Source organism: Danio rerio, chromosome 4, assembly GCF_049306965.1.
Source record: "Danio rerio strain Tuebingen ecotype United States chromosome 4, GRCz12tu, whole genome shotgun sequence".
In the NCBI taxonomy this organism is placed as follows: domain Eukaryota; kingdom Metazoa; phylum Chordata; class Actinopteri; order Cypriniformes; family Danionidae; genus Danio; species Danio rerio.
In genome coordinates, this window is record NC_133179.1 from 63,487,381 (window position 1) to 64,060,742 (window position 573,362).

General features: G+C 37.9%; 13 protein-coding genes, 4 long non-coding RNA genes, 132 other non-coding genes and 2 pseudogenes across 168 annotated transcripts; 73 read left to right on the top strand and 78 right to left on the bottom strand.

The window, feature by feature from the left end:
• Positions 1–8,914: 8,914 nt before the first annotated feature.
• On the bottom strand, positions 8,915–8,988 carry trnat-ugu (transfer RNA threonine (anticodon UGU)). Its single transcript has one exon. It is a non-coding gene; the product is annotated as a tRNA-Thr (tRNA).
• A 7,455-nt stretch (positions 8,989–16,443) lies between these two features.
• LOC137491042 (uncharacterized) lies at positions 16,444–48,137 on the bottom strand. 4 transcript variants are annotated; one of them, XM_068220106.2, is made up of 5 exons: positions 48,087–48,137; positions 47,083–47,232; positions 20,100–20,209; positions 19,274–19,539; positions 16,444–18,001 (listed from the first exon to the last, which is right to left on the bottom strand). In XM_068220106.2, the coding sequence occupies exons 2-5, from the start codon at positions 47,165–47,167 to the stop codon at positions 17,953–17,955; spliced, it is 510 nt and encodes a 169-aa protein (XP_068076207.1). In that variant the 5' UTR covers positions 47,168–47,232; positions 48,087–48,137; the 3' UTR covers positions 16,444–17,952. The 4 variants fall into 4 exon arrangements, with proteins under 4 accessions (XP_068076207.1, XP_068076208.1, XP_068076206.1 ...); XM_068220107.2 differs by lacking the exon at positions 20,100–20,209; XM_073948984.1 differs by lacking the exons at positions 16,444–18,001; positions 19,274–19,539; positions 20,100–20,209 and adding exons at positions 40,125–41,245; positions 42,531–43,331.
• On the top strand, positions 17,957–19,373 carry LOC141381895 (uncharacterized). The gene is made up of 3 exons (XR_012402789.1): positions 17,957–18,013; positions 19,064–19,143; positions 19,284–19,373. It is a non-coding gene; the product is annotated as an uncharacterized lncRNA (long non-coding RNA).
• On the top strand, positions 22,749–22,821 carry trnar-ccg (transfer RNA arginine (anticodon CCG)). Its single transcript has one exon. It is a non-coding gene; the product is annotated as a tRNA-Arg (tRNA).
• Positions 25,613–28,151, bottom strand: LOC141381885 (uncharacterized). Its single transcript, XR_012402775.1, has 3 exons — positions 28,102–28,151; positions 27,869–27,969; positions 25,613–27,487 (listed from the first exon to the last, which is right to left on the bottom strand). It is a non-coding gene; the product is annotated as an uncharacterized lncRNA (long non-coding RNA).
• LOC141381959 (uncharacterized) lies at positions 30,124–270,025 on the top strand. Its single transcript, XR_012402870.1, has 4 exons — positions 30,124–30,367; positions 30,920–30,993; positions 208,909–210,337; positions 269,991–270,025. It is a non-coding gene; the product is annotated as an uncharacterized lncRNA (long non-coding RNA).
• LOC137491039 (uncharacterized) lies at positions 50,898–57,788 on the top strand. Its single transcript, XM_068220101.2, has 3 exons — positions 50,898–50,953; positions 51,299–51,450; positions 56,112–57,788. Exons 2-3 carry the CDS (start codon positions 51,366–51,368, stop codon positions 56,999–57,001), a joined length of 975 nt encoding a protein of 324 aa, XP_068076202.1. The 5' UTR covers positions 50,898–50,953; positions 51,299–51,365; the 3' UTR covers positions 57,002–57,788.
• On the top strand, positions 63,880–80,786 carry LOC137491036 (uncharacterized). Of its 2 annotated transcripts, XM_073948750.1 has the most exons (4): positions 63,880–63,930; positions 64,390–64,539; positions 69,445–69,502; positions 72,401–80,786. In XM_073948750.1, the coding sequence occupies exon 4, from the start codon at positions 72,568–72,570 to the stop codon at positions 73,393–73,395; it is 828 nt and encodes a 275-aa protein (XP_073804851.1). In that variant the 5' UTR covers positions 63,880–63,930; positions 64,390–64,539; positions 69,445–69,502; positions 72,401–72,567; the 3' UTR covers positions 73,396–80,786. The 2 variants fall into 2 exon arrangements, with proteins under 2 accessions (XP_073804851.1, XP_068076196.1); XM_068220095.2 differs by lacking the exon at positions 69,445–69,502.
• Positions 91,944–138,760, bottom strand: si:dkeyp-77c4.1. 6 transcript variants are annotated; one of them, XM_073948115.1, is made up of 15 exons: positions 138,684–138,760; positions 134,469–134,580; positions 133,609–133,716; positions 131,782–131,886; positions 121,924–122,429; positions 121,248–121,335; positions 120,783–120,896; positions 117,630–119,525; positions 116,326–116,499; positions 114,307–114,480; positions 114,019–114,192; positions 113,748–113,918; positions 101,243–101,416; positions 100,008–100,054; positions 91,944–93,834 (listed from the first exon to the last, which is right to left on the bottom strand). In XM_073948115.1, exons 7-15 carry the CDS (start codon positions 120,848–120,850, stop codon positions 93,308–93,310), a joined length of 3,405 nt encoding a protein of 1,134 aa, XP_073804216.1. In that variant the 5' UTR covers positions 120,851–120,896; positions 121,248–121,335; positions 121,924–122,429; positions 131,782–131,886; positions 133,609–133,716; positions 134,469–134,580; positions 138,684–138,760; the 3' UTR covers positions 91,944–93,307. The 6 variants fall into 6 exon arrangements, with proteins under 6 accessions (XP_073804216.1, XP_073804215.1, XP_073804217.1 ...); XM_073948114.1 differs by having other exon boundaries at positions 121,248–121,444; XM_073948116.1 differs by lacking the exons at positions 114,019–114,192; positions 121,248–121,335 and having other exon boundaries at positions 121,924–121,960; positions 122,354–122,429.
• trnan-guu (transfer RNA asparagine (anticodon GUU)) lies at positions 140,774–140,847 on the bottom strand. The gene has a single exon. It is a non-coding gene; the product is annotated as a tRNA-Asn (tRNA).
• Positions 141,625–141,698, bottom strand: trnan-guu (transfer RNA asparagine (anticodon GUU)). The gene has a single exon. It is a non-coding gene; the product is annotated as a tRNA-Asn (tRNA).
• On the bottom strand, positions 141,807–141,879 carry trnak-cuu (transfer RNA lysine (anticodon CUU)). Its single transcript has one exon. It is a non-coding gene; the product is annotated as a tRNA-Lys (tRNA).
• trnan-guu (transfer RNA asparagine (anticodon GUU)) lies at positions 142,474–142,547 on the bottom strand. Its single transcript has one exon. It is a non-coding gene; the product is annotated as a tRNA-Asn (tRNA).
• trnak-cuu (transfer RNA lysine (anticodon CUU)) lies at positions 142,656–142,728 on the bottom strand. Its single transcript has one exon. It is a non-coding gene; the product is annotated as a tRNA-Lys (tRNA).
• On the bottom strand, positions 154,370–154,443 carry trnan-guu (transfer RNA asparagine (anticodon GUU)). The gene has a single exon. It is a non-coding gene; the product is annotated as a tRNA-Asn (tRNA).
• On the bottom strand, positions 154,793–154,866 carry trnan-guu (transfer RNA asparagine (anticodon GUU)). The gene has a single exon. It is a non-coding gene; the product is annotated as a tRNA-Asn (tRNA).
• Positions 155,828–155,900, bottom strand: trnak-cuu (transfer RNA lysine (anticodon CUU)). The gene has a single exon. It is a non-coding gene; the product is annotated as a tRNA-Lys (tRNA).
• Positions 156,070–156,143, bottom strand: trnan-guu (transfer RNA asparagine (anticodon GUU)). The gene has a single exon. It is a non-coding gene; the product is annotated as a tRNA-Asn (tRNA).
• Positions 157,762–157,835, bottom strand: trnan-guu (transfer RNA asparagine (anticodon GUU)). Its single transcript has one exon. It is a non-coding gene; the product is annotated as a tRNA-Asn (tRNA).
• On the bottom strand, positions 157,944–158,016 carry trnak-cuu (transfer RNA lysine (anticodon CUU)). Its single transcript has one exon. It is a non-coding gene; the product is annotated as a tRNA-Lys (tRNA).
• LOC100537584 (uncharacterized) lies at positions 163,801–177,038 on the bottom strand. Of its 3 annotated transcripts, none has more exons than XM_068220086.2 (3): positions 176,986–177,038; positions 175,724–175,871; positions 163,801–166,372 (listed from the first exon to the last, which is right to left on the bottom strand). In XM_068220086.2, the coding sequence occupies exons 2-3, from the start codon at positions 175,806–175,808 to the stop codon at positions 165,201–165,203; spliced, it is 1,257 nt and encodes a 418-aa protein (XP_068076187.1). In that variant the 5' UTR covers positions 175,809–175,871; positions 176,986–177,038; the 3' UTR covers positions 163,801–165,200. The 3 variants fall into 3 exon arrangements, with proteins under 3 accessions (XP_068076187.1, XP_073804608.1, XP_073804607.1); XM_073948507.1 differs by having other exon boundaries at positions 176,651–177,038; XM_073948506.1 differs by having other exon boundaries at positions 176,311–177,038.
• Positions 179,307–186,653, top strand: LOC137491048 (uncharacterized). Of its 2 annotated transcripts, none has more exons than XM_068220115.2 (3): positions 179,307–179,357; positions 179,933–180,076; positions 184,809–186,653. In XM_068220115.2, the coding sequence occupies exons 2-3, from the start codon at positions 179,992–179,994 to the stop codon at positions 185,522–185,524; spliced, it is 801 nt and encodes a 266-aa protein (XP_068076216.1). In that variant the 5' UTR covers positions 179,307–179,357; positions 179,933–179,991; the 3' UTR covers positions 185,525–186,653. The 2 variants fall into 2 exon arrangements, with proteins under 2 accessions (XP_068076216.1, XP_068076217.1); XM_068220116.2 differs by having other exon boundaries at positions 179,936–180,076.
• LOC795194 (uncharacterized) lies at positions 223,120–236,885 on the bottom strand. 3 transcript variants are annotated; one of them, XM_073948386.1, is made up of 16 exons: positions 236,818–236,885; positions 236,367–236,462; positions 229,749–229,774; positions 229,438–229,607; positions 229,148–229,239; positions 228,320–228,481; positions 226,342–226,525; positions 225,978–226,218; positions 225,597–225,870; positions 225,281–225,458; positions 225,123–225,199; positions 224,852–225,032; positions 224,271–224,519; positions 224,012–224,183; positions 223,777–223,921; positions 223,120–223,610 (listed from the first exon to the last, which is right to left on the bottom strand). In XM_073948386.1, the coding sequence occupies exons 8-15, from the start codon at positions 226,157–226,159 to the stop codon at positions 223,795–223,797; spliced, it is 1,440 nt and encodes a 479-aa protein (XP_073804487.1). In that variant the 5' UTR covers positions 226,160–226,218; positions 226,342–226,525; positions 228,320–228,481; positions 229,148–229,239; positions 229,438–229,607; positions 229,749–229,774; positions 236,367–236,462; positions 236,818–236,885; the 3' UTR covers positions 223,120–223,610; positions 223,777–223,794. The 3 variants fall into 3 exon arrangements, with proteins under 3 accessions (XP_073804487.1, XP_073804488.1, XP_073804486.1); XM_073948387.1 differs by lacking the exon at positions 229,749–229,774; XM_073948385.1 differs by lacking the exons at positions 229,148–229,239; positions 229,438–229,607; positions 229,749–229,774; positions 236,367–236,462; positions 236,818–236,885 and adding an exon at positions 228,713–228,986 and having other exon boundaries at positions 227,420–228,481.
• On the top strand, positions 238,692–240,520 carry LOC101884799 (uncharacterized). Its single transcript, XR_222220.5, has 3 exons — positions 238,692–238,721; positions 239,071–239,160; positions 240,299–240,520. It is a non-coding gene; the product is annotated as an uncharacterized lncRNA (long non-coding RNA).
• On the top strand, positions 241,335–254,243 carry LOC137491030 (uncharacterized). The gene is made up of 3 exons (XM_068220078.2): positions 241,335–241,373; positions 241,804–241,953; positions 251,755–254,243. The coding sequence occupies exons 2-3, from the start codon at positions 241,869–241,871 to the stop codon at positions 252,987–252,989; spliced, it is 1,320 nt and encodes a 439-aa protein (XP_068076179.1). The 5' UTR covers positions 241,335–241,373; positions 241,804–241,868; the 3' UTR covers positions 252,990–254,243.
• On the bottom strand, positions 255,944–256,016 carry trnar-acg (transfer RNA arginine (anticodon ACG)). The gene has a single exon. It is a non-coding gene; the product is annotated as a tRNA-Arg (tRNA).
• Positions 256,314–256,385, top strand: trnae-cuc (transfer RNA glutamic acid (anticodon CUC)). The gene has a single exon. It is a non-coding gene; the product is annotated as a tRNA-Glu (tRNA).
• Positions 256,471–256,557, bottom strand: trnay-gua (transfer RNA tyrosine (anticodon GUA)). The gene is given in 2 exon segments: positions 256,471–256,506; positions 256,521–256,557. It is a non-coding gene; the product is annotated as a tRNA-Tyr (tRNA).
• Positions 258,196–258,268, bottom strand: trnas-acu (transfer RNA serine (anticodon ACU)). Its single transcript has one exon. It is a non-coding gene; the product is annotated as a tRNA-Ser (tRNA).
• Positions 258,566–258,637, top strand: trnae-cuc (transfer RNA glutamic acid (anticodon CUC)). Its single transcript has one exon. It is a non-coding gene; the product is annotated as a tRNA-Glu (tRNA).
• Positions 258,879–258,950, bottom strand: trnae-uuc (transfer RNA glutamic acid (anticodon UUC)). The gene has a single exon. It is a non-coding gene; the product is annotated as a tRNA-Glu (tRNA).
• trnal-uag (transfer RNA leucine (anticodon UAG)) lies at positions 260,705–260,787 on the top strand. Its single transcript has one exon. It is a non-coding gene; the product is annotated as a tRNA-Leu (tRNA).
• Positions 265,160–275,052, bottom strand: LOC137491050 (uncharacterized). 3 transcript variants are annotated; one of them, XM_068220118.2, is made up of 3 exons: positions 275,000–275,052; positions 274,534–274,683; positions 265,160–267,379 (listed from the first exon to the last, which is right to left on the bottom strand). In XM_068220118.2, the coding sequence occupies exons 2-3, from the start codon at positions 274,616–274,618 to the stop codon at positions 266,811–266,813; spliced, it is 654 nt and encodes a 217-aa protein (XP_068076219.1). In that variant the 5' UTR covers positions 274,619–274,683; positions 275,000–275,052; the 3' UTR covers positions 265,160–266,810. The 3 variants fall into 3 exon arrangements, with proteins under 3 accessions (XP_068076219.1, XP_073805093.1, XP_073805094.1); XM_073948992.1 differs by having other exon boundaries at positions 274,534–274,715; XM_073948993.1 differs by having other exon boundaries at positions 274,826–275,023.
• Positions 275,053–278,862: 3,810 nt separating this feature from the next.
• On the top strand, positions 278,863–286,641 carry LOC137491044 (uncharacterized). Its single transcript, XM_068220109.2, has 3 exons — positions 278,863–278,918; positions 279,577–279,721; positions 283,391–286,641. Exons 2-3 carry the CDS (start codon positions 279,637–279,639, stop codon positions 284,191–284,193), a joined length of 888 nt encoding a protein of 295 aa, XP_068076210.1. The 5' UTR covers positions 278,863–278,918; positions 279,577–279,636; the 3' UTR covers positions 284,194–286,641.
• A 5,196-nt stretch (positions 286,642–291,837) lies between these two features.
• On the top strand, positions 291,838–291,910 carry trnav-aac (transfer RNA valine (anticodon AAC)). Its single transcript has one exon. It is a non-coding gene; the product is annotated as a tRNA-Val (tRNA).
• A 104-nt stretch (positions 291,911–292,014) lies between these two features.
• Positions 292,015–292,087, top strand: trnav-cac (transfer RNA valine (anticodon CAC)). Its single transcript has one exon. It is a non-coding gene; the product is annotated as a tRNA-Val (tRNA).
• A 1,076-nt stretch (positions 292,088–293,163) lies between these two features.
• trnal-cag (transfer RNA leucine (anticodon CAG)) lies at positions 293,164–293,246 on the bottom strand. Its single transcript has one exon. It is a non-coding gene; the product is annotated as a tRNA-Leu (tRNA).
• A 1,331-nt stretch (positions 293,247–294,577) lies between these two features.
• On the top strand, positions 294,578–294,650 carry trnag-ucc (transfer RNA glycine (anticodon UCC)). Its single transcript has one exon. It is a non-coding gene; the product is annotated as a tRNA-Gly (tRNA).
• Positions 294,651–296,346: 1,696 nt separating this feature from the next.
• trnav-uac (transfer RNA valine (anticodon UAC)) lies at positions 296,347–296,419 on the top strand. The gene has a single exon. It is a non-coding gene; the product is annotated as a tRNA-Val (tRNA).
• A 104-nt stretch (positions 296,420–296,523) lies between these two features.
• Positions 296,524–296,596, top strand: trnav-cac (transfer RNA valine (anticodon CAC)). The gene has a single exon. It is a non-coding gene; the product is annotated as a tRNA-Val (tRNA).
• A 2,449-nt stretch (positions 296,597–299,045) lies between these two features.
• trnav-uac (transfer RNA valine (anticodon UAC)) lies at positions 299,046–299,118 on the top strand. Its single transcript has one exon. It is a non-coding gene; the product is annotated as a tRNA-Val (tRNA).
• A 104-nt stretch (positions 299,119–299,222) lies between these two features.
• trnav-cac (transfer RNA valine (anticodon CAC)) lies at positions 299,223–299,295 on the top strand. Its single transcript has one exon. It is a non-coding gene; the product is annotated as a tRNA-Val (tRNA).
• A 1,070-nt stretch (positions 299,296–300,365) lies between these two features.
• Positions 300,366–300,448, bottom strand: trnal-cag (transfer RNA leucine (anticodon CAG)). The gene has a single exon. It is a non-coding gene; the product is annotated as a tRNA-Leu (tRNA).
• Positions 300,449–306,448: 6,000 nt separating this feature from the next.
• Positions 306,449–306,567, top strand: LOC137493935 (5S ribosomal RNA). The gene has a single exon (XR_011013910.1). It is a non-coding gene; the product is annotated as a 5S ribosomal RNA (ribosomal RNA).
• A 58-nt stretch (positions 306,568–306,625) lies between these two features.
• On the top strand, positions 306,626–306,744 carry LOC137494906 (5S ribosomal RNA). Its single transcript, XR_011014850.1, has one exon. It is a non-coding gene; the product is annotated as a 5S ribosomal RNA (ribosomal RNA).
• Positions 306,745–306,802: 58 nt separating this feature from the next.
• On the top strand, positions 306,803–306,921 carry LOC141382863 (5S ribosomal RNA). The gene has a single exon (XR_012403806.1). It is a non-coding gene; the product is annotated as a 5S ribosomal RNA (ribosomal RNA).
• A 58-nt stretch (positions 306,922–306,979) lies between these two features.
• LOC141383758 (5S ribosomal RNA) lies at positions 306,980–307,098 on the top strand. The gene has a single exon (XR_012404794.1). It is a non-coding gene; the product is annotated as a 5S ribosomal RNA (ribosomal RNA).
• A 58-nt stretch (positions 307,099–307,156) lies between these two features.
• Positions 307,157–307,275, top strand: LOC137494873 (5S ribosomal RNA). Its single transcript, XR_011014817.2, has one exon. It is a non-coding gene; the product is annotated as a 5S ribosomal RNA (ribosomal RNA).
• A 58-nt stretch (positions 307,276–307,333) lies between these two features.
• LOC137494862 (5S ribosomal RNA) lies at positions 307,334–307,452 on the top strand. The gene has a single exon (XR_011014806.1). It is a non-coding gene; the product is annotated as a 5S ribosomal RNA (ribosomal RNA).
• A 58-nt stretch (positions 307,453–307,510) lies between these two features.
• On the top strand, positions 307,511–307,629 carry LOC141382864 (5S ribosomal RNA). The gene has a single exon (XR_012403807.1). It is a non-coding gene; the product is annotated as a 5S ribosomal RNA (ribosomal RNA).
• A 58-nt stretch (positions 307,630–307,687) lies between these two features.
• Positions 307,688–307,806, top strand: LOC141383560 (5S ribosomal RNA). Its single transcript, XR_012404582.1, has one exon. It is a non-coding gene; the product is annotated as a 5S ribosomal RNA (ribosomal RNA).
• Positions 307,807–307,864: 58 nt separating this feature from the next.
• On the top strand, positions 307,865–307,983 carry LOC137494839 (5S ribosomal RNA). Its single transcript, XR_011014782.1, has one exon. It is a non-coding gene; the product is annotated as a 5S ribosomal RNA (ribosomal RNA).
• Positions 307,984–308,041: 58 nt separating this feature from the next.
• On the top strand, positions 308,042–308,160 carry LOC137493933 (5S ribosomal RNA). Its single transcript, XR_011013908.2, has one exon. It is a non-coding gene; the product is annotated as a 5S ribosomal RNA (ribosomal RNA).
• A 58-nt stretch (positions 308,161–308,218) lies between these two features.
• On the top strand, positions 308,219–308,337 carry LOC137493774 (5S ribosomal RNA). Its single transcript, XR_011013749.2, has one exon. It is a non-coding gene; the product is annotated as a 5S ribosomal RNA (ribosomal RNA).
• A 58-nt stretch (positions 308,338–308,395) lies between these two features.
• LOC137494827 (5S ribosomal RNA) lies at positions 308,396–308,514 on the top strand. Its single transcript, XR_011014771.1, has one exon. It is a non-coding gene; the product is annotated as a 5S ribosomal RNA (ribosomal RNA).
• A 58-nt stretch (positions 308,515–308,572) lies between these two features.
• LOC137494815 (5S ribosomal RNA) lies at positions 308,573–308,691 on the top strand. The gene has a single exon (XR_011014760.1). It is a non-coding gene; the product is annotated as a 5S ribosomal RNA (ribosomal RNA).
• Positions 308,692–308,749: 58 nt separating this feature from the next.
• Positions 308,750–308,868, top strand: LOC137494803 (5S ribosomal RNA). The gene has a single exon (XR_011014749.1). It is a non-coding gene; the product is annotated as a 5S ribosomal RNA (ribosomal RNA).
• A 58-nt stretch (positions 308,869–308,926) lies between these two features.
• LOC137494792 (5S ribosomal RNA) lies at positions 308,927–309,045 on the top strand. The gene has a single exon (XR_011014738.2). It is a non-coding gene; the product is annotated as a 5S ribosomal RNA (ribosomal RNA).
• A 58-nt stretch (positions 309,046–309,103) lies between these two features.
• Positions 309,104–309,222, top strand: LOC137494781 (5S ribosomal RNA). Its single transcript, XR_011014727.2, has one exon. It is a non-coding gene; the product is annotated as a 5S ribosomal RNA (ribosomal RNA).
• A 58-nt stretch (positions 309,223–309,280) lies between these two features.
• On the top strand, positions 309,281–309,399 carry LOC137493773 (5S ribosomal RNA). The gene has a single exon (XR_011013748.2). It is a non-coding gene; the product is annotated as a 5S ribosomal RNA (ribosomal RNA).
• Positions 309,400–309,457: 58 nt separating this feature from the next.
• Positions 309,458–309,576, top strand: LOC137493609 (5S ribosomal RNA). The gene has a single exon (XR_011013584.2). It is a non-coding gene; the product is annotated as a 5S ribosomal RNA (ribosomal RNA).
• Positions 309,577–309,634: 58 nt separating this feature from the next.
• Positions 309,635–309,753, top strand: LOC137494770 (5S ribosomal RNA). The gene has a single exon (XR_011014716.2). It is a non-coding gene; the product is annotated as a 5S ribosomal RNA (ribosomal RNA).
• Positions 309,754–309,811: 58 nt separating this feature from the next.
• Positions 309,812–309,930, top strand: LOC137494759 (5S ribosomal RNA). The gene has a single exon (XR_011014705.2). It is a non-coding gene; the product is annotated as a 5S ribosomal RNA (ribosomal RNA).
• Positions 309,931–309,988: 58 nt separating this feature from the next.
• Positions 309,989–310,107, top strand: LOC137494748 (5S ribosomal RNA). Its single transcript, XR_011014694.1, has one exon. It is a non-coding gene; the product is annotated as a 5S ribosomal RNA (ribosomal RNA).
• Positions 310,108–310,165: 58 nt separating this feature from the next.
• Positions 310,166–310,284, top strand: LOC137494737 (5S ribosomal RNA). Its single transcript, XR_011014683.2, has one exon. It is a non-coding gene; the product is annotated as a 5S ribosomal RNA (ribosomal RNA).
• A 58-nt stretch (positions 310,285–310,342) lies between these two features.
• Positions 310,343–310,461, top strand: LOC141382865 (5S ribosomal RNA). Its single transcript, XR_012403808.1, has one exon. It is a non-coding gene; the product is annotated as a 5S ribosomal RNA (ribosomal RNA).
• A 58-nt stretch (positions 310,462–310,519) lies between these two features.
• Positions 310,520–310,638, top strand: LOC137494725 (5S ribosomal RNA). The gene has a single exon (XR_011014671.2). It is a non-coding gene; the product is annotated as a 5S ribosomal RNA (ribosomal RNA).
• A 58-nt stretch (positions 310,639–310,696) lies between these two features.
• On the top strand, positions 310,697–310,815 carry LOC137494714 (5S ribosomal RNA). The gene has a single exon (XR_011014660.1). It is a non-coding gene; the product is annotated as a 5S ribosomal RNA (ribosomal RNA).
• A 58-nt stretch (positions 310,816–310,873) lies between these two features.
• On the top strand, positions 310,874–310,992 carry LOC137494703 (5S ribosomal RNA). The gene has a single exon (XR_011014649.2). It is a non-coding gene; the product is annotated as a 5S ribosomal RNA (ribosomal RNA).
• A 58-nt stretch (positions 310,993–311,050) lies between these two features.
• Positions 311,051–311,169, top strand: LOC137494692 (5S ribosomal RNA). The gene has a single exon (XR_011014638.1). It is a non-coding gene; the product is annotated as a 5S ribosomal RNA (ribosomal RNA).
• Positions 311,170–311,227: 58 nt separating this feature from the next.
• LOC137494681 (5S ribosomal RNA) lies at positions 311,228–311,346 on the top strand. The gene has a single exon (XR_011014627.1). It is a non-coding gene; the product is annotated as a 5S ribosomal RNA (ribosomal RNA).
• A 58-nt stretch (positions 311,347–311,404) lies between these two features.
• On the top strand, positions 311,405–311,523 carry LOC137494669 (5S ribosomal RNA). The gene has a single exon (XR_011014615.1). It is a non-coding gene; the product is annotated as a 5S ribosomal RNA (ribosomal RNA).
• Positions 311,524–311,581: 58 nt separating this feature from the next.
• Positions 311,582–311,700, top strand: LOC137494658 (5S ribosomal RNA). Its single transcript, XR_011014604.1, has one exon. It is a non-coding gene; the product is annotated as a 5S ribosomal RNA (ribosomal RNA).
• Positions 311,701–317,591: 5,891 nt separating this feature from the next.
• Positions 317,592–317,663, top strand: trnah-gug (transfer RNA histidin (anticodon GUG)). Its single transcript has one exon. It is a non-coding gene; the product is annotated as a tRNA-His (tRNA).
• A 509-nt stretch (positions 317,664–318,172) lies between these two features.
• Positions 318,173–318,245, top strand: trnak-uuu (transfer RNA lysine (anticodon UUU)). Its single transcript has one exon. It is a non-coding gene; the product is annotated as a tRNA-Lys (tRNA).
• A 12,392-nt stretch (positions 318,246–330,637) lies between these two features.
• si:dkeyp-100h4.1 lies at positions 330,638–397,195 on the top strand. 4 transcript variants are annotated; one of them, XM_068220054.2, is made up of 16 exons: positions 331,309–331,385; positions 331,510–331,549; positions 334,113–334,224; positions 334,539–334,643; positions 338,127–338,211; positions 343,259–343,309; positions 344,081–344,185; positions 344,766–344,850; positions 345,408–345,600; positions 346,139–347,906; positions 352,535–352,708; positions 352,832–353,005; positions 378,931–379,104; positions 381,140–381,186; positions 381,495–382,765; positions 385,023–385,493. In XM_068220054.2, the coding sequence occupies exons 5-15, from the start codon at positions 338,135–338,137 to the stop codon at positions 382,022–382,024; spliced, it is 3,378 nt and encodes a 1,125-aa protein (XP_068076155.1). In that variant the 5' UTR covers positions 331,309–331,385; positions 331,510–331,549; positions 334,113–334,224; positions 334,539–334,643; positions 338,127–338,134; the 3' UTR covers positions 382,025–382,765; positions 385,023–385,493. The 4 variants fall into 4 exon arrangements, with proteins under 4 accessions (XP_073804316.1, XP_068076155.1, XP_073804317.1 ...); XM_073948216.1 differs by lacking the exons at positions 378,931–379,104; positions 381,140–381,186; positions 381,495–382,765; positions 385,023–385,493 and adding an exon at positions 396,165–397,195; XM_073948215.1 differs by lacking the exons at positions 331,309–331,385; positions 331,510–331,549; positions 378,931–379,104; ... (1 more) ...; positions 381,495–382,765; positions 385,023–385,493 and adding exons at positions 330,638–330,763; positions 396,165–397,195.
• A 7,415-nt stretch (positions 397,196–404,610) lies between these two features.
• On the bottom strand, positions 404,611–404,692 carry trnas-aga (transfer RNA serine (anticodon AGA)). The gene has a single exon. It is a non-coding gene; the product is annotated as a tRNA-Ser (tRNA).
• Positions 404,693–404,810: 118 nt separating this feature from the next.
• Positions 404,811–404,883, bottom strand: trnak-uuu (transfer RNA lysine (anticodon UUU)). The gene has a single exon. It is a non-coding gene; the product is annotated as a tRNA-Lys (tRNA).
• Positions 404,884–405,392: 509 nt separating this feature from the next.
• Positions 405,393–405,464, bottom strand: trnah-gug (transfer RNA histidin (anticodon GUG)). The gene has a single exon. It is a non-coding gene; the product is annotated as a tRNA-His (tRNA).
• Positions 405,465–405,641: 177 nt separating this feature from the next.
• On the bottom strand, positions 405,642–405,723 carry trnas-aga (transfer RNA serine (anticodon AGA)). Its single transcript has one exon. It is a non-coding gene; the product is annotated as a tRNA-Ser (tRNA).
• A 118-nt stretch (positions 405,724–405,841) lies between these two features.
• Positions 405,842–405,914, bottom strand: trnak-uuu (transfer RNA lysine (anticodon UUU)). Its single transcript has one exon. It is a non-coding gene; the product is annotated as a tRNA-Lys (tRNA).
• A 509-nt stretch (positions 405,915–406,423) lies between these two features.
• trnah-gug (transfer RNA histidin (anticodon GUG)) lies at positions 406,424–406,495 on the bottom strand. Its single transcript has one exon. It is a non-coding gene; the product is annotated as a tRNA-His (tRNA).
• Positions 406,496–417,674: 11,179 nt separating this feature from the next.
• Positions 417,675–417,748, top strand: trnai-aau (transfer RNA isoleucine (anticodon AAU)). The gene has a single exon. It is a non-coding gene; the product is annotated as a tRNA-Ile (tRNA).
• A 1,067-nt stretch (positions 417,749–418,815) lies between these two features.
• On the top strand, positions 418,816–418,889 carry trnai-aau (transfer RNA isoleucine (anticodon AAU)). Its single transcript has one exon. It is a non-coding gene; the product is annotated as a tRNA-Ile (tRNA).
• An 88-nt stretch (positions 418,890–418,977) lies between these two features.
• trnaf-gaa (transfer RNA phenylalanine (anticodon GAA)) lies at positions 418,978–419,050 on the top strand. Its single transcript has one exon. It is a non-coding gene; the product is annotated as a tRNA-Phe (tRNA).
• A 789-nt stretch (positions 419,051–419,839) lies between these two features.
• On the top strand, positions 419,840–419,911 carry trnaq-cug (transfer RNA glutamine (anticodon CUG)). Its single transcript has one exon. It is a non-coding gene; the product is annotated as a tRNA-Gln (tRNA).
• A 478-nt stretch (positions 419,912–420,389) lies between these two features.
• trnai-aau (transfer RNA isoleucine (anticodon AAU)) lies at positions 420,390–420,463 on the top strand. Its single transcript has one exon. It is a non-coding gene; the product is annotated as a tRNA-Ile (tRNA).
• Positions 420,464–420,551: 88 nt separating this feature from the next.
• On the top strand, positions 420,552–420,624 carry trnai-gau (transfer RNA isoleucine (anticodon GAU)). The gene has a single exon. It is a non-coding gene; the product is annotated as a tRNA-Ile (tRNA).
• Positions 420,625–421,418: 794 nt separating this feature from the next.
• Positions 421,419–421,490, top strand: trnaq-cug (transfer RNA glutamine (anticodon CUG)). The gene has a single exon. It is a non-coding gene; the product is annotated as a tRNA-Gln (tRNA).
• Positions 421,491–421,592: 102 nt separating this feature from the next.
• Positions 421,593–421,666, top strand: trnai-aau (transfer RNA isoleucine (anticodon AAU)). The gene has a single exon. It is a non-coding gene; the product is annotated as a tRNA-Ile (tRNA).
• A 1,124-nt stretch (positions 421,667–422,790) lies between these two features.
• Positions 422,791–422,864, top strand: trnai-aau (transfer RNA isoleucine (anticodon AAU)). The gene has a single exon. It is a non-coding gene; the product is annotated as a tRNA-Ile (tRNA).
• An 88-nt stretch (positions 422,865–422,952) lies between these two features.
• Positions 422,953–423,025, top strand: trnaf-gaa (transfer RNA phenylalanine (anticodon GAA)). Its single transcript has one exon. It is a non-coding gene; the product is annotated as a tRNA-Phe (tRNA).
• Positions 423,026–423,818: 793 nt separating this feature from the next.
• trnaq-cug (transfer RNA glutamine (anticodon CUG)) lies at positions 423,819–423,890 on the top strand. Its single transcript has one exon. It is a non-coding gene; the product is annotated as a tRNA-Gln (tRNA).
• A 102-nt stretch (positions 423,891–423,992) lies between these two features.
• On the top strand, positions 423,993–424,066 carry trnai-aau (transfer RNA isoleucine (anticodon AAU)). The gene has a single exon. It is a non-coding gene; the product is annotated as a tRNA-Ile (tRNA).
• Positions 424,067–424,154: 88 nt separating this feature from the next.
• Positions 424,155–424,227, top strand: trnaf-gaa (transfer RNA phenylalanine (anticodon GAA)). Its single transcript has one exon. It is a non-coding gene; the product is annotated as a tRNA-Phe (tRNA).
• A 791-nt stretch (positions 424,228–425,018) lies between these two features.
• On the top strand, positions 425,019–425,090 carry trnaq-cug (transfer RNA glutamine (anticodon CUG)). Its single transcript has one exon. It is a non-coding gene; the product is annotated as a tRNA-Gln (tRNA).
• Positions 425,091–425,193: 103 nt separating this feature from the next.
• On the top strand, positions 425,194–425,267 carry trnai-aau (transfer RNA isoleucine (anticodon AAU)). Its single transcript has one exon. It is a non-coding gene; the product is annotated as a tRNA-Ile (tRNA).
• Positions 425,268–434,800: 9,533 nt separating this feature from the next.
• Positions 434,801–434,883, top strand: trnal-cag (transfer RNA leucine (anticodon CAG)). The gene has a single exon. It is a non-coding gene; the product is annotated as a tRNA-Leu (tRNA).
• Positions 434,884–435,488: 605 nt separating this feature from the next.
• trnam-cau (transfer RNA methionine (anticodon CAU)) lies at positions 435,489–435,561 on the bottom strand. Its single transcript has one exon. It is a non-coding gene; the product is annotated as a tRNA-Met (tRNA).
• Positions 435,562–455,305: 19,744 nt separating this feature from the next.
• On the bottom strand, positions 455,306–456,342 carry LOC141381849 (uncharacterized). Its single transcript, XM_073948991.1, has 2 exons — positions 455,759–456,342; positions 455,306–455,699 (listed from the first exon to the last, which is right to left on the bottom strand). The coding sequence occupies exons 1-2, from the start codon at positions 456,228–456,230 to the stop codon at positions 455,506–455,508; spliced, it is 666 nt and encodes a 221-aa protein (XP_073805092.1). The 5' UTR covers positions 456,231–456,342; the 3' UTR covers positions 455,306–455,505.
• Positions 456,343–473,288: 16,946 nt separating this feature from the next.
• LOC137494647 (5S ribosomal RNA) lies at positions 473,289–473,407 on the bottom strand. Its single transcript, XR_011014593.1, has one exon. It is a non-coding gene; the product is annotated as a 5S ribosomal RNA (ribosomal RNA).
• A 58-nt stretch (positions 473,408–473,465) lies between these two features.
• LOC137494636 (5S ribosomal RNA) lies at positions 473,466–473,584 on the bottom strand. The gene has a single exon (XR_011014582.1). It is a non-coding gene; the product is annotated as a 5S ribosomal RNA (ribosomal RNA).
• A 58-nt stretch (positions 473,585–473,642) lies between these two features.
• On the bottom strand, positions 473,643–473,761 carry LOC137494625 (5S ribosomal RNA). Its single transcript, XR_011014571.1, has one exon. It is a non-coding gene; the product is annotated as a 5S ribosomal RNA (ribosomal RNA).
• A 58-nt stretch (positions 473,762–473,819) lies between these two features.
• LOC137494613 (5S ribosomal RNA) lies at positions 473,820–473,938 on the bottom strand. Its single transcript, XR_011014559.1, has one exon. It is a non-coding gene; the product is annotated as a 5S ribosomal RNA (ribosomal RNA).
• A 58-nt stretch (positions 473,939–473,996) lies between these two features.
• LOC137494602 (5S ribosomal RNA) lies at positions 473,997–474,115 on the bottom strand. The gene has a single exon (XR_011014548.1). It is a non-coding gene; the product is annotated as a 5S ribosomal RNA (ribosomal RNA).
• Positions 474,116–474,173: 58 nt separating this feature from the next.
• Positions 474,174–474,292, bottom strand: LOC137494591 (5S ribosomal RNA). Its single transcript, XR_011014537.1, has one exon. It is a non-coding gene; the product is annotated as a 5S ribosomal RNA (ribosomal RNA).
• A 58-nt stretch (positions 474,293–474,350) lies between these two features.
• Positions 474,351–474,469, bottom strand: LOC137493478 (5S ribosomal RNA). Its single transcript, XR_011013450.2, has one exon. It is a non-coding gene; the product is annotated as a 5S ribosomal RNA (ribosomal RNA).
• Positions 474,470–474,527: 58 nt separating this feature from the next.
• LOC137494580 (5S ribosomal RNA) lies at positions 474,528–474,646 on the bottom strand. Its single transcript, XR_011014526.2, has one exon. It is a non-coding gene; the product is annotated as a 5S ribosomal RNA (ribosomal RNA).
• Positions 474,647–474,704: 58 nt separating this feature from the next.
• Positions 474,705–474,823, bottom strand: LOC137493477 (5S ribosomal RNA). Its single transcript, XR_011013449.2, has one exon. It is a non-coding gene; the product is annotated as a 5S ribosomal RNA (ribosomal RNA).
• Positions 474,824–474,881: 58 nt separating this feature from the next.
• Positions 474,882–475,000, bottom strand: LOC137494569 (5S ribosomal RNA). Its single transcript, XR_011014515.1, has one exon. It is a non-coding gene; the product is annotated as a 5S ribosomal RNA (ribosomal RNA).
• Positions 475,001–475,058: 58 nt separating this feature from the next.
• On the bottom strand, positions 475,059–475,177 carry LOC137494558 (5S ribosomal RNA). Its single transcript, XR_011014504.1, has one exon. It is a non-coding gene; the product is annotated as a 5S ribosomal RNA (ribosomal RNA).
• Positions 475,178–475,235: 58 nt separating this feature from the next.
• On the bottom strand, positions 475,236–475,354 carry LOC137494547 (5S ribosomal RNA). The gene has a single exon (XR_011014493.1). It is a non-coding gene; the product is annotated as a 5S ribosomal RNA (ribosomal RNA).
• Positions 475,355–475,412: 58 nt separating this feature from the next.
• On the bottom strand, positions 475,413–475,531 carry LOC137494536 (5S ribosomal RNA). Its single transcript, XR_011014482.1, has one exon. It is a non-coding gene; the product is annotated as a 5S ribosomal RNA (ribosomal RNA).
• Positions 475,532–475,589: 58 nt separating this feature from the next.
• LOC137494525 (5S ribosomal RNA) lies at positions 475,590–475,708 on the bottom strand. The gene has a single exon (XR_011014471.1). It is a non-coding gene; the product is annotated as a 5S ribosomal RNA (ribosomal RNA).
• A 58-nt stretch (positions 475,709–475,766) lies between these two features.
• LOC137494514 (5S ribosomal RNA) lies at positions 475,767–475,885 on the bottom strand. Its single transcript, XR_011014460.2, has one exon. It is a non-coding gene; the product is annotated as a 5S ribosomal RNA (ribosomal RNA).
• Positions 475,886–475,943: 58 nt separating this feature from the next.
• On the bottom strand, positions 475,944–476,062 carry LOC137494502 (5S ribosomal RNA). Its single transcript, XR_011014452.1, has one exon. It is a non-coding gene; the product is annotated as a 5S ribosomal RNA (ribosomal RNA).
• A 58-nt stretch (positions 476,063–476,120) lies between these two features.
• LOC137494491 (5S ribosomal RNA) lies at positions 476,121–476,239 on the bottom strand. The gene has a single exon (XR_011014446.1). It is a non-coding gene; the product is annotated as a 5S ribosomal RNA (ribosomal RNA).
• A 58-nt stretch (positions 476,240–476,297) lies between these two features.
• On the bottom strand, positions 476,298–476,416 carry LOC137494480 (5S ribosomal RNA). Its single transcript, XR_011014438.1, has one exon. It is a non-coding gene; the product is annotated as a 5S ribosomal RNA (ribosomal RNA).
• Positions 476,417–476,474: 58 nt separating this feature from the next.
• LOC137493476 (5S ribosomal RNA) lies at positions 476,475–476,593 on the bottom strand. The gene has a single exon (XR_011013448.2). It is a non-coding gene; the product is annotated as a 5S ribosomal RNA (ribosomal RNA).
• Positions 476,594–476,651: 58 nt separating this feature from the next.
• Positions 476,652–476,770, bottom strand: LOC137494469 (5S ribosomal RNA). Its single transcript, XR_011014427.1, has one exon. It is a non-coding gene; the product is annotated as a 5S ribosomal RNA (ribosomal RNA).
• A 58-nt stretch (positions 476,771–476,828) lies between these two features.
• Positions 476,829–476,947, bottom strand: LOC137494458 (5S ribosomal RNA). The gene has a single exon (XR_011014416.1). It is a non-coding gene; the product is annotated as a 5S ribosomal RNA (ribosomal RNA).
• Positions 476,948–477,005: 58 nt separating this feature from the next.
• Positions 477,006–477,124, bottom strand: LOC137494447 (5S ribosomal RNA). Its single transcript, XR_011014405.1, has one exon. It is a non-coding gene; the product is annotated as a 5S ribosomal RNA (ribosomal RNA).
• A 58-nt stretch (positions 477,125–477,182) lies between these two features.
• LOC137494436 (5S ribosomal RNA) lies at positions 477,183–477,301 on the bottom strand. The gene has a single exon (XR_011014394.1). It is a non-coding gene; the product is annotated as a 5S ribosomal RNA (ribosomal RNA).
• A 58-nt stretch (positions 477,302–477,359) lies between these two features.
• On the bottom strand, positions 477,360–477,478 carry LOC137494424 (5S ribosomal RNA). Its single transcript, XR_011014383.1, has one exon. It is a non-coding gene; the product is annotated as a 5S ribosomal RNA (ribosomal RNA).
• Positions 477,479–477,536: 58 nt separating this feature from the next.
• LOC137494413 (5S ribosomal RNA) lies at positions 477,537–477,655 on the bottom strand. The gene has a single exon (XR_011014372.1). It is a non-coding gene; the product is annotated as a 5S ribosomal RNA (ribosomal RNA).
• Positions 477,656–477,713: 58 nt separating this feature from the next.
• LOC137494402 (5S ribosomal RNA) lies at positions 477,714–477,832 on the bottom strand. Its single transcript, XR_011014361.2, has one exon. It is a non-coding gene; the product is annotated as a 5S ribosomal RNA (ribosomal RNA).
• Positions 477,833–477,890: 58 nt separating this feature from the next.
• LOC137494389 (5S ribosomal RNA) lies at positions 477,891–478,009 on the bottom strand. The gene has a single exon (XR_011014349.2). It is a non-coding gene; the product is annotated as a 5S ribosomal RNA (ribosomal RNA).
• Positions 478,010–478,067: 58 nt separating this feature from the next.
• LOC137494378 (5S ribosomal RNA) lies at positions 478,068–478,186 on the bottom strand. The gene has a single exon (XR_011014338.1). It is a non-coding gene; the product is annotated as a 5S ribosomal RNA (ribosomal RNA).
• A 5,803-nt stretch (positions 478,187–483,989) lies between these two features.
• Positions 483,990–484,108, bottom strand: LOC141383596 (5S ribosomal RNA). The gene has a single exon (XR_012404621.1). It is a non-coding gene; the product is annotated as a 5S ribosomal RNA (ribosomal RNA).
• Positions 484,109–484,166: 58 nt separating this feature from the next.
• LOC141383886 (5S ribosomal RNA) lies at positions 484,167–484,285 on the bottom strand. Its single transcript, XR_012404945.1, has one exon. It is a non-coding gene; the product is annotated as a 5S ribosomal RNA (ribosomal RNA).
• Positions 484,286–491,198: 6,913 nt separating this feature from the next.
• On the bottom strand, positions 491,199–491,272 carry trnan-guu (transfer RNA asparagine (anticodon GUU)). The gene has a single exon. It is a non-coding gene; the product is annotated as a tRNA-Asn (tRNA).
• Positions 491,273–491,382: 110 nt separating this feature from the next.
• trnak-cuu (transfer RNA lysine (anticodon CUU)) lies at positions 491,383–491,455 on the bottom strand. Its single transcript has one exon. It is a non-coding gene; the product is annotated as a tRNA-Lys (tRNA).
• A 1,618-nt stretch (positions 491,456–493,073) lies between these two features.
• trnak-cuu (transfer RNA lysine (anticodon CUU)) lies at positions 493,074–493,146 on the bottom strand. Its single transcript has one exon. It is a non-coding gene; the product is annotated as a tRNA-Lys (tRNA).
• Positions 493,147–493,315: 169 nt separating this feature from the next.
• trnan-guu (transfer RNA asparagine (anticodon GUU)) lies at positions 493,316–493,389 on the bottom strand. The gene has a single exon. It is a non-coding gene; the product is annotated as a tRNA-Asn (tRNA).
• A 2,980-nt stretch (positions 493,390–496,369) lies between these two features.
• Positions 496,370–496,442, bottom strand: trnam-cau (transfer RNA methionine (anticodon CAU)). Its single transcript has one exon. It is a non-coding gene; the product is annotated as a tRNA-Met (tRNA).
• Positions 496,443–501,003: 4,561 nt separating this feature from the next.
• trnat-agu (transfer RNA threonine (anticodon AGU)) lies at positions 501,004–501,077 on the bottom strand. The gene has a single exon. It is a non-coding gene; the product is annotated as a tRNA-Thr (tRNA).
• Positions 501,078–501,599: 522 nt separating this feature from the next.
• On the bottom strand, positions 501,600–501,673 carry trnat-ugu (transfer RNA threonine (anticodon UGU)). The gene has a single exon. It is a non-coding gene; the product is annotated as a tRNA-Thr (tRNA).
• An 11,574-nt stretch (positions 501,674–513,247) lies between these two features.
• Positions 513,248–513,394, bottom strand: LOC137489778 (U1 spliceosomal RNA; annotated as a pseudogene).
• A 5,570-nt stretch (positions 513,395–518,964) lies between these two features.
• LOC141381804 (uncharacterized) lies at positions 518,965–524,853 on the bottom strand. The gene is made up of 11 exons (XM_073948421.1): positions 524,715–524,853; positions 524,500–524,635; positions 524,068–524,431; positions 523,846–523,972; positions 523,630–523,686; positions 522,516–522,595; positions 522,035–522,373; positions 521,371–521,927; positions 521,099–521,268; positions 520,591–520,741; positions 518,965–520,093 (listed from the first exon to the last, which is right to left on the bottom strand). Exons 3-10 carry the CDS (start codon positions 524,245–524,247, stop codon positions 520,611–520,613), a joined length of 1,641 nt encoding a protein of 546 aa, XP_073804522.1. The 5' UTR covers positions 524,248–524,431; positions 524,500–524,635; positions 524,715–524,853; the 3' UTR covers positions 518,965–520,093; positions 520,591–520,610.
• Positions 524,854–526,464: 1,611 nt separating this feature from the next.
• On the top strand, positions 526,465–526,613 carry LOC137489777 (U1 spliceosomal RNA; annotated as a pseudogene).
• Positions 526,614–528,008: 1,395 nt separating this feature from the next.
• On the top strand, positions 528,009–528,172 carry LOC141384016 (U1 spliceosomal RNA). Its single transcript, XR_012405062.1, has one exon. It is a non-coding gene; the product is annotated as a U1 spliceosomal RNA (small nuclear RNA).
• A 1,390-nt stretch (positions 528,173–529,562) lies between these two features.
• Positions 529,563–529,726, top strand: LOC141384093 (U1 spliceosomal RNA). The gene has a single exon (XR_012405149.1). It is a non-coding gene; the product is annotated as a U1 spliceosomal RNA (small nuclear RNA).
• A 1,390-nt stretch (positions 529,727–531,116) lies between these two features.
• On the top strand, positions 531,117–531,280 carry LOC141384015 (U1 spliceosomal RNA). Its single transcript, XR_012405061.1, has one exon. It is a non-coding gene; the product is annotated as a U1 spliceosomal RNA (small nuclear RNA).
• Positions 531,281–532,670: 1,390 nt separating this feature from the next.
• On the top strand, positions 532,671–532,834 carry LOC141384058 (U1 spliceosomal RNA). The gene has a single exon (XR_012405107.1). It is a non-coding gene; the product is annotated as a U1 spliceosomal RNA (small nuclear RNA).
• A 23,800-nt stretch (positions 532,835–556,634) lies between these two features.
• On the bottom strand, positions 556,635–556,708 carry trnat-cgu (transfer RNA threonine (anticodon CGU)). The gene has a single exon. It is a non-coding gene; the product is annotated as a tRNA-Thr (tRNA).
• A 5,757-nt stretch (positions 556,709–562,465) lies between these two features.
• On the bottom strand, positions 562,466–562,537 carry trnap-agg (transfer RNA proline (anticodon AGG)). Its single transcript has one exon. It is a non-coding gene; the product is annotated as a tRNA-Pro (tRNA).
• Positions 562,538–563,572: 1,035 nt separating this feature from the next.
• On the bottom strand, positions 563,573–563,644 carry trnap-cgg (transfer RNA proline (anticodon CGG)). Its single transcript has one exon. It is a non-coding gene; the product is annotated as a tRNA-Pro (tRNA).
• Positions 563,645–566,506: 2,862 nt separating this feature from the next.
• Positions 566,507–566,578, bottom strand: trnap-agg (transfer RNA proline (anticodon AGG)). Its single transcript has one exon. It is a non-coding gene; the product is annotated as a tRNA-Pro (tRNA).
• An 879-nt stretch (positions 566,579–567,457) lies between these two features.
• On the bottom strand, positions 567,458–567,529 carry trnap-agg (transfer RNA proline (anticodon AGG)). The gene has a single exon. It is a non-coding gene; the product is annotated as a tRNA-Pro (tRNA).
• Positions 567,530–568,517: 988 nt separating this feature from the next.
• Positions 568,518–568,589, bottom strand: trnap-ugg (transfer RNA proline (anticodon UGG)). Its single transcript has one exon. It is a non-coding gene; the product is annotated as a tRNA-Pro (tRNA).
• An 877-nt stretch (positions 568,590–569,466) lies between these two features.
• trnap-ugg (transfer RNA proline (anticodon UGG)) lies at positions 569,467–569,538 on the bottom strand. The gene has a single exon. It is a non-coding gene; the product is annotated as a tRNA-Pro (tRNA).
• Positions 569,539–573,362: the final 3,824 nt, after the last annotated feature.

Below are 573,362 nucleotides of genomic sequence, written 5' to 3' on the forward strand. Positions count from 1 at the left end.
TACACATTGTCTATCTTTGTTGACTCTTTCTTCCATAGACGCTAAGTATTATATTGACAGCTAAAGAATATAAACGTAAGAGAAACAGGAGAGGAAATATTATAATAATAATAATACAAAATAGATAAACATTGACAGGGCTAAGAACAATTACGAACAAAGATTTTCAAAACCAGAGAGATTTTATCAGGATGTCACAAAACAGTTTACTTGGAACTGTTAAGTGTTCAGGTATGATTTAAGGTTGGTTATGGATGGGGCGTCTGATTTAAAATAATTTAATATAATGTGCGAATGCATTAAAGGAGCGTCTTCAGTTATTATTTAAACGCAGCTATGTCAGGATTGGGATAGGTTATAATTTCATTATTTAAATTATGATTGTTATTATTATTATTTTATGACATGTATTTGGGCTATTGTGCTTAAATAAGTCATCCGTGATTCTAAATTAATATTTCTATTTATCCTTTTGAGCTATCACTTTGCTATCGTCTTTCTCTTCTTTTTTTTTTCGAATTTTTGGGGTTCTGCCACGGTTAAACGTTTGCAAAATGTCTTTAGTTTGTCCAGATTATCTTTTCCTCTAAAATAGAGACGAAGCAGAAGGAAAATGAATGAATTGATGAATGAATGAAATGATTGACGTTTTTATGCATGTGCGGTGCGACTTGCTCACGACAAAGTCGAACGAGTGGCCGCGAGCTCCGGTGGCCGGTCAGAGCCAGCGGCGCATATCAAACTGGTTAAGAGATGCTGGATGGTTGCCAATATATGATAGGAATTCTTCCAAAGTTTCAGATGATATCTGGGCTTGTGCATAATAATGTAAAATGAAAGTGAAAGTCATGACATTTGGCCAAGCACAAGAATAGCCTACAAGAGTGTTTCGATTATTATATTTATCATGACATGTCATGCTTGGGCTTATATGAATAACACCTCGCTGTTTACCATTTCCGAAAGTGGAGCTGACGTCAGCGAGAAATTGCTTGTATAATTGTAAAAAGAGTGATGAATATTAATGGATTTCTTATATCTGTCATTTCTGATAATATAATTGATTAGTGTGAGCTTATGAGTTTCCAACACAGCAAAAATGCATCCAGAATCCTAAACCAATAACTTTGTCAAGCAAAAATTATGATTTTATAGGCTACTGATTTTTTTTTTAAATAAGAAAAAAGAAACTATTAGCTACCCTAGCAATTGTTTATTTAAATATGATCATCTCAAAATATAAAATAAAAACATAATGGTTTGACTTTGTGAAATCATAAAACACACTTGCAGAAAAGAGTTAATAGAATAAATGAGCAAATACATTCTTTCCAGTAGATGGCGATTAATGCTCAGTAATACCCCATGAGGATGAACATTGAGCTGCTTTGCAGGAACCCCTCAACCACGCATGTCAAACCACGCATTATAAACATAATCTTATGAAACTAGCTGAAGTGACAACTATATTAAATTTAAACCAGTTTAAATAAGTTTATATGTTTAATAACTGCAAAAAAGATCAACATTGCTAATCATAAAATACAAACGGTCGCTGCAAAGTTATTAATAACGGTTTTCTCATTTAATAAAAACAAATTAAAGTCAGTTATAACTGCCTATTATCAAACCACAGGCGACTCATTTTATTACTTATCATTGGCTGCGACATTGCCACTTTTGCGTTAATACCTTTTTCTCGCCTATAGGCTACATAACAATAAAACAATAATCTGGACAAACTAAGACATTTTGCAAACGTTTAACCATGGCAGAACCCCAAAAATTAGAAAAAAGAAGAGAAAGACAGGCAGAGTGATAAAAAGGATAAATAGAAATATTAATTTAGAATTACAGATGACTTATTTAAGCGCAATAGCCCAAATAAATGTCATACAATAATAATATTAACAATCATAATAATAATTTAAATGATGAAAATGTATAACCTATCCCAATCCTGACATAGCTGCGTTTAAACAGCGCAAACATTACTCCTTATAGTTATGCCATATTAGACGGTTCTGTGTGAATAACTGAAGACGCTCCTTTAATGCATTCGCATGTTAAATTATTTTAAATCAGACGCCCCATCCATAACCAACCTTAAATCATACCTGAACACTGTTTAACAGTTCCAAGTAAACTGTTTTGTGACATCCTGATAAAATCTCTCTGGTTTTGAAAATCTTTGTTCGTAATTGTTCTTAGCCCTGTCAATGTTTATCTATTTTGTATTATTATTATTATAATATTTCCTCTCCTGTTTCTCTTACGTTTATATTCTTTAGCTGTCAATATAATACTTAGCGTCTATGGAAGAAAGAGTCAACAAAGATAGACAATGTTTAACATCATATTCATCAAAAGACGGTTTATGTGCAAGTAACCGCACCGGTCCGAGCAGGTAACGAGCCAGCATGGGAGACAAGCTCCGATAAGATTGCAGAACAACGTCTGTCCCTGGATCCGAGGAGTGAGCTTTACGCGATCACCAGCTGGCTTCCGTTACATAAGGGCAAATATAGATGACTAAAACCTCATTTACTCATTTTACTCATACTTTTTATTATTTATAATGTCCAAGGCATTGATATTAAAATTATATGCTACTTTTTTTGCCTTTATTAGCCTTTTCTCGCCTGTTTACTGGGTTAAAAAATCTTACATTATTCCAACTCCACCTGCTGGTGAAAGCTAGAGCAGCTGGCGATCTTCACTCTGCAATCTATTGCTTCTCCTGCAGTTCCCGGATGTAATGTTGAATTTTATCAGTCGAATTTGATCCAATGAATTTATGGAAGCGAATATTAGAACTGAAATAAAATGAACTGAAAATGACCTTTTGAATATTATACATCGTATTTTTAAAGGGTATTGAATATTTTTTAAGTGAAATCTGAAAATTGAATATGAATTATTGAATTTTTAAGTATGAAAACGTGTTTGAAATATTTTTTGTTGAAATATTCACAGCTTAAATAAACAGATATGTTAAATTTCAGGACCTAAAAATACAAACCCTGGAATTCAAGTCATTAAAATGCAAGAACTTGTTAATACGGTGTATTATTTTTTTCAGTTTGTGATATTCAACAAGCTTTTTAATTCAAGACTTTAGGCATTGATTTTGTTCCATACACCGGTTCGTTTCTCCCAGAAAGGCACAGAGGCATTAGTTAATGCAAAGGTACAAAAATATTTATTTTGAATGAAACTGTCAAATTTTACGATTCTTAAAAACACATAAAAAATTCCCACTTCATTATTAAATACAAAAGAAACAATAAATAAACAAACAAAACCAGGATTGGAGGTTCCCACTGACTGGGTACGAGTGGACCGACTTTACCCCAGCACACGCACACACCACAGTGCACTCAAATCACGCTATCACGCACTCAGTGTCCCACAGCACACAGTAGAGAAACACCACCACCAGTGGAAAGAGACCCGTCATCCACCGGGGGAAACCTCAGTTCCTGAAATAAATAAAAATAAATAACCAACAAAATACATCAATAAGTGGGTCAATCAGGTTAAAACACCTACTTTACATGATATCCCCGTTAACAGCTGCATTGGTGGTGTCCAATCGGTAGCTAATACGCCGCCGTTAGCATTAGCAGCAGTTGAAGACGATCTCCGGTAACCACAGCAATAGCGATGAATACGGGAGCTAATAAACAAATGATACCAGAGGAAGATCCGACATAAAAGGGAAAGGGAGGATCCTAAGGAGGAAAAGCACAAGCAAGCCCATTAACATGGTCCTTTAAATGATCACACCAAATCATACGTGCTTCACTTACCAATGGGCGCACACTCAGACAGGTTACAATCACTCGTTGGTCGATACAATACAGCGAGGTGCCGGAATAAATAGCTGTACGGCATGAAACACGGAGGTTAAATGCGGCTAAACCCCATTACTCAGCCAGTTAAAAGCCATCACATACCTGCAACTGAACAGTCATCCAGCCACCACAGCCAAGGGAAAAGCCACCGCCACACGATGCACTAGAACAATGCCAAAAGAGAGCTTAACGTGGGTCCATTCAAACAACTTACAAAAAATTATCAGAACGAGCGCAGAGCCTCTACCTGTAGCCGTGACTACAGACACCCAAACCAGTGCGTCGGACGTGACGTATCCCAAGCACCAACCAATCAGGTTTAAAGGGTCACGAAACATCAAAACACATTTTTTGAGCTGTTGACAGTTGTATATGTGTCCCACACTGCTAAAAACACTATTAGGACACCTATATTTCACAAAAAAGTGTAAATTGGTTGTTTTTGCGTTATTTCAAGCAAATTCGTACTTCCGGTTTGAAACGAATTTTTGAAGCTGCGTCACGGTCATGACATAATAGCATGTATTCCAGCGTGCAGACTGGGCGTCTGTGCCAGAGTGTGTCTTATTACATCTTAAAGTGTGATGCATTAATGCATGAGTAAGGCTTGGTTCAAACCAATCAGCGCGCTCTATTGTGCAACTTCATTAATATTCATTACTGTCCACAGTGTTTAGACGGCAGAGACGCCACATTGTATTGGCAAAACAAGTGTGAAGTGTTGCTTTTATAGTTTGCTGCAGTTAAGTTTCGTTTTCATTTTCTCTCTGTGAGTGCGTAGACTCACGTGTGGATTAACAGTGTATGCGACGCTCGACAACAATAACTTACGTGTCTAAGGAGGAACATTGTTTACCTGAGAGCTGTTCTCATTTGCAAACTCTGAGATCTGGATTCGCTTGTAGTCTTCCCTTAATAAAGACGCGGCTCTAGTTGCTGGTGATTGTCCTGACTCTACAGATTTGGTAATTGAGCGACCAGAGCTCTTTGTTTATTCAGTTTGTTCGTATCTAACAAACTATTGCACCGAGTGTAAACATGTTAGCACCACAACCAAACTTTAACCTCATGTAGGATTTTCACAGCATTTAGTGACCGGAATAACACACGCGGCTTTCTGACGCTAACTGCCGAGTGCATCTAAGTTTCCGGGAAATGCTGCGTTTTTTTTTCTCTCATTCGCCGTGCGCTATCAAACATTGCATGAAAAATACACGCTTAGAGCAGTTCCTCGAATCAAATATCTCGTTTGTCGCGAGGGGCATGAATGAATTCCCTGAATAAAGGGACAAACTGCAGTTAAAGTCCACCATTTAATAATTTGGCAAATAATTCGACTACAGATGTCCATGTAGGTTAAACACCATCACTTTCTTCTGTGTGTCTGTGTGAGTATTTTGACTCTGAAACTCGCGCGTGCCCAAATAGACACTCCCACACCATCCCACTTTTCTTCCTCCGACACTCCCCCCTAAACAGAGCTGGACACGCCCACTTTTCTGACTTTTTCCAAAGTAGAGGTGTGAAAACACCCTGCTGAAACGAGGGGGTTTCATGGCCCTTTAAAAAGGCGGTGCTACGTGCCGATTGGCCGATGTCAATGACAATCAGCTGCACAGCACCATCACATTTCGGTTACTCATATCAATCAGCTGCACTACACCATCACATTCGGTCTAGGGGTTTAATTCTTACTTAGTGTGCGAGAGGTCCCGGGTTCAAATCCCAGATAAGCCCTTGCAGAAGTACAGAGTCCAAATAAAACAAAAGCCCTGCTTCAATGCTTTAGCTTTTGAAGGTATGTTCTGACTCAATGTTAAATAAGGATTTCTGACTTGTTACCTTGCATGGCGAATCCAGTCACGAAAAGCATCAACTGCTATAGCTTGGAGAAGGGGTATACGTGTGTGTGGATTTCGGTCATACACTTTACATCTCCAGGCAGAAAAAAAATCCTTAATATATTTGAGGAATGGATAATATGGAGGGGGAGATGAACAACTAAAAAACATGGGTGGGCAGAGAACCAGTTATGAACCAGATGAGCTCTGATTTCTAAAATGCAATTCAGTGTGACAGGTGTTTACTCATGTCATGAGTTAGTATGCAAAGTAGCACAACTGACTTTAGAATTGTGAATGACATTGTGTTCCTTGTGAAAACAAAAGATTTTCTCCATGAAAATTGTGCAAAATGCAGAGAATTGTGTATAGTGTTTTGAAAAAACTGTGTTTTAAACCTGCAATTTGAGTGTAAAGCAGAGTTGGTTCAGGGGGTTGGTGCATCAGTTACATAGTGTAGTCATTGTGTCTGAAGTACAAGTAATTGTGTGTAAACAATTGGAAAAAACTGTAAGGTTTTGAGTTTTTTAAGAAACTGCTAAACAGCTCGCTGCGTAAACTCTTGTAACTCTTAAGAAGAAGCAATTCTGGCACCTGTACATTTGGCACTACTTGGATTTGAACCCAGAATGTCTTGTTTACTAAACTGGCACTTTGACCAACTAAGCGACAGCGCCAACGCTTAAAAGAGGGGAAGACGTTTTTGCACAGAGACTAAAAAAAGACAGCAAGTCTTAAGATGGCAACCAAAGAGGTTGTTTAACTGTAAGAGACATTTGCCCGATAACAAAAATCGATGAAGCAAAAACCAATAAACAACAAAAACCAGCATGTCAGGATGCAGAAAATGTGACAAGATGGACGTGGTCTTTTAGAGTGTGGATGATCATGTCTCAAACTTGACGGGTAACCTGCCCTCTGTTCAAGATCAAAGCAAAAATGCATTATTTTGTATTTATTTAAACTATCCTTAATCATGTGTTTTGGAACCTCCAGTTCCATTACATCCAAACCCAGTTTCAGCTCGGAAAATGGAAATCTGGACAAACATATGCTATTGACCAAGAGTTTCAGGTCAGAAAGCCACTCTCCTATAATCTGAAGCAAATGTGCATTTTGGATTTAAACCTAGGACCTGCTGTTCCAAAGACAGGTGCTCTGGCCAACTTAGCCTTAACACTAAAAGTAAAAACCTCTGGATACGATACTTCCAAACGCAGTTTCATCTAAGACAATGAAACTGGGCAAAATTTACTATGCTTTCTACTCAGTTACTTTGCACATGCATAAAGAGGCTCTTGTACGACAAATCCAAAAGGCGTGATCTCAACAATAGGTGGTCGTCACTTTTGCCCAAAACCACAGGTTGCCTATTCCTCAAGCCCACTCGGCCCTGCACCGTTTTCTAATCTCCCTTATTCAAAACAGCTCAATTAAGTCATCTGCTTTATTGTAGAGTACCCCTAGTATCTGAGCCTGCACTGTGCAATGAAAGAAAAAAGCAAAACAGGATGGACAGATGCCTAAAATGATGGAAACACACCACACCTAAGTCAGTGAAGAAAAAGGGCAAAGCTTGCGACTCTGGTGGGACTTGAACCCACAACCTTTGAATGAATCAGCTCACAGCCTAGAAGTTCAATTGCACTACAGAGCCTGTGGGCCCTGCTGCCTCTAGCACTGTTGCACAAAAAGCACTTTTTGGTACTCACTTGCCCATAAAACCACAGCTCACTGCGGACAAAGTACTGCTGGGATTCAAACCCAGGATCTCCTGTTTACTAGACAGGCACTTTGACCAACTAAGCCACAGCGCCAGACAAGGAATAAGGCCCTACTCACAGTAGGTACAGTTGCCTCGAACCGGGCCAAAGCACGCTTGTCCCCCCTCCCGTCTCCCCCGACGGCCCGCGCTCACACCATATCGGGCCTCGGCACGCTTACGTCATCGCTGCTGCGCTGTTCAGAAGCGCTCTCTATGGCAAGCCTTTTTAGCATTTAAATCTTTGTTCTGACTCCATAAATATATTTAGAGATATCTTAAGAGATATCTAAGATAGAGATATCTTAGAGATTAATTAATATATATTATGAATTATAATTATGACTAGTCAAAATATAATTATATCTCTAAATATATTTATGGATAGTCAGAACAAGGTTTAAATGCTAAAACGGCTTGCCATACGCTCTCACCCAGTAGCACAGTAGAGATTTCTCTAGTTACATCCTTTCAGTCGTTTGTTATGCAGTGACATTCAGTCAAATATTTCGCCAAACAGTCCTTAGGGATGCGGTGACGCAGTCAGATATTTCGCCGAACAGATCCGCCACTTTTGGCGCTCATTAACAATCATAAAGCTCTCGTGCTGCAGGAATGAGGAGGTCATGCTGTGAGGAGTTCTCGTCTTTAATAAACTACGGCAGTTTGCGATCACTGAACAGTAAGAATGATTAATAAATCCATATGAAACAGTCCCTTAAAAGTCACGTCTCGCTTTCGGTTTCTGGCGCGTTTTGCGCTCACACACAAGCGTACCGCGCCAAAGCCCAAGTGATCCGCGCTCAGGCACACCTCTTCCAACCGGGCCAGGGCCGGCCAAGTGAACCGTGCTTGAGCCCGATTCAGCGCACTCACACTTTTCAAACGATCCGGGAAACGGGCCTGGGCACGGTACGGATGGCATAGTGTGAGTAGGCCCTAATTGTTTAATCGAAAAAAGAAAATAAAAACTTAAAGCGATAGCGCTAATTGTGTGGATGTCTTGACTTAAAATATTAAAGTCCAATTGGTTTCGCATTACTACACCATGCTACATAAAGCCATTGTCCAAACCCCTCTTGAACGAGCAGCGTTCTTAGGGATTTGAGTTTTGTTAAGAAACACACTGCTAAACAGCCTGCTGCATAAACACTCGTAAATCTTAAGAAGAAGCAATCCTGGCACCTGTACATTAGGCACTGCTGGGATTTAAACCCAGGAACTCCTGTTTACTAGACAGGCGCTTTGACCAGCTAAGCCACAGCGGCAACGCTAAAAAGAGGGCAAGACGTTTTTGCACAAAGAGACTAAAAAAAGACAGCAAGTCTAAAAATGGCAACCAAAGAGTTTGTTTAACTCAATTTGACACAATATCCATTACGCCTCAAAGCTAAACAATTTTATAATTCATTCCGGTGAGCTCTATAAAACAAGCACTCGTGCCACCTGGACTAAGGCGCTGCTGGGATTTGAGCCCAGGATCTCCTGTTTACAAGGCAGGCGCTTTGACCAGCTAAGCCACAGCACCACAAAAATTATTCGTAAGAGACATTTGCCTGATAACAAAAATCGACTAAGAAAAAAACAATACACAACAAAAACCAGCATGTCAGGATGCAGAAAATGTTGACAAGATGAACGTGATCTTTTAGAGTCTGGATGATCATGTCTCAGACTTGACCGGTAACCTGGCCTCTGTTCAAGATCAAAGCAAAAAAAATGCATTAATTTATTTAAATTTATTTAAATTTGTTTAAATTGTTTATTGTGAGAAAAAAACACTACATCAGTAAAGATAGTTACATATCATTCTTTTTCTTTTTTTTTACATAAGAGACAAAAAAATTATAATAACAAAAAAATATATATATAATAAAAAAGAGAAATATTAATAATAATAATAAAAATAATAAAAGAGGAAAAACAATAGAAACATGAGTATTAAGTGAAAATTACTACCAAATAACACAATCAAATGTTCAGATACATTGTCAATGTTGAAAGTAAATATTTACAATTAAACGGTATAAAATGGTATTAGATAAAACAAAACAAAAGTTTAATTAATACAAAATAAATTAAAAAGAGAGGGAACTCAGGAGAGTGCATCTATTAAATGGAAGGCAATACCTTAAGAGAGTTAAAGTAAGTTATAAAACATTGCCACTTTTTAAAGAAATTAGTTTTCCCAGAGCATCTAACCTTTTCCAACTTAAGAAAATGCATGGTATCTACAAGCCATTGGGATGTAGTTGGAGGCTTATTTGATTACCGGTGAAGTAGTATACGACGCCTGGCTATTAGTGAGGTAAAGGCCAAAACATCAAGTTGTTTATAATTGAATTGGAACCAAATCTTTGGAACCCCAAAAATGGCAACATCAGGGGATGGGTCTATATTTACCTGCAACACCTTGGACATAATTGTAAAATAATTAATCCAATAATTTTGTAATAGAGGGCACATAAAGAACATATGATACAACTTGGTGCATGACATCTGTCACATCTGTCATTGATATTGGGAAAAATTTCAGATAGTCTGGTTTTTGAGAAATGGACTCTATGAATGACTTTGAATTTTATCAGACTAAGCCGAGCGCAAATTGTACTAGAACGTATTCTCTGCAGTGCACCAAGCCACCATTCTTCCTCAAAACATTTTCCCAATTCATTTTCCCAAGATTTTTTTAAGTTTAGTAAGAGAACCATCATCCAAGCTTAAAATGCACCCATAGATTTTAGAAATTTGTGATTTGTGTTGCGGGTTTAGTTGCAGTAACTCTTCCCATACCTGTTGTTTAGGTAGAAATGGGTAGCCTGAGAATAAGTTAGCAGAGCAATGTCTAGCCTGTAAGAATCTAAAAAAATGGGATTCTGAAAGCTCCATTTCAGAAGAAAGTTGTGCATAGTTGCAAAAAATGCCATCCCTATACAGGTCTTGGAAATTTCTTAAACCTTTCACATACTATTACCAAAATACAGGATCTGCAAGGGATGGTGGAAACATGTGATTTCCCAGTAGTGGCATTAATATTGAAGCAGAGGTAAAATTAAAGTGTCTTCTGAATTGGCACCAGATCCGAACCGAAGCAACAACTACTGGATTTTGTGTTAGGGAAGAAGAGGAGATATTGAAAGATAAGGGACAAGAAAGGAGAGCCAACAGTGAAGTAGATGCACATGAGTTGGCTTCCAATCTGCACCAAGGCGCAGTAGATGAACTAGACCAGAATGTTAATTTATGAATATTTACAGACCAATAATAAAACATAAAATTTGGTAAAGATAGCCCACCACTTAGTTGACATTGCTGCAGCAATGATTTCCGAATTCTAGGAGAATTCTATATTGATTTAATATAGACAAAATAGTTGGAAAGCTAGGAATTGGATTAGAAATATATAATAATATGTCATCTGCATATAAAGATAATTTAACTTCAACACCTGAATGCACTAGACCATGCAGCAAAGGGGAAGACCTAAGAGCTATTGATAGGGACTCGATGACCAAGGCAAACAGTAAAGGGGAAAGTGGGCACCCTTGACGTGTGCCCCGTCCCAATTGAAAATAGCTGGATCTAATATTATTGGTATGCACACTTGCCTGAGGGGAATTATATACAAGTTGTATCCACTTAAAAAAATTGTCCCCAATCCTAAATTTTTTAGGGACTGCAAACATAAACCCCCACTCAACGTGATCAAACGCCTTTTCAGCGTCACATGAAATCACCACTTCAGGTGTATTTAAAAAATGTTTGGAATAAATTACATTTAAGAGTGTACGAACGTTAAAGAATAACTGTCTCCCTGTTTGTTCCTTAGATATAATTTTAGGAAGTACGTTTTCAAGACGAGAGGCTAATACTTTGGCCAATATTTTGGCATCTAAATTTTGCCAGGAGAGAGGCCGATATGAACTACATAATTTAGGATTTTTATCTTTTTTTAAAAAGAGAATTATAGATGCTTGTGTGAGTGTTTCTGGTAAGTAACCATTCTCTAGAGATTCTATGTACACTGATAAAAGTAGGGGGGTTAATTTATTCTGGAATTTCTTAAAAAATTCTACCGGAAAGCCATCTGGCCCGGGGGCTTTATTGCAGCGCATAGTTTTAATTGCCAGATTTATTTCATTAATGTCTAAGGGGGCATCAAGAATTGTGGCATCTGCTGAATCAATTGTGGTGACATTTAAACTTTGAAGAGTCAGATGGAGCTTCAGATGTATAAAGAGTTGAATAAAAAGATTTGAAAACTGCATTAATTTCTTCAGGCTCAGATACCAGATTACCAACTGGATCCTGAATTTGTGGGATTGAACGACTAGCTACCTGACATCTTAATTGGTGCGCTAAGAGATGACTAGCTTTATCACCATGTTTGTAATAATTACTACGAAAATGCAATAAAAGCCGCTCTGCATTATCTGTCAAAATAAGATCTAATTCAGTCTGCCGGTCAAGACGTTGTTTAATCTGAACTTGTGAGGGAAAGCTGGCCAACTGTTGATCAATATTAAATATGTCAGAAGTAAGCTGTAAGAAATGATCTGGCCACGTAGGTAAGATTTAAGTGTTTCCCACAATAGTGAGTAAGAGACCACACCATCTTGATTAATATCCATAAAATCATCTATAGAGGTTGAAATAAAATCAATAAAATTTTCATCCGACAAAAGGAGAGAATTTAATCTCCATGGGGATGAGTATCGTGGAGTTGCAGACAACTGCAAATCAACAGTAAGTGGGGCATGATCAGAAATAACAATGGGGTGGTACTGAACAGATTTTACTTTAGGAATTAAGGAGCTGTCTATAAAAAAATAATCGATACGGGAATATGTTTAATGGACTTGTGAAAAAAAAGAAAATACCTTATTTTGAGGGTTGTAAAACCTCCAAGGGTCAACATAACCGTTTCTATTCATAAACTCTATTATTGATTTGGAAATAGATGAAGGGGTAACTGTTCGGGAGCTGGATCGGTCCAAAACTGGGTCAATCACACAATTGATTAATTGTTCAATTATCTGCAGGCACTTTATATTAAGTAAAAATGTGCATTAATTCAGAAAAACTGCAAATTCTGCAGGACCTCCTAGCGAACACGTCCTACTCCATAGCTCACCTAACCGGAAGTCAAATTTTTTTTATTTTTCGAGATTTTTCAAAATTTTTTCATTTTTCAAGATTTTTCCAGATTTTTCCAGATTTTTTTTCATTTTTCAAGATTTTTTCATTTTTCAAGATTTTTTTTTCATTTTTCAATTTTTTTTTTATTTTTTAAGATTTTTTTTTTCATTTTTCAAGATTTTTTTCATTTTACAAGATTTTTTTTTCATTTTTCAAGATTTTTTGAGATTTTTCAAGATTTTTTCATTTTTCAAGATTTTTCAAGATTTTTTCATTTTTCAAAATTTTTTCATTTTTCAAGATTTTTCAAGATTTTTTTTCATTTTTCAAGATTTTTTTTCATTTTTCAAGATTTTTTCATTTTTCAAGATTTTTTTTTATTTTTCAAGATTTTTTTTTATTTTTCAAGAATTTTCAAGAATTTTTCATTTTTCAAGATTTTTTCATTTTTCAAGATTTTTTTTTTCATTTTTCAAGATTTTTCAAGATTTTTTCATTTTTCAAGATTTTTTTCATTTTTCAATATTTTTCAAGATTTTTTCATTTTTCAAGATTTTTTTTCATTTTTCAAGATTTTTCAAGAATTTTTCATTTTTCAAGATTTTTCAATATTTTTCGAGATTGTTTCATTTTTCGAGATTTTTCAATATTTTTCTATATTTTTTCTTTTTTCAAGGTTTTTCAAGATTTTTTCATTTTTCGAGATTTTTTCATTTTTCAAGATTTTTTCAAGATTTTTCGAGATTTTTTCATTTTTCAAGATTTTTCAAGATTTTTTCATTTTTCAAGAATTTTCGAGATTTTTTCATTTTTCGAGATATTTCAAGATTTTATTTTTCAAGATTTTTCATTTTTCTTGATTTTTTTCATTTTTCAAGATTTTTTCATTTTTCAAGATTTTTTTTCATTTTTCAAAATTTTTTCATTTTTCAAGATTTTTCTTGATTTTTCTTGGTTTTTCAAGATTTTTTCATTTTTCAAGATTATTTCATTTTTCAAGATTATTTTTTTCATTTTTCAAGATTTTTTTTCATTTTTCAAGATTTTTTCATTTTTTAAGATTTTTCTTGATTTTTCTTGGTTTTTCATTTTTCTTGATTTTTCAAGATTTTTCAAGATTTTTCATTTTTCAAGATTATTTCATTTTTCAAGATTATTTTTTCATTTTTCAAGATTTTTCAAGATTTTTCGAGTTTTTTTCATTTTTCAAGATTTTTTCATTTTTCAAGATTTTTTTTCATTTTTCATTTTTCAAGATTTTTTCATTTTTCAAGATTTTTTTTTCATCTTTCAAGATTTTTTCATTTTTCAAGATTTTTTTTCATTTTTCAAGATTTTTCAAGAATTTTTCATTTTTCAAGATTTTTTCATTTTTCAAGATTTTTTTTTTTTCATTTTTCAAGATTTTTTTTTTCATTTTTCAAGATTTTTCAAGATTTTTCGATATTTTTTCATTTTTCAAGATTTTTTCATTTTTCAATATTTTTCAAGATTTTTTCATTTTTCAAGATTTTTTTTCATTTTTCAAGAATTTTCAAGAATTTTTCATTTTTCAAGATTTTTTCATTTTGCAAGATTTTTTTTTTCATTTTTCAAGATTTTTCAAGATTTTTCGAGATTTTTCATTTTTCAAGATTTTTTCATTTTTCAATATTTTTCAAGATTTTTTCATTTTTCAAGATTTTTTTTTCATTTTTCAAGATTTTTCAAGAATTTTTCATTTTTCAAGATTTTTCAATATTTTTCGAGATTGTTTCATTTTTCGAGATTTTTCAATATTTTTCAAGATTTTTTCATTTTTCGAGATTTTTTCATTTTTCAAGTTTTTTTTAAGATTTTTTCAAGATTTTTCGAGATTTTATTTTTCAAGATTTTTTCATTTTTCTTGATTTTTTTTCATTTTTCAAGATTTTTTTTCATTTTTCAAGATTTTTTTTCATTTTTCAAAATTTTTCAAGATTTTTTTCATTTTTCGAGAATTTTTTTCATTTTTCAAGATTTTTTCATTTTTCGAGATTTTTCAAGATTTTTTCATTTTTCGAGATTTTTCAAGATTTTTTCATTTTTCAAGATTTTTCAAGTTTTTTTCATTTATCAAGATTTTTTCATTTTTCAAGATTTTTTTTCATTTTTCAAGATTTTTCAAGTTTTTCAAGATTTTTCAAGATTTTTTTCATTTTTCAAGATTTTTCAAGATTTTTTTTAATTTTTCAAGATTTTTCAAGATTTTTCATTTTTCAAGATTTTTCAAGTTTTTTTCATTTATCAAGATTTTTTCATTTTTCAAGATTTTTTTTCATTTTTCAAGATTTTTCAAGTTTTTCAAGATTTTTCAAGATTTTTTTCATTTTTCAAGATTTTTCAAGATTTTTTTTAATTTTTCAAGATTTTTCAAGATTTTTTCATTTTTCAAGATTTTTTCATTTTTCAAGATTTTTTCATTTTTCAAGATTTTTTTTCATTTTTCAAAATTTTTTTTCATTTTTCAAAATTTTTTCATTTTTCAAGATTTTCCTTGATTTTTCTTGACTTTTCAAGATTTTTTCATTTTTCTTGATTTTTTTTCATTTTTCAAAATTTTTTCATTTTTCAAGATTTTTCAAGATTTTTTTTCATTTTTCAAGATTTTTTTTCATTTTTCTTGATTTTTCAAGATTTTTTTTCATTTTTCTTGATTTTTCAAGATTTTTTCATTTTTCAAGATTTTTCAAGATTTTTTCATTTTTCAAGATTTTTCATTTTTCAAGATTTTTCAAGATTTTTTTTCATTTTTCAAGATTTTTTTATTTTTCGAGATTTTTCAAGATTTTTTCATTTTTCAAGATTTTTCAAGTTTTTTTTCATTTTTCAAGATTTTTTTTCATTTTTCAAGATTTTTTTATTTTTCGAGATTTTTCAAGATTTTTTCGCTTTTCAAGATTTTTCAAGTTTTTTTCATTTTTCAAGATTTTTTCATTTTTCAAGATTTTTTTTCATTTTTCAAAATTTTTCAAGATTTTTTCATTTTTCAAGAATTTTTTTCATTTTTCAAGAATTTTTTTCATTTTTCAAGATTTTTTCATTTTTCGAGATTTTTCAAGATTTTTTCATTTTTCGAGATTTTTCAAGTTTTTTTTTTCATTTTTCAAGATTTTTTCATTTTTCAAGATTTTTTTCATTTTTCAAGATTTTTCAAGATTTTTTTCATTTTTCAAGATTTTTTTTCATTTTTCAAGATTTTTTTCATTTTTCGAGATTTTTCAAGATCTTTTCATTTTTCAAGATTTTTCAAGATTTTTTCATTTTTCAAGATTTTTCAAGTTTTTTTTCATTTTTCAAGATTTTTTTTTTCATTTTTCAAGATTTTTTCATTTTTCAAGATTTTTTTCAAGATTTTTCAAGATTTTTTTCATTTTTCAAGATTTTTTTTCATTTTTCAAGATTTTTTTCATTTTTCGAGATTTTTCAAGATTTTTTCATTTTTCAAGATTTTTCAAGATTTTTTCATTTTTCAAGATTTTTCCATTTTACAAGATTTTTTCATTTTTCAAGATTTTTCAAGATTTTTTGCAATTTTTTAAAAAAAATTCATTTTTTGCGATTTTTCAAAAAAGTTTAATTTTTTGTGATTTTTCGAAAAATTTTCATTTTTTGTGAATTTTCAAAAATTTTAATTTTTTTGAATTTTTTTATTATTTTTTATTTTTCGTGATTTGTTTTTGTGCTTTTTCAAGATTTTATCATTTTTCGTGATTTTTCTTGATCTTTCAAGATTTTTTCATTTCTCGTTATTTTTCGATTTCTCGAGATTTTTAAGAGAGATAGGCTTTAAAAGAAAAAAAGAGATAGGCTTTATTTTATTTTTAAAATACTTTATTAAAAATATATATCATGCTGGCAACATTTCATGCAAACTACAACTTGTAACTCACAGAAACCCCCAAAGGACAGGCCTCTTCCTGCAGTAGCGGCCAGCTCCAGCTCATCTGGTTCTAGAGGTGACGGTGGATGAGCAGATGATGCGCTACTTGTGAAAAACCCTCAATGCTTTTGAAGCACAAGGTGCACAGCAAATTCATTGGTGTTAAATTTTTAAGTGTTGTGGTAATTCAGAGTGAAGTGTTAAAATTCTAGAGTTATATAAAGTGTCATACACTAAAGCTCCAGCAGATCTTTATGACACACAGACATCAAGAATCAGGATATGAACCTTAACCATGGTTGCTAAAAAGAAAAAAGCAGCATATTTTATGCTGGGTGCCAGCATAGTACAAAGCTCCCAGCATGCATTGCATCATAAATTAATTATGCAGCTTTATGTTGTTACAATCTCTTTCTTTTTATTTATTTTGTGTTGTGTTTGGGAGGTAATATTTCAGTAGTTTTTTAAATTGATTTTTATTTTTTTGTTTGTCACCATTATTGAGATTCAAAGACTAATTGTTGATGTCTGTGTGTTTTTAAGTGCTGCCATAGATCAAACATTCACATTGTAAATCATGCTTTTAAAGTCATTAATTGTTAAAGCTTCAGTGGTTTCATTTATGTATTTTATTTATTTCACACACATAACTAATATGACACTGAATTAGAAAACAAGCAGGAGAAGATGGCTTTGATATCATAGTTAATCTCTTCAGACTGACTCTTACATTTTCTTTTGAATTTTCATGCTACATGTAAGAATAGTGTGATTAGCACTAATAATTATAGCATCCAAATAAAAAAAAACCATTTTATAGCAAGAAGTTGAAGAGCCCTACTAAAGCAGACTCTGTCCTCCATCATGGTGACTTCAAATGAACAACAGAAATTTCATAAAGAGCTTTTGTTCACATGACAGAATTAAAGCCAAAGCTCAGTAATAAGTGAAGCTCCATGATGAGTTGTTTAATGTCATGAGTTGTTTTAAAGATGTTGAAAATAAAAATAAATTTTATTGTGTAATTTGTTTATTTTTTTTTATTCATTATTATTTTATTTAAAGTTTTATTCTCAGTTGATTTCATCTTTGGTTTTGGCTACTGCTGCCAGTATTTTGATATACATTTTACATATATTTTACACAATAAGAGTTTGCTAATTAACACTCTCTGAGTGGTAAAATTTTTTTAACACTTTCAAAAGTGTTATTTTAACACTTTTATAGTGGTTCCCATATAAACACTGAGGGAGTGTTAATTTGAACTCTAAGGTAGTTAAATCTACAATCTAAAATTTGCAGTGTGTATAACCCTTTATTATTGTCTTTAATTGTTTATGTACCATAGCATAATCAATGAAACACAACATCAAAACACTGTGCTGATGAGATTGTCTTCTTGCTGCTTTGACACTGACTTTTGCCTATCTTGTGTTTTTTTTCTGTCCTTCTTTAGCAGTTGAGGACAAAGGCGGTCTGCCGAAGAAACCACTCAGCTCCTCTGAAAGACAAGGTATATCACATAATAAATGTCACTTATTAACATTTATTCATACTGTTGCAGCATGAACTACAGTTGAGGGCCCTCCTGTGAAATATTTATTCAAGCTAATGGAGCAAGGACATGTTCACAGTACTTACGATAGTATATTATCTTCTGAAGAAAGTTTTATTTGTTTTATTATTTATGTTTTTTTATTGGCTACAGAACAAACAGTGTTAAGCTAGTTAAGCCTTTACTTTCTCAATCTAAATATGGTAGCACATCAGAATAATAGTCCTTTAGTTAATCAATTTACTAACACTAAGTGTCACCAATCTTGTGCCGCATTTTTTAATTACAGTTCAACATTAATGCATTATTAAAATCCAAAGTTGTGCTTGTTGACATTATTTCATGCACAGTGCATTAATGAACTAACGTTATTTAACTTAAACATTAAATCGTTAACAAAGATGAATGAATACTGTAATTAATGTATTAAACTTCTAAGTCATGTCAGTAAATGCATTAACTAATTTTAACTAATGGACTATTACTCTAAAGTGTTACCTTAAAGGGTGACACTTTACAATAAGTTTGTATCAGTTAATGTCAAAGCATTTACTACCATAAACAAGCAATGAACAATACACTTAATGCAGTATTTGTTCATGTTACAGTCATCCATGCCAACTCACAGTCCATCAACTAAGCATTAAATATTATTTTAATAAAGCATTAGTACATGTTGAACTATGATTAAAAATGTTGTACAAGCATTGTTCATAATTAGTACATGTTAGTAAATACATTATCTAATGAAACCTTATTGTAAAGTGTGACCCAATATTATGTTCTGTCATCATGGCAAAGATAAATTATAAGAAATTAGTTATTAGAACTATTATGTTTAGAAATGTGCCTGAACAAGTCCTTTCTCCATTACACACATAAATTGTGAAAAATAAACTCAAATTTAACAGGGGGGCTTATAATTCCGGCTTCAACTGTGTGCATTAATAAATAAAAGTCGTCACACTAAGACACTGTGTTCTGATAATCACAACTGTGCTCATTTAGGAGCCGGGGAAACAAAGAGAAGAAAACGTTCCTGTGAAGATCTTTCACAGAAGCCACACTCAGACTCTCCACTGTCTGCTGTAAGTTCATCGTTTGTACATCACAATTAGGTGGTGTATATACTCCTGAATACAGTTTTGTAGGCATAGATGGGGAGACTGTGCAAAAAGTATGATTATGTCAATGAAAGGTTTTAACTATTATACTTACTTTGTTGAAGGCTCCTGCATCGACTTCTTTATTGGAGGCTCCTGCATCAGCCTCATCAGTTCCTGGCCAGTCTTCTTCATCGGCTCCTGCATCAGCCTCATCAGTTCCTTGCCAGTCTTCTTCATCGGCTCCTGCATCAGCCTCGTCAGTTTTTGCCTCGGCTTCTTCATCGGCTCCTGCATCAGCCTCATCAGTTCCTGGCCAGTCTTCTTCATCGGCTCCTGCATCAGCCTCATCAGTTCCTGCCTTGTCTTCTTCATCAGCTCCTGAAAAATCGCAAAAAATTAAAAATTTTTGAAAAATTGCAAAAAATGAAAAATTTTTGAAAAATCACAAAAAATGATTTTTTTTTGAAAAATCACAAAAAATGAAAATTTTTTGAAGTCACAAAAAATGAAAAAATGAAAATTTTTTGAAAAATCGCAAAAAATCACAAAAAATGAAAATTTTTTGAAAAATCAAAAAAAATGAAATTTTGTTGAAAAATCGCAAAAAAATCACAAAAAATGAATTTTTTTTTGAAAAATCACAAAAAATGAACATTTCTTGAAAAATCGCAAAAAATGAAATTTTTTTGAAAAATCACAAAAATGAAATTTTTTTGAAAAATCGCAAAAAATCACAAAAAATGAAAATTTTTGGAAAAATTGCCAAAAATCACAAAAAATGAAATTTTTTTGAAAAATCGCAAAAAACATTTTTTTTTTTGAAAAATCACAAAATATATTTTTTTTAAAAATCGCAAAAAATCACAAAAAATTAAAATTTTTGAAAAATCACAAAATTTTTTTTTTTTTTGGAAAAATCGCAAAAAATCAGCTCCTGCCTTGGCTTCTTCATCAGCTCCTGTATCAGCCTCATCAGTTACTGCCTTGGCTTCTTCATCGGCTCCTGTATCAGCCTCATCAGTTCCTGCCTTGTCTTCTTCATCAGCTCCTGAAAAATCGCAAAAAATTAAAAAATTTTGAAAAATCGCAAAAAATGAATTTTTTTTGAAAAATCGCAAAAAATGAATTTTTTTTGAAAAATCGCAAAAAATGAATTTTTTTTGAAAAATCACAAAAAAATGAATTTTTTTTGAAATCACAAAAAATGAAAAAATGAAAATTTTTTGAAAAATCGCGAAAAATCACAAAAAAATGAAAATTTTTTGAAAAATCACAAAAAATGAAATTTTTTTAAAAAATCACAAAAAATGAAATTTTGTTGAAAAATCGCAAAAAAATCACAAAAAATGATTTTTTTTGAAAAATCACAAAAAATGAACATTTTTTGAAAAATTGCAAAAAATGAATTTTTTTTGAAAAATCGCAAAAAATCACAAAAAATGAAAATTTTTGGAAAAATTGCAAAAAATCACAAAAAATGAAATTTTTTTGAAAAATCGCAAAAAAAAAATTTTATTTGAAAAATCACAAAATAATTTTTTTTTGAAAAATCGCAAAAAATCACAAAAAATTAAAATTTTTGAAAAATCACAAAAAATTTTTTTTTTGAAAAATCACAAAAAATCACAAAAAATGAAAATTTTTTGAAAAATCACAAAAAATTTAATTTTTGGAAAAATCACAATAAATCACAAAAAATGAAAAATTTTTGAAAAATCGCAAAAAATGAAATTTTTTTGAAAAATAACAAAAATTCCAATTTTTGAAAAATCACAAAAAATGAAAATTTTTTTGAAAAATCGAAAAACATGAAATTTTTTTGAAAAATAACAAAAAATTCAATTTTTGAAAAATCACAAAAAATGAAAAATTTTTGGAAAATCACAAAAAATCACGAAAAATGAATTTTTAAAAAAAAATAACGTAAAATCACGAAAAATGAAAAATTTTCGAAAAATCATGAAAAATGAAAAAATCATGAAAATCACGAAAAATGGAAAATGAAAAAAATCACAAAAAATCACGAAAAATCATAAAAAATGAAAAAATCTTGAAAAATCATGAAAAATCTTGAAAAATCACCAAAAAATCATGAGAAATGAAAAATTCACCAAAAATCATAAAAAATTATCTGTACAAACAGTAAAAAATACAGATAGTGCAAAAAAATGACAGTGCAAATACAATGACAGTACAAATAACAAATAAAATGACAATGAGAAATTGACAGCGATATGTACAATGAATAGGAGTCCACATAGTTGCAGGCAGTGTTGTTTCAAGTATGGATTGGCTAAAGGTCAGTGCATGCTACATATCGATGGTGTGCAGTGAGGGTATGGAAGAGTCTGTGTGTTGTGTATTAAGTGTTCATCAGCCTGATAGTCTGAGGGAAGAAACTTTCCTTTAGCCGGCTGGTGCGTGACCAGATGCTGCGGAACCATCTGCCTGAGGGTAGCAGACGATTTTGTCTGTATAATTGTACATGTTAAACTAATTTAAATTAGAAGTCCACTAAATGTTCATTAACTAAAGTCACAGCAAAAGGTGCTACAATTAATGTAGAAATGCCAAAGTTCCACTGCTTTTTCTGTGACAGCTGTAGGGCTCGTCGGGGGATTGAACCCAGGACCTCTCGCATCCTAAGCGAGAATCATACCCCTTGACCAACGAGCCCTGAAGAAAGACCCTGCAGTGCCAAAAAAAATTCTTACTTTTTTATAAATACTTTTTGTTCTTGTTGTTTTTAGTATGGGCCACCTGGGTTGCCTTTGATGCAGTTCCTTTTAAGTTGGCTGTGCAGCACAATCCAGTGTGACCTTCAAAAGCTAGGTTCATACCCTTAGGTCAAAAAGATATGACAATGGAAAACTCTTCAGAGAAGCTGTTTTGTCATTAGGTGTACAAACCAGATCGTCTGAATGCAATATGGTATAGGGATCCTTAAGTGCTGTTTTCTAGGTTAAAAGAACTTCCGGAGTCATACAACAGATATGGCAAATGCTAGTATTGGCCCAGTGGCTTAATGGATAAGGCATCACTCGTTGAAGTTGGGGATTTTGGATTCAAGTCCTGTTTGGGTTGTGTTTGTTAGGTTACATTTAAGTTGTGTGAAAAAATCCTGACTTGTCTACTCAAAGCTTAGGTGTGATGATCTGAGGGCAATAGTTAGCTTCGAATTCTCAGACTTGCTGCACACTTCAATTAGGATTCATTCAATCTTGCTTGAATCTCACTGTCACGTTACACACCTAAAAGGTTCTGCTAAGCTCTGGGAATGGAGATCTTGACTTCAAGTACCCCATGGCTCTCAATTGACGGTCTCATGTTAGGTGGATGATGATGAAATGCAAGCAAGAAAATAGCTGCTGAAAGGTTGTGATTTCAAGTTAATGAGAGTGGCCTTGACTGGAATTCGAAACTCTCAAGACCAGTCACACTATACACTAGAAAGAAAGAAAATGTTTGGCCATTAGTTCTTATTTGATAGAATGCAAGCTGTCATCGAGATCCTAAAGTGCAGTTTTCCATGCGGTAGCATCTTGTTGAAGGCATACAAGAGATCCTTGATAGAAGATTGGTGACATGGCCCAGTGGCCTAATGGATAAGGCATCAGCCTCCGGAGCTGGGGATTGTGGGTTTAAGTCCCACCTGGGTCCTTCTTGAAAATCTCCCTTTAACTTGAGATCAGTGTTTGGTGGATGAAACACAGTAGCTGTGAAAACCTTCTTGAGATGTGTTTGCGTGTCATTAACTTCCTTCATTGGCATTCCATACTACCTGTTATGACTAAAAGGGTAACGAGATACCTAACGCAAATGGCCATTTTGAAGCCTGCATGGTGCCTACAGAGAAGAGACTGTGTACAAACACAAAGATGATGCTTACATATTAAGCTGGTACGTTGTTCAAGATCCATAAACAATTCTAACCACCGAATCATTCCGGCTCCTTTTTTGTCTGTATTATTGTACAGGTTAGACTAATTTAGATCTGAAATCCACTAAATCTTTATTAACTAAAGTTTCTACAACTAACACCAAAGCATCACTGCTTTTCTGTGAAAGATGTAGGGCTCGTTCAGGATTTGAACCCAAGACCTCTCACACCCAAAGCAAGAATCATACCCCTAGACCAATGAGCCCAGTAGAAACACTCTGCAGTGTCAAACAAAAAAAATTTCTGTAAAACCGGTCCAATCTACTTTTTGTTCATGTAGTTTTTGTTATGTGTGTCAGCAACTCCCTGGATTCATGTTACAGTTCACAGGCATTATAGAAACAGCATAGTGGCCTAATGGATAAGGCACCAGCCTTTGAAGCTGGGGATTGTGGGTTCGAGTTCCACCTGGGTTGTCTTTGATGCAGTTCCTTTTAAGTTGGCTGTGCAGCACAATCCATTGTGACTTTCAAAAAGCTAGGTTCATACCCTTAGGTCAAAAAGACATGACAATGGAAAACTCTTCAGAGAAGCTGTTTTGTCACCAGATCGTCTGAATGCAATATGGTGTAGGGATCCTAAAGTGCTGTTTTCTGAGTTACAAGAACTTCCTAAACCGTACAACAGATATGGCAAATGCTTGTATTGGCCCAGTGGCCTAATGGATAATGCATCAGCGTTTGAAGCTGGGAATTGTGGGTTTAAGTCATATTTGGGTTGTGTTTGTTGGGTTAAATATAAATTGTGTGGAAAAAATCCTCACTTGTTCCCTCAAACCTTGCGTGATGATCTAAGGTCAATAGTTAGCTTCAAATTCTCAGACTTGCTGCACACTTCAATTAAGATTTATCCAATCTTGCTTAAAATTATCCAATCACTTTACAAACATCAAAGGTTCTGAAAAGCTCTGGTAATGGAGATCTTGACTTCAAGTACCCCGTGGCTTTCAACTAATGGTCTCATGTTAGGTGGACGATGATGAAATGCAAACAAGAAAATAGCTGCAGAAAGGTTGTGATTTCATGTTAATGAGAGTGGCCTTGTCTGGAATTTGAAACCCAAGATCAGTCACACCATACCCCAGGACCAATAAGACACGAATGTGAATGCTTGCACAAAGAAAATGTTTGTCCATTAGTTGCACACATCTTATTTGACGAAATGCAAACTGGCATCGAGATCCTAAAGTGCAGTTTTCCATGCGTTGGCATCTTGTTGAAGGCATACAAGAGCTCCATGACAAAAGCTTGGCAACATGGCCCAGTGACCTAATGGATAAGGCATCAGCCTCTGGAGTTGGGTATTGTAGGTTCAAGTCCCATCTGGGTTGTCTTTGAAGGTCCACTATAGATTTAATTACAGATCATTTCAACCAATTATTGCAATGAAAAAAACTGATGCATCAACACATCAAAGCACTCTCTTGCTGACATCAGGGCTTTCCTGTTGCAGTCGGGTGTGCACGTCTCCAACACCACTGTAAGACGACACTATAGACATCAAAGCCCTGTAGGCCTTTCTAGAAAAACAACTGCAAGGCAAGGAAAATGAACAGGTATTGTGTATTATCATTTTGTCAAATCAAGTATTTCAGCAACACTTATGTAAAATGTTAATAAAATTAATTAATAAAATTATTGTATGTGTTTGTTGTATAGTGCTGCACTTAAAACGATTGACGAAAAACTGCACAAGGACAATGAGCAATCTGCTAAAAAGATTCAGAGTGAGCTTCTGTTTAGAATAGAGTTAAAAGCATCAGTCTGCAATATTAGAAAACCAGTAAAACAACTCAGGTGGACCTATGGAAAAGCCAGGTAAGCCATTTTGAACAATGCCATAATGAAAAGATTTATTTATTTACATTAATCCATGCATCTCTTTATTTAAGCTATTTGCTTTATACGAGCTTACATGTCCTACAAATTTATTAATAGGACATACCCTATTAATAAACCGCCATGTTGTGAACCCGAAAGCAAAGCATCCAGTAAAAATTCATGTCTGGGGAGCCATATTCCATCCGCTAGTTGTGTTAGAAGGTTAGTTCAAATCTCTTTAATATGATTGAATCGTTTCTTCGCAGTTTCTTTATTTATATATATTTTTTTCTATTTTCAGGAATTATGGACAGATGTTTTTACGAAGACACTATAATAAAATTCAATCAGGCTCCATATGTAAAACAACACTTTAAGAACCATATCACTTCTTCCAAGGTAGATACAGTATGTAGGCCTACTGTACCAACTGTGTGTGTGTGTGTGTGTGTGTGTGTGTGTACATGTTCACTGATGTGTGTGTATGTGTGTGTGTGTGTGTGTGCACACGTTCACTGCTGTGTGTGTGTTGAACTTTTTTATCAATCTTGATGATTATTGAATAATTAATAAAGTTAACACATTGCTTAAAGGGCACATAGTTTACCCCTTTTTTATGATTTAACATTATTATGGTTCTTCTGAGTGTGCCAGTTTAGGTTCAGTTCAAAACACAATCCAGATTTTTTTTTATTATAATGTGTTTTAATGTGTCATTTTAAGGGCGTGTACACAGCTTGCTGTTTTACATTTACATTTAGTCATTTAGCAGACGCTTTTATCCAAAGCGACTAACAAATGAGGACAAGGAAGCAATTTTCACAACTATAAGAGCAACAATAAATAAGTGCTGTAGGCAAGTTTCAGGTCTGTAAAGTCTAAGAAGGAAAGCATTAGTAATGTAACAAATTTTTTTTTTGAGTACAGTTAGTGGTATAGGTAGAGGCAATTGCACATTAGGAAGTAAAAGGAGACTAAATAGTTAAGTTTTTAGTCGTTTCTTGAAGACAGCAAGTGACTGCCGTTCTGTTGCAGTTAGGGAGTTCATTCCACCAACTGGGCGGATTGAATGCGAGAGTTCGGGAAAGTGATTACTTGCCTCTTTGGGATGGAACCACGAGGCGACGTTTATTCACAGAACGCAAGTTTCTTGAGGGCATATAAATCTGCAGAAGTGAGAGCAGATAAGAGGGAGCAAAGCCAGAGGTTGCTTTGTACTCAAACATCAGAGCTTTGAATTTGATGCGAGCAGCAACTAGCAGCCAGTGCAAACGGGTGAGTAGCGGAGTGACATGTGCTCTTTTCAATTCATTAAAGACCACTCATGCTGCTGCGTTCTGGAGTAGCTGAAGGGGCGTGTTGCTTCGCATAAAAATTAGTTTCAAATTCAGTCGGTCGGTGAGTAAATGAATATGATGAATGAGAACACACAGGCATGTGCGTATAGACATAAAATGTAATGTTGTACAGTAACGTGTCAATTGTTTGTTTCAGTTGTCTTTATTTGAATGGTTTCGTGAGGATGTGATGGTGTGCTTTATCTGGCTGATTCCTGCTGAAGTGGGCGGGTTGTGTGACGTTTGATTCGGGGGATGTTATGGGGCGGGGTTTGCGTGACGTGCTGCGAGCTACTAGCCCGACAGAGGAAACGCAACATGATTTCGGCCTCACTGCTTAACCTCCTGGGCAATTGTCCTGGCTCGCACTGGCCTCAGCTCACAGCCTAGAAGTCCAATGCACTATCCATTGCACCATAGAGCTCCTGCCTCTAGCACTGTTGCACAGAAAGCAATTTTTGGTACTCTCTGGCCCATAAAAGCACAGCTCACTGCAGATAAGGTACTGCTGGGATTCATACATAGGATCTTCTGTTTACTAGACAGGTGTTTTGACCAACTAAGCCACAAAACCAGACAGGGGGTAATTGTTGAATCGAAAAAAGAAACGGTAAAAACGGTAGCACTGCATGTTTGAATGTCTAGACTTAAAAATTTTAAAGTCCAATTGGTTACGCATCACCATACCATGCTATATAATGCCATCGTCCAAAACCCTCTTAATAATACAATATTAAAATTGTTTTATTATTCAATATATAATCAAGGTTTCCCTTCTTAAACCAATTAACTTCTCTCTATAAAGCTTCAAAAATTGCAACAAATGAACACTCCAATGAAACAATGTACAAATAAAATAAAAATGAAAATAAAACATTCACTTAAAACATTTCAAAATGTCCCAAAAGTCCAGTACAGGTGATGAACACTCAAAAAGATTCTTTTGCAAAACAACTAGGTTGCACATTCAGTTCCAGAGATCCAGGATGTTGCACTTGTGAGTGTGTTGTAAATTTACACTCCTACCATGACGCTGAGTAGGTTTCACTTTGTATCTTTCCAACAGGTGTATCCAAAGAATCCACTTAATGGGAGGCTCGCCAGTCCGACTCCACAATTAGACACGCACTGATGGAAGTTGAGACAATCCAAATCCAGAAAAGAGTTCACACTTCAATTAATTTGAATGCAGAGCAGATCACATTCAGCAACTGACTTCAATAGAACATCTCACCGATGAAAAACCAGAAGAAGATGCACAAGCAAACAAACAAAGGGGAGAAAAAACCATTAACATTTTACAGTGTTTGCATTATCTCAGCTTAACATATTTGTAAATAAACAGCAACAGTAAATGACCATGTATATGCTTCTCTCTGCTGAATTTCTGTGTTTTTCCTATTTCTTTCTCCTATTTGGCATTTTCTTTTTACAAATGACAGCATTTTACTTAAACTCTCTCACTTAAACTTTACACAATCACTTGTATATTACTGTGTATAATACTGTGTTTTCACTAGACCAAACAAATGGTTAATTAATGAAACACATTTTTGACACGAGTTTAAATCATGTTATGATGAAAACAATTAAAAAAAACAAGAGCTCACCAAGGAAATCATTCAAAAAAGCGAAAAACCAGGAAAACTCCAGGTGGCACTCATGTGCAGATTTCACTCACAGATACAAATCTTGTTTTTTTCTCTCAATCCTTCATTAAAAATATATGATAGAAATCATTTCAGCATCTTATTAATGGTCAATTTTCACAGTTAATACGCATTTAAAAAATTAAAAGATATACATCTAATAGTTTTCTACTGTTATTAACATAACAACTTACATCTCTGCATTCCCTTGCGAACACTGCATCACCATAGCAACGGTAAACACAAGCTAACAGACAGAGATTTGTTATTGTTTGTAAATCTGATCTGCTGCTATAGTGTAAGGCACGATGATGTTCTTCTAAAGCACTATTCCCTTGAATGCTGAATAATACTCTATTATGAATTATTTAAATAAATAAATAATTTTAATATATAATATTTAATCGAGTATTCTGCCAATGTTTTTTTTTTTTTTTTTCATATTTATAAGGGTGTTTCTATTTGCTCTATTGCTGTGTACTACCCACTAGTAACCTGGGTTACAATTTACTATATATAAATCAGTTGACATTATTAAGGCATTTATTGGGTACAATTGCTACTTTTTACTGTCATTCATTGTGTTTTGGTCATTATCAATGCACTTTCACTTTAATTGAGCATAAGCAGCGCGTCAAAAATAGACCCGGCGTCGAAACTATCGCTGCACTGCTGCTTCAGCGACGCTCACGCCTCGATCTGACGCGCTGCTACTGCGTGCATTATGAAAGCTCTAATCTGTTAACATGGACGCCGAAAAAACACGCGCTGCTGGCGCTTGCGGTGTGAAACAGCCGTTAGTCTTAACACTAAAAGAAAAAACCTCTGGATACGATACTTCCAAATGCAGTTTCATCTAAGACAGTGCGGGGGAAGCAAAATTTACTGTGCTTTCTACTCAGTTACTTTGCACATGCATAAAGAGGCTCTTGTATGACAAATCCAAAAGGCGTGATCTCAACAATAGATGGCAGTCACTTTTGCCCTAAACCACAGGTTGCCTTCGAGTCATTCCTCAAGTCCACTCGGCCCTGCACTGTTTTATAATCTTCCTTATTTAAAACAGCTCAATTAAGTCATAGGCTTCTTTGTAGAGTACCCCTAGTATCTGAGCCTGCATTGCGCAATGAAAGAAAAAAGCAAAACGGGATGGACAGATGCCTGAAATGTTGGAAACGCACCACACCTTAAGTCAGTGAAGAAAAAGGGCAAAGCTTGCAACTCTTGTGGGACTCGAACCCAAAACCTTTAAATGACTCGGCTCACAGCCAAGAAGTCCAATGCGCTATCCATTATCTTAGATTAAATGATTTCCATTTTCCGAGCTAAAAGTGGGTTTGGATGTAATGTAACTGGAGGTTCCAAAAAACACTTAACACATGATTAAGGATAGATTAAATAAAAATAAATTCATGCATTTTTTGCTTTGATCTTGAACATATTGGTATATTGAACATAAGGGGTATCCCCCTTCTCCAAGCTATAGCAGTTGATGCTTTTCATGGCTGGATTTGCCATGCAAGGTGACATTTCCCCCACTGCTTGGCCACCCTAAAACAGAAAAGAGAATGCAGTATAGCTGTTTGTTTTATTTATTTATTTATTTATTTTCTGTAACTGTGTTTAGTAAACACTTCTGTCGATGGTATATGTAGACCACATTTTCTGCAACTTTGTGTTGGTTGGGATCAACATTTTGTATGCTGTTTTTGTGGGGAAAATACAGTAAAATATATTCGTTATTTGTTTGTTTTGTGTAAAAACAATTTTCAGAAAAATTTTACAATGCACTTCTGTAGGTCTATGTACTGTCTGTAGTAAGTGTAACACTGAACTGAAAAGGCTTACAGAAAGTCATTATGATGAATAGAGAAGAAGTCGTCATAGTGTTTTACATTAAGCACATTAGTGTTTAACTTATCTTATGAATGTCTGTTAATGTGATGGCTTGTGTGTGTCATTTGAAAACAAAATACCATTTTGAGAAGAAATCACATTGTTTTGAACTTATAGTTTCATTTTGCAGAAGAATTGAAGAGTTTTGCCCAATGTGTGTGTGTTTTGTGATTTGTGTGCAGAGTTCTGACAATATGAAATATGCTTTCAGAAATTGTGTGTAAACAACTGGAAAAAACTGGAAATAACCTCTTTGGTTGTCATTTTAAGACCTCCAGGAACATGTTTGGTGACCCCTGGCTTAAAAGCATAGTTCACTCAGACAGCAACTTTACAGGGCAACACTATCTGCTGACGAACTGGCATTCTCAGAAAATAGGCCTCTGTGTAAGCCACAACGCCCTTACAAGACAGCAGACAACTGTAAGGGCTCAACCGAAATTTGAATCTGGGATTTATCATGGCATGAACGAGAATCATACTCCTAGACAACCAAGCCACTATGCAAAGGAATGTTTTATGTGCCGACACTATCTGCTGACAAACTGGAATTCTTCGAAAAACGTTTTTTATGAAAGCCATAATGCCCTGTTAAACAACAGAGAAACTGCAAGGGCTCGTCCGGGATCTGAACCCGGGACCTCTCGTACCCAAAGCGAGAATCATACCCCTAGACCAACCAGCCACAAAAGCTTGCATATTTCACAAGACATCAGAAGCAACAGATGGTCAGAAATCCTTATCTAACAAACATTGAAGCAAGGCTTTTGCTTCATTTGGACCCGGGACTTCTGCAATGGTTCGTCCAGGATTTGAAAACGGGACCTCTCGCACCTTATGCGAGAATCAAGCCCGTAGACCAACGAGCAACTGCAAAACAGCCACTTTACATAGCAACACTATCTGTTGACAAACTGGCATTCTCAGAAAAAAGGCCTCTGTGTGAGCCACAATGCCCTTACAAAACAAAAGACAACTGTAAGGGTTCAACCGAAATTTGAACCTAGGATTACTCATAGCATGAACGAGAATCATACTCCTAGACCAGCAAGCCACTATGCAAGAAATATTTTATGTGGCGACACTATCTGCTGACAAATTGGAATTCTTTGAAAGACGTTTTTAAGAAAGACATAATGCCCTGTAAAACACAGTACACCTGCAAGGGCTCATCCGGGAATTGAACCCGGGTCCTCTCGCAACCAAAGCAAGAATCATACCCATAGACCAATAAGCCACTAAATTGAGAGAATTTCACAAGGCGTCAGATAGTCAGAAATCTTTCTCTAACGAATCAAGGGCACCCTAAGTGATACCCCTAGACCACCGAGCCACTGCAAAACAGCAACTTTATATGGCAACACTATCTGCTGACAAACTGGCATTCTCAGAAAAAAAGGCCTCTGTGTAAGCCACAACGACCTTACAAAAAACAGCAGACAAGTGTAAGGGTTCACCTGAAATTTGAACCTAGGATTTCTCATGGCATGAACGAGAATCATACTCCTAGACCAGCAAGCCACTATGCAAGAAATATTTTATGTGGCGACACTATCTGCTGACAAATTGGCACATGCTCGAGTGACGTCACTGACGTCACTGTCTCTGTTCGGTCGCCTACTGCGTTTTTCTTGAAATTTGGACTCGCTATTTATTCGCAATTTAAATCTTAATCATAAAATTCTTCCTCATTCGCTAACTATTTGTCTCTCCTACTTAGGGTAAACAAACCCTTAATACATTTATACAAACAAAACTGCTTTACAACGGTCTGTCCCTCGAGCATCCGCCTGTTGTTTGTAGATTTAGCCTGCTAGCGCCGCTGGTCAGCTAAAGCTACCAACCTCTTTTACCATACACTTTTGACTTACTGGCTTTGTTCTTTACCCAGTAAAATGTCGCTTGCATCTCTGTCCTTGTGTGCAGGAGAAGCATCGATGGAGGCGTTGGAGCTGGAGCTGGAAGAAGTGGAGTCCCAGATCCGGGCACTTCTGATGAGGTGGACGCGGCTGCAGGAACAACTGCTTGTTGTGCCTAACGCTAAGGCCGCCTCATCATCTAAGGTACGTGGAAATTACAACCACATCATTCCCTCTACCTCAACCCCGCGTCCTTCTCTGTGCAGGCCCAGCGCACCCGGGGCGCGGCTCGGCCAGGCGTCGTTCACGCCGACACCCGGCTACCACGGCGCCTGGGTGCAGCCGCGTAAGGTGCTTGCCAGATCCTGGGGCAGAACGTCTTCTCCTCCCGTGTTCGAGATCTCCACGGAGAACCGCTTCTCCCCTCTCCGCGAGTCGGGTCCCGATGTGGCCATCATCGGTGACTCGATCGTTCGTCACGTCCGTGCCGCCTCCTCAAAAGGTAATAAAGTACGTACTTTCTGCTTTCCTGGTGCCCGTGTGAGAAATATTTCTACACAGATTCCAACCATCCTGGGCGCTGCCGAGAGCCCTGGTGCTGTTGTCCTCCACGTGGGGACAAACGACACCGGGCTCAGGCAGTCGGAGATCCTGAAGAAGGACTTCAGGAGCCTGATCGAGACGGTTCGACGCACCTCGCCCCCACGCAGATCATCGTTTCTGGGCCACTTCCTACCTACCGCCGAGGAAATGAAAGGTTCAGTAGACTTTTAGCTCTGAATGAATGGCTAATAACATGGTGTAAAGAACAGAAATTGCTCTTTGCTAATAACTGGAATCTTTTCTGGGAGCGTCCTAGGCTCTTCCGTGCTGACGGCCTGCACCCCAGTCGAGCCGGAGCTGAACTCCTGTCAGATAACATCTCCAGATTACTTTGCACCATCTGACTAGCAGGTAAAAATTCACAAAATTCATATTATAGCCACCTAGACTCTTGTTCGTCCCACTTAAACATCAGTAACGCATATCTGGCAAATCCTATAGAGACTGTGTCTGTTCCTCGTATTATTAGATTAAGAAATAAACGTGTGCTCCAGAAAAAATCTATTAAGAATCAAACCAGAAAAACCAGTAGAAAGTGAAAATACAAATTTCGTAAAACTTGGTCTCCTAAACATCAGGTCACTTGCACCTAAAGCACTTATCATTAATGAAATAATAACAGAAAACAATCTTAATGCACTCTGTCTCACTGAAACCTGGCTGAAACAAAATGACTATATTAGCTTAAATGAAGCAACTCCTCCAGGATTCTTATATAAACATGAGGCTCGTCAAACTGGTCGTGGTGGTGGAGTTGCATCAATCTTTAGTGATTTCCGTAATATTAATTAGAGAAAAGGACTTATGTTTAGCTCCTTTGAAGTATTATCGCTTAATGTTCAGCTTCCAGATACTATGCAAAAACCTATGTTATCTTTCGCTTTAATCACCATATATAGACCCCCAGGACCCTATGTCAATTTTCTAAAATATTTTTCTGATTTTATTTCTGACTTACTAGTCAAAACTGATAAAATGCTAATTGTAGGTGACTTTAACATCCACATAGATGACACTAATGATACATTAGGGCTCGCGTTTATGGATTTAATACACTCACTTGGGATAAAGCAAAACGTTGTGGGTCCAACCCATCGCTTAAAGCATACATTAGATCTAATTCTGTCTTATGGAATCAAGGTTATTGACGTAGACATTATACCATAAAGTGATGATATTACAGATCACTACCTCTTACTATATAAGCTATGTTTACCTGAAATCGGCAAACCCGCTCCAATACTCCGCCCTAGTAGAACTATTGTTCCGTCAACTAAAGATGAATTTATAAATAACTTACCTGATCTCTCTCTATTTCGTAATGCACCTGCAAACTCAAATGATCTTGATGTAGTAACCAGCAGTATGGATGCCATCTTTACTAGCACACTAAATACTGTGGCACCCATCAAATTAAAAAGGCTAGAGAGATTAAAACTATACCATGGTATAATAGTCATACTCGTGCGCTCAAAACAGCAACCCGCGCCCTGGAACGTAAATGGAAAAAAAACTAATTTAGAGATCTTTAGAATTGCGTACAAAAACAGTATGTCCAGCTATAGGAGGGCTCTAAAATCTGCCAGGACCGAGCACCTGCGCGAACTGATAGAAAATAATCATAACAATCCTAGATTTTTATTTAACACCATCTCTAAATTAGCAAATAATCGGTCATCCTTGGAACAAACTACTCCACCGCAAATTAGTAGTGATGACTTCATGAATTTTTTCAGTGATAAAATAGAAGGCTTTAGACAGAAAATAGGAGATGCCAAACTTTCTGCACCGGCTTATACTCCAAATCCTGTAAATATTTCATTGAATCATAATAATAACCTACACTGCTTCAAAATCATAGAACATGAAGAGTTAGTAAAAATTATAAATAGCTCTAAACCAGCTACGTGTATGCTTGACTCAATTCCAACAAAATTACTGAAAGAGCTGCTACCTGCTATAGGAGAACCTCTTCTTAACATTATCAACTCTTCTTTATCTATAGGCCATGTTCCAAACTCTTACAAGCTAGCTGTTATTAAGCCTATTATTAAGAAACCGCAACTAGACACCAACAACTTAGCTAACTATAGGCCTATTTCAAATCTTCCATTTATGTCTAAAATACTAGGAAAAGTTGTTTCCACTCAATTATGCTCTTTTCTGCAGACGAACAATATTTTTGAAGTGTTTTAGTCAGGTTTCAGGGCTCACCACAGTACAGAAACCGCCTTAGTGAAAATAACCAATGATTTACTCTTAGCTGCTGACCGAGGGTGCGTCTCGCTATTAGTTTTACTCGATCTTAGTGCGGCATTTGACAACATTGACCACAATATCCTCATAAATCGCTTAAAGTCTACAGGTGTCCAGGGACAGGTTCTACAATGGTTTAAGTCATACTTAACTGACCGTTACCAGTTTGTGAAAATGAATGGACAGCCTTCACAAGTCAGCCCAGTAAAGTATGGGGTGCCTCAAGGATCAGTTTTAGGCCCTTTACTGTTTACAATTTACATGCTACCTCTGGGAGACAGTATTAGAAGACATGGGATCAGCTTTCACTGCTATGCAGGTGGTACTCAATTATATATTTCAACTAAACCTGACAAGACATCTGAACTTTCTAAACTAACTGAGTGTATCAAAGACATTAAAGACTGGATGACCAACAATTTTCTTACAAAGTTAGCTTTAGCTCTACTATAAAAGATCTGGGTGTCATATTAGACAGCAATCTAACTTTTGAAAATCATATATCCCATGTCACAAAAACGGCCTTCTTTCATCTGAGAAATATCGCTAAATTACGAAATATGCTATCCATCTCAGATGCAGAAAAGCTAGTCCATGCTTTTATGACTTCGAGGCTGGATTACTGTAATGTTTTTTTGCTGGCTGCCCAGCAACCTCTATTAACAAACTTCAATTAGTACAAAATGCAGCAGCCAGAGTTCTGACCAGGTCTAGAAAATATGATCATATCACCCCAATTTTATCCTCCTTACACTGGCTGCCTGTTAAGTTTCGTATTGAATTTAAAATATTACTTCTCACCTATAAAGCTCTAAATAATCTAGCTCCTGTTTATCTAACCAACCTTCTGTCTCGCTACAATCCAACTCGCTTTTTAAGATCTCAAAACTCAGGGCTTCTGGTAGTACCTAGAATAGCAAAATCAAGTAAAGGAGGTCGAGCCTTCTCTTTCATGGCTCCTAAACTCTGGAATAGCCTTCCTGATAACGTCCGAGGCTCAGACACACTCTCCCAGTTCAAAACTAGATTAAAGACCTATCTGTTTAGTAAAGCATACACTCAATGCATCACCTAGCGGGTTCCACACTGGCTCCTACATCTTGCTTATATACACTATGAACAGCAGCTACGCTAATTATTCTCTTTATTCTCTATTTTCACCTGGGGATACTCATCCCGAGGTCCTCAGATAATGCGGAGTCACTGATTGGATCCAAGACCAGCGACGAGATGATCCCAAGGATTCCATATCCGGGACCAGGCCATATCCTGAGCTGCTGCTGCGCTGATAGTCGTGGGGAGTGGAGAACATGAGTCTGATTCCAGCGACGCTCCAGGGACAGACGAGTCTTCGCTGAGGCCATCTTCCAGCCTCCACCACCGCGACTGAAGCTCTGCACAAGACTTTTGGCCAGCGGAGAAATTAAAATGGTCCTGCCCAACTGAGTCTGGTTCTCTTAAAGTTTTTTTTCCCTCTCCACTTCTGCCTCACATGGTTCAGGATTGGTAGAGCTACGCATCGATGAATTTGCTCTTCAGTGTTTGAACTCTCAGTAATGATTAAATCACACTGAACTGAGCTAAACTGAACTGAACTTAAACACTAAAACCTGAACCACAATGTTCCAGTTACTATGACCATTTATGTGAAGCTGCTTTGACACAATCTACATTGTAAAAGCGCTATACAAATAAAGCTGAATTGAATTGAATAAACTGTAAATTTTATAAAGCTATTTTTTTTCTTCGTTTTGTATAGATTTTTTGCAGTAAAAGAAAGAAAATGCATGCATTTACTTAACCCAACGAAACAAAACTGTAACAAGACTTCAAATATAAGGGTAGAGCTGACACATAAACTAATGGAGTTTCTGTAATGTCAGCTGATGATAGTGTTTTTATTGTCAGTGTGTTCTGATTGACTGAATGTTTATGTTGAAAGAGAACATGTGTTTGTGTTTTAAACAATAATTTCATTTTGAAACATGTTTGCAGTGTTTTGTTAGACATGGTGTAGAGTGTTCGTTTATTATTGTATTTTGAAAAGTAGTTTAGAGGTTTAGTTTACAATGTGTGATTTTGAGCATGAAATTAACTGTTTTGCCAATTGTGTGTTTTAAGTGTGTTGCTGTGTTAAGAGTTTAGCAAACTTATTAAATGTATTGAAAAAAGTGTCATAGCCATTGTAAAAAACTGTAAAAAAAAAAAAAAAAAAAAACTAAGTATTTTCTATTCTGCCTGTTCTTCTGCATTTGCCCGACTACTTCTTTTCTGTCCCGGCCTGGTAACGGTGGTCCTTTGGCCTATTATGTTTCTCCTACGGCGACGCATTTTCACTAAGTTGAAGCCAGCCTCGTCAACATAGATAATTTCATGTGGGACTTGATTGGCCTCCAACTCCATGACAGCCTAAAAGTAATTAGACACAGTGTAAATGGCTCACTGTACGGTTTGAATTTAAACTGTTTCTAATTGAATTTAATTAGATTTCTGTTGAATTTAAATTTCTGTTTGTTTAAATTGGGGTTAACTGGATGCATGAAATGTGTTAATTGTATAGCCCACAAAAATGGATGTTGTGCTAGCCGTGTTAAGAGTTTAGGAAACTTGTTAAATGTATTGAAAAATGTATCATAGCCATTGTAAAAAACTGTAAACCCATAAAAACAAAGAAGAAATCAATTCACAAGAAAACAAGAAACAAAAGAAATCAATTCACAATCCCTCTTGCATTATAATGAGTTGGATTAATAGCTTTGTAAAAACCATTACATCTTTCTTGGTCTCTAGGTAACAGGTTATATCTATATCTAGTCTCTTTAAAGTGACTGAGGGTCTGGCGCAATGTCAGGAGTGCAATAGTAGTGTTAATTCATTTAGCCCAGCTTCCAGAGAGAGGATTTGATTTTAGTTTGTTAACTGTGAAGGTGAATTTGGCTCATTATAGCCCAGACAAGAGTGCTTGCACTCTTCCTATTGATAATACACAGAAATGTGTTGCATCACTACAATCACCTCATTATTTAAATGAAAAGATATTTTGTTAAGTGAACTTGACTGACATGGAGTTCAGCAAGGTGATAATTAAACATGGTAATGGTGCTGAATTGGACTATTGTGCTGTTGTCATGTTTAATGCGTGTAATGTAAAAAAAAATTCATTATTCTAAGTTGAAGTTACAGAACACGCGGATGAATGTTTTAAGACTGGTGAAGATAAAGATGTTTTTGCAGGTCATGAATTTGAATCCTGTGTGGCTTAGGTCAAGTGGATGACCTTTTGTGTCTGATCAGAGGAACTCTGAGTCTTAGAATTAGCCTGGATGTTTGGATTTAGATTTGGAGCAAGTTGTAAATGCATCAGAGGATGTATCGATGAAAGTATGTGTTGTTTACTTCTGGATGACTATTAGGGCTTGCGCATTTGTGTTCATATTCTGGTCTTTGGTCCGCTGTTTTGTTTTTCGTATATTTTCACTGACGAACTGACGAACCGTCTTCAAAACCGAATAGCTTGATGAATACAAGGACGAAGCCCATTGTGAGTAGAAGGTGGAAGAGCCCTTAGCTTGGGGACTGGAATTTTAAGGTTCCAGCATGTCCAAGAAAGGGCGAAGAAACTCTGTAACCTAAGTAGGGAGCACAAGTCATTGCTTCCACTTTCTTTAGTGACCTCACTGGTTGACCTGGAGCAGATTAATTTGCTTCGGTCAAAAACAGGGGACTGAAGGAGTTAGAGTTCTACCTTCAAATTCATCTCAACAAATCAACGTTAATCCTTTTTCTCAACATCCTGTTTCTCATCACGTTTTATTAAATATAATTATTTAATTTCTTTTATTAAATTTAATTATTAATTATAGAACTTTGAATTGATTTAACTAATGTATAAATTCACGCTTCTTAATGTTAGAATGTTCAGTGTCCTTGTTTCTCTTTTTGCCTGTCTTTTTAAAATTTGTTTTCAGGATTCACACAAAAACCAGGTCATAGGTCATGGAGATCTCTCTCTCCCTCTGTCCCAGAGGAGAAGAAAATCACCTGTTCTAGTCGTCCAAATGTGGCAGGGGGGACAAGAAATTGAATTAAACACCTTAAACGACAACGTCACCCGATTAAGCCGGGAATAATAATAATTATTATTATATTTTACAGGCATCTATAGGTTCGTAGCCAAAGTAGGGTGAGCATGGAGACGTAAAATCAGAAAAAAAGCACTTTATTGAAATACAAAAGTTAAAATAATTAAAAAATCTTTTTAACATGAGCCTATTACAAAACAACAACAAAAAAGACAACAATAATCCAAAACAATAGAGCGGGGTACCAGCGGAAGTTTGCAAGTGTCCACAACACCAAGGAATACAAACACACACGCACACACACAGCCCCTATGAAAACACAGCAAACTTATTTTACACAGCAAGATCTGTTTAGCACAGCACTCGGTGTATATATACACATACACACACTAATACAATGCACCCAAGCTGGGTCTTCCCCACCCCCCTATAACCAAATAGGTTTCAAAGAAAATACACTGAAGACAGTTACAAAACAAAGAGAAACTATTAAAGAAAAATATGAAAATCACAACCAAAAAGTAACAATTTAGAATAGACCTGAACAGAAAAGGAAAATTAGCAAAAATCACTCGAATGCATAACAAAAACACAAAGCCACGATTTACAATAAAAAAACTCAATCAAAACAAACATATGCTCTGCCATACATACCATACAGATGTTAGAACATGGCCTCACTCTGCAAACATCGGAAGTTATTGGTAACCACTAAATCGGACACCACCAACGCACAAAGCACAAATCAAAGCGCCGGGAACCAGAGCAGGCAGAAAGCACGCCGAACGAACAGCGTCTGGTGCAGAGCAGCTGAGGACCAAACCAGTCAATCCTGCCAACACTTATAGTACAGTTACTACCCAAATATACTGAAGTGTACACAAATTCATCTTCCGCACTTACCATTTCTTTCAACCGGAAGGGTTTACCCTTCAGAAAAAAAAGACGGCAACACCGATGACACATTCCGAGTTACCAAATGCGCTTAACTTTTATACTTCCTAAACGGGATCTGATAGGTTTGATGACTTAGCGTGACCCAGCCAATAGAAACTACAGTAATAGTCAACCCGGATCTCATAGACTCAACAAGTTAGTGTTACACCAGCCAATAGCCGTAAAGGGATATTCCACCCTGCTACACTGATATTGTCTACAATAATTTACCTATTTTGATTGTATTTCCTATTAAAATTCCTTTTGTGTGGAGATAGACACTGTGTGTAGTCAGGATATTGTAGCAGACTGTTGATGGAAACAGTCTTGAACCAGTTTGATAACACAGCTGAGCGTACAAGAAACATCCTTGAGTTTTTAACACAGATGGTCTCTTGTGTCTATTGTCACCCTGGTTTATCTTTTCACAGGTTGTAGATCAGCTCCTAATAACTTAGGGTCGACCTAACCCCCAGGAACCATGTCGCCATCCATATCTGGAGTTATATACAATTCTTTCTTAACGCACGCATTGAGGTCATCCTTATCTGGAGCTACAATAATTTTTTTTTTTTTTTTAATGCAACCAATGAGAAATGTTTACCTGGATCCCACCTTTTCTGGACTTGTGTAGAGTATAATTACTGCATTGTTGTAATGTAAGTCAGAGCGGCCTAGGAACTCATTGCGAGTGTTGAAGCTGGCTTCTGCTGTTAAAACTGCAAACTATCATTAGTAAACTTATTTATTTGAATCTCTGACTCCGGCTCTTCTTTATCTGACAGACTGGTCATTCTTTGGGTTAAACTGTATACCATCCCTACCGTAGTAAACTAGAACCTAAAAGTAAATAATCTTTACTAATAAAAAATACAACACAGGACAATTGAATGGGCTTTCTAAACTTGAGGCCCTGGTATACTGCAAACTAACTGTCCTGGAGCTCCACCTTATTTGATGTGCGTGGTGTCTTCCCAGTGATTTGTTTCTCATTCAGGGAGTCAAGACAGAGAACATCATCCAAAACAACACTAGCTACATGAATACACTGGAGAGTGTGGAGAGTGAGAGAAACACGACACATTTACAACCCCACCAACAACCCTAGTGTAGGCGTGTTGGAAAACAGTATATCGTCCCTCAGCCTTTTTAAACATTATTCAGACATAAAAAATCCTGTGCACATGAGAAAATGTAGTGTTGCATTCATATCATGTATGCAACTTTTTGTCTATGTGTTTCTTAAGCTGCGCCGATTGAGCGAAACTCTGTTGACATGGATCAGATCTGTACGGTTTCTCCAGTGTGAGTCCTCTTCTGTTTTCAGATGTGTTAACCGATTAAACCTCTTGTAGTAAAAATTCTTGCCACACTGATTGCTTGTGAATGGTTTCTTTCCAGAGTGGATCCTCATGTGTTTATTAAGGTTTGCTGATCGGTTAAAACTCTTTTCACACTGAGTGCATGTGAATGGTTTCTATCCAGAGTGGGTCTTCGTGTGTTTATTAAGGTCTGAGGAGTTGCTGAAACTCATCCCACACCGAAGCTGCAGTCACACTAGAGTTTAAGCATGCAAAATTCTGTTGTTTGGTTTCTCTCCAGTGTGGATCCTCAAGTGTAAATTACGGGATGATGATTGGCTGAAACTCTTCCCACACTGAGTGCATGTGAATGGTTTCTCTCCAGTGTGAATCCGTATGTGTTTACTATAGGGATGGGAAGATTAACCGATATGTATCGATACGCGGTCATGCGCGTGCACGATGCTAGTGCATCGGTAGAGCAGCAGAGGATGAATGAAATTTTGGAAGCAAATCGAGATGCATCGGTTTTTGCGAGATGCATTGGTTTTTCCAAGATACAACTTATATTTTTAATATAGAATGTATTTTTTATTTATTACCAGTGTTGTCAACCTGTTTTTGGCGCATAATTTAATCGACCTACATAAAGTATTAGCAACGGACTTGCGGATCTTATTCCTCACTGAGATTTAAATCTAAAGTATGGCAACATTATGGATTCTGCAAAAAGGATGGATGACTTGACAGGACAGATGCAATTTGCAAAATGTGCCGCGCATCTGTAAAATACATGGGCAGTATGACTAATCTGATATCTCACTTGAAGCGGCGCCACGGTGTTGTTGTGGAAGCATCTTCCAGTGTCCCTGCATCCCTGGCTTCCTGCTCTGCTTCAACTGTAGCTACCAGCTCAAAAAGTGGTGAGAAAAGCATTGAAAGTTTTCTCCATGCACAACAGTTCTGCTTGCTCTACGCCAATAACGAATGCTATTGCATTGTTCATCTGCAAAGATATTCAGCCTAGTGTCACGGAGAACGAAGGTTTTAAACACCTCCTGTTAATTTTTATTTATTTATATTTTTATTAGACCTGTTGTTTACAGTGATAGTGATGTTTCAAAGCAACATAACACTGCTAGTTCACCACCTTAAGTTTTGAATATTCAGTGGCACAATATATCTTTGTAAAACTTGTTTTCATAGTTGAAAAGTTAAATCACAATTCTTGTTGTGCAATGCTAAACCTTTATGTTGAAAGAGTGCAAATATATACATTTATAATATATATTGCACTTATACATTCTGTTTATCTTGAAAATACTTAAATAATATGTGCTATAGGTTCTAAAATGGCCCTCTACTGTGAACTGACACTGGCTCTGAGAGAAGCCAGTTTGTAAAAAAAAGTCATGGTTTTGCTTGGTTAATAAATAATCAAACTCATTCAATGGCACAGCATCCTCTTTCACATAATCTCATAAGCTTGATTTAATTAGTTAGTGCTGAATTATCGCATTGTATCGTGATATGGGTGTGAATCGTATCGTGTTGCATCGCAATATGTCACAAATGTATCGCTAATATATCGGATCGTATTCTTTGTATCGAGATGCGTATCGGATCGGCATTATAGCTTAGATGCCCAACCCTAGTTTACTAAGGTGTAATGAGCAGTAAAAATTCTTGCCACACTGATTGCTTGTGAATGGTTTCTCTCCAGTGTGGATCCTCATGTGTTTATTAAGGTATGATGATTGGCTGAAACTCTTCCCACACTGAGGGCATGTGTATGGTTTCTCTCCAGTGTGGATCCTCATGTGTTTATTAAGGTGTGATGATTGGCTGAAACTCTTCCCACACTGAGGGCATGTGAATGGTTTCTCTCCAGTGTGGATCCTCATGTGTTTATTAAGGTGTGATGATTGGCTGAAACTCTTTCCACACTGAGGGCATGTGAATGGTTTCTCTCCAGTGTGGATCTTCATGTGTTTATTGAGGTTTGATGATAGGCTGAAACTCTTACCACACTGTGTGCATGTGAATGGTTTCTCTCCAGTATGGATCCTCATGTGTAGATTTAGGGATGATAATAGGCTGAAACTCTTCCCACACTGAGTGCATGTGAATGGTTTCTCTCCAGTATGGATCCTCATGTGTAGATTAAGGGATGATAATTGGCTGTAACTCTTCCCACACTGAGTGCATGTGTATGGTTTCTCTCCAGTATGGATCCTCATGTGTAGATTAAGGGATGATAATTGGCTAAAACTCTTCCCACACTGAGTGCATGTGAATGGTTTCTCTCCAGTGTGGATCATCATGTGAATCTTAAGTTTGTTTTTGCATGACAAACTTTTTCCACACTGAGTGCAGATGAAACAATTCTTGTCTTTCCTTTTTAAAATACTATCAGTCTGTAAATTATTTTTTTCCTCAATTTTGACATGATGTTGCTCCTCTTTACTCCACTTATTCTCTTCAATTAGTTCTGAAATATACACACATATATATATATATATATATATATATATATATATATATATATATATATATATATATATATATATATTAAAAAAAACATTCATTTTCATTAAGTCTTTAAAAATCTTCATCAAAAGCTGAAAAGTGAAAAGACACTGGAAACATTGGCTACACACACTGTAATTTTGATGCACATTAAATGCAAAATAAATCAGATCATATTTTGTTCGGTCCAATAATGGTGTACACATTTAAACAGATTTAATTCAATTCATCTTTATTCATCTAGTGCTTTTACAATGTAAAATGTGCCAAAGCCGCTTAACATAGAATTTATTGTAAATTGAAACGGTCAGTCCAGTTTTCAGAGTTTCTTACATAATTGATCATAAGTCATATTGGTCATATTGATAGGACAGATTTGAAAGCTGTAAATGGCCTGTTTTTATTTGTAATCATTCATAATTACAACAAAATATTTTTCCTAAAATGTGTAAAGCAGACCAGGGCTCAAAATTAACCTTTTTGCTTGGTAGCACCAGTGCTCCTAATTTAAAAAATGTAGGCGCATCAACCAAAATTTAGTTGCACACACCAATTAGAGGCATCATTACTACAAGTTTAATACAAACAGATTTATATCATTTGAAATAAACACTAATCAAACTAACAAGCAACAAAATGTATGCATGGGTGAGGAAAATATGTCTCAACGAAATCCCGTTATCACAAAAAAATTAATTTTTATAACATAAATGAAGGACCAAAAGATACACGGACCCCTCACCAGCCCTTCACGCACTGCTTGACACAAATGAATCTGTTAACGATTGCTGTGCTGCTCTCACGGGTGCTGTCTGATACTGCACTGACGCTTTTGACATATACTGTACCTTATTATATGCATATGTCATGTGTATTTAGCACATGTTCGTTGTTATTTCTAGCTCTCAAGTATATTTTGTCAATAATGGTGTAGCTTCATAGTAAAACATCAAGAGCTGTTTAAATGGTTTTGTTTTATATGCCAGATCCCACATGGTCAGCTAGTTAAGAGTGGGAGTATCTGGAAGTGTGTGCAAGTTTACATGCAAGGTTTTAATATTGTGTTGTTTCGTGTTTTTAAGTGTTTGTGTGATCACCTCCCTTTTTCTTTCTTTTTCCCCTTTTTTTTTTTGCCTCTCTCCCCCACACATCCCCCTACATACAAAACCCACAGATTCCTTTTTGATGCTACTGATAAATGTTTTCGACAGCCCTCCATAAAATGGGTGGAGTAAAGACAAACTTTACCAGTTGGAATGTACGGGGGTTAAATCACCCAGTGTAACGAAACAAGGTGTTCGCACATCTTAATAAGTAAAAATCTGATATTGTATATTCACAGGAGACGCATCTGTTGAAAAAAGACTATTCTAAACTCAATAGGAGCACAAATATATCATTCTAACTTTAATAGCAAAAGTAGGGGAGTTGCTGTACTCATACATAAAAATGTACATTTAGTTTGGGAGTCAAATGTGTTAGATAAAAATGGCAGATACATAAAAATCCAAGGTAAACGTTTTTTTACTAGGAATGCACGATATATCGGCGGCCATATCGTAATCGGCCGATAAATGCTATTTTTAAGATTATCGTTATGCTATTATTAAAATTATGTCGATATTTTTACGCCGATAAAATGCGTATTCTTTACATAGGCTAAACAAACTTACTGCCGCCACTGGGTTTTGAGCGTCGCATCTGTGACGTAGCACAAATCAAGCGCGCGCTTCACACTCACAGTACACAAGAAGGAAGACAACATGTCAGCAGTGTGGGAGTTTTTCACCGTTAAAAAAGAGGACCCCAGAATTGCAATCTGCAACTGCTTCAAATGTGAGGCACTGCGAGGGGGGAGTAGGAAAAAAAGTTCAATACTACAAATGTGATAATCCATCTAAAGTGTCGTCATCCCGAAATCTATAAAGACTATCAGACTAAACTCGCTGCCAAAAAAGCACCAAGTTTAACCACAACAGAGAATCCAACGCAACAAACACTTGACAATATAAAGAAATTTGGCAAGGACAGTGCAAAAGCAAACGCTATCACAGGCAGAGTCATGGAAATGATTGCAATCGACGACCAACCTTTCAGCGTTGTGGAAGATTTTGGATTTCGTCGTCTTATTGAATTTATTGAGCCGCGCTACTCCCTCCCTAGCCGGCGGCACTTCGCTGCTGTTTCTCTCCTGGCTTTGTACAATGAAGTGTCAGCTCACATTCACACGCTTTTGGCAAAAAATGTGACTGATATAAGTTTTACAACCGACATATGGAGCTCAGATGTAAGTCCAGTGAGTATGTTAAGTCTTACAGCTCAGTGGATTGATGAAAACTTTGAGATGAAGAGGGCTATACTGCACGCGTGAGAATGCCCTGTGTCTTACACAGGCGCTGCTATAATGTGGCAACTCGAAAGCATGCTCGCTCGCTGGAACATAACTAAAGATATGGTACATGTTGTGCTGCGAGATAACGGCCGCAGTATGGTTAAAGCCATCAAAGACTGTGGTTTAAAAAGTCTTGGATGCATGGCTCACACTCTCCAGTTAGCCGTGCACGAAGGAGTTCTGAGCCAGCGAAGCATTTCCGACTGTATGGCTATAGGGAGAAAAATAGTAGGGCACTTTAAATATTCTCATCTTGCAATGTCCCGAATTGGAGAGATACAGACAGAGCTGGAACTGTTGAAAAATATGCTGCAACAAGACACTCCGACACATTGGAACAGTATGTTTTATATGATGTCAAGCTTGTTAGCACAGAAGCGAGCACTTCGTGCATATGGAGCAGAATTTGAGCTTCCCGCATCCTTCAGCGTGCATCAATGGGGGCTAATTGAAAACACAACAACATTGCTTGCTCCGTTCGAAGAGCTTGCGAGAGAAATAAGTGCACACACGGCAACTGCTTCAGACGTGATTCCCTCTATTGAGGCTCTAAAGCGATTTCTATCAAATAATAATAAATATCTCCCATAGGACAGCAGGTAAATTACTTTATCCCCTTATTTAAAAATAAATGAACAGCAAAATAAGAAATTCTATTTTATTTAACTCCTAATATATAGAGGTCAAAACATACTTTAGTTTTTGTCAACAATGATCAATATGACAAGATTAAAATTATTTAAGCTGATATTAATGCTGGCTGTGAGTGTAAGGTGTTTTAAAGTGTTTAATTAAATCTAAATGCTTATGTTAAAGGAAATATTATTTTGCATTAATCTTTATAGGTAAATGCATATCTAAGTGAGCCACCCATTGCCAGGAGTGAGAGCCCACTGCAGTTTTGGAACCGCAATATGTCCCATTTTCTAGCTTTGGCCACCGCTGGACGCAAGTACCTGTCAGCTCCTTGTACCATAATATAAGCATTTGTTTAATAATAATTTTAAAACGGCATTAGTGCCCAGTGACGTTTTTAATGCTCAAGGACACCTTACAAACAGTAGGAGAACAATAAAAGCAACAACCTTAAGAAAGTAAAGAAAATTGGAGACTAATAGTACATAAAATAATGACAAAAGACACGAGAACAAGCAACAAAAAAGAAACTCATTTCTGTCTTTCAATGAGTGCTTATGTGCGTTTAGGAGAACTAGGCAGCACACTCAGGGCTGCAAGATGGATTTAATTTATTATTCTTATTATTAAAATATCTGAATGAGGATCAAATGACTGAGTTGATCTTTGAGAATAAAAAATTAACCTGTTTGTTCTTGCAGATCTTCCTGTTTGACTGTGAATGTTTCTTCAATCTTCACATCTTCACTCTCCTCTTTAATAAACACCATCTTTATAACAGTGTGGAGATCAGTCGCTTCAGCAGGAGTTTTTATCTGTGTTTGGACACTTTATCCTGTTTAAAATGAACAAAACAATAAAAATGTCCTGTTTAAAATAAATAAAACAATGAACAGAAACAAAATAACTTCTCTTCAACACTTGCTTCAACAGTTTCTTTATATGAGAGTCATTAACAAATAGAGGTAAAGTTGGTTTTATGTTCACACATTCAGACTTTCCCCTTAATAATATAATTTCATGAAAGTATTATTTGCAAACTCTAAATAGCGAAATCATATTAGCAACAAATGACTACCAAAGTACAACATTGTTCACAGTTAAATAAACAGTGTTAATGTTGTTTTCAAGTCACACTTGCATACTAATTCCGATCAAATATTCAAAGTAACATGGTAAACAATGTAGAGACTTGTAAATGAACGAATGTGCGAATATAAAAACAAACTTTACCTCTATCATTAACAAACAGAAATCAGAAAAGTCTGATCAAGAAGAAACAATAGCCACTGATCAGCTGATTAAAACTAGTACTCAATTTCTTATATATAGTGATGTATGTTTATAATGGAATGACATTGTGCTATTCAATCAATTAAACTTTCATTAAAACACTTATTACAAACTTTTACTTTATTCAAGTATCTTCTTAATTGTTTTGTTTGTTTTATTTATCTTATTGTCTGTTTATAGCTTTTTTTTGCACAAGACAAATTTCCTCTCTGGAACAAAAAGTTTATCCTATCTTTATTTAAAAAATGGACCTCATTACTGTAAGTTTTAGTAAATAGTACTACTTTGTATAAGGGTTAAAATAATATTGTCAACAGGTACATAATTTAGCACTGAATGAAAACACTGAAACTTTAATCAATCGCTTTATATAAGGGTAAACGCTTCAAAACAAACCTTTCTCCAGTTGAATCACAGCGTGAGAGCGGCGCAGGCTTATGACGTCACAAGTCACGCCAAAATAAAAGTCTTTTTTTTTTTTTTCTTTTTTGCCACTTACTCTTAGTCATGAGTCATGACTTATTATATATAGTTTTTCTCTGCGTTTGGACACTTTTAACAAATTAACAAAGCAATTACCATAGCAATAAAAATGTCCTGTTTAAAATAAATAAAACTATGAACAGAAACAAAATAACTTCTCTTCAACAGTTTCTTTATATGAAAGTAATTAACAAAAAGAAATCCGGTAAGTCCGAGCAAGAAACAACAGCCACAAATGAGCTGATTAAAACTAGTACTCAATTTCTTATATATAGTGATGTATACTTATGAGTTGTAGACATGCAAGCCATCATGAACTGGATTTAAAAAAGTTTCTCAAAATTGTCTTAAAATGTTTAGATTAAAAAATTTGATCAACTTTAAATACTAAAGTGTGTGTTTGTGAGAGAGATCTAATCTATTTTAATTTTTATTAATATTTTTTATGTTATCAATCTTTTTATTTTTATTAATCTATTTTTATTTTATTTATTTCTGTGTTTTTTCTGTATTATATTTTATATCCATATTTGTTTGCACTAGGCTTGATCCGTAAATTGTGTATTTTATAAACTGATCGTTTATAAGGACTAAGCTATTAATAACTGTAATTCCTCGAATGGAAAAGTCTTGATTAAAGAAAAAGAGAACTTAATTCGACATGCGCATATAGTGCGCTTATTTCTGCGCGCATCGCGCACTTTACCGAATTACCTTTTTTATTTTTTATGCACTATAAATGCATCTGGCAGCACCGAAAAGAGCAAATGCCAAGTTATTAGCGCAGCGCACAGACAGCTAGCTCGTCTAGTCTGAACCAGGGGTTTTCAAACTATTCATTGCACACCGATCCCATTGCATTTTATTTAGGATAAACCACTTATTTAAAATTAATTAATTAAAAGGTGCATACTCTCCAATACACCACTGAATTATAGTGTCATAATATTTAATAATTATAATTAAGATAGACACCTGACCTCCATTTAATAAACAATTTATTTGCCATACTCTGTTAATTTGAAGTTTAAAGTTTAAATCATTTATGTTAAACTTAAATTATTTAAAAACTTAAAAAGACTTAAATTTAGTCATTTAAGACATTTTAGGTCATAAGTTTACATACATTGACCGTTGCATTTAGTAGGCCTATTCTGGTCTAAATAAGCTTTTTGCATCTAGGGTGTTTACACACACAAATTATGCAGTTTATACGTACATTTAATGTTACTTTGAAGTTACTTTTGATGCAATAAATAATCCTAAATAGTTGAAAGTGTTAACATATTCTTGAAATGTAGTTATTTTATAACTATGAAATTTATTACTAAACAAAGTGAATCATTATGAATTTGCCAAGAAATAATCCACTTTACCACTGTAAAGCAATGCCCCACACTCACTAGAACGGTAGAACCTGGACTGTATGATATGTTCTGTATGTAAAATAGAGAAAATAAGCAAGATGCGCAGTCTCATGCAGCCTTAGTGAAATATAGCGCTTCACAGCAATGAACTAAAAATAAAACCACCCTTGAAATGCTGGCGATCTTAATTTTTTTAGCCTACACTGACTTAGAATAATGTTGCACTATTTTATTAACAAATAATTAGAATGTTTTTTTTTCCTTCAACACATTCATCATTACTTTTGCCTGTGCAAGTTTTTTGCGCGTGCTTGAGCGCGAAGGCATCTATTTTCAGGTGCAAGATGCCACTTTATGTGGTACCAGCACACTCTGCCACACCTGTGGCTATGTCCCTGCTACAATAATAATAACAACAACAACGACAAAATAATAACAAAAAATAATAATAATAAGACAGGCCTACTTTGACGTTGCAATAAAAAGTATTAATTATCAAATAAATATTTACAATAGGCTAAAGACATATATTAAATTAAAATAGGAGAAAATCCAATAGAAACAAATGGTACCATTTATTATAGCCCCATGCAGGGTCCAATGTGTTCTTACAACCATTGAATAACTAAGTAAATAATAATAATAACAATACTAATAATAATAGGCCTAATAATAATATTAATAATAATAATAATAATAATAATAATAAATTATTATTTTATACAGAGTAGGCTATTATTTAGGCCTACAATAGCTCTGAAACAATCATGTAAACCAGGTGCTGCACGGAAATGGCTATCTTTGCTCTGCATCAGGTGCACAGCAGCAAGAAGCTTGGCAGTGAACTATATTATAAGTCATGACTATAGGCCCACATGGAATCTGTGCGCGCAGAATTCTGCAGATTTTCCACAGAATTCCGCAGATTTTTAATTCTGTTTATTTACTTAATGTGTAAATCTAAATTTATTCAGTTTTAAAATTAATTACAGTAATATTATTGACTAATATGAAAATGTTAAATGTTAAATTTAAGTACAATGCGGTTTGTAAAGTAATATTTTCTGTCTTTTAGTAGATATATTATTTAAGAGACTTGCTTTGTTTATCAAATAAAGTTAATCTATTTGGATTTGCATTGTAAACATTAAATAAAAGTAAAAAAGGTATTATTTTTATTTCCCATATTAAGGTTCTAGTTGGATACTCCCAAAATCATTCTGCAGAAATCCGCAGATTTCTACCCACATTTTCAGCAGAAATAACAAAAAACATCTGCAGATTACGTCTGGCCCTAGTCTTGACTGCAACAGTAAGTGGAAAAAAAGTTAAACAAAAAAGACTTTTATTTTGGCATGGCGTGTGACGTCATCAGGCGGCGCCGCTTCAGTGCTGTAATTCAACTGGAGGAAGGTTTGTTTTGAAACGTTTACAGATGTAAACCGATTTAAAGTTAAAGTTTTAGTTTTTATATGATGTTAAATTATGTTACTGCTGTTGGAAATAAGATTTTAACCCTTTATACAACGTAGTACTAATTTATTCTCAGTAACCGAGGGCTATTATTTGAATAAAGTAACAGTAAAGTGTTTAGAAAGTGTTTTAAAGAAACGTTTTACCTGATTTATTTTTGTTAATTACTCTTATATAAAGAAACTGTTTAAGTAGTTAAGTGTTAAAGAGAAGTTATTTTGTTTCTTTTCATAATTTTATTTATTTTAAACAGGACATTTTTATTGTTTTGTTCATTTTAAACAGGATAAAGTGTCCAAACACAGAGAAAAAAACTCCTCCAGAATCGACTGATCTCCACACTGTTATAAAGATGGCATTTATTAAAGAGGAGAGTGAAGATGTGAAGATTGAAGAAACATGCAGAGTCAAACAGGAAGATCCACAGGAACAAACAGGTTGATTTTTATTCTCAGGCCCCTTTTACACTAGTGCACTTTAGTTTTAAAACGATGTCCACACTAGCAGTCCACAGAGCGTTTCTGAACAGCTCTCTGTCCACACCAAAACACTAAAAACGCACATCACCTGACCACACACACACTCTCAGGCAATCGATGCAGCATTTCTACCCAGATGAGAGCTCTGCTCGTCGGACTTGCTCATCAAGCATCTCCCGCAGGATCTAATCTCCCTATATTTATTAAACGTGCGATTTCATTCATCTTGTTGTCTTTATCTAACGACATATTCCCAGACTTTGGTCATTGGAATCTATTACTTGTTCTCAGGTAACGTGTTTTGGCTAAGCGCAAAGATAAGTTAATGATTAATGTAAGCACGTAGCCTATTCTGTATATTGACAGATCGATTGCCTTTATTTCCTATAATGTATAAACTTATTGTCTGTTATACTTTTATAATGGCTATTATAGATTATTAAAACTGATATTCAGCATAAGAGAGGGCATGTTTTGTATTTTCACTGAAATTGAAAAGAGGCAGTTGTTATAGGCTCCGTTTTGTTATTAATATCCACACAGTGAAGATGATGCTCATAAATGCAGCACAACCTCTCAGCATTTCTGCTGTCTGTTAAGTTGCTAATATTAAAATGAAAATAGGCAGTTCCTTAAATCATGTTTATATTTTATTGTTGAGAAAGTGAAACAACGTAGCCAGGATGATGTGAATGAAGTTATAAAGTACACTGTTCCCTTTGAAGATTTACCCGTGTCCTCTGTATAGTCTGTTTTCCATATCAAACTGAGGAGGGGGAGACTGCAGCCTTGATCAAACTTGTGAAGTCTGAACTTACAAGAAGAGGATGCGGTACTAAACTGTGTGTAAAGTTAGGCTACTTAATATTGAGGAAAAGCCCCAATCAGAGAGACGAATGTCGGCAGCCCCGCCTCCGTTTTCAGATGTGTCTGTTTTCCCCATCCACACTGAGACGGAGCAGCAGCGTTTCAGAATGAAAACGACCTCTTCAGCGTTTCCAAAACGCTCGTTTTCGGCACTCGAAAACTCCGGCGTAGTGTGGCAGATGGCATAACCGTAGCAAAACTTATGCATTTTAAAACGAAAATGCATTAGTGTAAATGGGGCCTGAAAGACCAACTCAGTCATCTGATCCTCATTCAGATATATTTTAATAATAAGAATACTAAATTTAATCCATCTTGCAGCCCTGAGTGTGCTGCCTAGTTCTCCTAAACGCACAAAAGCACTCATTGAAAGACAGGAATATGTTTGCATATGTCACGTTGATCACAATTCCCCTTTTTTCATCAACTTCTTCATGGGTTTAAACTTGTTTCTAGTAGTTGTTACTAATTCTCACAGATAGTATCTGAATTAGAATTACATCATTATTATAATAACTATTGACCAGGGCTATTGTGTTTAAACAGGGTTTCCTTGGAGTCTTAAAAAGTCTTAAATTTACTGAAATGTTGTGCTGTAGGTCTTAAATCTTTTATAAACAAGTCTTCATTTTTCCTTTGATCTTTAATTAAGGTTCATGTTTTTCTACCCAATCTGGCCAAAACCCATACAATCACCATCAATCCAACTCAATAAAAATTTTATCTTATTATTCAAAAAGGTCATTTTAACTTGTTTTAAATTATTTATTATAATGCTTTAATTATTTTCCTTACAATAACGTTTGTTTAAACGTGCTTCATGTATTTACTGCTAAGGACATTGACCTGGACAGACCTGTGTTTTGCACAGGTTTAGTTTATTATAGTTTTTAAAACTTTTAAAACATTTGTCCATTTGTTTTTTTATTTTAAATAAAGTTTATTTTGGAAAAAAAAGTTTGTTGATAAAAGTATTGCTTGCTTGTTATTACACAAAATTTTAAATCTTGCTAGAAATATCTAAAATATATACATAAAAAAATTAATATTCATTTACTATTGTATTATTAAAATTATTATATTTTTGATAGGGCAAATAAAAATCTTTTCCATCTGGGCCATTTTACACGATATTTAAAATCATTTGAAAGAAATATCTAAAACATTTAAATTTTATTATTCATTTATTATTGTATTATTAAATGTATTAAATTATATAATTTTTTTGATAGAGCAAATAAAATCTTTTTCGTCTGGGCCAAATAATTGTTATAAAACATTGTACAGTATTTTAAACTATATGATGTTGCAGTGGGATGACGCGTGACAAACCGAACAAATTATAGTGGAACAAAAATGTTTAGCATTGCACTGACTACAACTGGCCAACAAGCTAGTCTAAAATTGACTTTTTCTGCTTAAGAAATGGATTACAGCATGCTGATGATATGCAAACATTTGAGTGAAAAATTCGTCAGTATTGACCATATTCTTCACGAACCAGCAGGCTGCGCCATTGGAGTCTTTTTACTTGAGTTTTTTTTTTAAAGAATTAATTTATCCATCATAAAAACAGTGTTATGCTGCTTAGGCATGAGACAATAACTGCTTTCAAGGTATGCCGTTTGGAAAAATCAAAGTTTTAAAACGGCCAATATTTTCTTCTGTACCATTCCTACAGTATATCTAAGTTTTTTTTTTTTTTCACGACAACAGTATCTCCAGCAGATAAAAGATGTCATTTTTAATCGTAAAGAAATGTGTTTTTGAAACTAATGAAGACAGCAGAAGTCAATGATTCATTTAAATTTTTTAGCCTGACAAAAAAAGAAAAAAGACTCAAAAGAAAATATATTGTAATATAAAGTTTTTGTTTTTTACCCAGACATTCATTCATTTTCTTGTCGGCTTAGTCCCTTTATTAATCCAGGGTCGCCACAGCGGAATGAACCACCAACTTATCCAGCAAGTTTTTATGCAGCGGATGCCATTCCAGCCGCAACCCATCTCTGGAAAACATCCACACACATTCACTCATACACTATGGACAATTTAGTCTACCCAATTCACCTGTACCACATGTCTTGGGACTGTGGGGGAAACCGGAGCACCCAGAGGAAACCCTAGCAAACGCAGGGAGAACATGCAAACTCCACACAGAAACACTAACTGAGCCGAGGCTCGACCCAGCGACCTTCTTGCTGTGAGGCGACAGCACTACCTACTGCGCCACTGCCTCGCCACCCAGACATTTAAAAATAATATATTTTAAAGCAGTAATCTCAGTACCTCAAAACCGTGATATTTTTATTCAAGCTTATCATACCGTCAGAATCTTATACTGGCCCATGCCTAATGCTGCTTGATGTTGCAAAGTTATATTTTCTTATTTTCTTATTTTTCTTTGTATGTATAGTCATGAACATGTATAGCCGTTTATTATTCCATGTCATTTCTCCAATAGGCAACTGAATTGTAAGTTTTAAATCAATAGCAAATTACATCAGGTCACTATGACATGATTGAGAATGTTTATATGCTGCTGTTTGTCGTTGTACTACGTCTATTCTGAGAGCTGATGCTGAGTATTCTTAGGAATTTTCACTCTTGAAATTGTTAACCCTGGGTCATTCTAACCCTGGATAAACAGAATCCTGGGTTACCTGTAAATACGTTTCACACTGCTCATGCTATACCTGGGGTTATAAAATAATCCTGGGTGTTCATTAACAGACAGTTCACATTCGCAAACACCGGGTTAACAATATTATTTGTATATTTACATTGTCACTGTCCCTGATTGGACAAACAGCAGATAACCTTTTTTTTAAATGGCATTTCTGCATTTTGTATATATAAAATGTCATCATGTAGGTCTTCAGCTAAGCCTCAGGACATGCACAAAGGCAAGAAAACAAAAACAAAAGTACAAATGAATGAATACCAGTAGCAAAGTATCTCATCTTGCCATATTCTCATCACTTCAATTTACAGCAAACATGGCATTAAGCATTTGCACAAGTTCATTCATTCATTTACCTTCGGCTTACTCCCTTTATTCATCAGGGGTCGCCACAGTGGAATGAACCACCAACTTATCAAGCATATGCTTTAAACAGCGGATGCCTGTCCAGCTGCAAACCAGTACCGGAAAACATTTGCATATACAATAATGCAAACTCACAAATATAAGCTGAATTATGCGCACTTGCTATGAACATGCAGGATTTGTGTCAATCAGGTTTTCCAAGAAAGAGATGCACATGAGGGAACACAACATGAGTAATCTAGAGCATTTGATTATTTGCATTTACAGCCACAGGCACAAAAAGAGCTTGGTTTTTCTCTGACCTCCAAAATGAAATATTCTGCAAGGTATATGATCTGATTTTGAGCTGAAACGTCAGACACATTCTAGGAACACTAAAGACTTACTTTACATCTTGTAAAAAAGGTTCATAATAGGAACTCTTTAAAGGTATTTCTGACCCAGAAATGTAAATAGCCTCACTATTGACTTTCCATTGTGTGGTATTAAACCTTGATGAGTTTCCTGATTCTGTTGAACACAAAATAAGATATTGTGATAAAAACGCTGGCTTACTTTGTGTTCCAGAAGAAAGGAAATGTTTAAAAGCACATGATGGAGAGTAAATAGTAGAGTCCCTTTAATATTTGGGGTAAATATCCATGTCATGCTTACCACTTTGTGCTTTCATACTAAAGTTAACTTTTTTGTTCTTTTTTTAAAGACCTGATGGTGCTGAAAGAAGAGACTCATCAATGGAATGAAATGGAAGAGAAACAACAAGAAATAACGACTGACGAAAAACCCACACTGACTAAAAAGACTTCATCACGTGGAAGACCTCGGAAATCAAAATCTGGGTGTAATTTCAGCTGTAAACGGTGTAGAAAGAGTTTCAGTCAAAGGTCAAACCTTGATGTTCACATGAGAGTTCACACAGGGGAGAAACCTTACACCTGCAAACAGTGTGGAAAAAGCTTCTATACTATAGGAAACTTAACAGTGCACATGAGAATTCACACTGGAGAGAGGCCGTACGCATGCCAAAAGTGTGGGAAAAGCTTCTATACTACAGGAAACTTGGCAGCGCACATGAGAATTCACACTGGGGAGGAGCCTTACTCTTGCCTCCAGTGTGGAAAGAGTTATAAGCAAAATGGGAACCTTGAAGTCCACATGAGAACTCACACTGGAGAGAGAAGCTTTATTTGCACACAGTGTGGGAAAGGTTTTTCTCAAAAACAAAACCTTAAAATCCACATGAGGATTCACACTGGAGAGAAACCTTACACATGCACAGAGTGTGGTAAAAGTTTCAGATGTAAAAACACACTCGATCACCACATGATAAGTCACACTGGAGAGAAGCCGTTTGCATGTGCTCATTGTGGAAAGAGCTTCACAACCAAAGCTAGGCTCATGAATCACACGAATGGTCACACTGGAACCACATGTGATCAGTGTGGAAAGAGTCTCACATGCAAAGACTCCATTAAGCAACACATGAAGACTCACTCAGGCGAGCGTTTTCGATGCAGTGAGTGTGGAAAGGTCTTTAAACATAAAAGAAGCCTCATCAATCACATGAAGCTTCACAATGGAGAGAAAAAATGAGGCCTTGTCCAGCAGAGCTTAAGGCTTTCCCGGGATAGCATCTCGGGACAAGTGTAAACTCTTGAATACATTTCAAGTTACTGGAATGAAACCCTTTGAACCTGAAGATTTAAACTCAATAACTGAAGAGGGGTGAAGATGTACCAGATTGTGAGAGTTTCTACAGGGCTGCAATGAAGCAAAATAACTCTATATGTGTTTCAAGTTATTATGAACTGAGAACCAAATTTGTGCACATTGCACACTGCAATCAAATGATCGGCTCTGAAAAGAGAATTAGAAAGATTAGGGAGGAGAAAATGTTTGGGGAGATGCAGAGAAAACTGTCCTACACCCTTAGATTGTGTTTTTGATCGTTCACACTGTTTGATTTTTACTCCCTTGAACACACAGATTTGCCTCCAATTTTGGGCTTTTGTCTGCAGTTTTACAAAACTTGTTGGTGAATAAAAGTCGGCCGGTGTGAACTTGCAGTGACAGTGAGAGACTGATGCAGACTCCATAAAGCCCTGTTCAGACTACACAATGCCATTTGCCAGTTACCACAGATCAGATTTGTGTCAGATTATGAGATTTTGACTTGATCAAATCTTGATGTGTTGTGGGTAACAAATGAAGACTTTGGTTTCAAAACACATTTATTTTGATGGACTGATTTTAGAAAATAAAAAAGTTTTCCTCATGAAGACAATTAAACTTTCTGTAAACAACTGGTTACCTTTGAAGAGATGTTCATGTGAAAAGTCCCACATTACTACAAATAAATCTGTGTATGGGAAGCCCAGTATCTCTATTGTGAATGAGAATATGAGTGATTTGTTAGCTTACATGCTAATTCCAGTACTCAACAGACTATTGAAGCACTTCAGCTATCTGTTTATTCAAATTCTATATATATATATATATATATATATATATATATATATATATATATATATATATATATATATATATAGAATATATATATATATATATATATATATATATATATATATATATATATATATATATATATATATATATATAATTTGAATGAACAGATAGCTGAAGTGCTTCAGTAATCTGATACTGGGTTTCCCACCTAACATTGCTGTTAGTAATAGTAGTCACACACACACATGTATATATGTATATATATATATATATATATATATATATATATATATATATATATATATACACACACATATGTGTGTGTGTGACTACTATTACTAACAGCAATGTTAGGTGGGCAAAATAAAACTGAAAAAGGATAGTTTTTTTTAAACTAGTATGGGTCTATAGATCTCATTGTCACCCTTTAAAAGGTTTTAAAACCAACATTTATAAATTTATATATTTATGAATGAAGAATTTTTTGCAAAGCATAAACGGTTATTAACTACTTAATGCTGTGTACAATTTTCTTTAGTCACATTAAATTTAACTTGTTTACTGCAAAAAGGGTTTACATGGATATTGACATGAGACATGAGTATATGCAATTATAGAAAACATGCTCAGTGTTTTCAATATGACTTTCACAAAATTGACAAGTTCTCCTTATTATCAACTTTTAGTCTCAGGAATTCTTTTGATGGATACACATCATTAATCATTTAAACTGAAGTTCTTTAATTTTGGGGAGAATTGAATTTAATTCCTGTGAATTAAAATCTTTAAAAATAAATGAGGTCTGAGCTGATTAGGATGAAGCCTTTGAATAAGAATATTCCTTTAAAACTTATTATTACATTTTGGATCTCTAAAAATAAAGATGGAAGAGAGAACATTACAGAATAGTGTGAAAGAAAACCTCTGATCAATACTGTGATGTTTTTAGGGATAATATTAATTATTGTTTTAAACTCTTTAGGGTGACAAGCAAAACCCTGTTTAAAGAATGGGTTGAATAATTTTAATATAGCAAAAAGATTGTCATTTCAAGTGAAAAAATCAAATGTGATTATAATCTATTTGAACAAGTTACACAGCGTAAACCTCTGCTTGAGGACTCTTAACAGTAAACTGAAGGAAGCCTGTGTTATGGTTTAACTGGTGTCCGTGTTAACTGAGGCTCCCTTTCACTTGTGTAAACTATCCATGTTTGCAGATTGGCAGATTCGTCACTTTTTCACAGTAACATGCCCATACCAAATAAAGATTCTTATTACTTGGTGTCATTGTATCATTGTTGATTTAATATTTGTGTGGCAGAACAGCATTAACCAAAATTGATTTAAAGAAATAATTATAATTGACATCAACTGGATTCGAACCCAAGTCAAAAGGTTCTGAAATCGGTTTTGGTATCTTATCAGTCAACATGTGCCGTGCTTGAATTGTTTCCATGTACTTGCATTTACATGTTTCTATGCACTCTCACGCTGATATTTTCTCAGAATAGCTCTAATATGTTTTATCACAGTTAGTCAAACCGTGATTTTTATAGTTGTAGACTTGTGGAAACCTGTCTACGAAGTCACACACAAGCTGGATATTGTTGATATTTTCCAGTGTGTGTGTTACATTCCGGTTCACTACCGGTGTGTGGTACATTCTACGTCACTTCCGGGGTGTGGTACATTCCCTTTCCAAAGGGAATCTGTAATTGTAAATTTGTTCAGTGTTTTGCGTCATGTTAATTTGTTTTCTAAAATGTAAATTTGTTTCGTCCTTGGTAAAATTGTTTTTCCTATGTAATTGTGTCTGATGATAAGTAAAGATGTTTTTTAAAATGTAAATTTGTCTCGAGCTTTGTAAAAGTGTTTCAAACTTTGTAATGTTGTTTTGCACTTCCCGGCCACCGTACAAGAGTGGTAGTTAGAAAAACAAAGACTCAAATGATCAATTTAATTATTGAAGCATAAAAATGTCTTCATTTTCTTGTCGGCTTAGTCCCTTTATTAATCTGGGTTCGCCACAGCGGAATGAACCACCAACTTATCCAGCAAGTTTTTACGCAGCGGATGCCCTTCCAGCTGCAACCCATCTCTGGGAAACATCCACACACACACATTTACACACACACTTATACACTATGGACAATTTAGCCTATCCAATTCACCTGTACCACATGTCTTTGGACTGTGGGGGAAACCGGAGCACTCAGATTAAACCCACGCAAATGCAGGGAGAGCATGCAAACTCCACACAGAAACGCCAACTGAACCGAGGCTCGAACCAGCAACCTTCTTGCTGTGAGGGGACAGCACTACCTACTGCGCCACTGCTTCGACCAGCATAAAAATGTACATAAATAAATCACAATTTTAATGGACAAATAAATAGATATGCTTAAATTGTGTTTTTAAAAGTAATTTAATTAAGCAATAAAACAAAAACATTTAAAATGTATAAATAAATAGACACTTTTATTACTGTATTATTATTTAATCCATGTTTTAAAGGCTGATTAATCAAACAGTAAAAATTGTATTAATAAATCACAAAACACATTTTAAACAGCTTTTTAAATAAGCATTCGGCAAATGCTTTTCTCCCTATTTGCTGTTTGGTTTTCTTTTTCTTTTGCCACATGCTTTACTCAAATTGAAAATAAATCGAGTTAAAAAAAATGGCTTGATCTGCTGTAAGGAGCTATTGTTTTACTCTGTTAGAAAAAAAAGACAGTTAACAGTTTTATCTAGATTAAATGACCTTGGTGATAAAGATTTTCTTGGAGATATAAAACAAAATGAACTTCGTATTTTGCCATCAGAGTTGGATGACTACTATACAGAGAAAGCTAAAGGAGCTTTACGATCTAGAGTGAAATGGATAGAGGAGGGGGAGAAAAATTCTTCATACTTTTTTAATTTAGTAAAGCATAGGCAAGCTTCAAAAACTATTAATAAACGTAGCATAAATAACAATGTAAGTGAAGAGAAAACTTTGATTGATGATCACATCTATTCATGTTATTATGTAAATCAAAATTTAATGAGAGTGATTGTGACTTTTTCTTTTCCTTTTTAAAAGATAAAGTTCTTATTATGACAGCTTCCGTGAAATGATGGAATCTGACATTGTTATTTCTGAACTTGATGTTGCTATTTCTAAAATCTCCAATGGAAAATCCCAGGCATACACGGAATTACAGTTGAGTTTTATTAACATTTTTGGCCAGAGATAAGATTTTTAGTTTTTGAAGCACTTAAGGAAATTAAAGACAAAGCAGAACTATCAACTTCTATGAAGCAGAATTTTATCATTTTAGTTCCAAAGCCAAGCAAAGACAAATTATTTTTAGACAATTGGAGACCCATAACTCTTTTGTTCAATGATTTTAAATTGCTCTCTCATCTATTTGCTAATAGACTCAAAAAAGGTGTAGGCTAGATACTTAGTAAAACACAATCAGCTTTAATTAAAGGGAGAAGTATTCAGAATGATAGTTGATATGCTCGATTATAGGTATTTAATTCCTCAGACAAGTTTATTTCTATTTTTAGACTTTTTCAAGGCATTTGATACCCTTCAGCATCCTTTTTTTGTCTTTAGAAAGTCTTTAGAAACTTTTGGGTTTAGTCCGAGCTTTTGTAGGGTAATTTCCATGTTCTATACTGATATATTCAGTAGTAAATCTCTGAATTCAGGATCATCTCCTAGAGTTTACATCATAAGAGGAATCCGTCAAGGATGTCCCATCTCACCTTTACTTTTTAATCTTCTAGAGTACACTTAAAAAGATTAATCCATCAAGGATGTTCCATCTCACCTTTTCTTTTTAATATAGCTGTTGAACTAATGTCATTATATTTTAAAAATTCAGAGTACACTTTAGGTATTGATATACTTGGTAGGACTATTAGTTTAAGTCAGTTTGCTGATGACACTCTATTATTCTTAAAAATATGGAGTTGCTCTCTTTACTCTTGACAAAATTTCTGTTTCCTAAAGCTTCTGAATTCCCCTTAAATCTAAGAAAATGTGGAATATTAACTATTCAGAATTGTACTTTAAGAGAATTAGTGGGTATTCTAGTAAAAGAGGAAGTTAAATACTTGGGAGTTACCATCTTCAAAATTCTGTTAATAGAGAATGTGCAAATGTTAATATTAAAATGGAAAGGATTGGAAAAATCCCTAAATCATTGGCTAGTATAGGAGAATTTCTGATGCATATAGAGGAACTTTTATTATGTAATCACTATATAATCTGCCACTATTAAAATATAGATTACTATTAAAATGCAGAGGAAAACACACAGGCATGCAGGGCCTTATAATTGAGGGCCTTACGGCCTTGAGACATGGCAGGTTATGCGGTGAAGTGAGAACATTCAGACCGCATATGCAATACATTTAGACAAAAGTATGTATTGACCAAGACAAAAACAACCCTCGACAAAATAGCATACATAAGGAGAATCATTTAGAAAGTATGGATCAACATGATCATGTGCAAACACATGATTGTAAGCACATGCCATATGACCTTAAGATATGTAAAAACAGAAAAACATACAGCCAATAATTAAAAAGCTAGGATACTATTGGAGCCGGGAAATTGCGTGATGCTATACGACATGTCATGATGACTATGGGAAAAAACTATATAAACTGTGAGTTTTTGAACATTGGGAGGAGAGAGATCGATCGACCAACTCTGCTGTAACAATAAACTGCTTCAACTTGAGAACTTCGAAGACCTCAGCCTCTTTTTTGAAACTTAGAAGATGTTTGTCGAGATCCAGCGCAACTTTCCACAACACTAGCTAGAGACCTTTCCATATTGGGTAAAATTCTTTTGACTGGGATTATTTAAAATTATATATTTAACCTATCCTTTATATACTCCTCCAAAAAATAGTTAAATCTATAAATTCAATATTATTTAAATTTATTTGGAAAAAAAAATCACATTTACGTAAGAATCATATGGTCAAAGAGTATGAATATGGAGGTTTAAAAGCAATCGATTTTGAATGTCTTCATGGCACTTTTAGAGTTAAATGATTGAAGGAGTGTTTAGCTAAACCTTATTTAATATGGCATCATATCCCAAATAATTTGTTTAAAAAAATGGTGGCCTTGAATTTGTATTAAGATATGATTATGATTGTTCAAAACTTCCTTTGAAGCTGTCTAATTTTATAAGCAAGCACTACTTTTTTGGAAAATTATATTTACCTATAATTTTCCCCTCATAAATCCACTCTTTGGAATAATAGGGCTGTTAATATTAACAGAAAATCATTGTTTAAAAGTGACTGGTACAATAAAGGCATTTTATTTATTAATGATTTGTTAGACAAAAATGGACTGCTAATATCTCATAACAGATTATTAAATAAATATAGAGTTAAAATCACAGATAAAGGTTATATTGAAATTTGTGAGGCTAAACACCTATTGCTTTGTTTAGGTTAATTCAAAGTAATTATTTTGATCCCCTTGTACACTTGTAACTTTTCTTCCGTCTTTAAAAATATCAGTGTTGATATTTTTGATAGTAAGTATAACAACAAGCTTATTTACAACATGCCTTATAATGGGTGATTTTAAGTGTTATCATCTAGGAGTTGTTAAACCCTTAGTAGAGGACAAAGCTTTTACCTTTTCTCTTAAATATCCTGTAGCACCTGAGGTTAAGGAAACTCATTACATAATTTTAATCAGGGTATACCATTAACTTTGATGTTGACAAGTGTAGCTTCTGCTCCAGAAACACTCGACTTATACTTAGTAGATTAAACAAGTTTTTCAAAATTGTGTAAAAATGTTTGGATTAAAAGTTTTGATCAACTTCAAATACTGAATGTCTGTGTATTTGAAAGAGAGAGAGCAGATATGTTATGTGAGATGTGAAAAGGAGTGTGAAATTTATCATGTCCTGACTGCAACAGTAAGTGGCAAAAAAGCTGAACAAAAAAGACTTTTATTTTGGCGTATTGTGTGACGTCATAAGGCTGCGCCGCTTCCGCGCTGCGGTTCAACCGGAGGAAGGTTTGTTTCACAACTTTACACAAATATAAACCGATTGATTAAAGTTTCAGGTTTTCCTTTCGATATTATATACCTGCGGTTGACTATTATTTTAATCCTTTATACAACAAAGTACTATTTTAATAACAGTAATCGAGGGCTATTGTTTGAACAACAGAAATGTTTTTTAATGAAGGTTTTATTTATTTACTAGCATAATGTCATTTTAATATAAGTATACAATATTCTATATATATATATATATATATATATATATATATATATATATATATATATATATATATATATATAATAAATGGAGAACTAGTTTTTATTAGGTCATTTGTTTGTGGATATTGTTTCTTGCTCAGACTTACCTGATTTATTTTTGTCAATCACTCTCATATAAAGAAACTGTTGAAGCAAGTGTTAAAGAGAAGTTATTTTGTTTCTGTTCATTGTTTTGTTCATTTTAAACAGGATAAAGTGTCCAAACACAGAGAAAAACTCCTGCTGAAGCGACTGATCTCCACAATGTTATAAAGATGGCGTTTATTAAAGAGGAGAGTGAAGATGTGAAGATTGAAGAAACAATCACAGTCAAACAGGAAGATCTGCAGGAACAAACAGGTTAGTTTTTATTCAGATATATTTTAATAATAAGAATACTAAATTAAATCCATGTTGCAGCCCTGAGTGTGCTGCCTAGTTCTCCTAAATGCACATAAGCACTTATTGAAAGACAGGAATGAGTTTCTTTTGTTACTTGTTCTCGTGTCTTTTGTCATTATGTATTATTAGTCTGCCATTTTCTCTACCTTCTTAAGGTTATTGCTTTTCTTGTTCTCCTACTGTGTGTAAAGCGCCCTTGAGCACTGTCGCTATATAAAATAAATAAAAACAATAAATTAAAAAAAAAGTTAAACTGATATGACGATATTTGATCTACAGTATTCTCATAAAAGATATCTGCCATTACAGTGATAGTGTTGGCTTGATATTTTCCATTTGCTTATGTCAGGTTGATCACAATTCCCTTTTTTTCATCAACTTCTTTATGGGTTTAAACTTGTTTCTAGTAGTTGTTACTAGTTCTCACAGATAATATCAGAGTTAGAATTAAATCTTTATTATAATAACTAATTATCAGGGCTATTGTGTTTAAACAGGGCTTCCGCTGAGTCTTTAAATGTCTTAAATTCCAAAATCTAAAATTTGGCACTAAAAAGTCTTAAATTTGCTGAAATGTTGTGTTGTAGGTCTTAAATCTTTTTTAAACAAGTCTTCATTTTCCTATGTTCATGTTTTGTTACCCAATTTGGTCAAAACCCACAAAATAACCATCAATCCATCTCAATAAAACTTTCAACTTTTATTTAAAAGGTCATTTTAACTCTGTTTATCATAATGGTAAAGACTGCTGAGGATATCCACCTGGACAGATTGTTTTGAATGGATTTAGTTTATTATAGTTTTTAAAACTTTTAAAACATTTGTTAATTAGTTTTTTTTATTTTAAAGAAAGTTTATTTTGGAAAAAAGTGTGTGGATCCAAGTCGAGCTCTCTTGTTTTCACACAATATTTAAGATCTTTTGCTAAGAAATATCTAAAATATTTTAATATTGGTATCATTGATCTATTATTGTGTTATTAATTATTTTATATAAAAAATATTTTTTGATAGGACAAATAAAACCTTTTCTTCTGGGCCATTTGAAAAATTCCTTGGTCTAAAATTTCATTCATATTGGTCTTAAAAATGTCTTTAAAAGTCTTAAATTTAACTTGGTGACACCTGTAGAAACCCTGATTTAAAGTTTGTCAGAAATGTGGATGACTCTAATTTTAAATATGCTGAATGAAAATGGACACTAAAATAATTAATTATTATTAAACATTGTACAGTTTTCTAAACTATATGATGTTGTTAAGTTCATCAGTATTGACCATATTCTTCACGTACCAGCAGGCGCCGCTATTGGAATCTTTTTGCTTTTTAAAGAATAAATTTTTTTGATCTTTAAAACAGTGTAATGCTGCTTGTCTTTGATCTTGTGGGGGAAACCGGAGCACCCAGAGAAAACCCACCCCAGCTCGGGGAGAACATGCAAACTCCACACAGAAATGCCAACTGACCCAGCCGAGGCTCGAACCAGCAACCTTCTTGCTGTGAGGCGACAGCACCACCTACTGTGCCTCCTCGTCGCCCGACAACACTGATTTATTTGCATATTTTTTATGCGATATTCCAGTTTTGCAAATAAATTTAATTGGCATTTTTGGATGGAAACATAGCTGTAAGGTTTGGAGCTTACGCTGCTATTCTAAACCAATAATCGGAAACAGAAAGCAGTTGAAGGATGGCATGTTTAAATCCATTATTTATCTGACTCCATTGTAATTAATCTGACTCCATCAAAGTTGTTATTATCATTGATAAAGAGAAAGAATCTCAAAGCTTAAAGCAGGTAAAGTTGTTTATTAAGTTACATGTTTAAATATACAGACAGTAGAATGAAACAAACTAACATACTGTATAAAGAAATTAGCTGTAGCGTGCACTGCTGAGCAACAAAGACAGTGAAACTGCCTTTGTTAGCAAATGAGGCTATGCAGCCTTGTGCGGGAAATGCAGAGTAAAAGCCATTCTCCCAGATCAACACTTACCGTTCCTTATTATATCCTGAGCAAAGCATTGTCAAACATGAGTGAAAAGCAACCCCAAAACAAACTGAACATGAGAGCACAGCAGAGGAGATAAAGTGGCTTAGAAGAACATTATCAAACTCTCCTCAGGCCATGACTCAACAGTAGTAAATATATTGTATATTGAAATACAAGCAATCAATGTCTCTGTTGATTTTAGCACTACAAAGCTGAAGTCATAAACTGTCAAATGACTCCATACATGACAAAGCTATTTAAAGGAAGATCTCGGGCAGATTAATTTTGCATGGTGAAAAGCACATGGTTACTGCAAGCAAATGGCAGAGATGTGTATTGGGCCTGTGATCAACTCTGCCAAGCCAGGAGGACCCATCCCATGCTTGGAATGTCTCAGTAGTTCTTGATTAGCATAGAAGGAATATATAATTGAAGAATATAGAATATTTTCTCATCCTACATAGCTATTGCCTACATTTCAGTCACACAAAGAACAGTCACGTACGAGAATGGCTTGTTCTTCTTTAATTAATTACTAGCTAAAATTCACAGACCTTCGACAGGGACATGTACTGTAACTAGATTAATGGGATTATTACTCTTCTAAAAACTATGTTTTAGTTCTGCTTACATTCTTATTATTCAACTATTTTTATTAATTTTTCCAAAGTCTTTAATTTTTCCACAACACACATATTGAACAACAAATTAACATGGCACATCTGGGGCAAGATTAATCTGACCCTGGATACATTTTTGCCAGCTTGCTCCTAGATAGGTGAAGCCTATAAAGCACCTTAAACTGTAGAAGACCATGTCTAATACATACAGGGGATGAGTGTACCAGTACTGTGGCATATTGCCAGGCTGTATCTGATATTTCTAGTACCAGTCCGTCTTCCCATTTTAGCTTTATACAATTTAGGCAAGGGGAGGCAGTTCTTTAGACCACTTCATATAACATGGACATCATACCCCTTTGATATGAGTCCATATTTACCAATTGATCTATCCAACATGCTTATAGTTGGTTTTGTGAAGAAGACAAGTGTTTTTTAATGAAACTATGGACTTAAAAGTACCTTAAAGAGCCCATATTATACACGAAACAGGGTCATATCTTGGTTGTAAGCCAACAACAGTCTAATATGCATGCAAGGTCAAAAAACACTTTCATGGTCTTATAATCTGCATTTATTTTCACCTAATTATCCCAGCGACTCCTGTATGAATCGTCCAGTGATTCATTTGTTCTCAAACCCCTCTTTAGCGTGAAGCTAATCTGCGCTGATTGGACCAATGACAGCCTGTTGCGATTGGTCGACTGCCTTCAGTGAGAGAGTGAAATGCCCAACAGCTAATCAGCAATATAAAAGTAATCACAGTTCATACACGTTCGATAGTGTAGGCGTGGATTTTAGCTGCCAGTGGGTCAATGTAAATACAGACGGTGGACTTGAAAATACTGACGACTAACTATTTTATTGTGCAAAAACAGTTGAGGAGATCTTCTAGCTTGTCTCACTGCTCTTTTCACAGACACACACACAAACACATATTGCCCTCGTCCTAACACACACACACACAAACACTTAACCCTGCTCCGGACGACAACGGGCGCGCACACAAACAGACACACACACACACAAACACTTAACCCTGGTCCGGACGACAACGCACACACACACCTCCGGATGACAGCGCGCGTACACGCACACACACACACACACACAAACACTACCCTCCTCCACGGACCTCATTAAACAAAGCAGCATGCGTCACGTTTTTAACGTTACTTTGCACCCAATATGAGAATAAAGCGAGTTAACCTCATACAGTACACGCGGTTACAAGTGACAAATCACAACTAAATACATTTGCAAGCTAGAGTAAACGAGGCAACTTTAATCGCCTGTACTTACACTTGAGAAATGGAGGAAGAAACCCATCTTTCATCTTTGGGTGGAGACTCAATAATATCCATCTGCAGTGTGACTCCAATCGACCGGCATGTTTGCGTGTGTGTTTGTGTGTGTGTGTGTGTCTGGGTTTCTGTGTTAGAGGGCGGGGCCGCAGGTTTCAAATCTCCCAGGTTTGCGCGTGCACGTAAATAACAGAGACAAAAGTCTATGGCTTGGGTGGCTGGAGTCACTGATAATTCACTTGGCTTTTCTCATGCACCGCCTGGTGTAGATGTCGTGGTGGGAGGGAAGCTCACCTCCTACTACGCGTCCAGCAGTTCACACAATCCTATTTAGGCCTTTGCGATTGCAACTGGTGCTATTTACATACCAGGTGGTGATACAGCCACACAGGATGCTCCCCACAGTGCAGGTGTAGAATGAGCGGAGGATGTGAGTGCTGACTCTCTTCACTGGTGTCCCGTTGATGGTGATGGGGGTGTGTTCTCTATTCTCTTTCCTGAAATCCACCACCAGCTCCTTGGATTTGCTGATGTTGAGTGAGAGGTGGTTTTCCTCACACCACTGCGTCAGAGTGTGCACCTCCTCTCTGTTGGCCGTCTCATTATTATCTGTGATTAGGCCCACCTCTGTTGTGTCATCAGCAAATTTAACAATGACGTTGGAGATGTGTTTGGCTGTACAGTCATGTGTGTACAGGGAGTAGAGGAGTGGACTGAGAACACAGCCCTGTGGATCACCAGTGTTGAGGATCAGTGTGGATAAGGATATGTTGTTCATTCTGACCACCTGGCGTCTGTTTGACAGGAAGTCCAGAATTCAGTTGCACAGAGAGCTGTGTAGACCCAGAGCTTGGTGCTTCACCACTAGTTTGGCAGGCACTGTAGTGTTGAATACTGAGCTGTAGTCCACAAACAGCATTCTCACATATGTGTTTTTGTTTTCCAGGTGAGACAGCAGTGTGCAAGGTGAAAGCAATTGCAACATCAGTGGAGCGATTATTCCTGTAAGCAAATTGCAGAGGGTCAGTGTGAGCGGGCGGTACAGAGCAGATGAGCTTTTTAATCAGCTTGTCAAAGCACTTGCTGAAGATGGGTGTCAGAGCAACTGGACGCCAGTCATTTAAGCATGTGGTTTTAGATTATGTCGGTATGGGCACAATAGTAGCTGTCTTAAAGCATGTGCGAACCACAGGCCGAGAGAGCGAGAGGTTAACGATGTCCGTGAAAACCCCCGCTAGCTGGTGTGCGCATGCTTTAAGTACACGTCCAGGGATGCCATCTGGGCCGTAGCTTTCCGAATGCTCTTGTGACGCAAATATCTCGTAACGTCCGCTACAGAAACAGAGTGTGCTGGCGGTTTCGATATCGGCCGCGGGAGCGCACAGTGTGTGGGTGCTGTCCTGGGCTTTAAAGCAGGTGTACAACGAGTTGAGCTCGTCCAGGAGAGACGCAGAAATGTTGACAGTGGCGAGTTTGTTACTTTTAAAGTCTGTGATGTAATTAAGTCCCTGCCACATACTCCTCCCCTCTACCTTGTACCTCTGTATTGATGTTTTGCTGTTTTGATAGTTTACCTGATGTTGTAGTTTGCTTGTTTTTGTTCCTCAGCATTTCTGGATTTATAGGCGGAGGTTCACACTGATAGGGCTGTTCGAACTTCGCCATTAATCCATGGTTTTGGGTTGGGGTAGTTACGGACAGTTTTTGTTGGGACCATGTCTTCTATACACTTTCTAATAAAGCATGTAACGGTGTCTTGAGTAAACTTTAGGTCGTACTCACACTAGGTACAGTTGCCTCAAACTGGGCCAAACCACGCTTGTCCCCCCTCCCGTCTCCCCCGACGGCTCGCACTCACACCACAAATGGGCCTCGGCACGCTTACGTCATCGCTGCTGCGCTGTTCAGTGAAAAGCAGTTTCACTCACTCAGCAGCACAGTGGAGATTTCTCTAGTTATATCGTTTCAGTCGTTTGATATGCAGTGACATTCATTATATATTTCACTAAACAGTCCTTAGGGATGCATTTACACGCAGTCAGATATTTCGCCAAACAGATCCGCCACTTTTGGCGCTTATAAACAATCATAAAGCCCTCGTGCTGCAGGAATGAGGAGGTTTGCTGAAGGCACGCAACTGTTGTGCAGTGAGATGTCTGCGTCTTTAATAAATTACGGCAGTTTGCGTTCACTGAACAGTAAGAATGATTAATAAATCCATATGAAACAATCCCTTAAAGTCACGTCTCTCTTTCAGTTTCGGGCTTTGGCACGTTTTGCACTCACACAACAAATGTACCGGCCAAGTGAACCGCGCTCAGGCCCTTCTCTTCCAACCGGGCTAGGGCCAGCCAAGTGAACTGTGCTTGAGCCCGATTCAGCTAAGGGTCTTCTCAACGATCCGGGAAACTCACACTTCTCAAACGATCCGGGAAACGGGCCTGGGCACGGTACGGATGGCATAGTGTGAGTAGGCCCTTAATGTCGTCATCAGAAGCTGCCCGGAACATCTCCCAGTCCACATGATCAAAACATTCTTGAAGTATAGAATCCGATTGGTCCGTCCAGCATTGAAACGTCTTGAGGGTGGGTGGTTCCCGTTTCAGTTTCTGCCTGTAAGCAGGCAAGAGCAGAACAGAAGAGTCATCTGATTTGCCAAACGGTGGGCGGGGGAGGGATTTGTTGGCGTCCCGGAACAGAGAATAGCAGTGGTCCAAAATACGGTCACCACGCATGTTTGTGGTGATATGGTGATAGTATTTTGGAGCGATTGTCCAGAGATTGGCATTGTTAAAGTCCCCTGTAACAATAAATGCTGCCTCTGGGTGTGTGGTTTCCTGCTCGCTTATGCTCCTATTCAGTTTCCCAAGCGCCTGCTCTGTGTTGGCTTGAGGGTGGATGTAGACAGCTGTATTTATAACAGCTGTGAACTCTCTTGGTGGCCAGTGTGGTCGGCACCAAAGCATAAGGTATTCCAGATCAGGAGAACAAAATAATCTAACTGGATGTATGTTTCTCAACCATAAGTTGTTAATAAATAAAAAAACACCTCCTTCTTTGCTTTCCCCTGTCAGTTCTTTCATTCTATCCACAGTGTCTTATCCATAGTATTCTATCCATAGTATTTCCTGTCTGCTAAACAAATTTTAGAGAAACATTTTGTTGTAATTATGAATATATACAAATAAAAATAGGCCATTGTTACGACCCCCTCGTTCAAGTTGCAACATAAAAGAGCTCAGACAACAAAAAAATTATATATGCAACTTATTTATTATATACAACTAATAAAGCAACAAATCAAGAAACAAACAAATGTCTAGGGGAAAATGAAGAAAATAACTAACTTTAACTACACATAAATAATGCCAAACAAAACCATAAGGTTGCCAAAATAAAGAGATGGTCTTGATGCGAGGACGGCCAGTAGCCACACTATCCTACAGAAGCTAGCTCACTCTCGCATTTATATGCTTTGAACCAATTGGGGAGCAACCATGGCACCTAATCCGGATCTGCCACATCCAAACTAGAATACTGAGGTCGTCACACCATTTACACCTTTCGAATCTGTGTCTTATCAATGTGACCAAAATTTATTTTATGATGTATTATGTAAGAAACTCTAAAAACTGGACTGACACCGTTTCAATTTATTATAAGTTCTATGTTAAGCGGCTTTGACAGTTTACATTGTACAAGCACTAGATAAATAAAGATGAATTGAATAGAATCTGCTTAAATGTGCATACGTTAATGGACCAAACACAATATGATCTGATTTATTTCACATTTAATGTGCATCAGAAATACAATGTGTGTAGCCAATGTTTCCAGTGTCTTTTCACTTTTCAGCTTTTGATGAGAGTTTTTTAGACTTAATGAAAACTTTTTTTTTTCAGACCTAATTGAAGAGAGTGAGGGGAGTAAAGAGGAGGAACACCATGTTAAAATTGAGGACAAAACTCATTTACAGACTGATGGTATTTTGAAAAGGAGAGGCAAGAATCGTTTCACCTGTACTCAGTGTGGGAAGAGTTTTGGAGGAAATGGCAATCTTAAGATTCACATGATAATCCACACCGGAAAGAAACCATTCACATGCACTCAGTGTGGGAAGAGTTTCAGCCAATCATCACACCTTAATGACCACATGATGATCCACACTGGAGAGAAACCATTTACATGCACTCAGTGTGGGAAGAGTTTCATCCGGTTATCATTGCTTAATCAACACATGATGATTCACACTGGAGAGAAACCATTCACATGCAATCAGTGTGGGAAGAGTTTCAGGCAATCATCATACCTTAATGAACACATGAAGATCCACACCGGAGAGAAACCATTCACATGCACTCAGTGTTGGAAGAGTTTCAGCCGCTCATCAGAACTTAATCAACACATGAGGATCCACACTGAAGAGAAACCATTCACATGCACTCAGTGTGGGAAGAGTTTCAGCTGCTCATCATCCCTTAATAAACACATAAGGATCCACACTGGAGAGAAACCATTCACATGCACTCAGTGTGGAAAGAGTTTCGGCCGCTCGTCATACCTTAATCAACACATGAGGATCCACACTGGAGAAAAACCATTCACATGCACTCAGTGTGGGAAGATTTTCGGCCGCTCATCATACCTTAATCAACACATGAGGATCCACACTGGAGAGAAACTATTCACATGCACTCAGTGTGGGAAGAGTTTCGGCCGCTCATCACACCTTAATCAACACATGAGGATCCACACTGGAGAGAAACCATTCACATGCACTCAGTGTGGGAAGAGTTTCAGACAACCATCACTCCTTTATCTACACACGATAAGCCACAACGGAGAGAAACCCACAGCTTCGGTGTGGGATGAGTTTCAGCAACTCCTCAGACCTTAATAAACACATGATGACCCACACTGTAGATAAACCATTCACATGCACTCTGTTTGGGAAGAGTATTGTTGTAAACTTCTAAGAGCCCACAAAAAACCAGGGAGAATCTTTCGGTTGTCTTCAAAGCAGAATCCTTTTTAATAAGAGGAAACTCAGCGTGGCTGTGGCGTCATCGAAAGCAAACTCTCAACTCCACAGCAAAGCAATACATTTTATACATCTTACAGCATGTAGGTGGGGTCAGTCATGGGGGGCAGTAAAACAAAGCATGCAAATGAAGTCTGGGTGCCATGGTTGCAAATGAAGTCTGGGTGCTATGCTGATCTCATCAATAGATAAGTACATCATTACAACAATGTGCAAATGATGTTCTGGAGACAGGGAATACAATAGATACAGCCATGCTGTGAAACCATTAATTACATCACTTTAACATACAAATGAAGTCTGTAGTCAGCAAGGCAAGGTTAAATGTCCCTCCTATATGGCACGTCAATGCAATGATTTAATTAAAGAAAACCAAAGAAAATAACTTTTCAGTTATACGTAGAGTATTGTTCATTTGGAATTAGATGCTAGAAATTTATATTTCCACAGTTCCCCCTTTGAGAGTTATAAAAAAAAAAAACTCTCACAATAAATAAATTTATACACTAAAAAAAAGTTCATTCTTGTAACGTATTATGGTTACAGGCGCATACTACTTGCTCAGTTTTTACTGTCTATATTTACAAATGACATGTTGACACAGGAACAAACATGCCGCTAAAATCCATGGATTTCTTATAGATAATATTCTGTTCTGGTTGGAACTGTCATTTCTTCGTCATGGGCGTGGGTCAAATGTTGAGTAAAACATTTGATACTGTGGATGCATAGATAGTACAACAGTAGGAAAAGCAATAGAAGAATAGCTATTTCCTTGATCCACAGCCAGGGTTTTCCTAACAGGTTTCCAAACCATGAAGAATTGTCTTCAGTCATCAGGTGCAATTTTACTGAAAGATCAAGTATGTCTTGTTGAATTTTGTTCAAGTTCTTGGTTGGATCCATTAATCCGGTGCAACACTCTGGGCCTATGATGGTGCAAGCTCCCCCTTGCTTTGCTAGAATGTAATCCAACGCCACTCTGTTCTGTAAGATCATTATCTTGTGTGAAGCAAGAGTGTTTGTGATATTACCCAGGGCAAAAGCTGTATCATTGGCCAGTTTCTGAACAGAATTTGATAAGCTTCTGACTTGATCAAGGGCTTGCATCACACCATAAGAAGGAATTATTGCTCCAAGAGTTCTTGACCACCATGTTTGTGCACAAGTGAGTCCTGGAATGCAGCCATCTTCTTCCTTTGTGGTGGGAGCGGAGTTATGCAGATGTAGAGAGCTTGGTGTGGCGTGTGTATTTTCTCTGATAGCTGGTAGAACGTACACGTGTCACAGTTGGACACGGGTTGTGCCACCCAGGGGATTCCTGCTCCTACTGAAGGTGGGTGTGGCATGCAGATGTTCTTTCCAGCAAACAAGGCATTTCTTGACATATTCATCAGCTCTAAGAATATGTTGCTTCGTGAGTCGATGGCTTGTGCGATGTTCATGATGATCCCTAGTACGGCAATCTTGATCATATTGATGGATGACTGAAGTTCCTGTGTGTGGTTCTCTGCGTTGTGTTTTCTTCTGTGATGGTTGGTTTAGCAGTGGCCTCTTGAAGGTTGTGACTGGACTTGTAGGTGAGAAGGTTGGTGTCTATGGGTCTCAGGACAACAAGTTGTATCTGCACAGAATAAGAAGGAAACAAAAGCAACGAAACAGTATTTGTTGCAAAAAAAGGAAAAAATAAAAATAAATAAATAAAAGAAAAAAAGGTAAAAAAAGTAAAAATAAAAAAAGTAAAAAATAAAACACTAGTTTTGTATCCTCTGTTCATTCTAATTCTGCTATAGTTGTTCCTTCTTTCCCTATTTCTTAATTCCCATGACACCTAAAGAACAGTAAGGTTAGGATGGACTAATAAATGGGGGGATATTCTATTGGGATGTCTTCGCCCAGGGGTGGCCCCCAATCCCTAAAGGATCAGTTCTTCCCTGGGTACCCCACTGTTCTGTGTGTCCTATCCTATCCCTGTAGGTGGTGGAACAACTTTGCAATGTGAGACATGTGTCCAAGTTTTTCTTCCCTGACACAACACTGCAGCTGCTGTAATCAACATCACTTGATGTGGTCCAAGCCACTTAGGCTCTAATGGCTTGTTTCTGAATGATTTTATCATGACCCACTGACCTGGGATGATTGTGTGTCCACCTTCCGGTGGATTCTGCCAACACGACTCAACTCTCTCTCTGGCATTCTGTACAGACTTGGTAAGGTTTTCACAGTAAGCTATCAGGGCATCTGAGACGATGTGCACATCAGCATTTCTAAGATCAATTACACCTGGCATCTGCATTGGGCGTCCAGTAATAATCTCATGAGGGCTCAGTCCTACTGATCTGTTAGGTGATGCTCTCATACTACATAGTACCGCTGGAAGTGCTTCAACCCATGAAACTCCTTCCTGATGCATTTTGCTTAGCCTGGTTTTAATTGTCCTATTAGCTCGTTCAACCTGTCCTGATGCTTGTGGCCTGTAGGGGCAGTGAAGATTCCACTTAATCTTCAGCATTTTAGAAACTTCCTTGACTACCTGTCCTGTGAAGTGTGTACCCTGATCTGAGTCAATGGAATCTGGTAACCCCCATCTGGGAATGAAATCAGTGATTAGACATTTAGCAGTATGTGTAGCTGTAGCACGTCCTGTTGGATAAGCTTCAACCCATCTCGAGAACTTATCAATTACTATCAAAACATCAGTTTTTCCTTTACAGGGAGGTAATGATATGTAATCGACCTGCAGATGACGAAATGGCCCCGGTGGAGCTGGGGTATGTGTTGCTGCTGTAGTTGCTGCTGGTATGTCATTGTTTTTCTGACATGTAACACATCTTTTCACTGTCTCAGTGGCTATGTTTCTGAATTTTGGATTCCACCATTGATTTGAGAACCTGTGATTCATGGTTGCTGGACCACTGTGACCCAAATTGTGTATTTGTTGAGCCAAGTATGGCAACAGTGATTCGGGAGCGACATATTTTCCCTCTTTAGTCCAGCAGCCAGATGAATCCACTGTGGCTCCTTTGTCTAACCAAGTCCATGCTTCATATAAAGGAACATCTTTGTACAGATCAATGATTGATTCAGGAGGTAGAATTGCTTTCTGTGCTGTACTACCTGAACATACTTGTACATTAGCATAATGACAAGCCTGTTTAGCAGCTACATCAGCAAGAGCATTACCTTTAGCTTCCATTGTATTGGCTGTGAGATGTGCTTTCACTTTAATCACCGCCAATTTCTTTGGAAGTTTCATAGCAAACATCAGGTCTTTTACTAATCCAGCATGCTTAATGGGGGATCCGGCAGAAGTTAAAAACTGTCTGCTTTGCCAAATGACACCAAAATCATGAATTACCCCAAAAGCATATCTGGAATCAGTGTAGATATTTGTAACTGATCCTGATGCTAGCGTGCATGCTCTAGTTAAAGCTACTAGTTCTGCAGCTTGAGCTGAAAAGTGATCTGGAAGACGGCCTGTAGCTATTACTTCAGTGGTGGAAGTTACCGCATAACCTGCTCTTCAGTTACCTTCAATGATTTGTGCTGAACCATCAACGAACAATTCCCATTCTGCATTTTCTATGGGCGTTTCTGCTACTTCACTTGTAGGTGTATAAGTAAGCGTTACACAATCATGAGTCATTTCTCCCTCATCCTCTAACACAACTTCAGTCAATGCAGACATCATACATGAGGATGGGTTTGTGATTGGTGCACGCTGCAAAACAACATTCGGGGCTGTGAGGGTCGTTAACCAATTTCCCCAACGAGAGGAGGTGACAGAAGTGACTTTTGCTTGATTCATTAGTGCAGACACTGCGTGAGGGCATCTTACATTTACAGTCTGACCTAGCACCATTACTGCTGAAGCCTGAAGAGCTAGATGAACTGCCTGTACTGCTCTAAGACATGGACCCATACCTTGAGCGACTATGTCAAGTTTACCAGAATAGTAATGGATTGGGCGTAAACTGCCCCCATGATCTTGCATTAAACATGCTGTCATAAAGCCTGAGTGTTCATGAACATAAAGCACAAAAGGCCTATCTGATTGCGCAATTCCTAATGCTGGTGCTTGACATAGTGCGGTCTTCAAATTATTGAAAGCGTTAAGCTGAGTTTCTTCCATACAAACAGTATCAGAATCCTTAACCTGACCTTTCAAGATGTCATAAAGTGGCTGGGCCATTGAGGCATAATTTTCAATCCAAGGTCGACAGTAACCTGCTGTTCCTAAGAATGATCTGAGTGCTTTAATGGTGGTAGGTGGAGGTATTATTTTGACTGAAGCTGCTTGATCCTGTGTAATGGATCTATTTCCTGTACCAATTGTTTGACCCAGAAAGGTAACTTGGTTTTTAGCAATTTGAGCTTTGTGAAAGCTGCATTTATGTCCTTTTTTGTGCAAATAGTCTAACAATGATGCCAATTCAGTTTTATGTACCTCGTGATCTGTCGAGGCAATCAAAATATCATCGACATACTGAATCATGGTAGACTTTTTGACTGGACATTCTGGGTCACACAAATCACGTCTGACAGCTTGATGATAAATGGTTGGGGAATTTTGAAATCCCTGTGGTAACCGTGTCCACTGGTATTGTTCATAGTCAACTGTGAAAGCTAACCATGCTTGGCTGTCAGAGTGCAAGGGTACAGAAAAGAATCCATTAGACATATCAATTATTGTAAAAATTTTACAATCTAATGGTAGACCATTACAAATTGTAGACGGATCTGCTACTAATGGGGTGATTTTATCAATATGTTTATTGGCTACTCTGTAGTCTATGGTGAGTCTCCATGTTCCATTAGCTTTCTTTATAGGCCAAACGGGTGAGTTACAGGCACTGTTGGTTTTAACTATCAATCCTTGCTTCAGTAATTTTTCTATAATAGGTTTCACTCCCTGTATTGCTTCCTTACTTATAGGATATTGTTTGGTAACTGGAGGTGGAGTTCCTGTCAATTTGACTGGTTCTACACCTGTCAAAAGTCCACACTCATCCTTTTCTTTTGCCCAGATTGGATGATTCTGTAGGAAAGCATACTCGGGAGCGATTGCATTATCAGTAGAAACTTGTACTGAAGCAATTTTTATGCTAGCTGATTCTGAAGACATGTCTAAAGTTAGATGTAATTGTCTTAGTATATCCATGCCTAGAATTGCACCTGTATTTAATGGAGCACATAGCAATTTTGTTGTCAGAGTTTTTGGGCCAAATTGAACCTCTATGGGCGGGGTTTCAAACAAAATTGAATCTTCACCTATTACACCTGTTAAGGAAAGTTTAGTTTTGTTGTACGGAATGTTAAAATCTTTAGCCAATTGCATAGGAATTACTGTAATTTCTGCACCTGTATCAAGCAAAAAATCAATCTCTTTATCTTGTATGCTACCTTTCACAAACAGTCTTTTGTCATTGTGATGGATTACAGGGGAAAGGTAGCTACTCACAGCCCCAACAATTAGTTTTTTTCCTGTTCTTGTTGTGCTTTTAGAAGAGCCTGAGCAAGCTGTCCTAAAGCTGCTGTAGACAATGGCTGAACTACTTCAGGGTTGTAGGCAGGCTGAGAGGGAGCAGAATTATGCATAGCATGTCTTTTACTATCCTGCATCTTTTTCCTACACTCTTTCTCCCAGTGTCTTAATTTCCCACAGTAGTTGCATTTGCCTTCTCTTTTAGGCCACCTATTGTCTAGGTTTTTTGAACTAAATGTAGTTGCTGCTATTCTCACTGTTGCTTTGACATCAGCATCTTTTTCCCATGCAGCTAACTTGCCTAGATTACTTCTGATGGTATTGTCAAACCATGTAAGATCTAGAAAAGGTAATGCTTTCCTGTACTCTGTTACAAGGCCATCAGACCAAATACGAACTAGTGGTCCTTTTTCATGTAAAACACTTTCAGAGTTGTCAACAATTCCACTGTAAGCTATGGCTGTTTGACAAAACCTCTCAGTGAATTCATTCACAGACTCATCTTTCTTTTGAGCACAGCTAGTCACTCTAGACCAATCTATTTTGGGCCCCATAATATTTTTAAGAGTTTTCAGAACACCCTCTCTCAAATCATCTTTACTGGCATGTTGCAGATCAGAAACAGCAGATTCAAAACTGTTGAATTCAGATTCTGTTAGAATTTGAGACAATAGCTGTGTAACTTCTGTCAACGACATGTCATAAAGACGCATTTTGCTGATTAGTGCTCTCCTAAACTCAGAAAAATTTATGCGGGCTGAAGGTAAACCCTGAGACAGTCTTTCAATGTCTTTAGGCCCTAAGGCTTTGGTAACTGATTGAACTTGGACAACAGAAGCATTGGGAGAAACACTTTCAATTTCCTCAATTCTCTGCGATTTCCTTTTCGCCCCACAAACATTCACTGACTCTACAGGTACATCTGTTTCAAAGAGAGTTTGTAAGTCTGGATAAACATTATCAGACTCACTGATTTCTTCTACATCAGCTTTCTCTGAAGCTTTGTTGCGGTTCAGTTTCTTTGTCAGAGATGCTACTCTAGCACGGAGCTGTTTGTTCTGTTCCTCTAGGTCTGAGTTGCGCTTAGCTTGTTGTGTGGCTAAGGATAAAGCAAATTCTCTGTGACAGCAGATAATGCCTTTTACATTGTTTTTACGGATACTGGCACCTAGTACTTTTTTACATTCATCTACAGACCAAGTCTTGTCTGGATGGATCTCATATTTCTGAGTTAGCTCTCTTCTAACTTTCTCAGTGACTATTAGGTCCATCTGTACTCCTAACAATGATTTAAATTCCTTATCTGACCACAACGGAGTTGCAAGACCACCTTTTTCATTTGTGGGGATCAATCTAGCGTTCTTCTTAAACATTTTTGTGAGTTTCTCAATTACTACAAAAACAAAACACTAAACTTTTCTGATACAAAAAACTGTATGTTAACAAAGTCAACCTTCCCTGGCAATGCAGAGGAAAAAAAAAACTGATAGTACTTCACACTAAAACAAAAACAAAACAAATATTAACACGTAAAGTTAATCTTCTCTGCTTTACAGAGGATAGCAGACTTACAACAAAACAAAAATATTAACCCGTAAGGTTAATCTTCTCTGCTTTACAGAGGATAGCAGACTTACAACCAAACAAAAATATTAACCCGTAAGGTTAATCTTCCCTGCTTTACAGAGGATAACAGATTTTAGCACGAAAGGCTAAACACAGACAAAACAAAATATTAACACGTATGGTTAATCTTCCCTGCGTCAAAGTGAAGTTTTTAAACTAATTTCGAGAGGAGCACGTGATATAATTGACAGCAGCTGGCCACCTATCTACACTCATTAGTTAGCCAATCAGATCTATCCTAACCCACTATAAGTAGCCTAGCTAGACATTACTCCCTTATCTTCGTTTTCCGAAGAAACAAACGACAGGTCCGCTCTAGCTCCTCCAAAAGTTACTCACGGACAAAACGGATCCTCCACATCTCCTACTATTCTTCAACTACAATACCACACCACCTTTAATACCATCGTCAGCAACTACAAAAAATGACAAAAACAACAACAACAGCGACGGCGGCTGAGATCACAACAGCATCAGCGCAGCTACATACAAGAAAGAAAGCTCCGGGCTCCCTGAAACACCAGCCCCGTCTTAACAACAACCAGCCCAGCATGAAAGTCAGCTCGAGACCGAGGCTCCAACGAGAGGCCGTAGGCCTATCCACTCCAGCCAGATCACAATGCAATCCCCAGCTCCGCTACGTACCTTCTCCAGCATCATCATGCGTCTCTCATATCCAACAACGACTGTCACTGAACTCCTCCAAACTCCTAGACGCCGGGACCATAATTCAAAGCCGCTGCATTAAACCCAAAACACTTGCGAATCCACGTCTTCACCGCCACCCCCAGGACATAACACGCTCCTGCCACACCCCCTATCCTAAACAGACATTAAACCCGCAACCTCTCCGCCTCCCCGGAGAATCAAGGAAAGGATTAAAAAGCAATATTGGATTTGGACATATTGCAGCAATCATAATTCTAAACACGGATAAAACCTATCTCCCGGACAATAAAGCAACTCTTGGGAATCCCACCTCACCTCTTCCATCCTGCAGCTCCCGATTCCAGTGCACACTCCAGTCCTCCTCTTTCAGCGATCCTTACCACCTACGCACCCCGCCCCTCTACCTTGTGTATCATTGCTTTTTCCCCCTCTCATTTTTACAAGCTCGCAGCTACTGCTGATTATTTTCTATTATAAAATAGAAATTACTTGTCGACTTTTGTCAATATGTTTATGCTTTTACTGAATTACGTTTGTAACTGACCTAATTTCTGAATTTCTCATTCCAGGTTTCGTCTACTGAAGCACAGCCGATCTCGGTGCTCCCTTCCCACAACCTCACTAGCCGTCCACCAACACTACACCAGAAATCACAGAGCAATTCCCTGTTAAGCACATCCATACCAGCCCTACTGAAATGGACATTAGGATGGACTCATAATTCTGCCTTTTTCAGCTTTAACAGCATGATTCTACCTGATGAATATGCTTAAATTATCACGTTATAAACCAAGCAATCTCTCTAATCTAGACGGCTGCAGCGCTCGGTTGCAATCAACATTACACCTGCCACCCGATTTCTGGCAATCGGAGGTCACAATTACATTTCGTAGTCCGTTTAACATTCGGATGCAAAAGTAGCCCACACATTTATGCTTAAAAACGATCCGCTGGATTTCGCCAATAACTACGGTGTTTGCACGTAATTCACCTACAAGTTCCCGTTTCTCTCTCCCTAATATCCCCCAGCTAAACTAGTGACCGGTTTTCTAATATTTGCATTCTCTTTGCGGAAGAACCTCCGGCTTAAGCACTTCTATAGAATTCTTAAGCATCAATTTGGAGTGATAGAATTTCAAGCATTAATAAGCTATTTGAATAAATCGACAATCAGTCCCCTTTTATATTCTGGAATAAAAATATCACGCTAAGCATAAACTGCTCTCCATCTAGAACATCAAACACACATGCGCATTATCCCGCAGGGATGCCTTTTCGTCACTCACCTATTTCATCTCGCAGCAGCAATCTCCGGAATAGAAGAGAAATGATCTAAATCCGATCTTGGCCGTAACAAACTCTGCCTGAAGGGCGTCGCGCACCAGAGGCGCCGACGGCGCGGTGACGCGACGCACTTACGACAGAGAATAGTAGATTAATGCACACCAGACTCACGCATTCATACTTTATCAAATAAACTAATCAATTATACAAATAGCGCTCCGCGGCGCAGCAGAATACGAAGTGTCATGAATTGTGGCTGGGCACTACGGACAGCCGCATTGACTTCCTTATTATTTATTTCCTTCCTGTGAAAGTCAATGGTTACAGGTTTTCAGCTTTCTTCAAAATGTTGTCTTTAGCGTTTAACACGGGAGTCACTAACCTCTGAAACTAAGAGCTACTTCGGGCACCGATTAACGTGGAGGGCTACCAGTTGGATAAACACTTCTCAAATAACAAATTGCTCAATTTACTTATAATTATAATTTAAGTTTTTGGTTATTTTTTAATAATGAATAATATTCATCCAGGTGTAGTCAATGATCATGTTATGATTCTCTCAAAGTTACCAACAATGATTTAACAGGGTAGGAAATACCCCGTAATTAATATATCAACGTGCAACACTATTTTATTTATCTTTGCAAATATTTACATTTTTAAATGATTACTTCTATTTTAGAGAAAGCTTACTTGTAAGTGGTGTTATGGTGAGCTATTTTAGAACAGGCCTGTGAGCAACACACGAGAGCCTCGTGAGCTATCTGGTGCCCATCGGTACCATATTTGGTGACTCCTGGTTTAACAGAAATGAAATTCATAAAGGTTCGTAACCATCAGGTAGCGCTTAAAGCATGCGACCTGCTTATGCTTCCTTCCTTAAGCGCTGGAATAGAAGCCATTCATTTATTAGCTATCCAATTTCATCCTCAGTATATCCTTTTTACACAGATGCTGCCCCCTTCGTGGGTATATTATCGGGGCCGCCAATGCGCTTCTAACGGGCAATATAGTCAATACATTCTGAAAAAAAAAAAAAAAAAAAAAATACTGCTGTACATGTTCCTAGTTGCATAGGAAATCGCTGACTCTCTTTTGCTTTATTTTCAGAAACTGGTATCAGAAGCAGAGCCGCAGCTGACTCCATCTCTCCTTTTAAGATGATAATCCCATAACCACAGCATACACAATTTGCGTCAGCATTCATTTAAACATTTTAAGTTACCCCAGAACACCTCATCAGTTTCTCACTGCTCAACATATCCACACATTCCGTTCAATAACATTTTTGGTTTCATAACACCTTAAAGTCATAGGACCATTCAGGCTTCCCACCAGATTCATAATCCAGTCACTCATTCAGAATTGGAGCCACCACCACAGCAGCACACAAGGGCTATCGTAACAACACATACAAACACTAGGAAAGTAGTCTCCCGACGCCTTCAAATCTTATATCTGACTCAGCCACAGCCATCTCAGGGAAGCTCAGAGGACCCTCACCAGCAGACGCAGTAATCCCAGCGGCCAAGGGCATGGGCCTAGTCCAGGGAGAGAATACAACCCAACCATACCAGCTTCCCGAGGGCAGAGGAACTACCCAGTCTCCCAAGGGCGCGGGCATGACCCAGCCATCTAGCTTCCTTTCTTCCTTCCAGCTGATTTGCACTCAGCCTTCTCCCCCTTTTCACTCACCTAACTCCAGTAGGAGTTCTCTCCCTGCCCAGGCCCCCTTGTCACCCCCGCCCCCCCCGGCCGCTGCCACAGAAGTTTTCACTGCCCCCCAACTTTTCTAACTTCTGTAGGACCCCGCCCCCCCCATGGCTCTGGCCCCCGCAGGGGCGTTACCCCGAGCTTCGATTCTCGCAGGAATCATCTCACTGCCCTGGCCTTAGCTTTTTATATTATGTCATTCCATAATGACATATAGTATAGCACTATTTATTTTTCTCTCTGTTTGATTTTATTTATATAAATTTATATCTATATGCACCCACGCATATAAATATGAATTTATATATAGTGCTGTCACCCTCACGCTCTGTTCCCGCAGGAACACCCCCAGAGCACCTATACCGCCCGTCACCCTCCAGTAAGAAGTCTTCACCTCCCCCTCATCTTTCCCGACTCCTACTGGAGCAGCTAAATAGCTCACCCAACCCCGAGCTGTGACACGAGTCATGTCACCGACCCTCCCCGGCCCTAGCTTTTATTTATGTTTATTTTTGTTTATTTCTCACACTTATCTTTTATTTTTTAAATTTATTTATATATATGTATATATATATGCACCCACGCATATAAATATATATTTATATATAGTGCTGTCACCCTCACGCTCTAACTCCCGCGGAGTTAATCCCGAGCACCGGACCCCCGCAGGGGTCATCGCCCAACTGCCATTTCCCCCTTCAGCTGGGGCTTCACCGACCATTCCTTTTCCCGACTCCAGCTGGAGATGGCACATACAGCTCTCTCTCCCGCAGGAGAGCCAAGAGCTTCGACTCTCGCAAGAGTCAGTAAAAACGCCCCCCCAAGGCCATAGATTACCCCATTATATATTTATATATCTATATGTTTCATATAAATATATAATTATATATAGTGCTGCCACCTCCCAGCTCAATCTCCGCAAGGAGTGTTCCTCGAGCAAATTACTCCTTTGGAGTCCCCGCCCCCCCTGCCCCCCTGCCCCCCTTCACCCCCCTCTCCAGCCGGAGTCCTTCACTCCCCTTCCCTTGTAATGACTCCAGCAGGATTCCCGCCCACCCCATGGCTCTGACCCCCGCAGGGGTCTCCCCGAGTCTCTACTCCAGCAGAAGTATTCACAGCCCAAGCCAACTCTGCTCGGGTTCCCGCAGGAACCTGTTTCACCCTTTGCTCCAAAGGAGCCCTCTTTACCTTTTCTTTTTCAAATAACTATATCCAGCAGCCGGATATAGCATTTCAAGCCTTTTGGGGAGTTTCTTCGAATACACGGCTGCTGTCCCGAGCTTCATGCATTTGGGGAGCTCTCGAGAACCACCTGATCTCGTACTCCCCTCACATGCTCTATGGACCTGGCGGGAGCCCTGGGCTCAACTATCTCCGAGCTCAGGGTTCTCTCCCGGGACAGCATGCCAAACCTGCTTACAGCTGTCAAGCAATATCTAAGTGTGAACTCTTGAAGTGAAGTTTTTAAACTAATTTCGAGAGGAGCACGTGATATAATTGACAGCAGCTGGCCACCTATCTACACTCATTAGTTAGCCAATCAGATCTATCCTAACCCACTATAAGTAGCCTAGCTAGACATTACTCCCTTATCTTCGTTTTCCGAAGAAACCCCCCATCCACCCCTTTCTCCTCCTTTTCTCCTTTACAAAAAGGGGAGCTCTCGAGAACCACCTGATCTCGTACTCCCCTCACATGCTCTATGGACCTGGCGGGAGCCCTGGGCTCAACTATCTCCGAGCTCAGGGTTCTCTCCCGGGACAGCATGCCAAACCTGCTTACAGCTGTCAAGCAATATCTAAGTGTGAACTCTTGAAACAGAGGTTACAGATTTTAGCACGAAAGGCTAAACTTCCCTGCCTAAAACAGAGGATACAGATTTTAGCACGAAAGGCTAAACTTCCCTGCCTAAAACAGAGGATACAGATTTTAGCAGAAAAATGCTAAACTTCTCTGGCAATGCAGAGGATTACTTATTCCTCTCTAAAATAAAATTTAGAGGATAACTTAGCTAACTAAACCCACAGCTGTTTGTTAACTCTTCTCTGACGGCGCAGAGGGTAACTAGATGTGCTGGTTTTGCGGTTCTTTTTATAGAGTGAAACTCACCAAATCGTGGTTGAACTGAAAAGGTTCAGTCTGAAGTGGTCTGATCTTTGTATTGCTGAGTGACTTCAAATTGCAGTTGAGCTGAAGATTCCGTCTGAAGTGAAGTTTCCTTGATCTTGAAGGTTCAAGTTGAAGTTCAGGTGGATTTCAGTCTTCTGTGGCAAATTGTTGAGAATTTGAGGATTTCAGTCTCTATCCGGGTCACGGCACCAAAACTGTTGTAAACTTCTAAGAGCCCACAAAAAACCAGGGAGAATCTTTCGGTTGTCTTCAAAGCAGAATCCTTTTTAATAAGAGGAAACTCAGCGTGGCTGTGGCGTCATCGAAAGCAAACTCTCAACTCCACAGCAAAGCAATACATTTTATACATCTTACAGCATGTAGGTGGGGTCAGTCATGGGGGGCAGTAAAACAAAGCATGCAAATGAAGTCTGGGTGCCATGGTTGCAAATGAAGTCTGGGTGCTATGCTGATCTCATCAATAGATAAGTACATCATTACAACAATGTGCAAATGATGTTCTGGAGACAGGGAATACAATAGATACAGCCATGCTGTGAAACCATTAATTACATCACTTTAACATACAAATGAAGTCTGTAGTCAGCAAGGCAAGGTTAAATGTCCCTCCTATATGGCACGTCAATGCAATGATTTAATTAAAGAAAACCAAAGAAAATAACTTTTCAGTTATACGTAGAGTATTGTTCATTTGGAATTAGATGCTAGAAATTTATATTTCCACAGTATCAACCAATCAGTAAACCCTAATGAACACATTAAGATCCACACTGGTGTGAAAGAGTATTTGTGCTTTGAGTGTGAGAAGACTTTTATTACAGCTCTAAAATTAAAACTGCACCAGACGTTTCACACTGGACAGTAGTGATGGAAAGTTCGTATCATTTTACTTACTTGGATCTTTGAGTCTCGTTCATCAAGATGACAGAATCTTTTTTCTGAGTCACGTGACGGTAATGGCGGAGTAGCAGCTCAACATTTGGTCTCCGCAGCTCAGTGGTATATTTTTAGTATATAAAATAAGACATATAACGGCATATACTTTAAGACCTTGTGAATGGACATACGATCATGCCCACTACCCAGAAGAAGTTGAATCTGTCGGCAAAAACCTCTAAATCGACGGAGATTAAATCGCCTCAGGAGGACAGTCAATCAACGATCATGGCGGACCAGGTGTAGTCGTTGCTGAGCCGAGCTGAGACAAACAGCTTGGTAGAAAGAATATCAACAGAGGTGCTTAAAGGTGTCAAAAGCTCGTTTGAAAAGAAAATCGACCCTGTTCTTAAGAAACTTGAGGAATGTTCCTCAAAAATTGGGACTTTGGACAAGCAAATTACTGAGGTAGAATGCCGCGTATCAGACTCCGAGGATGCGATGACCACCTATGGTGCGAAACTTACTGATCTCGCGGAAAAACTGGCGTCCGTGCTGTATAAAAATAGACCATCTGGAGAACAAAAACAGAAGATGCAATGTGCGGGTCGTCGGTCTTCCAGAGGGATGCGAGGGCAGTAATCCGATCGCTTTTTTCAAATCCTGGTTACCAGAGCTGCTACAGGTCAGTTTCAAAGGTGAGCATGTTAAACTGGATCGATGCCACCGCGCCCTCACTCGCCGCCCACCGCCTGGCCAGCGACCCCGAGCAGTTATCCTAAAGTTTTACAACTTTCAGTATAAATTTCGGATCATGCAAGCAGCGAGACAAACGTGCATGCTGTCCTACAACGGTGCTTCAATTATGATATTTGAGGACTTTTCTGTGTTGGTAATGAGGAAAAGGCAGGAATTCTACCATGTTAAACAGCAGCTTAAAGAGAAGGGTATTGCCTTTGCCATGTTGTATCCAGCAGTTCTCAGGGTCAAGGTGAACGGTCAGGAGAGGTCTTTCAAGGACCCAAAGGATGTCACAGCATTTCTGGCGTCTGCCCCACTACAGAGCGGCTCACCTGACCGCACTGCTACTGACTGAGCATCCTTTCCCCATCCCAGTATGGTTTTAGAGGGTTTAGCTGTTAAGATCGGACATTTCGTTTGAGGTCTACATTTTATTATAACAATTTATTATCGAAAATTTAGTATGGTTTCTTTAATACTGACAGATCCATATGTGATTACTTTTTCATTGCCATTTATGTCGCAATATTTGACTGAGCTGCAGTCCGGAAGTTTTTCTGTTACCTAAAGGTAGCTTATCGAAGCCTTAGAAAGGTTTTTTATTTATTATTTTTTTTGCTTGTTTTTCGTGTGCTGGTCCTGCACCTTCTCTATAATTAGAGGGAAGCTAGCTGACGGCCAAAATGGGCGTAACAGACCAAAGTCCTTTTCGTTTCGTTAATAGCTCTTTTTTGTTCCAATTTTTTTGATGTACATAGTTTTTACTTGATTCTTCTAAAATTGTGCAAAGAACGATTTTACCCCTGCGTTTTTTTTTCTTGTTTTTTTCTTCTTTTTTTCCCTGCGTTTTCTCTCATTTTGTGGCTCCTTTTGTATTTTATTTTTTGACACATAATGTCTAGTAACTCCAACGTTAAAAATTTGTAGTTGGAATGTGAGAGGGATACACAATCCTATTAAGAGAAAGAAAATTCTTAGCTTTCTAAAGAAAGAACAGGTCCATATAGCCCTATTACAAGAAACCTATTTATCGTCTGCTGAGCACGCTAAGTTAAAACATGACTGGGTCGGACAGGTGTTTAGCTCTTCTTTTACTACCAAAAGCAGAGGTGTTGCCATCCTAATTAATAAATGTTTACCCTTACTTGAAGTTAAAACGGTCTCAGACAAATCAGGAAGATATATTATGTTAAGAGGCTCTCTTTATGGGCAAGACATTTCAGTTTTAAATATATATTTTCCACCTATTCAGACCACAGATTTTATTTCTAAGGTTTTTTCAAAATTTGCGGATTGGCTTTGTGACAACACAGTTATAGCAGGTGATTTTAATTGTTTTTTCTCCTCAGTAGTAGATAAATGTCCTTCAACACAAAATCATGGTCAGATGTCGAATAGAGCCAAAGCTGTTTTGGATACCTGCAAAGAACTTGGTCTGGTTGATACTTGGAGGGTGTTACACCCTAATGATAAGGAGTTTACATATTATTCAGCCGTTCATAAAACCAGTAGTAGAATTGACTTGATCTTCACCCCCAAAATTTCTTTTAGTAAAGTTGAGTATTGTAATATTGGGGATATTTTGATATCCGATCAAGCACCTGTCTGTATAGGCATAAATTTCAGTAACTTGACACTCCCTAAACAATGGAGGTATAATTCATACCTAAATTTTGACCCTAATTTTGAAGGTTTTTTAACAGAACAGATTAATCACTTTTTTGTAGAAAACAAAACTCCGGGTGTTTCCCCAGGGTTACTTTGGGATACAGCAAACACTGTTAAAAATTGTTCCGTTAAAAAACAGTAAAATACTGGCAGCTGCAGTTGCCAGCAATGTACTGTTATTTTACAGTATGTTGCTGTAAAAATACATGGATTACATTGATTTACACAATACTCAAGTGAACTCATTTTGCTCACTGAAAGCAACTGCCTCAACTTGGTCAACTGCTGAATGAGTTTATGAAGTAATGTGCTATATATGCTTAGAAGCATACTTATAATGATAACTTATTTTAGTTAATTAGAAAAGTTCGGTTTAACTCTAATGTCTTATTTTTCACAACAGCACACATACATGTAAATCTGGAATCACCAGAGAGATTCTGACTGCATCAGCAACCAAACAGCCGCTGTCTTTAAATAGAGAAACATGCAGAATAACATCAGCAGTTCATTGTTCATCTTTAACTCATACACTGGCTCTACTCTCCTCCACAACGGTGACACACAGAAGAAATTAGCTTCAGGTTTTACAGTAAAATACTGTTTTTTCCTTGATTTAACAGTAATCTACTGGCAGCTGTGGTTGCCAGCAATATACTGTTTTTTTACAGTCTACTTCCGTTGTGTAAATTAACAGTATATTACTGTTAAAATACATTTTTACACTGTGTTTTTACCTCTCACACCTTTAACCCTTTAAACCCCTGAGCAAATACTTCAGTTTTAATTGAAGTGTCCACACTACTGAGTGTTCAAGAAACATGGAGCAAAGCTGAAGTAAATTCATTAATTAACTGACTAATTAAATGATAATTGAGGATTAACAATGAACAAATGAAGAAATACTGAAGGGAAAAAACAAGAACAGAACATACAAAACTTTAGTCACAGCTTTATAATGAAATAACCTGAAGAACAACAAATGATTAAATCATTTAAATGATCAGCGGATGAATAAACAACTCTACAAACATCATCACCAGCTACACTTATTGCTTAATACATGTATTTTTGTATAACATTTACTAAAGTTCTTCTTGAGAAAAAGTTAAAGTTTTACGTCACCATCATGGAGAACAGAGTTTGCTTTAGTTGGGCTCTTAGCCCTGTCATTTTTAACATTTATATATCTTGGCTGCTGCAATTGTTAAAAACTTTGTTTAAAAAGCTCATTTGTTGTGGCAAGTCAGCCAAAAACCTAAATAAGATCTGGTGATGTTCATGTTGCTATTAAATGGCAGAGTCTGTTCTCATTTAGTATAATAAAATGTACAGCTCCTATTCAATGTTAATCTATTGGTTCACATTATATGTATGTATGTATGTATATATATATATATATATATATATATATATATATATATATGGCAATGATTTCTGGAAGTTTTTAAGAATATCTTGGACAATAACACTGCTCTATGGTGTAAATCGCACTCAAAGAGACATCAATAATCAGCATATGAACCTCAATAATGGTGACAACTAACAAAATTAACAGTTTAACTCACAAACAGGCAACTGAATCAAACACAAATAAAGAAAACTGTTAGACCATTATACAACATTTATTTATACCGCAATGCATGCTGGGATATTTGTACCGTGCCCCTACCAGCATGCATTGCAGCATGAAACATTTGAGATGTTACCATTGTTGAGATACAAGGTCAGATTCATGAGGTCTGAGTGTGTAATTGTCATAACTGAACTGTTTTTGTATGTTATTTCTTAACTGTTAAGTAATTACAGAGGTATCTTTTCTGTTTTCACTTCTCATTAATTAAAGTAATACCTGCAACTAAGCATAAAATCTATTGCATGATGCCCTTCATCCAGATTTACAACAAAACATTTATCAGAACTAATTTCAGACAAATAGATTTCTCTATTTATTGACTTCCTAACTTTATTGCTATAGTACAAATGTTTTGTAAACTCTGCATTACAGCAGTGGGAAAGTCTTATTAAATGAGTTCAAGGGTGAAGAGCCCAACTAAACCAGCCCCTCACTCCATTACGGTGACACAAAAAACACCTTAATTTCTGTTGGATCTCAATGAGAATAGTATGGAAGTCAAATCAGTCAGTAATAAGTGTGTGTCTGCTGTTGTTTGTGGAGTCGTTTAATGATCCTCTGCTGAGACTGAAGCTGTTTTATTTTATTTGATTTTATTTAATGTTGTAACTCAAGTCACTGTTTGTGTTTCTTGTTTATTTTCTTCAGTAATTGTAATTATTAACAGCAGGTGTTCATCAGTGTCTGAATTCACTCAGTGTTCATTAAAACTGTCAGGTGAACTATATTAGTTAACTAGTGTATGAAATAGTGAACAAGGACACAAAGTGTGATTTCAAACACAGACTTCAAAACATCGAATCTGAACTCTGTTAGCTCACAGTTTTCTGCAGTTGGTTACTTTCTCGAAAACAAAAATGTTACCCAGAAAGCACTGTTTTTAACACAATATTACTGTTTTAGTGAAAAAACATTATTTTACCATAGAATCTGACCGTTTTTTAACAGCAATTTTTTACAGTGAGAGAAACAATGAAGAAGATCAATCTGTAGACAAGAATGAGCTGATCTGAACACAGCAGCATCCTGGAGGACACTTCATCAACATCAATGATGACACTGATGAAGACTGAGACACACACACACAGACACACACTTACTCTCTCACACACACACACACGCACAAAAGCACGCACACACACATGCACACACACACGCGCGCACATGCACACAGACACAAACTTACTTTCTCACACACACACGCACGCGCACACACACACACGCACACACACACAAACACACACTCTCTCACACACACACACACTCTCTCTCACACACGCAAACACATACACACGCACGCACGCACAAACACACAGAAACACACACACACGCGCTCACATGCACGCACGCACAACAGTGAACACATACACACACACACACGTTTCTCTCTCACATACACACACACACACACGCACATACATACACGCACGCACACACACACACACGCGCGCGCGCGCACACACACACACAAGCACATAACAGTGAACACACACACACACATTCTCTCTCTCTCTCACACACACACACACACACAAAAGACACGCACACACACACAAACAGACTCTCACACACACATGCACACACAAACACACTGTCTGTCATGCACGCGCACACACACACACACACACACACACACACAAACACACACAAATACAAACTCCCTCTCTCACACACAAACATAGAAACTCTCACACACACATAAAGCAGTGAACGCATGCACGCTCACACACACACACACAAACGCGCACACTTTCTCTCTCTCACACACACACACACGCACGCGCTCTCTCTCACACACACACACACACAGACAGACACAAACACTTTCTCTCACACACACACACACACACACACACACACACACACCGTCTGTCGCATGCACACACACACTGCTGCTGACTGCTCCTGCAGAGGATTCTGGGTAAATATCTCGTCAGTCTTCAGCTCAGTTTCACTGATGATCCAGAATAAACAGTAAACCCAGGGCAGAGCGGCTCAGTGAATGTGGTCTGGACTGAGTGGATGAGGCTCATTGTGTCTCTATAGATGTTGTAGAAGATCAGAGTTCCTGCACTGTGATCCACAAACACTCCTATTCTCCTACTGAGTGGCTCTACTGGGAGATCAGTGTCTGTGTGATTGTGTCTGAATGAGAATCTGGAGGAAGAGCAGATCAAACTCCAGGACTGAGCATTATATCCAAACCAACACTCAACACCTCTTCCCTTCCTCCTGATGCTCTTATATGACACTGATATACAAACACCAACATCTCCACTCCAGTCAATCTCCCAGTAACAGCGTCCACACACACTCTCTCTGCACAACACCTGACGATGAACATCAAATCTGTCTGGATGATAAGGATACGGCTGATTCTCTCTCACACGCTTCACCTCTCTGTTCTCCTCAGACAGAATGAGTTGGGTGTGTGCTGTGTTTGGATCCAGAGTGAGGAAACAGACCCCTGAACACAAGAACACACACATTTATAACCACAGCTGTGTGTGTGCAATGTGTGTGTGTGTGTTTGTGTAAGAGAGAGAGAAAGGGTGTGTGTGTGTGTGTGTGAGTGTGAGAGAGAGAGAGAGAGGTTTAACAAAACCTTTAATTCAATAAAAAAGACAATTCCTTACATTTACAAACTCACATAATAATCATATAACTTACAACTTCAAAAACAAAAAACCCCTCATAAACAGTACACAAAACATCTTTAACACACCACAATTCACTAAAAAGCATTTCGTTATTTACAAGTTTGTAGTATGCAAATTCAATTTTAAGTCTATTTGCTACCAATTTCATGAACATTACTTCAGCATCAAGGTTGCAACAACGTCCAGAGAGACCATGACCATGATTTTTTCTTGTCATCCACATTGCCATTTTTGCTGTCCCAGTCAAATAATTCAACAGACATTTTGTTCTTCTTTCTGAATAACTATATTTTACACCACCTATAAAAACTTCATTTGAGAAAACCTCACCAAAATCATGAAACAATTTTTTAAGAACCTCAAAGAGACTTTTCAACCTTTTACATTTTAAAAACAAATGTTCTAAGTTTTCTTCTTCCCCACAAAACCTACATTCTCCTCCTACATCTGGGTTCAGGTGTGCAACGTGTTTATCTGTCGCTATTGCCCCGTGTACTATTCTCCATTGAAGATCTGCAGTTCATTTCTCCAAAGGTGGTTTATAAAAAGTTCTCCATCTATCTCTCACCAGAAAGTCTTGTTTTAACAAATCCGGCCACTTCGATATCTTCTGTTCTCTAAGAGACTTCTGATGTAACACTTTAATTGTTACATTGTATATGACTTTTTTTGATATACCTTCAAACCAATCCAGATGTGGAGTTTCAAATGATAGGATTGAACCAGCGAATTCATCATCTTGTCTTTCATTACATGCTGCAGCAACTTGTATTTTTGGAAAATCCACTTCATTCCTCTCTTCTGATAAAGTCTCGTGCCCAATGCTTCTTCTATAGCTGCTTGGTAATATATTAACAATTTCTTCTATTATCTTTTTAGTCAAGCGTGAGGATTTGAAACCTGTCACTTCTTTCATAGTTTCTGCTGATTCCCAGTGGTTCTTTTTCAACAATTGCCCAAGCTTCACAATACCATGTTTTTGTAAACATTCACGCACACTCATAGATGATAAAAGTCTTGTCTGAATCACAGGATTAAAAAACAATGGCTCTTCTTCAATCCATCTTCCAGGTTCATCCATATCTCTTTCCACTCTTAAAACAGTTCTCCAGTAATGCAACATTGAGCGGTAAAAAGATGTAATCCCAGAAAGGTTTATGTTCTTTAGTTCCATTAAAAACAAATGTCTATCCAGTTGAAGACCGCCTGCCTTTTGTAAAATCACTTTAGCAGTTTTATTCCAAGCTATTGATACAGCTTTTGATACAGAAATCTCTGTGCTGCTTGGATGCTGAAAGCACAGATCTTACTTTGAACGTCCACCAATCCTTGGCCTCCCTCACACACAGGAAGATAGAGGGCTGCTGCACAAATCCAGTGTTCTCCGCACCAAAAAAACTCCACAAATGTTCTCTGTATTTTGCAAATCAAATCTTCGGGTGGTTCCATTACAATGAGTCTATGCCATAAAAGTGAGGCGGCTAAATTATTTATGACCAGGACTCGACCTCTATATGACATTAGAGGTAGTAACGATTTCCACTTGGACAAACGGGCAGTCACTTTTTCCAACATTCCTTCCCAGTTTTTTTTTTTTAATTGTTCATTTCCCAAAAAAACACCTAGTATTTTCAACCCTTACCTTTGCCACAACAAACCACCAGGTAAATTTGGAAGCCCATTTTTCCATTGACCAAAAATAAAAGCTTCACTTTTGCCCCAATTCACTCTTGCTGATGATGCCTTCTCATATTTACCAATAGCTTCAGTTAAAATTTGTATATCATCCTGATTTGAAATAAAAACAGTGACATCATCAGCATAAGCTGATATTGAAATGCCATTCATAGCATCGTTACAATGAATTCCACTTAAATTCTTTCTTAACCTACACAATAATGGCTCAATAATAAGACTGTATAATTGTCCAGAAAGTGGACAACCTTGCCTAATACCTTTTAATACAGGTATAGGTGCACTCAATCCTCCCCCTGCTTTCACAATTACAAAAACCTCAGAATATAATAACTTAATATATGATATAAAATCACATCCAAACCCGAAGCTTTTCAAAACTTCAAAAAGATACGTATGGTTAACCCTATCGAAGGCTTTTTCTTGATCTAATGAGAGCACTCCCAGATCGACATTATTAAATTGATTAAAATCAACTATATCTCTTAAAAGAAAAACATTATCTATTATAGACCTGTTTGGAATGCAATATGTCTGATCATTTTTTATCAAGGAATCTAAAACATATTTCAGCCTATTTGCTAAACATTTCGAGAGTATTTTATAGTCCATACACAATAATGAAACGGGTCTCCAGTTGTTTAAAAGACATAAGTCTCCCTTCTTAGGTAGTAATGTCAGGACTGCTCATCTGCAACTAATGGGAAGTAGCTTGTTTTTTATGCTTTCTAGTAAAACCTCATACAAGTCATTTCCTAATAGGTTCCAAAAAGTCTTATAAAACTCTGCGGGCAATCCATCAATTCCTGGAGAACGACCATTTGATAACTTACTCATTGCTTCTGTAATCTCTTGAAAAGATATTGGATTATCCAAGGATTTTCTCTGTTCATTTAACAATTTCGGTAGATCACTCAACAAGTCCAAGGCACATTCATGATCACAAATCTCAGATCCATACAAATCAGTATAAAATTTGTGTGTCTGCTTCTTAATTTCTACTGGATCCGAAGTTATAACTCCATCAGAACGGCGAAGATGAATCATTTGTTTTTGTTGAACACTTTTCTTTTCAAGATTAAAAAAGTATGAAGTAGGTGCATCCATGTCCTTAATTGAACAAATCCTCGCTCTTATTAAAGCTCCTTTCACTTGCTCCTGAAGTAATAACCCAAGTTCTTTCTTTTTATTCAAAATGTTCATTGTGTGCACTTCCATCATTACTGTTGAGAAGAGTATTCTCCAGGGCTTGTAAATCTCTTTGAAGTTTTTGTATTGCTACCTTTGTTTTAGAAGTAGAAAGTGAACTGTAATTTTGACAAAAAATTCTAATATTTGCCTTACCAACCTCCCACCACATATATAAGTTTCCAAAAGAACCCTTTTTTAGCTTCCAATCATTCCAAAAATCCTTAAACTTTTCACAAAATAAAGAATCATTTAGCAATTTAGTATTAAAATGCCAAAAATAATTTGGTTTTGAACTTTTTTTCATGGTTAAACCAAATAATATCAAATGATGGTCTGAAAATCCAACAGGTAAAATAGAGACATCAGTAATTTTATAATTCCATTCTTTACCTATATAAAACCGATCTAACCTAGCTCCACTGACCCTATTATTAGACACTTTTAGCCAAGTATACTGTTTAATTCCTGTATTTCTCCTTCTCCAAATATCTATTAATTCAAAACTTTTTAAAATATTTAATAAAACATCAGCTGATTCTTGGTGAGGTTATTCTCTATTTCTATCAATAGTAAAGTCAATAGTGCAATTCCAGTCTCCTCCAATAATAGTACAAACCTTATAATCAATTTTCTGAATGGCATTCTTTAACTTTAAAAATTGTTTGACGCTCTGGCCCATTATTAGGTGCATAAACATTTTTTAAATTAAACACAAACCCTTCATATTCAATCTTTAAGTGCAATATTCTTCCCTTCACAATCTCGTCTACTACCAGAATTTTAATATTCATATCTTTGGAAAAAATAATTGCTATGTCAGCGCTTATATTTGTTCCATGACTTAAAACACTTTTCCCCTTCCACCAACCAGTCCACTCTAATTCATTATCTATAGTAGTATGAGTTTCTTGTAAGAAGGCTACATTTATTTTATTAACTTTAAATAACTCTGATACCATTGCCAATTTATTTCTATCTCTGCCCCCATTTATATTTAAAGAGCCCACCCTCAACAGCTCCATAGAAAAGAGTGAAAAGATGGAGAACAGAAAAAGAAAGAAAAAGCAAAAAGTCCCATTTACCTTGCATGCATTAAACATTTGATCTCTTTTTCTTTTTGGAGACATTTGCCTTTTCCTTTCTCAACCTTGTTAACAATTTTCTCAACCTAAATCTTTTCTGTTTGCTTAAAGCATCATAACTAACATTTTTTTTTGCCACAATTTTACTGAGCGGATGAATTTGTCAACATCAGAAAAGAAATCATTGATTTCAAAAACTTTACCAAAAGTTTCATCCAGAAAATCATTTATGTCCTGCAGTGTGTATACATCATCCACATTTCCACACTGTGACCCAATTTCGGATATATCAGAAAATAAATCATCATCTCTCATCTCCATACCAGCATCGTACATATTTCAACCATACTGGCCATTTCACCAACCTCATCAGAAGTTTTTTCAACACTAACCAAAGTTCCATCAACTCTTACAGCATTTTTTTCTAATTCAGAAACGTTTGGAATTTCACCAGATTCAAGTACTTTATCAATCTGTCTTTCAGTAATCTCAACATTACCGGTACTCATCATCTGAGGTGCAACTTCAGTTTGCACAACCTCTACAACAGGTGCAATGTTAGAACTGCCATTTTCTCCAGCAGTAGAAATACTAGGCCTCACTTCCAAAACATTAATCTGGGCTTTATGAGGACATAAATATTTTTTGTGCCCTATGTCCCCGCACTCAAAGCACCTCATGCTTCCAGTATTCGCATAAATAACAAATGCTTTCCCTTCATGCATGACTCTGAAAGATATGTCTAACTCCGGTTCATTCAAGAACATAAACACCTGGCGTCTAAAAGACATCACATGTTTCAGAGCAGCGTTTTTACATCCCAACGGGATCATCTTTATCTCACTAGCCAGTTTTCCATATCTTAACAGAGCTTTCTCAATTTCCTCATTTTGAATAAACGGAGGCACATTAGACACCGTAACTTTAGTCGTTGGAGTAACAAGCGGTGAAATAAAAAGTAAATCGCCACTTACCACAATTCCGTCGCTTATCAAACAATTCACTAGCTCTTCTTTCTCAACGAACACCACAACAGCTTTGTTCATCCGCGATGCCGAAGTAATGTTTTCATATCCAACTTTTTCCCTGATCGCTACCAACACATCCTCAACAGTAACTCCCTGCGCTGGCACACACCTTACTCCTTGACGAAGCGACACATTTGGCGCTACCCCCTCGGGGATAGACGCCATCCTATCGCCGCCTCAAAACTCGCAAAAACCAAATCAAATGTTTTCATACATGTGAATTGAAAACAAGAGAAAAAATGAAAAGTTTAGGTGTAAAGAAAAAACACCAATTCAGTCAAACTCTCCCCGTTATCACCCTCACACGCACCCCAAACACTCCCAGCATGCACCGGGAGAGAGAGAGAGAGAGTGTGTGTGTGTGCGCATTTGTGTGTGTGTGTGTGTGCATGCGTGTGTGTGTGACAGAGGGAGTGTGTGTTGTGTGTGTGTGTGTGTGAGACAGAGAGAGAGACAGAGAGGGGGAGTGTGTGTGTGTCCATGTGTTCACTAATGTGTGTGTGTGTGTGTGTGTGTGTGTGTGTGTGTGTGTGTGAGAAAGAGAGAGGGGGGGAGTGTGTGAGTGTGTGTTTGTGTGTGTGTGTGTGAGAGAGAGAGAGGGTGTGTGTGTGTGTGTGCATGTGTTCACTGCTGTGTGTGTGAGCGTGAGAGAGAGGAAGTGTGTGTGTGTGTGTGTGAGAGTGAGTGTGTGTGTCTGTGTGTAAGAGAGGGTGCATGCATGTGTGCGAGTGTGTGTGTATGTCTGATTGTGTGTGAGCATGTGCGTGTGAGTGAGAGGGTGTGTGTGTGTGTGTGTGTGTGTGTGTGAGAGAGAGTGAGTGTGTGTGTCTGTGCGTGTAAGAGAGGGTGTGTGTGTGTGTGTGTGCACGTGAGCATTTGTGTGAGAGTGCATGTGTGTGTGTGTGTGTGAGTGTGTGTCTGATTGTGTGAGTGTGTGCATGTGTGTGTGTGTTTGAGAGAGAGTGTGTGTGTGTGTATTCCTACATTTGCGTGGTCCTGCTGTAATCCTCGTCTCTCCTCCATGATCCAGACTGTAAACACACACAGATTGACATTCAGTCAGTACACAAACATCAGCTTATAACACACACACACACACACACACAGACACACAAACACACACACACACATGCGCACACACACACACGCACACGCACGCACGCACACACACACACACACAATAGTACATGTGGATTGTGTGCTGAATGCTGGATTGTGATTGGCTGATCTCAGTGCATTAATTACTGCAGTAAAACAACATGAGTGTGTGTGGAGCTGTCAAATCAGCTTCTGAATGACACACAGAGCTTTTAGATCAGATGTGGAAACAGAAAACAGAATGGAAACACAGAAACAGACAGATATAAAGACTGAAGGATTCATTCAATGATCCATTGACAAAAGCGCAGCACAATAATAAAGCAGAATTCAGTGTTAAATGACTTGAAATATGATGGAGATCTTCATCTTCTGTCAAATGCCTCTTCATCATTTCTAAACATTGCTAAGTTGGAGAGTAGTGAATCCAGACCAATCTGCAGTCCTCCTCGCCCTTTGGAAGCTTCGTGGGTTTGTGTTATGTTTATTGTTCATAATACTTCAGTTATAAAGGATTAGTTTAGGAGTTTTTTGTCATTTGCTTTATTTGAGTTTGTTCAACATGTGATTGTCACTGGACTATATCAGAACCAGCATCACTGTCTGCTGATCACTTTTATTGCCTGATATTTTGTGTTCATGTTAGTTTAGAAGCAGAAAAGAGCCAGATTACAAGATATGTGAGATATTTGCCAGAAACATCTTTGTTATGTCCACATTGTGAATGTAAATTGATATTGTTTATTTTCTTCCTGTTTATAGTTTTACTCCGCCCTTATTAAAGTGTGATAAAGGACATTCTGTGTCTTTGAAGTTAATGAGGGAGAGTTTAACTTGCTGTTAAAGTATACACAGGACGTATTTGGAGAACAGTACACACACATCTCTGACCTGATACTGTACAGTTCTTCAGCAGAAATGTAGAGAACAAGTTTCACTGCTCAACTACAATGCTGAAACTGTACAGTGTTAATATGAGATATAATATAACGCTTAATGTGAGAACTGCCCCAGTGCACTGACATATTTAACAGCTTTGATTAATATCTGGACACTAGAAGAGCAGTGAAGTATCAAAGTATCTGTATTCACAATAAAAAAGGCAGTGCTGCTCCACATACTTGAGTTTGTCCAGTGTGTAGTTTGGATCCTCCAGTTGTTCAGAGAGCAGCTTGACTCCTGAATCTCCTGGATGATTGTAGCTCAGATCCAGCTCTCTCAGGTGTGAGGGGTTTGAAGTCAGAGCAGAAGACAGAAAACCACAGCCTTCCTCTGTCACCATACAGCCAGACAATCTACAAACACAGCAATAGTCCAAATCACACAGTTGGACAATCACACATCTCTTTGTGTTGTGAAGATGCTGACTGCTGTTTCTGCTCATGTCAACAGCAGTGATGAACACACACATCCTGATCAGCTCTCCTTATTGATCGAGCCCTCGCATCAGCAAACACACACACTCACACACTTAACAAGGTCTCGACATCATCTGTAGAAGTGTACAGAGCAAAGACATTGTTCATAATACACCACATCAAGCTGTAAAGTCTGCTGTGAGGAGGAAGAAGACACATTTGAGCTCAGAAGATCATCTTAAAGTCATGTATAAAACACAACAGGAAATGAGCTGATTTCATCATTTATATTGTGATTCTGTTGTGGACTAAAACAAAATGAGCTCAGACAAACACAAACCCGCTCTCTTCATGTGTTCATCACCTGACCCACAGTCACATTCCCCTGTCAGACAGACACGAGCCCTGATCAATAAGAGACTGAGCTGAAGGAAAATGATTGAGTGATCTTCAATCTGCTTCAACACACACATTTGTATAGATATGAATAAATCACAGCCCTGCAGATGTTTGGTTTCTCCTTCTGCCAATCCACTAAAGGGGCTCCACATCTGGTAACACCTGTTTACACTGCTGTTAAAGCAGGTAAAGACACATTTACACCTGTAATCTGAAAGCACTGTTAGCGCTGCACTTTACCCAGGGTTATGAAGCGCTGCTATGGAGTGGTGTTAGCATCTTGTTTGTAATCTTAACACTGCATTGTGGTTAGGGTTGCAATGATTAACCGGTTTCACTATTAAACATGCTTTAATTCATCACGGTTTATTAATCCTAAAGATTTCTCAACATCGTTTTTCTGCATGGATTAAAACTGCTGCAACTAAACAAAGTTATGGCCACTGTGCCACACTTAACACATATAACCACACACACTGTATTAACTTTGACTGTGGGTAAATAAGGCAAGTTCAGGCAAGTCTATTATTACCAATGGAGAGAGCTTTTGTGACTGCAGAAAAAGCAAACGGCTGAAGTTTGAGGAAGACACAATGAAAAGTCTACAGGTTTGCAAACCCACCTACAGTTACAAACAATGGCGCTGATGAGAGCGTTGATGAGGTGAATGTTGATCCGCCAGCCGAGAGAGTTTTTTCAGAGAGAGTGCTGAAAGACTCAGAGTGTCTCAGCTGATTAATGGCCCGAATCTTGATTTTTACCACAAATGTCCGCTAAATGTAAAATCTAACACTTAACACTTCATCGCTAAAGAAGCTTCCCTTTACTAAGTTTAAACTGAAACTGCAGCTCATGATGAAGAACTGTACGGTTTTGAGCCGGTGGTCATCATGAGAATCCTGCTCTGTCTGCTCATATATTGGGTCGTCTGGCTTGTCTGCTTTATTCTACAAACACAGGAAAATGTAAATCAGTGCATAACAAGACTGAGCATTTACAATGACACGAAACATTTAAAGAGCGACAGAAGTGAGACGTTTCTTCCTTTCTTTTATTTTCCTATTAAGTTACTGATGACTGCTGTGCAGCTTTCTGCATTGAACTGAAAGATTAATTATAATATTTTGTTTGTTTTCTAGCAGAAATATTATTTATTAAATTAACATGCAGATAAAAACAATTAATATATAATAAACAAATAATAAATAAATATTTATTTCTGCAATGCTTCATTTGTGTTTGATGCCAGTTTATTTTCATAATGTAACAGTAGTAAAGAGCAGTAAACAGACTTTTTGTAGCAGGTAACTCACATTCAAGCACGTTCAAGGCAGCCTGATGATTAGAAATGTTATTCATTGTTAGTGTTATTGACATCAATAATGTTTTATAATTATTAGACGTTCAATTTGGATTTACTGTGCAAATATCAATAAGTCATTGTGATTACAGGATAAGTTAGTTAGATAAATATTTTTGGTTTTTGTTAGTCTTGACTGATCATGTTTTCAAATACAAAAATCTGTTAATAATCTATGTTCAGTGGAGCTCCTACATTTATTCTGTTGCTCCTGCATTTCTTCCGGCGCTCCTGCATTTATTCCGGCACTCCTGCATTTATTCTGGAGCTCCTATATTTATTCTGACGACCCTACATTGTAGGTTCTCCTACATTTATTATGGTGCTCCTACATTTTTGAAGTTGGGAGCACCGGTGCTTCCAATTGACTTCCATTCAACAGTGAGTTTAACATCGCTCAGCTATTGGTCAAATTACATCACTGGTAAGTTCACAGATGAGTTTGACTGTTCTCCTTAAGGCATGCAACAAGTGGTGAGTTAATGCTGCATAATGTATTTTATTATTGGACAGTTGCTGTAGGTGTTGATTAACATTTGATTAAATGGTGTTGATAAATATGTTATCATTTATTTTATATTTAATGAGTGAAATTATTTTTAGGTACCCAGTTTAGAGTAATTATGCCTAATAAAACTTTAATTAATTCATTTAATTAATTTATTTACTTAAAAAAATATTACATTTAAAGTACTACGTTCAAAAATATTTTTAGCTAATCTTTAAATTTTTTTATTTACTCGTTTAAGTTGTTGCAATCTATTTTTTTACACTCTATAGTCACAATCCCAAGGTTCATTGAGATCCCATGTTTCACTGCAGTTTTCCACTCATTAAGTAAAAAGTAAACAAATAAAGACGATTTGTTGATTCAGATAAGGAGTTTGTTTAGAACCTTTATAAAAAGCTTGACAGTCACATTCACACTGATAGAGCATTAGGGGACCTTTATTCTGTCAGGAGAGAAACACCTGATCAATAATCATGAGCACTGACTCTCCTTCACACACAGCCTTTCTGACAGAAGAACTTCAGTCAATAAATTGCTTCATGTGAATGAGTAATCAGGGTTCCCCTTCGGTTGGGGAACTTCAGTGCCATAGAGTGGATTGATTGAAATCCACGAAATGGGAGGATTCGGTTCAGAAGCCGCTTGTCTGAAAGAGTATTGAACGGGCCAATGAATGCAATGAATTGGCAGCGTAAGCTTGCACAGGTGTACTTCATTGCCAATTATCCCAGCATATAAGCACACCTAGAGCGAGCAAACGCCATCCTTTTCGCTTCAGAGACTTTCTGATTGAGTCGATGAGGGTTCCTCCTGCTGTGACCAGCGATTCTGAGCGAACGAGAGCATTCTCCCGGTCCAGAGTGTATACACGCAGCGGCAGACGGTCGAGCTGGGTTTCTCCCTTGCCTGGCGTTCTTTGGGTCCGGTCCTCCAGAGCGGTGCGTATAAAGTTGCAAACTTCACAGAAAGAGCAACACAGTCGTGCAGCACGTCCTTTTCAGGACGGCGCTCCGACTGTGCGTTTCTGGATGCGGTGGTTTCCTGTCCTCGGATGATGGGCACGGGCACTGCGTTACATGTCTGGGGGGTCCAGCATGTTAATGCGCTGCTCGCGGGCAGTTCATGTCGTCATTACGATGCCATGACTGTTGCGCAGTAAAGATCGCGGCTAGCCTTTGCAAAAGGGCGAACCACCCCAGCTGTCCCCTGCTCTGCAGCGGGCACTCGGGCAGATCTGAGGGTTTCAGCGAGAGATAATCCGTCGCCCACGGGCACGCGGAATTCCCACTCCTCTAAGCGCTCCATCCAAGCTTCGGACGGGGGAAGCGATCCATCTAACAGATAGTAGCCCTTACGCCCGATGACACCGGAGACCAGACGTCCACTGCGGCATCGGAGGGTGGGCTTTCATTGTGCGACGATGATCCAGACCCGCTCGCCCCCTTCGGGCTGGTGAGCGCTGTCACTACGGATCCTGAAACGGACATGTTAGCCGTGCTTTCCCGGGCTGCTTCGGTTTATCCCCCAGCTCCGCGGCCGGACTGACTAGAGGGGCGTTCCCTTCTTCCCGGAGGTGCACAGTAGGCTCACGCGGTCTTGAAAAGCACTTTTTTCTGCTCGTGCTGCGTGTCCCTCCACCCTCACCACTCTTGGCGGTGGAACAGCCAGGGGGTATGTGGCGATTCCTCAGGTTGAGTGTGCAATGGCGGTCAATCTGCGCGGCGCCTCTTCTTGGCGGGGTCCGCCTCGTCTCCCATCCAAAGCCTGTAAGTTATCTGCCTCCCTCGGAGCTAGAGCTTACAGAGCTGCGGGCCAGGCTGCTTCCGCCTTGCATGCGATAGCCACCTACCAGCGCTACCAAGCGCAGGCGCTGGCCGAGCTGCACGAGGGTGGGTCCAACCCAGGCTTACGAGCTTAGCACCGCCGCCGACTTAGCTCTTCGGACTACTGAGTCCGCTGCGTGTGCGTTGAGGAGGACGATGTCCACATTAGTGATCCAGGAGCGCCACCCCTGGCTCATATGTGCGAAGTCGACAAAGTCCGCTTTCTTGACTTTCCCCATATCCCAAGCCATGTTCGGCGACACTGTCTGTGAATTCACCCAGGAATTCAAGGCGGTGAGAGAGCAGTTGATGGGTGATGTCTTATCGGCGGTCTGTAGCCCGCTCCGCCCGCCGTGCCATTCATACCTGCTCCTCGCCGAAGGCGCCCGCCTACGAGAGCTGCTCCGCCCCCGCACACGCCTCTGGCGAAGCGAGCACGTCGGGCACCTCGGAAGCAGGTAGCCCCCCTGCCCAGAACGCCGCTAAGTCCGGCAACGGACCGCGAAGCGTCCCTGGAACAGGCCATCTGGAGAAAAGGGAACTTGCTCTTTCCCCGCTGGAGGGCGGGGCCCCATTTTAAACGGCACTTTTTTATTGCCATGAAAACATTATGAAAGGGCATTTTTCCACTTCCCCGGATGTGACAGCCCGAAATCTGCCAGTCTGGGACGCTATGCTTTCTAGCTTGCAGATTCGATGCGTTTCGCCAGTGGCTCACGAGCGCTGGGAGGACGGTCTCCTTTCTCCCAACCCTCGAGCCTCCCCTCCGGAGCTCGGGTGCGGAGTGAGAGCAAATATCTCGCCTCCAGCTTTTCCGTGGGACCCGCGCACTTCCCGGATCAGCACACCCACTCCGCGCTGCCCCACTGCTGGTACGTCAGCGATTGTAGCGATGAGTCCATTAGCGAGAGCTCTGCCTGCCTGGTTAGGCGGGCCAGCCCTTCGCGGTGGCTCATACGCACAATCAGACTCGGCTATGCGATTCAGTTTGCGAAACGGCCCCCCAAGTCACGGGTGTGTATTCACCAGGGTCAACCCCCTGTCCGCCCCTGTCTTGCGAGAGGAGATTGCTGTCCTCCTGGCAAAGGATGCAATAAAGCCGCTCCCTCCAGCCGAGATGGAGAGTGGGTTTTACAGCCCACACTTCATCGTGCCCAAAAAGAGCGGTGGGTCACGGCCAATCCTAGATCTGCGCTTTTTGAACCGCTGTCTGCACAAGCTGCCGTTCAGAATGCTCACGCAGAAGCGCATCCTCCGGTGCGTTCGTCCTCTGGGTTGGTCTGCAGCATTAGACCTGATGGACGCGTATTTCCATGTCTCCACTCTTCCTCGCCACCGTCAGTTTCTGTGGTTGCGTTTGAAGGTCGAGCTTGGCAATACAAAGCCCTCCCCTTCGGGCTCTCTCTGTCTCTGCGGGTCCTCACCAAGCCCGCGGAGGGTGCCTTAGCGCCCCTTCGGCTCGCGGGCATCTGCATACTCAATTTTTTTGACGACTGGCTGATTTTTGCCCTCTCTCGGAGCAGTTGATTATGCACAGAGACAAAGTGCTCCGGCACTTCCACCTGTTGGGGTTTCATATCAACCGAGAAAAGAGCAAACTCGCCCCCATGCAGAGGATCTCTTCTCTCGGGCTGGAGCTGGACTCGGTCACCATGGCAGCGCGCCTCTCCGGAGAGCGCGCTCAGCTGATGCTGTACTGTCTGAGAGAGCTCGACAGTAAAATAGTGGCATCCGCAGCCGCTTCATGCCGCTCGGATTACTCTATATGAGATCACTTCAGCACTGGCTTCACGATCGAGTCCCCAGACGCGCATGGCACGCGCGCGCACACCGAGTCTCTGTTACTGCGCCCTCAGCCCTTGGAGCGACCCCTCGTTCCTACAGGCCTGGGTGTCTCTAGAACAGGCGTCCAGTCTTGTTGTCGTTTCAGCAGACGCTTCCAACACGGGCTGGGGGGCTGTGCGTTGCGGGCATGCGGCTGCGGACCTGTGGGAAAGTACCCAGTTGCATTGGCATATCGCCTGGAGCTGTTGGCAGAGTTCCTCGCTCTCCACCGTTTTTTTCCGGTGCTGGAGCGGCAACACGTGCTGGTCAGGACGGACAGTACGGCGGCGGTGGCGTATATCAGCCGTATGGGGGGTATGCGCTCTCGCCGCATTTTTCAGCTCGCCCGCCGTCTGCTCCTCTGGAGTCATCCGCGGCTGAAATCGCTGCACGCCATTCATATTCAGGCAAGCTCAACCGTGCAGCCCATGCGCTCTCACGGCAGCCTTACGTCCTGGAGAATGGAGACTCCACCCCGAGTCTGTTCAGCTGATATGGGCGCGATTCGGGGAAGCCCGGATCGATCTTTTGCTTCCCCCGAGATCGCTCATTGCCAGTTGTTCTTTCCCTGACTGAGTGCTCTCGTCACGGATGCACTGGCTTACAGCTGGCCTCGGGGCATGCGCAAATACGCGTTTCCCCCAGTGAGCCTGCTCGCGCAGTTACTGTGCAAGGTCAGGGAGGACGAGGAACAGGTTGCTGGTTGCGCCCCTCTGGCTCAACCGGACCTGGATGTCAGAGCTCTCCCTCGCGATAGCCCTCCCCTGGCAGTCCCTTCGAGAGAGAACCTACTCTCTCAGGGACAGGGCACCATCTGTCACCCTCGCCGATCTTTGGAGGTCCTTAGACGCGAGGAAGACTTAGGTAACCTCCGATTGCGGTGGCTAATACCGTCACTCGGGCTAGAGCCCCCTCCCCGAGCGCGCCTATGCCCTGAAGTGGAGTCTATTCACTGAATGGTGTGTCTCTCGCAGAGAAGACCCCCGTAATTTGCCAGATCAGCGTTGTGCTTTCTTTACGCCGAGAGAAGCTGGAGAGCAGGCTGTCGCCCTCCACACTCAAGGTTACGTGGCTGCCATCTCCGCTCTCATGACGCGGTGGCTGGCAGCACCGTGGGAACGCATAACCTCATCATCCGGTTCCTCAGGGGCGCTAAGCGAATTAATCCACCCCGCCCCCTCTCGTGCCTGTAATTGGGCTGGCTTTCTCTCACGTCCTTAGATCCCGCCCGCGATATGTGCCCAAGGTTCCTACCACTCCATTTTAATACGAGGTAGTGAGCCTGCAAGTGCTGTCCTCGGAGGAGGCAGACCCAGCCCTTCTTTATTGTCCAGTTCGCGTTTTGCGTATTATCCGGACCGCACTCAGAGTTTAGATCATCTGAGCAGCTCTTCGTCTGTTATGGCGGTCGGCAGCAGGGAAGTGCCGTACCGAAATAAGTTCCCACTAGATTGTGGATGCCTTTCTTTCACTATCAGAGCCGAGGTGAGCCGCGTCCCCCGAGAGTGCGTGCGCACTCCACTCGGAGCTTCGCATCCTCTCGAGCGCGCGCACGCGGCGCTTCTCTAACAGACATCTGTAGAGCTGCGGGCTGGGTGACACCCAACACATTTGCAAGGTTTTACAATCTGCGAGTGGAGCCGGTTTCCTCAAGGGTATAAGGTAACCCTTGGTGATTGAGGAAACATTTCGGTAGGGTGTTGAAACACGCTTGCTGCGCCATTCTCCCTAACACGGAGGTACGTGCGCCTTTTTATCTGTCAGTAAAGTTCCCCATCAGGTGAGCCCTGCAGATTCCTCCGTGGCCCCCAGCACTGACTCAGCGGAGGAGTCACTTGCTGGCCCACTACGTTGTAGGTCTGCCCGCTGGTCAGCCCGCGTTTTGGGTAAAGGTGCCTGCTATGCGTGATCCCCACTAGGCGATCCCATATGCTTATTCCGCCACGGTTAAGTCCCCCAACCCCCCACCCCCCCTTTCCCCACCCCGCCAACCCCCCGGGCGGACCCGTGTCTTCCCTCTCCGCTAACCACTCTTTTGCTATGTGTACTCCCTCTTTTTAGGGCTAGTCGATATGTAAATTCTGCCATCTATCCCCCCTTGGGTAACGGATGGCCTCCGCAGCGTCCTCCCTATCGGGATTGCACGCTTCCCAACGTACTGTCGTATTTTCCTAGAATTATCTAGATGCTCACGACTTCCCAAAAAATATATCTAAATCTGTAAGACTTCTGTTGAAGTACGATAAATTAGGGCCAGGGACACGTTGGAGGACACGTTGGATAGTCACGCTTGCTTGACTATCCCCTCATTGGGGGCGTTGGTAAGGTGCAGTCATTATGGCGCTTTCCATACCTCTCCCATTTCATGGATTTCAATCGATCCACTCTATGGCACTGAAGTTCCCCAACCGAAGGGGAACGTTCGAGGTTACAGAAGTAACCCTTCGTTCCCCGAGGAGGGGAACGGAAGTGCCATACTCGGTCGACATAATGAATGTCCCTTAGCTGTTTGAAAGTCTCTTCAGCTTAAAAGGATGGCATTTGCTCGCTCCAGGTGTGCTTATATGCTGGGATAATTGGCAATGAAGTACACCTGTGCAAGCTTACGCTGCCAATTCATTGCATTCATTGGCCCGTTCAATACTCTTTCAGACAAGCGGCTTCTGAACTGAATCCTCCCATTTCGTGGATTTCAATCAACCCACTCTATGGCACTTTACTTTTGTAACCTCAAACGTTATTTTCAGATGCATGTGTAGTAAATACATTAGTTTACCAGGGGCCTGTTTCAGAAATGGAGGTTAAGTGAAAACTCAGAGTATTTTAACCCTGAAATGAGAGAAACTCTGGGTTTTCTGTTTCAAAATGGCAGGTTTGTTAAACTCAAGAAATCAGGGTAAGTCAAGCCTGTTTCTGAAAGAAAGGTAACTTTAACTCAGAGTCAGTTACTGTGGTAACTTACTTTGTGAATCTAACCTGGTCCGGAGCAGGTTTTATTCTCTAAACTCTGAGTTTCTGTCGGTCTCCTCCCCCTTTTTAAAGATGAAGCTTATTTCTCGCATTAGCTTTACGTTTCCACACACCTATTTTAGAGCTCATTTTGGAGATGCCCATGAAAACGATTGATGGAAACGTCATGATTCACATATCTTTTGAAAATACACATAATAAAATATGCGCATAACTGAGTATGTTAAACTTTTATTTGATAAGATGCACATAAACTACGAAGTGCACTTAACAAATTACAGTATGTAGGCCTACATTTAAAAAAGGTTTGTTAGAGATGATGATGAAAATGTGTGTGAATGGACAAACCAGCAGACTGAGCACACTGCAGAACATCTTAAATGTTGTTTTAGTTATTCTAAAATGCCTTAACTGTTTCAGTATTAGTGTATATTATTAACTACCTCCAAGCGTTAGGAGCGTGTTAAGAGTCTCCGCGTCTGGCTTCAAACGCCCCCACGTGTTCGTTGTGTGTCAATTGTCTTCTGAGGCGCAAGTAGGCTAAATTAATTAAATAAAAAAATCATTGACGCAGCCTTTTCTACCACAGTTAATCAGGAAGTGACGATTGTGTTCTCTTCGACTCTTTGGATAAAAACGCTGCTTTATTTTTAAGCGTTATTCCAGTTTTGCACAAATTTATGTAATAGCCTGTATTTTGATGGAAACACAGCTATTGCCTACATTTTTGTCACACACAGAACAAAGTCACGTATGAGGCTTGTCCTTTTTTCATAAATAATTACCTTAACCTTCGACATGCACTGTTACTAAATTAATGGGATTATTATTCTGTCTAAAAATTATTTTATTACTGCTTACCTTCTTAATGTTATATCAACCTCTATCACTTGATCAATAAAAAGGCAGACACACAAGTGCACTGTTAAATCTATCAAAACTGATCAACGTGTATAAAAGTTTAGAAAAAAAGTATAAACGTCACACATTACATTACTTATTTTATTATACTTAAATGTTTAAATACTTAAAATTAAAAATTACGCATTAACTTGAGCAGCTGTTTTCTCACGCTAACTGTCTTTGTTTCACTGATGGTTGCTTCTTTTTAAATATATACACTCATATTTGCTATAACTTTGCATGAGCAAATCAAGTTCAGCTGGAGAAAGAAATGCTGATCTCTTTTTTTAAGATGTTGCCATAGTCACTCGTAATATCTGCGCTCCATTGATAATGCCTTTTTATAGTCACGGTGTGCGCGCTTAACTCACGAGTTGGTCTACTCAAAGTTGATTGACCCAGCTCAGATCAGCTGTTCTGAAAACGAAAACTCTGAGTTTTTAATCTCTCGGTAAATCAACTCAGAGTTCAAGTTTAAACTCCGAGTTGTTTAAACCTCCTTACTGAAACAGGTCCCTTACAGTAAACTCCTGAAAACATGCTTATAGTGTGTCTACATTAAGGGTGTCACGATCCTCCAAATCCTCGATTCGATTACATTTTCGATTCTAAAGGCACGATTCGATTCGATTTTCGATTATGAATAATTAATTTAATAATGACCAATTAATTATTTGTAGCCTACCGTTTAAACTACCTGACCTGCATGGTCTTTGTTTTACCCATAAACAAATCATACAGTAAATGAATAAAGGCAAGATACACACATAATTACCACCTGTCAATCACTTTTTTTCTGCGGGACTCATGAATAGGCGGTGATCTGTCTCGTTATAATGGCGTCTGCTTTCTCGAGCGCATGGCTGTGTATGCGTCTGTGTGGTCACGTGATGTGCATTTTCAGAGGTAGAGCGGAAGGAGGGCTGCTCAGAAATGCTACACGCCACTGTGGATGTCAAATCGTTGTCGTTCTAAAATGCCATTTAAAAACAAAGACAGTGTAAACAGGGCCTGAGTGTGTACTTTTCGCGAGCAGATTTGCAACGGGGGCGGGCGGAGGATCGCGATGCCGGTGTTGTCTATCGGACGAACCGTACGTAAAACGTACATAGCAGAGATTGCAAAACTGTGTTTTTTTTGTCGACAACACAAACGTTGTCAACATAACTCACTGGAAATCCAAAATGGTTACACACCGGCGACTTCATTGAAAGAGGAGAGGATTTAAGCTCTGTCGACGGGTCTCCTGCTTCTGCAGTTTAACAAGCACTTCAACAAGCCGGTTTTTTTCCCGCTTGGCAAGCCAAGCTGACGTGACATGGGGGGCGTGGCAGCATCGACGATTCTAGTTTTTGATTCGATAATCGAAATTGAGAATAAATTTCGATTGATTTCGATTAAAAATCGAAATCGTGACACCCCTAGTCTTCATATTATTGTAGTGGTTTAGATAATAATAAGAGTGTCATGAGACTTCCAGGCTGCATTTCCACTGCAGATCTTGATGGTCAATTCTGATTTTGTGACTGTATCTGATTTTTTTGCTGACCTGCTTACATCATCTTTTAAAAGTGACTCACATCCGATCGTCTGCATTTACACAGCACACGGCAAAGGCGCAATGACCAGGAAAAAAAAAGAGTGCTCTTTTCTCTATTCCTGTATGTAATCTGTTCACAGCTTTTTACAATAATTTATGACAAAAAGCTTGTCATTTGTCCATCTTCTTTTGATATATCGGCTTTTTTAACCCTTTAGGCATCTTAATGTAATGTCCATGGCGTAATTTATGTATGTACAAGTTTTATATTAGTTTATATTGATTGCATGGCAGACATTGTGCTTTCTCACTCTCGTTAACATGCTTAAATACCTGTGCTATATGACAATATAAAAGCTGTTTTAGTCCTCGTGTATGAGATGTAAGGTTTGGGACTCTGCTGAAGTCTGTTCTGAAATGAAAGCGTCAGACTTGTCATCATTCGCTATGGTTTTTCATGACGCGCGACTCGCATTGACAGGTGAGAATTTAATCTACCTGCTTACACTGCAGACACAAGAACACAGATCCGATTCATATCGGATAAATTTCCACATATGAACAAGACCTGAATCTGATTTGAGAAAATCGGAATCCATGTGATTTGTTCCTGCTTACACATACATGGGCCATATCCCATTTGTGCCACATGACCGGAGAAAAAAAATCGGAATTGAGTCACTTTAACCATGCAGTGTAAATGCGACCTAATATGTTTAGAAGAATCTGCAAACTGAACAAACAGCAGAGCATGCCTAAACTTCACCAGGACACAACATATATAAATATAAAAATATAAAATATGAATAAATAATTTAGAGGTAATTATTTAAAAATATCCTTAAAATAAACTGATTTCTTTAACTTCAAGTCATATTTGAGTATATTGGAAAAAGAGAAGCTCTGAAAATACAACATTTTAGTGGAGAATCATTTACCTCAGTGTGTCCAGTTTACAGTTTCTCTTCAGTCCATCAGAGAGAAGCTTCACTCCTGAATCCTGCAGGTCATTGTTACTCAGGTCCAGCTCTCTCAGCACACAGTTTGAGGATTGTAGAGCTGAAGACAAACTCTCACAGCACTGAACAGTGAGATTACACATGACCAATCTGAGAAAGAAGAACACAGATTACATTAACAGCGGGATTTCAGTCATTCATCTGATGTAAAATCAAAATCAATCAATCAATCAGTTGTTTGAACTCAGACCTCAGTGTCTCCAGTTTACAGTTTGGGCTCTTCAGTCCATCAGAGAGCTTCTTCACTCCTGAATCCTGCAGGTCATTGTTACTCAGGTCCAGCTCTCTCAGGACATAGTTTGAGGATTGTAGAGCTGAAGACAAACTCTCACAGCACTGAACAGTGAGATTACACATGACCAATCTGAGAAAAAAAAATAATAATAAAAATTACAGTGTAATTTTTAGTAATTTATTTAATGCAATACATAATTATAATTAATCCATCCATCAATCAATCAGGTGTTTAAACTCAGACCTCAGTGTCTCCAGTTTACAGTGTTGACTCTTCAGTCCATCAGAGAGCTTCTTCACTCCTGAATCCTGCAGGTCATTGTTACTCAGGTCCAGCTCTCTCAGCACACAGTTTGAGGATTGTAGAGCTGAAGACAAACTCTCACAGGACTGAACAGTGGGTTTACACCACTGTAGTCTGTGTAGAGGACAGTAAAAGACACTGTATTATTGTGTGTGAGTGTGATGTAATTATTGAAGTTCCCGTGAGGAGTGATTTAATTGATTTAATTTGTATTTCATTATTACATAAACTTTTTAAAGAGAAGATCTCTAGACCAAAATGAGTCGCCCAGACAGATTTATTAGCTATTTCTGAGCAGAATTTTGTTAAAAAAAAAAAAAAAAAAACTGTGCAAATTTATGCAGAATGACTAAAAAGAGTAACAATTATAACAAAAAACTTATTATATAAAATAAAATAAAAAAACCTTTTAACTGTTATTTAATGTTTACAATGCAAATCCATTCAGATCCTCATATTTGTTAAACAAAGCAAGTCTCTCATATAATATTGACTAGGGTTGTAACGGTATGAATTTTTCACGGTATGATAATCGTCTAAAACAATACCACGGTTTGACGGTTTCGCTGTATACGGTATGTTACAAATGTTACAAAATAATAGAACAGTGAAGCAAATTTGACTTTTCCCAAATAATATATTTTCAGTTACTATAAACAACACCACTTACAATGAACAAATAAAAATAAGAAAATAATAAATAATGTGTCAAAGTCCAAATAAAGTCCAAATAAACATGGTGCAAATCCTCAGTAAAAAATAGATATAAATATTTACTATACTATAAATAGTTACATAACGAAACTAGATTCAATATGGAACATCCTTAGGTTTTATGTGCCAGCATGGATATGGTTGTCTATGGATATGGATATGGTTGTCTGCAATGCAGATAAACAGCTGCATCTTCATTTGCGTCTTTTGAAAACAGCAAGAGCAGCAGTTCGTCTTTGCTGTGTCACTGTTTTGTCATCTTTCTGTGCTGCTGTGCATGCAAAAGTACTTAGTATGAGAATTATTTCATGCAAAACTTTTTTTTTTGCGTTTTATTTAGCCGCGCATAAATGTATGCCTATCTCTCATTCCGTGTTGTTCAAAAAGCTTGGTCCACAAACAAAAGCGAAACCTATGCTTATTGGTTGTGATATAGCGAGTTTGAACCAATCTGGGCATGGAGGAGGGACAATGCATCAATGTATCATGTCTGATTTGTCCGGAGACACAGTGACGAGCGTTTCTTTGTCAAATCAGCGTTGTCAAATGTTGATGACGTAACCGCACTGATTCCGGAGCCTCTGAAAGTCCGCGAATGTTATGTGATACAGCACTGGAAAGCTGAGATCTTCTCTTCTTTATGCCAATCTTTGAATTGTATGAATCGGATCAGCGGATCAAAAGTTATTAAACATTTAAGAGCAATACTTATTTTTAGCCGCGGGCGGCTGTCTCTGTCTTTAAGGGTTAAAACCGTTGATATGCAATTGTTCATGGTATGATAATCGTGCACGTTCAAATCGTGGTAAACCGTCATACCGGTATATTGTTACAACCCTAATATTGACAGACAGAAAATACGACTTTACAAACTGTATTGTAAATAAATCACATCAACATCTTCATATTAGTCAATAATATTCCTGAAATGAATATAAAACTGACTGAATATAACTTTACACACATTAACATCAGTAAATAAAGAGACTCAGTGATTGGCTGAACATCTGCAGATACAGCTCATTTAGAGACGCCCCAAAAACACCAAAGAACACCAATCAATGATCATTTCAGCAGAAATTACACTAAAGAGCAATATTATACCTGATATAAACAGGGATTCCTCATCAACAAGAATAAAATACATTACAGCATATGCTCATTACCTCATCAGACTTTACAGCATTTCACAATGTAAAAGTCATTTGTGGCGGCATTTATTTGATGGAAATGTTTTTATTTTACCTCAGTGTCTCCAGTTTACAGTGTTGACTCTTCAGTCCATCAGAGAGAAGCTTCACTCCTGAATCCTGCAGGTCATTGTTACTCAGGTCCAGCTCTCTCAGCACACAGTTTGAGGATTGTAGAGCTGAAGACAAACTCTCACAGCACTGAACAGTGAGATTACAGCCCTGTAGCCTGTGTAGAGGACAAAGAGCAACAAAATCAGCAGTAAGAAATGAGCAGTGTTGAGTGTTCATGAGTCCAGTCTACAGAGATAAAAGTAACACTGAAAATAAACTATATATATATATATATATATATATATATATATATATATATATATATATATATATATATATATATATATATATATATATATATATATATATATACTGCTCAAACAATAAAGGGAACACTAAAATAACACATCCTAGATCTGAATGAATGAAATATTCTTATTAAATACTTTGTTCTTTACACAGTTGAATGTGCTGAAAACAAAGTCACACAGACATGATCACTGGAAATCAAATGTATTAACCCATGGAGGACTGGATTTGGAGTCACACTCAAAACTGTAGAGAATTGCAAGAATTACTGACACACTCCAGACACATGAGCATTTTCAGAACAAGATTATTGTTTCATCTAAAATATACTATTTATTTATTGATTGATTGATTGATTGATTGATTGAATATACATTAAACTAAACTAAAGCTGTATTTCCCCATTCATATGACTGTAATGAACTATTGAACAGATTATTAATAACTAATCAGAGAGCATTTTACTGAGCTCAGTGTAAAGTTTAGTGTTTAGGCCTTCAGTAAATGTAATATTAGAGGCATGTCTGCGGCGAGACGGCAATACTGTGTCTAAAATTACACTATTTCTCTGATCAGAAAATAAACACAATTATCCAAGAGCAACACTGTGTTAGATTTGAGCAAACACACATCAACCAATGTCCTATTCAGCTGGAGGAGCACAGGGATTTACAGGGATTTGAGTTATTTTCCAGGATAAACTGTAAAGCAAATGAAGTAGATTATTAAATAAGTACAAATATTGTTTGTGTGAGTAAAAAGTCAAGAAAAGTTTGTTAAATACGTTTAGAAATGATGAAATAAATGAGCAAATAAGGAAACAGAACACTGCCGCCGCGTCCCCATGCAGTAATATGGTGTATCAGCGATCTCACAGGGGGACGAGATGGCCAGCTAAAGATTTTCTGTTAAAGCAGGGCAGTGATTCACTAAACTGATCTGAGTCTTCAGTGCAGACTGATGTGTGTCTTCTGTGATCAATCAATGAATACTCACAGAGCTCTTCTGCAGTTTCTCACAGCTGCTGTCAGTCTCCGTCTTCCCTCAGCTGATGTGTTCAATTTATTAAAGTCTAACTCATCCAGCGGCTCCTCTGACATCTCAATCATGTAGGAGATTGTTGAGCAGTGAGCAGGAGAGAGTTCCTCCTCTGAGTGTTTGTCTGATTTCACAAACTCCTGAATCTCTCTGGCCAGAGTCTGATCTTTCACCTCCAGCAGACAGAGGAACAGATTGATGGATCTTTCAGCTGAGAGACGTTTATCTCTCTTGATCTTGTCTTTAATGTGCTGTGTGATTCTCCTGATGCTCTCTGTGCTCTCCTCTGTGTGTGTCAGCAGATCCTGGAAGAGTCTCTGATTGGACTCCAGTGAGACGCCCAGCAGGAACCGCAGGAACAGATCCAGATGACCATTACTACTCCAGACAGCTTTAACTACTGCTGAACTGAGCAGATCATACAGAGACTTCTCAGAGCTGGACTGTAGATATTGATTATATGAATATTCACTGTCATAAATCACCCTCAGCGGTTCTCTGTTCTCTGTTAAATGGCAGTAAAGCACAAAGAAAGCAGCCAGAAACTCCTGAAAGCTGAGATGGATGAAGCTGTAGACTTTCCTCTGATGAATCACAGATTCCTCCTTAAAGATCTCAGTGCAGATCCCAGAATACACTGAGGCATCAGTGACGTCTATGCCGCTCTCAGTCAGGTCTTCCTCATGGAACATCACATTGCCCTTCATCAGCTGACTGAAAGCCACTTCAGCAAGTTTGAGGATCACTCCTCTGTTGGACTGCAGGAGTTTCTCTGGATCTCTCTCTTCATACTTCTGCTTCCTCATGTGGATCTGAATCAGCAGGAAGTGGATGTACATCTCAGTCAGAGTTTGAGGGATTTCTGCACTCACGTCTTCTTCCAGGAGCTTCTGAAGCACAGTGGAGGAGATCCAGCAGAAGACGGGTATGTGGCACATGATCTGGAGGCTTCTTGCTCTTCTGATGTGGGAGATGATTCTGCTGGCTTGATGCTCGTCGCTGATTCTCTTCCTGAAATATTCCTCCTTCTGAGGCTCAGTGAATCCCTGAATTTCTGTCAGACGCTTGATGTATCTGGAGGGGATCTGATGGGCTGCTGCTGGTCTGGAGGTGATCCAGATGAGAGCAGAGGGAAGCAGATCTCCTTTCAGGAGGCTCCACATCAACACAGCCACTGATGAAGATTCAGTCAAAGCACAAACTTTCTCCTCATCTGAAAAGTTGAGTGTGATTCTGCTTTCATCCAGACCATCAAAGATGAACACAACTCTACACTGCTCATAAATCTTGGGCTCCAGATCTTCAAGTTCAGGATGAAAGTCCAGCAGAAGTCTGTGAAGACTGTACTGATGATCTCTGATCAAGTTCAGCTCTCGAAATGGAAGCACAAACATGAAATCTACATCCTGATGGTCTTTTTCCTCGGCCCAGTCCAGAATGAACTTCTGCGCAGAGACGGTTTTCCCGATTCCAGCAATGCCTTTAGTGAGAACAGTCTTGATCTGGGCTTTCTCCTTCTTGATCTTCTCCTCATGTCCTGCTCCAGCTGAGGCTTTAAAGATGTCATTGCAGTAGACTGGAGTGTGTTGTGAGGGTTTTGTTCTGGCTCTTTTCTCCATCTGTAAAACCTCATGTTCTTCATTCACTCCTTCACTCTCTCCTTCTATGATGTAGAGCTGTGTGTAGATCCTGTTCAGGAGGGTTTGAGTCTCTCCATGGTTGATTCCCTCAAATAATCTCTCATACTTGTTCTTCATGCTGGTTTTGTGCTGCTCTTTGACTCTCTGGAGTTCATCATGTTCTGGTTGGAGTGAATCCTGCTGCAGGTGTCCAGTCTGATCATCTCTATCCACACTGCAGGATCAACAACAACACAAAAAAATCAATGAAAGCGAGTGTAAAGATCCTCTAGTAAAGCCATGTGTATTTTCTCTGAACCAGCTGAGACACAATACACAGATTTAATCCTGAACCAAACTACAGTAATACAGAAACGGTCCCAGATCAGCAAGAACCAGCTTCATTTTAGAACTAGGTTTCCAAATAAATGAAAAATACTAAATATTGACTGTACTATAGACTGATGTAATGAGCCCATTTCTAAACTTAGGCATTTTCAACTAAACCACACATTAAACAATTCACTTTAATTAATCTAATCAGTGTTGCATTTAAATTAAATATATTTATTTATTTATTTAATTAAACATATCGTATGTGAGGGTTACATTCATGGAGCTCACCTCAGTCACTGTCATTAGTTGTCATAACTTTATTATTATTATTTTAAAATCAATTTAAGGTAATATATGCACATTTCAGAGGCTGTGCACTCTAAGGCAGGAGTGCAATTCCTGGCATAACACCGCTTCATCTATTATTTCTCTCTATATTGTAAGCCTGTAATGCATAATTCTAGCCCACATTTTGTAATAGATTGATTAATTCAATAGACAGATTTTTACAAAATTTGACAACTGAAATGAGGCCATGTATGAGAAAGTCTGACCGCTCTGATTTATATTTGGTGACAATGTCTGTGGGTGTCAAAATTAAAGTGCACATTTTTGCTTACAATATACATGTCGATTTTTTTCCAAGTTTAGTTTCATCAATTGTAAACAAATCATTTTTAAATTGTCAGTTGTATTTAAAGAAAAGTTGTGCTGAACAAAGTGTGTGTATACAATTATGTTTGGCTTTTGACACTAAGAAATAGCTATTAAGTTTTTTTTTTTTTGGGTGGGGCCAGTGAACATTTTGTCAGGGCAAGTAAAAATCTGAACCACTGGCCCAATCGGGCCACTAGAAAAAAATCCTTAGTCTTGAACCCTGTGTGGTGTGTTTGTCTCACAGAACTTGTTCATTTATCTTGTCTAAAATCTTTCTTTTTATCACAAACCCTTTGCTGACTATTGTAAAAGCCTGTAAACTCACTCTACTAACTAACAGTTTGAGTATTAATACTTTCGTCTTTTATTACTACTTCAGTACTTCACTAAAATGTCTTGACTGGACTGTGAGAATAAAGTGTAATAATGTCTGATCTTCTAGAAACACAGGATCATATAAATGCTGCAGTGTAATCATGTGTGTGTAGAGATGATCTACCTGATAGCAGGTTGAGTGATTTTACTCCTAAATGTTATTGGTCGATTCATAGACCAGTCACTCTTCATAGACACACAGCTGGGCTCTGCTTCTGCTCTCTTCTGATGAACTGAGCTAAAACAGAGAACATTAAAGTTGAGCGCTGCACACACTGCACAAACCTGATATTAATCATTCTTCATTTACAAAAACACTTAAATTAATTTCCTTTATATTTGAACAGAAACTGTCTAAATGTGGAAATATCAGCAAACACAGATCAAGGCTCATTTCTAGTAGAGAAAGCACAACAGAAATGCAGCACTATTAGAGCAGATTAAAGCTGAAACTAATCATCAAATCACTAAATGAAGTCCACAGTGTAAGTGTGGGAGGAGCTTAATCATGCAGGCGTGTCAATCATCATCGCATGACTATATAAGCAGCAGTATAAACTGCACTGTGTCAGCTGACTGTTATTCCCACCTCCAGCAGCTCCCCTTTTCCTCCTCCTCATCACTCAGTCTTCAGAAGGTCACTCATCGGGGGTTTGTCTGCAGAGCTCCAGTCCAGACTTTGAGGACAGCAAGACAAGTTCATTTACCATCATCTATCATGACTGAATGAGCAGGAGAACTCGAGAAATATCAATTCGAGAAACCAAATGTGTTGATCAGCAGCATCTATGAGGCCAACACAACATGATGATGACTGCGCTTCAGTGAAAACAGACTCAGATCAGAGGAATGGCTGATCAGTACAGCACAGAAACAGCAGGGGAAAGTGTGCAGGAAAAGCCCTTAATGGCAGGAGATCGGGAACACTTTAGTTTAGCTCACAATTCATACTATTAACTACCGGCTTATTATCTGTGTAATGTGAACATATGAACTGCTCATTAGTAGTCATACAGTATGATCTTATTGTGGATCCCTAAACCTAAACCCACCTTCTACCTCACTAACTATTAATAAAGCGCTGATTGGTTTGTTAACACCATCAATTGTGGCCTGAAGTGTAAAGCGGAGATCTTCAAGCACTATCCTGCAGAGCTCAGATACAACATCTAACATCTGAAACCCAACAGATCCACAACACTAATTACCTGATTCATTTATTATGAAAATACTCATCAGTTGCAGATATTAAAGAGATGATCTACCTGACAGCAGGTCGTGTGTTTTCACTCTTAAAATTTACTGGTGGATCCATAGACCCATCCATGGATCCATCCGTCTTTCGGATGAGACGTTAAACCGAGGTCCTGAGTCTCTGTGGTCATTAAAAATCCCATGGCACTTCTCGTGAAAGAGCAGGGGTGTAACCCCGGTGTCCTGGCCAAAGTCCCTCTATCAGCCCTTACGATCATGGCCTCCCAATCATCCCCTTCCACCGAATTGGCTCTATCACTGTCTCTCCTCTCCACTAATAGCTGGTGTGTGGTGAGCGCACTGGCGCTGTTGTCCTGTGGCAGCCGTCACATCATCCAAGTGAATGCTGCACACTGGTGGTGGTGTGGAGAGACCCCCCTCATGATTGTGAAGCGCTTTGGGTGTATGGCCATACACAATAAATGCGCTATATAAATACACAAATTACATTATAGACGCGTCACTCTTCATAGACACACAGCTGGGCTCTACTTCGGCTCTCTTCTGATGAACTGAACTAAAACAGAGAAGATTAAAATTCAGCGCTGCACACACTGGTGTCAACACAGCAGATTTAATCAACATTTCATCATTAAAACACTGTTTAAACAGCACTTCATGATACTTTTCATGATGATTGTACACAATCTTGCTGGCTGTGTGTGTTAAATATTCTGACAGATTAAAAACACAACTAACAGACAGTAAATATAATATCCCCAGACAGCACACACATGCTGGGCCGATGTCGGCCGAAGATCAACACGTCGGCCCCTTTAATTCTAACATCTATATATGGTCAGCCAAACATACGCATGTTCACTCGTTCGTGTGTTCTATTGTTCCAGTTCATCAAACGTCCGCTCTGCATCAGTTAACGACCAGAGGCCGACGAAGCACTTCATAAGCACTTTATCTCTCATGCCCTTGAAAGAATCCGGCAACATAATTGGTTTACACGTAAGTTTTCGCGTGCATAATAAATGAAACAAACGCGACATACATCATGTCTATTGCGTCAGTCGGTCCAGCTTTAAATTGCCTGCATTAATGCATTAAAACTGACCAAAATATCTACAACATATAATTTCAATTCATTATAATATAAAAAAAGTTTTGTTTTCATTGTTATGTTTTTTAATAATGAAAACATTTTTTCCTGCTGTAAACTGGTTTGCTTTTTTATTGTGGCTTTTTCTAAAGCATTTTTCCCAGTGTAAGTTAAAATCAAAGTCTGTTCTGCATTTCGGCTGTTAAATTAAAATAAATACCTTTTTACAGAGTGACATCTTTATTTTATATACAAGCATTTATATTTAGTGCTTATTTGTTTTTGACAGTGAATCTGAGGCACAAATAAAGTGTGACTTTGCTTTGTAACAGTTTAAAACAATTTATAAGCTCATCGTAAAAATAATAGCGTATATAAAACCGCTAAATGCATTTTAAATTCAAGATTTAATTTAAAAGGTTATTATTTAAATTGTTTATGGAGTGATCATGTTTATTTATGTAAATACTGCATGACTTCGCTGTGCGTGCGAGCGCGTCTCATTCCAACACTGTTGCTATGGGAAACGACATGACACGACGACACCACCTGAAAGAAACAACAACTTCTCTCACGCTGCTGTTTTGACTGTTTTTAGGCAAGTTTAGTCCCTAAAACAAGGCAAATACTACATAAAACTGTTCCTCTCACTTTTATTATTGGTAATTGATGCATATTCTGTTAAATATTTATGTTATATAAAATTGGTTAGTAGAGATGCTCCTATCAGCATTTTTGCGGCCGATCACCGATCGCCAAAATCAGGATCTGCAGATTGCCGATCACAGAATGGCAGGGGAATGGCCATTCAATTAGGGCAGTTACGGTCACCATGACAACCGCGTCACCGTAATAGATGGCGGCGAGGGAAAAAAGCCGCCTATAATCAACTCTTATAAACGCAAACGCCCAGCTAGTCAGTCAGATGTCGCAGAGGCATTTCCAGTAATGGCCTGGTGCAAAAAAGAAAGTGATGAATAGAAGACATTGATGAGAAATGGAGAAACATATTTAGTAGGTTAAGAACGTGCCGCTCCGCAGTGTAGAGAAACCTGCTTTCCGAGAAATGTGGGATTTCGGAACAGAAGCAAGAAACAGTATCTGTGCATTTGCGCTACAAGCACACCATCTGAACGTGTATTGCTGGAAACATTAGCTGCTTTTCCACTATCGTGCCAAACCGTTCTAAAAACACTTCGGTATGGTTACGGTTGTTTCTCTACTTGAGCCTGGAACGGCGCGGCACGATTACAAACCGTTCTCGGCACGGAATTCTCGGCACGGTTAGACAACCGTGCTGAACTGTGCTGACAGATTCTGTGTGTTGACGTCGCGACTCGGTTGCTAAGCTACCACAGCTGGCTCAGCAGAATGTCATCAGACATCCTCAATAAACTACAGTGCATTTAATATAAAATAATGATCCAGGTCTAAACGATACAGTTTGAAAAGGGTTTTAAAACCATAGAGCATCCCTGGCAGAGAAGTGAATAACTCATCACATTCTAACGAAGATATTTTATTCATTAAAGTTATTATTTTATTGACTTGGGCCCTTACGATCATGGCCTCCCAATCATCCCCTCTCCACCGAATTGGCTCTATAACTGTCTCTCCACTCCACCAATAGCTGGTGTGTGGTGAGCGCACTGGCGCCGTTGTCCTGTGGCAGCCGTCGCATCATCCAAGTGGATGCTGCACACTGGTGGGGGTGTGAAGAGACCCCCTCATGATTGTGAAGCGCTTTGGGTGTATTGCCATACACAATAAATGCGCTATATAAATACACATTACATTACATTACATTACATTACATTGAATACAGACCTACTTTGCCTGCTGAATGTGAGTTTATTGCACGCAGCGCTGTATTTCACAGCACAAAACTCGCTCTGATTCGGGAGAGACATGCCAACGACTTGTGCTGCTGACTTTTTTTTCCTGCTGCGCATCGAATAAAGCGAATAAAATCACGCTTTGCATCGTCGATGTCCAAATTCCACAACAACATCATTATATCCATGGAACACGAACTTGCAGACTCTTTTAACAACGAGGAAATAATTGCACTTTTTAATTCAAAGCCAGGACAGCTTGTTAATACCGGTGAGACCACCTGAAGGACGGCGTGTTCGTGTTGTAATGTCGGCCGTTCAAAAGACATTGCTTGAAAGCTTTACGGAGCGGCACTGTAACTGTCCAAGGTACTGTTGTATGATTTATATTATAGCATATGCACTAATAAACAAGTCAAAAGAATGAATGAATTAAATGAATATGGATTCTTAAATGTCAGTATTGCTTTTACTCAAAAAATATCAATACGTTTTGACAAATGTTTTATAAAAACAAAATGAGCAATTTTCATCATTTCAGCTATAGGCAATTATATGATTCAGTTATACATAAGTTATATGACATTTATGAGGCATGTAACATGTTTCTGTGTTTTTTTTTGTGGTGATCTTTAATATAGCTACGCAAATATTTTCTAAAACGTCTAGCAATAATTCGCCTACAGCTTGTTAGTTAATAATGAAGACAAAAATAATTATAAAAATAAAAATAAAATGATCAAAATAAAAAGATAATAAAGCAGCATTTTAGTGCTTTATATGCTTTAAATCCTGCAATATATGTGTTGTTTCATATTCGTTTTTTTCACTTGCTGCATTCGTTATTTAATGTTTGAATAGTAAAACAAATAACAGCCATCGCTTAAATGGTTTCATTTTACTATCAAAATGTAGTATATTTTATATCATTATCAACTTTTGATATAAATACGCAGTGTAATTTAATTAATTGTTAAAAATGAAATAATTTATGTGCTGTTTTTATTAGTGAAAGTGCCCGCTCACCTTTGACAAGGCCTGTCCAAAACGATATTTTTGCCACTATAATGCAAATGCACTATTATTGTTGTCTTATCATTGTTTTTTTTCTGTTATGTTCAGAGATTTTAAATATTATTTATTTCCCCTCCAATTATTTTTAATCATCACGTTACATTTTGGTAATTTTCCCTCCAAATAAAATTTAGCCAGAGCTGCGCAACATATAAATAAATAAGGGTGCACATTTAGCACCCCTATTTGATAGAGCAGCATAACAGTGTTTAGTCACATGCTTTTGCTTTTATGAAAAATAAATAATTAAATAGTTTCGGCTCTTATTTAACTTTAATTGAACAAAGGGAGCCGTTTACATTGCGTTACCAAGGCAACTACTGATGCGTTTTGTGTAATGTTTTAAAGAGCTTTGTCGCAGCACGACAGTGGAAAATGAAACCGTATCCGTGCTGTCTGGCCCGGTTTGGCACGGAATGGAACAGTTCTGTTTAAAGAACGATTCAGCACGATAGTGGAAAAGCGGCTATTATAATCCCACTTAGGTCTTCACTTAAACTGGACAAAGTCAACATGTTAGTTTTTCTGCCAAAGAATTTAAAATATGAATAGAAAACAAAAGATGGACAGAACCTACGCTGGTTTTTTAAACATCTGACTTATATTGTCACTAGCAGGCTCTTTTTGCACTTCTTATAATTATTGCTATTTATACTATTACGGATTAGTAAAGTGCCATTCAGGCTATTTGTTAAGTACTTAAATATGTAACAATTAATTATTATTATACGGTTTCAAGCAGTTAAAGTTATTTGATATTTAACTACAATATTTTTAAGCAGTTTTGTGTTGTTTTATTAATGAAAGTTCAAAAAAAAAACATGTACGTTTATACGAATGTTTTATTAATTAATATTTAATTAAGTTATAAGTTATTCCTTAATTTTTATGTAAAAGGTCAATTAACTTAGGTAGGCTACTTTATTTCTAGGTGGTACGGGAGGAAACTTTTTTTGCCCGTGAATATGTTCTCTCTACTTAAAAAAAAAAAAATAGATAAATATTATTATATATATATATATATATAAATATAACAAAATCATTCTTCATAATCGGATTTACACATACAATAAAACTATTGTGCCGACAAGAACAAGTCTAGAGAGAGAAGAGTTAATAATATGCAATAAATATTAGTTAATATTAATGATCATAAATTCGAACTGCGTTATGATAAACGCCTTCACAATGTCATGTCTACGATCTTTTTTGAAGAACAGATAATCCATGTCGTCTCCCCAGGCAGGTTTTCATCTGCTTTTTTTTTTCTCTTCTCGCTACAAACAATAAAGTATCAGCGCCAGACCAGTGGTTTAAATTATATTTTCTTTCCTGATTTCTTTCCGTTTTATTTCAAAAAACATAAATGTATAAAGTTTTGTATTGAATATATATTTTTAAAGATTAGCATTCAGCCTATACGCAGTGCATATGAGAGGTTGATGCGGCAAATTTCCTTCACTCATACACTATACACATTTCATTTATGACACTGTAAACTTGACTTCGCAGGCTGGTCATCTTTAGACTCAAAAGGCATTTTTAAGTGTCCTAACTTGAGACTGCTGCTGGGATGTTTCTTATTGTTAGCAATGTCAAAATGAAAGCAAACATTAAAAAGGGTTTTGGTTGTTATTATAGGAGAATTTCTGATGCATATAGAGGAACTTTTATTATGCTATCACTATATAATCTGCCACTATTAAAATATAGAAATACACTGTTAAAACATATAGAAATACATTCAAGTGATGCAGAGAATAACACACAGACATGCAGGGCCTTATAATTGACGAAAACACACACAGGCATACAGGGCCTTATAATTGAGGGCCTCACAATTGAAGCACAGCACGTCATGTGCCTAAATGAGAACATTCAGATAGAGCGTATGCAATACATTTAGACAAAAGTATGTACTGACCAAGACAAAAACAACCCTTGACAAAATAGCATACATAAGGAGAATCATTTAGAAAGTATGGAAACAACATGATCATGTGCAAACACATGATTTTAAGCACATGCTATATGACCTTAAGATATGTAAAAACAGAAAAACATACAGCCATTAATTAAAAAGCTAGGATACTATTGGAGCCGGGAAATCGCGTGATGCTATACGACATGTCAGGATGACTATGGGAAAAAACTGTATATAAACTGTGGGTTTTTGAACATTGGTAGGAGAGAGATCGATCGACCAACTCTGCTGTAACAATAAACTGCTTCAACTTGAGAACTTCGAAGACCTCAGCCTCTTTTTTGAAACTTAGAAGATGTTTGTCGAGATCCAGCGCAACTTTCCACAACATTATCAATTGTATTGTTTCGTTTTAATAATAATGAATATAATAAATTATAATATTGATTATAGTGTAGACTAGTGTGCAGTGTCCAACAAAACATTTTTATTAGGTTACTCTAGACCTAATCCCTAACTGAAAAACAAATGTGAAAATGTAGTTGCGTCTCTGCTAAAACTAATTTAAAGACAAATTTCTTTTGCAATTTTTTCCCTTTAGAAATCAAGAGAGCTGTATTGAAAGAATTAGTTAAATAAAACGAATGAAATGAATGTCCTTTCCTGTGTGAGTTTAGTGTGGCTCCACGTGTGCGTTTTAAAGGCTACTAGTGCACCCTGACCTGACGCGGGGACCAGATCTCTGCACTATTGCTTTAATTTCACAGTTTTCATAATTTCATTGCATTTTCATATGGTAAAATATCTACATTTTTGTTCTGAAAGTAGTATCAATGATGGGAGTGTTAGTAATTAAAGGCAGAAAGAACTGTTACTTTTGAGTGAACTTCTGTCACAGATTATTTTAGTTTTTAGTATGATTGACATATAAGTACTAGTGCATAAAATAGATACTAATATCTAATGATTAAGTACTAGTGCCTAATGAATAAGTACTAGTATCTAATACTTGAGCACCAGTATCTATTAATTAGGTACTAGTATCTAATTATTAATTACCAGTAGTTAATGAATAACTAGCAGTACATAAAATATGTACTAGTCCCAGTTGGAATACATACTAGTCAAAACTGAACAGTTGATATCTCAATGACAGATCCCATAGAAATCAATGGAAAAAAATTGTAACTATTAACAACAGAATAGTTACTTGTCACTACTAAAATTAGTACTAGTATCTAATAAATAAAAACTATATATTAATAAGTACTACTTAATGAATAAGTACTAGTATCTAATAGATAAAAACTATATATTTAATAAGTACTATACTTAATGAATAAGTACTAGTATCTAATAAATAAAACTATATATTTAATAAGTACTATACTTAATGATTAAGTACTAGTATCTAATAAATAAATAAAAACTATATAAGTACTATTTAATGAATAAGTACTAGCAGTGTCTGAGCGCTAAATAGAAAGATAGTAATGTATTTAATTTATTTTATTTTGTATTATTTTTGGCCTGCTTTTTGCCAGCTGTTGTGCTGCCACCTATGGGGCATACTAGTCACTGCACTGTAGGAAAGTCAATATCATGTGAACCTAATCAGCAAGAAGCATGGCAGTGCTTTATGCCTTTATTGGACACTTTAAAAAAGACGGGGGAACTCATGTTGCAACTGGTAAGCTCCGCTCTGCTGTTGTTTATCTGAAAAAGTCGTGTGAGTAATTTACGACAAGTGATTGGCTTTTTTGATCAGCACTTTTGGGGTTAGCTGATCAAGCTATTTTTAGCCAATATTGTGATCAGCGGCCAATCAATCGCAGCATCACTAATATATATATATATATATATATATATATATATATATATATATATATATATATATATATATATATATACAGTTGAAGTCAGAATTATTAGCCCCCTTTGATTTTTTTTTCTATTTTAAATATTTCCCAAATGATTTTTAACAGAGCAAGGAAATTTTCACTGTATGTCTGATAATATTTTTTTTTTTAGAGAAAGTCTTATTTCTTTTAATGAAATGCAATGAAGTCAGTTATTAATTTTTTAAAAAACATTTTCGGGACAAAATTATTAGCCCCTTTAAGCATTTTTTTTTTCAATAGTTAACAGAACAAACCATCATTATACAATAACTTGCCTAATTACCAGGGCCAGACGGAATCTGCGGACGTTTTCTGCTATTTCTGCTGAGAATTTTGGTAAAAATCTGCAGATTTCTGCGAAATTATTTTGGGAGTATCCATCAGAGTATCATAACTAAAACCTTAATATATGAAATAAAAAGTAATAAATTACAGTATAAAAACTGAATAAATTTAGATATACACATTAACTCAAGTAAATAAACAGAAATAATGATGGGCTAAAAATATGCAGAAATCTGCGTGGCGCAGATTCCGTGTGGGCCTACTAACTCCTAACCTGCCTAGTTAACCTAATAAACCCAGTTCAGCCTTTAAATGTCATTTTAAGCTGTACAGAAGTGTCTTGAAAAATATCTAGTCTAATATTATTTAATGTCATCATTCTTTCATTCATTCATTCATTTTCTTGTCGGCTTAGTCCCTTTATTACTCTGGGGTTGCCACAGCGGAATGAACCGCCAACTTATCCAGCAAGTTTTTTACGCAGCGGATGCCCTTTCAGCCGCAACCTATTTTCGGAAAACATCCACACACACATTCACACACATTAAACACTACGGACAATTTAGCCTACCCAATTCACCTGCACCGCATGTCTTTGGACTGTGGGGGAAACCGGAGCACCCGAAGGAAAGCCACGAGAACGCAAGGAGAACCTGCAAACTCCACACAGAAACGCCAACTGAGCCGAGGCTTAAACCAGCGACCCAGCGACCTTCTTGCTGTGAGGTGACAGCACTACCTACTGCGCCACTGCTTCGCCCTACTGTCATCATGGCAAAGATAAAATAGATCAGTGATTAGAAATGAGTAATTAAACTATTATGATTAGAAATGTGCTGAAGCAATCTTCCCTCTGTTAAACAGACATTGGGGGAAAAAATTAGCAGGGGTCCTAATAATTTAGGGGGGCTAATAAGTCTGACTTCATCTGTGTATATATATATATATATATATATATATATATATATATATATATATATATATATATATATATATATATATATATATAAGCGATATCACACTCATAGCAGTGTGATATGGCTGTATATCAGCACTAGTGGAAGGCGTGCGTTAGTGTCCACCAGTGCTGATTTACAGCCATATCACACTGTTGTGAGTGTGATATTGCGTTTATACAACAGGGTTGAGTTGAGGTCTCTGAATAACACTGTTGAGAACTGGGATAGGAAAGTAACCATACTGTGGTGTTAGTAACTGTATCGTGCACCGGGTTTTGTGTGGCCGCTGCGATCGGATACTGTACCAAAGTTAAAGACCTGGGGGTGTTACAGACTGTACCAGAGTGGGGTGAAATTACAGGAGTTTTCTGGTAGAAAAACAAACGGGAGGGTTGCGGGAGATTGGTCTGAAAGACAGGAGACTCCTGGGAAAATTGGGAGTGTTGGCAGGTATGCTTACCAGTTTAATACTGATTTGATCAGCTTTATCAGCACTGTAGATGGTCCTCTGCTTGTTACTGTATGTGGGTGGAGTAATACAGAAGGGTGAAGCTGGACCAGTGCTGTTATTGCAGAATTTCACACGGCTATCAGCCAATCAGATTTAAGAACCAGGCAGAACTTTTGTATATATATATATTATAATTTACTGAAAGATTCTCTGCATAAGAAACTAAATCTGCCCACAGGAGTCTGTAAATGAGTCGCCAAAGTCATTGATTCATTTGATTTACTCAAACAACTAATTCATTCAGGAATGACTCTCTTTACTGAATTGTTGGTTCATATAAAATATTCAAAATGGTCCATGTGTGAGCAATAATGTAAAACACAAAATACCTTTTGGCAGATGATGGTGTTTTCTCTCTGAAATTTGGTGGATCCCTTTTAGACCAGTCACTCTTCAGAGACACAGAGCTGGACACACATGATCCTGATCTCACACTGAACACACCAGAGGAAAAGGAGTATCATAATCTGCTGCAATCATTCATAATTTCCTGTGAGCTCAATAAGCTAAGGTTAAACCTTTATTCTTCACTTGTGTTGCCTCTTCCTATAGCAGCTGAATGTGTGTTAGATTAGTTTAAGTGTTCACTGTAGTTAAAGAAGCATTACTTGTACAACTCTTAATGTTCATTATTTGCTCATAAATGTCCCTAATCATGCCGAATTTTACTTTTTGGATGTCAAAAAAATTATAACTAAAAAAGCCTGTGTGTTTTTATTTGTTCTATAGTTTAACAAACAAAAAAGTACGTCTTTTGTCATTGCAGTAATACATTGCTCACTAAAATAACATCCTAGGTCTGAAGGAATGAATTATTCTTATTAAATACTTTGTTATTTACATAGCTGAATGCGCTGAAAACAAAATCGCATAAAAATTATCAATGTAAATCCTATTTCTTAACCCATTGAGGTCTGGATTTGGATTCACACTCAAAATTGAAGAGGAAAAACACACTACAGGCTGATCTAACTTTGATGCAGTGTCCTTGGGGCTCAGTAGAGTGCGTGGCCTCCACATGCCTACAATTTCTGGGCATCCTCCTGATTAGGTGGTGGATGATCTCCTGAGGGATCTCCTCCCAGACCTGGACTAAAGCATCTGCCAAATCCTGCACAGTCTGTGGTTCAAAGTGGCTTTGGTGGATGGAACGAGATTTGATGTCCCAGATGTGCTCAATTGAATTCAGAGTCTCGGGTACAAGCAGGCCAGTCCATTGAATCAATGCTTTAGTCTTGCAAGAACCGATAGCACTCCAGCCACATGAAGTCTAGTGTTGTCTTGCTTTAGGAGGAGCCCGACAGCACAGGTATATGGTCTTACAAAGGGTATGTGGATCTCATCTCGGTACCTAATGGTAGTCAGGCTACCTCTGGCAAACGCTGCATCTGCATCAGAAATGCCACCTCACATCACACCAGTCATGCTGGAAGATGTTGCAGGCAGCAGAATGTTATTGATGGTAGGATCGATATAATTCACAGTTCACATCAAGTGCCATCCAGGATGAGCTGCACTACCAGAGCCACTTGTGTATTTCAAGAAGGTTATTTCTTATGAACTAGAAATTAATGTTCACGGTTTAGATGTCTAAAAATAACAATAAAGTTTGCTTGTATTTTGTTTTATTTTTCTTTATAGTTTAATAAAGCACAATTGAAGTTTTGGTGCCATTTGTCATTATATTAATATTAGTCTATATTAAAAAGGTCTTAAATAGGTCTATAAATAGTTCGAAACCTGGTTAACGGGGGTTTTAGTGTAAGATCAGTTTCATTAGGCTAATGCATTAGCATAAAAAAATCTATATTATTTACTTTACAAACTGTCTAAGGCAGGTTAGGGCAAACTTGATCCAGAAGGGCCAGTGTCCTGCATAGTTTAGCTCCAACCCTATTCAAACAGACCTCCCTATAGAGTTCAAGTGATCTTGAAGACACTGATTAGTTTGTTCAGGTGTGTTTGACTAGTTTTGAAACAAAACTCTGCAGGGACACCAGCCCTCGAGGATCAAGTTTGCCCATCCCTGGTCTAAGGGGTGATAATAATAGTTTTATGAATTTGTGGTACTTTATTTACTTTATTTATTGTTAAAAAAATGTGATTTTAGAAGAGTGACTGACACGTTATTAAAAAATAAAATAAATCATTCATACCTTTGTGCAGATGGTGGTGTTTTCTCTCTGAAGTTTGGTAGATGTTCTTCTTTAGACCGGTCACTCTTCAGAGACACAGAGCTGGACACACATGATCCTGATCTCACACTGAACACACAAACACACCAGAGGAATAAACTGCAGGACAAACTTTAAGAGTTTAATGAGTTTGTGTAGTTTAATTCAGCACAAACTAATTGTTGGCTGAAAGTCTGTCTGATCAGGTCTGCTACACAGATATCATGGGTAAACAGACACATGACTAGGCCCACACGGAATCTGTGCACGCAGAATTATTAATTCTGTATATTTACTTGAGTAAATGTGTGTAAATCTGTAATTATTCAGTTTTTTATTAATTAAAGTAATATTATTGACTAATATGAAAATGTTCATCTGATTTATGCACAATGCAGTTTGTACAGTCATATTTTCAGTCTTTTAGTAGAGATATTATACGAGACACTTGCTTTGTTTACCAAATAAAGTGAATCTTATTGGATTTGCATTTTGAACATTAAATAAAAGTTTAAAAGATATTTTTTTATTTCACATATTAAAGTTTTAGTCATTATACTCCCAAAATCATTCTGCAGAAATCCACAGATTTTTTACCAAAATTCTCAGCAGAAATAGCAAAAAACGCTTGCAGATTCCGTCTGGCCCTACACATTAACACACATTGAGCTCTGGTAAAGCTGTCTGTACTCTAGAATGATCTAAACACATTTGCTGAAGCTGTAAACTGAAGCTTTGTCCATCATGTGATCAGGCAATAGCAACACAAATAAGTGCATTGTTGTTGGTCTTTGTTCTTCAGAGAAAGTGTTGAAATAATGGTGTAAAAACAGAGTCAATACCTGTGTTTCTCTGAGAGAGAGTCCTTTACTCGCTCCTCTGCCATACTGCAGCTAAAACACCAATGCAGACATTAGCAGAGCTTTGAGGAAACAGTCAGCCGCTGACCATCACCTGAAGATGACAATATACTGAGATGAAGAACAGCACACTTTATAGCAATCAATGCTCACTTCACTAACAACACTGCACTCAAACACACTACATGATGAGGGAGAACACTAACAACACCTTACTGAAACAGACCACATGATGAGGGATAGCACAAACTGACTTTCAGCCATTTCACATCAGATATATATATATATATATATATATATATATATATATATATATATATATATATATATATATATATATATATATATATATATATATATATATATATATATATATATATATAATGATTAAGATTAACATTAATGCAGTTGGTTTCACCCCTGATCTGTATTGAGGTAAAGCTGGTTTTATATTTACACATTCAGACTTTCTCCTTGACTAAGAAGTATTCTTTGCTAAATTGTGAAATCGTATAAGCTATAAGTTTAGTCAAATAAATGGTGCTAAGGTTGTTTTAGAATCATATTCACATCTGATTTCATACCAAATATTCAAAGTATCATGGTAAACACTATAGGGAGCGTGTCACAAGTTGTCATTGAACGAATGTGCGAATTTAAAACCAACTTTACCTCAGTCTCATCTGACACCTCAGATATTTCAGATTTGATCATTTAATATGTATTTTTCTGTCACGATAACTTCTGCTTTAGACAGCTATTAACTTATTATTTTATTTATTTATTTGCTTAGTTAATAGTTAGTTAGTATTGAAACGTTACCAGCAGGCCCGGCTCCAACCAATATAGAGGTAAAGTTGGTTTTATATTCTGATATTCAGACATTCCCCTTAATAATATCATTTCAGAAAAGTATTCATTGCAAATTCTAAATAGGGAAATCATAATAGCAGCCAATGACTATCAAAGTACAACATGTTCACAGTCAAATAAACAGTGTTAATGCTGTTTTCAAGTCATACTTGCATGCTAATTCCAATCGAATATTTAAAGTAACATGGTAAACAATATATAGACTGCTAAATGAACGAATGTGTAAATATAAAACCAACTTTACCTCCATCCAACCAATTTGGCGCCCTAGGCAAGATTTCAGGTGGCATCCCTTCACATAGCAGTAAATTCCACTGCTAGTGTACACCCAACAAACACATTTACGTTGTAGCGATGTCTGCACAACGTTGTATTTTTTCAAAGGCAACGTTGCCGCTTACGTGCTCGCTACATTGTCACAACGTAGAAATGTAAGACGTGAGAAGGCTGTAGCAACGTTGTCGTGCGACATTCAGCAACCACGAGGCGGCGTTCTTACTACTTGTATTGATATTTTTTTGTGGCAGTTTATCATTACTGCCTAGAATACAGGATAAGCAGCAATTCTTTTCCAGTATTGCTTAATATGAAATATTGTTCATTTATTTTTCCTATTTAATTTAAAAACTGCATGTGTAAACTTTAAAGTGTAAAAATGCCACACAAATGAATATAATCAAACTTTTTATTATATATTTCACAACATTTAATACATACAGTACACATACAGTATCTAATTATAAGCAAACAGTATAAAATAAAGTTCAGATTATATATATATATATATATATATATATATATATATATATATATATATATATATATATATATATATATATATATATATATATATATAATTAAACTAAAGGGTAAACAAACAAGAAAAGTAAACAAGAAATCATTAAAATGTAAATAAATATATAAATAAATATATAAATTAAAATTCAAACACTGGGCAGTGAAGCTCTGGACTGGAGAATACAGCAGACCGGGGAGCGCAGCTGAAGACCAGTCGTAGTTGTTGGTATGGAGAAAGCAGTCAGAGGAAAAAACAAATTCAACGGATAATCCAGCTTCAGAGATCCACAGCAGACAAAAGTCAAAATAGGCAGTGAACAAGAGAGGACAGATCAGAGCTTGACACAACAGCACTACACAGGAAATGACTATGACTAGCAAGTTATTGAAGTTTCAGACATTTATTGTAATTTCATTACATATAAAATCTCCAGAGTAATTATGTAGCCTACTTTATTTTAATGTTTTAATAATATATTATATACCAAAATTACAAACAATTAAATAAATTTAGAGATACAGGGAAAACAGGTTTGAGTTAACAGAAGTCAGAGTTAGTCTCCGAATACTTATTTACTGTAAATTATGAGAAGAGAAAGAAGAGGTCCTGTAGTTGTGGCGTTGCTCGCTGTTAATGAAATGTTAAACTTAGTGTCATTTCAATAACAGCTGTACAAAATAATAAAGTAATTTTTCATAAGCATGATCTATTTTCCACATTATGGACATGCGGTTTTAGGTAACATAACTACATTTAATAGTAAATAGAATAGTATACTTCTTACCTCATTCAATTCTTCTTTCCATCAGGAATTACAGCAACACTGATCTGAGGTGAATGCAACAGCTGAAAAAATTCTGAAAGACAAGTTACATAAGTAATTTGAAAACAACAGTGAGTGATTAAACAATAGTTTCATGCAACTTACGCATAATTAAAATCCAGAAATTATCAATAGAAGATTACCTCCATGTAAAAATAGCCTGTTGAGCAAAGAGAAGAGTGGGTTTTAAATAAAACATCAAAAGACCAATCAAAATAGAAATTTAGACTAGCAGACCTTTTAATTACTATCTATATTAATTAGGCATATGAACCTCAATTTATATACTTTAACTTATAGGGATAGCTCACCCAAAACTGACAATTCTGCCATTTTAGCCTCATTCTTTATTTGTTCTAAACTTATTTAGCTTTTTTTTCTGCTAAACAATAAAGAAGATATATTAAATAAAGCTGGAAAACTGTAACTATTTAATTCCATAGTGTTTTCCTACCATGAAAGCAAATGCTTACAGTCTTTAGTGTTCAACAGAATAAAGAAACAAAGGTTTGGAATCACTTATTATTTACAGGGCAAATAATTCGTGAGTACATTTCATTTTTGAGTGAACTGTTCCTTTAACGGGACGCAATCTGCACATAGATGTTTTGTTTTTAAAAGTTATTTTGTGTGTTTTGTAAAAAGTGGGTCGGCTCGTGTGATGAAGTATCATACTAACTGATCACGATGGATATGGAAAAAACTGAACTTCAAAAACATTATTGTCCATTTGACTAAAGACAAGGCGTAGGTAAATAATCAGGAAATGTTTTATCGAGAGATTTAACATAATGATTTTAATGTTGTTGCCGTCCGTTAACGGAATGCCGAAATGTTACTCGCTAGTAATATCTTCATTACGGCTTTTGTGTGTGTGTAATGTTGGAACAGATTGTTGTCGAAATCATAGGTTTGTTTGAATATTCACGATTTATGTATCTTATTTAGCATGAAGAAATAAAGCAATACTCACGTCTCCTCGGTCGTTGATGAATGAGACGACGGCTTGTTGAAATTTAAACTGATTCAGCTGTGACCAGTAAATGTTGTACAGTGGTCGTCCACGCCACCTAAGCACAACCTAAAGCATGCGACCCTCATGATGTTTAAATGGCAACCTTATGACATCGTTGTGACAACCTTTAGAAACAACGTAGAATCCTCAACCTTTTTGCAATGTTGGTACAACGTTGTAGGAAGGTCGCTACGTTGAGGCAACGTTGTGTGTTTGTTGGGCATACAGTCATAAGAAACTAAATAGCTTTTTGATCGACTACTGCAAGCTGGGAAAACATCAGATAAATATGCCAATGCAATTAACAAAATTGCTGAACATATCTAATATTTACACATTTGCTTGAGGAAGAAATGATGGGGACTGTTATTGCAGTTTAAGGATCATCCGCACTCTTCCGGTTAACGAAAGCTCTGCTTTCACTTTCGATTTCCTGACTGTTTTAAGTTTATTTTGTGCTAAATGATGTGAAATTTTCGAGTCAACCTGATACAGAAGAGCACAAACACTTTTAAGAGATAGAAAATAACCCATTATATTGTTCAAATGACCATGTTTGGACTGTGTTTAATCGGTGTTTTAGGCTTTGAGCTTCAAGAGCAGACAGTGCTAAAAATCACGCTTATACACATATAAACCCATTTATCATCTTCACAAATCAGCGTAATGTAGAAGTGTTAAACTCACATGCAGAAGTACAGATGCTCTTTTGCAGCAGGAACACGATGTGAGCTCTTTGACGCTTTCGGTTTGTCAACTTCTTCAGTATTTTGGCGGTTGTCAAACTATAATGTGCTTTACCGCCTCCTGCTGGACTGGCTGATTCTAACATGCAGAGAGACGGGGAAAATCTCACCATAAATTCAAGGGAAATAAATCGCTGATTAAACAAAGAAATCCGGTTAAAATTGTAAATTCTTTCTAACAGACCAGATTCTTTCAGACATATATTATTGTACCTTCCATATGTTGACTCTATTATATTTTCAGAGTAAATGTAAGATTATATCTAATAAATACTTCTCTTAATATTTGTCTTTTGTATTGATAATCTTGACATTCTGTTATCACATGCTGCACATGTTTCATGCTGGTTACAATGTGAGTATAAATCATGTGTGTGCTTCACTATAAACACAGTGTCTTGTTTAGTCCTGTATGTGCTATTCTGAAGCGGTTACGATCATTTCCTCACTCCGATTATTCCCCATTTCTCTTCCTTCACAGATTTACCATTGGATTGTATACAGATGTCTTCCTGAGTCATTTATATCCCAGTGTTCCTGTCTCATACTCCCTGTCTGTATCTTTATTATAGTTTTGACTTATTCAGATTTAATTAATTTACCCTGAAGGTCTGTGTGTGAATGTGTTTGTGTATGGGTGTTTCCTAGTACTGGGTTGCGCCTGGACGGGGATCCGCTGTGTAAAACATACTCATTCTGCTGTGGTGGAATACCTTCCCTGCTGAAAAAACCAGCAAAGACCAGCATGATTTTCATGCTGGTCTATGCTGGTCAATGCTGGTTTAGCTGGTTTACCAGCTTGGTCTTGCTGGTGATGCTGGTAGACCAGCTTGGTTTTGCTGGTTGACCAGCTTGGTCTTGCTGGTAGACCAGCTTGGTCTTGCTGGTGATGCTGGTGGACCAGATTGGTCTTGCTGGTGATGCTGGTAGACCAGCTTGGTCTTGCTGGTGAAGCTGGTAGATAAGCTTGGTCTTGCTGGTAGACCAGCTTCGGCTTGCTGGTCAGGCTAGTCTACCAGCTTGGTCTTGCTGGTCATGCTGGTCTACCAGCTTGGTCTTGCTGGTTATGCTGGTAGACCAGCTTCGGCTTGCTGGTCATGCTTGTCTACCAGCTTAGTATTGCTGGTGATGCTGGTCTATGTTTGGTGGACAAGCAAGACAAAACTAATTTCTGACAACAGCATTTATTTTTTTTTAGTGAAGTTGAGAAATTTAACAGAAGAATTGCTCGAGAAATGAAAAATCTCCCCAACAAGAATTTAAAGCATTTTATTTTATATGTAATAAATACATTATTAATCCAAGTATTGTTTTTCACAATTTTTCTCTGCATTTTTTACAGCTCGATGACTTGTAGGACCTCATGAAAATTTATAAAAAAATAAAGTTTGGTGTGAGAAAATTACTCAGAGTACTATCATTTATTCTGTGAATAATAAGATAATGTTCATTCCCTCAACTCAATACTAAAGAGTTTGATAAATCCTTAATGATCTAAAAACAAAAAACAACAACAAAAACAATAAATGACTGAAAATATTTAAGTAACTGAACAATATCTATTTACAAATACAGTTAATTAAAATACAACAGACTTAATGCATTAAATCATAATCTAGTATGTTTAATATTTTATATAATAATGTATTCAATCATAGTGCAATAATTTAGAGTAGAAAAATAGTGTAATTTATAAATCAATAAATTCAGGTTAGGCAATTTTTCCAACAGCAGGTGGCACTGTCTGAGAAAACGATAGGTCTGGAAGTGCTGGTCTGAGCGAGCAGGTCTGAGCGTGCGGTTGGGTCTCGGGGCCTACAGCTTCATAATGTTGCCACAGAGACTTAGGGAATGGTCACCTACAGTGGTAGAAACGCGGAACTTTGTCTAGACACTGTTAACTGTGATACCTTCCCTACCCATGACAATGTTCTGCTAAATCCTGATTTCATCTTGTAACGCTGGACAGAATGTGGCCCAGGATCTTTGTCCAGTGCACGTGTTAGCAGTTGCAAGGCAGCAAAATTGATCCGTCCCTGGGTGGGCTTGAACCACCAACCTTTCAGTTAACAGCCGAAAGCGCTAACCGATTGCGCCACAGAGACTTAGTGAAAAGTCACCTACAGTGGTAGAAACGCGGAACTTTGTCTCAAAAGATCTGCTATATGAACCCTAATGTAATCTTGCTGAGAGAGAGAGAGAAAAGTAACAGAAATGCCCAACGTGGGGCTCGAACCCGCGACCCGGACATTAAGAGTCTCATGCTCTACCGACTGAGCTAGCCAGGCGGATGAGGAGTTCCCATTAAAACTAGACACTGTTAACAGTAATACCTTTCCTACCTGTGACAATCTTCTGCTAAATCCTGATTTCATCTTGTAACGCTGGACAGAATGTGGCCCAGGATCTATGTCCAGTGCACATGTTAGCAGTTGCAAGTCAGCAAAATGCCTAATTCGTCCCTGGGTGGGCTTCAACCACCAACCTTTAAGTTAACAGCCTAACGCGCTAACTGATTGCGCCACAGAGACTTGGTGAAAGGTCACCTACAGTGGTAGAAACGCGGAACTTTGTCTCAAAAGGTCTGCTATATGAACCCTAATGTAAGTTTGCTGAGAGAGAGAGAGAAAAGTAACAGAAATGCCCAACGTGGGGCTCAAACCCACGACCCTGACATTAAGTGTCTCATGCTCTACCGACTGAGCTAGCCAGGCGGATAAGGAGCCCCCACTAGAACTAGACACTGTTAACAGTAATACCTTCCCTAACGTGACAATATTCTGCTAAATCCTGATTTCATCTTGTAACGCTGGACAGAATGTGGCCCAGGATCTATGTCCAGTGCACGTGTTAGCAGTTGCAAGGCAGCAAAATGCCTAATTCGTCCCTGGGTGGGCTTGAACCACCAACCTTTCAGTTAACGGCCGAACGCGCTAACCGATTGCGCCACAGAGACTTAGTGACAAGTCACCTACAGTGATAGAAACGCGGAACTTTGTCTCAAAGTCTGCTACATTAAAGCTTATGTAAGTTTGCTGGGAGAGAGAGAGAAAAGTAACAAGAACGCCCAACGTGGGGCTCGAACCCACGACCCTGAGATTAAGAGTCTCATGCTCTACCGACTGAGCTAGCCGGGCTGATGAGAAGCTCTTTTAGGAACCAGAAACCGTTTACAGTAATACCTTCCCTACCCGTGACAATGTTCTGCTAAATCCTGATTTCATCTTGTAACGCTGGACAGAATGTGGCCCAGGATCTATGTCCAGTGCACATGTTAGCAGTTGCAAGGCAGCAAAATGCCTAATTCGTCCCTGGGTGGGCTTCAACCACCAACCTTTCAGTTAACAGCCTAACGCGCTAACTGATTGCGCCACAGAGACTTAGTGAAAGGTCACCTACAGTGGTAGAAACGCGGAACTTTGTCTCAAAAGGTCTGCTATATGAACCCTAATGTAAGTTTGCTGAGAGAGAGAGAGAAAAGTAACAGAAACGCCCAACGTGGGGCTCAAACCCACGACCCTGACATTAAGTGTCTCATGCTCTACCGACTGAGCTAGCCAGGCGGATAAGGAGTCCCCACTAGAACTAGACACTGTTAAAAGTAATACCTTCCCTAACGTGACAATATTCTGCTAAATCCTGATTTCATCTTGTAACGCTGGACAGAATGTGGCCCAGGATCTATGTCCAGTGCACGTGTTAGCAGTTGCAAGGCAGCAAAATGCCTAATTCGTCCCTGGGTGGGCTTGAACCACCAACCTTTCAGTTAACAGCCGAACGCGCTAACCGATTGCGCCACAGAGACTTAGTGAAAGGTCACCTACAGTGATAGAAACGCGTAACTTTGTCTCAAAGTCTGCTACGTGAACCATAATGTAAGTTTGCTGGGAGAGAGAGAGAAAAGTAACAGGAACGCCCAACGTGGGGCTCGAACCCACGACCCTGAGATTAAGAGTCTCATGCTCTACCGACTGAGCTAGCCGGGCTGATGAGAAGCTCTTTTAGGAACCAGAAACCGTTTACAGTAATACCTTCCCTACCCGTGACAATGTTCTGCTAAATCCTGATTTCATCTTGTAACGCTGGACAGAATGTGGCTCGTCCTGATTTTGCCAAGTGCTAGTTGTCCTGAGACCAACATATTTTATGATGACCCAGGGACAACATCTCTATCAGCCAATCAAACGTTAATACGTCATCATTATGAGCCTCCTGCAGAGTCCGCCAAAAACGCAAATTCAAAAAAGAAAACACACCCACCCACACACAGGCAACTGCCATTTTCACCAGTGAAGAGGACAGGTGAAGAGGTGAGATCACCGGTTTTCTTCTATAAGTTTACAGAAGGAGTAATGATTGTAAAATTCATATGTGTTTATGGATTTGTCCCTTTTTTCCAGCGAAGTGAACGAGCAACGTTTAACTTTTGTTTGCATTAAGTTAGCCTAATTAGCCGTCCCTACCTAACGTTAGATTAGCGTGCTGCTCTACCGTTACTGTTACTTACTTTCTGGTATTAATTAAAACAAGCTAACAGTATTTTTTTGAATATTTAAATCTAGCAAACGTTATTAAACGCGACTAAACTTGCCCTCTTGCTAATTTAGCGACCTTTTTTCTAATAATTCGGTTTTTAGCATGTATTATGTCAATTTCATTTAAAGACACGCCAGAAATGTGGACCAAAACAGCACTAGTTTAAACACAAGACAGTAGGTTATTTGAGGTGTTAACTTAACTACTGTGAATCGCTGCAATGATTTCATTATTTATTCTGTTAAATATGTTGGCATCATCACAGGTTTATTAATATCATTTATATTTTTTACCTCAGGTCATCATCACTGATTTATTAATATGTTAACCTCAGGTCATCATCACTAATTTATTAATATATTTAATATGTTAAACTCAGGTCATCATCACTGATTTATTAATATATTTAATATGTTAACCTCAGGTCATCATCACTGATTTATTAATATATTTAATATGTTAACCTCAGGTCATCATCACTGATTTATTAATATTATTAATATGTTAACCTCAGGTCATAATCACTGATTTATTAATATTATTATTATGTTAAACTCAGGTCATCATCACTGATTTATTAATATGTTAACCTCAGGTCATCATCACTAATTTATTAATATATTTAATATGTTAAACTCAGGTCATCATCACTGATTTATTAATATTATTAATATGTTAACCTCAGGTCATCATCACTGATTTATTAATATTATTAATATGTTAACCTCAGGTCATCATCGCTGATTTATTAATATTATTAATATGTTAACCTCAGGTCATCATCACTGATTTATTAATAATATGTTAACCTCAGGTCATCATCACTGATTTATTAATATTATTAATATGTTAACCTCAGGTCATCATCGCTGATTTATTAATATTATTAATATGTTAACCTCAGGTCATCATGACTGATTTATTAAAATTATGAATATGTTAACCTCAGGTCATCATCACTGATTTATTAATATTATTAATATGTTAACCTCAGGTCATCATCACTGATTTATTAATAATATGTTAACCTCAGGTCATCATCACTGATTTATTAATATTATTAATACGTCATCATCACTGATTTATTAATATGTTAACCTCAGGTCATCATCACTGATTTATTAATATTATTAATATGTTATCCTCAGGTCATCATCGCTGATTTATTAATATTATTAATGTGTTAACCTCAAGTCATCATCACTGATTTATTAATATGTTAACCTCAAGTTATTATCACTGATTTATTATTAATAATAATAATAATATGTTAACCTCAGGTCATCATCACTGATTTATTAATATTATTAATACGTTAACCACAGGTCATAATCACTGATTTATTAATGATAACATGTTAACCACAGGTCATCATCACTGATTTATTAATATTATTAATATGTTAACCTCAGGTCATCATCGCTGATTTATTAATATTGTTAATATCTTAACCTCAGGTCATCATCACTGATTTATTAATATTATTTATATCTTAACCTCAGGTCATCATCGCTGATTTATTAATATTGTTAATATCTTAACCTCAGGTCATCATCATGGATTTATTAATATTATTAATATCTTAACATCAGGTCATTATCACTGATTTATTAATATGTTAACCTCAGGTCATCATCACTGATTTATTAATATTATAAATACGTTAACCACAGGTCATGATAATTGATTTATTAATATTATTAATATGTTAACCTCAGGTCATCATAGCTAATTTATTAATATTATTAATACTTTAACCTCAGATCATCATCACTGATTTATTAATAATTTGTTAACCTCAGGCCATCATCACTGATTTATTAATATTATTAATACGTCATCATCACTGATTTATTAATATGTTAACCTCAGGTCATCATCACTGATTTATTAATATTAATAATATCTTAACCTCAGGTCATCATCACTGATTTATTAATAGGTTAACCTCAGGTCATCATCACTGATTTATTAATATTATTAATATGTTAACCTCAGGTCATCCTCACTGATTTATTAATAATATTAATATGTTAACCTCAGGTCATCATCACTGATTTATTAATATTATTAATATGTTAACCTCAGGCCATCATCTCTGATTTATTAATATTATAAACATGTTAACCTCAGGTCATCATCACTGATTTATAATTATTATTAACACGTCATCATCACTGATTTATTAATATGTTAACCTCAGGTCATCATCACTGATTTATTAATATTATTAATATCTTAACCTCAGGTCATCATCACTGATTTATTAATATTATTAATATGTTAACCTCAGGTCATCATCACTGATTTAATAATATTAATAATATCTTAACCTCAGGTCATCATCACAGATTTATTAATATATTTAATATGTTAACCTCAGGTCATCATCACTGATTTATTAATATTAATAATATCTTAACCTCAGGTCATCATCACTGATTTGTTAATATTATTAACAAGTTAACCTCAGGTCATCATCACTGATTTATTAATATGTTAACCTCAGGTCATCATCACTGATTTATTAATATTATTAATATGTTAACCTCAGGTCATCATCACTGATTTATTAATATTATTAACATGTTAACCTCAGGTCATCATCACTGATTTATTAATATTATTAATACGTCATCATCACTGATTTATTAATATGTTAACCTCAGGTCATCATCACTGATTTGTTAATATTATTAACATGTTAACCTCAGGTCATCATCACTGATTTATTAATATTATTAATACATCATTATTACAGATTTATTAATATCTTAACCTCATGTCATCATCACTGATTTATTAATATGTTAACCTCAGGTCATCATCACTGATTTGTAATATTATTAGTACGTTAACTTCAGGTCATCTCGGATTTATTAAAATCATCTTTTAAAAATCATATATATATATGTGTGTGTGTGTGTGTGTGTGTGTGTGTGTTTACATAAAAACAATCAATAAATATTTTGTTCAGACTTCCTTAACTCTTTAAAACCTAATAAACTCTTTAAGTCTGTTTAAAGCTGAAATTTTAAACACATTTTAAGGATTGAGCTTCTAGATTTTAGTTTTGTGTAAAACCATTTCAGATTTACTAGGCCCAGCAGCACAAACTCTCTTATGGCATGGAAAAGTAAAAAAAAAAAAGTAACTTGTGATTGCAAGTAACATTATTGTTTGTTTGTTTTTCAGGAGGAGCATTGAACAAGATAAATGTGCAAAACCTGGGCCCTGAATCATGCTTTGATTTGGCAACTCATTTCTTGGAACCTCTTGCAGTTGATGTTTTCTTCTTCCTTTCTAGAGGACTGCCTGAAATAAGCTTAGTACACAACTAAGGTGGTAAACAAAAACAAAACTCAGATTACGTTTTTACAATTAGAATTTTATTTCATTTTAGACAGTTGTTCTATTGTAAATGTTATGTTCTAAACTGATATCAGATATACTGTACAAAATAAAATTAAAAAAAACTTTTGTTTTCTTTGCGTTTTCTTCTTGATTTAATAGCAAAACTGACATCTAGGGTCAGTTCTTCGTACGCGGATTACTCAGTTAGCTGCTGCAGAGATCAACATATCGCTGTCTATTCTATCTAGTTACTTATGTCTCTCTATATACAAATACACTTTTCAAACTTTTTATCTGCAACAAGACCAACGGCAACCTCCTCCTTTGCTGTTTCTTTAACCCGCAAATCTTTATTTTACAAATTTTATAGATCAAACAGTACTGTATGCTTCTCAAACTCTGAGGAGTACGTCAGAAGACAATCGCCAGTGATATTTGGTTTTTGATTGACAGGATGTTGTAAGCCTATAGTTATAATATCTATACAGTAGTTATAATGATATTTATACATAATCCACTTCAGTAATGTCCAGCGGCAGAGTAACTGCATGTTAATTTATGCTCGTGCAAAGGATGAGACGGATAAAAGTGATCAATGCATGCCCTTCTTTTACTTATTTTCGTGTTGTCAGGTTCACAGTGCAAACAGCTCCCAGGTGAAATAACTTGAGCGAACAAAGCAAAGCCGAATAAAGCTTTCTTCCTCTGCTTAAGTAGCACAGCACACAGCGAGTTCACATCATCCAGCATGCGTGTCCAACTACACTACCCACAATACACTTTGCTATGGACTACAATTCCCGTAAATCACTTCCCCTCTCCAACAAAACTGATACTAAAACTGTTTTACTATTGGTTTTGTAGTTCGAGCCGAAATAAAGTTTTGTTGCAGTTTTTATTAGTTTAAGTTCATTTGATTGACTATATGTAAATCAGTTTATATTATTGACATTTATTGGGTAAAATTGTTACTTTTTTCTGTTATTCAATGTATTTAGGTCATTATCAATGCACTGTCACTTTAATTGAGCTTGAGCAGCGCTATCGCTGCACTGCTGCTTCAGCGATGCTCACGGCTCGCTGACGCGCTGCTGCTGCGTGCGGTATGAAAGTTCTAATCTGTTAACATGGATGCCAAAAAAACACGCGCCGCTGATGCTTGCGGTGTGAAACAGGCGTTACGTTTAAAAGATATAATAGTCTGATTTCTAACTATAGCAGATCAAATATTAAACTGGTGAGCACACCTGCCAACACTTCACCCTGTTTGTGTCAGAGTCTCTGTTTATAGCATCTTCCAAAGTTAGACCACAGATGACCAATTGTCTCCCAGTTGTTCCTGAAGTACTTGCAGACATATTTGAAGTTCCTATACTGGCAGTGAAACATCTCAGCCTTTTCCTTAAATTCTTGTGCCTGTAAAAATTGACAAGGAAAATCATGTTTCATGATGTTAGCATAAAAACTGCTGTAGATTTTTAGGTCATTAAATAATACTTCACACAGACATATACCCCAGTGTGTATGGTAAATCTTCTGAGAATCTTTATTGTTCTTATACTGTCTAAATCACTGTAGGTCTATGACTGGATAAAACAACATAACATAATACTATTTGCAGTAACTAAAACAGACCCACCAAACAATCCATGTTTATAACAAAAAAGAAACGTTGCAAAGTTATCATAAATTATAAAATCATTGTTTCACATTTAATCAAATTATTATAAATTTAATCAATTCCTTTTGGACTATGTAAGATCCATGATCTGAAATGTTATTCAGAACAGAATTAAAATATATCTTTATTTAAAACAAAAACATTTAGCTCATGCTGTAAAATGTACTTTAAACTGACCTAAAAAGGTATTAATTAAGGTTGTTAATATAAATGGAATGCTTACAAATGTGTGTAAAATATGTAAAGTTAATCTATGAAACTCTGCACACCTAGCCTAGTTTACTTCTGAACACAGTTGATAAGCAGCATAAATTCATTTTTGAAGGAGAGTAATTGTGTAAGTGAGAAGAGGCCAGAATTTTTTTCTACAGCTCCTGTGTGTAGGTTCTGTAATTGAACTTTTATAGTAAGGTGTTTTTTTTTTTTTCATTGCCTTTAAAGTTAAATAACAGCATAAACAATAAAGGCTGGAAAATATGCACATTTTCAGCGTACGACAGTAGAATGTAGTTTGGGTAACTTTATTGACGTTGCTGGCAATCGTTCTTCTCAATATCATTCTTTTTGGTAAAAATAAAATAAAGAGGGGATAAGGATGTACATATTCATATTTACTTTAACATGTTCAATACAGCCAACAGTAAAATTTTACTAATGCACATTTATCCAAATCTTAATATGTATATGAGGAAAATCTATTCATGATACCTTTTGAATCGAATATAAGCAAAACTATCATATTTACACAAACATGTGTAAGCCATAAAAAGGTGTTTGTACAACAAAGTACAGGGGGTATAAAACGGATTATAATCAAATGACCCTTGAATATTTACAAAAATAGAGCGCTTGCGGACATATTTTTCAATGTTTAAATCAGCCCCGGAAATAATCTGCATGTGTTACTCTTGACCGCACACTGAGAGAAATCGAAAGTAACCCTGTCACTTAAAATGTAACTTTAAATGTTCAGTAGGTGGGGAGTCAAAACCAGAAGTATGTGATAGCACAACAATGATAGCGATTCAAAAATATATGTTTTGATGGGCTGAATATCATTATATTTTTGATGTCAGTTGTGGGCCGGATGGAGGAGGCAGGGGCGCAAATGGTTTGAGGGTCGGCAGTTTGAGACCTGACTTAGAGGCTTTTGCATCTGAACTCTTCATACTGTATGTGGGTTACCATTTTATATTAGCTGTCATTAACATAATTTTTTCACATATTAGTAATGCATGTTACAAGCTTGTTACCAAAGTAGAATGACACATTAGAACATACAGTTGTACTATAAGGGTGCTTTCACACCTGTGAATGGATTTAGTTGTTCCGAAAAAGAGATTAAAAATGTTAACATTGTTGCTCTTTGCTCTAGGAGCGGTTCACTTTCACACTGCAAAATTTCTAATCGGACCAAAAGAGCTAAAACAAGTCACGTGCGAGTAAACTCTCCTCGCATTGGTCAGAGTGCTGGGGTTTATTTTGCAGCGTTCCGCTCAGCTGTCAGGGGGAGGTGGTGGTTTGGTGGTGATTGACAAGGCGCGCACGCGCGACGTGTCTGAGGAGAGATGCGGTGGGGAGGGGTGAGAAGGGTGCGCGACGATGCCTATTTGAGGACCGGGAGGGTGATGCGAGATTACGGGGAGGTCATCACTCGTTTTCGGGCATCCGGAGACTCGCGAAACTTCCCACCCTACTCATAATTCCCTCTTCATATAGCCGTAAGCCTATTACATATCCATAAAACACTGTAATAACCGCGCTCGGATCGGATCGCTTTCTCACTGCAATCGAACCGCTCCAGGGTTCGTTTCAATCGAGCCTCACTAAGGCGGTCTCGGAGCGATTACTTTGGCGTGGAATAGAGCGCAATTGCCTTGTTCACATATGCCAAACGAACCGCGCTAACTGGGCAAACAAGACAGGTTCTGAAACAAAAGTGTAGGTGTGAAAGCACCCTAAAACAAATAGCAACACACCTTTGAACAGCATTTCATCTCTGACATAAACTGTATGATGTGCGCTCTTCAATCTGCCTTTTCAGGTCCACTCACACCAGATTCAGATATTGACAGCCAACGAGTTACTGCCTGTGTGTAATAAATGGTGGAAAAACGTAACACAACATATTTAATATGGTCAGAACTTCCATGACACATTCGACATTATTAGGATCAAGTATTATAAGCTTCAAGTTAAGGGGTACTCAAATCAAAGTAAAAACAATATATGTTATTGCTATAGCTCAGTAAAAGTTTGAACTTTTTTTTTTTGCTTAAGTGCATCGATGACTGACATAAACACACAATAATACCCAGATAATGTCAAGTAATATTACAGTATGTTGTGTGACATGTTGCAATGTGAAATAAGCTTAAGCTCAATCCACTGATTCATTAGCAACTGAAGATAAAAAAAAATGTGAATGGTAATACTGTTAGAGATTTACATAAAAAAATATTAATATGACAGTTGATAAAAATAGAATATGAATCTATAAAATGAGGAAAAACAAAAGCAGTATCTTAACTTAGTACTTACTTGCGTTACATGGTACCAACAAAGGAGAATGTCTGACTCGTTGAACACCTTACGGATGGCATTGACTTCAGCCTGGTCTTTATCAACCATAAAACACCTAAAAAAAACTTTAAGATAGAGAAAACAAATACAAAATATTACAAATGTTTGCTCTCCAAAGAATGCATTTTGTTGTTTACTGTTATTTACCTTCTCTAGAAAAAAACTATTTATGCAATGCATGAAATCAACATCTAGCAAATACCAATTTTGACCCGAATTTGCTAATATAAAGTAAAAATCCACAATATTAACATTGATGACCTGAGGTTAACGTATTATTAATAAATCAGTGATGATGACCTGAGGTTAGCATATTAATAATATTAATAAATCAGTGATGATGACCAGTATATTAATAAATCAATGATGATGACCTGAGTTTATTGTATTAATGATATTAATAAATCAGCGATGATAACCTGTGGTTAACGTATTAATAATATTAATAAATCAGTGATGATGACCTGAGGTTAACATATTAATAATATTAATAAATCGACGAGCTGAGGTTAACGTATTAATAATATTAATAAATCAGAGATTAAGACCTGTGGTTAACGTAATAATAATATTAATAAATCAGTGATGATGACCTGAGGTTAACATATGAATAATATTACTAAATCCGTGATGACCTGAGGTTAACAAATTAAAATTAATAAATCAGTGATGATGACCTGAGGTTAACACATTAATAATATTAATAAATCAGTGATGACCTGAGGTTAACATGTTAATTATATTAATAAATCAGTGATGACCTGAGGTTAACATGTTAATAATATGAATAAATCAGTGATGACCTGAGGTCAACATGTTAATAATATTAATAAATCAGTGATGATGACCTGTGGTTAACATATTAATAATATTAATAAATCAGTGATGATGACCTGAGGTTAACATATTAATAATATTAATAAATCAGTGATGATGACCTGAGGTTAACACATTAATAATATTAATAAATCAATGATGACCTGAGGTTAACATATTAATATTAATTAATCAATCAGTGATGATGACCTGAGGTTAATGTATTATTAATATTAATAAGTCAGTGAAGATGACCTTGGGTTAACATATTAATAAATCGACGACCTGAGGTTAACGTATTAATAATATTAATAAATCCTTGATGATGACCTGAGGTTAACAAATTATAATTAATAAATCAGTGATGATGACCTGAGGTTAACACATTAATAATATTAATAAATCAGTGATGATGACCTGAGGTTAACATATTAATAATATTAATAAATCAGTGATGACCTCAGGTTAACATGTTAACTATATTAATAAATCAGTAATGACCTGAGGTCAACATATTAATAATATAAATAAATCAATGCTGATGACCTGTGGTTAACATAATAATAATATTAATAAATCAATGATGACCTGAGGTTAACATATTAATATTAATTATTCAATCAGTGATGATGACCTGTAACGTATTAGTAATATTAATAAATCAGTGATGATGATAAATCAGTGATGATGACCTGTGGTTAAAGTATGAATAATAATAATAATAAATCAGTGATGATGACCTGAGGTTAACATATTATTAATATTAATAAATCAGTGATGATGACCTGAGGTTAACATATTAATAATATTAATAAATCCTTGATGATGACCTGAGGTTAACAAATTATAATTAATAAATCAGTGATGATGACCTGAGGTTAACACATTAATAATATTAATAAATCAGTGATGATGACCTGAGGTTAACATATTATTAATATTAATAAATCAGTGATGATGACCTGAGGTTAACATATTAATAATATTAATAAATCCTTGATGATGACCTGAGGTTAACAAATTATAATTAATAAATCAGTGATGATGACCTGAGGTTAACACATTAATAATATTAATAAATCAGTGATGATGACCTGAGGTTAACATATTAATAATATTAATAAATCAGTGATGACCTCAGGTTAACATGTTAACTATATTAATAAATCAGTGATGACCTGAGGTCAACATATTAATAATATAAATAAATCAATGCTGATGACCTGTGGTTAACATAATAATAATATTAATAAATCAATGATGACCTGAGGTTAACATATTAATATTAATTATTCAATCAGTGATGATGACCTGTAACGTATTAGTAATATTAATAAATCAGTGATGATGATGTATTAATAATATTAATAAATCAGTGATGATGACCTGTGGTTAAAGTATGAATAATAATAATAATAAATCAGTGATGATGACCTGAGGTTAACATATTATTAATATTAATAAATCAGTGATGATGACATGAGAATAACACATTAATAATATTAATAAATCAGTGATGATGACCTGTGGTTAACGTATTAATAATATTAATAAATCAGTGATGATGACCTGAGGTTAACATATTAATAATATTAATAAATCAGTGATTATGACCTGAGGTTAACATATTAATAATATTAATAAATCAGTGATGATGACCTGAAGTTGACATATTATTATTAATAAATCAGTGATGATGACCTGTAACGAATTAATAAATCAGTGATGATGACCTGAGATTAACGTATTAATAATATTAATAAATCAGTGATGATGGCCTGAGATTAATATATATATATATATATATATATATATATATATATATATATATATATATATATATATATATATATATATAAGCGATCATGACCTGAGGTCAACATAATTAACAGAATAATTAAATTATATCACTAACGTTAGTTCAATTTTGCAGCGATTCACAGTAGTTAAGTTAACACCTCAAATAACCTACTGTCTTGTGTTTAAACTAGTGCTGTTTTGGTCCACATTTCTGGCGTGTCTTTAAATGAAATTGACATAATACATGCTAAAAACCAAATGATTAGAAAAAAAGGTCGCTAAACTAGCAAGAGGGCAAGTTTAGTCCCGTTTAATAATGTTTCCTAGATTTAAATATTCAAAAAAATATTGTTAGCTTGTTTTAATTAATACCAGAAAGTAAATCACAGTAACGGTAGAGCAGCACGCTAATCTAACGTTAGGTAGGGACGGCTAATTAGGCTAGCTTAATGCAAACAAAAGTTAAACGTTGCTCGTTTACTTCGCTGGAAAAAAGGGACAAATCCATAAACACATATGAATTTTACAATCATTACTCCTTCTGTAAACTTATAGAAGAAAACCGGTGATCTCACCTCTTCACCTGTCCTCTTCACTGGTGAAAATGGCAGTTGCCTGTGTGTGGGTGGGTGTGTTTTCTTTTTTGAATTTGCGTTTTTGGCGGACTCTGCAGGAGGCTCATAATGATGACGTATTAACGTTTGATTGGCTGATAGAGATGTTGTCCCTGGGTCATCATAAAATATGTTGGTCTCAGGACAACTAGCACTTGGCAAAATCAGGACGAGCCAGAATGTGGCCCAGGATCTATGTCCAGTGCACGTGTTAGCAGTTGCAAGGCAGCAAAATGCCTAATTCGTCCCTGGGTGGGCTTGAACCACCAACCTTTCAGTTAACAGCCGAACGCGCTAACCGATTGCGCCACAGAGACTTAGTGAAAAGTCACCTACAGTGATAGAAACGCGGAACTTTGTCTCAAAGTCTGCTACATTAAAGCTTATGTAAGTTTGCTGAGAGAGAGAGAGAAAAGTAACAGAAACGCCCAACGTGGGGCTCGAACCCACGACCCTGACATTAAGTGTCTCATGCTCTACCGACTGAGCTAGCCAGGCGGATAAGGAGTCCCCACTAGAACTAGACACTGTTAACAGTAATACCTTCCCTAACGTGACAATATTCTGCTAAATCCTGATTTCATCTTGTAACGCTGGACAGAATGTGGCCCAGGATCTATGTCCAGTGCACTTGTTAGCAGTTGCAAGGCAGCAAAATGCCTAATTCGTCCCTGGGTGGGCTTGAACCACCAATCTTTCAGTTAACAGCCGAACGCGCTAACCGATTGCGCCACAGAGACTTAGTGAAAGGTCACCTACAGTGGTAGAAACGCGGAACTTTGTCTCAAAGTCTGCTACATGAACCCTAATGTAAGTTTGCTGGGAGAGAGAGACAAAAGTAACAGGAACGGCCAACGTGGGGCTCGAACCCACGACTCTGAGATTAAGAGTCTCATGCTCTACCGACTGAGCTAGCCGGGCTGATGACAAACTCTTTTAGGAACCAGAAACCGTTTACAGTAATACCTTCCCTACCCGTGACAATGTTCTGCTAAATCCTGATTTCATCTTGTAACGCTGCACAGAATGTGGCCCAGGATCTATGTCCAGTGCACATGTTAGCAGTTGCAAGTCAGCAAAATGCCTAATTCGTCCCTGGGTGGGCTTCAACCACCAACCTTTAAGTTAACAGCCTAACGCGCAAACTAATTGCGCCACAGAGACTTGGTGAAAGGTCACCTACAGTGGTAGAAACGCGGAACTTTGTCTCAAAAGGTCTGCTATATGAACCCTAATGTAAGTTTGCTGAGAGAGAGAGAGAGAAAAGTAACAGAAATGCCCAACGTGGGGCTCAAACCCACGACCCTGACATTAAGTGTCTCATGCTCTACCGACTGAGCTAGCCAGGCGGATAAGGAGCCCCCACTAGAACTAGACACTGTTAACAGTAATACCTTCCCTAACGTGACAATATTCTGCTAAATCCTGATTTCATCTTGTAACGCTGGACAGAATGTGGCCCAGGATCTATGTCCAGTGCACGTGTTAGCAGTTGCAAGGCAGCAAAATGCCTAATTCATCCCTGGGTGGGCTTGAACCACCAACCTTTCAGTTAACGGCCGAACGCGCTAACCGATTGCGCCACAGAGACTTAGTGAAAAGTCACCTACAGTGATAGAAACGCGGAACTTTGTCTCAAAGTCTGCTACATTAAAGCTTATGTAAGTTTGCTGGGAGAGAGAGAGAGAAAAGTAACGACAACGCCCAACGTGGGGCTCAAACCCACGACCCTGAGATTAAGAGTCTCATGCTCTACCGACTGAGCTAGCCAGGCTGATGAGAAGCTCTTTTAGGAACCAGAAACCGTTTACAGTAATACCTTCCCTACCCGTGACAATGTTCTGCTAAATCCTGATTTCATCTTGTAACGCTGGACAGAATGTGGCCCAGGATCTATGTCCAGTGCACGTGTTAGCAGTTGCAAGGCAGCAAAATGCCTAATTCGTCCCTGGGTGGGCTTGAACCACCAATCTTTCAGTTAACAGCCGAATGCGCTAACCGATTGCGCCACAGAGACTTAGTGAAAGGTCACCTACAGTGGTAGAAACGCGGAACTTTGTCTCAAAGTCTGCTACATGAACCCTAATGTAAGTTTGCTGGGAGAGAGAGAGAAAAGTAACAGGAACGCCCAACATGGGGCTCAAACCCACGACTCTGAGATTAAGAGTCTCATGCTCTACCGACTGAGCTAGCCGGGCTGATGAGAAGCTCTTTTATTAACCAGAAACCGTTTACAGCACTACCTTCCCTACCCGTGACAATCTTCTGCTAAATCCTGATTTCATCTTGTAACGCTGGACAGAATGTGGCCCAGGATCTATTTCCGGTGCACATGTTAGCAGTTGCAAGTCACCAAAATGCCTAATTCGTCCCTGGGTGGGCTTGAACCACCAACCTTTCAGTTAACAGCCTAACGCGCTAACCAAATGCGCCACAGAGACTTAGTGAAAGGTCAACTACAGTGGTAGAAACGCGGAACTTTGTCTCAAAGTCTGCTACGTGAACCATAATGTAAGTTTGCTGGGAGAGAGAGAGAAAAGTAACAGGAATGCCCAACGTGGGGCTCAAACCCACTACCCTGACATTAAGTGTCTCATGCTCTACCGACTGAGCTAGCCAGGCGGATAAGGAGCCCCCACTAGAACTAGACACTGTTAACAGTAATACCTTCCCTAACGTGACAATATTCTGCTAAATCCTGATTTCATCTTGTAACGCTGGACAGAATGTGGCCCAGGATCTATGTCCAGTGCACATGTTAGCAGTTGCAAGTCAGCAAAATGCCTAATTCGTCCCTGGGTGGGCTTCAACCACCAACCTTTCAGTTAACAGCCTAACGCGCTAACTGATTGCGCCACAGAGACTTAGTGAAAGGTCACCTACAGTGGTAGAAACGCGGAACTTTGTCTCAAAAGGTCTGCTATATGAACCCTAATGTAAGTTTGCTGAGAGAGAGAAAAGTAACAGAAACGCCCAACGTGGGGCTCAAACCCACAACCCTGACATTAAGTGTCTCATGCTCTACCGACTGAGCTAGCCAGGCGGATAAGGAATCCCCACTAGAACTAGACACTGTTAACAGTAATACCTTCCCTAACGTGACAATATTCTGCTAAATCCTGATTTCATCTTGTAACGCTGGACAGAATATGGCCCAGGATCTATGTCCAGTGCACGTGTTAGTAGTTGCAAGGCAGCAAAATGCCTAATTCGTCCCTGGGTGGGCTTCAACCACCAACCTTTCAGTTAACAGCCGAACGCGCTAACCGATTGCGCCACAGAGACTTAGTGAAAGGTCACCTACAGTGATAGAAACGCGTAACTTTGTCTCAAAGTCTGCTACGTGAACCATAATGTAAGTTTGCTGGGAGAGAGAGAGAAAAGTAACAGGAACGCCCAACGAAGGGCTCGAACCCACGACCCTGAGATTAAGAGTCTCATGCTCTACCGACTGAGCTAGCCGGGCTGATGAGAAGCTCTTTTAGGAACCAGAAACCGTTTACAGTAATACCTTCCCTACCCGTGACAATGTTCTGCTAAATCCTGATTTCATCTTGTAACGCTGGACAGAATGTGGCCCAGGATCTATGTCCAGTGCACATGTTAGCAGTTGCAAGTCAGCAAAATGCCTAATTCGTCCCTGGGTGGGCTTGAACCACCAACCTTTCAGTTAACAGCCAAATGCGCTAACCGATTGCGCCACAGAGACTTAGTGAAAGGTCACCTACAGTGGTAGAAACGCAGAACTTTGTCTCAAAGTCTGGTACATGAACCCTAATGTAAGTTTGCTGGGAGAGAGAGAGAAAAGTAACAGGAGCGCCCAACGTGGGGCTCGAACCCACGACCCTGAGATTAAGAGTCTCATGCTCTACCGACTGAGCTAGCCGGGCTGCTGAGAAACACCTTTAGGAACCAGAAACCGTTTACAGTAATACCTTCCCTACCCGTGACAATCTTCTGCTAAATCCTGATTTCATCTTGTAACGCTGGACAGAATGTGGCCCAGGATCTATGTCCTGTGCACATGTTAGCAGTTGCAAGTCAGCAAAATGCCTAATTCGTCCCTGGGTGGGCTTGAACCACCAACCTTTCAGTTAACAGCCAAACGCACTAACGGATTGAGCCACAGCGACTTAGTGAAAGGTCACCTACAGTGGTAAAAACGAGGAACTTTGTCTCAAAAGGTCTGCTATATGAACCCTAATGTAAGTTTGCTGGGAGAGAGAGAGAAAAGTAACAGAAACGCCCAACTTGGGGCTCTAACCCACAACCCTGAGATTGAGAGTCTCATACTTTACCGACTGTGCTAGCCTAGCTGTTTCAAGAGCTAGACACCGTTTACAGTAATACCTTCCCGACCCGTGACAATGTTCTACTAAATCCTGATTTCATCTTGTAACGCTGGACAGAATGTGGCCCAGGATATATGCCCAGTGCACATGTTAGCAGTTGTACGGCAGCAAAGTGCGTGTGTACCTGGGTGGGCTTCAACCACCAACCTTTGGGTCATTATATCTTGTTTAATACCCATTTTATTCATTTATACTATTCATTTTATTTATTTACTCATTTATATTAATATGCGAATATGTCTCAATAAATAATTAAAATTTTGTTAATTAGTTGAGTGCTATAGGTCTTACAAAAGCCTTTTATCTAAAAATAGCGTAAAAACTCTTAACTGTACATAAGCTCATTGATCTCTCCATTTTTCTTCTTAAAATAGGTCTCTGTTAATTCATCTTCATCGCCCAACTTTTTTTTTTTTTCAATTATTTCAATGCAGTCTTTTGGTATTGCTTTTTTCAACTCATGACATTGTCTTTGTAATTTTGCTTTAACAACTCTTTTATACCCATCCTCCACAATTACTTTTAATGGTACAAATCCTTTTATTACTTCATATAATACATCTTTAACTTGTCTTAATCCTCCGTCCCACCATTCCTTAAAATATAAAACATTTCCTTCACTTAAAATTGTTTAATTCAGTAAAAGTGGTTGTTCTAGAATCTGTGCCCTTGCTTTTGGTATAATCAACACATTTTCTAAAAATCCCCCTCATGATTCTAAGACCTCAACATAAAATTTTGGCAGACCTGCTATCATCCGTTTCTTCATCTTCATCAATAAAACATTACATCCCATATTAAAATGTCCACATTTCTTCAAATATTATTATCACACCCATTTTCCCTTCCAAAAACCTTTGAATAATCTTAATTGTTAATGTTTTCATTTTTAAAAAAACTATCCAAAAGTCCCAGACCTCCTTCTTTTACCTCCCCAATCAAAGTATAATAAGCAATCTTGGCTCTTCCATTTCCCCACAAAAACTTTAAAACTACATCATTTATTTTTTCATAGTATACTTCAGGCAACGCAGTTACACTTAACACATACCAGACCTTTGACAACATTAAAGCATTTAAGATGAATACTTTCCTTTTAACATCAAATTTCTAGCTTTCCAAAATCTCAGTCTTTTCTCAATTCCATTTAAAACTCTCTCCCAATTTAAAATATCTGCTTTATTAGAATCCATCCCCACCCAAATTTCCAACATTTTTGTATGTTCCTTTTCTTCTTTAAAGGGTATATGTTGTGTTATTTCTTTTACTCTTCCCACCCTCATGCATAAACTTTTTCCAACATTAACCTTAGCTCCTGATGCTTTACAATATCGCTCTAAAATCCCCAACGATGTAGTATCATCAGCGTATTGATACACAGCTTCTCTGTTGTCATTGTTTACTATTTATATCCCTTTAATGCTTCTATCTGATTTTATTGCCAATCCCAGTGGCTCAGCTTCCAGTGTGTATAATAAAGCAGTCAATGGACATCCTTGCCTTATTGATCTAGTTGGTTGAAGACATTCTGTTAAAAAAAAAAATACATTTAATACAAGTTCAAATATCTGTATAAAAAAATTTGAATCCATTTTCTAAAATTTTCCCAAAACCAAACTCCTTAAGAACTGCAAATAAAAAATCATGCTCTACCCTGTCAAAAGCCTTCTCCAAATCTAAACCTATTAAACCCCCCCCCTTTCTCTTTTTCTTGCATATAGTAGACAATTTAGCTTACCCAATTCACCTGTACACTGTTAAAAATTGTCCCGTTAAAAAACAGTAAAATACTGGCAGCAGCAGTTGCCAGCAATGTACTGTTATTTTACAGTATGTTGCTGTAAAAATACATGGACTACATTGATTTACACAATACTCAAGTGAACTCAATTTGCTCACTGAAAGCAACTGCCTCAAATTGGTCAACTGCTGAATGAGTTTATGAAGTAATGTGCTATATATGCTTAGAAGCATACTTATAATGATAACTTATTTTAGTTAATTAGAAAAGTTCGGTTTAACTCTAATGTCTTATTTTTCACAACAGCACACATACATGTAAATCTGGAATCACCAGAGAGATTCTGACTGCATCAGCAACTAAACAGCCGCTATCTTTAAATAGAGAAACATGCAGAATAACATCAGCAGTTCATTGTTCATCTTTAACTCATACACTGGCTCTACTCTCCTCCACAACGGTGACACACAGAAGAAATTAGCATCTGGTTTTACAGTAAAATACTGTTTTTTCCTTGATTTAACGGTAATCTACTGGCAGCTGTGGTTGCCAGCAATCTACTGTTTTTTTACAGTCTATTTCCGTTGTGTAAATTAACAGTATATTACTGTTAAAATACATTTTTACACTGTGTTTTTACCTCTCACACCTTTAACCCTTTAAACCCCAGAGCATATACTTCCGTTTTTATTGAAGGTGCCACACTACTGAGTGTTCAAGAAACATGGAGCAAAGCTGAAGTAAATTCATTAATTAACTGACTAATTAAATGATAATTGAGGATTAACAATGAACAAATGAAGAAATACTGAAGGGAGAAAACAAGAACAGAACATACAAAACTTTAGTCACAGCTTTATAATGAAATAACCTGAAGAACAACAAATGATTAAATCATTTAAATGATCAGTGGATGATTAAACAACTCTACATACATCATCACCAGCTTCACTTATTACTTAATACATGTATTTTTGTATAACATCTACTAAAGTTCTTCTTGAGAAAAAGTTAAAGTTTTACGTCACCATCATGGAGAACAGAGTTTGCTTTAGTTGGGCTCTTAGCCCTGTCATATTTAACATTTATATATCTTGGCTGCTGCAATTGTTAAGAACTTTGTTTGAAAAGCTCCTTTGTTGTGGCAAGCCAGCCAAAAACCTAAATAAGATCTGGTGATGTTCATGTTGCTATTAAATGGCAGAGTCTGTTCTCATTTAGTATACTAAAATTTACTGCTCCTATTCAATGTTAAATCTATTGTTTACATTATGTGTATATATATATATATGGCAATGATTTCTGGAAGTTTTTAAGAATATCTTGGACAAAACACTGCTCTATGGTGTAAATCTCACTCAAACAGACATCAATTATCAGCATATGAACCTCAATAATGGTGACAACTAACAAAATTAACAGTTTAACTCACAAACAGGCAACTGAAAGTCTAAACATAAACAACAGTAGAATCAAACACAAATAAAGAAAACTGTGAGACCATTATACAACATTTATTTATACCGCAATGCATGCTGGGATATTTGTACAGTGCCACTCCCAGCATGCATTGCAGCATGAAACATTTGAGATGTTACCATTGTTGAGATACAAGGTCAGATTCATGAGGTCTGAGTGTGTATTAGTCATAACTGAACTGTTTTTGTATGTTATTTCTTAACTGGTAAGTAATTACGGAGGTATCTTTTCTGTTTCCACTTCTCATTAATTAAATTAATACCTGCAACTGAGCATAAAATCTATTGCATGAGGCCCTTCTTCCAGATTTATACCAAAACATTTATCAGAACTAATTTCAGATAAATAGATTTCTTTATTTCTTGACTTCCCAACTTTATTGCTATAGTACAAACGTTTTGTAAACTCTGTATTCAAGCAAATGGAAAGTCTTGTTAAATGAGTTCAAGGGTGAAGAGCCCAACTAAACCAGCCCCTCACTCCATTACGGTGACACAAAAAACACCTTAATTTCTGTTGGATCTCAATGAGAATAGTATGGAAGTCAAATCATTTAGTAATAAGTGAGTGTCTGCTGTTGTTTGTGGAGTTGTTTAATGATCCTCTGCTGAGACTGAAGCTGTTTTATTTTATTTGATTTTATTTAATGTTGTAACTCAAGTCACTGTTTGTGTTTCTTGTTTATTTTCTTAAGTAATTGAGATTATTAACAGCAGGTGTTCATCAGTGTCTGAATTCACTCATTAGTGTTCATTAAAACTGTCAGGTGAACTATATTAGTTAACTAGTGTATGAAATAGTGTACAAGGACACAAAGCGTGATTTCAAACACAGACTTCAAAACATCGAATCTGAACTCTGTTAGCTCACAGTTTTCAGCAGTTGGTTACTTTCTCGAAAACAAAAATGTTACCCAGAAAGCACTGTTTTTAACAGAATATTACTGTTTTAGTGAAAAAACATTATTTTACCGTAGAATCTGACCGTTTTTTAACAGCAATTTTTTACAGTGTACCGCATGTTTTTTCGATTGTGGGGAAAACCAGAGCACCCAAAGGAAACCCACGTGAACACTGGGAGAACATGCAAACTCCACACAGAAATGCCAACTGACCAGCGCACAGTACTGTGTGTGTGTGTGTGTATGTATACATATATTGCATAAACTTTTCTAATATATTTGTTTTTGTTTTATTATTAATTTAATTTGTATTTATTTACTTTTTTACGGTAAATACAACTGTCATTACTATACGCAATTTTTTTCCTATATTTGTGTCTGCCTATTATTGTAATTGTATAACTTCTTCCTTGTTTATGCATGTAATGCCTACTTGGTTTGCATATTTTTTGAACATTTAATAAAAATAAATAAATTAATAAAAACATAAAAATTAGATGTAGTATATAATCCCAAATCTTATTTTAAAAAAGTTGGTGGTATGGAGTTTCTTTTAAAGTGTGACTTTAAGATTCATAAACTCATATTAGGCTAAAAAAAAGTCTCCTCTTTCTCTTTTCTTCTGGAGAAAGTACTATTTGTTTTATTTCAGCTCGAATAAAAGCTGTTTTTTATTCTAAACTTTATACTTAAACCATTTTAAAGACAAAACCATTAGCCCCTTTAAGCTATTTTTTCCCCAATAGTCTACAGAACAAACCATCCTTATACAATAACTTGTCTAATTTAATGTCATCATGGCAAACATAAAATAAATCAGTTATTAGAGATTAGTTATTAAAACTATTATGTTTAAAAATGTGCCGAAAAAATCTCATCTCCATTATACAGAAAATTATTATTTTTTTTACTTGTTCAAACTACTTAATTAAAATGTGCTGAAATAACACAATTATTGAGATTTCATTGGGACAACTTAATGTTCAGTCGACATACATTTTTTAAAAGTGTTAAGTTAACTTAATTTGTGTTGTGACAACATGAAAGAATTGTGTGGAACCCTGCACAAATATGGTGATCGGTTCATAATAAGTTGAAGCACATTTTCAGATTTTACCGTATTTGGCTTAACCGTTCTTGGGTGGCTCGCCAATGTATAGATGACTAATGCATAAAATAAGTAAGCTGACCAAAGTTCTTAAAGGGAGAAGACTTTATTGAAGACAATGTTAACAATGTTAGTTGATGTTAACTTGTCCATCTTCAAGTAACTTAAACCAAAGTACAGTCTGTGAGACACTGATGAAACCCCCCTGGAGATTACCCAACTGCTTTGGATGGGTCACATCTCTTGAGTTCCTGTAGGTTATTTGGTTCACACCTTATCAGAAGCAGATACTTGTTGCATATGAAACAAGCCAATACAATATATCAACATATAGAGTTATTTTGCCTTCTTGCAGTCCGATAGCAACTCTCACAACCTGGTACTGGGCTGTGACCCCTGATCTACACTACAAAACAGCTGGCAAAATCTTCATCCCTCTTCAGTTGAGTTTAAATTTTCAGGTGTTCAAAGGGTTTCATTATCAGTAACTTGATATGCATTCAAGAGTTCACACTTGTTTGGCATGCTATACCGGGAGAGACCTAAGCTCATAAGATCCTAGCCGTAGGCTACCTCCCGTAAGCAGGACGAGAGGGGAGTGTGAGCTCAGGTAGATCTCGATGAACTCCCCAGACTTCTTTCTATTCTAATGACAGATATAGGGTCGGCTAAAGGGAGATATAAGGCTTACTAAGAGCTCGACTATGGTGCCAATTTAATGTTCAGTTTACTTAGGTTGTGTGTTTTTGGACTGTGGGAGAAAACCAGGGGAAATCCACGTGAGCACAGGGAGAATGAGCAAACTGCACAAAAATGTCAACTGGTTAGCAGGGACTTTAACCTGCGACATTCTTACTGTGAGGCAACAGTGCTAACCACTGGCTAATCATTGGCTGCCGTGTTGCCCAATCTATAAAGGAGGGGGAGTAAGGGTGGGAGACAAGACAAAGATAACTGAGTTAAGCTACGGTCACACTGGGCTTTTCCTCCCATAGACTTGCATTCATACGCATGTGAATGCGTCAGACCAAAAACACAGGGTCATGCGTCAAGTTTCGCAGGTTGCTGAAGTGCAAAGTTCATGCTTGGTGAACTCTGACCTGCGAAATCGCATCACTTGACTGTGTGAGACCAATCGAGAATCAAAACATGACCTCTCTGGACAGAAATTTAAACCATGGAGCAATTGCTCATTTTTTTATTTCTAAAAAATCTTGTTTGATCCCGCCCCTTTTAACAGCACCGTACGACAGAATTTCACAATCTCAAACTCAAGTGTGACCGCAGCTTTAAGAAACTCTTGTTATTCATAGTGAGTTAGGAATTATCTCATTGGTGAATCATGTTTTAGCTAAAGCTGGACCAGCCGTGGACAATCATAAGCATGTGATCCTCTCGAAAGTAGTTTATAAATAAACTACACTTGAATGAACAGCCAAACTACATGAAAAAGCTGCCGTTTTGAATATACCCGTGTTTGTGTGGACAAGGCCTCAATGTTGAGGACTCAGCTCTCCATTGTGAAGCTTCATGTGAGTGTTGAGGCTTCTTTTACTTTTAAAGCCCTTTCCACATTCACTGCATCTAAAACGATCCTCTCTTGAGTGAGTCTTCATGTGTTGCTTAATGGTGTCTTTGCGTGTGAGACTCTTTCCACACTGATCACATGTAAACACTATGGTTCCAGTGTGACCATTCATGTGGTTCTTGAGGCTAAATTTGGTTGTGAAGCTCTTTCCACACTGAGCACATGCAAACGGCTTCTCTCCAGTGTGAGTTCTCATGTGGTGATTGAGTGTGTTTTTATGTGGAAAACTTTTACCACACTCTGTGCATGTGTAAGGTTTCTCTCCAGTGTGAATCCTCATGTGGATGTAAAGGTCTTGTTTTTGACCAAAACTCTTTCCACACTGTTCGCAGGTGTAAGGTTTCTCTCTAGTGTGAACTCTCATGTGAGCAATCAGGTTCGGCTTTTTACTGAAACTCTTTCCACACTGCTTACAGCTGAAAGGCTTCTCTCCTGTGTGAGTTCTCATGTGCACTGCCAAGTTTCTTGCATGACGGAAGCTTTTTCCACACTGTTGGCATGTGCAAGACCTCTCTCCAGTGTGAATTCTCATGTGGATTTTAAAGTTTTGTTTTTGACTAAAACTCTTTCCACACTGTTCGCAGGTGTAAGGTTTCTCCCCTGTGTGAACCCTCATGTGAACATTAAGGTTTGACTTTTGACTGAAACTCTTTCCACACTGTTTACAGCTGAAAGGCTTCTCTCCAGTGTGAATTCTCATGTGTGCTGCAAAGTGTCCAGCATGATAAAAGCTTTTTCCACACTGTTGGCATGTGTACGACCTCTCTCTAGTGTGAATTCTCATGTGGGCTTTAAAGCCTTGTATTTGACCAAAACTCTTTCCACACTGTTCGCAGGTGTAAGGTTGCTCCCTAGTGTGAACTCTCATGTGAACATCAAGCTTTGGCTTTTGACTAAAACTCTTTCTACACTGTTTACAGCTGAAATTACACCCCAATTTGGATTTCCGAGGTCTTCCATTTAAGGAAGTCTTTTTAGTCAGTGTGGGTTTTTCATCAGTCATTATTTCTTGGGGTTTCTCAAACTGCTGTTTCTCATCTAATTCATTCTGTTGATGAGTCTGTTCTTTCATCAGATCTATAAAAAAAAAAAAAAAAAAAAGTTAGCTTTAATATGAAGGCTCAAAGCGACAAGCAAGAAATGGATGTTTTCACCCAAATATTAAAATGACCTAACCATTTACTCTCCGTCATGTGGTTTTAAACTTTCCTTTATTGTTGAACACAGTAAGCCAGTAGCATTTTTTTTTTAAATATCTTCTTTTGTGTTTAACATGATCAAGAAACTCATAAAGGTTTAAAACCACACGAGGGAGAGTAAATGGTGAGGCTATTTTCATTTCTGCATCAACTATCCCTTTAAAAGTTTCCTACAATTACCCATTTTTTACAAGATGTAAAATAAGTCTTTGGTGTTCCCAGAATGTGTCTGAGGTTTCAGCTCAAAATCAGATCATATACACTGTAGAATATTTAATTTTGGGGGTCAGAGGAAAACCAAGCTCTTTTTGTGCCTGTGGCTTTAAATGCAAATAACCAAACGCACTCGCTTTAGATTACTCGTGTTGTTTCCTCGATTGAGACAAATCCTGCATGTCCATAGCAAGTTTGCATAATTCACGCTTATATTTGCAAGTTTGCATTATTGTATAAAACTTATGCAAATTCTTAATGCCACATTTACTTTAAGCTGGAGTGATGAGGAGATGGCAAGATGACATGCTTTGCTACTTGTTTTTTATTTATTTGTACTTTTGTCTTTGTGTATGTCCTGAGGCTTAGCTGAAGACCTACTTGGTGACATTGTATATACCCGACAAGATGCAGAAATGCTATCTAAAAAGGTTACTTGCGGTTTGTCTAATCAGGGACAGTGACAACGTAAATATACAAAATAATATTGATAACCGAGGGTTTACGAATTTGAACTGTCTGTTAATGAACACCCAGGATTATTTTTTAAACCCATGTATAGCATGAGCAGTGTGAAAGGTGACTACAGATAACCCAGAATTTATCCAGGGTTAGAATGACCCAGGGTTAACAATTTGAAGTGTGAAAAGCCCTAAGAATACTCAGCATCAGCTCTCAGGATAAACAGAGTACAATGACAAACAGTGACAATTGTCAATCATGTCATGATGACCTGGGGCCTGTTTCAGTAAGGAGGTTCAAGTTGATTTACCGAGAGATTAAATACTCAAGAGTTTTCAATTTCAGAAAAACATTTGAGCTACAAAAGTCTTTCAGTCAAGAGCAGTGAGGGATTTTCTCCTTTTGTTGTTTGATTAATGCTAAAAACAGTCGGCAGCAGGAATATTGCCCGCTGTCACTTTAAGAATAGTGCGGCTTTGATATGGTTTTTCTTTCACTTGTCTTTAGATTCTCAACTTGTTGTTTATTACACAAATAAGGGTTAATATGAATATTCACTAAACACAGCACTCTGACCCAAATTGGCATGTATTTGACCATTAAAGCGCTCAGATTAAGATGGCGTTAAATGTGTGTTCTATATGATGGAATAATCGTTTATCTCGATTAATGGTTTTTCATAATAGTTAGAAGCCAAAATCGAAATTGAAACCAAATTTTCGATTAATTGCACAGCCCTATCAAGTGGTAGAGGCTGATATGACATTTAGAATGTAAGCAGGACTAAAAAATCTTTTTAGAACTAGTAATAATCCCATTAATCTAGTTACAATACATGTCCGTCAAAGGTTAGTGAATTTAAGGTAATTATTCATCAAGAAAGGACAAGCCATTCTGCAACGTGACTTTGTTCTTTGTGTAACTGAAATGTAGGCAATAGCTATGCTTCCATCCAAAACAGCGAATTAAATTTATGTGCAAAACTGGGATGTCACAAAAAAGATGTGCGAATAAAGCTGCGTTTCCATTCAGTGAATCAAAGAGAACAAAATAGTCTCTTCCTGATTAACAGGCCCCAAATATGAACAGTAAAAACAGAATTTCCTGCAGTAGAAGAAGCTACATGAATCTTTTCTTTATTTAATAAATGACTTTCACCTCAGAAAATAATGCTGGCACAAAATGAACACGTGTTGGCGTTTGAAGCAATGAGATGCAGAGAACAGACACTCTCGACACGCTCTGAAGGTCATTAATAATATAATAACATGAATACTGAAACGATTCAGGTGTTTTAGAGTGACCAAAACAACATTTCAGATGTTTATACAGCCTGCTGGTTTGTCTATTCACACACATTTTCATCATTATATGATCTCTTGTAACAAACCCTTTTAAACAAACCAATTTTTTATGCTCATAGCCTATCCAAAAAGCACATAAAAATAGGTGGCTGAAAATGTAAGGCTAAGTGAGAAATATCGCTTTATCTTTTAAAAAGGGGAGGAGACCGACAGAAAACTCAGAGACAGGCTCTCTTGCTCTGCAAACAAGTGTGTTCATGACTATACATACAAAGAAAAACAATAAAATAAGAAAATATGACTTTGCTACAACAAGCAGCATTAGGCATGGGCCAGTATAAGATTCTGACAGTATGATAACCTTGAATAAAAAATATCACAGTTTTATGGTACTGTGATTACTCCTCTAAAATATATTCTTTTAAATGTCTCGGTAAAAAAAAAAAGAAAAAACACTTTTTCCTCTTTGAACACAAAACATTTTCTTTTGAGAAACTTTTAAAGTATTTTGGAGCAGTAAACATGTCAGGCTAAATCATTCAATTGAATACTTGACTTCTGCTGTCTTCATTTGTTTTATAAACACAGATTTCTTTACAATTTAAAATGGCATCTTTGGAGATCTTTTCTGCTGGAGATACTGTTGTCCTGAAAATCTTAAAACAAAATGTAAAAAAAAAAAAAAAACTTACATATAGCAATGAACGGTACAGCAGAAAATATTGGCAGTTTTAAACCTCGACTTTTTTCAAACTGCGTTATACCTTGAAAACGGTTATCGTCCCATGCCTCAGCAGCATAACATTGTTTTTAGGATCTAAAAAAAATTCTTTAATAAAAGTCAAGAGCAAAAAGATTCAAATGGCGGCGCCTGCTGGTACGTGAAGAATATGGTCAATACTAGGGTTGGGCATCTAAGCTATAATGCCGATCCGATACGCATCTCGATACAAAGAATATGATCCGATATATTAGCGATACATTTGTGACATATTGCGATGCAACACGATACGATTTACACCCATATCACGATACAATGTGATAATTCAGCACTAACTTATTAGATCAAGTTTAAGAGATTATGTAAGAAAGGATGCTGTGCCATTGAATGAGTTTGATTATTTATTAACAAAGCAAAACCAAGACTTTTTTTACAAACTGGCTTTTCTCTCAGAGCCAGAGTGTCAGTTTACAGTAGAGGGCCATTTTAGAACCTATAGCACATATTATTTAAAGATTTTCAAGATAAACAGAATGTATAAGTGCGATATATATTATAAATGTATATATTTGCACTCTTTCAACATAAATGTTTACCATTGCACAACAAGAATTGTGATTTAACCTTTCAACTATGAAAACAAGTTTTACAAAGATATATTTTGCCACTGAATATTCAAAACTTAAGGTCGTGAACTAGCAGTGTTATGTCGCTTTGAAACATCACTATCACTGTAAACAACAGGGCTAATAAAAATATAAATAAATACAAATTAACAGGAGGTGTTTAAAACCTTCGTTCTCCGTGACACTAGGCTGAATATCTTTGCAGATGAACAATGCAATAGCATTCGTTATTGGTGTAGAGCGAGCAGAACTGTTGCGCATGGAGAAAACTTTCAATGCTTTTCTCACCACTTTTGGAGCTGGTAGCTACAGTTGAAGCAGAGCAGGAAGCCGGGGATGCAGGAACACTGGAAGATGCTTCCACAACAACAACGAGGCGCCGCTTCAAGTGAGATATCAGATTAGTTGTACTGCCCGTGTATTTTACAGATGCGCGGCACATTTTGCAAATTGCATCTGTCCTAAAAAGTCGTCCATCTTTTTTGCAAAATCCATAATGTTGCCATACTTTAGATTTAAAACTCAGTGGGGAATAAAATGTTTGTTTTGCTTCTCGCGCTTTCTGAGGGCGCTCCACTCGCTTCATCCGCACACCTGATACACTGAGTTGTAGTGTAAGTGTACACATCCGCAAATCCGTTGCTAAGGCATACTTTATGTAGGTCGATTAAATTATGCGCCAAAAACAGGTTGACAACACTTGCTAATAATAAAAAAAAATCATTCTATATTAAAAATATAAGCTGTATCTTGGAAAAACCGATGCATCTCGATTTGCTTCCAAAATTTCATTCATCCTCTGCTGCTCTACCGATGCACTCGCATGACCGAGTATCGATACATATCGGTTAATCTTCCCATCCCTAGTCAATACTGACGAACTTTACACTCAAATCTCTGCATATCATCAGCATGCTGTAATCCATTTCTTAATCAGCAAAAGTCTTTTTTAGACTAGTTTGTTGGCCAGTTGTAGTCAGCGAAATGTTTAACGGTATTGTTTCACAATAGTTTGTTCATTTAGTCTCACGTCGCCCTGCAGCAACATCATATAGTTTAGAATTCTGTACAATGTTTTATAATAATTATTTTATTGTCCATTTCATTCAGCATATTTAATATCGGGGGCATCCATGTTTTTTTTTATACTTTAAACCAGAGTTTCTGCAGGTTTCACCAAGTTAAATGTAAGACTTTTAAAGACATTTTTAATACCATTATGACAATTTTAGACTCATAAAGGGCAAAAGGCTAAGGGATTTTTCAAATAGCCCAGATGGAAAAGATTTTAATTTGCCCTATTTAAAAAATATATGATAATTTAATACATTTAATCATACAATAATATATTAATTAAAAATATATATTTTAGATATTTCTTAGCAAAAGATTTTAAATTGTGTGTAATAACAAGCAAGCTTTACTTGTATCCACACACTTTTTTCCTAAATAAACTTTCTTTAATAAAAATAATTAAAAATGAACAAATGTTTTAAAAGTTTTAAAAACTATAAAAAACTAAATCTACACAACAATCTGTCCTCGATGTCTTCAGCAGTAAATACATGGAGCACGTTTAAATAAATGTTATCGTAAGGAAAATTATTAAACCATTATGACAAATAGAGTTAAAATTACTTTTTTTAATGAAAAGTTGAAAGTTTTATTGAGATGGATTGTTGGTGATTGTGTGGGTTTTGGCCAGATTGGGTAGCAAAACATGAACAAAGGACAATGAAGACTTGTTTAAAAAGATTAAAGACCTAAAACACAATATTTCATTAAATGTAAGACTTTTTAAGGCCGAAAATTTTGATTTTGGAGTTTACGACATTTTAAGACCCCGCAGAAACCCTGTTTAAACACAATAGCCCTGGTAATTAGTTATTATAATAATGATGTAATTCTAACTCAGATACTATCTGTGAGAACTAGTAACATCTACTAGAAACAAGTTTAAACCCATAAAGATGTTGATGAAAAAAGTTAATTTGGATCAATGTGACATATGCAAATGGAAAGTACTAAGCCAACACTATCACCGTAATAGCAGATATCTTCTATGAGAATACTATAGGTCAAATATCTTTAGCTCAGTTTAAGTTTTTTTTTTTAATTAGTTGTTTTTATTTATTTTATAAAGGGCCAGTGCTCAAGGACGCTTTACAAACAGTAGGAGAACAAGAAAAGCAATAACCTTAAGAAGGTAGAGAAAATGGGAGACTAATAATATATAAAATAATGACAAAAGACACGAGAACAAGTAACAAGAGAGAAACTCATTCCTGTCTTTCAATAGTCATGTTTCCATCCACCTATTTTTATGCACTTAAAAAAACTGTTTATGGAAACACCATCACGCAAAAAAAAAAAACAACGTATGCGCATAACTGAGTAGGATAAACGTTTTATTCTATAAGAAAAGATGAAAAATCACGATGGAAAACACGATACAAACTCCAGTATGTGCATTAAAAAGGTCATGTGATTTTGTTATAAGAGATCATGTGATGATAAAAATGTGTATGAATGGACAAAACAGCCGGCTCAGTACATTATAAAACATCTGGGGCCTCATGTACAAAGACTTGCGTGGTAATCATACTAAAACATTGCGTACGCACAAAGCTGTAAATGTGTAAATGAAACACTGCATACGCTGAATCCCACGCATATTCTTTTGTACATCAGAATGAACGTGAAACTGAGCGCAACATGCACGAGCACAAAACCCCTCCCCTGCCTCCTCCCCCGTATGAATATGCTAATGACTCTACTTTGACAAAACCCAACGAAAAAGCAAAGGCAAAAGCAAGCAAAAAGAGAAACTTTGAACAGAATGTGAATTGGAGGTGCTGCTTTGGTGTTATTTGCAAGTTCATTCTCCGGAATTAACAACAAAAGAAAAAAATAGAGTGGGGAGAGTTTAGCTGATGCGGTTAACATAGTTGGGTCTGAACATCGCACTGTGGAGTTAAAAGATAAATAGTGTGATTTATAGGTGTAAAATGCTGCAGCACCCTTAACAGTTTTATTGGCGCAGCTCGTAAGGTGTAGTCAACATGTTTAGACACGTTCGAGCATGAACTCAGTTCGAATCCAGCGTCTAATGAACTCAGACACTTTGTAGAGAGGAATTTAACACAACTGCCTCTAGAAGTCGCCAATGGAAATAAAACAGACAAGAACAAAAAATGTGCGTACGCCAGCCAGAAAGCTGCCGTGGAGCTGCTCACATTCCCACGTTCAGTTCATCGTTAGTAAATCCAAACGTGAGCGATTGTGAGCGTGAAACCTGGCGTACGCAAAGTTAATACATGAGGCCCCTGAACTCTTGTTTTGGTCATTCTTATACGCCTTACAGTTTAAGTATTAGTGTTATTATATTATTCAAGACCTCCAGAATTAAGAGCATCTTAGCCTCGCGTCTGACACCTTTAAACGCCACTACGCGTTCACTGCGTTTCAGGATTACCCTCTGAGGCGCAAGTTATTTATTAGATAAAGAAAAGATTAGCCGGATTTCTACTGTCGGGCATGTGCAAGCCAGGGCTTTTATCGGGCAGGGCCGGGCCAATCGCAATGTCTTTAATATGGTGTAAAGATTATTATGCGTTATTGAAACATCAAGGAGGATGCAGCAAAGTCACTTATGAATGAAAACTTTATCATTTTATGCAACAGCGTTACATTTAAAAAAGAAAACATAAGGGCGATCATACGCAAAAAATACTCCAGCCTAAAGCCTAGTTCACACTACAGGATTTTAAACATCAGCAGATCGCTGTGCCGTTCACACTACATGACTAGACTTTGTGTCTTTTAATCTCTGTGGTGTTCACACTACATGACACTACGTGAATGATCCACAAGAGGGGGGTCACACACTACATGATCTGACAACATCTCATTCCCCATCAGCTCATTCAAACTACCAAACCACAGCCAATGAAATTTCGAGGGAGGAGTCGTCAGAAAAAGCTGAACACTATTGGCTGCTTGTGTGCTGATGACATCACTGACAGCGATTCAAGCTTTGGAGAAATCATTTAAAAACATCGTCAAATCAGCTGATTTATCAGTGGATTAATCACTCATCTGCAGGTTCCAGTGGATAGATAAACACAGAGTTTTTAATTTTTGTAATTTTATAACTATTTAAAATAAAACTAACAAATTTATAACATCCTGCCGTTTTTTAACTATCAGTGTATTTCTTTCTGACATTGTTTTTTTTTTTTTTTTAATTACAAAACAGTAAAGAACTGAGCATTTCTGCCTTAAAATACCATATTGGTCAAAATGACTGCATGCATGTCTGATACTTTTTACTGTGACTTTAAATATGTGTGCATTTTCTTGCCAAGCAACTTCCTGCTAACATAAACAAAACTTTCTGATGGCAAAAACATCAATTTACTTTAGATATCTTTAAAAACAGCATATTCTGTGCAGTGAAATAGCTCCTGTTTGAAAGTGAAAATGAAAGCCAAGACCTTTAAGTGTTTTAGTATCTTAACTACATATTTATAGGCTGTATTACCAAAAAACGGTTATATTTTTAGGGTAATGGTGTCAGTAAATATGATGCCAGACATTCAAAGCTTAATTTTAATATCTCAATAATAGCTTTGAATGTAAATATGTTGTGACAATATGGCGTTTTATATGAGAACCGTCAGAATGAGCAGTGTAGTAATTCTAATAGTTACAGAATTCTAGTTCCACTGTTAATATAGCTTACTCTCATGTCTGTGCTAACGCAGAATGAAGCGAGTGCATCGATGCCCATTCTGACCAATCACAGATGTTTCTGGTGAGCTCCTGAACAGACAGGCACGCGGCTCATGCTGATATGCTCTCTCATTGGCTGCAGCTCGTCACTACATCTGACCACGCATGGGGTTGAGTCGGCCGACTGCTCTGGAATATTTAGCATGCTGAATGTTGGATTTCCATCTGCGAGGTGTCGGCGACGCGTCAGCGAGCCTCGTTGATGCGTTGTTCAGTAGTTCACACATAAAGAGTGCCGAGCACCCGCAGATTTCTTCCCGATCACAGCCCGATCTGTCGGCGAGCTCGGTAATTTCCAAATCGGGCTCAAATCAGGCTTAAAATCCTCTAGTGTGAACTAGGCTTACAAGGTTCGATGCTTTCTATCCCTTATTTTTTTATTTGGTTATTTGTTTGGTGCATGTACTCGTGTGCGATCGGAAAACTAGTGTCTGCCTCTCCTTTCACTCCGCCCCGAAGCCCCAGCTGGCCCACTTTGGCCCAAGGTATTCGGCGGGCCGAAAAAGGCCGGCCGCTGGCCCCGAGAAAACCCCGCTTTGGCTCGATTAGGCCCTGGAAGTGACAGTGGAAACGTGACTGGCCTTGGCTCGCCCTGTCTCGCTCGCTTTAGACGCGATAGTGGAAACGCGGCTATTGATCCTGCTTCTCTTTTTGCAGCAAATTCCATTTTTACTGTTGATTTTTGGCACCAGTTAATCAGGAAGTGATGATTTTGTTCGCTTGACTCTTTGTCGTTGTATTTTGCACGGTCTGTATTTTGCACTGTTGTTGTATTTAAACTGTCTGTATTTTGTACTGTCTGGAGCCAGCACCTAAGCTTTTCACTCATCATAGCACACGTGCTGCTGCTGATGTGACAATAAAAGTGATTTGATTTGAATGCAAACGCAGCTTTTTTCGCATATCTTTTATGCTAAAATCCAGTTTTGTGCATAAAGTTCATTCCCATTTTTGGATAGAAACATAGTTCATGAGTGCTTATGTGCATTTAGGTGAACTAGGTAGCACATTCAAAGCTGCAAGAAGGATTTAATTTAATATTCTTATTATTAAAATATATCTGAATGAGGATTAAATGACTGAGTTGGTCTTTGAGAATGAAAACCAACCTGTTTGTTCCTGTGGATCTTCCTGTTTGACTGTGAATGTTTCTTCAATCTTCACATCTTCACTCTCCTCTTTAATAAACGCCATCTTTATAACAGTGTGGAGATCAGTCACTTGAGCAGGAGTTTTTCTCTGTGTTTGGACACTATCCTGTTTAAAATAAATAAAACTATGAACAGAAACAAAATTCAACACTTACTTCTTAACACTTACTTCAACAGTTTCTTTATATGAGAGTGATTAACAATAAGAAATCAGGTAAGTTTGAGCAAGAAACAATAGCAACAAACAAATGACCTGATTAAAACTAGTAACGTTACTCCATTTCTTATATAGCCATAAACTTAGAATGGACTGACAATATACTATTTAATAAATTACATTTTCAATAAAGAACTTATTACACACATCTCTGTAACTTTTTTTTTTTACTTTATTCTTTATGCATGTTCTTAATTGTTTTTGTTTGTTTTATTTAGCTTATTATCTGCTTACAATGCATAGCACTTTTTTTGCATATGACAAATTTCCTCTTGAGGACAAAAAGTTTATCCTATCTTTATTCAAACAATTGTACTAATTCACTCACAGTAATGAGGGCTATGTTGTATAAAGGGTAAAATAATATTGTCAACAGCAGGTACATAATTTAACACTGAATGAAAAAAACTGAAACTTTAATTAATCGCTTTATATAAGTGTAAACACTTTAAAACACAAGCTGCGTCCCAAATGGCACACTATACACTATGCACTCATGCACTATGTACTTATGCACTTACACACTCAACAGGATAGTACATGTATGTAGTGTCGTCCCAAATGGCACACTAATGTTTTTTTACTAAACGGAAATTCAAACCGTTTCCCTGATGACGTTTCACAGTTGCCAAATCAGTGAAATAAATGACCGAATTATCAAATAATACCTATCGTGAGTATTGCCGCATTCACCATCGGGAGGCAATATAATCACTCTAGTAGGAGAATTTTGCTCTCTCCATCCAAAATAAATAAAGTTATCCAACATGTGCGTCCGATAGCTCCGCCCCTTCCGCTACGTAAGCAAACCTGCGGTCGTTGAGTGTGTGAAGTGTCCATCATTACACACTTCATTTTAGCGACTGAATGAGTGCATCATCCGGGTAATTAAAGTGCACTTATTATTTTAAGAGTTTTCAGTGTGAACACACTACTTACACTATTTATACTACAAAATGGCGTAGAATAGTGCATAAGTATGCGATTTGGGACGCAGCTAAACCTTTCTCCTGTTGAATCAGAGCGCTGGAACGGCGCAGGCTTATGACGTCACACGTCACGCCAAAATAAAAGTATTTTTAAACCTTTTTTTGCCACTTACTGTTGCAGTCTTGACTTATTGATACATTTCTCCTTCGTTTCCACTTTCTCACAGACGCACATATATTCAGTATTTGGAGTTGATCAAAACCTTTACTCTAAACATTTTAAGACAGTTAAAAAAACTTTTTTTAATCCACTAAGACTAATTGTTTAAAGCAAAAATCTCAACATTCTAAAAGGTATGACAAATAATCTAATGAGTGTTTAGAGCTGAAACTTTACAGAAAAGGAGGTAAAATAGGTGTCCTTCATGTAAAAAGTATTCATTACTACTACACGTTTTAGTTCTTCTGACTAGTCATGACTTATATATAGTTTTTCTCTGCGTTTGGACACTTTATCCTGTTAAAAATTAACAAAGCAATAAAAATGTAAAATGAATAAAACAATAAACAGAAAGAAAATAACTTCTCTTCTTCTTATATGAGAGTAATTAACAAAAAGAAATCAGATAAGTCTGAGCAAGAAACTATAGCCACAAATTAGCTGATTAAAACTAGCACTCCATTTCTTATATAAATTGATGTAAACTTAGAATGGAATGACATTATACTGTTTAATAAATTAAAGCTTCAGTAAGACACTTATTACACACACGTTGGTAAATAGTCATCATTACTGTGAGTAAAATAGTACTTCGTTGAATGTGTCTGTAAAGTTTCAGCTCAAAACACCCATCAGATTATTTGTTATACATTTTAGAATGCTGGGATTTTTTGCTTAGTCTAGTTGGATTATATATTATATATATATTATAGAAGTTAAACAAAATTGTGTTAATGTAGATTTAACTCGAGGAGCACAGTGAATATTCATTCTCCGTTGCTTTTAAAAGGTGTTAGTCTGTTAGATAAGAAATGAAACAATAGCTTTGTGTGTCAAATTTTTCATTTAAAAGGAAAATTTATTTTAGAGAAAAGTATTACTGGAGGTCTTTGGTTGAGGATATAGACTAGAACCTGGCTTTTACCTGGGAAATATTGCATTTCCAACGAGGCAAAAGAAATACACTTTAAAATTGTACAGAAAATCTACCCTGTAAAATTCTAGTATTTCCAAATTTTTTGACATCGACAGCTCCTGTTCATTCTGCAAACAAGCAGAGGAGACACTTGTACATATGTTTTTTGATTGTCCAATATGTAAGCAATTTTGGTCACTCCTAAATTTTCATATATCTACTTTTGCCAATGCTGTGAATTGCTTTAATCTAAAAGACATTATTTTTATTATAATAACCCAAAAGCTAAATCCCTGGAACACATCATACATTTTTTTTTTTAAATCTTATATGGCAAATTTTTCATTCACAAACAGAAATTCACAAATAATTACTCATCGTTTGCTCATTTTAGAATAGAATTTAACACTCTCCTAACATCACTTCATCTTATTAACAATAAAAAAATTTTCCTGAATGATTCCTGAAATATTATGCAGATGTATTTAAAAAAGATTCTCGATTTTAGTTCCTTTCCTTATGGTGATTTGTTTAAGTGTCATTGTAATTTCATTAATTTGTTTATTTTTTTTGTTTCATTTAGTAATTTTATTATTATTATTAATACTTTAATTATATTAATATTTTTTCCCTTTCTGTCTAATAGTATTATTTGTATTTGTATGTGATTTTAGAAATTTTTTCTTATGACAAAATTAAAGGGAATCAACTGGAGAAAGGTTTGTTTAAAAGCTTTTACACAGATATAAAGCGTTTGATTAAAGTTTCAGGTTTTTCATCCAATACTAAATGATGTTCCTGCTGTTGACAATATTATTTTAACCCTTTATACAACGTAATACTATTTTACTCAAAGTAAAGAGGACTATGGAACAACGTTAGTGTATTAAGAGTCTTAATGAAGGTTTTTTTTTTAAATAAAATAATTTCACTTCAATCTAAGTATACATCACTATATATAAAAAATGCAGTACTAATTTTAATCAGCTCAGTTGTGGCTATTGTTTCTTGCTCGGACTTACTGGATTTATTTTTGTTAATTACTCTTATATAAATAAACTGTTGGAAGAGGAAGTTATTTTGTTTCTGTTTAAAGTTTTATTTATTTTAAACAGGACATTTTTATTGTTTTGTTAATTTTTAACAGGATAAAAAGTCAAAACGCAGAGAAAAACTATAAATATCAAGTCATGACTAAAAGTAACTTAAGTGCCAAAAAAAAAAAAAAGGTTAAAAAGGCTTTTATTTTGGCGTGGATTGTGACGTCATAAGCCTGCGCCGCTCCCGCGCTGCGATTCAACTGGAGAAAGGTTTGTTTTAAAGCGTTTACACTTATATAAAGCGATTGATTAAAGTTAGTTTTTTTATTCAGTGCTAAATTATGTACCTGCTGTTGACAATATTATTTTAACCCTTTATACAACGTAGTACTATTTCACTCACAGTAATGAGGTCTATTGTTTGAATAAAGATAGGATAAACTTTTTGTCCCCGAGAGGAAATTTGTCTTGGGCAAAAAAAAAAATGCTACACGTTGCTGTAAGCAGACAATAAAGTAAATAAAACAAACAACAATTAAGAACATACTTAAATAAAGTTACAGAGATGTAACAGTGTGTAATAAGTGTTTTAATGAAGGTTTACTTTATTAAATAGTATAATGTCATTCCATTCTAAGTATACATCACTATAAGAAATGGAGTACTAGTTTTAATCAGGTTATTTGTGGCTTTTGTTTCTTGCTCTGACTTACCCGATTTCTTTTTGTTAATTTCTTTCATACAAAGAGACTGTTGAAGCAAGTGTTGAATAGAAGTTACTTTATTTCTGTTCATTGTTTTATTTATTTTAAACGGAACATTTTTATTGTTTTGTTCATTTTAAGCAGGATAAAGTGTCCAAACACAGAGAAAAATTCTGCTGAAGCGACTGATCTCCACACTGATGGCGTTTATTAAAGAGGAGAGTGTAGATGTGAAGATTGAAGAAACATTCACAGTCAAACTGGAAGATCTGCAGGAACAAACAGGTTGGTTTTCATTCTCAAAGACCAACTCAGTCATTTAATCCTCATTCAGATATATTTTAATAATAAGAATACTAAATTAATCCATCTTGCAGCCCTGAGTGTGCTGCCTAGTTCTCCTAAATGCACATAAGCACTCATTGAAAGACAGGAATGAGTTTCATTTGTTACTTGTTCTCATTTATTTTGTCATTCTTTTATGAATTATTAGTCTCCCATTTTCATGATCGTGGGCCAAAAATATCGTTATCGTGATGATAATACGATTAATCTCGCAATCTATATACCCTTTCATTATGTTCTTGGCTGTTTTTGACCCATTGACTTCTATTATAACCACATTTAACCGTTGAGCCATGACACCAAATAATCATGCATTCTAGATTGTTGCTGTTTTCTCTGTTGGGAAGAGGTCAAATGTGTCATTTTTACTGTTGATCATCAGTTGGCTGCATTCACCCTTTAGATAGGCCTGTTCAAAAAAAAGTTTCTGTCTTATATATGGAGTTCAGTGGAGTAAAACAGCAGATTTTAGTGTGAGTGCATAAATACACTTTGTAGGGGGACCAACAGTTTTAACCCAAAAATTACCCGTCTATCAGATGAAGAAGAGCAGGAGTCAGAGATTCAATTAAAAGAAAGTTTACTGTAGACAGTTTGCAGTTTCTTCAGCAGAGGCCAGTTTCAACACTCAACAAGTTTGTAGACCGATTTACATACAATCTCAGAACAACAACAATTAGATGTCTAGAATTCCCTCTGTTCTCTCTGTGCAAACTGTTTTAAGAAATGCGTCAGTAAAGTGCACTGAAACTTCACAAAAACTAAACACACAGGGAATATTTGAACCTATCAGTTTACAATATACTGATGCCTGTTCTTCTATGCTTTATTGGTGAAAATGGTCAGAAACGTTGGACCATTATTGCCTTTTTAGCATAAGCAGAGGGGAGAAACTAGCCATACAGTAATGTTTGAATTGTGGAGCGGGCTAAATCTTAAGGAACATGTATTTTTTAGTAAGTGTACTTTTTCTTTTTTTGCTTTCATTCTTGCCATAATAAAAATATGTATTTGTAGGGCAGCCCATGTTCTGCTGTCATTAATATTTTAAGAAATTATAATGGCTAGAACTGTCCGAGATATGAACAGAAGCAAGTGATGCACCAAAGTTTGATTAAAAAAAAATCTTGAATGGTCATAAAAATCCTTATATCATTAAAATAATTTATATAAACAAAAAATCTATTTAGTTTAAAAACATTAAATGATATTTATGAAATTACGTAGTTTCGGAAACTTTCTACTTCTCTGTGTATCCGTCTGACTTTACAGTGGGTTTCTTTTGACCGCCCCCTGTCATTTTAAAGAATATCACAATGGCGAACGTGGCGAGTAAGGCCTCGTCCATTTCGTGGGGAGGAGCGTGCAGTCAGCGGTGGTGCTTGATGCGGTACCAGGCTAGAGTATTCACCTTATTCTTTGCCAACAAGCGAGCGCAGCCATTTGAATCTTTTTGGCACGAGACTTCCGGTCTTTCACTTACATTCATTTTTAGACATTAAAAACTGCTATTTTCGCTGTTTGATGTTGCAAACTGATATTTCCTTATTATATTATTCTACTTGGTCTGTATAGTCATGCAAACATTTGCTTGTTGAGCAAGTAGTTTGACTATTTTCTGCCGTTTATTATTCCTAGTCATTTCTACCTTAGGCGACTGAATGGGAAGTTCTAAAACAATCGCGAAAACAGGCGCACTTACGCATTTTAGAATAAGGTCAATAAATCCAGCTTCTCTCTCTTTCTCTCTCTCTCACACACACACACACACACACACACACACACACACACACACTATACTCCATAAGGCAGAAACTTTTTTGCACTGAAACTGATAATCAATTTTAAAAATCACAAATCTCTTCCCAACAGGGAAATGTAATGGTGATGTGGGAATGGTGATCCCCCCCCCCCCCCCCCCCAAAAAAAAATACAATAAACAAATATTAAACAAATATGTTTGTCACTTGTTTTTAAGCAGTTAATCTTGGGCGCCAGACAGAATATCTGTCAAAATACATTTCAAACAAAATATACCACGGCTAGCTCTCACCACCAGTTACAAATAATAAAAAATAAATAAATAAATAAAATAACAAACAATGAGAACCAGAAAAAACTCAGATAATTGCTGTAATTGTCTAAATAAAGTTTGTATTAGTCAATAATAATAATAAAAAATACTTTTCACACACAAACAGTATCTACAACAAAACAAACAATATAACAATGAAACGCAGAACCCTCAGCACTTATAACTCAAATGAAAGAAAAAAATGCAAATAATTTCAGGCCAGCAGATTCGTCACATCTGAAAACGGGGAAAATAATAATGATAACAATAGTACGGGGAGAAAACAAAACAAGAGAAACAAAATGAGCATTTGGGCAAAGAAAACAAAAACTTTTGCTTCTTACCCACGGAGCGGAGGGGTCAAGGGACATGAGTGGGGAATGGCGAATGTGGATGTGAAGGTTGAGGGTGTTGTTGAACCCAGCCGGTGAGTTGGCAGCTGACTCCATGCCAGCGAGAAAGATAAATCGGTGAGTTGATTTTGTTCAGGACACACTGCACTGAAGTCTTTTGTGCAGTGGCGTAGCGCAAAATGCGGAGGCCCCCCTGCAGGGATCGCTGACGGGGCCCCCTGATGAAGTTTGGGGGGGGGGATGGATGCGTCATACGTCAATTTGCATATCACTGACGTAATAACGTTCTACTGTTTCTGTTTGTTTAACAGCCTATGGTTAATAAAGGGGTATTTATAATTGCACTACACTTTATAAAAGCATGTTTATTTAACTAAATGTATTGCTGTTTGAATACAGTATGTCATTATATATGTGTAGTGTATGTGCAGTAATCTCTCATATGTAATAAACAAGTTTAGAAACTGTCACTAAAATATCTGTGATTGTGAACAAGAAAAGAATAAACGGTCCAATTAAATTGTTAAAATAAAGGAGAAGTAGATCGGATTGACTGTACAAGGGAAATACCTTCACACTGCCTGTGCTAAACCATTTGTCGTCGGTACGCAGAGGGGTGATCTGCTCTCGGGCTGCAGGTGGGAGAGGCTGCTGTACGAGGACTGACTAGGCTGCCTGTCAGTGCTGTGAGGCGGGGGAGGGGTCGGCGGCATCACACGCAGCTCGTTGAGAAGAGTAGGGACGCTACAGTATGGACAAATGACAATCTACAAAAAAAACTCCAATAACACACAAAAAAGTCGATAGATTTGTCGCTAGGGGGGTCTGAAAAATCGCTAAATCTAATGACAAAGTCGCTAAGTTGGCAACATTGGCGGCAAGCAATCAGAATGAAGTAGTCCACCACTTGAGAGGTGTTCAGAGAACACAGACCTGTGAACTTTGGTTCCGACCAAGAGTTTGATTATTGCGGTTGCCGAATTATCAATTATTAAAAATCGCGACGATGCGGGGCCCCCTAATCACGCGGGGCCCCCCCGCGGTGCGTGCCCTGCGGGCCCGTCCGCTACGCCACTGCTTTAGTGACGCACACATTCAACGACGTCACGTGCACTTCAGTAACAAGACAGCGGTCTTTGATCTGTTGCTTCAATACATACTTCCGCTTTTTGTTTCTCACAGCCAGTCGTTAAGTTTACACTGCTCATCTCGACCCGACTTCTCTACTCGTTTCCCCACACTGCAACAGTTCAGTCAACTTCTCTTTCTTCTACACACCACATAATGCTGTCCTCTTCAACTCTCCTCCTCCTCCTTTATTCTCTCACCCATTTCCTTTTTGCCGTCACAAAGAACACCAACAATCATAAATTCATGAATATGTGCTGTCATGGCTTTGCAATAAAAATGTTCTTATAATAGAGGTCAATGGAGAAAAAACAGCCATGAATATAATGAAAAGGGAGTAAATTTGCCCAGAGTGTATTGAGGTTTTTAAAAAAAAATTTTAAAGCATTTTCCCATTGATGGGGACTTCATTGTGTCTTGATGAATTTATTACTCTCATTTATATGCTTATTTGAGTGATTTCCATGTTGTTGTTGTTGTTATTATTATTTATTGTATTTTATTTGCACTATAAAAATTTTTATAATAGAGGCCAATGGAGCATTTTTCCAGAATATGTCAAAATAAGATGTCCCCAAATATCAGTCCATTTGCTGAAACACTGAGAACGTTTGGGCCAAATTAAGCCTCAAAATCACCCCAAAATGGATGAAAATGACCCAACAGCACACAAGTTGAAAGGTGCACATTCCAGCCTTTATGCAGATGCTGTACAGGTATGTCTCATATCTGTGAGGCAAATATTCAGCTGTTACCCCAGCACTTTTTTTGATACATTTCGTAGAAATCTTTGTTTTATCAATATGACCAAAATTACTTTTATGAAAAACTCTGAAAACTGGACTGACACTGTTTAAATTTACTATAACTTCTATGTTAAGCAGCTTTGACACAATTTACATTGTAAAAGCACTAGATAAATAAAGATGAATTGAATTGAATCTGCTTAAATGTGTACACGTTAATGGACCAAACAAAATATGATCTGATTTATTTTACATTTAATGTGGATCAAAATTACAGTGTGTATAGCCAATGTTTCCAGTGTCTTTTCACTTTTCAGCTTTTGATGAGAGTTTTTAAGACTTAATGAAAACTAATGTTTTATTTATTTCAGACCTAATTGAAGAGAATGAGGAGAATAAAGAGGAGGAACATCATGTCAAAATTGAGGAAAAAACTCATTTACAGACTGATGGTGTTTTAAAAAGGAGAGACAAGAATCGTTTCACCTGCACTCAGTGTGGAAAGAGTTTGGCAAGCAAAAGCAAACGTAAGATTCACATGATGATCCACACTGGAGAGAAACCATTCACATGCACTCAGTGTGCGAAGAGTTTCAACCAATCATCTCACCTTATTCAACACATGAGGATCCACACTGGAGAGAAACCATATGCATGCACTCAGTGTGGGAAGAGTTTTAATTGCTCAACAAACCTTAATCAACACATAAGGATCCACACTGGAGAGAAACCATTCACATGCACTCAGTGCGGGAAGAGTTTCATCCAATCATCAAACCTTAATCTACACATGAGGATCCACACTGGAGAGAAACCATTCACATGCACTCAGTGTGGTAAGAGTTTCAGCCAATCATCACACCTTAATCTACACATGAGGATCCACACTGGAGAGAAACCATTCACATGCACCATTTGTGGGAAAAGTATTAACTGCTCATCACACCGTAATCACCACATGAGGATCCACACTGGAGCTAAACCATTCACATGCACTCAGTGTGGAAAGAGTTTCAGCAAATCATCATCCCTTAATAAACACGTTGAAGGAACTCATAGGCATATTGCAGTGGTCAACACGAGTTGAATCTGAAATCCTGGGCATCTGCAAATTGTCTCTGTCATTAAACTGGCTTAAGGGCTTAAACCATCAGGATAACAAAGCACCAATACTTTGGCCGCAGATGTTACAGGTACCCTTCAGCAAAATTAGCAAATGATTTAAACTAAACAAAGGGGCTTTACAGGATTTTCAGCAGGAACCACCTCACAAGAGTTTTAAATGACTCCTCTACATGGTCATGTGCTTTGGGCACATCCTGTCAGATGCACAATTTCATAGAGACAAAGAGATCTCTAGAAACATTAATGCATACAAATGAAAGACAATCTCTTAAAATGTTAGAATGTTTTAACCCTTAAAGCAGATTAAATTGATCTGCGTGTGTCTGAAATGTATGATATCTGGTCTTGAATGAAAGCTAGTGACATTTGCAATCTGTTGGTGTAAATTAAAAACTAGTAGTACAAACAGTATTCATCTTGTAACATTTGATGTAAGATAATTTTAATCTTGCAAGAGTTTTACCATGTAAAATTTACATGCAGTGTGTTAATGATTGACACTTTCTACGTCGGCACAGGGTGTGGCCCCGCCCTTCATGGCAACTGCTCATTGGCAGACAGTGCCATAGGGATGGATCAGACCAGGTCACTTAAAAACACCCTTCAACAAAGAAACTTTGCTTTGAAACCGCACGAACTTCCGCAAACCGACTTTCATCAGTCCGTCACCTCAGTAACCCAGAACTACCCACCCATGAGCGAGAGAATTCCAAGGACGTCACAGAAGCCACCAGCCAATCAGGAGCATTGTGTTTACCCAAGGCCAACTGGTGAGGGAGATTCATCTTCAGCAAAGGTGCAAGTAACAAACAAACGTTGTCTTGTAAACAGTTAAAGATAAGCCATATCTCTGCTTTTGTGGTTTCTCAGGTGTGATTCTAAGATCTTGTTAGAAGTTTGTAACGAACAAACGTTACATGCTTTGTGTTACAAGGTGGTGTTACAAGTTTTAGAATGAATTTGGGATGGTAGTCAACTCTTTACATCCTCTGAACTGCCTCTGTGTGCGAGTTTGTTTGTTGTTTGCTTATTACGTAGTTAGTTTCATGTATCGTAGTGTAGCTCAATAAATCTTTGTTCTCATTTTGTAAGAATTGTGTTCTTGTTTATGTGTTTCTAAGTCATTGCCTTGAGCTGTAGATCTTGTTACCTTGCTAAAAGTTAACCCAATAGTGTGTTATGTTATTACCGTTGGCCACATAAATAATCTTAACAAGATTGGTAAGATACAATGACTTCAATTTGCAAGACAAATGGTAGATAAAGTGTGAATCTTTTAATCTGATTCAGTCTGACTCAATTGAGTCAAATCAATGATACAAATCTTTAAGATCCGGTACATTAAAATGAGCTAATAAACCCTGATCGATCTTAAAATGTAGGTTGATCCCCTACAACATGATGAGCCGTACTGTAGAGAAACCATTCACTTGCACTTAAGCCACGGTCACACTGGACTTTTCTCCCCATAGATTTCCATTCATGCGCACGTGAATGCGCCAGACCGGAAATGCAAGTTCGTGCATCAAGTTTTGCAGTTCACTGCATTGTAAAGTTCAAGCTTGGTGAACTCTGACCTGCGAAATCACATCACTTGACAGTGTGAGACCAATCGAATATCAAAACATGACTTCTCTGGACAGAAATGTAAAATATGGACCAACCGCTCTCCTTTTTAATGTCTAAAAATCTTATTTAATCCCGCCCCTTTTTTGCAGTGCCGTACAACAGAATTTTTCATGCTCAATGCTCTAATGTGACCGCAGCTTCGGTGTGGAAAGTTTCAGCAACTCCTCAGACCTTAATAAATGTATGAAGACCCACACTGGAGAGAAACAATTGACATGCACTCAGTGTGGGAAGAGTTTCAACGAATCAGCAGAAGAGTTTCAACGAATCAGCAAAACTTAATGACCACATGAAGATCCACACTGGTGTGTAAGAGTATGTGTGCTTGAGTGTGTGAAGACTTTTATTACAGCTCCAAAATTTAAACTGCACCAGACGATTCACACTGGAGAGACCGTATAAGTGTTCACAATGTGACAAGAGGTTTAATCACTTAACAAATCTGAAAACACACACTGGAGAGAAACCGTACAGATCTGATCAATGTCTACAGAGTTTCGCTCATTCGATGCAGCTTAACAAAAAACAACAAACAAAAACTCCTCCAGCCAGAACCCCGCTCTACTCAAAACTTCACCCGATGCCTTGCCTGCATTCCAGCCTGAATCCCCGCAAGACGCCGGCACATCAGTTTTTCCTACTTCTACTTCAACTGCCCCACACAACACAAGCCACAACTCCGACTAAACTCAAGACGCCAGCGATCCAAGCCACCACAATGAAGCCAAACTCTCACTGATCTCCGAGCGGTCCACATTCAGTAACGTGCATGCTTTAAAGGGAAGTCTGGAGAGACCAGCGTGAATAGAATACTATACTATATAGTACAACAAAATCAGTATGCTAGCCGAGTAGTATGTCCGAATTCGAAAATCAGTATGCGAGAAGTACCCGGATGACTTACTACTTCTGGCTAGATTCCGGAGTGCGCATCCCATGCATGTGTTACGGGTCCCGGCCGCGGAACTCGTAGGCAGATTAAAGTGCCTGAATTATCAGGAGAAACAAAATCACAAGAAAACTTCAGTGTCTTTCCTCGGGAGCAGCTTAGTAGCATCTGTTTATTAACAGTCATAGTATAGCAAACATATCCTCACAAATCATGTTTCATTTTATCAAACACACAGTTTTGTTCTCTTTTTTTACAACAATGAAGTCTTCAAATACTTATACACTCTGTACTCTCATCAACACATATAAATATTATACCATTTGTATATTTATCAGTAGCACACAGATTACACTTTAAATCCTTTGTCAATCATCTATTTCATTTTTCTTTCTTTGTAAATACCTCTGTATATAACCATTTACCATAAGACTACTAAACTCACTGAACAATCATGCGTCTGTTATTTGTATCATTTAAATTGTAACAGTTACACTTGACACCAATTACCAATGTTACTCTCTACTCTCATAAACTTTATACATTAACAAATATACCACTAATATATACAAATAATAAGTCACTTTCTGTTTAATTATCACATACTGAGTATAATACATATCATTTACTGGGAAGTCAGTTATAAACTCAGCCCAACTGTCATTTTACTGGTACTTTCATCTGAATCACTCCTTTCAATTAACAACTGTAAATATGCTATTCACTTTAAAAAAAACACATAGGAAATGTGTACTCACATGTTTTTACATGAATTATAATAAACATATTGACTTTTTTTATGAAACATACCTGAATTATCAGGAGAAACAAAATCACAAGAAAACTTCAGTGTCTTTCCTCAGGAGCAGCTTAGTAGCATCTGAAGTAAACACAACAAGTATCGCCATGGTAACCCACAGCGCATGCTTTCTCAACTGTTGCTGTTATTTTGTTTCAAACCCAGTCATTAGTAGTGATAATAAATTACTTTTACAGTATATATATAAATAAATAGATACATTAATGACAAAACAAACATTACTACTGTAGATACACAATGGTGTATCACACACTCCCCAACAAAGAAAAGATGGCTCCTGCCAGTATAATCTCTCATCATAACACCTTTTATCCTTAATCTTTTAGTACCCTATTGTCATAGGAGCTATCCAAAATGGAAATGTGACTTGTGGCGTAAGAAAGGAAAATGCTGTACTAATGCAAGGTGTAAGGTAAGGTGTAGTTTGGTAGGATGGTAACCCCCAATGTGGTGTCTGATTCATCTCATAAGTCTCTAAAGTGTTTACTGTTGGGTATGACTGAATTTCTGGCTGACCTAGCATTTCATAAGTTAGTCTAGATGTGGGTCTTCTGTCACGTGTGGATCTTCGGACTTGGCTTGTTTGGTCAGTTTCCTCTGAACTCAAGGTAGGTATTTTAAAAGCGTCTTGCTTAGGTGTATCATCTTTGTATATCTGACTACATTCTTCTTCAACTTGTTCCTCTTCTTTTTCAGATTGTCCTGTCAATGTCTCTGTCCATGTCATTTGTCTTTCACAGGTAAGTTCATTTTCATTAGGAAGATTACAGGTAAGCCTTTCATTTTTTATAGGTTGTTCTCGAATCTCTGTCCGTTTTCTTAATCTTTCTTTTTCAGGTCGTTCACAAGATTGTTGTCGCAAAGGATGACAGATAGGTTTCTTGTTTTCTATAGGTTGTGTTCTCCAATGTGTTTTTCTTTCTCTTTCAGATTGTCGTTGTGGAGGATCACAGGTAGGGTTATCAGCTGGTTGGTTAATGATGAGTCTTTGGTTGTTCTCTTGTGTTTGTCGTGCCCTCAACCAATAATAGTTCTCATCCGGATTCTCATCACTATCAGACTCAAAGGGTGATCTTGTCTCATCATTTTGTTTTGTTCGATTTCTTTTGGTTCTTTGTTTAGATACTTCCTCTGGAATTTCTACTGGTAAGTCATTAACTTGATGAAGTAGATTCCTGTGCAAAACTCTTGATTTTGAGCCGTCTATCTCTGCAACCACTCGGTAGACTGGTCCATCATTTATTTGCTCTTTGACAATGTATATAGTTTGCTCCCAATATGATCTCAATTTTCCTGGTCCACCTCTCTCATTTAGGTTTCTCACTAGTACTCTGTCACCAGGCTGTAGGATAACTCCTCTAGACTTTTTATCATAGTACAATTTTCCTCTCGCACTTGAGTTCTTACTGTTCTCTAAAGCGATTCTGTAAGCTTCTGTCATTCGCTTTGCCCACTGTTTAGCATATCCTCTTGGATCATCACTTTTCTCTTCGTTAGTCACTTTGAACACAAGATCAATGGGTAGTCGTGGGTGTCGTCCATAGAGTAAATAAAACGGTGAGTATCCTGTCGCTTCATGTCGTGTGCAATTGTACGCATGCACAATCTGTGGTAAATGTTCTTTCCATTTTTCCTTTTCCTTCTCTGCCAGTGTTCTCATCATCTGGAGTAGTGTTCTGTTAAACCTCTCAGCAGGATTGCCCTGAGGGTGATATGGAGAAGTTCTTGAATGGCTCATTCCTGACAGTTGTCGCAAGGTTTTGAAGACGTCATTTTCAAACTCTCTACCCTGATCGTGATGTAGTTTAGTTGGAAATCCAAACCGGGGAATGAAGTCGTTGAAAATTCTTTCTGCTGCTGTTCTTCCAGACTTATTTTTAGTTGCATATGCCTGAGCAAATCTTGTGAAATGATCCACCAGGACTAGTATATATTCATAACCCCCTCTGCTACGTTCCAAATGGAGATAGTCTATTGATACTAATTCAAATGGGGAGCTAGTACTTATACTACCCATTGGAGCTCTCTCGGGTATAGCTGGCCTTTTTTGTTTGATGCAAGGACACTTTCGTGTAACATATATCTCAATGTCTTTCTTCATGAATGGCCAAAAGAATCGGTCTCTTGCTAGGTTTAGGACTCTCTCTACCCCCACGTGACCCATGTCATTATGTAAGTGCTGGAATACTAACTGCTTGTATTGAGCTGGTAGAACAAATTGACGTCGTTGCTCAGTTCTCCTGTACAATAATCCATCATCCAGGTGTAGTCTTGACCATTCGTGCATAAGTTTTTTTACAGGTCCACTGGCTCTTTGCCTCATGTCATTAGTGAGACTTGCATTGGACTCTTTCATTCTAATAATCTCACCAATAGCTGAGTCCAGTCTCTGTGCCTTCCGTAGTTCATTATAACTTAGCTTTCCTAAGACTTCACCAGCATCATTCTCAAGTTGTTCTTCTTGAGCCTGGTTAAGAGCAGCGACCCAAGCAACATCCTTTTGTTCAGCAGCCTTAGTGCCCTCCCATGTGGTTTTGACTATCTCACTAGATAACTCTTCTGTGCACTCTGTGATGTACTGGTCAATGCTTAGTGGGCATCGGGAAAGAATGTCTGCATCCACATTCACCTTCCCAGGTCTGTACTTAATATCAAACCGGAAATCTGACAGTTCTCCAACCCATCTATACCCCACAGCGTTAAGTTTGGCAGTACTCATTATGTAGGTCAGAGGGTTGTTGTCTGTATAAACTGTGAAGTGTGGGGCATAAAATAAGTAGTCCCGAAACTTTTCACAGATTGCCCACTTAAGTGCAAGCAATTCAAGCTTCCCTGAATGGAGTCTGTAATTTCGTTCTGCCTGTGTCAATGTCCTTGATCCATATCCGATGACTCTCATTTTTCCAACTTGACGTTGATAAAGTACCGCTCCAAGTCCCTTTTCTGAAGCATCTGTATGAAGTGTGAAAGGTAGGTCAAAATCAGGATATGCAAGGATAGGTGGAGTAGTCAAAGCTTCAACTAGTTTGCACAGGATCTTTTGATGTTCTTCCTTCCACTCAATAGGTGTTCGTGATGGTAGTTGAACATTCTTTTTTCCATCTGCCTTAGATTTTGTTTTAATAGGCTCTGTCCCGCGTTTTACTTGCAATAGATCATATATTGGCTTGGCAATGCGAGAGAAATCCTGAACATAAGCTCTGTAGTAGCTGAGAAATCCTAAAATCCTTCTGACTTCTCCTACTGTGGTAGGTTTCTTTGCTTTTAGGGCTTGTACAGCGTCCAAATCTTTAGGGTCTATTTTGACTCCTTCAGTACTGACCAGTCGTCCAACATATCTTACTTCTTTTCTGAACATTTCGCACTTGGTTGGTCTTAGCTTAACTCCATGTCTCTGTAAAGCTTGCAACACCTTCCGTAGTCCTTCCACATGTTCTTCAAAAGTTTTTGCGTAGCATAAGATATCATCGAGGTATGGGATACAACATTCATCACGCAGTGAGTCCAGCATCTCTTCCATACTTCGTTGAAAGGCAGCAGGTGCATTAGTTAAGCCAAACGGAATGCGTACCCACTCATAAAGGCCCCAAGGAGTAATGAAAGCAGTCAAATGTCGTGATCCCTCTGCAATAAAGCCTTGGTGATAAGCTTTTCCTTGATCTAAAATCGAGAACCAGCTGTACCCTCCCAACGTGTCTGTAAGGTCTTGAATGCGAGGCAAGGGATGCCTGTCAGGAACAGTTTTCTTGTTAAGTAGTCTATAATCAACACAAAGTCTAAGTGTTCCATCTTTCTTTCTTACGCAAACTACCGGTGCAGAGTAAGGGGACTTTGACTTTACAATCCAACCTCTGGCCAACAGATCTTGGATATACTCTTTAACTTCTTTATGTAGTGGCTTAGGAACTGAGGAGTATGCTCTCTGGACAGGAATGTTGTCAATCAGATTGATAGGCATCTGCAAACTTGGGACACAACCCACATCTTCGTCATTGCGCGCAAAAGCCCCAGACTCTTCGTATAACATTCTCTTTGCTATCCTTTGTTGTTTTTCAGTTAAGTGACTTAAATCTACAGATGGGTCCCAATGATCTGGTACTGTAATATTTTTGCTGTCAGTTCCTCCTTGTATCTCTGCACTGTCAACTTTTACATGTACTGGTTCTGTTATTTGGTCGGTTTCCACAATTTTTTTAATGGGCTGTATACTACCGATTGTCATTCGTCGTGGTAATGTAATGTCATAACTGGTATGGTTTCCTATTGGAATGTTAATGAATGGCCTTTGTCTCCCACAGACTTCCAGTAATCCATCTCCAATGTCAAGTCGTTCAAGCTGTTGGTTGTCTACATTAGACTCAAACAAGATGGTAGGCTCTAACAAGTCAAAATCCACAGGTATTTGACATTTTACATGTGCCAATTGACCCGAAGGAATAACAACATCCTGACATCCAACTTTGACTATGGTCTCAGTGTCACAAGATGGCTTTTGTGTTTGTATAAAATTTACGATTACTTCAGCCTGTTCATCTCCAATCTCCATGGCTCCCATTAGCAGAGTAGCAATTGTTGTAAGAACATTTGGACCATTTGTCTGTCCTTTGACCAACTGTTCAATGACATTAAATCCCAGGAGAGGTCGCTCAAGGGCCATTTTACCCACCAGGAAAGGAACTTGAACTGCTAACTGTGGGTCACTGTTACCAGGAAGGTTTACTGTAGCCTCAACCCACCCATCAAATGGCAATACATCTCCATTAACAGCCAAGACGTGGAGAGGTTTGGACCCCAATATGTCGCTCAGAGGGCGCAAGTGCTGATCGGGTAAGTAAGTTCTTTTCCAGGCTTGATCAATAATACTGACTTGAGCGCCTGTGTCAAGAAGGGCAGTTACAGCATAACCATTGATGTTGCACTTTAACAAACATTTGCTTCCAATTAATTCTGCTACTCTGTTCTGTGTTGAGTTTGTCTTTCTAGACATGTTAGAGCAGGCGGCACTGTTTGCATTGGCTTCACAAGCTCCATTCTCTGGTGGCCTTTCTCCAGTTGATGATCTAAGCTCAGCAGACTGGTACATATTCCTGGTACCCCTTGTCCCTTTACCACAACCAATAGCCCTGTGCCCCTTTTCTCCACAGATAAAGCAATGATTGCATGAGCTGTTATTCTCCTCTATACACGTTGGGCACCCATATGGCCCTCCTCTTCTCACTGACATTGGTCTGTGTATAACATGTGAGCCAACTCCCATTTGTACAGAGCAGTGACATGGTTCTTTAGCTTGTTTCAATTTGTCAATTGTACTTTTTAAAGCTTCTACTTGAGCGCTCAGTTCTTGTATGGTCTTTGTCTTGTTTTTTTTCAGCATTTTTGAATTTAATTCACTCTCGTTGGACTCTGAGTCAATTTGTGCACTATGAGCTTGAGTATGTCTTCGTTGTATGACTTGACCTAATCGTCGTTGGCGTTCATTTTCCTCGCTTGAGATTTTTGTCACTTGTTTCAGCAGTGCTTCATCAGTTACTGTGTGATCTGTGAGCAAAGGTTTCAATTCACTTCTGATGTCATTGTACTTGGGAAGAAAGCCCTGATGAATGGTACGCAGGAACACATTCTGAACTGTTCGTGGTTCATATTCAATGTGTGTTTTGCTCTGTTTGGATGTAAAAATTACTTTTTGTTTTAGGCCAATTACACGATATAAAAACTGTTGTGGAGTTTCATGTTCTCGTTGTCTTGTACTCATTAATTCCTGAAAGAGCTCACTACTGCCTTTTTCACTTAAATGTGATTGTATGAAACTTTTTAGCTCTGGTATAGTTAGATCATCTTTATTGATGAGCATTTCCTTGAATTGTCCCGATTTAACTATCCGCAGAACAGCCTGAACAATTTCACTCTCTGAGTAATTCATCTTGATGCCTTCATCAATTTGTTTGCATAGGTTATTATAGCCGATGTCTGAAGTACTATCACCTATCTGACCACCATGTATCTTGAACTCTTTATGTGGTAGATATGGAAAGTCTCTTGGACACATTATGCTTTCTCTCTGCTGTTGTGGTAAGTATTCAGGATAAGCAAACTGTCTTGTAGTTGGTGTCGTTTTCGGTTCTGTCTGTGTAATCTTGTACTCTGACAGCTTTTTCCCTAAATCCTCATAACTACTGAGCAGTTTCTGATATTCATTTAACTGTGAGTGTGTTATTGTGACAGTAGAATCTGTGTGTCTGTGTACAGGAGATGCCTGTGTATGTGCATCAAATTCATGTTCATTAAAAACAGATGGATCACTCGCAGTATTGTTCACACACTTCTCACTCAACTCATTAATCATGTCTCTTAATGTTAGTAATTGTGCAAATCCTTCATCTTCCAGTTTCAGTAAACTGTCACTCTGCATATAAGAAATGATGAAATTCAAACAGCTTTCCTCATCATCCTTGGCTATGGTAGGTGGAATCAAACCTGCAACCGAAGTAATGCTGTCAGCAATATACCCCAGTTCATGCACATTCAACTTGTGTAGGCTCTTCTTTATTTTCCAGACGAGTCTTTTCCTCTCGTCCACCATCTTGTCCAGCTTCAGACTTTCTCACGACCCTCTAGTGATGCGCCGCCTTCCTCTCAGCTTTGGTCCCTTTTGCCTCTCTTTGGACGTCAGCAGCTGCCTCAAGTCGCCCGCAATCCTGTCGTCGTCTCGTCACCATGAAGTCTGGATGCCAGCACTAGCCTTACACTCTGGATATAAATCTCGGTGGAACCTCCATGAATCTGTTACGGGTCCCGGCCGCGGAACTCGTAGGCAGATTAAAGTGCCTGAATTATCAGGAGAAACAAAATCACAAGAAAACTTCAGTGTCTTTCCTCAGGAGCAGCTTAGTAGCATCTGTTTATTAACAGTCATAGTATAGCAAACATATCCTCACAAATCATGTTTCATTTTATCAAACACACAGTTTTGTTCTCTTTTTTTACAACAATGAAGTCTTCAAATACTTATACACTCTGTACTCTCATCAACACATATAAATATTATACCATCTGTATATTTATCAGTAGCACACAGATTACACTTTAAATCCTTTGTCAATCATCTATTTCATTTTTCTTTCTTTGTAAATACCTCTGTATATAACCATTTACCATAAGACTACTAAACTCACTGAACAATCATGCGTCTGTTATTTGTATCATTTAAATTGTAACAGTTACACTTGACACCAATTACCAATGTTACTCTCTACTCTCATAAACTTTATACATTAACAAATATACCACTAATATATACAAATAATAAGTCACTTTCTGTTTAATTATCACATACTGAGTATAATACATATCATTTACTGGGAAGTCAGTTATAAACTCAGCCCAACTGTCATTTTACTGGTACTTTCATCTGAATCACTCCTTTCAATTAACAACTGTAAATATGCTATTCACTTTAAAAAAAACACATAGGAAATGTGTACTCACATGTTTTTACATGAATTATAATAAACATATTGACTTTTTTTATGAAACATACCTGAATTATCAGGAGAAACAAAATCACAAGAAAACTTCAGTGTCTTTCCTCAGGAGCAGCTTAGTAGCATCTGAAGTAAACACAACAAGTATCGCCATGGTAACCCACAGCGCATGCTTTCTCAACTGTTGCTGTTATTTTGTTTCAAACCCAGTCATTAGTAGTGATAATAAATTACTTTTACAGTATATATATAAATAAATAGATACATTAATGACAAAACAAACATTACTACTGTAGATACACAATGGTGTATCACACATGCTGCGCTATCCCATGATGCCCCGCAAGCGAATTCATGAATGGAAGTAAAGCGACGCAACTGACGCAGGTAGGTCACGTGACCATGACAAAATGGCGGATGTAGTACGTCCGAATTCCATTCATACTTTTCACATTCATACTGTATAGAACATACTTTTCTAACGGCCGAGTAGTACGTTTAAATTCAAATGCAGTTCCTACTGAGTAGTAGGCGGTTTCGGACGCAGCCATTGGCTGTTTCTCAATATGCGTTCTTCAGCGGTCTTGCCTCCTCGTGTTCTCTTGCAACGTCATCATCAGCTGCCAAAGTTCAGTTCCAATACTCAAGACCGCAAGTACGGAGGACGCGTGAAACTTCCCGGATGTGATCTTGATATCGAGGACGCAACGATGCAGACTTGAGCACCGAACTCGCTCTGGAAGTCCCAGAAGTCATTGCGACTGGAGGTGGGAAGTGCTGCATTTTATCAAGATTTATTATTAAAGTTCAGAGAAATGACTTGTTTACCTCAGGAACTTCCCTAAATAAAACGGTGAAAGTAAACATTAACTTGGACATCTTAATAAAGGGTATTTGTTTGCTGAAATTCGTATTAAAATCTGTTTTATTTATACTGTTCAGCATATATTTATAATGTTTCAATGTGTTTTTATAATGTGTTTGATATGGGTAGCAACTGAAATCTGCAGGAAGGTAGATCTCCAGGAACAGTATTGAGCACCCCTGCTCTACATCCATTCACACTCTTTGCAAAGATACATTTTCACCCATACAGCCCACACCCTTGATGCTATATTCACTCTAGACTTTGGTTTTGAGATGTTCTGAGCTAACATCAAAATTTTATCCCACATTCCACCACAGCATAGCTGATCTAACTTTGCAGGATAAAGAACTCTCTTTATTAAGCAAACAGATCATTTACACAAGGGCATTATATATATATGTATATATATATATATATATATATATATATATATATATATATATATATATATATATATTCAAACACACACACACCCATTTCAAACCCTCTTAGCTTCTTATACCTCAAGAGAGCAATACCTCATCAGGGAAGCCCAGCTGATCCTCTCCAGCAGACCTCCACCTATATGCATTTCTAGGCCTCTTCCCCTCTTTTATTCCTTTAATTTTCCCTCCAAAATACAATTATTCCTTACTTCCATTCACTCTTATTCACCAGCTCTGACCCATTTAGGGGTCGCCTAAATTTCAATTGCCGTAGCAGCAACGCTCTAATCAAGCTCATATACACTTACACTTCCTATACCAGTATCTTCACACTCCCCTGCATAAATACAGCAGCATATGCTTATGCAGGAGCACACATTGCCTCCACACTGACCCAATGCACCTCTGCAGCAGCAGAGACGCTCAGCTGAGCTACACTATCTTATGGCGCAACTGCAGCGATGCTCAAGCTGACCTCTTATTCACTCTCACCTCTACATATCACTAACGACAGGGTTTTACATTCTTATGGGAACATGCATGACTATACTATACTGACTACCAATGCACCTCTGCAACAGTAGAGGAGACGCCCTGCCAAGTTACATTTACCCATAGCACCAATGCAGCGGCGCTATAGCTGAGCCCCTCTTTTATTTACTCTTCATATTACTATTGACTATATTTAGCACTCATAATACTCCAATGCTGACTACCATTGCACCTCTGCAACAGCAGAGTCGCTCCGCCAAGCCTTATTCTCCCTCTGCACCCCGCCTTCTCCATTTATAGATGACACAAACCGCCCAGTAACACGATTCTGATTTAGAGATGCTTTATAGCAGTTCTTTGCCTCACAGGCTTCTCCCAGTCACTCATACACAGGGCATCTGCGGGGTCTTAGAGGGTGTTGGGAGTTGATAAGTCAATATAGAGAAGTATGGGGGCCTTTAAAGTGTTAGAAAATCTTAGATTCCTTCGGAAGGTAATACAAATTATTTTTGTTCAAGGTATCATTGTATGCAAAAGTTTGACTGTGTTTAACCTGTGAAAATCAGAATACTAGGTAGTTATGTAATCAGTAGTGTAAGAGGCTAAATTATCAGATGCATTTGTTTATAATACAAAACATGCTTTTTCACTCAAGAAGGTCCATACTGACTACAAAGGCAGATACTGATAAGATCAGGGCCTGTTGTGTGGACTTTGGGGGTTTTATGGTGTGGTCACATGTTGATTGGTCAGTTTGAATGTCTCAGCATTGGTGGTCACATGGTCAAGAAAGATACAAGATAGGTGGTAAACTCGAGCTCTGTCTCTTTTTCCTGCCTCTCTTTTCCTGGCCTGGTTCTCTCCTGCTCTGCTCCTCTCCTCCTCTGGAGTCTATCTTCTCTGACTCTACTGCTATCAGGCTTTTGGGCCTGCTCTCTTTGTCTCTCTCTCCCTCCCTCTGTGTCTCTCCTTCTACCTCTGGTAACTTTAATTTTACATTTAAGCTGGGTACAATTTATACCATATGTTTTATCATTTCATATTTTATCATTTTATACAGTATTTTGTTATTAATTCAGTTGTAACCATAGAGAATTATTGTCATTAAATCATTTCATTTTCAAGTATTTGTGAATTACTTTTGATTTAACATCAACACTTAATTGTTCCATATAGCAATACAATACAATCACATAATATCAACGCTCTCCCACATTTATAGCTATTAATACTGCCCTTATTTCCGTTTTTGGTATAAGATTGCAGAAGAATGGTTTGACTAGAAATGTACAGTTTTTTACCATCATGCTGATTTCTTTTTAGTCACTCGGCAGAACTACAGTTCGAACCGCTGTGGTTTAAAGACCGTTCTTACAGATGGTGCCGAAACCCGGGATCCTTTGCAGTGAGTTTTTCTGAAATTTACTTTAGCCGGTCTTAGCTGGATTTTAACAGCTGACCTGGTGAATGGATTAAAATTGGCCTTCTAACCACAAGAGTGGGTAAGTCTACTTTTATTGTTTCTCCATTTGCTTAAATTGCATGAAACAGAATTTACAAGACTGTAATTTGTTTCAATAGTTCAATTTGGTAAATTTCAGATTACCTCCTCAAGGATGGAAGGGTTCATTTCTAAAGAAAGTGATGTATTCTTTGCTTTATGGACCAAAAAAGTTGAACCTACATTGTGCAAACTTAACAAAGAGGGACTTGAATTAACAGACTCAGTCTCTACATTATTTGCATGGTGGGATATAATTGGCAAAAATGGAAAGAAATCAAAACGTGGTGATATAATTGAAGCACTAAATTACATGTGTTACTCAAAACTGCGCAATGTAATGTCAGAAATACCTTCAATTATAAAGGCTAGATGTGAAGAATTTGATGATGTTCAAAAATCAGAGGCAGAAAAGTCAGAGGCAAAAATTCTAGATCTCAAGTTACAGCTTGATAATTTACTAGCTGAACAGTTAGCCCTGGCTGAAAAATGCAAAAGTCAAAAAGACACCATTGCAGATTTAAAAGCTATGCTAAAAACACAGAAGTTTGTGTCTCCCGAAATGCTTAACAGCGATGGGATTAAAAAGCATGTTCACTTCTCAGATGAAGTTACTTGTAATGAATCTGAAATGATTTGTTCAGAGGCCGTAGCTAAAAAGAGTTTGCCCGTTTCAGTAATTAAGGTGATGCCACACCATAGCGCAGCAAAGACGCATGGTGTAGAAGCATTAGAGAGTCTTAAAAACCCTCAAACCTCAGATGATCACAGCAATCAACCCTCAGGCAAACAAAACAGGCTTTGTATGACCTGTAAAAAGTTTGGTCACAGAGAGGAACAATGTTGGACATCAGGACAGGGAAGACCTCCACCTTATTTTCTGAGAAAACGGAAATCACTAAAGAGCAAAAATCAGTGGTCTTCACGTAACAAAAACTCATCTGCTAATAACACACTTAGTGAACTAACTGCATTGTTAATACAAGGCCTGCAACTGTTAACTTCCTTTGCTAGCGGCTTAGCAGCCTAATAGCAATAAAAGTTAATAATTGCTGATCCTGTTTGCATTTCCAAATTTGTTATATTTGTGTTATTCACATTTTCATTTCCATAGAACACAATGGTATTGTGTGATACTACACGTACACATAGACTGAGTAATTCCTTAAAACATGATTTTCTCACTGTAGGTGTAAAAACACTCAGGTCTGAGGTTTTAGAAGCCACAGATGCATTCTAGACCGCATGTCACGTATAAAGAAGGAATTAACTGTATGCTAAAATTAATTAATTTTAAGGTACTTGTGTTTATTTGTTGGATGAGTTTCATCTCCTAAAAGTGGTTAACTGTGCTATCTTCAATATAGCTGCGGTTTAAACTACAAACAGGAGTATAGAGTTGCCTTGTGGCTCCAGTGTAATAACTGCAGTAACAATGAAAATGTTTTCTTACAGGATTCAACCTTGAACATTGCACTTTATCATGCTTCTTTAAAATAAAACATTGATTTGGAAGTTTTTTTGAGCCAGATCACATTCACATCTCATGCTCAAATTCCATGCTGGCTCCCTGTCACAACAGGACTAAATTTTACACACTACCGTAAAACTTCCACCTTTTGTTAGGAGCATGTTTACACAAACACATAGCCTCACAGCTGGAACACTGCCACACAGAGAACAATGTTTCAAATCTTCACACACACATAGTCAAATTCACTATTTTGTCTAACAAGCTTAATATAGATTTTACATGTTATTTAAGTCTTTTCAGTCAGACTTTATTTTAACTATAGATTTTTCATCTTGTGTTGTTATTTTGGTTTCTTTTGATTTTTAACCAGTTACTTATTTTTTGTTTAAACAAAGTTATATCAAAATGTAAATTGTGATTCTAAATCCAAAATGCTGAATTGTTGTTGCTTTTGTAACACTTTTGACATGTCTACAACAAATATTATTTGTGTTTACTTGTATTTAATCCATTTAAATGCAGTTGTGATTGTCTTTGAATATTGATTCGTTTATTTCACTGTATTTGGTTACACTGAATATTTTGCTGAAACTCTTAACTAGCTATTGTTGATTTTGTTGTAAAGCAATTATTTTGATGTTTCCAGATATTGTGTAAAGAGCTTGTTTGCTTTTATTTTGTCTTAATCTTGACCATATTTTAATTACATTAATTTAAGGACATTTTTGCTTGAGGAGAACTCAAACTGACCACATCAATCCTTTGATCAATGACAAATGCTGTGTGTTTGCTTCTGCTGTTTGTTGTGCCATTTGCTGTTTTCCAATACAGGATCCATGGAGAAAAGGTTCACGTCTTGTGATCAACTTCAAAAGAAGAGCAGGGGTTCCCTGCATTCCTCAGCACCTATTCTTGTGGGGGTATGAAGGACAATTTGCATATAAGCAGTGCAACACCATTCGATTAAAGCCTCTCACACAGGGCTGGAGGACAACAAAGACTGACCATTCTAATTCCTACAACCAGCCTGGACAGGAAGTCCGAAGATGACAGCAGCACACATCACAATGCATATTTTCATCATTAATGTCACCTTTTTGCCTCTTTATGTGTCACAACGGTGCCAGGGGAGGATTGTAAGAGGCTAAATTATCAGATGCATTTGTTTATAATACAAAACATGCTTTTTCACTCAAGAAGGTCCATACTGACTACAAAGGCAGATACTGATAAGATCAGGGCCTGTTGTGTGGACTTTGGGGGTTTTATGGTGTGGTCACATGTTGATTGGTCAGTTTGAATGTCTCAGCATTGGTGGTCACATGGTCAAGAAAGATACAAAATAGGTGGTAAACTCTGGCTCTGTCTCTTTTTCCTGCCTCTCTTTTCCTGGCCTGGTTCTCTCCTGCTCTGCTCCTCTCCTCCTCTGGAGTCTATCTTCTCTGACTCTACTGCTATCAGGCTTTTGGGCCTGCTCTCTTTGTCTCTCTCTCCCTCCCTCTGTGTCTCTCCTTCTACCTCTGGTAACTTTAATTTTACATTTAAGCTGGGTACAATTTATACCATATGTTTTATCATTTCATATTTTATCATTTTATACAGTATTTTGTTATTAATTCAGTTGTAACCATAGAGAATTATTGTCATTAAATCATTTCATTTTCAAGTATTTGTGAATTACTTTTGATTTAACATCAACACTTAATTGTTCCATATAGCAATACAATACAATCACATAATATCAACGCTCTCCCACATTTATAGCTATTAATACTGCCCTTATTTCCGTTTTTGGTATAAGATTGCAGAAGAATGGTTTGACTAGAAATGTACAGTTTTTTACCATCATGCTGATTTCTTTTTAGTCACTCGGCAGAACTACAGTTCGAACCGCTGTGGTTTAAAGACCGTTCTTACAGTAGAATTCTAGTAAAATTTGTCAGCTTACCGCTTGTTTACTGCAACACCATTATTCTGCAGCTCTATAGGCGACAACCTGTTGAATCGGCTATATTTTAATATACATGTTTTCTGTATACAAATGTTTTAGTTTGGATTAATTTCTTACATTTAACATTTAGTAAATATTCTGTAAGATAAATCTCGCAAGCATTTCTGGTTGAAAAGCGGTTATAAGGTCTTTAAATGTGTGGAAAGAGTCTTAAAATTGTATTAAAGGTGTTGAATTACTTTCTCTCATTCCTGTATACTATGTTTCAGAATATGAGCAGCTATCACAGATGCACAAAGGGCTTTTACAGCAACAAATCCAGGCTCTAGGAAGGTTGTCACCTGATGCCTTCAAGACACGTCCTAGCCAAAGGCACTCCACTGAAGCCCAGATGACTCTCGCCAGCCATCAACCCACATCCACTCAAGGGCGAGGGCATGACCCAGCCACCTTACCTTCTTCTTTTCCTTCCTTCTAGCCTGAGTAACACTCAGTTTTCTCCCCTAGCCACGTAGTTAATTGGAGCCCCCCGTCACACCACCACCCCAGCCGTTTCCGCAGGAATCTTCACAGCCCCCTCCCATTTCCCGACTTTTGCCTGCCCCTGCAAAAATATATAATTTATAAGGGATTTATTTGTCGTTTATAAGGGATTTATTAAGCATGAATAGTCCTCACTTTAGATTAGGTCACAAAACTGCATAATGTTGAGTGAATAAAGAATTTATTAACATATATAGTAACCATTACTATATGCCTGAATAATAAGACATATAAACTTTGATTTCAATAGTTTATTAATCATTTACTAACTAATTCTGAATGATCCTAAAAACCCTCAACTACTCTTAAATACAAATGGTTTGTAAATAAGGTGATACTTAATTTAGTAATGAAAAATAAATCATGAAAGTATGAAAACACGACCATTAATAGAGAATAGAGCATTTGTAGCTGCAGTTATAAACTGCTTACTAACGCCTATTAATGTAGAATTAATGCTTAACAGATAATGAGTTCACTATTTGCTAATGCTTAATAATTATTTATAGTGTGTAGTTATTATAAAGTGTTACCGAAATTGTTTCTGATGCCTTTGAAGACTCCCTGCAGTGGTAAACTAGGACGAACAGTTGGAACAGAGAAATCTCTAAACCTCACCGGGAGCTTGTTCGGCAATTTCACTGGATTCCTCTGGTATTACTTAAAAACAATTGCAAAGGGAGTTTTAGAATTTCTAAGTCTGATTAATTTGTGACATACTTTTTTTTGTAAGCAGGTTTAGTAAACATTGGATACCCGCCTGTCAAATCCAAATATAAATGCCATTTCAGTGACAATTAATGTTAAATACTGCATCAAAACAAAATGTCAAATATATATATATATATATATATATATATATATATATATATATATATATATATATATATATATATATAACTGTGCAACCTGCAAAATAGGTTCAAGTCATAATTTTAATAGGTTACAACTGTGAAAAGAACTGTTTGGAAAAACAAAAGGTCAATAATTTGTAATACAACTAATGGTGGAATTAATTAAATAAGTTGTAAAGCCAGGAGATACTCACCAAAATCGCCATCTTTAAAGTGCACTGCTTATTTAAAATGTTTTTTTTTGTAGGTGTTCTTCAGTGGCGATCACAGCCTGTTTACACAGCTGGCAGTTTTTCCTTCATTATGCTTGATAAAGCTAATAACGTCTTTGAACGTTTGAGGAACTATGGGGACGCAACAATGCAACACTTGATCAACAGTAAATATTGTATAACTGACAAAAAAGACACTTGGGCGGGGGTGATGATAAAACTTTGCAGTTTATAAGCTTGTTTAAATTCAATCTAATCACTTTTATTGTCACATCAGCAGCAACACGTGTGCTATGATGAGTGAAAAGCTTAGGTGCTGGCTCTAGACAGTACAAAATACAAATAGTGCAAATACAACCACAGTGCAAAATACAGACAGTGCAAATAAAATGACACAACAACAATGTAAAATTGACAGCGATATATACAATGAATAGGTGTCCACATAGTTGTAGGCAGTATTGTTTCAAGTGTAGATTTTTTAAAGTGCAGTGCATGCTACATATTGATGGTGTGCAGTGAGGGGTATGGAAGAGTCTGCGTGGGGTGTGTTAAGTGTTCATAGGCCTGATAGTCTGAGGGAAGAAACTCTCCTTCAGCCAGCTAGTGCGTGACTGGATGCTGCGGAACCGTCTGCAGGAGGGTAGCGGAAAGAAAAGTCTATGGCTTGGGTGGCTGGAGTCGCTGATAATTCTCTTGGCTTTCCTCATGCACCGCCTGGTGTAGATGTCCTGAAGGGAGGGCAGCTCACCTCCTACTATGCGTCCAGCAGTTTGCACAATCCTATGCAGGCCTTTGTGATTGCTGCTGGTGCTATTTCCATACCAGGTGGTGATACAGCCAGACAGGATGCTCTCCACAATGCAGGTGTAGAATAAGCGGAGGATGTGAGGGCTTATTCCAAACCTCTTGAGACACCTGAGGAAGAAGAGGCATTGTTGTGCCTTCCTCAGCACTGCGTCTGTGTGAGCAGTCCATGTCAAATCCTCAGCGATGTGTATACCAAGAAACTTGAAAGTTCTGACTCTCTCCATTGATGTCCCGTTGATGGTGATGGGTTATGTTCTCTCGTCTCTCTCCTGAATTCCACCACCAGTTACTTGGTTTTGCTGATGCTCAACATCAGGTGGTTTTCCTGAAACCACTGCTTCAGCGTTTACACGTCCTCTCTGTAGGCCGTCTCATCAATATCTGTGATTAGGCCCTCCACCATTCAGGGTTCGTACGGGTGCTGGAAATCCTGGAAAATGCTTGATTTTTAATATAGTGTTTTTAAGGTTAGAAAAGTGCTTGAAGTTTGAACAAAGTGCTTGAACCTTCTTGAAATTACAATTGTTGTGGTCGCATATGCACCTGAATTTTTATCTATGCGAGCTTCACGCAGAATGCATTTTTGCACTTAAAAACGCCAAACGCAGCGCTCAGTAACAGTTGTCATGTCAACTTGCTGCAGTAAACAAAACCCACAATGCCCGCCCCACCGCTCTTCTGATTGGCCCACTGCTCTTGCAATGAACGCGAACGCATTGGTCAGTATAAGCTGTCAATCAGTTCAGATGACAGAGAGATACTGCCACAAAAATGTTAAGGTCTGGATCAGAGAGAATGAAAATAACACTGACAGATTTAGTTTTCCACCACCTAATGTTAGAAATAGTGGCACATCTGATCAGTGATCATGTGGTGAATGTTAATTCACCATTTACATTTTTTGAAGAGTGGATAAAAGACTTCTGGTGGGTTAAAAGTCTGCTATGAAAATGACTAAATCATTCACTGTAAAGCCTGAGGTAAGTTACGGAGTTTGCAAGTAACCGTGTTTGCCACACATTTTTAGCACGATATGTTTTGTTTAATACTTCATTTAATAGTTATGATGTTGTCAGTCATGCAACTGCAGCCCATACTCTGTCGGAAAAGAGCTTGCATTCAGATTAAAATAATATTGCAGCTCATGAAAAGACGGTTACTATCAGGGCTTAACATTAACATCCGCCAACCTGCCAAATGCTGGTAAATTTCAGCTTTGGCAGGTTAGACAGATACCTCCACTAGCGACTTTGGCTAGTTGAAAATAATTTTTAAATTGTGGTTTTCTTAAAGCAGGATTTGACTATAAGGATGACCCAATCTGCGTGCAAATGCAATTTTAGAATCAAGAAACAGCACGACTAACAAAAAAAATAATTGCGTTCACACTAGCAATAGAAAGCAGGTGAATACCGAATGAGAGAATGATCACTCCCGCTAACAGCTGATGTGATGCGTACGAATGTTTAACAATTGAGTCAGAACATACCTTCAAAAGCTCAAGCGTTGGAGCAGGGCTTGTGCTTTATTTGGACCCGGGACTTCTGCAAGGGCTCGTCCGGGATTTGAACTAAAGTGGGGAACTAAAGTGGGAACATTTCACATAGCATCAGAAGCATCAGATGGTCAGAAATCATTATCTAACAGTTGTCTCAGAACACACCTTTAGAAGCTCAAGCGTTGAAGCAGAGCCTGTGCCTCATTTGGATCCTGGACTTCTTCTGCCCATAAAAAGAGTCGCAGCCCCAGACCGACAAGTTGAGTCCCTTGTTTGCTTATAAAATGTTGTTTTTTTTTTATCCAGTAGCTTCAGTGAGGTAAATTGATCTTATCCATTACACAGATTTAAGCTGCATGGCAAAAACACACATAACATTGCTAATGCTTGCAAACTGGCATTAAAACAGGCTTCTGTGAACATCATGATGTCCCTTAAAACAAAGGAGAACTGGAAGGGCTCGTCTGGGATTTGAACGCGAGACATCTGACACCTAAAGCGAGAATCATACCCCTAGACCAACAAGCCACAAAAGATTGAATATTTCACAAGGGATCAGAAGCAGCAGATGGTCATGAATCCTTATTTAACAATTGAGTCAGAAACATACCTTCAAAAGCTCAAGCATTGAAGCAGGTGTAACCCAGATCCTAAATCTAGGTCACTAATAATCAGTTAAGAAAGTATTATTTTTATTATTTATTTATATTATTTTATTATTAATACTTTAATAATAAGTGAATAAAAAGCAGAAAGATTGCTATGTAATTAAAGGTAGTAACAAATTTTTTCGTACCTGATCTTGATTGGAGAAGTGAGCAGTTAGCTCCGCCCCCGCATATGCGGACGAAAAGCACAAGCAGATAGTGCCAACAAGCAAACGAGAGCTAGAGAGGTAGCGAGTTGACAAGCAACCGAGAACTAGAGATATAGTGCTAACAAACAACCGAGAACTAGAGAGATATTGAGTTAACAAGCAGTGAGAGCTGGAGAGCTAACGAGCACACGAGAGCTGGAGAGCTAACGAGCAGACCAGAGCTAGTGATCTAACAACCAGTTGAGAGATAGTACATCAATAGAAAACTGACAAAATAGACTTGATTCAACTTTATCCTTCACTAATTACTGTCTTTGGCCAGGTTTTTTTTTTGTGTGTGTTTTTTTGTCCTCCTCACTACTGCCGGTGTTGTTCTTGGTTGAGAACGGTCATCCTGAGATCGTCCTGGCTGAATATTCATATTCTGGTCTGGACTGGCGAGCCATCCCACTGATACGTGCCTGAACTGGGTAAAAGAGAATGAAATCTGCCGATCTGGTAGGACCAAACTAATTTGTTAAGAGAGTTGTTTTTTTTTTCCCTCTCCTCGTGTTTTCTACAAGGATATTTTTTATGGGACACAACTGGACACTTTGGCTTCAAACAGAGACTTTATATTAAAAGTTCATCTTTACTTTTAACAAAGACTTTGTTTTTGCAATCTGAAATTACAATTTAGGGATTGTTTGGAACTTTGCATTTCTGTTTATAGCAGTTTGTTGTTGTTGAATTTACTATTCACATTCTCTGTTGTATTATACTGTTTTATATTGGTTTTATTTGTTTTCTTTCTTTTAAATCTCAAAAGTGCATTAAGCAAAACAATACAACATATTTTGCATCAGTTTATTTGTTGTGAATTTATATGATTCATTTATCAATCTTAAAATTAGATTACACTATTATCACTATAAGTATTGTTCTTTTGCTCCAGTGAGTCGAATCTTACCTTTAAATTCTGGTCCAAAAAGAATTCTAATAGTTAGCGTTGGTCTCCATTATAAAAATACACTAGTCAACATATATAATAGGAGCCATACAAGGGCAGTGTTACACAGGGCTTTTGCTTCATTTGCACCCAGGACCTCTCGCACCCAAAGCAAGAATCATAGCCCTTGACCAACGAGCCACTAAAGTGTGAACATTTCACATGGCATCAGAAGCATCAGATGGTCAGAAATCATTATCTAACTATCAAGTCAGAATATACCTTAAGAAGCTCAAGTGTTGAAGCAGGGCTTGTGCCTCATGTGGACCCGGGACTTCTCCTGCCCAAAAAAAGAGTCGCAGCCCTAGACCGACAAGTTGAGTCACTTGTTTGCTTATAAATTTTTGTTTTTTTTTAATCCAGTTGCTTCAGTGAGGTAAATTGATCTTATCCATTACACAGATTTAAGCTGCATGGCAAAAACACACATAACATTATGTAAGTAATTGGTGTAAGAGGATCGTGATAGCATCAAATAGCTATCTCAGCACATAGTATCCGAACCACTCACTAATTGGTGTGATTAAAATAGGTCTCATTCATTTCACAGATTTGAATTTGCAAAGAAAGAAGGAAAACAGTTCCACCAAGATTTGAGCTCGGATCACTGCATTCTAAATCCAGAGTGCTAACCATTATACCATGGCACCAATACCTTCATTAAAGGATATCTTATGCTTGCAAACTGGCATTGAAACAGGCTCCTGGAAAAACCATGATGGCATCTCAAAACAACAAAGAACTGCAAGTGCTCGTCCCAGATTTGAACCCAGGACCTCTCGCATCCAAAGCGAGAATCATACCCCTAGATCAACAAGCCACAAAAGCCTGAATATTTTAGATGGCATCGGAAGCAGCAGACGGTCATAAATCCTTATTTAACAATTGAGCCAGAACATACCTTAAAAAGCTCAAGCAGGGATTGTGCTTCATTTGGACCCGGGACTTCTGCAAGACTTATATGGGTATTTGATCCCAGGACCTCTTGCACCCAGACTTTACTTGGCAACACTATCTGCTGACAAACCAGCATTCTCAGAAAAAAGGCCTCTGTGTAAGCCACAACGCCCTTACAAAACAGCAGACAAGTGTAGGGGCTCAACCAAAATTTGAACCTGGGATTTCTCACGGCATGAACGAGTATCATGCTCCTAGACCAGCAAGCTACTATGCAAGGAATGTTTATGTCACGACACTATCTGCTGACAAACTGGAATTCTTCAAAAGAAGATTGAAATAGGTCTCATTCATTTCATTGATTTGAAGCTGCAAAGAAAGAAGGAAAACAGTTCCACCAAGATTTGAGCTTGAATCACTGGATTCAAAGTCCAGAGTGCAAACCATTACACTATGGAATCATGACCTTCATTAGATGACATCTAATGCTTGCAAACTGGCATTGCAACAGGCCTCTGTGAACACTAAGATGTCCCTCTAAACAACAGGGAACTGCAGGGGCTTGTCCGGGATTTGAACCCAGGACCTCACGCAACTAAAGCAAGAATCATAACCCTAGACCAGGGGTGTTCAAACGTTTTGGGCTAAGGGCCAGATGCAAAAAAAAAAAAAAAAAAAAATATATATATATATATATATATATATATATATATATATATATATATATATATATATATAACGCAATATCACACGAGTAGCAGTGCTACGAGTGTGATATTGCGTTTATACAACACTTTGACGGCATAATTGTGTATAAACAAAAAACCCTTTTGTATGTGGAACTACTTTCTTCCACATTGGATTCAAATCATAAGCTGTCAGTTAAAAAGCTGAGCAAGCACCTTTTAAACTTTAGATCTGTAGTGTCTGCTTTTTGCTGGCTGTATGTGGGCGGAGTAATATACAAAGGGTAAAGAGGCTGTAGGAGTTCTGATATTGCAGAATATTGCACGACTATCAGCCAATCAGATTTGAGAACCAGACAGAACTGTTGTATATATATATATATATATATATATATATATATATATATATATATATATATATATATAAATTAGTGCTGTCAATCGATTAAAAAAATTAACTAAAACACACGAAAACAACAACATTATAGCAGATACTGTAAAAAAACTCATTCTCAGCCACTACACTTTTCTGACAGGGTATTCCAGTGTCATTAAGTGTCAGAATGTTGTGGGAATGCTATACAGGCGTTATTATGGATTATAGATGGCAAAATTTTGCTTTTTTTTTTTTTAAAGCATGACGGTAAAACATGAACACCATTATGAATGTAATAAAACAAATGCTTGTTTGTTGTATAAAATTCTTAATAATGACAAAAAATACTAATTTGTGCATCTCTTGACTTTCGGGTGCAGCTGTACTGCTGTTGTGGCTGTGTATTCTGGAAAACTTTCTTTCCCCAATACAAAAATATTTGTTTCGAGTGCTATAGTCTTTTCCCTTAGCCCTACGTCTTCAAGCTAAAGAGAATTGGGACATCTCTACCTCTTCACGTGAAAAAAAGGAATGGTAGGGGAAAGAGGAAGGACTAAGAGGTAGAATTGGGCCTTAATACAGTTTGAAAACCGTGTTTTAAAATCAGACCTTAAATATCCCCTATTGCTTTATTTTCATACACAATATCCATAATGGTTTTTTTTAGTTGTTTTTCAAATTGTTAATGTTCAAGAATTCAGCAAAAAAAAGTGCAGTACAATAAAATGTGTATTATATTTATTGTATAATATAAAAATACAGGAAGGTTTTAATCTTTAAGTAAAAGTAGAGAATGTAATTGTAAGTAGAGAATGCATTGCTGGGTTTAATCATTTACTAAGTAAAAATGTATTACATAATTTTTGCTTAGTAATGGATTATACCCAAAACTGTCATGTTAGCTTAAAATGTATATTTATGAAATAAATAATATTTTTTCATAAAGGATTGATGAACCCTTAACTTTTTGGCACTGCTTTCAGGACTTCTATTCTCCATTTTTGTTAAATGTTACCTGTTCTCAAAATTATTTTGTTTCTCAAAATTAACAGAACACAAACATTGAGAGTGCAGTTCGAGTGCTCATTGACTGCATAAGAAACGAAAGGGATAAAACTCCACAACACACCTCTGCTCTGCCTTCTGCGACTGGTTCTACATATAGTCGACCTGTCAGACCAGCCTCAGTGCAGCAGGAGATGCAAAAGTAAGTGGTTGCTACAGCAGGACTGCTTCATTTTTGGCAAAAATAAAAGTAAAGTACAGAGGGTCACATTTTTTAATACAATTTCTCACTTCATTAATACACAAAGATTGGATCATAAAAAACAACAATTGTTACTTTGTTTAAATTATTTGCCTTTATTTAAAATATTAAAACTTGCTTAATGTTTTTTTTTTATATATTCATAGTAACTGTTACATTAATAATATTACAGTTTGCCATAACAGGTGATTTATAACTATTAAAAAGAGACACTCCTCGCTGCAGCCCGCAGCATAATGACATACTGGACCAGGTCAACTACGTAATGGACGATCACCTAAACCTCCCCATTCCCTAAACCCAATCATCACAGTAGCATGCACGTTAATTTAGTGGGTGGTAGAAGGTGCACTACATAGTGGACCTGGTCCAGTACGTCATTGTGGTTACAGACAGCAGCAAGGACATCTGGATTAAAAAAGGGTCCTTTGATACTTAGAGGTTCATTTATTAATAACTGTCTATGCTTTATTCCAGATGCTTCCCATCACTTTATTCGGAGGCAAAAGAAAAAGGAAGTCTGGAGATGTTCCACGTATATCTGTGGTTAAGTTAATGGAAGTTCAGTTCTGCCTGCAAGCTAAAAATACTGACAAAACCCCTAAAGATGAGGCAGTACTCTTGCAAGCAGGACTTGGAAGGAGGACCATAAATCTCTCCAATAATGCAGATCATGCAGACAGGGGTGTAGATTTAGGGTGGACGGTGGGGACGTGTCCCCACCAATATCCACGAACTACTGAAATGTCCCCACCAATAATTTAATTCACTTAAAAACATCGCGCTGTCAGTATAAACCTAGACATGCCGAAAGGGTTAAATCACGTTCTCTCCTCGAGTCGCACCGCCCCCAAACACATATGAACATTGTGATTGGCTGTGCCTTTCCCTGCTGTCATGTGAGTGGCTGCTTTCAGATCATAGTTTCAGATACAAACAGCGCCAAAACAACTGCCCGGGGGGGATTTCCCGATATGTGTGAGGAGGTGTATGACAGACACACACAAGTGAGGATGGAGGTAGCAAAAAAAGGTGGACATAAAGAGCTTTTTTCAACGAAAAGTGTAAGTCACATAAACTCAAGTTTGCTACTGAATGAGTCCATCATGTTAATCCTGCCATTACTGGTGTTTTCACCACTTTTACGGTCAGTCAAATGTTAAAACAGACTGATATAACTTAGTCTGTAAACAATATTCCCTGAAAACTAACTGCAGAATAAACACCTACGTGTAAACGTATATAAACCTGCCAGTTCTCTTAGTCTCTTAACATCTCCAAGTTTAGGTGAAACAATTTGTCAGAAAAACTACAGCCTGCGCTCCATCTTTTAATAATACTGTGAGACATGTTTAATTTGTACTAAAAATCAACGAAAGTCTTTATTAAACTCTCTCTTTATCAGTTAATAAACATTTTAACTTGACACTTTCAGGCCTGTAGCCAGCTTATTGAAAGGAGGGGTTATTTGTTTTCATGAAAAACAACCTTTTTGCAGTTATTCACCTGAGGTATAAATAATACATTTTAGTGACATATAAGGAGCTAATTTTTGCTGGGTAATCTTGTTGGATAGTTATTATAACTACACTTTTTGATGTACCAAAACAATTTCCTACCATTTTGTCAAATTGCTTTATTTACACGTTTCAACTGTAAGTTTTGTTAAAGTTTTATATATAATAAAAATACTTTTAAATTTTTAGAATAAAGAAATGAAGAGTTCAGATGCCAAAACCTCTAAATGCCATGTAAAATGAGCATTTTTCTCAGCCTTGTATATTTATGTTCAGTTATTTCACTTTAAAGGCAATGAAAAGAACGTATTTGTCACTATATAAGGTAAATCACTGAGTCCACACACAGGAGTTGGAGAAAAATGCTAATTTTAGAAGAAAATATTAAATGGCATTCAGAGGTTTTTGCATCTAAACTCTTCTAATATGTAAATATACTTATGTATGTCAAGCGCAAACCTACGCCCTTGCATGCAGAGGTTAGTTTTAAAGATAAATAAAATCAATAAATTCTTGCTTAAATGAATAAATGGATCTATTTTATTCATAGTTTTTTCCCTGACTGTACCGAACCAGCATTGTTGTGAATCATTATAATCCTTGACTGTACCGAACCAGCATTGTTGTGAATCATTATAATCCTTTAAAGTAGCAAACAAATCATCATATATCATTGCTAATCTGACTACTCCTTAAAGCCACCATGTCTTATTTTACTGCTGCTATGCCTGGTGGTGCCTGCCACTGGTGTCTTGACATTTTAAAGTGATAATTATAACAGTTGGATTAATTTCATATCTCTCTACATTTGTAATGACAAAAAGACTGCTTGTTGGAGTTATTTTGTATTCGTTTAATTTACACTTTAGTTCATGCTGGTTTTACAGTTTTGTCTCATTTAATTGTTTATAATTTGTCCAAACAAAAAATAGGGTGATATTGATGGCAGGCTATCGTAACAAGGCCAAATAATAATAAAGCAAGACTAATAACCTTACAAATCAATGACAATTATGAGGGGAAAGCTTTGAAAAAAGTTGTTATATACTTGAATTGCCAAAAGCAGATCAATTTTAACTGTTATGAGAATTATTGCAATTTCAGAAAGAATTAGTCTATGTTGGTTGTTTTGCCAAAAAAAAAAAAAAACACTGCACTGTTAACCTTTACTGTAGATTATGCAGTAAATAACTGTAAATAGCCAGTGTTTAGCTGTAATGAAAAGAAACAGTATTTTACTGTAAATGGAGCAGGATTTGTATGAAATTCTGTAGTGCAAAGAATAAATTACAGTCATTTACTGTATGTACCCATTACAGATATTTACTGTGATAATAAATGATAAATCACTGTTCAATCATTACTGCCCCATCTACTCAGTTGCTTTATGTTGCTATTTATATTATATATATAATATATATTTACTGTTCAGTTTTGGCATGTGAATGGTCAGTATTGAGGGGAGAGGGAGACATTGCATTGATGATTAGCTGAATTTCTCTGCAGCCATTTCTGTGTTTTCTTTGGTTCCTTTTATGTTTTTAACATTGAGTATCAGGAGTCAACCAATGCCACAGAGCTTATTTAAAGGTAAGTATAAGATATGGACGAGATGCATTTAAAGACAAAAATATTCACACAGAGCAAAGAAATTGTCACAATAATTCTTATACCTTTGTTTACTTTTCCTATAATTAATCTAATTTGCCTAGTTTAGCCTATAGTTAAGCTTTTAAATTGCACTTTAAGCTGAATATTAGTATTTTGCTAAATAACTAGTAAAAATGTGTTATTTAAAAAATATCTTAAACAGCACGTACATACATTTTTGCAGAGACTCAATGAATTTGTCTGGAAAACTTCAAATGAAGTAAGTAAAACTGGCATTAACAATATAGTATAAAGGCTTTCCTAAATAAACTTTTAAATCAGGTTATTTGTTGTGTTTTTTTATTATTACTACAGGTTTAGAATGACATGAGAATCAGATTATTTATTTATTTATTTATTTTTTTTGCTTTGGATGAAGTTTGTATATTTTTATTGTTTTTATTCAATGATATGTGCATGATTGTGATAAATGTAGGCAGTTGCTTTGAAAATATGCTATGTACCAGGGCTGTAAACTCCTGGAGGGCCGCAGCCCAGAAGAATTTAGTTCCAGCCCTGCTTCAACACACTACCTTTAGATTTAGTTTTATAACTGCACTGTTACCCTGTAGATTATGCAGTAAATAACTGTAAAACAGCCAGTGTCTTGCTGTGATTGAAGGAAACAGTATTTTACTGTAAAAGGAGTAGACTTTGTATGAAATTGTGTAGTGCAAAGAATAAATTACAGTAATTTAGTTTTTGTACCCATTACAGATAGTAACTGACTATAAATGACAAATTACCCATCACTGTCCCATCTACTCTGATGCTTTATGTTTCTATTTATAGATATGTGCATTTTAAAGGCAGAAAACAATGATTTAGGCATTAACACACTCACACAGGCTGTCTGTCTTATTCTAAACACAAAGGTGTTAGAACAAGTTTTCAGAAAATGCTGGCCCTTTAAGGGAGTCAGGTGTTTGATTTGTTTACTGCTGAGTGTGCTCTATTCTCTGTCCATCAATTCAGATGTAGAGTCTGATATGTTTTAGGCTTTAAATAAAAATCTACAATGAGTAAGTAAAATGTGTTCAAATGTTTTTGAGGGTTTCTATAATAAGGCTGTGTTTTAACTTATATTGTTGTTCTCTTAAACTGTGTACTTGAAAGCTACATTGTTAGCTAGTTAGCCTCTCCTCATATAACTTCTTACATTACTTTTGTTTAAGTATATTTATTTATTGATATTGCTTATTGCCATAATGTACAGATGCTAACAGTTTCATGTATTTTTCTGGCAACTAAGCCAAAATTAATTCCATCATCTCAGTAAGGTAACATGTGCACAGAAATCATCACAGGGAATCACAAAAACATGATACACATAGCCATCCACACACAAAAGCTCCACTGTCAGGTCCCAGATTGTTAGTTTGTTGCTAAGTATTTTTCAGAGCAGTGTTTCCACCTATGAATTTATATTAGAGACAATAGACAAGTTTGTTGTCATGAGATTTTTAAAGTAAATAATAATTATAGCAATAAAAGATTGAATCCTTTGGTTTTTCGGTGTTGCCGACTTTTTAAAAAAATTTTTTAATATAATTATTTTAAACTTTTTTTTGAGAATTGACACAGTATGTGCCAGTGTTTGACAAACACGCTTTTTTATTGCATATGTGATTGTGATAAATGTTGGCAGTTGCTATAAAAGTATGCTACTGAATATACCTTGGGGGTCAAACTCCAAATTCCTGAAGGACTGCAGTTTGGTTTCCACCCCTGCTTCAACTTTACCTCTAGATTTCTAACAAGCCTTAATTAGTTTGATCAGGTGTGTTTAATTTGAGTTACAGCTTAAAGTCCCAGTCACACTGCCCTATTCTCCCTATAGACTTCTATTCATACGCATGTGAATGCTGCAGACGTTGAATGCAAGCTCATGCGACAAATTTCACAGTTTGCAGCATTGGAAAGTTCAAGCTTGGGGAACTCTGACCTGTGAAATCACATCATGTGACTGCTTGAGACCAATCAAAAATCAAAACATGACCTCTCTGAACAAAAATTTAAACTATGGACCAGTCGCTCGCTTTTTCAAGCTCTAATCACTTTGTTTAATCCCACTCCTTTTCGCAGTGCCGAATGACAGAATTTTGCATGCTCAAACATTAGTGTGACTGCAGCCTTACTGTGCAGACTTGTGGCTCTCAGTAATATGTAAGACAATATTCATATCTGCTGATTTCTTAATTTTGTTTGACATTTTATGTTGTATATTTGTTTGCTGCTAAAACAATAAAATACATTTGTCTGAAATGTTTTATGCCTTCTATTTTTAATAACAGTTAAGAATACTGATTAATTTTAGTAACACTACAATAACTATATATGACATACTATTAATGTGTATGCAGTATAATGCTGTGAGCTGTAACACTACAGTACAGTAATTAACTGTACACAGTTTCCAGTTAGTTACCACTACTGCTCTATTACAGTAATTAACTTTCGACACTGTTGCCAGCTACTCTCTGTAATGGTTTGGTCACAGTAAATAACTGGCAACGATGTTGCCAGCTACTTACTATAACCAAACTTTTACAGTGAGTAGCTGGCAACAGTGTCGCCAGTATTCTACTGTAAAAAAGCCCGGTAAGGTCTAACAGTGTATTTTTCAGCTGCGGTAACAGTGTATAGTTCGGATATAAACACAGATGTTTGTTATACAAAGCAGTTGTAACAGTTACATTGTTAAACCAAAAGATAGCAACAGCCATCAAAAGGTTTACTGAATAGTTCTTCAAAAGTTAGACAACTAGTATTAAAACAAAGTTTGAGTTATTGAATCATTAGTTGAAAATGAAAATGTGTTGTCCAAGATTGCTAAATGTAAAAAGTCTACACTTATATTCAACAGTAGCAAAGATAATTTTTCACAGTATTTATTTATTTTTTTTATCAGCAGACCATTTGTTGATTCATGTTTATTAAAATTACATGTTCTATGCTAAAATCAGAAGTTTCTTGCAGTAATGCTTTTTTAATGGAAGGCAAATTATTATACCTTTTTATTAAATGCAAAACTTTACAAAACTATTATTAATCTTGTTGCTGCTGTTTTTAGTAGTAGTATAATTGCTGATTTCAAATACATGCTTTTAAGACTTGGCAATAGTGATGGAGTACACAACACTTTTTTAAAATTTTGAATTAAATAAATCTGTTTTTTTATACCATGTACAGGGGATACAATGAAATGAAATAATAACAGATAACAAAGGCTTAAATTAAACCTCAAAAGAGACAAAAAATATATATTTATTTTTTATATAATTAAGTAAACTTAATATCAAAACAAGTAAAAGAAAATAACACCTATGAACCTGCTTTAATTTCTATAATGCTATAATTAAGGTGTTTGATAATTAGGTGCAATGGGAGCCTTGCAATGAGGTACTCTGCATTTCCTGGGGAGACGTGTTCAAGTGTTGATGTTTTGTTTTTTTGACAGGTTCTTTAAAGACATGTGAGTTTCTGTTTGTAAAAAATAGTGGAATAGCTTTTCTCACAAAAAATGGCAAATAGTTTTAATAAGTTCCTGTCTTTAAAATGATTTTACTAAGATGACATCCCTAATACGTATGAAACCAAGTGTGAAGATTGGGATCGCTCAATACCATAATTTTGGATTTGGATACCAGAATGTCTCAAAATCGATACTAATTTGATAACATCAATTTTATATTTAACCATTTATTAGCGTAGTGTTAACATTATTCTAGCATAAATTTGTATGTTTTTAGCTTAACTTAAGACGTTAAATTTGAAATTGGGCAATTGTGGGTAATGAAAGACAACACTTTTTGTAAAACACATTTCATATTTTACTTGTTAACTTGTGAACTTGTAAACTTACTAAACTGTACAATTAATAAAAGAGGAACTGAACAGAAGTAGAACAGAACAGAAGTAGAAAAGATTGATTAGTGATTATTAAAAAACAAAACAAAAAAACAAACATTGTAAAGTTAAATAAAATTACTCAGAAACTTCACTAATTTCAAAAACACGCCTGTTGACATGCTTTAAAGCCAAATGCAGCGGGAGCCTGGCAATAAGGTCATCAGGGTTTCCTGAAAAAACGATCTGAGGAACCACGTATACTTCACTGTCACTTCCCAGGAAGTGGCAAGTGTGATTGACATTGGACACCCCGATCACTTCAACGACCGTTTCTTGCATCTGGCCCTCTGCAATCTAGGTATGTAAAAAAAAAATATATATATATATATATATATATATAGTTATAGTATATATAGTATATATATATATATATATATATATATATATATATATATATATATATATATATATATATATATATAGTTTCAATGTACCAACACTGTCTCAGTTTGTTGTAATATAGAAATGTTTTACATGTACCTCCACAGTTGTGTAATTTGAAGAATGGAACTTTCCAATTCCTGTTTCCTGGACGCAGGGACGTAGATGAGGACCTCATCACCCACAAAAAGCTCTGTCAAAGCTGCCTCCCTCCACAGTAAAACACTAAAGGTCCCCTCCAGGCATTTAATATTTAGGTCCACTATTGGCACTGCAAAAGAGCAATTTACGAGTGAGTGTAGTAGCATTTCCCATGTATGTTTCTTCTGTTTTTCAACAATGCATAATATGGATATTTATTTGATTCACCCATATTTTGGTCAATTAGCCTTAGTAATTCCCCATATCTGAAACTATGATCTGAAAGCAGCCACTCACATGACAGCAGGCCAATAAAAAACAATGTTCATATGTGTTTGGGGGCGGTGCGACTCGAGGAGAGAACGTGATTTAACCCTTTCAGCATGTCTAGGTTTATACTGACAGCGCAATGTTTTTAAGTGAATTAAATTATTGGTGGGGACATTTCAGTAGTTTGTGGATATTGGTGGGGACACGTCCCCACCGTCCACCCTAAATCTACGCCCCTGTCTGCATGATCTGCATTATTGGAGAGATTTATGGTCCTCCTTCCAAGTCCTGCTTGCAAGAGTACTGCCTCATCTTTAGGGTTTTTTTTCAGTATTTTTAGCTTGCAGGCAGAACTGAACTTCCACTAACTTAACCACAGATATACGTGGAACATCTCCAGACTTCCTTTTTCTTTTGCCTCCGAATAAAGTGATGGGAAGCATCTGGAATAAAGCATAGACAGTTATTAATAAATGAACCTCTAAGTATCAAAGGACCCTTTTTTAATCCAGATGTCCTTGCTGCTGTCTGTAACCACAATGACGTACTGGACCAGGTCCACCATGTAGTGCACCTTCTACCACCCACTAAATTAACGTGCATGCTACTGTGATGATTGGGTTTAGGGAATGGGGAGGTTTAGGTGATCTTCCATTACGTAGTTGACCTGGTCCAGTATGTCATCATGCTGCGGGCTGCAGCGAGGAGTGTCTCTTTTTAATAGTTATAAATCACCTGTTATGGCAAACTGTAATATTATGAATGTAACAGTTACTTTGAATATGAAAAAAAAAACATTAAGCAAGTTTTAATATTTTAAATAAAGGCAAATAAATTAAACAAAGTAACAATTGTTGTTTTTTATGATCCAATCTTTGTGTATAAATGAAGTGAGAAATTGTATTAAAAAATGTGACCCTCTGTACTTTACTTTTATTTTTGCCAAAATGAAGCAGTCCTGCTGTAGCAACCACTTACTTTTGCATCTCCTGCTGCACTGAGGCTGGTCTGACAGGTCGACTATATGTAGAACCAGTCGCAGAAGGCTGAGCAGAGGTGTGTTGTGGAGTTTTATCCCTTTCGTTTCTTATGCAGTCCATGAACACTCGAACTGCACTCTCAATGTTTGTGTTCTGTTAATTTTGAGAAAAATCTAGGTAACATTTAACAAAAATGGAGAATAGAAGTCCTGAAAGCAGTGCCAAAAAGTTAAGGGTTCATCAATCCTTTATGAAAAAATATTATTTATTTCATAAATATACATTTTAAGCTAACATGGCAGTTTTGGGTATAATCCATTACTAAGCAAAAATTATGTAATACATTTTTACTTAGTAAATGAATAAACCCAGCAATGCATTCTCTACTTACAATTACATTCTCTACTTTTACTTAAAGGGGTGGTCCACAATAGCTTTTTTAAGCTTTGGTTGTGTTTATGGGGTGCAAAACAATGTGGGTTCATTATGCATTTGTAATAAATCACGTTATTTGTTCACAGATCTTACCTTCAATTTATACAGCTACTGAGCTAACATGGAAACGACCATCATATTTCCTGGTTTGTTCTATAAAGCCTGCCCTCAAAGGGATCTGATTAGTCAGCTAACCTAATGTGTTTTGGTTGGTGGATCGGCATCACGTCACCAGGAAACGTCATGCCTCTTTTGCATGCTGTCCGTCAGACTGTAAATAATGTCAGTGAAGCCGTATCAGTTTGAGCCCGAATCAGATACAGAAAATGAAGAGGACACAGCTGAACTAATGCTAACGCGACTTTTGCAAGATGTTTCGGAATGGTACGTTTTTGTTTTGTTCATTGGTAAGAGGAATGTGGTCAAGCCATCAGCATTTCATAGTAGTACACAGTAACACAGTAATGGTCAGTTTGTACAAATTACATTCCATACTAGTGTAAATAGCAAATGGTACTTTATATGGTGGCTGTAAGGTCTCCCTTTCTAATGGATAACGTTAGCAGGTAACTACTTTGTTTTTCGTTCACTTTCTGATGTTTAACCACGCCATAAAAATGCGATCGTAATAACATTGTACCATAGTAAGGCTTAATTAAAACGCACTTCAGGTAATTATAAAAGCTAAATGTTTATGCAGAATAAATAAATTAAAATGATACTTATAAAAAACATGACATCCCATACTAGTGTATATAGGAAATAGTACATTATAAGATGGTTGTAATGTCTCCGTTTGTAATAGAGAGCAGGTAAAACGATCTTTGTTTTCTCGTTCACTTCTGAGGTTTAACCACGCCATAAAAATGCAATCGTAATGGCATTCTATCGTAATAAGGCTAGGACAAATTAAAACGCACTTCAGGTATTTATAAATTATGGCTAGGCTGAATAAATGAATGAAAATAATACTTACAAAAATGAAAGCACGGACGAACCTATACTGAAAACAGCGCAGTTTTGTACATACATAATGAAACATACGTTGCAGAAAATATATTATATGTTATAATATATATATATATATATATATATATATATATATATATATATAATATGAATGATATTTTATTGAGTAAAACGGTCACGAAATTACCGTAACAGTAATATGTGTGCTAAACAATGAATAGCTGCGGTCTTCACTGGATTTCTGAAGTGCTGTTGGCTTGATAACATCTTTTTTTCTTCTTTTACATCTAGTGTCAGTTTCAAAATAGGTTGTCATTTGTAAATGGTAATAGCAATATTTAATATTTTGTTTTTATCCGTTTTGTTGATGAATGTTCAATGTTATAACAGCAACCAATAATTATGTGGCAACATATACAAAATCAAGCTAATTTTTTGTTATGGGAATACATTTAATTTTCTTTAGGTGCACTTGTAATAACTGTGAAAAAAATGCCAACAGAAGTAGAAAACATCTGCTGCAAAGAAACACAGAAGGTAATGTAATTGCATTAATGGCTTTTCATTAATGTTTCTGAGTTTGACTAATAGTGCACTTTTCATAAAGGATACATGCAAGTTGACCACGCAGAAATTAATTATTGTCATACATTACGGTTTAGGTTGTCCAGCGTATGATGCAGGTTCCAGACCCTCCTACTTGCATGGTGCAGCATCCTGGTTTTGAACCCAATTGTTTAAACATGTACACATTACAGAATATAAATAATATATACAGGGCAGACTATGGACCGTTGAGACACAGAAATGTTGAAGAGTAAGTTTTTGTAAAATGTATTTTAATAAATGTTAATAAATGTATTTTAAGTTACTAAGTACAAATCACTGAAAACCAGTTTAAAAAAACTTAAATAGACAATAAATATATACACATATGTACAATTGCAAGGTTTGATATGCAAAGCTGACATCTGTTTCCTTTTATTGCCATAGGCGTTTCCGTTATCTGTCATATCGCAGCTTTGTTAGCTGGTGCTGGGGCTGGCTAGGACGTGAAGTGAGGGTTGTCATCCCGTCATGTGTGGTGCGCCGGATACGCCAGGAGTTTCCGAATGCAGCAGGACAGTATGTTGGGTTCCGGCCTCCCCTTGATTAAATCTTGAAACATGCTGTGAAATAACATGCTCTTTTGAGGGTTTCTCAAATTGAGAGGAAAGAGGTGGTGGAACTGGAATGGACTGCAGCTCTTCCACATATGGTGCTGGATCCAAACAGACCTCATCTAGCACAAGGACCATGAGGTCCTTCACGTAGCCTAATAATAAAAAAAAAATTTTCTGAGAAAACAATTACATGTTTGGAACAACTATACTGTGATATTTATTCATAATTTATTTAATCTGCTTATATTTACTTTCTCATAAATAATTATTTGTAATTTTGTTATTAAGAACTCATAATAAAAAAAAAATCCAACTTACCATATGTTGGCTCTGTTTTCACTGGTTTTGCTGTGCATTCCCCCCTTTTCGTTTTTGGAAATACAAATTTGTACACAGCCTGTCCAGTAGTATTGCCTGTTCACGTTGACAATTTTCATTCTGGTGCATAGCTGCGAGATATAACCTGTAAATCATTGAACAAACCAATGAAAAATGTACACATTGTAACAACTATTGTATAAATATTTTAAATGAAAATAACAAAGATAAACACCTGCACAGCATTCCAATAAAAGGAAAAACAACATTCTTTGGTGTGAAACGCAGAATCACACTATGAAATGCCTCAAGTGAGGATGTTTGATAGTGGTGGCTGAGTTTTGCAACATCCTTGACAACTCTCTTGTTGTTCAAAACCTTTTCTACTTTATAGAGGGCCTGTGAACCTGTAATGATACAGCCATGAAATACGAACAGCAGCTCTACATTTAACCAGTATTGTGTAAATTCATAAACTTTTTTTGGATAAATACCTGGTTGGAACCATTTTTTGCGATCTCTTGAAAGTACATCAGGGTGTTCACACTTTGGAAACAGCGGGTTATTGTGAACATGTATATTTTGTATGTGGTTCAGTAAGGATGTTAATTTGGCAACCTTTTCCGGGCCAGACACGGAGGAAGTCGCACTCCAGTACACATGGTTCTTTATACTTTTCAACCATCTTTTCAGCACCTCACATTCTTTCCTTTTTGAAAGCTTCTCAAGCTTCTTGGACAAACCTGTACAATCAAAAACAAAATTTGTAAAATAATTACATCAAGAAACTCAAATGAAAAACAAAAATCAACATGACTAAGCTTCTATAAATATAATACTTATACAAGTATTGCCACATAAGTAGCGGTGTGCTATATCTATCGGTGTACCTATCTATGTATGTATGTATGTATGTATGTATGTATGTATGTATCTGTCTATCTATCTATCTATCTATCTATCTATCTATCTATCTATCTATCTATCTATCTATTTTTCTAAACACATTTGATTTTTGCTACTAATGTAATATTACTCATATATTTATATATACATGTGTATTACATATTGTTACCTTTTTCAAAGTGCCACACATCATAGAACTGGGTGATGCCACGCTCTCTCAGGTACTTTTGAATTTGAGGATGGCGATCGGTGACTATGTAGTCAACAGCTAAACCATTAGCATCCAGCTTATCAAGACAACGTTTTAATCCCTCTTTTTCCATGTGATAACTTCCACCGACTTCGTTGCTCTGTTGATAAGTACGCATAAGTTCAAATAAATAAGTAGAAACATTTACAAATTTAAACAAGTATAACAGTTCTTGTGTGTTTACACTCACCTGAATTAGTTGAAGATAGACAATTTTGTTGGTTTCATTGTCCATCAATGTGTAGCTGCCAAATTTTGCTGAATGTCCTATTTGAAAAAAAAAAGAATTATACATTAACACACATACATTTATCAGATTTCAAAGTGATTTAAATAAACCCACCATACCTGGTGTGTCAGCTCTCATATCTCCTGCTAATGCAACCGCTCCCTCTTTTTTTAGCTGTGTAAAAATATTTTGTTGCTCTAGATTCCACTTGTGTATGATGGCAGGTTCTAAAAAATTTCTGGCATGGTTCCTGAAAGCAGAGTACTGAATCGTTTGAAGATTCATGGCCTTGAAAACCTAAGGAGATATTGAAGCAATAAGTCATTATATATATATACACACACATACGCACACATAAAATTTGTATTTAAAATGTATAAACATTTATTTTTACTGTTGCATTATTTGAGAATACTAAATTATTGTTTAAATTACCCTCTGTAGTTGAATGAATGATCCACCAGTGAAATATGTAGCAGCAGACAACATCAGGTTTCCGACTGGAGTACTACCTACTATGGGCTGGCTCTGCCACTGTCGTAGGTAGTTACACTTGTCACACAGCTGTGTGAATGCAATAAAAGTCCCCATTTGTCTTTTTCGGATGGCACACTTTGTCTTACAGACGGGACAGGAACCAAACAAGTCTATAAGGCAGCTTTCAAATACAATGTATTTGTTGTCCATGTAGTTTGATTCTGGATCTAACCTAAATGAAACAAAGTGTAATCAATGTTTTAATATTATGATTTTATATTTAATAGTATGATACATTCTGTATACTACAAAGTTGTTGATAAAGATGCATTAACTTACACTGACTGTGAATCTTCCGTGACAACAGATTCCGGATTATAAGTGTAGTCATGTGGTTCTACATGCAAATCAGACTCTTCGTCCTCATCATCATTGTTGTCATCCTCCTCCTCCAACAAAAGACGAGGTCGCTTGCTTGGCCTAAAGATTGAACCCTTAATTGGTGTTGAAGAGAGCTGCATATCTGGCAAAGAAATAGTTTCTGTGCCAACATTACGACAAGACACTTTCGCCTGAATACCTATTAAAAAAAAGGGAATTGTGATATTCATGCTATTTAATACACAATATACCTGGCACACAAACAACTTTAGAATGCACAAACAAACAACAGCAAATATTTAAATAATAAAATAAAACATACCTTTGCTTCTTACATGGATGTCCCGCAAAGTACGAAAAGAAACTTGTGTACCCACTGATCGCACATTTGGTGATGTTTTGGTGGCTACTGTCACAGTCTCTTTAATGTCTACCTGACATGCAACTTCTACATGTGTAGGTGTGGAAGGTAGGTCTGGGGAGCTGGTAACCTGTTGAGATGTTGTCTGGTAAAAATAAAAAGCATGTGTTTGTTTATTTTTTAATTGCCACCCCTGCTATAAAAAAATCACATGCTAGTAAGATATGTTTTGATGCTGTTTTCAGTGCTGGTCTAGCTGTTCTCAGTGTTGGCCCTGACCAATATTGAGACCAGCAAACCCATTGAAACCTGCAGCAAAACATACATTTCCAGCATGTGTTTTTTTAAGCAGATGTACATCATCGTAGCAACTTGCGGCTATTTCAAAGCATTATCAGTATATGTACAACCTTCCCAAGTTGATAAAAGTAGTTTGAAAAGCGACGTACAGAAAAAGCGAGAGTGGGAGATTTCACGACAAAGATGAATAGCTAGCGGGGGAGGAGGGGGCTGTGGCGGCGCCTCAGGGAGACTTCGGATGTCTGTACATAATATACTCCACTATTTCAATTGTAAAACTCACGCAATGTTTCCGCATACATATACATCGTGTTTGCTGGTGACGAGCGTGGATAATTACAGGGATAAAACCGATACGTATGTTTGTAACGTTAGCTAAATCATACCTGCTAAACTCCCGTTTTTTCCCGAGAGTTTCTCGTATTTCACACTCATCTTCTGCCACCCTCCCGTTGTTATTTCCACAGGAAAACTTCCGTAATATCATACACAAGCTAGCGCATTTACTTTGGTATAGCTTCTGATCGCCGATCCATACTCCTCCCGGTTCATAACTTTGTTACTTAGAGACCACCTCAACAAACTAAAGACTAACAATTGACAAAGACAAAACCAATTGCTAAAGACAAACCGCGTTTCTCGTGGTTTATATCCTGGTTTACGTCCGTACTACAACATAGCCTACAATGAATGCTAGAAACTATGCATGTAAGATATTGCAACAAATAGAAATACTTACAGGTTGTAGCTCACAATCCCCAGCATCGTCTTTTATCGTAGGTACTGCTCCTTCTTTGAGGAGAAGTTTTTGGCTAAATCCAGCCCTGAACTGCGACCAATTTTGAAAGCTGTCCTTTGTAAAATGCTGTGCACAGAGAGTGATATCTTTTTTGTAATATTCTGGAACATGATTAAAAATGAATTTTAACCACTTCTCTCTTTGTGTCACGTCCTTTGGAAGGTTAAATAGCGAAGCAGAACAAGATCCATGAAAATAGCACCGTTTCGGCATTTTCCGTTCTTTACGCGTCTGTGGCCACGCTTCTTTGCAGCGCGAGGCGTGTGAGCAGTAAATGCGCGTAACCTGGAACCCCTGTGATGTCACAGGGGGCGGAAGACTTTGTTTGTAGTCTCCAAAATTCGTTCGTTGTAGGCTTTGCTAAGCTAACTCTGTAAAAGCTAATGTCTCCCTTTGCATTGAACTTTGGGTATATTACATTCAGAGATGTTGTTTATGTTCACTTAGCTACATTACACATGAACTAAAGCTTAAAATATGACATCGTTGTGGACCACCCCTTTAAAACTAAATTACCTATATGGTTACAAAGTACTACCCAGCTGTACTTAACAACTCTTAAAAACAAGAGCTGCATTAATGACAAATAACATTAATAAATGCACATTGTGAGAAAAAAATGCAGAAACCTTTTAACCAGTATTTTCACAAAAACAAATTACATAAAACTCGAGGAACTGCCAGGCCTACATTTGCATCAAATCATTTTTGAGACTCTGTAATTTGGGTGACAGTTTACCCTTGTCAAGACAAAGTAAAATCTTTTGAATGAATTCAAAAGTGTTGGCCAGTCCTTTTTGATAGTTGAGGTGTAAGTGCATAGATCAGTCCAAACAATACCAGGAAGAATCTGGAGAGGCTGCTCACAATCTCACTCTCGATGACAAGTTTTTCACAGGTTGAAAGAGAACTGAACTTGTGTCATTTTCTTTGACGACTGCGAGGAGGGCCACTGCAACATCTGTAAGCTCTGGCTCATCAGAAAATCAGCTCATCAGTGTCCTGTAAGATAAAATAGATGTTAAAGCAAAAACAGAAGATTGGTCAAGTCAGCCTAGCAAACAGTAAACAAAAGTTGCAATAAATTGATACTATGCTAAAAAAAAAAAAAAGAAGAAAACGCTTAGTTTTGCTTAAAGCAATTTAGTACTAAAATAATTTTACAGTGAGCTCAAAGAAAATAAATCGCACAAACTATTTGGTTGGAAAGACAGAATAAGAGTAAGCATGTACTGTATGCATGTATGTAAGGCGACGCGATGGAGCAGTAGGTAGCGCTGTGGCCTCACAGCAAGATGGTCGCTGGTTCGAGCCTCTCCTGGGTCGGTGTTTCTGTGTGGAGTTTGCATGTTCTCCCCGCATTCGTGTGGGTTTCCTCCGGGTGCTCCAGTTTCCCCCACAGTCCAAGGACATGCGATACAGGTGAATTGGGTAGGCTAAATTGTCTATAGTGTATGAGTGTGTATGGATGTTTTCCAGTGATGGGTTGCAGCTGGAAGGGTATCCGCTGTGTAAAACATATGCTGGATAAGTTGGCGGTACATTCCGCTGAGGTGACCCCAGATTAATAAAGGGACTAAGCCAAAAAGAAAATGAATGAATGTATATATGCATGTATGTATAAGAACTGTTTGGTGTGGTAATGTAATGTTTTTTTTAAATACTCACCATGCAGGTCCTTAAAAACCCAGTGATTTCCTCACGTAGATACACAGAGCATGAACAACAGTGACACACTTGATGTGCACATCATGGAACTCCTATAACGATAAAAAGAAAACTGTATATAATTGAACTGTAAATGTTAAACAATATAATCAGATATACAAAACCAGACAAATACAAAAAAAGTGTTCAAAATGTTTTAGTGGTGTAGTGTTCAAAGTTCATTTGAATCATCAAATTTTTCAAACTTTTAATAAAGTTTTAGCCTATAAAATGCACAACAATATTTTTACCTGTTCATCATGGATTCTTAGGATTTCATTTAAAGTATCTGATATCTTCCCGGTTCTGGCTGCCTTCTATCTGAACAGGGTCATTAGGCTAGGAAGGTGTTGGTCAAGCACAGAGTAGAATGTGTTGGGCAGGTTCTGGTTTTCCGTTGGAACTCTGCATACACCTAAATCTTAAAACAATGACAGACAGGGAACACAGCCATATTCATTATGTGAACCTGGTTAATCTCTACCCCCTCAAAGAAACTAGCCCCTGAATGTGGTATATGTTATCAAGAAAGCAATAGCAGAAAAAAGTGTTACCCCATTACCTCAGATTCCATCTTAAGCCAACAACCTAAAAAAAAAAAAAACGAGATTAATGTTAGATAGTGTATATTTATCCAGTAATGAAATATGTAAAGCCTTTAGGAGTTTTTAAATCATTAAATTAAATTTAAAAGTTATTTATGTTGATGTAACCCCAAACAAAAAAGGGCACTACTATATAATAGACAGTTGTGGCTGTTAAATGTTAAGCCGGAATGTGATTGTTGTGGACTAAATCACTGTTTTATCTCTAAACAGATGTCATCAGTCAAAACTAAAGTGCAACAGTTATATATTATTTTTCCATACTAGACTTAAAATATATTAAACTGTTTAGACACATTTCTACAATGACACTTGCTCTTCAAGTCCCCAGTTTGTATCAATGGCACACCAACACATTGTGGAAAGTATGTTTTCCAAGTTATATTGTTTTTAAAGGGCCATGACACCCCCCACTTTTGGTTAAAGTCTACTTCAGATTTTTTTCAAAAGATGCATGATTAATGGGCGTGGAGCTCCACGAGCATCGGGCAGGAGTGGGCGTGGCCATAAGGGGAGAACGTAAGCAAACAACTGTTGTTGTCAGTTAACTCACAAAATGAGACAAACCGTGAGGAGACGCTTGAGTTTATAGTTCACAAAGTTAAAATGCAAAGAAATGAACAGTAATTTAATGCCCTTCTACACAGCAAATTTTAGATAGTAGATTTAACTACCTTAGAGTTAAAATTAACACTCCCTCATAGTTTATATGGGAACCACTATAAGTGTTAAAAATAACACTTTTGAAAGTGTTAACATTGTCAACACCAAGAGAGTGTTAATTAGCAAACTCTTATTGTGTAAAATATCTGTTACATTTCCGAAAAAATACCAGCAGCTGTAGTTGCCAGAATCTTTCTGTGAAAAACATGGAAGTTTTATATAACTGTATGAACTTACAAATATAACCATATTTCATGAACTAATACAATGTTCAGTTTACAAAATCATAGCTTAGTAGAAAAAAGTGTGAAGTCTTTAAATGCAATGATGTTTTCATGTGTGATTGCAAACAGATTTTGACTGCATTAGTAACTATACAGTTACCTTTAAAAAAAAAAGAAGATGCAGCATAACATCAAATACTCTCAATTAATCTTGGACTTGAACAGAGACGCTATTATCCTCCACAATGGTGACACAAAAACCGTTTTGCTGTTTTTCTTTCTTTTTTTTCATTTTTAGATTTTATGGAAAAATACCAGCAGCTGTGGTTGCCAGTAATCTGCTGTTTTTAACATTCATAAATTCAGTTTACAGAATATTTCTGTTAAAAACACATTCAACAGCAAATTTTAGATTTGGTAGATTTAACTACCTATGGGAACCACTATAAGTGTTAAAATAACATTTTTGAAAGTGTTAAAATTTTTAACACCCAGAGTGTTAATTAGCAAACTCTTATTGTGTAAAATATCTGTTAAATGTATGTCAAAATACTGGCAGCAGTTGCCTTAAATTCCAGAGCAAAATCCTCACTAGTGTCCTTACTACAGAGGGCTGAACACTCAGACAGTGATGAAGTTAATGAGACAATTAAGTGTCTAATTAAAGGAGGATTGAGAATTGTTGATAAACAACTGTTAACAAGCAGAATCACTGAAGGAAAGAAAAACACAAGCCAAAACCAAAGATGAAATCAACTGAGAGAAAAAAACTCTAAATAAAATAATAATCAATAAAAATAAAACAAATTATACAATAAAAAATGTTATTTATCAACATCTTTAAAAAAAACTCATCACATTAAACAACTTATCATGGAGCTTCACCTATTACTGACCTTTGACTTTATTTCTGTCATGTGAACAAAAGCTCTTAATGAAATTTCTGTCGTTCATTTGAAGTCACCATGATGGAGGACAGAGTCTGCTTTAGTCAGGCTCTTCAACTTCTTGCTAGAAAAGTCTTTTATTTTGGCTGCTATAGTTAATGATAATCACTCTATTTATACCTATAGCATAGAAAGTCAAAAGATAATTAAAGTGTCAGTCTGAAGAGGTTATTTATGATATCATAGCCATCCTTTCCTGCTTGTTTTTTAATTCAGTATCATATTAGTTATGTGTGAGAAATAAATAATATACACAAATGAAACAACTGAAGCTCCAACAATTAATGGCTTTATAACAGGTTTAAAACACCATTTACAATGAGAATGTTTGATCTATAACAGCACTTAAAAACACACAGACATCAATAATTAGTCTTTGAGTCTCAATGATGGTGACAAACAAAAAAATAAAAATCAAGTAAAAAAACACTCTACTGAAACATAACCTCCCAAAAACAACACAAAATACAGGAAAATAAAGAGATTGTAAGAACATAAAGCTGCAAAATAATTCATGCTGCAATGCATGCTGGGAGCTTTGTACTATGCTGGCACCCAGCATGCATTGCGGCATGAACTATGCAGCTTTTTTCTTTTTTAGCAACCACGGTTGAGGTTCATATGTTGATTCTTGATCCCTGTGTGTCATAAAGTGAAAGCTGGAGCTTGAAGGTTTAGTGCATGACACTCTAATTATTAATTGCATCCTAATTGTTTGTTGAATCTTCTATGAAGAGCAGCAGACTGCCAGTATTATTGTCCCATGCAGTTTTATATATAATCTATATTTGCATATTTTTATGAATCAACTTATTAAACACCTGAAATTATATCTATAACAATTAATCAAAAACAGTATAGTTTCTCTTAACTTTTTTTTGCTATAGCTGATGAGTTTAAGAATCACAGCTATAACAGTCAGAGAAGCATTAGGTTATAAACGTAAAGCTTCAAGACCTCAAATAAGCAGCCTCTGATCTCTATGATGGTGAGGTCAAATGAAATATTTTTAATAAAAAAAATATAAACCTCTATTCATTGTCAAATATTCTTACAGAAATGAAGTCAAACTGTAATCAGTGAAGCTGCTTATACTATTATTTAATGGAGTTGTTTAATCCTCTGTTTTAATTCAGTTGGTTTGGTGTGAGGCTGTGTCTGTAGTTTTATTTCTTCCTTCAATTTCTTATTCCTTCAGTGATTGTGCTTGTTAACAGCAGGTGTTCAACAGCAGATGTCTGAATTCACTTATTTGTGGTCATTCACTCTGTCTAGTGGACTAAACTAATTGACTAATTTAAGGGCCAGGTGAATGAGGGTGTGGCGAGATTTCAGACACTCTGATTAGTTTCTCAAACACAAGGGTTTTCTACAAAGGTAGATACATGTTACTCTGTATGACAAGGAGGCAAATCAGCTTCTAATGCCGAGAGGGTTATTTTACCTTTATCTAACTCTAGAATTTTAACACTTTACTCTGAATTACCTCAACACTTGAAATTTAACACCAATGAATTTGCTGTGTAGTGTGGAAAATAGATCATGCTAATGAAAAATGTCTTTATTATTTTGTACAGCTGTTATTGAAATGACACTAAGTGTAACATTCCATTTTACAGCGAGTAATGCCACAACTACAGGACCTCTTCTTCTTTCTCTTTTCATAATTTAAGTATTCAGAGACTAACTCTGACTTCTGTTAACTCAAACCTGCTTTCACTGTCTCTCTAAATTAATTTAATTGTATGTAATTTTAGTATATGATAGATTATTAAAGAATTAAAATAAAGTAGGCTACATAATTACTCACTGTTGATTTTATATGTAATTAAATTACATGAAATGCCTGAAGCTTCAATAAGTCATTCCCTGTGTAGTCTTGTGGTGTCAAGCTCGGATCTCTCTCTCTCTCTCTCTCTTTCTCTCTCTCTCTCTCTCTCTCTCTCTCTCTCTCTCTCTCTCTCTCTCTCTCTCTCTCTATATATATATATATATATATATATGAGTGTGTGTGTGTGTGTGTGTAATAAAATCTATACTTTGTTTTATACTGTTTGCTTATAATATTAGATGTGCACTGTATGTATTAAATGTTGTAAAATATATATTAAAAAGTTTGATTCTATTCATTTGTGTGGCATTTTTATACTTCAAAGTTTACACATGCAGTTGTTAAATTAAAAAGAAAAAATAAATGAACAATGTTTAATATTAATAGAATTACTGCTGTATCCTGTATTCTAGGCTGTATTGATAAACTGCCACAAAAATATTAAAACAAGTAGTAAGAACGCCGTCTCATGGTTGCTGAATGTCACACGACAACATATGTTCAAATTTTATAAAAATGAACAAATTGTTTATAACCTCAGCAAAACATCTTGTATGATGTCTTAATTAACCAATAAGGGCCAGTTAATAATGTTTGAAAGTTTGACTAAATATTTTAAATCTTGGATTTTATTTTAAAAATAATGTGCAACGATTGCATATTTTATCTGGAAATCAATGTTTTGTCCAATATTTCATTATTACGAATAGGTTTTTTTTTTAATAATCTATAAAGTTGGGTTTGTAAAGGGACACATTACCTTTCTGAAAATACACATTTATTAATCACACTGAAATGAAGATATACTTTGAATTTGTCCTTGACAGTGTTGACACAATTTGAGGTTTGTTTGCTGTTTTTGTTAGTAGATTAATTGTAAAAAGTGCAGGAGCTTGCAAGAACTTTTGGGCTGTCTCAAAATGGGCCCACACGTGCCCCACATTTCACCCCGGTATCTGGGCCCACAGTGGCATGAAGTGTGGGGCATGTGTGGGCCCATTTTGAGACAGCCCAAAAGTGTGGGCTGACTGTGGGATAACCCGCTCTGATTAGTGTGGGATAGCTCACAGTCAGCCCACACTTTTGGGCTGTCTCAAAGGGGCCCCACACCTGCCCCACAGTGTGGGTCCCACACGTGCCCCACATTTCACGCCGGTATCTGGGCCCACAGTGTGCTGCCCACATGGGCCCCACAGTCTGGGTCCCACAGTCAACCCACACCATTGGGCCCACAGTGGGCTGCTCGCAATGATCCTGTCTGAGCCACTGAGTCTGGTTCTACTTTGTACATACAGAAAACCATTATACAATGCATTTTCAGAACAGTTTTACTTGACAATAAACTGGGTCATGTTAGTAATTGTTTATTTACAGAGTTTAATAACAAAAAAATGAACAACTGTATGATATTGAAACAGAATTATATTTAATACAAAATCAAACATGAATAAACACAGAAAAGAAAAAGCCATTTTTAACTCCAAAAAATGTCATTAAAAGTAAGTCCTTTCTGAGTTTTGGCCCTTCCTTGGCGCCCACCATCTCTGTCTCTTGACTTTCTTAACCATGATTTTATTGTTGCTTCTACTTGGCAAGCTGTTCCTTTGCTGATTTTTGTGACAGTGTCTGAGAAATAAAACAATTGAAATTCAAATGTTAAAATCAATGTGTTATTTAGGTTCGATGGACCCTTTTCACAATTCTGGGTTGTTTAGTAGCAGAAGTCATCATACTAATGGCAGAATACAACAAAATGTTTGCAATTTATTTTGCTCCAATAACCAAAGAAAAACCAAATGATGGTGTTATCAATACTTTCAGAAAAAAACAATAAATAAATAAATAAAATAATAATAATAGTGTGTGACTGATAATGGCAACCAGAGGAGAGAACAACGTCAAATTTACTGTTCTGCCCATAGGCACTGCATTAGAAACACCTGACACAAGCAATCTTTTTTTTTTTTTTTTTGTAGTTTGACGCACAGATGACATAAAACAAAGTATAGCTTTAGAAGTGTACATATTTTTTTAAAAATCTAAAATGAAAAAGAACTAAAGATTTAAGATGCTGATCACCATCAACACATCATAACCTTTTTTGTGAAAAGGGTCCATGTACTCTTACAAAAAAAATGTATTATCAAGTATACTATTAGTATGTTCATTTTAAACTATAATTAAGAAAGTATGGAGTATATTCAGTATACAGCAGAATAAAACTATAGTGGTTTGGTGAAAGTTTACTCACTTTGTACCTCAAGGAAGTGTGTGTGTGTGTGTGTGTGTGTGTGTGTGTGTGTGTGTGTGTGTGTGCGTGTGTGTGTGTCTGTGTGTGTGTATGCGTATCTATTACTGTGTGTGCAGTTGTAACGGTTAAGTGCAATATTCAAGTTCTGAGCATAGAATAGAGTACAGAAACTAAATATTTACAAGTATTTATAACCACTTGCTGTACAGATGAAAAATGTCATTGTGTAATTTTCAAGTAGTACACTTACAATTATACTAGTAGTTAATACATAACGTATATCACATCTATTGAATCTGAGATTAGATTTTCTTTTAAGGGTTGTTTCTGTTTCTAAATTGTTAATACTCAGACCAAAAATATTATGATTATGAAAAAGATGTGCTTGGCAGGCTTTAAAATTAGACAAATTGACCAACATTATAAATAAAGTTAAAAACTTATATTATTATTTGTAGTTGTTACAAAGCCCCTGGGGTTGTAAAAAGACTCCAGGATAATGAAAAGTGTTTCAGTCTTTAAAAATTTGTGGACAAATAAATGTTTCTTACTTAACTGTTTCTACTGTTCTTACTGTACATGACTAGTAATTTTCCTTCAGATTTCATTTTTATCTCCTGTTACAGAGGGTTATAATATAGAAACATTACATACTCTACCTTTAAATGCTTTGCAGATCAGCATGATCTTTTTATCTGGTCAGAGCCCTTCTAGCAGTTGCTAGGCTAACGTTAGTCAGCATCTCTGGGACAGCTCTGTGTAATCCAAACATAAACAACTCTGTAACAGTCGTTGTAACCCTCGTCTTAAACCAAAAGTGTATTTATACAATCGAAAGTGATATTAATATCGTTTTAACAACTTGAATACAAAAAAATAACATTTTCAAAGGATTTCAGCGTGGTGGAGCCTTTTAGTTAACTTTGCAGTTATCATATAACACAACCGGCCGCTAACTGCCGTTTTGATACAATGCCAGCAAACAGATACAATCTTCGCTACTAATTAACTCTTTAACTGCACGTTACCTCACTAAACTTGTAAACACACTTGAGTAACATGTTATCTTAACATTTCATCGATTTTGTGATAGGATTTAACGTTACCCACCTAAAAGATGAGACGGCTGCGTTGTTGTTCAAAATCAAGGCGCTCTAGTAATGACACTCTTGCGGTTCACCGTTACCATAGCAACCCTGTAAACAAACCATCCCGGTCCCACCCACTCTCCACTCATGATATTTCATATAAATACAGCTTTAGATGAATCATGAAGAAAATTAACAAAGAGAAGAAGATTTTATTATAAATACTTATAAGAAAAACATACATATAAACGTGTGACTAACCCTTCAGGGTGTCACACTTTCCCCAAGAAAATAATTGCTCCAGTTATGATTTTTTTTTTCACACTTAAGGACACTTTTTAAACACTTTTGGTGTCAAAATTGTCTAAAAAAGTGGACAATGAACATAAACATATTTTGGGTGGCTCAACTGGCTACCCCACATGGGAGCCACATGTGTTTTTCTGTTGGATTGTCCTGCCCACACTGTCCCACAGTAAACCCACACTTACCCACATAGGGTCCACACTGTGATCATATGTGATCAAGATTATATATAAAACTATAATTTCTGGATGATTTTCTCTCAGCAGCAAGGCAGTTTTTGTCCTTCACACTATTTTGACAAAAATGAAAATGATTTATTGTACCTTTTATATGCAAGCTAAATAAAATTTAACTTATTTACCCACGAAATACAAGTTGGGGCCACAAAGGGAAAATCCATTGGGCCCCGCTTGGGCTGACCTATATGGGGCCCACATGGGTTTTTCTGTGGGCAAGCCCACTGTGGGATTGCCCACAGAAAACCCACATTGGGGCCCCAAAGGGCAAAATCCATTGGGCCCCACATGGGCTGACCCATTGGGGCCCACATGGGTTTTTCTTTGGGCAAGCCCACTGTGGGCCCCATATGGGGTAGCCCATGCAGGCCCCTAAAATATTTTCCCTTTTGGGACCCACATGGGTTTTTCTGTGGGCAAGCCCACAGAAAAACCCATGTGGGCCCTAATGGGTCAGCCCATGTGGGGCCCAATGGATTTTGCCCTTTGGGGCCCCAATGTTGGTTTTCTGTGGGCAATCCCACAGTGGGCTTGCCCACAGAAAAACACATGTGGGCCCCATATGGGTCAGCCTATTTGGGACCCAATGGATTTTACCCTTTGGGGCCCAATGTGGGTTTTCTGTGGGCAATCCCACAGTGGGCTTGCCCACAGAAAAACCCATGTGGGCGCCATATAGGTCAGCCCAAGCGGGGCCCAATGGATTTTCCCTTTGTGGCCCCAACTTGTATTTCGTGGGTAAATATAAGTTAAATTTTATATTTAGCTTATATATAAAAATTACAATAAATCATTTTCATTTTGGTCAAAATAGTGTGAAGGACAAAAACTGCCTTGCTGCTGAGAGAAAATCATCCAGAAATTATAGTTTTATATCTTGATCACATATGATCACAGTGTGGACCCTCTGTGGGTAAGTGTGGGTTTACTGTGGGAAAGTGTGGGCCGGACAATCCAACAGAAAAACACATGTGGCTCCCATGTGGGGTAGCCAATTGAGCCACCCAAAATATGTTTATGTTTATTGTCCACTTTTTTAGACAATTTTGACAGAAAGGGTTTAAAAAAGTGTCCTTAAGTGTAAAAAAATTAAATAAATAATCATAACTGGAGCAATTATTTTCTTGGGGAAAGTGTGACACCCTGAATGTCACACGATTATATGTATGTTTTTCTTATAAGTATATATAATAAAATCTTCTTCTCTTTGTTAATTTTCTTCATGATTCATCTAAAGCTGTATTTATATGAAATATCATGAGTGGAGAGTGGGTGGGACCGGGATGGTTTGTTTACAGGGTTGCTATGGTAACGGTGAACCGCAAGAGTGTCATTAGTAGAGCGCCTTGATTTTGAACAACAACGCAGCCGTCTCATCTTTTAGGTGGGTAAATCCTATCACAAAATCGATGAAATGTTAAGATAACATGTTACTCAAGTGTGTTTACAAGTTTAGTGAGGTAACGTGCAGTTAAAGAGTTAATTAGTAGCGAAGATTGTATCTGTTTGCTGGCATTGTATCAAAACGGCAGTTAGCGGCCGGTTGTGTTATATGATAACTGCAAAGTTAACTAAAGGGCTCCACCACGCTGAAATCCTCTGTAAATGTTATGTTTTTGTATTCAAGTTGTTAAAACGATATTAATATCACTTTCGATTGTATAAATACACTTTTGGTTTAAGACGATGGTTACAAGGACAGTTACAGAGTTGTTTACGTTTGGATTACACAGAGCTGTCCCAGAGATGCTGACTAGCCTAGCAACTGCTAGAAGGGCTCTGACCAGATAAAAAGATCATGCTGATCTGCAAAGCATTTAAAGGTAGAGTATGTAATGTTTCTATATTATAACCCTCTGTAACAGGAGTTAAAAAGGAAATCTGAAGGAAAATTACTAGTCATGTACAGTAAGAACAGTAGAAACAGTTAAGTAAGTAACATTTATTTGTCCACAAATTTTTAAAGACTGAAACACTTTTCATTATCCTGGAGTCTTTTTACAACCCCAGGGGCTTTGTAACAACTACAAATAATAATATAAGTTTTTAACTTTATTTATAATGTTGGTCAATTTGTCTAATTTTAAAGCCTGCCAAGCACATCTTTTTCATAATCATAATATTTTTGGTCTGAGTATTAACAATTTAGAAACAGAAACAACCCTTAAAAGAAAATCTACTTGTAAATATTTAGTTTCTGTACTCTATTCTATGCTCAGAACTTGACTATTGCACTTAACCATTACAACTGCACACACAGTAATAGATACGCACACACACACACACACACACACACACACACACACACACACACACACACTTCCTTGAGGTACAAAGTGAGTACACTTTCACCAAACCACTATAGTTTTATTCTGCTGTATACTAAATATACTCCATACTTTCTTAATTATAGTTTAAAATGAATATACTAATAGTATACTTGAGAATACATTTTTTTTGTAAGAGTACATGGACCCTTTTCACAAAAAAGGTTATGATGTGTTGATGGTGATCAGCATCTTAAATCTTTAGTTCTTTTTCATTTTAGATTTTTAAAAAATATGTACACTTCTAAAGCTATACTTTGTTTTATGTCATCTGTGCGTCAAACTACAAAAAAAAAAAAAAAAAGATTGCTTGTGTCAGGTGTTTCTAATGCAGTGCCTATGGGCAGGACAGTAAATTTGACGTTGTTCTCTCCTCTGGTTGCCATTATCAGTCACACACTATTATTATTATTTTATTTATTTATTTATTGTTTTTTTTCTGAAAGTATTGATAACACCATCATTTGGTTTTTCTTTGGTTATTGGAGCAAAATAAAATGCAAACATTTTGTTGTATTCTGCCATTAGTATGATGACTTCTGCTACTTAACAACCCAGAATTGTGAAAAGGGTCCATCGAACCTAAATAACACATTGATTTTAACATTTGAATTTCAATTGTTTTATTTCTCAGACACTGTCACAAAAATCAGCAAAGGAACAGCTTGCCAAGTAGAAGCAACAATAAAATCATGGTTAAGAAAGTCAAGAGACAGAGATGGTGGGCGCCAAGGAAGGGCCAAAACTCAGAAAGGACTTACTTTTAATGAAATTTTTTGGAGTTAAAAATGGCTTTTTCTTTTCTGTGTTTATTCATGTTTGATTTTGTATTAAATATAATTCTGTTTCAATATCATACAGTTGTTCATTTTTTTGTTATTAAACTCTGTAAATAAATAATTACAAACATGACCCAGTTTATTGTCAAGTAAAACTGTTCTGAAAATGCATTAATCCCACACTAATCAGAGCGGGTTATCCCACAGTCAGCCCACACTTTTGGGCTGTCTCAAAGTGGGCCCACACATGCCCCACACTTCATGCCACTGTGGGCCCAAATACCGGGGTGAAATGTGGGGCACGTGTGGGCCCCCTTTGGGACAGCCCAAAAGTGTGGGCTGACTGTGGGATAACCCGCTCTGATTAGTGTGGGATAGCCCACAGTCAGCCCACACTTTTGGGCTGTCCCAAAGGGGCCCCACACCTGCCCCACAGTGTGGGTCCCACACGTGCCCCACATTTCACGCCGGTATCTGGGCCCACACTGTGCTGCCCACATGGGCCCCTTATGGGCCCCAAAGTAGCATGTTTGCTGGGGGGTGACCAACATTCATTTCTTACAGTCTAATGTCTAAATAATACAACTATGTGGTTAAATTAAAAAATCTTAAACTTTATTATTATTATTTTTTTGATGTCTCAAAGGCACTTTTTTGAAGTTGTTTTAAAATGTTTAGATTAAAGGTTTTGATCAACTTCAAATACTGAACATCTGTGTGATTGTGTGTGTGTGTGTGTTTGAGAGAGAGAGAGAGAGAGAGAGAGAGAGAGACCAAGTGTAAAGTAGAAAACTAGGGAGAGAAATGTTTGAACAAGTCATGACTGCAACAGTAAGTGGCAAAAAACTAAAAACAAAAGACTTTTATTTTGGCGTGGCGTGTGACGTCATTAGGCTGCGCCGCTCTTGCGCTTGATTCAGCTGGAGAAAGGTTTGTTTTTAAAACCTTTACATAAATATAAAGCGATTGAATAAAGTTTCAGGGTTTTCATCCGATGCTATATTATGAACCTGCTGTTGGCATTATTTTGACCCTTATACAACGAAGTACAATTTACTCACAGTAATTAGGGCTATTGTTTGAATAAAGCAACATAAATGTGAGTAATAGGTGTTTTAATTAAGGTTTAATTTATTAAAAAGCATAATGTCATTCCATTCTAAGGATAAATCACTATATATAAGAAATGGAGTATTAGTTTTAATCACCTCATTGTGTCTTGCTCAGACTTACCTGATTTATTTTTGTTAATGACTCTCATATGAAACTGTTAAAGTATTGAAGAGAAGTCATTTTGTTTCTGTTCATTGTTTTAATTAATTTAATCAGGACATTTTTAATGTTTTTTTATTTTAAACAGGATAAAGTGTCCAAACGCAGAGAAAAACTCCTGCTGAAGCGACTGATCTCCACACTGTTATAAAGATGGCGTTTATTAAAGAGGAGAGTGAAGATGTAAAGATTGAAGAAACATTCACAGTCAAACAGGAAGATCTGCAGGAACAAACAGGTTGGTTTACATTCTTATAGACCAACTCAGTCATTTGATCCTCATTCAGATATATTTTAATAAGAAGAATACTAAATTAATCCATCTTGCAGCCCTGAGTGTACTGCCTAGTTCTCCTAAATGCACATAAGCACTCATTGAAAGACAGAATGAGTTTCATCACTTGTTCTTATTTATGTCATACTTGTTATGTATTATTCATCTCCTATTTTCACCACCTTCTTAAGGTTATTGCTTTTCTTGTTCTCTTTGTTTGTTAAGTGTCCTTGAGCACTGGCACTATATAAAATAAACAAAAACAAAAAATTAAAAAGGTTTAATTGAGCTGACAATATTTGACCCACAGTATTCTCATAGAAGATATCTGCTATTACAGTGATTGTGTTGGCTTAGTACTTTCCATTTGCAAATGTCACATTGATCACAATTCCCTTTTTTTATCAACTTCTTTATGGGTTTAAACTTGTTTTTGTAGTTGTTACTAGTTCTCACAGATATTATCTTAGTTTGACCTACATTATTATAATAACTAATTACCAGGGCTATTGTGTTTAAACAGGGTTTCCGCTGGGTATTAAAATGTCTTAAATTCCAAAATCAAAAATTTAGGCCTTAAAAAAAACTTAAATTTACTGAAATATTGTGCTGTATGTCTTAAATCTTTTTAAACAAGTCTTCATTTTCCTGTGTTCATGTTTTGTTACCCAATCTGGCCAAAACTCATACAATCACCAACAAGACATTTTAACTCTGTTTATCATAATGATAAGGACTGCTGAGGATATCGACCTGGACAGATTGTTGTGCATAGATTTAGTTTAATATAGTTTTTAAAACTTTTAAAACATTTGTTATTTGTTTTTTTTTATTTTAAAGAAAGTTTATTTTGGGGAAAAAAGTGTGTGGATCCAAGTAGAGCTCTCTTCTTTTTACACAATATTTAAGATCTTTTGCTAAGAAATATCTAAAATATTTTAATGTTATTATTATTATTAATGTTATTATTTATTATTGTATTATTAAATATTTTATATTAAAATATTTTTTGTTTGGACATATAAAAATCTTTTTCATCTGGGCCAGTTGAAAAATTCCTTAGTCTAAAATTTCATTCATAATGGTCTTAAAAAGTCTTACATTTAACTTGGTGACACCTGTAGAAACCCTGATTTAAAGTATGTCAAAAAACGTGGAGGCCCTAATTTTAAATATGCTGAATGAAATGGACACCAAAATAATAAATTATTATAAAACATTATACAGTTTTTTAAACTATATGATGGTGTGGGACGATGTGAGACAAAACTAATTAAAGTGAAACAATAACGTTTAGCATTGCACTGACTACAACTGGCCAACAAACTAGTCTAAAAAATACTTTTGCTGCTTAGGAAATGGATTACAGCATGCTGATGATGTGCAAACATTTGAGTGTGAAGTTCATCAGTATTGACCATATTCTTCACGTACCAGCAGGTGTCGCCATTGGAATCTTTTTGCTTTTTAAAGAATACATTTTTAGATCCTAAAAACAGCATTAATATAATAAGCCAAGACTGACATGCAATGTGTTGAACACCTGCAATGTTTTTTCAGCAATTCATAAAAATACTGTATATGAACTGTCTATTGATTTATACAAATAAAAACCATTTATTAATAATATAACAATTAATTAATCATTTATTTATAATATAATACACCTTTACTAAATGTGCTTGTGCATTTTTTGGTTTATTTGTTGATGTTATCTCAGATGAAAAGAGAACAGAATATTTGTACTCAAGTTATAATACACTGCTAAAATAATACAAGTTTTAGTAAATGATACTAATATTTTACAAATTACTCTAAAAAACTACTCTGAGTACTAGTTAATTACTTTTGAAAAAAAAAACATTTTTTTCATTATGGCCCTTTTTTAATTATACAATTATTTAAATTGTTTAATTGTTTAAATCACAAGGCTACATATAGGTATTTGCATTAACAAAGTATGGACTATTTTTTCTGTACATGACAATGAATCATTTTCAATAGCACTGGCAAAACTACCACATACTTTTAAGGCCATAGAGACACTTTTTGTTCATTTTTAAACAATACTTTCAGGCTTTTAAATGTTTAAAGTATATGATGAAAATATTTAAACTTGGGTTTTTATTTACATATTTTACACTGTTTTTCTTAATTGCTTGTTGTCTATACAATATTTTATTTTACGCTTGATCCTAAACTGAAATAATTTTACAAAAAAGACAAGAACACTGTCGGTAATAAAATAAGAAAAACAAATTACTTGGTTTCTGACAACACTACATTTCTCAAAGCAGTGCTTTAATATTATTTATTTTGGTAAATGTAACAGATTGCTTTGACCTGTAATGCCTGTACAAATTGTTGATGCTTTAAGACAGATCAGAACACCCCTATTATGTATAAATCACATAAATACCTCATCCAGAAACATTTCTAGCATAATTCTTTTGCCGTAAAGAAATAAAAAGTTTCACCTTTGCTAAAAGTTATGGTAGGCTAAGTTTCACATCACAGTACAGCCAAGTAAGTGCGTTAGCATTGTCACCGGTCATGCATCAATCTAATTCTAAATACTTGAAAGTTTTTGAGTAAGTTTAGTCAAGGAGCAAAGATAAATAATTTCTACTTCTGAGAGATCACAATTGTATATAGTCTGAGCACACACACGCGATGATGAGACCATGAGAGGACTTGCAGTTTATTTGAAAAAGCCTATTTAAGGGCTCGGATATCCAGTTTTGGCGATTAACTACATAACTGCACTCTCGTGTTAAAATAAAGCACTTGCGACATTTGCAGAAATGAATAATTGAGCATTACCTGCAGCTCGTGCCGACACTCTTAGAGCCTACTCACACTATGCTATCCGAACCGTGCCCAGGCCTGTTTGCCTGATCGTTTGAGAAGTGTGAGTGCGCTGAATCGGGCTCAGGCACAATTCACTTGGGCTTTGGCGCGGTACGCTTGTGTGTGAGTGCAAAACGCGCCTAAGCCAGAAACTGAAAGCAAGACGTTTCTTTTAAGGGACTATTTCATATGCATTTATTAATCATTCTTACCGTTCAATGAATGCAAACTGTTGTAGTTTATTAAAGACGCAAACTCCTCAATGCACCACAGCTGTGCCTTTTGCAAACCTCCTAATTCCTGCAGCACGAGGACTTTATGACTGTTTATGAGCGTCAAAATTGGCGGATCTGTTCGGCAAAATATTTGATTGTGTGTCACTGCATCCCAAACGACTAAAACAACATAACTAGAGAAGTCTCCACTGTGCTGAGCGAGAGCACTTCTCTACTGAACAGTGCATCATCGATATTGTAAGCGTGCCCTGGCCTGAATGGAGGACAAGCGTGCTTTGGCCTAGTTCAAAGCAACTGTTCATAGTGTGAGTATGCTCTCAGATTGTATTAAACTAGGCTTCAGAAGAGTGATAGGTTAGAGGCGAGTAAAATCCGTCGGAGAGAATGCAAAATGGCAGGATGTCCTCGGCTTAATTACTCTTGTGAATAACATAGACATCTCTATAGTAAAAACACCCAAAAAGCATTATTTCAATAATGCATTTGTTTTTAAGTTGTTGTTTTCTGTCACTGGAACATAGAAAGGCCTTTGTCCTGCCCTTACGTTCAATGCAAAACTAGACAAGGTTGACTGTGATTGGTCACTTTTAATGTCAGTCAAATCATCGCTTTAAAATCCTGGTATATTTTATATTGGTATATTGAGAACCACTGCTGAAGGAGATAAAATATACCCACACAGCATCAAAGGCCTGCACCTTCTCACAACAGCATCTCTGTTACAACTCCAACTCCACAATTACAGCAAAACCAAGTCATCCTCCTACCCATGAGTTCATACCACAACAGCTAATTGTATCAAGCACCCTTGGAGCTTGGTCTGGAAAAGCCATAATCGACACTGGAGCCAGCTATACCCTACTTCACCAACATTTGAGGTCAGCACTTGCTTCCCTTGATGTTCTTCATCAATGGCCCCATGGTCTCCTCTACTTTGCTAATGGTGAGACCGCCATACCTTTAGGACGGGCAAAAACAAATGTCATTCTTTACAATATGTTTTTTCCTATTCCATTTGCTATCCTCACTTCCACAGCTCTCACTTATTTAGTGATCCTAGGATTGGATTATATATTTACCAGTGGGCTACAGATCAATGTGGCTGGTGAAAATTAAACCTGCACATCAACCCGAAACCAAGTGTATGCTTTTCAGCCTGGGCAGGCCAGCATTCCAGAAAAAAACATACCTGCACCAGAAAAAAAAAGTGCACAGAAAAAACTCAAGCCAAGCTCTTTTGTTGTTCACCTCAAATCCCCCACCACAAAGTCTATTCCAGTTACCAGATAATAGGGATGACAAGACAATAATAAAAGCATCAGTTGATCAATCTCACCTGCATCCAGAAGAAAATTGCCAGTTACATCATCTACTTCTGCAGAATCCACAAGTATGTACCTCCCAGCTTGGAAGAACAACTGTTCTACAGCACTGCTTGTATATTGACTACCCTGTGCTGATCAGACAACGTCCATACCGTTTAAAACCAGAGAAGCAAGAGATTGTTAAAGAGCAAGTCAAAGAAATGCTAATGAATGGCCTCACAGAACCTACACAAATAGCGTGGGCCTCACGCATTGTCCTTGTCCCCAAAAAAGATAGCAGTATGAGGTTGTGTGTGGACTATCGTAAAGTGAACGCTATCACAGAAAGAGATGCCTACCCCTTACCTAACATCACAGAGATACTGGAATCCCTCTCTGGTGCTGTCATCTTCTCCACCATTGATCTCAACAGTTGATACTGGCAGGTAACTATGGAGCCTGGAAGTGAATCCAAGACTTTTGGATTTAAAAACTTTAAAATGCCCCAGCAACATTCCAGCAATTAATGGAGTCTGTCCTAGCAGAGTTGCTGGGAAAAATGTGTTTTGTGTATTTTGATGACGACATCATATACTCACCCTCAGTCACCCAACACTTCAAAGATCTTCACCTGGTTACACAAAGCTGGTCTGATCATTAACTTGAAGAAAAGTAAATTCTGCCAACATAAATTATCATTTCTTTGACATGTGGTGAACACCCAGGCCATTCCTGCTGATTCCATTAAAGTAGAAGCGATAACATCCTACCCGGTTCCAAAAAAAACATCAAAGACATTAACTCCTTGGATTGGCAGGGTGGTACCATATGTTTGTGCCAAACCTTTCTCAAATTGCAGAGCCCATGAACTCATTGAAGAAAAAAGGGTGAATTTTTCAATGGACACCTCAATGTCAACAAGCACTGAAGAAATTAAAGACTTGTCTCACCTCGCCTCCCATCCTTGGACATCCTGTTCTCCGACTCCCCTTTGTGGTTAACACCGATGCCAGTGATTCCGGATTAGGTGCAGTGTTGACACAACACAAGGCGCAAGGACAGGAGGAATTTATTAATATTTATAATTTGTTTAGCCATACTATAGGCCAGGGGTTTTCAAAATGTGGGGCGCCAGCGCCTGTTAAGGGGGGATCGAGAAACTGAGGTGTGCACTCGAGTAAATTATGACGTTTTTTTTTATGTTCACAAGAGTCAATCTGATTAGTCCCGCAGCTAACTATCAGGCACGAGGCACCTTTTGTAGTTAATGCGATCACGTAAAACATATACAAAAAATGGACCTGTGGCTTTTTAAAATTAACGACGGTGAAGTTAACACCGGTAAACCGTCTGACAAAAAAGATGACGAGTGCCCTTCTGAAGCATTAAAGCAAACGGATGACCAACCCTCCGCGTCAACGGGGATCTCCAAACAGAGAGGTTTAACGCTCATTACAAAAACCAAAGGCCTGTGTGCATCAAACCAACGGAAGTATGATGAACAGTACATACAATACGATTAATAACGAACCATGTCCACAATGTGTTGTGTGTTCAGAGGTCCTTGCAAATGACAGTTTAAAACCTGTGAAACTGGTGCGTCACTTACAGAAGAAACATCCGATGTTAAAAGATAAGCCAGTCGACTTTTTTCGATGTAAAGAATCAGCATTAAGAGGACAAAAACAAACGATGACTAGTCAAACCACGCTGCAAGTAAAATCGCTTACTGCTTCAAATGAGGTGGCACATTTAGTTGCCAAGGCCAAATAGCCACATACATTTCCAGAGAGCCTCATATCTCCAGCTGCAAAGGCCATCTGTAGAACTGTTTAGAGAGAAGTATGCAAGTTACATTGAACAAATTCCACTACCAGACAACACCATAAGCCGGCGTATAACTGTTATGGCATGCGACGTCAAACGTCAGCTGATTAAAAGAATAAAGAATGGGATTTCTTTTTTATTACAATTAGTTGAGTCGACAGACATATCAAACTCATCTCAACTACTTGTATTCGTCCGCTACAGTCATGAGAGAAAATTGCTTGTGGATCTACTATTTTGCTCATCAATGAAAAGACGTTTACAGGAAAAGATATTTTAGAAAAACTCAGCGGTCAACTGAATGAACTTGGTCTTTGTTGGGACAATTGTGTTGGTTTGGGCACTGATGGAGTGGGATCCATGTTAGGAAAAAATAAAGGACTCGCTGCTTTGGTTCATAAAGTAGCTCCGCATGTTTGTTTCACCCACTGTATGATTCGCAGAGAGGTCCTCGCAGCAAAAACACTTCCTGCGGACTTGAACGCAGTGCTTCAAACAGCAATACAGATTGTGAATTTCATAAAGTTTGTCCCACTAAATCAAGACTGTTTGCCTTGTTGTGCATAGAAATGGGGTCCGAATATGAGTCGTTGCTTTTGCACAAGGAGGTTAGATGGCTCTCCACAGGCAAAGTCCTGCAGCGTATTTTTTCATTGCATTACGAACTGAGGATTGATTGTGGATCTTCCTTTAGGAGTTATTTTACTGACGCTAAGTAGCTCACAGATCTTACATACCTGTCTGACATATTTGATTGGCTTAATTCGCTTAATTTGTCCCTTCAAGGCCGTGTTCAAACCTACTAAATCTAAACATGTTCCTGACCTTGGATGAATTTATCACAGAAAATGTGTTTAACTGGGATACTACTAAAACGGAAATCACTCTCCATCTGCAATCTCTGTCTGCATATTTCAATAGGTATTTTTCTGAGCAGCATAATTGGAACCAGTACGACTGGGTTCGCAAACCCTTCATCAAAAGCACAGTGAGTCTGTCATCAAACCAGCTGGATGCCCTTCTGCACCTTTCAAGTGACCGTACTTTGACCCATCTTCATTGCAGAAATCTGGGAAGAGCAACACAAAGACCCAGATATAATCAAGATATTTCAGAACCTAGCAGACAGAGATTCTACTGTGCAATCCTAGAGGAAACACTGGAATTATTTCCCATGCGAGAGGCCACTGCCCAGACAGAAGCCAAATTCTTCAGAGAAGAAATACTCACTAGTTGGGGAGTACCAGATTCCATTCTATCTGACCGAGGCACACAGTTCACATCAGCAGTTTTCTCTGAAGTTTAAAAATGGAAAATCAAACAGAAAATGACAAAAATCAAATAGCCTACCACCCCCAGACCAATCTCACAAAACGACTGAACAGAACCCTAAAACAAATGATTTCTGCGTATGTAGAAGATAACCATAAAAATGGGACCAACACTTACCAGAACTTCGCTTTGCCATTAATTCTGCAGTCCAAGAAACCATCGGCATGACTCTAGCAGAGCTTCTACTCGGGAGGAAACTCCAAGGTCCTGTAGATAAGTTACTGCATGGACACAATTTATACCGATTCTCCGGCCTACGACGTTACAAAACAACTGTCAAATTTGAAAATGAAAGCAAGTGAGTTCAGAAAAACAGCTATGGCAAAACAACTCCGCAGTTACAATAAAACAGGATGAGAGGCATCCTATAAAGAAAAAGACAGTGTCAGGGTAAGCTTTCCTCAGTCAAGTTTATTGCATAATTTCAGTGCAAAGCTTGCAAAAAAATGGAAAGGACCCTACAGGACAATTCAACAGTTAGGACCTCTGAACTATCGTGTTGCACTGGAAAACACTGGAGAGGATGTTTGAACCGTAAATGTTTGTAATCTTAAGCCTTGCTTTCCAACAGCTGAAGAACTGGAGAATCAGGAGAAAGAAAAACTTAAGGCCATTTTGCTCTAACCACTAGATTAAGAGGAGTTTCTTGGTTTCTGACATCCCTTTTATAAACAACCAGGGGTTGTTGTTTTTTTTTTTTTCTTCAAGGGGGAGAGTGTGGCAAGACTATGCCTCCCCCAAATATTTTCTTCTAAGCTCCAATAGGGGAAGCTAGTCAAACCTGCCCTTCCAAAAACCTCCAGGGTCAAGTTGAAGAAAACGGAAGTTCAGGTAGGGAAAAGAAGATTAAAGAGGGAGGAAATGGAAAAGTGAGAAGAAGAATTTTGTTTCTTTTGGGTTTGTGTTTGTTGTGGCAGAGAATGGAGAAAGGAAATGTGCGAGGTTGAAGAGCTGTTGGTTTTTGGCGTGTGAAGAAAAAAAAGACTGGCGTGTAGCAAGAATGGACGCAGTGTGCCCGGCAAACTTTACAGTGGTCATTTTGTGCAAGCAGTCTCCTGGATCCTCGGTGGAGTAAGTGGGAAGCTGAATCCTTTCCTGAAGCCAACGAAAAAGTCAGTCTGGTAGGAAGGAGCCTCCCAAAATGAAACTTATCAAGGGGTGGACCAGTACCAATCGATACTAATAGCCCGGGTCAGTTCATTTTAATTCATTCATACACCCACACTGAAAATCTTTACACACGTTGCAACCCCATAAAACAGGCTTTTTGTTCATTACTCATTCCATCATTCCCCCTTTACACTAGCTATAATTTATTTTTGAACCGTTTTGGTTTTAGTTTGTTTCTTTTATTGTTTGTTGTACAAGGATGGTTGATTTTGTTTAGAAACCTTCACAAATGGAGTGATTCCGCAGTGATGTTGTATTTTTAATTTTTTATGGTTAAATATATTACTGTTGAGTCAATGTACATGTGTGTGTGAGTTCTTATTTAAAGAGAATCTTTAATTTATTTTATTTTTATTTTTGATTATGAAATGGTGGAAATTAATGCTTGCTGTGGCTATCCTTGACAAGATAAACTTGTTTGGCGCCCATAGGTTATAAATAACCTATACTTTTTTGTTCGAGGTCCACTGGGAGTAGGATGAAAGGGTCTGGAAAAGACACGGATTTCACTTCTTACATGGACTAGCGATAAAGCATTCAACTACTATGCTGACGGCCCAACTTCTAATCCCGCTGGGAGCAGTTTTTGAAAGTTCATTTGTTTTGTTTTTTTTTCTTTCTTTGAAAGACTTAAACAAAACTTATTTATCCAAAACCACCACTGTTACAATACAAATAAAAATAGGCCGTTTACAGCTTTTAAATCTGTCTTATCAATATGATCAAAATGACTTTTATGATCCATTATGTAAGAAACTGAAAACTGGACTGAAACTGTTTCAATTTACTATAACTTCAATGTTAAGTGGCTTTGACACAATTTATGTTGTAAATGCTCTAGATAAATAAAGATGAATTAAATTGTATCTGCTTAAATGTGTACACATTAATGGACCAAACAACATATTATCTGATTTATTTTACATTTAATGTGCATTAAAATTACAGTGTGTGAAGCCAATGTTTCCTGTGTCTTTTCACTTTTGAGCTTTTGATGAGAGTTTTTAAGACTTAATGAAAACTATTGTTTTATTTATTTCTTTCAGATTGCATTGAAGAGAATAAGGGGAGTAAAGACGAGGAACATCATGTCAAAATTGAGGAAAAAAATCATTTTTTGAAAAGGAGAAAAAAGAATCGTTTCACCTGTACTCAGTGTGGAAAGAGTTTGGCAAACAAAAGCAAACTTAAGATTCACATGATCATCCACACTGGAGAGAAACCATTCACATGCACTCAGTGTGGGAAGAGTTTCAACCGCTCATCACACCTTAATCAACACATGATGATCCACACTGGAGAGAAACCATTCACATGCACTCAGTGTGGAAAGAGTTTCAGCCAATCATCATCCCTTAATCTACACATGAGGATCCACACTGGAGAGAAACCATTTGCATGCACTCAGTGTGGGAAGAGTTTTACCTGCTTATCACACCTTAATCAACACATGATGATCCACACTGGAGAGAAACCATTCACTTGCACTCAGTGTGGAAAGAGTTTCAGCCAATCATCATCCCTTAATCAACACATGAGGATCCACACTGGAGAGAAACCATTCACATGCACTCAGTGTGGGAAGAGTTTCAGCCTTTTAACATCCCTTAATTATCACATGAGGATCCACACTGGAGAGAAACCATTCACATGCACTCAGTGTGGGAAGAGTTTCAGCCAATCATCATCCCTTAATCACCACATGAGGATCCACACTGGAGAGAAACCATTCACATGCACTCAGTGTGGGAAGAGTTTCAGCCAATCATCATCCCTTAATCACCACATGAGGATCCACACTGGAGAGAAACCATTCACATGCACTCAGTGTGGGAAGAGTTTCAGCCTTTCAACATCCCTTAATTATCACATGAGGATCCACACTGAAGAGAGACCATTCCAATGCACTCAGTGTGGGAAGAGTTTTTACTGCTCATCCTCCCTTATTCGACACATGAGGATCCACACTGGAGAGAAACCATTCTCTTGCACTCAGTGTGGGAAGAGTTTTTACTGCTCATCCTCCCTTATTCGACACATGATGATCCACACTGGAGAGAAACCATTCTCTTGCACTCAGTGTGGGAAGAGTTTCAGCCTATCAACATCCCTTAATTACCACATGAGGATCCACACTGGAGAGAGACCATTCAAATGCACTCTGTGTGGAAAGAGTTTTACCTGCTCATCACACCTTAATCAACACATGAAGAGAAACCATTCACATGCACTCAGTGTAGGAAGAGTTTTTACTGCTCATTCTCCCTTAGTCGACACATGAGGATCCACACTGGAGAGAAACCATTCACTTGCACTTAAGCTGCGGTCACACTGGACTTTTCTCGCCATAGACTTCCATTCATACGCACGTGAATGCGTTAGACCGGAAATGCAAGTTCGTGCCTCAAGTTTCGCAGTTCATTGCCTTGCAGAGTTCAAGCTTGATGAATTCTGACCTGCAAAATTGCATAACTTGACTGTGTGAGACCTATCGAAGATCAAAACATGACCTCTCTGGACAGTTAGTAAAATATAGACCAATCGTTCGCTTTTTAAATGTCTGATCATCTTGTTTAATCCGGCTCCTTTTCACAGCGCTGTACAACAGAATTTCGCATGCTCAAATTCTAATGTGACCGCAGCTTCGATGTGGGATGAGTTTCAGCAGCTCCTCAGACCTTTATTAAACACATGAAGACCCACACTGGAGTGAAACCATTCACATCTACTCAGTGTGGGAAGAGTTTTAACCAATCACCAAACCTTAATGAACACATGAAGATCCACACTGGAGGGAAACCATTCACATCTTCTCAGTGAGACCGTACAGATCTGGTCAGTGTCTACAGAGTTTCACTCATTCGGCGCAGCTTAAGAAACACATGGACAAAAAGTTGCACACATGACATGAATGCAGCAAAACATTATCTCATGTGCACAGGATGTTTCATGTCTGAATAATGTTTGAATAGGCTATAAATAACAGTATAATAGGTATACTGTTTTCCAACAATCCTACACTGCAGTAGATGGGGTTGTAAATGTGTCGCGCTCCTTGCATTTATGTAAACACAATAATGGCGGCTGAGAGAAGAACAGTTTCATAAACATCTGGATAACAGCACCTCTGCGGCTTAAAATCTCATCTGTTATCCACTCTCCAGTGTGTTCATGTAGCTAGTGTTGTGTTGGATGATGTTATCTGTCTGATTCCCTGAATGAGAAATCCAGGTTGGAGTATGTGGTAAATCGTGATTGGATGCCTGCATTGCTCATCAATGGGTATATAAAAGTTGTTGTGCTAGCTACCCCAGGACCTGTGGCTACTCAGGAGTCCTCATGTCAAGACCTCCCATCTCATTGATTCTTTAACCTTATGGTTTTGTTTTGCGTTACTTATATCATGTAGTTAAAGTGTTGTTGTGATTATATCCTAAGTTCTTTATCTTCATTAGTATCCCTAAACATTTGTTGGATGCATTGATTGATTGTTCTATGAGTTACATTTTATAATAAATAATTTGCATTCAGGTTATTTTGTTGGCTCATTTCTCTTTTGTGCTGCGACTCAAACAAGCGGGTCAAAACACTTTGTAAAATGTGTCCGGTTGTATCCGAGATCTTGTCCTTTCAGTCATGACCATGGGTGACAGTAGGTACTTAGATTACCTTTTGTCTCAGCTCCTTCACCACAACAGACAATCACATCAACTCCATTACCAGCCAGCAGCTAGCTCTCTGCAACTCTCCCATGGCTGCCCACAGAAGCTAAGCAGGGCTGCGCCCGGTCAGTACCTGGATGGGAGACCACATGGGAAAGCTAGATTGCTGCCGGAAGTGGTGTTAGTGAGGCCAGCAGGGGGTGCATGTGTTTGAGTGACGGGGACGCCATACTCCTCAGCAATGCCTACTGCTTTTGATGCCGGAAATCTTTTAAGCTAACGTTAGAGACAGTGGATGTTACGGCCCTGGACTCCCATATGGGGGGTGTGCATTATTATATTATTGGTTTATTATTGAAGATGGATTAATGTGTGACCCTTATATTATCGCTTTATTATTATTGATGAATTAATGTGTGAGCATTATTCTATTATTGGTTTATTATTAGTGATGCATTCATGCGTGATCCATATTGTTTTTTTGCTTTGTGATTGATTTATTAGATTAGTTTATGATTAGTGATGTAGTCATATGTGAGCGTTATTATAATATTTGTTTATAATCAGTGACTGATGAAATGAGCCTTATATTTATTATAAGTGAGTGATTCATTGATGTGTTAGAATAATGCACGGGCATTATTGTAACTATGGTAGTAAATAATAATATAAAGTGTTGTAATGTATAATAACTGCATTAAAATGTTTGTAGTAAAACTTTAAAGAGTGCTTGGTCGGCTAAGTTAATCTTACCAAATAACGTTATACAACATCTATAACAATCATATAATAATCGTGTTGTAGTAATTAATGTTACTGTAATGGTTATTCATTTAAACCAACTTGTTATAAAAATACTTAGTTTGCAATTGTTGTCCGAATTAATCTGCAACTAAATCTGTTATTACAGTACAAATCTTGAATGGTATAAGGGCTCTGATTGGCCATAGCGTTCATTGTAACTCTGAACATGATTGGCTGCCGTAACCAAGAATAGGGTGAATCTTGGTTCCAGCTCGGGACGTGATTGGCCAGCGTAACCATGAATTAAAAAAAAATCTTTGTTCCAACCCAGAACGTGATTGGCCGGTGTAGCCAAGAATAACCACGACTTACAGGTGCCAGTATGCGTCACTGGCCCAGTCTGCACTGTGTGGCATATTTGCCGACATATAACAGAGACTGAAACATTGCTCACACTTGTCTGAGGTGGTCATTTTGACTGCAATCTTGTTTTAGGTTGGCACTTTGTTTTTGAATATTTTCTGCTTTTCGAATGCGTACCTGTGCTGCAGTAGAACGCCTTAGCCTCACAGCAAACATTTTGGTCTACAAGCTGTCACTGCCGTCTTCCCAGGAGAGTGGCTGTACTGGTTTCTTCTGGAAGTCCTGAGGGATGTACGGGACCAAGACACGAGAGCAGTTGGGGCAGCCTTTGAACCCAGGAGAGCACCCCACAGGCTCTTTGCTGGCGGCCCAATAAACTCGATTCACTCCAGAGTAGAACCGAACAACTACGGCAGGGGCAAACCGCGACCGCACTGCACTGAGAGCAACGCAAAAAATTCCTGAACGAGCCAGCCAGGAGTCGAACCTAGAATCTTCTGATCCGTAGTCAGACGCGTTATCCATTTCGCCACTGGCACAGTCCGTGTTAGCAGTGCTCAGTAGCATGCTGATTGGAAAGAGGACACGGCTCGGTGAACATGGAGTTCCTTCAACGCATGCTGTGCTTTGTTGTCATGGCAAGTTGTGGTGTCGATAGGATGCTCTTACACCGAGCATGTGACAGTCCCTCCCAAGAAGAACTGTGATCCAGGCTCTGAGACTTTCTCTTCCCCAGGAGGAGGTTGCAAACGTTAGAGTTATTTTTGTCAGAGCAGCTGCAGCACACCTGGGTGGAGGCCCACAGCTAGACTTGACGGCAACTTTCAGCCAGACCTTCCCTGGTGGTCTAGTGGTTAGGATTCGGCGCTCTCACCGCCGCGGCCCGGGTTCGATTCCCGGTCAGGGAACTTCCTTTTCACCTCCATGCTGAACTTTGAGCACTGGTGAACTCACTTGGCGAAAGCAAGAAAGCGGCTCTGAGCGCAAAAGATGTCCGTCAAGCCGGAGTCGAACCAGCGACCTAAGAATTGCCATCATCCTACCTACAGTCCTCCGCTCTACCAACTGAGCTATCGAAGGCTTACGGAGCAGCTCCACAACCACATCCTATAAGGTAGCTACAGTCCGACCGCTGGCCAAAAAGGACAGAAGCAAAATCACTCAAGCCTTCCCATACCAGGAGTCGAACCCAGGCCGCTTGGGTGAAAACCAGGAATCCTAACCGCTAGACCATATGGGAACTGCCACTTTGGAAAGCCGGTCTTGGCACAAACTCCAGTTCATTCTCATCGCTGGCACGTCCCTGCTCCGCTTGCACAAGTGCCACTCATACACTTACGCACTCTCTCATACACAGTTTCTTGGTTTCCGTAACCGAGAATCTTCTGATCCGTAGTCATAAGCGCTAACCTTTGTGCCACCGTCACTCTGTTCAGCACCTTGTTGGCACATTGCTTGGAGCAAGGACAAGGCTCTGTCAACCCGGAGTTCCTTCACCACACATTCTGCTTTGTTTTTATGGCAAGAGGTTGTGTGGATGGGATGCTCTTACAGGATTCCTGACAGTCCCTCCATAGAAGACCTGAGATCCAGGGTCGGAGACTCTCTCCTCTCCAAGAGGAGGTTAAAAGCAATATTTTCTTTTGTGTCTGTGTGTCAGAGCGCTTAGGTGTTGCTGCAGCTCAGAGACCTACAAGTGGAGGAGATTACACTGCAAGTTGGCTGGATGACCTCTAAGTGGTAGGCACTTATGCCGCACGTAGGCTGGGTTTGCGATTGATGTAGCTGTAGTAGACATTCATAAAAATAAAAAAAATTAAAACTGGTTACTCTGAGGTTGTGTTTAGGGTTGGGGTAGGAGTAAAATTGAATAAAACACAGCAGGTTATCGTGAGGTTGGGCCTAGGGCTGGGGTAGGTGTGATTTTAATAAACTGCGATAGGTTGTATTCTGTGCCATGTACGAGACATTGAATCAATGAAACCCACATGGAGGTTTGTTACTGTGAGGTTGGGTTAAGAGTTGGGGTAGGTTGGGAGGTTGATAAAACACAGCAGGAAACTGTGAGGTTGGGTTAAGGATTGGGGTAGGTTTGACATTCAAACATAACTGGTTGGACGCAGTGTCTTGTACCAGACATTAAATGAATGATAACTCCAGGAGGTTTTTACAGCCCACTTGGAGCTCAAGTCTCACCCGCTTGGAGCTGACCAAGTCATTTGGAGCAGGCTCCGATTTCTATTTATACCTTTCTCAGTCAGGTAACTTCCTTTTCAGTAGTATGAGCGTCTGCACTGTGTGGCATATTTGCCGACATATAACAGAGACTGAAACATTGCTCACACTTGTCTGAGGTGGTCATTTTGACTGCAATCTTGTTTTAGGTTGGCACTTTGTTTTTGAATATTGTCTGCTTTTCGAATGCGTATCTGTGCTGCAGTAGAACGCCTTAGCCTCACAGCAAACATTTTGGTCTACAAGCTGTCACTGCCGTCTTCCCAGGAGAGTGGCTGTACTGGTTTCTTTTGGAAATCCTGAGGGATGTACGGGACCAAGACATGAGAACAGTTGGGGCAGCCTTTGAACCCAGGAGAGCACCCCACAGGCTCTGTGCTGGCGGCCCCAGAAACTCGATTCACTCCAGAGTAGAACCGAACAACTACGGCAGGGGCAAACCGCGACCGCACTGCACTGAGAGCAACGCAAAAAATTCCTGAACAAGCCAGCCAGGAGTCGAACCTAGAATCTTCTGATCAGTAGTCAGACACGTTATCCACTGCGCCACTGGCCCAGTTCGTGTCAGTAGTGCTCATTAGCATGCTACTTTTAAAGAGGACACGGCTCGGTGAACATGGAGTTCCTTCAACGCATGCTGTGCTTTGTTGTCATGGCAAGTTGTGGTGTCGATAGGATGCTCTTACACCGAGATTGTGACAGTCCCTCCCAAGAAGAACTGTGATCCAGGCTCTGAGACTTTCTCTTCCCCAGGAGGAGGTTGCAAACGTTAGAGTTATTTTTGTCAGAGCAGCTGCAGCACACCTGGGTGGAGGCCCACAGCTAGACTTGAGGGCACCCGTCAGCCAGACCTTCCCTGGTGGTCTAGTGGTTAGGATTCGGCGCTCTCACCGCCGCGGCCCGGGTTCGATTCCCGGTCAGGGAACTTCCTTTTCACCTCCATGCTGAACTTTGAGCACTGGTGAACTCACTTGGCGAAAGCAAGAAAGCGGCTCTGAGCGCAAAAGATGTCCGTCAAGCCGGAGTCGAACCAGCGACCTAAGGATTGCCATCATCCCACCTACAGTCTTCCGCTCTTCCAACTGAGCTATCGAAGGCTTACGGGGCAGTTCCACAACCACATCCTATAAGGTAGCTGCAGTCTGACCGCTGGCCAAAAAGGAGCCTTCCCATACCGGGAATCGAACCCAGGCCGCCTGGGTGAAAACCAGGAATCCTAACCGCTAGAACATATGGGAGCTGCCACTTTGGAAAGCCAGTCTTGGCACAAACTCCAGTTCATTCTGATCGCTGGCACGTCCCTGCTCCGCTTGCACAAGTGCCACTCATAAACTTACGCACTCTCTCATACACAGTTTCTTGGTTTCCGTAACCGTGAATCTTCTGATCCGTAGTCATAAGCGCTAACCTTTGTGCCACCGTCACTCTGTTCAGCACCTTGTTAGCACATTGCTTGGAGCAAGGACAAGGCTCTGTCAACCCGGAGTTCCTTCACCACACATTCTGCTTTGTTTTTATGGCAAGAGGTTGTGTGGATGGGATGCTCTTACAGGATTCCTGACAGTCCCTCCATAGAAGACCTGAGATCCAGGTCGCGAACGTGATGACCACTACACTTCAGAAACCCCACGCGAACTTGATGACCACTACACTACAGAAACCCCACGAGTGCTTTCACCAGCGAAGTTAGGCCTGCAAGGATAAAACAAGGCGTACGCGTTGGTCAATCGAGCGGACAAAGCCAACTCAGCGTGACAAGCTCCCTGCAGGTATTAGGGCCAATTTACAATCCGAACCGACACCGCTGTACAGGTCCTTGCGAAATGTCCCCTTTCGTCACATTTGAAGCACCTGAATTCTGGGCGTTCCTTCATCACATTTTCTGAGCTCATGCATAGTCGACAGGTTTTTACCTGATTGGTGTGCATTATTCTAAAGTGCTGTGGCGCTTCTGCCGTCTCGATTTTGGTACTGTATGGTAAGGAGACCATCTCTTCCTGAAATCTGTTTTTTACAAACCTTGTTCCATCTTCTATGTTTGTGAAAGGATACAATCTTCTTTTAATTTTAGATATGGGGAAAACTCCCCATCTCTCTAGCTTGCTTAAAATTTCTTCATCTGCTAGGTAAACAGGCAGATGCTTGAACGAAACAACATAGTCTCTGTTTTGTAACCTCCGTACTTCAGATTTCACTCCTTTAATTGTCAATCCATTGTCTATTAAAATTTTCGTGTCATCTTCAGTCTCCATTGTTACTTCATACTCCCTTTGTTTGTTTGAGTCTCACCGCCAGAATTCTTCCTGCTCCAATCAGCTCCGTGACTGCTTTGGTTATATCAAATCTTCTTGCATCTTTTACATTTTCTACTTCTACAGTTACTGTTGCTTCCTTTGTGCATACTCTTCTTTGTACCTCTTGCTTATCCTTACCTTTCTCACCTCTTCGTTGGCCGGGCTCTTCATTTTATTTATCTCTTTGTCTGTTGTCAAGTCCGTTTTCTTTATCTCTTCGTCTGTCATCCAGCCCATTTTCTTTATCCTTTCGTGCAAGTCCCTCCATTTCCATGTCGTTGCCGGGGAATCTGTCCATGATTAAAAATAAAACACACTACATTACCACCCTTCAGTCAGCAAAATGCTGCTGTTAGGTGGTTTTTAAAGACAAAAAAGAAAAAAAAACAAACAAAAACACTCAAGGTCAATAAACAAAAAGGTAGACAAACAAAATGGGGAGAGCTTTTCTCTCCTTACTGCTGCCAACTCACTTCCTGTTTGCTCTATAGCCCCCTCAGGGTGGTGTGGCCGTAAGCAATGACAGCTGTCAAGTGTTGGCTATTGAAACTAGGCGCAGCCCCAGGAGGCGAGCACAGCTTAGCTGCCTGCGGCGCCAATGAGCTGACAGCCGGAGCTGGGCAAGCTGTGAAACACCAGATTCCATGTCACGGTACTGCGGTGTGGCTCCCAGGAGACAGCTCCTGCTAAGTTTGCATGTCAGGATGGCCGAGCGGTCTAAGGCGCTGCGTTTAGGTCGCAGTCTCCCCTGGAGGCGTGGGTTCGAATCCCACTTCTGACAAACCGAGCCTGCGGCAGTGTGCTCAGGCTGAAGTCTTTAACTCTCTGCCCCCATGTCCGAATGATACAGTAACACTGACAAAGTGCCGCATCACGCGGGCTTTAATGCAAGTCCACTGAAAGGGATGGCGTTGCTTTTTAAGGTTTGCAGGGCATTTTTTCATCAAATCCTCGTACAACGTCAAGTCATGACATTTGACAGATCCATGCCCTTGTATCGTGGATCATCCAGTGAGCAGAGAGCCAATTGAGAATGTGAGTAAAAGCAAATCTGAATGTTTCCGCCCAGTCTCTAACAGGAGACCCTCCGCTTGTAAAGCCATCGTGATTACCATAGGAGCCTCCGGTTAGGGTGAGAGCACTGTCTTGTGGTGCCAGCGCAGAGAGACGGAAAGTCACTTTTCCATAATGTTTTCATTCAATGTTCTACGCTGGTGGAATCATCTTCCCATTCCCACTCGGATTACGGATACACTGGTGTCCTTCAAACGACAGCTAACACCCATCTCTTCAGAGTACACCCGAACCCCGGTGAATATCCCTCTCTCTAAAGAAAACGAAACTCCTACTCCAGCACTAAATTCTCTGAGTACAAACAAATTACTTGGAATAAATAGCCCTTTTTCGTATGCATTGCCTCGTCTTGTTGAATACCTCCACTATTGTATGTCGCTTTGGACAAAGGGGTCCGCTAATTGTATGCTTCCGACCAGTTTCGAACAGGAGACCTTTAGCGTGTAATGCAAACATGATAAACACTACACTACGGAAACCAATAGGCCAGTGCTGCTTCAAGTATTTATAGTCTTTTTTTATAGAGCTGTCTTGTACGGTCTGCACCGTGAAGGGCCCGCAAACGCACTGGCCACCTGCTCATGCACAACACAAAGCTAAAAGAAATCAGATTCTACGCAAGTTTGCGACACCGCGAGGGGAGGTAAACACTGAGTTGAATTCAAACTTCTAGCCTCACACCGCTCTGCAGAAAGAATGTTTTGCGAAATGTCCCCTTTCGTCACATTTGAAGCACCTGAATTCTGGGTGCTCCTTCATCACATTTTCTGAGCTCATGCATAGTCGACAGGTTTTTACCTGATTGGTGTGCATGACTCTAAAGTGCTGTGGCCCTTCCGCCGTCTTGATCACAAGTTTTTGGATTTGTCAGGGAAACCAAAGCACCCAGAGGAAACCCACACGAACATGGATAGAACATGCAAACTCCACACAGAAACACCAACTGACCCAGCTTAGGCTCGAACTAGTGACCTTCTTGCTGGGAGGCGAATATGCTACCCACTGCACCACCATGCAGCCACCATATACATTTTTTTTCTAAAATGTATACATATTTTAAGTCTCAGCTCTGCAATTTAACTATTTTTGTGGCAAATATTTTTTTCATTATCTTTCAAACAGTAGGCTGAAAAAAAAACTAATTTTAGAATAACAATTAAATTGCCGGCAATGTGGTGGCGCTGAGGGTAGAACGTTCGCCTCACAGTAAGAAAGTCGTTGGTTCGAGCCTCAGCTAGGTCAGGTGGCATTTCTGTGTTGAGTTTGCATGTTCTCCCTGTGTTTGTGTGGGTGTCCTCTGGGTGCTCTGGTTTCCTCCACAAATCCAAAGACATGTGGTACAGGTAAATTGAGTAGGCTCAGATATATATATATGTGTGCGTTTGGATGTTTCCCAGTGATGCATTGCAGCTGGAAGGGCATCTGTTGTGTAAAACATGGATGGTGCTGGATAAGCTCTTGGGTTATTCCATTGTAGCAACTCCAGACTAATAAAGGGACTAAGCTGAAAAGAAAATTAATGAATTTATTCGGAATTTAAAGGTTTTTGCATCTGATTTCAATATATATATTTTTTTTTTGGCATTATAAGCTAAGCTTATTGTGCTGTAGGTTTTTGCTTCTACATTTTACCAACAGTAAACCGGAGCATTATTTAACAAAGAAACATACAAAAGAACCCTTCCTTTTCATTGATACAACCTTTATGCAAAAATCTCCAAAAATGAGCTCTCTACACTTTTGAGCGAACTCTATTCATTTTCCTGGTGTGAAGCTGATTCTGTTAAATTGCTCCCTGTTCGCAAAGTACAGCTCTGCAATTGCAGCGAGCTGGGCCACTGCATTTTGAGAGACACCTTCTCTCTGGAACGCTCTGGTCATGGTTGCTCCACGTCTTGTCAGCTTTAAAAGCCTTTTGCAGCATGTATGACATCACAAACATTATTAGCTGAAAAACTATTTAAAACAATTAATACCTTTATGACCAAATAATTACAATGCAACCACCTATCGTAAGCCTAATGAGCACGTAAAATTATATAAGTATCAAATGCACATTTGTTTGTGTGTGTGTGTGTGTGTGTGAGTGAAAGACAGCATGTAGTAGTGTGTGTAAGAGAGAGAGCCAGTACGTTTATGAGAAAGCATGTAGAAGTGTGTGTGTGAGAGGGAGGGCTTATCTTTGTGAATGAGAGCTTGTACATGTGTCTGTGAGATGTCGATGTGTTTGTGTTGGCAACATTGTATCATTTACAGTCATGCTAAAAAAGTATTTCTGAATTGAATTGAGATAGAATGTAAGTGTGTGAGAGAGAGTATGTACAAGAGTGAGTGTGTTAGTGAGAGTGTGTACAAGTGTGTGTGTGTGTGTGTGAGTGAGACTAGTTAGTTAGTGTTGTGCTGAAATTTGATATGTCCTGAAAACTTGTCAGCTCAAACAGTTATTTACTTTTTGGTTTTATTTATTTAATAAATGTATATGGTATTTAAGCAAAGTTTTAGGGTAACTGGATATAATTATAAAGAATAATATTTTGTACATAATATAATCAATTTTATTTTAAAATTTTATTTTAAATAATAATAGGCCTACACACATGTTTGTTTTTGTGAAAAGTGGGGACATTACATAGGTTTCCATTCATTTTATACTGTCCAAACTGTATATTGTATTGCCCTCACCCCACCCCACCCCTAAACCCAACCATCACAGGAGACTGTGTGCAGCTTTACTCTCTGATTAAACTCATTCAGTGTGATTTATAAGCATTTTGAGAAATGAGGACGTCACCAATGTCCTCATATTTCACCTCCTTTTTGTAATACCTGTGTCATACCCATGTCATTATACAGATTTGTGTCCTGATATGTCACAAAAACACGCACACACACACACACACACACAGTCTAAAAATTGAATATTAAGCATGTAATATACACCCAGTCTAAAGCATGAAGTTTCCAGAAGCACTCAAACTGCTCAAGGCTGGGCTAATGCTGAGGTTTCATCTTTGGGTAGAGACTCAATAATATCAATCTGCACAGTGTGACATCACATTCCACCGGCGCGCGCGTGTGTGTGTGTGTGGCTTTTTTCTGTGTTAGTGGGCGAGGCCGCAGGTTTCAAATCTCCCGGGTTTGCACACGCAACTACTTGTGTTTCGTAGATACAATCTCATGAAACACCTAATGACTCGTTATCAAGACGACTCATTTGAAGCACTATGAGTCGACTCTTTTATAGATGAATCAACAGTTTTAAACACTGTGCACTTACAGATTTAAACATTAGCTGCATATTTCACTTCACGTAGAGCTGTGTTACACTACATGGAAGGGCATTTTCAAAAAAACATAATATGGGCTCTTTAACAAAATAAATACACTATTTAAATAAAATAGAAATCAACAAGTAAAATAGAAGAAACTGTAGAACTGTTATGGTTATAAACTATATAAATACACACACATGTGAAGGTCCATCTATTAGTCCCATGACGGAACTAACAGCATGGGTGAAGGTTAAATGCGTTGAAGCCTTTTAGCACATGTGAAAAGAAATATTTTTGTTCGTTATAATTTATTTTAATTTGTTTCTAGCTCTGAATTTTAATCTGTCTCCAATTTATAATAATTTTAGATATAGATTAATCTAATTCAAGCTGATTACCTTATAGGTCGTGATTAGGTCTAATTTAGATTGATTAACCTAATAAATCCTTATATTCAATTAATGTTTCATCGTTTACTCAAAGTCGCTTAGAGTCAGTATGCTGGCCAGTTTCATCTGCTCACGGACATATCATCGCCAGTTCCGATTCTTAGCAGATAAGCTAATTTCCTTTAAGTAATAATAGGCTGCCCCATGCTTGCTCATACTTAAAGAAAGTTTGATTTAGCCCCTAGATGATATCATACCCCTAGATTATATAATCAGTGATTGTCAGAAATCAACAAGTCTCTAATGCTGTGCCCATGCTCCATCCATTGTGCCTAAATAGATGACTAATCCTGGTTGTAGGCTGCGGAAACGTCAGCCTAAACAGTCTACTACATTTAAATGATTTCGGGAGATATTAGAGTTAAACAAGAATTTTACATTTATTTGTCAGGAAAAGATTTTCCATTGCAGTTCACATAATTAAACAAAATAAGCCAATCAAGATTGTACAACATCAACTACTCAAAGATACATTTAAGAGTTAAAGAGGAATACCTGAACATGTAGAAATACATTGCAGCATATAAGTCCTGATGCAGAGCTCAGAGACTCACAACCTGCAATGGGGTATCCTGCCTACAGGATCACACGGACACTTCTGCACCCTTTGCCTAAATACTCAAATCATCTTAAATTCAAGACAATAAAAGCTTCACCAAGACTCTTGCCTGGTCATGAGTTGATGCGAAGACCATTTTGCCTGGAGTGGAGCATCTGGCAAAGATCTTATCAAAGTCAAAACCCAAGTTAACTGATATAAAGGAGATTGTAAAATATTACAGTGAAATTACTTTACCAATCACACAGAGACATTTAAAATCACACCAAACATGAATAAAAAGCCACAGATACACCGTATTAAGAATTTAAACATTCGGTGTGGAATGTGAGTGAGCTGCTCTGGTGGAGAAGGTAAAGTCCAGGGCAAAGAGGGCGACTCAGGATGCATGATCGAGACAACCTGAACAACTGGTTTTCTAGCTGATCTTCTTCTCACATTAGAAAGTTTATTGTTTTAGTGACTGACCATTCTCATGGTCTTGTCTCGTGTGGAGTTCCATAACAGTTTGCAGATTTTAATATTATGGAGAGATATAGCCATCCTTACATTATTATGTGCATATCTAATCTTAAACTGTAGTTCCACTGTACACTGCAACGAGAACCTCAGTCAATAATATTTATGTAAAACTGAATTTTTGTTGCATCATATGATTATATTTTAAACTTTTCATAAAATCATCAAACAATGTGAACTTAAATAGCATTTTCTAACAAATAAAAGAAGTTCTGTCCTATTTTCACTAAGTTATTGTTACTTTTTTCCTACTGGATATGTGGTTTATATCTAGTATATATATATTGATTTGTCTATTTGCTGGCTTGCTATCAGAAAACAAACACTAAGCTAGGGGATAGATTAATTAAATTCTACAATTACAAGTGATTTGTAATTTGTTCTTTTATACCCCATTTTTGTTTGATAATGTTTTTCTATGCAGACTTTATGTATTGGTCTAATATTTGTATAAAGATAGTTTGCATTTGCATTTACTCATTTAGCATCTTTTATCCTGCGACAACAACTAATGACAAAAGAAGAAACAGACTCAGCCTACCAAAAGTTCAGAGATTGGGTTTTTAAATGCTCACAAACCTTAAGCCAAGTCCAACAAGTAAAGCCACACAATGTTGTTTTAAAGCTTATTTAATTTTATTTTTTTATTAAATGCACTGTTCTATTCTCAAGTCTCAAGTCAATGTTTATAAAACAATAAACAACAATTAAACAGTGTTTAAGTGTCTAATGCTGGCAGCATCATATGTTACAAAACTATTAACAAAGACTATTTGATTTATTAAATAACTCATCTCTTATGCTTCCCATCACTATTGAGTTTGCAAAATTCTGTTGTACGCCACTGCGAAAAGGGGCGGGATTAAACAAGAAGATTAGACATGAATGGTTTCTTTCCAGTGTGGATCCTCATGTGTCGATTAAGGTTTGATTATTGGTTGAAACTCTTTCCACACTGAGTGCATGTGAATGGTTTCTCTTCAGTGTGGATCCTCATGTGTTGCTTAAAGTTTGATGATTGCCTGAAACTCTTCCCACACTGAGAGCATGTGAATGGTTTCTCTCCAGTGTGGATCCTCATGTGTTGATGAAGGTGTGATGAGCAGTAAAAACTCTTCCCACACTGAGAGCATGTGAATGGTTTCTCTCCAGTGTGAATCCTCATATGTTGATGAAGGTCTGATGAGCGGTTAAAACTTTTCCCACATTGAGTGCATTTGAATGGTTTCTCTCCAGTGTGGATCATCATGTGATTATAAAGGTTTGATGATTGGTTGAAACTCTTCCCACACTGATTGCATGTGTATGGTTTCTCTCCAGTGTGGATCCTCATGTGAATCTTAAGATTGTGTTTTCTTCCAAAACTCTTTCCACACTGAGTGCAGGTGAAATGATTCTTGTCTCTCCTTTTCAAAATATCATCAGTCTGTAAATTATTTTTTTCCTCAATTTTGACATGATGTTCCTCCTCTTTACTCTCCTCATTCTCTTCAATTAGGTCTGAAAAAAAACACTAGTTGTTATCAAGTCTGAAAAACTCTCATCAAAAGCTGAAAAGTGAAAAGACACTGGAAACATTGGCTACACACACTGTAATTTTGATGCACAGTAAATGTAAAATAAATCAAATCATATTGTGTTTGGTCCATTAACGTGTACACATTTAAGCAGATTCAATTCAATTAATCTTTATTTATCTAGTGCTTTTACAATGTAAATTGTTTCAAAACCGCTTAACATAGAAGTTATAGTTTATGGATATGCATGAACTCTGCTGACATGGTTCCGGTAGAATATCAGTCAGGTTCTTTATGTCCGCATTGCGCGTTCTACAGCAAAAATTTAATTTTTACCTAAACGCATCAGAGGATGGCAAAGAAGGGAGATTTACTCTTAAATTGATGAGGATCTAGTGCCAGTGGATGTCCAGCATCATGAACACCATTATTGTTCAGTTCCAGAACCCAAAATAGTTTTTTAATACACCAGATCAGTCTGATCTCCGTGAAGAGGTGGAATGACTAAAAGGAGACTGCTTCGATGCTGCTTTTAGTGCTGTTATAAGGTTCTAAAGGTACAGTTAAAAAATTATGTACTAGAATTTACATCATTTAGACTGTAATAGGCAAATAACAGTCTGAAACAAATGTGTCAAGCGCAAGTATTTATATGCAAAACCTAATCAGAGTACCCGAGGTACAGATGGGTGTTACGGCCCTGGATTACTATATGAGGGGTGCCAAACACACCGTGTGAAATACTGCTCATCAGCACCAATCACCTATTGTGCAGTTCTGTACACTGGAGACCTCTTTGGTTACTGAAACAGCTTTGGCTATCAGTAATGAAGATATTTCTACATTAGAAATATTGCCACCACACAGTGTTGGGCAGTAGCGTCGCTGCAAGTAGTGACGCTACTAGCTTATCTACATTTCTCAGTAGTGTGGTGGTAGCGTCACTACTTTTTAAATTAAATAGCTTTTGTGTAGCAAAGCTATTATTTTAGTCAAGTAGCGTTCACACAGGCTACATTTACCGATCGCAGAACAATAAGTGACAGTACTGACATTCACGGAGCTGTGAGGCCGGTGTCTAGCCGATGAAACTAAATCCATAATGAGGCGAGAAAGACAATTTCTTTTTCTTCCTGTTTTACGGTGGTCAGGATTCTGTTTATCCAGAGTTAGGGTGCTTTCACACCTGTGAATCGATTCAGTTGTCCCGAAAAAGAGATTACAAATGTTACATTGTTGCTCTTTGCTCTTGGAGCGGTTCGCTTTTACACTGCAAAGTTTCTAAACGGACTAAAAGAGCTAAAACAAGTCACGTGCGAGTAAACTCTCCTTACATTGGTCAGAGTGTCAGGGTTTATTTTGCAGCGTCCCGCTAAGCTGTCAGGAGAGGTGGTGGTTTGGTGGTGATTAACAGGGTGCGCACGCGTGACGTGTTTGAGGAGAGATGCAGTGAGGAGAGGTGAGAAGGGTGCGCAACGATGCCTATTTGAGGACCGGGAGGGAGACGCAAGATTACCGGGAGATCATCACTCATTTGCGGGCATCCGGAGACTCGCGAAACTTCCCGCTCTACTCATAACTCTCTCTTCATATAGCCGTAAGCCTATTACATATCCATAAAACACTGTGATATAACTGCGCTAGGATCGGATCGCTTTCTCACTGCAATCGAACCGCTCCAGGGTTCGTTTCAATCGAGCCGAGACCACCTCATTCAAGCGATCTCGGAGCGATTACTTTGGCGCGGAACAGAGCACAATTGCCCTGTTCACATATGCCAATCGAACCGCGCTAACTGGGCAAACAAGATACGTTCCGAAACAAAAGTGTAGGTGTGAAAGCACCCTTAGAATGACCCAGAGTTAGAATGACCCTGGGTTAACAATTTTTTGCATATCATCAGCATGCTGTAATCCATTTCTTAATCAGCAAAAGTCATTTTCAGACTAGTTTGTTGGCCACTTGAAGTCAGTGCAATGCTAAATGTTATTGTTCCACTATAATTTTTTTTCCCTCATGTCGTCCCACAGCAACATCATATAGTTTAGAATACTGTACAATGTTTTATAATAATTAATTACTTTAGTGTCCATTTCATTCAGCAGATTTCAAATTAGTGCATAGTGCATTAGTAAATAATTAAACCATTATGATAAATGGAGTTAAAATAACCTTTTTGAATATAAAGTGGAAAGTTTTATTGAGATGGATTGTTGGTGATTTTATGGGTTTTGGCCGGATTGGGTAGCAAAACATGAACAAAGGAAAATTAAGACTTGTTTAAAAAGATTTAGGACCTACAACACAATATTTCAGTAAATTTAGGACTTTTTAAAGCCTGAAATTTTGATTTTGGAATTTACGACATTTTAAGACCCAGCGGAAACCCTGTTTAAAATAGTCCTGGAAATTATTATAATAATGATGTAATTCTAACTCAAATACTATCTGTGAGAACTAGCAACAACTTCTAGAAACAACTTTAAACCCATAAAGTTGATCGAAAAAAGGGGAATTGTGATCAACGTGACATATGCAAATGGAAAGTACTAAGCCAACACCCTCACTGTAATAGCAGATATCTTCTATGGCAGGGGTGTCCAAACTTTTTGGGCCGAGGGCCAGATGCAAAAAAAAATGTTGTCCCGGGCCAAATTTTACATACATCACACAGACCCGCATATATATAAATATATATATATATATATATATATATATATATATATATATATATATATATATATATATATATATATATATATATATATATATGTAGGAACTCATCGGCATATTGCAGTGGTCAACACAAGTTGAATCTGAAATCTTGGGCATCTCCAATGGTCTCATTCATTGAACTAGCCTGAGGGCTTATACCATCAAGATAACAGAGCTCCAATTGATTTCGGGCTCCTCTGACCAGTACTTCTATGCAGATGTTCTGGTACCCTTCGGCTAACTAGCCAATGATTAATTAAATCAGTTAAATTAAAACAATGGCCCTTACAGGATCTTCAGCGGAAACCATTTCACAAGACTTTTAAATGACTCTTGGTCATGTGCTCGCCTTGGGCACATCCTGCTAGATGCACAATTTCGTAGAGACAAAGAGATCTCTAGAAACATTAATGCATATGAATAAAAGCTAATCTCTTAATGTTAGAACTAAGGCAGATGTATCTTTGAATAATATGCCATAATGTTCCTCATATGCTGTTTATTCCAATCAACTAGGTTAATCAATGTGTTGTTTTAACCCTTATAACAGAGTAAAATAATCTGTATGTGTCTGAAATGTATGGTGTCTGGTATTGAATGAAAGCTAGTGACATTTGCAATACGTTGGTGTAAATGAAAAACTAGTAGTACAAACAGTATTCATCTTGTAACGTTTGATGTAAGATCTTGCAAGAGTTCTACCACGTGAAATCTACATGCAGTCTGTTAATTAATGACCTTTCCTACGTCAGTACGGGGTGCTCATTGGCAGACAGTGCCATGGGGACGAACCAGACCAGGGGCCTCATGTTAGAAGACTTGCGTGGAAATCTTACTAAAACATTGCGTACGCACAAAGCTGTAAATGTGCGTACGCAGAAAAAATTTTAGATGTATGAAACACTGCGTACGCCGAATCTCACGCATATTCTTTTGTACATCTGAATGAACGTGAAACTGAGCGCAACATGCACGAGCACAAAACCCCTCCCTGCCTCCTCCTCCGTATGAATATGCTAATGACTATGCTAATGGCAAAACCCAACGAAAAAGCAATGGCAAAAGCAAGCAAAAAGAGAAACTTTGAACAGAATGTGAATTGGAGGTGCTGCTTTCGGAGGTAGACCAGAGAAAAGCGGTGTTATTTGCAAGTTTGTTCTCCGGAATTAACAACAAAAGAAAAAAATGAGAGTGGGAGAGTTTAGCTGATACGGTTAACACAGTTGGGTCTGAACATCGCACTGAGTGAATTAAAAAAAAAAAGAAATAGTGTGGTTTATATCTGTAAAATGTTGCAGTACGTTTAACAGTCTCAGTGGCGCCCTCGTTAGACGCATGTGATCATGAATTGATACGTTCGAGCTTGAACACGGCTCGAATCCAGCGTCTGATGAACTCTTTCTTGTTTTTTCCCCCGCTACATATCAGATTTTGCCAACTATTTATCACGAGAAAGACAAGTAGGAATCATCAATAAGTTCATATCAATAAGCATCATATTTTATTGAATGTAAATGTTTCTGATTCACGCATGCAAATTCATCTTCAGATAGTGTCTTTATAGCAATGTGCGTGCAGTAGATCGCTCAGATTACATTGGGAAAACAGGCGACAGCTGCAAATTGTGCTTTAATGTTTAGCTGGTCAAATGTATGGTATGGAAACCTTATATACCTGCTGAACCCGTCTCATACAGCTGCCATTGCAAGGCTCAGACACTTTGTAGAGAGGAATTTAACACAACTGCCTCTAGGAGTCGCCAATGGAAATAAAACAGACACGCACAAAAAATGTGCGTACGCCTGCCAGAAAGCTGCGCACATTCCCACGTTCAGTTCATTGTTAGTAAATCCAAACGTGAGCGATTCTGAGCGTGAAACCTGGCGTACGCAAAGTTTTTGTGCGTACGCAGTGTTGATACATGAGGCCCCTGGTCACTTAAAAACGCCCTGCGACAAAGAAAATTTGCTTTTTGCATCAGCTAGCTTGCGCATGCTTTTGCTCTCTGCCCCCTTTCGCCTGCCCGGACACCGCGCCGCCACGCGATTGGGTCACTACGAACTTCCACGCAAACCTTTTAAGTTTGGGGATTCACGCAACTCCACGAACTTCTGCTAAAGCGACTCTCAGCAGTCCGTCACCTAGGTAACCCAGGACAACAGCCATTCACGAGCATGTGAATCCCATAGACGTCATCGAAGCGAGAAACTACCCAATCAGGAGCACCGTGTTTCCCCAAGGCCAGCCGGCGAGGGAGATTCGACTTCAGCAAAAAGGGCGCAAGTAACGCAAACTAATGTTGTCTCTTGCTGATCTTGTGCAGATTGATCTTAAGCAGTTAAAGATAAGCCATATCTCTGCTTTTGTGGTTTCTCAGGTGTTATTCTAAGATTTTTCAAGAAGTATTAGAATTAATTTGGGACGTTGTCAACTCATTTTGCATCCTCTGAACTGCCCTTGTGTGTATGTGTGAATGTGTGTGTTTGTTTGTTGTTTGTTTATTACGTAGTTAGTTTCATTTATCGTAGTGTAGCTCAATAAATCTTTGTACTCATTTTGTAAGAACTGTGTTCTTGTTTATGTGCTTCTAAGTCATTGCCTCGAGCTGTAGATCTTGTTACCTTGCTAAAAGTTAACCCAATACTGTGTTATGTTATTATCGTTGGCCACGTAAATAATATAAACAAGATTGGTAAGATACGATGTCTTCTATTTGCGGGACAAATGGTAGATAAAGTGTGAATCTTTTGATCTGATTCAATCTGAAGATTCAATCGAATCTTCAGGATCCGATTCATTGAAATGAGCTAATTAATCCCTGATCGATATTAAAACGTAGGTTGATCCCCGACACACATATATATATATATATATATATATATATATATATATATATATATATATATATATATATATTTATTTATGGATGGATGGATGTGTGCGTGTATTTTATTAAGAAATTATTTTATTTTGGTCGTCCAACTGTGTTTCTAGAAAGACTTAAGTTTTTAAAAAACTTGAATCTTCTCTGGGCAAATTAGTTGCAACACTCATCCTTTATAAATTCTCCTTCAGTGAAGGGTTTCCTGTGCTGTGCGATCAGCTGAGCTACCTCATAACTAGCCAAACTGCAAAAAATGCTTTTCTTACTTAGATGTTATGTTGTCTTGTTTTGAGTCCAAATATCTAAAAATTCTCAAAAAAAATTGTCTTGTTTTGAGAAATAAAATGCTAATATTTTCCCTAATATGCAATTTTTTCCTTAAAACAAGCAAATTAATCTGCCAATGGGGTGAGCAAAATAATCTCATGTCAAAAGAAAAAACAGGATTATTTTGCTTACCCCATTGGCAGATTATTTTAGCTTGTTTTAAGGAAAAACTCACTTAATATTGGCATATTATTTCTCAAAACAAATTAGAAAATTCTCCTTTATTTAAGATTTTTTAGATATTTGGACTTGAAACAAGACAAAAAATCTAATTTAAAAAAAAAATTTTTTTGCAGTGCAGTGTAGAATTTTCTTGCACTTTAATAGCACAAAAAAACTGCTGTTGTTGAGCTGATAGGGCGCTGCTAATTGTTTTACTTTCTGATCTCATTCGGCACCAGTGTAAGAGCTGAAGGCGTGATGCTTTGTTTCATAATGTCTTTTAATATTACATTCCTTCATTACTGCAACTGATTCCTGGCAAATTAAACAGATACATTTCCCGCTGACCTCTGTGAAGAAAAAGTATTTGCCCCAACGTGACTGAAACTTCTTGCACTGACTGTTGATTTTCCTTTTTCTTGGTGCGTCATGGCTCGCCAAAATGTGATTATCAATTATGTTTCCTTCAATTTGGTCGGTTAGTTTTACTTCATAACAAGAAGTAATGCCTAATTGAAGGCATGTAATAGCGACACCCGGTGGTTATTTATTGAATTAGGTCTATTTTTGTATAGCGGGCCAGATTCTATTAATATTTATAAAAAGCCTCGCGGGCCGCCACAAAACTGATTGCTGGCCGCAGATGGCCCACGGGCCGTAGTTTGGACACCCCTGTTCTATTGGAATACTGTAAGTCAAATATCCTCAGCTCAGTTAAACTTTTTTATTTATTTATTGTTTTTATTCATTTTATATAGTGCCAGTGCTTAAGGACACTTTACAAACAGTAGGAGAACAAGAGAAGCAATATCCTTAAGAAGGTAAAGAAAATGGGAGACTAATAATACATAAAATGAATGACAAAAGACCTGAGAAGAAGTAACGAAAGAAACTCATTCCTGTCTTTCAATGAGTGCTTATGTGAATTAAGGAGAACTAGGCAGCACACATTTAGAACTGCAAGATGGATTAATTTAGTGTTCTTATCATTAAAATATATCTGAATGAGGATCAAATGACTGAGTTGGTCTTTGAGAATGAAAACCAACCTGTTTGTTCCTGCAGATCTTCCTGTTTGACTGTGAATGTTTCTTTAATCTTCACATCTTCACTCTCCTCTTTAATAAACGCCATCTTTATAACAGTGTGGAGATCCGTCGCTTCAGCGGGAGTTTTACTCTGCGTTTGGACACTTTATTCTGTTTAAAATGAACAAAACAATAAAAATGTCCTGTTTAAAACAAAACAAAATAATTTTTCTTCAACAGTTTCTTTATATAAGAGTCATTAACAAAAAGAAATCAGGTAAAGGAAAAGGTCTTTAAAATATGTATTACACACATTTCTGTTAACTTATTCAAACAATAGACCTTCATTACTGTGAGTAAAATAATACTACGTTGTATAAAGGGTTAAATGGTATTGTCAACAGCAGGTTTATAATTTAGCATTGGATTCCAATCCTGAAACTTTAATCAATCAGTTTATATTTCTGTAAACGTTTTAAACACAAACCTCTCTCTAGTTGAATTCCAGCGTAGGAGCGGCGCCGCCTTATGACGTCACACACCACGCCAAAATAAAAGTCTTTTTTGTATAGCTTTTTTTTTGCCACTTACTGTTGCAGTCATGACTTATTGATACATTTCTCCCTCGTTTTCCACTTTCCACTATATCTGCTCTCTCTGTCTCTGTTTTTTGCCGCTGTATTATTCAGTATATCTTCATTTGCATTCAGCAGAAGAAACTCAAACAGGTTTGGATCAAGTAGAGGATAAGTAAATGACAGAATTGTAATTTTTATGTGTACTACCCTTAATGCTTCTTAAAGTAAAGGTAAAATTAAATATTATTACTGAAGATATTGCTAAAGAATGGCAAGAAACGTAGAATACAGATAATAAGAGACAACAATTCATATGAAAGGGTGCCATTTCCACATTGCAATTTTCTAAATTCTCATTAAGTACTAATATTAAAAAAACTACAACTTGCAAGATATCTTAACCCTCCAAAACAGCTATTTTCCCACCTCAGGCTCAAAATCCTTATTAATTGTAGCGTTTCTTTAGGCAAGAGAGCCTCTCTTGTACCACACCGTTACGCACAATATGTATGATATTACAGTAGTAAAAAAACGAATTGGTTTTTAATTTAAAATGTTTTCCAAATAATAAAATGTCCTCTTTTATGCAGCTATCAATAAAAAGTCTGTAGTGTAATTATTTTTTATCATTAAATTTTTTACTTTAAAAATAAAATTGACTTCTCAATTGCCTCATTGTTTTCACTGAAAAAACAGATTCACTTAAAACAATACAAATCAACTTACATTTTTATTCATTAAATCCACACAGCAAGAACATCATTCAACATTAATTTATGTAACATTTCATTTCCTTTTCATAAACCTTTTATGAAAATGACAGTGTGGCATCTGCTGTGACGGGGTTGTTCACTGTGACAGGGTGTTAAGGACAATATGTTTTAAAAGTAATTTAACCAGTGTAAACCTTTTAACAGGTTCATTATTGAAGTTAAAAATATATCACTTTTATTTTGGGGTATGTAAAATTAGACCGAGGCAGTGGCGCAGTAGGTAGTGCTGTCGCATTACAGCAAGAAGGTTGCTGGTTCGAACCTCGGCTCAGTTGGCGTTTCTTTATGGAGTTTGCATGTTCTCCCTGCCTTCGCGTGGGTTTCCTCTGGGTGCTCCGGTTTACCCCACAGTCCAAAGACATGCGGTACAGGTGAATTGGGTGGGCTAAATTATCCATAGTGTGTGTGAATGTGTATGGATGTTTCCCAGAGATGGGTTGCGTCTGGGTGGGCATCCGCTGCGTAAAAACTTGCTGGATAATTTGGCTGTTCATTCCGCTGTGGCGACCCCAGATTAATAAAGGGACTAAGAAAATGAGTGAAAAAATGAATGAATAAAATTAGACCAGAGGTAAGATGGACCGCCTCGGCTGGATCACTTGGGATTTCTGTGTGGAGTTTGCATGTTCTCCCCAAGTTGGTGTGGGTTTTCTCCGGTTTCCCCCTACAAGTTCAAACACATGTGGTATAGGTGAATTGGGTAAGCAAAATTGTCCTTAGTGTATATGTGTGAATGAGTATATGTGTTTCCCATGATGGAAGGGCATCCGCTGTGTAAAACATATACTGGATAAGTTGGTGGTTCGTTCTGTTGTGGTAACCCCAGATTAATAAAGGGACTAAGCCAAAAAAGAATGAGTGCTGATGTAACGCTTTTCTTCCTGATGACACAAATCACTCAGGCGGACACAGAGAACTGCGTTCTGCGTTGTTTATTCTGTAACAGAAATATACATCCTCTGGCAACAGTATGCATTTAAACATGCATCTAAAAAAACCAAACAAATAGTAAGAAAACACCCCTGCACATACTAATGTCATCATTCCAGCTACACATAGCATGATCAAATTTAACCACACAAAGTAGGTCACACACGGCAATCATTCGACCGATTTGATCTAAAACATCACTTAATGTTTATATTGGGCTTGTATGTGTTATTAATATGTGTTAAAATACTAAATTTGTCACATTTAGCTGGAGCACATTTTACCTACCGCCTTTCTGCATTCAGCAACCATTTTCAGCTGTAGGCGGGGCTTTGCAGGTGAAAGGTAAAAGAAACAATCAAACACTGTTGCCACAAGAGGTCTCCCAACAACCACAAAATAAACAAAATACCCCATTTTGGTGAAAGACAATTAAACATTATTTTAACCCTGTTACACTGAGCACTGTATGTCCAATAATGTTTAATCTGAACTGTGTACTACTCTTGATGGAAACAGATCTGTCTGCAATTGTTATAAAATGTGATTTTTTTTTTATTAAAAACAGATTATGAATGTTTGAGTGAAGCATAATCAGTGAATGACTAAAACTGATTGTGTGAAAGAGAAAGTAATGAAGTGTTTGGGAAACCAAACAGAGTTAAATTAAAAGAAAATGACTAAATGAATTGATTAGCCCTATATTAGAATGTTTGATTTCATTCATTAATTTTCTTTTCGGCCTAGTCCCTTTATTAATTTAGGGTTGCCACAGCGGAACGAACCGCCAACTTTTCCAGCACATGTTTTACGTAGCGGATGCCCTTCCAGCCGCAACCCATCCCTGGTAAATATCCATACACACCCACTCACACTCATACACTACAGACAATTTAGCTTACCCAATTCACCTGTACCGCATGTCTTTGGACTGTGGGGGAAACCGGAGCAAGCAGAGGAAACCCACACTAACTCAGGGAGAACATGCAAACTCCACACAGAAATGCCAACTGACCCAGCCATGGCTCAAACCAGCGACCTTCTTGCTGTGAGGCGACAGCAATACCCACTGCGCCACTGAGTCACCCCTCTTTGCTTTTTATACATCTTCACATTCAAATAGGATGCAGAACCATGCCATCACATCCCTTACCACCCCATCACAATAAAAAATGTGACAAGGTGGTAGCATCCAAAAATGGCCGCAAATCACCTGTGGTCATGTTCCTCACCTAGCTTACATTAATTCAATCTAAATTTACTCTTCTTTAAAAATGTAAAATAAATAAATAAATAAGTTTACCCTATCTGTTTTGCATGACGGGTGTGGTTGGGTTGAGCTTGACAGACCCTGTCTAACAAGAAAAAACAAAAAATTACGTAAATGAATTTCCGTAATTCCCTGCTTTTAGTCTCGGAGGGTGCCGGGCCTGATGTCAGTTCTGTTTTGTGATGTCATTTTAAGCAAAGCTGATTTACATTGTTCTTTCTCTGATGTTGTGAATTTTATTTTACCAATGGGTAAATGTCATGTTCATTGCTGTCAGTGGAAGAAGTGCAGACCCTCTTTTAAGTGTTTTCTTTCTGAGGTAGAGAAATTGGCTCAAAGCTTCAAATGCTTCAGAAATCAAAGTAAAATAACTGAGGCTCTCTGTATTTTATTTTCATAATATTTATTGTTAGAATGTTTTTTTTGTCCTTTGATGCAGATCTTTTATACAGCTCCTTGCTCCTTGTTGCAGTTGTAACAATTTTTATTTATTTTATTTATTTTAATAGTAAATATGCCTTGTGATGTTGATTGTTCCCTGTTTTGTGATGTTAAATTATTTCAAATAAAAAATTAAATAAAAAAACTTAGACTTAGTGGATTAAACAAGTTTTTCAAAATTGTGTTAAAATGTTTGGATGAAAAGTTTTGATAAACTTCAAATACTGAATGTCTGTGTATGTGAGAGAGATAGCAGATATGTTGTGTGAGATGGAAAACGAGGGAGAAATTTGTTATGTCCTGACTGCAACAGTGAGTGGCAAAAAAAGCTGAACAAAAAAGACTTTTATTTTGGCGTGGTGTGTGACGTCATAAGGCTGCGCCGCTCCTGCGCTGTGATTCAACTGGAGGAAGGTTTGTTTTACAACTTTTACACAGATATAAACCAATTGATTCAAGTTTCAGGTTTTCCGATATTATGTATCTGCTGTTCACTATTATTGTAATCCTTCGTTCAACAAAGTACTATTTTAATAACAGTAATCGAGGGCTATTGTTTGAACAACATACATGTGTGTATTAAGTGTTTTAATGAAGGTTTAATTTATTAAATAGCAAAATGTCATTCTATGCTAAGTATACATCACTATATATGAGAAATTGAGTACTAGTTTTTATCAGATTATTTGTTGCAATTGTTTCATAGAGGTAAAGTTTTATATTAGAGTAGGTTTTATATTCACACATTCAGACTTTCACCTTAATAATATAATTTCTTTAAAGTATTATTTTCAAACTCTAAATAGCGAAATCATATTAGCACTCAATGACTATCAAAGTATAACATTGTTCACAATCCAATAAACAGTGTTAATGTTGTTTTCAAGCCACACTTGCATGCTAATTCAGATCGAATATTCAAATTAACATTGTAAACAATATAGAGACTTCTAAATGAACGAATGTGTGAATATAAAACCAACTTTACCTCTATCATACAAAGAAACTGTTGAAGCAAGTGTTGAAGTGAAGCTATTTTGTTTCTGTTCATTGTTTTGTTAATTTTAAACAGGATAAAGTGTCCAAACACAGAAAAACTGCTGAAGTGACTGATCTACACACTGTTATAAAGATGGCGTTTATTAAAGAGGAGAGTGAAGATGTGAAGATTGAAGAAACATTCACAGTCAAACAGGAAGATCTGCAGGAACAAACAGGTTGGTTTTCTTTCTCAAAGACCAACTCAGAATTTTAGGCCTTAAAAAGTCTTAAATTTACTGAAATATTTTGTTGTAGGTCTTAAATCTTTTTTTTAACAAGTCTTCATTTTCCTTAGTTCATGTTCTGCTAATAGAGGTAAAGTTGGTTTTATATTTGGGTATTCAGACATTCCCCTTAATAATATAATTTCTTTAAAGTATTATTTGCAAACTCTAAATAGCGAAATCATAATAGCACTCAATGACTATCAAAGTACATCATTGTTCACAGTCAAATAAACAGTGTTAATGTTGTTTTCAAGTCACACTTGCATGCTAATTCCTATTGAATATTCAAAGTAACATGGTAAACAATATAGAGGCTTCTAAATGAACGAATGTGTGAATATAAAACCAACTTTACCTCTATGTTCTGCTACCCAATCTGGCCAAAAGCCACACAATCACCAACAATCCATCTCAACTTTTTAATTTAAAAAATCACATTTTAACTACATTTATCATAATGGTAAGGACTACTGAGGATATCGACCTGGACATATTGTTGTGTGTAGATTTAGTTTATTATAGTTTTTAAAACTTTTGTTCATTTGTTTTTTATTTTATAGAAAGTTTATTTTGGATAAAAAAGTGTGTGGATCCAAGTAGAGCTCTTTTGTTTTTACACAATATTTTAGATCTTTTGATCAGAAATATCTAAAATATTGTAGTATCATCATTATTATTATTATTGATTTATTAAATATTATATATAAAATTATTTTTTCATCTGGGCCGTTTGAAAAAAATCCTTAATCTAAAATTTCATTCATAATGGTCTTAAAAATGTCTATAAAAGTCTTAAATTTTACTTGGTGACACCTGTAGAAACCCTGATTTAAAGTATGTCAGAAAACGTGGATGACCCAAATTTTAAATATGCTGAATAAAATTAAAAAATTAATGAAAGTAATTAATTATTATAAAACATTGTACAGTTTTCTAAATTATATGATGTTGCTGTGGGGCGAAGTGAAACAAAACAAACAAATGATTGTGGAACAATAACGTTTAGCATTGCACTGAGTACAACTGGCCAACAAACCAGTCTAAAAATGACTTTTGCTTTAAGAAATGGATTACAGCATGCTGATGATACGCAAACATTTAAGTGTAAAGTTCGTCAGTATTTACCATATGCTTCACGTACCAGCAGGTGCCACCATTGGAATCTTTTTGCTTTTTAAAGAGCATATTATGGTTTTTTGAAAATGCCCTTCCATGTAGTGTGTAACACAGCTCTAAGTGAAGTTAAATATCCAGCTAAGGCTTAAATCTGTAAGTGTACAGTGTTTAAAACTGTTGATTCATCTATAAAAGAGTCGACCCATAGTGCTTCAAACAAGTCATCTTGATAACGAGTCATTAGGTGTTTCGCCATGACATGATAACGAAACCAAGTAGTTGCGCGCACAAACCCGGGAGATTTGAAACCTGCGGCTCTGCTCACTATCAAAGAAAAAGCCACAAACACAAACCTGCTGGTCAAATGAAGCTGCAATGTGCAGATGGATATTATTGAGTCTCTACCCAAAGATGAAACCTCAGCATTATAGCCCAGCCTTGAGCAGTTTGAGTGCTTCTGGAAACTACATGCTTACAAAGAAGACTTCATCGGCCGTTTGTTAAAGGAAGGATCAGACTAAAGACTACTGATTGACTATGTCAGAAGCTGGACCGGTTTCTTCCTCCATTTCCCAAGTGTAAGCACGTGCGATTAAAGTTGTTGCCTTGTTTACTCTAGCTTGCAAATATATTTAGTTGTGATTTGTTACTTATAACCGTGCGTGTGTGTGTGTGTATGTGTGAGTCTGAAAAGAGCAGAGTATGACAAGCTAGGAGATCTCCTTGCCATTTCTTGGAGTTTTTGCTCAATAAAATAGTTAGTCATCGCTATTTTCAAGTCCATTGTCTGTATTTACATTCACCCACTGGCAGCCAAAATCCTCGCCTTACACTATGAAGCGTGTATGCACTGTGACTACTTTTATATTGTTGATTAGCTGTTGGGCATTTTACTCTGTCTCGCGCTGAAGGCAGTCAGTGTCGACCAATCGCAACAGACTGTCATCGGTCCAATCAGCGCAGATTAGCTTCGCGCTAAAGAGGGTTTTGGGACCAAATGAATCGCTGGACGATTCATACGGGAGTCACTGGGATAATTAGGTAAAAATAAATGCAGATTACAAGACCATGAAAGTGTTTTTTTGACCTTGCATGCATATTAGACTGTTGTTGGAGACCCTTACAACCAAAATATGACCCTATTTCATGTACAATATGGGCAATATTACTAACTTAACATATTGTTATCCATTTAGTAAGGATAACTGATTGGGGGACGGACTGTTGGAGAGTCTGGAGCAACAATTGTGATACTGCTGCTTTTATCTTGTTGCTTTTATTGATGCTGCTTTTAAAGTCTGTTTGAGTATGCTGCTTGGAGTTTGTTTTGATGCGTGCTTTCATCATATGATACTGGATTAATGTGCAAACTTTAATGTGAAGATTCTAACTACTGCGCTGTGAATCACTGATGCTATTTGCCTTCACATTGTGAACTTTACACACGGATTCAGTCAATTGTGTATCAATAAGGGTATAGCAGCTGATACATTTGTGTGTGGGTGTGTGTGCGAGTTCATATGTATTCTGTGCTTTTATTATTTTTCTTCATTTGTGCTTAATCCATTGTTTTGTGTGTTTTATTTGGGCTTCCTGTGGGAAGTTTATTCTTTTGCGTAAGTTTAAATTGGGATGATTATTATTATTATTATTATTATTAGTGGTAGTATTAGTAGTAGTATTTGAGTTTTTCTCCTCTTGTAAGGAGATATTTTTATGAATGTATTTGTTTGGGGATTCCTGTCTTTTGTTGATTCCTTGCTTGTTTGTTGCTGTGTGTGTTAGTGCGAATGAGAGAGAGAGCTTTGTCTGTGTGTGTGTGCTTGGTGCTTATGTGTGTGTGTTTATACAGACAGCTTGTTATAGGCTGTCTGGACTCTATATAGCTGGGTGGTTTTTGATTTTGTTCTCCCCCGCTCTTTAGCAGGATCGGGCATGGCGGGTAGAGAAGGGGGCTGGGCGGGCAGCAGGACAACAAATGCTGAATATAAGCGGGAGCGGTCGGGTTCGGGCTAAAACCTGGCGGGTGCGGGCGGGATTCAAAATTTAGTCCCGTGCAGATCTCTAGCACGATGATGATAAATTACGCCAAAACTAACAGCCATTTCTGCTATTAGATCCTCTGCCCCACTGTAATCAGCGCGCTTCTGTCAGATAACTCACTCTTCTGAAGTCACCGGGACTTTCCGGAAGTGGGAAAACAGACACATTTTCAAACGATTCTACTTTTTTTGAAAGTTTTTTTAACCTACAATATGCTCTTTAAGCAACTTTGACACAATTTACATTGTAAAAGCACTAGATAAATAAAGATGAATTGAATTGAATATGCCTAAATGTTGAACAAACACAATATGACCTGATTTATTTTACAAATTAATGTGCATCAAAATTACAGTGTGTGTAGCCAATGTTTCTAGTGTCTTTTCAATTTTTAGCTTTTGATGAAAGTTTTTAAGACTTAATGAAAACTAATGTTTTTTTTTATTTTATTTATTTCAGACCTAATTGAAGAGAATAAGGGGAGTAAAGAGGTGGAACATCATGTCAAAATTGAGGGAAAAACACATTTACAGACTGATGGTATTTTAAAAAGGAGAGACAGTAATCCTTTCATCTGCACCTGCACTCAGTGTGGAAAGAGTTTTGGAAAAAAAGGCAATCTTAAGATTCACATGATAATCCACACTGGAGAGAAACCATTCACATGCACTCAGTGTGGGAAGAGTTTCAGCATATCATCATCTCTTAATCAACACATGAGGATCCACACTAGAGAGAAACCATTCACATGCACTCAGTGTGGGAAGAGTTTCAGCCTATCATCAAACCTTATTAAACACATGAGGATCCACACTGGAAAGAAACCATTTACATGCACTCAGTGTAGGAAGAGTTTTGGCCTATCTTCAAACCTTATTAAACACATGATGATCCACACTGGAGAGAAACCATTCACTTGCACTCATTGTGGGAAGAGTTTCAGCCAATCATCACACCTTAATCTACACATGAGGATCCACACTGGAGAGAAACCATTCACATGCACTCAGTGTGGGAAGAGTTTTAACTGCTCATCACACCTTAATAAACACAAGAGGATCCACACTGGAGAGAAACCATACACATGCACTCAGTGTGGGAAGAGTTTCAGCCAATCATCAAACTTAAATCAACACATGAGGATCCACACTAGAGAGAAACCATTCACTTGCACTCAGTGTGGGAAGAGTTTTAGCAAACCATCATCCCTTAAAATACACATGAGGATCCACACTGGAGAGAAACCATTCACATGCACTTAAGCTGTAGTCACACTGGACTTTTCTCCCCATAGACTTCCATTCCTACGCACGCAAATGCATCAGATCGAAAACACAAGTTTTGCAGTTCACTGCGTGGAAAAGTTCAAGCTTTATGAACTCTGACCTGCGAAATCGCATCACTTGACTGTGTGAGACCAATCGAAGATCAAAACATGACCTCTCTGGACAGATATGTAAAATAGGGACCAATCACTCACTTTTTAAAAATGTCTAATCATCTTGTTTAATTCCACCCCTTTTCACAGCACCATACAACAGAATTTTGCATGCTCAAACTCTAGTGTGACCGCAGCTTCGGTGTGGTAAGAGTTTCAGTAACTCCTCAGACCTTAAAGAGCATATTGTAGGTTAGACACCCCAGTGAGACAATGTGTGTAAGAGTAAAGTAAGAATTAGATTTTCTTTAAAATAAACGTTAAAGTTTATTATTAAGCCGTTTGGAGTCGTTTTAAGTCACGGAAATTTACTTCCGCGTCTGAATCGCCAGACCGGAAGTAACGTAGGACCAGGGAGTTCGCGCAAATAAACACTATGAAGACAATTGATTGTGGTGCGCGTTTGGATGCCGAGATAAGATATTCTGAGAGACTCACACAAACGACAGACCACAGCCATACAATTATAAGCCTGTGGACAGACCAGCAGACAGAACAGCAGTCAGAGAAGTGTAATTTAACTCTTTTGTGAGGGAGAATAGAGCAGGTTTATGGTGAGGCCAGTGTTGGCTTACAGAGAGATATGTAAGATAACAAAATCTTATCTGGCAAGAGCAAAGCTAGTATTGATCATCTATAAGTATTAATACTTACCAGTTACAGAAACTAATGAGCATTTAACACAGTTATGCCACATTGACACTATTTTTAATAGTAGATAAGTGAATACAAAACACAAATAACACAGAACGTCTGGAATAATGCAGAAACATGTAAACAAGGTACTGGAAAATCTTTTTTATTTTACAAAAGGTTTTCAGAGCTTTTGTATTAAAATAAAAACAACATCAAATATTAAAACAATTAAAATAAGTTTTTAAATATGTCATTTTTTCATTGGGTATAAGATTATCTGTATCAGATCCCATTTAGGCTACTATCCATAAAAAGACAAGTACAGTTGTTATAGTATAAAATATTTACAAAGATTTGATCAACAGATCTGATCTGCATTTATGATTAAATAAACTTCAACCCTAATTCAAGTTCAAATTCTAAATGCAACTCAAGTTCAAGTTTTATTTATATAGCACAAAATCATATGCAGTGTTAGTACCCAGCATTTTTATTCGTTATGCATAAGTATCTGTGTGAGTGTGTGTATACTGAAAGGAAAATATATCATCTGACCCATTTAAAAGTAAACCTAAAATAATTTTTCAGTATGTTGGCCAACGTTTATGTGGGTACCACACCATCATGTCTTTAATGTGTGTTAAATTGTGAATGCTGTGTAAAAAGATGCCGACAGCTTCATCCTTGTAAACCCGCTGGAAGGATCTAGAAAGGAGAGCAAATGTAGTGGCCACTTCTGCATTCTCGTCGAGCCTGTGATGAACTCGAGTAGTCCACCGTCAGACACGCAGTGAGGGCTGATGCATATATTCTGGGGAAATAATGCAAAAGTTTAATCATGTTTAATAATATTGTATATTTTAAAATTCACCATATGATTTTTAATATAACACAATACAGAAAACCCAACCACATTTGCAGACCCCTGGATAGTGAACTGCAAACCATCTCACATATACAGTAGACTGTACCCATTATAAGTTGAGCATGTAATAACAAACTTCAATTTTTTGAATGTTATTTGTTTTTCTTCTACAAGATGAATATTCCTCATATGCGAATAAAAAGTGCCTTTCCTCATTGACAGGACAGAATATTTTTACTCTCCCTCAAGTGGTTTCAAACCTTATTGACTTTCTTCTGTTGATCACAAACCAAGATATTTTGAGGAAAGCTAAAAATCTGTAACCATTGACTTCTATAGTGGGAAAAACAGATATGGAAGTCAATGGTTACACGTTTCCAATATTTAAAAAAAAAAAATAAGGAAGTCAAAGATAGTGTGAGTTTACCTGCCTGTATTATATATAAATATTGTAGTAATTCTTTGCCCTTCTAGTTTTTGTTATCAAATAATACCATGCACAAATAATTCACGATAGGGGTCATAATATTTTACCCGATGAATGAGGTGAATGTCTGAGGGAAAATTGGTTTTATAATCACACATTCTGACTTTCTCCCTAATAATATAATTTCAGAAGAGTATTATTTGCTAATCCCTAATATCATGTTAGCAGCCAATGACTATCAAAGTACAACATTGTTCACTGTCAGTTTAATAGTGCTAATGTTGTTTTTAAGTCATATTTGCGTGTGATTTCAGTCATTATAATAAAAGTAATATGGTAAACAACTCCGGGTCATCATCTGTCTCCCAAAGTCTAATAAACACACCACAAAGCAAACAGTCACAACGCTGTAACTATACAAGACATTTATTATATTAGAACACTGATGCTACTAACTTAGCCGTCTTATCATATGTGTACATTTTTACACGCTTTAAAAAGTATATTTAATATGCTTAACAATACAAGCTAGCAGCCGTGCTATCGGCTACTCCAAAGTAAACACATCACGTTGCTTCAAATTACTCAAAGAATAATGCTTACGGACTTGAAAGTTGACAAACATAAATGAAAAACGAGTTGTCTTACCGTGTACAGCTCACCGAGCTGCATCTCCGACTGATCCAGGAGTGTTTCTCGCCGTTCGCGTCAGCTATCACTCTTATCGGATTCATCCCATTTCACGAACCAAAATAGCAAGAGGAAACTTGTGGACTTGATCTGTTGACAGGCTGGAGTTTGTGCAGTTTCCATAAACACAATAATATGCCACGATGATAATAAATTACGCCAAAACTAACAACCAGTTCTGCTATTAGCTCCTCTGCCCCACTGTAAACAGCGCGCGTCTGTCAGATAAGTCCCTGCACTGACGTCACCGGGGTGGTTAGAAAAAAAAGCGGAAGTGGGAAAACACACATTTTCTTTCAAATTTGTGCCCTTGCACTTCGTAAAACATTTTAATGTGGTATTTTATGGTATTATAGAGTACTTTTACAAACGATTCTACCTTTTTTTAAACAGTTTTTTAACCTACAATATGCTCCTTAAGACGTTGATATGCAATTGTTCATGGTATGATAATCGTGCACATTCAAATCGTGGTAGACCGTTATACCGGTATGTTGTTACAACCCTACCACATGCACACACACACACAGCAGTGAACACATGCACACACACACACACACTCCCTCTCTCTCTCTCTCTCTAGTGTAAAATTTCTGAAGTTTTACACACACACACACACACACACAGCAGTGAACACATGCACACACAAAAAACACACACACACTCCCCACCTACCCCTCTCTCACACAGACACATGAATACACACACACTCACACACACAGCTGTGGTTATAAATGTGTGTGTTCTTGTGTTCAGATGTCTGTTTCCTCACTCTGGATCCAAACACAGCAAACACTCAACTCATTCTGTCTGAGGAGAACAGAGAGGTGAAGCATGTATGGGAGAATCAGCCGTATCCTGATCATCCAGACAGATTTGATTATGATCCTCAGGTGTTGTGCAGAGAGAGTGTGTGTGGACGCTGTAACTGGGAGATTGACTGGAGTGGAGATGCTGGTGTGTGTATATCAGTGTCATATAAGAGCATCAGGAGGAAGGGAAGAGGTCTTGAGTGTGTGTTTGGATGTAATGATCAGTCCTGGAGTTTGATCTGTGATTCCTCCAGTTTCTCATTCAGTCACAATAACACACTCACTGATCTCCCAGTGAAGCCGCTCAGCAGGAGAATAGGAGTGTTTGTGGATCACAGTGCAGGAACTCTGATCTTCTACAACATCTATAGAGACACAATGAGCCTCATCCACTCAGTCCAGACCACATTCACTGAGCCGCTCTGCCCTGGGTTTACTGTTGGTTCTGGATCATCAGTGAAACTGAGCTGAAGACTGACGAGAGATTTACCCAGAATCCTCTGCAGGAGCAGTCAGCAGCTGTGTGCGTGTGTGACAGATAAAGCATGTGTGTGTGATAGAAAGTCTGTGTTTGTGTCTGTGTGTGTGTGTGTGTGTGTGTGTGTGTGTGTGTGCATGCGTGTGTGTCACTGAACAAGTCACACTGAAACATGTTCAGGAGACAAAAGAGGTGGAAAAACAAAAATCTAAATATATATACATAAATAAATAAAAATTATATAATAGAAAAGCTATACACCAAAATCAGTAATTACACAAAAAAATTATCATTTATCACCAGTTAAATATTATTTTCCCATACTCACAAATTGACACCAAAGCCCCATTAACACACCATTTAAACTCAAACTCAAGCAAATTATTTGTCATTTGAAAGAATCGATGTTCTGTTCTTATTCTGGATTCCACCAAGGCTAAGAAAAGTTGAAGAAGATTTACGTTTCGCCCCTCAGCAGCTAGTCTACATGATTACAGATGGCTAATTTAGCTTGTCCAATTGTGAAATTTGTTACCGTACACTTTTGTCTATGCACTCTTAAGTATTTACACCCAAAAACAAAGAGTGTTTTGGTAAAAACAAAACCTAAGTTCAGTAGTACGACTTTTAACAAAGCAAAATAATGGGTCCAATCTGAAACACTCAGTGAAAGCATGAACAACAGATTCCGGCAAGGAACAGAAATTGCATGATGAGGAAACGTTTGGGTTGAATTTAGAAGTATGAGAATTAGTGGGCAATGCACAATGTAATAATCTCCACTGCAAATCTCCAGATCGTTTAGGCAGAGGACCTTTATAAAAAAGCCTCCAAGAGGGAGGAAGTTCAGCAGGGACGGTTAAAAATCTTCTCCACTTTGTATCAGCTCTGTCTTTGATCTGCTCAAAATAAGCTTTTTTAACACAAATCTGATAGAGATCTCTCTTTCCTGCCACCTGGAAGTAAAGTTCTTGTAAGTTGTTAAATTTCAGAAGTTTTTCTTTCCAATCATCTTCAACACAGCACTTGGGAGACACAAATAACTTATGGACCTCCAGAAAAGAAACAATTGACAAACAGGAGAAGTGTAGAGGGAAATGCGGCTTTTTCCCCACCAATGAGCTGCTTTACCATTCTAACAGATCTGAAGCCGGCCTGACTGCAAATGTCAACCTCTGACTTCCAAGTTTTAGTTGAAGTATTTATCAAGTCAGAAACTTTGATCAATTTCTTCTCCATAAAAGTTTTAACAATTGTATTGTATGTGCAAACATTTACTTCTAAAAGTGAGTTATTAAAAAATGGTTCTTCAAGACCAAAATGATTGTTTTCATGTCTAATCAGTTTAAACCCTTTCCAAACGTTTAGCACAGAAGCATAAAATTTTAAATCAGTGGAAAAATTTCCATTATAAGAAGACAACAGAAACAGATGTCCATCAAGGCCTAAACCGCCAAAAGACCTGAGCAGAGCTCGACCAAAAGACACCCAAGGTCTAGCATCTACAGAGTAGAGTAGGTTTTGGACTGCATTTAGCCTCATAGCTTTAACCTTAGCTACCAAATCAATTACTCCTTGGCCCCCTTTATTTACTGGCAAGTGAAGGATTGCAGGGGGAAGCCAATGGTATCCATCCCAAAAAAAAATCTACAAAAATCTTCTGTAATCGCTGCAGCAAGTCTTTTGGTGGTTCAAGTACATTTAAGCGGTGCCACAACATAGAAGCTGCCAAGTTATTAATTATAAGCACTCTTCCTCTATAAGATAATAGCCATTTCCACCCTTGCAAACGTCCAACAACTTTTTCAAAAATACCATCCCAGTTCCTCTGAATATAATCATCCCAGATAGCAGGCAGTAATCGGCCCGAGCTCGGCTGCCCTCCGGCGCCTCCGGCTCCGACTCTGCATCGGCGAGTGTTATCCGGGCCGAGTGCGGCCCGCAGCTCGCTCGCGCACATGCGGTTGTGATGCGGCTGTAAAGCACTGGCCCGATTCCGGTCAACCATATCCTGGCCGCTTCTGGCAAGGACTCGGCTGATGGCAACCGATTAAGTTCTTATTTTATCTAGTAATCTGTTAGCTCCACGTTTAATGATAATTTGAGAAAATATGCTGAATATGTTGGTAGTTCATTCCACTTTGGCAACCCCTGATTAATAAAGGGACTAAACTTAAAAAAATGAATGAATGAATGTTATATGGCAATTAAAGGTTTTGCATCTGAACTCTTCAAATGTAACAATTGTTTTTAGTTGTCCTGAAGTGAATGTTTTCCTCAGCTTAATTATCTGGGCTGTTTATTTTGTTTTTTGACAGCAATACATTAAAAGCAGTTAGATGAACTAATGACTCTGGTATTTATTTTATGTTCTTGTATGTGTGGTGCTGTTGTGTGTCTTCAAATATTTGCATCAGTGTTGCTACTACCTGTAAGTTGACTATCTGCTGAACATTTACAGAATAGTAACCATGCTGTCTGTGATGTTGGCTCCTTACAGTCATTCAACAGCATTTCTTAATTTTTCACTTCATTTTGATGGGCCTAGTGTGACAACAGATGAGCAGATAAATGTAACTTAAACTACACTAACTGTCTACTGAAAGTTGGGTTAAATTCAACGAATAGTTAGTTGAAGACTTTTGCAAATGCATGTATGAAATTTTTACCTAACCCTAAATTTATATTTGTTTAAAGTTCATTTTAAATTATGTTGTGTTGCTAATAGGCATCTGAATGTTTACTGAAAGTCTATTGATAAACTGATTAACAACTACATGCAGACGACAACAAAAAAATCTTGATGGTAAATGTTCTGAAAACTTGTTTAAGATTTGTTGCATATCTACTAATACACTGTAATACACTACAACCTAATTTGGTAGCATGTAACTTATTAAAAGTTTAATAAATGTTGAGGATTTGTTGCATATCTACTGATAGATTGTTGACCATCTAGAACTTATTTTGGTAACACAACTTACTAAAAGTTTAATAAATGTTTACGTGTTGTAAAAATTGTAATGATTGCCTAAGAACATTTAAAAGACAATCTAAAGATACTACCCAGATGAGAGTAAACAGATAAGAACTTGAAAAGTAACTTATGGTCAACAGACTATCTAAAGGGGGACCATCAAAATAAAGTGTTACCATTAAGAGAAGATTGTATCCTGGCACAAACATAGAAGATGGAACAAGGTTTGTAAAAAACAGATTTCCAGAAGAGATGGTCTCCTTACCATACAGCACCAAAATCGAGACGGCGGAAGGGCCACAGCACTTTAGAGTCATGCACACCAATCAGGTAAAAACCTGTCGACTATGCATGAGCTCAGAAAATGTGATGAAGGAACGCCCAGAATTCAGGTGCTTCAAATGTGACGAAAGGGGACATTTCGCAAGGACCTGTACAGCTGTGTCGGGCCCGGATTGTAAATTGGCCCTAATACCTGCAGGGAGCTTGTCACGCCGAGTTGGCTTTGTCCGCTCGATTGACCAACGCGTACGCCTTGTTTTATCCTTGCAGGCCTAACTTCGCTGGTGAAAGCACTTGTGGGGTTTCTGTAGTGTAGTGGTCATCACGTTCGCCTAACACGCGAAAGGTCCTCGGTTCGAAACCGAGCAGAAGCAGTGCTCTTCTTTTGGCGAGAAAATTATAGCATCCACTGCCGCACCAGCAGTGATCGTCGACAGGCACCCAATCAAAAAGGGTTATCAGCTCGATCTGCCTGAAGGTTTCTGTAGTGTAGTGGTTATCACGTTCGCCTCACACGCGAAAGGTCCCCAGTTCAAAACTGGGCGGAAACAACCTCTGGCTTTTATGACAATTGTCAAATCAGGCTTCTGTTGAGTACTGACGTTCACTGAAAACATTCTTTCTGCAGAGCGGTGTGAGGCTAGAAGTTTGAATTCAGCTCAGTGTTTACCGCCCCTCGCGGTGTCGCAAACTTGCGTAGAATCTGATTTCTTTTAGCTTTGTGTTGTGCATGAGCAGGTGGCCAGTGCGTTTACTGGCCCTTCACGGTGCAGACTGTACAAGACAGCTCTATAAAAAAAGACTATAAATACTTGAAGCAGCACTGGCCTATTGGTTTCCGTAGTGTAGTGTTTATCATGTTTGCATTACACGCTAAAGGTCTCCTGTTCGAAACTGGGCGGAAGCATACAATTAGCGGACACTTTTGTCCAAAGCGACATACAATAGTGGAGGTATTCAACAAGACGAGGCAATGCATACGAAAAAGGGCTATTTATTCCAAGTAATTTGTTTGTGCTCAGAGAATTAAGTGCTGGAGTAGGAGTTTCGTTTTCTTTAGAGAGAGGGATATTCACCGGGGTTCGGGTGTACTCTGAAGAGATGGGTGTTAGCTGTCGTTTGAAGGACACCGGTGTATCCGTAATCCGAGTTGGAATGGGAAGGTGATTCCACCAGCGTAGAACATTGAATGAAAACATTGTGGAAAGTGACTTTCCGTCTCTCTGCGCTGGCACCACAAGACAGTGCTCTCACCCTAACCGGAGGCTCCTGTGGTTATCACGATGGCTTTACAAGCGGAGGGTCTCCTGTTAGCAACTGGGCGGAAACATTCAGATTTGCTTTTACGCACATTCTCAATTGGCTCTCTGCTCACTGGATGATCCACGATACAAGGGCATGGATCTGTCAAATGTCATGACTTGACGTTGTACGAGGATTTGACGAAAAAAATGCCCTGCAAACCTTAAAAAGCAACACCATCCCAGGACAATTCTTTTGATCCCCTTTCAGTGCACTTGCATTAAAGCCCGCGTGATGCGGCACTTTGTCAGTGTTACTGTATCATTCGGACATGGGGGCAGAGAGTTAAAGAATTCAGCCTGAGCGCACTGCCGCAGGCTCGGTTTGTCAGAAGTGGGATTCGAACCCACACCTCCAGGGGAGACTGCGACCTGAACCCAGCGCCTTAGACCGCTCGGCCATCCTGACATGCAAGCTTGGCAGGGGCTGTCTCCTGGGAGCCACACCGCAGTACCGTGACATTGAATCTGGTGCTTCACAGCTTGCCCAGCTCCGGCTGTCCAGCTCATTGGCGCTGCAGGCAGCTAATCTGTGCTCGCCTCCTGGGGCTGCGCCTACTTTAAATAGCCAACACTTGACAGCTGTCATTGCTTACGGCCACACCACCCTGAGGGGGCTATAGAGCAAACAGGAAGTGAGTTGGCAGCAGTAAGGAGAGAAAGGCTCTCCCCATTTTGTTTGTCTACCTTTTTGTTTATTGACCTTGAGTGTTTTTGTTTGTTTGTTTTCTTTTTGTCTTTAAAAACCACCTAACAGCAGCATTTTGCTGACTGAAGGGTGGTTATGTAGTGTGTTTTATTTTTAATCATGGACAGATTCCCCGGCAACGACATGGACATGGAGGGACTTGCAAGAAAGGATAAAGAAAATGGGCTGGATAATAGACGGAGAGGGAAAGAAAATGGACTTGACAACAGACAAAGAGATAAATAAAATGAAGAGCCCGGCCAACGAAGAGGTGAGAAAGGTAAGGATAAGCAAGAGGTACAAAGAAGAGTATGCACAAAGGAAGCAACAGTAACTGTAGAAGTAGAAAATGTAAAAGATGCAAGAAGATTTGATATAACCAAAGCAGTCACGGAGCTGATTGGAGAAGGAAGAATGCTGGCGGTGAGACCCAAACAAACAAAGGGAGTAAGAAGTAACAATGGAGACTGAAGATGACACCGAAATTTTAATAGACAATGGATTGACAATTAAAGGAGTGAAATCTGAAGTACGGAGGTTACAAAACAGAGACTATGTTGTTTCGTTCAAGCATCTGCCTGTTTACCTAGCACATGAAGAAATTTTAAGCAAGCTAGAGAGATGGGGAGTTTTCCCCATATCTAAAATTAAAAGAAGATTGTATCCTGGCACAAACATAGAAGATGGAACAAGGTTTGTAAAAAACAGATTTCCGGAAGAGATGGTCTCCTTACCATACAGTACCAAAATCGAGACGGCGGAAGCGCCACAGCACTTTAGAGTCATGCACACCAATCAGGTAAAAACCTGTCGACTATGCATGAGCTCAGAAAATGTGATGAAGGAATGCCCAGAATTCAGGTGCTTCAAATGTGACGAAAGGGGACATTTCGCAAGGACCTGTACAGCTGTGTTGGGCCCGGATTGTAAATTGGCCCTAATACCTGCAGGGAGCTTGTCACGCTGAGTTGGCTTTGTTCTCTTGATTGACAAACGCGTACGCCTTGTTTTATCCTTGCAGGCCTAACTTCGCTGGCGAAAGCGCTTGTGGGGTTTCTGTAGTGTAGTGGTCATCACGTTCGCCTTCCACGCGAAAGGTCCTCGGTTCGAAACCGAGCAGAAACAGTGCTCTTCTTTTGGCGAGAAAATAATAGCATCCACTGCGCCCCCAGCAATGATCGTCAACAGGCACCCAATCAAAATGGGTTATCTGCTTGTTCTGCCTGAAGGTTTCCGTAGTGTAAACCTTAAAAATCAACGCCATCCCAGAACAATTCTTTTGATCCCCTTTCGGTGCACTTGCATTAAAGCCCGCGTGATGCGGCGCCTTGTCAGTGTTACTGTATCATTCGGACATGGGGGCAGAGAGTTAAAGACTTCAGCCTGAACACACTGCCACAGGTTCAGTTTGTCAGAAGTGGGATTCAAACCCACGGCTCCAGGGGAGACTGCGACCTGAACGCAGCATCTTAGACCGATCGGCCATCCTGACATGCGAACTTTGCAGGAGCTGTCTCCTGGGAGCCACGCCGCAGTACCGTGACATGGAATCTGGCGTTTCACAGCTTGCCCAGCTCCGGCTGTCCAGCTCATTGGCACAGCAGGCAGCTAAGCTGTGCTCGCCTCCTGGGGCTGCGCCTAGTTTCAATAGCCAACACTTGACAGCTGTCATTGCTTACGGCCACACCACCCTGAGGGCGCTATAGAGCAAACAGGCCCTAAGTGAGTTGGCAGCAGTAAGGAGAGAAAGGCTCTCCCCATTTTGTTTGTCTACCTTTTTGTTTATTGACCTTGAGTGTTTTTGTTTGTTTTGTTTTGTCTTTAAAAACCACCTAACAGCAGCATTTTGCTGACTGAAGGGTGGTTATGTAGTGTGTTTTATTTTTAATCATGGACAGATTCCCCGGCAACGACATGGAAATGGAGGGACTTGCACGAAAGGATAAAGAAAATGGGCTGGATAATAGACGAAGAGATAAAGAAAATGGACTTGACAACAGACAAAGAGATAAATTAAATGAAGAGCCCGGCCAACGAAGAGGTGAAAAAGGTAAGGATAAGCAAGAGATACAAAGAAGAGTATGCACAAAGGAAGCAACAGTAACTGTAGAAGTAGAAAATGTAAAAGATGCAAGAAGATTTGATATAATCAAATCAGTCACGGAGCTGATTGGAGAAGGAAGAATTCTGGCGTTGAGACCCAAACAAACAAGGGAGGAGGAAGTAACAGTGGAGACTGAAGATGACACCGAAATTTTAATAGACAATGGATTGACAATTCAAGGAGTGAAATCTGAAGTACGGAGGTTACAAAACAGAGACTATGTTGTTTCGTTCAAGCATCTGCCTGTTTACCTAGCTGATGAAGAAATTTTAAGCAAGCTAGAGGGATGGGGAGTTTTCCCCATATCTAAAATTAAAAGAAGATTGTATCCTGGCACAAACATAGAAGATGGAACAAGGTTTGTAAAAAACAGATTTCCAGAAGAGATGGTCTCCTTACCATACAGCACCAAAATCGAGACGGCGGAAGGGCCACAGCACTTTAGAGTCATGCACACCAATCAGGTAAAAACCTGTCGACTATGCATGAGCTCAGAAAATGTGATGAAGGATTGCCCAGAATTCAGGTGCTTCAAATGTGACGAAAGGGGACATTTCGCAAGGACCTGTACAGCTGTGTTGGGCCCGGATTGTAAATTGGCCCTAATACCTGCAGGGAGCTTGTCACGTTGAGTTGGCTTTGTCCTCTTGATTGACAAACGCGTACACCTTGTTTTATCCTTGCAGGCCTAACTTCGTTGGCGAAAGCGTTTGTGGGGTTTCTGTAGTGTAGTGGTCATCACGTTCGCCTTACACGCGAAAGGTCCTCGGTTCGAAACCGAGCAGAAACAGTGCTCTTCTTTTAGCGAGAAAATAATAGCATCCACTGCGCCCCCAGCAATGATCGTCAACAGGCACCCAATCAAAATGGGTTATCTGCTTGTTCTGCCTGAAGGTTTCCGTAGTGAAGTGGTTATCACGTTCGCCTCACACGCGAAAGGTCCCCAGTTCGAAACTGGGTGGAAACAACCTCTGGCTTTTATGACAATTGTCAAATCATGCTTCTGTTGAGTACTGACGTTCACTGAAAACATTCTTTCTGCAGAGCGGTGTGAGGCTAGAAGTTTGAATTCATCTCAGTGTTTACCTCCCCTCGCGGTGACGCAAACTTGCGTAGAATCTGATTTCTTTTAGCTTTGTGTTGTGCATGAGCAGGTGGCCAGTGCGTTTGCTGGCCCTCCACGGTGCAGACCGTACAAGACAGCCCTATAAAAAAAAAGACTATAAATACTTGAAGCAGCACTAGCCTATTGGTTTTCGTAGTGTAGTGTTTATCATGTTTGCATTACACACTAAAGGTCTCCTGTTCGAAACTGGGCGGAAGCATACAATTAGCGGACACTTTTGTCCAAAGCGACATACAATAGTGGAGGTATTCAACAAGACGAGGCAATGCATACGAAAAAGGGCTATTTATCCCAAGTAATTTGTTTGTGCTCAGAGAATTTAGTGCTGGAGTAGGAGTTTCGTTTTCTTTAGGGAGAGGGATATTCCCCTTGGGTTCGGGTGTACTCTGAAGAGATGGGTGTTAGCTGTCGTTTGAAGGATACCAGTGTATCCCTAATCCGAGTGGGAATGGGAAGGTGATTCCACCAGCGTAGAACATTGAATGAAAACATTGTGGAAAGTGACTTTCAGTCTCTCTGCGATGGCACCACAAGACAGTGCTCTCACCCTAACCGGAGGCTCCTGTGGTTATCACGATGGCTTTACAAGCGGAGGGTCTCCTGTTAGAAACTGGGCGGAAACATTCAGATTTGCTTTTACGCACATTCTCAATCGGCTCTCTGCTCCCTGGATGATCCACGATACTAGGGCGTGGATCTGTCAAATGTCATGATTTGACGTTGTACGAGGATTTGACGAAAAAATGCCTCTGCAAACCAACGCCATCCCAGAACAATTCTTTTTATCCCCTTTCGGTGCACTTGCATTAAAGCCCGCGTGATGCGGCGCCTTGTCAGTGTTACTGTATCATTCGGACATGGGGGCAGAGAGTTAAAGACTTAATCCTGAACGCACTGCCGCAGGTTCAGGGGAGACTGCGACCTGAACGCAGCGCCTTAGACCGCTCGGCCATCCTGACATGCGAACTTGGCAGGAGCTGTCTCCTGGCAGCCACACCGCAGTACCGTGACATGGAATCTGGCGTTTCACAGCTTGCCCAGCTCCGGCTGTCCAGCTCATTGGCGCAGCAGGCAGCTAAGCTGTGCTCGCCTCCTGGGGCTGCGCCTAGTTTCAATAGCCAACACTTGACAGCTGTCAATGCTTACGGCCACACCACCCTGAAGGCGCTATAGAGCAAACAGGCCCTAAGTGAGTTGGCAGCAGTAAGGAGAGAAAGGCTCTCCCCATTTTGTTTGTCTACCTTTTTGTTTATTGACCTTGAGTGTTTTTGTTTGTTTGTTTTGTTTTTGTCTTTAAAAACCACCTAACAGCAGCATTTTGCTGACTGAAGGGTGGTTATGTAGTGTTTTATTTTTAATCATGGACAGATTCCCCGGCAACGACATGGAAATGGAGGGACTTGCACGAAAGGATAAAGAAAATAGGCTGGATAATAGACGAAGAGATAAAGAAAATGGACTTGACAACAGACAAAGAGATAAATTAAATGAAGAGCCCGGCCAACGAAGAGGTGAAAAAGGTAAGGATAAGCAAGAGATACAAAGAAGAGTATGCACAAAGGAAGCAACAGTAACTGTAGAAGTAGAAAATGTAAAAGATGCAAGAAGATTTGATATAATCAAATCCGTCACGAAGCTGAATGGAGAAGGAAGAATTCTGGCGTTGAGACCCAAACAAACAAGGGAGGAGGAAGTAACAGTGGAGACTGAAGATGACACCGAAATTTTAATAGACAATGGATTGACAATTCAAGGAGTGAAATCTGAAGTACGAGGTTACAAAACAGAGACTATGTTGTTTCGTTCAAGAATCTGCCTGTTTACCTAGCAAATGAAGAAATTTTAAGCAAGCTAGAGGGATGGGGAGTTTTCCCCATATCTAAAATTAAAAGAAGATTGTATCCTGGCACAAACATAGAAGATGGAACAAGGTTTGTAAAAAACAGATTTCCAGAAGAGATGGTCTCCTTACCATACAGCACCAAAATCGAGACGGCGGAAGGGCCACAGCACTTTAGAGTCATGCACACCAATCAGGTAAAAACCTGTCGACTATGCATGAGCTCAGAAAATGTGATGAAGGAATGCCCAGAATTCAGGTGCTTCAAATGTGACGAAAGGGGATATTTCGCAAGGACCTGTACAGCTGTGTTGTGCCCGGATTGTAAATTGGCCCTAATACCTGCAGGGAGCTTGTCACACTGAGTTGGCTTTGTCCTCTTGATTGACAAACGCGTACACCTTGTTTTATCCTTGCAGGCCTAACTTCGCTGGCGAAAGCGTTTGTGGGGTTTCTGTAGTGTAGTGGTCATCTTGTTCGCCTTACACGCGAAAGGTCCTCGGTTCGAAACTGAGCAGAAACAGTGCTCTTCTTTTGGCGAGAAAATAATAGCATCCACTGCGCCCCCAGCAATGATCGTCAACAGGCACCCAATCAAAATGGGTTATCTGCTTGTTCTGCCTGAAGGTTTCCGTAGTGTAGTGGTTATCACGTTCGCCTCACACGCGAAAGGTCCCCAGTTCGAAACTGGGCGGAAACAACCTCTGGCTTTTATGACAATTGTCAAATCATGCTTCTGTTGAGTACTGACGTTCACTGAAAACATTCTTTCTGCAGAGCGGTGTGAGGCTAGAAGTTTGTATTCATCTCAGTGTTTACCTCCCCTCGCGGTGTCGCAAACTTGCGTAGAATCTGATTTCTTTTAGCTTTGTGTTGTGCATGAGCAGGTGGCCAGTGCGTTTGCTGGCCCTCCACGGTGCAGACCGTACAAGACAGCCCTATAAAAAAAAAGACTATAAATACTTGAAGCAGCACTAGCCTATTGGTTTTCGTAGTGTAGTGTTTATCATGTTTGCATTACACACTAAAGGTCTCCTGTTCGAAACTGGGCGGAAGCATACAATTAGCGGACACTTTTGTCCAAAGCGACATACAATAGTGGAGGTATTCAACAAGACGAGGCAATGCATACGAAAAAGGGCTATTTATCCCAAGTAATTTGTTTGTGCTCAGAGAATTTAGTGCTGGAGTAGGAGTTTCGTTTTCTTTAGGGAGAGGGATATTCCCCTTGGGTTCGGGTGTGCTCTGAAGAGATGGGTGTTAGCTGTCGTTTGAAGGATACCAGTGTATCCCTAATCCGAGTGGGATTGGGAAGGTGATTCCACCAGCGTAGAACATTGAATGAAAACATTGTGGAAAGTGACTTTCAGTCTCTCTGCGATGGCACCACAAGACAGTGCTCTCACCCTAACCGGAGGCTCCTGTGGTTATCACGATGGCTTTACAAGCGGAGGGTCTCCTGTTAGAAACTGGGCGGAAACATTCAGATTTGCTTTTACGCACATTCTCAATCGGTTCTCTGCTCCCTGGATGATCCACGATACTAGGGCGTGGATCTGTCAAATGTCATGATTTGACGTTGTACGAGGATTTGACGAAAAAATGCATCTGCAAACCAACACCATCCCAGAACAATTCTTTTGATCCCCTTTCGGTGCACTTGCATTAAAGCCCGCGTGATACGGCACCTTGTCAGTGTTACTGTATCATTCGGACATGGGGGCAGAGAGTTAAAGACTTCAGCCTGAACGCACTGCCACAGGTTCAGTTTGTCAGAAGTGGGTTTCGAACCCACGCCTCCAGGGGAGACTGCAACCTGAACGCAGCGCCTTAGACTGCTCGGCCATCCTGACATGCGAACTTGGCAGGAGCTGTCTCCTGGGAGCCACACCGCAGTACCGTGACATGGAATCTGGCGTTTCACAGCTTGCCCAGCTCCGGCTGTCCAGCTCATTGGCGCAGCAGGCAGCTAAGCTGTGCTCGCCTCCTGGGGCTGCGCCTAGTTTCAATAGCCAACACTTGACAGCTGTCATTGCTTACGGCTACACCACCTTGAGTGCGCTACAGGGAGTTAGTGTGAAAACAGGAAGTGAAAGGCTGCAGACGGGAGAGAAAGGCTCTCCCTTTCTTTTGTTGTTTTATTTTTTTATTTTTTTGGGTGTTTAATATAGTTTAAGGAGTTATTATTTTTTATTTTTGGAGTTTAAACCACCTGACAGCAGCACATGTGCTAGCTGGAAGGTGGTTATTCACCTTTTTTGCTTGGATTTTTTTGGGACAATGGAAAGCACAAAGGACAAATTCACTGGACTTTCGGGCAAAACAAGAGGAGAAAATAACACAGAGATGGATGGTGAAAAGCAAAGAGGAGACGACACGGGAGTACGAGAGGGAAAACAGATGGGAAACAACACAGCACGAGGAGGAGAAACAAACATGGCTAACATGGAATGACAAGAAAATCAGCAACAGGAAAGACAACATGAAAGGAGAGGAAAGAAGTACTTGAAGGAAGCAACTGTAATACTAAACGTGGACAAAGTAAAAGAGGTGAGAGTTTCAGACATTATTAAGGCGTTAACAGAAAAATGTAGACATGGGAGAATTTTGGCAATAAGACCGAGAAAGGACAAAGAATATGAAATAACTTTAGAAGAGGAAGAAACTTGTGACAAACTGATTGATGGACTAACAATAAATGAAGAGAACTGTGAAGTTAAAATGTTACAAAACAGAGACTATGTTGTCTCCTTTATGCACTTGCCTGTTTATCTGGAGGATAGTGTAATATTAGAAAAATTGGATGGATGGGGTGTTAGCCCCTTATCAAAAAATAAAAGGAGGACATATCCGGGCACTGAGATTGAGGATGGGACAAGGTTCATTAAGACACGGTTTCCCAAGGAGGTGGCTTCGCTTCCATATAGCACGAAGTTTGAAACGGCAGAAGGACCACAATATTTCCGGGTGATGCACAGCCACCAAGTTAAGACTTGTAGGCTGTGTATGAGCCCGGAGCATGTGATGAAGGACTGCCCAGACTTTAGGTGCTTTAAGTGCGAAGAAAGAGGACATTTTGCAAGAAACTGTGATGCAATTAAATGCCCGGAATGCCTCCAAATTTTAGCAAAATGTGAATGTTGGATGGAGGCAGAGGAAGGAGAAGAAAGAAACCAGATAAGCAGGCAAGTGCATAAAGTAAACAATGTAGAACAAAATGAAGGAGAAGAACAAGCTGGAGTTTTACAACCAAAAGACTTACCGAAAGAGAAACAAAATGGAAAAGAAATTCAAGAGGATAAGAAAATGCATGAGAGGAATAATGAAGATGACATTTTTTGTGAAGAAAGACATGAAGAAGAGAGAGGAAAAATGCAAAATGAAGCAAATGAAAGACTGATATTGGAAGAAAGGGAGAGGCAAACGCTTTTCAAAGAAAAGGAAAAAAGAGAAGAAGAGGATAATGAAAACATAGAAATGGAAACAATGGACAATTCTCAGATGTGTGGAGACAATGAGGTGAAGACTGGACAAAGAAATGAAGAAAAAAGTAATGAAATTGGAAGAGAAGAAGAAATTAAAATGGACAGAGAGGAGAGAAGAACAATTCGAAGATAGACATTAAAGATTAAACCTAATCTAGAAAGTACAAAGAGAAAATTGACTACAAGAATGAAAAACATGAACAGATATGAAGTGTTAAAGGAAATGGAGGGAGATGATGAGTAATAATGATTTTTAGGTTTTTAATTTTATCTTTATTTCTTTTAATGGTTTTAAAATGTGTATCTTTTAATGCAAGAGGTATGATGGAAAAAGGGAAATTCGAGAAAATAAGAGAAAAATTTAAAAATAAGGACATGATAGTATTACAAGAAACAAACTGGAAAGATTATGTAATGGAAGATTTTAAAAAGAAGTGGGAGGGGGATATCTTATATAACAATGGTGATGGCAAATCTGGAAGAGGGGTGGCATTTTTATTAAAAAAAGATGTTTTTAATATTAAAAAAATCGTGTATAAAAACAATAATGGAAAGTGTTTAGTGATAGAAGTAAACTATGAAGGACAAGAAATGATTATAGCCAATATACATGCACCTACGGAAGAGAAAGATAAAAAAGAGTTTTTTAAGATTTTAAATAAGGTAATTGAGAGACATAAAAAAATAATAATGGTAGGAGATTTTAATACAGTTTTTAATAAACAAGACATGGCAGATGGAATGGTTTTTAAATCTGACACAGCAAGGAAAGAACTAAAGGAGCTAATAAAAGAAAATAATTTAATAGACATATGGAGGGAAAATAACAAAGAAAAAAGAGAGTTTTCAAGGAGACAAATAGTTGGAGATTTTATATGTCAAACAAGAATAGATTTTATATTATGTACTAGGAATATTGAGAATTTTATAGAAAACATACAGTATGAAGAGAACAGTTTTAGTGATCATAAGCTCTTGCATTTTAAAGTGAATGTAGATAACATACAAAAAGGACCAGGAACTTGGATTTTAAACACAACCATTTTAAAAAATGAAGATTATGTTCAAAAAGTCAAAGAAATAATAGAGAAAGAAAAAGAAAATAGAATGTATGATGAAGATAAAAGGATATGGTGGGAAAACACAAAATACCAAATAAGAAAATACACAATCAAATATTGCGCAGTACTACAAAGATGTAAAAAGTATACAGAAAAAGAAGTTAAAAAATCCTTAGAAAAAGAATTAAACAAAGAAAATAAAGATATTGAAAAAATCAAAGAAATAGAGCAAAAATTACGAGATTTAGAAGAAGACAAATATAAGGGGGCAATGTTGAGGAGCAGATCTAAATACACAGTAGAAGGGGAAAAATGCACGAAATTCTTTTTTGATTTAGAGAAGCAAAGAGGTAAAGCAGGAATACTAAAGGAAATTAAAGGGAGAAATGGAAAAATTGTGAAAGGAAACATAGAAATACTAGAAGAAATCAAACATTTTTATGAAGATCTTTTTGAAGCAAAAGGTATTGATGAAGAAAAAGAAAGGAAGATTCTAAATTATATAAAAGTAAAATTAGAAAAAGATGACAACAAAGAATGTGACAGAGAAATAGATGAAGAAGAGATTGAAATTGCAATAAATCAACTAAATAAAAAGAAAAGTCCAGGTATAGATGGAATAGGAAATGAATTTTATATTGTTTTTAAAGATATTTTAAAAGGAATACTTAAAGAAGTTTTTAAAGACATTTTTAAATGTAAAGAGATGAATGAAAGAATGGGGATGGGATTAATGAAGTTAATATATAAAAGAAAAGGAGCAAAAACTGAATTACAAAATTATAGACCAATAACAATGTTGAATACAGATTTAAAGATTTTAGCAAAAGTTTTAGCGAATAGATTAAAGGAAGTAATGCCTAAATTAATTAAATCAAACCAAGCATATGCAATAAAAGGGAGAGATATTGCAGATGTAACAATGAGTATTAAAAGCACAATAGATTATTTACAAGAAAAGAAGATGAATGGTTTTTTAATTAGTGTAGATTTTGAAAAGGCTTTTGACAGAGTAGAACATACTTATTTATTTGATGTACTCAAAACATTTGGATTTGGAGAGAATTTTATTAATTGGATTAAAATTTTATATAAAGGGGCTTTAACAAAAGTAAAATGTAATGGTTTTTTAACAGATTGCTTTAAAATTACAAGATCAATTAGACAAGGATGTCCTCTTTCAGCACTATTATATTCCCTAATCGCAGAACCTTTAGGGTTAGCAATAAAACAAGAAACTAAAATTAAAGGAATAAAAATAGAAGAAGAGGAGGATGAAGGAAAAATATACCAGTATGCTGATGATACAACAATAATAGTGAAGGAGAAAAAGAGTGTAAAAGAAGCCATGAAAAAAGTACAGGAGTTTTGTAAGGGAACAGGAAGCAAAATAAATGAAAATAAAACACAATATATGAGGTTTGGTAAAGCAGATATTTTAACAGATTGTTTCCAGTTTAGAGAAGTAGAAGAACGGAAAATTTTAGGAATTTTAATTGGTAAAAATGAAAGAAAAGCAACAGAAAAGATGTGGGATGATCTAATAAGAGGAATAGAATCAAGATTAAATTTTTGGAGGATAAGAGAACTTTGCTTAAAGGGGAAAGCCTTAATATTAAATGTTTTAATGACATCAAAGCTATGGTATAAATTATATATAACAGAAATGCCATGTTGGATAGAAGGGAGATTGAAAAAGTGTGTTCAAGATTTTTTATGGGAGGGGAAACCCCCAAGAATTGCGTACAATACAATAATAGGAGCAACAGAAGAAGGAGGGATAGGATTGATGGATATTAAACAAAGGAAGAATTGTCTTAGAATCAAAATAGTTAAAAAGCTTTTACAAGAGGAGAACTCAACAGAATGGAAAAAAGTTATGAAATATTTTTTAAACAAAGTTGGCAATTTTAACTTAGGAGAAGACATTCTTTGGTTAAAAACAAAAAACTGGATGACGGAAAAGTTACCAGGGTTTTATCAAGAAATTTTAAGTGCATGGGGGAAATTTTTAGACGGAGTATTTTATCAAGTAAAGGCAAGAGAAAACTTGTTAAATCAACCTTTGTTTTTAAATAAAAGTATTTTAAAAGAAGGGAAGGAACTATTTTTTAAAAAATGGATGGATGTAGGGATTTTAAGAATAAGGGATGTTCTTTATGAATTCAAAAAGGGATTTTTACCTAAGCAATATATAGTAGACTTAATGGAAGAAGCTAAAGAGGAATACAGTGTAAAGGAAATAGAAAATAAACTTGAAACGGTCAAAAGTGCCATACCAAAAGAATGGATTACAAGAATAGAAAATATGGAAGAAGGTGGGAATGAAAAAATCATACATGTCAATTTAAAAGGAAAGCTTTGTGATTTTAAAGATTGTTTACTGAAAGACTTTTATGTGTATTTTAGAGATAGTGTATTTCAAGAACCAATAGCAAATAACTTTTGGGTACAAAGATTGAATAGTGTAAAAAAGGAAAATATATGGAAAAACATGAGAGGGAAAATAATAGAAACAAGATTGGAATGTTTTGAATATTTTATAAGACACAAGGCAATTTTTACTGAGTGCATTTTAACAAAGATACATATAGAACAAAATGCAACATGTAAGGTTTGTTTTCAAGAAGATGAAGGAATTTTACACCTGTTTTTATACTGTAAAGAATTAGAATGTTTTTACATGAAATGCCAAAAAATGCTAAAAGATTTATTGAAAGATTGGGATGAAGAACAATTGGAATGGAATACTCTTGTGATGTTCGGATGGAATATGCAAAACAAAAACAAAAAGTTTGTAAATCTTCTTATAATGATGATTAAAAAGTGTGTGTGGGAAAGAAGAAATGTAGCAAAACAGGAAAGAGTTGTTTTAAATGTGTGGAATGTACTAAAACGAAAAATGGAAAGATAAATTGAAAGACTGTACTGGTATTTTAAAGGAGAAGATATGTTACCAAGCTTTTATGATGTGTTTAATGATGAAGTGTATAATGTTTTAAATGGTTTAAAGTGGAAAATGCCCAAAGAGGATGTTTTGTTATGAAGAATGTTGATTTTAATGTAATTGTTTTGTGAAATTTCTTGAAGTATTTAAATGTTAATGTAATGTGATTAATTTTTAATAAAAAAAAAAAAAAAAAAAAAAAAAGAAATGCCAGTTCTCATCTGAACTCGGAAGTAAAGCAGGGTCGGGCCTGGTTAGTACTTGGATGGGAGACCGCCTGGGAATACCAGGTGCTGTAAGCTTTTCGAAATGCTTCATTTGGCAGCTGATTTAAATAGCCAACGCTTGACAGCCTCTTTCGCTTACGGCCATACCACCCTGGAAATGCCCGATCTCATCTGAACTCGGAAGTAAAGCAGGGTCGGGCCTGGTTAGCACTTGGATGGGAGACCGCCTGGGAATACCAGGTGCTGTAAGCTTTTCGAAGTGCTTCATTTGGCAGCTGATTTAAATAGCCAACGCTTGACAGCCTCTTTCGCTTACGGCCATACCACCCTGGAAATGCCCGATCTCATCTGAACTCGGAAGTAAAGCAGGGTCGGGCCTGGTTAGTACTTGGATGGGAGACCGCCTGGGAATACCAGGTGCTGTAAGCTTTTCGAAGTGCTTCATTTGGCAGCTGATTTAAATAGCCAACGCTTGACAGCCTCTTTCGCTTACGGCCATACCACCCTGGAAATGCCCGATCTCATCTGAACTCGGAAGTAAAGCAGGGTCGGGCCTGGTTAGTACTTGGATGGGAGACCGCCTGGGAATACCAGGTGCTGTAAGCTTTTCGAAATGCTTCATTTGGCAGCTGATTTAAATAGCCAACGCTTGACAGCCTCTTTCGCTTACGGCCATACCACCCTGGAAATGCCCGATCTCATCTGAACTCGGAAGTAAAGCAGGGTCGGGCCTGGTTAGCACTTGGATGGGAGACCGCCTGGGAATACCAGGTGCTGTAAGCTTTTCGAAGTGCTTCATTTGGCAGCTGATTTAAATAGCCAACGCTTGACAGCCTCTTTCGCTTACGGCCATACCACCCTGGAAATGCCCGATCTCATCTGAACTCGGAAGTAAAGCAGGGTCGGGCCTGGTTAGTACTTGGATGGGAGACCGCCTGGGAATACCAGGTGCGGTAAGCTTTTCGAAGTGCTTCATTTGGCAGCTGATTTAAATAGCCAACGCTTGACAGCCTCTTTCGCTTACGGCCATACCACCCTGGAAATGCCCGATCTCATCTGAACTCGGAAGTAAAGCAGGGTCGGGCCTGGTTAGTACTTGGATGGGAGACCGCCTGGGAATACCAGGTGCTGTAAGCTTTTCGAAGTGCTTCATTTGGCAGCTGATTTAAATAGCCAACGCTTGACAGCCTCTTTCGCTTACGGCCATACCACCCTGGAAATGCCCGATCTCATCTGAACTCGGAAGTAAAGCAGGGTCGGGCCTGGTTAGTACTTGGATGGGAGACCGCCTGGGAATACCAGGTGCTGTAAGCTTTTCGAAGTGCTTCATTTGGCAGCTGATTTAAATAGCCAACGCTTGACAGCCTCTTTCGCTTACGGCCATACCACCCTGGAAATGCCCGATCTCATCTGAACTCGGAAGTAAAGCAGGGTCGGGTCTGGTTAGTACTTGGATGGGAGACCGCCTGGGAATACCAGGTGCTGTAAGCTTTTCGAAGTGCTTCATTTGGCAGCTGATTTAAATAGCCAACGCTTGACAGCCTCTTTCGCTTACGGCCATACCACCCTGGAAATGCCCGATCTCATCTGAACTCGGAAGTAAAGCAGGGTCGGGCCTGGTTAGTACTTGGATGGGAGACCGCCTGGGAATACCAGGTGCTGTAAGCTTTTCGAAGTGCTTCATTTGGCAGCTGATTTAAATAGCCAACGCTTGACAGCCTCTTTCGCTTACGGCCATACCACCCTGGAAATGCCCGATCTCATCTGAACTCGGAAGTAAAGCAGGGTCGGGCCTGGTTAGTACTTGGATGGGAGACCGCCTGGGAATACCAGGTGCTGTAAGCTTTTCGAAGTGCTTCATTTGGCAGCTGATTTAAATAGCCAACGCTTGACAGCCTCTTTCGCTTACGGCCATACCACCCTGGAAATGCCCGATCTCATCTGAACTCGGAAGTAAAGCAGGGTCGGGCCTGGTTAGTACTTGGATGGGAGACCGCCTGGGAATACCAGGTGCTGTAAGCTTTTCGAAGTGCTTCATTTGGCAGCTGATTTAAATAGCCAACGCTTGACAGCCTCTTTCGCTTACGGCCATACCACCCTGGAAATGCCCGATCTCATCTGAACTCGGAAGTAAAGCAGGGTCGGGCCTGGTTAGTACTTGGATGGGAGACCGCCTGGGAATACCAGGTGCTGTAAGCTTTTCGAAGTGCTTCATTTGGCAGCTGATTTAAATAGCCAACGCTTGACAGCCTCTTTCGCTTACGGCCATACCACCCTGGAAATGCCCGATCTCATCTGAACTCGGAAGTAAAGCAGGGTCGGGCCTGGTTAGTACTTGGATGGGAGACCGCCTGGGAATACCAGGTGCTGTAAGCTTTTCGAAGTGCTTCATTTGGCAGCTGATTTAAATAGCCAACGCTTGACAGCCTCTTTCGCTTACGGCCATACCACCCTGGAAATGCCCGATCTCATCTGAACTCGGAAGTAAAGCAGGGTCGGGCCTGGTTAGTACTTGGATGGGAGACCGCCTGGGAATACCAGGTGCTGTAAGCTTCTCGAAGTGCTTCATTTGGCAGCTGATTTAAATAGCCAACGCTTGACAGCCTCTTTCGCTTACGGCCATACCACCCTGGAAATGCCCGATCTCATCTGAACTCGGAAGTAAAGCAGGGTCGGGCCTGGTTAGTACTTGGATGGGAGACCGCCTGGGAATACCAGGTGCGGTAAGCTTTTCGAAGTGCTTCATTTGGCAGCTGATTTAAATAGCCAACGCTTGACAGCCTCTTTCGCTTACGGCCATACCACCCTGGAAATGCCCGATCTCATCTGAACTCGGAAGTAAAGCAGGGTCGGGCCTGGTTAGTACTTGCATGGGAGACCGCCTGGGAATACCAGGTGCTGTAAGCTTTTCGAAGTGCTTCATTTGGCAGCTGATTTAAATAGCCAACGCTTGACAGCCTCTTTCGCTTACGGCCATACCACCCTGGAAATGCCCGATCTCATCTGAACTCGGAAGTAAAGCAGGGTCGGGCCTGGTTAGTACTTGGATGGGAGACCGCCTGGGAATACCAGGTGCTGTAAGCTTTTCGAAGTGCTTCATTTGGCAGCTGATTTAAATAGCCAACGCTTGACAGCCTCTTTCGCTTACGGCCATACCACCCTGGAAATGCCCGATCTCATCTGAACTCGGAAGTAAAGCAGGGTCGGGCCTGGTTAGTACTTGGATGGGAGACCGCCTGGGAATACCAGGTGCTGTAAGCTTTTCGAAGTGCTTCATTTGGCAGCTGATTTAAATAGCCAACGCTTGACAGCCTCTTTCGCTTACGGCCATACCACCCTGGAAATGCCCGATCTCATCTGAACTCGGAAGTAAAGCAGGGTCGGGCCTGGTTAGTACTTGGATGGGAGACCGCCTGAGAATACCAGGTGCTGTAAGCTTTTCGAAGTGCTTCATTTGGCAGCTGATTTAAATAGCCAACGCTTGACAGCCTCTTTCGCTTACGGCCATACCACCCTGGAAATGCCCGATCTCATCTGAACTCGGAAGTAAAGCAGGGTCGGGCCTGGTTAGTACTTGGATGGGAGACCGCCTGAGAATACCAGGTGCTGTAAGCTTTTCGAAGTGCTTCATTTGGCAGCTGATTTAAATAGCCAACGCTTGACAGCCTCTTTCGCTTACGGCCATACCACCCTGGAAATGCCCGATCTCATCTGAACTCGGAAGTAAAGCAGGGTCGGGCCTGGTTAGTACTTGGATGGGAGACCGCCTGGGAATACCAGGTGCTGTAAGCTTTTCGAAGTGCTTCATTTGGCAGCTGATTTAAATAGCCAACGCTTGACAGCCTCTTTCGCTTACGGCCATACCACCCTGGAAATGCCCGATCTCATCTGAACTCGGAAGTAAAGCAGGGTCGGGCCTGGTTAGTACTTGGATGGGAGACCGCCTGGGAATACCAGGTGCTGGAAGCTTTTCGAAGTGCTTCATTTGGCAGCTGATTTAAATAGCCAACGCTTGACAGCCTCTTTCGCTTACGGCCATACCACCCTGGAAATGCCCGATCTCATCTGAACTCGGAAGTAAAGCAGGGTCGGGCCTGGTTAGTACTTGGATGGGAGACCGCCTGGGAATACCAGGTGCTGTAAGCTTTTCGAAGTGCTTCATTTGGCAGCTGATTTAAATAGCCAACGCTTGACAGCCTCTTTTCGTTACGGCCATACCACCCTGGAAATGCCCGATCTCATCTGAACTCGGAAGTAAAGCAGGGTCGGGCCTGGTTAGTACTTGGATGGGAGACCGCCTGGGAATACCAGGTGCTGTAAGCTTTTCGAAGTGCTTCATTTGGCAGCTGATTTAAATAGCCAACGCTTGACAGCCTCTTTCGCTTACGGCCATACCACCCTGGAAATGCCCGATCTCATCTGAACTCGGAAGTAAAGCAGGGTCGGGCCTGGTTAGTACTTGGATGGGAGACCGCCTGGGAATACCAGGTGCTGTAAGCTTTTCGAAGTGCTTCATTTGGCAGCTGATTTAAATAGCCAACGCTTGACAGCCTCTTTCGCTTACGGCCATACCACCCTGGAAATGCCCGATCTCATCTGAACTCGGAAGTAAAGCAGGGTCGGGCCTGGTTAGTACTTGGATGGGAGACCGCCTGGGAATACCAGGTGCTGTAAACTTTTCGAAGTGCTTCATTTGGCAGCTGATTTAAATAGCCAACGCTTGACAGCCTCTTTCGCTTACGGCCATACCACCCTGGAAATGCCCGATCTCATCTGAACTCGGAAGTAAAGCAGGGTCGGGCCTGGTTAGTACTTGGATGGGAGACCGCCTGGGAATACCAGGTGCTGTAAGCTTTTCGAAGTGCTTCATTTGGCAGCTGATTTAAATAGCCAACGCTTGACAGCCTCTTTCGCTTACGGCCATACCACCCTGGAAATGCCCGATCTCATCTGAACTCGGAAGTAAAGCAGGGTCGGGCCTGGTTAGTACTTGGATGGGAGACCGCCTGGGAATACCAGGTGCTGTAAGCTTTTCGAAGTGCTTCATTTGGCAGCTGATTTAAATAGCCAACGCTTGACAGCCTCTTTCGCTTACGGCCATACCACCCTGGAAATGCCCGATCTCATCTGAACTCGGAAGTAAAGCAGGGTCGGGCCTGGTTAGTACTTGGATGGGAGACCGCCTGGGAATACCAGGTGCTGTAAGCTTTTCGAAGTGCTTCATTTGGCAGCTGATTTAAATAGCCAACGCTTGACAGCCTCTTTCGCTTACGGCCATACCACCCTGGAAATGCCCGATCTCATCTGAACTCGGAAGTAAAGCAGGGTCGGGCCTGGTTAGTACTTGGATGGGAGACCGCCTGGGAATACCAGGTGCTGTAAGCTTTTCGAAGTGCTTCATTTGGCAGCTGATTTAAATAGCCAACGCTTGACAGCCTCTTTCGCTTACGGCCATACCACCCTGTGCATGTGTGATAGTGGTACATTCCAGGAAGTGTTTGGCTGCAGTTGGTGAGAGAGGCTCACCAGATTTTCTTTGTTTATTTTTGTTTTTGTCTTAAATACATTTTTGCCAAACTTTTTTTGTTTGTTTAGTTTGTCCTCCCAGCAGCGTGAGCTGTTCGGGAGGAGTGTTTTTTATTTAGTTTTTTTTTGCAATGGACGGATCTACGGTGACTGACCTGGCAATGGCGGACGGAGTTGAGAAGGCAAATGACAATGGACTGGACAGACGACAACGAGAAACAAACCAATCGGAGAAGGAAGCAAGGAAAAGGATTTATCTAAAAGAAGCAACTGTAACAGTGGACATAGGACAAGCAACAGAGGTGAGAGCAATGGATGTAATTAAAGCAGTGACGGAGAGGATTGGGGATGGAAAGATTTTGGCTGTAAGACCAAAACACAACAAGGAATATGAAGTAACACTTGAAAGAGAGGAAGATGCTGATGAGTTAACGGACGAATTGACTATTAAAGGGATAAACTGTGCAGTTAAGAGGCTACAAAACCGTGATTATGTTGTCTCCTTCATGCATCTGCCTGTCTATGTTGCTGATAAAGATATTTTAGACAAATTGGATCATTGGGGAGTTTGTCCCATTTCAAAAATTAAAAGAAGGTTTTATCCGGGCACAAATATTGAAGATGGGACGAGGTTTGTGAAAACCAGATTCCCCAAAGAAGTCGCGTCCCTCCCGTACAGCACAAGAATAGAGACAGCAGAAGGTCCACAATACTTTAGGGTGATGCACAGTCATCAGGTGAAAACGTGCAGGCTGTGCATGAGCCCAGATCATGTGGTAAAAGACTGTCCTGATTTTAGGTGCTATAAGTGCGAGGAAAGGGGGCACTTTGCAAAGTTTTGCACTGCTGTGAAGTGCCCGGATTGTAATAAGGTTTTAAATAAATGTGAATGTTGGATGGGGGAAGAGGAGGAGGAGGTAGAGCAGCAGGTAGGCAGGCAGATGTATGAAGGAGACAATATCCAGTCAGAGGACAAAACAACAACACAAGAAAAAAGAACAGAATCTGAAAGTGAAAAACTACAAGAGAATGAGACTAATGGAATAGACAGAGTCACGGAACAGGAAGGAACAACATGGACACAAATGGATATGACTGACAGTTTAAAGAGTGTTTTGGAAGCAGCAGAATTGAGCGATTCGAATAATAAAGACTTAAATCAAGGACAACAGGAAGACACATTTTGGACACAAATGGACATGACAGACAGTTTTCAAAAGGCATTGGACACAGAGGAGACAAAAGGCCAAAGTATTGACGAGCAAGCCGATTTAGAGGGACATTTACAAAAGGATGGAAACAAAGAGACACAGGGGAAATCAGCAAAAAGAAGAAGATCGTTAAAGATAAAACCTAATTTAGAGACTGCAAGAAAAAAACTGCTAAAAGATGAAGAAATTGAATGCGCAAATAAGTATGAGTTGCTAAAGGGCTTGGAAGACATGGACTGAGAAGATGTTTTTTTATGAATGTTTTTATGTCTTTTATGAATGTTTTTATATTTTTTATGGTTTTAGGAATTGTGTCTTTTAATGCAAGAGGGCTTTTAGACATCAGGAAATTTGAAAAAGTGAAAGAAATGTGTAAACGAGAAGATGTGATTTTACTACAAGAGACAAACTGGAGGGAAGAATGTATGAACGAAATAAGAAAAAGGTGGAGTGGGGAAATGTTATACAATAATGGGGATGGGAGGCTAGGGAGAGGAGTTGCAATTTTATTAAAAGAAAACAGTGGGGTTTTATGTAAAACAATCTATAATGACAAAGAGGGGAAGTGTATGATATGTGAAATGGAGTATGAAAAGAAAAAAGTAATTATGGTGAATGTTCACGCCCCAACAGAGGAGAACAAAAAGAAAGAGTATTTTAATGTACTTAGAGATTATTTAAAGAAACACGAAAGAGTTATTATCATGGGTGATTTTAACACTGTTTTTAGTAAATTAGAAATGGCTGAGGGAATGGTTTTTAAAACGGATAAGGGAAGAAAAGAACTAAAAATATTGATGGAGGAAATGAATTTAATTGATGTGTGGAGAGAAAGGAATGAACAGACAAAAGAGTACTCAAGAAGACAGATAGTGGGGAATTTTTGTTGTCAAACAAGAATAGATTTTATTTTATGCACAAGAAATGTTGAAGGATTTATAAACAAGATTAAATATGAAGAAACAAGTCTGAGTGACCATAAGCCACTTTTTATGAAGCTAGACTGGAGTAATGTGAAAAGAGGGCCAGGGGTATGGGTTTTAAACACAGCGGTTTTAAAGAATGAAGACTATGTTTTAAGTGTAAAGGAAATTATTCAAAAGGAAAAAGGGAATGAAATCTATAATGAGGACAAAAGAATGTGGTGGGAGAATGTGAAGTATTTAGTTAAAAAGTTTACGATAAAATATTGTAGACAATTACAAAATTGTAAAAAATATAAGGAAAAGGAGCTGAAAGAAAAACTAGAAAACGAATTGAAAAATGAGAATGGAAAAAATATACAAAAGATTAAAGAACTGCAAGGAAGATTAAATGAAATGGAGGAGGAGAAATTTGAAGGTGCAAGATTAAGAAGCAAAGCAAAAATTACAGTGGAGGGAGAAAAGTGCACTAAATTTTTCTTGATCTAGAGAAGAGAAGAGGGAAGTCAGAAATGATTAGAGAAATAAGGAGCAAAAATGGGAACGTAGTAGAACAACATGAGGAGATTTTGGAAGAAATAAGATCATATTATGAGAAATTGTTTTGCACAGAGGGAATAAAAGAAAAAGAAAAAGGGGAATTACTAAATCTAATAAAATCAAGAGTAGAAGAAGGGGAAAAAAGAGAATGTGACGAGGAGATAAGAGAAGAAGAAATAAAAAGAGCAATTAGTGGATTAAACAAAAAGAAAAGTCCAGGAATAGATGGGTTGGGAAGTGAATTTTATATTGTTTTTAAAGATATTTTATCTAGTATTTTAAAGGAAGTATATGATGAGATTTTTGAGAATGGTGAGATAAATAAAAGAATGGGGATGGGCTTAATGAAGGTGATATACAAAGGAAAGGGGGATAAAGTAGATTTAAAAAACTATAGACCTATAACAATGCTTAATACTGATTTGAAGATTTTAGCCAAAGTTTTGGCTAATAGACTAAAAGAAGTGATGCCAAGCATAATAAAAACAAACCAAGCATATAGTATAAAAGGACGAGACATTGCGGATACAACTATGAGTATTAAAGACACAATTAGATATATAAATGATAAGCAGAAAGATGGTTTTTTAATTAGTCTGGACTTCGAGAAAGCTTTTGATAGGGTGGAGCATGACTTTTTATTTGGAGTGTTAAAGAGTTTTGGTTTTGGGGAAAATTTTATAAAGTGGGTTCAGATTTTATATAGAGGAGCGGTAACAAGGATAAAATGCAATGGGTTTTTAACAGACTGTTTTAAGATAAGAAGGTCAATCAGACAGGGTTGTCCATTATCTGCACTTTTATATGCTTTAGTTGCAGAACCACTGGGATTAGCTGTGAAGCACGAGGACAGAATAAAAGGAATAGAGGTAGAGGGGGGAGTGAATAAAATATTTCAATATGCTGATGATACCACATTAATACTACAAGATCTGGCAAGTGTAAAGAAAGCAATGGAAACAGTACAGCATTTTTGCAAGGGGTCAGGGGCTAAAATAAATGAAGATAAAACAGGGTATTTGAGATTTGGGAGAACTGAGGCTTTATCTGGACATTTTACTTTTAAGGAAATGGATGAAATAAAAATTTTAGGCATTGTAATTGGGAGGGATGAAAAGAAAGCAGAAGTAACCATGTGGGAGGAAATTTTAGGAGGGATTGAACGGAGGCTGAGGTTTTGGAAATTAATGTCTTTAACTTTAAAGGGGAGGGTTTTAATTTTGAATGTTTTAATGGTTTCTAAATTATGGAATATTTTATATGTGTCATCAATGCCACTGTGGATGGAAAAAAGGCTGAAACAATGTTTTTTAGATTTTTTATGGGAAGGGAAACCTCCAAGAATAGCATATGCAACGTTAATTGGAGAAGTAGGCAAAGGGGGTCTAGGTTTAATAGACGTGGAGCAAAGAAAAAACAGTTTAAGAGTAAAAATGGTAAGGAAATATTTGGATGAAGACAATAAGGCAGCATGGAAAAGAACAATGGAATATTTTTTAAGTAAAAGTGGCAATTTTAATATGGGAGATAATATTTTATGCATGAGGATGAAAAAATTCATGACAGAGGGTCTACCAGATTTTTATAAAGAATTGATTGGAGCATGGGGGAAATTTTTAACTTGTGTACATTTTAACATACAAGGACGCGAGAACATTTTAAATCAGCCTTTATTCTTAAACGGTGGCATTCTTAATCAAGAGAAAGTGGTGTTTTTTAGGAAATGGTGGGAGGTGGGAATAACAAGAGTAAGGGATGTTTTATATGAATTTAAGGAAGGATTTTTACCGGTACAGTATGTTATTGACGTAATGGATGAAGCGAAGGAGGATTTTAACAGACAAGACTTAATAAAGGAATATGACATAATCAAAAATGCCATACCTGCAGAATGGTTAACAAGAATAGAAAACATGGAAGAAAATAAACAAAGTAAAGATGTGATTGTAAGATTTGGAGAGAAATGGTGGAACTTGAAAGATAGTACTGTGAAAATGATTTATGGGTTTTTTAGAGATGGGGTTTTTAAGAAACCGCGTGCAAATGAGTACTGGATACGGATGTTTAAAGATGTAAATGAAGACAACATATGGGCTAATATAAAGGGCAAATTAGAACAGTCAAAAGTGGAGAATTTGGAATATTTGATCAGAAATAAAGCAGTTTTTACAGATATAATTTTAAACAAAATAGGGATGGAGGAAAGTGTCACATGTAAAGTATGTCAAGATGCAGATGAAGGATTCTTACACCTGTTTTTATATTGTAATGAGTTGAAAGATTTTAATGAGAAATGCAAAAGCATTATTTTAACTTTGAAAGGAGAAAGAGATGACGAACTTGAGTGGGAAAAGGTGTTGATGTTGGGAGTGAACAAAGAATGTAATAATGAAAAGCTCATAAATTTACTTGTGATGTTAATGAAAAGTGCAATATGGGAGAGAAGAGTTGCTGCAAAAAAGGAAAAAGCTGTATTTGATGTGTGGAATGTATTTAAGAGGAAGGTGGAGAAATATGTTGAATGTCTGTTTTATTATTTTAAGTTGGAGGACATGCAGGAGGCTTTTTATGATGTTTTTACTCAAGAAGTTTCAAAGATTTTAAATGACACAGGAATGAAAATGCCTTTTTAAAAAAGGTGATTATACCCTTTAAGGAGTTCTACTTGCAACATTTTATATTTAAAATGTTTTATTGTGAAGATATGATGTAATACGGACCTTTTTAATGTTTTGTCTGAAGTGAAATATGTATAAATAAGTGAATTGTATGAATTTTGAACAGTATAATAATAAAAAAAAATAAAATAAAAAAATAAAAAAATAAAAAATAAAAAAAAGGCGATGGACTTGAAATCCATTGGGGTCTCCCTGCGCAGGTTCGAATCCTGCCGACTACGTCCTCCCCCTTTTTAAAATTGCAGCAGTCGTCAATTGTTTGCATTTCCATTGTTTCTTGGGAAAAGCGTTGTGCTGGTAGGAGGAGAAAAACAACAGAGTGTTCTCACTGAAGAGAAAGGGGCTTATCACAGGGACGAACATACCACACATAGGTCACAAGGTCTGTTTCATAGCTCGCCGTGATCGTATAGTGGTTAGTACTCTGCGTTGTGGCCGCAGCAACCCCGGTTCGAATCCGGGTCATGGCAGGTTTTTCAAGGTGACATTGGTGTCGCACTCTGTGTTGCCATCCGTTATCTCCAGCCTTCTTTTAGTGCAGGCTGTGCTAATGGCACGTCCTGAATGTTTACGTTTCCTAAAGTGTGGAAGACTAGGGATATGATATAAGAGAAATAGGATCTTTGATGCCAGCATGCTGTGTAGATAAGTACTGATAAAGTCACGCTTCTAAGGCATGGAAGGAATCTTTTCAATTGTTGAGTGTCCATTCATTGCCACAACAGCACAAAGACATTTTGCAGTTATCATTGATCTATTTAATGTCTCCTACATGACATGAAGTCCAAACTATTGTGTTGTACTGATGTCTACACCTACAAAAACCATAAACCCAACCTCAAAGTAACCTGTCGTGTTTTAGCAACATCCACACCAACCATAAGCTTAAAACCCCATCTCACGGTAAACTTTAGTGTACTGTAAAGGTCTGCGCCGACCACAACCCAAACCTTGCCTACTTGTAAATTACTGTTGTGGAGCCCGGATAGCTCAGTCGGTAGAGCATCAGACTTTTAAGCTGAGGGTCCAGGGTTCAAGTCCCTGTTCGGGCGTGTGATGCTCATTTTGTGGAGCCACAGCTTTTGGGTACTTTGACCGAGGGGCTTATCACAGGGAGGAACATACCACACAAGGGTCACAACAGCTGTCTCGTAGCTTGCCGTGATCGTATAGTGGTTAGAACTTTGCGTTGTGGCCGCAGCATCCCCGGGTTGAACGGGGTCATGTCGTGAATTCGACTTTTCATCAATTAGAAATTATCAGACCGGAGGTTTTGAATATCAGAAAATAGACTTTATTCTCCATAATAAAGCCGAGAAAGAGCAGAGCAGACCCCAGAGCATTCTGAAGTCTCTCCGGGACACCTTCTAAAGTATCTGTGTTCTCCATAATCTTTATACAGGTAATTATGACACACCCCTTTGTGTCTCTTTTTAACTCTTGACCCCTTTTGAATAGGTTTTCTAGTCTAAGGGGTCCTGCTATTCTTGGCTCTCAGCCCACCAGCTCATGTCAACAGAGATGTTACAGGTCTATGTCAGCAAAGTATAGATACAACTTATGCAAAGGAACTAAGGGTTTACATACATTGTTATGATAGGATAATAACTTGATAATATGTTACTCATTCTAACTTCTGCCACATATAGCTTCATACAAGTATTTAACATATATAATCAGTGCTTTACATATTCAGTTATTCTACACAATCAGCCATTCAGTAATAGCCTTCTCCTAGTGTTGCTTCTGTGCAGGCATACTCATATTACACAGTATTTTTAACACATGCTGGCATGTTTGCTGCAAACACTACATACATTTTGTGAAGAGAAAATTAACTGCTTTACACTTAGAAAATACTACACACTGAGAGAATAGAAATCTTCTTTAATCCCTCCTCTTAAGACTTTAGTCTTAATATTATTGTCTTTTAACCCAAAGTGCAATTTCATAATCCAGTTCTCTTAATTACCTCTATCTAGTGACTGATATAAGCCACATAGCTGTTATCAATTGACTAGATTATGCCACTGTACTTTGACAGAAGTCCAGCCAAACATCTCCCCTCTCTTTTGATTTGAAGGAAGTAAAAGACTGTACTCTGTTTTTTCTCTTAACACATCAAAGACAATAAAGTTTTAAGCATAAGTATTCAGTTGGTTCAGTGCTAGCTGCTAGTTTTCACACTGTAGAATATACTGAAGTGATATTATATATAGGTACCATAAAAGCAATATGCAAACAAATTCAATATACAAACATAAAAAGCATTAAATGTTGATCTTGATCTTTGGTCATCCTTGTTTCTCTTCTTCTAAGCTACCAGCATCTTCACTTGACTTTAATATATGTTAATGGAGATCTGTGGTTAAGAGTCTGAGTTTTGAAATCTGCAGTTGTGCATTCATCATCCCTTGACTTGTGGCACTTCTGTATGTGGTATTCAGGCATATTATCAGAATCACTCTTTACTTTGTTCTGATTAACTTCTCCTTCCACACGTTGCACTTAGTAGTTTAGAGCTTTGGAATATTCAGGCTCCTCTGTTTCCGGTCAGCTTTCCCTTGCTGGAGTTGTTTTCTTTCGCTCCTTTGAGGCATTGGTACCCCATTAATGGCATCCACTTTGGCAGCTGTTGGATTTGCCCTCATCCAGATATGGTCCTTTCCTCCTGAGCTCTCTCCTTTTTCCAGAACATCCACAGATAGACTCGATCAGCTGGACTATTTGGACCTTGTATCTCTGCTCTCTCACATGGCTCCTTTCTGGTTTCCTGCACAGATATCGCTTTGCACATGGCAATTAATTGTTTCTACATAAAAGTCCCTACTGCATTAGACATCTTTGCAAAACATTCCAAGAGGTTATGTGCAAGGTTATAAGTGAGATTATATGCAAGGTTTTATGCAAAGTTTCATATGGTTTCTTGCAAGGGTCAACCCAATAGTAGTTCATGCGATGCGGTGTTAGATGCCTGTTTCTGTCAGTTTCCATGCCATCATTCACCAATGCACTTGTTAACACATTAATCCCATTAAGTTTATTATTTTCACATCTTTCATTGAGCTTTGGCCTTGATGGATCTTCTTCATCTCTTTCAGCCATTTCTGGTAATTGAGCATAATACAATTACTCTCTCTTTTGCATTATTCACAATTTTTCATACTCCTTTAGATGTTTTTATTTATTGATCACTTATTAACTTCATAAATACTTTATGAATGCAAACCCATAATTACAGTGTACACTGTAAAAAATTGCTGTTAAAAAACGGTCAGATTCTACGGTAAAATAATGTTTTTTTCACTAAACAGTAATATTCTGTTAAAAACAGTGCTTTCTGGGTAACATTTTTTGTTTTCGAGAAAGAAACCAACTGCAGAAAACTGTGAGCTAACAGAGTTCAGATTCGATGTTTTGAAGTCTGTGTTTGAAATCACACTTTGTGTCCTTGTTCACTATTTCATACACTAGTTAACTAATATAGTTCACCTGACAGAGTTAATGAACACTAATGAGTGAATTCAGACACTGATGAACACCTGCTGTCTAATTATCTAAAATTAGTTCTGATAAATATCTTGGTATAAATCTGGATAAAGGGCCTCATGCAATAGATTTTATGCTTAGTTGCAGGTATTAATTTAATTAATGAGAAGTGGAAACAGAAAAGATACCTCCGTAATTATTTAACAGTTAAGAAATAACATACAAAAACAGTTCAGTTATGACAAATACACACTCAGACCTCATGAATCTGACCTTGTATCTCAACAATGGTAACATCTCAAATGTTTCATGCTGCAATGCATGCTGGGAGTGGCACGGTACAAATATCCCAGCATGCATTGCGGTATAAATAAATGTTGTATAATGGTCTCACAGTTTTCTTTATTTGTGTTTGATTCTGCTGTTGTTTATGTTTAGACTTTCAGTTGCCTGTTTGTGAGTTAAACTGTTAATTTTGATAGTTGTCACCATTATTGAGGTTCATATGCTGATTATTGATGTCTCTTTGAGTGCGATTTACACCATAGAGCTGTGTTTTGTCCAAGATATTCTTAAAAACTTCCAGAAATCATTGCCATATATAGATATGTAATGTAAAACAATAGATTTAACATTGAATAGCAGCAGTAAATTTTATTATACTAAATGAGAACAGACTCTGCCATTTAATAGCAACATGAACATCACCAGATCTTATTTAGGTTTTTGGCTGGCTTGCCACAACAAAGGAGCTTTTTAAACAAAGTTCTTATCAAATGCAGCAGCCAAGATATATAAATGTTAAAAATGACAGGGCTAAGAGCCCAACTAAAGCAAACTCTGTTCTCCATGATGGTGACGTAAAACTTTCACTTTTTCTCAAGAAGAACTTTAGTAAATGTTATACAAAAATACATGTATTAAGTAATAAGTGTAGCTGGTGATGATGTTTGTAGAGTTGTTTAATCATCCGCTGATCATTTAAATGATTTAATCATTTGTTGTTCTTCAGGTTATTTCATTATAAAGCTGTGACTAAAGTTTTGTATGTTCTGTTCTTGTTTTTTCCCTTCAGTATTTCTTCATTTGTTCATTGCTAATCCTCAATTATCATTTAATTAGTCAGTTAATTAATGAATTTACTTCAGCTTTGCTACATGTTTCTTGAACACTCAGTAGTGTGGACACTTCAATAAAAACTGAAGTATATGCTCTGGGGTTTAAAGGGTTAAAGGTGTGAGAGGTAAAAACACAGTGTAAAATGTATTTTAACAGTAATATACTGTTAATTTACACTACGGAAATAGACTGTAAAAAAAAGTAGATTGCTGGCAACCACAGCTGCCAGTAGTTTACCGTTAAATCAAGGAAAAAACAGTATTTTACTGTAAAACCTGAAGCTAATTTCTTCTGTGTGTCACCGTTGTGGAGGAGAGTAGAGCCAGTGTATGAGTTAATGATGAACAATAAACTGCTGATGTTATTCTGCATGTTTATTTATTTAAAGACAGCAGCTGTTTAGTGGCTGATGCAGTCAGAATCTCTCTGGTGATTCCAGATTTACATGTATGTGTGCTGTTGTGAAAAATAAGACATTAGAGTTAAACCGAACTTTTCTAATTAACTAAAATAAGTTATCATTATAAGTATGCTTCTAAGCATATATAGCACATTACTTCATAAACTCATTCAGCAGTTGACCAAGTTGAGGCAGTTGCTTTCAGTGAGCAAAATGAGTTCACTTGAGTATTGTGTAAATCAATGTAGTCCATGTATTTTTACAGCAACATACTGTAAAATAACAGTACATTGCTGGCAACTGCAGCTGCCAGTATTTTACTGTTTTTTAACGGGACAATTTTTAACAGTGTATGTAAACCAAACCCTAACACATACACACACACACACACATTTTAATTTCTAATCTATTGTGTGTGTGTGTGTGTGTGTGTGTGTGTGTGTGTGTGTATATATATATATATATATATAAACAAATAGATTAGAACAGAGAATGTGTGTATGTGTCAGTTAGGTTTACATGGTTATGCAAATAAGAGGCATTTGGTCATTTACTGAATTTAGCATTTTTTAGAATAATGCCACAGAATTATTTCAAGTTAATTTACCATTTTAAATAACTGTGTCGTAGTCTTAGAATATCAAAAATGCATTGGAGAATACTTGAGGTATGACTGAATCAAGGCAAGTGGTAATATGTGTGGCACATAATAAATGGACTTGAGTTTCTGTGTTGTCCGAGCGCCATCTGCTGGTTGATATCGGTAGCGGAAAGTGTTGCTTTCAGTTTCACTTTCATTTGGAAATAAACAGCGTTAAAAGGTTGTGCTAATAGTTTAGATATTTCCATCAAGGATAATACCCTGTAAGCACAATTTTTTGTAAACTGATTTGATAAATGTAACGATTTTTTTCTGTTAAAGAATAGTTTTGTTTTGTATAACTGCTCATTCATGATGGCTGATTTCATCAGGAGAACATTATGATGTGATAAAACACACTGCACAAGATTTATATGAGAGAGTCAAAGAGATTTATTTCATTTTAAAGACAAAATCAAGACAAAAAAAGACAGATCTTCAAACTGCATCTGTGGTTCTTTAAGCTTTTATGTTGCTGACTGAACAGTCAGGCAGCCAGTGTTAGTGAGGCCAGTAAAAACTGTTTTCTTTATAAATGTCGTTTTAAATGTCTTTTATTCTTCTGATTCAAAGTTGCATTTTCAGCATGGAGATCTGCTGTTTTTCTATGATCAGATGTTATTGGTACAAAATCACTAACAATTATTCTTATAATTATTAAAAAGAAAGTTCAAATTAATAATTTGTTAAACATTGCAATTTTTTTAACATTGTACATGTTATAATAATGTTTAAAATATTGCAAACTATTTAGAAAACTATTATTTTGAACTTTCATTTTTCAAGTTTCACAAAACACACATGGAGATTTAAAAATCAATGTAAGAGATTTACCAAACAGCTTTATTACAGAAAGTAAATTAAATAAATAACAGCAAAAACAACTTACTGAATTGTTAATTTAAACTGACTTTAATTCATTGAAAATCTTTGATGATAAAATTAGAAATAGAAAGATTATTTAGAATGATGGAGTAACAGCCACCTTTATTTTAAGCAGAATAAGTTATTCTCAGTTTATCTAAAACCAGTAAAGCTTGGCCAATAATTAAATTAACTTGAATCTCTTTAGTTGACAAAGAAGTTCTACAGTGAGCTACTGAATGCACCTTTTTAAGTTCACAGCTGTCACAGTCAGACCAGGTAATTCAGCCTTCCTGATTCCTTATCTGGTCATAGTCCTGTTCATCTTTGTTTCTGTTCCAAGACCCACCACTGCAACGAAAATAACCCACCACTGCAGGGGGCTAGCACTGTAAAACAGCATGGTTGTCTTGCACCCATTTGTTCAAGACTTGGAACTCTTGAAACTCATGGTGTATACATTGAACAGTAAGGAGATTGTGTGAAAGGAAGTGTCATCTGATAATCTAGGTGCTTATTCCATTTGCAGGATTACAGGAGTAATACATACATGCAATTCAGATTTCCTATATGTTTTGCTGACAGATAATTTAGAATACTGCAGCATAATTGTTGTAAATGTTTGATATTTCTAAATGTAAAATAAAATATCTAACATTTCTGCACACTTCTGTACACATTTAAACATTCATATTTTTTTTCTGTTGGCTCATTACAGGTGCCAGCACAATGTTCATGTTCGATCAGGCACGGCTAGTCAACGACGGCTGTCAAAAAAAACATGCTGTGGGGCAAAAAATGGTTTGCACTTTATTAAAAACTGTAGACAAAAGGGGAGGATCAAGTAGGTGAGTTAGAAATGTCAAAGTTGAACTAATAATATATATTTTTTTTTAAAGTATCTTTGTGTGATTTGTTTTTATTTTTCAGGAACAATAATCCCCATATTCCCACTTACTCGACCTCTGTGTGCTTGTACAATGTGCATTGAGGCACAAGGATGTAGGGGTCACTGTAGTTGCCACCACCGCAAGAGTTAACGCTGTAGAGATGCCACCATGTCAGAGCCTGAGCTGCCAGTTGCCACCAGAGCTATTACTGCCACATGCACCAGAGGTACTGTCAACAGAACCGCTCACAAAAGCCTCAACCACAGTCAGGCCCATTCCAGCAAAACTGCCAGAGCCTGTGGTGCTAGAGCTGGCAGATCTGCTGCTGACATAGCCAACGCTTCCAGAGCAACTGATGCCACCAACTGAGCTCCAAGATTGGCCACTTCTGCTAAAGCCAACTAGCCTATCAGAGCCACTCTACCTATTTCTAAAGTAAGGACAATTTATGCTTTATAAATCCCTAATAAATGACAATTAAAGGCTCAGTGTCAAATGAACAGTACATCTTTGTAATCTTATCTAAAAAATAAAATTACTGTAAAGTTTAAACATTGCCGAATAACAGGAGTGTCAAAATAGGACATAAAATTGGATAAAAACAACAATATAATAATTTAACAATATATTATGAAACAACATTACAATGTTATTTAACGAAGTTTATTCGTTTATTTTAGTTTATTTTAGTTAAGATTTAGTTAAGATTGCAAAAAAATATTTTTCATTTGATGCAGATTTATTTATGTGTCTTTAAATGATTAGAAATGAATAAAGTCGTGTTTTTTCCCCTGTTTAGAAGATAACCGAGCCTTTAATTGTCAGTTATAAAGGATTTATATACACTGTAAAAAATTGCTGTTAAAAACGGTCAGATTCTACGGTAAAATAATGTTTTTTCACTAAAACAGTAATATTCTGTTAAAAACAGTGCTTTCTGGGTAACATTTTTGTTTTCGAGAAAGTAACCAACTGCAGAAAACTGTGAGCTAACAGAGTTCAGATTCGATGTTTTGAAGTCTGTGTTTGAAATCACGCTTTGTGCCCTTGTTCACTATTTCATACACTAGTTCACTAATATAGTTCACCTGACAGTTTTAATGAACACTAATGAGTGAATTCAGACACTGATGAACACCTGCTGTTAATAATTACAATTACTGAAGAAAATAAACAAGAAACACAAACAGTGACTTGAGTTACAACATTAAATAAAATCAAATAAAATAAAACAGCTTCAGTCTCAGCAGAGGATCATTAAACAACTCCACAAACAGCAGACACACACTTATTACTGACTGATTTGACTTCCATACTATTCTCATTGAGATCCAACAGAAATTAAGGTGTTTTTTGTGAGTGAGGGGCTGGTTTAGTTGGGCTCTTCACCCTTGAACTCATTTAAGAAGACTTTCCATCTGCTGTAATACAGAGTTTACGAAACGATTGTACTATAGCAATAAAGTTGGGAAGTCAATAAATAGAGAAATCTATTTGTCTTAAATTAGTTCTGATAAATGTTTTGGTATAAATCTGGATGAAGGGCCTCATGCAATAGATTTTATGCTTAGTTGCAGGTATTAATTTAATTAATGAGAAGTGGAAACAGAAAAGATACCTCTGAAATTACTTAACAGTTAAGAAATAACATACATAAACAGTTCAGTTATGACAAATACACACTCAGACCTCATGAATCTGACCTTGTATCTCAACAATGGTAACATCTCAAATGTTTCATGCTGCAATGCATGCTGGGAGTAGCACTGTACAAATATCCCAGCATGCATTGCGATATAAATAAATGTTGTATAATGGTCTAACGGTTTTCTTTATTTGTGTTTGATTCTGCTGTTGTTTATGTTTAGACTTTCAGTTGCCTGTTTGTGAGTTAAACTTTTAATTTTGTTAAATTTTGTCAAATTTGTTGTCACCATTATTGAGGTTCATATGCTGATTATTGATGTCTCTTTGAGTGCGATTTACACCATAGAGCAGTGTTATTTTCCAAGATAATCTTAAAAACTTCCAGAAATCATTGCCACATATAATGTAAAACAATAGATTTAACATTGAACAGGAGCAGTAAATTTTATTATAGTAAATGAGAACAGACTCTGCCATTTAATAGCAACATGAACATCACCAGATCTTATTTAGGTTTTTGGCTGACTTGCCACAATAAAGGAGCTTTTCAAACTAAGTTCTTAACAATTGCAGCAGCCAAGACATATAAATGTTAAAAATGTCAGGGCTAAGAGCCCAACTAAAGCAAACTCTGTTCTCCATGATGGTGACGTAAAACTTTCACTTTTTCTCAAGAAGAACTTTAGTAGATGTTATACAAAAATACATGTATTAAGTAATAAGTGTAGCTGGTGATGATGTTTGTAGAGTTGTTTAATCATCCGCTGATCATTTAAATGATTTAATCATTTGTTGTTCTTCAGGTTATTTCATTATAAAGCTGTGACTAAAGTTTTGTATGTTCTGTTCTTGTTTTTTCCCTTCAGTATTTCTTCATTTGTTCATTGTTAATCCTCAATTATCATTTAATTAGTCAGTTAATTAATGAATTTACTTCAGCTTTGCTCCATGTTTCTTGAACACTCAGTAGTGTGGACACTTCAATTAAAACCGAAGTATATGCTCTGGGGTTTAAAGGGTTAAAGGTGTGACAGGTAAAAACACAGTGTAAAAATGTATTTTAACAGTAATATACTGTTAATTTACACAACGGAAGTAGACTGTAAAAAAACAGTAGATTGCTGGCAACCACAGCTGCCAGTAGATTACCGTTAAATCAAAGAAAAAACAGTATTTTACTGTAAAACCTGAAGCAAATTTCTTCTGTGTGTCACCGTTGTGGAGGAGAGTAGAGCCAGTGTATGAGTTAAAGATGAACAATGAACTGCTGATGTTATTCTGCATGTTTCTTTATTTAAAGATAGCGGCTGTTTAGTTGCTGATGCAGTCAGAATCTCTCTGGTGATTCCAGATTTACATGTATGTGTGCTGTTGTGAAAAATAAGACATTAGAGTTAAGCCGAACTTTTCTAATTAACTAAAATAAGTTATCATTATAAGTATGCTTCTAAGCATATATGGCACATTACTTCATAAACTCATTCAGCAGTTGACCAAGTTGAGGCAGTTGCTTTCAGTGAGCAAAATGAGTTCACTTGAGTATTGTGTATATCAATGTAGTCCATGTATTTTTACAGCAACATACTGTAAAATAACAGTACATTGCTGGCAACTGCAGCTGCCAGTATTTTACTGTTTTTTAACGGGACAATTTTTAACAGTGTAGCATAAATAGTCCTCACTTTAGATTAGGTCACAAAACTGGATGAAGTTAAATTACTAAAGCATTTATTAACATACAAATTAACTATTAGAATATGCCTGAATAATAAGATATATAAACGTTAATTTGAATGGTTTATTAATCATTTACTTATGCATTCTGAATGATCTTTGAAAGCCACAAAGTACTCTCAAATAATTGGTTTGTAAATGATACAATACTTAAGTATTGAAAAAATTATTATTGACAAAGTATGAAACTACAATCATTAAGCACATTATAGATGTGCTTTTAAATCAAGAATAGAGCATTTGTATCTGTAGTTACAAACTGCTTACTAACATCTGCTAATGTAGAGTTAATGCTTAACAAATAATGAATTAAATTTGCTAATGATTAATAAATAATTCATAGCGTGTAGTTATTATAAAGTGTTACCAAAATGGGTATTATTTATTTATTTTTTATGGGAGGCCTCTAACAATGAATATTATTCCTGTCCAACTGATTATTCTCATTTTCTAGTCAGAAAAGTACATTAAAGGTAAAACAAAAGGTACTGTGAGAAGAATCATATTATGATCAATTTTAACTAGTTTTTAGCATTAAATGAAAGCCATATTTGAAAGCCCAGCAGAACATATGTTGGTCCCATTTGCAGTTATTAAACATCTAAACTCTAACAGGTATAGTTCAATATACTTGTGCTTCAGTTGATTTTCATCTGATATGCAGATTCTGTGCAGTGTTGGGTAAGTCACTTTTAAAACGGTATTCATTACTAATTATTACTAATTATCATTTAAAAATAAATACAATTTTATTTTAAATAACTTTTTTTATTCAATTAAAAACTTAATTACTCAGTAAGTCATTTATTACACAATATTATAAAAGAAAAATCCACGAATCTCAAAGCATAGACAATAGAAATAAATCTTTTAATTCTTTAAATTTGAGTCTAACGGGACCTTTCAGTTTTATTAAACATTATATATTTCAAATATTATCAAATTTGACACCATATTTCATACAGACCATTAAGCATGTGTAGTTGTTGGACAAATGTAACAACAAATTATACACATTCCTATCCCACTTCTCTGAATTAATACCTGATATTGTCAGAATCAATCATTCAATTTAACGTTATATTTGCTGTAGTCTACGGAGGAAGGTTTTGGCCGAACCAGACGGTGATGGAAGTGCAGAGGATGGATTGGATGACAGCCGAGTAGAACTGTAGGAGCAGCTCCTGTGGCAGGTTAAACTTCTTCAGCTGACGAAGGAAGTACAGTCTCTGCTGGGCTTTCTTTACGATAGGGTCGATCTGAATGTCCCACTGCAGATCCTGAGACATGGTGATGATACTAGAATGTGATGATGAACATGGAAATGTCTGAATCTCTGTCAAATATTGAATCAACTGTAGAGAAATCCAGCAGCTCAATGAATAAAGGAGAAATGAAGTGTGACGTTTGTTTCTGCTCTTCTGGTCTTCTTCTTCTTCATGATTTGACTTGAACTGAACAATAAAAACACATTTATTCCAGTATTTATTGATCTGTTCATGTTAGTTGATGACAGTAAAGTTGTTCTCTGTTAGTTCTTGTTGACTCTCAGTGCATTAACTGATGTTCACCAGCACAACTGTGCATTAATAATGCTTAATAAAGCGAATAAATCAAGCTCAGTAATGTCTGTGTCCAGTAATAAGCCTGTAACTCTTGACTAGATGAGGAGTTTTCAGTGTTGGATTGACTAAAGTAGGAAAACACACAGTTTAGCTGAAGCTTTCCTGCTGCGCTCAGAGAAATAAAGGCTTCTGCTCCATCAAGACCAACACAGAGACACTGAGGAGGAGCTTCTGAACACAGACCAGACGCTTTCTCAATCACAACACACACAGCACACACACATTCAGCACGTCTGTGGACACATCTGCACATTCAGCCACAGTTACACACTCCACACACACACACACATCTCTGTGTGTATTCTACTTCAGGTCAGTTATGATGTCACTGTACATGGAGTCAGTCTACAGCTAAAGTTCTCTACAGTTGTATAGCCGCGGGGTTTAATATGTTTATTTTATTCTCTACAGATATATTTCCTATGAATAATGTTTGTCTATATTTTATTTCTTATTTTATTCAGTAATTTATTTCTCATCTATAATCTTGTTGTCTTTAGGTCATGGCTGGTCGTATAAGCATTTCACTGGATATTGTCGTGTGTATGAGTTTGTATTTGATAAAGAAAACTGAATTTAAATGTAAAGTCAAATGAGATATTGAATAAAACAACATTTCAGCTGAAGTTAAAGTCTTATTTTCTCTTGATTTTTCATCTTTATTAACACTTGATGTGATTCTCCCTTGTATATTCACTGGGCTCAGCTAATGTTGTGTCTAACATTAATATTCTGTGCTAGTTTCAGCATCCTGATCATCTTGAGTTGCTTGTTATATCAGTTCCAGTACTGACTGATCTAATGTAGGTCTTATTGTAAAATGTCCTGTAGAATATATGAACTAACACAGAGATCTGTAAGTGCTCTATTCATATAGAGACCCATAATGTTATCTATATTCTTATTTTATAGCTCCAATACTCATTTGTTTTCTTAAAACTTTCTCGAAATCCTCCTTCAACACCCCCGTGCTCAGAGAAGCTGCACAGATATCTTTAGCTCCAGTGTTGTCTCGAGGACACGCCCACAGTCAGGAGAATCTCATGAATACTAATGTCAGCGCCATTTTAGGATATACCTGTAGCTCACACAGGTGTGTTTTACTTAAGTGAAAGAGATCAGATTGTGTTCCTGCTGCACAAGAGCGTCTGTATTTCTGCATGTGAGTTTAACACTTCTACATTACGCTTGTTTGTGGAGATGATGAAGGGTTTATTTGTGTATAAGCGTGTTTAATAAGCGTGATTTCTAGCACTGTCTGCTCCTGAAGCTCAAAGCCTCAAACCAAACACGGTCAAAACACGGTCATTTTAACATTATAATGGGTTATTTTCATCTCTTGAAAGTGTTTGTACTTCTATATCAGGGTGACTCGATAAATTTACATCATTCAGCACAAATTAAACTTTAAACAGTCACGAAATCGAAAGTGAAAACAGCTTCCATAAACAGAAAGAATGCGGATGTATATATTTCAGCAGCGGCGAGTAAGACAAACCCTCCTGGCGGGAAACACTTTTCAAATTGTAGCTTTCTTAAAAGCAGGGTTTGACAATAAAGATAGCCCAGTATGCACATGTGATCTTAGAATCGAGAAGCAGCAGCAGGACTGATAAAAACAGCTGTCTTCACGCGAGCAAAAGAAAGATCACTCGCGCGCACAGGTCATGTGATGCGAGCGGCTGTTTACAAAGCGTGCGCGCTCCCGTTTTCTTCCGCGAAGCAGCCGTGCCTGGAAACTCACCTGGTGCGATCCGCTCTCTTTAAAATCGACTGGACAAAAGGTGATGCTTGTGAATCTGCAGACCTGCTGCTTTCAAGAGCTCCAGATTTAAAATAAATGTATTTTTGTAAGCAGCAGCGGCGCCGGTTACTGCTTTCTCTTTTCTTTTCCCATTCTTTAAACAGATTAACAGGTCTAATGTTAACGTGATCCTGTTATCACACGGTATGCTTTTCACCAGCTTTCTTTTGCTTATTGTTATTTTTGTTAATATGGTTTAATTGTGTGTGTGTGTATATAATAAGATTGCTTTAATAGGAGATTAACTCACTGTTTGGTTTACTGGTGATCTGGGACCTTTAGCCAGGACAATTAAAGAAAAGTTTTGTTAAATAAAAAGAGCATGTATACAGCTATATTCAGCTTGTTTTGACGCATTATTTAAAATGTATGGCTGAGAAATAATTATGTATTTTTGTTGTGGTCAGAGATACATTTAGTAAATGCTTAATTTTGAGTCCTGTAAAGTCACGTATAATAGAAACTGATTGCAGTGCTACACAGGGAATTAATGCAGAAGGACTCCTTTACAGCCCTGGAGTTTTAAGCCTTAGACCGGCCCACCTCAGTTCACGACTGACTATATTAAAATCAGGTCATTTCCAGTTCAGTTTCTAATGACACGATCACGTCTTTTTCAAGGACACAGCTGCTTTTAAGATTAAAGGGGAGCTGAATCTCCAACACTATTCTTTACAACAGCACAACGTCTTTTCCTGCAATATCTGAATATATATTCTGTGCTAAATTCTTTATAGATATCCAGTCCTTTATAACGGTGCTCACACAAAAAATAAAATATGTACACCTATATAAGTAACCCAAACAGTATTACATGTCTTAGCACTAAAAATGAAAATAAATGACTCAGGTGAGGTTTGAACTCCGGTCAGCGGCGTCATAATGAAACGTGCTGACCACTGGACCACAATGGCTTAAGCATTTACTCTCCTTTTTAGATTTCTGATCAAGGTATGTCAGATTTATTTCAGTTTTTCTCCTTTGGTTTGGCTCATTTCCTGAAACAGAAATTACATTCTCAAAACAACATGGACAAACCTCCAAACCACTTGGCAATTGTTCACAACATAACTGAATTTCTCATTAATTTAATCACATTGCAAATGTCTAAGTTCATCTTTGCACATGATTAAGTACAGATTGCCGACATTTAGCACAGTTTCCAAGTGAATAGATCTAGTTGATCTAAACTGATTGTTAATTCTCAGTCTAATGGTCTTTCTCTTCAAACCGTGTCGGCGTCATTTCATTGTATAAGTCATCACATGCACAATAGTCTGTTCAATTGTCAAGAAATCAGTCAAGACCATAACAGCATGAACACCATACAGTAGGTGAATGTTTGGAGCATTTGATGACAGTTTATTACAGCTCTCTACTCTTTTCGCTCTGATATATGGAAGATGCTTTGTGTGTGCTTGATCATTACAATAATAAAGGAGTGACCGTTTCCCTGGCAGTATGAGCGCAATGTGTGACATCAAACCTTGGAGGCTACTCGTACCCTAAAATCCTGTTTCTGTTTTCAGTTTTATACATTGTCGGCTGGACAAAAACAGTACAGTGAGCATTGTCAGTGAAGGACTGGGCTGAGACTGTGAGGTGGACATGAGGGATGTTTTAGTGGTGCTTTGCCATGATGACCAAACATCTGAACATTTTGACTTGCAGCGCTCACACAATGCTGAAGGGACGAAGCGTTCTGGGGCACTGACTGTTTAAATGAGAAGATCATTTAGTTTTGACACACGAGTGAACTGTTTTGGGAAAGATATGAGCTTTTGTAAGTGAGCTGTAGTGTTTTGCCAAATAATGTTAGAGTTTTAAGAACGTCATTTCGGTTTCAAGAAAATAGTCAAACCATTGGAGAAACACTGTAATCTAGTGAACCAGCAGATCTTCATTGAGCAGGTGTAATATTCATTAATATTAATTATTCAAAGTCTTTCACTGAGGTGCCGCTGTTTGGGGTGAAATGATGTTACGTCATTAACCTGCAGGCTGCATTTTCCCCATGGGGCTGCGAGAAAATAAATAAAAAGAGCAGAGCTGCGGCAAAATAATGAATAAAAGAGTGAGGCTATGCTCAAATAAATAAACAAATGAAAAAAAGTGCGACTGCTGAGAGTGCAAGCAGCTAGAGACACCGGCCCTCACGGCCAAAAAACATACTGGCCCACCGGGAATTCTCCCGATTAGCCAATCTGGGCCTGGTACTACACTACAACCCATTTGCTCACGCACATCAAGCAAGGTCATACACAACACAGACAACAGTGAAATGCATGAGGACATTACACAAAATCTAGATCAAGTCATTTTAGCATGTCAAAGTCAGATTTATGCATATAAAATATATTCTCCAACAACAAAATCATGGCTAGTGAACATGGTGAATAGCTAGTAATGTTGGAGATCTACTAGCCAAAGTGGCTGGTGATGAAAACAGTTAATGTCAAGCCCTGTGTGTGTGTGTATATATATATATATATATATATATATATATATATATATATATATATATATATATATATATATATATATATATATATAAATGCTGTGGCATGACTATCGGGTCTGTTTCAGTAAGGTCTTGTTTGTGGTGTCCCTCATCATGTAGTGTGTTTCGGTGCGGTGTTGTTAGTGAAGTGAACATTGATTGCTATAAAGTGTGCTGTTCTTCATCTCAGTATATTGTCATCTCCAGGTGATGGTCAGCAGCTGATTGTTTCCTGAAAGCTCTGCTAATGTCTGCATTGGTGTTTTAGCTGCAGTATGGCAGAGGAGCGAGTAAAGGACTCTCTCTCAGAGAAACACAGGTATTAACTCTGTTTTTACACCATTATTTCAACACTTTCTCTGAAGAACAAAGACCAACAACAATGCACTTATTTGTGTTGCTATTGCCTGATCAAATGATGGACAAAGCTTCAGTTTACAGCTTCAGCAAATGTGTTTAGATCATTCTAGATTACAGACAGCTCGATCTGGTGACCTGATCAGACAGACCTTCAGTCAACTATTAGTTTGTGCTGAATTAAACTGAACAAACTCAAATTTGTCTGATAATCTCTTGTAAAGGAGACTGAAGTTTGTCCTGCAATTTATTCCTCTGGTGTGTTTGTGTGTTCAGTGTGAGATCAGGATCATGTGTGTCCAGCTCTGTGTCTCTGAAGAGTGACTGGTCTAAAGGGAATCCACCATACTTCAGTGAGGAAACACCATCATCTGCAAAAAGGTATGTTGTTTTGTACATTATTGAACACACATGGACTGTTTTAGGATTTGTTAGAACATTTTATTATATTTACACAACACTTAAAAGACTCAATATGTAAGAAACACAAGAACAGTGTCATATCAATTTCAGACTCTTCTGATTTTCTTCATCCATACTCCTGATAAGGACAAATATTTGACCATAACACGTTTATCTGCTGTTTATGACTTTAGATAATGCATCTGAAAACACTCTGGTAGTGAAATATCCTCTTTGTCATATAAAGTTATTAGTAACACACGCCAGAGGATTGATGTTCAGCATCTATTCAATAAAAATCCCAAAGACAAGTGAAGATCAGAGCAAACACATAATAATCCAAGTAACAAGATGGCAGACATGGCAAACTATTATCCCCAGAACAGAGAGACAGAGATGCAAACACAACAGGCCTCATTTATTAATGCAATGTAGAAACGAGCGCAGATATGAGCGTAAACATCAATCCATGACCATGTTCATGTGTGATTAATGAAACATTCTCATACAGACAAGCTAATCGTACAGAATGAAAGCTGTTGTCATTTCACTATCTTACTCTTAACTGTCTCACATATACATATGTACACTATTATTATTATCTGTGGCTCTTTTTAAAGTGTTTAATGATTAATGTTCAATATTGGGTATGTTAGCCTAATGAAAGTGATCTTACACCAAACTCCCCGTTAGCCACGTTTCCAGCTATTATTGGACCTGTTTCAGACCTGTTTAATATAGCCGGATATCAGGCCCGGATTAAGAGTTCAGAGGCTCTTAATGTTTTAGGATATAATTTAGGTTTTTAAGCACACTTTGTTATTGTTGTTCATTTATTCATTTGCTGGAAATTAGAACTGAATTTAGAAAGAGTTTTGAAACAAATCTTTGCGCTGAACAAACAAAATAAATTATTTATAGACTAATTAATGTCTGTGCATAAAGGTTTCCCTATCCACAAGCGAATGTGAAAGTAGATAATTTATCTCTCATTCTCACGCAGTAGATGCTCTGTTTAACTATTTTCTGTTAAAAAAACTGTTAACTGTTTGCTAGTGAAATGCTCAGTTTGTCCACTTAGACTTACTTTACGTCCTGTAAATAGCGAATGCGCTCTTGGCGCGACACAGCTGGCTCTTAAAGGGAATGGGAGATGAGACTCTGATTGGTTTATTCTCAAAACACACCTATAACTCATTAAGAAAACAAACTCAACCCTTTTAGACCATGCGTCACAGCGCAAAGCGGATTTTCCCGTCCGTAAATTAGCAAATATGGATTCTGACACGCCCTGAAAGCGTTTGCGCCCTGCGCTTTCCGTTTCGCGCATGGACCGTCAAAATAGAGCCCAATGTCTTGTTGGCCCCCTACCTGGACCCGCACCCCTATAGTTGAATAAAAAACTTGATTAATATAATATTTTTAAAAATAAATTCATCTATAATGTATTGCCAACATGTTTACAATTAAATGTTAATCAAAGGCGGCAACATTAAGGCTCTTCAATATGCGTGTGTGGCTCTAAACGTTACTTGCTTTGTGTCAGCCTTTTTAATTGAATAAATATGTATTTTTGGAGCCTTGGTGTTGCCGCCTTTGATTAACATTTAATTTGCACCTTTTGCTGTTTTTTGGCTCAGCACCCAGTTAAGAGGGATGTGCGTGCTTTTGTACAGTTTTTTCCACGTTTAAAATAAAATTAAGTAAAATCTTTGTAGACTAGAAATAAATGTTCTGTAAATCGTTTAACACATTTAAAACACACTTTAAAAAATAAAATACCAATACAACTAGTCAAAGTTAATGGATTTTAATATGCTTGTTTAAGTTCACAGAAGCAGTATTAATATATATATATATATATATATATATATATATATATATATATATATATATATATATATTTAAGGGTATTTTTAAAGTAAAACTTCTACAAACCTATAATGCATCTGATTTGGCTATAACACCATTTATAATACACATACTTATTAATGATTCCTATTTCTTCTTGATGAAGAGTAGGCAAAATCTGATATGTAGTGTGGGGACAATAGAAGAACTTCTTCATCAGACGCTGGATTCGAACAAGGTTTATGATCGATCATGTCAAATCATGTTGCCATGTGCTTTACGAGCTACGCCACTCACGCTGCTGTCTGCTGCGCTCTTCAGTCATGATGTCTCTGTCAGTCAAACGGTGATGGGTTGTAAATCGCTTAACTAGCTTATTCCAACGAGCTGCGCTATTTACACTTATCCTAAATAGACTCTGCAAAATCTGCATTTTCCCCCCTCGCAGGGGCCCCAACTGCGCACGGGCCTCTAGGCTTGTCCCCATAATGCACATTGGTTAATCCGGCCCTGTCTGATATGAATGTAATGAAAAAGGACAAATCACACCAAAGCCTCTCCTTTTCCTTGTCAAACTGTAGACAGAAATAAAATAAACACCAGCTGTCTACGCTATTATTCTTTCAGACATCCAAAAAATGAACAGAACCTTACAATACAACACTATTTAGAGTATTAAGCTAACGTAGAGACTCCAGTTATGAGCAAATGAACATTAAGAGCTATACAGGTGATGCTCCATTAACTCCACTGAACACTTAAACTGATCTAACACACATTCAGCTGCTACAGGAAGAGGCAATACAAGTGAACACTAACAAATAATTAATCATTTATAATTCCCTATGAGCTAATTGTGTTACAAAGAGACAATCAGGAGCGCAGGGGCTAATGGAAAATGAAGTCCAGGAAGATAAAACCATGTGCTCTCTAGTGTTCATAAGAGAGACTGCAGCAGGTTGTGACGCTCCTTTCCCTCTGGTGTGTCCCTCTGTAAAAGTTTTGTGTGATAATAAACTGCAAATCAAAAATCTTTCTGTCTACAGCTACTTTCTGAAGTCTTTCAGTTGCTGAACTCAATAGTGACGTGTGTTTTGTGTGATTCCTCATCTAGATTAAATACGTGACGCAGCAGTGGCTCCACAGAATGTTGTTTATTTTCAGTGTTTGCAAGATATATGTCTGTATTTGGGGGCAGCACAGTAGCTTAGTGGTCAGCACTGTTGCCTCACAGCAAGCAGCTCACTGGTTCAAGTCCTGGCAGGGTCAGTTGGTGCTTCTGTGTGTGGAGTTTGCATGTTTTCCCCGTGTTGGCGTGGGTTTCCTCCAGGTGCTCCGGTTTCCCCCACAAGTCCAAACACATGATCTACAGGGGAATTGATCAACTACATTGGCATTAATGTATGAGTGTGTGTGTGTGTGAAAGAGTGTGTATGGGTGTTGTAAGGGCATCCACTGTGTAGAACATTTGCTGGAATAGTTAGTGGTTCATTCTGCTGTGGCAACTCCTGATAAATAAGGAACTAAACAGAAGGAAAATGATTGAATGACTGAATATCTGTATGTGTTTGCCTGTAAATGTGTAATTACAGTAGTTTTATCTGTTAACAGTGTTGAATATGAGTCAGCAGATCCAGGAGACGAGACTCAAAGGAGACACAAGAGCTTCACAGACAATCTCCAGTCCATCTTCCAGGTAGGAAAAACTAGTTTTGAGTCATAAAATCAGTGAAATAACAAAAAGCTGCTTTCTAGTTATCACAACTTTTTTTTTTGCTTTTTTTTTTACTTATGTAATAATAATAATAATAATAATAATAAGATATTATTAGTATGTCTTTCTGGAATGATTAAATTTTTCTGCTTCTTCTAAGATGTTGCCCTAGACATGCATGCCGTATCTTCATATCACATTATCAGCAGGGATTGACTTTTGAAAGTAATAGTAAATCACTTGCAGAAAGGACACATTAAAGCAGTGGTTCCCAACCTTTTTCTTTGGGGCCCCCCCCATGAACATATACAAACATTGGAGCCCCCCTACCATATAAATACACACGCACGCACACACATATGTACTGTCTATATATATATATATATATATATATATATATATATATATATATATATATATATATATGTATAGAAAATATAAATTAATCACTTTTAACTTGTCTTGGCCTTCAATAAAACTAATCTTTGTCTAATCTTTTTCTTCGTCTCTGAAGAACCACTGCATTTACGTTTCTCTGCCATTTTTGTTTTGATTTTGCCTTTACGACGCGTTGGACAAGCACATTGCGTGAGCAAAATTTAAATAATTATTTAAAGTTATTTATTTTAATTATTTTTACTATTATGTTGGAATTTTAAGCATGTTTTGATTTTGATTTTTTTTAGTACTTGAAAATACATATATAATAGTAGGGCTGCTTGATTTTGGGAAAATCATAATAACGATTATTTTGGTCATAATTGTAATCACGATTATTCAAAACAATTATCAGTTAAAGTCAAAATTATTAGCGCTCCTGAGAATTTTTTTTTTTTAGAAATATTTCCCAAAATTATGTTTAACAGAGCAAGGAATTTTAACAGTATTTCCTATAATATTTTTCTTCTAGGCTTATTTGTTTTATTTTAGCTAGAATAAAAACAGGTTTAAATATTTTGAAACCAATTTAACTTCAATATTATTAGCCCCCTTATGCAATATATATTTTTGATTGTCTGCAGAATAAACTACTGTCATACAATGACTTGCCTTATTACCCTAATTAAGCCTTTGAACTGCACTTTAATCTGAATGTTTGTATTTTGAAAAATATCTAGTAAAATATTATGTACTGTCATCATAGCAAAGATAAAAGAAATAAGTAATTAGAAACGAGATATCAAAACTATTATGTTCAGAAATAAGTTAAAAAAAATCTTCTTTCCATTAAACAGAAATTGGGCTGTAAAATGGTTGCTAATATTCAGGAGGGCTAATAATTCTGACTTCAAGTGTATTCATACAGTTATTTCCACCTTGCAAAGGAAAGAGAAATAAATACAATAGAATAAAAATATTAAACAAACTGTGATTTAAGCATCTTCACTGTAAGAAAAACACTTTAGCTACAGCAGTCCTTCAGTCAAGACTAGTGAGGGATTTTGTCATTGTTTGATTAATGATAAAACAGGCGGCAGCAGGAATATTTCTCTCTGTCTCTTTAATGGTTTCTCTTTCACGTCTTTTGATCCTCAACTCGTTTGTTTATTACACAAATGAGGGTTAATATAAATAATCACTAAACACCGCGTTTTGACACCTATTTGACCATTAATGCGCTCACGTTAAGATGACTTTAGATGTTTGCGCTCCGCTGCTCGTCTCAGTGTGTGAATGAGAGTGAATGCTGACCGGCCGCATGCTTCTGACTGCGGGTGCTTGCTGCACACACAAATAAGCACGCAGTCTTTCGCGCTTTTAGAAGCAACAAACGTGAACAACTGGAAAGGGGGCTGTTTATGATGCAATAAACTTTATCTCGATTAATGCTTTTTTAATAATCGTTTGAAATCGAAACCGGATTTTCGATTAATTGTACAGCCCTATAAAATAGTGGAGCATTTTTATGCCTTTTTCTACCTCAACACTTATCCTCTCCCCCGCCCCCCTTGTGAACTCTGGCGCCCCCCTACCCCAGGTTGGGAACCACTGGTCTAGTAGACAACCTACAACAGTCACATAGTGACCATGAGGGTCACTGAGAGTCTTTTCACTGGTGAAATTAATATTTTTCCTGATGAGAATCGCCGTACCTCTGCCCTTTGCATTGAAGTTTGAATGAAATACTTGCCCCCCCTCCAGCTCCGCCTAAGTTTAATTATGTCTGAGTTTAGAATATGAGTCTCTTGGAGAAAAATAATGTCACCTTTTAATTGCTGTAAGTGAGAAAAAACTTTCCCTCTTTTTAAAACATTGTTTATGCCTCTCACGTTCCATGTTATGAAATTAACATCACATTGATTAAACCTAGATATGATACCAAAAAGTAGTTGTAGATAAATGACAAATTACCGAGTTTATGGCGAACAGCACAAACATTTTAACTCCTTTCATGATGTGATCAGTGCAAGGTACAAATAAAAGAGAGAAAAACACCGTGTAACCACACCCCCCTCCCCCCACCCATGTCACAACCAGCATTGAACAAAACCTGTCTGCTGGAATACAAACAACCAAAACTCACCAGCTTGTGTTTCTGCTCCAATGGGGCTAATTTTTTACAAATACCAGAAACAAGGGACATTTGAACTTGAACTTATACAGAGTGTGTGACAGAATAAGCCTAAATTTAAATTAACTTAAAGTTAGTCTTTCCAGCTCTTCATCCTCTGGAACGATTAGGTATTTTTAACTCTCCGCTGAGACTGAATGAGTAAAAAATAAATAAATACCCATTTCCTACCACGATGTGCCTCTACTCATTTGGTGACGGGGGAAGAATTCCTTTAACAAATCCCATATCCTGCTGCGGACAGTCAAAGAAATGTCTCGTTGCGTTGTGATTTATCCATAGCCGTGCAGGAAAGAGCAAGCCGAATTCAATGCCCGCGCCTCTGAGTTGAACCTTGACCGAGTTAAACGCCGCTCTCCATTTCGCTACCTTAGCGCTGACATCGGGGTAAAAGTGAATGTGCGTTCATTTGTACAACACATGTCCCTTTTCCCTGGCCAAACGAAGAATTCATTCCCTTGATTGGTAGTGATGCATTCACACGATGAAGGGCCTGGGGGCTTGATTAGGTTTCGGCGGGGGTGCTAGAGAACGATGGGCTTTATCCACCTCCGGTTTTCTGGTAAAGTTTTGCTCTCCGAAAACCTCGAGTAACATGGTTTCTATAAATGCAGACAGATGCCCCCCCCCGGTGCCTTCGGGAATGCCAATCACATGTATGTTGTTCCTCCTGGATCTGTTCTCCAAGTGATCAAGTTTGGCCTTTATTTTTTCATTTTCTTTCGACAGCACTGAACACGTAGATTCCAGGGCAGTAATGCGGCCGTCAACGTCAGAAAGGGTTTCTTCCACATCATTCAGTTTCTGTTCTTGCTCTAATAGTGATGTTTTTACCGTGGAGATGGATGATTTAAGCACAGCGAGGATTTCCACTCTGAGCGCGGCTACCTCAGATCTAATACCGCCGAAGAGTTCTCTGATATCTCCCTGGTCCGACACGGCGGCGTCACCACTCTGCGTGTTGCTCACATCCTCGGTAATATCAGCTGCTTTTTTAGAATTATTTCTCAGCATGTTGTTTACTTCGATTTAAGGATCGAAAATGGGATTTTCAAGTCACTTCACTCAATAAGTGCAAATAAGTCATTCAATACTAATAAATGCACAGAACAGAAAACTTTCCAACCTCTCACGCCGCCATCTGTACTCCTCCTATATATGAATCTCTAATTTTATTTTATAGGTTCAACATTGATGTAAGTAAATATTCTTCAGAGACCTCTCAGATTTCATCTAAATTGTTTACCTTTTCTAAATCTTCCATCAACACACTCGTGCTCAGAGAATCTGCACAGATATCTTCAGCTCCAGTGGTTTGTGTGTTGTCTTCAGGACACGCCCACAGTCAGGAGAATCTAATGAATATTCATGTAAGTGTCACTCTGTGGAGCCAATAATATTTCAGGATCTACCTGTAGATCACACAGGTGTGTTTTAGTGAAGTGAAAGAGTGAAAGAGCTCAGATTGTGTTCCTGCTGCACAAGAGCGTCTGTACTTCTGCATGTGAGTTTAACACTTCTACATTACGCTGATTTGTGGAGATGATGAAGGGTTTATATGTGTGAGTGTGATTTAAATGTCTGATCCTGAAGATCAAATCCTCAAACACAGATTAAACACTGAGTCAAACACGCTCATTTAAACACTGTCTAAAAGCTTTATTTTTAATCCCTTTAAAGTGTTTGTTCTCTTCTATATCAGACTGACTCAATAGTGTCTAATTATTCAGCATTAAATATAACTCTAAACATTCAGAGTCACGACCTTCAGTTGAACAGGAAGAAAAGATAGAGGTAAAGTTGGTTTTATATTCGGACATTCAGACTTTTCTCTTAATAATATAACTTCATGAAAAAAGTATTAGCAAACTCTAAATAGCGAAATCATATTAGCAGCCAATGACTATCAGAGTACAGCATTGTTCACAGTCCAATAAACAATGTTTTTTAGAAGTCATACTTGCATGCTAATTCAAATCGAATATTCAAAGCAACATGGTGAACAATACAGAGACTTATAAATGAACGAATGTGTGAATATAAAACCAACTTTTCCTCTATGAAGAAAAGCTGCTGAAAACAACAAGCTGACGATCCTTAAACAACACTGCATTTCACCTTTGACCATCAGAGTAACTCATTAACCAAATAGCCTCTTTAGCAGAGAGACACTTTAATACTCACTAAATCAACAATTGGCTGAACCTGAACTTCTCTTGATAAACTCTATATAACATGTATTTACCTTAAATCAAATGTGAAACAGCTGAGATGTCAGATCAGGGTTAAACCAACTGCATTCATGTTAAGGACTATATATATATATATATATATATATATATATATATATATATATATATATATGTGTGTGTGTGTGTGTGTGTGTGTGTGTGTGTGTGTGTGTGTGTGTATGATTGTTTGCTGAAAGCTCTGCTAATGTCTGCATTTGTGTTTTAGCTGCAGTATGGCAGAGGAGCGAGTAAAGGACTCTCTCTCAGAGAAACACAGGTATTGACACTGTTTTTGTCAATGCACTTTTTTGTGTTGCTATTGCCTGATCAAATGGGGGTACAATTTTCTTCTTAGCTGGTTCTTGGTGAAAAATGTTGGAAAACTACTGGTTTAAAGCCTGTTGTGTAGAGGTACAACTTGTCATTTTACTGTTGGTCATCAGTTGTAGTGCAAAAATTCTTAGTTTATATGGAGTGAGAGAGACCTTTGCACTCTTGTCTTGACATGTCTGAGAATATTAAAATAAGCTCCTCAGCTGTCAGAACACAGTAAACACAGTAAGTGTATTTCTGCACACTCACTATAATCTGCTCTTTCACTCCACTGAACTACATATACAATGCAGAAACTGTTCAGCTCAGGCTGATCCAAACGGTTAATGCTGACATCTGATGATCAACAGTAAAAATTCTTTCCAACAGCACCAATCAAGACTGCATGATCAGATGCTGACATTGCTTCATTATATGAAGTCATTGGGGTAAAAACAGCCATAAACATAACAAAAGGGTGCTACATTTAAACAATACACACAGATTAATACAGATATACATGTTAAACTTAGTGTGTAGCTCAGTAAAGGGAATTTTATTAATTTATTGTCTTTTCTACCTAGAGATTATATTAATGTTTTGTTTTTTATGCTTGAGCCAATAATTAGTTTGTCTTTAATTAAACTACATAAACTCCTATTTTTCTGATAATCTCTAGTAAAGGAGACTGAAGTTTGTCCTGCCGTTTATTCCTCTGGTGTGTTTGTGTGTTCAGTGTGAGATCAGGATCATGTGTCTCCAGCTCTGTGTCTCTGAAGAGTGACCGGTCTAAAGATTGTCCACCAGTGTTCAGTGGGGAAACACCATCATCTGCCCAAAGGTATTGTGTGTTTTACATTATTGCTCACACATGGAGTGTTTTGTGTAAACCCACAATTCAGTAGAGAGAGTCGTTCCTGAATAAATCAGTTGTTTAAATTAATCAAATGACTTTAGTAATTCGTTAAGACATTTACAGACACCTGGCGTCTTATTCAGAGGATCTTTCAGTCAATATTAATATCAGATTTCTGTCGATTATTTCATTTGTGGAGCATGAAAGATGTTTTGAAGAAGTTTATAACTAAACTGTTGTGTAAATATATCTAAATAAAGGTGAAGCTTTTGAAGGTAAATGTAGATGTGTTGTTTTGTAGCTAAAAATGTGTGTAATAATGAACTGTAAATCAGATATTTATTTCAAAGCTACTTTCTAATAATGCCTTTGTGGTTGACAGGGCTTTCTAATCACAGAGACAATTGACTGTAATTTCTCAGCTAAATGTAACAGAAAACTCAAGTGACAAATCTGTCCACTGTCTCCTTATGAGCACTACATGTATTATTTTCAATGTTTGTAAGATATATCTGTATGTGTTTGCCTGTAAATGTGTAATTACAGTAGTTTTGTCTGTTAACAGTGTTGAATTTGAGTCAGCAGATTCAGGAGACGAGACTCACAGGAGACACAAGAGCTTCACAGACAATCTCCAGTCCATCTTCCAGGTGGGAAAAACTCATTTATTATAAACAAATAAAACAAAAATAGTTATTTAAAAAACATACCGTCTAATCAAAATGTCAAGCAACTAATTTATTAAGGAATAATTGACTCTGAGTTCATTGAATTCTTATAAAATAATGCACAACTGTGATACTCGTGGAGTCTCCGTTACACCTCTGTGTGTATTATTTTCTAATAAATGAACAGATTAGTCAATTATTCTGCATATCCCACCAAGTCATTTTTGTTTAATAGATGCTCGAATGAGGATGGCTTGACTAAAGGCTGAGTTTGTGCTTTTGGTGAAAATCTAACTGTAGTCCAAATCTAGACTAGTCATCAATACAAAGATTAGACAGACTTCACACATGTAGTCATTCTGTAGCTGTGAAATAATGAAAATCATTCAGCATTCATAAATGTGCTCAATGCCTATCTGAATCGACTCCATTTGAAAATAACTGCACACCCTATAAAGCACAGTCCTGTAGTATAATGTTGTATAACGTATTTTCAATTGTTCAGTAGTTTGTGCATGTTCTCTTTTCTTCAATCATAGAATCTTGAGAGTAAAATGTTCACATTTCTGAAGAATGAACTGGAGAAATTTAAGAAAATCTTACAAGAAAACAGACAAGAGATTGTGAAGGAGTTTAATGAGAACAGAAGCAGAATCACAGAAGCAGCTCTTGATCTCACAATCTTCTTCCTGAGAGAGATGAAGCAAGATCAAGCTGCTGATACTCTCGTGGGTAAGAGACTCATTGATAGACCCACATGAACCTGCAGATTTCTACAGATGTTTAGCCCATCATTGAGTCTATTTATTTACTTGTGCATATTTTTATTTATTCTGTTTTTATGTAATTTCAGTAATATTGTTGCCTAATATGAAAATGTTCACATAATTTATTTACAGTGCAGTTAGTAAAGTTATATTTTCTGTCCTTTAGTAGATCTGTTATATGAGAGACTTGTGCTTTGTTTGGCAATTAAGTGGATCTATTTGATTTGCATTGTAAAGATTACTTATTGTTAAATATTATTATTTTACAAGGTTTTATTTTTTATTTATTATTTTATATATTTAGTTTTTATTTTGACAATCCCAAAGTATGATATTCCCAAAATCATTCCACAGTAATTGCAGATATTTTACAAAATTCTCCACAGAAATAGCAAAAAAAATGTCTGAAAGTTCTGTCTGGCCCTACTTCTGCGATCTGTCAGACTGTCACCTTACAAATAAGTCAAGACTAAATCTCTCTGTTTCTTTGCTCCTGTGTTTAGGCGAGCTGTTCTTCATTAATCAGCTTAAATGTAGCCTGAAGAAGAAATATCAAAGTGTGTTTGAAGGAATTGCTCAGCAAGGAGACTCCACACTTCTGAATAACATCTACACAGATCTCTATATCACTCAGGGTGCGAGTGAACAGGTCAACACTGAACATGAGATCAGACAGATTGAAGCTGCTTCCAGACGTCATCAGTCACTAGAGATACAGGTTAAATGCAAACATTTGTTTGAAGCAGCTGAACAAGACGAGCAGATCAGAACTGTCCTGACAAAAGGAGTTGCTGGCATCGGGAAATCAGTCTCTGTGCAAAAGTTTGTTCTGGATTGGGCTGAAGGAAAAGAAAATCAAGACATCAGCTTCATATTTCCTCTTCCATTCAGAGAGATGAACTTAATGGAGAAAGAAAGACAAAGTTTAAAAGACCTCATAACTCAGTTTTTCCCAGAGACTAAAGGACTGAACCTTACAAGAAGCACACGATTTAAAGTCCTGTTCATCCTTGATGGATTGGATGAATGTCGTCTTCCTCTGAACTTTGCTGGTAATGAAACGTGTCGTGATGTATCTTCAGCAGTCTCTCTGGATGTTCTCCTGACGAACCTCATCAAGGGAAATCTGCTTCCTTCTGCTCTCATCTGGATCACCAGCAGACCAGCAGCTGCCAGTAAGATTCCTGCTGACTGTATCGACCGGCTGACAGAGATACGAGGATTCAATGATGACCAAAAGCAGGAGTACTTCAGAAAGAGACTCACAGATCAGAATCAGGCCAGAGAAATCATTGATCACATTAAACAGTCAAAGAGTCTCTTTATTATGTGCCACATCCCAGTCTTCTGCTGGATTTCAGCCACTGTTCTCCAGAACATACTGAAACTGAAACACAGGGCTCATGCTGAAACACTGCAGGAATCTCCCAAGACTCTGACACAGATGTACACACACTTTCTCCGCTTTCAGATCCAGCAGAGCAGAAGAAAGTATGATGGAGAAAACACAGCAGATGTCTCCTGGGATCCAAAGCTCATCCTTTCACTGGGGAAACTGGCCTTCCAGCAGCTGGAAAGAAACAATGTGATCTTCTATGAGAGCGATCTGAAAGACTGTGGCATTGACGTCTATAAGGCATCGGTGTACTCAGGCATGTGTACCCAGATCTTTAAGAAAGAGACAGGATTTGTTCTTCATACCATGTACTGCTTTCTTCACTTGAGCATTCAGGAGTTCATTGCAGCCCTTTATCAACATCTGATTCTAGACAATGACAAGACACAAGCAGAAAAAAGCAGAGATGAGTCCATGATTGATTTGCTGAAGGCTGCAGTGGACAAGGCTCTGGAAAGTGAGAATGGACATCTGGACCTGTACCTTCGCTTTCTTCTCGGTCTGTCACTCCAGTCTAATCGACAACTCTTACGAGGCCTGTTGACACAGCAGGATGACAGAGACCAGAGCAAAGAGGAAATAATTGCCTACATCAAACAGAAACTTGAAGCGAATCTGTCTCCAGAGAGATCCATCAATCTGTTCTACTGTCTGAATGAACTGAACGACCAAAGTCTGCTGAAACAGATTCAGTCTCACCTCAGTAGTGGAAGTCTGTCATCTGCTCGCCTTTCACCTGCCCAGTGGTCTGCTCTGGTCTTTGTGTTGTTGACCTCAGAGGAGGAGCTGGAGGAGTTTGAGCTTCAGAAATTCCAGAGATCAGACGAGTGTCTCATCAGACTATCAGCAATCATCAAAACCTCCAAAAGAGCTCTGTAAGTCAACGTTCTCATTTTTTTCATCTAAGAAGTAGACATTTCCTGAATTTAAATAATACAGTATATAATGTTAATGTTCATGAGCTTTAGGTCATGACCGAAAGGACAAGATTTTGGATACAAGTAGCCAAAATGAATTTGCTTCACAGGGTTGCAGGGCACACCCTTATAGACAGGGTCTGGAGCTCTGCCATATGGGAGGAGCTCAGAGTAGTGCCACTGCTCCTCTACATTGACAATTCAATTCATCTTTATTTCTATAGCACTTTTACAATGTAGATTGCGTCAAAGCAGCTTCACATAGAAGCTCACAGTAAATTGAAACAGTGTCAGTTCAGTTTTGTGTTGAAGTTCAGTTCAGTGTGGTTTACTTTTCACTGCTGACAGTTCAAACACTGAAGAACAGAAGTCAGCTGAGTTGGCTCGGGCATCTGTTCCACCGGGAGGAGGCCTCGGTGAAGACCCAGGACACGCTGGAGGGACTATGTCTCTCGGCTGGCCTGGGAATGCCTCAGGATCCACCAGGAGGAGCAAGTGTTTGGGGAAAGGGAAGTCTGGGGTTCTCTCCTAAGACTGCTGCCCCTGCGACCCGGCCATGAATAAGCGGATGAAAATAAGAAATGACATGACATCATGTTAATGAACATGAACAATATCGATATCAACTAAACTGCGAAATACATCAATAATTGTTCATTATATAATGTTTTAGTGTTTTTTTAAATAACATTCAGATTCATGTTTTGGCAGTTGTTGTTTAAGGGATAGTTTACCCAAAAAGTTAATTTACTAATTCTTACTCACTCTTCATGGATATAAACCTTTATAAAACTTTGTTTTCTCCTGTTGAACATAAAAGAAGATAATTTGAAGAAAGCTGAAACCTGTAACCATTGACTTACACACCAGTTGTTTTTCCTACCATGTAGGTCAATAGCTAATGGTGTTTAGCTGTCATAAAAAGACATGAGGATGATTAGAAGGCCATAATCGAAAGGGCCGATTGAGGGACTTTGGCCAGGACACCGGGGTTACACCCCTGCTCTTTACGAGAAGTGCCATGGGATTTTTAAAGACCACACAGAGTCAGGACCAAGGTTTAATGTCTCATCTGAAAGATGGCGCCCACTGACAGTTGAGTGTCCCCTTCACTTTTACTAGGGTATTAGGACTCACGCAGACCATAGGATGTGCGCCCCCTGCTGACCTCACTGACACCGCTTCCAACAGCATCCTAGTTTTCCCATGTGGTCTCCCAGCCAGGTACTGGCCAGGCGCACCCTTGCTTAGCTTTATGAAGTAACCAGTCTTGGGCTGCAGGGTGATATGGCTGTTATCGTCTAAATTGCACACAAGTCAGCTATAAAATGATACAGCACTTTTAAAGTCCTTTCTGGACTGGAGTGGAATGATCACATTGATGTTTTCTCCATTCAGTCTATTTTGACTCATATCTATGCTGATAATAATAAGGTAACAATGGCACAGACACACACTCATAAACATACACAATCATACACTATGGTCAGTTTTGTTCACCCAATTCACCTATACCAAATGTCTTCACACTGTGGGGGAAATTAGAGCTGGGACTCAAACCAGCGACCTTCTAGTTGTTAGGCAAAAGTGCTTAACAATGAACCTCCATGCAACCGTCTTTTTTATTATATTTTCTTCTAATCGTGCAGGCAGGCAAAACAAATGCAAGAGGTGGATCTAGGTTCAGTTATTATGTAAATAAAATCCATACACAAAAATATTGGCAGAGCTGAAGAGCAGAAAACACAAGCAAGAGAAACATACACATAAACAGCAAACTATGATCAACACATAATGACTGAAAAAGAGGAGCTTCAACACAGAGAGACTAGTGAGTTAACAAGGGGGTGAAGATTAACTGTGCAAGTAACAAGGGTAATATGGAAAAAACTGGGGTGAACACAGAGAACACAAGGACAACACAACAGTACAAGGACAGGACAACCACGACCGTGACACAGCTCCCTTCTGGGAGAAGATTCCAGATGATCCTCAGAGGAAAACACAAGACGAGAGTGAGTCCAGCAGCTGGAGGTGTTACAGTGGACAAGGGTGATGGGGGAGAGGCAGGTTAATGAAACCATGACAGAGTATGTGACAGAAGGTGAGGGGGAAACTGACAGGCAGGTGGACAGGAAGCAGGACAAAGCCAAGAAAGGGACTAATGGATGGTAAACCAGCGCAGTTCCTGTGGATCTGTTCTTTTATCTCAAAGGTTTTAGAGAGGATTGTGTCTTTACAGCTGAATGATTTCCTGTTTAATAATGTTTTTGATAAATTTCAGTCAGTTTAGAGCTGGTCATAGTACAGAGTCCGCTCTATTGTGGGTTTTAAATGATGTCTTGCTGGAGGTTGGTTCAGGTAGCCCTGTTCTTCTTCTATTATTGGATCTCGCTGCTGCTTTTGATACAGTGGATCATGACATCCTAATTGATCAGCTTAGAAAACACACTGATATCCAGGGTCTAGCCTTGGACTGGTTCTCTTCAAATCTGAAGTATAGAACTACATCAGTCAGTTTGGGCAACTCTTGTTCTTCTGTCATTCAATTAATGTGTAGGGTTCTGCAGGGCTCGATATTGGGTCCAGTTTTGTTTTCCTTTTACTTATTTCCATTGGGAATTTTTTTGAAAAGCATGGCATAAATTACCATCTATATGCTGATGACTCTCAAATCTACTTCTCCAAAAAATCTGAGGATCAATCCTCCCTTCAGGCTTTGTTAAATTGTTTGGCTGATATGAGAGATTGGAGAACTCAGCTGCCAGACTTTTAACAGGCACAGAAAAGGAGAGCACTTTACACCTGTACTGGTTTCTCTACACTGGCTGTCAATCCAGTTTAGAATTCAGTACAAACTACTGCTGTATGTTTATAAATCCCTCCATGGCCCCTGAGTATATTTCTGAGCTAATTAATATAGTCCAACCCGTGAGATCTCTTCACACTAATGATCGACTCTATTTGCAAGTTCCACAATCACGCTTGAAATGTGGGGTGATAGAGCTTTTTCAGTCGCAGCTCCAAGACTTAGGGCCGATCTTCTACTCTCATTAAGAACTTCTCCAACTCTTGGGTGTTTTCAGAGGTCACTGAAACATTTATTTTCTTCAGCTTTTACTCATGTGTTGCGAGTTGATGTATTTGGTTTCTTGTATGTTTGCTTGTATTCTGTGTTTTATGTACAGCACTTTGGTAGACATTGTGGTTGGTTGAAAGTGCTCTAGAAATAAATTGATTTGAGTTGATCAGGATAAACAGCAGGAGCACAGAGCTATAGGGGAGCTGGTGAAACCCTCCATGATGATGCGAGCCCACCTTTCTGGAGGTTTCAAACACCTCTAGACCACCTGGATGTCCTTAAAGGGGGGGTCTAGAGTGTGTTTTCAAGGCTTGGTTGTGTTGATAGAATGCAATGCGATGTGTGCTCATGCTTCACTTGTAGAAAAACAGCTTATTTGTTCATATATCTGACTTTGACTATATACAGCTACTCAGCTAACATGAAGACAAATGTCATTTGTTCTAGTTCCTCTGAAAGTCCCATCCTCAAGAGGCTTTGATTGGTCAGCTAATGTATTGTGCTGTGCTTTGCAGATTGGCTTCATGTCACCAGGAAAAGTGTCATGGCTCTACAAGCACACACTTTTGCGCTGTGTAAATCCTATCAGTCAGAGTAGCTGTTAGCTGTATCAGTGTGAGCCTGAATCAGACAGAAAATGACAGAGAGGACACAGCTGAAGCTCACGCCTGCTCTCTAAAATATCATCTGACAAGTGTCTTTCACATATATTCAGAATAAGCATGTGTGAGTCATATGAAACATTCTCCAATTCTTTAGAGTGTTAGTTATCTGAGATGTAGAACGCAGGGAAAGCGTCCGCATAGAGAGACTCTGCAGCGCTGCTGAATATTGTGTGTGTTTACAGCGTTTTGATGGATAAATATGAATTTTTGGCTCAATTGTTAGCAGTGCCAAAAAGCATTTCCTGTTGTTTACATCCTTGTTTATGCCCATGCTACAACATACCGTTAGCGCTAGAAACTGTGTCTGATGTACTAGAGAAGATTCAAACTGCTGTACTAGAGTCAACTGAAATGGTGGACATGGCTGGATAAGGCTGAGGAGCTGCAGGCAAGATTACAGGGCAGACAGTCCTGATCACTGACATGGAGGAATCTTTTGAAACAAAAACACACAAACAACAATGAATATATTTATTTATCTTTTATATTTCTGTTATATATGCATCTGTTTCACTTTGTTTTGAAAAGTGCTTTGAGATGCAACTTTTAAAGATGCTACTGAAGATAACTGTCATTAGTTTGTTCATTAAAATAATCAATAAATAAGTTTTAAAAAATCCTGTCTTGCAGTATTAGGTGTTTAATAAAGAGTTGGGCTATTGAAACATCTAAAGGAAGCCATTTAATTGTGTTTTATGGACATAAATACTATTTAAAGCTAAAATCAGCAGATGTGCTCACTAACTAGTGAAGTTAAACCAGTCACTACAGTGAGATGTGCTTGACACTATTAAACATTCCAGATGAACACATACATATTGTGTTTGTCCTCTACACAGGCTACAGGGCTGTTATCTTACTGTTCCGTCCTGTGAGAGTTTGTCTTCAGTTCTACAATCCTCAAACTGTGTGCTGAGAGGGCTGGACCTAAGTAACAATGACCTGCAGGATTCAGGAGTAAACTTGCTCTCTGATGGACTGAAGAGTCAACACTGTAAACTGGAGACACTGAGGTCTGAGTTAAAGCATCTGACTGATTGATTAATTGATTGATTGATTGAATGATTGATTTTTTTGTTTTGTTTTGACAGATCACATTAACAGTGTGGTTTTTAGTAACGTATATTCTTTCCCAGATTGGTCATGTGTAATCTCACTGTTGAGTCCTGTGAGAGTTTGTCTTCAGTTCTACAATCCTCAAACTTTGTGCTGAGAGAGCTGGACCTGAGTAACAATGACCTGCAGGATTCAGGAGTGAAGCTTCTCTCTGATGGACTAAAGACTGTAAACTGTAAACTAGAGACACTGAGGTAAATGATTCTCCACTCTACAATAACTACAGTCAGACAGTTTCATATTAGAGCTGTTCATGCTTGAACATGTTAACCCTGGGTGATACTAAACCCCAGATAACGGGAATTATGGTTTATCAGTAATTCTGTTTCACACTGCTCATACTATACCTGTAGTTAACCCTCAGGGGTCTCAGGTGATTTTGGGCCCCTGAGATGTTTTCACATGCCCTGACATCTGTGCTGATTTCAGCTACTTATTACACAGAACTGGCCAACATGGATTTCATTTGTACTGGCCAAACTGTGCTACAATAATATATAAGAAATATTGATGTACATGCTTGTGTTTTTTAGAAAACAAATATTATGTGTGGTTAATAGGTTTTAGAAAAAAAATAGCTGAAATAAGATACAAAAACCACACTGAATGTGCCTGAACGAGAGTTTAGAGTAAGCAGTCTTGTAGACTAGAATATTTACTGCACAATTATGTGAAAATTATTCTGTTCTCTCATTCAAAGAAAACATTACAATGATTTACATTTTGTTAAGTGTGTTTTGGGTGATCTCAGCTGTATGTGTGAGTGACAATGCTCATGAATAATTCACACCTGAGAGACAACCGACACTCCCCCACTCACCCATCAAGGGCAGTGTACAGCAATGTCCATCTGCAGAAGCTAGCCCAAACTAAATGCTTGTTGTATTACTGCTGTGTGACTGTGACAAAGGAGTTTGTCACTGGCCTGCGGCAGAGCTGTACACCCACATATTCACGCACACACACATAACTTACCTTCACTCCACCAGCCAATCTCCCGTGTGGCCTCTGTGTGACAGTGACCATGTAAACACTCTGGGTGAACAATATACAGTGCTCAGCATATATAAGTACACCCCTCACTAATCTCTCTTTTAAGGTAATATTGTTAATAGTAAGCTCTACAATATTATATTTGTGGATATACAATAAATTAGCCAAATCTAGAGCTCATCTAACAAAATAACTCATGATAATAGTGCAAAAACTAGAACACTCAAATTTATATGTTACAGAAAAATATAAAATACAAAATTAAAAAAGAGAAAAAATCAAGAGAAGCAAAACAATGGAAAATTTTAGCTGACATTTTGTCATTTTTTTTTTTTTTTTTTTTTGCAATTTTAGCCTGACTTTAATTGTATTATCTTTCAATTTCTGAATCTGTTTGGTGACTAAAATATTTCTTTCATAAATATATTTGTTTAATAAATCTGTTCTGTTTAATGCACCAAAAAAACACTGCCTATATTGACTGAAAAATGGAGGAAAATCTTGATTTTTAGAATGGGCTTTACTCCATTTTGCTGAGCGCTCTATGTGTCTTATACAGCCACACATATAATATACAGTTGAAGTCAGAATTATTAGCCCCCCTGAATTATTAGCGCCCTTATTTATTTTTTTCCCCAATTTCTGTTCTGTTCTGGAAAGATTGTTTCAGCACATTTCTAAGCATAATAGTTTTAAAAATTTATTTCTAATAACTGATTTATTTTATCTTTTCTATGATGACAGTAAATAATATTTTACTAGATATTTTTCAAGACACTTCTATACAGCTTAAAGTGACATTAAAAGGCTTAACTAGGTTAATAAGGTGAACTAGGCAGGTTAGGGTAATTAGTCAAGTTATTGTATAACGAAGGTTTGTTCTGTAGATTATTGAAAAAATAGCTTAAAGGGGATAATAATTTTTTTTCCCAAAAATGGTTTTAAAAAATTAATTAATGCTTTTATTCTAGCTGAAATAAAACAAAAGACTTTCTCCAGAAGAAAAACTATTACCAGACATACTGAGAAAATTTCATTGCTCTGTTAAAAATTATTTGGGAAATATTTAAAAAAGAAAACAAAAATCAAAAGGGGGCTAATAATTCTGACTTCTACTGTATATTTGAAATGGTGTAAAATGTGTTCGCCAAACTCTCTTGTGCATTAATCCAGCATTTAATAATCATTTCTGAATGAGTCTGAGACTGAAGTAGAGGAATGACAAACGCTTTAAACACAAGAATAAATCAGATTTATACATGAAAAACAATTACTGTAACTCTAAATCATATTTGAAGAGCTTTAATATAGATTTCACTAATAGTTGCAGTCTTAGTTCACTGTTTGAAAACTTTAACAGGTTGTGTCTGTCTGTGGGTGTCGACAATCAACATTTCCGTGTGAAAGTGAACCACAGCAAGAGCAAAAATAAACATTATACCAGTTTTAATCCCTGTTTCAGATCAGAACAGTGGATCTAAAGGTGTGAAAGCAGCAGAGTTAAACGCTAAAGTGAAGCTGTTTTTTGTCCTGCTAAAGGTTTGAGCAGCTCTGATATTTGTGCAGTTTCAGTTTTTTGATAACAGGTAAAAGTCTTATGATAAAGTCTCTGAAATAATCCTGATTACTCGCTCATCTAACACAAGAGCTGCGTCCGAAACCGCATTCTTCCATACTATATAGTATGCTAAAATAAGTATGCGAGCCGAGTAGTATGTCTGAATTCATAGAATTCGAAAAACAGTATGCCAGAAGTACCCGGATGACCTACTACTTCCGGCGAGATTCTGCAGTATGCACATGATGGACACTTTCCTATCCAATGAGTCAACGGGAGACAACTGCGTTACATTTGAAAATGGCAGAATGTGAAGATGCGGCTCTTTTTAAGTGTAAGTACCTTAGAGAAAAATGTTTTTCAGTGTGGTTAAATTGCACTTGCTTAAAACAAACTAATTAAATGGCTGCCTTTTTGGAAGTATGAACATTGTAAATATGTTATATATTTTGGAAGTCATCTGTAAAAGGTTAAATCAGTTACCATTACCGAGCATAAATGCTAACGAAAAGATCATGCTAATGTTATTTACAATGCTGTAAGCATATTAACTTATTACTGCTTTTACAAACAGTCATTAGTAATTATTAAGCAAATTATAGTCTAAAACGGATTTAAACTTTCTCCCATACTAATAGTATTAATATTTAAGCATTTCGTTGTCTAAATAGCAAGTGTGCTGTGAACTATTAATGCTGCATTGAAATGTTGAACATAATGATAAACCTGTTAATAAAACTGTTTTTATATTATAGGGACTGATGAACACACCCGCATTCTTATCCAGTGGAGAGTGGCAAATGAAGCCCTCTTCACTAGAAAGAGGAATGCTGCCATCAAAGGCTTTGAGTAAGTAGTTGATTAAATTTTGCTTTTATTTTTTTTATTAAAGTGCTTAAAGAAATGTCTGTGCGTTTGCTGTGATAGAGCTTTTGTGACAGAGCAGAATTTGGAGGGGAAGATCTCTGCCCCTCAAAAAAAAAAAAAAGGGAAAACCTTAAGCAAAAGTATAAAGTAAGAAATTTCGTTAATAGTTTACAATAGTCAAAAACATTTTTAACATACTACTGACATTAATTTGCTTTCACATTTTTGTAGGGTTTTAAATGTCCACAGACAGGTGTGAGCACAGAGGATGGTGAGATTACAGCAGCATCATGGAAGTGGTATGCTGTGATGCATCCTCCATCACACCGCCCACCCTTATTGCTTCATCCAGCCCTGATGCTGCTGTAACCTCACCATCCTCAGTGAGGCCGACAGGTGAGAGAGTAGGAAGGAAGAAAAAAGACGCAGAGGAGCTGATACGTGAGATGCAGGAGAGGGAAGCAGAAAGGGAAATGGAAGCAGTGGAAAGGGAGGAGATGCGGTGGAGAGAGCTAATGGAAAGAAGAGAAAGAGAGAGACAGGAACAAGAAGAGAGACGAGAACGGGAGGCCAGAGAAAGAGAAGAAAGAAGAGACAGAGAAATGAGAGAGAGAGAAAAAAAGAGATAGAGAAACAAGGGAGAGGGAGGAGAAGTTTTTTCAATGTTGTTGGAAATTATAGCAAAGAAATATAAAAAATATTAATACTACACATTCTTTCTATTTATTTATGGGATTTCCATTGCTTCATGCTGTTATCAAGCTTTATTGGAGATTTATTTGCTAGTTGTAGGTTTTGTGAGTTGTAAAGTGCTTGGCACTTATGTGCACATTGCTTTGGTAATAGTTTCCGGCTGTTTATTTTATCTGCACTGTAGAGAAACCAGTTCAGACAGCTTTAAAATGTATTCAGTTTATTCTTGTTTCAAAGATATCTTGACCTAAATAATAACACAAAGCTAAAGAGTAAATAATTTTAGCATCAAGTAGAATTTAAAACAAGACAAAATGGAAATGTCTTATTGTGCCAGCAAAGTTAACTCCACGTGTGCAGAGTTACTGAAGTTTGTCCTGTGCGCTTGCGGTTTTTTTAGTTACTTCTTTGGTTTGGTGCGTTAATCTGATCGTTAATATTATTCAAAAGAAGGTAATGATTCGCACTCAATTGCTTCGTACTGTTTTTATTTTTACTTTTTCTTACATTTTACAGGTGATAACAGACAAACGGATGTTTCGGCACAAAGCCTTCCTCAGTGTGTGACACGATTCTCTAACTCCACCCTTTTATTCCATAGTCAATCACAATGTGCAATTAGTTAGACCGTCACTCTCATTTCATTATCCATTAATCACACAATAACTTATAATCTTCACAGCAATGACAATCCCATTTCCGACCTCACTCTACAGAGATAAAGTGTATCAACTATTATCATTAATCAGGTGTACATCAATACAATAAAATTCTAACAGTTGACATTAAAAGTTTTCTACATTTGACAATTACCCAAAGATTAAAGAGCACAAGTCTTACCTTCACCTTTACCCATATAACCAATTATACAGGAGACATTTACCCTCATATTCAAAAACAATTTGCAAGACATACAAAAATACCTACATTTAAAAACCATTACTACATAAGAAAACAGCATATAAATTATCATCATATTTTTTAACAATTTACATTACAGTATATCATGTTCAATTACTCGAAAAATACCTTTATCTTCCAAAACATCATCTCGCAAGAAAACAGCACATCAAACATCAAGTTTCAGACCTCTCCTTTTCATTACAATATCATGGTCAATTACTAGCAAAATACATTTACCTTCAATAACATTACATAACAAAACAGCACATCAAATATTATCAAGTTTATCAATATTTTCTTTTTCTTTACAGTACATCATCAACCTCTCGAAAAAAATACCTTAATCCACAAAAAACATTTCACAAAAAAACCAAACCAGACAGCATATCAATTATCACAGTGTTAACCAATAGTTTCTGTTTCACTTCAATATATCCTGATCAACCACATGAAAATTACTCTACCTCCTAAAATTTTATTTCACAAGAAACCTATCAATTAACATTATTCTCCCATTATTATCTTTATTCCGAAGTTCACAAACATTTAAAGAAAAAAAAAAAAAAAAATTTATTTTTGTCAACAACTTAAACTTTCAAGAGTTACAATTCCTAATATTGATTAAATAGCAGATTTGTTAAAGAAACGCAGACAGATCCAGCTCCTCATTCATTCCTTTTGGTGCAAGTGACTTTAATTCATGAATCCAGAACGCTTCTCTTTGTAATAATCTTTTATTTAAATTACCTCCTCTATGTGACTCAAACACCTCTTCAATTCATAAACACTCTAGTTGTTTAACGTCATGTTTGCATTCCTTAAAGTGTCTTGCTACTGACGAGGTTATGTCTTGTCGTCGTATACTTGATTTATGTTCGCTAATTCACAACTTCAACGGTCGTAAAGACTTACCTATGTATATTTTTTGGCAGGGACATTTTAATATGTAAATTATATTAAGTGGAGAACAGGTAATACATGTTCTTATTTTAATATTCTTACCTGTTATTGAATTCAAAAATTCTTTGCACTTTATCAAGTTCTGACATGCGGCACAGTTTCTGCATGAAAAACAGCCTTGTATGTAAGTACATTTTTTATTTTTCACTGTATCAGAATTAATAATCATATCTGATAAATTTTTTGATCTCTTTAAAGTGAATAATGGATTGTATTGAAATGTATTATTTAAGGACTCGTCAGAGGATAATATATGCCAATGTTTATGGATCGTTGATTTAATAAAATTGCTGTGTTCGTTGTATGTTAAGGTGCAATTTACTGAAAACTCTTTAGATTTCTTAGTCGGCGTTACTGTTTTTAAAATGTCTTGTCCGTGCAATTTATTTTCCTTACCTAACACATCATTTAACCATTTTTGTGGATATCCTCTTAAGCGAAATCATTGAAATAATATGTTTTTCTGTTTATCAAACTCTTCTGTAGTACTACAATTATGTTACAGTCTATGTAACTGACTCAACTGGTAAGCTCCATTTTATATGGACCGGATGGTAACTGTCCATAGATAAAACTGTGTTTTTATCCGTAGGTTTTTCGATATATTGTTGTTTGTAGTATCTTATTTACTTTACTCACTTTTACATCCAAAAAATGTATAGAGTCTATACTTTTTTCTATTGTAAATTTAATTGAAGGAATTTTTGAATTTATAAATGTGGTGAATGAATCTAATTCTTGTTCTGTGCCCGACCATATCATGAAACAATCGTCCATGTATCGCATCCAAACTTTGATGTTTGATTGAAACAGATTATCATTGTAAATGTAGTCGTGTTCGAATTTGCCCATAAATAAGTTTGCATAATTTGGTGCCAATGGGGTGCCCATGGCAGTACCTTGCACTTGCAGAAAAAAATCTTTCTCAAATAGAAAATATTCTTTGGTTAAAATAATTTTTGTGAGGTCTAGAATATATTGTGTTGGTAATCTTTCATCATTGTTAATACAAAAGAATTTTAATGCGTCCAAACCTGCTTCATGTGGTATATTCGTGTATAAAGATCTATATTAGAAATTTGATTCAATCTATTTAAAAATTCAGTGGTATCCTTTAAATATGATGGCAATTTTTTTACTATTGGTTGAATTAATGAATCAATAAATTTTGATATAGGTTCTGTTAATGATTCATTCCCTGAAACTATAGGTCGCATAGGAGGCTCCTGTAATGATTTATGGATTTTGGGAAGAGTATATAAAACGGGAATCCTCGGATAATCATTCTTTAAATATTTAAATTCTTGTTCACTTATCCATTTCATATCTAAACCTATTTGTAAAGTCTCATCAATTTGTTTTTTGTAAGCTAGCTAGTCGGATTGAAAACAAGTCTCTTATAAAAAGTCTCATCCTGGAGCATTAGTTTAACTTTCTCAACGTATACTTTAGTATTCATAATCACAATTCCACCACCTTTATCTGCTCGTTTAATAGTCAACGTTGGATCATTGGTTAATGTGGAAAGAACATCTTTTTTTTCTAGTTAACTTTTGTTTTCTATATGATGCTTTTTCTGATTCTTGCACATTTTTTCTACATCATTTTCAACAAGTCTACAAAAGGTGTTTACTTAATGATTATGAACTACTGGAGTTAACGTGCTTTTAGGTTTAAATTGTTGTGTATATGGGGTTCCATTTATATTTGAATTAAAAATACTCCTCAATTTTACATTTCTAAAGAATTTAAAAACATTATGTACATGTGATGTTACCTCCCTAGGTTCTTCTCTCTTTCCTTTTGTCCGACGTCCTCTTCTCGTTGCTTTCCTTGACCGATATTGCGCTTGGAACGACGGGGCTGTTCCAAAAAATACTTTTTTTGTCGAAATCTTGTTTGAGATGATGAAGCATAGGAGTCATCTGATTCAGAAGCACTTGTGTGATTCATTCTCTCTCGTTGTGGATAGGGCTTTGATCTTTCCGACATCCAAGTGTAGACTTTTTGATCTTTATAGTCCATTGTGTCTCTCTTAAATTTGTGAATCTTGAAGTTGAGTAATTCCTTTTTGAAATTCTCAAGTTTCTCCTCCATTTGTTTTTGAAATTCATCTAGTTGTTTCTTGTCAAAAGTTTGATTCATTTCAATCTTATGATTTTCAATTTTTTCAGATAGTAACTTCATTTCTTTCTTTGTAAAGTCAATAATCAGGAGCATTAGATTCATCGAACAATGGTTGAGGATTTCACACCATTTTTTGCAGAATTCAACATCATCTCGTCCTATCGTTGGTTCTTTCTGGATTCGCAGTCCTCGTGGTTTTCGACAATTTCTGTAGTACTCACTTAATGTTTGGGTGTGTAGCTCCATTCGGACTTCTTTTTGTCGGAATGCCAACAGTCTTGGTTTCATTTGTTCTAGCGTTTCTTTAGTCGAGATTGTGGACATAAGTACTTGGCCAGGGAGTAAAATCTTTTCCGCATCACCCGTACTGAATGTGAATGTAGCAGCTTTTTCTTCTGTCATTTTGCTGATCTCTTCGAAAGACATCTTGTTGAACGCTGGCAGCAGGTGTTTAATGAATCATGTGTGCAGAGTTACTGAAGTTTGTCCTGTGCGCTTGCGGTTTTTTTAGTTACTTCTTTGGTTTGGTGCATCAATCTGATCGTTACTATTATTCAAAAGTAGGTAATGATTCGCACTCAATTGCTTCGTACTGTTTTTATTTTTACTTTTCCCCACATTTTACGGATGATAACAGACAAACAGATGTTTCGGCACAAAGCCTTCCTCAGTGTGTGACACGATTCTCTAACTCCACCCTTTTGTTCCATAGTCAATCACAATGTGCAATTAGTTAAACCGTCACTCTCATTTCATTATCCATTAATCACACAATAACTTATAATCTTCACAGCAATGACAATAAACAATCTTCCCATTTCCGACCTCACTCTACAGAGATAAAGTGTATCAACTATTATCATTAATCAGGTGTACATCAATACAATAAAATTCTAACAGTTGACATTAAAAGTTTTTAATTAAAGCTGTGTACCGAAACGTCTGTTTGTCTGTTATCACCCGTAAAATGTAAGAAAAATTACAAATAAAACAGTACGAAGCAATTGAGTGCGAATTATTACATTCTTTTGAATAATAGCAAAGTTAAATTCGCCATCTTCAGACAGAAAACTTACACATAGTTTTTTACATAAAAGTTCTTGATGTTAACAAGTAGTAATATCATACTGCTCTCTTTTATAGGTCTTATTTTTATTACTGCAGAAATAGACATTTTTTAATTGAACTCAAATAAATGTTATCCACAAGTGACATTTGATATGTGGATAGAATTTCAAAGGATTGTCATGCAGTTACACACACGGCCTTAGGCAGTGTGACAGTGGTTGGTGGGTGCCACCTCTGGGGACCACTGTAGCTCCAAGATCCCCTGTCAATTAGCTTGGGGCTGCAATTTCTCCCTAGTTATCAGGTGCAGCTACAAGGGGGCCCGACAGGAATCTTGGTGATGGAGAGGCTGTGAACTGGCAGAGGAAAACTAGTATATCATTAGGGTTTTCCAGGTCTTGGTTAACATTTTTTTTTTTTCAATTTAAATAGGTCTTAGAGTGTGAAGTCTTGACTTCATTAAGGCAAAATATTTTTTCGTTTTGGCTCAATAAAAATATTAAATCAATATAAAGTATTTTGACATGCAAAATTAATAAGTTGGCTTGAACATTTTGTTAAAATAAGAACAATATCTGTGAGTGGGATTTGAATTTAAATGATTTTTATTGTTATGAGCCCACGGGCCAATATTTGTTTCGGTTTTAAAATTAAAATTTGTTTTGTTCAATTAAACAGAAAACTAGACATTGTATTTGTGTTTTCCAAGAAAATATATTTCTTGAGTAATGAATGTAGATACTTGTAAAACAAGACAAAAATGTTACTCGATAACATCACATTTAGGTGTGAGATGGTACATATTTGTGTTCATTTTATAGTGTTTGGTAGCGTTATTAAATATCTTAAACTATTTAGTTAAAAATTTAATATTTTCACATTTTTGTAAATTAAAATAATTTAACTTTTTTTTTAAATTCTTAAAGTTGCCTTTACAATTCCTAAAAAATATATTTCATTTTCTTATTATAAGGACTGCCAGTGGCAGTGAGCAGAAAGCAAGAGGGATGTACACAGATGCCATGCACTTCCAACTGTAATTACTACTACTGCACTTTTTCGCATCAAAACACCCTGTGGGCTGTGCCCACCCACACACACACCTAACTATTTACACATCAACTAACATAAGCTTAAACAATGGAAATTTTGGATCAAGAACTTATTTGCATAGTCTTAACCTGTGAAAATGTTCTTAAAGGTAATCGTGCTCATGAAGAGCAGGAACACTGCTGTCTGGGGCAGACACAGCTGCAGCCAGATTGTCCCACACATGCTCTCCTGCACTGGCCTCTTGGTTTTGGGGCTCCTGTGGCTCATCAGCAGGATCGTCCATGACCTCTGCTTCGATAATGTCCCCGTTTTGAAGGCAGAGGTTGTGGAGCACTACACAGCATCCAACAACATCTGGCACAAAGGCAGGGCTCACTTCTAAGGCCTTAAAGAAGATTGAGTGCCAGCGTGTCTTCAGCATGCCAAAGGACCTCTCCACGTGCATGCTTGGAGTTAAAACGAGCTTGTACAGGGTTCTGTACAGGCTCTTTAAACGGTGTGATGATGCAGATGGGTGCACTTAAACAGGGATACCCACCATCTCCAAGATTGTATTTGCCTGAAGGTGGATACAGGCGGCCAGTGTAAATCCTGGCACCCTGGCATCATGCACAGACCCGGGAAATCCCACAGAGATATCAAGAAACTTCCCCTTGTGGTCAGTGACGGCCTGTAGCTGTACTGAATGGAACAACTTTCGGTTGAAGTAGCAGGGGGCATCACTTGCTGGTGGCTTGATTCGGATGTGGCAGCCATCTATGGCCCCAGCTACCATCCGGAAAGCTGGAGACCCATCCAGCAAGGCAAAGCCTGCACCCACTTCCTCCAGGTCATCTGGGGTCGGGAAAGCGATCACCCTCCTCAAAATACTGATGACAGCCCTGCTGATCCTGTGGACAATGTCATGGACTGTGGACTTTGGAATGTCAAATGCCAGTAAAACCATCCAGTAAGCTGCGTGGGCCAAACAGTAAAGAAACACCAGCACCTCAATGTGTTTTTCCCAGCCATGGTCGATATCTGACCTCAAAGCAGCAACTAGGGATGTGATTGACTGTCGGGAAAGTCGGAGGCTGGGACGTAGGTCACATCCATCTTCGAAATATAATCAAATAATTGGCCCTGCAGTACTCAGTTGACAGTAGGTTGTAGGGCTAACAGTATGTAGTGTAAATATGTATATATTATTTATGTGTATATTACTAATGTATTTTATTGTAGTGTATTTTGCTATGTATAAATTGTATGTGATACAAATAGATACACTATCAAATAGATACAATACTTAATATATATAATTAAATATTTTACAGATGCTACGTATAACACACATATACGTACACATACATGTGTGTGTGTGTGTATATATGTATATATATATACATTAAGGGTGGAGCCAAACCCGAATACGTATTCGGAAAGGCACGAATAGCGTGTTTTTACGATTACTTGATTCGAACAAATACTTGAAAAATTATTTGTATTTGGGAGCAAGAAAAACACTATATCAAAAAGCAGCGTTTCCTCATGAGACCACAGTGCATGCCCGCGTGAGTGAGTGAGTGTGAGAGAGAGAGAGAGAGACGCTCAGTCAGTAGTCGGAGGGCGGGGCGGAGGTAAAAGGTGTCTGGCTCAAGCTTCTTCACAGCAACAGACAGAGAAGGCTCAGCTGAGCGAAAAAAATAATTCACTGCATCACTATTTTTGTTAAATAGATTTTTGTACCTTAATTGGGTTCCTGATGCAGTTTATAAACTTGTAGCGGAGTTTGATCGGGATATTCTATTACGCTGCATTATTGACGTCTGCAATCAGGTGCTCTGTTTACGCAACGTTAGCTCTGTTAGCGCGGTAATTCAGACAATAGACTGTTGACAGAGTAATGTTAACATTTGTTTATAAAGGTTAAAACGATGCTTTTGCAGTTGTGTCGAATAGTATGCACTTATGGGAGTTATATGGTACGTCTAAATTACTGTCTTTTGCAGACAGCAAGATACATGCTATAGGCTAGTTAACCTTAGCATAGCTTCCCCTCACTTTTTATTAACTTGAAACTCCTCAAATACATTTGCGCACCCAGAAAAAGAGTGAAAAAGACTGCTGCTGAGCCATTTCTTGGTCCTCCACCAGTCAAAAAAATAATAATCTTCAGGTTCTGTGTGGGAGCATTTTACAGTCAGTGGAGCTGCAGATAAAACAAAGTGACACTGTATAATGTGTGCAAAAGTGAAATCAGCAGAGGCAGAGATATTACACATCTGTCAACATCTTCTCTGCGTAATCATTCATTTCTTTTCGGCCAAATCCCTTTATCAATCTGGGGTTGCCACAGTCGAATGAACCACCAATTTATCCAGCAAATGTTTTAAGCAGTGGCTGCCCTTCCAGCTGCTACCCAGCACTGGGAAACATCCATACACTCTCTTTCACACACATACAATAGGGACAATTTAGCTTACCCAATTCACCTGTATTGCATTTTTTTGGACTGTGGGGGAAACCGGAGCACCCGGAGGAAACCCACGCCAACATGGGGAGAACCCAGTCGGGGCTCGAACCAGCAATCTTCTTGCTGTGAGGCGACAGTGCTACTCACTGTGCCACCGCGCAACCTTCTATGTAATGTATTATCACATGCACTAAAAGCATCCTCTCCTGATACTGTCTGTGAACCCCCCACAAGCATCAATCCCCTCAATCAGCACAGCTATGTTCTGCTAAATCCTCCACAAGCACCAAACCATCAACACAGCCACATTCTGCCCCAGCAAGTCAGTTTCAAACATAAAAAAAAATAAATAAATAAAAACTTTGTGTCTGTTTTGTGGCAGGCAGATGATAATAGCAGGGCTGTATCTTTTAGTATTATATAGAATACTTTTGTTCTGCCAGATCTCCCAGGCAGGGTTTTATTTTGATTTATTTAGTTAATTTTAGTTTTTGGAATTCTGTCCATTGGAAAGAAGTTCTTTCAGAAGAAGAACAGTTTTTTGAAGTATTATTTGTTTTTAATCTGTCTATTCAGTGTCCTTCAACAAGAACAGTGGTGGTGGGGTTCATAATATTCACAATGGTATTTTATTAGTTGTTGGTTTAACCATGGATGAGATAATGGCTTCTATGTTATTTTCTTTTCAATGACATTTCTTGTCACATGTTCAAAAACAACAGCCAATATTGCATATCTATAATTTATATAATGGGTATAATTAAACAATACTTTCACTATAACGTAAATTAGAAGTGTAATAGAAAAAATATATATTTTTGCGCCATTTTGAATTTTACTCGAATACAAATACAAATACTTTTCCCCCTCAACAAATACAAATACAGATACAAATACCGGCTGCTCCGCACATCCTTAATATATATATATATATATATATATATATATATATATATATATATATATATATATATATATATATATATATATCATATGTGCAGGGCTTTACATTAACTTTTTTGATCACCAGCCACAGTGGCTAGTAGTTCCCCTTCGGATGGGGAACTTCAATGCTATCAGTGGATTTAATATTATTAATCCATGAATAGGGATTTCGTTTCAGAAAGCCAATTGTCTGAAAGAGTATATAACCGGCCAATGAAATGCCAAATGAGTTGGCAGCGTAAGCTTGTGCACCTGGAACTTAGTGCCAATTAGCTCCGCATATAAGGACAGGGAAAGCAAGGAAACGCCAGCCTTTTCGCTTCAGAGGCTACTACAGCCTTCTGAGAGAGTCGATGAGGGTTCCTCCTGCTGATTCAGCGATTTCGAGCGAACGAGAGCATTCTCCCGGTCCAGAGTGTGTACACGCAGCGGCAGACGGTCGAGCTGGGTTTCTCCCTTGCCTGGCATTCTTTGGGTCCGGTCCTCCACAGAGTGGTGCGTATAAAGTTGCAACTTCACAAAGAGAGCAACACAGTCGTGCAGCACGTCCTTTTCAGGATGGTGCTACGACCGTGCGTTTCTGGATGCGGTGGTTTCCTGTCCCCGGATGATGGGCACGGGCACTGTGTTGCATGCCTGAGGGTCCAGCATGTTAATGCGCTGCTCGCGGGCAGTTCATGTCGTCATTGCGATGCCATGACTGTTGCGCAGTTAAGATCGCGGCTAGCCTTTGCAAAAGGGCAAACCACCCCAGCTGTCCCCTGCACTGCAGCGGGCACTCGGGCAGATCTGAGGGTTTCTGCGAGAGATAATCCTCGATCCAAGCTTCGGGCAGGGGAAGCGATCCGTCTAACCAGATGGTAGCCCTTATGCTTGATGACACCGGAGACCAGACGTCCACCGCGGCATCGGTGGGTGGGCTTTCATTGTCCAGTGATGATCCAGACCCGCTCATCCCCTCCGGGCAGGTGAGCGCTGTCAAGACGGATCCTGAAACGGACATGTTAGCCGTGCTTTCCCGGGCTGCTTTGGCCATGGGTTGGAGATGGTTTATCCCCCAGCTCCGTGGACGGACCGACTAGATGGGTGCTACATAGAGGACCAGACGCCGAAGCCTTCGAAGCCTCTCGTCCCCTTCTTCCCGGAGGTGCACAGTAGGCTCACGCAGTCTTGGAGGGCACTTTTTCTGCCTGTGCTGCGTGTCCCTCCGCCTTCACCACTCTTGACGGTGGAGCGGCCAGGGGGTATGTGGCAATTCCTCAGGTTGTGCGCGCGATTGCGGTCAATCTTTGACCGCGTGGTGCCTCTTTTTGGCCGTGTCCGCCTCGTCTCCCTTCCAAAGCCTGTAAGTTATCTGCCTCCCTCGGAGCTATAGAGCTTACATGGCTGCGGGCCAGGCTGCTTCCGCCTTGCACGCGATGGCCACCTACCAGCGCTACCAAGCGCAGGCGCTGGCCGAGCTGCACGAGGGTGGGTCCAACACAGGCTTGTGAGCTTCGCACCGCATCCCACTATGCTCTTCGGACCACTAAGTCCGCTGCGTGTGCGTTGGGGAGGACAATGTCCACATTAGTGGTCCAGGAGCGCCACCTCTGGCTAAACTTGGCTGATATGCGCAAAGTCGACAAAGTCCACTTTCTTGACTTCCCCATATCCCAAGCTGGCCTGTTCGGCGACACCGTCTGTGAATTCACCCAGGAATTCAAGGCGGTGAGAGAGCAGTCTGAAGCGATGGGTAATGTCACCTATTGGCGGGAACGTAAGCCCGCTCCGCCCGCCGTACCATCCATATCTGCTGCTCCTCGCCGAAGGCGCCCGCCTATGAGAGCTGCACTGCCCCCGCACACGCCTCTGGCAAAGCCTCGGAAGCAGGCTGGGAGGACAGTATCCTTTCTCTCACCCCTCGAGCCTCCCCTTCGGAGTTTGGGTGCGGAGTGAGAGCAAATCTCTCCCCTCCTGCCCTTCCACGGGACCCTCGCACTTCCCGGATCAGCACACCCACTCCGCGCTGCCCCACTGCTGGTACATCAGTGATTGTAGCGATGAGTCCATTAGCGAGAGCTCTGCCTGCCTGGTTAGTGTGGCCAGCCCTTCGCGGACTCGGCTATGCGATTCAGTTCGCGAAACGGCCCCCCTAGCTCACGGGTGTGTATTCACCAAGGTCAGCCCCCTGTCCGCCCCTGTCTTGCGAGAGGAGATTGCTGTCCTCGTGGCGAAGGATGCAATCGATCCGGTCCCTCCAGCCGAGATGGAGAGCGGGTTTTAAAGCCCACACTTCATCGTGCCCAAGAAGAGCGGTGGGTCACGGCAAATTCTAGATTGCGCATTTTGAACTGCTGTCTGCACAAGCTGCCGTTCAGAATGCTCATACAGAAGCGCATCTTCCAGTGCGTTCGAACTCTGGATTGGTTTGCAGCAATAGACCTGAAGGACGCGTATTTTCATGTCTCCATTCTTCCGCCACCGTCAGTTTCTGCGGTTTACGCTTGAAGGTTGAGCTTGGCAATACAAAGTCCTCCCCTTCAGGCTCTCTCTGTCTCCGCGGGTCCTCACCAAGCTCATGGAGGGTGCCTTAACGCCCCTTCGGCTCGCGGGCATCCGCATACTCAATTATCTCGACGACTGGCTGATTTTAGCCCACTCTTGGAGCAATTGATTATGCACAGAGACAAGGTGCTCCGGCACCTCCACCTGTTGGGGTTTCAGGTCAACCGAGAAAAGAGCAAACTCGCCCCGGTGCAGAGGATTTCTTTTCTCGGGCTGGAGCTGGACTCTATCACCATGGCAGCGCGCTTCTCCAGAGAGCGCGCTTAGCTGATGCTGAACTGTCTGAGAGAGCTCGACAGCAAAATAGTGGTCCCACTGAAACGCCACTCGGATTACTCCATATGAGACCACTCCAGCACTGGCTTTACAATTAAGTCCCCAGACGCGCATGGCACTGTTACTGTTGCTGTGTCGCCGCACCCTCAGCCCTTGGAACGACCCCTCGTTCCTACAGGCCAGAGTGCCTCAAGGACAGGCATCCAGTCATGTTGTTGTTTCAACAGATGCTTCCAGCACAGGCTGGGGGGCTGTGCGTTGCGGGCATGCAGCTGCAGGCCTGTGGAAAGGAACCCAGTTGCATTGGCATATTGCCTGGAGCTGTTGGCAGTGTTTCTAGCTCTCCACCGTTTTATTCCAGTGCTGAAGCAGCAACACGTGCTGGTCGGGAAGGACAGCCCGACGGCGGTGGCGTATATCAACCGCATGGGGGGTATTCGCTCTCACCGTCTGCTCCTCTGGAGTCATCCGCGGCTAAAATCGATGCGCGCCATTCACATTTCAGGCAAGCTCAACCGTGCAGCCGATGCGCTCTCACGGCAGCCTTTACGTCTTGGAGAATGAAGACTCCACCCCGAGTCTGTTCAGCTGATATGGACGCGATTCGTTGTTTGCTTCCCCCGAGAACGCTCATTGCCAGTTGTTTTTTTCCCTGACCGAGGGCTCTCTCGGCACGGATGCACTGGCTCACAGCTGGCCTCGGGGCATGTGCAAATACGCGTTTCCCCCAGTGAGCCTGCTCGTGCAGTTACTGTGCAAGGTCAGGGAGGACGGGGAACAGGTTGCTGGTTGCGCCCCTCTGCCCCAACCGGACCTGGATGTCAGAGCTCTCCCTCCTCGCGATGGCCCTCCCCTGGCAGATCCCTTTAAGAGAGCACCTATTCTCTCAGGGACAGGCACCATCTGGCACCCTCGCCCCAATCTTTGGAACCTCCACGGGTAGTCCTTAGACGCGAGGAAGACTTAGGTAACCTACCGATTGCGGTGGTTAATACCATCACTCGGGCTAGAGCCCCCTCCTCGAGCGCGCCTATGGAGTCTATTTACTGAATGGTGTGTCTCTCGCTGAGAAGACCCCCGAAATTAGCCAGATCAGCGTTGTGCTTTCTTACGCCAGGAAAAGCTGGAGAGCAGGCTGCCCCCGGAGGAGGCAAACCCAGCCCTTTTCTTACTTTGTCCAGTTTGCGCTTGCGTATGTATCTGGACCGCACTCAGAGCTTCAGCTCTTTGTCTGTTATGGCGGTCGGCAGCAGGGAAGTGCCGTATCGAAACTAAGTTGGCTCACTGGATAGTGGATGCCATCTCTCTTGGTTATCAAAGCCAAGGCGAGTCGTGTCCCCCGAGAGTGCGTAAGCACTCTACTCGGAGCATCGCATCCTCTTGGCCACGAGCATGCAGCGCCTCTCTAACAGACATCTGTAGTGCTGCGGGCTGGGCGACACCTAATACATTTGCAAGGTTTTACAATCTGCGAGTGGAGCCGGTTTCCTCAAGGGTATTAGATAACCCTTGGTGATTGAGGAGACAATTCGGTGAAGGTGTTGAAACACGCTTGATGCGCCATTCTCCCTAACACGGAGATACGTGCGCCTTTTTATCTGTCAGTAAAGTTCCCCGTCAGGTGAGTCCTGCAAATTCCTCCGAGGCTTCCAACACTGACTCAGCGGAGGAGTCCCTTGCTGGCCCACTACGTTGTAGGTCTGCCCGCTGGTCAGCCCGCATTTTGGGTATAGGTGCTCGCTATGCGTGATCCCCACTAGGCGATCCGATATGCTTATTTAGCCACAGTGCACACAGGCGGACCCGTGTGTTCCCTCTCTGCTAACCATCTTATTATATGCGTACTACCCCTTTCAGGGCTAGTCCATATGTATATTTTGCCATCATATCTCCCCCATTGGGTAGCAAATGGCCTCCGCAGCGTCCTCCCTATCGGGACTGCATTCTCCCAACGTACTGTCGTATATTCCTAGAATTATCTAGACGCTCGCGACTTCCCAAAAAATATATCTAAATCCGTAAAACTTCTTTTGAAGTGGGATAAGTAAGGACCAGGGATCAAGTCGGAAGACCGCGCCTCTCTTTGATGCAGGAGTGCTCAGGCTATGCTTGGCTATCCTCTCATCGGAGGCGAAGATAAGGTGCAGTCATTATGGCGTTTTCCAGACATTTCCCTATTCGTGGATTAATAATATTAAATCCACTGATTGCATTGATGTTCCCCATCCGAAGGGGAACGCTCTGGTTACTGAAGTAAGCCTCGGAAATGCTATTTAGCATCGCCATAATGACTGTTTCTTAGCTGTAAGTATCAGTCTCTTCAGCTTAAAAGGATGGTGTTTCCTTTCTTTCCCTGTCCTTATATGCGGAGCTAACTGGCAATAAGTTCCAGGTGCGCAAGCTTACGCTGCCAGCTCATTTGGCATTTCATTGGCCCATTATATACTCTTTCAGACAACTGGCTTTCTGAAACGAAATCCCCATTCGTGGATTAATAATATTAAATCCACTGATAGCATTTCAGTTTCCCTCCTTGGGGAACGAGGGTTACTTTAGTAACCAGAGCGTTTTCCAACGTTACTAGCCACTCTGCATTTTCACTAGCCACAATTTTGTTGTTGGGAAAATATTTTTATAAGCAGAAATATGACTTTGACATGCTATAATCATTTGATTTAGATTTTGTTTTATGTCCACATGCCTTTTCATTAATTTCACATTTTGTGTGTCGTTTATGAACAAATGGGTCACATGACTTTTCAGAACTGAAAATTAAGGATTTACCTAATTTATCTCTGACCACACCAACCAAAAATTATTTCTTAGCTACAAATTTTAAATGTGTCAAACAAGCTAAATATACCTGTATACTATACTTTTTATTTAACAAAACATTACTTTTAAAAAAACAAAGAAAAACAATTGACTTTTAAAAATAACTATTGTCATGTATCAAAAATATGCACAGTAATCTGCAGAGATGTATAAAGTGCTAGAGACCAAGACTTAAGTAAAAGTACAAGTACTCTATCAAAAAGTGACTTGAGTAGAAGTGCTCTTTAAGCCCCATACTTAAGTGGAAGTAATAAAGTATTCAACATTTTTTGTGCTTAAGTATTGCAAGTAGTTTATGTCAAAATTTACTACTCAAGTATTGAAAGTAAAAGTACAAGTATTGTGTAATGTAGTTATTAAAGAAAGAAATCAAAAGACATCATAATGTTTTGTTTATTTTAAATATCTTTTTTGGTGCACGTGATTAAGCAGAATGAAAAGAAACAGGGCTTACAATACTGTTTTTCTCTCACACTTGAACCACAACTTTCAAGGATGATTATCCCTTAAATGGCAAATACTTGTGTACCAGCATTAGCACAAATGTAAGAAATTGATATTTGATTTTTTTAGTTTTTTGTAGATATTTGATGGATGTCAATAGTTTCTATGGTACAAGAACTCACATCGTCAGGCCCTTTTACCAGAAAATCCCTTCACTGATGAGATAATTCAGCATGTTCACTCACATTCATACTCTCTCTCTCACACACACACTGCCTTGCTCTTTCCTTACACTCTCACACATTCATTCACTCTCTCACACAGTTCTCTCTCTATCTCTCCCTCTCCAAAAACAAACCAAACCCTTACAGGAAATTATGTGTAGTTTTACTTTCCGAAAATAAAAAAATATATATTTAGTATGATTGAATGTCATACAATGTTGCACTAATTCACTTGATTTTGATTTTTTTGTAAAAAACAAAACAAAACATCAAAAGGCGTATATTACTGGGTAAAATGAAAATCTGAAATATTTTAAAGCTTATGGCTATGATTTAGTAATTCAAAAATGTTTTTATTTTGACTGTTTTCTTAAATTGGTCTTAAACTCCATATTTTCAGAATTTTATAGTATATTTATTAATTCAGTTTTTTTTTATTATAAACCAACATCTCAATCATTTGGTAGAGGCTGATATTTTAGAAATTAAGGGATGTGTTGAGAAAAAAAAATGCATTTATTGTGTTAACTAAGGACATTAGGAGTTAAATAAAAAAAAAATGTCTATTGCTTTCTTCTTGGTGTGACAGTTAAAGGGTTATTTGTAATACAATTTTGTTCAATACAGCTGTAAGATATATAAACTGTACCCTTAATTTGACCTGCTCAAATAAAACTCTTTCTGAATGTATCAAACAAAACTCCAACACACGCACAGAAGACAGCATGAGCATTTATAGCAAATAAACTCATATTATCCCGCTTGCTTTTTGAGCGCTAGCAGGCGAGGTCTTATACCTCTTTGATTGGTGAAAGGGCTGATCGGCTTTAGAAATAAAAGCGCTGTTCACCTATGGCGGGAAGAGCAGCCTCGGTGACAGTCTGTGTGCTCATAGTTTTCACAGGTAATCTGTAATAGAGACAGTGGAGAAAACTCGCACCTCAGGCACGCTCGTGTCTGTATACATAAGACAAGTATCGCTTTAATAGACAAGAGGAGAGGAAAAGTTACCTCACAAACAGGCCAGCGGGTCAAATGTCCAAAGGGGCACTTCACTCGCCCTCGCGCCTCCGTCCTTTGCCATAGTATTGTGAAATCGCGCATAGGAGATAAATGACGTCATCACGTAATAACTGGTTATGATCTATTACTGAACTGATATTGATCCAGGCACGTGCACACATAGGGCTCAACCTGTGCAGTGCACATGCCCTTTTTAGTCTTGGATAGAAAGTGCCCTTCCAAAATGATCAAAAGTGCCCCTGCGACGCGGCACACCTTCGGTCCCACCCTTCGCGCGACAACACAGCTGATCAGTACACGCGTACTGAAGAGCGGTGTTATCGCGCGCATACTGATCAGCTGTGTTGTCGCGTGCCTACTGAAGGGTGGGACCGATGGTGTGCCGCGTCGCAGGGGCACTTTTGATCATTTTGGAAGGGCACTTTCTATCCGCTCTTCAGTACGCGCGCATCCACTCTGCAGATCTGCAGCACTCTTCCAAAGATATATAATGCACATGCCCTTTGGACGGTCTCTGCATGGGCCTGTATTGATCATTTTGACACCCCTAGTAACGAGTAACGATACAGCACATAAAAAATCTATCAGAGTAAAAGTATTTAACTCAGCGAAAATATGTACTTAAGTAAAAGTGGAAGTAGGAAAAAAAAACAATACTCCAGTAAAGTAAAGATACTGCCTTTTAGTACTTAAGTACAGTAGTGAAGTAGTTCTACTTCGTTACTATACATTTCTGGTAATCTGTCCTCGCTAAAGGTCTCTCAGATCACCAGTTAACTACACATAAATGAACAGTTAATCTCATATTAAAGCAATGTTGTTGTAAAAAATTATAATTAAACCATATAATCAATAATAACCGTAAGCAAAAGAAAGCAGGTGAAAAACATACTGTGTGATAATGGAAGGTTGATCACGGTTAAGGCCAATTAATCTGCTCAAAGCGAAAGCAACCGGTGCTGCTTACAAAAAGACATATTTGGAGCTCTTGAAAGCAGCAAGACTGTGTTTGCATTAGCATTACTTTTTGCCTGACTATTTGAAAGAGATCCGATCACAGTTGCGTTCCAGGCACGCTTACTTTAAGGAAGAAAACAGGACCACGCACGCCCTTTAAACAGCGCGCATCAAATCAGCTGTTAGCGCGAGTAATAATCCTCTCATTTTGTATTCGTCTGCTTTCTTCTGCTCGCGCGAATGCAGTTTTTTGTTAGTCGTGCTGTTTCTCCATTCTAAGATCAAATTTGCATGCATATTGGGTCATTCTTATAGTCAAACCCTGCTTTAAAGAAAACCACAATATAAAAATTATTTTCAACCAGCCAAGGTGGCTAGTGGGAGTGACTGTCTAACCCGCCAAAGCTGAAATCTACCCACATTTGGCAGGTGTTAATGTAAAGCCCTGAATATATGTATAGTATTTATGTGTATGTACACATACACATGTATGTGTTAAAAAAATAATGTATATATTGCATCTGTTTTACATGTTATATGCACAGTAATGTTATGTGTCTATAATATATCTGTGTAGCTCTGTTTAACTGTTTATAGCACCTGCTGTGGTTGTTATGTATTAATTTTTTATTCATTAAAATATGTGTCTTCTGTGTATTTCATTCGTGTATATATATATATATACACTGTTAAAAATTGTCCCGTTAAAAAACAGTAAAATACTGGCAGCTGCAGTTGCCAGCAATGTACTGTTATTTTACAGTATGTTGTTGTAAAAATACATGGACTACATTGATTTACACAATACTCAAGTGAACTCATTTTGCTCACTGAAAGCAACTGCCTCAACTTGGTCAACTGCTGAATGAGTTTATGAAGTAATGTGCTATACATGCTTAGAAGCATACTTATAATGATAACTTATTTTAGTTAATTAGAAAAGTTCGGTTTAACTCTAATGTCTTATTTTTCACAACAGCACACATACATGTAAATCTGGAATCACCAGAGAGATTCTGACTGCATCAGCAACTAAACAGCCGCTATCTTTAAATAGAGAAACATGCAGAATAACATCAGCAGCTCATTGTTCATCTTTAACTCATACACTGGCTCTACTCTCCTCCACAACGGTGACAGACAGAAGAAATTAGCTTCAGGTTTTACAGTAAAATACTGTTTTTTCCTTGATTTAACAGTAATCTACTGGCAGCTGTGGTTGCCAGCAATATACTGTTTTTTTACAGTCTACTTCCGTAGTGTAAATTAACAGTATATTACTGTTAAAATACATGTTTTTACCTCTCACACCTTTAACCCTTTAAACCCCGGAGCATATACTTCAGTTTTAATTGAAGTGTCCACACTACTGAGTGTTCAAGAAACATGTAGCAAAGCTGAAGTAAATTCATTAATTAACTGACTAATTAAATGATAATTGAGGATTAACAATGAACAAATGAAGAAATAGTGAAGGGAAAAAAACAAGAACAGAACATACAAAACTTTAGTCACAGCTTTATAATGAAATAACCTGAAGAACAACAAATGATTAAATTATTTAAATGATCAGTGGATGAATAAACAACTCTACAAACATCATCACCAGCTACACTTATTACTTAATACATGTATTTTTGTATAACATTTACTAAAGTTCTTCTTGAGAAAAAGTGAAAGTTTTACGTCACCATCATGGAAAACAGAGTTTACTTTAGTTGGGCTCTTAGCGCTGTCATTTTTAACATTTATATATTTTGGCTGCTGCAGTTGTTAAGAATTTTGTTTAAAAAGCTCCTTTGTTGTGGCAAGCCAGCCAAAAACCTAAATAAGATCTGGTGATGTTCATGTTGCCATTAAATGGCAGAGTCTGTTCTCATTTAGTATAATAAAATTTACTGCTCCTATTCAATGTTAAATCTATTGTTTTACATTATATGTCTATATATGGCAATGATTTCTGGAAGTTTTTAAGAATATCTTGGCCAATAACACTGCTCTATGGTGTAAATTGCACTCAAAGAGACATCAATAATCAGCGTATGAACCTCAATAATGGTGACAACTAACAAAATTAACAGTTTAACTCACAAACAGTCAACTGAAAGTCTAAACATAAACAACAGCAGAATCAAACACAAATAAAGAAAACTGTTAGACCATTATACAACATTTATTTATACCGCAATGCATGCTGGGATATTTGTACCGTGTCACTCCCAGCATGCATTGCAGCATGAAACATTTGAGATGTTACCATTGTTGAGATACAAGGTCAGATTCATAAGGTCTGAGTGTGTATTTGTCATAACTGAACTGTTTTTGTATGTTATTTCTTAACTGTTAAGTAATTACAGAGGTATCTTTTCTGTTTCCACTTCTCATTAATTGAATTAATTCCTGCAACTAAGCATAAAATCTATTGCATGAGGCCCTTCTTCCAGATTTATAACAAAAAATTTATCAGAACTAATTTCAGACAAATAGATTTCTCTTATTTATTGACTTTCCAACTTTATTGCTATAATACAAGCATTTTGTTAACTCTTTATTATAGTAATTGGAGAGTCTGAATTAATAAGTTCAAGGGTGAAGAGCCTAACTAAACCAGCCCCTCACTCCATTACAGTGACACAAAAAACACCTTAATTTCTGTTGGATCTCAATGAGAATAGTATGGAAGTCAAATCAGTCAGTAATAAGTGTGTGTCTGCTGTTGTTTGTGGAGTTGTTTAATGATCCTCTGCTGAGACTGAAGCTGTCTTATTTTACTTGATTTTATTTAATGTTGTAACTCAAGTCACTGTTTGTGTTTCTTGTTTATTTTCTTCAGTAATTGTAATTATTAACAGCAGGTGTTCATCAGTGTCTGAATTCACTCATTAGTGTTCATTAAAACTGTCAGGTGAACTATATTAGTTAACTAGTGTATGAAATAGTGAACAAGGACACAAAGTGTGATTTCAAACACAGACTTCAAAACATCGAATCTGAACTCTGTTAGCTCACAGTTTTCTGCAGTTGGTTATTTTCTCGAAAACAAAAATGTTACCCAGAAAGCACTGTTTTTAACAGAATATTACTGTTTTAGTGAAAAAACATTATTTTACCGTAGAATCTGACCGTTTTTTAACAGCAATTTTTTACTGTGTGTATATATATATATATATATATATATATATATATATATATATATATATACATATATATATAATTAAAACAATTGTTTGCAGACATTTGTTATTCTGAGGTAACATTTTATAGCTGATTAGTTGATTATACTTACGTTGTCTGATAAATATTGTATAAGCTGTCGAGGAATGCGTGATCTTCTAACAGCTGACAGGTGTCTTCTGTTAGCTGAAGATTGAATCAGCGTAAAAACACCGATAAAAATGCTAAAAATTATGAGGAGCCTTGTTGAATTTGCGGCTCTTTTTTAAGTTTCGCGCTGTTATGACTGGTTGTGACGAGGGATAACACGTGGGATGACACGTGATGTCAACAATATGGCGGATGTAGTACGTCCGAGTTTTTATTCATTCTGCTTCACTCATACTATGTAGAACGTACTTTTCTAACGTCCAAGTAGTACGTTTAAATTCAAATGCAGTACCTACTGAGTAGTAGGTGGTTTCGGACGCAGCCTATATCTTGTAAAGGCTGAATGTGAAGGAGAGTCACCAGTCTTAAATATTGTTCAGGTGTTTCTCTACTGACAGAATAAAAGTCCCCTAATGGAGCATCAGTGTGAATGTGACTGTCGATCAGGTGATAAACACATTAAGAGAGCGGGTTTGTGTTTGTCTGAGCTCATTTTGTTTGAGTCCACAACAGAATCACAATATAAATGATGAAATCAGCTCATTTCCTGTTGTGTTTTATACGTGACTTTAAGATGATCTTCTGAGCTCAAGTGTGTCTTCTTCCTCCTCACAGCAGATTTTACAGCTTAATGTGGTGTATTATGAACAATGTCTTTGCTCTGTACACTTCTACAGATGATGTCGAGTCCTTGTTGAATGTGTGAGTGTGTTTGCTGATGCGAGGGCTCGATCAATAAGGAGAGCTAATCAGGATGTGTGTGTTCATCACTGCTGTTGACATGAGCAGAAACAGCAGTCAGCATCTTCACAACACAAAGAGATGTGTGATTGTCCAACTGTGTGATGTGGACTATTGCTGTGTTTGTAGGTTGTCTGGCTGTATGGTGACAGAGGAAGGCTGTGGTTTTCTGTCTTCAGCTCTGACTTCAAACCCCTCACACCTGAGAGAGCTGGATCTGAGCTACAATCATCCAGGAGATTCAGGAGTCGAGCTGCTCTTTGAAAAACTGGCGGATCCAAACTACACACTGGACAAACTCAAGTATGTGGAGCATCACTGGTCTTGTGCTTTAACACTTAATGGGGTAACACTTTACAATAACAGTACATGAATAATGATGTATTAATATGTAAACTAAACATTACTTTATTATGTATTAATGATGAGTTAAGGTATGCACTAATTATGAATTGACTTTAACTGCAACATGATTCACATAAGTTCATGTGTGAATAATGGCTACCTTAATTACTTGTTAGTTCATTGTTCATTGTTAGTAATTGTTTGTTAATTAATGTATTAATTACCACATTAGTTTATGCTTAATTTAACCATGATGAACTTATGATATGTTAATGTATAATTATGTTATGACTTTACTTGGAGGGGCACATCATCATTAACCGATTCCTAACTACTCATGAACTCCTTATGCACGTCCAACTAGTGAGTTTACACTGAATAACAATAGAAAAGTGTTCTGTCAACATCAACATGAAGAGGAGTTCATAAGTAGTTAAGGATGAGTTAATAGTGATGTGCCCCTCCAAGTAAGGTCATGACATAACTATACATTAACCCTTAAAGACCGAGACAGCCGATCGCGGCTAAAAATAAGTATTGCTCTTAAATGTTTAATAACTTTTGATCCGCTGATCCGATAGATTGGCATAAAGAAGAGAATCTCAGCTTTCCAGCGCTTTATCACATTACATTCACAGACTTTCAGAGGCTCCGGAATCAGTTTGGTTACGTCATCAAATTTTGACAACGCTGATTTGACAAAGGAACGCTCGTCACTTGTCTCTCCGGACAAACCAGACATGATACATGGATGCATTGTCCCTCCTCCATGCCCAGATTGGTTCAAACTCGCTCTATCTCAACCAAAAAGCATAGGTTTCGCTTTGTGAACCAACAATCAGCTATTTGAACAACACGGAATGCTGCACATTTACACCCGGCTAAATTAAACGCAAAAAAAAAGTTTTGCATGAAATAATTCTCATACTAAGTACTTTTGCATGCACAACAGCACAAAAACATGACAAAACAGTGACACAGCAAAGACGAAGTGCTGCTCTTGCTGTTTTCAAAGGACGCAAATGAAGGTTGGGCTGTTTGTCTGCATTGCACGCGAACCATATCCATATCCACAGACAACCATATCCATGCTGGCACATAAAACCTAAGGATGGTCCATATTGAATCTAGTTTAGTTATGTAACTATTTATAGTATAGTAAATATTTAAATCTATTTTATTTACTGAGGATTTGCACCATGTTTATTTGGACTTTGACACATTATTTATTATTTTCTTATTTTTTTATTTTTTATTTGTTCATTGTAAGTGGTGTTGTTTATAGTAACTAAAAATATATTATTTGGAAAAAGTCAAATTTGCTTCAGTGTTCTGTTATTTTGTAAAAATTTTTTTTGTTTAGTTCATTCCCAGAACTTTTGGGCAAATACATTGTCAGTAAATAAATGAATCTCCTCTGTAAATGTTGGAGTGTATTGGCTCAGTTACAGTGACATTAAGCGGGACACACTGTACAGTTTCAGCATTTGAGCTGAGCAGAGAAACTTCTTCCTCCATTTCTGCTGAAGAATCCTACAATATCAGGTCAGGAATAGGGTTGGGGATTGAAGATGGATTCAGATTCTGGACTCAGACACTTGGATTAATGTTCAGACTCTTGTTCTAAAATCAACATCTGGATTCCTTTTCTCTGTGCACACATGTGTATAGTTTAGAGATGGACTGCAACATGTGCTCAAAGGCTGCATGTGCTGAAGAACGATGGCAAAGCTAAGTGTGATCACTGTAATAAATGAATGTTGCAGCAGGGTGTCTCCATCAACATGAGCAGTATCTGCGCTCGCTTCACCAACAGCAGAGGAAAAGAACGCACTGTGTTACATTCATTGTGCATCCCGGCTCAACCAACAAGTGTTGTGTGTTTTAGCTCAAGAGTTTGGAGCGTGTAGCTGAGCGGCTCAGTGCTAGCTTTAGCTTTTTAGCTGAGGGGGAAACTAAACAGCTCATTCTCTCCATCTGTGTGTGTTTACAGTCTGGATCATGGAGGACACACGAGGATTACAGCAGGACCACGCAAAAGTAGGACTACACACACACACACACACACATATACACATACACACACTCTCTCTTTTTCTGTCTCTCTCAATCACACACACACACACACACTCTCTCTCTCTCTCTCACACACACACACACACACACTCTCTCTCTTTCTCCCACACTCACACACACACTCTCTCTCTCTCTCAATCACACACACACACACTCTCTCTCCCACACACAAACACACACATACACTCTCTCTCTATCTCTCTCTCACACACACACACACACACACACACACACAGAGCTGTGGTTATAAATGTGTGTGTTCTTGTGTTCAGATGCCTGTTTCCTCACTCTGGATCCAAACACAACATACGCTTTTCTCATTCTGTCTGAGGAGAACAGAGAGGTGAAGACTGTGAGAGAGTATCAGTTGTATCCTGATCATCCAGACAGATTTGATGGTATTTATCCTCAGGTGTTGTGCAGAGAGAGTGTGTGTGGACGCTGTTACTGGGAGATTGACTGGAGTGGAGATGATTATGTGGATATATCAGTGTCATATAAGAGCATCATGAGGAAGGGAGTAGATCCTGAGTGTGTGTTTGGACGTAATGCTCAGTCCTGGAGTTTGTGCTGTGATTCCTCCAGTTTCACATTCTGGCACAATGACACAGACACTCGTCTCCCAGTGAAGCCGCTCAGCAGGAGAATAGGAGTGTTTGTGGATCACAGTGCAGGAACTCTGATCTTCTACAACATCTATAGAGACACAATGAGCCTCATCCACTCAGTCCAGACCACATTCACTGAGCCGCTCTGGCCTGGGTTTACTGTTTGGTGTCAATCATCAGTGAAACTGTGCTGAAGACTGAGCAGGAGCAGTCAGTAGCAGTGTGTGTGTGTTTGTACATGCGTGTGTGTGTGTGTGAAAGAGAGAGAGAGAGAGAGTGTGTGTTTGTTTGTGTATGTGTGAAAGAGCATGTGTGTGCGAGTGTGTGTGTGTGTGTGTTTGAGTGTGTGCATGAGTGTAATTTTGTCTGTGTGGGATTTTTTTTTTTACAAAATTACTTTATTACTTCATTTTTTATTTGACACATTGTAACTCCACAGCAGATGTAACAGCAGCTCTCCTACCTCCACACTGCAGACAGCGTCCTCGTAACAGCACTGTTGTTCAAAGGTTTCAGCATCATTTATGTCCTTGTAATACTTCAAATCTATTTTAATTCTGGACCTGACGAACGCTTTAAAACTCTCAATCTCTTGACCATGTACATCAGGGGTGTCAAACTCAATTCCTGGAGGGCTGAAGCCCTGTACAGTTTAGTTCCAACCCTGCTCCAACACACTTACCTGTAGGTTTCAAAAAAGCCTGAAGGACTCGAATTAGTTTGATCAGCTGTGTTTAATTAGGGTTGAAACTAAACTGTGCAGAGCTGCGGCCCTTTTGGAACTGAGTTTGACACCTGTGATGTACATCATCTATTTAGTTTCTTCTTGTGATAAGTAGAGCAAGTTTTGCTTGAGCAGCTGAACAGTGAATGAACGTTCGAGGTTACAGAAGTAACCCTTCGTTCCCCGAGGAGGGGAACGGAAGTGCCATAGAGTGGATGAAATCCACAAATGGGAGGATTCGGACCAGAAGCCGCTTGTCTGGAGAGTATTGAACAGGCCAATGAATGAAATTATTTAGCAGCGTAAGCTTGCGCAGGTGTGCTGCATCGGCAATTATCCCAGCATATAAGCACACCTGAAGCCAGCAGACGCCATCCTTTTAAGCTGAAGAGACTTTCAAACAGCTAAGGGACAGTCATTATGGCGACGGAGTATGGCACTTCCGTTCCTCTCCTCGGGGAACGAAGGGTTACTTCTGTAACTTCGAACGTTCCCCTTTGGTTGGGGAACTTCAGTGCCATAGAGTGGATGAAATCCACGAATGGGAGAAGTATGGAAAGCGCCATAATGACTGCACCTTACCAACGCCCCCGATGAGGGGATTGTCAAGCAAGCGTGACGCACCCACATCATGGGAGGCGCGGTCCTCCAACGTGTCCCTGGCCCTAATTTATCCTACTTCAACAGAAGTTTTACGGATTTAGATATATTTTTTAGGGTCGTGAGCATCTAGATAATTCTAGGAAATACGACAGTACGTTGGGAAGCGTGCAATCCCGATAGGGAGGACGCTGTGGAGGCCATCCATTACCCAAGGGGGGATAGATGGCAGAATTACATATGGACTAGCCCTAAAAAGGGGGAGTACGCATAGCAAAAGAGTGGTTAGCGGAGAGGGAAGACACGGGTCCACCCAGGGGGGGACTGAACCGTGGCGGAATAAGCATATGGGATCGCCTAGTGGGGATCACACATAGCAGGCACCTATACCCAAAACGCGGGCTGACCAGTGGGCAGACCTACAACGTAGTGGGCCAGCAAGTGACTCCTCCGCTGAGTCAGTGCCGAGGGCCACGGAGGAATCTGCAGGGCTCACCTGACGGGGAACTTTACTGACAGATAAAAGGGCGCACGTATCTCCGTGTTAGGGAAAATGGCGCAGCAAGCGTGTCTCAACACCCTATCGAGCTGTCTCCTCAATCACCAAGGGGTTACCTAATACCCTTAAGGAAACCGGCTCCACTCGCAGATTGTAAAACCTTGCAAATGTGTTGGGTGTCGCCCAGCCCGCAGCTCTACAGATGTCTGTTAGAGAGGCGCCGCGTGCACGCGCCCAAGAGGATGCAACGCTCCCGTCTCCACTGACGGGATTGCCTCATACCCCCTGGCAGCTCCGCCGTCAAGGGCGGTGAGGGCGGAGGTACACGCAGCACGGGCAGAGAAAGGTGCCCTCCAAGACTGCGTGAGCCTACTGTGCACTTCCGGGAAGAAAGGGACGAGAGGCTTCGAAGGCTTCGCCTTCTGGTCCTCTACGTAACACCCATCTAGTCGGTCCGGCCGCGGAGCTGGGGGATAAACCATCTCCAACCCCACGGCCGAAGCAGCCCGGGAAAGCACGGCTAACATGTCTGCTTCAGGATCCTATTTGACAGCGCTCACCTGCCCGGAGGGGGCGAGCGGGTCCGGATCTTCGTCGGACAGTGAAAGCCCACCCTCCGATGCCGCAGAGGACATCTGATCTCCGGTGTCAGCGAGTGTGAGAGCTACCATCTGGTTAGACGGATCACTCCCACTACCCGAAGCTTGGATGGAGCGCCATGAGGAGCGAGAGGTCCGCGAGCCCGTGGGCGGCGGATTATCTCCCGCTGGAACCCTCAGATCTGCCCGAGCGCCCGCTGCTTTTTTAGAACAGGAGACAACTGGGGTGGCTCGCTCTCTTGCGAAAGTTAGCCGCAATCTTAGCTGTGCAACGGTCATGGCATCGCAATGACGTCATGAACCGCCCGCGAGCACCGCATTAACATGCTGGACCCTCAAACAAAAGCAATGCAGTGATCGTGTCCATCATCGGGAAACCCCCGCATCCAGAAACGCACAGTCAGAGCGCCATCCTGAAAAGGACATGCTGCACGACTGTGTTGCTCTTTTAGGAAAGTTTGCAACAATACGCACCGCTCTGGAGGACCGGACCCAAAGAACCGCAGGCAAGGGAGAAACCCAGCTCGACCGTCTGCCACCGCGAAGACCAACTCTGGAACGGGAGACACACTCGTTCGCTCTGAAGTGCTGAACAGCAAGAGGAACCCTCATCGACTCACTCAGAAAGGATCTGAAGCGAAAAGGATAGCGTCTGCTGGCTTCAGGTGCGCTTATATGCTGGGATAATTGCCGATGCAGCACACCTGCGCAAGCTTACGCTTCCAATTAATTTCATTCATTGGCCCGTTCAATACTCTCCAGACAAGCAGCTTCTGATCCGAATCCTCCCATTCGTGGATTTCATCCACTCTATGGCACTGAAGTTCCCCAACCGAAGGGGAACTGCTATTTCAGTTTGTGTTTCTAACTATAGCCAGCTCCAGAAGAAACTTACATTGAGTCAAATTCTGTCCACATTTCAGGAAAACGTTGCTCAACATATCAAACTATTGTGTTAAACGTGTACATTCCAAAGAGCAATGATCCACAGTCTCTCTATGTCCACAGAAGAGACACTCGTCATGGACACTAGAGTGAACAACACGTATGAAATCATTCACTGCCACAATCCCCTGCAGAATCCTCCATTGTAAATCCCCAACACATTTTGTCAAAGGTGGTTTATACAAAACTCTCCATACTGGTTTTCCCTTTAAAGTATCATGAAATATCCATTATTTCTGTTAATCTGCCTTTGTCACCTCTCTGATCTGTAATAATAATAATAATAATCATAATATTAGACATTTGTTTGGACATGATGTGCTCTCTTCAACAAGCAGCTGTTTTCTTCATTCTGCAGGCTGTTCGCTCTGGCAGTTGATCAGATATTTGCAAGTTAGCCTATAATAAAAAGCAGAGTTATTCTGCAGTCAGGTGATGTGCTCCATCAGGCACAACAATCTTGATAGTATCTTGTAGTGTGCTGTACCGCAGCTTTCATATCTTGTAGTAACATATTTTTAAAAGTGTACTGATTATATTTTAAAATATAGCCTACATAAATAGGCACAATTTAAACTTTCAAAACATCATGTTTTTCCCACCTTGGGCATTAAAGCCTTTATATTATTTTCTCTTTTATTCTTAATTGGGCAGCCATTATTCTCAACCCTGTAATGGTAATAATGAGTTGGTAATAATAGTATTTTACAAAGCTTTTGCTATAAAACCAACATTTCCCTGTTGCTCACATGTCCCTCAAATCAGTTTAATGGCTAAAATATCACATTTTTAATGAGTTTTAGATTAATATGTGATTTAAGTTACAATTATACATACTTGCGCATTCTGTGGTCTCTTAATTTTTAAAAAGTTTTACATTTAGATGTCTTACCCCACCCACATAATTACAATGTTAGGCCTTAACATGCTGGTTGGTTCTCAGTAATATTTTTTTCTATATTTAATTGTTTTCCTTTAAAAATATGAATCTCACAGGGTGGAGAATACAGAGACGGGGTTAAGACCATAACAGGGTTAAGAGGACACGTAAATTTCAGTTTTGATTTGTTTTAGTTCATTTGAAATTACATCTAACACTTACTCAAAATTTATTTTAGTAAAACATTTAGCAAAGGCATTAATGAGATAATGATAATGAAACTTCATTAAACCAAACCACAGTCAGAATTCAAAAAATTGAAGTGCTGCAGGTAACTGGACTGTTAGTAACCTTTAAAAATGCTGATAAAGGCCTGTGTTACCCAATCTATTGCTGAACAGAACCTACAGTAAACAGAAGCAACAGGTAAAGTCTTGTCTAAAACTTTATTTCCTGGAACATAAATAAAAACTGCAGCAGAAAAGTTCTTAATGAAATTGTTAATGAAAATACTTAATAATATTAATAAAAAAATTTAATTATATAGCCAGATAGGCTGGTCTGCTTATTTCAGAAACTGCTGATCTATTGGGATTTTCACACACAACAATCTCTAGGAGAGAAAATTATATAGTGAGCAACAGTAACTGAAATAACCACTCGTTACAACCGAGGACTGCAGAGGAGCATCTCTGAACACACAAAACTTCCAACCCTTAGGTGGATGGGCAGCAGGAGGGGATTCAATCAGGGATTCCAAAACCTTTTGTTAGCCTAACCCTCTGTATCTATAATATTAATATGAGTTATGCCCTCAATGACCCCCTCTCTAAAGTTGGGTAATTGTCACATGACATAGAGATAAACAAATGAACTAATACATAATTTAAGTATTTTTTTGTTCTGATTTTATTAGCTTTACATAAACTCATGATGAAACTTGTGACACTCAATATAAAATCTGCTGCTGGTACGGGTGCCGTGTCTGACATTAAATAGTGTCAAAGTTTAAGTAAAACACAGATTCAAATATTCTATCAGTAACAAATTTTTTTTTATGTTTTTTAATGAATATTCCTGATTAATTAGGTGAATATACCCAAAACAATGACATGTGTGATGGGGTTGAGTTTTTAAAGCAGAATGTCCTCTGCTCCTTGTGTGGTTTAAAAGAGAATGCCCACATGGCAGCAATTAAACAAGAATATGTTATATTGTTTGGAAATAAAAAAAACAGTCATATTCCATCTTAGTTTTACGTTACGGGGTTGAATTGTTAAGCTTGACCGCATCCTTCCTAACTATAATAAAATCAAAAAATGTAAATAAATGAAAATATAGCTTCTTTTGCACCATCCTGAGAAAGAGAGCTGAATGATGTCACTTTCCGTCTGGATGTCATATAAGAGTAGACTCTGAATTGCTGTAGGTGGAGAATTGCTGGTGTGACAGGGTTGAGTTTATATTGATGGACATAACTTTGTAGCCTGTTTTTTATTAAAAAAATCTTTATTTTTTTATTTATCACAAGTAAATAACACAAATAAATAGTTGTAATACTAAAAAAAAAATTAAACACTGTGTCTACATGCAATTTCAAAGAAGTGCCTCGGGGGCATGACAAATAGCTTGGTTTGTGACAGACAAATTATATTTTTTATGCTAAAGCTGCATTTAATGTATTTTTTTATTCATTATAATGTACAAAGTAGATCAATGAAAAATGCTTTTAACATGTAATTTAAGTCGACAACCACTATAAAAAAATATGGGGGACTGAAATATTACAGAACGCCAGGAATGACTTAATTATATCTAAGATAATTTTGTAAAACAATATGTTTTGTTAAATGTATAATGTATAAATAGTTCCATCACATCAGCTGAGGCAAAAAGCAATAATGCAGCCATTTCTTCTTGTAGTGTTGATATGGCTGTTTTGAAAGAATTTGTGTGAAAGGCATCAGGAACTTCTGGGAACTGCACAACTCTGTGTAATGTTTTCACACTTCCATGTGTCGATTTTATTTCTCAATCATTTTTACATTTATTAATTTTATCAGCCTTCATTGTGATCATTTTCTCTTTATTGGTTATACCTCACAATCACAAACACTCACAACTGGTTCCATTCTTTTGAATTGTGTGGGTTATTGAGCCAGGCTTCCATTCGATTCCTGATTTTGCTCCGCGAGCAAAGGGCAGGAGTGGGCGTGTCCAGCAGGGGAGAAGGAGGGCAGTGAACAACTCTTGTCAGTTAGCTCACAGAATGAAATGCGTGATTTTATAGTTTATAAAGTTAAAATGCAAAGAAATAAACAGTAATGTAATGCCCGGCTACATTTGTTATTCGTAATTTCATATACACTTAACCACAATTTATATCATTATAAAGATAATCATGTTCATATAAACTCTATAATTGAAGACTTTTCCCTTAATCCCCTTGTCTGAACCATAGGTCTGAATGCAGGCTCAGTGCAGCAGGCCTCTTGCCCTGTCTATTTCAACCATTAGCCCTGTTGGTAATCTAGAGGATTTAGGCGAACACAACAGCACGGCGATGTGTCTAAATGTGAACAAACTCCTGATAAAAGACAATGTCCGCCATTCTCCAATTCTCGTACTGCTCTTCCGTCAAAAATGCTTGCTGCACACACAGCTTTGCTGTATTGGCCCTGACAGGATCTTAGGGAAAAACATGCAACAAACACTGTGGATCATGATAACAAACACATACGAGCCTTCATAAACGGTGTGATGGTTGATGGGTCAGATGACATTAATCATGTGAGACACAAAAAATCACTGATGTATTCTGATATTCCTATGCGTAAAAGTACAACTCTTAACGATGAAATGAAACGTAAGAGAAAGGAAAGGCGACTCCGACAGAGGGCGCGCCGAGCCAACAAATCAGCTGGACGAACTCTCTGTGAACCCCTTGCTACTTCAGATGACCCTCTTGTTAGTAGTCGAACTCTGAATGAACTCCCAACTTGTACTTTTGCTGAACTCTCTACCGAGTTCACGCACCTGAATTTAAGTGCATAACTATATAGCACATTATAAATCAAGGCTTATATTAAAATGCCTAAATGTTGATTTATATGATACAATGTACTCTTAATGACTATATATCTGTCTTTTTACTGTTCAAGTGATTTAGCATGCTCCTTGAATGTATGATTTAAGTAGTCTGTGCACCTGTGTTTAGGGTTGATGTATGAATACTGTCACTGAGACACTGAGTATAAAAGCTGACATGTACTCTTCAGCTTTGCGCTTCCTGACTTCTGTTCATTGAGGTTGGTCGCCCTTTGTCTCTAACGGGAGGCAAAGTAAGGATTTCTTGTTTTCTGTTTGTCTTTTGTTTATTCTACTTTTTCACTGGATTTTATTTTATTAATAAAAGTGTATTTTATTATTTTTCTTCACTGGAGTGGACATTGAATTCATTTTCCAGAACCCATCTAAGTTACCCTGTGTGGTAAAATATGCTCTAATTTATTCTTTTGCAAAATACATTCTTTAAAGACGATCCTTTAACTAAACTCTAGCAAAGAAATATAGCGAAGGGAGGATCCTGATCTTAACTTTGTTTAATTAGAGTGATTAAATAAAGGGAAATCATGGAGGCCCCAGGCGAGGAACGTTTATATTTTTGCGAAAAGAGAATTAGATTAAGAGAGAAAGTAGGGGACGCCCGAAAAAGAAATCTCTCAAACAAGTATAGAATAAAGTGCACATAGACCTAAAGAAGGATCTATATTCTATACGAACAAAAACATGACTGAAGCTTCGGGTATTCAAATCCATCTTATCTCAAATGAGGAGTTGAAAACGCGTAAAAAGGAGAATCCTTTACATGTTTCGCCTCAATCTTGTACAATAGGTAATTGTGTTTACATAGGCGTACACGATCGAGAAAATAACTGGCTGGAATTGTTCGACGCTATTGATAAAGCTACGGGTACAGGTGAACAGGTAGAATTAATTCTACATAACCATAAAGGTCCCGTACAATTCCCAGAGCGATTCAGAGGACGGATAAAAGTGTTAAAGAATAACACAACCGTTAGCCCTGAATTCCATGCTGAATCAGAAGATGAGAGAGCTGGTTCAATTCTGGGCGAGCAGGCTCATGCCGCCGCTCCATACAGGTCGGAAGTTACCTTTTTGCCTTCGCAAAGAGACAAAGAACCTGAGACTGATCGACAGATTCAGTGGGGTCCATCTACTAGTACACCGTATGATGAAACCCTAATGAGAAAAGCGAGAGCAAAAACAAAACATGGCCCTTTAAATCCTTTAAAAGCTGCAACAAGTAGGATTCACAAAATGAGTCCTTTAAGAAAAGACAGCTCGAGCGACTCGTCATCAGAAGAAGATAGAGTTCTCCAAATAAGGGGTAGGATCAGGCAAAAGAATGCCAGGCCGAGCTCAAAAGACAGAAAAACATCAGCTCATGTTGATGGGCGCTTTATTGAAACAGGGAACAGGAGAGTTACCATTCCCAAGGGGTTTAAAATAAGCTGAAAAAGGTTGAGGGCAACACGCGTTCAGAGCAGAAAGATAACGCTGACATGATTTACCTGGCGACAGCATGTACCGCGGATGAGATCCTTGAACGGACAGATATAAATCAAAAAGCCAAATTAGACATGGTATGCGAGCTTGCCGACGCGCTTCAAGCTTTAATCAGCAGAATAATCTGGTCCGGGATGACCGAAGACGAAAACACCTCGAGCAAATACGATCCTAAATTAGGAACAGTGCATAAGATAAGAAAGCACTTTGCTAAAAGTGACTACCAGACAATCACCGGGGGAAATAGGAGACAGGACACCCCGCTCCCGAGTGAATCAAGCGAGACTGAAAGCTCTGAAGCAACAGGCTCCTCCGATGATGAATTTTCAGTAAGAAAATCCATCATGCTGGCGGGAAAAAATAAAAAGACTAAATCTTCTCAGGTCGTTAGTGAACTAAAAGAAAGAGCCCTCTATCCGTTATCTCAGCTATCTTTTCCTGCTGAAGCAACCATTATGGATAAAGCTCAAGAAATTGTTAGAATGGGCGAAATTTATAAAGCGGATGACGATCTAATAGAAGCTATGATCGTGCATCACACGCGCAAAAGAATTGCACCCGCTACTGTAAGGTTGCAGCTAGGCACAATTCTGGGCAAGAGCCCAGAAGATGAAAGAAACGATCGCGCTGAAATGATCAGAGCGATTGGAGTTTACCCGTATTGTCTTGATAGACAGGGTAAAGTCGAATCAGTGTATGCACTGATAAGAGAACTCCAAGAAGTGACAGATTTAGTCCCTGGCTTAGCTGAAGCGAAACTTTTAGGGCCAGAAACCACGTGGGTAGAATTGTCTAATTTCGCCATCAAGTGGGAGAGGAAGAGAAGGTTAATCTCGGAGAAGCAGTCAAAATCAAAAAATAAAACTAGAGAAGTTAAGAGTAACGAGAGAGTCGTGAATAGTAACCGAAAAACTCCCCGAAATCAAGAGGAATAGGGTTGCCTGTCTCCTGGGAAAAAGGCCATAATGTCTAAACAGGTTACAGAAACGGCAGATATGAATTTAAACATAAATTACGAGGGAATATTATTTGATCTTGATACAGGAGCAGATGTTACGGTAGTAAGTCAGCTGCCTAAAGAAGCAAAAGAAACAAAAAACTCGTTTAATATCAAAGACTTTAGGGGCAATATAGAAACGCACAAAGTTTATGATTGGAAAAACTTGCAAATTATCAAAGGTGTTAATAATTTAATGACACTAAAAGATGCCAGTACAATAATAGAAAGCAAACAAATAGGTTGGTTAAAACAAATAAACCTGGAGCAGGAAATAAAAAGAATGGCCGAAACCAGCAAAGCCGACCGTACTAAAGTTACAGAGATATTAAGAAAATATCAAACTCACGCTGCGAGAAGTAAAAATGATTGCGGAAAATTATCTGATAAATGGCAGTACGAAATAAAAGGTGGTATTCCACCACCACAAAGGCAGTATCCGATTAACAAAAGCGCGTTGCCTGAAAATAAAATCACAATTGAAGAATTAAAACGAAAAGGGATAATTAAAGAAGTTGATAATGCGCCAACAAATTCCCCTATTCAAGCGGTAGCAAAACCCGATGGGGGGTGGAGGTTGGTAACAAATTATAAAGCATTAAACAAACAAACTGTACCCGATACAAGATATCTGATTAATGCAAGAGATACTACGGGCGCACAAGGATTTAAGAATTCTCCAAATGCTTTTCAAGCCATAATGATGGAAATTCTTAAAGGCCTTCCTATTGTAGTGTACATAGATGACATTTTAATCGTTACTAATGATGAAGAAGAACATCTTAAAATATTAGATGAGACCTTAAGCCGACTAACTAAAGAAGGATTCAGATTAAACTACAAAAAGATGGAAATCGCTAAAGAGGATGTTGAATTTTTAGGATTTCAAATAACTGGTAATGAATGATTCCTGTCGCAAACTACAGAAAATAAATTAAAGGAATTAAGAGGAAAAGAAATAACCACTTTAAAACAATTACAAAGCATGCTGGGCACATTAAACTTTGTAAGAGATTTAATCCCCGGATATGCTAGACATGCGAAACCTCTTTATAATGCGACTAAAGGGGGTGTTTTAACTTGGAATGAGAAACTTTCCGAAATAAAGGCTAAACTCATAGATGAAGCTTTAAATAGTGGTCGTCTAGTGAGAAGAGACGAAACCACTTCGTTAGTAGCAAAGATAGCTAATACGGAGGATGAAATTGAGATAATAATTTACAATGCGTCAAATGAAAAACACCCTGTTAGTTTCATATCCTACAGCAAGCCAGCAAACCAGAGAAAGCTGCAGAACATGAGTGGCGGCGACCTTTTTGCCACACTCGCTAAATCTTTACTAACTCTGAAAGCCCTCGCACTAGACCAGCAGATACTGGTTAAAGCCAAAGGTGAAGGAATAAATCAAATAGTAAGGGAATCAAAAAATTTAATCAGTGAAAATAAGCGCGTTCACCGTCATACGTGGGCTAAGTGGTCGTTAATCTTAAACGATACTCAGTTCAGCTTTCACTCTGACAAAATTCCTAAAGCCGAAAAGACTACCAAGGTCCCCATAGACAAAGTCTGTTATTATACTGACGGCACAACCGAGCAGGGAATAACTAGATGGGGATGGATTCGAAAGAAAGGCCGAAAAGTCACTGAGTCAGATAAAGGTAGCTTAGAGGCAGGGCTAAGCGCTCAAGCTGCTGAAGTAAAAGCATTCAGGAAAGCTTTAGAGAAAGCCAAACAGCTGAATGACCTTAAATGTTTTATAGTAACTGATAGTGATTATATCTATCAAGCTGTAGAGGAACATTTAGGTGCATGGAAAAATAATGATTTTAATACTTCCAAAGGGAAGCCATTAAAACAAGCCGACGACTGGAGGGTAATAGATGAGCTGATCACAGAAATTACACCAACAGTGTTGCATCAAACCAGCCATACGTCACAGAATACGACGGCTGCTATAGGGAATAAGGAAGTAGACAGTTAAGTACGTAGAGTACGGGCTGTTACCAAGGAAAGTCAAAAAGACTTACTTGAAAAATTACATATAGAATTAAAGCATCCTACCACGAAATATTTAGCGCTGTATTGTCATGCTTTAGGCCTAAATATACAAAACTTAAAGTCTGAGTACTATAAGATAAAAGTGAATTGTCCAATTTACAGAAAAGCAATTGATTCACGTTATAATGATAACGGATCTATAAAAACAGATCACGAGAACGAAGAAATTAGCATGGATTTTGCTGGACCTATTAGACCGCAAACGAAAAAGAAAAGTTGTTATTTTCTTTTAATCACGGACAATGCGAGTGAATATACGCAGATTTTTCCTTGTAAACGAGCTACGGAAGAAGTAGTAATTGAAAGTTTACAACAATGGTTCAAATTTAGAGGAATACCGAATCGATTCAGAGCCGACGGAGCGTATTCGATTTCAGGTCAAAAGGTCGAACAGTTTATAAAAGATTCAGGGGCTAAATTAATTAAATCCGTGAAATATCAACCCGCTAGTAACGGAATCGCCGAGAGACGAATAAAAGAAGTTAAAAATTGGTATTGTAAAAATTCTAATTTACCTTGGGACGAACAAATTATTGATTGCTTAAAATTTGTAAATTACAGAGTCCCTATACCTGAAAAGGAGGAAAATCCACCAAGAAACAGGGCCAAAATAAAGGTAGGCGACATAGTCTACATACAGAAAAGAGTCCGAGGGCATAGATTTAAAGAAAATCTAGGCACAGAAGATAAAGTTAAATCAATACCATCCAATACTACCGTAGAATTAGAAGCCAACGGTATTTGGAGTCTCAGAGACATAATAAAGAAGCCGGAATAATGGCAGACACAAACCTGACCTGTGACCTCAAATCTTGTGAAGGCCTTTATAAGCAAAAAGGCTTCATCAGAGTTATTAGAGGTTTTTCTGGACACTTAACCATTGAAAAATGGCTTAAGCCAGAATATGATAGAGCTCTGGGAAGAAAATCTGTTAGTGTACCAGGAACACCAGCTACCAGTTATAGGATCGAAGACTGCGCCGTATGTGGAAAACCTAATGTAGCGTTTAAATTAGCTGAAGGCTTATACGCAAATAGGCCGAATAAAGCAGAGTTGCTAATTCAGCATGGTTTAGGAGCTCATTTCCCGTGGTGGAATGAGTTAGGAGATATCGATGCGTGTGCTTTGCATGATGTCACCATTTGTGGTGATTGCAGAGAGTCACACCAGAAGGTCGAAATCGAACAATATGAGATAAAGCAGGATGGATGCTTATGCCGAAACTGTCAGTCATGTAAACAACGGTTTATTGCCCTAGGAAGGGAATGCCGATGTGTGTATGATAGGGAAGAATTTACATCGTGTGAAAGATGTAAGAGTTTATTCAGTTGCAAATGCTTAAAGTTAATTAGCAAAAAGCAAATATGGATGACTCGAAAATCCAGAAAGGCCCTAGGGGAAAATAGAATAATGACCATGTGGGATATAAACCCAGTATCGCTAATGACAAATGCAGATTCAAAATGGATGGCCCAAAGACTCAGAGAACTGTCCTTCTGCCCAGGGGGATTGCCAGGCGGGCAGGAGTCTTTGAACGGAAACGAGAGTTTTCGGAATGGCCTGATATATCTCACTCACTTAGGTGGATGGGAGACCGCTGTCAAGTTGCAGTTACACACGCAGGTCAGCTACAAGAGAGGTGGCTTAAGTGCATGTGTATGGGTTCTGCATGACAGTGAGTGGTTTAAGTGTGAACTTTCTGACGCTATAATAATTACAGCAAAAGAAATGACATTTAAACTGTGCATCAAAGTATGCGAACCAAAAGATGAGCCCAGTTATTTCACTGAATCAAACATCTCAGTCTATGGATCTTCACAATCCTTTAGAGAAGGGACAGCAAAACTCAAAATTATCAGATCCACACAACCATATCATTTAATGACTCGTGAACCAAGCGACGAGGATAAATCTAGGATAGAAATTCTAGATTTAACTGTTCTGTTAAATTTAATAGGAAGTTACCTGGGTATTGGAGAATGTATTCAGGGAGTAAATGTTTATCTGAATAGATCAAAAGATAAATCAGATATGGCAACAAGAAATAAATTAATACAATTGAAAAAGTGGATCTCCAAAAAATTCAGTCGAGGGACAGAATAGGATGAAACGAGTTTGTCTCTGTTCTCTGTTGCAGGAAAGCATGCAAGATATATTGGCACATAAATGGTGTTAGAGCATATTGTTGTATGGACTGTTTCATATTCAGTGGGCAAGATTTTAACAAGATCCAATATATACTTTGTTGGAGTGATAGTTATTTACAGCCTTTACTACGAACTTTAACAAGTGCTGTGGGACAGTCAATTATGCCATGGAAACCCGTTATTACTTACACGGGGCAAGGACGAACAAAGTATTATGTCCACCCCTATTGGGTTAATGGGGAAGTGTTAATGGGGGTCATGAGCTCAACCGCTAATTTGTATGTAAAACTTGCAGATCGAAGTCCTTGCCTGGATGCAGGATCAATGGGTTCTTTCCAAGTTGGAGGACATCCTATTGAGGGATCGTCTGATTCTCAGACTCCCCTGGGACCAGTTGCAGAACTTGACTTCATCTGCTCGACCCTTCTTGAGGATGAGGAGAATTGGCCGGAGACTTTTGACCTCCCTGGGACAGAGTAATTTACTAACTGTCCAGCTATCATACCAAAAAAGGGAAAAGAAGTTTAATCTTTGGTTAATGGGCTTTGATGGATGGGCTGTACCTCTAGAACATTGTATATATGGATCTTGTGTACTAGATGAATTGGATAATGATTATTTTATGTCTCAAATGAGAATGTCAAAAGGGGGTGTGATGGTTGATGGGTCAGATGACATTAATCATGTGAGACACAAAAAATCACTGATGTATTCTGATATTCCTATGCGTAAAAGTACAACTCTTAACGATGAAATGAAACGTAAGAGAAAGGAAATGCGACTCCGACAGAGGGCGCGCCGAGCCAACAAATCAGCTGGACGAACTCTCTGTGAACCCCTTGCTACTTCATATGACCCTCTTGCTAGTAGTCGAACTCTGAATGAACTCCCAACTTGTACTTTTGCTGAACTTTCTACCGAGTTCACGCACCTGAATTTGAGTGCATAACTATATAGCACATTATAAATCAAGGCTTATATTAAAATGCCTAAATGTTGATTTATATGATACAATATACTCTTAATGACAATATATCTGTCTTTTTACTGTTCAAGTGATTTAGCATGCTCCTTGAATGTATGATTTAAGTAGTCTGTGCACCTGTGTTTAGGGTTGATTTATGAATACTGTCACTGAGACACTGAGTATAAAAGCTGACATGTACTCTTCAGCTTTGCGCTTCCTGACTTCTGTTCATTGAGGTTGGTTGCCCTTTGTCCGCCAAGTGGGGACAAAGTAAGGATTTTGTTTTCTGTTTGTCTTTTGTTTATTCTACTTTTTCACTGGATTTTGTTTTATTAATAAAAGTGTATTTTATTACTTTTCTTCACTGGAGTGGACATTGAATTCATTTTCCAGAACCCATCAAAGTTACCCTGTGTGGTAAAGTATGATCTAATTTATTCTTTTGCAAAATACATTTTTTAAAGACGATCCTTTAACTAAACTCTTGCTAAGAAATATAGCTAAGGGAGGATCCTGATCTTAACTTTGTTTAATTAGGGTGATTAAACAAAGGGAAATCAGCACAATGTACATCAATATTTCTCACATATTATTGTAGCTCAGTTTGAGCTGAACACAAATAAAACACATGTTGGCTAGTACTGTGTAAAAAGTAGCTGAAATAAGCACAGATGTCAGGGCATGTCAAAACATCTCAGGGGTCCCAAAATCAACTCAGACCCCTGAGGGTTAACTACAGGTATAGTATGAGCAGTGTGAAACATAATTACTGATAAACCATACTTCCTGTTATTTGGGGTTTAGTATCATCCAGGGTTAACATGTTCAAGCATGAAGAGCTCTAATATGAAACTGTCTGACTGTAGATATTGTAGAGTGGAGAATCATTTACCTCAGTGTTTACAGTTTACAGTCTTCAGTCCATCAGAGAGAAGCTTCACTCCTGAATCCTGCAGGTCATTGTTACTCAGGTCCAGCTCTCTCAGGACACAGTTTGAGGACTGTAGAGCTGAAGACAAACTCTCACAGCACTGAACAGTGAGAATACACATGGCCAATCTGAGAACGTAGAACACACATTACTAAAAACCACACTGTTAATGTGATCAGTCTGATGTAACAAAGCAAAAAATCAATAAATTAATCAATCAATCAATCAATCAGGTGTTTAAACTCAGACCTCAGTGTCTCCAGTTTACAGTGTTGACTCTTCAGTCCATCAGAGAGCTTCTTCACTCCTGAATCCTGCAGGTCATTGTTACTCAGGTCCAGCTCTCTCAGCACATAGTTTGAGGATTGTAGAGCTGAAGACAAACTCTTACAAGAATCGGCAGTGAGTTTACATGTCATCAGTCTGAGAAAGAGCACACATTACAAAAAACACACTGTTAATGTGATTTGTCTGATGTAACAAAACAAAAATCAATCAATCAGGTGTTTAAACTCAGACCTCAGTGTCTCCAGTTTACAGTGTTGACTCTTCAGTCCATCAGAGAGAAGCTTCACTCCTGAATCCTGCAGGTCATTGTTAATCAGGGCCAGCTCTCTCAGGACACAGTTTGAGGATTGTAGAGCTGAAGACAAACTCTCACAGGACCGAACAGTAAGATAACAGCCCTGTAGCCTGTGTAGAGGACAAACACAATATGTATGTGTTCATCTGGAATGTTTAATAGTGTCAAGCACATCTCACTGTAGTGACTGGTTTAACTTCACTAGTTAGTGAGCACATCTGCTGATTTTAGCTTTAAATAGTATTTATGTCTAGAAAATACAAATGGCTTCCTTCAGATGTTCCAATAGTCCAACTCTTTATGTAACACCTAACACTGCAAAACAGGATTTTTTAAAATTGTTTTATTTATTATTATTTAACAAACAAACTAATGACAATAATCTTCTGTAGCATTTTTAAAGTTGCATCTCAAAGCACTTTTCAGACTAAAATGAAACAGATGCATATGTGACAGAAATATAGAAGATATATAAATATATTCATTGTTGTTTGCTGTTTGTGTGTTTTTGTTTCTAAAGATTCCTCCATGTCAGTGATCAGGATTGCCTGCCCTGTAATCTTGCCTGCAGCTCCTCAGCCTTATCCAGCCATGTCCACCGATTCAGTTGTCTCTAGTACAGCAGTTTCAATCTTCTCCACTACATCAGACACAGTTTCTAGCGCTAACGGTACGTTGTAGCGAGGACATAAACAAGGATGTAAACAACGGGAAATGCTGTTTGGCACTGCTAACATTTCAGCTAAAAATTCTGTGCAAATTCAGTGCAAAAAAATGCAGTGTCTCTCTATGAGGACACTTTCCCGGCATTTTACATCTCAGATAACCAACACTCTAAAAATATGAGAATGTTTCATATGACTCACACATGCTTATTCTGAATATATGTGACAGACACTTGTCAGATGATATTTTAGAGAGCAGGCGTGAGCTTCAGCTGTGTCCTCAGTGTCATTTTCTGTCTGATTTAGGCTCATACTGATACGGCTAACAGCTACTCTGACTGATAGGATTTACACATCGCAAAAGTGCGTGCTTGTAGAGCCGTGACACTTTTCCTGGTGACGTGAAGCCAATCTGCAAATCACAGCACAATACATTAGCTGACCAATCAAAGCCTCTTGAGGACAGGCCTTTCAGAGGAACTAGGATATGACATTTGTCTTCATGTTAGCTAAGTAGCTGTATATAGTCAAAGTCAGATATATAAAAATAAGCTTTTCTACAAATAAAGCATGAGCACACATCGCATTGCATTCTATCAACACAACCAAGCCTTAAAAACACACTCTAGACCCCCCCCTTTAAGGACATCCAGTCAGTCTAGAGGTGTTTGAAACCTCCAGAAAGGTGGGCTCGCATCATCATGGAGGGTTTCACCAGCTCCACTACAGCTCTGTGCTCATGCTGTTTATCCTAATCAACTCAACTCAATTTATTTCTAGAGCACTTTCAACCAACCACAATGGCTACCAAAGTGCTGAACATAAAACACAGAATACAAGCAAACATACAAGAAACTAAATACATCAACTCACAACACACAAGTAAAAATTGAAGAAAATAAGTGTTTCAGTGACCTCTGAAAACACTCAAGAGTTGGAGAAGTTCTTAAGGAGAGTGGAAGATCGGCCCAGAGTCTTCAGCTGTGACTGAAAAAGCTCTATCACCCCACATTTCAAGCGTGATTGTGAAACTGGCAAATAGAGTCGATCCTTAGTGTGAAGAGATCTCACGGGTTGGTGTATATTAATTAGCTCAGAAATATACTCAGGGGCCATGGAGGGATTTAAAAACATAGAGCAGTACTTTGTACTGAATTCTAAACTGGATTGACAGCCAGGGTTCAAATTAAATCAGATGTAGATCTGCCCAGAAAGAAAAACACTAGATGCTGAAATAGGTATAAAACTCTTTCAAAAAGTGTAAAAATAGGAGCATTAATAGAAACATTTACTGTAATATACAATCTGTCCTAGACATTTCTATTTAAATTTAAAGGAGTAATAAATTATAAGTAACTAATAATGTTTAATTGAAGTTAATTTGCTAATTAAAATAAATGGTTAATCAAGACAGATAAAAGAGGCTTAATGTTGATAATATGATTTAAGAGCAATCAATAGGAGAAGATTTTCCAGCTGAAGTTCATATTGTTTGTGGAGATATGTTTTTTTGGATGGTAAATATTTCAAGTATTGGGTTTCTATTGAGTTTATTTTAGGTAACTACCAGAGGAGGGTAGAAACTTGTTTGTACTTGTGTAGGCTGATGACTATCATATATTGTATACACCAGAATGCATAAAGGGTTAAAATTAGGGAGAAGATCTTAGGATGGACACTGTCACAATATGTGGATGATTGAATTATCTACAGCTTCACAAAGATCTAGTTCAATTAAAAGACTTGACTGGAGACCATTGCTCCAAACAGTGAGATATGATGACTGTTTTTGGTGTTGACTGGATAGAGAATTATTCTGTAAACAAGTACAGTTGAGAAACTATGATGAGTAGATGATTGGAGATGGTACCAGAAGCAAATTATGAAGCAGGAACAGTTATTCATTTGTGACGAAAGAAGCACTTCCAAGGATTTGAAACATCAGCAGAAATAAGTTCATAAAAGGTTTGCATTCATAAAGTAATTAAAGTCAAAGTGAATAAGTGATCAATAAATAAAAACATCTAAAGGAGTATGAAAAATTTTGAATAAAGCAAAAGAGAGAGTAATTGTATTATGCTCAATTACCAGAAATGGCTGAAAGAGATGAAGATGATCCATCAAGGCCAACGCTCAATGAAAGATGTGAAAATAATAAACTTAGGGCCTACTCACACTATGCCATCCGTACCGTGCCCAGGCCCGTTTCCCGGATCGTTTGAGAAGTGTGAGTGCGCTGAACCGGGCTCAAGCACGGTTCACTTGGCCGGCCCTGGCCCGGTTGGAAGAGGTGTGCCTGAGCGCGGTACACTTGGGCTTTGGCGCGGTACGCTTGTGTGTGAGCGCGAAACGCGCCAAAGCCCGAAACCGAAAGCGAGACGTGACTTTTAAGGGACTGTTTGATATGGATTTATTAATCATTCTTACTGTTCAGTGATCGCAAACTGCCATAGTTTATTAAAGACGCAAACTCCTCACAGCACCACAGCTGCGCGCCTTCAGCAGACCTCCTCATTCCTGCAGCACGAGAGCTTTGATTGTTTATGAGCGCCAAAAGTGGCGGATCTGTTCGGTAAAATATCTGACTGTGTGTCCCCGCATCCCTAAGGACTGTTTGGCGAAATATTTGACTGCATGTCACTGCATAACAAACGACTGAAAGGATATAACTAGAGAAATCTCCACTGTGCTGCTGAGTGAGAGCGTATGGCAAGCCGTTTTAACATTTAAACCTTGTTCTGACTATCCATAAATATATTTAGAGATATAATTATATATTTTGACAAGTCATTATTATAATTCGACTTGTCAGAATGACAATTAGAGATATCTGCAATTACAATTGTACTAGTACGAAATCAGATTGGAGATATCTGCAAATAAATTATGACTAGTCATATTCCTCTATTGACTTCCATTGAAAAATATTTGCAGATATCTCTAACTGAGTTGACTCGTCAAAAAAATCCAATTCAAGATATCTACAACTGTAATTCGACTATTAGTAAATTAATTAGAGATATCTTCAAATATATTTGTAAATATCTCTAAATATTACGAATTAAAGACATCTCCAAATGTATGACTAGTAAAAACTCAGTTAGAGATATCTCTAATTACAATTGTAACTAGTCAAAACTCAGTTAGAGATATCTGCAAATATTTTTCAATGGAAGTCAATGGAGGAATATGACTAGTCATAATATATTTGCAGATATCTCCAATCTGATTTCGTACTAGTACAATTGCAATTGCAGATATCTCTAATTGTTATTCTGACTAGTCGAATTATAATTATGACTAGTCAAAATATAATTAGAGATATCTCTAAATATATTTATGGAGTCAGAACAAAAATTGAAATGCTAAAAGGCTTGCCATAGAGAGCGCTTCTGAACAGCGCAGCAGCGATGACGTAAGCGTGCCGAGGCCCGATATGGTGTGAGCGCGGGCCGTCGGGGGAGACGGGAGGGGGGACAAGCGTGCTTTGGCCCGGTTCGAGGCAACTGTACCTAGTGTGAGTACGGCCTTAATGAGTTTAATGTGTTAACAAGTGCATTGGTGAATGATGGCATGGAAACTGACAGAAACAGGCATCTAACACTGCATCACATGAACTACTATTGGGTCAACCCTTGCAAGAAACCACATGAAACTTTGCATAAAACCTTGCATATAATCTCACCTATAGCCTTGCACATAACCTCTTGGAATGGTTTGCAAGGATGTCTAATGCAGTAGGGACTTAAATAAAGAAACAATTAATTGCCATGTGCAAAGCGATATCTGTGCAGGAAACCAGAAAGGAGCCATGTGAGAGAGCAGTGATACAAGGTCCAATTGGTCCAGCTGATCGAGTCTATCTGTGGATGTTCTGGAAAAAGGAGAGAGCTCAGGAGGAAAGGACCATATCTGGATGAGGGCAAATCCAACAGCTGCCAAAGTGGATGCCATTAATGGGGTACCAATGCCTCAAAGGAGCGAAAGGAAACAACTCCAGCAAGGGAAAGCTGACTGGAAACAGAGGAGCCTGAATATTCCAAAGCTCTAAACTACTAAGTGTAACGTGTGGAAGGAGAAGTTAATCAGAACAAAGTAAAGAGTGATTCTGATAATATGCCTGAATACCACATACAGAAGTGCCACAAGTCAAGGGATGATGAATGCACAACTGCAGATTTCAAAACTCAGACTCTCAACCACACATCTCCATTAACATCTATTAAAGTCAAGTGAAGATGCTGGTAGCTTAGAAGAAGAGAAACAAGGATGACCAAAGATCAAGATCAACATTTGATGCTTTTTATGTTTGCATATTGAATTTGTTTGCATATTGCTTTTATGGTACCTATATATAATATCACTTCAGTATATTCTACATGAGTGTGAAAACCAGCAGCTAGGACTGAACCAACTGAATACTTATGCTTAAGACATTGTTGTCTTTGATGTGTTAAGAGAAAAAAACAGAGTACAGTCTTTTACTTCATTCAAATCAAAAGAGAGGGGAGATGTTTGGCTGGACTTCTGTCAAAGTACAGTGGCATAATCTAGTCAATTGATAACAGCTATGTGGCTTATATCAGTCACTAGATAGAGGTAATTAAGAGAACTGGATTATGAAATTGCACTTTGGGTTAAAAGACAATAATATTAAGACTAAAGTCTTAAGAGGAGGGATTGAAGAAGATTTCTATTCTCTCAGTGTGAAGTATTTTCTAAGTGTAAAGCAGTTAATTTTCTCTTCACAAAATGTATGTAGTGTTTGCAGCAAACATGCCAGCATGTGTTAAAAATACTGTGTAATATGAGTATGCCTGCACAGAAGCAACACTAGGAGAAGGCTATTACTGAATGGCTGATTGTGTAGAATAACTGAATATGTAAAGCACTGATTATATATGTTAAATACTTGTATGAAGCTATATGTGGCAGAAGTTAGAATGAGTAACATATTATCAAGTTATTATCCTATCATAACAATGTATGTAAACCCTTAGTTCCTTTGCATAAGTTGTATCTATACTTAGCTGACATAGACCTGTAACATCTCTGTTGACATGAGCTGGTGGGCTGAGAGCCAAGAATAGCAGGACCCCTTAGACTAGAAAACCTATTCAAAAATGGTCAAGAGTTAAAAAGAGACACAAAGGGGTGTGTCATAATTACCTGTATAAAGATTATGGAGAACACAGATACTTTAGAAGGTGTCCCGGAGAGACTTCAGAATGCTCTGGGGTCTGCTCTGCTCTGCTCTTTCTCGGCTTTATTATGGAGAATAAAGTCCATTTTCTGATATTCAAAACCTCCGGTCTGATAATTTCTAATTGATGAAAAGTCGAATTCACGACATGACCCCGTTCAACCCGGGGATGCTGCGGCCACAACGCAAAGTTCTAACCCCTATACGATCACGGCAAGCTACGAGACAGCCGTTGTGACCCTTGTGTGGTATGTTCCTCCCTGTGGTAAGCCCCTTTCTCTTCAGTGAGAACACTCTGTTGTTTTTCTCCTCCTACCAGCACAACGCTTTTCCCAAGAAACAATGGAAATGCAAACAATTGACGACTGCTGCAATTTTAAAAAGGGGCAGGACGTAGTCAGCAGGATTCGAACCTGCGCGGGGAGACCCCAATGGATTTCTAGTCCATCGCCTTAACCACTCGGCCACGACTACAAGAGTGACTGTACTGCCATTTCTTTATGCCTAGTACACATATTGTGCATCCAGATGAAACTTTGATCAAGCGATAGCTCAACAGCAAAAGCTGTGGCTCCACAAAATGAGCATCACACGCCCGAACAGGGACTTGAACCCTGGACCCTCAGATTAAAAGTCTGATGCTCTACTGACTGAGCTATCCGGGCTCCACAACAGTAGTTTACAAGTAGGCAAGGTTTGGGTTGTGGTCGGCGCAGACCTTTACAGTACACTAAAGTTTACCGTGAGATGGGGTTTTAAGCTTATGGTTGGTGTGGAGGTTGCTAAAACACGACAGGTTACTTTGAGGTTGGGTTTATGGTTTTTGTAGGTGTAGACATCAGTACAACACAATAGTTTGGACTTCATGTCATGTAGGAGACATTAAATAGATCAATGATAACTGCAGAATGTCTTTGTGCTGTTGTGGCAATGAATGGACACTCAACAATTGAAAAGATTCCTTCCATGCCTTAGAAGCGTGACTTGATCAGTACTTATCTACACAGCATGCTGGCATCAAAGATCCTATTTCTCTTATATCATATCCCTAGTCTTTCACACTTTAGGAAACGTAAACATTCAGGACGTGCCATTAGCACAGCCTGCACTAAAAGAAGGCTGGAGATAACGGATGGCAACACAGAGTGCGACACCAATGTCACCTTGAAAAACCTGCCGTGACCCGGATTCGAACCGGGGTTGCTGCGGCCACAACACAGAGCACTAACCACTATACGATCACGGCGAGCTATGAAACAGCTGATGTAACCTATGTGTGGTATGTTCCCCCCTGTGATAAGCCCCTTTCTCTTCAGTGAGAACACTCTGTTGTTTTTCTCCTCCTACCAGCACAACGCTTTTCCCAAGAAACAATGGAAATGCAAACAATTGATGACTGCTGCAATTTTAAAAAGGGGCAGGACGTAGTCAGCAGGATTCGAACCTGCGCGGGGAGACCCCAATGGATTTCTAGTCCATCGCCTTAACCACTCGGCCACGACTACAAGACTGCCTGTACTGCCATTTCTTTATGCCTAGTACACATATTGTGCATCCAGATGAAACTTTCATCAAGCGATAGCTCAACGGCAAAAGCTGTGGCTCCACAAAATGAGCGTCACACGCCCGAACAGGGACTTGAACCCTGGACCCTCAGATTAAAAGTCTGATGCTCTACCGACTGAGCTATCCGGGCTCCACAACAGTAATTTACAAGTAGGCAAGGTTTGGGTTGTGGTCGGCGCAGACCTTTACAGTACACTAAAGTTTACTGTGAGATGGGGTTTTAAGCTTATGGTTGGTGTGGAGGTTGCTAAAACACGAGAGGTTACTTTGAGGTAGGGTTTATGGTTTTTGTAGGTGTAGACATCAGTACAACACAATAGTTTGGACTTCATGTCATGTAGGAGACATTAAATAGATCAATGATAACTGCAGAATGTCTTTCTGCTGTTGTGGCAATGAATGGACACTCAACAATTGAAAAGATTCCTTCCATGCCTTAGAAGCGTGACTTGATCAGTACTTATCTACACAGCATGCTGGCATCAAAGATCCTATTTCTCTTATATCATATCCCTAGTCTTCCACACTTTAGGAAACGTAAACATTCAGGACGTGCCATTAGCACAGCCTGCACTAAAAGAAGGCTGGAGAAAACGGATGGCAACACAGAGTGCGACACCAATGTCACCTTGAAAAACCTGCCGTGACCCGGATTCGAACCGGGGTTGCTGCGGCCACAACACAGAGTACTAACCACTATACGATCACGGCGAGCTATGAAACAGCCGTTGTGACTTATGTGTGGTATGTTCCTCCCTGTGATAAGCCCCTTTCTCTTCAGTGAGAACACTCTGTTGTTTTTCTCCTCCTACCAGCACAACGCTTTTCCCAAGAAACAATGGAAATGCAAACAATTGATGACTGCTGCAATTTTAAAAAGTAACAGGATGTGGGTATAGTTGGCAGGACTTGAACCTGCGGGAGAATACCCCAACGTATTTCAAGTCGAACGCCTTAACCACTCAGCCATGACTACAAGACTGCCTGAGCTGCCATGTCTTGATGTGTAGTACATGTATTGTGCATCCAGATGAAACTTTGATCAAGCGATAGCTCAACGGCAAAAGCTGTGGCTCCACAAAATGAGCCTTACACACCCAAACAGGGTCTTGAACCCTCGACCCTTAGATTAAAAGTCAGATGTTCTACCGACTGAGCTATCCAGGCTCCACAACTGTAATTTACAAGTAGGCAATCTTTAGGGTTGTGGTCGGCGCAGACCTTCACAGAACACTAAAGTTTACTGTGAAATGAGGTTTAAGCTTATGGTTGGTGTAGATGTTGCTAAAACACGACAGGTTACTTTAAGGTTGGGTTTATGGTTGTTGTAGGTGTAGACATCAGTACAACACAATAGTTTGGACTCCATGTCATGTAGGAGACATTAAATAGATCAATGATAACTGCAGAAGGTCTTTCTGCTGTTGTGGCAATGAATGGACACTCAACAATTGAAAAGATTCCTTCCATACCTTAGAAGCGTGACTTGATCAGTACTTATCTACACAGCATACTGGCATCATAGATCCTGTTTCTCATATCGAATCCCTAGGGTCCGTTCTTCGTACCTCGCTTAAATGATCTAAGATTATTTGGCAGATCCTGGATCTTTTAATCTTGATAATTTATCTCTCGCTAATTCGGTTCTTCAAACAAGTTCGCGAATCAGATTAGAATGTCTGGATGAACTGATCTGAGATCGCTGCGTGTGTTATGAAGGACAGATCTATCGATCCTCGAAATCATGATCAGCAATGCAACGATTGGCTGACGGCACAGCAGCGTAATGACATCATCTGATTAATATTCAATTATCCATGTGAGCAAAATTACATCAAATTAGCAGTAAACGGTTTGTTAAATATGACACGCAAGAACTTTACACATTTGTTGTGAGCTGCAGGCTTTACTCTTTCATTTGTCAAGACAAGAGTATTCATCATGTATTTCAATGCAAATCAATGTATTTAGTTCTACATTTAGAAAATATTTTCTTTATTATAGTAGCCGTTTTTTAATCGGTGTAAAGAATAACTGGTTGTTTACAAAAGCATTTTCATATTGGTAAAGGTGTCTGCAACTTTTGTGAAGCATCAAATCACTGGCATATTAACTATCAAAACTTGTTTATGACTGCATTAATGTATTATTGCTTTAAAAAAAAGTCACATATTGTGTATTTCATTTATACACAATTTGTACTAAAGCGATCTAAAAAGTTCATATCAATAAGTTTTCTCTTTGCACCAGATGGCAGTCTTTGTACTTTCATTTCGAGGGTGCAGATTGCATAAGTTTTATTAATATGTATAACTTTATTTATTTTATTAATGACTATAACTTTATATATATAGTTAAAAAATATGTACCATTTTCCCAAGTGTGTATAACTACTACTGTAAGAAAATATCAGAATTCGGAACAAACTTTCTGTATTATCTTTGCTTGAACTGAGCCGATCTAATCCTGTTTATATGAATTGAACCTGCTTCCGATCAGGTTTGACCTAGCAGAACTGTTGCCATGACAACAACTCTCGGATCAGCTTTGAAGAACGAAACGATCCTGGATCGTGTCAAATCGTCAACATCCAAATCCAGCTAACTGAGTTATCCACGTACGAAGAACGGACCCCTGGGGTCCGTTCTTCGTACCTCGCTTAAATGATCTAAGATTATTTGGCAGATCCTGGATCTTTTAATCTTGATAACTGATCTCTCGCTAATTTGGTTCTTCAAACAAGTTTGCGAATCAGATTAGAATGTCTGGATAAACAGATCTGTGATCGCTGCGTGTGTTGTGAAGGACAGATCTATCGATCCTCGAAATCATGATCAGCAATGCAGCGATTGGCTGACGGCACAGCAGCGTAATGACATCATCTGATTAATATTCAATTATCCATGTGAGCAAAATTACATCAAATTAGCAGTAAACGGTTTGTTAAATATGACACGCGATAACCTTCCACATTTGTTGTGAGCTGCAGGCTTTCTACTTTCATGTGTCAAGTGTATCATCATGTATTTCAATGCAAAACAATGTATTTAGTTCTACATTTAGAAAATATTTTTTATTCGGTGTAAAGAATAACTGGTTGTTTACAAAAGCATTTTCATATTGGTAAAGGCTTCTGCATCTTTTGTGAAGCATCAAAACACTGGCATATTAACTATCAAAACATGTTTATGACTGCATAAATGTATAATTGCTTTAAAAAAAAGTCACATATTGTGCATTTCTATTATACACAATTTGTACTAAAGCGATCTAAAAAGTTCATATAAATAAGTTTTCTCTTTGCACCACCAGGTGACAGTCTTTGTACTTTCATTTCGAGGGTGCAGATTGCATAAGTTTTATTAATATGTATAACTTTATTTATTTTATTAATAACTATAACTTTATATATATAGTTAAAAAATATGTACCATTTTCCCCAGTGTATATAACTACTACTGTAAGAAAATATCAGAATTCGGAACAAACTTTCTGTATTATCTTTGCTTGAACTGAGCCGATTTAATCCTGTTTATGTGAATTGAACCTGCTCCCGATCAGGTTTGACCTAGCAGAACTGTTGCTATGACAACAACTCTCGGATCAGCTTTGAAGAACGAAACGATCCTGGATCGTGTCAAATCGTCAATATCCAAATCCAGCTAACTGAGTAATCCACTTACGAAGAACAGACCCCTGGGGTCCGTTCTTCGTACCTCGCTTATATGATCTAAGATGATTTGGCAGATCCTGGATCTTTTAATCTCGATAACTGATCTCTCGCTAATTTGGTTCTTTAAACAAGTTCGCGAATCAGATTAGAATGTCTGGATAAACTGATCTGAGATCGCTGCGTGTGTTGTGAAGGACAGATCTATCGATCCTCGAAATCATGATCAGCAATGCAACGATTGGCTGACGGCACAGCAGCGTAATGACATCATCTGATTAATATTCAATTATCCATGTGAGCAAAATTACATCAAATTAGCAGTAAACGGCTTGTTAAAAATATGACACGCAATAACCTTCCACATTTGTTGTGAGCTGCAGGCTTTCCACTTTCATGTGTCAAGAGTATTCATCATGTATTTCAATGCATATCAGTGTATTTAGTTCTAAATTTAGAAAATATTTTCTTTATTATAGTAGCCGTTTTTAATCGGTGTAAAGAATGGTTGTTTACAAAAGCATTTTGATATTGGTAAAGGCGTCTGCAACTTTTGTGAAGCATCAAATCACTGCATATTAACTATCAAAACATGTTCATGACCGCATATGTATTATTGCTTTAAAAAAAGTCACATATTGTGTATTTCTATTATACACAATTTGGACTAAAGCGATCTAAAAAGTTCATATCAATAAGTTTTCTCTTTGCACCACCAGATGGCAGTCTTTGTATTTTCATTTCGAGGGTGCAGATTGCATAAGTTTTATTAATATGTATAACTTTATTTATTTTATTAATGACTATAACTTTATATATATAGTTAAAAAATATGTAAGCTACCATTTTCCCAAGTGTATATAACTACTACTGTAAGAAAATATCAGAATTCGGAACATACTTTCTGTATTATCTTTGCTTGAACTGAGCCGATCTAATCTGTTTATATGAATTGAACCTGCTCCCGATCAGGTTTGATCTAGCAGAACTGTTGCTATGACAATAACTCTCGGATCAGTTTTGAAGAACGAAACGATCCTGGATCGTGTCAAATCGTCAATATCCAAATCCAGCTAACTGAGTAATCCACGTACGAAGAACGGACCCCTGGGGTCCGTTCTTCGTACCTCGCTTAAATGATCTAAGATTATTTGGCAGATCCTGGATCTTTTAATCTTGATAACTGATCTCTCGCTAATTTGGTTCTTCAAACAAGTTTGCGAATCAGATTAGGATTATAACAGGATTATATCAGGTCAGTTCAAGCAAAGATAATACAGAAAGTGTTCCGAATTCTGATATTTTCTTACAGTAGTAGTTATATACACTTGGGAAAAGAGTAAATATTTTTTAAACTATATATATATATATATATATATATATATATATATATATATATATATTATTATATAATATATATATATATATATATATATATATATATATATATATATATATATATATTATATAATAATATATATATATTTATATTATTATATTATTATATAATATATATATATATATATATATATATATATATATATATATATATAAAGTTATAGTTATTAATAAAATAAATAAAGTTATACATATTAATAAAACGTATGCAATCTGCACCCTCGAAATGAAAGTACAAAGACTGCCACCTGGTGCTGCACAGAGAAAACTTATTGATATGAACTTTTTAGATCGCTTAGTACAAATTGTGTATAATAAACATGCACAATATGTGACTTTTTTTAAAGCAATAATACATTTATGCAGTTATGAACATGTTTTGATAGTTAATATGCTGGTGATTTGATGCTTCACAATAGTTGCAGACGCCTTTATTAATATATCAAAATGCTTTTGTAAACAACCAGTTATTCTTTACACCGATTAAAAAAAACGGCTATAATAAAGAAAATCTTTTCTAAATGTAGAACTAAATACATTGATATGCATTGAAATACATGATGAGTACACTTGACACATGAAAGTGTAAAGCCTGCAGCTCACAACAAATGTGAAAAGTTATTGCGTGTCATATTTAACAAACGGTTTACTGCTAATTTGATGTAATTTTGCTCACATGGATAATTGAATATTAATCAGATGATGTCATTACGCTGCTGTGCCGTCAGCCAATCGTTGCATTGCTGATCATGATTTCGAGGTTCGATAGATCTGTCCTTCAATACACACGCAGCGATCTCAGATCAGTTTATCCTGACATTCTAATCTGATTCGCGAACTTGTTTGAAGAACCAAATTAGCGAGAGATCAGTTATCAAGATTAAAAGATCCAGGATCTGCTAAATCATCTTAGATCATTTAAGCGAGGTACGAAGAACGGACCCCTGGTCTTCCACACTTTAGGAAACGTAAACATTCAGGACGTGCCATTAGCACAGCCTGCACTAAAAGGTGGCTGGAGATTACGAATGGCAACACAGAGTGCAAATCCAATACCACCTTGAAAAACCTGCCATGATCTCGATTCGAACCGGGGTTGCTGCGACTACAACATAGAGTAATAACCACTATACGATCACAGCGAGCTACGGGACAGCCGCTGTGGCTCTTGTGTGGTATGTTCCTCCATGTGATATGCCCCTTTCTCTTCAGTGAGAACACACTGTTGTTTTTCTCCTCCTACCAGCACAACGCTATTCCCAAGAAACAATGGAAATGCAAACAATTGATGACTGCTGCAATTTTAAAAAGGAACAGGATGTGGGTATAGTTAGCAGGACTTGAACCAGCAGGAGAATACCCCAACGGATTTCTAGTCGATCGCCTTAACCACTTAGCCATGCAAGCGATAGCTCAACGGCAAAAGCTGTGGCTCCACAAAGAGTCTCTCATGCCCGAACACGGACTTGAACCCTGGACCCTCTACTGACTCCGCTAAAGCTGGGGAACAATAGTCTGTTTTGGAAGGGGAAGAAAAAAGCACAAGAAAAATAAGAAAATTTGAGAAATTGAGAAAGAAAGAAGCGAAATTAAGGTTATATTTTGTATTTTTTCCCCACCAGAAACTACTCAATGCATATATAACAGTACTGGTTCAAGAAATATGTCCATAAATAACACTTTGGGTAGATCACAAGGTTCAATCCCCGACTGGAGCAGGTATCTAACCAGGTTTAGTAATGGGTCGATCATGAACATTTCGTTCATTTTAAACGAATCTTCAATATGATTTGGGAACTATAAGTCTTCTCAGGGAGTGATTTGTTAATTTGCGCGTGCGTACATTTGTGCAGGTGGTATCGTTATTTCAAGTCTTCATCACATTTCGTGTGTTTCATTGCGGAAAGGCAGAAACCAATCATATGCGTTTAGAGCCGAAAAAGATTTGATCCGTTCACCTCTCGTGTCCTCTATCGGGTCTGAGTCACTCGTTCATTATGGGCCATTTCTAGAAAGATCCAATGATTGCTACCAGGTGGACACAGTTACCTGCAGGGAGAGAGAGAGGAAAAACACAATGCTCATTGTCCACCAAAAGATATGTCTCAGGACGCAAGCCTTGGGATAACCGCTATCACCCTCCTGGAGCATATACAGGCAAGAAATCCATTAATTAGTTGTTATGGAAGTTATTCATTAAGCTTTTAATGTACTACACAAAATGGTAATCTAAATGTTTATTTTATCATTAGTTTTATTTAATATATGTTTTTTTATTGTTTTATTTTTTTTAAGGTGAATTGCTGGGAATGGAGCACCTTTACAGCCAGAACCCAGAGGTGGAAGACAGGCTGGTGGAGGAAGTAGATGACGAGGATCTACAAGATGACAGGTTTGAGGAGGACATCATGGAGGACATCACAGTTCCAGTGCTGTATGAGGATGACCCCTGCCGTGATCTCAGAAACAGCCCCTCATCTTCGCCTCTGCCTCAGTCCCCAGCATCACTGGCTGAGCCGTCCACATCAGCTGGTGGAGAAGGACAGCTTCCTAGCCCAGCCCCCTCAGTGCCGTCACAGCCATCCAAGTCTGGAGACAGTCTCTCTGTTGAGGCTCAGGTAAGATATATTAAGAACTTAATTTTATTTAGTCTTTTTTTATTCCACATATACTAAATTTATTCTGTATTTACCAGGGAGTAGTCATTGGACCTGATGGCATTGCTGGGTGGGACAAGGTGCAGGATCTGGCTGCTTGTTTGGTAGGTCTTCGTTAGGCTCCTTACCTCACTGACCTGCAGGTGACAGAGGCCATCCAGCTGTGGACAGCTCTCCTGGATGTTGATAAACAGCGCATCAACTACCAGCCTCGACATCAGCCTTAGCTGACACATGGGCGCTTTAAGGCACCGAAGCGCTCCGGAGTCACTCCAGGTTTGGAGAGCGTCAAGCGCTGTCTGATTGGACATCCTGAGGGTCCAGCACAGTGGCCTAGCACCAGCCGCTTGGTTGAGGCCATTTGTACAAAGCTGTGTGTCGTACACAAGTCCACTTCCAAGAAGGCTGGTGTTCGCACGCACAGGTGGTCTAAAATACTGACCGATTACCACCACATCCGGGATCTGGTGCTTGGCAGTCGCAGGCTGATGGATGAAACAGTGATCCAGCTTTTTGAGCTAAATCAGAAGACGCTCATTCAGTGGTAAGCAAAGCACATTATTTTCTTTAAATTACCTGAATACTTCTAAATTAATATAAATGAATAATACATATCATTTATTATCAGGTTTCAGCGGAGGCAAAAGGATGAGGAAATGAGTGTACTCACTCAGGGACTGACTCCACTTGATCCAATTGCTGTGGCAGATACGCAGCTTCCTTTGCCGAGGGGAAAATTGGACGAGGCACCGACAACATCAGGCCCCAAACACCAGTTTGTCTTTCCTCCAAATAAAGAAGGACAGGCACCTCTTCTTCGACCTGGTTGAAAGTCTGCTTCTGCAACCACCACAGTTTGCTCCTTCCTGCCGGATGCCACCACGGTGTGCTCCTTTCCACCGGCCCCCACGACGGTATGCCCAATCACGCCAACCCCCACCACAGTCTGCCACATTGCACCAGCCCCTACCATGGTGTGCCCCGTCACACCGACCTTCACCACAGTGCGCCCCATCTCGCCAGCCTCCACCACAGTGTGCCCCATCATACCAGCCTCCACCACAGTGCGCCCTATTGCGCCGGCCCCCACCACAGTGCGCCTCATTGTATCTGCCCCCACCACGGTATGCTCCTTTCCACCGACCCCCAGCACGGTGTGCCCCATTGCACCACCCCCCACAGCACCAGATGTTGTGCAGCCCATTTCAGGACCTGGATCATTGTTTGGCACACTTGTTTTTAACCCAGACATGAGTGTGTCAATGGTGATTCCATCATTTGCTGCACCAACATCCAGTGCAGTCCCAGCATCACCTGCACCTGCTGTTCCGCCACTTGCACCTGCTCCACCTGCACCTGCTGTTCCTCCACCTGCACCTGCTCCACCTGCACCTGCTGTTCCTCCACCTGCACCTGCTCCACCTGCGCCTGCTGTTCCTGTGTCCCGTTACACCCAGAGGAACAGGCGCAGACGGGAACAGGAGAAGAAAAGTGTTTGCAGCAAAGACTAAGGAGTTTGGCCATAGCCGATTTGTCCTTAGAGGACTGGTTGGCAGAACAGCGCCAGCAAAATAAAGGACAAACTCCAGCTCCAGAATAAAGGACAAATTGCTGTATATATTTTTGTAAATGTTACATGGGTACTCTCTCTCTCTCATTTTATTTAATTTTTGTGTGTTAATATTTAGCATTTTAAAGTGGCACTTATAGGCCCACTCTTATTTTGTCTTGTGTGTACTTATTTAATATTTGTGTGCATTTTATGTAAAAATATATTTATATTTCTTTAAAAAAATAACATTTTATACATTGCTTAAATACTATATTTTATATATTACGTGCCCCCACTCTTGCATTTTATTATGTATTTATATTATTGTTTAATATAATGTGTGTATAAAACTAAATATATATAGAGTATCGTTTTTATATAATGTGTATAATAAGTAAATATATATATATATATATATATATATATAATATTGTTTTAATATATGTGCACAATAAATAAATATATATTGTATTGTTTTTATTTATTGTATATTATAGAGTTTATATATTAAGATATGTTTTTATTTTGTTTTTTATATTTTTTAAATTGTTTTGCGATTTTAATATTTGTATTCATTTTAATAAACCATTTTGCATATTACTTGTTTTTGTGAGCATTCATTTAAAGTTATTACATAAAGAAATATAACATATATTAATATATATATATATATATATATATATATATATATATATATATATATATATAGTATATATTTATATATTAATAAATAAATATATATAATATACTTATATATACATAAACATGCATACATATGTTTAATTGAAACATTTGCATTCATTTTTAATTAACGTAATATGCTTTTTAAGAACAATATCCACATAATAATAGTAATATCAATATAATTGCCTGTGTTACGTCAGTAAAATTTCAATAGGAGCGCAGCTGATTGGCTCCGCTAAAACCGACACTGATTGGATATTGTGTTACACAGATCGTGTGTTCGAATCCAGCACGCAAAAAATGACATTTAGAGTGACATGCAATATGCAACTAAAATACCACATTATGCACAGTCACAAAGCCGCGAACACTACTGCAAGCGAAATTTGTCGCATTTTTCCGTGTTTTTGCGGCTTGTTCGCTTGCGAGTGAGCGAGAAGATTGGACCCCTTCCTATGCTAAGCGAGCGCTCTACCATTTGAGCTAATTCCCCTCAGAAAAATTCAAATTGGTAGTTTTTGGCGTTGTCAAAAAAAAAAAAAAAGATCACATCTGCTCTGTGGTGGTCTCTTTGCCCTGCCCGCCGTTTAGTCTATGAAATATTAAATCGTGAAATGGCAGCTGAAATAGCTCATTTGGGAGAGTGTTAGACTGAAGATCTAAAGGTCCCTGGTTAGATCCAGGCTTTGGTAAAATAGTGTTGTTTTTCTGTTTTGGGCACAAGAGTTAGGTGACCGAAAGTCACCCAAAAAGCCTAGCTGCTGCACCCTTAAGTCCAACTGCTTCCACTTGACCAAAAAGCTATCTTACTTACAGATAGTCACGTCGCTTCTGGTAATGATTGAATCAGGAGAGTTTCACTTTAAACCTTTTCGCTTTAAAAACATGGCATGAAAACAGAGGTGGAGAATGCAGGCATTGTTCCCACTATCTCTCGCATCCAAAGCGAGCGCTTTACCATTTGAGCTAATTCCCCTCAGAGCAATCAAAAAATTGGCGATTTTCGACGTGGTCAAAGTAGAAAAAAAAGATCACATTTGCTCTGTGGTGGCCTCTTTGCCCTACCTGCCATTTAGTTGTCAAATTGCCTGGAATAGTGCGCTTTTCTTTTAAAGGCCCTACCTGGTCCTGCTCCAGTAAACGTGTGAGGAGCCCTGCATGCCAAATGACGAGTTACTCAGAAATCAATGCATTTCAGAAGCATTTCAGGATTCTGCTTAGTCTCACAGACATGAATGCTGCAGGATACTTGTGAAAGGGCAAACGAAATAGCTCAGTTGGGAGTGTGTTAGACTGAAGATCTAAATAAAAGCCAATGTAAAAAGGCATGAAAACAGAGGTGGAGAATGCAGCCATTGTTCCCGCTACCTCTCGCATGTAAAGCGAGCGCTTTACCATTTGAGCTAATTCCCCTCAGAGCAATCAAAAACGGGCGAATTTCGAAGTGGTCAAAATAGAAAAAAAAGATCACATTTGCTCTGTGGTGGCCTCTTTGCCCTGCCTGCTGTTTAGTCGTCAAAATGCCTGGAATAGTGCGCTTTTCTTTTGAAGGCCCTACCTGGTCCTGCTCCAGTAAACGTGTGAGGAGCCCTGCATGCCAAATGACGAGTTACTCAGAAATCAATGCACATTGGCACTGCCTTGTATTGACATTCTGCTACTTTCTGGTAAGGTCGTTTTTTTTTTTTTTTTTTTTTTTTTTACATTTTTGTCTCTTTAGCCCGGGCAGCACCAACTAGAAGACTTGAGGTTCCATGGTGTAATGGTTGGCACTCTGGACTCTGAATCCAGCAATCTGAGATCAAATCTCAGTGGGACCTTGTTTTTTTTTACCAGCACCGCACAAAAAAAGCTGGAATAGCATTCTTATCTCTTGAAGGCCGGAAAATGACAGTTACTCTGAGCTTTTTAGGAATCATGGCAGAAAGTGGCCGGTTAGCTCAGCTGGTTAGAGTGTGGTGCTAATAATGCCAAGGTCGTGGGTTCGATCCCCGTACTGGACTAATTTTTACCCTTTAAGGCCTCAGAGGCATTTCAGGATTCTGCTTAGTCTTCTTCTTCTTCTGCTTAGCGTTAGACTGAAGATCTAAAGGTCCCGGGTTCGATCCCGGGTTTCGGCAAAACAGTGCTGTTGCTCTATTTTGTGCACAAGGGTCAGGTGACTGAAAGTCACCCAAAAAGCCTAGCTGCTTCACCCTTAAGTCCACCTGCTTCCACTTGACCAAAACGCTATCTTCCTCCCAGATAGTCGCGATGATTCCAATGGCCTGATCGACAGCACTCTATAATGCTATGTATTTAGCGCTTTGATGTCCCACTGCGGACGCGCTGCTGAATAAAAGAAAACTGTGACTTGATAGGGCTTCTGAAGGGTTGCAATCATATGATATGATATGTACTACACAGAAACCGGCAAAGCTGACGTAAGTAGTTTCGCTTTAAACCCTCAAGGTGCCACCAGCTTTGCAATAAAAGCCAATGTAAAAAGGCATGAAAACAGAGGTGGAGAATGCAGTCATTGTTCCCGCTACCTCTCCCTTGCAAAGCGAGCGCTTAACCATGAGCTAATTCCCCTCAAAGCAATCAATAATTGGCGATTTTCGACGTGGTCAAAATAGAAAAAAAAAGATCACATTTGCTCTGTGGTGGCCTCTTTGCCCTGCCTGCCGTTTAGTCGTCAAAATGCCTGGAATAGTGCGCTTTTCTTTTGAAGGCCCTACCTGGTCCTGCTCCAGTAAACGTGTGAGGAGCCCTGCATGCCGAATGACGAGTTACTCAGAAATCAATGCACATTGGCACTGCCTTGTATTGACATTCTGCTACTTTCTGGCAAGGCCGTTTTCTTTTTTACATTATTTTCTCTTTAGCCCGAGCAGCACCAAGCAGAAGACTTGAGGTTCCATGGTGTAATGGTTAGCACTCTAGACTCGGATTCCAGCGATCCGAGTTCAAATCTCTGTGGGACCTTGTTTTTTTTATCAGCACCGCACAAAAAAAGCTGGAATAGCGTTCTTATCTCTTGAAGAAAATGACACTTACTCTGAGCTTTTTAGCAAACATGGCAGAAAGTGGCCGGTTAGCTCAGCTGGTTAGAGCGTGGTGCTAATAACGCCAAGGTCGCGGGTTCGATCCCCGTACTGGCCAAACTTTTACCCTTTAAGGCCTCGGAGGCATTTCAGCATTCTGCTTAGTCTCACAGACACGAATGCTGCAGGATTCTTGTGAAAAGGCAGCCGAAATTGCTCAGTTGGGAGAGCGTTAAACTGAAGATCTAAAGGTCCCTGGTTCGATCGTGGGTTTCGGCAAAACAGTGATGTTGTTCTATTTTGTGCACAAGGGTCAGGTGACTGAAAGTCACCCAAAAAGCCTAGCTGCTTCACCCTTAAGTCCACCTGCTTCCACTTGACCAAAACACTATCTTCCTCCCAGATGGTCACGTTGCTTCTGGCGATGATTCCAATGGCCTGATCGACAGCACTCTATAATGCTATGTATTTAGCGCTTTGATGTCCCACTGCGGACGCGCTGCTGAATAAAAGAAAACTGTGACTTGATAGGGCTTCTGAAGGGTTGCAATGATATGTACTACACAGAAACCGGCAAAGCTGACGTAAGTAGTTTCGCTTTAAACCCTCAAGGTGCCACCAGCTTTGCAATAAAAGCCAATATAAAAAGGCATGAAAACAGAGGTGGAGAATGCAGTCATTGTTCCCGCTACCTCTCCCTTGCAAAGCGAGCGCTTAACCATGAGCTAATTCCCCTCAAAGCAATCAATAATTGGCGATTTTCGACGTGGTCAAAATAGAAAAAAAAAGATCACATTTGCTCTGTGGTGGCCTCTTTGCCCTGCCTGCCGTTTAGTCGTCAAAATGCCTGGAATAGTGCGCTTTTCTTTTGAAGGCCCTACCTGGTCCTGCTCCAGTAAACGTGTGAGGAGCCCTGCATGCCGAATGACGAGTTACTCAGAAATCAATGCACATTGGCACTGCCTGGTATTGACATTCTGCTACTTTCTGTCAAGGCCGTTTTCTTTTTTTTTTTTTTTTTTACATTATTTTCTCTTTGGCCCGGGCAGCACTGAGCAGAAGACTTGAGGTTCCATGGTGTAATGGTTAGCACTCTGGACTCTGAATCCAGCGATCCGAGTTCAAATCTTGGTGGGACCTTGTTTTTTTACAAGCACCGCACAAAAAAAGCTGGAATAGCGTTCTTATCTCATGAAGAAAATGACAGTTACTCTGAGCTTTTTAGCAAATGTAACCCCTCTTAGTTCGTAAATGTTTTTTATAATGATCACGCGGAAGCAGTTTACCTGAACAAGTTCACTTTATAGTGTTCTCCAAAAGAAAAACAGGGCTCCACACAGACAATAAGTGTACAAGGGCTGGTCATCAGAAAAAATCACTCTCAACAGCTCTTGAACAAGTGAACTCACAAAATGGCCGGCTGACTCCACCCATTATGCCCCCTTTCTCACCTGTAGGTGTCTGTATTTCCCCATGATGTATTACACAGTTAAACAGTGAACATAGGATTTTGATTTAATTAGAACAGATATTTTTAACAAAAACAAGCATTTTGACACCATTCATACTTAATTCACAGTTTCATTTTTTCTCCCGTTACACAAACATGGCAGAAAGTGGCCGGTTAGCTCAGCTGGTTAGGGCGTGGTGCTAATAACGCCAAGGTCGCGGGTTCGATCCCCGTACTGGCCAAACTTTTAACCTTTAAGGCCTCGGAGGCATTTCAGGATTCTGCTTAGTCTCACAGACACGAATGCTGCAGGATTCTTGTGAAAAGGCAGCCGAAATTGCTCAGTTGGGAGAGCGTTAAACTGATGATCTTAAGGTCCCTGGTTCGATCCTGGGTTTCGGCAAAACAGTGATGTTGTTCTATTTTGTGCACAAGGGTCAGGTGACTGAAAGTCACCCAAAAAGCCTAGCTGCTTCACCCTTAAGTCCACCTGCTTCCACTTGACCAAAACACTATCTTCCTCCTAGATGGTCACGTTGCTTCTGGCGATGATTCCAATGGCCTGATCGACAGCACTCTATAATGCTATGTATTTAGCGCTTTGATGTCCCACTGCGGACACGCTGCTGAATAAAAGAAAACTGTGACTTGATAGGGCTTCTGAAGGGTTGCAATGATATGTACTACACAGAAACCGGCAAAGCTGACGTAAGTAGTTTCGCTTTAAACCCTCAAGGTGCCACCAGCTTTGCAATAAAAGCCAATGTAAAAAGGCATGAAAACAGAGGTGGAGAATGCAGTCATTGTTCCCGCTACCTCTCCCATGCAAAGCGAGCGCTTAACCATGAGCTAATTCCCCTCAAAGCAATCAATAATTGGCGATTTTCGACGTGGTCAAAATAGAAAAAAAAGATCACATTTGCTCTGTGGTGGCCTCTTTGCCCTGCCTGCCGTTTAGTCGTCAAAATGCCTGGAATAGTGCGCTTTTCTTTTGAAGGCCCTACCTGGTCCTGCTCCAGTAAACGTGTGAGGAGCCCTGCATGCCGAATGACGAGTTACTCAGAAATCAATGCACATTGGCACTGCCTTGTATTGACATTCTGCTACTTTCTGGCAAGGCCGTTTTCTTTTCTTTTTTTTTTTTTGTTTTTACATTATTTTCTCTTTGGCCCGGGCAGCACCGAGCAGAAGACTTGAGGTTCCATGGTGTAATGGTTAGCACTCTGGACTCTGATTCCAGCGATCCGAGTTCAAATCTCTGTGGGACCTTGGTTTTTTATCAGCACCGCACAAAAAAAGCTGGAATAGCATTCTTATCTCTTGAAGAAAATGACAGTTACTCTGAGCTTTTTAGCAAACATGGCAGAAAGTGGCCGGTTAGCTCAGCTGGTTAGGGGGTGGTGCTAATAACGCCAAGGTAGCGGGTTCGATCCCCGTACTGGCCAAACTTTTAACCTTTAAGGCCTCGGAGGCATTTCAGGATTCTGCTTAGTCTCACAGACACGAATGCTGCAGGATTCTTGTGAAAAGGCAGCCGAAATCTAGTTGGGAGAGCGTTAAACTGAAGATCTTAAGGTCCCTGGTTCGATCTTGGGTTTCGGCAAAACAGTGATGTTGTTCTATTTTGTGCACAAGGGTCAGGTGACTGAAAGTCACCCAAAAAGCCTAGCTGCTTCACCCTTAAGTCCACCTGCTTCCACTTGACCAAAACACTATCTTCCTCCCAGATGGTCACGTTGCTTCTGGCGATGATTCCAATGGCCTGATCGACAGCACTCTATAATGCTATGTATTTAGCGCTTTGATGTCCCACTGCGGACACGCTGCTGAATAAAAGAAAACTGTGACTTGATAGGGCTTCTGAAGGGTTGCAATGATATGTACTACACAGAAACCGGCAAAGCTGACGTAAGTAGTTTCGCTTTAAACCCTCAAGGTGCCACCAGCTTTGCAATAAAAGCCAATGTAAAAAGGCATGAAAACAGAGGTGGAGAATGCAGTCATTGTTCCCGCTACCTCTCCCATGCAAGGCGAGCGCTTAACCATGAGCTAATTCCCCTCAAAGCAATCAATAGTTGGCGATTTTCGACGTGGTCAAAATAGAAAAAAAAGATCACATTTGCTCTGTGGTGGCCTCTTTGCCCTGCCTGCCGTTTAGTCGTCAAAATGCCTGGAATAGTGCGCTTTTCTTTTGAAGGCCCTACCTGGTCCTGCTCCAGTAAACGTGTTAGGAGCCCTGCATGCCGAATGACGAGTTACTCAGAAATCAATGCACATTGGCATTGCCTTGTATTGACATTCTGCTACTTTCTGGCAAGGCCGTTTTCTGTTTTTTTTTTTTTTGTTTTTACATTATTTTCTCTTTGGCCCGGGCAGCACCGAGCAGAAGACTTGAGGTTCCATGGTGTAATGGTTAGCACTCTAGACTCTGATTCCAGCGATCCGAGTTCAAATCTCTGTGGGACCTTGTTTTTTTATCAGCACCGCACAAAAAAAGCTGGAATAGCGTTCTTATCTCTTGAAGAAAATGACAGTTACTCTGAGCTTTTTAGCAAACGTGGCAGAAAGTGGCCGGTTAGCTCAGCTGGTTAGAGCGTGGTGCTAATAACGCCAAGGTCGCGGGTTCGATCCCCGTACTGGCCAAACTTTTACCCTTTAAGGCCTCGGAGGCATTTCAGCATTCTGCTTAGTCTTACAGACACGAATGCTGCAGGATTCTTGTGAAAAGGCAGCCGAAATTGCTCAGTTGGGAGAGCGTTAAACTGAAGATCTAAAGGTCCCTGGTTCGATCCTGGGTTTCGGCAAAACAGTGATGTTGTTCTATTTTGTGCACAAGGGTCAGGTGACTGAAAGTCACCCAAAAAGCCTAGCTGCTTCACCCTTAAGTCCACCTGCTTCCACTTGACCAAAACACTATCTTCCTCCCAGATGGTCACGTTGCTTCTGGCGATGATTCCAATGGCCTGATCGACAGCACTCTATAATGCTATGTATTTAGCGATTTGATGTCCCACTGCGGACGCGCTGCTGAATAAAAGAAAACTGTGACTTGATAGGGCTTCTGAAGGGTTGCAATGATATGTACTACACAGAAACCGGCAAAGCTGACGTAAGTAGTTTCGCTTTAAACCCTCAAGGTGCCACCAGCTTTGCAATAAAAGCCAATGTGTAAAGGCATGAAAACAGAGGTGGAGAATGCAGTCATTGTTCCCGCTACCTCTCCCATGCAAAGCGAGCGCTTAACCATGAGCTAATTCCCCTCAAAGCAATCAATAATTGGCGATTTTCGACGTGGTCAAAATAGAAAAAAAAGATCACATTTGCTCTGTGGTGGCCTCTTTGCCCTGCCTGCCGTTTAGTCGTCAAAATGCCTGGAATAGTGCGCTTTTCTTTTGAAGGCCCTACCTGGTCCTGCTCCAGTAAACGTGTGAGGAGCCCTGCATGCCGAATGACGAGTTACTGAGAAATCAATGCACATTGGCACTGCCTTGTATTGACATTCTGCTACTTTCTGGCAAGGCCGTTTTCTTTTCTTTTTTTTTTTTGTTTTTACATTATTTTCTCTTTGGCCTGGGCAGCACCGAGCAGAAGATTTGAGGTTCCATGGTGTAATGGTTAGCACTCTGGACTCTGAATCCAGCGATCCGAGTTCAAATCTCGGTGGGACCTTGTTTTTTTATCAGCACCGCACAAAAAAAGCTGTAATAGCGTTCTTATCTCTTGAAGAAAATGACAGTTACTCTGAGCTTTTTAGCAAACATGGCAGAAAGTGGCCGGTTAGCTCAGCTGGTTAGAGCGTGGTGCTAATAACGCCAAGGTCGTGGGTTCGATCCCCGTACTGGCCAAACTTTTACCCTTTAAGGCCTCGGAGGCATTTCAGCATTCTGCTTAGTCTCACAGACACGAATGCTGCAGGATTCTTGTGAAAAGGCAGCCGAAATTGCTCAGTTGGGAGAGCGTTAAACTGAAGATCTAAAGGTCCCTGGTTCGATCCTGGGTTTCGGCAAAACAGTGATGTTGTTCTATTTTGTGCACAAGGGTCAGGTGACTGAAAGTCACCCAAAAAGCCTAGCTGCTTCACCCTTAAGTCCACCTGCTTCCACTTGACCAAAACACTATCTTCCTCCCAGATGGTCACGTTGCTTCTGGCGATGATTCCAATGGCCTGATCGACAGCACTCTATAATGCTATGTATTTAGCGCTTTGATGTCCCACTGCGGACGCGCTGCTGAATAAAAGAAAACTGTGACTTGATAGGGCTTCTGAAGGGTTGCAATGATATGTACTACACAGAAACCGGCAAAGCTGACGTAAGTAGTTTTGCTTTAAACCCTCAAGGTGCCACCAGCTTTGAAATAAAAGCCAATGTAAAAAGGCATGAAAACAGAGGTGGAGAATGCAGTCATTGTTCCCGCTACCTCTCCCTTGCAAAGTGAGCGCTTAACCATGAGCTAATTCCCCTCAAAGCAATCAATAGTTGGCGATTTTCGACATGGTCAAAATAGAAAAAAAAGATCACATTTGCTCTGTGGTGGCCTCTTTGCCCTGCCTGCCGTTTAGTCGTCAAAATGCCTGGAATAGTGCGCTTTTCTTTTGAAGGCCCTACCTGGTCCTGCTCCAGTAAACGTGTGAGGAGCCCTGCATGCCGAATGACGAGTTACTCAGAAATCAATGCACATTGGCACTGCCTTGTATTGACATTCTGCTACTTTCTGGCAAGGCCGTTTTCTTTCTTTTTTTTTGTTTTTTTACATTATTTTCTCTTTGGCCCGGGCAGCACCGAGCAGAAGACTTGAGGTTCCATGGTGTAATGGTTAGCACTCTGGACTCTGAATCCAGCGATCCGAGTCCAAATCTTGGTGGGACCTTGTTTTTTTTACCAGCACCGCACAAAAAAAGCTGGAATAGCATTCTTATCTCTTGAAGAAAATGACAGTTACTCTGAGCTTTTGAGCAAATATGGCAGAAAGTGACCGGTTAGCCTAGCTGGTTAGAGCGTAGTGCTAATAACGCCAAGGTCACGGGTTCGATCCCCGTACTGGCCAACCTTTTACACTTTAAGGCCTCAGAGGCATTTCAGGATTCTGCTTAGTCTCACAGACATGAATGCTGCAGGATATTTGTGAAAAGGCAGTCGAAATAGCTCAGTTGGGGGAGCGTTAGACTGAAGATCTAAAGGTCCCTGGTTCGATCCCGGGGTTGTAAAACAGTGCTGTTGTTCTATTTTGTGCACAAGGGGCAGGTGACTGAAGGCCCTACCTGGTCCTGCTCCAGTAAACGTGTGAGGAGCCCTGCATGCCGAATGACGAGTTACTCAGAAATCAATGCACATTGCCACCGCCTTGTATTGACATTCTGCTACTTTCTGGCAAGGCCGTTTTATAATTTTTTTTAAATATTTTTTTTCTTTAGCCTGGGCAGCACCAACTGGAAGACTTTTATTAAGCTTGGCAGTAAGTGGCCGGTTAGCTCTTACTGCCACCTGTAAGTCGTGGTTATTCTTGGTCACACCGGCCAATCACTTTGTGAGCTGGAGCCAAGATTCACCCTATTCTTGGTTAAGGCAGCCAATCGTGTTCTGAGTTACAATGAACGCTATGGCCAATCAGAGCCCTTATACCATCCATGATTTGTACTGTAATAAAAGATTTCGTTGCGGATTAATTCGGAAACCAATTGCAAAGTAAGTATTTTTTTAACAAGGTGGTTTAAATGAATAACCATTACAGTAACGTTAATTACTACAACATAATTATTATATGATTGTTATAGATGTTTTATAACGTTATTTGGTAAGATTAATGTTAGCCGACCAAGCAAACTGTACAGTTTTACTACAAACATTTTAATGCAGTTATTAATTAATTAATATGGATCATGCATGATTGCATCACTAATAATAAACCAACAATATAAGGGTCACACATCAATCCATTACTAATAATAATGTTATTATTATTAATGATGGATTAAATTGTGACCCTTATATTTTTGGTTTATTATTAGTGATGCAATCATGCGTGATCCATATTGTTTTATGCTTTATAATTAGTGATGTATTATGCGTGAGCATTATTAGATTAGTTTATGATTAGTGATGTAGTGATATGTGAGCGTCATTATACTATTTGTTTATAATTAATGACTGATGAATTGAGCCTTATATTTATTATTAGTGAAGTGATTCATTAATGTGTGAGAATAATGCACGGGCATTATTGTAACTATGGTAGTAAATGACAATATAAAGTGAAGTAATGTATAATAACTGCATTAAAATGTTTGTAGTAAAACTGTACAGTGTGCTTGGTCGGCTAACATTAATCTTAACAAACAACGTCATATAACATCTATAACAATCATATAATAATTGTGTTGTTGTAATTAATGTTACTGTAATGGTTATTCATTTAAACCAACTTGTTATAAAAATACTTACTTTGTAATTGTTGTCCGAATTAATCCACAACGAAATCTGTTAATACAGTACAAATCATGAATGTTATAAGGGCTCTGATTGGCCATAGCGTTCATTGTAACTCGGAACATGATTGGCTGCCGAAACCAAGAATAGGGTGAATCTTGGTTCCAGCTCGGGACAAGATTGGCCAGCGTAACCAAGAATTAAAAAAAAATCTTGGTTCTAACTCGGACCGTGATTGGCCGGTGTAACCAAGAATAACCACGAATTACAGGTGGCAGTATGCGCCACTGGCCCAGTCTGCGTCAGCAGTGCTCATTAGCATGCTGCTTGGAAAGAGGACACGGCTCGGTCAACATGCAGTTCCTTCAACGCTTGCTGTGCTTTCTTGTCATGGCAAGTTGTGGTGTCGATAGGATGCTCTAACACAGAGCATGTGACAGTCCCTCCCAAGAAGAACTGTGATCCAGGCTCTGAGACTTTCTCTTCTCCAGGAGGAGGTTGCAAATGTTATTAAAGAGTTATTTTTGTCAGAGCAGCTGCAGCACACCTGGGTGGAAGACCACAGCTAGGCTTGATGGTCTAGCCTGGTGGTCTAGTAATTAGGATTCGGCGCTCTCACCGCCGTGGCCCGAGTTCGATTCCTGGTCAGGGAACTTCCTTTTCACCTCCATGGTGAACTTCGAGCAGTGGTGCCGATGATATCTTCGTAAAGGCAAGAAAGCGGCTCTGAGCACAAAATACATCCTTTGAGCTGGAATCGAACCTGCGACCTAAGAATTGGTCCTACACTCTACCAACTGAGCTATCGAAGTCTTACATAGCAGTTCCACAACCACACCCTATAAGGTAGCTGCAGTCCGACCGCTGGCCAAAAAGGACAGGAGCAAAAGTACTTAAGCCTTCCCATACCGGGAGTTGAACCCGGGTCACCTGGGTGAAAATCAGGAATCCTGACTGCTAGACCATATGGAAATTGCCACTTTTAAAACCCAGTCTTGGCACAAACTCCAGTTCTTTCTGATCGCTGGCACTTCCCTGCTCCGCTTGAACAAGTGCCACTCATACACTTAAGCATTCTCTCATACACAGTTTCTTGGTTTCCATAACCGAGAAACTTCTGATCCATAGTCATAAGCGCTATCCTTTGTGCCACTCTGTTCAGCACTTTGTTAGCACATTGCTTGAAGCAAGGACAAGGCTCTGTCAACCCGGAGTTCCTTCACCACACATTCTGCTTTGTTTTTTTATGGCAAGAGGTTGTGTGAATGGGATGTTCTTACAGGATTCCTGACAATCCCTCCATGGAAGACCTGAGATCCAGGGTCAGAGACTCTCTCCTCTCCAAGAGGAGGTTAAAAGTCTTTTGTGTCTCTGTGTCAGAGCACTTAGGTGTTGCTGCAGCTCAGAGACCTACAAGTGGAGGAGATTACACTGCAAGTTGGCTGGATGACCTCTAAGGGGTCGGCAGTTATGCCACACGTAGGCTGGGTTTGCGATTGATGTAGCTGTAGTAGACATTCATAAAAATAAATAAAAATAAAACTGGTTACTCTGAGGTTGTGTTTAGGGTTGGGGTAGGTGTAAAATTTAATAAAACATAGCGGGTTACTGTGAGGTTGGGCCTAGGGCTGGGGTAGGTGTGATTTTAATAAACTGCAATAGGTTGTATTCTGTGCCATGTACAAGACATTGAATCAATGAAACCCACATGGAGGTTTGTTACTGTGAGGTTGGGTTAAGAGTTGTGGTAGGTTGTGTTGTAAAATAGCAATCAGTTTTTTATTATTATTGTCTCTTTTTCTTTTAATCAAACAATTATTTGTATTGGTCATGTAAGGGTCATATATTAACTGAACTTCTAATGTTGTGGGTGAGTGCTGTGCATACTAATTAGCATTTTTGCAGAAGTAGATACATGCGGGTCCAAAATTAAATTCAGCTCTGCAGAAACTTCCTGTCTGAAGAGAGGTGTTAAAACTGAACACAAAACATAGAAAGATGTATACTTTGTTGTTGGGCAGAGAATTCGTAGAAAAAGAGGAAGTATGTCGAAGGTGTGGCCAATGGAGGACTGAACAATGACTGACAAGTGACGTTACACCAAAACTCCACCTGTTAAGATCAGTTGTGTATATATGCTGAAGTCAGGAAATGTATGTTTGTTGCGAACCTCTTGAATGTAATTCTTGTATTGCATTGGGGTAACGTAACCCAGAGCTCTGTCATCGAATTATTCATTTGTATCCAATAAATTGTTACGATTTTTGACATTGAAGAAAAACCTCTCCAGACCTTTTCTCTTGAACACGCATGGAATAGAGATAGAAATTCCAACAATATGTTAAAATATATTTGAAAAATATTATATACATAGAGAGAGAGAAAGACAGAGACATTAAACCGATGAGATAGAAACTAGAAAAATAGTTGCACTTGTAACACTTTGAGGAAGTAACACTTTGAGGAACTGCGATTTGATGTGAGAGGACAAGATTGAGTTTAGGTGCAAAAACTAAATAGAATAATAATATTAGTAATAATAATGATTAAAAAAAAAATAAAAAATTGTTATGGCTTACACTGGCTGTTTTCATCTATGAAAGTCAGCTGCATAAGACTATCTAAGCCATCATCTAGGGTCAAAGAAAAATCATGGACACTTAGTGGATGTGGATGAACAAGATGAAGTGAGTTTAATTTTTCTAAATTTAAAAAGGATAAACACCAAGAAAGAAATCGATAATTAAACATTGCATTTCAGATATAAAAATATATATTAAACAAACATGAGGGGTCAAGGCCTAATATGAACCCTGAGATAGAGCAATAATGTTGAACAATTTTATTACATGGTAGGCCATGTCATAATTTGTGTTTTATGAATAATAACCCAACTGTGTCTTGTTTTTTAGTCTCCACCATCATAGTGCCCTACAGCTTTGCCTGCAGACTAAGCAGACCATAGTGCTGAGTGGATGGGAGTGAAGATGCCAAACTTTACTTAAAACTATTATTGGAGGTCAAATTGATTTTAAACTTAATAAAACCTGTCTCATTGGTTAAACTCTAGAATGTGGTCACAATGGCTCACATGGTTCTTGAGTGCATGTTTCCCTAACATCAGAGATACCAAGTTCTGAAGGAAAACTGAGAAGGAGGTTGCAGTGGAGAAGAGCAGTAACTGGTCTCCATGAGACATTATTCCAAAGACGGGTAAGACTCTCGTTGGCCACCGGGAGCGACCTAAGCCAGGAATTTTGTCGCGGAAGACTAGGCACCTGTACAGGTAGGCAGGTGTTGAGTGAGATGGTTGTGGAGTGGAGCAGTGATGCTTGAAAGGCCTAGAGCATCCGAGTATTGAGGGGCACTGTGAAAGATCAGTAGTCTGCCTCAGAAATGTGGGCTCCTCCAAACCGGACCACAGCGAACTGCTAAATATGTCTGGAGATCAGACACTCAGAAAAAGGAACTTGTGGGTAAAGTAAGAGGCAGGGTGCTGTAAAGAACCATTTGAGACCATATGATGACTGGTAATATGAAAGAGACAGAATTTATTAAGGTTTTGTTATGAAAATAATAACTAAGAAAAAGGCTTAGAGGAAAATATACAATGAATCTCTAAATGTATAATGTTGAAATGATATTTAACTATTTTTGCAAATTTTCATAGGTTTACTGATACAGAGCATGAACAGGATATAGGAGGAAGTACAATGTATGGTGGTGACTAAAGAAGAAGAAACAACTATTGGTAACTGAAGAAGTCATTTGAATTATAAATTTTGATGGAATTGATTATTTAAGTAAAGATTTACTAAAAGCTAAATATTATGTTGAATCATCTAAATTAAGATGGGATATTAAAAACTAGAAAAGGTTGGTAACAGAAATTTTTTTATGCGTAAAGAAGAAATTGAAACATGAAAAATTTAAATCACGTCATCGGGTAAAAATTAATAGTTCTAATCTGATAAAAGAATTGAAACAGAATAAGAGAGTTTAAGAAAACAGATTTTCTTTCACATGTAACCATGTGAAGAAGTTTAATGATGAAGTCAAAATACAGCTGAAAGAAACGAATAAGAAAATGTAGTGATTTTTAGTTAGCTTATAAAAGTATATAAAAAGTGTATGGGCAACTAGTTGAACCGAAATGACGTAGAACTAATTAGTAGCCAAAAGAAAATCATAAAAATGATTAGAACAAACTAAGTAAATAGTTGAGAAAATGAATTATCAAAAGTAGAGTCAAATTCAAAAACTGATTGATTATTAGTGAAATACTTAAATGGAGGATTGTAAAATTAGCCAGCGTAGTGAAGAGGTAGTTTGTCGTTGAGCAATTAATAGAAACACCTAGACAAGGTCATAGGGAATCTGTTTTAGACATTTTATTTAAGCTAAATTTTATCTGAGTTATAAACATAGATGTGACTAATTTAATTTTAATACAATTTTACAAGAAAGCAACAAACAAAAGAAGATTGTGTTTAGTTTATGATTTAGAAGCAATTAAGGAGAATAGATTTTAAAGCTGAGGTTAATAGTGTATGCCGAAATATGGTCATACTGATGAAAAAATGTAAAGTGATTGATTTTTGAATTATCAGAGAGAGTGGTGTTGATTAAGCATGTTGATGAAATTTTACTTGCAGAAAAAGAGTAGACACCTAATTGATTAAAATGAAATAGGTGTTATGACATTTCCATGGAAATAGATTTAAAGGAAGTAAAAATTATAGGTGATTAGATGACACGCCTCAATATTAGGAAAAGTCAGATCACTAAATAAATAAGCCATTTCAAATAACTGTAAACTGGTGAATGTAAAACACATGGTAATAAGACTAATATGAATTATAGACTTTAATTATATTTAGAGATATCAGAAAATGCAAGAGAAGAATGAGAGTGAGGTTATAATTGATTATAGAGATCTAAGGGAGAACAGGTGAATAAAAAGATATGTGCTAGTCATGATTGACAGATATAGTGAATGGCTAGAGGAGTGGCCAGCAAGCATAGAGGACAGTCAGACAGTGATGAAGTGTTTAATGAAAGACGATCTAGAAACAAATAGATGTTGAGTAAAAATTAGATTGGATAATGATAAACACTGAAATAATGAATATTTGAAATTGCAGCAAGTAATGGGCCTAAAGCATGAATTTAGGGATGGTGTAAGACTAATAATTACAGGGAAAGGTAGAGAAAATGGATACAAATTTGAACATAATTGGCAAAAATCTGTGCACAGACCAAACTGAATTGGATAAAAATCATAATGAGGGGTATTAGTTTGTTATGGAACAAAACGATGGAATTAATGACTTTTGAATTGTTTACAGGACTGCAGTTTTGGGGACTTGGTGCAGCTTGGATGTGCAGTGGATTACTTATGTAGAGATTAAAATATGACAAATTAACAACTTTATTTCAGATTTTTCTAAACAGGTTGCTTAAGGTGTAAAGCTGGCCGGATTGACCTGAAAGTTAACATAGGGGTGTAAAACGGCCTGGAGCTAGGCCCATGCCGAAAGGGGGATAAAACACAAAAAGGGGATAACTGACTAATTGTAGTGTGTAAGCATGTATTGGTGTGGGAGCTGAACACGCTGCAACACCAATGCATTAGGCCAACTGTATATTAGATACAGGCCAACACAAAAAGGGGAACCGAAAACCACATTAAATTCTAAAATAGAAAGAGAAAATAAGACTGATTTACTAGCTTATCACAATCTGACAGAAAGTGTGGGATTAAGTGTGTATGGATGTTTCCCAGAGATGGTTTGCAGCTGGAAGGGCATCCGCTGTGTAAAACATATGTTGGATAAGTTGGCGGTTCATTTCACTGACAGTGGGGACCCCAAATTAATAAAGGGACTAAGCTTTAAAAAAAAATTAATGAATGAATGAATTGGACAAATTAGACTGGAGAAATTTTTGAAAAATTTAATAAAACACAATCACATTTTAAAATAATTTTATTTTACACACATTAGTTTTTTGATTTTTAAAAAAAAATTATTTTTATACACACATTATTTTTTTATCTTCTATGTGAAGACATTTTTTATGATTTTTTTATCTTTTATTTTAAGAAATTTTTATGCTTTTTATCTTTTATTTTAATGCCTTTCTAATGCTTTTTAAATCTTTTATTTTAAGACATTTGTATGTTTTTTCATAATTTTTTATTCTAAGACATTCAATGTTTTTTTTAATCTTTTATTTCAAGAGGCTTTTTGAATCTTTTATTTTAAGACATTTTAACGATTATTTAGTTTTAAACACATCATTATGAATTTAAGATTCTTTTATTTGAAGACAATTTTAGGATTATTTATTTGAACACATTTTTGAAGATTATTTTAGTTTAAGCCATTGTTGTTTTTAAATATTTCATTTAAAGACATTTTAAGATTTTTATTTTCAGCTATGGTTGTTTTTGAACCTTTTATTTAAAGAGATTCTTAAGATTTTTATTTTATTTTAATCACATTGTTGTGTTTTTGATTTTGCCATTTTAAGACATTGAGAGAAAAAAATATGTTTGAATTTTGGTTTTAATAATTTGTTGACAAGTTTGAGTTAGTTTAATAACATTGTTACGATTGAGCTCTGAATCTTTCATTTTAATAATTGTTTAGTTTAATCCTACTTTGAAGCTGTTTTCATCCTAAATCTCAATTGTAATTTTGGTTCGATAATGAATTTAAAATGTTGAAATTCAGTTTGAACTATTCATGGGGATTATAATTTTGTATTAGTGAATTTCTAATTCCAATCACAAGTGTTTTCACAAGTTTTGATCTTTGATCTTATTATACAGAGGGATTTTTAATTAGAGCATATCTTTATGGGTGTGAATTTTCTTTTAATCAGATTTTTGGTTTTTTTTATGTTGGAGTTTTAAAATTTTATTTACATTTTTATTATTGTGATTCTTATTCTAATTTTGGTGGGGAAGAAGAAAACAAATTACCTTTATTGATAAAGTATATAAGAATGGAAAAATTTAATTATGGGATTTAATTAATTGGAAGTTAATAAGAGTGTTGGGAGTAATAAGCCTGAATATAGCAAGTATAATCCTTATTAAAAGAAGATATCGGAGTGACTTCAAGAGGGAAGAGACTGCACCACCGAAGAGGAGAACCAAGAGTGTGAAAATTATAAACTGAATCCAGAAAAGTTAAAGAAATTGAAATTGTTAAAAGGGGTTTTGGGCATTATCTAACATAATGAATAAGCACTATGATGTTAATGATTTTTTTGAATGAGAGGGAAAACCAAGATTTAGGAAAACGCCTGTTGTAATGACAATTGGAATTTTTTGTGGGGATTTGATTATCTGTTTTTGTTTTTGTCTGCTCCAGAGAGGAGCAGAAAAGGGGAATTGTTGGAGAAAAAGAATTTATTTTCATTACTTTTGTGTTTTTTATTAGGAAAATGTTTAGACTAACAACAGATTAATCAATCTTTTCTATTGTATTATAAAACATCTTGACCAGACAAACTTCCTCTTTTTTACTGTGCTGCATACTTTTTAGAAGAACTGCTGACAAGTGGAAACAGCAGAATAAGAATAAATTTAGGTTTGTTCCAGAAGTCTAGACATGTCACAAGTTGTCATGATGCTTGATCAAAAGTACTGTCTTAGAATGACATGTAGTGGAATGTCCTGGGATGCCGTTAATATCTAAGGCAATGGGATTCGCAGGACTTTTCGTCAAATCCTCGTACAACGTTAATTTATGACATTTGACAGATCCACGCCGAACATCAAGTGACAACGTGATAGGAAAGGGAGCATCTTACCATCATTGCTTCAGACTCAGGAAATGTTCTTGGAACTTCACACCGCCAGGCCTCCAGAGGAGCTGTAGCTTTTTTTGCCCCGGGGAAGCATGATCCACACGGAAGGGAATAAAAAATGCTGCCCAGTCATCTAAGCGCTTCCAAGTGCCAAAAAGTAGCACCTTGCCCCGTGTGAGGCTCGAATTCACGACTTTCAGATTATGAGACTGACGCGCTGCCTAATGCGCCAACGAGGCAGACTATTGGACCTGGGCAAACTGTGAAAGACCAGCTTTCATGTCACGGTGCTTCGGTGTGGATGCTAGAAGACAGCTCAAATTGAGCAGGGATGTCAGGATGGCCGAGCAGTCTAAGGCACTGCGTTCAGGTCGCAGTCTCCCCTGGAGGCGTGGGTTTGAATCCCACTTCTGACAAACCTAATCTTTAGCTACGCGTTCAGGCTAAAGTCTTTAACTCTCTGCCACCTTGTCAGAGTGATACAGTAACACTGACAAAGCACCGCATCAATCTCTTTGCGCCAAAGTTTATGCAGCCTAGCAGTGTCCCTGGCAGCCTTAATGGGCTCTTTAGACTGTAGGTTTTAGGGCGTTTGCGATCAAGGTATTGTCCACAAAAACTCGGGAAAACATGTAAACAAAACAATGGACGAGGCCTTTAATGCAAGTGAACCAAAAGGGGATCAAAAGTACTGTCTTGGAATGCCATGTAGTAGAATGTCCTGGGATGCCGTTGATTTTTAAGGCAATGGGATTCGCAGGACTTTTCGTCAAATCCTCGCACAACGTTAATTCATGACATTTGACAGATCCACGCCGAACGTCTAGCGACAATGTGATAGGAATGGGAGCATCTTACCATCATTGCTTCAGACTCAGGAAATGTTCTTGGAACTTCACACCGCCAGGCCTCCAGAGGAGCTGTAGCTTTTTTTGCCCTGGGGAAGCATGATCCACACGGAAGGGAATAAAAAATGCTGCCCAGTCATCTAAGCGCTTCCAAGTGCCAAAAGGTAGCACCTTGCCCCGTGTGAGGCTCGAACTCACGACCTTCAGATTATGAGACTGACGCGCTGCCAACTGCGCCAACGAGGCTGACTGATGGACCTGGGCAAACTGTGAAACACCAGCTTCCATGTCACGGTGCTTCGGTGTGGATTATAGGAGACAGCTCGGGATAAGTAGGGATGTCAGGATGGCCAAGCGGTCTAAGGCACAGCGTTAAGGTTGCAATTTCCCCTGGAGGTGTGGGTTCGAATGCCACTTCCGACAAACCTAATCTTTGGCTATGCGTTCAGGCTAAAGTCTTTAACTCTCTGCCACCTTGTCAGAGTGATACAGTAACACTGACAAAGCACCGCATCAATCTCTTTGCGCCAAAGTTTATGCAGCCTAGCAGTGTCCCTGGCAGCCTTAATGGGCTCTTTAGACTGTAGGTTTTAAGGCGTTTGCGATCAAGGTATTGTCCACAAAAACTCGGAAAAGCATGTGAACAAAACAATGGACGAGGCCTTTAATGCAAGTGAACCAAAAGGGGATCAAAAGTACTGTCTTAGAATGACATGTAGTGGAATGTCCTGGGATGCCGTTGATTTTTAAGGCAATGGGATTCGCAGGACTTTTCGTCAAATCCTCGCACAACGTTAATTCATGACATTTGACAGATCCACGCCGAACGTCAAGCGACAACGTGATAGGAATGGGAGCATCTTACCATCATTGCTTCAGACTCAGGAAATGTTCTTGGAACTTCACACTGCCAGGCCTCCAGAGGAGCTGTAGCTTTTTAGCCCCAGGGAAGCATGATCCACACGGAAGGGAATAAAAAATGCTGCCCAGTCATCTAAGCACTTCCAAGTGCAAAAAGGTAACACCTTGCCCCGTGTGAGGCTCGAACTCACGACCTTCAGATTATGAGACTGACGCAAAAACAGAATCAAACAAGGCAATTGAAGAACTATTATGGTTATAAAGTGTATAAACTATAGACATACACATAAATAATAAACAGTTAAATAAAATGTTAACAAAATAAATTATTTTTATAAAATGTGAAATAAAATAGAAACCAACAAGTGAAATAGTATAAATTGAAGAACTATTATGGTAGTAAACTTTATACACTCTGTACACACACATATATATATATAAATAATACATTAAATAAAATGTTAACAAAATAAATACACTATTTAAATAAATTGCGCAATAAAATAGAAACCAACAACAATTGAAATAGAATAAACTGTAGAACTATTATGGTTATAAACTATATAAATACACACACACACATATAAATAATAAATAAGTTAAATAAAATGTTAACAAAATAAATGATTAAAAAGTAAAATGTGCAAAAAAACAACAAGTGAAATAGAATAAATTGAATTATTATGGTTATAAACTGTAAACACTATACACACACACACACACACACATAAATAATATAAAAGTTAAATAAAATGTCAGCAAAATAAATACACTATTTAAAGAAAATGTGAAATAAAAATATAAACTAACAGCAAGTGAAATTGAATGAACTGAAGAACTATTACATTATATACATACCAGAGGTGGGACCAAGTCATTGTTTGGCAAGTCACAAGTAAGTCTCAATTCATTGCCCTCAAGTCCCGAGTCAAGTCCCGAGTCAAGACAGGCAAGTCCCGAGTCAAGTCCCAAGTCAAAGGCAACAAGTCTCAAGTCAAGTCCAAAGTCCTATAGTTTGATTTTCGAGTCTTTTTAACAGAAAAATAAAATTTAAACAGATTATGTATGGCTGTAAGATCTGTATTTATTAAACAAACCTTTTTTTTAAATGAAAGAACATTGCTTAGATATATAAAGATACAAATGTAATTTTCTGAAAAAGTGCTAAACAGTGCTGCGTCTCGTCTACACAGCCTATTGCACAAGAACGAGTTCCACCAAAAAAAGAGTCCATTTTGCCTCACATCACACAGAAATTGCAGGTCTACTGCTGTCTAGTTCAGTAAGTTTAGTTGTGCTATGTTATGTCTTCAGTGATCAACTTGTGATTAACTAAAACTACATAAACAACCTCAATGAGGCAGCAGTAGACCAACAACTCCTGTATGCTGCAAAGTAAAATTGAGTGAAATTGGTATTTTGTCAATTGAATCTCGTGTGTGCTAAAGAGATGGAGATGCAAATCTGTCTAGCAGCAATGTAAAATGGTAGCACATATTCTAATTGAAGTAGGCTACTTCATACAAACAATAACGTTGTTTTCTTCACATAACAATGAAGAACTTTGCTCTCTACCTTGTGTGATGCTCGTGCACCGATTTCCTCTGTGGACAAAACTGCTTGCGAGCTCTCAAATATGCGCTCCTCACGCGCAAATTTTCTCGCTTTTAAATATGCACTGCTCACACACACATTTTCCTGCGCGCTCTCAGAGATTATATACAGAATTTGTGTCGTGTGTTTCCTCTTCCTTTTGTGCTTTTTGATATGATTTATATTAAGGCACTATTTATTAACAATAACCAAAATACTAAAATAGACTTACATATTCAATTTTATATCTAATAAACCACAACATTTTGGCTGTATGTTTTATGATGAGATATTTCCAGTTTTTAAACACTTAAAGACACAGAGAATAGATGTTGGATGTAAAGAATGCATTTTGTTTTACAAACATTTATTAAACATCCAAAAGGTTCACCATACTAATCAAATAAAAAACATTTAAACAAAAATATAACTAACGCAAGCAGAAATGTAACTGTGATAAAAATAAGGAAAAACTTGATTTGGCATTATAGCCTACTGTACTATTCACTCTTTAAATAAATCTCACTATCAATCCCATTTTATCATGGCAACTAAAATAAAGTGAACTAGTCTCTGCTGTCTTCCACATTATTGATGAGATTGTGGAGGACATTTTCCATGTCATCCTCTTCATTTTGAGGAAAAGCTGTTCCACAGGGCCCCTGAACACGTATATTGGCATGGACAGGGTTTTGAACAGTACTATAGTAAAGTACTTTAATTAATCTGTTGGGGTAATATTATAGTTGCTATGGTAACACAAGTGTAATATAAACAAATGACCCAGTGCTGTAGTTTTTTTACAGTATTGGGTATATTATACTACAATTCACCACACTTTACTGTAGTAAAACTACACTCTGTATTTCATTTTATTACTTCACTATTCTTAATACTACAGTATGCTGAAGCATTCATTAACAACTTGTAAATAATACTAGGCTTAAACATAGGCAGTATACCTAACTCTCAAAAACACTAGTATTTATTATAGAATTTACCTTAACCACATAGTTTTTCGTGTATTGTTACTAAATAGTTAAGCAATATATAAACCATATCAACATTCTGGAATAATCAATTTATCAGGAGGATCTCTGGAGAGCAAAAGCAGGAAAATTATGAAGCGCCAGTGTGGACAAAACTCAAGCAAACGCAGAGAGACTGACTATGCGCGTGAGAGACCAGCAAATCAGATTGAAGTACCTGCCCACTGGTGAAAGTAATGTCAGAGCCAATCAGATTTTTCTTTCTTTTCATAAAGAACGGGGTTCTAATCCTACTTAGGCACTTGTAAACAATCATTTTAGAACATTTTGTCAAAAATCCCTACTGAAAAAAAAGCTTAAACCAGCCTAGGCTGGTTGGCTGGTTTTAGAGGGGTTTTGGCCATTTCCAGGCTGGTTTCCAGCCATTTCCAGCCTGGTCTTAGCTGGTCAAGCTGGGAGATGACCAGCTAAAACCAGCTATGTCCAGCTTAAACCAGGCTGGTCAAGCTGGTTTTAGCTGGATTTTGCTGGTCAGTTTCCAGCCTGACCAGCTAAGACCAGGCTGGAAATGGCTGGAAACCAGCCTGGAAATGACCAAAACCCCTCTAAAACCAGCCTGGTCGACCAGCTAAAACCAGCTTACCAGCCTAGGCTGGTTGTAGCTGGATTTTTCTGCTGGGATATTGTTATGTTTAACCATTTATTAGAGCCACAAAGTGTCTAAAACTTGTTTTCATGTTTGAATAGCCAATAAATGTGCTAAATAAATTAAAATAGAAATACCCACAGTGAAACAGTTATATAAATTTAAATATTAGTTTAAATACATTCATAGTGGTTTTTAATATCTTTTAATATGTAAAGTAGAGAAGTTCACACTCAACAAACTGAATAAAACAAGTCTTCGTTTTTAGTTCATTTAAAAACAATTACAAATGGAGTAATTCAACTCACAATTGAATGATCTCATTGAATGATGGAATAATAAAGGTAAAACTTTAATTGAATGATCAGTCAAGTGTTTCCAAATGAAATCTGTTAAAATAAGAGTCCTACAAAACAGGAACAAAGACACTCATGAAACAAAATGTGATTGTTAATTATATTTTTTATTAGATGGTTGGTTTTAAGTACTTTAAAAATAGTAGATAAGCCTTAAATATAGAGGGGGAAATACAGAAAAACAAACAGAAATTCAACAATATAGATGCATTACATTACAATCTCACAATAAAAAAAAAAATTAAAAACCATATAGAGGACTAAAATATTGCTAAGAGGCAATACATCAACAATAATAAAAATACCTTTAAGGTTTTAAATACTAAATAAAATGAATAGTATCAATCCAAAACATGAAAAAGGTAACACTTTACAATAAGGTTGTATTAATTAATTAAGTTTATGTATGTACTAATGTGAACAAACAATGCAGTGCAGTACAGTTACAGTTCATTACAGTATTCATTAATTAATGGAAATAAAATTATTGGTTAATTCTTGTTAAATCACAGTGCATTAACATTTATGTTAACAAGCATAACTTTAAATTGTAATAATGCAATAGTAAATGTTAAACTTTAATTAATAAAAGTTTAAAAGTATAGTTCATTATTAGTTCATGTTAGTATATAGATTAACTAAAAAAACCTTATTGCAAAATGTCACCAAAAAATAACAAAACACTTTTTTCACAGTTTTAAGAGCTTTAAAAATAAATTATATATATATATCTATTTATTATGGCATGTAATTAATGTTACTACTAATTAAATAGTTAGAAAATACTGTCAGAGGATGGGCAAAACACAAAGATAAAACATAATATGCGCATTGACACAAACGACCAAGTGCAAAAACATAAATTACAGCCATGTTCATTCATAATTATATGATATAAATCACGAGAGGGTAAATTTGGTTTTAAAAAAACTGAAGTTCATTGACTTATGCACAACAGTAAAACAATGCTTTTGCACAGTAACACATTGCGAGTAGTAAAGTCTCTTACCTTTGACAGATGTTGTAAATCCGCTGAATAAAACAAAAGGAGCAGATCGCGGATGTGTTTATTTCACTCTCCGAGTCAGAATGAAAATGGCATCTTCAAATTTCCCGCTGGTGCAAAAACACGGAAGTGCGCCACAAAGCGCTAGTGGTCAAAAGTATGCGTGCATGCTCTCTGTCTCACACACGCAGAGATAGAGCGTTCTGTGTCAACATACTTTTTATCTTTGGGCTTTTTATAGAAAGTAGCAAGTCTTTACAAGTCAATAGGCGCAAGTCCAAGTGAAAGTCTGAGTCATTTATGTTCAAGTCCAAGTCGAGTTGCAAGTCTTTTCATATTTTGTCAAGTCGAGTCTGAAGTCATCAAATTCATGACTCGAGTCTGACTCGAGTCCAAGTCACATGACTCGAGTCCACACCTCTGATATAAACATACATATATATAATTTGTAAAGTATTTTCATATATCTGTGATGATAGGTTGACAACTGCACGAGGAATAAAGGTGTTCATTTACTCACTTCTGTGTGAGAATGACCCGAAACTCTGAGCGATGGCCAAGATCCAGCTGCTGCAAGACAGTCTGACTCCAGGACACATGCGAGGCTTTGCACTTGGTACAGATGAGGGTTTCTGTAACCATGTTGTACATCCTGTCGATGTCCAGAACCTGCCGTGCCCTTTTGTGCAGACCTCCACCTGTCAGCTGATGCTGTCCACATGCAGGATTAGGGCAAAGGACTTTGACCCTCCACAGCTTGTATGGCATCCACAGCAAAAGTGAATGACAGAAAAATCTGTCTGGAGCTGGAGCCTGATTGTATGTAAGTGCAGGCTGTGGAGGGTAATACCAGAGCTGGAGGTTGTCTCGAAGCTCTGGCTTTCCTTTGGACCCCATTTTAAAAAGCCTGCTGGCAATCCACTTGTGGTCCTCTGGTGGCAAGGTTTCAGCCCAAAGGCGCGGAAGTGGAACAGCTGATGGAGCTTGCAACAATGACCCAGAAGGTGCAGTCTGTGAAGGAAAATAGATAAAACCTTTAGTCTGGTAATGTAAATGCACCTTACATATTTGAGTGAGTACCCTCACATGATATCATGATTATAATCTAAATACCTTTGATTTTAAGTGATTGTTTTTAAATACCTTATTATGTTTTTCAATTCCAAAAATCATTAATAGAATTTCACCAATAAACATTTTCTTTAAAGAAGCAAAAGTATTTTCCAATACAGTTATTTCTCTTTTTCCTTTCTACTTCTTTTCCATCCATTTTCTTTTCTTTTACTACTGTGAACATAAAATATCAACAACAGAAGGCGTAATTTTTGTGATTCTTTGCTTTATTTTTTCCTCTCTTTATTTTGTTAACATTTATACATATATCAAGCTTAGTTAATTAACATCAAGTCAATTTAATTGGCTGGTCTTAAAACCACTTTGTGTGAATTCAGCTGGGGCAGCAAATATGCAAACCAAATTACCTTTTTTTGGACAAAAAATATGAAATTACTTACTGAGACAATGCCGGACGGCTCTGTGGAACTGGTCACTGCCGCAGTGGATGTGAGGACGGGGGCAGAAACTTGAAGGTCCTATGTCTGTACAAACAAGCAGTATAACAAAGTGCATTTTATAAATATATATCTATAAGTAACATTAACTAATCAGAATTTTTTGCAACCATTACTTTATTTGAACATTAATGTATAAAATACATTGGAAATGAATGATTGCTGCTAAACTGTAAAATTTTGTCACAGCACTTCTATGCAGAACAAAAAGTTTAAAGAATGGTGCTTATTTTTAATATATATGTTTTTATGCACTAAAAGAATACTACAGAGATGTTTTATTGAGATTTAATTTGACTGTACTTAATAAAAATAAGAATTTACGTAAAACAAATGCTTATACCAAATTCTCTCAGAAAGCTATGTGGATTATGACAATACTTACAGCCGTGCTTGGTGTAGAAGCACTACACACTGCTGAACTGGGCTGAACATCAACCTGTGATGGTCTTCTAGCCACACTAAGATTTGGCTTTGCTGCAGCAATGTGGGATCCGGAAAATCTTGGTTTGGTGAACTCAAAAAGGGCAAGACAAAAAGCATTTCATTAAAAACACTGTGTTCACAGTGGCAAAATGTACACTACTGTTCAAAGGTTTGCGATCTGCTCAATGTATTTTTTTTTTTATGTTTTAATTATGTTTATCAAGGCTACATTTATTTGATCAAATATTTAGTAAAAACTGGAATAATGTGAAATAATAATATAGGCAAATTAAATAAATAAAGAATAATTTATTCAAACAATTAAAATCAAATAAAAGCGATTTAATTTATGAGCAAATCAAACACAATAGAATTCTTGCAATATATGAGTAATATTAAGCTTTTATATTTTAACAATAATAATTTTTTGAACATTAGTGTATATCACATAAATTTCAAGCAATTAGAAACTATCTTTCTATATGTCAGTTGTACAATCAGTTTGATTTCTCTACAGTGTTTCGAGTTCAAGCTGTTTTTTACAATTTTTTTTTTATTACATATGTATATTTCTTAGACCACATTTATGTGCAATGTATATACTGTAAATTTTCTAAATTTTCTTTTTTTCTTAAACCCTACTATTTTTTATATATATATTTTATATTAATGTTAAGCACCTTGGGTCTGAGAGTAACGAAATTTCGATTCTCTGTATGTCTTGTACATGTGGCTGAATTGACAATAAAGCTGACTTTGACTTTGACTTTGACTTTTTTACTACCACCCTCTGCTACTTTTACAGGTAGAAATAAGATATAAGTTAGAATAGATTTAATTAGACAACTGGTTCATTGCAAATAAATGTGACACATTAGGCTTTGATTAAAATTATAGTTTTCTGGATCAAGGAGCAATATGCAAACAAATATTTTTTTACTACCAAAGGAATAAAGTATTGCATTATGTTATATACAGTATTATTGTACTATTATTACATTATGCATTACAACAAAAACATACATTGTATATTACAACATCACACTATGTGTCATATACAGTTGAAGTCTGATTTATTAGCCCGCTTGTTTATTTTTTTCCCCCAATTTCTGTTTAATGGAGAGAAGATTTGTTCAGCACATTTTTTAAATATCAAAGTTTTAATAACTCATTCCTAAGAACTGTTTTATTTTATCTTTGCCCTGATGACAGTAAATAATATTTGACTAGATATTCTTCAAGACACTTTTATACCACTTAAAGTGACATTTGAAGGTTTAACTAGGTAAATTAGGTTAAGTAGGCAGGTTAGGGTAATTAGGCAAGTTATTGTATAACGATGGTTTGTTTTGTAGACTATGCCAAAAAAAAAAAAAAAAAAAGCTTAAAGAGGCTCATAATATTGACCTTGAAAAATGTATTCGAAATAAAACAAATAAGACTTTCTCCCAGAAGAAAAAATATTATCATACCTGTGGTAGCAAAAAAAAAATATATATATATATTTTTAAATAAGTACTTTTTCAAGATAATACCTCAGACTCGTTGTTTAGAAAAAGTACAAATTTTAGCTTACACTTAAAATCAAAACAAAGTATTTACTATTAGTGTTTATTATGTATCATTATCTGAAGACAAGAGGTTAAAATGTAGCTTTAAAAACTGTGACCCTGACCATGATCTGACCATGTAATTTAATCCAATCACAGAAACTCAAACCGACCAATCAGCAAGTGTCTGCTACCCCCCATTGTGCAAGAGGTGTGAAAAGAAGCAGGTCTCTAGCAACACCTCAACTTTTTTATTGCTTTTTGTTCTTTTCTCTTCTATGTTTGAACTTTGAACTGAACTTTAAACACCTTGAACACTTGAAACACTGAAATTGTCATTTCTTTTGATTTTTAAAAAAATGTACCATTGACAATTGCGGTGAAATCTTTGATGCCACTGATGGAGTAGACGGGGGCTGGGGCTGGGCCTCAAGTTGTCTCGTCTCCATCACCTCCTGAGCAGGTACAGTAGGGGCAGGTTGTTGCACCGTTTGTGCTGGAGCAGCAGAAGCAGTACTCTGCTGAAAATAAATCACAAAAATACATATAATCATGAAAAAGGAAAGGCATTCTAGTAAATAAAAATAAAAAACACATATTGACTCAAAAATGTACCTTTTGAGTGTGAAAACCACATGTGCATTTTAGCACACCTCCAAGCAAAGTCCTCTGCCCACGAGATTGCAATGGGTATTTCTCAATCTGAAAAAATCATGAAAGATATATTAAATAATTTTATACAATACAAAAAACTTTTATAACTAAATAAGAATTTTTACTCAATGACTCCCTTAATAAAGCACACAATAGCTCTGTAAATTAATTTACCACTGTTTCTAGAATGTGTTTAATATTTGTCTAATATGTAATCGTACAGTTTGTATCTCCAAAAACGAAAAGAAGAATCAAAGGAACTGGACAGGAACATTTCAGGCCTTAAAACCACATGCTGTATACTGTACACTCATAATCCCTTCCCCCAGCTTTTCAGATCTCTCTCATAAATGGTCAAACTTACTAAATTATTCGATGTAAATCTCAAAATACATGCAATTTAAAACACTTTAATATTTAAAAACAAGTATGACATGTTTTACACAGATATTGTACTGAATGTACTGAAGCCTAACAAGTTAACGTTACTCTGTTAAGCAAATTTCAACAAACGTTATATCATGTAAACAAAATACACACCCTTTGATAAATCTCATGCCACTTTTTTTGTCGAGGAGCTGGCCTGTTGCCCTCATTTGATGGCCAAACTCCTGTGCTGGCAAACTTTTTCAGACGTGAAATCCAGTCAGCGTCTGACTTGGCTTCTTGAGATTTTCCAGACATTTTTCTCCTATAAATTAAATGGTTTTGAATTAAAGTATCCAAATTTGAAATACAACACACTAAAACATTAATTCGTGCAATTGTGTAGTTTTTCCTACCTTTTTTAAGAAATCACAATCGGAAAAAATCCTTTACTGTAAGCAAAACGATGCTGTGCTCTGTCGAATGATGCTGTTCGTTGAATATCACTGATGGTCAATGAACTTTTTTGACCTCTGACCTGCCTCCAGAGGACCGCGTCATTCCTTCGTGTACCTTCGGCTCAGTTCGGAAAATTGATTGACATCTGATTAACCTGTTTGACTGCACACCTAGCGGTGAATCTTGGAACGGTTCCTCCCCCCGGCTTCAACATTGTCTTGACTCTGATTGTTCAAATGTTCAAAATGTTGAGAATTCCGGTCCGCGATTGGCTGCAAATGTTGAAGCGCTGCAACGTGATTGGCTACAATGTTGGAGCGAATCGCTCCGATTGGCTCTCATCTTCAACATTTGTGAAATATTGTCGGACTATCCTTCGGCAGCTGGCGTTTAGGCTCCAGTCTCTTCGGGGGCGTGGGTTCGAATCCCACCGCTGCCAGATGTGGTTTTAAACACGGCCAAACTGCTTGAGTGTGTGCATGTTCTCATTGAACGCTGGAAATGAGAGAGTACATATAAGTTGGCAACTAGTCAGTATAATGTGTTCTTTGAAACTCACGGCAGACTCGTTGGTTTGACAGCAATATATCCCCGGACTTGAATCTGCTCAGGAGCAAGTGTCTTTCCCACGATTAGATTGCAGCATCTTAAAGTCTGCACTGGAAGTCTCTCTCTGCCATTGCTCCTTTTAGCAAGAGCACCCTAATGAAACAGTAACAGTAAAGATTCACAATTAGAGTAGTAATACTCTATAACTTGATTTAAATATAATAACAACAACAATGTGGGGTCTGCTGTGATGGAATCAGTAACTTTCACTCTTTTGTGAAATAACAGTTACCTTGTAATTGTCGTAAATTTAGACTTCTTATAATTTAGAAATTATCAGACCGGACATTTTGAACATCAGAAAACAGACTTTATTCTCCATAATAAAGCCGAGAAAGAGCAGACCTCATAGCATTCTCCTCCTGCTCCTTCTAAAGTATCTGTGTTCTCCAAAGCTTTATACAGGTAATTATGACACACCCCTTTGTGTCTCTTTTTAACTCTTGACCATTTTTGAATAGGTTTTCTAGTCTAAGGGGTCCTGCTATTCTTGGCTTTCAGCCCACTAGCTCATGTCAACAGAGATGTTACAGGTCTATGTCAGCAAAATATATATGCAACTTATGCAAAGGAACTAAGTGTTTACATACATTGTTATGATAGGATAATAACTTGATAATGTGTTACTCATTCTAACTTCTGCCACATATAGCTTCATACAAGTATTTAACATATATAACCAGTGCTTTACATATTCAGTTATTCTACTCAATCAGTCACTCAGCCTTTTCCTAATGTTGCTCCTGTGCAGGCATACTCATCTTACACTGTATTTTTAAAACACGCTGGCATGTTTGCTGCAAACACTACATACATTTTGTGAAGAGAAAAATAACTGCTTTACACTTAGAAAATACTTCACACTGAGAGAATAGAAATCCTCTTCAATCCCTCCTCTTAAGACTTTAGTCTTAATATTAAAAATTAAATATAAAAAATTGTCTTTTAACCCAAAGTGCAATTTCATAATCCAGTTCTCTTAATTACCTCTATCTAGTGACTGATATAAGCCACATAGCTGTTATCAATTGACTAGATTATGCCACTGTACTCTGACAGAAGTTCAGCCAAACATCTTCCCTTTTACTTTTGATTTAAAGGAAGTAAAAGACTGTACTCTGTTTTTCTCTTAACACATCAAAGACAACAATGTTTTAAGCATAAGTATTCAGTTGGTTCAGTGCTAGCTGCTAGTTTTCACACTCATGTAGAATATACTAAAGTGATATTATATATAGGTACCATGAAAGCAATATGCAAACATAAATCAATATGCAAACGTAAAAAGCATCAAATGTTGATCTTGATCTTTGGTCATCCTTGTTTCTCTTCTTCTAAGCTATCAGCATCTTCACTTGACTTTAATAGATGTTAATGGAGATGTGTGGTTGAGAGTCTGAGTTTTGAAATCTGCAGTTGTGCATTCATCATCCCTTGACTTGTGGCACTGCTGTATGTGGTATTCAGGCATATTATCAGAATCACTCTTTTCTTTGATCTGATTAACTTCTCCTTCCACACGTTACACTTAGTAGTTTAGAGCTTTGGAATATTCAGGCTCCTCTGTTACCGGTCAGCTTTTCCTTGCTGGAGTTGTTTCCTTTCGCTCCTTTGAGGCATTGGTACCTCATCAATGGCATCCACTTTGGCAGCTGTTGGATTTGCTCTCATCCAGATATGGTCCTTTCCTCCTGAACTCTCCAGAGCATCCTCAGATAGACTCAATCACCTAGACCAATTGGACCTTGTATCACTGCTTTCTCACATGGCTCCTTTCTGGTTTCCTGCACAGATATCGCTTTGCACATGGCAATTATTTGTTTCTTCATAAAAATCCCTACTGTATTAGACATCTTTGCAAACCATTCCAAGAGGTTATGTGCAAGGTTATAGGTGAGATTATATGCCAGGTTTTATGCAAAGTTTCATGTGGTTTCTTGCAAGGGACTTATGTGAAGTTTCTTGCAAGGTTTCTTTCAAGGGTCGACCCAATAGCAGTTCATGCGATGCGGTGTTAGATGCTTGTTTCTGTCAGTTTCCATGCCATCACTCACCAATGCACTTGTTAACACATTAATCCCATAAGGTTTATTATTTTCACATATGTTATCAAGCTTTGGCCTTAATGGATCATCTTCTTTTTCAGCCATTTCTGGTAATTGAGCATAATACAGTTACTCTCTCTTTTGCTTTATTAAAAATTTTTCATACTCCTTTAGATGTTTTTATTTGTTGATCACTTATTAACTTTAATTTTAATTACTTTATGAATGCAAACCCTTTATAAACTTATTTCTGCTGATGTTTCAAAATTTAGGAAGTACTTATTTTGTCACAAATGAATAACTGTTCCTGCTTCATAATTTGCTTCTGGTACCATCTCCAACCTTCTACTCATCATAGTTTCTCAACTGTGCTTGTTTACGGAATAAATCTCTATCCATTCAGCACTAAAACAGTCATCATATCTCACTGTTTGGAGCAATGGTCTCCAGTCAAGTATTTTAATTGAAATGGAGCTCTGTGAAGTTGCAGATAATTCAATCATCCACATATTGTGACAGTGTCCATCCTAAGATCTTCTCCCTTATTATAACCCTTTATGCATTCTGGTGTATACAATATATGGTAGTCATCAGCCTACACAAGTACAAACAAGTTTCTACCCTCCTCTGGTAGTTACCTAAAATAAACTCAATAGAAACCAAACCGCTTAAAATATTTGCCATCCAAAAGAACATATCTCCACATACAATATGAACTTCAGCTGGAAAATCTCCTATTAATTACTCCTAAATCATATTATAAACATTAAGCCTCTTTTATCTGTCTTGATTAACCATTTATTTTTATTATCACATTAACTTCAATTAAATCTTCTTAGTTACTTATAATTTTTCAACTACATTGAAATTGAATTTAGATAGATATGTCTAGGACAGATTGCAAATTACAGTATCTAAATGTTTATATTAGTGCTCTTTTTTTTTTTTACACAAACTTTTCAATAGTGTTTTATACCTATTTCAGCATTTAGTGGTTCTCTTTCTGGGCAGATCTTCATCTGATTTAATTTAACCCTGACTGTGTTGGCTGATTTTATCTGCATCTCAGTCCTGTAATGACAATCATTTAGTTGGAATTTGACACTTCTTTCCTTTACTTATTTATTTTCTGATCTATATATTAATTCCCTTTTTTTTCTTTGAGTAATTTTTTTGGCTCATAATTATTTCCTAAGGCATTCCCATTAAACTAGTTGTTCATACAATTTTGATGCACTTTTTTTTTCAGCTGACTAAAACTTACTGTATGTTTTGTAGGTTCCTTTTTGCTCTGTTTTAACTAATATTCCTTAATATTTTCTTTAAATTATTTGTCACATATGTTTTCATGTGAAACAATATCTTTTTCTTAAACACTTTTCTCTTTCAATTTTTCTTATAGTAATTTAGAACTGTTACTTTTTGACCTTATCATGTAATATGAATTAATTTCAAATTGTTATTTCAATCTTCCCTTTAACTATAAATAATTTTTCTAGATTTAAATCTCTTTACAGTTTTCAATATCCAATCTTGATTTAGGCCATTCACAATAAGATTATGTTAAGATATTTCCTTTACTTAATTTTAACTTAAATACTTAATTCCATTCTTATATATTCTCCAAATTATTTATTGCCTTATTAAAAGCTTTTTCTCTTTTTCTTTAGTCACTATCCTACACTGTAATTTATCCTTCTATTTTTAAGGACTTTTATGATTAAACCTATTGAAACTTAAACCCAAATTATTTACCATTCATCATAATATATCATTCAATATTTAAAGTTTCACCTTGAAATTACCTTATAACACTTTTTCTTACTTAAAAATTTGCATGATAATAATTTCTCTCAAATTGACAGGAGTCTGATTTGATACAAGAATGGGTAGCTACACTTTTGTTCTTAATTTTCCTTCTATAATGCTTGAACTTCATTTGGACTATAGGAGCTACTTTGAGGTGGACTGTTAAGCCTGATTTATACTTCTGCATCAAGTGACCGGCGTAACCCACGGCGCAGGCAACGCGCGTGGCTGTGCATTTATACTTCTGTGCACTGTCTCTGTCGGTCTGCATTAACATTTCAGTGGGCAGTGAGGTGTTAATGTTCTTATGTGTCGAGTTTCTTCTCTGCTTTTTTGCATTTCCTGAACACTTCCGGGATGTACAAGTGGCTCAAACTCACTCATTTTGAGGCAGGAACCGGCGGACGTGCAACAACGTTAACTATGAGGTAAACACAAAACAAAACTTTCCATCCGGAGCTCCTTCACGGGACTCCACACTTGTAAACAATCGCTCGCGCCATTCGCGCGGCTCTCGGTCCCGCCCAGACTCGTCAGCGGTACCAAGCCGACCAATCACAGAGCTTACGCTAGGCGTCGTTGCGACGTGTAGTTACATTTTTTGAGAGGTGCACGTCAGTGACGGCGATGGCCACGGCGAAGGGCTATGCGTCAGCGCCGTAGCATACGCCGACGTTTGACGCAGAAGTATAAATCAGCCTTCAGACTATCCCACCTCGCAACCTGAGACAACCAGCTCACAGATTGGTGCTTCTGTGGTGTCCCGACATTCCTTCAAATCAGGGCACAGTTTTTCCCCCTCTCTCTTTGGGCTGGCTTCTTTCTTTGACTGTAAAGTTCTGGTGGAGCATTTTCTCTTTGATCAGTTCATCAGTCTCTTGTTAGTGTCTCTTTTGAATGTCTCTGAACACATGTAGCTTTTTCAGTCCTCAGTAAATCCTGGGCAAAAAGTTCATGTCACAAGTGTCCACAGCCATTTTGGTCTGTGTTTTTCAAACACCTTTCCATTTGCCAGTGTACTCAGAGATGTCTGGTAGGTACGAGACTACAGTCCCCCAAAGTTCATCTATATGTCCTCTTAATTAATATATATATAGAATTTAGCTCATGACTTATCTTATCTTTATTCTATTAATCAAAGTTTGGACTTCTTTTTTCTCAATTTTCTTTTTTTTTTTATATCTTTTTCTTGGTACAATTTCCTTTAAACTTATTTTCCTTAAACATTTGATCATTAACTCTTCAATTAATCCATATCCAAAGTTTTCCTCTTCTAATTCTTTATTTACTCAAATTATTAACTTATCTATTTTTATTCATACTAATTTAATAAAATTTATTTCCTTATTCAATTCAATTCAGCTTTATTTGTATAGCGCTTTTACAATGTAGATTGTGTCAAAGCAGCTTCACATGAATGGTCATAGTAACTGGAACAGTGTGGTTCAGGTTTTAGTGTTTAAGTTCAGTTCAGTTTAGCTCAGTTCAGTGTGATTTAATCATTACTGAGAGTTCAAACACTGAAGAGCCAATTCATCGATGCGTAGCTTTACCAATCCTGAACCATGCGAGGCAGTGGCGACAGCGGAGAGGGAAAAAAAACTTCACCTGATGGGAGTGAAGAAAAAAAACCTTGAGAGAACCAGACTCAGTTGGGCACGACCATTTTAATTTCTCCGCTGGCCAAAAGTCTTGTGCAGAGCTTCATTCGCCGTGGTTTAGGCTGGAAGATGGCCTCAGCGAAGACTCGTCTGTCCCTGGAGCGTCGCTGGAATCAGACTCATGTTCTCCACTCCCCACGACCATCAGCGCAGCAGCAGCTCAGGATATGGCCTGGTCCCGGATATGGAATCCTTGGGATCATCACGTCGCTGGTCTTGGATCCAATCAGTGACTCCGCATAATCTGAGGACCTCGGGATGAGTATCCCCAGGTGAAAATAGAGAATAAAGAGAATAATTAGCGTAGCTGCTGTTCATAGTGTATATAAGCAAGATGCAGAAGCCTGTGTGGAACCCGCTAGGTGATGCATTGAGTGTATGCTTTACTAAACAGATAGGTCTTTAATCTAGTTTTGAACTGGGAGAGTGTGTCTGAGCCTCGGACGTTATCAGGAAGGCTATTCCAGAGTGTAGGAGCCATGAAAGAGAAAGCTCGACCTCCTTTACTTGATTTTGCTATTCTAGGTACTACCAGAAGCCCTGAATTTTGAGATCTTAAAGAGCTAGTTGGTTTGTAGCGAGACAGAAGGTTGGTTAGATAAACAGAAGCTAGATTATTTAGAGCTTTATAGGTGAGAAGTAATATTTTAAATTCAATACGAAACTTAACAGGCAGCCAGTGTAAGGAGGATAAAATTGGGGTTATATGATCATATTTTCTAGACCTGGTCAGAACTCTGGCTGCAGCATTTTGTACTAATTGAAGTTTGTTAATAGAGGATGCTGGGCAGCCAGCAAATAGAGCATTACAGTAATCCAGTCTCGAAGTCATAAAAGCATGGACCAGCTTTTCTGCATCTGAGATGGATAGCATATTTCGTAATTTAGCGATATTTCTCAGATGAAAGAAGGCAGTTTTTGTGACATGGGATATATGTTTTTTAAAAGTTAGATTGCTGTCTAATATGACACCCAGATCTTTTATAGTAGAGCTAAAACTAACTTTGTATCCCTCTAATTGTAAATTGAGTTTTGAGATCTGCTGTGTGCAAGATTTAGGCCCAATAAGTAATAATTCTGTTTTGTCGGAGTTTAAGAGAAGAAAATTGTTGGTCATCCAGTCTTTGATGTCTTTGAGACACTCAGTTAGTTTAGAAAGTTCAGCATAGCAGTGAAAGCTGATCCCATGTCTTCTAATAATGTCTCCCAGAGGTAGCATGTAAATTGTAAACAGTAAAGGGCCTAAAACTGATCCTTGAGGCACCCCATACTTTACTGGGCTGACTTGTGAAGGCTGTCCATTAATATTCACAAACTGGTAGCGGTCAGTTAAGTATGACTTAAACCATTGTAGAGCCTGTCCCTGGACACCTGTAGACTTTAAGCGATTTATAGGATATTGTGGTCAATGGTATCAAATGCCGCACTAAGATCGAGTAAAACTAATGGCGAGACGCACCCTCGGTCAGCAGCTAAGAGTAAATCATTGGTTATTTTCACTAAGGCGGTTTCTGTACTGTGGTGAGCCCTGAAACCTGACTGAAACACTTCAAAAATATTGTTTGTCTGCAGAAAAGAGCATAATTGAGTGGAAACAACTTTTTCTAGTATTTTAGACATAAATTGAAGATTTGAAATAGGCCTATAGTTAGCTAAGTTGTTGGTGTCTAGTTGCGGTTTCTTAATAATAGGCTTAATAACAGCTAGCTTGTAAGAGTTTGGAACATGGCCTATAAATAAAGAAGAGTTGATAATGTTAAGAAGAGGTTCTCCTATAGCAGGTAGCAGCTCTTTCAGTAATTTTGTTGGAATTGAGTCCAGCATACACGTAGCTGGTTTAGAGCTATTTATAATTTTTACTAACTCTTCGTGTTCTATGATTTTGAAACATTGTAGGTTATTATTATGATTCAATGAAATATTTACAGGATTTGGAGTATAAGCCAGTGCAGAAAGTTTGGCATCTCCTATTTTCTGTCTAAAGCCTTCTATTTTATCACTGAAAAAATTCATGAAGTCATCACTACTAATTTGCGGTGGAGTAGTTTGTTCCAAGGATGACCGATTATTTGCTAATTTAGAGATGGTGTTAAATAAAAATCTAGGATTGTTATGATTATTTTCTATCAGTTTGCGCAGGTTCTCAGTCCTGGCAGATTTTAGAGCCCTCCTATAGCTGGACATACTGTTTTTGTACGCAATTCTAAAGACCTCTAAATTAGTTTTTTTCTATTTACGTTCCAGGGCGCGGGTTGCTGTTTTGAGCGCACAAGTATGACTATAATACCATGTTATAGTTTTAATCTCTCTAGCCTTTTTTAATTTGATGGGTGCCACAGTATTTAGTGTGCTAGTAAAGATGGCATCCATACTGCTGGTTACTACATCAAGATAATTTGAGTTTGCGGGTGCATTACGAAATAGAGAGAGATCAGGTAAGTTATTTATAAATTCATCTTTAGTTGACGGAACAATAGTTCTACTAGGGCGGCGTATTGGAGCGGGTTTGCTGATTTCAGGTAAACACAGCTTATATAGTAAGAGGTAGTGATCTGTAATATCATCACTTTGTGGTATAATGTCTACGTCAATAACCTTGATTCCATAAGACAGAATTAGATCTAATGTATGCTTTAAGCGATGGGTTGGACCCACAACGTTTTGCTTTATCCCAAGTGAGTGTATTAAATCCATAAACGCGAGCCCTAATGTATTGTTAGTGTCATCTATGTGGATGTTAAAGTCACCTACAATTAGCATTTTATCAGTTTTGACTAGTAAGTCAAAAATAAAATCAGAAAATTATTTTAGAAAATTGACATAGGGTCCTGGGGGTCTATATATGGTGATTAAAGCGAGAGATAACATAGGTTTTTGCATAGTATCTGGAAGCTGAACATTAAGCGATAATACTTCAAAGGAGCTAAACATAAGTCCTTTTCTCTAATTATTATTAAGGAAATCACTAAAGATTGATGCAACTCCACCACCACGACCAGTTTGACGAGCCTCATGTTTATATAAGAATCCTGGAGGAGTTGCTTCATTTAAGCTAATATAGTCATTTTGTTTCAGCCAGGTTTCAGTGAGACAGAGTGCATTAAGATTGTTTTCTGTTATTATTTCATTTATGATAAGTCCTTTAGGTGCAAGTGACCTGATGTTTAGGAGACCAAGCTTTACGAAATTTGTATTTTCACTTTCAACTGGTTTTTCTGGTTTGATTTTTAATAGATTTTTTCTGGAGCTCACAGTACGTTTATTTCTTAATCTAATAATACGAGGAACAGACACAGTCTCTATAGGATTTGCCAGATATGCGTTACTGATGTTTAAGTAGGACAAACAAGAGTCTAGGTGGCTATAATGTAAATTTTGTGAATTTTTACCTGCTAGTCAGATGGCGCGAAGTAATCTAGATATGTTGTCCGACAGGAGTTCAGCTCCGGCTCGACTGGGGTGCAGGCCGTCAGCACGGAAGAGCCTAGGACGCTCCCAGGAAAGATTCCAGTTATTAGCAAAGAGCAATTTCTGTTCTTTACACCATGTTATTAGCCATTCATTCAGAGCAAAAAGTCTACTGAACCTTTCATTTCCTCGGCGGTAGGTAGGAAGCGGCCCAGAAACGATGATCTGCTTGGCGGGCGAGGTGCGTCGAACCGTCTCGATCAGGCTCCTGAAGTCCTTCTTCAGGATCTCCGACTGCCGGAGCCCGGTGTCGTTTGTCCCCACGTGGAGGACAACGGCACCAGAGCTCGCGGCAGCGCCCAGGATGGTTGGAATCTGTGTAGAAATATTTCTCACACGGGCACCAGGAAAGCAGAAAGTATGTACTTTATTACCTTTTGAGGAGGCGGCACGGACGTGACGAATGATCGAGTCACCGATGATGGCCACATCGGGACCCGACTCGCGGAGAGGGGAGAAGCGGTTCTCCGTGGAGATCTCGAACACGGGAGGAGGAGGCGTTCTGCCCCGGGATCTGGCAAGCACCTTACACGGCTGCACCCAGGCGCCGTGGTAGCCGGGTGTCGGCGTGAACGACGCCTGGCCGAGCCGCCTCCCGGTTGCACTGGGCCTGGACAGAGAAGGACGCGGGGTTGAGGTAGAGGGAATGATGTGGTTGTAATTTCCACGTACCTTAGATGATGAGGCGGCCTTAGCGTTAGGCACAACAAGCAACGCCCGTTGTTCCTGCAGCCGCGTCCACCTCACCAAAAGTGCCCGGATCTGGGACTCCACTTCTTCCAGCTCCAGCTCCAATGCCTCCATCGATGCTTCTCCTGCACACAAGGACAGAGACGCAAGCGACATTTTACGGGGTAAAGAGCAAGGCCAGTAAGTCAAAAGTGTATGGTAAAAGAGGTTGGTAGCTTTAGCTGACAAGCGGCGCTAGCAGGCTAAAGCTACAAACAACAGGCGGATGCTCGAGGGACAGATCGTTTTAAAGCAGTTTTGTTTGTATAAATGTATTAAGGGTTTGTTCACCCTAAGTAGGAGACTTTCTTTTAACTTTAAGATTCTCCAAATCTATGTCTGTCATCCATGGGCTGTCATTAGCATCTGCTGACAGTGAACCCAAAAATGCAACTTCCTCACCAGTGTCCTCAATCACTGTAGCTACATGCATTTCATACATTCTTTTGGTTTTACACACCCTGGCGTAATGTCCTTTTTTCCTGCAGTTATTGCATATTACATCTTTGGCTGGACATTGTTGTTGGCTATGCCAACTTGAGTCACCACATCTGCTGCATTGTGCCTGTCTTTCCTTCTGTTGTTTTTGTTCTGTGTGTTTATATTGTGGCTTGGGTTGTTTAGCGCATGCCGTGTTTCGCTGTCTTGTGTGCATGCTGTCAAGCTGAGCGTTAGAGATATCAACTTTAAAGTTCATTTTTAGCATTTCTTGTTGCTTCTTCACCTGACGTGGCTGATTTAACCAAGAGCTGCTGGTGCCCTAGAGCAGAAATGGAGAAACAAAAAGGTGGAAATGCTGACCGGCGGATAAATCACTTACCTAGGAGCGCAGGGATCTTCCTTCCAGCGTTCTGGGGACAGCGTACCAGGCTGGCCTTAGAGATTAGTCTGCTTTCTTTTGCCTGCTTGGTTCTGACCTCGTACACAATGGCATGCCGGCGTTTGCCGCAAATGAGAGCTCTGACCTCCCTGCGAATCAGTACCAGGGCCGTGCTGGAGAGGCGGCAGGAGGCCGGCAGGGTTTCCGAGAGGTAGTCTAGGAACTGGGCTATGTTTTTCAGATAGTGCTGTCTCATGGGCTCGGTCATCCGCGTGCGGCCCAGCAGGGCAGCCCAAGCTCGGATTCGGGCTGGCTGATTGAGAAAAAGGAAGTACTCTGGCTCCGCAGTGCCTTTTGCCATGTATCCCAGAAAAGTCTTGATCCTGCCCAGCTTGGAAGTGACTATGTTCTGTAGGCGGGCGGTAGGCTCGCTGCCCAGTTGGAAGCCTTCAAATTCCCTCAAAAGTAGGTCTGCAGAACGAGGACAACCAAGAGTCAGCAGAACTGATGACATAACCCCACTAGCCCAACAGCAAAGTGCTATAACTATACACAACTCAGCGCGAGGACGTGGTCCGGGAATGGGTAGGCTATCGGGTCCAAGGCTTCCAAAGGCTCGGGGGGCGTCGGACCTCTGGCCGCTCCTCGCCTGGGGGCCTAGTGTCGGTGGTGCAGGAGGCGAACTGGTTCTCCTCTTCCTCCTCCTCAACTCCCGGTAGAGGCACGTGAATTGGACCAGGGTAGACCTCATCTTGTCCACTTGCTTGCCGAGGTCTGTGAGCTGGGCCTGTATGCGATTCGTAGCACGCCTGCAGCTGGGGTTGGCGTACGGACGGCCGGCTTCCAGGCCGTCCGAGTCCTGCTCCTCTTCGGAGGACGACACTAGCTGAGACATGACGGGAACCGCCGGCTGCGTGGACAGCAGCCATTGCAAATTCCGAGCCACTTTCCGACACTTGGCTCTTCCCATAGCCTCTATCTGGCCCGAGGCCGAGAACTCTGCATGCCGCCTCAAGTGCCTGTCTAGGTGGGCTGGCGTTCTGCGACACCCGGGCATGGGGTCTTCTGCATGTCCACGTGGCCAGCGCGAAATGGCCTCTTCTCGTCCGAGTTGGTCAACTTGTGGTTAGGTGAGGCGAGAGGCGGCTGTAGACGTTGAGGCACAGCGCACATTTGAACATAACCATGCAAGACCAACGCTGAAGGGGAAAGAGACCCACACACCATGTGCAGCGGTTCAAAAGAGGGCGGAGGCAACGTCCTCTTTTGCCTCATGGATCTTTCTCTTAAAGGGGAAAGACACCCCCCCCCCTGGGGTGGAAAACGATGCCTACGAGATCCATTTGGTTTAATACCTCTCTTGTTCCGACTCGAGGGGGAGGGGTGTGTCCAAGGGGGAGGGGGGGGGGTCCAGAGGGGCGAGCTGGCGGGCTGAGCAGCAGACATGCTCTGGGTCAAAGCCAGACGGGCGATCTGTGTCCTCACCCACGGATAGAGGCGGGAAGGGGGGGAGTTGTGTGCGGAGGGACACCCCCACGCCTCCCTGAAAGCATGCCCAGGACAGGGAGGAAACAACCACACCCATAGAGGCTGACCCATTGGTGCTTGGGGGCCGGGGTGGGGGCCTAACCCCTGGGGCGAGCTCCTATCGGTCAGTATCAGAGGGGTCCAACAGCAAGACTGTCAGAAACTAAGTCCGGGATTTCTCGCGTTTCCCGAAAACCTGACGGCAGGTCAGAGAATTTTGGCATCGGGCAAATATCTCCAGGCGTGGGACGTCTCGACAGGTAACCCGCGAAGGATGGTCTGGCTTGGGCCTGGGTCTAATCAACGCCCCCTGTGAGCACCTGCTGGCATGTATTCCTTTTGGACCTTTCTCGTTCCAGATGCATAAATGGTGCCGCTGGTGACCAATGCTGGAGCCACTGGCCTCCAAGGCCCCATGTCACATGCTCTGCCCAGGGACCCCCCACTCTCCGGGAGCAAGCGCCGGTCCCCAAAGACCCTCTAGATATGACTCCTGATCGCCAGCGGGGATACTGACTTTCCCATAGGGCACGGGCAAGACAGACATGCTGCTGGTGACCCAACCGGCTTTAGCGCCAGAGCGCACGCGGGCTAGCCTGCGGGGAAACTGTCGCGCTTGCGCGGGGCTTGACAGCTCAGCAATGGGCTCCTGACTCCCAGTGACGCGCGCGCGTTGGCCTGTGGGGAAACGGACGCTCTCGCGCGGCTTGACAGCTCAGCCATTAGCCCCTGACAACCAGGGACGCTCGCACCTGCCTTGCCCGGGTACGGGCACACCTCCTGGGGCTGCTGGCCTGCCCTTAGACCCCTGGTTCGTTCAACCGCTAAAGCCAAAATTATTCCAAGTCTCATTTTTTTCACCTTCACTGAAAACAGGATGGCAGGTCAGAGAAACCCAGCATTGCGCATGCATCTCCAGGCGCGGGACATGCCGGGAAAGCTGGACTCACTTCAGCAATGGCTTGGTGAGCTGGGGCCTGGGTTACATTAACTCCACTGAAAAGCGCATTGTTTCCACCTGCCGTTCCACAGACAGAACGAGTTCCCGCCGGAGCTTAAGCCATATGCATAAACGGTGCCACTAGTAACCCTACAGGGGCCACACAGCGCACACCTGTCTTGCCTGGGCTCTGGCACTCCTACCTGGGGCTGCGTTTGATGCCTTTGGACCCTGGTTCCTCGCCTGCACCAGGGTTATAGTGTACACCTGCCTTGCCCAGGCTCGGGCACTCCTACCTGGGGCTACGTTTGATGCCTTTGGCCCCTGGTTCCTTGCCTGCACAAGGGTCACAGCGCACACCTGTCTTGCCTGGGCTCGGGCACTCCTACCTGGGGCTGCGTTTGATGCCTTTGGACCCTGGTTCCTCGCCTGCACCAGGGTCATAGCATGCACCTGCCTTGCTCGGGCTTAGGCACTTCTACCTGGGGCTGCGTTTGATGCCTTTTGGCCCTGGTTCTTCGCCTGCACCAGGGTCATAGTGCGCACCTGCCTTGCCCAGGCTCGGGCACTCCTACCTGGGGCTACGTTTGATGCCTTTGGCCCCTGGTTCCTTGCCTGCACAAGGGTCATAGCACACACCTTCCTTGCCGGGCTCGGACACTCCTACCTGGCAGCGTTTGATACCTTTGGACCCTGGTTCCTTGCCTGCACAAGGGTCATAGCGCGCACCTGCCTTGCCCAGGCTTGGGCACTCCTACCTGGCAGCGTTTGATGCCTTTGGACCCTGGTTCCTTGCCTGCACAAGGGTCATAGCGCGCACCTGCCTTGCCCGGGTGCAGGTGCGCCTCTGGGGGCTGCTGGCCTGCCCTTAGACCCCTGTTTCGTTTAACAGCTAAAGCCAAAATTATTTTAAGTCCCGTTTTTTTCACCTTCACCGAAAACTTGACGGCAGGTCAGAGAACCCCAGCATGCATCTCTAGGCGGGGGACATGCCGAGAAAGGTGGTCTCTCTTCGGGCATGTCATGGTGGGCTTGGGCCTGGGTCTAATCAACTCTCCCGGTGATCGCATCCATAAGTTTGCCAGTGGTCGTTCCAAAGACCCACCATCCCCCTCAAACTGACTTTGTCGTTCTAGTGACCCACCATGCCCTCAAACTGACTTTGTCGTGCTAGAGACCCACCATCCCCCTCAAACTGACTTTGTCGTGCTAGAGACCCACCATCCCCCAAATGAGTGTTCTATTCCAAACAGAAAAAAATGCATTTCGTATACCAAATTGAAATTTTTTACTTTTTTTTTTACGATTTTTTAAACTTTTTTACTCAAAATAGCAACGCACCAACAATGCGCCTTAACACACTAATCAAACATTAATTGCTTTAATAAGTTTTCTTGTATTACCTATGTTTTCTCCATCTCTGTGATCAGCTAGTTCCCATCAGGTTTTTAGAAATCTCTTCTATTCTGTTGTGAGGGTAATTGAGTCAGTCCTGAAATCACAAAGTACTTTTTAAAATCAGTATTAGTTTGACAGTATTAGTTTACAGTAAAAGTATGTACTAATGTTCCTGCTGAAAAAAACAGCTTAAAACTGTCTAAACTGGTTGGCAGGTTTAAGCAGTTTTTTCCACAAGGGGTTTCAATTCGTGTTTGACTGTACAGTGGATATTTTAGGCTATTTACTACACTATCTCCTAATAAATATTGACAAACATTGTCATAAAAAACAAAAAATTAAACAAAAGCCTAGTACTATGCCAAGGCGCTAACGGACTTTTTACACCTTCTAACCATCACTATAAAATAAATATTTAACACAAATGTCAATTACCAGTAAGAAAATAGTTGGGAACAGCTGTATGTAATATTCGAGTGCTTTTAAGGACTAAACTTACCTGAAATTGGCGAAAGCAGCCGTATGAGCAGCTTTGTTGACAGCCAGATTGAGTGCCGTTGCTTAGGGATTGGGGAGTCGACTCCAAAATAGTCGATTCCTCGATTCCTCAATGGACCTAGTGCTGGAATTGACTCGAAGACAGGAATCGACTCACAGAGACGAGTCTGTTTTTTTTTTAACCCTCCAGAATGAAGCAGTTACACGCTACACTACAGTTATAACGCTCATTCAGAGCACGATGAACATCGAAGACAAGTTTTACGCGTTTGCTTTTGAATTTTGAGACCACGAGCATTAGAATTAGTGTTACGGGAGTGCTCTTTGTAACGTTATTATAGCGTTGTTATAGAACGGCTAAAACAGATCATCCTCCTAAAGTCCTATTCAAAACGTTATTATATGACTAAAGGAGGACCATCAAAAAACGTTCTGTTAATAATAGAAAGGTTCTCTTTGTAATGTTATTATGTGACCATGGAATGACCAAAACAGAACATCCTCCTCAAGTCATATTGGAAACGTTATTATATGACTAAAGGAAGACCATGTGAAAACGTTCTGTTAATGTTAGAAAGGTTCTCTTTGTAACGTTATTATGTGACCATAGCAGGACCAAAACAGAACGTCATCCTCAAGTCATATTGGAAGCGTTATTATATGACTAAAAGAGAACATTTTAAGAACATCCCTAATGTTCTGTAAAGGTTCTGAACTTTCATTACCTTTAGAGAACTTTCAGTGAACGTTGCGCAAGGTCGCAAGAACGTCACCTCCTACCTGGGCATTGACCCAGAGACTGTTTAGATTAGGGATGCCTAAACACGGGCTGTTTCTCAATTCAAAGAACACAGAGAATGGACTTGCGCTCTTGTGGAGACCGGTCTTGCCAGGTGTCCTTGGAAGAACAAACTCAGGAGACCATGAGGGCAGAGAATGCGTCCTTTGAGAAATGAGATGCTGTGTTCTTCCTGATGGTCTTATGACCTTTACGCGTTTTAAGTGAAGTTTATTCATAAACTAATTTCGAGAGGAGCACGTGATTATGATTGAACACGGCTGGTTCTGCATTAGCATGCTTGATCCACCAATCAGGCCATTCCTAACCACTATAAAGAGCCAGGGTTTTCTCACTACAGTCATCTTCGATTTGAAGAATACACTGCTCTGCATCAGCTGCTACTGCTACTGCTACTCCAGCTACAACAACTTCTCCAGCTACAACAACTTCTCCAGCTACAACAACTTCTCCAGCTACAACAACTTCTCCAGCTACAACAACTTCTCCAGCTACATCAACTTCTCCAACAACAACAACTGCTCCAGCTACATCAACTTCTCCAGCTACAACTTCTCAACCTTCTACTTCAAATTGCCTCACACAATGCAATCTCTGTGTCTTCAACCCAATTCTCCAACAAGATCACAGTAAAAACTTGATCACCATCCATGAACTTTGCCTAAACTCTCGATGCCTGCGATCCAAGCTGAACTCTCTTCTAGGGGTGCACCAGCAGTAACATACATGACACTTTTTTTTTTTTTTAAGGGGAAGCCTCACAAACTACAACTAAGATTAAACATCCATCTTTAAAGGATGACTCTAGCGTGAATAGAATGACTCACCTCTCAATCAAGGTTCTAGACAATCCAATCCTTAAAACATCAGTCCACAACTTATGCATACATTGATAAACATCCATGTTATTCCTCCAAACTAGTCGCTGTGGTGGATTCAATAGAGTAGCGTCTCCAATCATAACACTAGTTCTGGCAAACAAAATGGCCGCCAGCCTTTTTCTGCAACTTTGATTGACAATCCTTCGAGCCAATAGCTGAAAGGAGAAGCGTCACCATCCAATGAACTCTCAAAAATTTGAGATGGTCCCACCCTCTCTCATGACAAGCTCATGAATGATTATCATTACATTTACACAATTACTACTAAATGGTGATATTAATTTTGAGTTCAGGGTTTGATGTTGGCAGATGATAAATAAATAAATACATAAATGAATAAATAAAGAAATAATAAAGAAATAAATAATTATAAAATGTATAAATCAAGGAAAAAAAAAAAACTGCCACATCTGATAGCAGTTTAACTTCTAAAAAGTTTACTCTGCTACTGAAAAACATTCAACGCATTAGGCATAGAAGTCCAATCGTAATATGCCCCAGTGACTCATGTCCATACACTTATAAGCCATAAGCTTATAATGGCAAGTTGGTTAGATGTGAAAACAGCAAAGAAACAAACTTCCCGCTTTGACTTCCACGAATGAGAGGAGGACATTTCTGACATGTCTGATGTTTCATCAATTGACTCTGCGTTAGATACAAACCAAGGGGTTTAAACTCCACTATAATTCCACCTACCCTGTCTTCAAGAGGTACATCAGGACCACTAGACGAGCAGATTTCCCAATTTAATATGCCATCCTTAGGAGGGACAAATGCCCACCTCTACTATCTTTGCTCGTTGCGACAATGAGGCTTCGTACCATGCATTAACAAAGGCACTTCCACACTTAGTTGCCCATGCTCTTATTAAGACGCCCCACATTGTTATCAGCTAAAATAATTCATTGTGTTTGCCATACATGTACCATGTTGTAATGTCATTTCTGATTCTCTCTTGTTTTCTCATTTCAGAGATCATGTCAGCTGGTTGCAGAAGCTGACCCTCATCCAACCTATTACACTCCACATCCATTTCTAAATACATTTACACTCTTTGCAAATGACACTTTTCCACTCACATAGCCCACACCCTCGATGCCATATTCACACTAGCCTTTTTAATTTAAGTCTTCTGAACTAAGTATGACATTTCAATCCAACAAAACACCTAACCATATCTGATCTATCTTCGCAGGATGAAGGGATGCAGGATGATATCCGTTCCCCCACACACCTGTTCTAAACAGGCCCGGATTGGCTAATCGCGAGGACCGGGAGAATTCCCGGTGGGCCGGTCTGTTTTTTTTGGCCGCGAGGGCAGGTGTCCCTAGCTCCAGAATCTGTTGCTCTCAGCAGTGACACTTTTTTAATTCATTTACTTGACCACAGCCTTTTTATTCATTATTTTACCACAACTTTTCTCTTTTGTTGTTGTTGTGGTCGAGTGGTTGGCACGTTAGGTTAAGAAGCTGCGGACCTGGGTTCGATCCTTGCAAGAGTAATTTAGTGTTTTCATTTTTATTGATAAGACATATAATACTGTTAGGGTTGTAGAACATCTGAAGTTCTAAAGCAGCTCTTTTCTCAAAAAAAAAAAAAAAAAAAAAAAAAGACATGATAGTGCCATTAGAAACTGATTTGGAAATATTTATTTACTTATTTTAATATAGTCAGTCGTGAACTGAGGTGGGCTGGTCTGAGGCTTGAAACTCCAGAGCTGAAAAGGTGTCCCACTCCGGCCCTGGTTCTAAACCTCTTAGCATTTTTACACCACAGAAGAGCAATACCACCTCGGGGAAGCCCAGCCGATCCCCTCCAGCCAACTTCCACCATCATGCATTATTGGGTATGAAGTATGACTCTGTCATTTCCTTCCTATTTCCCTTCCTATTTAACATAGGAGCTCCTTCACTACCCTTCCCTGTTTTTCTAGCTTTAACTTTTTCTCTCCAAATTTAAACTATCCTATACTTCTACTCACTGTCATTCACCACAGCTCTGACCAATTCAGGGGTTGTCTTGAGTTTCAGTTGCTGCAACAGGAACGTTCTAAATGAGCTTGCATACACTTACAAATTTTCTAAATACCACTATCGTTGCACTCCCCGCACTAATACAGCAGTAAATGCTTCTGCGGGAGCACAAGTTGCCTCCATACTGGCCCACTACACCACTGCAGCCGCAGAAATGCTCTGCAGAGTTGCACACCCAAAGCACCACTGCTACCGCAGTGACCCTCTAGCTTATGCCTTATTCACCTTCATCTTTACATTTCACTAAAGGCAGTTTTTAACGTCCCTGCGGGAGCACTCAAAACTTACTAATATCGACTGTTTAGGTGCTCCACTTAACTATACACCCCATTAACATCACTGCAACTGCAGTGACGCTCTAGCTGAGCCCCTTTTTCACTTTCATCTCTAAATATCACTGCTAATAGTACTTAGTATTTCCGTGTGAGGCTCTAATACTGAGTACCACTGCACCTCTGCTACTGCAGAGACGCTTTGCCGAGCCTTATTCTCCCTCTGCACCACTGCTGCAACAGTTAAGCTTGCCTGAGCTGCAACTGCAGAGACGGCTGTTTAGCCTTAATTCTCTGCACCACTGATTTTATTGCACTTCTGTAACTGCAGAGAAGCTCTGCTGAGATTATTTTTTCCCCTGCACCAATGCTGCAGCAGTGACGCCCTGCCTGAACAGTCTTCCAACAACAGATATAAACTCTGTCATTGGTCCTCTAACACCTCTAAATCCTCAATTTGCCTCAGCCAATATTTCCTCAGAGAAGCCCAGCTGATTCTCGGTTGCAGACTTCAACCTAGTTTCCAAGCAGCACGACTCTGTCTGTTCTTCCTACTTTCTGTCTTAGTTGCATAGGACTCATTTTACTAAACTTTCCTTTTTATTTTATTAAACTTACCTTCTCTTCCTCTTCATAATTTTTCAATTTCACTTGCACTCATTCTCCGCAGCTCGGACTCCCACAGGGGTAGCCCCAAGCTCCCACTGCCACAGCAGTGAAGCTCTTTAAGAGCTCACATGTACACTTTTCAAAAATTTAACCATTATCACACTCCGCCGCAATAATACAGCCGTAAAGGCGTAGCGGGAACTCGTATTGCTTCCATACTGACTACAATTACACCTCTACAGCAGCTCCACTTAATTACATTGCATTGTATTATCAATTTATTCTCCATCACCACACTCCCCGCAACAATACAGCTATAAAGGCTTAACGGGAACTCGTATTGCTTACATACTGACCACCATCACACATTTACAGCAGCTCCATTTAATAACATTGCACTGTAGTATCAATTTATTTTCCATCACCACACTCCCCGCTATAATACAGCTGTAAAGGCTTAGCGGGAACATGTATTGCTTTCACACATATAATGCACCAGACTCTGAATACCTATGCACCCCTGCAGCCACAGAGTCGCTCTACTGTGCCCGATTCCTATCTGCTACACAGCTGTTAATCAGCTCTCCAAAGCGCACTTCCCTTTAGAAACTGACTTCCACCGCACCTCTGCAGCCGCAGAGACGCTCAGCCGAGCATCACTCCCCTCTACATCACTGCCGCAGCAGTGACGCTTAGCGAGCGCATACACACTTCCACTTAGCAATCCACTACTGATACACTCTCCAGCACTGCCAAAGCAGTTAAACGTCTCTGCGGAGGCGTATTTACCTTCCAGATACTGACTTCCATTGCACCTCTGCAGCAGCAGCAGAGACGCTCAGCCGAGCATCATTTACATCCCCTGCACCACTGCTGCAGCAGTGACGCTCTGCTGGAGCTCATGCACACTTCCATTACACCTATACCACTTCTGTCACTCCCAGCACTGCTAAAGCAGTTAAAACGCTGCTGCAGAAGCGTATTCTACCCCTTAGTACTGACTAACACCGCACCTCTGCAGTCGCAGAGACGCTCAGCCGAGCATCACTCCCCTCCACATCACTGCCGCAGCAGTGACGCTCCGCGAATGCATATACACTTTCATTTAGCAACCCAATACTGATACACTCTCCAGCACTGCTAAAGCAGTTAAACGTCCCTGCGGAGGAGTATTTCCCTTACAAATACTGACTTCCATTGCACCTCTGCAGCAGCAGAGATGATCAGCCGAGCATCATTTACATCCTCTGCACCACTGCTGCAGCAGTGACGCTCTGCTGGAGCTCATGCACACTTCCATTACACTTATACCACTTCTGTCATTCCCAGCACTACTAAAGCAGTTAAAACGCTGCTGCAGAAGCGTATTCTTCCCCTTAGTACTGACTACCACCGCACCTCTGCAGTCGCAGAGACGCTCAGCCGAGCTTCATCCCCCCCTGCACCACTGCTGCAGCAGTGTCGCTCCACCGGAGCTCACGCACACTACCATTTATCCATACCACTACTGACACACCCCCCCATTGGACTGCCAAAGTGGTTAATCAATTAACCGCTTCTCATCTGCAGCTACAGCTCCGCAGAACCTTACAGCTTCATTTTCCATCACTACTATACTAAACCTTTACGAAACTCACCACATATGTTTTAAACCTTTACACTTACCCCACTCACTCTCCCGCTGGTCCTTACAATTAACCGGCCCCGGGAGCTCACATAGTCATACATAAGCACTTTCAGTTAATTTTTACACCCACACCAGTCTCTGTTGCTCCTCCAAGCTATTTCTGTATCACTTTTCAGCAGCCGGATATGGCATTAATCTCATGAGCCTTTTGGGGGTTCTTCAAATACGCGGCTGCTGTCCCGAGCGGAGCATTTTGGGGAGTTGTCGAGATCTACCTGAGCTCGAGGCTCCCCTCTCTACCTCCAAACGGGAGGGAGCCCAGGGCTCAAGAACCTTCGAGCTCAGGGCTCTCTCCCGGGACAGCATGCCAAACTTGCTTATAATCAATCATCAGCTAAGTGTGAACTCTTGAAGTGAAGTTTATTCATAAACTAATTTCGACAGGAGCACGTGATTATGATTGAACACGGCTGGTTCTGCATTAGCATGCTTGATCCACCAATCAGGCCATTCCTAACCACTATAAAGAGCCAGGGTTTTCTCACTACAGTCATCTTCGATTTGAAGAATCCCCCCTTCCACCCCTACCTTTTCACCTTTCCCTCCATAGAGCAGCACGGTGGCTCAGTGACTAGCACTGTCGCCTCACAGCAAGAACGTCACCGGTTCTAGTTCCTTTACAGGCCGGTGGTCGTTTCTGTGTGTAGTTTGCATGTTCTTCCCGTGCTTGCGTGGGTTTTCCCCGGGTTCTCCGGTTTCCTCCCACATTCCAAAAACATGTACAACAAGTTAATCATTAAATCTAAATTTCAATACAGGTAATCTAATAATGCAGCATATCTTTTAATAGCCTTCAATCTTAATCTTTAGCTATTATAAAAAGGGGAGTTGTCGAGATCTACCTGAGCTCGAGCCTCTCTACCTCCAAACGGGAGGGAGCCCAGGGCTCAAGAACCTTCGAGCTCAGGGCTCTCTCCCAGGACAGCATGCCAAACTTGCTTATAATCAATCATCAGCTAAGTGTGAACTCTTGAAATGGTAAATTATTTAAACATTACAGCATTCATACAACAATTTATTGTTTTTCCCCTTTTAAAAATATATACTTTGCATAAAAACATTACAAATATACTCTGCACAATATAAATAAAACTGATTTTAATACGAATTTCAGCAAACAAACACCCTTAATATGTTTACTCCTTTATTAAGATGTCCATTGTAATGTTTACTTTTACTGTTTTATTTAGGGAAACTCCTGAGGTAAATAAGTCAAATCTCTGAACTTTAATAATAAATCTAAATAAAAAGCTGCACTTTTTTGCTGAGCAAGTTTGGTGCTCAAGTCTGCATCGGTGGATCCTCGATATCAAGATCACATCCGGGAGGTTTCACGCATCCTCTGTTCTTGCGGTCTTGAGTATTGGAACTGAACTTTGGCAGCTGATGATGACGTTGCACGAGAACACGAGGACGCAAGACCGCTGAAGAACGCATATTGAGAAACAGCCACAATCCTGAAGGGCCGATGTCCTGCAGATTTTAGCTCCAACTTGCCTCAACACACCTGTCTACGTTTTCACCATGCCAACTATCAGACGTTGAATTTTGGTTGCTATAACTGATGAATAAATGTCAGTATTTGACGTCAATATGATGTTGGTTTAAGATGTTGGCTCGACATTGGATTTTGGTCACTTTCTAACAACCTAAAATCAACCAAATAACAACGTTATTTCATGTCATTATTGGACATCAAAATAATGTTGTTCTTAGACGCTGACTAGACATTGAATTTTGGTCACCTGACATCACAACCTAAATCTAATCTAATATTAGCGTCTTATGACATTGTGTGCCTGCTGGGCAATAACTAAATGCACTACAGAATGTTAGGCTTTCACACATCAACAAATTACATGTAAATGTATCAACTTTTAACAGCATAATACTCAGTATTCACTACTCATGAATACTTTTAAAAGGGCTACTTTTTACTCCTACTTTGAGTAATATTTACAACAGGTACTTTTACTCTACTCTCACTATATTTTTTATGCAAGTAATGGTACTTTTACTTAAGTATGCTTTCTCAGTACTCTTTTCACCACTGCCGGTGGGAAACAATCTTTCCTAACCAACCTGTCGAGATGTCCCGCGCCTGGAAGTACGTGCCTGATGCCAAATGCCTCTGACCTGCTATCAGGATTTTGGGGACAGCGTGAAATTGTGGACTTTGTTTGTTGTTCTAAGGGTTCTAAGGCCAGGCTGGTCTGCCCGAACAGGTGTGTCCATTTCCCGCGAAGAGGGGATCAATGGCCAAGCCGTCTGCCTGAGCAGCTGTGTCTGTTTCCTGCGAGCCTTTGGCTGTGCATTCTGGCAAAATAGGAAAGAACCAGGGGAGCTATAACCAGGCTGATCTGCCCAAGCAGGTGGATCTGTTTCCCGCGAGCCTTTGGTTGAGCATCCTGGCTCAATGGGAAAGAAGCAGGGGTCTATGGCCAAGCCATCTGCCCGAGCAGTTGCATCCGTTTCTGGCGAGCATTTGGTCGTGCATCCTGCCATGGTTGGGAAAGAACCAAGGGGTCTGTACGTAGACTAGCTGCCCCAGCAAACACGTTCGAACCCTGCCAACCGAGCAAGGTTAACACAGAACTCCTATATCATCTGTTGCTAGAACTACGCATCGTTGGTGCACCCCAGCCACCTCGAAATTTGAGCACTGCCATAGGTAGTGGAACTGGGAAAGGCTGGTGCACCCCAGCTGTCTGAACCACAGTACATTAAGGTGGTGGAGAGGGTGGTGCCCCAGAGCCAGGTGGGTCACCAACAGAACAACTAGCACATGCTTTTTCTCTAAGTCCATGTTCCCGGGCTTAAAAGTGGGGTGCTCAGGCACTGCTGGAGAACAGGTGTCAATCAAGAGAACCCTGTGGGGCTGGCGATGGCCCCAGAAAGGGTGTGGGTCCCTGGGCAGAAGGGGTGTGATTTGTGGGATATTGAGCTCAATGGTTCCAGCCCCCCTAACGTGTACCCTGACTCCCTGGGAAGGGTGTGGGTCCCCGGGCAAGCTTTGGTCAAGTGAGAGCTAGTGCAGTGAGTTTGCAGAGTGGTGGGTCTTTCTAGCAAGCGTCTGGAACGATTAGGCCAGTTTGTGGGATTGTTGGTCTTTCTAGCGAGCTATCATGGTCTAGTTGGAAGATGACTGGTCTAATGACTGGTGGGCACAATGACGCCCACTAAATGTCCTGAAAAAGTGCATGTTCGATCAGGTTCTACGATTCTATTTGAAAAAGGGAAAAGCCGTGCAAAAGCTCCCATGGCTGGCGCAGTAAAGCTGCCCAAAAAGGTGTGTGTTTTGTGGGGTTCTACTAAACCCTTTGAAAAAGGAAAAGCAGTGCTCAAGCTTCAGCGGCTGGTGCAGTAAAGCTGCCCAAAAAGGTGCGTGTTCGATAGGGCTCATACCATCCCTTTGTGGGAAAGAGAAGAAAAAAAAGCTGTGCAAAAGCTCCCACAGCTGGCACAGTAAAGCTGCCAAAATGGTGCGTGTTCGATGGGGCTCATACCATCTCATTGTGGGAAAGAGAAAGAATAAGGCTGTTTAAAAGCTCCGACGGCTGGCGCAGTAAAGCTGCCCAAACGGTGCGTTGTTCCTTGGACACACATGGTTCCTTTGAATGGGGAAATCCCCCTAAAGTAGTAACAGCTTATCCATGCATTGGACTAAGGGGATCTTGAAGGTATCGGTTTATACCCCTGGTTCAGGGGTGGATGTTTTCCCCTTTAAGAAGTGTCACCAGCGTCATGACTCGGAAGTGGATGCCTCTGCCGCCTCCTTTTAAACCATTCCACTCAGTGTGTAAGTCTTTCCCTGCAGCATTGATCTTGGATGGTCATGGCTAAATGTACGCTCTGCTTCAGTCTACAGCCGGCTCTTGTCGCACCTGTTAGCGGTTGACAAGGTGACAAACTCGGAAGAGAAGAGGCTTTTGCTCTTGCTCAGCGCTGGCCATAAGGACACACGTAAGATGCTGTGCCAGGTGCCCAGCTGTTGCAGAACACCGGCCCGTCTAGACAGACACCTGAAGCAGCACACAGAGCTCTCTGCCTCTGGCCGGAAAGAGGCCATGGGAAGAGCAAAGCATGGAAAAGTGACTCAGGAGTTGTTGCTCAGGAGTTGTTGCGTGGTTGCAATCCAATTAATGGGCGGTTCCTGTGGTGTCTCGGTTAGCGTGGTCGGAAGACGATGATTGGGAACCAGTTGGCCCAGAAGCCGAGCCTCTGTGTGCCGAACCTTGCTGCATGCTTACTACAGAGTGCATCCAGTCCCAGCTCAAAGATCTCAGCAAGCTGGTGGAGGAGGAAGAGGAGGAGAAGGTAGTCTCCTGCTCAGCCAGCACCACTTCCCCGACCCGGCCCCCAGGCAAGGGGTGGCCAAAGATCCTACGCCCCCCCAGACCTCTGGAAGCCTACGTCTCACAAAAGTACTCCTACCCGGACCATGTTCCCGCCCTGAGTTGAGTATAGTTATGGCACTTTTCTGTTGGGCTGGTGGGGGTATATCATCAAGGCTGACTTTTGACTTTCGTCCCATTTCTTCAGACCTGCTCTTGGAAGAGATTGAGGGTTATAAACTGGAAAGTGAGTCCACTGGCCGTCTGCAAAACGTCTCATCCAAACTGACGAGAATCGAGTCAAGTCAAGAGTTTTATTTGTCACATAAATAATAATATAAAGTATGACCAGCAGTGAATGAAGGTCATGTCCGCTCCAGAGACAGTGCAAGTATAGATTAACAAAAATTAATTAATAAGAAGAAAATTATGTGCAAAAAATAATGATAAAATTATACAAAGTAATAAGAATAGCAGCAATATGAGGTAGCTTATAGATATGACTAATTCAGTGATATATACGTAATGTCAAGTTATGTATAACACCGGGTTAGAATTTAGAAGCCTGATGGCCTGGGGAAAGAAGCTCCTCCTAAGTCTCTCAGTTTTTGCCATCAAGCTACGGAAAAGCTTACCAGATGGAAGCAAAGTGAATAGGTAATTACCAGGGTGATTTAAGTCCTTACAGATTTTAACAGTTCTATTTTTACAGCGTTTGAGATGGATGTCCTGCTAGGAGGGGAGAGCAGACATTGAGATGCGCTCAGCTAATTGCACAACTCTTTGAAGTGCTTTGCGGTCCTGGTTTGAGCTGTTTCCATACCACATTGAGATACATTGAGTCAATACGCTTTCTATGGTCCCTGAATAGAAAGTTTTTAGGATTGATCAAGGCGTTCCTAGGGTATATGGAAAGGCTAAGTGGATCTAGAGAACTTCTTTTTTCTCAACGAGCCAGTGGGAATCCGAGCTTGGTACACAGCAGATTTTAAGCTCTCTTTCACAGAATATGCTGGCACATTGTGGTGCACGAGGTGAGAACCAAGCAGGTGAAAGAAGGCAGACTGATCTCCAAGGCCAGCCTGGTAGCCAGCCGCTGACACCAGACTGCTGGAAGAAAAATCCCTGCCCTTCGAGGTGAATAATGAGACCCCCGGTGGAAACTGACTTTTTTTTTTTTTTTTTTTTTTTTTTTTAGCACACCAACAGCTTAAGACAGCTATTTAAAACAGGCGCAGCACCAGGGAAGGACGCAGCTCAGCTGGCATCGACACAGCATCGACAGAAACAATGCCCTTGAAGGCGAGAAAAAATAATGGCAGCGAAGCTGTGACACGGGGAAGTCTATCAGCTGCCAAATGAAGCACTTCGAAAAGCTTACAGCACCTGGTATTCCCAGGCGGTCTCCCATCCAAGTACTAACCAGGCCCGACCCTGCTTTACTTCCGAGTTCAGATGAGATCGGGCATTTCCAGGGTGGTATGGCCGTAAGCGAAAGAGGCTGTCAAGCGTTGGCTATTTAAATCAGCTGCCAAATGAAGCACTTCGAAAAGCTTACAGCACCTGGTATTCCCAGGCGGTCTCCCATCCAAGTACTAACCAGGCCCGACCCTGCTTTACTTCCGAGTTCAGATGAGATCGGGCATTTCCAGGGTGGTATGGCCGTAAGCGAAAGAGGCTGTCAAGCGTTGGCTATTTAAATAAGCTGCCAAATGAAGCACTTCGAAAAGCTTACAGCACCTGGTATTCCCAGGCGGTCTCCCATCCAAGTACTAACCAGGCCCGACCCTGCTTTACTTCCGAGTTCAGATGAGATCGGGCATTTCCAGGGTGGTATGGCCGTAAGCGAAAGAGGCTGTCAAGCGTTGGCTATTTAAATCAGCTGCCAAATGAAGCACTTCGAAAAGCTTACAGCACCTGGTATTCCCAGGCGGTCTCCCATCCAAGTACTAACCAGGCCCGACCCTGCTTTACTTCCGAGTTCAGATGAGATCGGGCATTTCCAGGGTGGTATGGCCGTAAGCGAAAGAGGCTGTCAAGCGTTGGCTATTTAAATCAGCTGCCAAATGAAGCACTTCGAAAAGCTTACAGCACCTGGTATTCCCAGGCGGTCTCCCATCCAAGTACTAACCAGGCCCGACCCTGCTTTACTTCCGAGTTCAGATGAGATCGGGCATTTCCAGGGTGGTATGGCCGTAAGCGAAAGAGGCTGTCAAGCGTTGGCTATTTAAATCAGCTGCCAAATGAAGCACTTCGAAAAGCTTACAGCACCTGGTATTCCCAGGCGGTCTCCCATCCAAGTACTAACCAGGCCCGACCCTGCTTTACTTCCGAGTTCAGATGAGATCGGGCATTTCCAGGGTGGTATGGCCGTAAGCGAAAGAGGCTGTCAAGCGTTGGCTATTTAAATAAGCTGCCAAATGAAGCACTTCGAAAAGCTTACAGCACCTGGTATTCCCAGGCGGTCTCCCATCCAAGTACTAACCAGGCCCGACCCTGCTTTACTTCCGAGTTCAGATGAGATCGGGCATTTCCAGGGTGGTATGGCCGTAAGCGAAAGAGGCTGTCAAGCGTTGGCTATTTAAATCAGCTGCCAAATGAAGCACTTCGAAAAGCTTACAGCACCTGGTATTCCCAGGCGGTCTCCCATCCAAGTACTAACCAGGCCCGACCCTGTTTTACTTCCGAGTTCAGATGAGATCGGGCATTTCCAGGGTGGTATGGCCGTAAGCGAAAGAGGCTGTCAAGCGTTGGCTATTTAAATAAGCTGCCAAATGAAGCACTTCGAAAAGCTTACAGCACCTGGTATTCCCAGGCGGTCTCCCATCCAAGTACTAACCAGGCCCGACCCTGCTTTACTTCCGAGTTCAGATGAGATCGGGCATTTCCAGGGTGGTATGGCCGTAAGCGAAAGAGGCTGTCAAGCGTTGGCTATTTAAATCAGCTGCCAAATGAAGCACTTCGAAAAGCTTACAGCACCTGGTATTCCCAGGCGGTCTCCCATCCAAGTACTAACCAGGCCCGACCCTGCTTTACTTCCGAGTTCAGATGAGATCGGGCATTTCCAGGGTGGTATGGCCGTAAGCGAAAGAGGCTGTCAAGCGTTGGCTATTTAAATAAGCTGCCAAATGAAGCACTTCGAAAAGCTTACAGCACCTGGTATTCCCAGGCGGTCTCCCATCCAAGTACTAACCAGGCCCGACCCTGCTTTACTTCCGAGTTCAGATGAGATCGGGCATTTCCAGGGTGGTATGGCCGTAAGCGAAAGAGGCTGTCAAGCGTTGGCTATTTAAATCAGCTGCCAAATGAAGCACTTCGAAAAGCTTACAGCACCTGGTATTCCCAGGCGGTCTCCCATCCAAGTACTAACCAGGCCCGACCCTGCTTTACTTCCGAGTTCAGATGAGATCGGGCATTTCCAGGGTGGTATGGCCGTAAGCGAAAGAGGCTGTCAAGCGTTGGCTATTTAAATCAGCTGCCAAATGAAGCACTTCGAAAAGCTTACAGCACCTGGTATTCCCAGGCGGTCTCCCATCCAAGTACTAACCAGGCCCGACCCTGCTTTACTTCCGAGTTCAGATGAGATCGGGCATTTCCAGGGTGGTATGGCCGTAAGCGAAAGAGGCTGTCAAGCGTTGGCTATTTAAATAAGCTGCCAAATGAAGCACTTCGAAAAGCTTACAGCACCTGGTATTCCCAGGCGGTCTCCCATCCAAGTACTAACCAGGCCCGACCCTGCTTTACTTCCGAGTTCAGATGAGATCGGGCATTTCCAGGGTGGTATGGCCGTAAGCGAAAGAGGCTGTCAAGCGTTGGCTATTTAAATCAGCTGCCAAATGAAGCACTTCGAAAAGCTTACAGCACCTGGTATTCCCAGGCGGTCTCCCATCCAAGTACTAACCAGGCCCGACCCTGTTTTACTTCCGAGTTCAGATGAGATCGGGCATTTCCAGGGTGGTATGGCCGTAAGCGAAAGAGGCTGTCAAGCGTTGGCTATTTAAATAAGCTGCCAAATGAAGCACTTCGAAAAGCTTACAGCACCTGGTATTCCCAGGCGGTCTCCCATCCAAGTACTAACCAGGCCCGACCCTGCTTTACTTCCGAGTTCAGATGAGATCGGGCATTTCCAGGGTGGTATGGCCGTAAGCGAAAGAGGCTGTCAAGCGTTGGCTATTTAAATCAGCTGCCAAATGAAGCACTTCGAAAAGCTTACAGCACCTGGTATTCCCAGGCGGTCTCCCATCCAAGTACTAACCAGGCCCGACCCTGCTTTACTTCCGAGTTCAGATGAGATCGGGCATTTCCAGGGTGGTATGGCCGTAAGCGAAAGAGGCTGTCAAGCGTTGGCTATTTAAATCAGCTGCCAAATGAAGCACTTCGAAAAGCTTACAGCACCTGGTATTCCCAGGCGGTCTCCCATCCAAGTACTAACCAGGCCCGACCCTGCTTTACTTCCGAGTTCAGATGAGATCGGGCATTTCCAGGGTGGTATGGCCGTAAGCGAAAGAGGCTGTCAAGCGTTGGCTATTTAAATCAGCTGCCAAATGAAGCACTTCGAAAAGCTTACAGCACCTGGTATTCCCAGGCGGTCTCCCATCCAAGTACTAACCAGGCCCGACCCTGCTTTACTTCCGAGTTCAGATGAGATCGGGCATTTCCAGGGTGGTATGGCCGTAAGCGAAAGAGGCTGTCAAGCGTTGGCTATTTAAATCAGCTGCCAAATGAAGCACTTCGAAAAGCTTACAGCACCTGGTATTCCCAGGCGGTCTCCCATCCAAGTACTAACCAGGCCCGACCCTGCTTTACTTCCGAGTTCAGATGAGATCGGGCATTTCCAGGGTGGTATGGCCGTAAGCGAAAGAGGCTGTCAAGCGTTGGCTATTTAAATCAGCTGCCAAATGAAGCACTTCGAAAAGCTTACAGCACCTGGTATTCCCAGGCGGTCTCCCATCCAAGTACTAACCAGGCCCGACCCTGCTTTACTTCCGAGTTCAGATGAGATCGGGCATTTCCAGGGTGGTATGGCCGTAAGCGAAAAAGGCTGTCAAGCGTTGGCTATTTAAATCAGCTGCCAAATGAAGCACTTCGAAAAGCTTACAGCACCTGGTATTCCCAGGCGGTCTCCCATCCAAGTACTAACCAGGCCCGACCCTGCTTTACTTCCGAGTTCAGATGAGATCGGGCATTTCCAGGGTGGTATGGCCGTAAGCGAAAGAGGCTGTCAAGCGTTGGCTATTTAAATCAGCTGCCAAATGAAGCGCTTCGAAAAGCTTACAGCACCTGGTATTCCCAGGCGGTCTCCCATCCAAGTACTAACCAGGCCCGACCCTGCTTTACTTCCGAGTTCAGATGAGATCGGGCATTTCCAGGGTGGTATGGCCGTAAGCGAAAGAGGCTGTCAAGCGTTGGCTATTTAAATCAGCTGCCAAATGAAGCACTTCGAAAAGCTTACAGCACCTGGTATTCCCAGGCGGTCTCCCATCCAAGTACTAACCAGGCCCGACCCTGCTTTACTTCCGAGTTCAGATGAGATCGGGCATTTCCAGGGTGGTATGGCCGTAAGCGAAAGCGGCTGTCAAGCGTTGGCTATTTAAATCAGCTGCCAAATGAAGCACTTCGAAAAGCTTACAGCACCTGGTATTCCCAGGCGGTCTCCCATCCAAGTACTAACCAGGCCCGACCCTGCTTTACTTCCGAGTTCAGATGAGATCGGGCATTTCCAGGGTGGTATGGCCGTAAGCGAAAGAGGCTGTCAAGCGTTGGCTATTTAAATCAGCTGCCAAATGAAGCACTTCGAAAAGTTTACAGCACCTGGTATTCCCAGGCGGTCTCCCATCCAAGTACTAACCAGGCCCGACCCTGCTTTACTTCCGAGTTCAGATGAGATCGGGCATTTCCAGGGTGGTATGGCCGTAAGCGAAAGAGGCTGTCAAGCGTTGGCTATTTAAATCAGCTGCCAAATGAAGCACTTCGAAAAGCTTACAGCACCTGGTATTTCCAGGCGGTCTCCCATCCAAGTACTAACCAGGCCCGACCCTGCTTTACTTCCGAGTTCAGATGAGATCGGGCATTTCCAGGGTGGTATGGCCGTAAGCGAAAGAGGCTGTCAAGCGTTGGCTATTTAAATCAGCTGCCAAATGAAGCACTTCGAAAAGCTTACAGCACCTGGTATTCCCAGGCGGTCTCCCATCCAAGTACTAACCAGGCCCGACCCTGCTTTACTTCCGAGTTCAGATGAGATCGGGCATTTCCAGGGTGGTATGGCCGTAAGCGAAAGAGGCTGTCAAGCGTTGGCTATTTAAATCAGCTGCCAAATGAAGCACTTCGAAAAGCTTACAGCACCTGGTATTCCCAGGCGGTCTCCCATCCAAGTACTAACCAGGCCCGACCCTGCTTTACTTCCGAGTTTAGATGAGATTGGGCATTTCTTTTTTTTTTTTTTTTTTTTTTTTTCTTTATTTTATATCAAAAATTAAAAACAGTTACATTCAGGTAATAATACATTTACATTATATAAAGTCATTTGAACATATGTATTCCCGCTTAAAAAGTCTTTTTCAAATACATCAATCTTGTCATTCATGTTACAATAATAAAAAAGAGTATTAAGCAGTTCAGACATTTTTCTTTGAAACAATTTACACACAGACAATTTGCCATTCTTTTGTTTAACAATATTCCTTCTATTCCATATCACATTTCTTGCAACTGTTAAAAAGAAGTTTATGAACCTTGTGTTTTTACCTTCTGTTTTACAACCAAATAAAAATAATGTTTCCCATTCCTCATCAACAACTTCATTTTCAATCCCCATTTCATTTAGCATTTCTTTAATTTTTCCAATAAAACATTTTAACTCTTTGCATTTAAAAAACAAATGTAATATACCTTCATCTTCTTCATTACAAACTTTACATCTTGCATCATTTGCCAAACCTATTTTACACAATCTCATTTCACTTAATAAACAGTTTTGTCTTAAAATGTAATCAAAATTTTCTAAAACGGGACTTTTCCACCAAGCTCTTACATTTTGCCATATTTCCTTCTTTTCAATATTGGGATATAACCTTTTCCAGTACTCTTCTGCTTTGGGTGTAACAAAAACATCTTTACGTAAACAAGAATAAAACATTTTCAGTATACCATCTTTAAAAGCATATTGATTTTCTTTAAAGTTTATCACCCTTCCTTCATCTCTGTGCATTTCCAATTTATTTTCTATAATTTCTTTCCATTCTTTTGGTATATTTTTTTTCAAGTTGTTAAACTGATTTTCAATAACTCTTTTAGATTCGTTTTCATAGTTTTCTATTATTGCATCTTTTATTACTTGCGCCTGTACATAACCAGGTATCACTTCATATAAAATATCTTTAATTTGCTTTATTCCTGCATTAAACCATTTCTTATAAAAAATAGTATTATTCCCTTCTTTAATATATTCATTTAAAAACAGCGGTTGCTTTAAAATCTCTTCTTTACTAAATGAACAATCAATATGCTTTCTAAAATCTCCCCATGCTTTAATAACCTCTTTATAGAATTCTGGAACTTTATTCATCATATTCTCTTTGGGCTTCATCCATAATATATATTCTTGTATTTCCCCACATTTATTTAAAAAATATCTCATCACATCTTTCCATACATGTTTTTCTTCTTTCCAATATTTATTTACAGTTTTAATTCTTATGCTTTTCATTCTGATTAGTGGATCAATTAAACCTAAGCCTCCTTCTTCAACTTTACCAATTATGGTGTCATAAGCTATTCTGGAAGGTTTTCCATCCCATAAGAAATCTAAAACAATAGCTTTTATCTTTTTATACACACTCATTGGCAAACTCACTGTACCTAAAACATACCACATTTTTGATAAAAATAAGGAATTTAAAACTAAAACTTTCCCCTTTAAAAACAAACCTCTTAATTTCCAGAAATGTAATCTTTTCTCCATTCCCTTTAAAACTTCCTCCCACATTAAATTCCTTGTTTCATTTTCATTTTCACCAACCCTTATACCTAAAATTTTCATATCAACTGTCTCCTCTTTAAATTTTATTTTTTCTGGTAAAACATTTATTTTTCCCAGTCTCATGTATTTAGTTTTTTCCTTATTAATTTTTGCTCCTGTTCCATTACAATATCTGTTTAAAATTCCCTCTGCTTTTTCAATACTTTTAATATCTTTTACTATTAAAGTAGTATCATCAGCATACTGAAATATTTTGTGTTCTAAGTCTGTTCCTTTTATACATAATCCTCGTATTTGCGTTTCATTATCAATTGCTAATCCCAATGTTTCAGATACAAGTGTGTATAATAGTGCTGACATTGGACATCCTTGTCTTATTGATCTTGTTATTTTAAAATCTTTAGTTAAAAAACCATTTACTTTTATACAGCTTGTTATATCTGCATATAAACATTTTATCCATTGTAAGTATCTTTCTCCAAAACCAAATCTCTCCATTACATCCATCATATATTTGTGTTCCACTCTATCAAAAGCTTTTTCTAAATCGACACTGATTATATATCCTGTTTCTTTTTCCTCTCTCATATACCATATTATATCTCTTATATTGTTTATGACATCAGTTATGTCTCTTTTTAGAACTGCATATGCTTGATTTGTTTTGATTATGTTAGGTACAACTACTTTCAATCTATTAGCTAAAACCTTTGCTAAAATTTTATAGTCCGTGTTCAGCATGCTTAAGGGTCGATAATTCTTTAAGTCTCCTTTGTCTCCATTTCTTTTATAAATCATTTTCACCATTCCTTTCTTCATACTATTAGTTAACTCTCCTTTTTCATAAATATCACTGTATATTTCATTTAAAATAGGAATTAAAACATTTTTAAAAACTTTATAAAACTCAACTGGTAGTCCATCTATTCCTGGACTTTTCCCATTTCTCGACTGATCAATAGCTGTTTCTATTTCTAAATCTGTTATCTCACTCTCACACATTTCCTTGTCCTCTTTATTTAATTTTGCTGTTATTTTTTCTAATAAAAAATGTTCATCATTTAAATTAACTCCATTTTCTGTAAATAATTCCTTATAAAATTGTCTAGTTTCATTTAAAATCCCCTCTTTGTCTTCTACAGTTTTCCCATCTTGTGTTTTTATACATTTTATTATAGCTGCTCTCTGTCTTGTTTTTTCTAATTCATAAAAGTATTTTGTACTTCTTTCTCCTTCTACAATGTCTTTAGCTCTGCTTCTAATAATTACTCCTTTACACTTTTCTTCTTCAATTTTCTTCAGCTTTTCCTGTAATTCAATTATTTTGTCAACATTTATCCCATTTACTTTACTCATTTCTTCATTCCATTCTTTTCTAATTTAATTTTCTTTGAATTTTTTTGCCTTTTGTATTTTTTCTGATATATTTATTGAGTATTCTTTTATTCTATTTTTCAGATTATCCCACCATAAACCTGTTTCTGTTTCAAACATTTCATCATTCACACTATTAATTATTATATTTTCTATATCCATTTTATAACTTTCTATTTTTAACAGCTCAGTGTTGAGTATCCACACTCCTGGTCCTTTTTCAATCTCATTAAAATTCATCGTTATCCATAAAAAATCATGATCACTCTCACTATAGGTTTTATATAAAATTGTGTTAACATATTGTACTTCATTTTTCTTACATAAAAACAGGTCAATTCTACTTTGCTTTAAAATCCTATTTGCAATTTCTCTTCTTGAATACTCTCTTTTCATACCATTTCGCTCTCTCCATACGTCTACCAAATCACATTTTCTCATCAAATTTTGTAGTTCATTCCTCCCTCTGTCTGTTCTAAAATTCATTGAGTCATCTATATCTATTCTTTGCATGGCAATATTAAAATCTCCTAAAATATATATGTTTTCATTCTTTTCTATTAGCTTATCTATTTCCTTATAAAAGTTATATTTGTCCTTTTCCTCATTTGGTGCATGTATGTTGCATACTCTAAAACTTTTCCCACCATACAGAACTTTTACAATTATTATTCTTCCATTTGTGTCTTTATAGTCTAATTCTACTTTCTCAAAAATCCCTCTTTTTATTAAAATTGCTACTCCTCTATTCTTTTCTATATTTCCATTACTAAATATTTCACCATTCCATAATTTTCTCATTTCATTTTTAATCTCATTTTCCCACTTTGTCTCTTGTAAACATAATATATCACACTTTTTTGTCAAACACGTTAATCTTTCAAACTTTTCACATTTGGACAATCCTCTTACATTCAATGATACCACACATACATTACTCATTAGTATAATTATTGGATAAACCAATAACCACCATTCATTCTGAGTCACTGTCACTTAAACAAATGTTTCTTGCATCTCCTTTTTCAAATTTCTTCCTTTCCATTCTTTCTTTAATCTCTTCTCTTCTTATTTTCTGCCGTTGTAGAACCATTTCAATGTTTAAGCCACTTTTAGATCTTGATTTTAAATCTTTTATCTTTTTTCCTTTTTCTTTTTTTTCCAGTCCATAATTCCCCCTTTCAAAATCCATTGCTCTTACCTCATTTATTGCTCTTATTTCATTGTTCTCAGTCCTTGTTTTCTCCTGTCTCTCTTCATTGTTCAGTTCTATAGTGTCCTCATTATCTTGTTCCTCAGCAAATTGTCTATTATTTGGTTCTTCTTCTTCCTTGTTTGCTCCTTCTCCCAGTTCCATTCCTTTATCCTCTTGCTCATTTCTGTCCTCTTCTGTATTGTTTTCTTCTTCTGTTTTGTCCTCCTTCCTTTCTGTTGCCGTATTTTCAAGTGATTCTTGTATTTCCATCCTTTCAATTTCCTCCTCTTTTTCACAGTTACATCTTGTCGATGCCCTCTCGCAGCCCTGGCACTGCGGAACTTCGCAGTCCCGCACATAATGCCCCTGCTGAAGACATCTCCTGCATGTGAAATTTGGGCAGTCTTTCTTCTCATGCTCTGTACTGGAGCAGAGTCTGCACATTTTCAGTTGATTATCATGAATCACTCTGAAATATTGCATCCCTTCTTCCGTCATGAAGCCAACATTGTATGGTAAAGATTTCACTTCTTTGGGAAATTTTACCCTGACAAAGCGTGTTCCATCTGCCACCATTGTTCCCGGATGATATTTTCTTCTTATTGAAAGTATCGGAGTTACTCCCCAATTGCTTAGTTTCTGTTGTATCTCATCATCATGTATATAACTTGGCAAGTTCAGAAATGATACCATTTTTTCTGTTGCACACAGCTTTTTCATCTCACATTCTTCTCCATTAATCATCAGTCCGTTTAACAATATCTCGCATTCTTTTTCACTTTCCATTGTCAGTTCAAATTCATTGTTGTTTTTTCTTCTCAGTCCAAGTAGTTTGCCAATCCCGACTTTGTCTTCTACTGCTTTAATTATGTTGTTTATAGTTGCGTTTTCAATGTCTCTTACCATCATTGTTAGTGTGGCTTCCTTCTTGTACTCTCTTTGATACCTTGCTTGCTTCTTTAGTTTGTTCAGCATCTGTTGTTTTTGACTTACAGCATTCCTTTGTCCTTCAATATTCTTTTCACTTTCAATACTTGCAGTTGATTGTAGATCCCCTTTCTTTTCTTGACCACCTCCTTTCCCTTCTTTTTTCTTTGAAACAACTGTTGCCCATGTCTCCTTGCTGTTTTCTCCGGCATCTTCATTTCGAGTCCTTTCAAACATGTTTGTAGCATTTCCTGCTCCCCGTTCCTTTGTTCATTCGTGTCCTGTCCATTCTCTTTCTCTTTTGTGTCCATGTTGTTGTTTTCTAACCCCAAAACAGTGTTACTGTTTGGGGTTAGTTAAAATTAATCTTTAACTGAAAAAACAATTAAAGTAAACTTTGTAATGCAAAATCTAAAAATAAAAAAAAAACAAAACTGCAAAAATGGAAGAGCCTCTCTCTTCCTACTGCCACCTCACACTTCCTGCAGTGCACCAACTCTAACTCACACTAGAGGGCGTGTCCAGGGTGGTATGGCCGTAAGCGAAAGAGGCTGTCAAGCGTTGGCTATTTAAAGCAGCTGCCAAATGAAGCACTTCGAAAAGCTTACAGCACCTGGTATTCCCAGGCGGTCTCCCATCCAAGTACTAAGCAGGCCCGACCCTGCTTTACTTCCGAGTTCAGATGAGATCGGGCATTTCCAGGGTGGTATGGCCGTAAGCGAAAGAGGCTGTCAAGCGTTGGCTATTTAAAGCAGCTGCCAAATGAAGCACTTCGAAAAGCTTACAGCACCTGGTATTCCCAGGCGGTCTCTCATCCAAGTACTAACCAGGCCCGACCCTGCTTTATTTCCAAATTCAGATGAGATCGGGCATTTCCAGGGTGGTATGGCCGTAAGCGAATGAGGCTGTCAAGCGTTGGCTATTTAAAGCAGCTGCCAAATGAAGCACTTCGAAAAGCTTACAGCACCTGGTATTCCCAGGCGGTCTCCCATCCAAGTACTAAGCAGGCCCGACCCTGCTTTACTTCCGAGTTCAGATGAGATCGGGCATTTCCATTTTTTTTTTTTTTTCTTTTTTATTATACTGTTCAAAATTCATACAATTCACTTATTTATACATATTTCACTTCAGACAAAACATTAAAAAGGTCCGTATTACATCATATCTTCACAATAAAACATTTTAAATATAAAATGTTGCAAGTAGAACTCCTTAAAGGGTATAATCACCTTTTTTAAAAAGGCATTTTCATTCCTGTGTCATTTAAAATCTTTGAAACTTCTTGAGTAAAAACATCATAAAAAGCCTCCTGCATGTCCTCCAACTTAAAATAATAAAACAGATATTCAACATATTTCTCCACCTTCCTCTTAAACACATTCCACACATCTAATACAGCTTTTTCCTTTTTTGCAGCAACTCTTCTCTCCCATATTGCACTTTTTATTAACATCACAAGTAAATTTATGAGCTTTTCATTATTACATTCTTTGTTCACTCCCAACATCAACACCTTTTCCCACTCAAGATCGTCATCTCTTTCTCCTTTCAAAGTTAAAATAATGCTTTTGCATTTCTCATTAAAATCTTTCAACTCATTACAATATAAAAACAGGTGTAAGAATCCTTCATCTGCATCTTGACATACTTTACATGTGACACTTTCCTCCATCCCTATTTTGTTTAAAATTATATCTGTAAAAACTGCTTTATTTCTGATCAAATACTCCAAATTCTCCACTTTTGACTGTACTAATTTGCCCTTTATATTAGCCCATATGTTGTCTTCATTTACATCTTTAAACATCCGTATCCAGTACTCATTTGAACGCGGTTTCTTAAAAACCCCATCTCTAAAAAACCCATAAATCATTTTCACAGTACTATCTTTCAAGTTCCACCATTTCTCTCCAAATTTCACAATCACATCTTTACTTTGTTTATTTTCTTCCATGTTTTCTATTCTTGTTAACCATTCTGTAGGTATGGCATTTTTGATTATGTCGTATTCCTTTATTAAGTCTTGTCTGTTAAAATCCTCCTTCGCTTCATCCATTACGTCAATAACATACTGTACCGGTAAAAATCCTTCCTTAAATTCATATAAAACATCCCTTACTCTTGTTATTCCCACCTCCCACCATTTCCTAAAAAACACCACTTTCTCTTGATTAAGAATGCCACTGTTTAAGAATAAAGGCTGATTTAAAATGTTCTCGCGTCCTTGTATGTTAAAATGTACACAAGTTAAAAATTTCCCCCATGCTCCAATCAGTTCTTTATAAAAATCTGGTAGACCCTCTGTCATGAATTTTTTCATCCTCATGCATAAAATATTATCTCCCATATTAAAATTGCCACTTTTACTTAAAAAATATTCCATTGTTCTTTTCCATGCTGCCTTATTGTCTTCATCCAAATATTTCCTTACCATTTTTACTCTTAAACTGTTTTTTCTTTGCTCCACGTCTATTAAACCTAGACCCCCTTTGCCTACTTCTCCAATTAACGTTGCATATGCTATTCTTGGAGGTTTCCCTTCCCATAAAAAATCTAAAAAACATTGTTTCAGCCTTTTTTCCATCCACAGTGGCATTGATGACACATATAAAATATTCCATAATTTAGAAACCATTAAAACATTCAAAATTAAAACCCTCCCCTTTAAAGTTAAAGACATTAATTTCCAAAACCTCAGCCTCCGTTCAATCCCTCCTAACATTTCCTCCCACATGGTTACTTCTGCTTTCTTTTCATCCCTCCCAATTACAATGCCTAAAATTTTAATTTCATCCATTTCCTTAAAAGTAAAATGTCCAGATAAAGCCTCAGTTTCTCCAAATCTCAAATATACTGTTTTATCTTCATTTATTTTAGCCCCTGAACCCTTGCAAAAATGCTGTACTGTTTCCATTGCTTGCTTTACACTTGCCAGATCTTGTAGTATTAATGTGGTATCATCAGCATATTGAAATATTTCATTCACTCCCCCCTCTACCTCTATTCCTTTTATTCTGTCCTCGTGCTTCACAGCTAATCCCAGTGGTTCTGCAACTAAAGCATATAAAAGTGCAGATAACGGACAACCCTGTCTGATTGACCTTGTTATCTTAAAACAGTCTGTTAAAAACCCATTGCATTTTATCCTTGTTACCGCTCCTCTATATAAAATCTGAACCCACTTTATAAAATTTTCCCCAAAACCAAAACTCTTTAACACTCCAAATAAAAAGTCATGCTCCACCCTATCAAAAGCTTTCTCGAAGTCCAGACTAATTAAAAAACCATCTTTCTGCTTATCATTTATATATCTAATTGTGTCTTTAATACTCATAGTTGTATCCGCAATGTCTCGTCCTTTTATACTATATGCTTGGTTTGTTTTTATTATGCTTGGCATCACTTCTTTTAGTCTATTAGCCAAAACTTTGGCTAAAATATTCAAATCAGTATTAAGCATTGTTATAGGTCTATAGTTTTTTTAAAGCTACTTTATCCCCCTTTCCTTTGTATATCACCTTCATTAAGCCCATCCCCATTCTTTTATTTATCTCACCATTCTCAAAAATCTCATCATATACTTCCTTTAAAATACTAGATAAAATATCTTTAAAAACAATATAAAATTCACTTCCCAACCCATCTATTCCTGGACTTTTCTTTTTGTTCAATCCACTAATTGCTCTTTTTATTTCTTCTTCTCCTATCTCCTCGTCACATTCTCTTTTTCCCCCTTCTTCTACTCTTGATTTTATTAGATTTAGTAATTCCCCGTTTTCTTTTTCTTTTATTCCCTCTGTGCAAAACAATTTATCATAATATGATCTTATTTCTTCCAAAATCTCCTCATGTTGTTCTACTATGTTCCCATTTTTGCTCCTTATTTCTCTAATCATTTCTGACTTCCCTCTTCTCTTTTCTAGATCAAAGAAAAATTTAGTGCACTTTTCCCCCTCTACTGTAAATTTTGCTTTCCTTCTTAATCTTGCACCTTCAAATTTCTCCTCCTCCATTTCATTTAATCTTCCTTGCAGTTCTTTTATCTTTTGTATATTTTTTCCATTCTCATTTTTCAATTCGTTTTCTAGTTTTTCTTTCAGCTCCTTTTCCTTATATTTTTTACAATTTTGTAATTGTCTACAATATTTTATCATAAACTTTTTAACTAAATACTTCACATTCTCCCACCACATTCTTTTGTCCTCATTATAAATTTCATTCCCTTTTTCCTTTTGAATAATTTCCTTTACACTTAAAACATAGTCTTCATTCTTTAAAACCGCTGTGTTTAAAACCCATACCCCTGGCCCTCTTTTCACATTACTCCAGTCAAGCTTCATAAAAAGTGGCTTATGGTCACTCAGACTTGTTTCTTCATATTTAATCTTGTTTATAAACCCTTCAACATTTCTTGTGCATAAAATAAAATCAATTCTTGTTTGACAACAAAAATTCCCCACTATCTGTCTTATTGAGTACTCTTTTGTCTGTTCATTCCTTTCTCTCCACACATCAATTAAATTCATTTCCTTCCAATATTTCCTTCCAATTCATTTCCAATATTTTCAGTTATTTTCTCCCCTTATCCGTTTTAAAAACCATTCCCTCAGCCATTTCTAATTTACTAAAAACAGTGTTAAAATCACCCATGATAATAACTCTTTCGTGTTTCTTTAAATAATCTCTAAGTACATTAAAATACTCTTTCTTTTTGTTCTCCTCTGTTGGGGCGTGAACATTCACCATAATTACTTTTTTCTTTACATACTCCATTTCACATATCATACACTTTCCCTCTTTGTCATTATAGATTGTTTTACATAAAACCCCACTGTTTTCTTTTATTAAAATTGCAACTCCTCTCCCTAGTCTCCCATCCCCATTATTGTATAACATTTCCCCACTCCACCTTTTTCTTATTTCGTTCATGCATTCTTCCCTCCAGTTTGTCTCTTGTAGTAAAATCACATCTTCTCGTTTACACATTTCTTTCACTTTTTCAAATTTCCTGATGTCTAAAAGCCCTCTTGCATTAAAAGACACAATTCCTAAAACCATAAAAAATATAAAAACATTCATAAAAGACATAAAAACATTCATAAAAAACATAATCTCAGTCCATGTCTTCCAAGCCCTTTAGCAACTCATACTTATTTGTGCATTCAATTTCTTCATCTTTTAGCAGTTTTTTTTCTTGCAGTCTCTAAATTAGGTTTTTATCTTTAACGATCTTCTCCTTTTTGCTGATTTCCCCTGTGTCTCTTTGTTTCCATCCTTTTGTAAATGTCCCTCTAAATCGGCTTGCTCGTCATTACTTTGGCCTTTTGTCTCCTCTGTGTCCAATGCCTTTTGAAAACTGTCTGTGATGTCCATTTGTGTCCAAAATGTGTCTTCCTGTTGTCCTTGATTTAAGTCTTTATTATTTGAATCGCTCAATTCTGCTGCTTCCAAAACACTCTTTAAACTGTCAGTCATATCCATTTGTGTCCATGTTGTCCCTTCCTGTTCAGTGACTCTGTCTATTCCATTAGTCTCATTCTCTTGTAGTTTTTCACTTTCAGATTCTGTACTTTTTTCTTGTGTTGTTGTTTTGTCCTCTGACTGGATATTGTCTCCTTCATACATCTGCCTGCCCACCTGCTGCTCTACCTCCTCCTCCTCTTCCCCTATCCAACATTCACATTTATTTAAAACCTTATTACAAAATACCTTTCAGTTAACAGCTGAACACGCTAACCGATTGCGCCACAGACACTTAGAGAAAAGTCACCTACAGTGGTAGAAAGGCGGAACTTTGTCTCAAAAGGTCTGCTATATGAACCCTAATGTAAGTTTGTTGAGAGTGAGAGAGAAAAGTAACAGAAACGCCCAACGTGGGGCTCAAACCCACGACCCTGAGATTAAGAGTCGCATGCTCTACCGACTGAGCTAGCCGGGCTGATAAGAAACTTTTCAAGAGCTAGACACTGTTTACAGTAATACCTTCCCTACCCGTGAAAATGTTCTGCTAAATCCTGATTTCATCTTGTAACGCTGGACAGAATGTGGCTCATGATATATGCCCAGTGCACGTGTTAGCAGTTGCAAGGCAGCAAAATGCAGAATTCGCCCCTGCGTGGGCTTGAAACACCACCCTTTCAGTTAACAGCCGAACACGCTAACCGATTGCGCCACAGAGACTTAGGGAAAAGTCACCTACAGTGGTAGAAAGGCGGAACTTTGTCTCAAAAGGTCTGCTATATGAACCCTATTGTAAGTTTGCTGAGAGAGAAAGAGAAAAGTAACCGAAATGCCTAACGTGGGGCTCAAACCCACGACCCTGAGATGAAGAATCTCATGCTCTACCGACTGAGCTAGCCAGGTTAATGAAGACCTATTTCAAGAGCTAGACACTGTTTACAGTAATACCTTCCCTACCCTTTGAGAATCTTCTGCTAAATCCTGATTTCATCTTGTAACGCTGGACAGAATGTGGCCCATGATATATGCCCAGCGCACGTGTTAGCAGTTGCAAGGCAGCAAAATGCAGAATTCGTCCCTGCGTAGGCTTGAACAACAACCTTTCAGTTAACAGCCAAACACGCTAACCAATTGCGCTACAGAGACTTAGGGAAAAGACACCTACAGTGGTAGAAAGGCGGAACTTTGTCTCAAAAGGTCTGCTATACGAACCCTAATGTAAGTTTGCTGAGAGAGAGAGAGAAAAGTAACAGAAACGCTCAACGAGGGACTCAAACCCACGACCCTGAGATGAAGAATCTCATGCTCTACCGACTGAGCTAGCCAGGTTGATAAGAAGCTGTTTCAAAAGCTAGACACTGTTTACAGTAATACCTTCCCTACCAGTGAGAATATTCTGCTAAATCCTGATTTCATCTTGTAACGCTGGACAAAATGTGGCCCAGGATATATGCCCAGTGCACGTGTTAGCAGTTGCAAGGCAGCAAAATGCCTAATTCGTCCCTGGGTGGGCTTGAACCACCAACCTTTCAGTTAACAGCCGAACGCGCTAACTGATTGCGCCACAGAGACTTAGGGAAAAGTCACCTACAGTGGTAGAAAGGCGGAACTTTGTCTCAAAAGGTCTGCTATATGAACCCTAATGTAAGTTTGTTGAGAGAGAGAGAGAAAAGTAACAGACACGCCCAACGTGGGGCTCGAACCCACGACCCTGAGATTAAGAGTCTCATGCTCTACCGACTGAGCTAGCCAAAGTTGATGAGAAACTCTTTCAAGAGCTAGACAATGTTTAAAGTAATACCCTCCCTACCCGTGAGAATCTTCTGCTAAATCCTGATTTCATCTTGTAACGCTGGACAGAATGTGGCCCATGATATATGCCCAGTGCACGTGTTAGCAGTTGCAAGGCAGCAAAATGCAGAATTCGTCCCTGCGTAGGCTTTAACAACAACCTTTCAGTTAACAGCCGAACATGCTAACCAATTGCGCTACAGAGACTTAGGGAAAAGACACCTACAGTGGTAGAAAGGCGGAACTTTGTCTCAAAAGGTCTGCTATACGAACCCTAATGTAAGTTTGCTGAGAGAGAGAGAGAAAAGTAACAGAAACGCCCAACGAGGGGCTCAAACCCACGACCCTGAGATGAAGAATCTCATGCGCTACCGACTGAGCTAGCCAGGTTGATGAAAAGCTGTTTCAAGAGCTAGACACTGTTTACAGTAATACCTTCCCTACCCATGTGAATATTCTGCTAAATCCTGATTTCATCTTGTAACGCTGGACAGAATGTGGCCCAGGATCTATGCCCAGTGCACGTGTTAGCAGTTGCAAGGCAGCAAAATGCCTAATTCGTCCCTGGGTGGGCTTGAACCACCAAACTTTCAGTTAACAGCCGAACGCGCTAACCGATTGCGCCACAGAGACCCAGGGAAAAGTCACCTACAGTGGTAGAAAGGCGGAACTTTGTCTCAAAAGGTCTGCTATATGAACCCTAATGTAAGTTTGTTGAGAGTGAGAGAGAAAAGTAACAGAAACGCCCAACGTGGGGCTCGAACCCACGACCCTGAGATTAAGAGTCTCATGCTCTACCGACTGAGCTAGACGGGCTGATGAGAAACTCTTTCAAGAACTAGACACTGTTTTCTGTGATAACTTCCCTACCTTTGAAAATCTTCCGCTAAATCCTGATTTCATCTTGTAACGCTGGACAGAATGTGGCCCAGGATATATGTCCAGTGCACGTGTTAGCAGTTGCAAGGCAGCAAAATGCCTAAATCGTCCCTGGGTGGGGTTGAACCACGAACCTTTCAGTTAAAAGCCGAACGCGCTAACCTATTGCGCCACAGAGACTTAGGGAAAGGTCACCTACAGTGGTAGAAAGGCGGAACTTTGTCTCAAAAGGTCTGCTATACGAACCCTAATGTAAGTTTGTTGAGAGAGAGAGAGAAAAGTAACAGAAACGCCCAACGAAGGGCTCAAACCCACGACCCTGAGATGAAGAATCTCATGCTCTACCGACTGAGCTAGCCAGGTTGATGAGAAGCTGTTTCAAGAGCTAGACACTGTTTACAGTAATACCTTCCCTACCCGTGAGAATATTCTGCTAAATCCTGATTTCATCTTGTAACGCTGGACAGAATGTGGCCCAGGATATATGCCCAGTGCACGTGTTAGCAGTTGCAAGGCAGCAAAATGCCTAATTCGTCCCTGCGTGGGCTTGAACCACCAACCTTTCAGTTAACAGCCGAACGCGCTAACCGATTGCGCCACAGAGACTTAGGGTAAACTCACGTACAGTGGTAGAAAGGCGGAAGTTTGTCTCAAAAGGTCTGCTATACGAACCCTAATGTAAGTTTGCTGAGAGAGAGAGAGAAAAGTAACAGAAACGCCCAACGAGGGGCTCAAACCCACGACCCTGAGATGAAGAATCTCATGCTCTACCGACTGAGCTAGCCAAGGTTGAAGAGGAGCTGTTTCAAGAGCTAGACACTGTTTACAGTAATACCTTCCCTACCCGTGAGAATATTCTGCTAAATCCTGATTTCATCTTGTAACGCTGGACAGAATGTGGCCCAGGATATATGCCCAGTGCACGTGTTAGCAGTTGCAAGGCAGCAAAATGCTTAATTCGCCCCTGGGTGGGCTTGAACCACCAACCTTTCAGTTAACAGTTGAACGCGCTAACTGATTGCGCCTCACAAACTTAGAAAAAAGTCACCTACAGTGGTAGAAAGGCGGAACTTTGTTTCAAAAGGTCTGCTATATGAAGCCTAATGAAAGTTTGCTGAGAGAGAGGCAACAGAAACACCCAACGTGGGGCTCGTAACCACGACCCTGAGAATAAGAGTCTCATGCTCTACTGACTGACCTAGCCGGCTGAAGCTTGTTTAAGAGCTAGACACCGTTTTCTGTAATACCTTCCCTACCCGTGACAATCTTCTGCTAAATCCTGATTTCATCTTGTAATGCTGGACAGAATGTGGCCCAGGATATATGCCCAGTGCACGTGTTAGCAGTTGCAAGGCAGCAAAATGTCTAATTCGTCCCTGGGTGGGGTTGAACCACCAACCGTTCAGTTAACAGCCGAACGCGCTAACCTATTGCGCCACAGAGACTTAGGGAAAGGTCACCTACAGTGGTAGAAAGGCGGAACTTTGTCTCAAAAGGTCTGCTATATGAACCCTAATGTAAGTTTGTTGAGAGTGAGAGAGAAAAGTAACAGAAACGCCCAACGTGGGGCTCGAACCCACGACCCTGAGATTAAGAGTCTCATGCTCTACTGACTGAGCTAGCCGGGCTAATGAGAAACTCTTTCAAGAACTAGACACTGTTTTCTGTAATAACTTCCCTACCTTTGAAAATCTTCTGCTAAATCCTGATTTCATCTTGTAACGCTGGACAGAATGTGGCCCAGGATATATGTCCAGTGCACGTGTCAGCAGTTGCAAGGCAGCAAAAAGCCTAATTCGTCCCTGGGTGGGGTTGAACCACCAACCTTTCAGTTAACAGCCGAACGCGCTAACCTATTGCGCCACAGAGACTGAGTAAGAAGTCACCTACAGTGGTAGAAAGGCGGAACTTTGTCTCAAAAGGTCTGCTATACGAACCCTAATGTAAGTTTGTTGAGAGAGAAAAGTAACAGAAACGCCCAACAAAGGGCTCAAACCCACGACCCTGAGATGAAGAATCTCATGCTATACCGACTGAGCTAGCCAGGTTGATGAGAAGCTGTTTCAAGAGCTAGACACTGTTTACAGTAATACCTTCCCTACCCGTGAGAATATTCTGCTAAATCCTGATTTCATCTTGTAACGCTGGACAGAATGTGGCCCAGGATATATGCCCAGTGCACGTTTTAGCAGTTGCAAGGCAGCAAAATGCCTAATTTGATTCTGGGTGGGCTTGAACCACCAACCTTTCAATTGACAGCCGAACGCGCTAACAGATTGCGCCACAGAGACTAAGGGAAAGGTCACCTACAGTGGTAGAAAGGCGGAACTTTGTCTCAAAAGGTCTGCTATATGAACCATAATGTAAGTTTGTTGAGAGTGAGAGAGAAAAGTAACAGAAACGCCCATCGTGGGGCTCGAACCCACGACCCTGTCATTAAGAGTCTCATGCTCTACAGACTGAGCTAGCCGGGCTGATGAGAAACTCTTTCAAGTACTAGACACTGTTTTCTGTAATAACTTCCCTACCTTTGAAAATCTTCTGCTAAATCCTGATTTCATCTTGTAACGCTGGACAGAATGTGGCCCAGGATATATGTCCAGTGCACGTGTTAGCAGTTGCAAGGCAGCAAAATGCTTAATTCGCCCCTGGGTGGGCTTGAACCACCAACTGATTGCGCCTCACAAACTTAGTAAAAAGTCACCTACAGTGGTAGAAAGGCGGAACTTTGTTTCAAAAGGTCTGCTATATGAAGCCTAATGAAAGTTTGCTGAGAGAGAGGCAACAGAAACACCCAACGTGGGGCTCGAACCCACGACCCTGAGAATAAGAGTCTCATGCTCTACTGACTGACCTAGCCGGCTGAAGCTCGTTTAAGAGCTAGACACCGTTTTCTGTAATACCTTCCCTACCCGTGACAATCTTCTGCTAAATCCTGATTTCATTTTGTAACGCTGGACAGAATGTGGCCCAGGATATATGCCCAGTGCACGTGTTAGCAGTTGCAAGGCAGCAAAATGCCTAATTCGTCCCTGGGTGGGGTTGAACCACCAACCTTTCAGTTAACAGCCGAAAGCGCTAACCTATTGCGCCACAGAGACTGAGTAAGAAGTCACCTACAGTGGTAGAAAGGCGGAACTTTGTTTCAAAAGGTCTGCTATAAGAACCCTAATGAAAGTTTGCTGAGAGAGAGGCAACAGAAACACCCAACGCGGGGCTCGAACCCACGACCTTGAGATTAAGGGTCTCATGCTCTACCAACTGAACTAGCCGGCTGAAGCTCATTTGAGAGCTAGACACCGTTTACAGTAATACCTTTCCTACCCGTGACAATCTTCTGCTAAATCCTGATTTCATCTTGTAACGCTGGACAGAATGTGGCCCAGGATATATGCCCAGTGCACGTTTTAGCAGTTGCAAGGCAGCAAAATGCCTAGTTTGATTCTGGGTGGGCTTGAACCACCAACCTTTCAATTGACAGCCGAACGCGCTAACAGATTGCGCCACAGAGACTTAGGGAAAGGTCACCTACAGTGGTAGAAAGGCGGAACTTTGTCTCAAAAGGTCTGCTATATGAACCATAATGTAAGTTTCCTGAGAGAGAGAGAGAAAAGTAACAGAAACGCCCAACGAAGGGCTCAAACCCACGACCCTGAGATGAAGAATCTCATGCTCTACCGACTGAGCTAGCCAGGTTGATGAGAAGCTGTTTCAAGAGCTAGACACTGTTTACAGTAATACCTTCCCTACCCGTGAGAATATTCTGCTAAATCCTGATTTCATCTTGTAACGCTGGACAGAATGTGGCCCAGGATATATGCCCAGTGCACGTTTTAGCAGTTGCAAGGCAGCAAAATGCCTAATTTGATTCTGGGTGGGCTTGAACCACCAACCTTTCAATTGACAGCCGAACGCGCTAACAGATTGCGCCACAGAGACTAAGGGAAAGGTCACCTACAGTGGTAGAAAGGCGGAACTTTGTCTCAAAAGGTCTGCTATATGAACCATAATGTAAGTTTGTTGAGAGTGAGAGAGAAAAGTAACAGAAACGCCCATCGTGGGGCTCGAACCCACGACCCTGTCATTAAGAGTCTCATGCTCTACAGACTGAGCTAGCCGGGCTGATGAGAAACTCTTTCAAGTACTAGACACTGTTTTCTGTAATAACTTCCCTACCTTTGAAAATCTTCTGCTAAATCCTGATTTCATCTTGTAACGCTGGACAGAATGTGGCCCAGGATATATGTCCAGTGCACGTGTTAGCAGTTGCAAGGCAGCAAAATGCTTAATTCGCCCCTGGGTGGGCTTGAACCACCAACTGATTGCGCCTCACAAACTTAGTAAAAAGTCACCTACAGTGGTAGAAAGGCGGAACTTTGTTTCAAAAGGTCTGCTATATGAAGCCTAATGAAAGTTTGCTGAGAGAGAGGCAACAGAAACACCCAACGTGGGGCTCGAACCCACGACCCTGAGAATAAGAGTCTCATGCTCTACTGACTGACCTAGCCGGCTGAAGCTCGTTTAAGAGCTAGACACCGTTTTCTGTAATACCTTCCCTACCCGTGACAATCTTCTGCTAAATCCTGATTTCATTTTGTAACGCTGGACAGAATGTGGCCCAGGATATATGCCCAGTGCACGTGTTAGCAGTTGCAAGGCAGCAAAATGCCTAATTCGTCCCTGGGTGGGGTTGAACCACCAACCTTTCAGTTAACAGCCGAAAGCGCTAACCTATTGCGCCACAGAGACTGAGTAAGAAGTCACCTACAGTGGTAGAAAGGCGGAACTTTGTTTCAAAAGGTCTGCTATAAGAACCCTAATGAAAGTTTGCTGAGAGAGAGGCAACAGAAACACCCAACGCGGGGCTCGAACCCACGACCTTGAGATTATGGGTCTCATGCTCTACCAACTGAACTAGCCGGCTGAAGCTCATTTGAGAGCTAGACACCGTTTACAGTAATACCTTCCCTACCCGTGACAATCTTCTGCTAAATCCTGATTTCATCTTGTAACGCTGGACAGAATGTGGCCCAGGATATATGCCCAGTGCACGTTTTAGCAGTTGCAAGGCAGCAAAATGCCTAATTTGATTCTGGGTGGGCTTGAACCACCAACCTTTCAATTGACAGCCGAACGCGCTGATTGCAGCCACAGAGACTTAGGGAAAGGTCACCTACAGTGGTAGAAAGGCGGAACTTTGTCTCAAAAGGTCTGCTATATGAACCATAATGTAAGTTTCCTGAGAGAGAGAGAGAAAAGTAACAGAAACGCCCAACGTGGGGCTCGAACCCAGGACTCTGAAATTAAGAGTCTCATGCTCTACTGTTGGAATATCTTGCCAATTCCATACGTGTTCAATAAGAAAAGGTCTGGAGAGGGTTTTCTTCAATGCTAAAAATATTAGTAATTTATTAGATACAAATGAATAATTCGATGACAGAGCTCTGGGTTTTATTACCCCAATGGAATACAAGAATTACATTCAAGATGTTCGCAACTAACATACATTTCCTGACTCCAGCATATATACACAACTGACCTTAACAGGTGGAGTTTTGGTTTAACGTCACTTATCAGTCATTCTGCAGTCCCTTGGCCCTTTGTTACCCCTGGACATTACTTCCTCTTTCTGCAACCTTTCTCTGCATACCAGAACTGAACACTTCCGTGCATCTTTAATATATTTCACACTTCTACAAGCATCATGACAACTTGTGACATGTCTAGACTTCTGGAACAAACCTAAATTTATTCTTATTCTGCTTTTTCCACTTGTCAGCAGTTCTTCTAAAAAGTATGCAGCACAGTAAAAAAGAGGAAGTTTGTCTGGTCAAGATGTTTTATAATACAATAGAAAAGATTGATTAATCTGTTGTTAGTCTAAACATTTTCCTAATAAAAAAACACAAAAGTAATGAAAATAAATTCCTTTTCTCCAACAATTCCCCTTTTCTGCTCCTCTCTGGAGCAGAGAAAAACAAAAACAGATAATCAAATCTCCACAAAAATGTCCCATTGTCATTACTGCAGGCCTTTGCCTAAATCTTTGTTTTACCTCTTATTCAAAACAATCGTTAACATTATAGTGCTCATTCATTATGTTAGATGATGCCTATAACCCCTTTCAACTAAATTTCTTTAACTTTTTTAGATTCAGTTTATAATTTCTACACTCTTGGTTCTCCTCTTCAGTGGTGCAGTCTCTTCCCTCTTGAAGTCACTCCGATATCTTCTTTTAATAAGGATTTTATTTGCTATATTTAGGCTTATTACTCCCAACACTCTTATTAACTTTCAATTAACCAATCATTAAATTTTCCATTCTTATACACTTTATCAATAAAGGTAATTTTTTCTTCTTCTTCCCCACCAAAATTAGAATAAGAATGACAATAATAAAAATGTAAACAAAATTTAAAAACTCCAACATAAAAAAATTAAAATCTGATTAAAATGAAATCCACACCCATAAAGATATGCTCTAATTAAAAATCCCACTGTATAATTACGATCAAAGATCAACACCTGTGAAAACACATTTAGAATTAGAAATCCACTAATACAAAATTATAATCCCCATGAATAGTTCAAACTGAATTTCAACATTTTAAATTTATTACAGCACAAAAATTAAAATTGAGATTTAGGATGAAAAATCAACAACTTCAAAGTAGGATTCAACTCAACAATTATTAAAATGAAAGATTCAGAACTTAATCGTAACAATGTTATTAAACTAACAACTCAAACTCGTCACCAAATGATTAAAACCAAAATTCAAACATATTTAAACTAGACTCCTTTTTTTCTCAATGTCTTAAAATGGGAAAATCAAAAACACAACAATGTGATTAAAATAAAATAAAAATCTTAAGAATCTCTTCAAATAAAAGGCTCAAAAACCACAATGGCTTAAAATAAAAATCTTAAAGTGTCTTTAAATTAAAGATTTAAAAACAACAATGGCTCAAACTAAAATAATCTTCAAAAATGTGTTCAAATAAAAGAATCTTGAAATCATCTTCAAATAAAAGAATCTTAAACTCATAATTATGTGTTTAAAATAAATTAATCTTAAAATGTCTTAAAATAAAAGATTACGAAAAAAACATACAAATGTCTTAAAATAAAAGAAAAAAAGCATAAAAATTTCTTAAACTAAAGGATAATAAAAAAACATAAAGAATGTCTTCACTTAAAAGATGAAAAAAATAATATGTCTAAAATAAAAGAATAAAAATAATAATAAAAAACTTTTAAAAAATACTAACGTGTGTAAAATAAAATAATTTCAAAATGTGATTATTTAATTAATTTTTCCTAAATTTTCTCCTATCTAATTTGTCCAATTAATTAATTCATTCATTCATTTTCTTTAAGGCTTAGTTCCTTTATTAATCTGGGGCCACCACAGTGGAATGAATCGCCAACTTATTCATAATATGTTTTACACAGCGTATGCCCTACCAGCTGTAACCCATCTCTGGGAAACGTCCATACACACTTAATCACACACTTTCTGTCAGATTGTCATCTGCTAGTAAATCAGTCTTATTTTCTCTTTCTATTTTAGAATTTAATGTGGTTTTTGGTTCCCCTTTTTGTGTTGGCCTGTATCTAATATACAGTTGGCCTCATGCATTGGTGTTGCAGCGTGTTCAGCTCCCACACCAATACATGCTTAAACACTCCAATTAGTCAGATATCCCCTTTTTGTGTTTTATCCCCCTTTCGGCCTGGGCCTAGCTCCAGGCCGTTTTACACCCCTATATTGACTGTCAAGTTAATCCGGCCAGCCTCACACCTTTAGCAACCTGTTTAGAAAAAATCGTGAATAAGGTTGTTAATTTGTCATTATATAATCTCTACATAAGTGATCCACTGCACATCCAAGCTGCACCAGGTCCCCAAAACTGCAGTCCTGTAAACAATTTAAAAGTCATCCATCGTTTTGTTCCATAATGAACTAATACCTCCAATATGATTTTTATCCAATTCAGTTTGGTCTGTGCATAGATTTTTGCCAATTGTTTTTAAATTTGTATCAATTTTCTCTACCTTTCCCTGTAATTATTAGTCTTACACCCTCCCTAAATTTATGCTTCAGGCCCATTACTTGCTGCAATTTAAAATATTTATTATTTCAGCTTTTATCATTATCCAATCTAATTTTTACTCAACATCTTTTTGTTTCTAGATCGTCTTTTATTAAACACTTCATCACTGTCTGACTGTCCTCCTTGCTTGCTGGCCACTCCTCCAGCCATTCATTATAGCTGTCAATCATGACTAGCACATATCTTTTTATTCACCTGTTCTCCCATATCTCTATAATCAATTATAACCTCACCCTCATTCTTCTCTTGCAGTTTCTGATATCTCTAAATATAATTAAAGTCTATAATTCATATTAGTCTTATTACTATGTGTTTTACATTCACCAGTTTACAGTTATTTGTAATGGCTTATTTATTTGGCGATCTGACTCCACTTATCTCAGACACCACTCATCCTAATATTGAGGCGTGTCATCTAATCCCCTATAATTTTTACTTACTTCCTTTAAATCTAGTTCCATATAAATGTCATAACAACTGCTTCCCAATCAATTAGGTGTCTACTCTTTTTCTGCAAGTAAGATTTCATCAACATGCTTAATCAACACCACTCTCTCTGATAATTAAAAAATCAATCACTTTACATTTTTTCATCAGTATGACCATATTTCTGCATACACTATTAACCTCAGCTTTAAAATCTATTCTCCTTAATTGCTTCTAAATCAAAAACTAAACACAATCTTCTTTTGTTTTTTGCTTACTTGTAAAATTGTATTCAAATTAAATTAGTCACATCTATGTTTATAACTCAGTTAAAATTTAGCTTAAATAAAATTTCTAAAACAGACTGCATATCACCTTGTCTAGGTGTTTCTCTTAATTGCTCAACGACATGCAACCTCTTCACTACGCTGGCTAATTTTATAATCCTCCATTTAAGTATTTCACTAATAATCAATCAGTTTTTGAATTTGACACTACTTTTGAAAATTAATTTTCTCAACTGTTAATTACTTAGTTTGTTCTAATCATTTTATGATTTTCTTTTGGTTACTAATTAGTTCTACGTCATTTCGGTTCAACTAGTTGCCCATACACTTTTTATATACTTTTATAAGCTAACTAAAAAATCACTAAATTTTCTTATTCGTTTCTTTCAGCTGTATTTTGACTTTATCATTAATGGACAGATGCCTAAAATGTTAGAAACACACCACACCTTAAGTAAGTGATGAAAAAGAACAAAGCTTGTGACTCTGGTGGGACTCAAACCAGAACCTTTGAATGGCTTAGCTCACAACCTAGAAGTCCAATGCACTATCCATTGCGCCACAGAGCCTGAGTGCTCTACTGCTTCTAGCACTGTTGCACAGAAAGCACTTTTTAGTACTCTCTGGACCATGAAAGAACGACCAACTGCAGACAAGGCACTGCTGGGATTCGAACCCAGGATCTCCTGTTTACTAGACAGGTGCTTTGACCAACTAAGCCACAACGCCAAACGACATTGACAGGGGCTAATTGTTTAATTCGAAAAAAGAAAAAAAAACTGATAACGGTAGCGCTGCTTGAGTGAATGTCTGGACTTGAAATATTTAAGTCCAATTGGTTAGGCATTACCACACTATGCTATATAAAGCCATCGTCCAAAGCCCTCTTGAACGTGCAGCATTCTTAAGGATTTGAGTTTTGTTAAGACACCGACTGCTAAACATCCCGCTGCTTAAACACTCGTAACTCTTAACAAAATGCAACCCTGGCACTTGTACATTAGGCACTGCTGAGATTTGAACCCAGGATCCCCTGTTTACTAGACAGGCGCTTTGACCACAGCGCCAACGCTGAATAGAAGGCAATACGATTTTGCACACAGAGACTAAAAAAAGACAGCAAGTATTTAAATGGCAAGCAAAGAGGTTGTTTAACTCTATGTCGCACTATTCATTACGCCTCAAAGCTATACAATTTTATAATTCATTCCGGTAAGCTCTAAAAAACAAGCACACGCACCACCTGGACTAAGGCGCTGCTGGGATTTGAGCCCAGGATCTCCTGTTTACAAGACAGGCGCTTTTACCAGCTAAGCCACAGCGCCACAAAAACATATAGTAAGAGACATTTGCCCGATAACAAAAATCGAAGAAGAAAAGACAATACACAACAAAAACCAGCATGTCAGGATGCAGAAAATGCTGACAAGACGGATGTGGACTATATATACATATGCTATCGGCCATTGAAAGAGTTTCAGATCAGGAAGCCACTTTCCCATAATCTGAGGGAAAGGTGCAGTTTGGATTTGAACCTAGCACCTGCTGTTCCCAAGACAGGTGCTCTGGCCAACTTAGTCTTAACACTAAAAGAAAAAACCTCTGGATACGATACTTCCAAACCCTGTTTCATCTAAGACAGTGGGGGGAAGCAAAATTTACTATGCTTTCTACTCAGTTACTTTGCACATGCATAAAGAGGCTCTTGTACAACAAATCCAAAAGGCGTGATCTCAACAATAGGTGGCAGTTATTTTTCCCCAAAACCACAGCTTGCCTTCGAGACATTCCTTAAGCCCACTAGGCCCTACACTGTTTTCTAATCTCCCTTATTTAAAACAGCTCAATTAAGTCATCGGCTTTATTGTAGAGTACCCCTAGTATCTGAGCCTGCACTGCGCAATGAAAGAAAGAAGCAATTTTTTTTTCAAAAATGTTTAATTTTTTGTGATTTTTTGTTATTTTTCAAAAAAATTTAATTTTTTGTGATTTTTTGTTATTTTCCAAAAATTTACATTTTTAATGATTTTTCAAAAAATTTACATTTTTTGAGATTTTTTGTTATTTTTCAAAAAATTTTCATTTTTTGTTATTTTTCAAAAACTTTAAATTTTTTGTTATTTTTCAAAAATTTTACATTTTTTGTGATTTTTCAAAAAATTTACATTTTTTGAGATTTTTTGTTATTTTTCAAAAAATTTACATTTTTTTGATTTTTTGTTATTTTTCAAAAAAATTTCATTTTTTGTTATTTTTCAAAAAATTTACATTTTTTGAGACTTTTTATTTTTCAAAAAATGTAAATTTTTTTGTGATTTTTTGTTATTTTTCAAAAAATTTACATTTTTTGTGATTTTTCAAAAAATGTACATTTTTTGAGATTTTTTGTTATTTTTCAGAAAAAATCATTTTTTGTTATTTTTCCAAAAATGTAATTTTTTTGTGATTTTTTGTTATTATTCAAAAAAATTTCATTTTTTGTGATCTTTCAAAAATATTTCATTTTTTGTAATTTTTTGTTATTTTTCAAAATATTTTCATTTTTTGTGATTTTTCAAAAAATTTAGATTTTTGTGATTTCTCAATAAAAATTCATTTTTTGTGATTTGTGATTTTTCAAAAAACTCAATTTTTGTGATTTTTTGTTATTTTTCAAAATATTTTCATTTTTTGTGATTTTTCAAAAAATTCTGATTTTTTGTTATTTTTCAAAAATTTTTCATTTTTTGTTATTTTTCCAAAAAATTTCATTTTTGGTGATTTTTCAAAAAATTTCGATTTTTTGCGATTTTTCAAAAAATGTAAATTTTTTGTTATTTTTCAAAAAATTTACATTTTTTGTGATTTTTCAAAAAAATTTTATTTTTTGAAATTTTTTGTTATTTTTAAAAAAAAATCATTTTTTGTTATTTTTCAAAAAATTTTAATTTTTTGTGATTTTTTTGTTATTTTTCAAAAAAATTATATTTTTTGTGATTTTTCAAAAAATTTCAATTTTTTGTTATTTTTCAAAAAAATTTCATTTTTTGTTATTTTTCAAAAAATTTACATTTTTTGTTATTTTAAAAAAAATCATTTTTTGTTATTTTTCAAAAAAATTTAATTTTTTGTGATTTTTTGTTATTTTTCAAAAAAATTATATTTTTTTGTGATTTTTCAAAAAATTTACGATTTTTGAGATTTTTTGTTATTTTTACAAAAAAAAATTCATTTTTTGTTATTTTTCAAAAAATTTACATTTTTTGTTATTTTTCAAAAAATTTACATTTTTTGTGATTTTTCAAAAAATTCACATTTTTTGAGATTTTTGTTATTTTTCCAAAAACTTACTTTTTTTTTTGTATTTTCAAAAAATGTAAATTTTTTGTGATTTTTTGTTACTGTTCAAAAAATTTACATTTTTTGTGATTTTTCAAAAAATTTACATTTTTTGAGATTTTTTGTTATTTTTCAAAAAAATCATTTTTTGTTATTTTTCCAAAAATGTAATTTTTTTGTGATTTTTTGTTATTATTCAAAAAAATTTCATTTTTTGTGATCTTTCAAAAATATTTCATTTTTTGTAAATTTTTTGTTATTTTTCAAAATATTTTCATTTTTTAACTTTTTGAGACTTTTTGTTATTTTTCAAAAAATGTAAAAATTTTTTGTGATTTTTTTGTTATTTTTCAAAAAATTTACATTTTTTGTGATTTTTCAAAAAATTTACATTTTTTGATATTTTTTGTGATTTTTCAAAAAAAAATCATTTTTTGTTATTTTTCCAAAAATGTAATTTTTTTGTGATTTTTTGTTATTATTCAAAAAAATTTCATTTTTTGTGATCTTTCAAAAATATTTCATTTTTTGTAATTTTTTGTTATTTCTCAAAAAAATTCTTTTTTTGTGATTTGTGATTTTTCAAAAAACTCAATTTTTGTAATTTTTTGTTATTTTTCAAAATATTTTCATTTTTTGTGATTTTTCAAAAAAAATTGATTTTTTTGTTATTTTTCAAAAATTTTTCATTTTTTGTTATTTTTCCAAAAAATTTCATTTTTGGTGATTTTTCAAAAAATTTCGATTTTTTGCGATTTTTCAAAAAATGTAGATTTTTTGTTATTTTTCAAAAAATTTAGATTTTTTGTTATTTTTCAAAAAATTTACATTTTTTGTGATTTTTCAAAAAAATTTTATTTTTTGAAATGTTTTGTTATTTTTAAAAAAAATTCATTTTTTGTTATTTTTCAAAAAATTTTAATTTTTTGTGATTTTTTTTTATTTTTCAAAAAAATTATATTTTTTGTGATTTTTCAAAAAATTTACATTTTTTGAGATTTTTGGTTATTTTTCAAAAAAAAATCATTTTTTGTTATTTTTCAAAAAATTTACATTTTTTGTTATTATAAAAAAATCATTTTTTGTTATTTTTCAAAAAAATTTAATTTTTTGTGATTTTTTGTTATTTTTCAAAAAAATTATATTTTTTGTGATTTTCAAAAAATTTACGATTTTTTAGATTTTTTGTTATTTTTCAAAAAAAATTCATTTTTTGTTATTTTTCAAAAAATTTACATTTTTTGTTATTTTTCAAAAAATTTACATTTTTTGTGAATTTTCAAAAAATTTACATTTTTTGAGATTTTTGTTATTTTTCAAAAAACTTAATTTTTTTTGTATTTTCAAAAAATGTAAATTTTTTGTGATTTTTTGTTACTGTTCAAAAAATTTACATTTTTTGTGATTTTTTGTTATTTTTCAAAAAAATCATTTTTGGTTATTTTTCAAAAAATGTATTTTTTTGTTATTTTTGTTATTTTAAAAAAATTTAATTTTTTGTGATCTTTCAAAAATGTTTAATTTTTTGTGATTTTTTGTTATTTTTCAATTTCATTTTTTGTGACTTTTCAAAAAATTTAGATTTTTTGTTATTTTTTAAAACATTTTCATTTTTTGTGATTTTTTAAAAAAAAATCATTTTGAGATCTTTCAAAAAATTTTCATTTTTTGTGATTTTTTTATTTTTCAAAATATTTTCATTTTTTGTGATTTTTCAAAAAGATTTAATTTTTTGTGATTTTTTTGCGATTTTTCAAAAAATTTCATTTTTAATGATTTTTTGTTATTTTTCAAAAAATTGTCATTTTTTGTGATTTTTCAAAAAAATTACATTTTTTGTTATTTTTTGTGATTTTTCAAAAAATTTAATTTTTTGTGATTTTTTGTTATTTTTCAAAAAATTTATATTTTTTGTGATTTTTCAAAAAATTTACATTTTTTGAGATTTTTTGTTATTTTTCAAAAAATTCATTTTTTGTTATTTTTCAAAAAATTTTAATTTTTTGTGATTTTTTGTTATTTTTCAAAAAAATTATATTTTTTGTGATTTTTCAAAAAATTTACATTTTTTGAGATTTTTTGTTATTTTTTTAAAAAAATTCATTTTTTGTTATTTTTCAAAAAATTTACATTTTTTTTATTTAAAAAAAAATCATTTTTTGTTATTTTTCAAAAAAATTTAATTTTTTGTGATTTTTTGTTATTTTTCAAAAAAATTATATATTTTGTTATTTTTCAAAAAATTTAAATTTTTTGTGATGTTTTGTGATTTTTCAAAAAAGTTTCATTTTTTAGGATTTTTTATTTTTCAAAAAATTTTCAATTTTTGTGACTTATTTTTCAAAAAAAATTCATTTTTTGTTATTTTTCAAAAAATTTAAATTTTTTTGTGATTTTTTGTGATTTTTCAAAAAAGTTTCATTTTTTGTTATTTTTTGTTATTTTTCAAAAAATTTACTTTTTTTGTGATTTTTCAAAATATTTTCATTTTTTGTGATTTTTCAAAATATTTTCAATTTTTGTGATTTTTCAAAAATTTTCATTTTTTGTGATTTTTCAAAACATTTTGATTTTTTGTTATTTTTCCAAAAATTTTGATTTTTTGTTATTTTTAAAAAAAATTCATTTTTGGTGATTTTTCAAAAAATTTAGATTTTTTGTGATTTTTCAAAAATATTTGTTTTTTTTTGTGATTTTTCAAAAAAGTTTCATTTTTTGTTATTTTTTGTTATTTTTCAAAAAAAATTACATTTTTTGTGATTTTTCTAAATATTTTCATTTTTTGTGATTTTTCAAAAATTTTTCATTTTTTGTGATTTTTTGTTATTTTTCAAAAAATTTAAATTTTTTTTATTTAAAAAAAATCATTTTTTGTTATTTTTCAAAAAAATTTAATTTTTTGTGATTTTTTGTTATTTTTCAAAAAAATTATATATTTTGTTATTTTTCAAAAAATTTAAATTTTTTGTGATGTTTTGTGATTTTTCAAAAAAGTTTCATTTTTTAGGATTTTTTATTTTTCAAAAAATTTTCAATTTTTGTGACTTATTTTTCAAAAAAAATTCATTTTTTGTTATTTTTCAAAAAATTTAAATTTTTTGTGATTTTTTGTGATTTTTCAAAAAAGTTTCATTTTTTGTTATTTTTTGTTATTTTTCAAAAAATTTACTTTTTTTGTGATTTTTCAAAATATTTTCATTTTTTGTGATTTTTCAAAATATTTTCAATTTTTGTGATTTTTCAAAAATTCTCATTTTTTGTGATTTTTCAAAACATTTTGATTTTTTGTTATTTTTAAAAAAAATTCATTTTTGGTGATTTTTCAAAAAATTTAGATTTTTTGTGATTTTTTAAAAATATTTGTTTTTTTTGTGATTTTTCAAAAAAGTTTCATTTTTTGTTATTTTTTGTTATTTTTCAAAAAAAAATACATTTTTTGTGATTTTTCTAAATATTTTCATTTTTTGTGATTTTTCAAAAATTTTTCATTTTTTGTGATTTTTTGTGATTTTTCAAAAAATTTTGATTTTTTTGTTATTTTTCAAAAAAATTTTATTTTTGTTATTTTTCAAAAAAATTTCATTTTTGGTGATTTTTCAAAAAATTTAGATTTTTTGTGATTTTTCAAAAAAGTTCGATTTTTTGTTATTTTTCAAAAAAATTTCATTTTTTGTGATTTTTCAAAAAATGTAGATATTTTGTTATTTTTCAAAAAAAATCATTTTTTGTGATTTTTCAAAACATTTAAATTTTTGTGATTTTTTGTGATTTTTCAAAAAATTTAGATTTTTTGTTATTTTTCAATAAATTTTCATTTTTGGTGTTTTTTCAAAAAATATTCTTTTTTCGTGATTTTCTGTGATATTTCAAAAAATTTAGATTTTTTGTTATTTTTCAAAAAATTTGCATTTTTGTGATTTTTCAAAAAAATTTCATTTTTGGTGATTTTTTTTTAAATTTTCATTTTTGGTGATTTTTCGAAAATTTTTAATTTTTGCGACTTTTCAAAAAATTCATTTTTTGTGATTTTTCAAAAAATTTCAATTTTTTGTGATTTTTTGTGATATTTCAAAAAATTTCAATATTTTGTTATTTTTAAAAAAATCATTTTTTGTGATTTTCTGTGATATTTCAAAAAATTTCGATTTTTTGTTATTTTTCAAAAAATTTTCATTTTTGGTGATTTTTCAAAAAATATTCATTTTTGGTGATCTTTTGTGATTTTTCAAAAAATTTCAATTTTTGGTTATTTTTCAAAAAAAATCATTTTTTGTGATTTTCTGTAATATTTCAAAAAATTGCGTTTTTTTTGTTATTTTTCAAAAAAATTTCATTTTTGGTGATTTTTCAAAAAATTTTCATTTTTGGTGATCTTTTGTGATTTTTCAAAAATTTTTAATTTTTTGTGATTTTTTGCGATTTTTCAAAAATTTTTCATTTATGGTGATTTTTCAAAAAATTTGCATTTTTTGGTGATTTTTTAAAAATGTTCATTTTTTGTGATTTTTCAAAAAATTTACATTTTTTGTGATTTTTCAAAAAATTTTATTTTTTGCGATTTTTCAAAAAATTTCATTTTGTGATTTTTCAAAAAAATCCAATTTTTTGTGATTTTTTGTGATATTTAAAAAAATTTCAATTTTTTGTAATTTTTCAAAAAAATTCATTTTTTGTGATTTTCTGTGATATTTCAAAAAAATTACGATTTGTTGTTATTTTTCAAAAAATTTTCATTTTTTGTGATTTTCTGTAATATTTCAAAAAATTGCGTTTTTTTGTTATTTTTCAAAAAAATTTCATTTTTGGTGATTTTTCAAAAAATTTTATTTTTTGCGATTTTTCAAAAAATTTCATTTTGTGATTTTTCAAAAAAATCCAATTTTTCGTGATTTTTTGTGATATTTAAAAAAATTTCAATTTTTTGTAATTTTTCAAAAAAATTCATTTTTTGTGATTTTCTGTGATATTTCAAAAAATTACGATTTGTTGTTATTTTTCAAAAAATTTTCATTTTTTGTGATTTTTTTGCGATTTTTCAAAAAATTTCGATTTTTTGTTATTTTTCAAAAAATTTTCATTTTTTGTGATTTTTCAAAATTTTTTTAATTTTTTGTGACTTTTCAAAAAATTCATTTTTTGTGATTTTTCAAAAAACTTCAATTTTTGGTGATTTTTTTGTGATATTTCAAAAAATGTTAATTTTTTGTTATTTTTCAAAAAAATTTCATTTTTTGTGATTTTTTTTTATTTTTCAAAAAAATTATATTTTTTGTGATTTTTCAAAAAATTTACATTTTTTGAGATTTTTTGTTATTTTTCAAAAAAAATTCATTTTTTGTTATTTTTCAAAAAATTTACATTTTTGTTATTACAAAAAAATCATTTTTTGTTATTTTTCAAAAAAATTTAATTTTTTGTGATTTTTTGTTATTTTTCAAAAAAATTATATATTTTGTTATTTTTCAAAAAAATTAAATTTTTTGTGATGTTTTGTGATTTTTCAAAAAAGTTTCATTTTTTAGGATTTTTTATTTTTCAAAAAATTTTCAATTTTTGTGACTTATTTTTCAAAAAAAATTCATTTTTTGTTATTTTTCAAAAAATTTAAATTTTTTTGTGATTTTTTGTGATTTTTCAAAAAAGTTTCATTTTTTGTTATTTTTTGTTATTTTTCAAAAAATTTACTTTTTTTGTGATTTTTCAAAATATTTTCATTTTTTGTGATTTTTCAAAATATTTTCAATTTTTGTGATTTTTCAAAAATTTTCATTTTTTGTGATTTTTCAAAACATTTTGATTTTTTGTTATTTTTCCAAAAATTTTGATTTTTTGTTATTTTTAAAAAAAATTCATTTTTGGTGATTTTTCAAAAAATTTAGATTTTTTGTGATTTTTCAAAAATATTTGTTTTTTTTGTGATTTTTCAAAAAAGTTTCATTTTTTGTTATTTTTTGTTATTTTTCAAAAAAAATTACATTTTTTGTGATTTTTCTAAATATTTTCATTTTTTGTGATTTTTCAAAAATTTTTCATTTTTTGTGATTTTTTGTGATTTTTCAAAAAATTTTGATTTTTTTGTTTTTTTCAAAAAAATTTTATTTTTGTTATTTTTCAAAAAAATTTCATTTTTGGTGATTTTTCAAAAAATTTAGATTTTTTGTGATTTTTCAAAAAAGTTCGATTTTTTGTTATTTTTCAAAAAAATTTCATTTTTTGTGATTTTTCAAAAAATTTAGATATTTTGTTATTTTTCAAAAAAAATCATTTTTTGTGATTTTTCAAAACATTTAAATTTTTGTGATTTTTTGTGATTTTTCAAAAAATTTAGATTTTTTGTTATTTTTAAAAATAAAAATCATTTTTTGTGATTTTTCAAAACATTTTATTTTTTTGTGATTTTTTGTGATTTTTCAAAAAATTTAGATTTTTTGTGATTTTTCAAAAATATTTGATTTTTTGTGATTTTTCAAAAAAGTTTCATTTTTTGTTATTTTTTGTTATTTTTCAATAAATTTTCATTTTTGGTGTTTTTTCAAAAAATATTCTTTTTTCGTGATTTTCTGTGATATTTCAAAAAATTTAGATTTTTTGTTATTTTTCAAAAAATTTGCATTTTTGTGATTTTTCAAAAAAATTTCATTTTTGGTGATTTTTTTTTAAATTTTCATTTTTGGTGATTTTTCGAAAAAATTTCATTTTTGGTGATTTTTCAAAAATTTTTAATTTTTGCGACTTTTCAAAAAATTCATTTTTTGTGATTTTTCAAAAAATTTTAATTTTTTGTGATTTTTTGTGATATTTCAAAAAATTTCAATATTTTGTTATTTTTAAAAAAATCATTTTTTGTGATTTTCTGTGATATTTCAAAAAATTTCGATTTTTTGTTATTTTTCAAAAAATTTTCATTTTTGGTGATTTTTCAAAAAATATTCATTTTTGGTGATCTTTTGTGATTTTTCAAAAAATTTCAATTTTTGGTTATTTTTCAAAAAAATTCATTTTTTGTGATTTTCTGTAATATTTCAAAAAATTGCGTTTTTTTTGTTATTTTTCAAAAAAATTTCATTTTTGGTGATTTTTCAAAAAATTTTCATTTTTGGTGATCTTTTGTGATTTTTCAAAAATTTTTAATTTTTTGTGATTTTTTGCGATTTTTCAAAAATTTTTCATTTATGGTGATTTTTCAAAAAATTTGCATTTTTTGGTGATTTTTTAAAAATGTTCATTTTTTGTGATTTTTCAAAAAATTTCATTTTGTGATTTTTCAAAAAAATCCAATTTTTTGTGATTTTTTGTGATATTTCAAAAAATTTCAATTTTTTGTAATTTTTCAAAAAAAATTCATTTTTTGTGATTTTCTGTGATATTTCAAAAAATTACGATTTGTTGTTATTTTTCAAAAAATTTTCATTTTTTGTGATTTTTTTGCGATTTTTCAAAAAATTTCGATTTTTTGTTATTTTTCAAAAAATTTTCATTTTTTGTGATTTTTCAAATTTTTTTTAATTTTTTGTGACTTTTCAAAAAATTCATTTTTTGTGATTTTTCAAAAAACTTCAATTTTTGGTGATTTTTTTGTGATATTTCAAAAAATGTTAATTTTTTGTTATTTTTCAAAAAAATTTCATTTTTTGTGATTTTTTGCGATTTTTCAAAAAATTACAATTTTTGTTATTTTTTAAAAAAATTTTATTTTTTGCGATTTTTCAAAAAATTTTATTTTGCGATTTTTCAAAAAATTTCGATTTTTTGTTATTTTTCAAAAAATTTTCATTTTTTGTGATTTTTCAAAATTATTTTAATTTTTGTGACTTCAAAAAATTCATTTTTTGTGATTTTTCAAAAAACTTCAATTTTTGGTGATTTTTTGTGATATTTCAAAAAATGTTAATTTTTTGTTATTTTTCAAAAAATTTTCATTTTTTGTGATTTTTCAAAAAATTTTTAATTTTTTGTGACTTTTCAAAAAATTCATTTTTTGTGATTTTTCAAAAAACTTAAATTTTTGGTGATTTTTTGCGATTTTTCAAAAAATTTCAATTTTTGTTATTTTTTTTAAAATTTTTATTTTTTGCGATTTTTCAAAAAATTTTATTTTGCGATTTTTCAAAAAATTTCGATTTTTTGTTATTTTTCAAAAAATTTTCATTTTTTGTGATTTTTTGCGATTTTTCAAAAAATTTCGATTTTTTGGTTATTTTTCAAAAAAAAATCATTTTTTGGTGATTTTTAAAAAAATTTCATTTTTAGTTACTTTTCAAAAAATTGTCATTTTTTGTGATTTTTCAAAAATTTTTCATTTATGGTGATTTTTCAAAAATATTCATTTTGTGATTTTTCAAAAAATTTCGATTATTTGTTATTTTTTTAAAATATTTCATTTTTTGAAATTTTTCAAAAAAATTTGATTTTTTTGTGATTTTTCAGAAAATTTTCATTTTTTGTTATTTTTAAAAAAATTCAGCCGTCAGACGTTGTTTTCTATCGGCCGTACTCCAGGACGCTGATGCCCAGCCACCGAGCATGGGGAATGGGCCAGCAACCCGTCTCCTGACGGCGCTGTACTTGCAGCAGACGTGCCTGTGCTTGCAAACCACTCGCTAGTAACTGTGGCAACGCATGAAGAGTTTGAGCTTCCTCCGGATGCTTGCTTTGTGTTTTGTCATCAGTTGGGGCTGCCAACACATGGATTCCACTGGATGCACTCGATCTGGGGATAACAGACCCTCTATGGGAGGGGATCCTCCTGTTCTTTCTTTCTTTTCCTCCATCTGTTTTCTTTCTCTACAGATGCCGTTTTTCTCTGCTTAGTTTCTGATTTGGTCTATTTGGACATGTCGACCTCCTGATTTGCTGCGGTTCGGACCGCCTTTGCCTAGAGCTCCATGCTTTGCACTCTTGCCTTGTATATTTTGTGTCCTGTTTTCTTACGTCAGCCTATCAGCACAGTGCTCAAACGACATAGCTTGAAGAACACGACGGGATCTACAAACGTTCCGCAAAAGAACTTCACTGACGAAAGCGGAAGCGCTAACGGAACAACCTCCCGCTGCAGGCACCTTACATTCCCGAGACGGGAAACCACCAACGGCTGGCTGCGAAATTGCCTCTGGTTCAGATTGGTTTAGAACCGTCCCTCTGCCCAAAACGCCACAGACGTCTGCAAAAGATTGCAGTTCTTGAAACAAAGTTACCTCTGATCCGAGCAGAAGCGTTCGCTTACTTAATGGCAGATAAAATGATGACCTTTCACACGGTCTGCATTCGTTCCGTCAGTAACAGCGGCAGGCCGGCAAATAAAATCCTGACGTTCCACAGGGCACACTCGCTTGGCGGACAAAAGCCACCGGGGGCTCTCTTTGCGTGTTCCTTCACCTGGTCAAACCGATTTGAGGGGGGACTTTTCGAGTAGTTTTCGGCATCAGAACAGTCTCTTCTAGCGATGGGTGGGCAGGCCTTCCACAGGCGCGCGCGGCTCTACTGGAGCAAAAGAGGCTAAGCAAAGGACGAGGAAGAGAGGGAAGCACCGCTCCAGCCGGGTCCGACACTACCGCTTGAACTCTGTCTTGAACCACTGTGCTCAGGGGAGAGCGCGAACGCAGTCCCCCACTACCAGAAATTATGCAGTCGAGATTCCCACATTTGGGGAATTCGCTGACATCTGCCCAAAGAACATGCAATGGCAACTATAGACTGTAGACTTTCGTCCAACCAGAAGCCGTAATTATCTACAGTTTGATTAGACCCTGGGCAAATCGGAGGGATGGATTGTCTAAAGTTTAAAATCAGGGCCAATCAGCGCTGAGGATTTTCTAAAGTTTCTCTTGTCTGGACGCTCAATCAGACGAGTCAGAAAGTTCATTTGCTGTCGAGATAAATTCATATGTTAAAGTGATTACGTGTGGTAAGTTATTTTTATACTGTTATATTGATGCACAGTATGTTCTGGTTACATCACGTTCGAAGTTTTTCACTCTTTGTGCAGCATTTTGTCTTTGTTCGTGAGGCTGCGCTGTCAGCAAGTACACCTGTCATAGTGATTTAGAGTGGTAGGTTATTTTTATCCTGTTCTGATAAACAGTATGTTTTGCTCACATCACATTTAAAATATTTCACTGTGTGTGCAGTATTTTGTCTGTGTCCCTCACGCTGCGGCGTCAGACGTTCACCCATTACAGAGATTTTGTGCGATAAGTTATTTTTATTGTTATATTAATGCTAAGGTCACATCATGTTTGAAATATCTCATTCTTTGTGCAGTGTTTGGTCTGTGCTGGTGACGCTGTGCCATCAGAAAGTTCACCTGTCCTAGAGATTTTGTGTGGTAGGTTATTTTTATACTGTGATATTATTTAAATGCATATATGGCTGCACAAAACCTGAAAAAGTTTAGCTTTTGTATTATTTTCAACGCTCGCGTCGGTTTGATAGCTCTGTATACATAATAAACAGTTGTTTCATTAAAATATAGCAACAAACATGCTAATAAATAAATATCCCTTCATATACAGCAATATATGTGACCATGACGATTATTATCATTAGTTGTTACTATGAGAAGTGAAGAACATCTTAAGATCTTAGCTGGGACAAAACATATGATCCATACCTGTACACAGTAAAATCATCAGAGTAAAATTTACTCAGTTCAGAGAACATTTGGTCCCTCTCTAAATTGAGCAAAATTTACTCAGCAGCAGAGTTAAAGTTAATGAGCCAATGATGAGTTTAATTAAGTGATGATTGAGCACTGATGATGAACACCTGCTGTTAATATGCAGAAACAGAAGAAAAGCACCAGCAGCTACGCTCATTGCTTACCTGATTGACTTTATTTCTGTCAGATGTTAACAAAATCCATATGAGACTTATAGTGAAGTCCAGTGTTGTAATGAGAAACTAAATCATTTGGTGATGAAAGGTTAGTAATGTCAGGAAGAGAGTTAATACAAGCAAAAAAGGATTCTAAATTAATATGATTTATGTAGTACGGAGAGGTTTGGTGGAAGAAAGAGAGAGTGCAAAATTAAATGAGAAGAGAAAATAATCCGTTATAGGGAGTTCCTCAGCAGAGAGGTCAATGGGTGAAACACCAGAGCAGCAGATGAGGTTGAGGGTGAAATGGAGGAACCTGATGGATCTTCTCTGTCCCCACCCTGTGGCCCCCAGCAGTCCTCTCGACGTCACATGGCCTTAGACTGCAGGGTAGTGACCCCTGAACCCCATTGGGGTCACCTGTGGCCTTGAAGGGTGCTCATGCTTGTTGAAATTAAACAAATTAGCCAATATGGTAAAAAATCAAAGGCGGGAACTGGCATAATTAGCCATGTGCTTTCTGGGGTATGACAGGTGCATATTAATTAGCCATGTGCTGTGGACTGCTCTTATTGTATATCAGGGAATTAAGAATGTGTATTACATAATTTGATTTTAAAGGAATTTAGTTACATATAATAATAATAATAAACAAGTATATTTTGTAATAATACGCAATAATTACATTATATTCAAATATAATTGTATGTTTATTTGCAACATAAATGAATATAGCTTATTCGAATTTCATGTCATTTAGATAAAATGTTTTTATAATCAGGACTTATATTTTACATCTTTTAAATAATAAAATATTTTAATAGTTCAATAATAAAACATACAGAAATATTGACTTATAAATGTTTTAGAATTTTGTCAATTATATTGACAATAATGTTCAGGTAACTTATTTATTAATATTGAATAGCACATAATAAAATATTTAAACAACTAATTAAACTGAATATAGTACCTAAAAATATTAGGCTATAGGATATAAGAAATATTATATTAAAATACAATAAAATTTAAATTTCAGGCATTGATAATTAAATAGGTTTGTCAATTTTTTTTAAGTTTTATAAATTATTTAAAAATACAATTAAATATATTTAAAAATATTTCATTTACATCAATGTTTACCGTTATATTTACATATACACATATTATTTTTTACTGCATTTACATTGAACATTTACTTAAATTTAATTTACAATATGATTTTGTACCCTTTTTATTTTTACTGTTAGCTAAACTACAGTTTATAACTTGTTTATGAATAATATACAGAACCCTAATATTACCATCCTTTAAATTACACAATGATAACATTAAAGCAACCACATGAATATGTGTACGCAGTGTATTTTTGGAAGTTTTATTTTATCCTTTAACTCTTGTTTGCAATAAATGAATAGAAAAAATGATGTAAAGTGTAATATAAATATTGTGTAAAGTTACTCGAGTCACAACAGATAACCCACTCTTGGGACACTGTAGCTACTGAACTAATATCTTTTAAAAAAAAGCTGAAATGTACACAGAGATTAGAAATAAAATAGAAAAATGTTTATTTACACAAAATATATAACCATTTATACTTTTAACATATTAGGGCAGTACAATATAGCGTAAAATTATTTTATTATCACAACAGTTTATGCAATATTTTTAAAAAATCCCAATTGTATGATAAATTTTATAAACTACCTTCCCAGTAGTTGCTGCTCGGCTATTTGCTAGAGCAGCTCAAAGCTTAACGCAGAGCTTAAAATAAACAGTAATAGCAGAAGTTAAGAAGAAAAAAGAAAATGACAACAGCCAATCAGAGTCTGAATATCTTGCTTATTTGCTTTAAAGACTAAATGTTTGCACCTTTACAGTGTTTTTAGACTTAAGTTTTAGAATTAGTTATTTGCATCTAAACAATATCTTTTAACTGTTTAATATTATTAAGTAAATGATTTAATAACACAGATACAAAAAAAATGCATTTTTGTAGGGAAATGTTATCTTAGAAATAACAGCATTTTCTATGGCTATCAAAAAGCCCTAAAACTTATACATGTATATATCTAATTGTTTTATACAAAATAAACATTTATCTTGCTTAGTTGTTTCAAAGACTAAATGTTTGCACCTTGACAGTGTTTTTAGACTTAGAATTTTTAGAATTAGAGTTAATTGCATCTGAACAATATCTTTTAACCAATTAATATTATTAAGTAAATGATGTAATAACACAGAAAAAATGCATTTTTCTAGGGAAATGTTATTTTAGAAATAATCGCGTTTAATAAAACATATACATGTATATATCTATTTTTTTGTAAAACAAAATAAATATTTACAACAAAAGTTGTCGTCTTTATAGTCTATTTTGTCTCCTTTTTTAACTTCCTCTATCTACTGCACCGCTTTATGTATCGCGCTTCCTGGAGATCCCGCCCAGCTGCCAACTGGAGCACACGCTCAGTGGAAATTTCTTAAAGGGCCAACTGCACCCTACATGACATGACCAAATTCGGAAGCACGCTTTGTGGAACTTTGCGTCGAGCAATCCCGAGCCAGACGTCGGGCCAATCAGAAAGAAGGGAAAGTGGAACTGTGGAACAGGAAGGGAACCGAAGATTCTCTCGCAAGGGGCGCAAGGATGACACGCAAATTCATGAAGCGCTCCATATTGCTGTTTTACTGCGTGGGTAAAAGAACAGAAATGAAAAAAGACAAATGGCTTTTCACGATTCCAAATGGTGCATGAGGATGGGTTTAGCAAATCGTGGGAGGTGCTGCTGGTTCAACTGAAAAGTCTACATGCATGGTGAAAACGAATGTGGGCTGCTTTGATCGTTTGTTTTGTTGTGCAACCGATGCACTTCCAAAGCCTTTGCTTTAGTGGGAGGCGATTGACCTGTACGGCGTGCAAATTTCATTATAGATCTGTAGGCAATTACAGCACCTGATTGGTTGATTGATTTTCAGCAAACCATGAATGAACTGCTTTTGCGAGCGAACAAACTCCTGGTGATGTCATCAAAACAAATAGTAGTAACTGTCAGGACACGTTGTATATGGTTGGTGTTTTTTGAAATTAAAGCAAACAACTCTAACTGTGCACAAAGGTGAACTATGAAATGATCATTTAAGTTTGTTATTAAAATTTAAGTTGCTTTTTAAATTAAATTACTTTTAATGGTTCACTCAAAATCCCCATAAACCTCAACAGAAGGAATATATAAATTAATATATGTAATATCAGTTCTATGAATAAAATATTCATATGTTATATAATTAATAGTAGTAATTAAAGGTTAAACTTTTTTATAAATGCATAATGTTTAGTAGAATTATTCTTAAATTTGTTTGTATAACAAAAAAAAATGCAAATATTTAGCATCTGTTCTATTATATTATACAGATATACAATCCTATTTCTAATAGCATTAATACAATTACATAAAATGAATAATAATCCCTTACTTTGTTACTGGGTATTTTAATCATAGTAACTAACTACTTTGTAACAAATTACAACAGTTCTATTTTGAGAGTGTAATGTCATAGGATATTTGAATAATGTACAGTTTTTGTATTTGTGTGTTGCAGGTGGAGCTTGATGTTGGAGTGTGGTTTAAGGATGAATCCACTGGCATCCCATCTGACGGCAACAGGATAAGCTGTCATCAACTCCAGAACTGGACTTGGAAAAACACCAGAGGTTACTATTAAAATGGACTGCATATTATTGTCATAGACTCAGATAATGATTCTAAATTAAATTCAAAATCAGAAGATTTAGGCAATTTTTAAAAACCAATGAAGTCCTTCCAACACATACAAAAAGAAACACGAGATTGTATTTTATTATCCAAATTTATTAAAAGTGAAATGAAAAGTTCTAAACATATTGCTAAATCTGCCTGACATAAAAATGTATACAATAGATATACTTTGTACATAATAAAAAACACATTACTTTTAGATTCATTAGTTTTAATATTACTGATAGCAGTTATAGATATAAGAATATATTTGTATACATAAAAAAATACTGCCAGGTCAAGCATGTAGATATAAAAAAATAAATAAATAAATAAATCCTCTTTAAAAAAACAAAGCTAACAATTAAAGTATATAAAGCAACATTAGAGTTAAAGTACTTTAAATAACATAATTATATATATTTTTTATGACAAAAATTTTATAATTAATAAATAATTAAATAAAATAATTATATTAAAGTACTTTAAATAACATTATGATAATATATACTTAATAAACATAAATAAATAAATAAAAACAAGAAAACAATTAAAGAAATACTGTAAACTGTAAAACAATAAACTGTTAATATAACATACATTTCTGGAACAAAACAGTGTTACAACAATCAACAAATTAGTGTAAAACACTGTTAACTTAAACAATCAAATGTTAATATAACATTTGTTTCTACAACAATCAACAAATTAGTGCAAACTGTAAAAAAAAAAGCGTAACTTTTGTAAACGGTTAAATTTTTGCAACAATAATTTACAATCTACAAATTAGTATAAAACGATGTATACTCTGAAACAATCAAATGTTAATATTGCGAACATTTGTGCAACAATAAGTGTAAAAAAACAGTCAACAAATTAGTGCAAACTGTAAAAACCTGTAAACTTAAAAAAAAATCAACTGTTATTATAACATACATTTTTGCATCAATACCAGTGTTACAACAATCAACAGATTAGTGTAAAACACTGTAAACTTTCAAACAACCAACTGTTATTATAACATATACATTTTTGCAACAATAACACTGTTACAAGTCAAAAACTATAAACCGCAATATGGATAGAGGTCCAGTTAGACAGACTCGGAGGCCTGAGACTGAGAGCCCAAGAGAAAGTCCACAGCCCTTTTAAAGTCTTTAAAACAGTCAAACGTCTGCCCAGCAAGGTTTGTGGACGTGGAGGCTTTGAAGCTCTCACAGTAGCTCTTCTTTCTGTATTTCTTGTGGCCTTGAGTTGGTTGGCCACACAGAGCACAGATGTAAACCTTCACTGAGGTTGGATGTCCTGAGCCACTGAGTTCTGCCTTTTTCCTCTTGTAGACTGTTGATCTTGAGGGCAACAGTGGCGGAGTGGATGCCTGCGGCAAGGAAACAGCGGGAGGTGCAGTCAGCGGAGTGTGTGTGTGCCGGAGTCCTGCGGAAATTGAATGGGCCAGCGCAGGAACTGGTTGAGCAAGAGCAGAGGGAGGGACAGGTAAGATTTGCGGGAGCCTTTGCTTCAACTTTCGGGTGCCGGCCAGAGAAGTGGTGATGGGATACTGCACTGCAGGCCGGCTGGTGTGGGGTCTTTCCTCTGGAAGCTCCTCAGCGGGGGGCTGGCTGGTGCTGGAGACGCTCTGGTGACGACGGAGGACAGACAGACCCTGGTCGGTGACATTTGTGGCTGACAGCGCCTCCTGTACCTCTCCATGAGACCTTCAGCCATCGGCCTCATCTTCTCCAATGACTCCTCACAGGTGAGAACAGATATGAGGATCTGCCCCTGCTCGTTGGCCACATTGGTACACCACTCTGCAGTGCCTTTTCCATCGCCGGAGAGTTTCTTGCAGATCTGATAACATGCAACACAAATAGATTCAAACATTTGTATTTTGTAGTTTGTAGGTTTTTTTTCTGCACCAGATCAAGAAAGTAAGAGTCATTAATATTCAGAAATGAATTAATAATGTGTTTTTGCATTGCAGCTCATTAGATTTCGGATGCAGAGAATGCAAGAGGAAATTTGAAGTGAAGAAAACGACACACAAAGACGTAGGTAAGTATGATTAATAATCAGGTGCGTGTGATGGTGACAAACAGGATTTTAAAGCACTAGTAAAGCATATTAGATATTAATTTGTTGAAAATTATTTATTATCAAACAATTAATAATACTATACTTATCAATTGTTGTTAATAATTAATGATAAATATGTCCCATGATGCAAAAGTGGACAATAATATTTTAAGGATAAAATCTCTCTGATAAAGGATTTCCTGAAAGAATAACAGTAAAAAGGTTTAGCAATATGTTTACAAACTGACTTTTTTCCATTGTGTTAAATTTACCTTCTTGGTGAAGTCGTACTTCAGGACATGATCTGAGTACGGTAGTCCTCGATGTTATCTGCCTCTGACATAAGGAACGCCTTTCTCATCAGTCTGGCAGATGGCGGCTCTCTCCGTGCTGGTGGTCGCTGGAACTGCTGGCACAAACTCCCTAAAAGCAGAGAAAACAGACACTTTGCTGCCTAATCTTTGAATAAATGCTCAAAAGGATAGGAATTTAAAAATAATAATTCTTTCATCATTTGCTGATCCTTTTAATGATTGTAAACCATTATGGGTTTCTTTTAAACACTAAACAAGATATTTAGAAAAATGTCAGAAACCTGTAACCATTGACTTCCATAGTATTTGTTTGTTTTTTTACAATGGAAGTCAATGGTTACAGGATTTCGGCTTTCTTCAGAATGTCTTCTTTTGTGTTTAAAAAAAGAGAGAAACTCATAAAGGTTTAAAACTACTCATTTCTGGGTGAACTATCCCTTAAAGAAAACAATTAACTCTGACTTACGAGTGATCTTCCCAGGTTTGTTGTACTGGCTGAGAAGAGTGGTGTACAAGTCCTTTCTCTGCAGATAGTCCTCGCAGTGGCTCTCCTGCACCTGTCTCCAAACTTTCACCATGGTGTTTCCCTCAGTGCGATCCCTCATCAGGCGGATCACCTGCTTGTCCACGCCATGCCTAGAATCATAGGAGCAACACAATCATTAGATGATGGTGAATCTTAACTTTTATTAGACTCTGAATAATTTTACAATGATTTGTATTCTGCTAGAGACTCACCGTAGCGTCAAGACAGCAGGAAACACCGCTCTGTGAGCTGGACTGAGCTGATTAAGGATGCACTGATCCCATGACAGGAAACGACCAATAGTATGCTCTTCCGACTCCTTTGCAGCCTTTCTACAGGCGTTGCATGCCAGGACCTCAGTCAGCATGGAGTACCAGCCAGACATGTGGCAGATCTGTCTTACCGTGGATGAATACCCACAACGGTAGAGAAAAGCCTTCTGATTGGTGCGTGCTGGGCAGTCAGACCTTGGGCACCGAAGACTGTAACGCCACACACCGACTGGTCTCCAGAAAAAAACGGAGCTGTGAAAAAAGGAGTCTGCTGAGGGGACTTTTCCTTCCACCACTCCAGGAAATTCTGGAGGGTGAAACCACATCCGGTCATCCTTCAGGACTTTCCTCCACTTTCTGTTTCCATGTTTGTCTTTATAAGACATGGCCCTCTGAAAGAGTCCCCTTTCAGCATCCTCCTTAAGCCACAGTATGTCTGCACTGGGCAGCCCATGAAGACCAGACTCCCACATCTTGTGCCAACCCTCAAATAACACCTGGTAATTAGAATAACCGAGACAAAACTGTTAAAATCAATTAAAGTTTTAGTATTAAAGTATTAATTTTTCTTATCTTCACAACCATAGAGTTCTTTGACAGTTACCTCAGAATGTGCTGGGTCACTGTGTGTTGACCCACCAGATGACCTTCTAGGTTGAACGTCAGAAGCTGACACAGAAGCTGATGCAGGAGCCGATGAAGAAGCCGAGGCAGGAACTGACGAGGCTGATGTAGGAGCCGAAGAAGCCAAGGCAGGAACTGACGAGGCTGATACAGGAGCCGATAAAGAAGCCGAGGCAGGAAATGACGAGGCTGATGCAGGAGCCGATGAAGAAGACTGGCCAGGAACTGATGAGGCTGATGCAGGAGCCGATGAAGAAGACTGGCCAGGAACTAATGAGGCTGATGCAGGAGCCTCCAATAAAGAAGTCGACGCAGGAGCCTTCAACAAAGTAAGTATAATAGGTAAAACCTTTTTCATTGACATATTCATACTTTTTGCACAGTCTCCCCATCTATGCTCACAAAACTGTATTCAGGAGTATATACACCACCTAATTGTGATGTACAAATGATAAAATTACAGCAGACAGTGGAGAGTCTGAGTGTGGCTTCTGTGAAAGATCTTCACAGGAACGTTTTCTTCTCTTTGTTTCCCCGGCTCCTAAATGAGCACAGTTATGATTATCAGAAGACAGTGTCTTAGTGTGATGAATTTTATTTATTAATGCACACAGTTGAAGCCGGAATTATAAGCCCCCCTGTTAAATTTGAGTTTATTTTTCACAATTTATGTGTAATGGAGAGGGGACTTGTTCAGGCACATTTCTAAACATAATAGTTCTAATAACTTAATTTCTTATAATTTATCTTTACCATGATGACAGTATATAATATTGGGTCACACTTTACAATAAGGTTTCATTAGATAATGTATTTACTAACATGAACTAATTATGAACAATGCTTGTACAACATTTTTAATCATAGTTCAACATGTACTAATGCTTTATTAAAATAATATTTAATGCTTAGTTGATGGACTGTGAGTTGGCATGGATGACTGTAACACGAACAAATACTGTATTTAGTATATTGTTCATTGCTTGTTTATGGTAGTAAATGCTTTGACATTAACTAATACAAACTTGTTGTAAAGTGTCACCCTTTAAGGTAACACTTTAGAGTAACAGTTCATTAGTTAATATTAGTTAATGCATTTACTAACATGAACAAGAAATTTAATACATTAATTACAGTATTAATTTATCTTTGTTAATGATGTTATTTAAGTTAAATAACGTTAGTTCAATAATGCACTGTGCAACAAGCACAACTTTGGATTTTAATAATGCATTAATGTTGAACTGCAATTAATAAATGCTGCACAAGATTGGCGACACTTAGTGTTAGTAAATTATTTAACTAAAGGACTATTATACTGAAGTGTTACCATATTCAGATTGAGAAAGTAAAGGCTTAACTAGCTTAACACTGTTTGTTCTGTAGCCAATAGAAAAACATAAATAATAAAACAAATAAAACTTTCTTCAGAAGATAATATACTATCCTAAGTACTGTGAACATGTCCTTGCTCCATTACCTTGAATAAATATTTCACAGGAGGGCCCTCAGCTGTAGTTCATGCTTCAACAGTATGAATAAATGTTAATAAGTGACATTCATTATGTGATATACCTTGTCTTTCAGGGAAGCTGAGTGGTTTCTTCGGCAGACCGCCTTTGTCCTCAACTGCTAAAGGAGGAAAAAAAAAACACAAGATGGGCAAAAGTCAGTGTCAAAGCAGCAAGAAGACAATCTCATCAGCACAGTGTTTTGATATTGTGTGTAATTGATTTATTTATTAATAAAAGATTTATGCTATGGTACATGAACAATTAAAGTGATATACACCTTGTGCTTCGAAAGCACTGAGGGCTTCCACCAGTAGCGCATCATCCGCCCATCCACCATCACCTCTAGATCCCGACGAGCTGGAGCTGGCCGCCGCTGCAGGAAGAGGCCTGTCTTCTAGGGGTTTCTGTGAGTTACAGGTTGTAGTTTGCATGAAATGTTGCCAGCATGATATATATATTTTTAATAAAGTCACATTTAAAAGAAATAAATAAAACCTACCTCTTTGTTGAGAATGTACTGCCGGAACCGCTTCAGTGTCTTGACGCTGATGTCCTCCTCCTTCATCGTCAGCCACTGCCGCACAGAGCAGAACGCCTCCTGTGCCATCTTCTTTTCTTGGGCACTACCAGCTTGTAGATCCGCCTGCAGGGTCTTGTGCAGGCTGTACCACTGCCACATCTCCAGGAACGTGAAGGATCTGAAGCGGCCCTGACCGTAGATGGCACTGTCGACGTTGACCTCGAGGTGGCAGGAAACCTGTGGAAACAGTTGCACATACTGTAACAGAAGATCCTTTATATACTCACCTGGGCCCTCTTTTCTTCCTTGATGGCGACGCTCCTTGATGTGTAGATCCAGCACACTGAAATTTCAAAAAGATAATTAATTTGTGTAAAAACAGCTTATACAAATGTATAGCAACATACTTACTATTTAATGTAGCCAACGTCGTTCTCCACCAGCCATTTAAAACTTTGGCCATTGTACTTGCCAAAGTTTAGAATGAGCTGGCCGAGATACTGGACCTCAGATGGCGCACAAGTAATGTGCTGGCATCTTTTTTTAGCTAAGACATAAAATAACATTAATGCAAATAACAGTCTGCAGTGTACGCATATGACAGAAACGCATAAATCAGATATTACCTTCCTCACAAGCAGTTTTTTTTGTCCTGGCTAGTGTTCCGCTCGAAGCACCTGTTGCGAGAGGCCAGGGTCTTGGCGTCCTTTGATGCTTTAAGAAAGCACTGTTGTCTGTCCTGTGGCACACTGGTGTCAACAATGCTCAGGGTGGGCAACAGTGGATCCATGTCTAATTCACCTGTAAGAAGTATTCTTATAAACATCACAAATATAGAGAGGGAATATGGTCTTAGCTCTGAGCTCATGATAAAGTATTAAAAAAACATTTTGTGTGAAGTCTTTTTTTTTCCATTTTTACATGTTTGATAATTAACAAATAAATGAAATATCATCAAAATAAATTATCTGACAAGGGTTAACAATGCTGACAGAGATGATGCATTTGACAGTGGCAATGAAAACATGAATTATCATATCAATTGCTCTGTTATACATTTTTTTCAAATGCTTACAGTTGTATTTTGTGTTTTTTAAGGGGCAGCTATTAATATCAACCTCCATATGGCTGATATAAGGTAAGGTAAAATACATTCTAAGCATGTTAAATACATACTCTCATTAATATGATATCATTTACACATATAATACTTGAAATAACATAACAAATCATATTTAATGTATGCTCATTTTCATTTTAAAGCTTATAGCAGTTATTGCTGAATATGTTTTTGTCCCAGGCCTTGAGAATCAGTGATATATTATTCAGTCTATGGCAATAACAATTTTACTATATTCTTATGATAACAAATACAGGTATTGGTCATATGTTTTGTCCCAGTTAAGATCTTAAGATGTTCTTCACTTCTCATAGTTACAACTAATGATAACAATCGCCATGGTAACATATATTGCTACATATAAAGGGATATTTATTTATCAGCATGTTTGTTTCTATATTATAATGAAACATCTGTGTATACTGAGCTATCAAACCGACGCGATCGTCGAAAATAATACAAAAGCTAAACTTTTTCAGGTTTTGTGCAGCCAAATATGCATTTAAATAATATCACAGTATAAAAACAGCTTACCACACGAAATATCTTGGAAAGGTGAACTTTCTGACGGCACAGCGTCACCAGCACAGACCAAACACTGCACAAAGAGTGAGAGATTTCAAACGTGATGTGATCTTAGCAATATAAAAATAGCTTACCACACAAAATCTCTGTTATGGGTGAACGTCTGACGGCGCAGCGTCACACACACAGACAAACTACTGCACACACAGTAAAATATATCAAACGTGATGTGAGCAAAACATACTGTTTATCAGAACAGGATAAAAATAACCTACCACTATAAATCACTACAACAGGTGTACTTTATGACGGCGCAGCCTCACGAACACAGACAAAATGCTGCACAAAGAGTGAAATATTTCAAACGTGATGTGACCAAAACATACTGTGCATCAATATAACAGTATAAAAATAACTTATCACACAAAATCTCTATGACAGGTGTACTTTTTGAAGGCGCAGCCTTACGAATACTGCACAAAGAGTGAGATATTTCAAACGTGCCTTGACCAAAACATAATGTGCATCAATATAACAGTATAAAAATAACTTACCACACGAAATCACTTCAGCATATGAATTTATCTCGACAGCAGATGAACTCTCTGACCCTATAAATTGTGAGCGTCCAGAGCTAGAGAAACTTTAGAAAATCCTCAGCGCTGATTGGCCGTGATTTGAAACTTTAGACAATGCAGCCCTCCGATTGGCCCAGGGTCTAATCAAACTGTAGACAATCGCGGCTTTTCATTGGACAAGAGTCTACAGTCTACAGTTTACATTGCACGTTCAGTGGGCAGATGTCTGCGAATTCCCCAAATGTGGGAATCTCGACTGCATAATTTCTGGTAGTGGGGGACTGCGTTCGCGCTCTCCCCTGAGCACAGTGGTTCAAGACAGAGTTCAGGCGGTAGCGTCGGACCCGGCTGGAGCCAAGTGGTGCTCGCTGCAGAGCCATTTGAGGAGAGCTGAGCTCCAGCGAGGGGGAGCTTAAGCCAGAGCTCCACCTTTTTTGCACTTCTTCTACGAGTGATGTCACTGGGGGTAGGGTTAGGGGCGGGGTTGGTGTACGCATTAAAACAGCTTACAGGAGGAGGAGCGACAGCTCATGCTCCCCCTCGCTGGAGCTCAGCTCTCCTCAAATGGCTCTGCAGCGAGCACCCTCTCGCTGGAGCGGCGCTTCCCTCTCTTCCTCGTCCTTTGCCAAGCCTCTTTTGCTCCAGTAGAGCCGCGCGCGCCTGTGGAAGGCCTGCCCACCCGTCGCTAGAAGAGCCTGTTCTGACGCCGAAAACTACTCGAAAGGTCCCCCCTCAAAGCGGTTTGACCAGGTGAAGGAACACGGAAAGAGAGCCCCCGGTGGCTTTTGTCCGCCAAGCGAGTGTGCCCTGTGGAATGTCAGAATTTTATTTTTACCGGCCTGCCGCTGTTACTGACGGAACGAATGCAGACCGCGTGAAAGGTCATCATTTTATCTGCCATTAAGTAAGCGAACGCTTCGGCTCGGATCAGAGGTAACTTTGTTTCAAGAACTGCAATCTTTTGCAGACGTCTGTGGCGTTTTGGGCAGAGGGACGGTTCTAAACCAATCTGAACCAGAGGCAATTTCGCAGCCAGCCGTCGGTGGTTTCCCGTCCCAGGAATGTAAGGTGCTTGCAGCGGGAGGTTGTTTCGTTGGCGCTTCCGCTTTCGTCAGTGAAGTTCTTTTGCGGAACGTTTGTAGATCCCGTCGTCTTCTTCAAGCTATGTCGTTTGAGCACTGTGCTGATAGGCTGACGTAAGAAAACAGGACACAAAACATACAAGGCAAGAGTGCAAAGCACGGAGCTCTAGGCAAAGGCGGTCCGAACCGCAGCAAAGCAGGAGGTCGACATGTCCAAATAGACCAAATCAGAAACTAAGCAGAGAAAAACGGCATCTGTAGAGAAAGAAAACAGATGGAGGAAAAGAAAGAAAGAACGAAAGGATCCCCTCCCCTCCCCTCCCCCCATAGAGGGTCTGTTATCCCCAGATCGAGTGCGTCCGGTGGAATCCATGTGTTGGCAGCCCCAACTGATGACAAAACACAAAGCAAGCATCTGGAGGAAGCTCAAACTCTTCATGCGTTGCCACAGTTACTAGCGAGTGGTTTGCAGGCACAGGCACGTCTGCTGCAAGTACAGCGCCGTCAGGAGACAGGGGTTGCTGGCCCATTCCCCATGCTCGGTGGCTGGGCATCACCGCCCTGGAGTACGGCCGATAGAAAACGGCGGCTGCCATTTGCGCCGCCCGGCAACTCATACTTACCTGGCAGGGGAGATACCATGATCAAGAAGGTGGTTCACCCAGGGTGAGGCTTGGCCATTGCACTCCGGCCACGCTGACCCCTGCGAATTCCCCAAATGTGGGAATCTCGACTGCATAATTTCTGGTAGTGGGGGACTGCGTTCGCGCTCTCCCCTGAGCACAGTGGTTCAAGACAGAGTTCAGGCGGTAGCGTCGGACCCGGCTGGAGCCAAGTGGTGCTCGCTGCAGAGCCATTTGAGGAGAGCTGAGCTCCAGCGAGAGGGAGCTTAAGCTTGAGCTCCACCTTTTTTGCACTTCTTCTACGAGTGATGTCACTGGGGGTAGGGTTAGGGGCGGGGTTGGTGTACGCATTAAAACAGCTTACAGGAGGAGGAGCGACAGCTCATGCTCCCCCTCGCTGGAGCTCAGCTCTCCTCAAATGGCTCTGCAGCGAGCACCCTCTCGCTGGAGCGGCGCTTCCCTCTCTTCCTCGTCCTTTGCCAAGCCTCTTTTGCTCCAGTAGAGCCGCGCGCGCCTGTGGAAGGCCTGCCCACCCGTCGCTAGAAGAGCCCGTTCTGACGCCGAAAACTACTCGAAAGGTCCCCCCTCAAAGCGGTTTGACCAGGTGAAGGAACACGCAAAGAGAGCCCCCGGTGGCTTTTGTCCGCCAAGCGAGTGTGCCCTGTGGAATGTCAGAATTTTATTTTTACCGGCCTGCCGCTGTTACTGAGGGAACGAATGCAGACCGTGTGAAAGGTCATCATTTTATCTGCCATTAAGTAAGCGAACGCTTCGGCTCGGATCAGAGGTAACTTTGTTTCAAGAACTGCAATCTTTTGCAGACGTCTGTGGCGTTTTGGGCAGAGGGACAGTTCTAAACCAATCTGAACCAGAGGCAATTTCGCAGCCAGCCGTCGGTGGTTTCCCGTCCCAGGAATGTAAGGTGCTTGCAGCGGGAGGTTGTTTCGTTAGCGCTTCCGCTTTCGTCAGTGAAGTTCTTTTGCGGAACGTTTGTAGATCCCGTCGTCTTCTTCAAGCTATGTCGTTTGAGCACTGTGCTGATAGGCTGACGTAAGAAAACAGGACACAAAACATACGAGGCAAGAGTGCAAAGCACGGAGCTCTAGGCAAAGGCGGTCCGAACCGCAGCAAAGCAGGAGGTCGACATGTCCAAATAGACCAAATCAGAAACTAAGCAGAGAAAAACGGCATTTGTAGAGAAAGAAAACAGATGGAGGAAAAGAAAGAAAGAACAGGAGGATCCCCTCCCCTCCCCCCATAGAGGGTCTGTTATCCCCAGATCGAGTGCGTCCGGTGGAATCCATGTGTTGGCAGCCCCAACTGATGACAAAACACAAAGCAAGCATCTGGAGGAAGCTCAAACTCTTCATGCGTTGCCACAGTTACTAGCGAGTGGTTTGCAGGCACAGGCACGTCTGCTACAAGTACAGCGCCGTCAGGAGACAGGGGTTGCTGGCCCATTCCCCATGCTCGGTGGCTGGGCATCACCGTCCTGGAGTACGGCCGATAGAAAATGGCGGCTGCCATTTGCGCCGCCCGGCAACTCATACTTACCTGGCAGGGGAGATACCATGATCAAGAAGGTGGTTCACCCAGGGTGAGGCTTGGCCATTGCACTCCGGCCACGCTGACCCCTGCGAATTCCCCAAATGTGGGAATCTCGACTGCATAATTTCTGGTAGTGGGGGACTGCGTTCGCGCTCTTCCCTGAGCACAGTGGTTCAAGACAGAGTTCAGGCGGTAGTGTCGGACCCGGCTGGAGCCAAGTGGTGCTCGCTGCAGAACCATTTGAGGAGAGCTGAGCTCCAGCGAGGGGGAGCTTAAGCTTAAGCTCCACCTTTTTTGCACTTCTTCTACGAGTGATGTCACTGGGGGTAGGGTTAGGGGCGGGGTTGGTGTACGCATTAAAACAGCTTACAGGAGGAGGAGCGACAGCTCATGCTCCCCCTCGCTGGAGCTCAGCTCTCCTCAAATGGCTCTGCAGCGAGCACCCTCTCGCTGGAGCGGCGCTTCCCTCTCTTCCTCGTCCTTTGCCAAGCCTCTTTTGCTCCAGTAGAGCCGCGCGCGCCTGTGGAAGGCCTGCCCACCCGTCGCTAGAAGAGCCCGTTCTGACGCCGAAAACTACTCGAAAGGTCCCCCCTCAAAGCGGTTTGACCAGGTGAAGGAACACGCAAAGAGAGCCCCCGGTGGCTTTTGTCCGCCAAGCGAGTGTGCCCTGTGGAATGTCAGAATTTTATTTTTACCGGCCTGCCGCTGTTACTGACGGAACGAATGCAGACCGTGTGAAAGGTCATCATTTTATCTGCCATTAAGTAAGCGAACGCTTCGGCTCGGATCAGAGGTAACTTTGTTTCAAGAACTGCAATCTTTTGCAGACGTCTGTGGCGTTTTGGGCAGAGGGACGGTTCTAAACCAATCTGAACCAGAGGCAATTTCGCAGCCAGCCGTCGGTGGTTTCCCGTCCCAGGAATGTAAGGTGCTTGCAGCGGGAGGTTGTTTCGTTAGCGCTTCCGCTTTCGTCAGTGAAGTTCTTTTGCGGAACGTTTGTAGATCCCGTCGTCTTCTTCAAGCTATGTCGTTTGAGCACTGTGCTGATAGGCTGACGTAAGAAAACAGGACACAAAACATATGAGGCAAGAGTGCAAAGCACGGAGCTCTAGGCAAAGGCGGTCCGAACCGCAGCAAAGCAGGAGGTCGACATGTCCAAATAGACCAAATCAGAAACTAAGCAGAGAAAAACGGCATCTGTAGAGAAAGAAAACAGATGGAGGAAAAGAAAGAAAGAACAGGAGGATCCCCTCTCCTCCCCCCATAGAGGGTCTGTTATCCCCAGATCGAGTGCGTCCGGTGGAATCCATGTGTTGGCAGCCCCAACTGATGACAAAACACAAAGCAAGCATCTGGAGGAAGCTCAAACTCTTCATGCGTTGCCACAGTTACTAGCGAGTGGTTTGCAGGCACAGGCACGTCTGCTACAAGTACAGCGCCGTCAGGAGACAGGGGTTGCTGGCCCATTCCCCATGCTCGGTGGCTGGGCATCACCGTCCTGGAGTACGGCCGATAGAAAATGGCGGCTGCCATTTGCGCCGCCCGGCAACTCATACTTACCTGGCAGGGGAGATACCATGATCAAGAAGGTGGTTCACCCAGGGCGAGGCTTGGCCATTGCACTCCGGCCACGCTGACCCCTGCGAATTCCCCAAATGTGGGAATCTCGACTGCATAATTTTTGGTAGTGGGGGACTGCGTTCGCGCTCTCCCCTGAGCACAGTGGTTCAAGACAGAGTTCAGGCGGTAGTGTTGGACCCGGCTGGAGCCAAGTGGTGCTCGCTGCAGAACCATTTGAGGAGAGCTGAGCTCCAGCGAGGGGGAGCTTAAGCTTGAGCTCCACCTTTTTTGCACTTCTTCTACGAGTGATGTCACTGGGGGTAGGGTTAGGGGCGGGGTTGGTGTACGCATTAAAACAGCTTACAGGTGGAGGAGCGACAGCTCATGCTCCCCCTCGCTGGAGCTCAGCTCTCCTCAAATAGCTCTGCAGCGAGCACCCTCTCGCTGGAGCGGCGCTTCCCTCTCTTCCTCGTCCTTTGCCAAGCCTCTTTTGCTCCAGTAGAGCCGCGCGCGCCTGTGGAAGGCCTGCCCACCCGTCGCTAGAAGAGCCCGTTCTGACGCCGAAAACTACTCGAAAGGTCCCCCCTCAAAGCGGTTTGACCAGGTGAAGGAACACGCAAAGAGAGCCCCCGGTGGCTTTTGTCCGCCAAGCGAGTGTGCCCTGTGGAATGTCAGAATTTTATTTTTACCGGCCTGCCGCTGTTACTGACGGAACGAATGCAGACCGTGTGAAAGGTCATCATTTTATCTGCCATTAAGTAAGCGAACGCTTCGGCTCGGATCAGAGGTAACTTTGTTTCAAGAACTGCAATCTTTTGCAGACGTCTGTGGCGTTTTGGGCAGAGGGACGGTTCTAAACCAATCTGAACCAGAGGCAATTTCGCAGCCAGCCGTCGGTGGTTTCCCGTCCCAGGAATGTAAGGTGCTTGCAGCGGGAGGTTGTTTCGTTAGCGCTTCCGCTTTCGTCAGTGAAGTTCTTTTGCGGAACGTTTGTAGATCCCGTCGTCTTCTTCAAGCTATGTCGTTTGAGCACTGTGCTGATAGGCTGACGTAAGAAAACAGGACACAAAACATACGAGGCAAGAGTGCAAAGCATGGAGCTCTAGGCAAAGGCGGTCCGAACCGCAGCAAAGCAGGAGGTCGACATGTCCAAATAGACCAAATCAGAAACTAAGCAGAGAAAAACGGCATCTGTAGAGAAAGAAAACAGATGGAGGAAAAGAAAGAAAGAACAGGAGGATCCCCTCCCCTCCCCCCATAGAGGGTCTGTTATCCCCAGATCGAGTGCGTCCGGTGGAATCCATGTGTTGGCAGCCCCAACTGATGACAAAACACAAAGCAAGCATCTGGAGGAAGCTCAAACTCTTCATGCGTTGCCACAGTTACTAGCGAGTGGTTTGCAGGCACAGGCACGTCTGCTACAAGTACAGCGCCGTCAGGAGACAGGGGTTGCTGGCCCATTCCCCATGCTCGGTGGCTGGGCATCACCGTCCTGGAGTACGGCCGATAGAAAATGGCGGCTGCCATTTGCGCCGCCCGGCAACTCATACTTACCTGGCAGGGGAGATACCATGATCAAGAAGGTGGTTCACCCAGGGCGAGGCTTGGCCATTGCACTCCGGCCACGCTGACCCCTGCGAATTCCCCAAATGTGGGAATCTCGACTGCATAATTTCTGGTAGTGGGGGACTGCGTTCGCGCTCTCCCCTGAGCACAGTGGTTCAAGGCAGAGTTCAGGTGGTAGTGTTGGACCCGGCTGGAGCCAAGTGGTGCTCGCTGCAGAACCATTTGAGGAGAGCTGAGCTCCAGCGAGGGGGAGCTTAAGCTTGAGCTCCACCTTTTTTGCACTTCTTCTACGAGTGATGTCACTGGGGGTAGGGTTAGGGGCGGGGTTGGTGTACGCATTAAAACAGCTTACAGGTGGAGGAGCGACAGCTCATGCTCCCCCTCGCTGGAGCTCAGCTCTCCTCAAATGGCTCTGCAGCGAGCACCCTCTCGCTGGAGCGGCGCTTCCCTCTCTTCCTCGTCCTTTGCCAAGCCTCTTTTGCTCCAGTAGAGCCGCGCGCGCCTGTGGAAGGCCTGCCCACCCGTCGCTAGAAGAGCCCGTTCTGACGCCGAAAACTACTCGAAAGGTCCCCCCTCAAAGCGGTTTGACCAGGTGAAGGAACACGCAAAGAGAGCCCCCGGTGGCTTTTGTCCGCCAAGCGAGTGTGCCCTGTGGAATGTCAGAATTTTATTTTTACCGGCCTGCCGCTGTTACTGACGGAACGAATGCAGACCGTGTGAAAGGTCATCATTTTATCTGCCATTAAGTAAGCGAACGCTTCGGCTCGGATCAGAGGTAACTTTGTTTCAAGAACTGCAATCTTTTGCAGACGTCTGTGGCGTTTTAGGCAGAGGGACGGTTCTAAACCAATCTGAACCAGAGGCAATTTCGCAGCCAGCCGTCGGTAGTTTCCCGTCCCAGGAATGTAAGGTGCTTGCAGCGGGAGGTTGTTTCGTTAGCGCTTCCGCTTTCGTCAGTGAAGTTCTTTTGCGGAACGTTTGTAGATCCCGTCGTCTTCTTCAAGCTATGTCGTTTGAGCACTGTGCTGATAGGCTGACGTAAGAAAACAGGACACAAAACATACGAGGCAAGAGTGCAAAGCATGGAGCTCTAGGCAAAGGCGGTCCGAACCGCAGCAAAGCAGGAGGTCGACATGTCCAAATAGACCAAATCAGAAACTAAGCAGAGAAAAACGGCATCTGTAGAGAAAGAAAACAGATGGAGGAAAAGAAAGAAAGAACAGGAGGATCCCCTCCCCTCCCCCCTGCGAATGGCGATCGACCTGTACGGCGTGCAAATTTCACTATAGATGTGTAGGCAATTACAGCACCTGATTGGTTGATTGAGTTTTAACAAACCATGAATGAATTGCTTTTACGAGTGAACAACCCCCTGGTGATGTCATCAAAACAAATAGTAGTAACTGTCAGAACACGTTCTATATGGTGTGGTGCTTTTGAAATTAAAGCAAACAACTCTAACTGTGCACAAAAGTAAACTATGAAATGATCATTTAATAAGTTTGTTATTAAAATTTAATAAGTTCCGTCAAAATCCTCATAAACCTCAACAAATGTAATATATAAATTAATATGTTATATCAGTTCTATAAATAAAATATTCATATGTAATATACTTAATAGTAGTAATTAAAGGTCAAACTTTTTTTAAATGCATAATGTTTAGTAGAATTATTCTTAAATATGTTTGTATAACAAAAAAATGCAAATATTTAGCTTCTGTTCTATTATATTATACAGATATACCATCATATTTCTAATAGCAGTGATACAATTACATAAAATGAACAATAATCCCTTACTTTGTTACTGGGTGAGTATTTTAATTATAGTAACTAACTACTCTGTAACAAATTACAACATTTCTATTTTGAGAGTGTAATGTCATAGGATATTTGATTAATGTACTGTTTTTTTTTTACACCATATTAACCAAGTGGTATTTGTATGTTGCAGGTGAAGCTTGATGTTAAAATGTGGTTTAAGGATGAATCCAGTGGCATCCCATCTGGCGGCAACAGGATAAGCTGTCTTCGACTCCAGAGCTGGACTTGGAAAAACACAGAGGAGCAATAGACATTTCAGAACACCTGTACCAGAGATTACTATTAAAATGGACTGCATATTATTGTCATAGAGTTAGATAATATTATTCTAAATTAAATTCAAATGATTTAGGCAATTTTTAAAAACTAATGAAGTCATTCCCACAAATACAAAAACAAACACGAGGTTGTATTTTATTATCCAAATTTATTAAAAGTGCAAAAGAAAAGTTCTAAACATATTGTTAGACCTGCCTGACATAAAAATGTATACAATAGATATGCTTTGTACATAATAAATAAAAACACATTACTATCACTATAATTAATTATAATATTATTGATAGCAGTTATAGATATAAGAATATATTTGTATATATTAACAAAAAATTGCTGCCAGGTCAAGCATTCAGATATTAAAAAAAAAAGTTCCTTTAAAAAAACAAAGCTAACAATTAAAGTATAAAAAGCAACATTAGTAATCAAAAAGTAGTTATTAAAATACTTTAACCTAATATTATATAATTATTAAACATAAATAAAATAACAAGAAAACAATCAACGAAATACTGTAAACTGTAAAACAATATAACATACATTTCTGCAACAAAACAGTGTTACAAAAATCAACAAATTAGTGTAAAACACTGTAAACTTAAACAAATGTTAATTTAACATTCATTTCTGCAACAATAACAACAATCAACAAATTAGTGCAAACTGTAAACGGTTGCATTTTTGCAACAATAAATTACAATCTACAAATCAGTTTAAAACGATGTATACTCTGAAACAATCAACTGGTAATATTACATACATTTGTGCAACAATAAGTGTAACAACAATGAACAAATTAGTGCAAACTGTAAAAAACTGTAAACTTTAAAACAAATAAATGTTAATATAACATTTATGCATCAATAACAGTGTTGCAAAAATTAACAAATTAGTGTAAAACACTGTAAACCAGGGGTCTCAAACTCAATTTACCTGGGGGCCGCAGGAGGCAAAGTCTGGGTGAGGCTGGGCCGCATAAGGGATTTCACAAAAAAAAGTCCTCAAATGTCATTATTAACAGTTTTAATTATTTCTTCTGAACATGAAGTGTCCTGAACATTAACAGAACATTAAGTGAAGATTATGAACAGTTCTTCTGAACATGGCATCTTTTGCCTACTTCTTGCTGCCAGAGACTTGACAGCGCTTCTTCTCACAAATCTGAACCACATTTGGCTTTAGAGCGGAAGCAGTTGAGACCCTCAGTATGGCTTGAAGATGATCATCAAGTCTAGACCTGTACTTTGACTTATTGAAGTTCAAGGTGGAGAATAACTTCTCACACAAATATGTGCTCCCAAAAAGGCCAAGTCCTAGGGAAAAAAGTGGGGGAACTCACTCAAAACTTCCATTCCCTCATCCAAAAAAAAGGCGTATATATGTATAAATAAAACACCCCCACCCCACTCCAGTCACATCAGTCTGTACCAGTCTGTATCTACCTATAATATATATATGCAGGCTGTAGCTAAGTGGCAGGCAGGGGCGGGAACAGCTTACCTTGGTTCTTCCCGCCCGTCACAGCGTCTAACAAAGGGGCGGGGTGCGTGGTGACGTCACCGGCATCCCCGCTCCTTTGTTTACACGGCGGGCGGGGAATGCCAGTGACCGCTGTGTACTGATAGAATCAGCGGACCAGGAAGCGCTCGCTCTCCCCGCTCCGTTGATTCTGTCAGTGTACAGCGGTCGGCGCGGGCCACAAAATATTGCACTGAGGGCCGCAAATGGCCCGCGGGCCGCGAGTTTGAGACCCCTGCTGTAAACTCTCAAACAACCAACTGTTATAATAACATATACATTTTTGCAACAATAACATGGATAGAGGTCCAGTTAGACAGACTCGGAGGCCTGAGACTGAGAGCCCAAGAGAACGTCCACAGCCCTTTTAAAGTCTTCAAAACAGTCAAAGTCTGCCCAGCAAGGTTTGTGGACGTGGAGGCTTTGGAGCTCTCACAGTAGCTCTTCTTTCTGTATTTCTTGTGGCCTTGAGTTGGTTGGCCACACAGAGCACAGATGTAAACCTTCACTGAGGTTGGATGTCCAGAGCCACTGAGTTCTGCCTTTTTCCTCTTGTAGACTGTTGATCTTGAGGGCAACAGTGGCGGAGTGGATGCCTGCGGCAAGGAAACAGAGGGAGGTGCAGTCAGCGGAGTGTGTGTGTGCCGGAGTCCTGCGGGCATTGAATGGGCTGGCGCAGGAACTGGTTGAGCAAGAGCCGAGGGAGGGACAGGTAAGATTTGCGGGAGCCTTTGCTTCAACTTTCGGGTGCCGGCCAGAGAAGTGGTGATGGGATACTGCACTGCAGGCCGGCTGGTATGGGGTCTTTCCTCTTGAAGCTCCTCAGCGGGGGGCTGGCTGGTGCTGGAGACGCTCTGGTGACGACGGAGGACAGACAGACCCTGGTCGGTGACGTTTGTGGCTGACAGCGCCTCCTGCCTCCTGATGAACTCGCTCACGCACTTTGAATTTATTTTCAGGATGGGAATCCCGAGTTTGCTGAGCTGATCATCGTCCACCGTCACTCTCTGCTGCACACGCTGGTACAGTTTAGTGATCTGCTGTTTCAGCGGTGACCCTTTAGCTTTTCCTCCAACACCAGGATGAAGCCACAGCTGTTTGATCAGCTGGTTCTTTCTGGAGTCCACCAAGTGTGCGGCTGAGTAGCGCTGGCTGAACTTGAGCTTCTGCACCAGGGACGCCTCAGTCGGATCTCCACTGGTGCGGCCAAACAGAGCATTTCCCCAGCGTGCAGAGTAGAGGCTGTCGAATTGTTGGATGCTGCGGTCATGGAGGTCAAGCTTGTTCCAGGCGCTGATGACCTTTTGCCTGGTCGACTCATTTAGGGCAAGTTTTCCTTCCTCCAGGGCGATCTCAACAAGGACTTTACACAGATCCTCTACGTGCTGGTACCCAGGCAGATGATTGGGACCGCACACGTCCTCCACACAGGGGTCAAATTCAGCAGCCACTGCCTGATCGGTGAGGCACAGACAGTTCCTCAGAGGAGTCAGGCTGTCCCTCTCGCGGTCTGAGGAGTAGCCCACATCATCATCTTCCTCCTGCGGCTCTTCCTCTGCCACCCCAGCAGGAACATATTCGTCCTCATCCTCATCTGCCTGAAGTGTCTCTCTAGTCTGAGCGTAATGATCAGGAGCACTGAAGGGCTCTGAGGACTGGGAAAACAGGTACTCCAGACCAATGCGCTCATCACCAGCAGGAACCGGAGGCCTGTAGTTTGCCTCCTCCACCTCCCCAAATAGCTCCTGGCACCTTTGGTTTAGGCGATGAGCTGCGAAAGTCTGCTGAGGGGACTTTTCCTTCCACCATTCCAGGAAATTCTGGAGGGTGAAACCACATCCGGTCATCCTTCAGGACTTTCCTCCACTTTCTGTTTCCATATTTGTCTTTATAAGACATGGCCCTCTGAAAGAGTCCCCTTTCAGTATCCTCCTTCAGCCTCAGTATGTCCAGACTCCCACATCTTGTGCCAACCCTCAAATGACACCTGGTAATTAGAATAACCGAGACAAAACTGTGTTAAAATCAGTTAAAGTTGATTTTTTTTAGTATTAAAGTATACATTTTTCTTATCTTAACATCCACAGAGTACTTTGACAGTTACCTCAGAATGTGCTGGGTCACTGTGTGTTGACCCACCAGATGACCTTCTAGGTTGAACGTCAGAAGAAGCCAAGGCAAGAACTGATGAGGCTGATACAGGAGCTGATGAAGAAGACAAGGCAGGAACTGCTGAGGCTGATACAGGAGCCGATGAAGAAGCCAAGGCAGGAACTGATGAGGCTGATACAGGAGCTGATGAAGAAGCCGAGGCAAAAACTGATGAGGCTGATGCAGGAGCCGATGAAGAAGCCGAGGCAAAAACTGACCAGGCTGATGCAGGAGCCGATGAAAAAGACTGGCAAGGAACTGATGAGGCTGACGCAGGAGCCGATGAAGAAGACTGGCAAGGAACTGATGAGGCTGACGCAGGAGCCGATAAAGAAGACTGGCAAGGAACTGATGAGGCTGACGCAGGAGCCGATGAAGAAGACTGGCCAGGAACTGATGAGGCTGATGCAGGAGCCTCCAATAAAGAAGTCGACGCAGGAGCCTTCAACAAAGTAAGTATAATAGTTAAAACCTTTTTCATTGACATAATCATACTTTTAGCACGGCCTCCCCATCTATGCTCACAAAACTGTATTCAGGAGTATATACACCACCTAATTGTGATGTACAAACGATGAACTTACAGCAGACAGTGGAGAGTCTGAGTGGGGCTTCTGTGAAAGATCTGCACAGGAACGTTTTCTTCTCTTTGCTTCCCCGGCTCCTAAATGAGCACAGTTGTGATTATCAGAACACAGTGTCTTAGTGTGATGAATTTTATTTATTAATGCACACTGTTGAAGCCGGAATTATAAGCCCCCCCTGTTAAATTTTGGACTTTATTTTTCACAATTTATGTGTAATGGAGAGAGGACTTGTTCAGGCACATTTCTAAACATAATAGTTCTAATAACTTAATTTCTTATAATTTATCTTTGCCATTATGACAGAACATAATATTGGGTCACACTTTACAATAAGGTTTCATTAGATAATGTATTTACTAACATGTACTAATTATGAACAATGCTTGTACAACATTTTTAATCATAGTTCAACATGTACTAATGCTTTATTAAAATAATATTTAATGCTTAGTTGATGGACTGAGTTGGCATGGATGACTGTAACACGAACAAATACTGCATTAAGTGTATTGTTCATTGCTTGTTTATGGTAGTAAATGCTTTGACATTAACTGATACAAACTTATTGTAAAGTGTCACCCTTTAAGGTAACACTTTAGAGTAATAGTCCATTAGTTAATATTAGTTAATGCATTTACTGACATGACTTAGAAGTTTAATACATTAATTACAGTATTCATTCATCTTTGTTAACGATTTAATGTTTAAGTTAAATAACGTTAGTTCATTAATGCACTGTGCATTAAGTAACGTCAACAAGCACAACTTTGGATTTTAATAATGCATTAATGTTGAACTGTAATTAAAAAATGCGGCACAAGATTGGTGACACTTAGTGTTAGTAAATTGATTAACTAAAGGACTATTATTCTGATGTGCTACCATATTTAGATTGAGAAAGTAAAGGCTTAACTAGCTTAACACTGTTTGTTCTGTAGCCAATAAAAAAACATAAATAATAAAACAAATAAAACTTTCTTCAGAAGATAATATACTATCGTAAGTACTGTGAACATGTCCTTGCTCCATTAGCTTGAATAAATATTTCACAGGAGGGCCCTCAGCTGTAGTTCATGCTGCAACAGTATGAATAAATGTTAATAAGTGACATTTATTATGTGATATACCTTGTCTTTCAGAGGAGCTGAGTGGTTTCTTCGGCAGACCGCCTTTGTCCTCAACTGCTAAAGAAGGACAAAAAAAAACACAAGATAGGCAAAAGTCAGTGTCAAAGCAGCAAGAAGACAATCTCATCAGCACAGTGTTTTGATGTTGTGTTTCATTGATTATGCTTTGGTACATAAACAATTAAAGACAATAATAAAGGGTTATACACACTGCAAATTTTAGATTGTAGATTTAACTACCTTAGAGTTCAAATTAACACTCCCTCAGTGTTTATATGGGAACCACTATAAAAAGTGTTAAAATAACACTTTTGAAAGTGTTAAAAAAATTACCACTCAGAGAATGTTAATTAGCAAACTCTTATTGTGTAAAATATATGTAAAATGTATATCAAAATACTGGCAGCAGTAGCCAAAACCAAAGATGAAATCAACTGAGAATAAAACTTTAAATAAAATAATAATGAATAAAAAAAAAAATAAACAAATTACACAATAAAATTTATTTTTATTTTCAACATCTTTAAAACAACTCATCACAATAAACAACTCATCATGGAGCTTCACTTATTACTGAGCTTTGGCTTTAATTCTGTCATGTGAACAAAAGCTCTTTATGAAATTTCTGTTGTTCATTTGAAGTCACCATGATGGAGGACAGAGTCTGCTTTAGTAGGGCTCTTCAACTGCTTGCTATAAATGGTTTTTTTTTTTTTTTTTAATTTGGATGCTATAATTATTAGTGCTAATCACACTATTCTTACATGTAGCATGAAAATTCAAAAGAAAATGTAAGAGTCAGTCTGAAGAGATTAACTATGATATCAAAGCCATCTTCTCCTGCTTGTTTTCTAATTCAGTGTCACATTAGTTATGTGTGTGAAATAAATAAAATACATAAATGAAACCACTGAAGCTTTAACAATTAATGACTTTAAAAGCATGATTTACAATGTGAATGTTTGATCTATGGCAGCACTTAAAAACACACAGACATCAACAATTAGTCTTTGAATCTCAATATTGGTGACAAACAAAAAAAATAAAAATCAATTAAAAAAACTACTGAAATATCACCTCCCAAACACAACACAAAATAAATAAAAAGTAAGAGATTGTAACAACATAAAGCTGCATAATTTATTTATGATGCAATGCATGCTGGGAGCTTTGTACTATGCTGGCACCCAGCATGAAATATGCAGCTTTTTTCTTTTTAGCAACCATGGTTGAGGTTCATATCCTGATTCTTGATGTCTGTGTGTCATAAAGATCTGCTGGAGCTTTAGTGTATGACACTTTATATAACTCTAGAATTTTAACACTTCACTCTGAATTACCACAACACTTAAAAATTGAACACCAATGAATTTGCTGTGCACCTTGTGCTTCAAAAGCATTGAGGGTTTTTCACAAGTAGCGCATCATCTGCGCATCCACCGTCACCTCTAGAACCCGATGAGCTGGAGCTGGCCGCCACTGCAGGAAGAGGCCTGTCCTTTGGGGGTTTCTGTGAGTTACAAGTTGTAGTTTGCATGAAATGTTGCCAGCATGATATATATTTTTAATAAAGTAGTTAAAAAAAATAAAATAAAGCCTATATCTTTGCTGAGAATGTACTGCTGGAACTGCTTCAGTGTCACGAAAAATCTCGAGAAATGAAAAAACATCAAAAAATAACGAAAAATGAAATCTTGAAAGATCAAGAAAAATCATGAAAAATGATAAAATCTTGAAAAAGCACAAAAAATCACGAAAAATAAAAATAATAAACAATTCAAAAAAATTAAAATTTTTGAAAATTCACAAAAAATGAAATTTTTAAAAAAAATAACAAAAAATCGAATTTTTTTGAAAAATCGCAAAAAATCACAAAAAAGAAAAAATTTTGAAAAATCGCAAAAAAATGAAAATTTTTTGAAAAATCGCAAAAAAATGAAATTTTTTTACAAAATCGCAAAAAATCACAAAAAATGAAGTTTTGAAAAATCACTAAATATCACAAAAGAATTTTTTTTGAAAAATCACTAAAAATAACAAAAAAAATTTTTTTTGAAAAATCGCAAAAAATCACAAAAAAATGAATTTTTTTTGAAAAATCGCAAAATATGAATTTTTTTTGAAAAATCGCAAAAAATGAAAATTTTTTGAAAAATCACAAAAAATGAAATTTTTTTGAAAAATCGCAAAAAATGAAAAATTTTTGAAAAATCACAAAAAATGAAATTTTTTTGAAAAATCGCAAAAAATCACAAAAGATGAATTTTTTTGAAAAATCGCAAAATATGAATTTTTTTTGAAAAATCGCAAAACATGAAAAATTTTTGAAAAATCGCAAAAAATCACAAAAAATGAAATTTTTTTGAAAAATCACAAAAAAGAAAATTTTATGAAAAATCGCAAAAAATTAATTTTTTGAAAAATCGCAAAAAAATCACAAAAAAAGAATTTTTTGAAAAATCACTAAAAATAACAAAAAATAATTTTTTTTGAAAAATCGCAAAAAATCACAAAAAAATGAATTTTTTTTGAAAAATCGCAAAATATGAAATTTTTTTGAAAAATCGCAAAAAATGAAAATTTTTTGAAAAATCACAAAAAATGAAATTTTTTTGAAAAATCGCAAAAAATGAAATTTTTTTGAAAAATCGCAAAAAATGAAATTTTTTTGAAAAATCACAAAAAATGAAATTTTTTTGAAAAATCGCAAAAAATCACAAAAGATGAATTTTTTTGAAAAATAGCAAAATATGAAATTTTTTCGAAAAATCGCAAAACATGAACATTTTTTGAAAAATCGCAAAAAATCACAAAAAATGAAAAAATTTTGAAAAATCGCAAAATATGAAATTTTTTTGAAAAATCGCAAAACATGAAAATTTTTTGAAAAATAAAAAAATCACAAAAAATGAATTTTTTTTGAAAAATCGCAAAACATGAAAATTTTTTGAAAAATCGCAAAACATGATAATTTTTTGAAAAATCGCAAAATATAAAATTTTTTGAAAAATGGCAAAAAATGGAAATTTTTTGAAATATCACAAAATATGAAAATTTTTTGAAAAACCACAAAAAATGAAATTTTTTTTTAAAAATCGCAAAAAATAGAAATTTTTGGAAAAATCACAATATGAAAATTTTTTGAAAAATCACAAAAAATGAAAATTTTTTGAAAAATCACAAAATATGAAATTTTTTTTAAAAATTGCAAAATATGAACAATTTTTGAAAAATCGCAAAAAATGAAAATTTTTTGAAAAATGAAAATTTTTTGAAAAATGGCAAAACATGAAATTTTTTTGAAAAATCGCAAAAAATGGAAATTTTTTTGAAAAATCGCAAAACATGAAAATTTTTTGAAAAATCACAAAAAATGTATTTTTTGAAAAATCGCAAAATCACAAAAAATGAAAAATTTTTGAAAAATTGCAAAATATGAAAAATTTTTTAAATAACAAAATATGAAAAATTTTTGAAAAATCGCAAAATATAATTTTTTTTTGAAAAATCGCAAAAAATGGAAATTTTTTGAAAAATCACAAAAAATGAACATTTTTTGAAAAATCGCAAAATATGAAAATTTTTTGAAAAATCGCAAAAAATTAATATTTTTTTGAAAAATCGCAATATATGGAAATTTTTTTGAAAAATCGCAAAACATGAAAATTTTTTGAAAAATCGCAAAACATGAAAAATTTTTGAAAAATCACAAAAAATGATTTTTTTTGAAAGATCGCAAAATATGAAAATTTTTTGAAAAATCGCAAAATATGAAAATTTTTTGAAAAATGGCAAAATATGAAATTTTTTTAAAAAATCGCAAAACATGAAAAATTTTTTAAAAATCGCAAAATATGAAAAATTTTGGAAAAATCGCAAAAAATGAAAATTTTTTGAAAAATCGCAAAATATGAAAATTTTTTGAAAAATCGCTAAATATGAACAATTTTTGAAAAATTGCAAAAAATGAACATTTTTTGAAAAATCGCAAAATATGAAAATTTTTTGAAAAATCGCTAAATATGAACAATTTTTGAAAAATTGCAAAAAATGAAATTTTTTTGAAAAATCGCAAAATATAATATTTTTTTGAAAAATCGCAAAACATGAAAATTTTTTGAAAAATCGCAAAATATGAAAATTTTTTGAAAAATCGCAAAATATGACAATTTTTTGTTAAATCGCAAAACATGAAAATTTTTTGAAAAATCGCAAAATATACAATTTTTTTGAAAAATCGCAAAACATGACAATTTTTTGAAAAATCGCAAAAAATCACAACAAATGAAATTTTTTTGAAAAATCGCAAAATATGAAATTTTTTGGAAAAATCGCAAAACATGAAAATTTTTTGAAAAATCACAAAACATGAAAATTTTTGGAAAAATCGCAAAATATGAAAATTTTTTGAAAAATCGCAAAAAAATCACAACAAATGAAAATTTTTTGAAAAATCGCAAAATATGAAATTTTTTGGAAAAATCGCAAAACATGAAAATTTTTTGAAAAATCACAATACATGAAAATTTTTTGAAAAATCGCAAAATATGAAAATGTTTTGAAAAATGGCAAAATATGAAAATTTTTTGAAAAATCGCAAAACATGAAAAAAATTTTAAAAATCGCAAAATATGAAAAATTTTGGAAAAATCGCAAAACATAAAATTTTTTTGAAAAATTGCAAAACATGAAAATTTTTTGAAAAATCGCAAAACATGAAAAATTTTTGCAAAAATAACAAAAAATGATTTTTTTTGAAAGATCGCAAAATATGAAAATTTTTTGAAAAATTGCAAAACATGAAATTTTTTTGAAAAATCGCTAAATATGAACAATTTTTGAAAAATTGCAAAAAATGAACATTTTTTGAAAAAATCGCAAAATATGAAAATTTTTTGAAAAATCGCTAAATATGAACAATTTTTGAAAAATTGCAAAAAATGAAAATTTTTTGAAAAATCGCAAAACATGAAAATTTTTTTTAAAAAATGGCAAAACATGAAAATTTTTTGAAAAATCGCAAAATATGAAAATTTTTTGAAAAATGGCAAAATATAAAAATTTTTTGAAAAATTGCAAAACATGAAAATTTTTTGAAAAATCGCTAAATATGAACAATTTTTGAAAAATCGCAAAACATGAAAATTTTTTGAAAAATGGCAAAATAGGAAAATTTTTTGAAAAATCGCTAAATATGAACAATTTTTGAAAAATTGCAAAAAATGAAAATTTTTTGAAAAATCGCAAAATATAAAATTTTTTTGAAAAATCGCAAAACATGAAAATTTTTTGAAAAATCGCAAAATATGAAAATTTTTTGAAAAATCGCAAAATATGACAATTTTTTGTTAAATCGCAAAACATGAAAATTTTTTGAAAAATCGCAAAATATAAAATTTTTTTGAAAAATCGCAAAACATGACAATTTTTTGAAAAATCGCAAAAAATCACAACAAATGAAAATTTTTTGAAAAATCGCAAAATATGAATTTTTTTGGAAAAATCACAAAACATGAAAATTTTTTTGAAAAATCGCAAAACATGAAAATTTTTTGAAAAATCGCAAAATATGAAAATTTTTTGAAAAATCGCAAAATATAACAATTTTTGAAAAATCGCAAAACATGAAAATTTTTGGAAAATTCGCAAAACATGAAAATTTTTGGAAAAATCGCAAAATATGAAAATTTTTTGAAAAATCGCAAAATATGAAAATTTTTTGAAAAATCGCAAAATATAACAATTTTTGAAAAATCGCAAAACATGAAAATTTTTGGAAAATTCGCAAAACATGAAAATTTTTGGAAAAATCGCAAAACATGAAAATTTTTGGAAAAATCGCAAAATATAATTTTTTTTTGAAAAATCGCAAAACATGAAAATTTTTTGAAAAACGAAGTTTTTTTAAAAATCGCAAAAAATGAAAATTTTTTGAAAAATCGCAAAATATGGACAATTTTTGAAAAGTCGCAAAACATGATCATTTTTTGAAAAATCGCAAAACATGAAAATTTTTGGAAAAATCGCAAAACATGAAAATTTTTGGAAAAATCGCAAAATATAATTTTTTTTTGAAAAATCGCAAAACATGAAAATTTTTTGAAAAACATGAAGTTTTTTGAAAAATCGCAAAAAATGAAAATTTTTTGAAAAATCGCAAAATATGAAATTTTTTTGAAAAATCGCAAAACATGAAAATTTTTTGAAAAATCGCAAAAAATCACAAAAAATGACAATTTTTTGAAAAATGACAAAACATGAAAATTTTTTGAAAAATCGCAAAATATGAAAAATGACAAAACATGAAAATTTTTGAAAAATCGCAAAAAATCACAAAAAATGAAAATTTTTTGAAAAAATTTTAGAAAAATTGCAAAATATGACAATTTTTTGAAAAATCACAAAAAATTAAAAAATTTTGAAAAATCGCAAAATATGAACAATTTTTGAAAAATCGCAAAAAATTTAAAAATTTTGAAAAATCTCAAAATATGAACAATTTTTGAAAAATCGCAAAATATGAAATTTTTTTGAAAAATCGCAAAATATGAAAATTTTTTGAAAAATCGCAAAATATGAAAATTTTTTGAAAAATCGCAAAATATGAAAATTTTTTGAAAAATCGCAAAATATGAAAATTTTTGGAAAAATCGCAAAATATGAAAATTTTTGGAAAAATCGCAAAATATGATTTTTTTGGAAAAATCGCAAAACATGAAATTTTTTTGAAAAATCGCAAAAAATCACAAAAAATGAAAATTTTTTGAAAAATCACAAATTATGAACAATTTTTGAAAAATCGCAAAAAATGAATTTTTTTTGAAAAATTGCAAAATATAAAAATTTTTTTGAAAAATCGCAAAATATGAAATTTTTTTGAAAAATCGCAAAATATGAAAATTTTTTGAAAAATCGCAAAATATGAAAATTTTTTGAAAAATCGCAAAATATGAAAATTTTTTGAAAAATCGCAAAATATGAAAATTTTTGGAAAAATCGCAAAATATGAAAATTTTTGGAAAAATCGCAAAATATGATTTTTTTGGAAAAATCGCAAAACATGAAATTTTTTTGAAAAATCGCAAAAAATCACAAAAAATGAAAATTTTTTGAAAAATCACAAATTATGAACAATTTTTGAAAAATCGCAAAAAATGAATTTTTTTTGAAAAATTGCAAAATATAAAAATTTTTTTGAAAAAACGCAAAATATGAAATTTTTTTGAAAAATCGCAAAATATGAAAATTTTTTGAAAAATCGCAAAATATGAAAACTTTTTGAAAAATCGCAAAATATGAAAATTTTTGGAAAAATCGCAAAATATGATTTTTTTTGAAAAATCGCAAAACATGAAATTTTTTTGAAAAATCGCAAAAAATCACAAAAAATGAAAATTTTTTTGAAAAATCACAAATTATGAACAATTTTTGAAAAATCGCAAAAAAATGAAATTTTTTTGAAAAATCGCAAAACATGAAAATTTTTTGAAAAATCGCAAAATATAAAATTGTTTTGAAAAATCGCAAAACATGAAAATTTTTGGAAAAATCGCAAAAAAATCACAAAAAATGAAAATTTTTTGAAAAATCGCAAAATATGAAATTTTTTTGAAAAATCGCAAAACATGGAAATTTTTTGAAAAATCACAAAACATGAAAATTTTTGGAAAAATCGCAAAATATGATAATTTTTTGAAAAATCGCAAAAAAATGAAATTTTTGAAAAATCGCAAAATATGAACAATTTTTGAAAAATCGCAAAAAATCGCAAAACATGGAAATTTTTTGAAAAATCACAAAACATGAAAATTTTTGGAAAAATCGCAAAATATGATAATTTTTTGAAAAATCGCAAAAAAATGAAATTTTTGAAAAATCGCAAAATATGAACAATTTTTGAAAAATTGCAAAAAATCGCAAAAAATGAAAATTTTTTGAAACATTTTTAGAAAAATTGCAAAATATGACAATTTTTTGAAAAATCACAAAAAATTAGAAAATGTTGAAAAATCGCAAAATATGAACAATTTTTGAAAAATCGCAAAAAATGAAATTTTTTTGAAAAATCGCTAAATATGAAATTTTTTAAAAAAAAACGCAAAATATGAAATTTTTTTGAAAAATCGCAAAATATGAAAATTTTTTGAAAAATCGCAAAATATGAAAATTTTTTGAAAAATCGCAAAACATGAAAATTTTTTGAAAAATCGCAAAATATAAATTTTTTTGAAAAATCGCAAAACATGAATATTTTTGAAAAATCGCAAAAAATGAAAATTTTTTTGAAAAATCGCAAAATATAAAATTTTTTTGAAAAATCGCAAAACATGAAAATTTTTTGAAAAATCACAAAAAATCACAAAAAATGAAATTTTTTTGAAAAATCGCAAAATATAAAATTTTTTGGAAAAATCGCAAAATATGATTTTTTTTTAAAAATCGCAAAACATGAAATTTTTTAGAAAAATCGCAAAAAATCACAAAAAATGAAAATTTTTTGAAAAGTCACAAATTATGAACAATTTTTGAAAAATCGCAAAAAAATGAAATTTTTTTGAAAAATCGCAAAACATGAAAATTTTTTGAAAAATCGCAAAATATAAAATAGTTTTGAAAAATCGCAAAACATGAAAATTTTTTGAAAAATCGCAAAAAAATCACAAAAAATGAAAATTTTTTGAAAAATCGCAAAATATGAAATTTTTTTTGAAAAATCGCAAAACATGGAAATTTTTTGAAAAATCACAAAACATGAAAATTTTTGGAAAAATCGCAAAATATGATAATTTTTTGAAAAATCGCAAAAAATGAAATTTTTGAAAAATCGCAAAATATGAACAATTTTTGAAAAATCGCAAAAAATCACAAAAAATGAAAATTTTTTGAAAAATCGCAAAAAATCACAAAAAATTTAAAATTTTTGAAAAATCGCAAAATATGAAATTTTTTTGAAAAATTGCAAAACATGAAAATTTTTTGAAAAATCACAAAACATGAAAATTTTTTGAAAAATCGCAAAAAATGAAATTTTTGAAAAATCGCAAAATATGAACAATTTTTGAAAAATCGCAAAAAATCACAAAAAATTAAAATTGTTTGAAAAATCGCAAAAAATCACAAAAAATGAACATTTTTTTAAAAATCACAAAAATTTACATTTTTTGAAAAATCGCAAAATATGAAATTTTTATGAAAAATCACAAAAAATGAAACATTTTTGAAAAATCGCAAAATCACAAAAAATGAAAAATTTTTGAAAAATTGCAAAATATAAAAAAAATTTTAAAAATCACAAAAATGAAAAAATTTTTGAAAAATCGCAAAATATAACATTTTTTTGAAAAATCACAAAAAATGAAACATTTTTGAAAAATCACAAAATATGAACAATTTTTGAAAAATCGTAAAAAAAGACATTTTTTTTGAAAAATCGCAAAATATGACATTTTTTTTAAAAATCACAAAAAATGAAATTTTTTTGAAAAATCGCAAAATATAAAAATTTTTTGAAAAATCACAAAAACTGAAAATTTTTTGAAAATTCGCAAAATATGAACAATTTTTGAAAAATCGCAAAAAATGAAAAAAATTTTAAAAATTGCAAAATATGAAAATTTTTTGAAAAATCGCAAAAAATGAAAATTTTTTGTAAAATCGCAAAATATGAAAAAATTTTGAAAAATCACGAAAAATCATGAAAAATGAAAAAATCTTGAAAAATCATGAAAAATTCACCAAAAATCATGAAAAATTCACCAAAAATCATGAAAAATTATCTGTACAAACAGTAAAAAATACAGATAGTGCAAAAACAATGACAGTGCAAATACAACGACAGTACAAATAACAGACAAATAAAATGACAATGTGAAATTGACAGCGATATGTACAATGAATAGGTGTCCACATAGTTGTAGGCAGTGTTGTTTCAAGTATGGATTGGCTAAAGGTCAGTGCATGCTACATATCGATGGTGTGCAGTGAGGGTATGGAAGAGCCTGTGTGTTAAGTGTTCATCAGCCTGATAGTCTGAGGGAAGAAACTTTCCTTTAGCCGGCTGGTGCGTAACCAGATGCTGCGGAACCATCTGCCTGAGGGTAGCAGACGGTTTTGTCTGTATAATTGTACATGTTAAACTAATTTAAATTAGAAGTCCACTAAATGTTCATTAACTAAAGTCACAGCAAAAGGTGCTACAATTAAAGTAGAAATGCCAAAGTTCCACTGCTTTTTCTGTGACAGCTGTAGGGCTCGTCGGGGGATTGAACCCAGGACCTCTCGCATCCTAAGCAAGAATCATACCCCTTGACCAACAAGCCCTGAAGAAAGACCCTGCTGTGCCAAAAAAATTCTTACTTTTTTATAAATACTTTTTGTTCTTGTTGTTTTTAGTATGTGCCACCTGGGTTGTCTTTGATGCAGTCCCTTTTAAGTTGGCTGTGCAGCACAATCCACAATAGCGATCTGCTAAAAAGATTCAGAGTGAGCTTCTGTTTAGAATACAGTTAAAAGCATCAGTCTGCAATATTAGAAAACCAGTAAAACAACTCAGGTGGACCTCTGGAAAAGCCAGGTAAGCCATTTTGAACAATGCCATAATGAAAAGATTTATTTATTTACATTAATCCATGCATCTCTTTATTTAGGCTATTTGCTTTATACGAGCTTACATGTCCTACAAATTTATTAATAGGACATACCCTATTAATAAACTGCCATGTTGTGAACCCGAAAGCAAAGCATCCAGTAAAAATTCATGTCTGGGGAGCCATACTCCGTCAGGGACCTGGACCGCTAGTTGTGTTAGAAGGTTAGTTCAAATCTCTTTAATATGATTGAATCGTTTCTTTGCAGTTTCTTTATTTATATATATATATTTTCTATTTTCAGGAATTATGGACAGATGTTTTTACGAAGACACTATAATAAAATTCAATCAGGCTCCATACGTAAAACAACACTTTAAGAACCATATCACTTCTTCCAAGGTAGATACAGTATGTAGGCCTACTGTACCAACTGTGTGTGTGTGTGTGTACATGTTCACTGATGTGTGTGTGTGTGTGTATACATGTTCACTGATGTGTGTGTGCACACGTTCACTGCTGTGTGTGTTGAACTTTTTTATCAATCTTGATGATTATTGAATAATTAATAAAGTTAACACATTGCTTAAAGGGCACATAGTTTACCCCTTTTTTAATGATTTAACATTATTATTTTGGTTCTTCTGAGTGTGCCAGTTTAGGTTCAGTTCAAAACACAATCCAGATTTTTTTATTATAATGTGTTATAATGTGTCATTTTAAGGGCGTGTACACAGCTCGCTGTTTTACATTTACATTTAGTCATTTAGCAGACGCTTTTATACAAAGCGACTAACAAATGAGGACAAGGAAGCAATTATCACAACTATAAGAGCAACAATAAATAAGTGCTGTAGGCAAGTTTCAGGGCTGTAAAGTCTAAGAAGGAAAGCATTAGTAATGTAAGAATTTTTTTTTTTGAGTACAGTTAGTGGTGTAGCTAGAGGCAATTGCAGATTAGGAAGTGAAGAGGAGCCTAAATAGTTGAGTTTTAAGTCGTTTCTTGAAGACAGCAAGTGACTCTGCCGTTCTGTTGCAGTTAGGGAGTTCATTCCACCAACTGGGCAGATTGAATGCGAGAGTTCGGGAAAGTGATTACTTCCCTCTTTGGGATGGAACCACGAGGCGACGTTTATTCACAGAACGCAAGTTTCTTGAGGGCATATAAATCTGCAGAAGTGAGAGCAGATAAGAGGGAGCAAAGCCAGAGGTTGCTTTGTACTCAAACATCAGAGCTTTGAATTTGATGCGAGCAGCAACTGGCAGCCAGTGCAAACGGGTGAGTAGCGGAGTGACATGTGCTCTTTTCAATTCATTAAAGACCACTCATGCTGCTGCGTTCTGGAGTAGCTGAAGGGGCGTGTTGCTTCGCATGAAAATTAGTTTCAAATTCAGTCGGTCGGTGAGTAAATGAATATGATGAATGAGAACACACAGGCATGTGCGTATAGACATAAAATGTAATGTTGTACAGTAACGTGTCAATTGTTTGTTTCAGTTGTCTTTATTTGAATGGTTTCGTGAGGATGTGATGGTGTGCTTTATCTGGCTGATTCCTGCTGAAGTGGGCGGGTTGTGTGACGTTTGATTCGGGGGATGTTATGGGGCGGGGTTTGCATGACGTGCTGCGAGCTACTAGCCCGACAGTGGAAACGCAACATGATTTCGGCCTCACTGCTTAACCTCCTGGGCAATTGCCCCGGCTCATCCTGGCTCGCACTGGCCTCAGCTCACAGCCTAGAAGTCCAATGAACTATCCATTGCACCACAGAGCTCCTGCCTCTAGCACTGTTGCACAGAAAGCAATTTTTGGTACTCTCTGGCCCATAAAAGCACAGCTCACTGCAGATAAAGTACTGCTGGGATTCATACATAGGATATTCTGTTTACTAGACAGGTGTTTTGACCAACTAAGCCACAAAACCAGACAGGGGGTAATTGTTTAATCGAAAAAAGAAACGGTAAAAACGGTAGCACTGCATGTTTGAATGTCTAGACTTAAAAATTTTAAAGTCCAATTGGTTACGCATCACCATACCATGCTATATAATGCCATCGTCCAAAACCCTCTTAATAGTACAATATTAAAATTGTTTTATTATTTAATATATAATCAAGGTTTCCCTTCTTAAACCAATTAACTTCTCTCTATAAAGCTTCAAAAATTGCAACAAATGAACACTCCAATGAAACAATGTACAAATAAAATAAAAATGAAAATAAAACATTCACTTAAAACATTTCAAAATGTCCCAAAAGTCCAGTACAGGTGATGAACACTCAAAAAGATTCTTTTGCAAAACAACTAGGTTGCAAATTCAGTTCAAGAGATCTAGGATGTTGCACTTGTGAGTTTGTTGTAAATTTACACTCTTACCATGACGCTGAATAGGTTTCACTTTGTATCTTTCCAACAGGTGTATCCAAAAAATCCACTTAATGGGAGGCTCGCCAGTCCAACTCCACAATTAGACACGCACCGATGGAAGTTGAGACAATCCAAATCCAGAAAAGAGTTCACACATCAATTAATTTGAATGCAGAGCAGATCACATTCAGCAACTGACTTCAATAGAACATCTCACCGATGAAAAACCAGAAGAAGATGCATAAGCAAACAAACAAAGGGGAGAAAAAAACCATTAGCATTTTACAGTGTATGCATTATCTCAGCTTAACACATTTGTAAATAAACAGCAACAATAAATGACCATGTATATGCTTCTCTCTGCTGAATTTCTGTGTTTTTCCTATTTCTTTCTCCTATTTGGCATTTTCTTTTTACAAATGACAGCATTTTACTTAAACTCTCTCACTTAAACTTTACACAATCACTTGTATAATACTGTGTATAATACTGTGTTTTTACTAGACCAAACAAATGGTTAATTAATGAAACACATTTTTGACACTAGTTTTAATCATGTTATAATGAAAACAATAAAAAAAAAACACGAACTCACCAAGGAAATCATTCAAAATCAAAGCGAAAAGCCAGGAAAACTCCAGGGGGCACTCGTGTGCAGATTTCACTCACAGATACAAATCTTGTTTTTTTCTCTCAATCCTTCATTAAAGATATATGATAGAAATCATTTCAGCATCTTATTAATGGTCAGTTTTCACAGTTAATACACATTTAAAACATTAAAATATATATTTACATTTACATTTAGTCATTTAGCAGACGCTTTTATCCAAAGCGACTTACAAATGAGGACAAGGAAGCAATTTACACAACTAAGAGCAACAATGAATAAGTGCTATAGGCAAGTTTCAGGTCTGTAAAGTCTAAGAAGGGAAGTATTAGTAGTATTAGTATTAGTATTTTTTTTTTTGTGGGTACAGTTAGTGTGATATTCAGAGAGGCAATTGCAGATTAGGAAGTGAAGTGGAGACTAAATATTTGAGTTTTTAGTCGTTTCCTGAAAGTAGCGAGTGACTCTGCTGTTCTGATGCAGTTAGGGAGTTCATTCCACCAACTGGGCAGATTGAGCGTGAGCATTGCGAAAGTGATTTCTTCCCTCTTTGGGATGGAACCACGAGGCGGCGTTCGTTCACAGAACGCAAGTTTCTGGAGGGCACATAGATCTGCAGAAGTGAGAGCAGATAAGAAGGAGCAAGGCCAGAAGTCACTTTGTAGGCAAACATCAGAGCTTTGAATTTGATGCGAGCAGCAACTGGCAGCCAGTGCAAACGGACTAGCAGCGCAGTGACATGTGCTCGTTTCGGTTCATTGAAGACCACTCGTGCTGCTGCATTCTGGAGCAGTTGAAGAGGCTTGATAGAGTTAGCTGGAAGCCCAGCTAGTAGAGAGTTGCAGTAATCCAGTTTGGAGAGAACAAGAGCTTGAACAAGGAGTTGAGCTGCATGTTCAGAAAAGAAGGGTCGGATCTTTCTGATGTTATAGAGTGCGAATCTGCACGATCGAGCAGTTCTAGAAATGTGTTCAGAGAAGTTTAGTTGGTCATCAATCGTTACTCCAAGGCTTTTCACCATTTTGGATGCAGTAATGGTTGCCCCATCCATCTGGATTGAAAAATTATGGTGTAGAGTCGGGTTAGCAGAAACTACAAGAATTTCCGTTTTTGCGAGGTTCAGCTGAAGATGATGATCTTTCATCCAGTGTGAAATATCCAACAGGCAGGCTGAGATGCGAGCTGGAACCGAGGGATCATCAGGATGAAAAGAGAGGTATAGCTGGGTATCATCAGCATAGCAGTGGTAGGAGAATCCATGTCTCTGGATGACTGGTCCTATAGATGATGTGTAGACTGAGAAGAGAAGTGGCCCAAGAACAGAGCCTTGAGGCCTTGATATATATCTAATAGTTTTCTACTGTTATTAATTTAAAAACTTACATCTCTGCATTCCCTTGCGAACACTGAATCACCATAGCAACGGTAAACACAAGCTGACAGACAAGAGAGATTTGTTATTGTTTGTAAATCTGATCTGCTATAGTGTAAGGCACGATGATGTTATTCTAAAGCACTATTCCCTTGAATGCTGTTTAATACTCGATTATGAATTATTTATATAAATAAATAATTTTAATATATATTATTTAATCGAGTATTCTGCCAATGTTTTTTTTTTTATATTTATAAGGGTGTTTCTATTTGCTCTATTGCTGTGTACTACCCACTAGTAACCTGGGTTACAATTGACTATATATAAATCAGTTGACATTATTAAGGCATTTATTGGGTACAATTGCTACTTTTTTACTGTCATTCATTGTGTTTTGGTCATTATCAATGCACTGTCACTTTAATTGAGCGTGAGCAGCGCGTCAAAAATAGACCCGGCGCCAAAACTATCGCTGCACTGCTGCTTCAGCGACGCTCACGCCTCGCTCTGACGCGCTGCTGTTGCGTGCAGTATGAAAGCTCTAATCTGTTAACATGGACGCCGAAAAAACACGCGCTGCTGGTGCTTGCGGTTTGAAACAGCCGTTAGTCTTAACACTAAAAGAAAAAAACTGTGGATACGATACTTCCAAACGCAGTTTCATCTAAGACAGTGGGGGGAAGCAAAATTTACTATGCTTTCAACTCAGTTACTTTGCACATGCATAAAGAGGCTCTTGTATGACAAATCCAAAAGGTGTGATCTTAACAATAGGTGGCGGTCACTTTTGCCCTAAACCACAGGTTGCCTTCGAGTCATTCCTTAAGTCCACTCGGCCTTGCACCGTTTTATAATCTTCTCTATTTAAAACAGCTCAATTAAGTCATCGGCTTCATTGTAGAGTACCCCTAGTATCTGAGCCTGCACTGCGCAATGAAAGAAAGAAGCAAAACGGGATGGACAGATGCCTAAAATGTTAGAAACGCACCACACCTTAAGTCAGTGAAGAAAAGGGTCAAAGCTTGACACTCTTGTGGGACTCGAACCTACAACCTTTGAATGGCTCAGCTCACAGCCTAGAGGTCCAATGCGCTATCCATTGCACCACAGAGACTGCACCAAAAAGCACTTTTTGGGACTCTCTGGCCCATGAAAGAACAGCCAACTGCAGACAAAGTACTGCTGGGATGTGAACTCAGGATCTCCTGTTTATTAGACAGGCGCTTTGACCAACTAAGCCACAGGGTCAAACGTGTTGACAAGGGCTAATTGTTTAATCGAAAAAAGAAAAAAAAAACTAACAATGGTAGTGCTGCATGTGTGAATGTCTGGACTTGAAATATTAAAGTCCAATTGGTTAGGCATTACCACATTATGCTATATAAAGCCATCGTCCAAAGTCCTCTTAAACGTGTAGCGTTCTTAAGGATTTGAGTTTTGTTTAGAAACCGACTGCTAAACATCCCGCTGCGTAAACACTCGTAACTCTTAAGAAAAAGCAACACTGGCACATGTACATTAGGCACTGCTGGGACTTGAACCCAGGATCTCCTGTTTACGAGACAGGCGCTTTGACCAACTAAGCCACAGCACCAAAGCTGAAAAGAAGGCAAGACGGTTTTGCACACAGAGACTAAAAAAAGACAGCAAGTCTAAAATGGCAATCAAAGAGGTTGTTTAAGTCTATTTGTCGCACTATTCATTAGGCCTCAAAGCTATACAATTTTATAATTCATTCCGGTAAGCTCTATAAAACTAGCGCATTCACCACCTGGATCAATTTAGCCCTGGATCAATTTAGCCCAGGATCATTCAAGCCCAGGATCTCCTGTTTACAAGAGAAGCGCTTCGACCAGCTAAGCCACAGCACCACAATGAATGACCGTAAGAGACATTTGCCCGATAACAAAAAACGAAGAAGAACAAACCAATACACAACAAAAACCAGCATGTCAGGATGCAGAAAATGCCGACAAGATGGACGTGGTCTTTTAGAGTCCGGATGATTATGTCTCAAACCTGACCAGTAACCTGGCCTCTTTTCAAGATCAAAGCAAAAAATGCATTAATTTATTTTTATTTAATCTACCCTTAATCATGTGTCAGGTGTTTTTTGGAATCTCCAGTTTCATTACATCCAAACCCAGATTCAGCTTGGAAAATGGAAATCTGAGGGAAAGGTGCAATTTGGATTTGAACCTAGGACCTGCTGTTCCTAAGACAGGTGCTCTGGCCAACTTAGTCTTAACACTAAAAGAAAAAACCTCTGGATACGATACTTCCAAACGCAGTTTCATCTAAGACAGTGGGGGAAAAGCAAAATTTACTATGCTTTCTACTTAGTTACTTTGCACATGCATAAAGAGGCTCTTGTACAACGATTCCAAAAGGCGTGATCTCAACAATAGGTGGTAGACACTTTTGCCCAAAACCACAGGTTGCCTTTGAGTCATTCCTTAAGCTTACTTGGCCCTACACCGTTTTCTAATCTCCCTTATTTAAAACAGCTCAATTAAGTCATCGGCTTCATTGTAGAGTACCCCTAGTATCTGAGCCTGCACTGCGCAATGAAATTAAAAAGCAGAACAGGATGGACAGATGTCAAAAATGTTGGAAATGCACCACTCCTAAGTCAGTGAAGAAAAAGGGCAAAGCTTGCAACGCTGGTGGGACTTGAACTCAAAACCTTTAAATGACTCAGTTCACAGCCAAGAAGTCCAATGCGCTATCCATTATCTTAGATTAAATGATTTCCATTTTCCGAGCTGACAGATGGTTTGGATGTAATGAAACTGGATATTCCAAAAAACAATTAACACATGATTAAGGGTAGATTAAATAAAAATAAAATAATGCATTTTTTGCTTTGATCTTGAACAGAGGCCAGGTTACCGGTCAGGTTTGAGACATGATCATCCAGACTCTAAAAGACCACGTCCGTCTTGTCAGCATTTTCTGCATCCTGACATGCTGGTTTTTGTTGTGTATTTATTTCTTTTTCGATTTTTGTTATCGGGCAAATGTCTCTTACAATTAATTTTTGTGGCGCTGTATCTTAGCTGGTCAAAATGCCTTGTAAACAGGAGATCCTGGGCTCAAATCCCTGCAGCGCCTTAGTTCAGGTGGTGCGTGTGCTTTTTTTATAGAGATTAACGAAATTAATTATAAAACTGTATAGCTTTGAGGCATAATGGATAGTGCGACAAAATGAGTTACATTTAAGAGCTCATCTGATTCACAACTAGTTGACTGCACACCCATGTTTTTAAGTTGTTTATCTCCCCCTCCATATTCTCCATTCCTCAAACCTATTGAGGATTTTTTTCCTGTCTGGAGATGAAAAGTGTATGACCGAAATCCAAACACATGTATACCCCTTCTCCAAGCTATAGCAGTTGATGCTTTTCGTGGCTGGATTTGCCATGCAAGGTGACATTTGCCCCACTGTTTGGCCACACCAATACAGAAAAGAGAATGCAGTATAGCTGTTTTTTTATTTATTTATTTTTTTACTGTAACTGTATTTAGTAAATACTTCTGTTGATGGTATATGTAGACCACATTTTCTGCAACTTTGTGTTGGTTGGGATGAACACTGTGTACGCTGTTTTTGTGAGGAAAATACAGTAAAATATATTTGGTATTTGTTTGTTTTGTATTAAAACAATTTTCGAAAAATTTTACAATGCACTTCTGTAGGTCTATGTACTGTCTGTAGTAAGTGTAACACTGAAAAGAAGAAGGCTTACAGAAAGTCATTATAATGAATAGAGAAGAAGTGGTCATAGTGTTTTACATTAAGCACATTAGTGTTCAACTGATCTTATGAATATCTATTAATGTGATGGCTTGTGTGTGTCATTTGAAAACAAAATACCTTTTTGAGAAGAAATCACATTGTTTTGAACTTATAATTTCATTTTGCAGAAGAATTGAAGAGTTTTGCCCAATGTGTGTGTGTTTTGTGATTTGTGTGTAGAGTTCTGACAATATGAGACATGCTTTCAGAAAATGTGTGTAAACAACTGGAAAAAACTGTAAACAACCTCTTTGGTTGTCATTTTAAGACCTCCAGGAACAAGTTTGGTGACCCCTGGCTTAAAAGCATAGTTCTCTCAGACAGCAACTTTACAGGGCAACACTATATGCTGAATGGCTCAACCGAAATTTTAACCTGTTATTTCTCACGGAATGAACGAGAATCATACTCCTAGACAAGCAAGCCACTATGCAAAGTAATGTTTTGTGGCGACACTATATGCTGGCAAACTGGAATTCTTCGAAAGACATTTTTATGAAAGACATAATGTGCTGTAAAACGCACGACACCTGCAAGGTCTCATCCGGTATTTGAACCTGGGACCTCTCACACCCGAAGCGAGAATCACACCCCTAGACCATTGAGCCACTAAAGAGCTAGGATTTCACATGGCGTCAGAAGCATCAAATAGTCAGAAATCTTTCTCTAAAGGGAATCAAGGGCACCCTAAGCGAGATTCATACTCCTACACCAACAAACCACAAAAGCTTGAATATTTCACAAGACTTCAGAAGCAACAGATGGTCAGAAATCCTTATCTAACAAACATTGAAGCAGGGCTTTTGCTTCATTTGGACCCAAGACTTCTACAATGGTTCGTCCAGGATTTGAAAACGGGACCTCTCGCACCTTATGCGAGAATCAAGCGCGTAGACCAACAAGCTACTGCAAAACAGCCACTTTACATGGCAATACTATCTGCTGACAAACTGGAATTCTTCAAAAGACATTTTTACGAAAGACATAATGCCCTGTAAAACACTAGACAACTGCAACGGCTCGTCTGGAATATGAACACAGGACCTCTCGCACCCCAAGCAAGAATCATGCCCCTATACCAACGAGCCACTGCAAAACAGCAACTTTAGATGGCAACACTATCTGCTGACCAACCGGCATTCTCAGAAAAAAGGCCTCTGTGTAAGCCACAACGACCTTACAAAACAAAAGACAACTGTAAGGGTTCAACTAAATTTGAACCTATATTTCTCATGGCATGAACGAGAATCATACTCCTAAACCAGCAAGCCACTATGCAAGAAATATTTATGTAGCGACACTATCTGCTGACAAATTGGAATTCTTTGAAAGACGTTTTTACGAAAGACATAATGCCCTGTAAAACACAGGACACCTGCAAGTGCTCGTCCAGGAATTGAACCTGAGACCATTCGCAACCGAAGCGAGAATCATACCCATAGACCAACAAGCCACTAAATTGGGAGAATTTCACAAGGTGTCAGATAGTCAGAAATCTTTCTCTAACGAATCAAGGGCACCCTAAGTGAGAATCATACCCCTAGACCAACGAGCCACTGCAAAACAGCAACTTTATATGGCAACACTATCTGCTGACAAACTGGCATTCTCAGAAAAAAGGCCTCTGTGTAAGCCACAACGACCTTACAAAACAGCAGACAAGTGTAAGGGCTCAACCGAAATTTGAATCTGGGATTTTTCATTGCATGAACGAAAATCATACTCCTAGACCAGCAAGCCACTATGCAAAGGAATGTTTTATGTGGCGACACTATCTGCTGACAAACTGGAATTCTTCGAAAGACATTTTTATGAAAGACATAATGTCCTGTAAAACTCAGGGCACCTGCAAGGGCTAATCCAGTAATTGAACCCGGGTCTTCTCGCAACCGAAGCGAGAATCATACCCATAGACCAACGAGCCACTAAATTAAGAGGATTTCACATGGCGTCAGAAGCATCAGATAGTCAGAAATCTTTCTCTATCTATCTAATCAAGGGCACCCTAAGCGAGAATCATACGCCTAGACCAACGAGCCACAAAAGCATAAATTATTTAACAAGACATTAGAAGCAACAGATGGACCAGAAATCCTTATCTAACAAACATTAAAGCAGGGCTTTTGCTTCATTTGGACCTAGGACTTCTGCAAGGGTTTGTCCAGGATTTGAAGCCGGACCTCTCGCACCTTAAAATGAGAATCATACCCCCAAACCAACTAGCTACTGTAACAGCCACTTTATATGGCAAAACTATCTACTGACAAACCGGCATTCTCAGAAAAAAGGCCTTTGTGTAAGCCACAAAGCCCTTACAAAACAGCAGACAACTGTAAGGGCTCAACCGAAATTTGAATCTGGGATTTCTCACGGCATGAATGAGAATCATACTCCTTGACAACCAAGCCACTATGCAAAGGAATGTTTTATGTGCCGACACTATCTGCTGACAAACTGGAATTCTTCGAAAAACGTTTTTTATGAAAGCCATAATGCCCTGCGAAACAAAAGAGAAACTGTAGGGACTCCTTTGGGATTTGAAACCAGGACTTTTCACACTCTAAGCGAGAATCATACCCCTAGAACAACGAGCTACATAAGCTTGACTATTTCACAAGACATCAGAAGGAACAAATGGTCAGAAATCCTTATCTAACAAACATTGAAGCAGGGCTTTTGCTTCATTTGGACCCAGGACTTCTACAATGGCTCGTCCAGGATTTTAAAATGGGACCTCTCGCACCTTATGCCAAGTCAAGCCCCTAGACCAATGAGCTACTGTAAAACTGCCACTTTACATGGCAATACTATCTGCTGACAAACTGGAATTCTTCGAAAGACATTTTTACGAAAGATATAATGCCCTGTAAAACATTGGACACCTGCAACGGCTCATCCAAGGTTTGACCACAGGACCTCTCGCACCCGAAGCAAGAATCATACCACTAGACCAACGTGCCACTGCAAAACAGTAACTATATATGGCAACACTATCAGCTGACAAACTGGAATTCTTCGAAAGACATTTTAATGAAAGTCATAGTGCCCTGTAAAACACATGACAGCTGCAAGGGCTCGTTTGGGATTTAACCCAGGACCTCTCACACCCGAAGCGAGAATAATACCCCTAGACCAACGAGCCATTAAATTGAGAGAATTTCACATGGCGTCAGAAGCATTAGATTGTCAGAAATCTTTGTCAAACGAATCAAGGGCACCCTAAGCGAGAATCATACCCCTAGACCAACAAGCCACTGCAGAACAGTAACTTTATATGGCAACACTATCAGCTGACGAACTGGCATTCTCAGAAAAAAGGCCTCTGTGTAAGCCACAACGCCCTTACATAACAGCAGACAACTGTAAGGGCTCAACCGAAATTTGAATCTGGGATTTCTCACGGCATGAACGAGAATAATAGTCTTAGACAACCAAACCACTATGCAAAGGAATGTTTTATGCGCCGACACTATCTGCTGACAAACTGGAATTCTTCGAAAAATGTTTGTTATGAAAGCCATAATGCCCTGTAAAACAACAAAATAACTGCAAGGGCTCGTCCGGGATTTGAACCCGGGACCTCTCGCACCCTAAGCGAGAATCATACCCCTAGACCAACGAGCCACAAAAGCTTGAATATTTCACAAGACATCTGAAGCAACAGATGGTCAGAAATCCTTATCTAACAAACATTGAAGCAGGGCTTTTGCTTCATTTGGACCCAGGACTTCTGCAATGGTTCGTCCAGGATTTGAAAACGGGACCACTAGCACCTTATGCGAGAATCAAGCCCGTAGACCAACGAGCAACTGCAAAACAGCCACTTTACATGGCAACACTATCTGCTGACAAACCGGCATTCTCAGAAAAAAGGCCTCTGTGTAAGCCACAACGCCCTTACAAAACAAAAGACAACTGTAAGGGTTCAACTGAAATTTGAACCTAGGATTTCTCATGGCATGAACGAGAATCAAACTCCTAGAACAGCAAGCCACTATGCAAGAAATATTTTATGTGGCGACACTATCTGCTGACAAACTGGAATTCTTCGAAAAACGTTTTTTATGAAAGCCATAATGCCCTGTAAAACTACAGAATAACTGCAAGAACTTGTCTGGGATTTAAACCCGGGACCTCTCACACTCTAAGCGAGATTCATACCCCTAGACCACCGAGCCACAAAAGTTTGAATATTTCACAAGACATCAGAGACAACAGATGGTCAGAAATCCTTATCTAACAAACATTGAAGCAGGGCTTTTGCTTCATTTGGACCCGGGACTTCTGCAATGGTTCGTCCAGGATTTGAAAACGGGAGCTCTCGCACCTTATGTGAGAATTATGCCCGTAGACCAACGAGCAACTGCAAAACAGCCACTTTACATGGCAACACTATCTGCTGACAAACCGGCATTCTCAGAAAAAAGGCCTCTGTGTAAGCCACAACGCCCTTACAAAACAAAAGACAACTGTAAGGGTTCAACTGAAATTTGAACCTAGGATTTCTCATGGCATGAACGTGAATCAAACTCCTAGACCAACAAGCCACTATGCAAAGGAATGTTTTATGTGGCGACACTATCTGCTGACAAACTGGAATTCTTCGAAAGACATTTTAATGAAAGACATAGTGCCCTGTAAAACACATAACACCTGTAAGGGCTCGTCCGGGATTTGAACCCGGGACCTGTCACACCCGAAGCGAGAATCATACCCCTAGACCAACGAGCCACTAAGTTGAATTCATTTCACATGATGTCAGAAGCATCAGATAGTCAGAAAACTTTCTCTAACGAATCAAGGGCACCCTAAGCGAGAATCATACCCCTAGACCAACGAGCCACTGCAAAACAGTAACTTTATATGGCAACACTATCAGCTGACGAACTGGCATTCTCAGAAAAAAGGCCTCTGTGTAAGCCACAACGCCCTTACAAAACAGCGGACAACTGTAAGGGCTCAACCGAAATTTGAATCTGGGATTTCTCACGGCATGAACGAGAATCATAGTCCTAGACAACCAAACCACTATGCAAAGGAATGCTTTATGTGCCGACACTATCTGCTGACAAACTGAAATTCTTCGAAAAACGTTTTTTTATGAAAGCCATAATGCCCTGTAAAACAAAAGAATAACTGCAAGGGCTCGTCCAGGATTTGAACCCGGGACTTCTCGCACCCTAAGCGAGAATCATACCCCTAGGCCAACGAGCCACAAAAGCTTGATTAATTTACAAGACATCAGAAGGAACAGATGGTCAGAAATCCTTATCTAACAAACATTGAAGCAGGGCTTTTGCTTCATTTGGACCCGGGACTTCTGCAATGGTTCGTCCAGGATTTGAAAACGAGACCTCTCGCATCTTAAGCGAGAATCATGCCCGTAGACCAACGAGCAACTGCAAAACAGCCACTTTACATGGCAACACTATCTGCTGACAAACCGGCATTCTCAGAAAAAAGGCCTCTGTGTAAGCCACAACGCCCTTACAAAACAAAAGACAACTGTAAGGGTTCAACTGAAATTTGAACCTAGGATTTCTCATGGCATGAACGAGAATCAAACTCCTAGAACAGCAAGCCACTATGCAAGAAATATTTTATGTGGCGACACTATCTGCTGACAAATTGGAAATCTTTGAAAGACGTTTTTCCGAAAGACATAATGCCCTGTAAAACACAGTACACCTGCAAAGGCTAATCCAGGAACTGAACCCGGGTCCTCTCGCAACCGAAGCGAGAATCATACCCATAGACCAATGAGCCACTAAATTGAGAGAATTTCACAAGACGTCAGATGGTCAGAAATCTTTCTCTAACGAATCAAGGGCACCCTAAGTGAGAATCATACCCCTAGACCACCGAGCCACTGCAAAACAGCAACTTTATATGGCAACACTATCTGCTGACAAACTGGCATTCTCAGAAAAAAGGCCTCTGTGTAAGCCACAACAACCTTACAAAACAGCAGACAAGTGTAAGGGCTCAACCGAAATCTGAATCTGGGATTTCTCATTGCATGAACGAAAATCATACGCCTAGACCAGCAAGCCACTATGCAAAGGAATGTTTTATGTGGCGACACTATCTGCTGACAAACTGGAATTCTTCGAAAGACATTTTAATGAAAGTCATAGTGCCCTGTAAAACACATGATACCTGCAAGGGCTCGTCCGGGATATGAACCCGGGTCCTCTCTCAACCAAAGCGAGAATCATACCCCTGGGCCAACGAGCCACTACATTGATAAAACTTCACATGGCGTCAGAACCATCAGATAGTCAGAAAACTTTCTCTAACGAATCAATGGCACCCTAAGCGAGAATCATACCCCTAAACCAACTAGCTGCTGTAACAGCCACTTTACATGGCAAAACTATCTGCTGATGAACTGGCATTCTCAGAAAAAAGGCCTCTGTTTAAGCCCGTAGACCTTACAAAACAGCAGACAAATGTAAGGGCTCAACCGAAATTTGAATCTGGGATTTCTCATTGCATGAACGAAAATCATACTCCTAGACCAGCAAGCCACTATGCAAAGGAATGTTTTATGTGGCGACACTATCTGCTGACAAACTGGAATTCTTCGAACGACATTTTAATGAAAGTCATAGTGCCCTGTAAAACACATGACACCTGCAAGAGCTCGTCCGGGATTTGAACCCGTGACCTCTCACACCTAAAGCGAGAATCATACCCCTAGACCAACGAGCCACTACTGTGATAAAATTTCACATGGCGTCAGAACCATCAGATAGTCAGAAAACTTTCTCTGACGAATCAAGGGCACCCTAAGCCAGAATCATACCCCTAGACCAACGAGCCACTGCAAAACAGTAACTTTACATGGCAACACTATCTGCTGACAAACCGGCATTCTCAGAAAAAGGCATCTGCGTAAGCCACAACGCCCTTACAAAACAAAAGACAACTGTAAGGGTTCAACTGAAATTTGAACCTAGGATTTCTCATGGCATGAACGAGAATCATACTCCTAGACCAGCAAGCCACTATGCAAGAAATATTTTATGTGGCGACACTATCTGCTGACAAATTGGAATTCTTTGAAAGACGTTTTTACGAAAGATATAATGCCCTGTAAAACACAGTACACCTGCAAGGGCTCATCCGAGAATTGAACCCGGGTCCTCTCGCAATCGAATCGAGAATCATACAGATAGACCAATGAACCACTAAATTGAGAGAATTTCACAAGGCGTCAGATAGTCAGAAATCTTTCCCTAACGAATCAAGGGCACCCTAAGTGAGAATCATACCCCTAGACCACCGAGCCGCTGCAAAACAGCAAATTTATATGGCAACACTATCTGCTGACGAACTGGCATTCTCAGAAAAAAGGCCTCTGTGTAAGCCACAACGACCTTACAAAACAGCAGACAACTGTAAGGGCTCAACCGAAATTTGAATCTGGGATTTTTCATTGCATGAACGAAAATCATACTCCTAGACCAGCAAGCCACTATGCAAAGGAATGTTTTATGTGGCGACACTATCTGCTGACAAACTGGAATTCTTCGAAAAATGTTTTTTATGAAAGCCATAATGCCCTGTAAAACAACAAAATAACTGCAAGGGCTCGTCCGGGATTTGAACCCGGGACCTCTCACACCCAAAGCAAGAATCATACCCCTAGACCAACGAGCCACTACTGTGATAAAATTTCACATGGCGTCAGAAGCATCAGATAGTCAGAAAACTTTCTCTGACGAATCAAGGGCACCCTAAGCCAGAATCATACCCCTAGACCAACGAGCCACTGCAAAACAGTAACTTTACATGGCAACACTATCTGCTGATAAACCGGCATTCTCAGAAAAAGGCCTCTGTGTAAGCCACAACGCCCTTACAAAACAAAAGACAACTGTAAGGGTTCAACTGAAATTTGAACCTAGGATTTCTCATAGCATGAACAAGAATCATACTCCTAGACCAGCAAGCCACTATGCAAGAAATATTTTATGTGGCGACACTATCTGCTGACAAATTGGAATTCTTTGAAAGACGTTTTTACGAAAGATATAATGCCCTGTAAAACACAGTACACTTGCAAGAGCTCATCCGAGAATTGAACCCGGGTCCTCTCGCAACCGAAGCGTGAATCATACAGATAGACCAATGAACCACTAAATTGAGAGAATTTCACAAGGCGTCAGATAGTCAGAAATCTTTCCCTAACGAATCAAGGGCACCCTAAGTGAGAATCATACCCCTAGACGACCGAGCCACTGCAAAACAGCAACTTTATATGGCAACACTATCTGCTGACGAACTGGCATTCTCAGAAAAAAGGCCTCTGTGTAAGCCACAACGACCTTACAAAACAGCAGACAACTGTAAGGGCTCAACCGAAATTTGAATCTGGGATTTTTCATTGCATGAACGAAAATCATACTCCTAGACCAGCAAGCCACTATGCAAAGGAATGTTTTATGTGGCGACACTATCTGCTGACAAACTGGAATTCTTCGAAAAATGTTTTTTATGAAAGCCATAATGCCCTGTAAAACAACAAAATAACTGCAAGGGCTCGTCCAGGATTTGAACCCGGGACCTCTCGCACCCTAAGCGAGAATCATACCCCTAGACCAACGAGCCACAAAAGCTTGAATATTTCACAAGACATCTGAAGCAACAGATGGTCAGAAATCCTTATCTAACAAACATTGAAGCAGGGCTTTTGCTTCATTTGGACCCAGGACTTCTGCAATGGTTCGTCCAGGATTTGAAAACGGGACCTCTCGCACCTTATGCGAGAATCAAGCCTGTAGACCAACGAGCAACTGCAAAACAGCCACTTTACATGGCAACACTATCTGCTGACAAACCGGCATTCTCAGAAAAAAGGCCTCTGTGTAAGCCACAACGCCCTTACAAAACAAAAGACAACTGTAAGAGTTCAACTGAAATTTGAACCTAGGATTTCTCATGGCATGAACGAGAATCAAACTCCTAGAACAGCAAGCCACTATGCAAGAAATATTTTATGTGGCGACACTATCTGCTGACAAACTGGAATTCTTCGAAAGACATTTTAATGAAAGACATAGTGCCCTGTAAAACAACAGAATAACTGCAAGAACTCGTTTGGGATTTAAACCCGGGACCTCTCACACCCTAAGCGAGATTCATACCCCTAGACCAACGAGCCACTGCAAAACAGTAATTTTATATGGCAACCACTACATTGATAAAACTTCACATGGCGTCAGAACCATCAGATAGTCAGAAAACTTTCTCTAACGAATCAATGGCACCCTAAGCGAGAATCATACCCCTAAACCAACTAGCTGCTGTAACAGCCACTTTACATGGCAAAACTATCTGCTGATGAACTGGCATTCTCAGAAAAAAGGCCTCTGTGTAAGCCCGTAGACCTTACAAAACAGCAGAAAAATGTAAGGGCTCAACCGAAATTTGAATCTGGGATTTCTCATTGCATGAACGAAAATCATACTCCTAGACCAGCAAGCCACTATGCAAAGAAATGTTTTATGTGGCGACACTATCTGCTGACAAACTGGAATTCTTCGAAAGACATTTTAATGAAAGTCATAGTGCCCTGTAAAACACATAACACCTGCAAGGGCTCGTCCGGGATTTGAACCCGGGACCTCTCACACCCAAAGCGAGAATCATACCCCTAGACCAACGAGCCACTACTGAGATAAAAGTTCACATGGCGTCAGAAGCATCAGATAGTCAGAAAACTTTCTCGGACGAATCAAGGGCACCCTAAGCCAGAATCATACCCCTAGACCAACGAGCCACTGCAAAACAGTAACTTTACATGACAACACTATCTGCTGACAAACCGGCATTCTCAGAAAAAGGCCTCTGTGTAAGCCACAACGCCCTTACAAAACAAAAGACAACTGTAAGGGTTCAACTGAAATTTGAACCTAGGATTTCTCATGACATGAACGAGAATCAAACTCCTAGAACAGCAAGCCACTATGCAAGAAATATTTTATGTGGCGACACTATCTGCTGACAAATTGGAAATCTTTGAAAGTTGTTTTTCGGAAACACATAATGCCCTGTAAAACACAGTACACCTGCAAGGGCTAATCCAGGAACTGAACCCGGGTCCTCTCGCCACCGAAGCGAGAATCATACCCATAGACCAATGAGCCACTAAATTGAGAGAATTTCACAAGACGTCAGATGGTCAGAAATCTTTCTCTAACGAATCAAGGGCACCCTAAGTGAGAATCATACCCCTAGACCACCGAGCCACTGCAAAACAGCAACTTTATATGGCAACACTATCTGCTGACAAACTGGCATTCTCAGAAAAAAGGCCTCTGTGTAAGCCACAACAACCTTACAAAACAGCAGACAAATGTAAGGGCTCAACCGAAATTTGAATCCGGGATTTCTCATTGCATGAACGAAAATCATACTCCTAGACCAGCAAGCCACTATGCAAAGGAATGTTTTATGTGGCGACACTATCTGCTGACAAACTGGAATTCTTCGAAAGACATTTTAATGAAAGTCATAGTGCCCTGTAAAACACATGACACCTGCAAGGGCTCGTCCGGAATTTGAACCCGGGACCTCTCACATCCAAAGCGAGAATCATACCCCTAGACCAACGAGCCACTACTGTGATAAAATTTCACATGGCGTCAGAAGCATCAGATAGTCAGAAAACTTTCTCTGACGAATCAAGGGCACCCTAAGCCAGAATCATACCCCTAGACCAACGAGCCACTGCAAAACAGTAACTTTACATGGCAACACTATCTGCTGACAAACCGGCATTCTCAGAAAAAGGCCTCTGTGTAAGCCACAACGCCCTTACAAAACAAAAGACAACTGTAAGGGTTCAACTGAAATTTGAACCTAGGATTTCTCATGGCATGAACGAGAATCATACTCCTAGACCAGCAAGCCACTATGCAAGAAATATTTTATGTGGCGACACTATCTGCTGACAAATTGGAATTCTTTGAAAGACGTTTTTACGAAAGATATAATGCCCTGTAAAACACAGTACACCTGCAAGGGCTCATCTGAGAATTGAACCCGGGTCCTCTCGCGATCGAAGCGAGAATCATACAGATAGACCAATGAACCACTAAATTGAGAGAATTTCACAAGGCGTCAGATAGTCAGAAATCTTTCCCTAACGAATCAAGGGCACCCTAAGTGAGAATCATACCCCTAGACGACCGAGCCACTGCAAAACAGCAACTTTATATGGCAACACTATCTGCTGACGAACTGGCATTCTCAGAAAAAAGGCCTCTGTGTAAGCCACAACGACCTTACAAAACAGCAGACAACTGTAAGGGCTCAACCGAAATTTGAATCTGGGATTTTTCATTGCATGAACGAAAATCATACTCCTAGACCAGCAAGCCACTATGCAAAGGAATGTTTTATGTGGCGACACTATCTGCTGACAAACTGGAATTCTTCGAAAGACATTTTAATGATAGACATAGTGCCCTATAAAACACACAACATCTGCATGGGCTCGTCCGGGATTTGAAACCAGGACCTTTCACACCCAATGCGCGAATCATACCCCTAGACCAACGAGCCACTAAATTGATTTTATTTCACATGGTGTCAGAAGCATCAGATAGTCAGAAAACTTTCTCTAACGAATCAAGGGCACCCTAAGCGAGAGTCATACCCCTACATCAACGAGCCACTGCAAAACAGCAACTTTATATGGCAACACTATCAGCTGACGAACTGGCATTCTCAGAAAAAAGGCCTCTGTGTAAGCCACAACGCCCTTACAAAACAGCAGACAACTGTAAGGGCTCAACCGAAATTTGAATCTGGGATTTCTCACGGCATGAACGAGAATCATACTCCTAGACAACCAAACCACTATGCAAAGGAATGTTTTATGCGCCGACACTATCTGCTGACAAACTGGAATTCTTCGAAATACATTTTTTTGTCTTTATTTTAACAAAACAAAAAAGAACAGAACAATGACAACAGCTTACAACCAATAAATTTCTTAGCATCACAGCACATAATGAAAATCAAAATCAAAAAGAAGACATAAAAATACAGAGTAATAATAAAAATAGAAAAGTACAAAAATTAACCAAAGTTTATAGTGATCTAAGGTTTTGCAAAAATGTACCTGAAATCCTAGGACCTACATATTCAAGCAACGGAGTCCAGATCTGATAAAAAGTGTTTTTCTATGGAGAGAGATTAGACTCAATAATAAGTCACGCAAAAGACACGATGTACACATGCGTAGCCAAATTCACATGCGTAAAATATTTATTTATACTCACAAAAACAATTCACATGCACAAAATAAAAATACATTTTCATAAAATACATTTCACAAATGCAAAACACCATTTGCAAATATATAAGAGTGTACAAAAAGTTTTGAATGTTTAAAATTCACGAGTTCATCCTGAATGAGAATGTGCAAATCCTCTCTCACGTACGACTCACCCTGAATACGAGTGTGTGCATTTTTGAGACTTTCCTGTCAGCACACACCTCCCACGTGAGTCACTCGTGCCTTGTAGCCAATAAGATGCGAGCTTACTGTTCAACCAATCACAACTCCCTGAGAACGTGGGAATGACCAAAGCGCTTCACTGTGCGCTCCATTTGCGCAGTCTGACCTAATTAACGGAGATGATCCTCTAAGAAGAAGAATACTCCTCTATTTAGCATGGCAGGTGAAGAGCGGGATGCACGGGTAAGTGGTTACTTGATTTCTATAGTGGTTTATGTATGCAAAGATTAAGTATCAAACGTTTGTTAAAGCAATGGCTGCTGTTGTTTATAATGTAAACTTTATAACGTAAATTAAGTCCGTTATTAAGCCAACATGGCGAGTGAAGAACGGGATGGTCGTGTAAAATAGCATGGCTTCTGTCATGGTCGATTCTAGGATTGTCATTCAAGGGAGCTCAGCTATAAATTTGATCAAGGACTAATTTGGAGGTGGAATCGATCGCGTACTAAAGTGAAGACCGGGAGAGCGTAATGCCGTTTTGGGTGTGGGTGGGTATGGGGGGTGGAGAGAGGAGATGATCGCCGACTGTAAGGAACGGGCGGGGTGGGGGTCGGCAGTGTTGATCGCGGACTATGAAGATAACAAATGATAAAAGGTATAATTGGTATTTGTCTTACAGGCACTGTCATCAGAAGTAGAAATAGCAGCAAAAGCTCTGATCGATGTATTAGCCAGGGGCCTTACTCCATCTTCGTAAAGAAATGCACTAGCTAGTGGTAGTAGACCAATGAGAGAAAGCATCTCAAGTGGGACCATTCCTTTGCCTGCAGAGCCTGAAAACATGGTAAGGCAAGCCTTAAAAAGGTAATTTTTCATGTTTACTGTAAAACACAACTTTTTGTGTCATGCAAAAAATGTTTCTTATTATTAATATGTTTATTCATTTTGCCCTTTTGTCACTATAGGCAATTCCCAAGTATGTTTGGGACAGAGATTTTTCTGTGGCCAAACCTGGAAACATTAAAAAAACTGATTTTTAAATCCATGTCCTCTCTGAACCATCACCCTTCACACCAAAAGGAGATGAAGACCTTGAGCTTGTCCATGCTGGACTTGGAAAAAGGCTTTTAACTGTTCCAGATAATTTTAAACACAGTGAGGTAATTGCAAATGTTACCATAATACTAGGAATTGATGGGAGTTTTATATCTGTTGGAAAAAAAAAAAAAAAACTAAATGATGAATTTTGTTTCATTCTTAAGATTGTCAGTCTGCTTGAAGGAGAGTTTCCCAAATTAAAAACACTTCAGGGTGGCTGGATGTTTTACAAGTCTACAGGTATTTATGTTTTGCATGTTACATATAAACAAAAAATGATTTGTGTGCATTTGCAATAACTTTGCACTTTTGTAAATTAATGAAACTGGTATGTGCTTTGTTGGCGTTAATAATTTAGTAATAAGCTTCATTAGTTTAAACTTTTTAGTCAAGGACATGTTTCTCTGCCATGTTCTAAGATTATGGCATGCCCTACTTCAGTTTTCCAGTGGTAAACAGAGCTTTATAGAACATTTCTGTCCAAAATTTTAGGTGACACATTTATAACAATATTGCTAGCCCTAGAAGGCAACAGTAGTCCTGAATGTGATTCTCAATTGACTTTGCCATTTGGTGGGGGTGGGCGGCGTAAGCTGCATATGACCACGGGTATGCTCAGTCCAGAAAGACTAGGACCTCCATGCAAAAATGAATGGCCTATCATCCGGCCAGCCATCTGGAACAGGTTGCTGTCCCGTAGTACAGCAGATGCAGAAGGTACACGGTGGTTTTTTTTCCCCCTCAAAAAGGGCTGTAGTAGATGAACCTAAAAAATCCAATCAGTAAGAATTAACTAATAGTACTAGTTGTATAAAATCTGTAATAGCCCAAAAGCAAAAGAGACATAAAACATCAAATCACATCTGTAAAATT

Excerpts from the sequence above, each read along its gene's own strand:
- LOC137491042 (XM_073948984.1), bottom strand. The coding sequence starts at position 47,167 with ATGGTGTTTATTAAAGAGGAGAGTGAAGATGTGAAGATTGAAGAAACA. Across the intron at positions 43,332-47,082 it reads AGATCTGCAAGAACAAACAG|AACTAATTGAAGAGAATAAG; the intron begins GTTAATTTTTTA and ends TGTATATTTCAG. Across the intron at positions 41,246-42,530 it reads ATTCACAAGCAATCAGTGTG|TAAACACATACGGATTCACA; the intron begins GCAAGAATTTTT and ends CCATCCCTATAG.
- LOC137491039 (XM_068220101.2), top strand. The coding sequence starts at position 51,366 with ATGGCATTTATTAAAGAGGAGAGTGAAGATGTGAAGATTGAAGAAACA. Across the intron at positions 51,451-56,111 it reads AGATCCACAGGAACAAACAG|ACCTGATGGTGCTGAAAGAA; the intron begins GTTGATTTTTAT and ends CTTTTTTTAAAG.
- LOC137491036 (XM_068220095.2), top strand. The coding sequence starts at position 64,455 with ATGGCGTTTATTAAAGAGGAGAGTGAAGATGTGAAGATTGAAGAAACA. Across the intron at positions 64,540-72,400 it reads AGATCTGCAGGAACAAACAG|ACCTAATTGAAGAGAGTGAG; the intron begins GTTAGTTTTTAT and ends TTTTTTTTTCAG.
- si:dkeyp-77c4.1 (XM_073948111.1), bottom strand. The coding sequence starts at position 134,512 with ATGGCAGAGGAGCGAGTAAAGGACTCTCTCTCAGAGAAACACAG. Across the intron at positions 120,897-131,781 it reads ACACCATCATCTGCCAAAAG|CTCAGTTCATCAGAAGAGAG; the intron begins GTATTTTGTGTT and ends TCTCTGTTTTAG. Across the intron at positions 101,417-113,747 it reads TGTAAACTGGACACACTGAG|ATTGTCTGGCTGTATGGTGA; the intron begins GTAAATGATTCT and ends CTGTGTTTGTAG.
- LOC100537584 (XM_073948506.1), bottom strand. The coding sequence starts at position 176,367 with ATGTACCTGCTGTTGACAATATTATTTTACCCTTTATACAACATAGCC. Across the intron at positions 175,872-176,310 it reads ACAACATAGCCCTCATTACT|GATAGTGTCCAAACACAGAG; the intron begins GTGAGTGAATTA and ends TATTTTAAACAG. Across the intron at positions 166,373-175,723 it reads AGATCCACAGGAACAAACAG|ATCTGATGAAAGAACAGACT; the intron begins GTTGGTTTTCAT and ends TTTTTTTTATAG.
- LOC137491048 (XM_068220115.2), top strand. The coding sequence starts at position 179,992 with ATGGCGTTTATTAAAGAGGAGAGTGTAGATGTGAAGATTGAAGAAACA. Across the intron at positions 180,077-184,808 it reads AGATCTGCAGGAACAAACAG|ACCTAATTGAAGAGAATGAG; the intron begins GTTGGTTTTCAT and ends TATTTATTTCAG.
- LOC795194 (XM_073948385.1), bottom strand. The coding sequence starts at position 227,692 with ATGCCGAAACGGTGCTATTTTCATGGATCTTGTTCTGCTTCGCTATTT. Across the intron at positions 225,033-225,122 it reads TCTATCTTCAACTAATTCAG|AGCAACGAAGTCGGTGGAAG; the intron begins GTGAGTGTAAAC and ends ACTTATCAACAG. Across the intron at positions 224,520-224,851 it reads TGTGTGGCACTTTGAAAAAG|GTTTGTCCAAGAAGCTTGAG; the intron begins GTAACAATATGT and ends TTGATTGTACAG.
- LOC137491030 (XM_068220078.2), top strand. The coding sequence starts at position 241,869 with ATGGCGTTTATTAAAGAGGAGAGTGAAGATGTAAAGATTGAAGAAACA. Across the intron at positions 241,954-251,754 it reads AGATCTGCAGGAACAAACAG|ATTGCATTGAAGAGAATAAG; the intron begins GTTGGTTTACAT and ends TATTTCTTTCAG.
- LOC137491050 (XM_068220118.2), bottom strand. The coding sequence starts at position 274,618 with ATGGCGTTTATTAAAGAGGAGAGTGAAGATGTGAAGATTAAAGAAACA. Across the intron at positions 267,380-274,533 it reads AGATCTGCAGGAACAAACAG|ACCTAATTGAAGAGAATGAG; the intron begins GTTGGTTTTCAT and ends GTTTTTTTTCAG.
- LOC137491044 (XM_068220109.2), top strand. The coding sequence starts at position 279,637 with ATGGCGTTTATTAAAGAGGAGAGTGAAGATGTGAAGATTGAAGAAACA. Across the intron at positions 279,722-283,390 it reads AGATCTGCAGGAACAAACAG|ACCTAATTGAAGAGAATAAG; the intron begins GTTGGTTTTCTT and ends TATTTATTTCAG.
- si:dkeyp-100h4.1 (XM_068220054.2), top strand. The coding sequence starts at position 338,135 with ATGAGTCAGCAGATCCAGGAGACGAGACTCAAAGGAGACACAAGAGCT. Across the intron at positions 352,709-352,831 it reads TGTAAACTGGAGACACTGAG|ATTGGTCATGTGTAATCTCA; the intron begins GTCTGAGTTAAA and ends ATTCTTTCCCAG. Across the intron at positions 379,105-381,139 it reads TACACACTGGACAAACTCAA|TCTGGATCATGGAGGACACA; the intron begins GTATGTGGAGCA and ends GTGTGTTTACAG.
- LOC141381849 (XM_073948991.1), bottom strand. The coding sequence starts at position 456,230 with ATGTCGCTTGCGTCTCTGTCCTTGTGTGCAGGAGAAGCATCGATGGAG. Across the intron at positions 455,700-455,758 it reads CCGTGCCGCCTCCTCAAAAG|ATTCCAACCATCCTGGGCGC; the intron begins GTAATAAAGTAC and ends ATTTCTACACAG.
- LOC141381804 (XM_073948421.1), bottom strand. The coding sequence starts at position 524,247 with ATGTGGCAGTGGTACAGCCTGCACAAGACCCTGCAGGCGGATCTACAA. Across the intron at positions 522,596-523,629 it reads CAGCTTCCCTGAAAGACAAG|GAGCCGGGGAAACAAAGAGA; the intron begins GTATATCACATA and ends GTGCTCATTTAG. Across the intron at positions 521,928-522,034 it reads GTGACCCAGCACATTCTGAG|GTGTTATTTGAGGGTTGGCA; the intron begins GTAACTGTCAAA and ends TCTAATTACCAG.